The 455,602-nt window shown below is 45.7% G+C and overlaps 19 protein-coding genes and 2 long non-coding RNA genes across 38 annotated transcripts; 13 read left to right on the top strand and 8 right to left on the bottom strand.

Moving 5' to 3' along the window:
* Positions 1–1,559: 1,559 nt before the first annotated feature.
* Positions 1,560–33,510, bottom strand: SH2B3 (SH2B adaptor protein 3). Of its 3 annotated transcripts, none has more exons than XM_058158149.1 (8): positions 33,297–33,510; positions 24,909–25,685; positions 6,891–6,992; positions 5,964–6,052; positions 5,105–5,199; positions 3,887–4,101; positions 2,956–3,127; positions 1,560–2,571 (listed from the first exon to the last, which is right to left on the bottom strand). In XM_058158149.1, exons 2-8 carry the CDS (start codon positions 25,653–25,655, stop codon positions 2,264–2,266), a joined length of 1,728 nt encoding a protein of 575 aa, XP_058014132.1. In that variant the 5' UTR covers positions 25,656–25,685; positions 33,297–33,510; the 3' UTR covers positions 1,560–2,263. The 3 variants fall into 3 exon arrangements, with proteins under 3 accessions (XP_058014132.1, XP_058014133.1, XP_058014134.1); XM_058158150.1 differs by lacking the exon at positions 33,297–33,510 and adding an exon at positions 30,249–30,377; XM_058158151.1 differs by lacking the exon at positions 33,297–33,510 and adding an exon at positions 27,672–27,777.
* A 2,983-nt stretch (positions 33,511–36,493) lies between these two features.
* Positions 36,494–42,047, top strand: PHETA1 (PH domain containing endocytic trafficking adaptor 1). The gene is made up of 2 exons (XM_058158696.1): positions 36,494–36,650; positions 39,313–42,047. The coding sequence occupies exon 2, from the start codon at positions 39,324–39,326 to the stop codon at positions 40,149–40,151; it is 828 nt and encodes a 275-aa protein (XP_058014679.1). The 5' UTR covers positions 36,494–36,650; positions 39,313–39,323; the 3' UTR covers positions 40,152–42,047.
* A 1,388-nt stretch (positions 42,048–43,435) lies between these two features.
* On the bottom strand, positions 43,436–138,492 carry CUX2 (cut like homeobox 2). The gene is made up of 23 exons (XM_058158695.1): positions 138,312–138,492; positions 78,248–78,358; positions 77,656–77,703; positions 68,456–68,534; positions 63,540–63,656; positions 62,376–62,496; positions 61,621–61,697; positions 60,748–60,814; positions 59,987–60,035; positions 59,748–59,852; positions 58,433–58,624; positions 57,916–57,974; positions 56,574–56,622; positions 55,308–55,407; positions 53,770–53,921; positions 53,282–53,687; positions 51,497–51,598; positions 49,853–50,646; positions 48,639–48,798; positions 47,502–47,771; positions 46,378–46,566; positions 45,581–45,854; positions 43,436–44,217 (listed from the first exon to the last, which is right to left on the bottom strand). Exons 1-23 carry the CDS (start codon positions 138,372–138,374, stop codon positions 43,452–43,454), a joined length of 4,350 nt encoding a protein of 1,449 aa, XP_058014678.1. The 5' UTR covers positions 138,375–138,492; the 3' UTR covers positions 43,436–43,451.
* An 18,709-nt stretch (positions 138,493–157,201) lies between these two features.
* MYL2 (myosin light chain 2) lies at positions 157,202–161,112 on the top strand. Its single transcript, XM_058158166.1, has 7 exons — positions 157,202–157,348; positions 157,901–157,990; positions 158,723–158,798; positions 159,542–159,646; positions 160,248–160,323; positions 160,641–160,689; positions 160,852–161,112. Exons 1-7 carry the CDS (start codon positions 157,346–157,348, stop codon positions 160,948–160,950), a joined length of 498 nt encoding a protein of 165 aa, XP_058014149.1. The 5' UTR covers positions 157,202–157,345; the 3' UTR covers positions 160,951–161,112.
* A 154-nt stretch (positions 161,113–161,266) lies between these two features.
* CCDC63 (coiled-coil domain containing 63) lies at positions 161,267–183,448 on the bottom strand. Its single transcript, XM_058158158.1, has 12 exons — positions 183,315–183,448; positions 173,242–173,319; positions 171,933–172,099; positions 170,682–170,871; positions 169,666–169,785; positions 168,859–169,040; positions 168,118–168,299; positions 167,236–167,453; positions 166,176–166,250; positions 165,765–165,957; positions 164,376–164,573; positions 161,267–164,024 (listed from the first exon to the last, which is right to left on the bottom strand). The coding sequence occupies exons 2-12, from the start codon at positions 173,251–173,253 to the stop codon at positions 163,897–163,899; spliced, it is 1,665 nt and encodes a 554-aa protein (XP_058014141.1). The 5' UTR covers positions 173,254–173,319; positions 183,315–183,448; the 3' UTR covers positions 161,267–163,896.
* A 1,968-nt stretch (positions 183,449–185,416) lies between these two features.
* LOC131185563 (uncharacterized) lies at positions 185,417–187,977 on the top strand. Its single transcript, XR_009152184.1, has 3 exons — positions 185,417–185,506; positions 186,520–186,559; positions 187,728–187,977. It is a non-coding gene; the product is annotated as an uncharacterized LOC131185563 (long non-coding RNA).
* A 2,233-nt stretch (positions 187,978–190,210) lies between these two features.
* On the top strand, positions 190,211–203,543 carry PPP1CC (protein phosphatase 1 catalytic subunit gamma). 2 transcript variants are annotated; one of them, XM_058158161.1, is made up of 8 exons: positions 190,211–190,542; positions 198,281–198,412; positions 199,018–199,248; positions 199,873–199,977; positions 200,993–201,220; positions 201,690–201,820; positions 202,293–202,353; positions 203,151–203,543. In XM_058158161.1, exons 1-8 carry the CDS (start codon positions 190,488–190,490, stop codon positions 203,162–203,164), a joined length of 957 nt encoding a protein of 318 aa, XP_058014144.1. In that variant the 5' UTR covers positions 190,211–190,487; the 3' UTR covers positions 203,165–203,543. The 2 variants fall into 2 exon arrangements, with proteins under 2 accessions (XP_058014144.1, XP_058014143.1); XM_058158160.1 differs by having other exon boundaries at positions 190,212–190,542; positions 202,293–203,543.
* Positions 203,544–205,016: 1,473 nt separating this feature from the next.
* On the top strand, positions 205,017–213,543 carry HVCN1 (hydrogen voltage gated channel 1). 4 transcript variants are annotated; one of them, XM_058158162.1, is made up of 6 exons: positions 205,017–205,105; positions 209,677–209,917; positions 210,957–211,061; positions 211,906–212,137; positions 212,890–213,002; positions 213,405–213,543. In XM_058158162.1, the coding sequence occupies exons 2-6, from the start codon at positions 209,714–209,716 to the stop codon at positions 213,468–213,470; spliced, it is 720 nt and encodes a 239-aa protein (XP_058014145.1). In that variant the 5' UTR covers positions 205,017–205,105; positions 209,677–209,713; the 3' UTR covers positions 213,471–213,543. The 4 variants fall into 4 exon arrangements, with proteins under 4 accessions (XP_058014145.1, XP_058014146.1, XP_058014148.1 ...); XM_058158163.1 differs by lacking the exon at positions 205,017–205,105 and adding an exon at positions 206,857–207,000; XM_058158165.1 differs by lacking the exon at positions 205,017–205,105 and adding an exon at positions 208,248–208,467 and having other exon boundaries at positions 209,630–209,917.
* TCTN1 (tectonic family member 1) lies at positions 213,212–224,601 on the bottom strand. The gene is made up of 14 exons (XM_058158157.1): positions 224,211–224,601; positions 222,611–222,731; positions 221,092–221,222; positions 220,389–220,558; positions 220,082–220,166; positions 219,208–219,317; positions 218,955–218,975; positions 218,194–218,319; positions 217,237–217,362; positions 216,926–217,008; positions 215,998–216,138; positions 215,476–215,629; positions 214,923–215,048; positions 213,212–214,557 (listed from the first exon to the last, which is right to left on the bottom strand). Exons 1-14 carry the CDS (start codon positions 224,503–224,505, stop codon positions 214,414–214,416), a joined length of 1,833 nt encoding a protein of 610 aa, XP_058014140.1. The 5' UTR covers positions 224,506–224,601; the 3' UTR covers positions 213,212–214,413.
* Positions 224,602–233,639: 9,038 nt separating this feature from the next.
* Positions 233,640–253,906, top strand: PPTC7 (protein phosphatase targeting COQ7). The gene is made up of 6 exons (XM_058158207.1): positions 233,640–233,853; positions 242,747–242,926; positions 245,105–245,303; positions 248,135–248,258; positions 248,813–248,942; positions 250,127–253,906. Exons 1-6 carry the CDS (start codon positions 233,652–233,654, stop codon positions 250,183–250,185), a joined length of 894 nt encoding a protein of 297 aa, XP_058014190.1. The 5' UTR covers positions 233,640–233,651; the 3' UTR covers positions 250,186–253,906.
* A 52-nt stretch (positions 253,907–253,958) lies between these two features.
* Positions 253,959–263,284, bottom strand: RAD9B (RAD9 checkpoint clamp component B). Of its 2 annotated transcripts, XM_058158211.1 has the most exons (10): positions 263,219–263,284; positions 262,336–262,413; positions 261,707–261,821; positions 260,605–260,704; positions 260,307–260,413; positions 259,605–259,711; positions 258,395–258,459; positions 257,170–257,292; positions 255,576–255,693; positions 253,959–255,226 (listed from the first exon to the last, which is right to left on the bottom strand). In XM_058158211.1, the coding sequence occupies exons 5-10, from the start codon at positions 260,398–260,400 to the stop codon at positions 255,098–255,100; spliced, it is 636 nt and encodes a 211-aa protein (XP_058014194.1). In that variant the 5' UTR covers positions 260,401–260,413; positions 260,605–260,704; positions 261,707–261,821; positions 262,336–262,413; positions 263,219–263,284; the 3' UTR covers positions 253,959–255,097. The 2 variants fall into 2 exon arrangements, with proteins under 2 accessions (XP_058014194.1, XP_058014193.1); XM_058158210.1 differs by lacking the exons at positions 260,605–260,704; positions 263,219–263,284 and having other exon boundaries at positions 253,978–255,226; positions 262,336–262,347.
* A 1,490-nt stretch (positions 263,285–264,774) lies between these two features.
* On the top strand, positions 264,775–271,333 carry VPS29 (VPS29 retromer complex component). Of its 2 annotated transcripts, none has more exons than XM_058158209.1 (4): positions 264,775–264,911; positions 269,074–269,265; positions 270,564–270,799; positions 270,928–271,333. In XM_058158209.1, the coding sequence occupies exons 1-4, from the start codon at positions 264,909–264,911 to the stop codon at positions 271,043–271,045; spliced, it is 549 nt and encodes a 182-aa protein (XP_058014192.1). In that variant the 5' UTR covers positions 264,775–264,908; the 3' UTR covers positions 271,046–271,333. The 2 variants fall into 2 exon arrangements, with proteins under 2 accessions (XP_058014192.1, XP_058014191.1); XM_058158208.1 differs by lacking the exon at positions 264,775–264,911 and adding an exon at positions 266,065–268,118.
* A 536-nt stretch (positions 271,334–271,869) lies between these two features.
* Positions 271,870–318,831, bottom strand: KNTC1 (kinetochore associated 1). The gene is made up of 64 exons (XM_058158206.1): positions 318,638–318,831; positions 317,185–317,372; positions 316,643–316,763; positions 314,341–314,456; positions 313,253–313,325; positions 312,885–312,962; positions 312,332–312,366; positions 311,662–311,772; positions 311,145–311,238; positions 309,799–309,851; positions 309,467–309,579; positions 308,582–308,639; positions 308,340–308,438; positions 307,758–307,801; positions 307,596–307,661; positions 306,172–306,247; positions 305,761–305,880; positions 305,146–305,235; positions 304,969–305,037; positions 304,684–304,745; positions 304,481–304,592; positions 303,673–303,816; positions 303,169–303,225; positions 301,688–301,789; positions 301,413–301,529; positions 300,187–300,330; positions 299,996–300,094; positions 299,802–299,905; positions 298,672–298,777; positions 298,418–298,552; positions 297,366–297,488; positions 296,671–296,737; positions 296,473–296,540; positions 295,956–296,242; positions 294,736–294,908; positions 293,502–293,599; positions 292,452–292,593; positions 291,866–291,925; positions 291,402–291,565; positions 290,400–290,504; positions 290,172–290,300; positions 289,943–290,059; positions 288,223–288,332; positions 287,303–287,495; positions 286,090–286,179; positions 285,297–285,468; positions 285,095–285,153; positions 284,336–284,552; positions 283,145–283,218; positions 282,034–282,244; positions 280,773–280,882; positions 279,619–279,668; positions 279,220–279,298; positions 278,352–278,470; positions 277,830–277,965; positions 277,607–277,702; positions 276,211–276,267; positions 275,996–276,050; positions 275,780–275,843; positions 274,372–274,501; positions 274,112–274,201; positions 273,200–273,342; positions 272,775–272,865; positions 271,870–272,203 (listed from the first exon to the last, which is right to left on the bottom strand). Exons 2-64 carry the CDS (start codon positions 317,314–317,316, stop codon positions 272,168–272,170), a joined length of 6,645 nt encoding a protein of 2,214 aa, XP_058014189.1. The 5' UTR covers positions 317,317–317,372; positions 318,638–318,831; the 3' UTR covers positions 271,870–272,167.
* A 496-nt stretch (positions 318,832–319,327) lies between these two features.
* On the top strand, positions 319,328–330,073 carry RSRC2 (arginine and serine rich coiled-coil 2). Of its 5 annotated transcripts, none has more exons than XM_058158240.1 (10): positions 319,328–319,485; positions 321,924–322,080; positions 322,434–322,477; positions 325,118–325,308; positions 326,356–326,499; positions 326,634–326,756; positions 327,091–327,170; positions 327,382–327,614; positions 328,159–328,248; positions 328,714–330,073. In XM_058158240.1, exons 1-10 carry the CDS (start codon positions 319,480–319,482, stop codon positions 328,894–328,896), a joined length of 1,251 nt encoding a protein of 416 aa, XP_058014223.1. In that variant the 5' UTR covers positions 319,328–319,479; the 3' UTR covers positions 328,897–330,073. The 5 variants fall into 5 exon arrangements, with proteins under 5 accessions (XP_058014223.1, XP_058014222.1, XP_058014227.1 ...); XM_058158239.1 differs by having other exon boundaries at positions 326,335–326,499; XM_058158244.1 differs by lacking the exon at positions 319,328–319,485 and adding an exon at positions 323,193–323,270 and having other exon boundaries at positions 321,983–322,080; positions 325,096–325,308.
* A 328-nt stretch (positions 330,074–330,401) lies between these two features.
* ZCCHC8 (zinc finger CCHC-type containing 8) lies at positions 330,402–339,289 on the top strand. 4 transcript variants are annotated; one of them, XM_058158236.1, is made up of 14 exons: positions 330,402–330,752; positions 332,036–332,076; positions 332,355–332,429; positions 332,927–333,032; positions 333,240–333,317; positions 333,631–333,734; positions 334,434–334,499; positions 335,257–335,317; positions 335,424–335,566; positions 335,795–335,937; positions 336,343–336,464; positions 337,259–337,342; positions 337,481–337,595; positions 337,800–339,289. In XM_058158236.1, the coding sequence occupies exons 1-14, from the start codon at positions 330,591–330,593 to the stop codon at positions 338,606–338,608; spliced, it is 2,109 nt and encodes a 702-aa protein (XP_058014219.1). In that variant the 5' UTR covers positions 330,402–330,590; the 3' UTR covers positions 338,609–339,289. The 4 variants fall into 4 exon arrangements, with proteins under 4 accessions (XP_058014219.1, XP_058014218.1, XP_058014220.1 ...); XM_058158235.1 differs by having other exon boundaries at positions 330,408–330,752; positions 335,254–335,317; XM_058158237.1 differs by having other exon boundaries at positions 330,415–330,752; positions 335,254–335,317; positions 337,968–339,289.
* A 2,492-nt stretch (positions 339,290–341,781) lies between these two features.
* Positions 341,782–407,550, top strand: CLIP1 (CAP-Gly domain containing linker protein 1). 2 transcript variants are annotated; one of them, XM_058158025.1, is made up of 26 exons: positions 341,782–341,932; positions 354,248–354,378; positions 355,399–355,548; positions 356,598–357,163; positions 362,341–362,465; positions 362,910–363,126; positions 367,524–367,721; positions 368,434–368,537; positions 369,475–369,535; positions 375,467–376,411; positions 377,425–377,541; positions 378,860–378,917; positions 379,291–379,374; positions 380,111–380,267; positions 381,463–381,628; positions 382,743–382,958; positions 386,035–388,320; positions 389,642–389,779; positions 390,812–390,918; positions 393,310–393,424; positions 394,787–394,839; positions 401,513–401,630; positions 402,552–402,693; positions 403,411–403,460; positions 404,829–404,953; positions 405,502–407,550. In XM_058158025.1, exons 3-26 carry the CDS (start codon positions 355,455–355,457, stop codon positions 405,722–405,724), a joined length of 6,465 nt encoding a protein of 2,154 aa, XP_058014008.1. In that variant the 5' UTR covers positions 341,782–341,932; positions 354,248–354,378; positions 355,399–355,454; the 3' UTR covers positions 405,725–407,550. The 2 variants fall into 2 exon arrangements, with proteins under 2 accessions (XP_058014008.1, XP_058014007.1); XM_058158024.1 differs by lacking the exons at positions 341,782–341,932; positions 354,248–354,378; positions 355,399–355,548; ... (1 more) ...; positions 362,341–362,465; positions 362,910–363,126 and adding an exon at positions 371,246–371,281 and having other exon boundaries at positions 367,586–367,721.
* On the bottom strand, positions 350,016–354,241 carry LOC131185521 (uncharacterized). 2 transcript variants are annotated; one of them, XR_009152177.1, is made up of 3 exons: positions 353,065–354,241; positions 351,389–351,540; positions 350,016–350,315 (listed from the first exon to the last, which is right to left on the bottom strand). It is a non-coding gene; the product is annotated as an uncharacterized LOC131185521 (long non-coding RNA). The 2 variants fall into 2 exon arrangements; XR_009152176.1 differs by having other exon boundaries at positions 350,016–350,270.
* Positions 407,551–410,241: 2,691 nt separating the features above from the next.
* On the top strand, positions 410,242–427,271 carry VPS33A (VPS33A core subunit of CORVET and HOPS complexes). The gene is made up of 15 exons (XM_058158543.1): positions 410,242–410,371; positions 412,342–412,407; positions 412,677–412,804; positions 413,148–413,337; positions 413,427–413,543; positions 413,966–414,140; positions 415,125–415,318; positions 417,101–417,227; positions 417,439–417,506; positions 418,274–418,411; positions 419,084–419,221; positions 419,324–419,492; positions 420,504–422,396; positions 423,332–423,550; positions 425,400–427,271. Exons 1-13 carry the CDS (start codon positions 410,270–410,272, stop codon positions 420,695–420,697), a joined length of 1,806 nt encoding a protein of 601 aa, XP_058014526.1. The 5' UTR covers positions 410,242–410,269; the 3' UTR covers positions 420,698–422,396; positions 423,332–423,550; positions 425,400–427,271.
* LOC131185732 (uncharacterized) lies at positions 425,414–427,271 on the top strand. The gene has a single exon (XM_058158544.1). The coding sequence runs from the start codon at positions 425,414–425,416 to the stop codon at positions 425,585–425,587; it is 174 nt and encodes a 57-aa protein (XP_058014527.1). The 3' UTR covers positions 425,588–427,271.
* A 452-nt stretch (positions 427,272–427,723) lies between these two features.
* On the top strand, positions 427,724–432,081 carry DIABLO (diablo IAP-binding mitochondrial protein). Its single transcript, XM_058158155.1, has 6 exons — positions 427,724–427,864; positions 429,603–429,723; positions 430,046–430,177; positions 430,356–430,466; positions 430,673–430,769; positions 431,364–432,081. Exons 1-6 carry the CDS (start codon positions 427,815–427,817, stop codon positions 431,576–431,578), a joined length of 726 nt encoding a protein of 241 aa, XP_058014138.1. The 5' UTR covers positions 427,724–427,814; the 3' UTR covers positions 431,579–432,081.
* Positions 432,082–432,258: 177 nt separating this feature from the next.
* LRRC43 (leucine rich repeat containing 43) lies at positions 432,259–444,493 on the bottom strand. Its single transcript, XM_058158793.1, has 12 exons — positions 444,407–444,493; positions 443,212–443,493; positions 442,801–442,911; positions 440,268–440,407; positions 437,969–438,207; positions 436,943–437,118; positions 436,242–436,365; positions 435,494–435,633; positions 434,586–434,723; positions 434,194–434,385; positions 433,519–433,621; positions 432,259–432,842 (listed from the first exon to the last, which is right to left on the bottom strand). The coding sequence occupies exons 1-12, from the start codon at positions 444,491–444,493 to the stop codon at positions 432,700–432,702; spliced, it is 1,875 nt and encodes a 624-aa protein (XP_058014776.1). The 3' UTR covers positions 432,259–432,699.
* Between the last annotated feature and the right edge of the window lie 11,109 nt (positions 444,494–455,602).

Below are 455,602 nucleotides of genomic sequence, written 5' to 3'. Positions count from 1 at the left end.
CAGCCCCACCCGGCCCCGAGTGCAGAGGTCATTCTCTTAAACCAGAGGTCTCCAAACGTGGCCCGTTGTGGACGTCAACTCCCAGAGTGCCACAGCAATGCTGGCTGATGAATTCTGGGAGTTGGAAGTCCACAAGTCTTAATTGGAGACTCTGGGTTCCATTCTCCCCCAGGCACCCCTCCCACCTCCACCCGGTGTTCGTGGGTTTAGAAAGCGAGGTTTTGTTCCCATAGTCCAGAAAGCTTTGTATTATCCTAAAGACAAAAGAAACTCTGAAAGATGATCTCTTTGTTAGCAAAGAAAGGGACGGAAGTTGAAATCTTGTAAAGCGGTACAAAGTAGTTGGAGCCCAGGTGGTCGAGGCTCAGATCTCGTGGTTTGGTTTGCCTCCATTGGGTGTTTTAGAGCAGGGGTCCCCAACCTTGGCAACTTTAAGCCTGGAGGACTTCAACTCCCAGATTGCAGAGGAAGGGATCATAAGAGAGTAAGCAAAGTTGGCTGGGGTATTCTGGGAGTTGAAGTCCTCCAGGCTTAAAGTTGCCAAGGTTGGAGACCCCTGTTTTAGAGAGATGCAACAATGCACCAAATGGGGAAAATCAAATATTATTGCTCTGTTTCTCAAGCCGTTTTTAAGATAGGTGGATGTCCAACTCCCAGAATTGAAGTCCATTCTCCTTTATATATATATATAAAGATATATATATATATATATCTTGCCCTGCCTACCTGGTGCCCTCGTGCTCCAAGGGAGCTTCTCCATTAGCTGTTCGGTGGAATCACAGAGTAAGGGAGGGGCTTGAAACGTCCATCACCCTTGGCCGTTCCTGGGAGTTTCCAGCCCAACTTCCTTCAAGGTTGAGCCACCGATTAGATAAAAGGCACTTCCAGCGAAAGGCACGTGTGAATTGGCTAAAAAAAAATAATAATAACAAAACCACCACCGTAGAGCTCAGGTGTCTTGTTGGCCTTCATTTTGAACTGGTCTCGGAAGTCCCACTCCTTGCAGAAAAAAAAAAGGCCCATTTCAACTTCCTCTGTTTGGTTAAGGGATGGCAACCCTGAAGGAGCTTATCACTTCCCCTTTCGCCTTCCAGCTTCCTGCTGACAGCTAGATTAAGATGATTTGCGGTGGCTGTTTTTTGCAGCCTACGTATGGGAACGGGCAAGTTCCCCCTTCTGTAAGAGGGTGCAGGACCCACCTCGCCTCCTTTGGCCAGGCCTCCAGAGCCCACCAGGGCAGGGGGCTGCCTTCGGCAACACCAGAAGGGAGAAGAAGACTTGAAATCCGTAACGCAACGAAATAAAAAGTCCTTAAAACATCGGCTTTCGAGACTTGGCACATCCCTGTAGCTGTTTGTGCATTTCCTCACCCCCCACCTACCCTCCCAAAATAGGTTTTCGACTTCTGACATAGGCCGACACAAGGCCGAGGAAAAAGCTAGCTCTTGGCAAAAGAGAGGGGCTAGCAATGCTGTGCTTCCGTGGAAAGAGCCCCGGATTGGGCGACTCCCCAGTTTCTGAAATGCTGGTTTTAAGGCAGCCTTGCTGGTTTGTTTTAAAGTTATTTTAAAGGGGGTGGAAGCGATTTTTCTCAGGGTTTTTAAAGGGAAGGAGCAGCTTCTGAAATGCCTTCGCAGCCAGACTGGGACATCTTGACCCAGAAGGAAGGAAGGGAGGGAAAGAAGGAAGGAAGGGAAAGGGAGGGAAGAGAAGGAGAGAGGAAGGAGAAATTAAAGAAACGGAAGGCAGGAGGGAAGGAAGGAGAAATGAAAAGAATGGGAGGGAGAGGGGAGGGCAGGAAAAGGAGGGAGGGAGGGAGGGAGGGGAGGGAAAGAAGGGAGGAAGGGAAAGGGAGGGAAGAGAAGGAGACAGGAAGGAAAGAAGGAGAAACGAAGGGAAGAGAAGGAGGGAGTGGGGTTGGTTTTGATCTGAACGGAAGTGCTGGCTTTGCAAACGAGAGGAATTTGCCTTTAACTGGCCTTGTTCGGGTATCTGGAGCTGTAGGACACCCCAACTGGCCACTCCAAACATCGCAGGTACCACCAAAAAAAAAAAAAAAAGGCTAAACGGAAAAAGGAAGACGTGCAAACCGATGAGAGACCGGGGGGGGGGGCGGGGGGGGGCACACAGGCCGAAGGGATCCTGATGGAAAAGTCGTATCCGGAAGAGAGCATACAAAAGGCAGCTGGAAAGAGTTTTCCGGCAGGGCCATTCAGTGTCCTGGGCAAAGGCCATTGGGGAGGGGGGATCTCCCCCAGCTGTGTCAGAGGGAGGTGTATTGGTTGCTGACCGCCCGGAGGTGCGCCCTGCTTTGCACGTCCATCTCGTAGTCACTGTCCCACTGGCGGGCCGCAGGCGAAGGGCCCGGGGCGGCCGTGCTGGGGCTGTGCTGGAGGCTGCTGGCCAGTTCTTCGGGAGGGGGCACCAGGTGGAAGATCTGCTCCACGGAGTGGCGGCGAAGGTTGTCGGCCAGGCGGATCCGGGAGCAGCCGGCCGGACTCAGCTGGACGAAGCTGACCTCGGGCGTGCAGTGGTGGACGGACGGAGGGAAGGTGGCCGGGTGGCCGGAAGCTGCAGGTTCAAAGGAAAGAAGGGGGGGGATGAGGAAGGCTGTTTTCACCCTCCCCAGGCTCCTAGGGGTCTTCCAATCTTGGCAACTTTAAGCCTGGAGGACTTCAACTCCCAGATTGCAGAGGAAGGGATCATAAGAGAGTAAGCAAAGCTGGCTGGGGAATTCTGGGAGTTGAAGTCCTCCAGGCTTAAAGTTGCCAAGGTTGGAAGACCCCTGTCCTAGAAACCATCTGGAGCTTGGGGAGGGCAAAAAATGGGCCTACCGGGCCCACCATGCCATTGGGTGTCCAAAGCTGGTGGGGGGGAGCACGGGGTGGGGGTGGGGGAGACCATTTCAATCAACCAACCAACCAACCAACCAAGGGTCCCGGCAGGAGAGCTGACCTTGCAGGGGCGGGATGACCACCACATGCCGGGAGAGCTGGACGTTGCAGGCCGTGCCGCACTCCAGGGGGATGGGGCAGTGTTGGAAGTGGTGCAGCATGTCGAGGATGGAGGAGAAGTGCAGGTGCTGAACTCGGCACTGGCCCCGCTCCGTCAGGGAAAGCCGCAGGTGCTGCCGAAGAACCCACAAGAGACGTTACGCGCTTTGCCCCCACCTCCCCAGAGCCTCCTCTCCACCCCACCCACCCAGTACAGCCAGGGCAAGGAACGAGTCCTTCACGCTCTCTAGGAACCCCACTTTCTACTTCCCTGGCTTCTAGACCTCCATGAGGACTAGAAGCTTTATCTCAACAGCCCTGCATCGGGAGTCCCTTTTTGGCACAAAGTCTGTACAGGAAGTCCTCGACTTACGACCACGATGGAGCCCAGTGGAACCTCTTATGTCTAAGCGAACCATCTGGTTAAGGGAGTTTTGTCCTGCTTGATCAGTTCTCTTGCCACGGTCGTTACGTGAATCACTGCCATTGTTAGGTTAGTGACCTGGGCGTTAAGTGAATCTGGCTTTCTCACTGACAGAAGATTGCAAAAGGGGACCGCGTGACCCCCAGGATGCTGAGACCGTCGTAAATATGAAACGGTTGCCAAGCGTCTGAATTCAGACCACGTGACCAGATCACGTGATGTGAAAAACCGGTCGTAAGTCCCTTCTTTCCCCAACACCGTTGTAACTCAACGGTCACTAAGCGAACGGTTGTAAGTGGAGGACTGCGTGCACTTCCAAAGGAAGAACAGTTCGGCCTGTCTCCTAACCAGAATCGGCTGGGAGACGTAACGCCAACCAGGGTTGTGTGAACCCGGGTAAGGCCGCCGATCTGTGCCTGATCTAAGCTCCCTCTTGTGGCGGGGAAAGGAACCGCGGCCAGCTCCTCACCTTGGCTTTGCCTTGGAAGTTGAAGGTCAGCACGTATTCCCCCCGGCGGGTCTCGCTCTGCCTGATGAGGAAGACCCCGTGGCCTTCCAGGCCTTGCAGCTGGACCAGCTGGGCGGCCTTGACCCGCGAGATGGGGCCGTGGAACCAGGGGAAGGCGGACAAGTAGTGGTCGATCCTCTGGGCCGGCTGCTCGGCGGGCCTGGAGAGCAAGGCCCCTGGGGAGAAAGTAGGGTTTTAGTAGGGGCATTATAGGTGGATTAACACAAGGAGAGTTTTTCCCCCCGAATGCCCTCACTGTGTTTAACAACATATTCCCACAACACTGTCAAATAATTTACCAAGACTCAGGGGTGAAATCCAGCAGGTTCTGGAGAACCCGTAGCAGAAATTTTGAGCAGTTCGGAGAACCGGCAAATGCCACCTCTGGCTGATCCCAGAGTGGGAGGGAATGGGGATTTTGCAATATCCTTCCCCTGGAGTGGGATGGGAATGGGGATTTTGCAATATCCTTCCCCTGGAGTGGGATGGGAATGGGGATTTTACAGTATCCTTCCCTTGCCACGCCCACCAAGCCACACCAAGCCACGCCCACCGGTAGTAAAAAAAAAATGGATTACTATTTTTCTTCTCTTCCTTACTAGTATCTATCTCTTCCCGCTTATTACTATAACCATGTGGCTTGTATCTTTCAATTTATATTGTTTTTACTTGTTCTCTAGTACGATTTGATAGCTTATTAGTAACTATCACGAAGTGTTGTATCTTTTTATTCTGGATGAATGTATTTTATCCTCCTTATGTACACTTCTGGCCAATAAAGAATTTTATTCTAATTCTATTCTAAACCTGTGCTTTCTCAACCTTGGGAACTAGAAGCTGTGTGGATGGACTTCAACTCCCAGAATTCCCTAGCCAGCCTGGGGAATTCTGGGAGCTGAAGTCCACACAGCTTCTAATTCCCAAAGTTGAGAAACATGGAGATTTTGCATTTCAGGCAATAAGCAAAGCCTCGCTGGGGATCAAGAGAGATCCCACCAGCTGCTGGGGCAAAAGCCCCTGCCCCACCAATGTGTCTCTCCCAGCCAAGTCTCTCTCCTAAGCCCCTCCCCATCTCCCCGCCCCCAACCCCAGGGTCATCAGGGCTAACAAGCCCTTTGCATTCTCCTCCCCCACCCACCCACCCATCCATCCATGCCATGCCCCATAGCCACCAGGCACCTTGGTGCAGGGAGTCGGTGCTGCTGTTGACAGGACTGGGGATGCCGGCCTCCGAATGAGGGTCTGGGCTCCCCTCGAGGTTGCCTCCTTCCGACCTGGAAAAATGAAGAGGGAGGGGGACGTGATGAAACAGGCAGGTTGGGAGCAAGGAGGAGGACGGGTGGAGGGCGAGGTTTCGTAGCAGCCGAGAACCTTAGATTTTTCCCCTGGGCGAAAAGCAGGTTTAACGGTGCTCCCATCCGCCTTTGCTGGGGTCTGGATAGAGGCCTCACAGGGCTATCAATACAAGCAGAAATGGTGCAGGTCTCCTGGCGGATAGCCAAAGCCAGGTGAGCAAAGTCCTTGAAGCCAGGTGAAGCCTGGAATGCCCTTTGACCTTGGCTGTTTTCTTGCAGGCATTTCAGTGCCAGACTAAGGAACATCATCAATCCTAAGAGAAAGGGATTGGAGGAGGAGGAGGATGGGGGTCCGTGGTGCTTCTGAGCTTGGCAGTCTTCTTGCAGACATTTCACAACCCAGCTGGGTAACGCTATCAGCGCTGACCAAAACTCAAGAGAGCACCAAGGACCCCCGTAAGTTCCACCCTGAGCTACAGCCATTTCCTTCTGTCCGTCCTTCAGCCAGGGTTTCTTAACGTCAGCCACATTGAGACGTCGGGATTTCAACTCCCAGAATTCCCCAGCCACAAAACCAAGTCCCAGCGCCCCGAACGCCTCACGCCTTTACAGCCAGTTGTGGCCTTGAACGAAAAAAAATAAAAATGGAGGTGGTTTATTCCGAGAGCAGTCCTCAAAAGCCCCACCTCTTTGGAAGACCGCATCCACCTTTGGCTCCTGTCCCCCCCACCAAAACGACTCACCTGGGCAGGTACTGCTGAATCTCCGTTATCCAAGTGGCCAGTTGCTGCTCGTCTCTAGCCTGGAATATTATTTCGGTGGACGCGTTTACCTGCGGGGCAGGGATTTGGGGAGAAGCGAGGCATTAATCCCACCGCAGATAAATCCCAAACCTCTCCAGATAAAATGGGGTGTGTGTGTGAGATGACTTCTCCGGGGGGGGGGGTGTCTCCTCTAATCCCAGAAGCACATTTTAGCTCTCTTAAGTGAAAACCTGCTGTTTTCAGCCAGGCAGGTGAGGGCCGGCGGGGTGGTGTTCGCAGGCAGCCCTCCCCAGCCCACCTCATGAGGTCTGCTATTTCTGGGGTTCACGGCTCCCCACTTGCATTGCCGCAGCCCCCTCTGCTTTCTGGAGAGAAATCCTGTCCCTGAGCACAGGCATCTAAGAAGGTCCCAGAGCGCCAGGTGGGGAGAAGGCAGGGGGTGAAATGCTCCCGGTTCAGACCGGATCACCCAATCCGGTAGCGATGGCAGCAGGTGGTTTGGAGAATCGGTAGCAAAAATCCATGCACCCCCTCCCCCCGTGCCAGCTGAGCCGCGCGATCATCAGAGGGTTTTTTTTTTTTTTTAAATCTTTTAAAAGCATTTTTTCTTCAGCTGAAAAAATGCTTTTAAAAGTAAAAAAAAAAAAGCCTCTGACGATCAGGCAACTCAACTTGGATCGTCAGAGCCTTTTAAAAGCATTTTTTCTACCACCTCTTCGGCTGAAGAGGTGGTAGAAAAAATGCTTTTAAAAGTTTTTTTTTAAAAGTTGGCCACGCCCACCCAGTCACATTACCCCCCACCACCAAGCCACGCCCACAGAACCGGTAGTAACAAATTTTACATTTCACCCCTGGGAGAAGGCCAGGCCTCCCTGCTCGCAGCCATGGGGGAAGGAAGCGTCTCACCTTGACCACAAAGGTATGCAGGTGGTCGGGCATCTCTAGCCGAGTGCAGGCCCGGGTCTCTTGGATGGCCACGCAAGGGGAACGCAGTTTGGGCCTCGAGCTCTGCCGAAAGAGAAGGAGAAGCCAGAGTGAGAGAGAGGCCATCGGAAGGCCCACGGGCGGACTGGGGGTGTGTGGGGGTGTGTGTGTTTTTGCAGCGGAGAGTCCTGGCCCGCTGTTCTTGACTCCCAGAGGATCCGGAGCAAGTGTGGCGAGGGGTGGCGGTGTCCGTGCAAGAGACGCAAGTGGTACCCCCAATCTCTCTCTCTCTCTCTCTTACACACACACACACACACACAGAGCATCCTGGCACAGCCTTATCTGGGCAGGGAGCAGCTTTCCTCAAAGTTCAACTTCATGTCAAAGCGGCAGGAAACTCTTTGGATTCCAACGTCTGTGAAATCCCTCGGGGAGGGAGGGCCAAATCCCTGCTTCCCTCCCCACCCCCAGAAGAGGTGGGGGGGGGAGACCCGTGTCTTGCCCCCCAAAAGTAGAGCGAGGGGAGAGCGAGGGCCATCGGGAAGCCCAGGTTAAAACCAGGGCTGGGAAAATCGCTCGAGCAATGACAACGTCCGGCATCGAATTCCTTCCTAAGCTTTTCTGTCAACACAAAGTTCTCGGGAAGAAACACACCGCAGGTGGTTAAAAGCCGTTTTTTAAGCTCTTTTTTTTCTCTCTCCACGCTCTGAGGGCAGGTCTGCTTTTGTAGTTTGTTCACCTGTTGTTGCCTCTGCTTAAGACAAGCCTCAGAACTGGCCCAGGCAGGCAGGGCTGAACTGGTAAAACTGGGCAGGCTGGGAATCATGAGCCTGACCATATCCGGGAGATTCCCGGGACATCCAGCCAAGAGGGCATCTAAGGCCAAATCCCAAATTCCAGTCCTATAAACAGCCCCTCGGCCTGCCTCGGTTTCCCCTTTGGGAATTCAGCCCCTGCATTGCCTTTTCTGCACTCTCACTGGAAAACCCGCCAAGGTGGGGGGGGGGCAGAGGGGAGGGTCCACCTTGCAGGAAAGCAAAACTGCTAAAATAAATCTATTTATAATGTGCAGGATCCAATCGGTTCAATTTTCAGCTTTTGGGACACTCAGCTGTACCGGGGCTGGAGGGAGGGAGGGAGGGCTGCAGCCAAGTTCCTTCAATCCCTAAGGGGGGGAGGGGGGAAAGAGAGGGAGGGAGGGCTCCTCAAATATCCGATTCCACCCCCATCTATTTGGGTCTCAGCCACTTCGGCTCCCTGTCCGGGTCAGGCAACCTCCGTCCGTCCGTTCCGGGTTTCGCCTCCTCCTGGGGTTTGCAGGGGGGGGGCATGAGTCACAGCCGGTTTGCAGTTTGGAGCCAACTGCGAGGACAGCTGGGGGGAAATGGACTGGTGGGGGGAGGAGAGGGTCCAGATTGCTCATGCATTGGGGGAGGACCGGGGGTGGGGGGAGAAACAGCTTCAGTGTGGAAGGCAAAGAAAAGCTTCTTCCGTTTTGCAAGTTATATCTTATCCACTCTGATTTTGTTTCTCTTTGTTGGCTTCCAACAGGCTTGGCAAATTTTCTTGCTGGAAAATCTGCTCTGAAAAATGTCTTTTATCGTGAAGGGAAAAACGATGTGAAATCCAAACAGGGTGAGGCCATATTTAAGGCTCCTGTATGCAGCTTAGCTGGGAAGCCCAGCAGACAAGCAGGCCCCGGAAATCATGTCTTCCAAAGGTTCCTGCAAACATCTTCCCCCCACCCCACCCCAAGTTCACGAGGGCCCAACTGGCTACAGGTACGGCCAAAAACCTTTTTGATTTGGTTTTAGTCCCTGCAAGTAGAAAGCTAATGCCTCAGGGAAGAAAGAGCTAACTCTCTTGGTGCTCTTCTCCTTATGCGCTTTTTCCTATTTGCAAGTAAAGAGCTGGGTTCATTCAGAGGTATATTGTGCCTCCTCCTCAACCTTAAACACTTGTGTGTACTACCCAAATTTACATTTCAGTTCAAAAATAGAGAAAAGTAGAGAAGGAAGGAAGGAAGGAAGGAGAGAAAGAGACAGACAGAGAGAGAGAAGAAAGAGAAAGAGAGCGAGAGAAAAAGAAAGAAAGAAAGAAAGAAGGAAAGAAAGAAAGAAAGAAAGAAAGAAAGAAAGAAAGAAAGAAAGAAGGAAGGAAGGAGGGAGAGAAAGAGAGAGAAAAGAAAAAGAAAGAGAGAAAGAAAGAAGGAAGGAAGGAAGGAAGGAAGGAAGGAAGGAAGGAAGGAAGGGAGAGAAAGAGAGAGAGAGAAAGAAGATAGATCAAAAAAGAGAGAGAGGAAGGAAGGAAAGAAGGAAGGAGGGAGAAAAGAGTTAGAGAAAGAAAAAGGAAGAAGGAAGGAAGGAAGGAAGGCAGGCAGGCAGGCAGGAAGGAAGAAGGGAGAGAAAGAGAGAGAGAGAAAGAAGAAAGAAAGAAAGAAGGAAGGAAGGAAGGAGGAAGGGAGAGAGAGAGAAAGAAAGAAGAAAGAGAAAGAAGGAAGGGAGGGAGGGAGAGGGAGAGAAAGCATTAGAGAAAGAAAGAAAGAAAGAAAGAAAGAAAGAAAGAAAGAAAGAAAGAAAGAAGAAAGGCAGGAAGGAAGGAGACAGAAGGAGGGAGAGAAAGGAAAAGAAAGAAAAAGAAGAAAAAAAACCCCATTTTCCCTGGGCCCCATAAGAGCTCTGGGCTTTTGCAGTTGTCCCTCCAATCGGAATCCTGAACCACAAAGCCACCGAAAACTCGGCGTTTGGTTGCGAGAGATAAAGAGGTCGGCCTGCGGCCTGAGCAGATGCCCTGCAAAAGGGAACAGAGCGTCCTTTGGGTGCACAAACCTCCCAAAACATCCCGATCGATCGCGGCAAACAAAACAACCCCAACGGCCGGGGAGGGAAGAGGCGGCTCCTCCGCGAAAGGGAAGAAGAAGCAAAGCCCAGGGAAGCGCACAAAAGGAAATCGGGCATCGCTTATTTATCTTTCCAGCCGGGGCTTTCGAAGAACGGGCGGGCAGAGGGCAAAGGATCAAAGTTACTCCAACGACTGGTCTTCAGAAAGTTAGATCACACCAGGGGTGAAATCCAGCAGGTTCTGACAGGTTCTGACGAACCGGTGGCGGATATTTTGAGCCATTCGGAGAACCGGTAGTGGAAATTTTAAGTAGTTCGGAGAACCGGCAAATAATAATAATAATAATAATAATAATAATAATAATAATAATAATAATAATAATAATAATAATAATAATAATAATAATAATAATAATAATAATATTTTAATTTTTATACCGCCCTTCTCCCGAAGGACTCAGGGCGGTGAACAGCCAGATAAAACAATACAATATATTACAATAAAAACTATTTAAAAAACTTATTCAATATAGCCTAAATTTAGATTTGAAATATATAATATAAAATAAACCCCATTTAAAATCGAATTAAAAACCCCACCTGGCTGGTCCCAGAGTGGGGTGGGAATGGGGATTTTGCAATATCCTTCCCCTGGAGTGGGGAGGGAATGGAGATTTTGCAGTATCCTTCCCCTGCCACACCCACAGAACTGGTAGTAAAAAAAATTGGATTGCACCCATGGATCATACCCCCCACCCAACTCATTCCTAGTCCGAGTGTTGCAATGCCTCCCCAGCCAAAGCTGATCAACGAAACCCCAATGGGTGGGACTCCCTCGCCCCTCATCCCCTTCTGCCCCTGCTCCAGCCCCCCACCCCCGGGCGAGAAGCCTTGCAGCCCAAGGAGGAGCCAAGAGCCTGGGCTCCCCAATGGAAGGCGGATCCTCAGGCCACACACACCCCTTGCACCCAGACCACGTCCAACGTCCGAGCGACCCAGCATCGCGGCACAGGAAACAGGATGTCCGAGTAGCCAAAAATGCACTCAAGTTTACTCTTGGGGAGCCAAAGGGAAAAGTCCGGGAGGAACGGTTTTCCACGCCTGCTCAGCGAAATGTGTCAGCAGCCACAGCTGATTGTATTTGTCGTCCCCCCCCCAAGAGTTTATCGGCATTTTTTTGGACAACGGAATTAAACCAGGGTCTAACAAACAAACCTCCTTTAAACCACAGCCATCGCTCTGCATGGGATCGTTTCCCCTTCAGTGCCTTTTAATCATACAGGTAATCCTCGACTTACAATGGTTCACTTAGTGACCGTCTGAAGGTACAGCGGCACTGGACAAAGCGATCTGTGGCCATTTTTCACCCTTACGACCGTCACAACAACACCCCCCCCATGGTCACGTGATTTGCATTCGGCTGCTTGGCAACTGACTCACATTTATGACGGTCGCAGTGTCCTGAGGGGAGGGGGGCTGAGAGCCACGTGATCGCCTTTGTCAACCTTCTGACAAGCAAAGTCCGGGGGGGGGAAGGTAGATTCACTTAATAACCATGTGGCTAAATTTAACGACTGCAGTGACTCACTCAACAACCGTGGAAAGAAAAGCCGTAAAACAGGGACGACACTCAGGCTATAAACATCAATTTTTGGCTTCGGTTGTGGTTGTACGTCGAAGACTGGCTGTATTTATTCACCAGAAAAGTGGCATGGCAGCTGTAACAGGCAACAAGCCACGGACGGACAACTCAAAAGCTGACCCGTATTTTGCCTTTAAAAAAAATATATATATATAAGGGAGAGGCGAGGAGTGGACATACCAGATCATTGAAAGCGATGCTTCGAAACCAAGGCGGGTATCAGGACTACAACATCCATCATTCCAGCTCTCCAGAGCAGGGGTCTCCAACCTTGGCAACTTTAAGGCTGGCGGATTTTCAACTCCCAGAATTTCCCAGCCAGCTTTGGTTACTCTCTTATGATCCCTTCCTCTGCAATCTCTCCACTTTGGCGGGTAAGAGAAAAAGAAACAAGCACATCCGGCTGAGGAATTCTGGGAGTTGAAGTCCGCCAGCCTTAAAGTTGCCAAGGTTGGAGACCCCTGCCTTGGAGAGCCAGGTGTTTTCACAGCTGCAACAGTGATGAAGATTATGGTGCAGGATCCAATCTGGGTTGGTTGGTCACGAGCTTCTGGACTTGTGCTGGATCCCATCCTCCGAGAATTTCTCTCTCTCTCTCCAAAATGGAGAAGTCTAAACATTTGGATGAATAAACCTCCAGTCCCGGTGACTGATTGGATCCTGCAACGTGACCCTGGGACGCGTACCGTATATATCTGCCTCCGTTCATGGAGGTTACGGACGTTCTTTGAAGGAGCTTTAGCCAGAAACTGAGGCAATTAGTTGAGCCGACGGTTGAGGAGGAACCGCCATGCCCGACCAGTGAGAGAAACGATGCTCTGCTGGGCCAGAAGCCAAATTCGATTTCCGGGACCTCCAAGCAGGGTTGAGAAAGATTCGTCTGGAATCCTGGAATCCAAAACACTTCTGGGAAAACCGCTCAGGAGGCCTCCCTGGTCAAATATTTCAGTTCAGAAGTCAGACTTCCCATCCCAGGGTTAACCATGACAGCGGGAGGACCAGGGGACAAAGAGACGCCAAGAAGGGGCTTCTATCAGCTTCACTGATGCTTTTCGTTCAAGAAAGCTGGTTTCCAGCTAACCCTAGTCTGAACAGGGAACAACAACACCCAGCATTGGAAGGGACCCTAAAGAGCAGCAGCTGATCAGAGTTAGAGCTGGCCTTTTCTCAGGTAGCAACACCCCACAAGCATCGAATAGAATAGAATAGAATAGAATAGAATAGAATAGAATAGAATAGAATAGAATAGAATAGAATAGAATAGAATAGAATAGAATAACAGAGTTGGAAGGGACCTTGGAGGTCTTCTAATCCAACCCCCTGCTTAGGCAGAAAACTCTACACCATTTCAGACAAACGGCTGTCAGTCTCTTCTTAAAAGTCTCCAGAACCCACAACTTCTGGAGGCAAACTGTTCCACTGATTAATTGTTCTGACTGTCAGGAAATTAATTCCTCCTCAGTTCTAAGTTGCTTCTCTGCTTGATGAGTTTCCACCCGTTGCTTCTTGTCCTGCCTTCAGGGGCTTTGGAGAATAGCTTGACCCCCTCTTCTTTCCAGGGTGGTGGTTGGCCTATGTCCTATTGGCCTACGTCCAACCCACCACCCAGGACAGGCTCCGACGCCCAACGTAAGCAGAGGAAGGCACCCACAGCCATGCCTTCCGCCTCCTTCCAAAGTCCTGCAGCCCAGATGCTGACACGGGGGCGAGGAAGAGACGGGAGACAGCTCCCTGCGCTCTGTTTGTTCCCAAGAGCTGTGAAATTTGCCAAATCCGTACCACTGACGGAGCTACTGAGGGTTGCGTGCCCAGACTTGCCCCGAGCGTGCCCAAGAAGCAGACAAGTTGGAAGTTCTTGGCGCTGCACCGTGCGTCACCTCAGAAACCACTTTTTGGCCACGTGTGTTCTTGGGAGGGGAGTAATTCGAAGAAACAGCAATTCAGAGAAAGAAGAACCTCGAGGCCCTTAGAACTGGAAACGGAGAGCGAGAGAGAGAGAGAGAAAGAGAGAGAGAGAGGCTCACAAAACGAGCAAGAACACACAATGTTTGCAAAGAACGAAAGACGCCTCCCACCGATGATAAAGTTGTGGCACGCTGTGGCACGCCAGGACAGGCTTTCTCCGGGAATCTGAAGGAACGCCGTGAGTTTGAAAGGCTCTTGGGTGGCCCAGGGGCCGTTCGCAAGCGGTGGGTAACTCACACACAAGGGTTCCTTCAAGATACCCGCGGCAGAGCCACAGTTCCTCCCTTAGAAGTAGTATGCCAAGTTTCTAGTCCTCTCTGCTTGGTCCTGGAACCTCTGAAGCCAAGGCCAAGGTGGTAGCAGCTGAGCCAATACTATTTATTTGACCCACAGGTCGATCCAAAACATGGGAATTTTATTTGCACAACAGAGCAAGCTTGCTTGGTGTTAACTTCGGTTGGAAGATATATTTTTTTTTAAAAAAAATACTTATCCAGCCCATTCAGAGCTCCAGGCATTGATGGGTTCCAGAATCAAAAATCATATGATATGATATGGATGTACAGGATCCACCCCTGATTAAAGCCACAGAAGAAGATCCCAAAAGGAATCTGGTGACTTTCTGCAATTCCTTCCACGCGCCTTGAATAACAGAATCTTCAAGTCGGAAGGGACCTTTGGAGGTCTTCCAGTCCAACCCCGTTTAAGCTGGACTAGCAATACCATTTCAGACAAAGGGTTGTCCAATCTCATGAAAACCTCCCGTGTTGGAGGCCCCACAACTTCTGAGAAAGAGAAGAGAGGCTGAAGGACTCGGCACCATTCACAACAATCCCAGAAATGCGATTGCAAGGTCAGATCAAGGACGCAGCCTTCCTTCAGTGCAAAAATTCCCCCAGGGGCCGCAGCCAGCTAGACAAAAGTGCCTATTCAAGTCTTTTAGAACGGATAACCTCCTTGCATTTTAAAGATCAAAATAATTATTTTTTTTAAAAAAATCACACAAGTGTTTCTGCAATTTCACCCAAGAAAAATCCTTAACATCTGCATGTTTTGCCAGTTGCGCACCGAATGGAGTCAAAAAAACCCCAGAATAACATTTTGGTTTGTACTGTTTTAAACGTCTGTATCCAATGCGAGGGTCTCCCAACTTGGCAGCTTTGTGGACTTCAACTCCCAGAGTTCCCCAGCCAGCAACGCTGGGAGTTGAGGTCCGCAAGGCTTAAAGCTGCCAAGCTGGGAGACCTCTGATCTAATAGATCGAATTACCAAATGGGCTGCTGGAATTTGCATGATGCCCAGCTAGGATGGAGGGCAGGGAGAGGTGGGGGTTCCACGTGTCTGCCCCCCCCCCTCACCAAAGTCTTCCTCGCTTCAGTCTCCTGCACCCCTAACAGGTGGATTTCACCTACGGGTGCTTTCAAAAGGTTGTTAGCATTTTTTATATTTTCCCTGTTTGCAACCCTTTTAAGAACGAGTAATTAGCAAGACAGAAATGAGTAACTCAATAAGAGCTCTTGAATGTTTAAAAACGAACCAGAAAGTTGAAAAGAAACTTCCCCCTCAAACAGCCAACATCCCACACAGCCTTCCTTCCTTCCTTCCTTCCTTCCTTCCTTCCTTCCTTCCTTCCTTCCTTCCTTCCTTCCTTCCTTCCTTCCTTCCTTCCTCTTCTCCTCCACTAACTTATCCAAACAATAAAACTAATTCTTTTTTTGTTGTTGTTGAAAAAAGAGCATTTTGGGGCCTTTAAATATTCCATGCTGAAGGAGATTCCAAATTTTCGACAATGCCAGGAAATTTCTTTTCGCAAGGTTGAAAAAAAATGCAGAAAGAAAAATAATTTTTCCCACCCTGGTGTCCCTGATTGGCTAGACTACGTCCCAGAGGGGTGGCCCTTGTAGCCTCCAGATGTGCTGGACTACAACGCCCATCCTTCCCAGCCTGCAGAAAAGAGAGCAGCAATGGCAGGCCTCCCAAAGACAGAAACCAGGTGGAGAAATCTGAAGGCACAAGGAGAGGAGGCCAGTGAGTTTCTCAGACTGGATAGGGAGGAGTTGATATTGTGTGTTCTTCTTGAAATCGGAAAAAGGAAAGACGAACAAAAACCGCACACTTTCATTCTGCTCAAGGGCAAAACATCACTTTTTTTTTTAAGCCAGTGTGTTATGCTGCTGCTGAATTGTCTGTCAAAACAAAACCATTTTCAGGGAGAATATTTCATTGTGAAAAAGGAAAGACGAAAGGAAGGAAGAAAGGAAAGGAGAAAGGAAAGAAGAAAGGAAAGGAAAGGAAAGGAAGAAAAGAGAAAGGAAAGGAAAGAATAGAATAGAATAGAATAGAATTTTATTGGCCAAGTGTGATTGGACACACAAGGAATTTGTCTTTGGTGCAGATGCTCTCAGTGTACATAAAAGAAAAGATACCTTCATCAAGGTACAACATTTACAACACAGTTGATGGTCAATATATCAATATAAATCATAAGGATTCCCAGCAACAAGTTATAGTCATACAGTCAGAAGTGGAAGGAGATGGGTGATGGGAACTACGAGACGATTAATAGTAGTGCAGATTTAGTAAATAGTTTGACAGTGTTGAAGGAATTATTTGTTTAGCAGAGTGATGGCCTTCGGGAAAAAACTGTTCTTGTGTCTAGTTGTGCTGGTGTGCAGTGCTCTATAGCGTCGTTTTGAGGGTAGGAGTTGAAACAGTTTATGTCCAGGATGTGAGGGGTCTGTACATATTTTCAAAGGAAAGGAAAGGAAAGGAAAAAAAGAGGGAGGAAAGGAAAGGGAAGGAAAGGAAGAAAAGAGGGAGGAAAGGAAAGGGAAGGAAAGGAAGAAAAGAGGGAGGAAAGGAAAGGGAAGGGAAGGAAGTTTTTTAGATTGATTGCTTTATCATATGGCACATTTGCATCACCTCTCGATAAAAACGCAAGAGATAAAATAAACAGATAAGAATAGTTTTATAGATAATAACAGCAATAAAAAAAAATCCAGCAATTGGGGCCCCTGGCAAGCCAGAGGCCGTTGGTGAACTTCGCTCTAAGGGCCAAAGGCCTCCGGGAGGATTAAAAGTCCGCTTTCCATCAGATTAAAGCGGATTTGAAAACGAAAGCTGGGTGGGGGATGGGGAGGCTGCACATTTTCGCCTCTTTTTTTTTGCCAAGGGGGTGTCCCGAGCCAGGCGCCCCCCCCCACCCAGCCTGCCCTCCCCAACTTCCGCCGATGCTTCTTCCCACCAAACACATGACTGCCTTCAGCCCCAGAACACAGGAAACAGATGGGGCTCGTGTGCACATCCCAGCCGAAGGAAGACAGATATCCAGCCATGCAGGAAATCAGAACAACAACAGCAGCAACAACAACAACAAGAGAGAGAGAGCCAGATCTGGAGAAAATGCGTCCTCCCCCCTCCCTGATCACCCTCCCCCAAACTGATCCCCAGGCAGTTGTGCAAGAGGAGACACCAGATGGATGAAGCAGAATGCTGAGACAGCAAAAAAAGATTCCTCTGTGTGTGTGTGTGTGTGCGCGCACGCGCGCGTAGGGAGGCAAGAGAGGTGTGTGGTTTTGGGGGTGGGGGGGCGCAGAAATCAGCCACTTGGGAGCGAACATCCATATATGTGGCAAGGGAAGGCGCAGGTTCCGTGTCTTTGCAAGGAGGGAGGGTGTCTCCAAGAATCAAACCCTGGATTATGGGCCATGGAGTCCCTAACAGGAAGAGGTAGCTTATGCAAAAGGCTTTTGAAGGATGGGGGCTCTTTCTGGGGAGCTTCCTGATTAGGTGGGGGGAGCAGACCCTAAAACTTGTCTGAAAACTTGCAGAGTTCTGGGGGGTGATCTGGGAGCAGCAACCGCCATTAAAGAGGCAATGGCAGGAAGGAAGGAAGGAAGGAAGGAAGGAAGGAAGGAAGGAAGGAAGGAAGGAAGGAAGGAAGGAAGGAAGGAAGGAAGGAAGGAAGGAAGGAAGGAAGGAAGGAAGGAAGGAAGGAAGGAAGGAAGGAAGGAAGGAAGGAAGGAAGAAGGAGGGAGGGAGGGAAGGAAGGAAGGAAGGAAGGAAGGAGGAGGGAGGGAGGAGAGAGAGGGACAGATTGATGAAGGAAGGAAGGAAGCAAGGAAAAGGGAGGAGGAGAGAGGGAGGAGGGAGGAAAGGAAGGAAGGAGGGGGGGAGGGAGGGAGAGATTGATGAAAGAAGGAAGGAAGGCAGGAGGGAGGGAGGGAGGAGAGAGAGAGAAAGAGGGACAGATTGATAAAAGAAGGAAGGAAGGAAGGAAGGAAGGAAGGAAGGAAGGAGGGAGGGAGGGGAAGAGAGAGAGATTGATTGATTTGGGGAGGAAGTACCCCAAAGCAACTTCACCTCCAGCCAGGTTAAACTTGTAAACCTGGAGAGCAACTACAAAAGCAGCGGAGATTTCGGGAGGGCTGGGAGGAATATCCACTATCTTGAGTTCCTTCCTGCTGACAAAAAGCCAAAATCTCGCCAGGCCTCCCGAAGGCCACAAGAAGCCTTCTCGAAAAAACGTTCCTGGAAGGGCTGAGTTGCTGCACACAAGATCATTTCGAAAACACGCAAATGTTGAGCTCTGTTTCCGATACCTACAGGAAGTGTTTCCTTCATCATACGTGTGTGTGTGTGTGTGTGTGTGTGTGTGTGTGTGTGTGTGTGTGGAGGGTGGGGGCTAGTTCAGACTCTGCAGATTAGGATGTCTCAGGCTCCAAAAATTCATTGGTCAAATTAAGGATATTTTCAAGGTTTTATGGGGAGGGAGTAGAATAGCTTTACTCTGATAATCCATTGAGAAAAAAGGGAACGGAGACAACACCCCAAATGTCTGTGGCTGGGGGGGTCTCCAAACTTGGCAAATTCAAGACTGCTGGACTTCAACTCCCAGAATTCCCTAGCTAGCAACGCAGGGAATTCTGGGAATTAAGTCCACGTGTCTTAAAGTTTCCAGATTTGGAGATCCCTAGACTAAGCTTAGACCAGGGAAGATACAAAAGACTTGCAAACTTTGCATATGGGGTGAGAAGCCAGAGGAAAACAAGGAAAACGAAGGTATTCCCACATTTGGTGCTTCGTGAAACGGCACAATGACTTTGAAATCGTTTTGAATCCCTTTGCATTCAATGAAGGCACAACAGAGTAGGGAGAGGCAGGGTTACACCTCTACCAGCCGCCACTCTGGACGACAAGACAGGCAGCATATAAATTTAATAAATAAGTAAAAATGCAGTCAGAAAAAAGGACATTTAGCAAATTGCACAGTGAGAGAGAGAGGGGGAGATGAGAGAGAGAGAGAGAGAAAGAAAGAAAGAAGGAAAGAGAGAGAGAAAGAAAGAAAGAGAGGGAGGGAGAGGGAGGGAGAGAGAAAGAAAAGAAAAAAGAAAGATAATAAAGAGAAAAAGAGAAAAAGAGAAAGAAAGAGAGAAAAAGAAAAAGAGGGAGGGAGGGAGAAAAAAAGAAAAAGAAAGAGAAAAAGAGAAAGAAAGACAGAGAGAAAGAAAGAGAAAGAGAGAAAGAAAGAGAGGGAGAGAGAGGGAGGGAGAAAGAAAAAGAGAGAGAGAGAGAGAGAAAGTGAGAGAAAAAGAAAGAAAGAAAGAAAGAAAGAAAGAAAGAAAGAAAGAAAGAAAGAAAGAAGAGGGCACCCCTTTGCCTAGTTTCCCAGTTCCCCCCAGTGTCCGGCCACCAATGCCCCTTGCACTGGACTGGTGATACCTGCCCCGCCTGGCCAGCTGCCCCTATTAAGCCGCCAACGTTACAAAACTCTGAATTTTCCTCCCCTCTTTTGCAAGCAGGCTAAAACCATCCCTTATGCAAACTTTCCATAACTTCATGGTGTTACAACAACAAATTGTAATATCCACTTTGCGCCTCAGGAGACGGGAGTTTTTTCCCCCCAATAACCCACGCATGCAAACAAGACTGGGAAAGAATTTTTTTTTGGGGGGGGGGAGCCTGGAAAACTGGCCCCCATCCCACTCCCCCACCCACAAAAGGCAGGAGTTAACAACTGTCTCTCTCTCTATTTTTTTTTTTCCTTTTTCTTCCAGCGCCCCTCGGAAAACAACCAACCGACCAAGAAAACATTCAGTTCACACACACACACACCCTCGGGGTAACCGAGTTTCCAAAATAAGCAGCTCGGGAGGGGTTGGGTGGGGTGGGATGTGGGGTTCAGGCCGTGTGGTTAGAGAGCTGGGCCCAACCTTCCCCGCCAGCCACCCTCTCCCTGCCCCAAACGTCCTCAACCGGAAATGACCAAGGATGGAAAAAAGTTGTGGTTTAATAAATGACAAAAACTTTTGACACATCGCGCGCCTTGCATGGGCTGCTTGCAAAACTCCGCAGGGAAAAGGCAGCCAGATGACATAATGCCCCGAAGCCCCAGCCCGGCCTCTGCTTTCCTGGCAGCCTTCGAGGGAAAAAGGAGGGACCTCACGGCTGCGGCCCCGAGAGAGGAGGACAGCGGCAGGTGAAGGGAGCTCCAGACCAGCATCACACCTTGCATTAAAGCTAGGCTGGTTCTCCAGGTTTTGCCGTAAAGCAACGTGTTGCCAGCAACGTGTTGCTAGCTGGGGAATTCTGGGAGTTGAAGTCCACACAAGTGTGTCTGGCTGGGGAATTCTGGGAGTTGAAGTCCATACAAGTTTTTTTGTTTTTTTTTTGCATTTATATCCCGCCCTTCTCCGAAGACTCAGGGCGGCTTACATTGTGTTAAGCAATAGTCCTCATCCATTTGTATACTATATACAAAGTCAACTTATTGCCCCCCAACAATCTGGGTCCTCATTTTACCTACCTTATAAAGGATGGAAGGCTGAGTCAACCTTGGGCCTGGTGGGACTTGAACCTGCAATATTGCAAGCAGTTGCTGTTAATAATAGGCTGCATTAGCCTGTTGCACCACCAGAGGCCCCAGACCAGCATCACACCTTGCATTAAAGCTAGGCTGGTTCTCCAGGTTTTGCCGTAAAGCAACGTGTTGCCAGCAACGTGTTGCTAGCTGGGGAATTCTGGGAGTTGAAGTCCATACAAGTGTTGCTGGCTGGGGGAATTCTGGGAGTTGAAGTCCATACAAGTGTTGCTGGCTGGGGGAATTCTGGGAGTTGAAGTCCATACAAGTGTTGCTGGCTGGGGAATTCTGGGAGTTGAAGTCCATACAAGTGTTGCTGGCTGGGGAATTCTGGGAGTTGAAGTCCACCAGTCTTAAAGTCGCCGAGGGTGGAGATCCTTGCTTTACGTCAAAGCCTGGAATTCTGGGAGTTGAAGTCCACACAAGTGTTGCTGGCTGGGGAATTCTGGGAGTTGAAGTCCACACAAGTGTTGCTGGCTGGGGAATTCTGGAACTTGAAGTCCACCGGTCTTAAAGTCTTCAAAGTTACTGTAAAGGTGTGTTGCAAACTTTTCTGCAGAAGCTCCACAACGTTTGGAGAAACAGCAGACTCCAGATCTCCTGACCCACCGCAGAGTGACGACACATGTCACAGAGGGCTGAATTTGAACCCAGGATGCGCCTTTCCACCAACGTCTTGAGCATTCAAGAATCAAGGTGGATTTAAAATGCAAAGTCTCGTTCTTCGGAGCCAAGCAAGGCTCCTGCCCAACCCCCATTTTAAGCCACCAAACAACTGTGGTTTGCAAGCCATGACCACGGCCCGACAATGCTGCTAGGGCCACTAGGAATAGTAGCCACGAAGATGTCAAGCAAAGGGATTGGGGGGGGCTTTGAAATCCACAGTCTAAAGCAGGGGTCTACAACCTTGGTCCCTTAGGTCTCAATCCCCCAATGCCAAGAATCTACCATGCAAGGAAGGTTCCTCCAGGATCTCAGATGGACCTTGAGGGCCTCCAGGATGCTAGGAAACGGTGTGGAGAAGGAGGACGCCTGGGTTTTGAAGACGGCAATCCATTTGCTATGGAAAAGGGAAGGAATTCTAAGTCTCAGATGGAGGGGGGTCACCAAGAGTTGGGGAGGGGGTGAATAGGAAGAATGAATCCTCTCTGACCACCACCCCCCCAGGGTGAAGAAGTCGCTTCCCAGCAGACTTCAAGACAAGGCGTTCTCCTCCTCCTCCTCAACCTGCCTCTGACCAGAACATCTGGATGACATAAACAACTGCAAATATTTCCATAGGAAACGCAGATGTTCCTGGGAATTTCAGCTTGGCTGTAAATATTACATTGGAAGCTAGCAAAAATGGACAAGCCAGACCTTGAATAGGCTAGAGGGGGGGAGGATGTGGGGGGGACACAAAAGCTTTCCTGGCCTGGCTCTTTTTTTGCTTCTCCATCAGCTGCATTTGGGGCTGGGGAGGGACGGGCTGGGGGCTCCAGAGATGCTGAAGGCAAGCAAAACAGTCCATGCAAAGCTCCGAGGCCTGTCTTGCTCCAGACCTTCAAATTTTTTATCTCCGATCCTGGAGAACCTCAAGGCCACCAATGGAAGAAAACAAAAAAAAAAAAGGCAAAAAATAAAATTAGAAACAGGCTTTGCAAACTTTGCTAGACTTAAATTGTGCAACCAAGTAATATTTGAAGACTCCGAAGGCCGAAGAAAATGCCTTCAATGAATTCTCGGAGACGATGCTTGTCATAAGACCTTCCTCTTTTGCTCGTCTCTCAAAGAAAAAAAATGCTAACTCAGATTCGGTTGCCCGGGGGGGGGGGGCGGATGGGGGGGGGGTTTGTGAAATTTCCGGCCTCTGCTATAAAACGTGACCAACCCACATCGCTGCACTTTTATCTATGCACATAAATCGGCTCAGGCTTTGTGTGTTTTCGTGCAGATGTTTCATGACCCAACTAGGTAACACCATCAGTATAGCCTAGTAAAAGCGCTCTCTCACAATAGAATAGAATGACAGAGGTGGAAGGGACCTTGGAGGTCTTCTAGTCCAACCCCCTGCTTAGGCAGGAAACCCTATACCACTTCAGACAATGAGCCAGGGGGGCTCTTTCCGAGGAAAGGCGACGTCCGAATTCCCCAGCTAAAATATTCAATATGATGACCGTTTTTAAAAAATTATCATTATCTTAGGAATATGGGGGGGAAAAAGAATAACAATCTGGAAAGCATCCTTTGCGATAATCCAACTGTAATAAAGGCGGGATATAAATAAAATAAAAGGGATGCGGTGGTTCAGTGTCTAAGACTCTGAGCTTGTCGATCAAAAGTTCGGCAGTTCAGAGGTTTGAATCCCTAGTGCTGCCTAACGGGGTGAGCTCCCGTTGCTTGTCCCAGCTTCTGCCAACCTAGCAGTTCGAAAGCAGGTAAAAAAAGGCAAGTAGAAAAACAGGGACCACCTTTGGTGGGAAGGGAACAGCTTTCCCTGCGCCTTTGGCGTTGAGTCATGCCGGTCACATGACCATGGAGACGTCTTCGGACAGCGCTGGCTCTTTGGCTTTGAAACGGAGATGAGCCCCGCCTCCTAGAGTTGGGAACGACTAGCACTTACGTGCAAGGGGAAACTTTACCTTACTTTTTTATAAATAAAATAAATAAATACAAGAGTAAAGTAATAAAGTAATCTAATCAATAAGCCATCAAACTTGCGCTTTGAGGAATTGTGGATAGGCTCAACTAGTTTTCTCCACCTGTTGGCTTTCAAATTAATCAGACTGTTCGGTTCCTCCCCCCCCTTCCCTCCCCCTTGGGAGCAGCTGCCTGACCATGGCATGGAGTCCCGGGTCTGCCCACCCGAGTGATGCCATGCATTCTGGGCACAAAGACAAAGATCTTGACTGAGCAGGCAAGCCAAGCAGGGCCAAACTGCCCATCACCTCCTCTTCCTTAAGAGCCAGGCGAAAAGAGGGAACAGACACACACCCACCCCAAGGGAAAGGCCACCCCGTTTTTGGAAAAGAGGAAACCCAGAGCACCACTTTTAGCATTCGGGAAGAGGGGGGGCAGCCGGGCAAAGAGGCGGTGGGCACCCCCCCACACACAAACCAGGAGTGCCGTTTTCTGCCAAGCCTCCGCCAACTTCAGCTGAATCCCCCATTCAGCGCCTGCCTGGAGGGATGAATGGATTTCTGTTCCCATCGCGGAGCTTTGCAAGAGGTGGGAGACGAGGCCGCCTTCCAAATAAAAAAAAATAAATAAATCCATTTTCACCATCCATTTTCTCTCTTAACTGGTTTTGACCTTCCTGAGCTGGTCAAAAGAAGAAGGCAAGAGGGGGACAAATTTCATAGTTTTGTTATTTGCTTGGGAAAATCCAGATATTTTTGGGGGGGCTTTTCGGCTTATTTCCGACAGGCCGGTCTTGATGAAGGGCAGGGAAGGACAGTTGATGGGGGCGGGGGAGAGCAGGGAAGGACATTCTGCAGCCACACCGAGTCTTGGCAGCTAAAGTAGGGATGGGAACCTGCAGGAACGCTTTGAAGATCCTGCCCACCGTGAGTGGCACCAACCAAACGACAACAACCAAGGCAACTGTTGAGGGCATCGGGCTTCCGACTGATCTGGGTATCCACCCAAGCAAAAACAGCTAAAGAAAACGATTTTTTGGGGGGGGGGCAGGACGACAATAAATTTAATAAATAAAATAAAAAATAAAATATACACATCCAGCCATGATATTCAACTAAGGAAATAATCCTCAAAACAAAGAAGACGAAAGGAAAACCGAGTTGAAAGAACAAGTTCAGAAGCCTTTAAAGGATCTCGGATGAGTTAAGGCAAGCCTTTTAAAGCAACTGGGTCCATTGGTTCCATGTAGATGTCCTGAATGGTTGCGGCCATCCGGAAGATCCAACTCCCCCATCTCCCCCAAAAAACGCCAATTAAATCTCCAAAGAGCAAAGACAACACTGAACAAACACTAACAAGGGAGAAATAGTCCGTTATCATTTTAGAGATCCCCAATCCCACCATTAGATCTAAGCACAATGACTCCAATCATCCCAGCGTTTATTCCTGAGATCAATTACCCAAAGGATCACTATTTCACATGGACGAGGTCTCATTTGGCCGAAAGCCCATAACTTCAGAGGTGGGTTTCAAATTTTTTTACTACCGGTTCTGTGGGTGTGGCTTGGGGAAGGATACTGCAAAATCTCCATTCCCTCCCCACTCCTGGGGGAAGGATATTGCAAAATCTCCATTCTCTCCCCACTCCTGGGGGAAGGATATTGCAAAATCTCCATTCCCTCCCCACTCCAGGGAGTGGTTACTGCAAAATCCCCATTTCCTCCCAATCAGCTGGGACTTGGGAGGCAGAGAATAAATGGGGATGGGGCCAGTCAGAATTTTTACTACTGGTTCTTCGAACTATTCAAAATTTCCACCACCGGTTCTCCAGAACCTGCTGAAACCCACCTCTGCATAACTACTAATATGACTTCGCTCAATTTCTTCAAACTGCTTGTAATATCATTTAAGGATAGTTCCTGGCCTAATTTTGGGGGGTCAGCCAAGATCCCAGAAATTTAATGACCTGCAGAATGAAGAGGTTATTTATTGGGTGTGTCTGCATGACAGATGTTTAGAAAAGAGAGAGATCATTGAGGGGGGGGGTGGAATTTGCAAGACTAGAGACCGCTTACCTTGGGAGGATCAAACAGAGCCAAGGCGTAATTCTGGCAGTCCGGAGACCCTTCCTTGTATAAAACTAGCCGGCATTTCTGCCAGCGGGTCCCACTGTCCTCCGTCACCATCATGTATTTCAGATTCCCTTCTTTCTGGACTTGCAAGGAGCACTCCCTGGAGATGGTCCACGGGAAGATCTTTCGGGCCAGGCTAGATCTCCAAACCAAGTCCGCCATCTCCCCTTCGCCAGGGCCCGGCTCCGAGGATCTCCGGCGGAACAAGCTACGCCAACTCCTCCGTAGCCGGTCCAGAGAAAAACGCCTCCTGACAGCCAACGGAGAGGCGGGTGCCGCCAGTTCTTCAGAACTCCAGGACTTGGGAAGTCCACCCGAGCGGACCTCAGAGGCCCGGTTGATCTGGTCCGACAAGTCCACCTCGACTTTGGTTCCAACCGTGACCGAGGAGCCCGCAGCATGTTTCTGGCCCGTCTCCCGGTAGTCCCGCACTCTGCTGAATGGCAGGATATGGAACTGCTCCGTACCATGCGTATCCTTTACCTCGTGGCGGAAATATTGCTGGAAGAGGTCAGCAAACTGAAGGGAGAAGTTCTCAGCGGCCAAAACTTCGTGCTGGGGGTTCTCGCTGACAAACTGGAGGTACTCCCTGGCCAGCTCTCTGGCGGTAGCGATGGCGTGCTGCTTGCAGAACTCGTTCCACCCGCCGGGGTGTCCCGAGTCGCCTGATGGGACAGCGTGTCCATTCATGGCCAAGTCTGGAGATCTCTTGGTGGGGTTCTAGGAAGGAAACGAGAACCAGACAACAGGGGAGAGAAAAGGTGTGAGGATCTGGTGAGTTGTAAGACCGATTCAGGGCAAAGAGCAGAGAAGGTCAGTCCAGGAAGCTGGGGGTCATGTTGGAAAAAGGATAACCCATCAAGGACCACAGCGACAAAGATGCCATCTTACTGTGTGCCACAGGGACCTTTGATAGTGACGTATAACTGGTAGACGTATAACCAACTCAATAAACAACAAACTGATCAAGGAAGTGCCAAGAACACTCCCACCAAATTGACGGAGCGAACCACTTGTATATAAACAGAGAGCAAACCCCACCCTCTTTCAGCACTGATGGTGTTACCTAGTCGGGTCATGAAACGTCTGCAAGAAAACCAAGCTCAGAGAGCGCCAAGTATCCCACACTTGTCCTCCCCCTCCTCCTCCTCCTCCAAACCCTTCTGCCATCTAGCACTGATAATGTTACTTAGTAGGGTTATGAAACGCCTGCAAGCTCAGACATGGACCCTGTAGTTCCACCTCGAGCTACAAAGATTCTACTAGTCTAACTGCAGACAGTTCTTGGGATGTGCACCAGGGTCCTACTCTCCTCAGCCCAACTTCATCAAAGCGCACAAGCCGACTCAAGGCCCTTTAGCAAGGTCTCTCAGGACCATCTCCAAAAGCCGTCTCTACCCATTGGGCTAAGGCACAAGGAGGGACCGGGCCCTTCAGTGAGCCAGCCAGCCCGTCTCGCCTACAAGACCCTTCTTAAACCGGTTATGAACTCCTGGAGCAGAACTGAAGTGGGGACAACCCTCTTCAAACATGACCTGACATGTCCTGGAGAGACTGAGCAAGAAGGGAGACGCCCATCAACATTCCTAGACAGCCTCCATGTCACTGAGAGGTGGAAGGACCAGCAGAAAGGAAGCTGCCAAACCGGTTTTTGCTAAGAAGTGGCTTTCTTTTTTTGCCAATGTGATCTATACCAGGGGTCTCCAACCTTGGGAACTTTAAGACTTGTGGACTTCAACTCCCAGAATTCCTCAGCCTTCGGAAGTTGACGTCCACAAGTCTTAAAAGTTCCCAAGGTTGGAGACCCCTGATCTACACCAACATTACACTCTTTGGATGGATTAATTAAACCTGGGTTTCTTCTCAACCTTGGCCGCTTGAGGATTGGTGGACTTCAACTCTGGGAGTCTACATGGCTGGGGAATTCTGGAGGCTGAAGTCCACCCATCTTCACGTGGCTTCAAGTTCTCCCATCTTGGAGTGGCGTGGCTGGCTGGGGAATTCTGGGAGTTGGAAGTCCATCTTCAAGCGGCCAAGGTTGAGAAACGCCAGTTAAACGGAGAGACCTGTGTTCTCATCTCTCCTTGCCATGACACACTGGGCGGCCCTCTTTAGCCGATCCTCTCCGGCTTTCCTAAACAATAACAGAGTTGGAAGGGACCTTGGAGGTCTTCTAGTCGAACCCCCTGCTCAAACACAAAATGGAATCCTCCCCTCTTTGCACATGCCAGATTTAAACATGAAAGTCCCCTGATCCTTTCTCCGAGACTCATCCTGCATGTGTGAACGGCGCCCATCTGGAAAAAGATAAGATTCTCCACACACACTTGGCAGAATATTCCACCGCTAGCTTTATCTTCTCTCCGAGAATCGTCACGCTTGCAAAAGAAACCGTCCCCCCCCCCGAGCACCGAGGGGGTCTCGCCGGGTGTGCAAAACACCCAGGCTGAACCTCACCCGGCCTTGACTCTGCCCAAGTGTGCAATTGACAAGTCCACTTCACTCCAAAACTTTGCAAAGTTCCCAGCGCCAGAAGCGGCCCTTTCTCTCTCTCTCTCTCTCTCCTGCACAACCGCTTGTTTTATCGTCAGGCACGGGCTCTGAAACAGGAAGCCCCGGTCGCTGTGCGGCCCCACATTGGCATCCTTGTGCAAGCAGGCCCGAGGCCTTCCCTGCCGCAGCAGCGTGGGCCGGCCAGGGAGTCACCTTGAGGAAGTCTTCCCGAGGGGCAGAAGTTATTTTTTCCACCCAAAAGCAAAACAAAACACAGTGACCAACATGGCAGCTGTCCCAACGCAGTTGCAGCGCGCAGGGTGCCTGTTTATTCCCCTGGAGACTGGGCTACACAACTGAAAGGCAGGCAGCTTTCGAGCGTGTACGTACACCAACAAGCCCACACCCACAAAGACAGCGCTTTCAACTTTCTGTTAAGCAAGCCGGGCACTTTTTGACATGCCCGAGTTAAGATTAAAATCAATAGATTACTTCCCTCTCTTTCTCTGCGCTGTATTTACACAGTCTGTGTGTGTGTGTGTGTGTGCACACCTCCATGCTCGCTCATACCTGTGCAAAGGCCCCCACCACCACCAATGAAAGGCGTCTCGATGACCTACTTTACACAAAACCCTAACCTGAGCTTCGCAAACCACAAGGCTTCTTACAACCAAGCCCTAAGCTGACCCAGCGCAATAAGGTGTGAAGCTGTGCCACCAATATTTGCCCCGATACAAATCTTTCAAGAAATTGGACACGCTGATAGGAACGCCACTGCGCCAGCTCAGAGAGAGAACCGCTCCAGGAATGACGTCCGGCCTTTCGCTTCTTGCTCCCCCTTCTTAAAAGGGGAGCTCATCAGGCCCCCCTGAGCCCTGCTGTAACCACTACACCTTGGCCGGCCAGTTTTCCATTCGGGAGGGAATCCGGGTTTTGCCTTTTGGAGACAGGTGAAAACAGGCAGTTCCTGATTCCGGGGCGCAGACAAAGGACGAAGGAAGGAACAGAATACCAAGAGCTGGGCATTTCATTGTGATGCCCCTTTCCTCCTGGTGGATACAGGGGTGGGGTGGGGGGCCCTCCCAATGCCCAAGACTACAGGGCCCCTGCAGCCCTGCCTGGGGGGCGAATGGGCAGGGATGAGTAGACTCATGTCCCCAACGCAGTTGCAGCGCGCAGAGTGCCTGGAGACTGGGCTACACAACTGAAAGGCAGGCAGCTTTCGAGCGTGTACGTACACCAACAAGCCCACACCCACAAAGACAGCGCTTTCAACTTTCTGTTAAGCAAGCCGGGCACTTTTTGACATGCCCGAGTTAAGATTAAAATCAATAGATGACTTCCCTCTCTTTCTCTGCGCTGTGTTTACACAGTCTGTGTGTGTGTGTGTGTGTGTGCACACCTCCATGCTTGCTCATACCTGTGCAAAAGCCCCCACCACCACCAATGAAAGGCGTCTCGATGACCTACTTTACACGAAACCCTAACCTGAGCTTCGCAAACCACAAGGCTTCTTACAACCAAGCCCTAAGCTGACCCAGCGCAATAAGGTGTGAAGCTGTGCCACCAATATTTGCCCCGATACAAATCTTTCAAGAAATTGGACACGCTGATAGGAACGCCACTGCGCCAGCTCAGAGAGAGAACCGCTCCAGGAATGACGTCCGGCCTTTCGCTTCTTGCTCCCCCTTCTTAAAAGGGGAGCTCATCAGGCCCCCCTGAGCCTTGCTGTAACCACTACACCTTGCCCGGCCAGTTTTCCATTACGGAGGGAATCCGGGTTTTGCCTTTTGGAGACAGGTGAAAACAGGCAGTTCCTGATTCCGGGGCGCAGACAAAGGACGAAGGAAGGAACAGAATACCAAGAGCTGGGCATTTCATTGTGATGCCCCTTTCCTCCTGGTGGATACAGGGGTGGGGTGAGGGGCCCTCCCAATGCCCAAGACTACAGGGCCCCTGCAGCCCTGCCTGGGGGGCGAATGGGCAGGGATGAGTAGACTTGTGTCCCCAACGCTCTGGAAGGGACCAACTGCCTGGTTCCCACCGGACTTTGGCTCTTGCGCACGGAACCTCTGGCCCAGTCATGTGGCCGCAACGGGGAGATGTTGGTGGGCATCTCGTGGCTTCTAAGAGGAAAGGGCAGCAGACAAACTAGGGGAGCTGTCAGCTCAGCCGAAGGGGTGAAGAGAGTGTCCAGCCCACAGGCGGTGGGTTCCTGGACGGGCTTAAAAAGCGGAGGTCGAGAGGATCCCACCTCCTAAGAAAAAGGGTTGCTTTTAAGCAGAAGCCGAGGAGAAAGCAGAATGACAGAGTGGGAAGGGACCCTGGAGGTCTTCTAGCCCAACCCCCGGCCCTATCCTGTTTTGGACAAATGGTTGTCCAATCAAAAACCTCCATGACTTCTGGAGGGAAGCTGTTCCACTGATTAATTGTTCTCACTGTCGGGGAAATTTCTCCTTAGTTCCAGGTTGCTTCTCTCCTCAATTGTCCCTAAGCCTAACCCTCCGAAACTGAGCTCAGCCGGTGGAGTGGACAACCTAAGGCAAGTATCCAACAGGCTTAACAAGCAAGAGGAGCCAACTGGAGCCTCAACACAACGGAGCGTTTATGCACTTGGGGGAGGGGGGGTTGGAGACCAAGACACCGAAGAGCCCTCCCCTTGCAAAAGCCAGCCTCTCCCAATTGGGGGGACGGGACGGGGAGACACTTCACTGGCCAGGCATGGCCACCATCCTTGCAGAAAAGGAAAAAGAAAAAAAAACACCACCACACAAGCTTTCCAAAACCAACCGGAGAGACGCCACAAGGAGCCGAAACTTCATGCCGCAGCGTTAACGCGCTTCGTGCAGCAGGTGCCCGAGTCTCTTGCCCCCACGGGGCCCCCAGCTCTGGGTCTATCTGTGTGACCAGCCTGCCAATGACTCAGCACCATGCTTCCTCCCAGACGCAACGACGTTCCGCGGGCCAGTGGTCCCTGGGAAACCGAGGCCGATGGGAGGTGGGGGGGGGATGCCTTCTAGAATGATCCAGCTGGGGCTTTCTCGGGTTCCCCGCGGCCCCCACCCTGACCGTCCCTGCCTCCCAGAGTGGCCACCTTGGCCTGGGCTTTTCCAAAAGCCCCCAAAACTGCAGAGAAGATCCAACAAAGGAGGATCAAAGGCCTGGAGGCTAAAACATACGAAGAACGACGGCTGCAGGATTTGGGGTTGCAGTCTTCCAGTATTTGAGGGGCTGCCACAAAGAAGTGGGGGGGGCCTTCAACTTATTTTCCCAAAACACCAGATGGCGAGACAAGAAACCATGGATGGAAACTAACCAAGGAGAGAAGCAACCGGGAATTAAGGAGGAATTTCATAACAGTGAGAACAATTAACCAGTGGAACAGCTTGCTACCAGATGTCGTGGGTGCACCATCGCCGGAGGCTTTTAAAGAAGAGACTGGGCACTCTTTGAAATGAGATAAAAGTCTCCTGCTCGAGCAGGGGGTTAGACTAGAAGACCTCCAAGGTCCCTTCCAGCTCTTTTCGGATTGAAAACAGGTACACGCATCTAGCTGGGCCCCACTGGCCCCAGATTCTTGCAAAAGACTCTCTGGCATTCCCATGCAATGAGCACACGCACACACACAGAAAGGCAGAGGAATGGAAAGCAGAGTCGTGTCTATGACGCAGCCCGAAGTTACATAAGTCGGCTCCCACGTCACACAGCCGAGGATCTCTGTGGAGTCCGGCGGGCGGCCTATTCCTTCTGGGAATATGACGCCGTGGGAAAGGCCCTTTGGCGGCTGCGGCTCGGAGCCTCCAGCCCGGTCGGGTGCAGGAAAGGACTCATCGGACGCACGTCTGCAGCAAAAATAGAAGGCTGCCCCCCTCCCCTCTTTTTTTTTTTTTTTTTGCGCTTTGAAAGGCACAATGGCTTCCCCCCCCCAGTCCCGCCCCCCCTTAACTTGCACTGTGGAAGGAAGGTCCCTCCCAAACTTCCCCTTGTTATGAAAGGCGCCAGGGGGGCCCGGTGGGAAGGGGTGTTGCCCTATCAGCAGGCATGGCCCCGGGTGGGAGGAAGAAGAGGGTGGAAAGAGCAAAGGACTATTCACACACACACACTCGTTCAATTCACCCTGGGCACCCTCAGATGCCTAGAAAGGCACAGAAATAAGCTTTTCGGGGGAAGAGATCTGAACTCAGCCCATGGGTCTCTTACTTGAGCAGGGAGGGTTGGACTAGAAGACCTCCAGGGTCCCTCCCAACTCTGATATTTCTCTGTCCTATGCTTGCCTTTCTTCAACGGAGTCACCCCTCCCTGTCCTTCCGGGGTGGGGATGGGGTGTGGGGGGGTGTAAATTAGGAAAAAGCAAAGCAGAAAGAGAAGCCAGGCGGGGGCTGCAGTGCCAAATCGAAGGCAAATTAAGAGAGGTCAAGGAAGGCAGCAACCAATGCGTTGTGTCTTGTCTCGAACCCGGGTCTGTCTCAGAAGAGAATTCTGCTGGAGCAGAGAGGTCTAAGTGCCACCCACCCACCCTCCAAAGAGTCTCCTGGGACGATCCCGCACAGCAACCCACCGCCGTCGCGTGCGAAGAAAGCTCAGACCTGTGCCCTGGTCATGCCAACGTGACCCACCGAGCGCGATTTTTTTCTGATAAGCAATTTCTGAGAACCGGCAGCATTTATTTTTATTTTTGCAGCACAGCAATCTGGTCAGGAGAAGCCAGGATGGTGTGTCTCTTTTCAGATCTCAGTTTAATCCAAGGGTGTCCAACTCTGCCCGCTTTTAAGACCGGTGGACTTCAACTCCCAGAATTCCCCAGCCCAGTGTTGCTTTCCTTGGCCTGGAAGGGGCTTCTGCTCAGCTTCTTGCTGGCTGGGGAATTCTGGGAATTCTGGAAGTCCACAAATCTTCAAGCGGCCACAGTTGGAAACACACACACACCCCCACACACACAAACACTTTTACTCCAAGGTTTGCAAAAAATAACAGAAAGGGATATGCAAGCAAGGAGAGTGCCCCATGGGCTTTGTGGTTACTCCCAACATCTTAGAAACTCCTTCGAGTTCAAAAAAGCATTTCAGCCCCTTTGGCAGCCTGTGAGTTTTGGGCTGCCCCATCCTGATCAAGCGACCCCCCCCACCACCCCAAAAAAATATTTCCTTTTCTAAGCCCAAGCAAGTTTTTCTTTTCTTTCTCTTTTATCCCCGTCCCTTTCTTCTACTCTGGGGGGGGGGCCTCAAAAGCTTTAAAACACAAAAGGACCCCCAACAATTCCAACTATCTGAAGGAATAAAAAGACGAAAAAAACTCAAGCAATTTTGCATTCCCTCCCTCCGACACCCCCCCCCCCGAAGTTGGGAGCATCCAGCTGTTGGGAGCAAGGTTGCCCCCCCCCCCCGTTGCAAGTCTTCCTCGCTTTGCTGGCGGGGAGGAGGAGGTTCTCTGTCCCCCTCCCCGTTTCCCGGACGCCCCTTCTCCCTTCCTCCGTCCAGTCCCCAAAGGGGCGCCGAGAGGGAGGTCGCCCCGCTGTCCCCAGGCTCTCCCGCGGAGCTTCCAGCCTGGCCGTCCGGTCCGGACGGGGGAGGGGGTCGTTCCCGGGGCTCCCCTCGCAGGGGCCTCCGGGGTCTTGCCTGGCCAGGACGAAGGACCCGAACCCACCGCACGGACGGAGGGACGGCCCCCCTCCCCAAAAGATGCGCCTGCGGTCCTTTTCCCTCCCCCCAAAGAATGCAGCCGTCCAGGCGACCCTCTCCCCCCCACACACACACTTTCCCAGGGCAAGAGCGGGCACTCTGCACATGCTCCGCGGCCCTCTGGCCCTCCTGCCCGCGAAAGCGAAAGCAGCCGACCCACCTGCGCGAGAAGCGGCGGCGCCCGTCGGCTGCCCGGCCCATGCTGCTCCCGCTGCCCCCCGGCCCCAGCGCCGCGCCGTCGGAGGAGCCAGAGCCGGACCAGGAGGAGGAGGAGGAGGAGGCAGGAGGGCGGGCGGGGCTCCTTCCACGCCGACCCGGCCCCGACGCCTCCCTGGCGGGCGAGAGGCGGAGGCGGAGGCGGAGGAGGCGCCGGCTGGAAGGAGCCGACGGGCAGAAAGAAGCCGCCGGGGCCGGGGCTGCAGCGCGGCGCCCGCGGGCGCTTTCGCTTCCTCCAGATGTGCGGCCCGCCGAGGGGAGGGGGGGAAAGAGAAAGGGAGGGGGAGGAGGGAAAAAACAGCTGCTCTCCACTCACCCCAAGGGGTGAAATCCCACCTTGTGTGTTTTGCTATCGGTTCTGTGGGTGTGGCTTGGTGGGCGTGCAGGGGAAGGATACTGTAAAATCCCCATTCCCTCCCCACTCCTGGGGGAAGGATATTGCAAAATCCCCATTCCTGGGGGAAGGATATTGCAAAATCCCCATTCCCTCCCCATTCCTGGGGGAAGGATACTGCAAAATCCCCATTCTCACCCCACTCTGGGGCCAGCCAGAGGTGGTATTTGCCGGTTCTCCGAACTGCTCAAGAATTTCCGCTACCGGTTCTCCAGAACCTGCTAGATTTCACCCCTGCTGTCCTGGGAAAGACTGGGAAAGACTGGGCTGCAGAGCCACAGCGGATGTGAGAGCCCTCGGATAGGATGTGGGGAGAGGGGCCCTGGCCATCGAAACTACACGGCTATGGATGAAACATGTAACAGTGATACCCATTGTCATCGGGGCACTTGGTACCAAGAGTTTGATAAGACACATCAAGGAATTGCAGCTTCCTGCAATAACAACAGCGGAACTGCAACAAACTCCACTACTTGGAACATCGTACATCTTAAGAAGGTACTTGGTTGATACCTAGGACTCTGGCAGCAACCTGTATCAACCATTAGGACCAGTCAGTGGTATTTGTGACGCATTTTTGAATGTTCAGTTGACTAAGTTTCATGTTTAATGAATAAAGATTATTATTGTTGTTGTTGTTGTTGTTGTTGTTGTTGTTGTTGTTGTTGTTATTATTATTATTATTATTATTATTATTATTATTATTATTATTATTATTATTATTATTATTATTATTATGGGTTGCAAGGGCCCGGTCTTCCAAAGTTGTTTGCCCTTATTTTATTTTAATGGCACCAGGTTGAAAATGAAGAGCTCTGTTTAACCCAGGAATCCAGCCTACCCAAGCTGGGTAGTGTTAAACAAAGGCGCCTGTATCTTCGGGAGGCAGGATGGGAAGTCACATTTTTGGTGTCGTCCTGTTAACTCGGTTGGTCTGATTGCCGGGCAGGTTAAACAGATTCTTGAATGACTCAATTATTCACGAAATTCAAAGAAGAAACTCTCAAAAACTCTGGCCAAACTTAAATGTATTTGACAATTGCAGTTGGATTTAACAAAAAACAACAACAACCCAACAGCAACCAGATCCTGGTTCCATATGCTGGATGAGACTAAATGGGACTTGGTTAAAACACACAACAGACACCCCCCCCCCCAAAAAAAATCAACTGCAGTGAAATTGCTATCTGTCTGGCTTTGTTTTCTCTAGACTTCGAGGGTAGAGTGTCATTAAGCCAACCTATCTCAACTTAGACCAGTTTTAAGCATGGGAGGCTTACAATGCTTGGCAAGGCACCCTTTACCGTTTGATAAGCCTGCTTTGAAGGATTTTGCTACTCCCTTAGAAAAATATATATTGCAAAACAGCTCTTAAATACCCTTTAGTGCCCTTGCCAATGAATATATGTGGCTCCAGCGCCATCTAGTGGCCGGATCGATAACTAGCTTGAGCCCATTAAAGGGATATTCTATATAGCAGGGGTCTCCAACCTTGGCAACTTTAGGAGTTGTGGACTTCAACTCCCAGAATTCCTCAGCCAGCAAAGCTTGAATTGAAGAAGCTCCTTGGATGAGAAGCAAAACATTTTCAAGGGAATGTCTACGGGGGATTCTCAGTCATCTAGGACACGGTTGTCTCGAAGGTGTGTTTTTTGTTTTCAAGAGGCAACTGGACTTCCTTGGGGTTTTTTTTTTCTTTTTCTTTGAAGGCCTTTCACTTCTCCTCCCAGAAGCTTCTTCAGCTCTGAGTTAGTTGTGCCTCCTGGGTAAATTCTGTGACCTCTTCCATGGTATTTTATATTTTATTTATTTTTTATTTGTCAATCGTCTATAAGATTGACAAATAATAAATTTATAATAAATAATAATATTATATAATATATATATATATATATATATATATATATATATATATATATATATATATATATAAAATATATAATAAATAATAAATATAATAAATAAATAATAAATAAAAAAATAAGATCTCCGTCACCTTCGACAAGACCTAAGTTTAACTCACAGAATCATCTATTGGAATGTCCTTCCTGTTAAAGACTACTTCAGCTTTAATTGCAATAATACAAGAGCAACCAATAGATTTAAACTTAATGTCAACCGCTTTAATCTAGATTGCAGAAAATATGACTTCTGTAACAGAATCATCAGTGTTTGGAACACTTTACCTGACTCTGTGGTCTCTTCTCATAATCCTAAAAGCTTTAACCAAAAACTTTCTACTATTGACCTCACCCCATTCCTAAGAGGACCATAAGGGGCGTGCATAAGCACACAAACGTGCCTACCGTTCCTGTCCTATTGTTTTTCTTTTCTTCTTCCTATATATATATATATGCTTATACCTCCTAATATTTACTCATATATATGTTTATATACTATATAATCTTTCTATATGATGCTTACGTATATTGTTGTGACAAAATAAATAAATAAATAAAATAAATAAGATCACTGTATTGATAATTCAGTATTGAGCCGAAGAAGCTTCTGGGATGAGAAGCGAAAGGTCTTCAAAGAAAGCAAGAAAGAAACCAGAAAGTCCAGTTTGGTTCCGCAGGTGCGATTTCCGCGGAGGTCATTTGAAAGGCGGTGGGGAAGAGGAAACCAGCCAGCGGCTTCTCCAAGCGGCCAGCCCGGGGAGGGGAGGGCAGGGCAGGGCAGGGCAGGGCAGGGGAGGGGGCTCTCCAGGGCTGGCTGGAAGGAACCGGAAGGCCGGGGGCGGCCAGAGCCGAAGCCAGCCCAGGCAGCCTCCCCCTTCTCAGCGCTGGAAGAGGCGGAGGCGGCGGCGGCCGGTCATGGCAGCGCTCGGCTCTCCGGCGGACAAAGGGAGCCGGCGGGCCGGGAGCTGAAGCAGCCGGAGGAGCCTCCAGCTGAGGCGGGCAGGTGAGTTGCCGGGGCTCCCCATTCCGCCGCTTCTTCCCTTTCCAGCCTCCCGCGCCTGGCGAAGCCGCTGCCCAGCGGAGCCCCGGTTGCAAGCGAGAAGCCCCCCCCATCCCCAACCCCAAGGCGCTCCTTGCAAAAGAAGGAGGGTGGGAGGGAGGGATAAGGGACACCATCAGCCCCCCCCTGAATCTTCCCCAAACCCAGAGAGCGTTGGTGGGAGGGGGAGAAGCTGGGGGAGCCCCTCCTGGAAGATCCAGGCGTGGAGGTGGGAAGGATTTCTGCAGAAAAGCCCCCCCCCCGACTTTTCTCTCTTGGGGACCCTTTCAGGGTGGGGGGGGCTCCCAAAGTGCAGCAGCTCCTCCGCTTCAAGCCATGCCGGGCATAGAAGGGAAGGGGCGGAAGAGACTGGTTGGGAAGGGGGCTCATCTTTCGGCCGCCCCACCACCCCAACCCCCAGCCCAGGGACCCTCAAGCAGGGCTGAAATCCAAATGATTTTACTACCGGTTCTGTGGGCGTGGTGTGACTTGGTGGGCGTGGTTTGGTGGGCATGGCAGGGGAAGGATACTGCAAAATCCCCATTCCCTCCCCACTCTGGGGAAAGATACTGCAAAATCCCCCTTCCCTCCCCACTGGGGCCAGCCAGTGGTGGTATTTGCCAGTTCTCCGAACTGCTCAAAATTTCCTCTACCGGTTCTCCAGAACCTGCTGGATTTCATCCCTGACCTCAAGATTGGGGGCAGCGGCGGGGGCTGGTTTCCCCACCCCAAGGTCTCCTTCCTGGCTCCTCCCTTGGAGACAACCGCTTGGCCTCCCCCTTGATCCTCTTGGCAGTTGATTTTGCCCAGTGGCTCTTGGGGAGAGCGCCTGGGGTCAAGTGGCGCCAGTTGATATACAAAGGCCACGTGGAAGTAGAATTAAGGGGGTTCCCACGCCCCTCCCCCCCTCTGCTCCTCTGAGCTGGCTTTGATTTTCTTCATCCCGTTTCCAGCCGCTGGACCAAAATCAGAACAGAGCCGATTGGGTAGAGAACTTGGGGTGCTGTGAGATGGGAAGAGAGAACTCCGACAAACACACACACACACCCGTCAAGAGAGTCCTATTGTTTTCACAGCGGGCACATCAAACGGGGTTCTTTCCCTGGGAGTAAATTAGGTGAGGTAGGTGGCAACCAGGCAGGGAGGACCCCCAACTCAGATTTTGGAGACCACTCCCACGTCTCTCCTTGCAAAGTTCCTCTTTTGCAGCTGCTGCCTTTCCTGATTCTTTCCAGCTGAGTTTAAGAATGAATTCCTCCACCCCACCCCCCATCTCTCCTAAGAAGCCCAGTGCCAGCCCTCCCCCCCCTCCTAAAACACGGGGGGACATGGGCTCTGCCAACCAACTCTAAATTATCCTACTCTGTTGCACCCCTTCTTCTGGATTGGCTCCACCACCAGCTGATGTGACCCAACCATAAGTGCTCTGGCCACAATATTCTTCTGCCTGGGCTTTTCCAAATGTGCTTTTGAGCAGTGCTGGGAACCAAATGATGCCTGTGTGCCCAGACGTCGCCCAGCAAACTCCCCCCAAATGCGGGTGGCCACCGAAAGGCAAATCTCCTCGCCAGATTTTGAGGGGTGCCACTATAGCTTGTGGGCGGGACGCATGTTCTTGGCTCTTGGGCCTTCAGAGGCAGATACGGCATTGGCAGCGTGTGTTTTCTGTCCTGCGGGCGATTCAGTGCCAGGCCAGGCTGCCACGTGCTGGTCTGCGACTGTCAACAAGGTTGTTCCTTCCAAACAGTGAAGTTGGCAGCTGTTAACTTTGGAAGAGGATAAACGAGGGTGGCCAGAAGGAGAATTACTCAGTTCCGGACGACCAGGAGTGGTCGGAGCTGATGAGCAATACGGGACATGTTGATTTCCGTCTGTCTTCTTCGTTCTTTTAAAAGGGTCGGAAGAGAGGGAACTGGCTGACCAGGGCTCTGCTTGGCTTGCTTGTGAGATTAGATGGGAGCTGCGTTTTCCCCTCTTGGTTCACTGCCCTTAAACGGCCCTGGGGGCCCTGAATTTCTTTATTTGCCTTTATTAATTTTAAGGAACTCAAGGCAGCGAACATACCGTCTATAATTTTCCTGCTTCTTCCTGTTATCCCCATAGCCCTATGAGATGGGTTGGGCTGGGAGAGAGGGACGGACCCAAAGTCACCCAGCTGGCTTTCATGCCTAAAGTAGGAACTAGAACTCACCGTCTCCCAGTGACAGGCTCAAAAGTCACCCAGCCGGTTTTCATGGCTAAGACAGGACGAGAACTCACCATCTCCCGGTTTCTAAGCCAGCACTTTAAGCGCTTGTGCCAAAGAGGACTGTGCTGGGGCTGTGTGGTGAACTTCCTTGAATTTGGGTACTGGGAGTTTTTATTTGAGGACAAACTGCCTAGGGAGAATCTGGGAGTGGAGGGGAAAAAACAGGGCCAGCTTTAAGATAGCTGGACTTCAACTCCCAGAATTCAGCTGAGCTGGCTGGGGAATTCTGGGAATTGAAGTCCAGACCCCTTAAACTGACCAAGGTGGAGAAACACTGCTATAGATGCAGTCGTTTTGAGGCTGTAAGACCCCAAGTGGACTTTGGTGTCGATGATGGCCTCAGGGACCCACCCCCCATTTCCTGCTTCTCCTTCCCAGGGACGCCCACCATGAAGCTCAACGAAAAGAGCCTCTCCTTCTACGCCACCTGCGCCTCTCCGGCCGACCACGCCGGCTTCCTGCACAAGAAGGGCGAGCGGAACACGGCCTACCACCGGCGCTGGTTCGTGCTGAGGGGGAACATGCTCTTCTACTTTGAGGAGCGGGAGAGCAGGGAGCCCGTGGGCGTCATCATTCTGGAGGGCTGCACGGTGGAGCTGTGCCAGGCCAGCGAGGAGTTCGCCTTCGCCATCCGATTCGACGGCCCCAAGTCCCGCACCTACGTGCTGGCGGCCGAGAGCCAGGCCGCCCTGGAGCGCTGGGTCAAGGCGCTCTCCAGAGCCAGCTTCGACTACCTGCGCCTGGTGGTGAGAGAGTTGGAGAAGCAGCTGGAGGAGATGCAGGCGGCCATCCCGGGTGCCCAGCTGGGGCTGAGACGGCGGCTCTTGTATCGGAAAAACAAAACGGCTCCCAATTTGGAACTGGCTGCCCTGCCGCAGGAGAAACCGTCCCTGCCCGTTTGCATCCCCGGGAAAGAGAACGGCTGTGCCTTATGGAATAACTCCGAAGCCTTGGCCAGCTTGTCTCCTGCCTGCAGAGAGATAAACTCTTACAGCGGGGCCAAAAGCTACGATGGGGGGCTCAAGCCGCCGCCGTTGCCCCCTCGGAGACGGTCCCTGCCGAGCAGCTCCGGTGGGACCGGCGGCCCGAGCTTAGACGGCCCCCTGTCTCCAAGCGCAGTGTGTTTTTCCCAGCTGCACGGCTGGTACGGCCAGGAGATTGTTGAGCTGCAGAAGGCCTGGCTGGAGGGTCAGAGGTATAAGGACAGCAGCCTTTGAACCTCCTGGGGGCGGACAGGCGCTTCCTGGAAAAACTGAACTGGCTGAAGCTCAGCCACGCTTGGAAACCCACCAACGCCCATCTTGCAGATGAGACTCCGGGAAACTTTGTCTTCGGTCTGCTGATTGCACCCTTCCATGATTCATGGAAAAGCCATGGCCAGTGCCAGCTCACATCCTCCTCTCCCTCCCCCTCCCCCTCCAAAAATCCCCTTTCCTCAAACAGGCCAAACTTTCTAGTTCCTGGAGGCCTCCACCGTTAAGGGATCTTTGATGAGATGTTGTTGGAAATTGGAAAAGGTTTTCCTCTGGAAACAACTCACAGCCCCAGCAGGCAAATGAACGGAAGCGAGGCAGGAGCGTCTTTCGACCCCCGGATGCCATGGAGGGTTGTTTCAACGAAGCCTTTGGTGCAGGGAGGGTGGGCTTCATTTGCAGAAGCACCGGAGGACCATGGGAATGGTTGGGCTTGGCTCGGTTACTTCTCCAGGAGTAACCTGTGATCCAATTTGCACCCAATTCAGTTAAAGGAGATTCTGGAAATTCTCCAGAAAAGAAATTGTAGCTGTGTCGTTCATGATTCTTGTCAGTTAGAATGGGGACAAGATCAGGGGAGGTCTTAGAACTCCTGTTTAGTCATGAAGGCCATTGAATGGCCACCATCTTGGAAGCTAAACTATCTGACTGGGACGCTGGGAATCAGGCGAGGAGGTCCATGTATACGACAGGTGGGGTGTATTCTTACAATCCAGAAAAGAAGGAACTGAAATGGGGTCCCTTTAAGCCCCCTCCTTCCCAAAGCGGCAACGCCATCTCTTTGCCTAACCCTTGTAAGCATTTTCTTACCTGGGACAGGAATCTCTTCGGCCACCACCATTTATATAACGGAAATTGGGAAATTGGCTCTTTATTCGTTTCTGCAGGACAGGAGTGGATAAAAGCAGCTGTTCACGAGGCGGCCCAAACCTTGAACGCAATAAACGGAGACATCAGGCCGAGGTGTTATACAACTTCTGTATTTTCCTTTTTTTAACGGCTCTTTACACAATGTAATTGGCCTTTTTCAGTATTTAACAAACTCCGGTCAATCTTGTAGAAATGGTTTCAAAGTACAGTACAGGCGCCTAGAAAAAGGGAGCTGACGCATCTCGCCAGCTTCGAATACAACCGGTCTCTCTCGAGGGTGGAGAACCAACACTTAAGTGCTTAGTTAAAATAATAATAATAATAATAATAATAATAATATATCCTGTTCCATTAAAACTAATCTGGAGCCTTTGGTGAAGAAGAATTCATGGACCCCACTCCACATTTTATTTGGATAGACAGAAGCTGAATTTTTTCAGGGGGTTTCTAGGTAAGTGATATTTCCATGTGCTTCAGGCGGACAAATAGATCAGAATTTCTGGATGAAATAAGGAGCATTGAATACATAAAAAAATACTTTCAGTTCTGATAAAACAAAACGCATGTAATGGGAAGGCCATTACATATATATTGGTGTGTGGGAGATAACTGGCTTCTCTTTCCCTGCTTGTAAATTAGATTCAAAAAGCTTTTATCACATCTGGGGGAATAAATTAACGGCTGGATGAAAAGCTTGAGATCACTCAACTCCGTTAGGGTCTCTTCAAATGATGAAAACATCTGGTGAGAAACTGCCATCTAAGGAAGAAACCTGCCAGTTCGGAGACAGTCCCCTCAGCTCTTCATCTAGTTTTGAGATGAAAGTCAAATTGATGGGAATTACTTAGATAATCCAGGACCAGCCTCTATCCTTCAGCTCCTTCCTTCCTTCCTTCCTTCCTTCCTTCCTTCCTTCCTTCCTTCCTTCCTTCCTTCCTTCCTTCCTTCCTTCCTTCCTTCCTTCCTACCTACCTACCTACCTACCTACCTACCTACCTTCCGTCTGGCAAGGAAGATGGATCCAGAGAAACCCTTTGGAGAAGAGGAGGAGGAGGTGGGCCTGGCTTCAGATGAAAACCTTCACCTTTTCTCCCAAGCTTTGAATAACATGGGTGGGTGGGTAATTCATAGGACACGGTTATGATTAAATTTATTTGCTGCTACTCCAAGGGGCAAACATTTTCTATTCTGTTTTAGTGCTACGCGTCAAAACGTGTCAAAATATCTCCAAAACCTGAAATGTTGAGCTAAGCAGGGACTATTTTCATGCTTTAAAAGAAAAACAAAAGTGTCGTAATTTTCTTTAAAGTCTTCAAAGGCAGAAACCAGACTCGTAACAGATGGTTTGATTTAGCAAGTGCACCTTTTTGGAAACAAAAGATGTTTTTTTAAGTGGGAAAGGAAAAAAAAAACCTCTTTCTGAATGCCCACTTTGTAAAGGTGAGAAATTCTCTGGAATCGGTGTACATCTTGTTCAACAAGGCCCTGGAAAATATATTTCCATACAACAGCATGCAACACCTCTCTCTTGTTGTTGTTGTTGTTTTGTTGTTGTTGTTGTTGTGTTGCCCCAAAAAGAAAGAAAGAAAATAAAAAATAAAAAGGAAGGAAACATACCACTCAAACTAAATAGCAGACTCAAGAGGGCACCAACGGGTAGGTTCCAAATTTAGAGTCTTCATGGACTACAAGAGCAAAGTTTCTTGACAGGTGTAGCGGAAGAAGGTCTTACAGACAAAACGCAGGGTCTGCCAATCAAGTTTAGTAAAGTTTTGGTCAGTCTCATAGCGCTTCTTTTTGGCTTGGATCAATGAGCCAAGGTTCCTATTTTTTAAATTTTAATCGTGTTTTTTTTTTCTTTAATCTCATCCAGTGGCAAACTACAAGATTTTTCAGTGGGCATTTAATGATACAACTGATACAGTTTATCTTTTAATATCAAAGCAGCTTGAGCTGTTAATAAATTCCAAAGTTTCCTTTTATTAAAATATCTAAAAGAGGTCTATAAATATTATTTTAATATTTTTTTTCCTTCTAAAAGTGTTCTTAGTTTGTTCCTGTGTGTCTCTTTTCACATTTAAAACCCCCAAAAGTCGGTTTTAGGTTACCTTCAGGAGCTAAGAAAGAGCAGCGATCTCTCGCCTTCGACAAAATGCAGCTGATTTTTTTTTGTCTCTTCCTTAGACTTGATGAAATTAATAAAATATGTGTGTATGTATGTTCATATATATATATGTATATATATATATATTTATATTTATATTTATAGATTTTTTTTTCTATACACTCTGCTAGGACTCCCTGCTTTGTCCACATGTTCCGTGGAGTTTAGAACCCGGACAAGATTATTTAGGTATTCGGTTCTGATTATTTTCTTTTTTCCGTTTAGCCCTTTCAAAATTCCCACTCCAGAGTCTCCTCGCGGTTGGCAGCTCTTTCCAGCCGATGAATGATGCTGTTAAGGTTAGCCATTTTCTCATTCCGCCGCTGGATGTTCGTAGTCAGTTTTGCGCTGGTCCCTGTATCTGCAGCCGGGCTGGCGCTCTGCCCTTTGGTGGCCGCGGCGTTCACCGGCAAGGGGGAGATGGGAGCTGAGGAGGATGGGACGGGAGAGACGGACATCAGGAGTCCCGGCGAGGAAGCGGCGGACGGAGAGGTTAGAGAAACTTCTAGGCTGCAACGGGAGGACTCGGAGGCGGATTTAAAGCTAACAGGGTCCAAGGGAGACCGCTCGTGGCAGTCGGTCTCCACGGGGTTATGGAAACTGGAGTAGTTGTGGCCCCCGGGCAGGTGTGTCTTGCTACGTAGGGTGCTGGCCCAGGTGAGGCTGGGAGGTTCATGTGGGCTCACACAACCAGGCTCTTCCCTGGGGCTGGATGCGGATATGGGCTCTACCTCGGCTTCCGCACTACAGGAGTCTCTACTGCTACCCCCATCGTCTTTGTCGCCAGCCTCCAGCTGCTCCTCCTTGACTTCCACCAGCGCTTTGCATTCTCCTTGGCACTCAACACTTCGGAAGGTGGGCTTCTGGTCCTCCCCTTCTGAATCGGGGCTCTGGGGCTGGGCCACCTTGAGCAAAGGCCCAGCAGGGGTCGCGCTCTGCTCTGCGTCTGTGTCGTCTTGGCTTCCTTCCACCAGCATCTCTCGGCGCATCCGAGACCTGTCGAAGAAAAAGGCCATGGGGTTGTCGCATCCACAGGAGAAACATCCCCCCCCCCCAAAAAAAAATCAGCAAGAAAGACAAAACACCAGGCTAATGTAGCCCAGGAGGTTGAGAGCTTCTTGAGTTGCCTCAACCCCTGGACTGGGTTTGCACAACACAACTAACCCCCTCCAGTTAAAGACCAGTGGGCCGCTTTCTCGCAACGTGGCAAGCTTGGTGGGTTCCTGGTGGCTTAGCGTGTTTTGCTGGGTTGTCCCCGATTCTGCATTTGCACAAGGGCTGAAATGTAAAAATCATTACTACTGGTTCTGTGGGTGTGGCTTGGTGGTGGTGGTGGTAATGTGACTGGGTGGGTGTGGCCAACTTTTTTTTTTACTTTTAAAAGCATTTTTTCTACAACCTTTTTGGCTGAAGAGGTTGTAAAAAACTGCTTTTAAAAGGCTCTGAGCCAGGCGATCATCAGAAGCTTTTTTTTTTACTTTTAAAAGCATTTTTTCAGCCGAAGAAAAAATACTTTTAAAAGTAAAAAAAACAACAACAACCTCTGATGATCGTGCAGCTCAGCTGGGTGTGGAGAGGGTAGGCAGGGATTTTTGCTACCGGTTTTCTGAACCACCCGCTGCCATCGCAACCGGATCGAGTGATCCGGTCCGAACTGGGAGCATTTCACCCGATTGCACCCCGAAGATGGTTTAATTTAGTAGGCATAAATAGGTTATTGCAAACAAAGCCATTATATTTTTGTGGGGCTGCTTTTCAGAGGGCAAAGAATTGACACAGGGAGAGTTATAACAGCTCCTCCCTCGCAGTTCCCAGAGTATAGTTCTGCAAATACCGTATATACTCGAGTATAAGCCGAGTTTTTCAGCACATTTTTTGTGCTGAAAAACGTCCCCTCGGCTTATACTCGGGTCTATACGGCTTATACTCGAGTTTTTTTTTTAAACCCCCTCGGCTTATCCTCGAGTATATACGGCTTATACTCGAGTTTTTTTTTTTCTTTTTTTCACATTTTACCGGACTGAAGCCCTGCCGGTGCAGTGAGAGGGCGGGGCGGGGGAGCCGCCAGCCTTCTCAGCTGAGGGAGGGAGGGTTTCCCCAACCGGTAGGTGCCTCATTTCCCACCCTCGGCTTATACTCGAGTCCCCAGTTTACCCCAGTTTTTGGGGTAAAATTGGGGACCTCGGCTTATACTCGGATCGGCTTATATTCGAGTATATACGGTAGTTGCTTTAGTCTGGCAAGATTCTGTCTAAAGGTGAAGAAGAATGAAGGAAACTACTCTGAAGTAACTCCACGTGTCCATTCTTGGGGGTCTGACACAAGAGGTGGCGCAAGGCGGGGTTGACTTGCTTTTTACCTGTAATTGTGGAACCAGTTAATGACCGTGTTGGTCTTGAGGTTGAGCTGGAAGGAGAGCAACTCTATCGTCTGCTGAGAGGGGTATGGTTCCAGCTGGTAGGCCCTCTTCAAGGTCTCCTTCTCCTCTGGAGCCAAGACCACCCTTGGCTTCTTGATTTGCAGAAGGCTGAGGTCTTGCAGCTGAAGGCTGGGACTGGGGCACTCAGAACGAGGGTTGGGGGACTCGCTGTCTGAGCCAGCACTGATGAGCCCGTAACGACGTTTCAGATACGCTGCAGGCGGGAGAAAATCGGAAGGAGCCAATGTTTTTTTTGGGAGGGAGCCACATCTTCACTTTTATAAAAAAAAAATTATTTTTTTTATAGCCTTACTCCCGAGTCACCCTTTTTTTCCTTAACTTTTCTTGCCTTTCTTGCACAAGCGCACACTGAGAACAGGCTCATACTGTTCTTCTGCCTCGCTGATGTCAGATTCCGGAGGCAGCACATAACTACCAGATGGCCCTGGTCCCCTCTCTGCCTCTGACGCAGAGCCCTCATCTGAGCCTTCTCCAGACTCCAGGACTGGCCCATGTTCCTCCCCAACCTCTTCACTGTCCGAATCTGCTGCCAGCTCTGCTGGCTGCTGGTGGGCCACTACAGATACCATCTTAGAGAGATGTACGGTGGGTCGCCAACTGAGGTATAGTATCTCTGGAGGAGATGTGAGGCTTACCCCACTACAGGCTGCTGCCCCCAACCCATCGTCTCCCTTTGCAACGGCAAGCCAGGAAGGTGAGGAACGAAGGCGCCTCACCTTTCTTCTCCAGCTTTTTCATGTCCCGGAGTTTGTCAACGTTGTGGGGGTCGTTCAGCCAGAGCTGCATGCGGACGAAGGGCTCCCTTCCCTTAAGGCTCAGTTTATGCCAAGGCTTGGGCCTCGAAAGGAGATCGGAGACCGATCCCTGCGTCAGGCCCAGGATGCTCTCTCCGAAAAGGCGCTGACCTAAACAGGGAGACAAATTGGAAATTGAAATGGCAGTTTGGGTGCCAAGATAAAAGTCATCATTTTAAACAGGAAAGGGCCTCTAAAAGTCGGGGGTGCGTTTTGTTTCTTTTAACTTTACACACAGCTGTTGCCTTGAGAGGTTCTGTCGTCTAGGGAGCAGCAGGAAATGTTTTCTCCCTCTTCCAAAGGATCGGGGAGAAGCAGACCCACGTTTGTCCCGGAGGAGTTAAAATTTTACTCGGGGCTAATTCCAGCTGATAAGGAGAAGAATTCTGCAATCGACCTCCACCCACAATGGTGAGAGCTCAATGTAAGCCTCCAATTATTACCTGTGTTCTCTGGAATGATAGAGGCTTCTCAGTCCCTGACCTAATTCCCATCGTAATCCCTCTGGGAACATACTACAGAAATACAAATACGATTAAGCTGTATCCCTGGAACGGAGAAACCCCTCAAGAGCTTTTAGTACATCCTTGATGCGGGACCCCAACGTCTGTTCTAATTAGACGGCCTCCTTCTGCCCGGCGCTTTTTAATTTAGTTATCTCCACCCTACTAAATTGGCAGAAAAGAAGCAAAATATGCAGCGCTCAGATTAAAGCAAATGGCTATGAAGTCCTCAGTCCCTGAAATTTCTGACCAGGTTTTCCATCATAGAACCTCACCCAAGGCTCCTGGGAATAGGACCACCCATGGCTTCCTACCTGTGGTGGAATTCAATTTTTTTTACTACTGGTTCTGTGGGCGTGGCAGGGGAAGGATACTGCAAAACCCCCATTCCCTCCCCACTCCAGGGGAAGGATACTGCAAAATCTCCATTCCCACCCCACTCCTGGGGCCAGCCAGAGGTGGTATTTGCCGATTCTCCGAACCACTCAAAATTTCCGCAACTGGTTCTCTAGAACCTGCTGGATTTCACCCGTGGCTTCGTACCAAGGTTGTTGTCGGTTAAAACCTCCTTGACCTTCTTAGTGATGCTATAGGTGTCCAGCTCAGGGGACATGGCCACGATCTCCTGAATGCCCAGGGAGTTGTGGTGGTTGGGGCACATTTTGCCACTCAGCAAGGAGCTGGCTTTGCTTTCCGGCTGCTGGTTTTCTTTGCTGCTTTCCAGGGCAAGACTCAGGGGCTCCGGAGGGCTTTTCTCTTGCTCAGAAGGACTGGCTGGAGGGGAAGGAGATGACTGAGACTCTCCGGGGCTGGCTGTGAATGGAAAAAGAAAGAAGGGAGGATCTGATGAGATCAAATATGGACGGTTATTTTCCAATAGGTTGCAGACCACAAGGAGAATTGGTTCCAGCACTGGAGAAGACCTCTGTTGTGACCCAGGCCCAAGTAGGTAGTAGGAAACTCAGTCAGTGTAAAAACAAACTTTATTCGAACAGCTGAGAATTAACTCATTCTCAGCGTAGTCCAACTAAATTAAAGCAAATTCCTCCCAACACAATTCCTCAGTCCTATCTTATCACCAACCTTGGTCCAATTAGGCAAACTGCCAAAGGCCTTTCTTGGCAAAAGTTCATAAGTCACCAATATAAAATAAATGAAAGAAGACGAAGCTATCAACGTTGTTTTCCGGCAAAGAGCCCAAACACTGTTGCTGGTCTTTTAAGCCTTATGGGAGGGGCCAATCATCTCTTGGCCCTACTCCTGAGTCATCCTCTTTGCTTTAGCTGCTCTTGCCTTCTGGCAGCTCTTCTCATGCGTGCACTAGGAACAGGCTCCTCCTGTTCCTCTGCCTCACTACTATCAGCCTCTGGAGGCTCCGGAGTCTGCACATCACTCCCCGATGGCCCTGGCCCCACCTCTGCCTCCGACACAGAGCCCTCATCCAGGCCTTCCCCAGCCTCCAGGACTGGCCCATGTTCTTCCTCAGCCTCATCACTGTCCGACTCCGTTGCCAGCTCCGCAAGCTGCTGGCAGACCACAATAACCTCCACTGTCCTGAACTGATTTAACTAGCTAAAATGCGCCACAGGAGAACAATAAATAGGGTGGCCAAAGATTACAGGGGTAGCTTTGGCTGCCCAGAATAAATATGAAGTGAGGGCAAAGGACGGAGGTCTTTACCTTGAGGCAGGCTGGCCTGCTGGCTGATGTTTTGGCCCAGCTGGTCGGAGAGCCAAAGCTGCATCCGGATGAACGGTTCCCGTCCCTTCTGGGTGAGCTTGCTCCATGGTTTGGGCCTGGACAACATGTCGCTCACGCTGCCTTGCGACAACCCCAGGACCTGAAGGAGAAGAGAGGTTGTTTGCGATTCAGGCTTGTTAGCAGTCCCAACCTGATAAAACCAAGAGGAGGCCAGGCAGAGAGAACACAAAACGTAACCTAACATTCAAGGGAAAAAATGCAAGAGATGGCGGGGTGGGGGGTGGGGGGTGGTATGGAGAAAAACCTGAGCTCCGACCAGCTGCTGAAACAATGAAAGGATCTTAGGAGCTTCCTGAAGGCCAGAAGATAAGGGCCCACTTGAGCCACGTGCAGAGCTCAGCATTCAAAGTCTTTGGGGCAAAAATCTCATTCAGGGACAAAGATAAGCTCAGCCAGGGCAATAGCGGGATTCTAATCAGGCAGCTGTCCCAGGCTTGCTGGGAGTCAGGGTCAGTCTAGGAAAAATACCGCAGGAATCAGTGCTCTCATGCTCGTTCCCAAGCAAGGATAATTTTCATTTTATTTCCAGTTTCTCTGCTGTTTGCCCTCTTCCTTGTCTCACTCACACATTTTGCCCACCTTGTGCTCCCTCAACACTCCCTCACACTCCCTCGGTCTCTCTACATTGGGGTGCTTCCGGACAACACAACTCCTAGGGATAATTGTGCAGCTCCTGTCTTTGAGGTTGGAAATGGGATCAGATTGGATCTAGTCACTTGGAAGGGAATTCCAAAGGGGATGGATGGAAGACAAATCTGTCAAAAGCCATTCGTCTTGAAGGCTCAGATGTTACCACCGTGGGGGGACAGCTTGCTTCCAGAAATGTCGGCTACAGGAGAAACATCAGCGTGTCTCTGTCTTCTACTTGAAAACTCTGGGAAACAAGTTAGTAGACCAAGAGGAGGTCTTGCTTGCTCCAGCACAACCGATCTTTAAAACAAACAAACAAGTAACACCCTACCAATATTTTTTTCTTCCTTAGTAACTTCCCCCCTGCTAAGAAAGAGGGTCAGGTGAAAGTTGGTGCCTTCTAGCCCATCTCTGCACGATAACAACCTTGTCTGGAAGCACCCTGTGGACCTCCCTTCTCAAGCCAGCCAACCTGGCTTCCTCGCGACTGACGATTGAGCTACCTTCTCCCCAAAGATGCGTTGGCAGATCCCGTTCTTGGCCAACTTCTCCTTGACTTGCCGTGTGAGTTCCAGGGTGTCCACTTCCTTGTACATGTACATCTCGTACTGTTCTGGGGTCAAGGGGGGGACGGTGGGCTTGAGAGTCCTTGGCACGTAGGATGGGTAGTAAGACAAGCGCCCGGTTCCTTGGGCTTCCGAACCCACCACTTCTGACTTGACTTCTAGCGCCCGGTGGGGTTCATCTTCCGAGGTGGCCAAGTCTTCCTCATTTGGTCCAGAGTCCCCAGGTTCACCTCGTGGCCACCCTCGCCCATTGGCCATGCTGGAGTAGCTGGACGAGGAAGAGAGGGAGGGTGACACCGAGGTGAAAGGCCGGTTGAGGAGGTTCCTGTCGGACGCCCAGTGCTGGTCAAAGTAGGAGCCGGAATCCCCAATCTCGGACTTGACCTTGCGGATGATGTTCTGCACAAAGGCTGCCGGGGAGAGCACCGTCAGGGGGGCCGGGGTCACACTGCAGCTGCTGCCGCTGGCGTTGTGGCCCGGCCCACCCCCTTCTTCCTGCTTGATGTAGGCACGGACAATGTTCTGGCTGAAGGAGGACAGAGGAGAGGGTTCCGCAGGGGGCGTGGAGATGGGTTGGCTGTGGCTGCCGGATTCTATCTCAAGGAAGGCCTGTTGCTGAGCTTGCATCTCGCGACGGGCCTGTTCCAGGATATTCTTGATGGCATCTTCTGAGCTGCTGGTGCTGATGCCGTTGGTGGCTGCCTGGGGCGTGGAGGTGCTCTTCGCCTCCCCTATGGAGCAGAGCAAAAGAGAAGAAGAACGTGGGATGGAGTTCCACCAAGTCATCGTGAACCCACATCAAGAGGAGCTACTTTGTGTCTGCCCGCAGAGCAACATGGTGTTCTAGGATGGGCCATGGGACACTTAGAGTCAAACAGGGTCCTTCCCCCCACACCAGACAATTCTGGTCCTTTGAACCGACTACTCTACTGTGTCTCTTGCAACTCAATTCCATGAACAATCTTTTCAGAACTTCAAAACAGCGGGCAGAATCCAGAGCTTCTGAAGCAGGCCAGACCACTGACTTCAATCGGCTAGTAATGCAATTGACCTTTTCACATCATTTCAGTCAATTGAAATCATTTGCGAATTGAGGCTGATGACGTAGGGGGCGTCAATTACGCAAATGAAGTACTAAAAAGCTGTCAGTTACGTCAATTTGAATTTAAGAGAATTCTCCCCCGCCCCTCCCCCAATGGCCTTTTATTTGAGCTTTTTATAGCCCGCCTCTGCTTGGACACAGAATTATTTCCTTGGCTTCAGGAAGCCCAGGACAGGTTGCAGAATTCCTACCTAAAAGAACCGGCAGAGGGCAGCAGACGACACCTTAATTTCAAGGAAACTGAGTTAGTTATTGCAATGTTTGGAATATTTAAAGATTGCCCCTTATTTCACCGAGAAGGAGAGAAGAAATAAGAGTTTATTTGAGGAAGAATTTAAAAATGCACCCAATTAGGGCTGCAATACAATGGCCAAAGTTAAGAAGAACTTAAGGCAACCCGTTTTCCTATCCGAGTGACGGCTTCTTAATTTTAAATTCCAGAGGGCAAAAGGCCTCTACCACCCACATGGGCCCCTTACCTCCTTTCTGGGACTCAATCTCTTTCTTGGCCTGCTCTAAGATGCTCTTGATGGCGTCGTCTGAACCAGTTTCTGGAGTTCTAATCCTTGGCGTAATGCTTCCTGATCAAAGACACAGAATAGAAGAAGGCTGTCATTTGATGTAGAGCAGCTCTATTCACCTGAAGTCAAGGAATTACGTACAGACACCTGGGATCCTCTTTTTCTCAGAAGCTCCTGTCTGAAGAAATGTCTCTTGTCATTAGGGAGGGGAAATCTGGGTCTTAAAGAATGGGAGATGGCAGGGAAGGAAAAACCTAATAATCCTGCAGCGGTTCTTATCCTTGATTAAGAATCTGCCACAAAGGCTGAAGCCCAGGTCCTACTTGTGTCCATCTACTTCTGTAGAACCTCTAGTGCAGCGGTTCTCAACCTGTGGGTCGGGACCCCATTGGGGGTCGAATGATGATTAGCCAGGGGTCGCCTAAGACCATCGGAAATATGGGAAGCATACTTGCGAGTCGAAGAATCGCGCTCCAATGGTTGACTCCACAAGTCAGCTGCAGGCTCTTCAGATCGCTAGCCGAATTCGGCTTCAGGCATGATGAATTAAAAAAGAGAGAAATCTTTGCTCTGATGTCTCCCTCTCAAGCCAGCTGCAATCACTCCCAATCGCTAGCCTAATCTGGCTTCAGGCGCGATAAACTTAATAGGGGAGGAGTCTCCACTTTAATGCCTCTGTCCTCAAGGCAATCGCAAGCAGTTCAGATCGCTAGCCAATATGGCTTCAGGTGCGATAAATTCAAAACGAAATTAATTTTATGGTTGGGGGTCACCACATTGTGGGGAATTGTATTAAAGGGGTCGCTGCACTATAAAGGTTGAGAACCACTGCTCTAGTGGCTCTCCAGGGCTTCAGATAGGATGCAGTCACAACAGTGGTCCACATACCATGGGTGAAACATGGAGGGTATCTAGGAAATAAACCCCTCGAAGCTTCAAACTCTCCCATAAATGATAAATATTATAACGGAAACATAGACCTTTCTTCTTGGAGAAAACAACTTTTGGGTTCTACCGTGGTGAGGCTCAAGTTTTCTGACAGACAGATTGGTGGTTCTAAGGTTGTCTCGCTGAGACAGAAGATGTTCCCAGCCCTCTCTGAAATGCCAGGGCTGATCACGGGAACTTCTGCAGGCCAAGTTGGACCTGTTGAGTTGCAACTTTCCCCCAAAGGGAAAGAGAAGTCATTCTGGTTCTGAATTATGTGAACGATGTCCTGTCGGCAGTGCCAATGGGTTAACTCCAACTCCCAAATCAAACTTCTCAAAGGACGTGTTTGGTTGGCCCAACAGATTTGCTGTGTGCGTTTCGTGGGGCTTTCAAAATTGAGCTGTATCCTACTTCAAGTCAATTAGTGGTAGCAGTATTATCTTAATTAAAACTCACTTAATTTGCAGAGGAGCCGGCTGTATCACATCTTTGAGCCTGGCCCCGTTTTAATCATATTATTGTTCTTGAGCCTGCAGAACACACATTGCCTTGAAGAGATCCAGGCCGGGCCACAGAAACATTCTCAAGGGGGAGAGAAAAGAAGGAAAGAAGGGAGACCAAAACTATGGGTGACATATCTCAACTGGCTGGTGGTTTTTGCTTAAGAAATCAGAGAAGGTGGGAAGGCAGGGAGAACTTTGAGTTCAAAGCAGGAGGAGGAGGAGGAGGCATTGCGTTGAAGTGGTTCCTGGCCCCCTGAAGCAACACCCACCACCCCTCACCCCACCTGGGTTCCCCGCCTGGACCACTCACCTCTCTGGCGCACCTGAATCGTTCTCAGCGCTAGGACGTTCTGCTCGTCAGAGAGGAACTGCTTCATCTTGATGAAAGGCTCTTTCCCTTTGACGGTCAACTTGCGCCAAGGCTTGGGCCGGGCCAGGATCTCGCTGACCGAGCCCTGCGAGAGGCCCAGGACGTAATGTCCGAAGACGCGTTGGCCAATGTTGTGCTTCAGCAGCTGCTCCTTCACCTGGAAAGCGATCTCCGCCGTGTCCAGTTGCTCCTCGTCGGCTGAGCTGGGATTGCTGCCTTCTGACTGGTCACTTGGGGGGCTCCCGTCGCTGGGGTTCGTGGGCAGCACCAGCCCTTTGGCGGCATAGAAGGCGGAGGGGAAGCTGCCCGTGCTGCTGTTCTCGCTCTTGTAGCCTGGGGGGCCCATCTGTGTGGGGAGAGGGGAGTCTCAAGCTCGGGGTTCGCCAGCACCCTGGCCCTGAAGACGCAAATGCAGAGGTCCCCAGTACCTCCAGGGCTACCGTGGGGGCCAGCAGGGGCTGGAGGAGCGGAGGGGAGGTGGAGTCTTCCCTAGGTGGGTGCAGGAGCTGCTGGGGAGACGGGTAAGGTTGCTCGGGGCCCATGGAGTCCTTCACCGACTCGTCTTCCGAGGCGTCCTCCTCTAGAGACCAAAGAGAGAGGAACACACACACACACCAACTATAGCTTCCCTGGACCACGCCAGCTGGGGATGATGGGATCTGGAGGTCTGGTGGACAGTTAGGAACATTGCACAGCCCAGGAACTCCAGAGGACGGAAGTGGTCCCCTCTCAGATGCTTACCCAGGAGTTTTCTAAGGAAGACCCCATTGTTGATTTACCGTGTTTTTCGGTCTATAAGACACACTTCCCCCCACAAAAAAGTGGATGGAAATGTCTGTGCGTCTTATAGAGCGAATGTTGCCGAAGCTCCGCCCACCTGCTTCCCCCCACCCTTCAGCCTCTGCACCTCCCAGCAATTCGCCTCCTTGCAGCAAACAGCCTGGTCAGCTTCAGCACGGCCTGATTTAGCATGAGCAGCTGATTGGTGGTTGGATCGGCCTCCCAGAATACCACCAATCAACTGTTCCAGGCTGCAGGGACTTCCACCGCCCATCGCCGTTGTTGTCACCCATTGCTGCTGCCGCCTATTGCTCCCTCTACGTGCCCCGTTTTTGGCCTCCACACGTCCTGTTTTCAGCCCGTTCCAGACGGCGGGGCTTGTTGCCGCTGCCACCAATCGCCATCACCACCATTCAGTGCCGATAGGCAGCGATCGCCACTGCCTGGAACGGGCTGAAAATGGGATGTGTGGAGATCCAAAATGGGGTGCACGGAGGCAGCGATAGGCAGCAGCGGTGATAGTTGATGACAACGGCAATGGGCGGCGATCCCCTCAGCTTGGAACAGCTGATCGGCAGTATTCTGGGAGGCCGATCCAACCGCCAATCAGCTGCTCATGCTAAATCAGGCTGTGCTGAAGCTAACAGGCTGTTTGCTGCAAGGAGGCAAATTGCTGGGAGGCGCAGAGGCAGATTTTTCTTTTCTTGTTTTCCTCCCCAAAAGCTCGGTGCATCTAGCGTCTTATAGTGTGAAAAATATGGTATTTAAGGCATTTTTACAGCTCCTTTAGCCAATTGGAAGAGGAATAAGTGGATGGAAGAGGAATAAGTGGATAGCTGGCTGGCTGGGGAATTCTGGGAGTTGAAGTCCACACATCTTCAGGATGCCAACATGGAGAAACACTGCTCTAAAATTACTGAAAAGGTCCCCGCCCCTGCCTTAAAGCCTTCCTCCCGCTGCCTCCAAAATTCTACTTTATTAAGCCATCCGTACAAAGGATTGCATGTGCAAATCTCTGCGTGGCTAGTTGGGGAATTCTGGGAGTTGAAGTCCACCCGCCTGAGAGCTGCTGAGGTTGAAGAAATGCTGTTCTAGTCCATCCCTTTAACAAAAAAATAATAATCATCCCAACAAGGGCCTTTGTATTGACACATATTTCTTCCCCTCAATCCGTTCGCCACCCTACCAGGACTGGTGGCGAGGTTTGGTTTTTCCAAGAGATACTTCCGAGATGCGTAGAAGGAGTCTTTTTCCAGAAACAGGGCATCGGAGGGCTTTGAGATACTCTAAATAAACGACAAAGCAAGACGAACAAGGATTAGAACTTGCTGCTGCAGTCTCTTCTTTCCCTTTGTTTTTCTTTTAAGCGGCACCCTGACTTTCTGCCCTCGGCACCCATCAACCCAAAATACCCTCATCCATAGCACAAAGACCACCAACAAAAATAACTCCATTAAAACGGCAACTTGTTCCAGTCAACCCTAAAAATGTGGCAATTAGTTCAGCCATCTGATCGGGCACCACTTTCCTGTTTCTGCTGTGAATTTCCTGTTCTTCGCCGCTTGGAGGACCATCTGGCGGAGTAGCAGGGGGCCAACGCAAGATATAAACAAAGGCTCAAAACTACCAATCCAAGAATTGGAAGTCTGGTGGATCCAAAGAATTTAAATTTTTAAAAAAAATGATCCATGGAGCGAGAGAGATCTTTCTCAGCAAGGATCATTAAAACTTCAGGGATTATTTATTCTGTACCCACTGAAAATACTTCTGAAATGGGCAGAAGTAGGCAGACAAAACTCTTCCCAAGTCTTAATGACAGGGTGTTCCTGAGAAGAACACCCTAGAAGTCTTAGTGATCTTCCTTCCTTCCTTCCTTCCTTCCTTCCTTCCTTCCTTCCTTCCTTCCTTCCTTCCTTCCTTCTTTCTTCCTTCCCTTTCCTTCCTTCCTTCCTTCCTTTCTTTTTTGTGCACCACGCTCAGAAATATTCAGTAGTCAGAGAAGATATTTCAATTGATGGGACGTTTTTCAAGGTGCTGATTTCCCATGCTAGATCACCCTTCTGGTCTCGGCCCTCTTGACCTCTGACGGCCCGCAAACTTTTCAAAAACAGAGCGCCTAGTGCGCTGATCGAGGCTGAAACTAAGGTGCGTATCAGGGGTGAAATCCAGCAGGTTCTGACAGGTTCTGGAGAACCGGTAGCGGAAATTTTGCATAGTTTGGAGAACCGGCAAATACCACCTCTGGCTGGCCCCAGAGTGGGGTGGGAATGGAGATTTTGCAATATCCTTCTCCTTGGAGTGGGGAGGGAATGGGGATTTTGCAGTATCCTTCCCCTGCCACTCTCACCAAGCCACGCCCACCAAGCCACACCACACCCACAGAACCAGTAGTAAAAAAAATTGGATTTCCCCATTGGTGCATATGCCCCTGTCAGGAAGGCTTCCAACTTGCCTGGGATAGGCTGCAATCGGAGGAGGCCAGCTTCATTGCTTTCAAAATGCTGCAAAAGAAAAAGGGGGTAAATTAGGACCTAAACAGAGCTACATTTGAAGACAGAAAGCAGGAGGGACCTTCACTTGTGGCCTGGCCTGCCACACATCCTCTTCATCCACCCAAATCTCACATGTAAAGCTTGGGTCACTTCTGCAGGCAGTCACAACCGCTGAGAGAGGAGCACGGCTCTCTGTTCCTCTACCCCAGGGGTCCCTAGCCTTTCCAGCTTGGCAACCTGGCCCGGCATGGTGTGTGTGGGGGGGGGGTGAGTGACAGGCGCGTGCACCCCGCTCCATTTTGTGCGCCCTCCACTTGTGCGAACGAAGCTTTGCACGCGATTTGAGGGGTGCTTGGGCGGAGGGCACTTGTGCAACAAAGCTCCATTCATGCAAATGGAACTTCGCGCATGAGTGGAGCTTTGCACACGGGCGCTTGCCCACCGCTCACACGTGGTTAGAGACATGGAGGGGAAAAAGAGAAGGGAGGGAAAAAATATGAAGTCAAAGGACCACATTAGGGCTAAGAGTGAGAAGAGAAAAACGGGGGAAGGGGGGAGAAGAAGAGAGGATGAAAATACAGGACAAGCAAAGACAGTAAAGGATTTTAAGAGAAAAAAGGAGGGGAAAAAGGAGAAAGAGAAAAAAGAGGAAAATTTAAAAAATAGTTGGAAATATATTAATTGGTTTAAATATCAATAATGGAAGTTGAAAGCACAAAAAATAGTTGATAATATAAGTGGCATAGAAAAATATAAATAGAAAAAGTTTTTAAAAGTAACTTGAATTTACTAAAAGATACTAGAAATAATATTACAACGATAAAATGAGTTTTTCTTTTTCTTTTGCTTATCTTTTTTTCTTTTTTGATTATGGTTAATACTATATGAATTGTTATTAAGTTGCAAATATATGATTGATTCTGATGTTTGATACATACAAGATTATAAATGTTAACTGGGAAATAAAGGGTTTAATCTAAAGAGAGCAAGAAGAGGGGGGCGGAAGAGAAATGTTGATTAATGAGTAGAATTCAGGGTGAAGAGTAAGATTAGAAATACAATATAAATAAAAGAAGGAAATAAAAAATGAGAGATATTAATGTAAGCGTATAAGATGTGTTGGGAGAAAACTAAAAGTGGTATGAATATGAAATCTGGCCAATATTCTGTTCAGAAAAAATGAATTGTATGTTGCTGTGTGTGGGTTAAAAAATAAAAAACTTTCTATATAAAAAAACATGGTTACCGAAGACCTCCTACAGAGGCGGATTGTTGATATAACCCAAAGATGGGGGAACCTACCTCAGTTCTGTTTTGACCTCTTCATAATCTGATTGAGCCCGAAGCTTTTCTTCCAGCTTCTAAAGAACACACAAGTGCAAATGGAGAGAGAGAGAGACACACACAGAGAGAGAAATATTTAAAAATCCTAATTCAAAGGCAGAAGTTGGTGGCCTGAAACAAATCTTAAGACGAAAAGGAAAGGCGCAGCTTTCTTCCATATTGTGCTTGGCACATCGTTAGCCCAGCTCAAAAATTGTTAAAATGTTGTGCGTGTTATAGACAATGACACTTATTCACAACACAACAATAAAAGATGCATTCATCTTTAACTAAGTGATTGGATAAAGTACGTAATTGGTGATTTGGCCAAGATTAAATGGAAAGCCTTCCATCCCATTTAAATCCTTGGAAAATTTATCCGACTCTCTTCTCTTTTAAACTTAGGGAGGGTGAAGAGCAAGGATTCAATTTAATTCACACACACACACATACACACACACGATTCTTGGGGAAATGCTACAGAAACGATACCCACTTCAATGGCTTCGCTTTTGGCTGCCAACTGCCGTTCCAGGTCTGCAATCTGATTGGCTGAAGAATCCTCCATTTCTTGCATGGAGTTTTGCAAATGTTGGATTTCCTTGAGAAGCCGAAGAATTTCCCGATCCTTGGCGGCCAGGGCGGCCTCTAGACGTGGACCCGGGCACAAAGAATAATTCACTTTGTCCTGCAGAAAAGAAGGTATCTACTAATGCTGAGGATTTCTCTATGTTCTGACCTAGGCTTCCTAAGCACACAATTAGTCCCAAAAACCCTCTTTTCATTTTCAACGGCTGTGAATTCTGTTCATTCACAACCCGTAATGAGATACAAAGAGTTTGTAAAGAGTCCGACAGAAACCTGCCACAGACCTTCAGGATAAGGCTGATAAGCACCCACCTTTATCTCCCTTGACGGGACCTCATTGGAGATTAGCTTTGCAAGGCCACATGGAGCACAGAGTCAAAACGGAGCTTCAGAATTTAAACTGACCAGCACGAACAAAGTTGCTTCCTGCAAAGGCTCATGTGCCTTTGCTCCTCCTTTATGTCTTATGGGAGGGGCCAATCATCTCCAAGCCTTACTCCCGAGCCGTCCTTTTTGTCTTGCCTTCTTGCCTTCTGGGAACACTCCCCCTGTTCCTCTGCCTCACTGATGTCAGACTCTGGAGGCTCCGGAGTCAGCACATAACTCCCAGATGGCCCTGGCCCCCTCTCTGCCTCTGATGCAGAGCCCTCATCCGAGCCTTCCCCAGATTCAAGGACTGGCCCATGGTCCTCCCCAGCCTCCTCACTGTCCGACTCTGCTGCCAGCTCCGCAGGCTGCCGGTGGACCACAACGTTCTAGCTAGCAATAACAAGGACTACATTCTGGGTTTTTTCCCCCTTAGGTCAATTCTAGACAGGCCATTTCACACATCCTTATGAAAGACACATGTCTGCACACCATAACAAATCTGTTTGAGGTCTTCACTTCTTGCAAAGCCCTCACTAGAGCCATCCCTATCTTCACGGAAGGTCCTGCTCTCTCAACCAACAGGAGACGTCATATTGACTGCTCCTCTTCTAAAGCTGAAGGTAGACACAACACCCAAGGAGCAAATGGGCTGGAGGCCCTAGCTTAAGACTTGGAAGCCAATACCAAAACTAAATTGTTCCTCCACATTAGATTAGCCTGCTCTGCATCAAGCTGATTGCAACCAGAATTCATAGAACGAGGAGTCTGGAAATGGAAGATTTTGTGCTTCTGGAAATTCCCATGGGAGCCCACTTTCCTCATTTGACTAATGAGGGTCCCCTTCTGGTCCTCACCCCACTTGGTCCTTGGGGAGAACAGCAAGCCAAGCGAAGGGAGCTGTTTACGGCGGCAAGCTGTTCCCGCAGGCTCTCCACCTCCCTCTGGGCAGCCTCAGCTCTCTAGAAAAAGAGAAGAATCAGAACCGTCAGAACTTTCGATGGAAACATCATGCCAACCATCCATTTCCTGAGCTCTTCAAGTCCTTTTCATTGATAAGTCAAAGCCTTCAGCCCATGACTGGCTGGTCACTCACCTGGTTGGCTTTTTCGAGATTTGTCATAATCATGGCCACTTCATCTGTCCTAGGGCAAGAAGAGAAGAGTTAGGGTTGACTTCCAAAGCATCTACAAAGGCAACTAGGAGTAGATGACACCATTTTTTCCTCGGGGACAAAGAAGTAGGAACCAAGCAAAAGAAATCATGGAAAAAGCAAACATCCAGAGATTTTGACCTGCCCTAGTTGAAATCTCCAATGAATCTGGCTACATGGTGACTTAAGTGTTAAGATAGTGGGGTTGGGGGTGATGAACCTGTCCCATCACCTTGAAAAGGGATGGAAAGTAGCAGCAAAATCCCTGTCCTTTCCACTTCTCCATATATGAGCCCCTGTCGTGATCAAAGGCAACGTTATTTCACACCAGGAGGTGCCAGAAGGGTACGCATGACCGCATCAAAGCTCATCTGTTTCGGTATGATACGATTAAGTGTTCTCAGCACCGTCACATATGAGAGAAGAGAAGGTTGGGGATTGTAGTTACGGCAGAACATTAGTAAGGATGCTGGGAGTATTTGGAAGCAGGAAGGAAAGAAACCAAGCACCCATACGACGATATGGACATTTCTACTCAGCTTCTACAATTTCTTAAGCCTCTCTACTTATGAAGCCCTTTTTCAAATCCAAATTTCATCCAAATTTTCTCTTTAGACACCAAGCAAACCCTCACAACCTGACTGGGAGACATAAGCGAGAAGGACAAGCACCTCTGACTGGATAGAACAAATCAACCAACTTACTTGGAAGCTGCCTCTTCGTCATATTTACATCGCAGGTCGACCAGCTCCGTCTGGGTAGCCTTTAGTGCTGGCCAGCCAACGGGGAGAACATAGAAACAGAGAGTAAGAAAGGTACTTCCAGTGGGATTGTGCTTAAAGAATGCTACTCGGGGCTAGTAAATATTCAGTCATAAACTGGATAATAGGATAATTAGGGGGGAAGTGGAGATATTTGGGGACCTGTTGGCTCCACCAATTATCTCCACGACTTTCTCAACCCACTCAGAGGCTTAAAATTGAGCAAAAGTTCTGCCAATGAGCTACGGATCCTGGCATTTGCCATGTACCATCGCGGTTTGCATTGCTCCCTTTTAGGATGGTGGATTGAGAGAGATTCAAGCTAGTTGAGTTCAGTCAAGACTGACGTTTCTGGATGAACTCAAAGGATATATTTCATTCATCAGGCAGCAGGGTTACATTTTCAAAATTTATGTTGAATACGAGCACTCTCTTTCTCACTTCCATGCAGGCTGACTCAACCTGTCCGAGCCAAACGCTAATTTCAGGTAAGGACTGGATGTCATTAAAAAGGGAAGGATTTGAGAGACTGAAGGAAAGACAGAGGTTGGCCATCACTCCAACGTCTGAGAGAAAGCAGCAGACATCAGAGAAGCAAAGAAAATTGGACTCAGCTCTTCACGTGAAGAGATGATCTTTCAACAGATACAAAAAAGAAGCTTTTTTTAAAACAGCTGATTGGAGCAGCAGACAGAAGGTGCCACGCTGAGCTTCACAAATACATGAATCCCACCAAGAATTAACATGGCCCAGGAGGAGGCTATGGGAAAGGCTCCTACCATCTTCAAGCGTATCTCCATCAATCATTAAAAGTACCTGAATGCAGGACTTTGATTTTCTCTTCTGCTTCCCCCAGCCGGCTGGCCAAAGTGAACTGGGCTTCTTGAAGGCCCCTAAGACAAGAGATGTATCTCCTTGAGTTGATGTGGCACCCACATCAAAGCCCAAAAGAAAGCAACCTTCTCCAGCAGGAGGTCCATCCCCTTGGGAGTCAACCTCCCTTCATTCTTCCCAATGGGTTTGAATAATTTGGCTGAGGAAGTTGTCACTGGCTTTGGAGAACATCTAGAGAACTTCTTCAGTTTGAAAGAATTAAATGGAGAGGCTGTCTAGAGATACGTCTGTCTAGAGATATACTTGACTTCTTGAAAAAGATAAGTTGGGTTTTGTTCACAAAGAAAAATCTGTGAAAAGTGCCGAAAAATGTTAACAGATTTCGATTCGCGGGTTTAATTATTTATTAGTGTATGGTTGGGTCTCAATCACAGCAATAGAGTCTCATGAATTTGTAGAGGAATGGTTTTCCAAGATGTTTGGAGCTCACTGAGGAAAAATGGGTGCTTCTTACATAAAATTCCTTCTAAAAAATCCTCAGGCAGCATAAATGTTGTTGCAAGGTAAACCATGGCGCTGAGGCAACCTTTCTAGATCTTGGGAAAAGCAGAAGGTGCAGCCTGAAATTTCAGGTAAGGCTGGACTTAACCACCTCCTTATTTTGTTTGTTTTCCTTTGAGGAGAACAATTCTCCCATCTACCTTCCCATCCTCGCCTCCCGGCTCATACTCACGTACTTTTGCTTCTCAACCTCATTTCTCTGCAACAACGAGTCGGTCAGCAGGGCTTTGCTGTTAAGCCCAGCAAGCTTGGCCTCTGAAACCGCCAGCCCACCAGGGAGGGGTCCTTCTTTTGGCTCTGTGGGGGAGGGGAAATGTACATCAGCCACAGGATCGGTCTAAGCCGGATAAGTCTTGGCTAGTTATCCTTGCTGTCTGCCTTCTTTAGATCAGAGGTCCCCAACCTTTCGGACCTCAGGGATCACTAAATTCATGATTTTAAATTCCGCGGACCACTAATATGATCTAACTAATGACTGGGTGGGCGGGCGTGGCAATGTGGTCATGTGACTGGGTGGGCGTGGCCAACATGATGTGTCTCACGTCGAGGGGCACCTTGCCAGCCTCTACTCGCCTGGGCTCCTTAGGGCCCCAACAGGAAGCAGTTGTTGGAGCTAAGTGTCCACCAGGAGAAAGAGTTGGCAAAACAGCTGGCTCAGTTCAAATTGGATTTGGCCGAGAAGGAGGCTCAGCAGAAGAACCTAACTGAGGACTAGGAGCATAGGCTTTCCAAGCAGAGGGAAGACCTGGGGGAGTGCAAGGCCAGGTACAGGCACCTGGAGGCTCAGTTGGCTGAGATGGTCAGCCAGTTCCAGGCCATGATGCAATCCCATTGGAACGAGCCCTCCTGCTCTTCGCCACCAGCAGCTCTTCCCTCCAGCCTTTGCCCAAAGCCTCACACCTGGAGGCTGAAGCAGACCCCCAAGTCAGAATTTCTGCCTCCCTCCGACCCACACAAAAAGACCCCAAAGGGGGAGACTCTCTGCAGCAACACAAACATTCATTGCATGTATCCTGCCCAGGGACCGTAGTTTGAGGACCCTTAATTTAGTGCAATATAAAAAATGCAAATAATTTTTCTGCGACCCACCAAAATTTTCTCGCAGACAACCAGTGGCCCACGGACCACCAGTTGATGACCGCTGCTTTAGATAATTTCAGCTGCGGTCAACCAGCCATGGACCTCAAAAGGTTGCAAAAACTCCTCCTTTCAAGCAGGGCCTTGAAGCTCTAACAGACCCTGACTGAACTCTGAACCTTCCCCTGTGCTGAGGCAACAGGGAAGTTACTACTAGTTTACTTTAGGCTCTGCCAGTGGAAGAACCAGGATCACTCGGGTACCTTTGGGGAACAGCAGCTCCTTCTTCCAGGGCCGGTTCAACTCCTTCAATGGGGGCTTCTCGGGGCCAAGGCAGTGGAGCGTCTGGTGCCGCACTTCAAGGCTGGGCACAGGATCAGCTGGAGGGGAGAGAAGAAAGGCGGAGGTGACCTTGGAGGTCCATCACACGCAGAAGGCACCTCTCCAAAGAAAAGGAGGACAGTGTTGATGCTGTCTTCCTTCAGAGGAGGAAGCCATTAGCTCAGCCCAGACATCCCTAAGAGGAGGAAGCAAAAATGTAAAATCACTAACATTATGGACAGAGACAGAGACAGAGACAGAGACAGAGACAGAGAGAGAATGGGTGATTAGATATAATAGATGATAAATAGAGAGAGAGAGAGAGAGAGATGGTAAGATGATGATGAGAGAGAGAGAAGATGGTAAGATACTATAGATGAGAGATGAGAGAGAAAGAGAGAATGAATGATTAGATACAATAGATAAATATACAAATAAAAAAGAGAGAGAGGGTAGATGATGAGGAGGACGAGAGAGAAGATGATAAGATACTATAGATGATTGATAGATGAGAGAAAGAGAGAGAATGGGTGATTAGATACAACAGATAGATGATAGATAAATAGACAGACAGATAAGAAAGAGAGAAGAATTGAGAAATAGAAATGAATGATTTTAATGTTATATATTTAAGTGAATTGTAGTAATGTATTTGACTGTAGTATTTGGATAAGTGGTTAAAGGAAGAAATGGAAAAGAGGGAAGGAATTGGCTTATACATGTAAAATTGTATGAATATGAATTTTTGTGATTGGAACAATGGAATTTAGGGGAAATGTTTGAAACTATATTATGTGATGAAAAGGGAGTAATGGGGAAAAATATTTGAATAGGAGGATTGATTTCAAATTACAGGGTTAACTTGGAAGCAATGAGAGGAGGGGGGAAACAAAGAAGAGAAAAAATTGTTTAAGATTGGAGATTAGGGCGAATGGAAAGATTAGTTATATAACAGAAACAAGGAAAAGAAAATTAAAATTAGAGAGAAAGCATATTATGGCAAAAAGCGAAATAAGCTGTACAACTTTATGACTCGGCCAATACTCTGTTCAAAAAAAATGTATTGTTTGTTTGTGTATGTTTCTTAAAAAATAAAAAATAAATTTATTAAAAAAGAGAGAGAGAGAGGTAGATGATGATGATGATGAGAGGGAGAAGATGATAAGATACTATAGATGAGAGATGAGAGAGAGAGAGAGAGAGAGAGAGACAGACAGACAGAGACAGAGACCCTCTGAAATGATTTGAAGCCCCCTCCCCAGAATGGGTATGTCCATTAGTCTGTTTCCCTGATCCTATTAAGGAGGTCACTATTTTCTCAAACATTTTGCCACCCCTAAAATAGAAACCCACCACCGGGATGTTCTCCACATTGAACCAGAATATATATGCTGTGTTTGCCTCTTGCAATTCGTAGGGCTTGGGCGGGGTGGGGTGGGGTTTAAGCGTTGGTGAGCCAGGTTAGAAGCCCAACCTTGAGGGATGGATGGGCTTCTCCTCCCCTTCCCACAACCTTGATCTGAAAAGAAATGGGGGGGGGGGAGGACGGGAAGAAGCGAGAAACCAGCCCCATTTTTCCACATTTATTAAAAATGATCCAGGCTTGTAAATTAATTTGTTTGTGTCGTACAATGGCAGTGCAGATGGACTCATTAGCATGCACACCACAAATAATTAAGGATGCATTTTTTTTTTAAAGCCGGCCTTCCTAATGGGGTTTGCTGGGTTAATGATATCAGTGCATAATTACCTTGGCCTGGGAGGCATTAGGGAGCCCCTCCACCCCACCAACCAGGCAGGGCTGGCTAATAATGGTGGGTTGCCCCGAGAAAGGTAGGGGCCTCTTGGGAGCACACCTGTTTTTACCTGCTCTCTGCCCATCTCTGCCTAAGCAAACAGGCGTTATGGGCAAAACGTGCCGTGGGATGGAAACAGAGGCAAAGCAGACGCTCCCGAAAACGGTGGGACCGCAAATGCAAAGGGCACCTTGTGTGTGTGTATATATATATATACATATACATACATACATACATACTTGTGTGTGTGTGTGTGTGTGTGTGTGTGTGTGTGTGTAGGTCTTTGGTTATTCGGGTTTTTTCCCGTGTAAAATTGGAAGTGTCTTGGCGACGTTTCGACAAAGTCTCATTCGTCATCTTCAGGCTGGTGTTTACAGCTTCGTGCTCCTAGAAGCACGAAGCTATAAACACCAGCCTGAAGATGACGAATGAGACTTCGTCGAAACGTCACCAGGACACTTCCAACTTTACGCGGGAGAAAACCCGAATAACCAAAGACACACACACACACACACACACACACACACACACACACACACACACACATATTAATTAAAAAGAAGATGTCATCTTCCTCACAGCGACAGATTTAATCATACGCGCCGCAGATTTAGCAGAGTAATCAATCAAATCTGTTTTAAATCAATGCAGAGTTCTTAATGAGAGGAGAGCTTTGACCAAATGGGGTGGGGGAGGAGGGGGGAAAAACCCAACCAGATCTGCAAATATACAGCAAAAGCATTTTGGCCTCGGATTTCTGGATGAGCAGCAGCCACCACAGACCTCTGAGGCACAAAGATGCCGGATGGTCTTCCATTCCAGGTGTTAGCCAGAGGTGTCCAACCTTGGCCCCTTTAAGACTGGTGGACTTCAGCTCCCAGAGTTCCCCGGCTGGAGAATTCTGGGAGTTGAAGTCCACCAGTCTTAAAGGGCCCACGTTTGGACACCAAACAGTCCCTGGCGCTCATCAATGTTTCAGCCTTTGTCTGATGCTCAGGAGTACCTGTTCAAATGGTGACCCGCCAAGAGAAAGTTCGTGGGGGCAGATACCTTCCTTGCCAGGGTCAAAGAGATACTAAGAATTGGAGGCCATAAAAGGGCAGTTGTGTCTCTTGTCAAGGACCCACGTGTTGACATATGTCAGCTGCAGTGGTGGGTCATCAGTGGGAGACATGGAACATAGCTGGTCTTGGAGCAGTAGGAAATAAAGGCCGGCTAACAGCTTTACAGCTGTTAATAACATCTAAGATAACGATATGGGCCATTAAGCCACACGCTTGAAGGTGCTGGCTGATGAGCAGGAATTCCAGCCGTCAGGTCTAACGGGAGACAGAAGGAGCCGCTTTGGCTTGAGGAAAGAGCAAAGGGGCTTGGAGGTTCAACCTGGGGGTCACAAGCAGCTATAGCAGGGCCAAAGATGAGGACATGAAGATGAGTCTTCCCAGATGTGCCCAACGGTGCCCAACTGATAGCTGGCTTCTCCCAGTGACCAACTGGGTGTCCTTGGAAACCCTAGAACATCCAGTTCCAGAATTGCAGCAGACTCAAATTCATGCTCAATCCAGAAAATCTACCTGGCGGCTTTGGGCCAGTTCCTATTTTCTGAGGGTTTATTAGGAGGACCGCAAAATCTTGGAAGGAGGAGAAACGAATATAGTTCTTTTTATTTAATAATAATAATAACAACAGAGTTGGAAGGGACCTTGGAGGCCTTCTAGTCCAGAACTCTTGAACTTAGCCACAACAGGCTCCCAATTCAGCCTTCCAGCTGACTGAGTTTCCTACTACCTACTTGGGCCTGGGTCACAACATCCACCTGCAACCAGGACACAAACAGACCAAGAATCCAGGGATCCCGACTGTCCACCCAGGCTCTCCTTGCCTGGCCCAGGAGATGCCATCCTGAAGCCATTCACACTGGGGGAAGTTGCTAATGTGGGGAGAAGCAAAAGTCCATCTTTAGAAGGTCCCGGCTGTCTTCACTGTGTTGATGGAAAGCGCCTGCTTGTTTAGATCCAAAGTTTCATCTTCAGTCTGCAATTCTGGGGACTCTTAGAAAGCAGGATTGGTGCGACACATCTTGTGGCCAACCCCCAACCCAGCTTCTTCCTTAAACATTTCACTTAGCAGCTAAACAGAGCTGTTTGATCAAGTCAAAACACATAAGCAACCGAAGGGGTTTAAACTCCCAAATTTCTACTTTGAAATCCCCGAGAAAGCTCCATTTCACCTCCTGGGTAATGTATTTAGGTTTCCCACAGCCCGGTCTTTACTTAGTAAACTATTTTTTTCTCTCTCCCCCTGTTCTGTTCCCAACGAGAGGGAGCAACGCATGCAAAAGACAATGAAGAAATCAGTTGTCACTGCCACGGGTGTTAAAATGAGGCTTAAATCAATCCATTCTCAACAATGACTTTAATTATGCTTTTAACGTGATTTTACTGCTTCCTCTCCGCCCTCCCTCCCTCGCCTAGCCCCTCCTAGCCCGATTCCCCACGCCACATCTGGGTGAACAATATCAGAAAAATTTACAATATCCCCCCCCCCTTTCCTGTAATTACAGACGGCGCAATCCCAGGCTTAGTATATCAAAACACTTTTTCTCGGGCGAGGTTTGCGCAGACGGAAGCCATTCAAACTTCGAAAGGAAGAGAGGAAGAGGAAAGGCAGGAGGAGGAGAAGGAAGAACGAAGGAAGGAAGGGAAGAAGGGCATGTGTGCCAATCACTCCAATAAGCCCAACTGGAATTAAAATATGTGTCAGATATTGGGACGTGCAGGTGTTTTTGCTGATTAAACACAGGACCTCAGTAGGACAATGGCTGCAGCTATGTGGTGGTCTTTAGATCCTGGAAAGTCACTGTTTTGTTCCTAAGAGGGTCTGTGTAACAAGGCTGTTTCCAGGCCCCGAGGCCCAGGCCCCGAGATGGAGCTCCAGATCAGGGGTCCCAAATGCTCAGGGTCATGTCCCTAAAGTTCCTGACTAGATCAAGAGGGCTTCCGAGGAGCGCAATGCCCACCCACCCCTTCCGAGCCTGCCTGAAGGAGACCCAGCGGCCGTACCTGGGGCTTTGAGTAATTGCTTGTAAACAGTCAGGAACGCTGCCTCGGCTTCCTTGGTCCGTTTGCTGAGAGCAACCACCTGAGGGAGAAACATAAAAAAACCAACAGCCCGGTTAAGAAACCAGGGAGAGAAAGGGCACCGCCAGAATGAAAGCTGCAGCCGCTTCGGGGGAATCGGGAAGGAAAAATTCCATAAAATTAGGAAATACCCAGCTATATTTGCCACTGCAAATATTACTCTAGAAATCCAACCTCAACCTCAGCGAAGCTCTTGTAGATGGAACCCCACTCGGTAAACTTGATCGACTTCTAGTGAAGGAACCTCTGGTGGAATGTAAGGCTGGGAAGGAAGGAAGGAAGGAAGGAAGGAAGGAAGGAAGGAAGGAAGGAAGGAAGGAAGGAAGGAAGGAAGGAAGGAAAAGGGAGGGAGGAAGGGAAGGAAGGAAAGAAAAGGGAGGGAGGGAGGGATGGAGGGAGGGAAGGAAGGAAGGCAAGAAGGAAGGAAAAGGAAGGGAAGGAAAGAAGGAAGCAAGGAAGCAAGGAAGAGGGAGGGAGGGAAGGAAAGAAAGAAGGAAGGAAAGAAAAGGGAGGGAGGGAGGGAGGGAAGGAAGGAAGGAAGGAAGGAAGGGAGGGAGGGAGGGTTCTCCCACCCCCATCCCCTTAAACTTAAAAGGACAAAAACAGAGACTGCAAATCTTTCACCCAAGACTGAATTTAACTGGCGTGTCATTCAGAAGGGAAGCATTTACAATTCTCCAGTCAGCAGAGCTGCTTTCTGCCTTGGGGGCTTCTCTCCCCTTCCCCGTGGAGATCGCCTTACCTTGAGCGTTCAAGCATGTTTCTTGCCTTCTTGACACTTTCAGATGGAGCTGAAAGGTTACCAACCAATCCGTGGTCAGTTTCCATAATTGGCCTAAACGCAGAAGCTTTTCTCCTGGTTCAGTCACAGTTATAAAATAGAGGAATGCAATACATCCTCCAATGCAGGGGTCTCCAACCTTGGTCCCTTTAAGACTTGTGGACTTCAACTCCCAGAGTTCCTCAGCCAGCTTTGCTGGCTGAGGGACTCTGGGAGTTGAAGTCCACAAGTCTTAAAGGGACCAAGGTTGGAGACCCCTGCTCCAATGCATCCTTTTTTTTTTTTTTTTGGAACCCCAGAAATTGTGGCCCCCCAAATGGTGAGGGCAAATTTGGAGGAATGATAAGTTGATAGTTGGAGAAATGGGGGAAATGATTGGCTCAGAGGAGGGAAAAAAATCCACCCAGTTTGGTGATGCCAGGAGGTCCTGGACTCGCCTGTTGTGGCTCTTGGACTCTCACTTTGGAAGGTGCCCCTCAACAGCCTTGCCGCGGGATGCTTGCGTGGTAGGCCCACCTGTTTCTAGCCCTTGGCAGAGAAGCTCTGAGAAGTTGGTCAAGCTGAGAAGATCAGCAAGGGGGATGAATGTAGTAGCCCACTCCCCAAATATTCTGTCCTTGCTCCCCGGAATCTGAACCCCCTCCCTCTCTCCCTCCCTCCTCTGACTTGTAAACCTCGACATATCATTAACTTTTTCCTTCTCTGCGTGTTTCTCTCTTTCTGCCTTCCTTCCACGCACCCGACTCAAGGTGAGAGAAAACACAACAGCGCACTCCGCAACGACACAAGATTGATGAATTACATTTCTGCTCCGGGTCTTTTCCATGGCTGGTGATTTTCCAGCAAAGCAATTATCACCATAGAATACATAATGGCCTAATTAATTACTACTGTCAGGCCGGCCTCTATGCTATGATTATACCTTATCAAGGCATCCCTCTCTCTCTCTCTCTCTCTCTCTCTCTCTCTCTCTCTCGTTTTTTTTAAAGCAACGCTGAGAAGCAAAAAATATTATTGCGAGAGATTTTTTTTTTTTAAAGTTCTCTTCTGTCTCTTTCTCTGCCTCTCCTTCCTCCTGCCTTCAATCTTTCTGCTGATATTTTGTCTGGGTTTATACTCAACCAGTTCAAAAATGCCTCTATGTGTAATTATTCCCATTCAAGCTTTAAACTCAAAGAAGATCTTAATGAAAAATGGAGCAACGGCTGACTTAAAGGAGAAGAAGAGAGGAGAGGAAAAAAGAGTTTTAATAATTTACACAGCCAAGAAGATGTTGCTCCTGAAGGAAAGGAAGTTGCTGCTGGCCATCCATTTTTGTCACGATACTTCCTGACAGGCACAATAATGCAGTTTTTGTTCACCCAAGGATGTTCCTCTCCTTAGAACTTTTTCAACAAAGCCCATCTCTCTCGTGCCACAGGGCAGCTGCTTCCCGCCTCTTCCACCCCTTGGTGGGACTATCAGCCGGGTTCAAAGAGGACCAGCAAGATCTCCCGGGCCTCTGACAGTGGCCTCAACCATAGAAGGCATGCTGTCTGCTCCAAGCTCTCCTCCAAAGGCTCTCGGCCCCTCAAAATCATTTCCAGCCCCCCTCAAACAAGTCTTTCTATCAAACTTGACTCTTGGGAGCTGCTGGGGAGGATGGGTTTCAAACTCTAATACTGCCCAAAGACGAAGTATTTTCTCGCCCGAAGAGGACTCAAAGGTGATGTCCAGGACTTGGTACGGCCACAGCCCTTGGTTCTATCCAGGGAAGAAAACAATGGGGACAAATGGGGTGCCCCTGAGCTCACCTTTCCATAAAGCCGGACAGGTAGATAAGGGTTGGGTTTTGTTTTTTTAAAGAATGATGTAAAATGCACAGGAACGAAAGAGCGATGTCTTCAAAACTACAGCCGTTGGTCTAAATTGTGTTGACTTCCTCACACTTCCTTTTTGTTTACAAAAAAAAAAAAAAAAAGGCCAACTAGCTCTCGAAGATGGTCAGATGTTCTGAAATTAGGGGACCCCATTCCTCTGGAACCGTGGCCAGTCTCCCGATTTTTTATTTTTACATGGTTCCTGTGGGTCCTTTTCCTTTTTTTCTTTTCTTTTCAAGTTAGCACTTTTGCATTGTTTAACTAATGGCTTTTTAGCATATGGCTGGGTGTTGTTTTACGTTCGTAATTACTGCATTATGTAAATTATGCTTTTAATGGTTGTTTTTAATTAAGCTGTTTGTTTTGCATTCTTTTGACCATTAGCCATTCCCTGGTAGAAGAGCAGGGGATAAATCCAGGGAATAAATATGCAAGAAAGCAGTTTTGGAGTCCCGATTTGGGAGAGAGAGCAGATTCTTGAAAGTCAGGGAGCTGAGGATGAAGTGGCCCAGAATCTGGATATTTGAAATAGTCTCAGGATGGCATCGTGAGAAAGTTGCCTTCCTTAATTTAGTATCTTAAAAAGCTTATTTGTAGCCTATGACTATCATTAAGTGTTGTAAGTGTTGTACCTTGATGAAGGTATCTTTTCTTTTATGTAGATTGAGAGCATAGGCACCAAGACAAATTCCTTGTGTGTCCAATCACACTTGGCCAATAAAAAATTCTGTTCTGTTCTGTTCTGTTCTGTTCTGTTCCTCCTCCTCCTCCTCCTCCTCCTTCACCGCCTCCTCCTCCTCCTCCTCATATTCCTAATATGATTTGATTGCTTATTTGTAGCCTATGACTATCATTAAGTGCTATACCTTAGAATTCTTGATGAATGTATCTTTTCTTTTATGTACACTGAGAGTGTATGCACCAAAGACAAATTCCTTGTGTGTCCAATCATACTTGGCCAATAAAAATTCTATTCTATTCTATTCTAAACTATTTTTTCCCCCAGCAACTGAGAAGTGGGAGAAATTAGCTGACCCAGCCATGATTCTTGCTCCGCCATCAAGTCAATGTTTCACCTACATTTTCATGTAAGAAAACTTTTAATTTAGATATTTAGATATTTTCATCCCTCCAAGAAAAGGAGGAGGAGGAAGAAGAAAGAGAGAGAGGAAAAAAGAGTTTTAATAATTTACACAGCCAAGAAGATGTTGCTCCTGAAGGAAAGGAAGTTGCTGCTGGCCATCCATTTTTGTCACGATACTTCCTGACAGGCACAATAATGCAGTTTTTGTTCACCCAAGGATGTTCCTCTCCTTAGAACTTTTTCAACAAAGCCCATCTCTCTCGTGCCACAGGGCAGCTGCTTCCCGCCTCTTCCACCCCTTGGTGGGACTATCAGCCGGGTTCAAAGAGGACCAGCAAGATCTCCCGGGCCTCTGACAGTGGCCTCAACCATAGAAGGCATGCTGTCTGCTCCAAGCTCTCCTCCAAAGGCTCTTGGCCCCTCAAAATCATTTCCAGCCCCCCTCAAACAAGTCTTTCTATCAAACTTGACTCTTGGGAGCTGCTGGGAGGATGGGTTTCAAACTCTAATACTGCCCAAAGACAGTATTTTCTCGCCCGAAGAGGACTCAAAGGTGATGTCCAGGACTTGGTACGGCCACAGCCCTTGGTTCTATCCAGGGAAGAAAACAATGGGGACAAATGGGGTGCCCCTGAGCTCACCTTTCCATAAAGCCGGACAGGTAGATAAGGGTTGGGTTTTGTTTTTTTAAAGAATGATGTAAAATGCACAGGAACGAAAGAGCGATGTCTTCAAAACTACAGCCGTTGGTCTAAATTGTGTTGACTTCCTCACACTTCCTTTTTGTTTACAAAAAAAAAAAAAAAAAGGCCAACTAGCTCTCGAAGATGGTCAGATGTTCTGAAATTAGGGGACCCCATTCCTCTGGAACCGTGGCCAGTCTCCCGATTTTTTATTTTTACATGGTTCCTGTGGGTCCTTTTCCTTTTTTTCTTTTCTTTTCAAGTTAGCACTTTTGCATTGTTTAACTAATGGCTTTTTAGCATATGGCTGGGTGTTGTTTTACGTTCGTAATTACTGCATTATGTAAATTATGCTTTTAATGGTTGTTTTTAATTAAGCTGTTTGTTTTGCATTCTTTTGACCATTAGCCATTCCCTGGTAGAAGAGCAGGGGATAAATCCAGGGAATAAATATGCAAGAAAGCAGTTTTGGAGTCCCGATTTGGGAGAGAGAGCAGATTCTTGAAAGTCAGGGAGCTGAGGATGAAGTGGCCCAGAATCTGGATATTTGAAATAGTCTCAGGATGGCATCGTGAGAAAGTTGCCTTCCTTAATTTAGTATCTTAAAAAGCTTATTTGTAGCCTATGACTATCATTAAGTGTTGTAAGTGTTGTACCTTGATGAAGGTATCTTTTCTTTTATGTAGATTGAGAGCATAGGCACCAAGACAAATTCCTTGTGTGTCCAATCACACTTGGCCAATAAAAAATTCTGTTCTGTTCTGTTCTGTTCTGTTCTGTTCCTCCTCCTCCTCCTCCTCCTCCTTCACCGCCTCCTCCTCCTCCTCCTCATATTCCTAATATGATTTGATTGCTTATTTGTAGCCTATGACTATCATTAAGTGCTATACCTTAGAATTCTTGATGAATGTATCTTTTCTTTTATGTACACTGAGAGTGTATGCACCAAAGACAAATTCCTTGTGTGTCCAATCATACTTGGCCAATAAAAATTCTATTCTATTCTATTCTAAACTATTTTTTCCCCCAGCAACTGAGAAGTGGGAGAAATTAGCTGACCCAGCCATGATTCTTGCTCCGCCATCAAGTCAATGTTTCACCTACATTTTCATGTAAGAAAACTTTTAATTTAGATATTTAGATATTTTCATCCCTCCAAGAAAAGGAGGAGGAGGAAGAAGAAAGAGAGAGAGAGAGAGAAGGAGGGGGAGAGAGAGAGAGAGAGAGAGAGAAAAGGAAGTTTCAAATAATGACTGTAATAAATGAAGGTAATTAATTGTAGTTTGTTCCTTAACTGTCTAGTCAGCTTAATTTTACCTTTTCATCTAATAATGAGAAAATAATTTTTGTGCTCTGAGGGTTAATGATATGTAACTGCAAGAGCTGCTAATTGCATGTTGCAAACTATTCATCAGAATCCCCATCTGTGCTACTTGATTATGTTTGCTAAATTATTGCTTTGAATTATCTTTCATAAAGCAACTTTTGTAATTAGCAGGGCCCTGGCTCTGCTCTTTTTGCTGTCTGAAAGGAAGGGCGGGGGGGGGGGAAAGCAAACCAAGAAAAAGAACTTTGGCCATTTCAATCTGTCGTTGTTCCACTTCCATCACCAGCAGCCTTTTGTCTTCCCTGAGTTGGAAAAATTAAACTTGGGGGTCTTATTTATCGAAATCAGGTTATGAGAGAAAGTCTCATAACCTGCCTCCTCCTGGGCAGAGGCTCTGCTATTCATTCCTTCATCTCGCCCACCGGCACAAAATTTGCAGAAACCCCAAGGTCTGTTAGCAATCCACAGAGCCATCAGGGTGGGGTTGGGGGCAGTGGGGGGATTCAGCCGGTCTGCACCTATTCGGGAGAACCGGTTGTTAACTTTCTAAGCAGTTCGGAGAACCAGTTGTCGGAAGAAATCTTATTTTGTTTTTTTTCCACTTTACAGGGCTAATCCTGTAAGGAAGGCAGGAAGGAAACATTCTGGTGGTGTTTCTAGCCCAATCTTTATTTCCCTGCTGACAGAAACTGCCTCTCTGGTTAACCCTTAGTACATTGTAACAGCTAAGACGAAGCGCCCATCGATGCGAGTGACATTGAGTTGGCCACACCCACATGGTCACATGACCATTGAGCCACGCCTACCCAGCTGGTCATTAGGCCAGAGAATCGATTGTTAAATTATTTGAAGCCCACCACTGGTTGGAGATATTGCCCCTATTCTCAAGGCCAGGGGGCTGCAATGAAGGGGACAGCCACAGATAGATCCGATTTCTCCCGCAGATGTCCTTGGGTTGCAAAAGGGCTGGGGGAACCCCGTTTTTCTCCTACCTTCTGTTGGGTCACTATTTGGATTCCATCTCCACATTCTAAGCAATCGTATTCATTGCCTTCATTCTATCTGGAGACCTCAAAGTGGGGGTCCCCTGGGATATAGACAAACAACGCCATCACTCTGCTAAACAAATAATTCCCTCAACACTGTCAAACTAGTTACTAAATCTGCACTACTATTAATCTTCTCATCGTTCCCATCACCCATCGCCTTCCACTTATGACTGGATGACTGTAATCTTGTTGCTGGTATCCTTAAGATTTATATTGACTGCTTCCCTGTGACTATCATTAAGTGTTGTACCTTATGATTCTTGATGAATGTATCTTTTCTTTTATGTACACTGAGAGCGTATGCACCAAGACAAATTCCTTGTGTGTCCAGTCACACTTGGCCAATAAAAATTCTATTCTATTCTATTCTATTCTATTCTATTCTATTCTATTCTATTCTATTCTATTCTACTCTACTCTACTCTACTCTACTCTATTCTATTCTATTCTATTCTATTCTATTCTATTCTATTCTATTCTATTCTATTCTATTCTAAGGATGATCTTGGCCCCAAGAGCCCAACAAACTCTTAACTGAAGGAGCCAATTCCAGAGGTTAACCTCATAGATTGAACCACTTTCTAGCACTGAAAATATTACTTAGTTGGGTAATAGCAATACCAATAGCGATTAAACTTCTATACTGTTTCACAGTGCTTTCCAGCCCTCTCTAACAGTTTACAGAGTCAGCGTTTGGCCCCCCAACAATCTGGGTCCCCATTTTACTGACCTCAGAAGGATGGAAGGCTGAATCAACCTTGAGCCTCTACAAGGAAATAACAGCTCCAGGAAAGGCTCAGCCACCGATCAGGGTGAACAGGTCAGGGCAGCACCACAAAACCATAGACTACTTCTCTTTGTCCAAGAAAACCATTCTTGGCTCTTCTTGGCTACCTAAATCCATTTTCTCTTCTTCTCCCAGAAGATCTACAGACTAAGACGAACGTCAAATGTAGTTCATAAAAATGAAACCGATGCATCCATCGTTTCAGCTGAACCATCTCTGATTTGCATTATTTCCATAGAGAAAGACTGTTTTTCACTGGCAGGGCAGCTTCAAACGTTCAGCCACAATCTCCTCATCTTAAGACATTCCGGGTGTAATTTCACAATGCAGATTCTGCTGATTATATATAAAGTGGCCTTAAGGCTTAAATAGATGAAATACGGGGGAGGGGAACCCCCACATATCTGCATCCTGTATATTTAATCTGCTTGAAATCCATATTACAGTCCTTCAGAAATTGGATGCTTGAAATAATGAAAAAAAATACAGTGGAAGTTGTAAGATCTCAATACAAACGTCCTTCAACTTGCTGAGGGACACATTATTGCTCCCTTCTTTCCATTCTCTCCATATCTTGGTGAGGAAGGTCAGGGCCGAAAGGAAGGGAGGTCCACAGCTCCAAATAATAATAATAATAATAATAATAATAACAACAGAGTTGGAAGGGACCTTGGAGGCCTTCTAGTCCAACCCCCTGCCCAGGAGGGAAACCCTACACCATCTCAGACAGATGGTTATCCAACATTTTCTTAAAAATTTCCAGTGTTGGAGCATTCACAACTTCTGGAGGCAAGTTGTTCCACTTATTTATTGTTCTAACTGTCAGGAAATTTCTCCTTAGTTCTAAGTTGCTTCTTTCCTTGATCAGTTTCCACCCATTGCTTCTTGTTCTACCCTCAGGTGCTTTGGAGAACAGCCCAACTCCCACTTCTCTGTGGCAGCCCCTGAGATATTGGAACACTGCTATCATGTCTCCCCTAGTCCTTCTTTTCATTAAACTAGACATACCCAGTTCCTGCAATCGTTCTTCATATGTTTTAGCCTCCAGTCCCCTAATCATCTTTGTTGCTCTTCTCTGCACTCTTTCTAGAGTCTCAACATCTTTTTTACATTGTGGCGACCAAAACTGGATGCAATATTCCAAGTGTGGCCTTACCAAGGCATTATAAAGTGGCACTAACACTTCACGTGATCTTGATTCTATCCCTCTGTTTATGCAGCCCAGAACTGTGTTGGCTTTTTTAGCAGCAGCTGCACACTGCTGGCTCATATCTAAATGGTTGTCCACTAGGACTCCAAGATCCCTCTCACAGGTACTACTATTGAGCAAGGTACCATATCTGCAAATACCACACCTTTTTTTCCCCCCCAGGTCTATAACCGATGCAAGCTTTGCGTTTTTGAACAAGAGCAGCCATTTTTTTTTGGTTACATTTGCACCCTCTCTCAAATTGGAATCCCCAATTTGGTTCACAAATTGTTCTACCCATGGTAAAAAACAAAAACAAATAAACAAACAAAAAAAGGTACCTTGTTACTGGTCTCTTCTTACCTCTGCCTGAAAACTTTTTAAGACAGGAGCCACCATATCTCGAACCTCCTGAAGGAAAGTGGGGGGGGAGGGGAGAGAAGGGATGAGAATCCTCCCGTTTAGACCTCTAAGGCATAGGAGGTTCAAGGGAAGGGCCTTCAACATTTGGATCTTAACTCAGATCCCCAACTTAAACGTTAAGTGTATAGTATTTGTGGCCATATTTAAGCATTAATTAGGGGGAGGAGGAGGAAAGAGGAAAGGAAGAGGAGGAGGAGGAAGAAGAGGAAGAAGAAGAAGAGGAGGAGGAGGAAGAGGAAGAAGAAGAAGAGGAGGAGGAAGGAGGAGGAGGAGGAGGAGGAGGAAGAGGAGGAAGAAGAAGAAGAGGAGGAGGAGGAGGAAGAAGGAGGAGGAGGAAGAGGAAGAAGAGGAAGAGGAAGAGGAAGAGGAAGAAGAAGGAGGAAGAGGAAGAAGAAGAGGAAGAGGAGGAGGAGGAGGAGGAAGAAGAGGAGGTGGAAGAGGAGGTGGAAGAAGAAGTAGAAGAGGAGGGGCAGGAGGAGGAGGAGGATTATTGACTTAAAAATTTAAGTTTTGAGGATGCAAGACATCCTACCTCAGGTACATTTCTTTTAAATTCCTGACTGACTTCAATTAAATGCTTGTGCGAATGTTCGCTTTCCTCCTGACGGGCAGCCAGTTCAGAAGCCACAGAGTTCAGTTCCTTCTGGAATGAAAGAAACAAACAAACAAACAAAAAAGGAAACATTAGGAGAAATGCAAGAACGTGAAATGCAAATATTTTCCTCAGCTCTTTTGCAAGGCTATCTTGAGCATCATAAAGGCACCAAGTAGCAAACAGCCATCTAGTCCTGTGGCCACCAATAACCTGCTGTGAGTTTTGAAAACTCTACAATTTGTTTTGGACCTTAAATCCACTCAGTTGCCACACCTGGACTTTCAAGTCAAGAGTAGAGAAGGTATGGAATAGGACAGGGGTCTGCAAACTTGGCTCTTTTAAGACTTGTGGACTTCAACTCTGTGAGTCTTAAAAGAGCCAAGTTTGCAGACCCCTGGAGTAGGACAAAGCCAATTCTACACGAAAGGGACCATATATGTAGTGATGCCTGTCACTCCGTCTAACAACCCCAACATCTCAAAAAGAGGCCAAATAGTGCATTCACAAAGGAAGAAGAAACCCAGATCAGATTGGTTTGCATGTAAACAAATAAATACAGATGGAGGGGTGGTCAAATTAATGAAGCACTCGAGGGATCGATGTTTTTAAGAAGCAGATTTTATTTATTTTTTATTTTATTTATTTTTCGCATTTTTATACCGCCCTATCTCCCAAGGGACTCAGATTTCTTTGGGGTTTTGTTGTTTGTTTTTTCCCCCTTAGCAACTGCAAGGAAAACATAGCAAGCGCGTCAAAATAATAAGAGCACCATATTGCGGTCCATCGCTACCATCCGCTAAACGCATCGACCATGGAAGGAAGCCGTCCAGATTGTGATTAATTTAGGTGCGTGGCTTTTGCGTGTGTGTGTGTGTGTGTGTGTTTGTTAACAATCTTTAAAAATAATCTGGATGGCTTTTGAATTGCATGGGATTTGGAGTAGGGCTTTGGGAGGACCTTTTTCTGCCGGCTCGGGAGTTCTGGGAGTTGAAGTCCACCCATCTTAAAGTGCCCACGGTGGAGAAACTCTGCTCGGAAGCAATTAGATCATCAACTGTTTCCCAGTTCCTTCCTGCCCTGATCTTCCTGGGTCCATGGACGAAAAGCCAGATGGTTGTTTTCCAAAAACAAAAAAACAACAAAAAAACAACAACGACAGAGCCCGGCCTCTCCCCCAAGGCAGAAATGCAGAAAAGAGGTTGCCATCTTTCTGATGCAAGGAAGACAGGAGCGCAAGACAGATAGCAGCATGACAGCCCCTCGGTAGACGGGGCCATTTCCAGGAGCCATCAATCATTTTCCTACAGAATATGTAAATTCCAGATGCTAAAGATGTATGGGGCGCGTTACCGGTGTGGTGTGTGTGTGTGTCGATGGCGTGCCCAAGCCGCCCAATGAAGCGCCTTCCGGTCTCAGGTGAGCCGGAGGGATGTCAAGGTTTCTGCCTTTTATTGCATCGTATCAATATTTCACCATTGGATATAAAGGAAAGGGGAACAGATTAAAAAACATGACCCATGGGGAAGGAGGGGAAGAGAGGGGGGGGAGGGAGGGAGGGGGGGAGGGAGAGAAGAGAGAGAGAGAGAGAGGAGAGAGGGATGGCAGCAGTGCCTTCCTGTCCGAGAATGCTACACAGCATCTCTGCACGAGTCCCTGGCCTCCTTCCCAAAAGGCATAGAGTCACACGGGCGGGCAACGATGAGGCAGATATAAAAAGAAGAAGGTGAACCTGACAGCAGTGGCGGAGGGAAGGAAGGAAGGAAGGAAGGAAGGAGATGGAAGAAGGGAAGGAGAAGGGAAAGGAAGGAAAGAAGGAGAGAAGGGAAAGGAATGAAAGGAGAAGGGAAGGAGAAGGGAAAGGAAGGAAAGAAGGGAAGGGGAAGGAGAAGGAAAGGAATGAAAGAAGAAGGGAAGGAGAGAAGGAAAAGGAATGAAAGGAGAAGGGAAGGAGAAGAGAAAGGAATGAAAGAAGAAGAAAAGGACAAGGGAAAGGAAGAAAGGAAGAAAGGAAGAAGAGAAGGAGTGGTGCAGAAAAAAAACAGATGGAGGAGAAAGACAACCATTTTGTGAAACAACCTACAGCAGTCTGTCAAAACTCTGCCTCCCCCAATCGCCAGACAAATCACACACACACACACACACACACACACACACACACACACACACACACACACACACACACACACGGACAGACAACAGGTGATGGAGTGGACAAACAGGGCCTCCAATGGCCCAACTACTAACTAAGCTGACTGGCCGGTGGGTTTTAATCAGAAAGCCAAAAGAACAACTAAACGGGGGATGAACCGTTAACCTGGACGAATCAACTGAAGTCATTGGCACTCTGGAGTCGCCAGCAGATTCCCTCTCCTGGTACAAAAATCCTCGCCCACCCCAACTACCCCCCCCCCCCGGCCTGTGCCTCCCACCTCTCCAGACCCACCCACCCCTCTTCCACGAGAACAAACATCTCGCACGCCTCTGAAAACCGCTGTCCTTCCGTCTTGAGATGCCAGTACAATAATTTCGATCAAGTATCCGAAGCCAGAGATTCCATTTTAGATTAGGGGAGATGACAGCTGAAAAGGGGGGAGGGGGAGGGGGGGGAGTGAAACCATCTCGAAAGCGCTTTGTGGCGCCAGGGACGGACTCCTCCAGGAGGGGGCAAAGGAGACTTGGGGGGGGGGGGCTGAATACATTCAAGGTTTATTTAGCCCAAGAAGAACGAATGGAACTGCTGCCAGATAAAGAGGGAAGATAAAATACAATTCCTGCATCTGATGGCAATGGCCCTGTTCATTCATCCTCCAGCCCAACCCAAAATTTCAAGCTTGCAGACTGGCTGGAAGTCTCAACCTCGAAGCAAAGCCAACAAGTAGCCTTAAGGCTTAAGTCAAGGAGCCGTTTCTTCCCACCAGTATGAAGGTGGAAGGAGGAAGAACTCCAGGGCTGTAGCCACCTAGATTGGTTGGTGACCTGGAGCAGGAGTCTCCAACCTTGGCAACTTTAAGCCTGGTGGACTTCAACTCCCAGAATTCCCCAGCCAGCAAAGCTTGAATTAAGTCACAAATAAATCCAAAAGCAAAGCTCTTGAGCCTCTGGTGGCTCAAACTGCTAAGACAGTCTGTTATTAACAGCAGCTGCTTGCAATTACTGCAGGTTCAAGTCCCACCAGGCCCAAGGTTGACTCAGCCTTCCATCCTTTATAAGGTAGGTAAAATGAGGACCCAGATTGTTGGGGGGGGGGCAATAAGTTGACTTTGTATATAATATACAAATGGATGAAGACTATTGCTTAACACAGTGTAAGCCGCCCTGAGTCTTTGGAGAAGGGCGGGATATAAATGCAAATAAATAAAATAAAATAAAATAATAAATAAATAACTTTGGGGAAGGGGCCGTTTGGAAGAAGGTGATTTTGGTGGGGAAGGAGACCCATGGGGCTCACCCAGTGGTGGCTTGTCCCCGGTTCGGACCGGTTCACAAGAACCGGTAGTAAAACCAGCGGGAGGCTCCGCCCACAGACCCGGATGTCAAGATAGGCGATCTGCATATGTGCAGAAGCTTGGCGCACGCGCCAGCCAAGTGAGTAAAGTAGTAGAAAGTAGTAGATGGCTCACCCCATCTTTACCGGATCCACTTTTTTTGCAAAGGGGCTGGACTACAACTCCCATCACTTCCACCCACTCCTCCACCAGAATTTCCTGTTCCTTTGGTCCAACCCTTCCTCATCCTCTGCTCAGACCCACTCCCCAAACAGGTGTCTCCTTTCTGTCCCAAACAGTCCCTTGGAGAGGGCCAGCGGCAACCGGTTCCCCACACCGGGGAGGGCTCCAATCACAGATGCACAAGGAGGAGGAGAAGAAAACACCAAATTCCAGCCATCAAAAGATATGCAAATTGGCTAATCAAGCAGTCTATTATGGCAGATCCCGGCAGCAGCAACAATCCTACGAGATAAGTGATCAACCACTAATATCCAATTGTGCGCCGGCGTTCCTACCCCATAGACGTGTGTGTGTGTGTGTGCGTGTGTTAAAAAAAGCATTTCTAATTACAGCAAAATTGTCTTCCCCCCCGATAACATTTCATCAAACTCAAGATGGGGAAAAAAATAAATCTGTCAGCAATAAGGATGGCGGATATATTTTTCCGTTTGAGGAGGGAGGGGGAAGAACCATTCCTGGGGAAGGGGCACCAATGGAAGACGGGATGAGAGAAAGGGCTTTGTACATTTCAGGGATTTGCAATAAAAGCTGGGTTTCTAGTCCTCATGGTTGAGCCCCGAAAAGGAAGATTAGCAAAGTAAGCAAGCTGAACAAATTCCGGACTAAGTCTCCCCTTCGCGTTAGGAGAGAAAACCTTGAATGGAATGGAATAGAATCTGGAAGGGACCTCGGAGGTCTTCTAGTCCAACCCACAGCTTAAGCAGGAGACCATATATACAATTTGAGACAAGTGGCTGCCCGATGAAGCACCCACAACTTTCTGGTGGTGAGCTGTTCCACTGGTTAATTGCCCTCGCTTATTAAGGAAGTTTCTCCTTAATTCCAGGTCGCTTCTCTCCTTGATAGGTTTCCATCCATGGTTTCTTATTCTGCCCTAAAACAGGCTTGAATTCAGAATTATAACTATAATTCCGCTCTGCTCTGCAGTACCTCAGATACCAGGAAATTGGACATAATCGGAAATCCCTCGCAAAACTTTTCCACTTCTATCTATCTTCTCCATAAAAAGCCCAATCAGAGACTGGCAGCTTTCCCAAAGCTTAATCTGAGTGGCAGGATCCTCTCCCAAAAATAACATATGCTGCCATTCTTTCCCCCTCCTCAAACCCTCCCCCCCCCCCGCACTGCCTCCATTTGAATGTGTGTCTCAGGCACTGGCTATAACTTTGTCAGTTACAATTTAACTGCCAATTTAGGCAGGAAAGCTCATAATTAAGAGTAAAGGAATGAGAGCGCTTCGGTTATTGATAGACGGGGAAATCCTGAGCTTCCCTGGAGCCTAAACGACGTTGTTCCTAACCCCTTCTTGCTTTGGCATCGGAGACGGAGGCAGATTTGGCAGGTAGGAGGAAAAATGCCGGAGGGTGACAGGAAGAGACTGGACGGAGGGATATTCTCCTCTTCCTCCTCGGAAGCCATTGGAGAAGGAGCTATCTCTCCACAGGGCAAAATGTGGGAAGGGGAAATTGCTGACGGTGCCCGCTGGATTCTGGGAATGCCAAGGCTGGTCAGACCGGGAGGAGCCGTGCCCGCTGGCGGGTCTCAAGGTAAGCGCTGACATCGGTTTCCTGCCTCTGGTGGGGAGAGGCAGTGTGGGGGCTTTTAAACGGCAGGAGGAAGACGCCACGAGGGCCCCCCCCCCCCCGGCCATTATACACTTTTATTGATGCTGTTTCTGAAGAAAGCTAATCGATATATTAGATTTCCCCCAGAAAGAAAAACAGCAGTCGCTGGAGAGTTTTCCAACCGGAGTTTGCAATGGCACAGGCTGGCTTTCCTGGCTGCCTGCGGGCGCCAACAGCTTGCCAAAGAAGAAGAAGAAGCAGAGGAGGAGGAGGAGGAGGTGGTCATCTTTAATCAGTGTAAAAGGCTTTGGGTCAATTCCACTAGGCCAGATCACCTGGGCAGGTTCCTTGGATTTTCAAAGAAGAAGGGAATGAAGTCACCACCGAGATTGGAGAGGCCTCTGAAGCGGCAGAAGACAAAGGGCCTCTTAGAACTGCAATGGGGAAAGACTGTCGCCTACCACAAAGGTGGAGAAAGGTGATTTTTTTTAAGAGCGCTATTTCTCTACCTAGGCAACTTGAAGACGGGTGGACTCCAACCCCCAGAATTCTGGGAGTTGAAGTCCACCCACCTTCAAGTTGCCCCGGCTGAGAACAATGATTTAAAGCCTTGGTTAGACCAACCCACTGAACTCCAGAAACCATAAGAGTCTGTTCTTTAGGGAAGCCAAGAGCCTGGGAATTCCGGGAGTTGAAGTCCACCTGTCTTCAAGTGGCCCAGTTGAGAAGCACTGCCTTAGAGAAACAACCGATCTCATCCCAAGACTTCAAAATAGCTTTCCAAGATCTTTTTGGGGAGTTTCACTGTTGATCCCAATGTTGGGGAATTCTGGGAGCAGGCATTGGAGAAAGCATTGGAGAATGTCAACTGGGGAATTCTGGGAGTTGAAGTTTCACCCATCTGAAAAGTTCCCAAAGTTGACACAACTCCTGTTCTGGAGACTGGGGACGAAGGATGCCTGCTTACCCAAAATTTATCTTAAACCCACATCAAACCTAACCCAATCATCCGTAACGCGATTACACAACCAGGCAGTGAGCAGGGACTTATGTGGAGAAGGCAACATTTATCCAAGACTGTAGGTGGTTTAGGGGAACCCGAGAAACAAAAGGGAAGAATTGGGGAGGGGGGGAATCACACAGGCACAGAACCTGAGATCATTTTATCTTTTGGGGGGGGGGGGATGGGAAGGACTGGGGATGGTGGGGGGTGGGTCTGCATTGCATCTAATTGCAATCAAGAGCAGACATCTAACGCAAGTGACGGGCTCAGCAAAAAAGAAAAATTTGCTGCTGAGAGGGGCAAAATCTTTGTCTAAAAATAATCAGCCATTCCACACGCCACCGGTTGTTGTTGTTGTTGGGTTTGATCCCCCTCCCTCCGTCTCTCCCTTTTTGCTAGAATGGTAATCGATGCTGGAGGCTTTGAATTCCATCAATTTATAGATCTGCCCCAACTCTGCGCCTGCCTGCCTGCCTGGCGATTGTCTGCCGGCAGCGAGCGGGGAGGCAGGAAAGCCGCAGCTGCACACACAACACACACAAACACACACAAACACACACACACACACACACACACACACACACACAGAGAGAGAGAGAGTGGGGTTCAGAGAAGCTCGGGGACCTTCTGCGAATTCCTCGATCCCTTCTCAAATATCGTCCATCAGCCTAAGGCCCAAACCTGCCCATCAACCTTTGGCGTACAGGTACATAGAAAATATACACGCCAGGCTATGCAAAATGTACCAAATGCATCCAGGCAGCATTCTCCTGGCATGTTTGCATGCATGAGAGAATGGACACAGAGCATCTCGACTGATGCACACAAACCGGCAGAAAGGTAGGTGTATCTCTAAGCTGTGAGAAAGGGGATGTGTGTGTGGTGGGGGGGCAGAAAATGGATGGAGGGAAGGAAAAAACGGTCCCTGGAGATTTTCTCAGCAGTTAAAGATTAGCCCGAGCTTTCTGAGATGCCAAATTTTTTGAGGGTTATCGATCAATAAATCAAATCAGCGTCCAATCAATCGCCCAATCAGGAGCGTCTCGCCGATGCATTACTGCTGGCGCCTTCGAACCCGGCCCGGCCTTCGGTGGCTTTCATCAAAACAGAGCTGGTCTGGCACGGGGCCAGCTCCCACCCTCTGCCTCCACAGACTCGGTGGCGCAGCAGCCTGGCGCAAGAACAATAAATTTCTCATCTAACAGCCGATCAAGAAACAAGGTGAACATCTGTTTTGCTGCAATGGAGACGCGTGCCGCACTTCTGGGGGAGCTGCAGACCGGCTTCAGAGGGGCCCCCACACACACAAGACTTCTTCTGACTGCTAGGGGCGTGCACGGCTCTCCACACAAGTGGGGGGCATTTGCACATCTGTGGGCGTGTGTGCATTTGCACTGCCATAGGGGGAGAGAATACCCTCCTATTAATTGAGGAAGGGAACAGTTGCCCCTTGCCCAAGCCAGCTCTCTCGGCCTGCATCTTCTCACCCCACTGCAGAAGGAAAAGGGGGGAGGGGGGGCTAAAGGCCGCTTGTCCAGTCAATAATAAAAGCTGCCCAGGGATGGAGGCGGTTTTATGATGCCCATTAAACAGCCCTGTAACTCCATTAAAAGCTGTTATGCCAAGTATTTCTCCTCACCCATAAACAGGGTGGGTGGGTGAGGTGGGGGGTGGGGTGGGGGACTGGATCACCCAGGAGGCTACCGAGCCCATAGCAAGGACGGCCAAACTGCAGGAAGGAGGACACTTCAATCCCACAGCCCCCTCCCCAAAGTGTCCCTAGGAGCTCCCGCAAACCAGAAACGTGAGAACGGGGAAAGTGGGTAACGGTTGTATCTCAGGAGGTGAGGACCAAGGATAGCTTGCCCCTGCCTCTGGAGGTTCTGTTGGGCTGCTGAGGGTAAGAACCGGATCAACTGGCTTCTCTCTTGCTTTATTTTGGGGTCACCGAGTTCCTGGGGCAAAAAAGAAGCCAGATTCTGATTTTGAGGAGCCGGAAAAACCTCACGATGATAGATCAGCTTCACTTGCCTCTTAATAGGGGGGTGAACTGCTTTGGGGGGGGGAAGGAGGGTCAATCTGGGAGCTGTAAAAGAGGTGCAATGCCCCCCCCCTTAAAAAGAGAAGGGACTGGCCGATCCCTTGACGTGGCAGCCACGCCTTGTCCCTTCCCACCTTTCTCCCTTCTTTAAACCCGCCACCCGCCCCCAGCCCTCAGTTCTTCTGATTCACAGGTGCATTTTGACACACATTGCTTCCCTTGGGGGAGGGGGACAACCTGGGGGGGTGGGAGACGGGAGAGGCATTCATCATCTCTTTATGGTGAGGCTGCTCTGAGTCCAGGGACTCTCTGCTTTCAACCCCGCCATCTGCCAAGCATCAGATCAAAATCTGAGTTGGATTCCATTAAACGCAAGCCTCTCTTTCTTCCTTCCTTTCTTGCCTCTCCCTCTCCAGCCCCCCCACCCCATTAAAAAAGAAAGAAAAAGAAATACTCGTTTTATCTTGAATCTGCCCTGAATAGGAGTCTCTCTCTCTCCATGCTTGTTGTTTTCACCAACCAAGAGAAGCAGCATGGAAAACAAATAAGAAAAGGCGGTGAACAAAGGAGCCAGCCTTGAACTGGAGACGCTGAGGGTCACTACCCGGCCCCACGAGAGTCACCGTCCGAATGAAGCTCCAATCTCCACTCCCTAACCGGCCTCTTCCTCCCACCCCCCAGCTTGGACAACCTGTCTGGAAGGGTGCAGCTGGGGAGATGCCAACGCTGGTGAGAACCATCGGTGGTCTTCCTGACCTGGAATCGTACAAGTATTGCTCTGTGCGCAAACTGCACTTTAGGAGTCTGGGGGATCTGAATTGGACCCCCGAGGCGCCTTCAGCGGATGGGATGGTTCTGAAGCTTTGTGCATGGAGATGTGGTCCATCTATACGCAGGGTCTTCTCAAGAGGATGGGTCCACCATGCACAAGTTGGATATTGTTGTGGTCCGCCAGCAGCCTGTGGAGCTGGCAGTGGAGTCCGACAGCAATGAGACTGAGGAAGAACATGGTCCAGACCTGGAGGCTGGGGAAGGCCCGGTTGGAGGCAGAGGTGGGGCCAGGACCATCGGGGAGTGAGGTGCGGACTCCGGAGCCTCCAGAGGCTGACAGTAGGGAGGCAGAGGAACAGGAGGAGCCTGTTCCTAATGCACACATGAAAAGAGCTGCCAGAAGGCAAGATCAGCTCAAGCGAAGAGGACGACTCGGGAGTAGGGCCAAGAAATGATTGGCCCCTCCCATAAGGCTTAAAAGACCAGCAACGGCGTCTGGGGTCTTTGTCAGAAAGCAACGTTGATGGACTTGCTCCTTGTCTTGCTGCATTTATTTCTTGTCGGCGTCTTCTGCTTTTGAACTTTTGCCGAGAAAAACCTTTGGCAGTTGGCCTAATTAGACCAAGGTTGGTGATAAGACTGAAGAATTGTGTTATGAAGAATTTGCTTTGATTTAGTTTGGACAGAGGCTGAGAAGGAGTTAATTCTCAGCTGTTCTAATAAAGTCTGTTTGTTTTTGAACTTATTGCATCTACTACTGCTTAGTTGGGCCTGGGTCACAACAGATACCCTCACACAATGAACGTGGCATTACGTGTCCCATCGTGGCCTCTGTTGACTTTCCCTGGCTCACAGGAAGACCCGCTGCTCGTTGGTTCAAGCATCTCCCCTGCGTGCTATAAGAAGAGGCCAGCCTTGGTCCTGGTCACTTCCGGCGAACAAGCCTTGTGAGGCAGAAACTAAAAGACCAGCTTCTCTTCCCCACAAACCAGCTTTCTAACCATGGCTGTGCATGACGGGGGCTGCATCTCAATGGGTTTTGAAGGTGCCACGTTGGTGACTGCTGGCCTCAAAGCCTGATTTAGAGGCTGGGCCAGAGGTGGGTTTCAGCAGGTTCTGACCAGTTCTGGAGAACCGGTAGCAGAAATTTTGAGTAGTTCGCAGAACCAATAGTAAAAATTCTGACTGGCCCCGTCCCCATCTATTCTCTGCCTCCTGAGTCCCAGCTGATCGGGAGGAAATGGGGATTTTGTAGTATCCTTTCCCTGGAGTGCGGAGGGAATGGAGATTTTACACTATCCTTCCCCTGCCACGCCCACCAAGCCACGGCCACAGAACCGGTAGTAAAAAAATTTGAAATCCACCACTGAGCTGGGTCCCAATATCTTGTTTAATCATGGTATGTATCATAACATACTAAACTAATCCATACTTTACAGTCACAATCGATAGGTTAAAGTACGGGGGAGTACGTTTTTTAACATTTTGGGCATTTAAATTAGTTTTTTAAGGGATGTTTTTAATTATTGTGTGTATTTATATTTTATCTGCCTGTTCACCGCCCTGAGTCCTTCGGGAGAAGGGCGGTATACAAATTAAAATATTATTATTATTATTATTATTATTAAAGTGCCGCGGACAGAAGAAGAGATGGGAGAACCGTACGTCTGCAACAGTACAGGTCTCCTGCTTGAGCAGGGGGTTGGACTAGAAGACCTCCGAGGTCCCTCCCGACTCTTTCTTTCATTATGCTGCATTTCAGCCTAAGGATGAGCCCTCGGGCATGTGTGTTTCCCACCCCAGTTCAATTGTTTGGGGAAGGAAGAGCAAACACCCCACGCTTGCATTGATTAGGGCAGTCCATTGTTCGCCCACAGTGCATAAGTAAATACCTTTTAAATCCAAGGAGAAAGATATCAAAATAAGACCGAATGCTGTCCAATCCCCTACGAGGGGGGAAGGGGCTTAAATAAATGTAAAAAGAGGCAATTGGATTGCTTTTGCTAAAGGATGGGGAGGAAAGAGACCGACCAACCGACCCGGCAGGCAGCCCTGGGAGAAGGAAAACTGGAATGATCCAATTCCCTCTGTGGTACAGTAAATAATTCTTTATTACACTTTGATGTATCTTTCCCCTAATGACTTTTAAGGGCAACACAATAAAATTGAAAAAAACAAAAAGAAAAGAAAAGGTGGTGTGGGGGGGGGAGAAGGGCTGCAAGGAACGAATGCTTAATATTCAATAAATGTGTCAATTTCGCATAGAGAGGCAAATGGGCCTCTATTGAGGAATTGGTAAATTTCCTTGGAGGAAAGTAAGTGCGTTTTAGCCTTCAAGGGGTCCCCAGCGAAATGGAAATGGAATGTGATTTGTGATAAAACTCAGCTGCTCCATAAAAGACATTAAATAAATGTTGCTCTTTCACTTGCGAGATACGGAATTGATTGCATTATAGACCTGCTCCAAGAGGCTTCTCCCCTCCCCTCCCCTCCCCTCCCCACAAGGGATCCGGCTGGTCGGGCCACATTTTAGAAGCTGGGAGAACAGAGGCGATTTAGATGACATCTTAACTCACCGGCTAATGGCGGCCACCAATTTGGAGGTGCAGAAGGAACGTTTTTTTTCCTGCCTCTGACTTTATTATTTCCTTTGAGGCAAGAAAGCCGGGACCCTGAGCCCAGAGGGGATCAGATCTGCAAGCCAGGGCCAAAAAATTGCAGGACATGAGGGGCCCCTTGATGCTCTCTCAGTTTGCTTGCTTTCTGGCTGATCTTTCACAACTCAAAATAGGTATCACTTCATTCGGGTCTGCCAGAACACAAGCAAGCAACTTTTCACTGGGGGTGGGGTGGGGTGGGGGTTCAAAGCCCGGCATTTTTCCCTGGTTCCAAGTAAAAAAAAAAAAAAAGAAAAATCACGTAGAGGAAAGAGAAATGCCAGGAAGGGATGACCTTGCCGTGGTCACCGCCAGGCCTACAAACTCCCTGGGGTATTTCCATCCAGGTCCATAAACCCCAACTTGGGTGACATCTTGAAATGCAGCTTTCCTGCCTTATGGGGGTGGGGGAAAACAGCTATTTTTCCCAATTCCGGGAAAGCTTACAAAAGCTTTGGGCCGGCAGATGAGACGCTAAGCAGATTGTATCCAATTCAATTTCCCTTAATCTCCTTCTGATCAGACTCAACCGATGGGCTGTCCCAGTCCTTGGGCACAATTTGACTTTGAGTGACGGACCTAGGCCACCTTCCAAGAATTGCAGGGAAACAGGGCGGAAACCTCGCCGTCGAGGCTATATCTATGTTCAGATTGACTTCATTCAATAGGGTTAATCGGATTATTCCGCAGCCTTGGATTTCAGCATTGTCTCCTTTATGTTACAATAAAATCTTAGCCGCCATTCAGAGGCTTCGAATTATGTCCCTCTTAAAACCAAGGGAGGGGCGTGCAATCGGTTAGACACCAGTGGATAACTTTATTGGGTCACTTAGTCCAGGGGTCTCCAACCTTGGCAACTTGAAGAGGGTCCTCATTTTACCTACCTTATAAAGGGTGGAAGGCTGAGTCAACCTTGGGCCGGGCTCGAACCTGCAGTAATTGCAGGCTCTGTTTTCTAATAACAGGCTTCTCTACTGCCTGAGCTATCCCGGCCCCTTGGTTAACCCTTAGTACATTGTAACAGCTGAGGCGAAGCACCCATCAATGTGAGTGAGGTTGAGTTGGCCACGCCCACACATGACCACCGAGCCACGCCCATCCAGCTGGCCATTAGGGCAGAGAACTGGTTTTTAAATTATTTGAATCCCACCACTGGTTTTCAAGGAAAAAAATCAAGAAAGTCCACCTTTGGGACAACCATGACTTAAATGATTGAAAATCTCCAGGGACCCTTGGCTGAAGTTATTCTTGGCAAAACACAGAGAACCAGCCAGGTCTCTCTAGGAGATGCATCATATCGCATTAGCAATTTGGACTGTTATTAGCCCTTTCCCCATCCAATCGGATTAATATTTTTCACTGATACAATAAAGGCAGTCCTCCCGGATTAGCAACTTTCCAATCACATTAGTGCCGAGAAATACAAATATGATACAGGAGCGATACGACAGGCCGGGATGGAAGGCCTCTTAACGCAAGATGACAGCTAAGGGAGAGTTGGAAGTTGCCGCGGTCCCAGGTGGGTGAAGGATGTGTCTTACTATAAATGCCAATGCGGCATCACCACGAAATGGCAAATGCCCTTCTAGTTGGAGCTTCAGGTGGGAAAATGAGCCCCCTAACCTTACTCACAAAGGGGGAGGCTAAGCCCCAGCTTTTCCGTTGCACCATTAGAAGAACTCAACCAGGATGCGCTTCTAGGTGAGATAATTAACAGTGATGTTTCATTTGTTTATTTTATTGAAAAAGCTACTGGCTTACTTTCTCTGGTCTGGGACATAATATTTGCATGGATCTCTAATGATTGCAGCTTATTCAATAAACCTCAGTTAAACCAACCACAGTTTAGCGCAAGGTATGAACTCAGTCTGCTTGTGCCCACTCGCTTAAAGGAAATTTAAAACAATCAATAAAAAGCCTATAGTATTTAAGCTGTATTCTAGTTAATAAAATACTTCTAAATTCCAATGTGTCACAAGACGAAGGAGTGAGAAACCAAGCCTAAGCATGAAAATAATCTGGGAATATAATCTCTTTTTGCACACCGACGCTATTTTTTGGTGAAGCGCCAACCTTCCCGTGCAAGGAGCAATATCAGGAAGGTTGGAGCTTGGAGAGAGGGAATCGCCAACCAGCTCAATTCTTGAACAGCCTGGACCAGGGGTTTCCAACCTTCGCAACTTTAAGACTTGTGGACTTCAACTCCCAGAATTCCTCAGCCAGCTTCTGGGAGTTGAAGTCCATAAATCTTAAAGTTGCAAGGTTGGAGACCCCTGGCCTGGACGACCTAGAATGCTTAGCAGCCTTACATTTATGCCAGGAAATTCGGTTTTTCTGCTAGCCACCAAGAAGGGGAAAAAAAAGGTTGTTCTGCTAAATTTTGCATGGAATTGGTGTCCTGCGTTCCCTAACATAATATAAAAACATAAACAAATCAGTCACATCAAGACTGCATAAAGGGGGACGCAGCTTCTCCTGAAATGGCAGGAATTGTATTGGTGTAAATAAGGATAAATTCCCAAGCTTTCCTCAAACGGCAGAGCCATAGCCTGTTCTCAGCTGCGTACGGTCGCTCAAGACAGCAAGACAAGAAGATGATCAAGGAAAGGAGCAATCTACCAGTAGAACTGAAGAGAGATTTCCTGACAGTGAGAACAATTAATCAATGGAACGGCTTGTCTCCAGAAATTGTGGATGTTCCAACACTGGAGGTTTTTAAGCAGAGACTAGACAGCCACCTGTCTGAAATGGTCTAGGGTATCTTGCTTGAGTGGGGGATTGGACTAGAAGACCTCAAAGGTCCCTTCCAACTCTGTTATTTTGCTATTCTATTATTCTTTATTGGAGTTGTTGAATCCCAGGGACTAGTAAAACCTCGTCTAAATACTGACTTCACATATCGTTTAAGATATACTGTGGTTTGTTGGCTTGGATTAGGATGAGTCACAAGACCTCTTATGGTTTGCAAAGCTGACTTATAACTTGGAGCTTTCCACGCTGCGGTTGAATTAGCACGGTTTATGGTTAACCACAGCTGGGTAGATTCACACAACCATGGTGGAAAGACGTAAGCCACGATGTACAGACGAACACCCCACAAAGCCAAAATAAATCCACACAAAGCTGGCGTGAAGCTCAGCTTGAGGACACCTTAGCGAGAGGTGTCATTTTGTTATTGGTGCGAGAAGGGTATCTTGGCTGCCCGCAAATCGGGCCCAACAGTCAAAACCAGAATAAAATGTTGGCTAGGGAAGTGAGGGACAGCACTGGCTGAGAAGATGATGATCAATGGACTGGCAGCTGTCACCGCGTTTGCGAAGCAACCAACTATTTTGGAAGCCCACATCAACACTGGAGAATGTTTGGCAAAGCCCCCGCTTGCAAATTGTGTTAGGCGGGATTTATAGGCGAGGGCAGCGGAGATTGTACTAGGCGTCCTTTCGGGGCCGTCTGATGACTTAATTGCTCCACTGCTGTGCAAATTTCAGGCACGTGCGGTCTCTTAATGATGTTAGGGTTTTGTTTTTTTAAAAAATAAAATTTCTAGGAGGTGGGAGGTGGCCTCTCTGTCCCACCTCCCCACCCCGATGCCCAGCCAAGCACCCAGAGGGCTGGAGCCTCCCGACAGAGGCTGAATGGAGGCCAAATGTCCATCTTGCCTGAGGATCAAGGCTGGAGAGAATCTCTTTGAGATGCCCAAGAAATGGAATTTGCCATGAGCAAAGTGGCAGAGATGCAGAAAGGGGAGGGAGAATACTTCCTAAGGTCTTCCAAGGGTAGTCAAGAGAGAACATTATCTTATGCAAGCTCTGTATTTATAAGTCAGTTCCACAATGTAAAACTTAAACCATTTCCCACGGCCCTTCCGAGTTAATGGACTCGTTGCTTTTCGATTGAAGCCTAGCTTTGAAATTGATATAGACTTGGCACTGAAATTACTGTACTTCCGAAGATCTAAAGGTAGTTTAGAGAGAAAATCGTCTTATGTAATAACACAGAAAAGTCTGTATTTATAGGTCAGTTCCAAAGTTTAAAATCTAAACCAGGATCTCTCAACCGTGACCGCTTGAAGATGGGTGGACTTCAACTCCCAGCGTTCCCCAGCTGACATTCTCCAATGCAAAGCTGGCTGGGGAATGCTGGGAGTTGAAGTCCACCCATCTTCAAGCGGTCAGGGTTGAGAAACGCTGACAAACCATTTCCCACGCTCCTTCTGAGTTAATGAACTCTTTGCTATTAAATTCCTACACCTTTGAAATTGATAGGAAGCTACCCTATTAGGCACTGAAACCGCTCTGGCTTTAGCTCTTCTAGCTGGTGTAATTTATGCTTCCACTCCATGCTGGTCAATTTCTGTGACATCTGCTCTTGAGCCGAGAGATCTTTTCATCTGCAACCAAACCAGCTTCCAGGTCCAGAATCCTAGGAAATTAGGAATCTGATCCACCACCACCCGTATATCACTTTGAGATATATACCATATTAGCCAAAAGAACTGAATTATATTGCATTCATGATGCAATTAAACACTTCACTAGGAATCAATGTAAAACCGATGAGGCCTGAAAGTACTGCATATGGCTTAGAACATTATAAAACATTACCTTCACTCAAATCCTTTTCAGTAGCAATTTAAATCTTCTTACAGTTCCTGCTGCCAATGGTAAACCGTCTCCTGATTCATAACAGCACAAGGGGAACGGAGGAATTTAAAAAAGAGAAGCGGGGAGGGGTGGGCAGAGATTTATTCAACTACTAAATTACCCATGAAACCGGAATAGCTGACAGTAGTAATCTGAATTATTATTAGGCCTGGCAAATCATCTGCATTAGCCAATTTAAAACTACAGCTCACGGGGTAGAAGCCGTTTAATGCAGTCAGTGTTAAAAGGACAATCGTTGGTCTCCATTTTATTGCTGAAAAGGTTTAAAAGGTCAAGAGATAAAAATTACAGGCAGGGGCAAGCACAGAGTCCGGATTTAGAATTTCTTGGCAGCAGTCACTTTCTCTTCCCAGCTCCTGGGGTTATGAGGCTACGAAAGCTTAAAAGATTTGTTTCCAGAAGAAGGGTAGTCGCTGATATTTTTAAAAAAATCCCATGCCAAAGAGACTCCTCAATTTCTGCTCTTTTTCATGTTTGCTCAACAACGTCAGGACACAGCCTGAGACTTGGGGCATGGGTGGCATGATTGGGTCGGTTTAGTCTTCTGAGCTTTTGATTGCATGTTGGAGCCCATCTTCACCAGAACATGTGATACACCTGGGGCTACCAAACCTCCATGCTTGGAGAAGGGTTCTGGGACTAATCTGTAGCACAGGATTTGGGGGGTTTGCCCATGGATTCCAGACAGAGGTCTATTCAGATGTAGGAAAGTTAGGGACTTGAATGGGAAGAGAAAAAATAGGTCCTCCAGATCATAGCTGGCTGGAGAATTCTGGGAGTTGAGGTCCACGAGTCTTAAAGCTGCCAGGTTTGAAGACCTCTGTCTTAGTGTCTCTTCATGGGCTACAAATTCAGTCAAGCCAAAGCCCTCCTTTGCAGTCATTCTCCATCATCCAAGTCTGCTGCCACAGGTATTTTATTTGTTGGCGTTGGTAACCCACAGATATTCCTTTAGAAGCCAAGGAGACCATCTGAGAACAATGGGCAGCTATGCGAAGAACAATTCTCCTGCCATAAATTATGGCGAGGAAAGCAGCAGGGAGCCTCATCACATTAATATAATGAACAATAAACCGACAGTCAATCAAGGCATCATAAATCCACAGGTTTTATGAAGCTGTCTGGGGTGGCGGGTGTCTCCTCCCCCCCTCCTCCCCCCCCACACATCGGAGGCACATCACCGCTCCATTTATTCACGTCTAAATGCAGCCATCCAGGGTATATTTCTGCTCAGGAGATAGAAAGACCGACAAAATTAAAGCCAAGGATCTGCTTTAAATCTCACCAGCCAGGATGACCGTAAAAAGACCCCTTCTCAGCCCCAAAGTGGGTGATGGATTCCCTGGTCCCAGGATTGGCAAAGAGAGAGATGCACGTTTTGTCCAGAATGAAAGGGAAGGGGTGACATTCGATTAAGGAGGATTTGCAAAGTGGCTCCATTCCAGGTTGCATTCCAGAGTGACCGTAGTCCAGGCATCCAGGGAAGTGTCCTTTTATAAGGGCAGGGCGCAACGTTGAGGAGAATCCCAAAGTTCCCCAAGAAAAGATCCCCTGGTAGGTTGGGGGATCTACCTGGCTCCAGGAGGTGGGAGATGCCTTATTAAAAACCCCTGGGTGAAGGTGGGCTCCTGCTTGCAAATCGGCTCAAAGAATAGAATAGGATCGGATTAGGGTAGGATAGAATAGAATAGAATAGAGTAGAGTAGAGTAGAGTAGAGTAGAGTAGAGTAGAGTAGAGTAGAGTAGAGTAGAGTAGAGTAGAGTAGAGTAGAGTAGAGTAGAGTAGAGTAGAGTAGAGTAGAGTAGAATAGAATAGAATAGAATAGAATAGAATAGAATAGAATTTTTTATTGGCCAAGTGTGATTGGACACACAAGGAATTTGTCTTTGGTGCCTAAGCTCTCAGCATACATAAAAGAAAAGATACATTAGTCAAGAATCCTAAGTTACAATACTTAATGATAGTCATAGGGAACAAATAAGCTATTAGGAAACAATATCAATATAAATTGTAAGGATACAAGCAAGAAAGTTACCGTCATAAGTGGGAGGAGATGGGTGATGGGAATGATGAGGAGATTAATAGTAGTGCAGATTTAGTGAATAGTTTGACAGTGTTGAGGGAATTATTTGTTTAGTAGAGTGATGGCATTCGGGAAAAAACTGTTCTTGTGTCTAGTTGTGCTGGTGTGCAGTGCTCTATAGCGTCGTTTTGAGGGTAGGAGTTGAAACAGTTTATGTCCAGGATGTGAGGGATCTGTAAATATTTTCCCAGCCCTCTTTTTGACTCGTGCAGTATACAGATCCTCAATGGAAGGCAGGTTGGTGGCCATGGTTTTTTCTGCAGTTCTAATGATCCTCTGAAGTCTGTGTCTGTCTTGTTGGGTTGCAGAACCAGAGGATAAGAAGATATATATATATATAAGAAGAGAATTAAAGTGCAGTTTGGAGATGCAGAAGGGACTTTGCCAAGGTGCAGGAGAAACAGGGACAGAACCAATTAATGGACTCCAAAAAAGATCTCGAATTGGAAAGGGCCCTGCAGCTCCACAAACTTTATAAGGTTGACTAAACCAACAACGAGAGAGCTGGGGCAGCACCTACACCTTGCAGGAAGGCCCCCCCCACTCCTTCTCCAACCACTGGCCCTGACTGGTGGGCGATGGCCCAGGACCCTCGGCCTGGCCAGGGTCTCCAACCGATGACGAATGGAGCCGGAGAGCAGGGCGGAGAGCGGCCAGGCCTTGTCTCTTTAACTGAGCCCAGCCGTGCATCATCCTCTCGCCTCTCGTTCTCGGTTTTATTAGCAAAGCAGCTGAATGTTTATACTGGTGGGTATTACATTTGCCACAACAATTACAGTATGACAAATGGCGCATCAGCGTAATCCATCAAGGGAGCCCAGACAGGAATCCTTTCGGCAGGCCGGCCATTAATTCTAAGGCTCCGTTCTCAGGGGCCCCATGTTTCAGTAACCATGACAACGCCAAAGACGCCGAGAGGAAATGGCATCTCCCGCCATGAAAGATGGGCACCTCGTTGGCGCGCTGGAACTTAACCTTTCAACACCTGCCTGTCGGTCTCCTCGGCAGGGAGGAGGAAGGCGCCGTCCGAGGCTCCCGGGGCTGGGAACGGACGAAGGGGCTCCGCTCACCTGGGGGGGTTCACTGGGAGCCCCCCACTTTGAAGGGCAGGGAAGCAGAGCCTGGAGGTGTGGGGGGGGCATCACCCTCTTCCCCCCACCCACAGGGGCCATTTCTAGCCCCCCGCTAGGCATCACGGTTCAAGCACAGGTCGTCCTCGACTTAACGGAGCTCAACGTTTCTGTTGTTAGGATTTGTTCAGTGAGTTTTGGCCCATTTTACGAACTTTCTTGCCGCCACTGTTAAGCGAGCCACTGCAGCTGTTGTGTTTTTCTAGCACATTTGTCGGGTGAATCCGGCTTCCCCGTTGTTTTTGCTCATCGTAAGATAGCCAAAGGGTCGCCAAAGTGAGCCCGGGACACTGTGCAACCATCGTAAATGTGAGTCGGTTGCCCAGCATCCAAATTTTGATCAGCTGACCACGGGGATGCTGCAAGGGTCATAAGTATGAAAAATGCTCATCGGTCGCTGTTTCTGTGCTGCTGTAATTTCAGACTAAACAGGTGTAAGTCAAGGTCTACCTGTATGCATTCTAATGTAAGCCAAGCATGGTCACCTACACACAGCAGCCCTCCTGCTGCAGGTACATAGAAAGAGGCGAGTCCTGGCCAAGGTGCGTGCCGGTCCCTATGCAACCCAGACTTCAATTCTGGCCCTGGGCATCAGATCCCAGAGCCTTCCATTCCTGCCAAAGTCATCCAGCTAATACCGAAGTCAGTCTTGAATGGAGATTTACTCTCCCAGGTGAGAAATGGGACCAGCGCTCATCCTGGCTTCTGAACAAGGCCAGGAAACCAGCAGGCAGAGTCAGAGCTACCTCACCTGTTTTATTAAGCCATTACGAGAATCATTTTATTCCCATTTATAATGTTCAATACATGCTCCGAAGCCTTTTCTAATGCAGTAATTAGATGGAACACTAGATAGATGGATTAAATTGGAAGCGGGTTTTATGCAACTGCGCTGTAACTTTATAGCTTGATTTAAAACTCAGAAAAGGAGCTTTAGCAAAAGGAGGAGGGAGGGAGGGAAAGAAGGAAGGAAGGAAAGATGAGAGAGGGAGGGAAAGAGGAAGGAAGGAAGGAGGGAGGGAAGGAAGGAAGGAGGGAAAAGAAGATGAGAGAGGGAGGGAGGGAAGGAAGGAGGGAGGGAGGGAAAAGAAGACGAAGGAGGGAGGGAGGGAAGGAAGGAGGGAGGGAGAGAAAAGAAGATGAGAGAGGGAGGGAGGGAGGAAGGAAGGAGGGAGGGAGGGAAAAGAAAAAGAGGGAGGAAAAAGCGAGGGAGGGAAGGAGGGAGTGAAAAGAAGATGAGAGAGGGAGGGAGGAAGGGAGGGAGGGAAGGAAAGACGGAAGGAGGGAAAAGAAGAGGGGGGAGGGAGGGAGGGAGGGAGGGAGGAAGGAAGGAAGGCAGGAAGGAAGGAAGGAAGGAAGGTTCCTTTGCCTAGAAGAAGATCTCCCTTGCTTCACTTTTTAGAATAGGTGAAAATTACCTGCCCACCAGGAGACCCACCAGCTTCCTGAATGAGTCACTGCACCCAAATCTACCCCCTGCAGGGATACAACAGAGAGAAGAGAACTCTGCTGCTTGGCTGCACCCCCTCCAAGGGAGTCTCTAATTCAATCACATTCAATGGGGCAGAACAAAATGGGGGAGGGGAGGGGGAGGGGGAGGGAGGATAGAAGGCAAAGAAGGGAGCAACCGTCCTGGATAACGGAGCCTTTTTATAGTCTTTCCTTGGGAGTTACAGATTTTGCTTAAATTTCCACTGTTGGCCTCATGTAGAGCTAGTCCTCGACTTACGACCACAAGGGAGCCCCATTTCCCACCGCTAAGCAAGACAGTTCGGCGAGTTTTGCCCCGTCTTACGACTTTTCTTGCCAAGGGAATCACTGCAGTTGTCAAATTAATAACCTGGTCATTAAGCGAATCCGGCTTCCCCCCGCACCTTTGACTTGGCTTGTCAGAAGGTTGCAAAAGAGGATCACGTGACCCCGGGACCGTCATAAATGTGACTCGGTCGCCAAGCATCTGAATTTTGACCCACAGGAATGCTGCGATGGTCGAAAGCGTGAAAAACGGCCGTAAGCCGCTTTTTTTCAGTGCCGCTGTAACTTCTATCGGTCACTAAGTGAACTGTTGTAAGTTGAGGATTACCTGTACCCTAAACTCAGTGGGGAGGGGGGAAGCTCCTTCCTTACAAGACTCAAAGGGGGCTTTGAGGAAGGCTTGGAGTTCAGGAGGAACCGGCCTGCGAGTTGAAATCCATCCATCTTCAAGCTGCTAAGCTGGAGAAATGTTGCCCCAAAGAACAGATTTAAAAGGCAGATTCAGTTGGAAAGTTGAGGGAGGGGGAACCCCCCCAAAAAAGCCAATTGTATGCTTCAATTGGGTCTGTGTCTTGATGAGCTCTTCCCCCCAACCCCCAATTAATTCAGGATTCAGCAACCTTTCCAAGAATGCAAAAGGTACCTTGGTCAAGGTTGAAAAAGGAGAAGATGGGTGAGGAGGGGCAAAGCCAGATTCCTACACAGAATTAAAGAGCTGTCAGTGGATGGATTTTTATGGTAAATTCTTGCCCACGGGTGTTTTTATAAAAGTAACCTCCCTAATTAGCCCCAGAGAGATGGATTCCTCCCCCCCCCTCCTCCCTTCCTGTCTGTCCACAGTACTTAAATCATAGCAAAGCAGTTCCAAGCATTAATTGGTGGGATATTACACACATTATGGGCAATGGCTATGTCGAATTACGCTATGAAAGATTAAGTTTTGTAGGGAAATGATTTTAAGCCGTTAAACTAAAAAAAACTAACTGGGATAAAATTAGGACTGTTTAGCCAAAACAGCCTTTAAAAAAAAAAAAAAAAAACATTTCCAGAGGCTGAAAGAGGAAAAGATGTATGGCATTTAAAAATATATATATAACTGTATAATTTGTCTCTGGGTGTGATTTGTATAAAAAGACTAGCCTCTTCCATCAGCTTTTTTTTTAATGGCCCGATTGGAAAAAAAGCTACAATTAAAAAGCTTATTTCTCAAAAAGTTGGTTCTCTTAGATCAGGGCTCTCCAAACTGGGCAACCCTAAAGCTTGTGGACTTCAACTCGCAGGATTCCCCAGCCAGACCAAACTTCCCACCATGGATGGACTGAAAACATCAACGTGGAAGGTTCTTCAAAAAGCACAGATGTCCTGGGTCAGGCCCAGCTCCATCCCCTCTCCATCCAACCCTTACAAAGGCACCAAAGAAAGAGAAGGTGGAAGATTAGAAGATCAAAGTCTCTTTAAGGACCTTGGAGAGTTCATGGAGAAAGCGGAGGTTGCACTAGCTTGAGGAAAGACAACTTAGCTTCTGCCTTAAAAGATTTCTGGATCCAAAATATCCAAGGATGCTGACTGGAACTCAGGACCAAAGCATCTCCTCGCTACCTAGCCTACTCTAGTAGCACACTGAGTGTAACCCAGATGCCTCCACAGTGGTGAATAGTAAAGTGGCCTCCCGCTTAGAAAATGCCCGAGATTTTCAGAAAATAGCATCAGCAACCTGGTAGCTGCTTTCACTGGACAAAGCATGGGGCGGTGGGGAGGGAAAGAGAAGGTGAGGCCATGTAGATGAGATCTTGCGCAAGGCTGGGCTCTGTTGCAGAGCCAGACCTAGTCAAGGTCAGCCTTGACTAGGTCAAGAAAAATAATGCCACCTAGTTTGAGTCGTGAAAAGTCTACAAGAAAACTACTAAGCTAAGAGAGCATCAAGGACCCCACAGCCCGCCTCCTCCTCCTCCTCCTCCTCCTCCTCCTCCTATCCCAGCATTAACCCCTCCCTTGTAGCACTGATCATCCTCCCTAGCTTGGGTAGTGAAACATCTGCAAAAAACCCCCAAGTTCAGAGACCCCCTCATTTCAACCTTGAGCTACAAATATTCTCCTTTATTAATAATAATCTTCTCCAATCTAGGACAAAAGGCAGTAATACGTGGAGTTTTGCGCTAACGCTCCCTTCCCGGTTCCCCAAGCAATGTTAGGGAAGGGGGGGCTGTGACTCCCCGCCTTCTTCTCCAATGGCCATGCATCCCAGCCATTAATTCATCCTCATCTTAAAGCAAGGCTCAGCATCCTGGCCTTAACCCCCCCCCCCCTCTCTTGATCCCCTGCTGTCTGCAGATTGATAAAAGACTTTCATAAACAGCCCAGGCACCAGCATACCGTCTATCGATCATTCACGCAAGCAAATTTCAGGACGTGGGCACCCGGTGACCAGGCTTCTCCCAACCAGCAGCAGGAGGCCAAGAGCAGAGCAGGGCTGCCGAAGACATCTCTCAAAAACAGCCTCATTAGAAGCCCAGAGCAGGCTTAATTATTCACACGTATATAGCGGTCTCTCGCAGGTGATCAATTCAGAGGGGAAAAAAAAAAAAGATTTGGAAAATCAAGCTTCCTCCACTGGCTGCTGAAAGAGGCTGCCAAAAAAAAAAAAAATCCCACCACCTAGGCCAGGCATGAATAACAGAATAACGGCGTTGGAAAGGACCTTGGAGGTCTTCTAGTCCAGCCCCCTGCTCAAGCAAGGGACCCATGATGGCGAACCTATGGGACGCGTGCCACAGGTGGCAGGCGGAGCCCCCTCTACAGGCACACCAGCCATCGTCCCAGCCCAGCTCCACTGCGTATGCGTGTGCCGGCCAGCTGGTTTTCGGGTCTCTCCATGGAGTGCATGGAGGGGGAAACGTGTGCGCATGTGCTGGGGGGCAGGGGCGGGGTGCACATGTGTGTGGGAGGTGCAGGTTGGTGCAGGAGGCTTCCCAGGCCCAAAATGGGGCGTGGGGGGTTGCATTTTGGGGGTTCGGTCAGGCGTGTGTGCATTGGCACATGCACACATGCGCTTTGGGCACTCAACACCAAAAAAGTTCACCATCACTGCCCTAGATCATTTCAGACAAAGGCTTATCCACTCTCTTCTTAAAAATCTCCAGTCATGGAGCATCCACAACCTCTGGAGGCAAGCTGTCCCTCTGGTTAATTGTTCTCAAGTTTTAGGAAATGATTTTAAGCCGTTAAACTAAAAAAAACTAACTGGGATAAAATTAGGACTGTTTAGCCAAAACAGCCTTTTTTTAAAAAAAAAAAACATTTCCAGAGGCTGAAAGAGGAAAAGATGTATGGCGTTTAAAATATATATATAATTGTATAATTTGTCTCTGGGTGTGATTTGTATAAAAAGACTAGCCTCTTCCATCAGCTTTTTTTTTAATGGCCCGATTGGAAAAAAAGCTACCATTAAAAAGCTTATTTCTCAAAAAGTGGGTTCTCTTAGATCAGGGCTCTCCAAACTGGGCAACCCTAAAGCTTGTGGACTTCAACTCGCAGGATTCCCCAGCCAGACCAAACTTCCCACCATGGATGGACTGAAAACATCAACGTGGAAGGTTCTTCAAAAAGCACAGATGTCCTGGGTCAGGCCCAGCTCCATCCCCTCTCCATCCAACCCTTACAAAGGCACCAAAGAAAGAGAAGGTGGAAGATTAGAAGATCAAAGTCTCTTTAAGGACCTTGGAGAGTTCATGGAGAAAGCGGAGGTTGCACTAGCTTGAGGAAAGACAACTTAGCTTCCGCCTTAAAAGATTTCTGGATCCAAAATCTCCAAGGATGCTGACTGGAACTCAGGACCAAAGCATCTCCTCGCTACCTAGCCTACTCTAGTAGCACACTGAGTGTAACCCAGATGCCTCCACAGTGGTGAATAGTAAGGTGGCCTCCCGCTTAGAAAACGCCCGAGATTTTCAGAAAATAGCACCAGCAACCTGGTAGCTGCTTTCAATGGACAAAGCCTGGGGCGGTGGGGAGGGAAAGAGAAGGTGAGGCCATGTAGATGAGATTTTGCGCAAGGCTGGGCTCTGTTGCAGAGCCAGACCTAGTCAAGGTCAGCCTTGACTAGGTCAAGAAAAATAATGCCACCTAGTTTGAGTCGTGAAAAGTCTACAAGAAAACTACTAAGCTGAGAGAGCATCAAGGACCCCACAGCCCGCCTCCTCCTCCTCCTCCTCCTCCTATCCCAGCATTAACCCCTCCCTTGTAGCACTGATCATCCTCCCTAGCTTGGGTAGTGAAACATCTGCAAAAAAACCCCCAAGTTCAGAGACCCCCTCATTTCAACCTTGAGCTACAAATATTCTCCTTTATTAATAATAATCTTCTCCAATCTAGGACAAAAGGCAGTAATACGTGGAGTTTTGCGCTAACGCTCCCTTCCCGGTTCCCCAAGCGATGTTAGGGAGGGGGGGGGCTGTGGCTCCCCGCCTTCTTCTCCAACGGCCATGCATCCCAGCCATTAATTCATCCTCATCTTAAAGCAAGGCTCAGCATCCTGGCCTTAACCCCCCCCCCTCTCTTGATCCCCTGCTGTCTGCAGATTGATAAAAGACTTTCATAAACAGCCCAGGCACCAGCATACCGTCTATCGATCATTCACGCAAGCAAATTTCAGGACGTGGGCACCCGGTGACCAGGCTTCTCCCAACCAGCAGCAGGAGGCCAAGAGCAGAGCAGGGCTGCCGAAGACATCTCTCAGAAACAGCCTCATTAGAAGCCCAGAGCAGGCTTAATTATTCACACGTATATAGCGGTCTCTCGCAGGTGATCAATTCAGAGGGAAAAAAAAAAAAGATTTGGAAAATCAAGCTTCCTCCACTGGCTGCTGAAAGAGGCTGCCAAAAAAAAAAAAAAAAATCCCACCACCTAGGCCAGGCGTGAATAACAGAATAACGGCGTTGGAAAGGACCTTGGAGGTCTTCTAGTCCAGCCCCCTGCTCAAGCAAGGGACCCATGATGGCGAACCTATGGGACGTGTGCCACAGGTGGCAGGCGGAGCCCCCTCTACAGGCACACCAGCCGTCGTCCCAGCCCAGCTCCACTGCGTATGCGTGTGCCGGCCAGCTGGTTTTCGGGTCTCTCCATGGAGTGCATGGAGGGGGAAACGTGTGCGCATGTGCTGGGGGGCAGGGGCGGGGTGCACATGTGTGTGGGAGGTGCAGGTTGGTGCAGGAGGCTTCCCAGGCCCAAAATGGGGTGTGGGGGGTTTGCATTTTGGGGGTTCGGTCAGGCGTGTGTGCATTGGCACATGCACACGTGCGCTTTGGGCACTCAACACCAAAAAAGTTCACCATCACTGCCCTAGATCATTTCAGACAAAGGCTTATCCACCCTCTTCTTAAAAATCTCCAGTCATGGAGCATCCACAACCTCTGGAGGCAAGTTGTCCCTCTGGTTAATTGTTCTCAAGTTTTAGGAAATTCTAGGTCGGTTCTCTCCTTAATCAGTTTCCATCCGTTGCTTCTTGTCCTGCCTTCAGGGGCTTTGGGGAATAGGTCCAAGAAGACTCACAGCAGCAGGGCAAGAGTCCCTGAGCTTGTGCAGAGGGCTTTATTCCTGCCCTGCCGCCAGTGAAGAATAGCAATCAACTTTTTCAGGGTTAACGGAATGAGATGGGCTCGCCCAACAGGCCTACAAATGACATCGTAACTTAGCAGAACTGGAAAGAGGGCAGGGAGACCCAGATTCTTCCCTACAACTGAGGGGGGGGGCGTCATTATTTAGGTTGGACCATACATTTGGACGTACGCATCGCAACCCTTGACCCTCGTTTCCATCCCCTGTTCCGAGCACGGCCCATAAACCAACCAACCAACCAGCTTTTGAGGGTCAGAAGAAACCAGGGTCGTGGAATTTAAGAACTTAAGAAAGCCTAAGTCCTTGCAGGCAGCTATCGGGTGGGCGTGGGGGGTCTTTTGAAACCGGCAGAGCCAGCAAAGGCAGAGGGGTTCAAGGCTTGCAACCCCCTCCTTCACCCTGCCATGATGCTAGCTGTGAACGTTGCACGGCTAGAGCTAACTTTGGTGTGTGTGTGGATGTGTGTGTGTGTGTGGTTTTTTTGTTTGCAAATCCTCTTTTATCTCCAGATATTATTTATTGGTCTGCTCCATCGCCACCCCCCTCCCCTTCTCCCCCGGCCTGGCTCTCCACTCCCCCCCCATGTGTTCCTTTTCCAGAAGGGCGCAGACGCGGGGGCTAGCCTCCCAGACGCCAATGGAATCATCCTCTTTCAACAGCATTAATTATCTCCAGCTTTCCATAACAAGCCCGGCTGGGGGTGGGCAAGGAGACTGGGGGGGGGGAGCACTCTGACCCCTCTAGCATGTCAGCGGTGCAGGGAGTTTGAAAAGCAAAATGCCTTTTATTCTTTGCAGCCATGGAGCAGTTTTGCCTTTGATCTACCTCTTAATTCACCCCCCCTTTTTTTTATTGGGGGCAAACCATGTCACTGCTTTTATTATTCATGCTTTTTTTTTTCTTCATTCCTGCCAGCCTGGAAGGGGAGAAAGTGACAAAGGTTTGGGAGCAGAGGGAAAGGGATGTGTGTGTGTGTGTGTGTGTGTGTGTTCATATATTCATACACACACACACATATACACATACACAAACACAGACAGACAGGCAGACAGAGATATAGATATATAGATAAAAGTTTCCCCTCGCACATATGTGCTAGTTCCGGACTCTAGGAGACGGGGCTCATCTCTGTTTCAAAGCTGAAGAGCCAGCGCTGTCCGAAGACGTCTCCATGGTCATGTGGCCGGCATGACTCAACGCCAAAGGCGCACGGAACGCTGTTCCCTTCTCACCAAAGGTGGTTTCTATTTTTCTACTTGCATTTTTTTACCTGCTTTCGAACTGCTAGGTTGGCAGAAGCTGGGACGAGTAACAGGAGCTCATCCTGTTACGCGGCACTAGGGATTAGAACTGCTGAACTGCCGACCTTTCGATCGACAAGCTCAGCATCTTAGCCATTTAGCCACTGCATCCCACATACATACATACATACATACATACATACATACATACATACATATATATATATAAGTTTTCTGAGGTTTTTGCAGGTGTTTGTATGTAGGTCTTTGGCTATTCGGGTTTTCTCCCACGTAAAATTAGAAGTGTCTTGGTAATGTTTTGATGAAGTCTCATTCGTCATCTTCAGGCTTCACCTTCGTGCACAAAGCTGAAGCCTGAAGATGACAAATGAGACTTTGTCGAAATGTCGCCAAGACACTTCAATTTTACGCTGAGAAAACCCAATAACCAAAGACCTACATATATATATACATATATATATACATACATATACATACATACATACATACATATATATATATATTTTCTGAGGTTTTCGCGGGTGTTTGTATGTAGGTCTTTGGTTATTCGGGTTTTCTCCCACGTAAAATTGGAAGTGTCTTGGCGACGTTTCGACGAAGTCTCATCCGTCATCTTCAGGCTTCAGCTTCGTGCTTCTGGGAGCAATGGGTGATTGCAGCTATTTCTTCCTTTTTAACTGCTAGTGGGGATTTGAACTGATTGGGTGGGAGCTTGGCTGTGATCTGATTGGATGGGGGGTTTTTTGTGCTCTGATCGGCTGGGGGTGTATCCTGTTTGGGTGGGGGCTTGGTTGTGCTCAGATTAGTCTGAGTTGCAGGGGGATTTGAACTGGTGAGCTGCATTGCTGTTGTTTGGCTTCGTGTTTGTGCTACATCTTCATAGTGGGTGTCAGTCTGCTGCATGTATGGATTGGAGGGGTTTGAAATGGCTAATGTTGCAGCTGCAGTCTGGCTTCTGGTCCTTGGTCGTGCTTCATGATCAGTGTGGGTTTGGGTCTGCTTTAGAAGCTGAAGCCTGAAGATGACAAATGAGACTTTGTCGAAATGTCGCCAAGACACTTCCAATTTTACGCGGGAGAAAACCCGAATAACCAAAGACCTACATACATACATACATACATACATATATATATATATATATATATATATATATATATATATATATGTATCCCCCTCTGCGCTTGTCGCCCACCCCCAGTTTTTAGCTTCCAGGTTGGTGCAGGAGGCTTTCCAGACCCAAAATGGGGGGTACTGCGATTTTGCCCCCCACACCCTGTTTTGGGCCTGGAAAGCCGCCTGCACCAACCTGCACCTCCCCACACATATGCATCCCGCTCCCACCCCCCGGCACATGCACACACGCGTGGCAGAGACGTGAAGACCAGCTGGCCAGCAGGAGGTGCACCCGCAAGCGCAGTGGAGCTGGGCTGGGTCGACGGCTGGCGTGCCTGTAGAGAGGGCGGTGCGTCCCATAGGTTCGCCATCACGGGTCTCGGGTGTCATGATAGCAGTCTTCCAGTATTGGAGGGTCTGCCCAAAGAAGAAGGGGTCCACCTATTCTCCAAAGCACCAGGGGGAAGGACAAGAAACAACGGATGGAAACTAATCAAGGAGAGAAGCAACCTGGAATTAAGGAGAAATGTCCCGACGGTGAGAAAAATAACCAGTGGAACTTCAGGAGTTTTGGGTGCTTCGTCACTGGAGGTTTTTCAGAAAAGACTAGACAGCCGCTTGTCTCAAACTGTACAAGGTCTCCTGCTTGAGCAGGAGGCTGGACTAGAAGACCTCCGAGGTCCCTTCCAGCTCTATTCTGATTGATTGAATAGCTCTGTGGATGACTCTAATTCCTCCAGGGTCACCCCTTCCTTCCCATTTAACATTTCGAACTTTTGAGACTCCTTCTTCCTCCGTCTCCAAACTCTGCCTTGCTCCTTGTTTTGTTTTCTCTTCTCCTTAAAGGAATCTCTTAATGAGAGATGGAAAGAGCTGCCTGCATCGTTGCCCTACACGTAAGCAATGGTAAACCACTTCTTGTCTGCTAAAGGAGAACAACACCAACGTTGAAAAGATTTCTTTAATTTTCAAATTAAAGTTCAGGATTAAAGGCAACCGGGGCCTCCACTCCTATGGTGAAAAGCCTTTTTTTTAAAAAAGTCCCAAGAGGTTAGCCTGTAATCTTCTTTCAGGCGGCTAAAATTAGAATTTAAATATGCCCACACGGCCACACACTTCAGGGCTAAAGTCTGACCTCAAAGTTTACATGAAACTGGGATATATATATATTTTTTCTGCTTTTACCCCATCACAACAGCATCTGGTAAACTCCCGATTTGGTTGAATTTATTGTCAACATGGGCTCGGATATCTGCAGCCAACACCCGTCAGTTCCTTGACGAAAAGATTTTGGCTGGTATGACTTCTCGGTGTATCCTTTTTCATAACCAATCATCTACGCAGCCAGAGGATTGTCACTTCTTCTATGGAGCATTGGCTGATGATTTACCGCCTAATTAGGAATTCTTTCAATACCGCGATTTAAAGAATAACAACATCAGAGTCAAGTGAAACCAAAATCGCTAGAATGGCTGGCCTCCTGAAGCAGTGAGTGCTCCATCATTGGAGGTTTTTAAGAAGCCACCTGTTTTGAAATAACGTCAGGTCTCCTTGCCTGAGCGAAGGACTGGACTAGGAGACCTCCAAAATCTCTTCCAACCCTATTAGTTTAACGTCCATTTTTGGAAGATGTAGCTGCAACCGATCGGGGACCGCATAGCTCGATTCAAACCACAAGCAATACTTTCTATTCTCACTTCAGACGGGCAACTTCTTCAGCCTCTTCTCTCAGGGTTGACGAGACCTCCAATTTTAGAGACAGGGAGCTTTTTGGCTCACCCAAATAGTTGGTGAAGGGGGGGGGGAAAGGCTGCTAATTCAGAGGTGAATAGGGAGGAGCAGATTCAGAGCAGGGGGTGGATGACCACTTGACCCCTAATTGCCTGGGAAAAAAATCACCCGGGAAATTACACCTCCGGTTACTATTTGTAATAGTAGTAACGAAATAGCTGTTAATTAGGTAGCAAACAGACAACTAAAAAGGCAAGGGAATAGGAAGAGGTTGGGGAAATATTTGATTTTGCTACTACTAGTTCTGTGCCTAAATAAGACCCCACTTGAAAATATTCTGCGTTTCACATCAGGAAGGATTTGGTGCCAGGATTGGGGAAGGTGCTTTGAACTCACACTAGCCTAGATGCCACCAAGGGGTACTATTAGGGGCTGTTTTGTTGGAGGTTCCCCATAATCTGAGGTGTCATGCACACCCTGTTGTGTCTGCGCCCCCCCACCCGAGCCGGGCCCCCTGCCAGAAAGTGACTCGGAAAGTGAGGGGGAAGGGCCATCAGGACTTACCTCTGGAGCACCGGCTTCCCTGGCTCAGCTCCAGGAGCCAGAGGCAGGCCAGGTGGAAGAGATAACGAGGCCTCTGTCCCCTGACTCTTCCCCCCCCAGGCCACGCCTCCAGACCCGGCTGACAGCAATCAGGCCTGGCTGGACCCTAGGTTTCATAGGCAGGAGAGCGGGAACAACAGAAGCAGGGGTGGGGCAGGCCTAGGAAGTGCTGAGTCACAGAGCCACACCCCACAGAGTATAAAAGCAGCCCTGGCTGCTCTTCTGCTCCGTGACGAGCAAAAATTGAGCTGAACTATTTGACTCAGGGAGAAGTGAGTTGAACTCTTTGACTCTTGGAGAATTGAGCTAACATTCGGCCTGGACTGCTGACTTCCTGGTTGCCTGGCAACCCCAAGATAAAAGGGAGACTTTGGCAGGCAGCTGCAGATTCCTTGCCAGGACTGATAGCAGCCGTGAACTCAATTACTGGCTCGTTTAGCCAGCTCGCGTGGCTGAGGCCGGGAGGGGACAGAACACACCCTCTCTTTTCAGCTCAAATTCAGTGGGCCCATGTTGATAAAAAGTCCATATTTTAACCAGTGCAACGGAATAGTGCCCGTTTTGATTTAATTAAACTATTGTGCCATGTGTTGTTTTCATGATCTTTTCACAATCGTGAGCTTAACTGTCTCTGCCTGCATCCCACCACCCCAAGGCCAGAAACCCCCCGATATAAAAAATGTCACCTTCCCCTCCAATACATGTTTAAAAGACTACATTCGCAGCTGTTTCAGATGATGAATGCTCGCAGATTTACAACTATTGTTCATGTACTATATTAGATATAAATCAATACCGTAAAGAACAATTTGCTAAAAATACCCACACCCAGTTTACTTTCAGATTATATTAATAACTGTTTGAACCTTATAGCCTTGTAACCAAAGTCCTCTGGTCAGAATAAACCCAACCAACACCGGACTCAAATTAATTAAATACGAAATAGAGGCAGCCTGCCCAGACCCGTGGGCCTCACTCCCAAGTATGCCAGTTTGCCCAGCAAACCCTGATACACAAAACTGTGCTGCTGCTTTTCACACACTACACAGCAGCAAACCCAGGTTTATAACTAGGTTCGCAAACAAACGCATTTGCTCCATCCTTTATATGTGGACTCCAAAAAAAATGGCTCACCAGAGATCTTCCACCAATAGTCACAAATCATTGCAACATTAAGGGGAAGCATTTGCAAACTGGAACACAACACTCACCCTGTAGGGAAGGAAAGACCCACAATGTCAAGTACATCAGTGGGTTCAAAGGTGGATCATATCAGGCAATCCCCCCCTCCAAATGCAAGGATTACATCAACTTAAATCTCAAATCTGGCCTACCCTGTCAGCTTTTTAGGGGTATTTCTCTGCAACTGTCATCCTCTCCCCCAGATAACAGACCTGGGGGGGGGACCTTGGTTTGGGGATAGCAGTTTCCGAAAGAATCCCCTGCTGTAAGAACGTAACCCCTTAAACTTAAAAAAATAGCACTCCGAAACGTGGCCATTAAAGCAGGAGCCATTGATTTCTGCACAGCACCAGTTGGAATCATTAATTCTAGAAACTCCTGCAAACAGATTCCTGCACAGCTTTCTAATTGCAGCATGGAACAAAAGCTAGAGATCCGGCGTTTGGAAATTCCCCCTCACAGCCAAGCAATAAGTGACATTGCGTGCAATCGGTTTATGGGCAAGAACTTTAAACTCCACCATTTTTTTTTTATCCTGGGTTCTGCCCCCCAAAATCTCCCTTTTGTAGCTATGCCACTTGCTGAGAGGAGACCAACCGAGTCCCATTAGCTACCACTGCCTCACCTTATCTTGTTTCTCAAAGTGGTTCGTCTACATGTTAACGATGGTCTGTGTCCACTTAATTAGTGGGCTAATACATTAAACACGCTTGGGGGGGTGTGTGTGTCTCATTTAAGGGCCGCGGTGTGGCTCAGGCTGTAAGAAGCCTGTTATTAAAACACAACTGCCTGCAATTACTGCAAGTTCTAGTCCCACCAGGTCCAAGGTTGACTCAGCCTTCCATCCTTTATAAGGTAGGTAAAATGAGGACACAGATTGTTGGGGGGGCAATAAGTTGACTTTGTAAATATACAAATAGAATGAGACTATTGCCTTACACGCTGTAAGCCGCCCTGAGTCTTCAGAGAAGGGCGGGATATAAATGTAAATTAAAAAAAAAAAAAAAGGGCAAAGGGCGGTTTCTACAGCCTTCCCAAATGCAGTGAGCAAAAACCATTTTCTGCACCAAAGACCAGGGCAGCTTCAATATTGTCCTGACGGAATTCTGATCAGTTTAGCAAGCACCAAACCTCCTTTCCCCGCTGCAACCCGCTTCGATAGATTGTGATGTGAGCAACAATCGCAGACCGGGGCAGGGTGTGGGAAGAAAATCATTTTGCTTTTCAGCAAAGACTAATAAACAGTGACAACACCAAGTCTGTTCTCATTAAGGATGTTGAAAGGCGTCATTGCCACATGCAATGCGAAATGGTTCAGAGAGGGGGCTCCGAGTCCAGATATTAAACCTCGGCTTTGATACCGAACAGAAGAGAATATGTGCAGATCAGGATTGAACAGTGCGGTCCTGAGCTTGGCTCTTTGATTGCAGATATTTCATTGCCCAACATCAGGTAACATCATCAGAACAGAACACATCCCCTCAAAGGGTTAACATTTAGATAAGCAGGGATTAACCCCAGACAAACAATGCTCCAATCAAGGAAACACCAACGGCAAAACCATCACCAATAGGGCCAAATGGGGAGAGAACCTCACTCTCACCAGCACCACTGATGTTACCTAGTTGGGTAATGAAACATCTACAAGAAAACAGCCGGGGAGGAAGATAATACTCTCCAGTCTGTGGAAGATGGACCAGCTGATTCTAGAAGGATAATCTGATTGGCTTCGTCCACCAGTTTCTGCCAGTGCAGGACACCAGTGGAAAGCTACATACCTGCTAAATAGAGCCACGTTAGAGGGCAGGCAAAATCCTGCCACTAGCAATGAGCACATAAGCACCCTCTGGCAAGCATGCCACCTCCTTCAAGGGATTTGAAAAGCAGATTGTTATCCCTTGTACTTTACAATGAGAGAGGGAGAGAGGAAGAGAGAGAGAGGGAGAAAGGGAGGGCTTCATTCTTGCTTCAGCCAAGAGGAAAACTCCCCAAAGCCATGTCCTTCAGAGACCAATGCCAATACAGGACCCAATCTGCCTCCACTTGCCCGCGTGGCAGCAAGAACGAGGCCTTCGCATCTGGCAGCAAAGAGATTAAAGCTGGTATCAGATTCTCTCCTGCTTGCCAGGGCTCTCTAGATGAAGATATATTAGGTTTGGTTTCATGTCCTTTAAACCTATAATGTGTCAAATAAAGTTGGTAGGCTTATGGTGGCAGATCTGTTTCACCGGGGCCCATTCGTTAATCCCCCCCATTCGTTTCCATCCAGCAAACCTCCACCCTTCTCTCTCCGCAAAGTGGCAGCTGTGATCTCCTCCAAACATCACATGGGCATGATTAAAGTATCTCTCGCCCCCTTCCCAGTTTGGTGAAGTCAGCTAGAATGGGGGGGGGGAAGAGGAGTGTATCTTGTGAGATGGTACAGATCAATAACGTATTGAGGTTCTGTTTAGGAGCCAGAAAGATTTTGGTGCTATGGCTTTGCAGACCCATCTCTGCATCTCAGCCTTGGGGGGAAGGGAGGGTCTTGGCATCATTGGTACCCACTAGTGGTGAAATTCAATTTTTCTTTACTACGGGTTCTCTCGGCGAGGCTTGGTGAGCACAGCAGGGGAAGGATATTGCAAAATCCCCATTCCCTCCCACTCTGGGATCAGCCAGAGGTGGCATTTGCCGGTTCTCCAAACTACTCAAAATTTCCGCTACCGGTTCTCCAGAACCTGTCAGAACCTGCTGGATTTCACCCCTGGGTCCCTACCTACCAGCCCCTTCCTCCATCAGATGGCAGCTGGCTGTACATTGCTGGCATTCCTCTTGACAACAGTCTCCACATCATGAGTTCAAACTTTTAATTACGTTTCATTATTATACTTGATGGCTGTCAATCAGCCCTTGACGATTAGGGATTGGGGGGGAGGGGATAAGCTGTCAAGCAGGTTTAAAGGAGGTCTTCAAGATGGGGGAGAAAGACAATAAGGATGCCTCCAGAATTTTGTAAGCCCTTCTTGTCATTTTTCACAGCTTCCTCAAAATACTTTTTATTTAACAAGTAGTTTGGGCTTGTATTCAGAAACATGCTTCTTTCTGAGAGTCTCCAGGTACCAATCTGCAGGGAGGTCCTTCCAGATTGCACTTTGACATTTTCTTCATCCTTGGCACAAATTCTCAGGGAATTTCCACTAGGATAACCAGGTTGGCTGTTTTACACCAAAGGAGGTGCCAAACCAACAGGAGAGATTCTGCCACCCTGATATCACCCCAGCTCTTCTTCCTGGGCAGGTTTTCTCTTTTCCTGAAAAGGGCTCCTTCATTCCCCTTGGCTAGCTGTCTTGGGAGGCCTTCACCTTCCTCCTGGGACCTTCAAAATAAAGCTAAATCTCTAAGCAGCAGATTTAGCTTCCCTTGGGCTCCCCTTCCCCTTGGAGAGGCAACAGCAGCCCAACCAATCGCTGCGATGACCAAATCTCTCAATTCCCACTGCAGTAGACCAAACAATCCCTGGTGGCTTAAACACACACACACACACACAGAGAGAGAGAGAGAGAGAAAGGAAAACAAATTCTCTCTGAAATGTACAACCAACTCTGGGGCAGACAGTTTTCCAGCAGTGAGGAATTGAGTTCCTTCTCCTATCAGCAGCCAAGAAAATCCAAAAAGAACAATCAATAATGATTGTGCTTCTTTCAGTATAAATATTAATCCCATAACACTAGTAAGTACTAGCGGGAGGAGTGTGGGGGAAGAAGGAGGAAGAAGAGGAGGAGGAGGAGAAGGGAAAGGAGGAGAAGGGAAAGGAGGAGGAAGAAGAGGAAGGAGGAGGAGGAGGGAAAGGAGGAGGAAGAGGAAAGAGGAGAAGGGAAAAGAGGAAGAAGGAGGAGGAGGAGAAGGGAAAAGAGAAAGAATAGGAAGGAGGAGAAGGGAAAGAAGGAAGTAGAGGGAGGAAGAGGAGGAGGAGGAGGAGGGAAAGGAGGAGGAAGAGGAAAGAGGAGAAGGGAAAAGAGGAAGGAGGAGGAGGAGGAGAAGGGAAAAGAGGAAGAATAGGAAGGAGGAGAAGGGAAAGAAGGAAGTAGAGGGAGGAAGAGGAGGAGGAGGAAAAATGTGCACAGGGAGTGTGATCACTTTATCTCTCTCTGTGCCTTCAAAATCCACTTTCTTGTTAACCGGTCAGTTCTTCTTTGCGTAAAGGCCTTTAACATAGGGGAGTTTCCCTTACACTGTATTCAAGAAGTGTACTGTAAATCATGATTGCTTATCAACCATGGTTTCCTAAAAGGCCATCATCATTACCACAAGATCCCCTGTGAACCAATCGCATCCCTCCCTCCGCAGCTCTGGAGCAGTAAAAGTGCCAGAGATGATATAACACGCATATTTAACCTTCCAGAGTCACGAATGTTTTTAATCATGAGCTGGTATTTCTTGCATTCCTGCCGACAGAAGAGTGTATAATAAGCCATTATGGGGCTTCTTTATTGGACCCTTGGAATTGGGCAGGAGAGTTTTGAAACAGGCATGGCACAATTGGATCCAGACGGCTGTTAATTCAGGGGAGGAGAGACATGGTAACTGGTGCGGAGGGCGACCTACAGCTGAACCACAGGTGCACTGAACATCCAGAAGCGAGACCTGAACCCAGATCAAGGCAACGTGGCCTCCTCATTAATGTGGCCAAGGGTCATTTCTCCAGAAACTCCCAAAGAGAAGTTGTTGGGTTTTTTTCTGAGGTGGAGCAAAACTTGAGGTTGGACCAAGACGAAGAATGAGATAGAGAGGAGAGACAGAGGGGTGAAATCCAGCAGGTTCCGGAGAACCGGTAGTGGAAATTTTGAGTGGTTTGGAGAACCGGCAAATGCCACCTCTGGCTGGCCCCAAAGTGGGGAGGGAATGGGGATTTTGCAATATCCTTCCCCTGGAGTAGGGTGGGAATGGGGATTTTGCAGTATCCTTCCCCTGCCACGCCCACCAAGCCACACCCACCAAGCCACGCCCACAGAACCGGTAGTAAAAAAAATGAATTTCACCACTGTAGGAGACAGACTCTTGCATCTCCTTTCGTTTTGAAGGGGATTTAAGAGCTACATCTGAAGTCATTTGCTTTCCTCTCTTCTGTTCAGGAGTATCTTTTGGCGGTCATTTTTGGAGGGACTCTGGGGCCCCTGGCCTTAACGAGGGCCCTGCTAAGGAGCCTCCCTTGATGGGATGAAACACAAGGCTGCCCCGTTTTCATCTAGCACAATTGAAGAACAGCCTTGCTGGCTGGGGTATTCTGGGAGTTGAAGTCCTCCAGGCTTAAAGTTGCCAAGGTTGGAGACCCCTGTTCTAGACAATCTGGTCCTGAGCAGCCTCTGCCACCAACCGTTTTGCCCCAAGCGGCCCAATTCAAACTTCTCCTCACCCATAAATACGCAGAGTTCATCCATTAATCAGCATTTCCCTACCGGCAAGTCAATCAGGGCGGATAACCGGCCTCCAACATTTAGCCGGCGCTCTTATCTCTTAAGCAGGACCCATGGATTTTTCCAACCAATGGATCAAAACATATGATTGGGGAGCCAAGCAGGAGCAGGGATGGGGGGGGCGAGAGGGGAGTTGTTTGTTTGTTTTGTTTTTAAAGACGCCGCATCGATTTTATTGGGGAGGGGGCGCAGGATTCCGCCCTGGCCACGTGCGTTTCGCTCCCGGGTGATGAAGAAACAACAAATAATCCTGTTTAAATCATCGGCCATCTTCCCCACGCCCTCCACGGTTTCTCCCCCACCCCCCACCCTCCGCATCCCAGGCCTTCGGTACAATGCGACGCTCTTATTGAGTGGGTCAGATGTTCTCCTGATTAAAAATTGATCCATTTCAAAATCTAATCAAGAGAATAGGATTCTTTCATATGTTATCAAGGGGGCTGCTGACAACCATGGAAAGCAAAAAATAAATAAATAAATAAATAAAAACCCGCACAAGATCCACACGCACCACACAAAAAAAGGGAGGGGGGAGGGGAAGCACCCAGTTATTAACTCCTGGACTTCAGTCACCCGGTTCAACCGGAGATTGACAACCCTAACCCTAACCCTTTGCAGGCTAAAGCCAAAATCTCAGAAGCCCTCGGAGAATCTGGCACGTGACATATCAGAAATACGAATATGTTAGTTTAGCTCAACTTAGATAGAGCAATTTTTTTCCAACCCTAGCAACTTTAAGATGTGTGGACTTCAACTCCCAGAATTCCCCAGCCAGCCATCTTAAAGTTGGCCAAGGCTGGAAAACCCAAGCCTAAAGTCTCCCCAAACCCTCCAGCTCACCTCCTACTCTTGTTCTCGGCCACAGAGCTAGTAACAAAAGGTCATGGAGAGCGTTGAAACTTCCCCGCTTGTGCCACTCTGTGTAAAGGCAAAAGCTCCTTAGCTCCTGGGGCTTTTGTTGACCCCTGTCTTCCCCCTAGAAGTCCTTGCAACTTCTTAGATTGGCCTACGAGCCCTCGGGCTTCCTGGGGTCTCCATTCAGAGGTTAGAGGGATCTGCTTAGCCTTTTCGGGGATCAGCCAAGGGCTGCCTGCACATCCAGATCAGAGGGAATCGGGAGATCTCCAACCAGAAGCAAATAGAAAATACGAATTAGGTTGGGAAACAGAATCTGAACTGGTTTGGAAGAGCACAGAATGATAATTTTTTCAATCCCTTCTAAGCAAGCATCCATCCTTGGTTCTCTTCTCTCTATCCACTCCACTCCCTCCCTCCGACTCACTCCTAATTTGATTCATTTCAACAACCTCTTTGAGAAAAGAAAGGCTAGCTTCTTACGGTTGCTAAAACACCAGGAGTCAGAAAGTCTGGCTGATTTAATGCAGAACGCCCAGAAATCTATCAATACCCATCCAATATTCCTTCATTTAGAATCTGGCAGGTCCTTCTCCTGTCCGCTGCCCACCCCTCCCCTCCTGCCTTCCCATACCAGCCACCCGACACTGGCAAACACCCAGGGATACAGGCTGGGCTCCATATGTATATTCCTCTTTGGGGAGGCAGCCCAGCAATTCAAATCCAGGGAAACTCATTCAGGGTGGAGAAGAAAGGAATCCATCTCATGGACCAGTTCTGCTACAACCAGAAGTCTCTGCTTCAAAGATTGGGGGTCCGAGTTCATCTGGAGACCTGAAGTGGTGACAGCACATCTCCTGGGACCGCCAACTTCACTCCCTTTGGTGAGAACCAACCCAAATCTTTGGGCCTAAGTGCTGCCTTGGAATTGCACAACCCCAGAGCAGGGGTGAAATCTACTCACCTTCCCTACCGGTTTGGAAGTCACATGTGATTTTAGACCCTCTGCGCATGCACAAAGCCTTCTGCACATGCACAGAGGGTCAAAAACAGGTTACTTCCTGGTTAAAACCAGGAAAAATGACCTCCAGACAGATGGGCGGAGCTTTGCGCTGCAGCTGCTACTGGTTCTCCGAACCACCCGCCCCAGCCGCTGCTAGTGGTTCCCCCGAACCGGTGCGAACCGGTAGCATTTCACCCCTGTCCCAAAGGCTTTCTTTTGCCCTGTCCACTAAGAATTATGCATAGAAAGGGAAGAAGGCTGGAAAGATGGGTTCTAAGTTCCCGTCTTTGACCCCGAAGTAACGCCGAGCAGATCTGCTCTCTTTCAGACAGCTCTGAGGCGCAAACTGGAAAGCCTGGCTTGCTAATAACCCCCACCATGGGTGGCCTCCTGGGCCGCAAAGAGCAGGGAACAAGCAAATAAAGGAGATTCCTTTGTATTAAAACAAACCCTGGTTTGGCTGGTTAGGTCTCAATGAGGCCTTTGCGAACCCTCCTGCTTATGATGCAAGTCAGGTGCGAAAGCCCCTTCCCCCCCCCGCCTCCCCCCAAATCTCTTTCCTGCTTGCATAGAGAGTGCTATCATTAGCCATTTTCTTTTGAAGTGCAACATTTGTAGCCTACCGAGCAGCTCAAGAGGAGCAAGGAGACCTTCCCACCTACTACAAAGCAAGAGAAAAACAGTTCATTACCCGGGAAGCAGTCAGAGACAATTTTTATCAACTCAGGCGCATTGCATTCCAGCACCCCGACTCCTCCTGTGGCTTCCTGGCAGGCCCCTTTCCCCCTCCAGAAGAGCGAAATAAAATTTTAAAAGGGGCAGGGAAGCAGAGTTCCCCTCCTTCAAAGCATGGGGACCCCCCACCCCCCACGACAGGGCCGAAAGCAAAGTTTTGGAGAGCCTTTGCATTGTTAATCTAGGGCAGGGCTTCTCAATCTTGGTTATTTTAAGATGAGTTTGACTTCAACTCCAGAATTATACTAGCTAAGAAGGAATAAGATGTAGATTAAGGCCGCTTTCGTGCCTGTGTAGACAAAGACCCACGTGGGCACTTCTAGGGGACGACCCAGTTGATATACAAGTATTGTTGTTGTTACTTCCAATCTATGGGCTTCGGACCAATTGCCTGAAGCCCCTGGATTGCTAACAAGCAGTCTAGCATTCAGCTTTACAAAGAGCTATCCATGGTCCTGACCAATCCTCAACGGTGTCTCTAAAAATAAATTGTTCCAATACGCCACTGTCTATAGAACAAAAGAGCTGAATATAATTTCAGGCCCACATGCAATACTCCTTTAAAAAAAACCTGGTTATGCTAGCCGTAATCACAACATGTAAGAAGGGCTGCGAGTTCCATCAGGAAGTCGTTTAACATGATAGTTAATTGTTCTTTTCCAGTCGGTTGTGGTCACGTTTTCAAAACCCCTCACTGATGTCAGCTTAATACAAACCCACAATCCCAGTCTGTATTCTTTCTGGCCCATCCCCATAACCCGGTCTGTTTGACGGAGTCTTTTGAACAGACTTTCTCTTTATTCCTCCAACAGCCAACAAATTCTTGCAGCTTTTGGGGAAATAAAAGAAACTAATTAATGAATTGCAATTAATTCAAGAAGGAACTTTTGACACCACGAAAAAAGGTGTCTGGGATGAATCCTCTCCAAAATAACAATAAATGCGTACATAAATATAACTTTGTACCCTGTAACTCAGTGTTTTTTTCAACCCTAGGCTGTCGAGACATATGGACAAATCTTGCAGCTCTTCTTTATTGTAACACCTGTTATATGCACTGCAAGAGCATTTGGGAAGATGCCCTTCAAAACAAGCCTACACTTAATACAACCAGGTTTCGTATAAGAAACCAAGCAGGGACTTAACCAAGCTTCACTGCCTTCACTGCCCAACTTGGCCATTCTGCACGGACCGGACGGACATCGTGACGAGACTGCCCAGCCTGCTAGTTTGACAATTTAATCTTTTCTCTGGTAAATGTCAACGACCCGTTTTTCCCTGTCACTGTCTAATGAAAATATCACACCAATTTGGATGCAGAAGAACAGGGTGGGGTTTTGCTCCTGGATAAAAGTCAGATGTGCTTACATGATTGTGTGAGATGATCGAGGGAAAACAATATTACTTCACAGCTGGGAAACACAAGCAGGCACCTGTAGAGAGATGCCTACAAAACTTTATTTGGCGTTACTGCATTGAAGGTTCACAGGTTCTGATAATGTCTATCTGTTGTGGTCCGCCAGCAACCTGCGGAGCTGGCAGCGGAGTCGGACAGTGAGGAGGTTGGGGAGGACAACGGGCCAGTCCTGGGGTCAGGGGAAGGCCCGGACGAGGGCTCTGCATCGAAGGCAGAGATGGGGCAGGGCCATTGGGAGCAATGTGCAGACTCCGGAGCCTCCAGAGGCGGATAGCAGAGAGGCAGAGGAACAGGGGGAGCCTGTTCCTAGGGCACACATGAGAAGACCTGCCAGAAGACGAGAGCAGCTAAAGCAAAAAGGATGACTCAGGAGTAAGGCCAGGAGATGATTGGCTCCTCCCATAAGGCTTAAAAGAGCAGCTTTGGGCTCTTTGTAGGAAAGGAACGTTGCTACATTTGTTTCTAGTTGGCATCTCTTGTTTCTGTGGGGCTCTGCCAAGAAAAGGCTTTGGCAGGGTGCCAAAGAAGACAAAGGCTTGTGATAAGGCCGAAGGACTTTTTCCTAAGGACTTTGTTTTAGACTTGATTTGGACTAAGCTGAGAATGAAGTAATTCTCAGCTGTTCTAATAAAGTATGTTTGTTTAGGACTGACTGTGTCTGGTAATAACTACTTGGATCTGGGTAACAACACTATCTATGCATCCATGCACCAAGATAGCTGGAATATTCAGGCTGAGCAAGGTGATTTAATACTTTATAAACCGAACCCAAGGAACTCTTGGGATGATTGTGTTGTGCATTATGTATTATGGGGCTGCCAGAGGGCACTCAGTCACCAAATGTACCGTGCCCACCTCTAACCCAACCCTTTCAGGTTTATTTCTGAGAATTTTAACTACAACTCAGCATACAATTCAAAAATCGAGACGGAAGCTTATTAAGAAGGTATCAGCCTGTTTGGGGATCTCTTATATACCCCAGGGCAGGGGTCTCCAACCTTGGTCCCTTTAAGACTTGTGGACTTCAACTCCCAGAGTCCCTCAGCAAGCTGGCTGAGGAACTCTGGGAGTTGAAGTCCACAAGTCATAAAGGGACCAAGGTTGGAGACCCCTGCCCCAGGGAATTCAGGAATGCTGCTCAGGGCTCTTCTTCAGCTGATCTCAAGATGAAAAGTGAGCGGAGTGCCAATTCTTGGCCTGGCACCAGGAAACCTAACCTCAGATGTACCATCGTTTGTCAACCCCACCCCACCCCGGATGACTCTGGGACAACTTACTTCACAGGTGTGTTGTGGAGCAAAGACAGAGTAAGCATCTTTTATACCAGGGATATCCCACCTGGGAATTTTAAGACTTGTGGACTTCAGCTCCCAGAAGCCCCCAGCCAGAACTCTGGGAGTTGAAGTCCACAGGCCTTAAAGTGGCCAAGGTTGGAGACCCCCTGGCCCAGAGTGCTGGTTTTGAGATTGGGCAGCCATGAAGAATTTGAAAGAAAAATTACATAAAATGATATTTGAAAAACGACACTCTCGATGATCGGAAATGAAACTCCGCTGCCTAACTGACACCCTGGAGGAGCAGGAAGCTGTTCCTGCAATAGCAGCCTTCTCCCAACTCTGTACTGGGGACTACAACTCCCATAATTCCTAGCCATGTTGGCAATGGAATTCTGGGAGCTGGTTGCCTAACATGTTGAGAGGCTGGGGACAGAGTTCCCAGAGGCTGTTAAAATGATGAATTCCAGTCTTGCCTGATCCCCAGATTTCCTTCTTTCCTTCTCCCTCAGCGACCCTCCCCAGAGGTCTCTGAACGATCCTTGAAGAAAAGGCAAGTTATCCACAATCACACACAGAGAGAGACCCACAATTTAGAAAAAGAAAAAAAATCACATACCATTAAAAGCCTCTCCCCGCAGGCTTTGCTAATCAAACAGCCAAATCTTTCATAAGCAACCAATCCCGGGTGAGCAATTAAATATTTATCCTTTTAAAACACTCGCTGTAGCATCGGGATTGCTTCTGCTGCCACCCCCACCCCCTCATCCTTCTCCTCCAATTCCCCCTCCAACCCTCAAAAAACTTTGCAAAATTCATTTGATAAATTAATTGGGGGAGGGAAGAGAAGACGGGGAGGATTTTATTTTTTAAAACCCAACTTTGTTCTTTCTTTTTTTTTAATTACAGAATCCACAATGCCTGAATAATGTTTAATAAGAACTATGCAAAATTCCTAACAGCATTACAACGCCACACAAAAGAATTAACCTGCTTACTGTGAAAAGCTGCATATTTAATTAAGAACAGAGAGTTCAAAACTACCCAGAGACTTCCAAAGTACTTTTGCCGGAGGGGGCAAATTACATGCTTCCAGGCTGCTAACAGCATTCTGGCACACGGGCACCGTCCCCGATAGACCCTATTAAGTGACAACGGACGGAAGTCATCAGCTGCCTTTCAACAGGCAAACAGGAAAGGAAGCTCACACGTGGGGCAGCTGGGAAGAAGGAGAGGGAAGGGGGGGGAAAAACAGCCCCCTTGTTGATAGAAGCAATAATTAAAGAATAATGTTAATTAACTGCTTTTTATAGGAATAAAAAGTAAGGCAGCAGGGGAGACCGCACCAGCCGCTGTGTGCTGCCAAGGAAAATTGCAAGCTGCCCTCCCCTTCCCTACCCTGCCTTTGTGAAAACAGCCCCTCCGAATTGACACAGTGCAGGTTTTGCTAATCAGGTATCTACTGCGGAAGGGTTACAATGGAAGAAATTTAATTATTGGGAGGGGAGGCTTGAGGGGAGGAAGAAGAGGAGGAAGAGGAAGAGCATGGACTCTGTGAAGAAGTGTAGAGGCTTGGAAGCCCCCTTGCAGCCTGCGGAGCAGAGGTGGGTTTCAGCAGGTTCTGGACCAGTTCTGGAGAACCAGTAGTGATGGCCTCTGTAGCAATGGCCTCCTGCACAGAAAGAGAGGACTATGCCCCTGGGGTGCAGCTTGCCTAACTGGGGGCTGGAAGTAGGTGTTGCTCAGCTGGTAGCGGAGTTCGACAGTAAGGAGGCCTGGGAGGACAATGGGCCAGTCCTGGAGTCAGGGGAAGGCCCGGGCAAGGGTTCTGTGTTGGAGGCAGAGATGGGGCAAGGGCCATCTGGGAGCGATGTGCGGACTCCGGAGCCTGCAGAGGCAGACAGCAGAGAGGCAGAGGAACAGGAGGAGCCTATTCCTACTGCATGCATGCAAAGAGCTGCCAGAAGGCAAGAGCAGCTGAAGCAAAAAGGATGACCCAGGAGTAAGGCCAGGAGATGATTGGCTCCTCCCGTAAGGCTTAAAAGAGCAGCAAAGGCTCTTGGGCTCTTTGTAGGAAAGCAACGTTGCTACATTTGTTTCTCTTGTTTCTGAACTTTGTGGGGCTTTGCCAAGAAAAGCCTTTGGCAGGGTGCCAAAAAAGACAAAGGTTTGTGATAAGGCCGAAGGACTTTTTCTGAAGGACTTGTTTTGGAATTAATTTGGACTAAGCTGGGAATGAAGTAATTCCCAGCTCTTCTAATAAAATACGTTTGTTTAGCACTGATTGTGTCTTTTATGCCGATGTGAGCCTAGGTCACAACAGTAGGAAGCTTCAAGTCACTACATTTGCTCTCAACGCAGGGAAGCAACATGGGGAAGCAACGCAGGGAAGCAACTTTGCTGCTCTTTTAAGCCTTATGGGAGGAGCCAATCATCTCCTGGCCTTACTCCTGGGTCATCCTTTTTGCTTCAGCTGCTCTTGCCTTCTGGCAGCTCTTTGCATGCATGCGAAGGAGACAAAAGAAGGTTCAGGAAGAAGAAAAAGTCAAAGACCAACATGTACCTTTTCCCAAGTAATAAGCTCGCCTATCGCCATGTTGGCTGGGGAATCCTGGGAATTGAAGTCCACCCACCTTCAAGTGGCCAAGCCTGAGAAAGACTGCATTAGAGAATCATATTTACACAGGCCACCACTTGGTTATTTTCTCTCTCTCTTTTTTTTTTAAGGAATCGTTGTCACAGAAATGCTGGCAAGCACACACACACCCCGTGTCTAGCAATTAATATTAAAGCAGCCCCTGCATTTGCTGTGAGTCAGTTAAACTGCAGCGAAATCGATACGCCAGAGTTCTCTTGGTGCTTTGGGGAAATCATTAAATGTTACACCAAACGAGTAAAAACACACAGACAACAAAACCCAATAATTATCCAGCGAAGCAGTATTAAAAACGGCACTGCTTTGTCAACTAAGAAACAAAGAAATGATTATTTAGCCGGGCTCTTTGGCGCATCAGAGCTACACATGCAAACACGTAATGCGGTATAAAACATCTTCTAGCTGAGATATTTGGGGGGGGGGAATCCTTCCTACTGTAGCAATTTCACCGATACGATTTAAGCAAACTTTAGGTTGCAGGATCATCTTTGTGAGAGTTTTCTCACAGCCTGCTCTTTATCAGCCTTGAGGGCTAGCAACCTGATTGTTTCAAAGGGAACAAAAATGAGCAGGTTTTGATTGGCGTCGTACAAAAGATGAGCGTTCTCTAGCCTGCGATTCATTTTGCAACAAGCAACGATCAGAGGAGCACAACATGGGCAAAACGAACATCGTGTTGGTTTTGCAACCAACAAGAAAGGGGGAAACAGTTTTTTAAAAAAACAAAATAAGGATGAAAGTAACCCCTTCAGGAGAACTTCCTGGGAGATGAAAAGCTAAATGTTATGGGAAAGCAATTGTTCTGACTAAAAGTTTCACCCTTCTCAGCACAAATTAAGCCCTCCAAAAGCTGCTGAGTTTATTTACATATCCCAAAGACCTCAAATCATCCGGTCTGTTTTAAAAATAATTTACTATGATTAGCAAGCCTTCCCCCTAAGAGGAGGCTCTGGAGCTCTCCACCCCTCCCACCCCTCACCCACCCCTTTCTCTGCCAATGTTATGATTATAGATGAAAAACAGAGATCAGTCATGCAGTTTAATCAGTTAATACTTATTTTCAGCTCAGAGCCTCCACCCACCCAAGGGATTCCTGGCAGCTAACAATATATTTAGTAAGAACAGCAAAAAAACGAAAGGGGGAAGAAAAAAATAATAATAGAAAAGCTGAAATTTATATAAATTCCCTGACACCGTGCAAATTATCATTTCTGAACAAGCGTGTTATTTTGGTATTCAAGTATAATTATTTCAGTACAATACTCCCACAGTGGTCCGGATAGGAGACAGAGATTCAGCTGGGTGAGAAAGTGATAAACGGGGGACTCTCTAGATTTGCATAAAGGCCCATTTTTAAGGAAGGAAAGCAAGACATGTCCCCCAAACACCCCTTTGTGGAGCCATGGGGGGGCGGGGGTCAGGTAGGAGTGTGGGTAAGGACAGGAAGCCCCCAGAATTACGCAGCCTCAAGGATTGGTCTTTGTGGATCGAATTTGCTTTAAAGGTGCTTTTTTTAACCAATTTAGAACTAAGGAGAAATTTCCAGACAGTTAGAACATTTAATCAGTGGAACGACTTGCCTCCAGAAGGTGGGAATGCTCCAACACTGGAAGCTTTTGAACAGCCGTTTGTCTGAAATGGTGTAGGGTTTCCTGCCTGAAGAGGGGGTTGGACTAGAAGACCTCCAAGGTCCCTTCCAACTCTGTTGTTTCCTTAAAATATACCAATAAGTGTAAAATCTTTCTTGCCAAAGCACATTTCCTGTTTCGTACAGTGTTCTGAAGGAGAAGAACTTCAGGCAAATGAAATGGAGCAATGGCACTGAATTTGAATGGAAATGAGATTTCTTCACAGTCCTTAACGGACTTTCTTTTTTAAAAAAATAATGCTTAAGAAACCTATTATCCTTTCCCTTGGGAGGGGGATTGTGATTAAAATCATCGTCATTGTCATCCTCGCTAAAAAAAACAATAAACCATCTTCCTAAGGATGCCATCAACTTCTCAACAAGGGTATCACCATCCTCCTATTTATGATTCGGCCCTTGTGCAGAAATAGAGGATAAGTCTGGAGTTGAAAGAAGGGAGAGATTTTCTGCGAAGAAAAGCAAGAAAGGACCCAGAAGGCCAAGGACCCCTCAGCCAACGTATGGGAAGAGACCAGGATTGAGGTCCTCCTGCATCAAGGTCTTCAGTTGAGTAAACACAACTTAATGATCTCTTAGCTTGGAAAACGTCATGTGCTTTGAAACCAGATTTGCCCAAACACAATTAATGTTTACCTCAGCACCATGGATCATCCCACAGCGAGGTTGCAAATATGTTCCCCTGTAAAAAATTGGTTTCAATTACCTTGTATTCCCATTTTTTGGCCTCCTGATTCCAATTTTGAGCCTGGAGATGTGAGAATTCTCAGCGCTCTAACTGTCAAACCAGGATCTCTGCTGAGTGGAAATGTTTTACTGAGTAAAACAAGTCACTGGAAGGGACCAACTTGAGCCAAATCGCTCTCAACCCAGAGCTGGGTCCCACTGACAAAGGGGTGAGGCAAAATCTCCATCTGGGGTAGGGATTTTTTTTTTTTATTAAAAAGTTTTACCACAATTTTAACAAATATTTACCCTCCTTCGCCCTCCCCTCCCTTCCCCCACTTCGCCCAACCCCCCCCCTCCCCGACTTCCCAGAGCAAATACAGGGTATAACCTTTAACAATCATAAGCTAAAATACGCTAATTATTCATGAACTCCCATCCCTCTCCTAGAATCATAACTCCCTTATTTCATATAAAAGAAAAAAGAAAAATACTGTATACAAATACAATTGTTACTTTCTGCTCATTCATAAGCTATTTGATACTTTTTAGTCTGATATTTGTTTTGAATATATTCAATCCATCTTTTCCATTCCGCTGTATATCTTTCTTGTGAATAGTCTTTCAAGTATGCTGAAATTTTTGCCATCTCTGCTAAGTTCGTTACTTTTACTGTCTGGGGTAGGGAATTTTAAGGACTCTAGACTTCAACTCCCAGAATTCCCCAGCCAGCCCAGTTCTAAATGCTAAAACTTGATGGACTGGATTTCACCCTCCACAATTTCAAATAACTCCTTTCCCTCAAAACTTGACAGCTCAGCATCGGAACAAATTAAGTGACTTGATTTCCTTTCACTGTAAGAAGAAGAAGAAGAAGAGACTATCCAGGAAGAATGCTTCCGAAAAACCCACAAGCGGGGCTGGAAGGCAAAGCCAAACTTCCCTTGCTGCCGTTCTCAATTACTAGTTTTAATTAAAAGGAAAGAGTCAAATAGATGCCCAATTATATTATTCGTAAAATATGATAGCTGCCAGTTCAATTCGAGTGTAACCATTTGGTCTACTCTAGGATCTAACACAAGGCAGGAAGAAAAAAGCTCTCAGAAATTAGGAAGTTTCTCCTTAATTCCAGGTTGCCTCTCTGGAAACTAATCAAGGAGAGAAGCAACCTGGAATTAAGGAGAAATCGCCTAGGAGTGAGAACAATTAACCAGTGGAAGAATGTCTTCCTTCCAGAAGTTGTGGGTGGGTTATCACAAGAGGTTTTTAAGAAGGGACTGGATAGCCACTTGTCTGAAATTGTATAAGGTCTCCTGCTTGAGCAGCAGGTTGGACTAGAAGACCTCCAAGGTCCCTTCCAGCTGCATTCTGATCAAAATTGGAGAATCTCCCCGTCTGACTAAGGAGACTAGAATTTCTGCTTTTTTGGAGAGGCCACGTCTAACTGAGGGGCCCAGTTTCTCCCAACCTCCTTTGATTCCCTTCAGCTCGACAAATTCACTCCCTTTCCACTCCCCAATCCCACCTCTGTGGTGTGCACACAATTAATTAATAGCTTTATTAATTAGGAGAATCATCCCTCTCCAGGCTGCGATTGGGGTCATCTGTTTCCAAAGAAAGAACATCCTGCGCTAAAGATAAAACTCAGCATCTTTCCTAGCAATCTTGTCTGACAGAATCTCAATTACGCAGACCGCAAAGAGGAAGAAGGAGCACCGAGAGAAAGAGACAAGGAGGGGGGGGGAGGCGGGAAAGGCCTTGGGAAAACCTTCCTCGGCTCAAGGCGTTTGGGGGAGAAGGGAAGGGGGCGATCCTCTCCCACCATCCCTCTCCCGCAACCTATCTCCTGCAGTGATAATTTGCTCTTATCAATCCAGGGATGTTGCCGGCCAAGTCAGCACATTCAAGGGACGTTGCGAGCCATCCTGGCTGAAGGACATCCGAATAAGAGAAGCTCCTACCCCCAGGTAGCATCTCCGTCAAGTTCCTTGTGTGTCCAATCATACTTGGCCAATAAAAAATTCTATTCTATTCTATTCTGCTCCCCACTTGGGGCTTATGGAGCTCTTCAAACAGTTTCTTTGTCTTTTTCTGGAAGGTTTTTCATCCATCCCATCCATCCAATTTCCCCATCTAGCCGACAGCTCTTCTAAGAACCAAGCATGTCTGACCTTGCTTAGCTTCAGGATCAACCAAGTTCAACCAAGCCCTGACACAACCAAAGGGGATCCCACTCCCAACAAGATCAACCAGGCATCACAAATGAGGAACAGGCTGTTCCTAAAGATCTCAATGAGATTGTAACCTCCTTGCTCCCATTTCTTACGTTTGGGCGCAAAGAGAGAGAAAAGTATTTCTGATGCTTTCCTACAATTGCCTTTGGTTGGAAAAAGAGACTTCTAGAACTTTTGGGCAGGGATAGCTAGCAATGAGATTCACAAGAGCCTTTTTTTCCCCCCGGTTAGCCCTGCTCTCAAGATAAGCTTAGAAGGTAAAACACATTTATTCCCAAGTGACAGTGGAACACCAAAGTAGTGAATTGCCCGAGGACCTGTAGAACAGGATATAAATCCAAGTCCTTCGCTCTTTGGAAGGGGTTTTTTCAAAAAAAAAATCAAATCTGTAATAGATTAACTCAGGCATAAGGAACACCAAATCTCACTCCCTCCGCTCTTCATTTTAAGTTAAGTTATGTTCCCCACCAGTTTCTCCAAGCTAATGGAATACGATCATTTAATCACTACTACGATTGAGAATCAAGAATGTTGACACTTGGTTAAACGTTAGCACATTACAATAAGTCAACCTGTCATGACATGTAATAGATGCCTCACCTAGCGGATACGTATGTAAAATTCATGCACTCTGGAATATCACACAGGGATCATATTTTAATCAGCACCCCCCCCCACTCCCAAGATGCGAAAAAGATGAGATCAAACGCTTTCCAAAGGCCTTCAGAATCTGGGGTTTGGTTCCAGCTACATATTCCAAAATCCAAAGGGTAAAAACAACAAAGTAAAAGTTTGGGGAGAGAGAGAGGCTCCAGTGACGTCACCCTCCTGCTGGGTGCTCAAACAGAGCACTCCGTGTTAGAAGATTGTAAAAGTCAGTGAAACAGAAAATAAATCACTGTTCACTGAGCTTAGCATAATCTCTGGGTGAAAGAGATTATCAGAATTGTGGAAGAGTGGCAGGTCTGACAGGGGGTTTGCTCTTAAGAGCGAATTTTCCTGGATTTATGACCCCACCGAATTCCACTCCTTCCAACTTCAGCACGCCCCTGTTTTTATCAGGGAAAAGGAGAGGAATGTTGCTTCTGCTCTAGAGAACTTATTAAATTGATTGATATTCCAAGCAGACGGGAATTTCACAAGCGTTCGAACTTTGATGTAGAATCAGCACGGCAAGTACCGACTCCCTTTTTGAAATTTGAAACCTTTCTTTGTCTTTGATTAATTGACTTTTAAAATGGCGTCTAAAAGTGAAAGTAAAATTTTTAGTACGATGAAGCAGCGTTACTTGTGGATTGTTACAAACGGAGTTTTTATACTGAAAGGAGGGAAGGAGAGTTATTAAGTTTGAATTCCTGATTCTTTTGAAGACAGAATGGCAGCTAAACCTTTAAAGCCTTCTGGAAGAAGGGATCTGAACCAAGTCTTGAGGAAATATTGAAAGAACAATTAAAACTTTCTGAAGATAGGCAAAAGAGATGATGGAGAATTTTAATGCAAAAATAAGAGAAGATATTCTTATGGCAGTTCAAGGACTGAGTAAAAATTGAAGGATTGGAAGTGGAAATGCAACAGATCTCTCAGTCAAATAAGTATTTAGAAGATGAAATGAAAGGTGTTCAGAAAAAAGTGGATCAAAATGAAGATCAGGTTGTGATATTACAATATAAACTTATGGAAGGAGCTCTTAGAATTCGTGGTATGCGAGAAGAGCGTGGAAGACTTAAGAAAAATTATATCAGAAGCATTGGCTGAATTTATTGAAGCGGACCCCAAGAGGTAGCTTACCAAATTGATAAAATATATAGAGTTAATTCTTGGATTGCAAGACAGAGAAAGCTTCCTCGGGACATTGTGGTTTATTTTGTGAAAAGGACTATGAGAAATCAAATTCTGCAAGTTTCATATCAGACAACTTTAAAAATTGGAGAACAGGAGTTGAAGGTGTTGAAAGAGATTCCTTCAAAGATGTTAAGAGACAGGAAGAATTTGCTTTTTACACAAGAACTTAAAAAACATCAGATTCAATTCAGATGGGAGGTGCCAGTTGGACTGACACTATTCTATCAAGGAAGGAGATATAGAATTGACACGGTTTTAAAGGCAAAGGATTTTCTTTCTACAGTTTTGAAAGTCGAAATAGAAGTGATAGAAAAACTTCAAGAGACTCAAGAAGGCGTGGTGACCCAAGAGCCTTTATTGCTGCCAGTATTAGAGGAACCACAAGAGCAAAGGGTGACAAGAGGGGCCCTTAAGCGTAAAGAAGAGCAACAGTCTCAAAGTAAAAGTCAGGATCCCATTATGGAAGCTGTGGGAGGAGCTAGACGGAAGATACCGGAGGAGGAGCTTCCGTTGTCTGCTTCAAAGCTTCAGGAGGCCAGTAATGGCAAATAGAATCTTGTCATGGAATGTTAATGGCTTGAATTCAGCTCAGAAAAGAAGGAAAATATTTCACTACTTGAAACAATTTAAAAATGATGTGATTTGTTTGCAAGAGACACATATAAAATTATCAGACCAAAAATATTTAATTAATTCAAAATTGGGTAACCATTTTGTTGCATCAGCTTTGGAAAAGAAGCATGGAATTGTTGTATATATCAGGAAGGATATACCAGCTAAGCTAATTGAGGCAGATATTCAAGGAAGATTTATTGCTATTGAACTGGTGATAGATGCAAAAGACTTTGTTGATAGGTATTTATGCACCTAATCAGCAACAAGAAAAGTTTTACAAAATGTTACATGAGAGGTTGACCCTCTGGGATTATAGTTCGTTTATTTTATTAGGAGACTGGAATGGAGTAATTGATACAAGAAGGGATAAGAGAACTTCCTCCAAGAAGATACCTATACATGCAAAATTACCAAAATCTTTTTTTGAAATGATGGAAGACTTTGAGTTTAGAGATATATGGAGGTTACGGAATCCAGATGAGAGAGATTTTACTTTTTTCTGATAGGCATCAATCTTTTTCACGCATTGATTTTATTTTAATTTCTAATGACTTGCTTTCTAGGGTGAAGAAAACGAAGATATTTTCGAGGTGTTTAACTGACCATAGCCCAGTATGGATGGAATTATTACAAGGGAAAAAAGGTGGTAGAACATGGAGGTTGAATGAAAATCTGTTTAGATATGAGGATAATGTAACTTATTGTAAGAAACAGTTAAAAGAATTTTTTGATTTTAATATGTACAAAGGGACACCTATAGGAACTGTGTGGGAAGCGAGCAAAGCGTTTATTAGAGGATATTGATTTATTTGGACAACAGGCAAAGGAATAATAAACAAAGCAGCGTAGATATTTGGAAGAAGAAATTCAAAGGAAGCAACAGTTATTAATTCAAAACCCACAAGATCATAAACTTAAAGAGGCTATAAAAATATTACAGAGTCAATTTAATATGTTAATGGCAGACCAGGTGGCAACGAATATACAATATACTAAACATAATACTTTTGTAATGCAAATAAACCTGGGAGATGGTTGGCATATAATTTAAGGAAGAAACAGAAAGCACGTGTCATACAAAAATAGAATATAAAGGTAAAGAGACATATCAACAGGATAAAATTAAAAGGCATTCTCAGAATTTTATACTGCACTATATGCAAAAGACAAAATATTGGATAGGGATATTTATGATTATTTGAAAGATTATAAGGTGAATATTCTAACATTAGAACAGAGGAGGAGCTGAACCGGCCGATAGCTACTGGAGAAATAGTGGAGGCAATTAAACAATTAAAATGGGAAAACCCTGGTACAGATGGTCTTACAGCAACTTATTATAAAAACACAGGATGAAATATTAGGCCCACTTAAAGAATTATTTAATCAGATACAATTAGGGTGGAATACCCCGTCATGGAAAACATCTTTTATTTCACTGATACCAAAGAGGAGCAAGACTGCTCTAAACCTGGTAACTATAGGCCGATTTCACTTTTAAATAATGATTATAAGATTTTTGTAAAAATAATAGCAAATAGATTAATGTTAGTTTTACAACAAAGAATTCATACTGATCAATCTGGTTTTATAAAAGGGAGGCAGATGAGGAATAATGTTAGACAGATTATTAATATATTGGAATATTTGGAAAAGAAGAATACTTCAGCGGCACTTATTTTTTTGGATGCAGAGAAAGCCTTTGATCGATTGCATTGGGATTTTTTATTTAAATTAATAGAGAAAATGCAATTTGGAGACTGTTTTATTAGAATAATTAAAGCGATTTATGGAGAGCAAACAGCACAGATTATAGTAAATGGTAGTTTGACAGAAGTTATTAAGATTGCGAAAGGAACAAGACAGGGATGTCCCTTATCACCATTATTGTTTGTTTTGACTCTGGAACCATTATTAGATAAAATACGAGAATTAATGAAAATAGAGGAATTAAGATTAGACAATATGAGTACAAAGTTAGAGCTTTTGCAGATGATGTAGTGGTTACGTTAATGAATCCTATAAATTCAAGTAGATTTTTGTTGGAAGTAATTGATAAATATGGAAAGGTATCAGGATTTAAAATAAATCAGAAAAAAACAAAAATGATAATTAAAAATATGTCTATACAACAGAAACAAAAACTAGAGGAAATGACAGGATTTGAGGTAGTAAAAAGGTTAAATATTTAGGGTCTATATTAGCTCATCGAACAAGAAACTTTATAAGAATAATTATGACTTGCTATGGCAAAAAGTTCAGAATGATATGAATGGCTGGAAGAAATTGCAGTTATCCCTATTGGGAAGGATTGCGGCTATTAAAATGAATGTGTTACCTAGATTTTTGTTTCTGTTCCAGATGATACCTATAATTAAAAAGGATAAAAATTTGGAAGATTGGCAGAGTGGGATTAATAAATTTATATGGCAGGGTAAAAGGCGAGGTTAAAATGAAAATAATACAGGATTCACGGGAAAGAGGTGGTTTAAGAATGCCTAACTTTAAACTATATTATGAAGCAGTAACCCTTTCAGTAATAAGTGACTGGTTTAACTTAACAGAGGAAAGAATTTTGAATATAGAAGGTTATGACTTGTTATATGGATGGCATGCGTACTTATTTTATGGAAAAAAAGTGGATAGGGCTTTTAAGAATCATGTGTTGAGAAGTGCTCTTTATGGTCTGGAATAAATATTCCTATAAATTAGATTATAAGATTCCTATATGGCGAGCCCTAGACATGCAATAGAGAATATAAATATAGAACAGAAACAGGAAATGATTACATATAAAGAACTTTTGTATGCTGAAGGAGGTAGATTGCAATTAAAATCATTACAGGTATTAAAATGAAGAAGGAGGAATTATACTTGGTTTCAATATGGGCAAATAAGTGCTAGATGGAAAGAAGATCAAAAATTGGTATAATGCAAAGGAGGAAAATTTAATAAAGCAAATTAGAAATCAGACCCAGGAGCATATAAAGAGATTGTATAATGTGTTGCTTGAAATAGATTCGGAAAAGGATTTGGTAAAGGATTGTATGATAAAATGGGCACAGAATATTCAGGAACCAATAATGTTGGAAACATGGGAGAAAATTTGGGTTAGAAATGTTAAGTTTACACAAGCACAGAATTTAAGGAAAATTTTTATAAGATGTTTTATAGATGGCATTTAGATCCCAAAAAATTATCATGTATGTATCCTAATATCCAAGCGAAATGTTGGAGGTGTGATTGTGATGATGCTACATATTTTCATATTTGGTGGACTTGCAAGAAAATTAAGGTCTTTTGGATAAGAATTTGGTGGATTATTCAAAATGTACTGAAGAAGAAGATAAAGTTCCTGCCACAATTTTTCCTTTTGGGAATTATAATGGATTGTACAGGGATTGAGACTAAACTGATTTTGAACTTAATAACAGCAGCAAGACTGTTGATTGGACAATACTGGAAGAAAGAAGAGATACCTACAATAGAAGAATGGATATTGAAAGTTATTAACTTGGCTGAGATGGCTAAAATCTCAGCGTTTTAAAAGACAATACGCAGGAAAGATATTTAATTGAATGGAAAAATGGATTGATTATCTACAAAACAGATATCAGATTAAGAAATATCAGATTGCCTTTGAATAATTAGAAAGTTATTTTATGTAATGGGAGGGGTTGGGAGACGAAAAGCTTTGGATGTGGTTATTTGGATTGGACTTTACCTTGTGATTGACCCGGAAGCCGGGGTGGGGAGGAGGGGTGTTTTGTTTTTTTTTTTTGGGAGGGAGGGGGAAAAAAGGGGGAAAATGTTTTTGTTTTTTTTAAAACTCTTTCAATAAAAAAAAAAAAAAAAGTTTGGGGAGAGAGAGAGTGGGGGGGGGAAGAATGGAAAAGGCATGTATCTCATAATTAAGGCTAAAGGGGGGAACCTGAATTAAGCAGAACCTCTCTGCAGAGAACGCCTCTCTCTCGAAACTCCTGAAAAAGGGGGACTGCTCCAGTGTGATAAGCAACTGTCTGCCGGGCATAAGCTCAGGAATATCCAGTTGGAAAGGGTCAGAGGTCAAGCACAGGAAAAAGGCCCAAGACCAGGGATATTAGTTGCAGGTGAAACAATATTTAATTCTCAGGTTATCTATTCCTTCCTTGAGGTAGGAGAGAAGGAAAGAGGAATAAGAGAAAGGAGGAGTAAATAGGCCAGAAGCTAATCATATTGAACCATGGTCCTGCACACAACCTGCCTCCCCACCCACCCACCCAATTGCTTCAAGAGATTATCAGAAGGGAACGTGACTGTAACAGGAAAGGGATCCTGGTCAGTGCTGGGCTACTATGATGGAAAGGGTTGTTGAACATACCTGCAGGGCACCTGGGGAAGAACTGCTCATGGCAGGACTGGGAGGCATCTTAAATTCAAAGCTCCCTGCTCCCTAAAAGCTAGTCGAAGCAGCTGGGATGGAAAATATGGTCCCCAACTGCCCCTCGCTCATATTTCACTGGGCTGTCGTAGACACCCCTAGCAGAAAACGGGGTTTTTTGCAACCAGATGCCACAAATATGTGTAATTTTATAAATGGATATGTATTGAAAACTGTTTTTCCCAAAATCATCTGCTTTCTACTGGAACTATGCATCACAATATAGTCAGGTTTTCTTTTGCTTTGTTTTTTTTTAAAAACAATCTTGTGCCCTTCCTTTGTTGGCAAAAACAAAATAAACTACCCGCAAACATTCAAAATGTTGGAGACACATTGCCAACCTTTAAAAAGACATAATTAAAAAAGCTAAGAGGAAGGGGAGGGAAAAATGCAAAGACATAAATCTAGTTATCAGGAAACAGAAGAGGAAAGGCTCCATTAGTAATGTTACTCTGTTTAGATTGTTTTCTTAAATGAAATATGCCCAGTGTCATCCCAGACAGGAATGTTATCTGTGCTCATTTCCGAGAACATGCGCTGTACAAACGCAGCATGATCAAAGCGATCAGATTATCAGCTTGTTATTACACGGGCCCGCAATTTATCAAGATTGTCCACCCTGGGCCAAAATCCTGCTTAACACTTAACTCTAAAAAGAAAAGAAAAACTTTGTTAAAGAATAGTGTTTCTATTTTAGATCTTCCTAGCAGAAGAACACGGCAAGGTAGAGTTTAAGACAACAGCACTGGGACACGAAATAGAAAAGGACAGACGAATTAGCAGTTAGTGATCCACATGTGGAAATGACATGCGCGCACACACAAACAACATCAGCTTAGCTGGTCGCAAAATTGTGTCAGTCTTCTCATTAAGGAGTTTTCCTAAATTCGGAAGGTTTTCTGTATCTCACACAGGAGTTGTTAGTACAGATCGTTTTGCTCCATCACATAACTGAGGGAGCCTCTTAGAAGGATGCAGAAATGTTGCAAATAATCTAAGTTTAGTTTTAAAGAAGCTTGCCTGGATTGGTGGGAAAACGCCTGGGACAAAATCAAGGAGGCTGAGAGTTTTCACCAACTCCCCCCCACACACACACACCCCACGCAAGCCTCCAAGCAAAAGCTGAATATCTGCACCCAACCTCGGCCAGGCTTGTCAAACCTTGGGGCTTTCTGCCAGCCCAGCCACCACAAGGTCCTGCCAGTTTCAAAGTCTTGAGGGATCTTAAGGTTTCTTGTCTTCGGTGCAGGAGGTGTGTCAGGATGGGCAGGTGAGGGGGGGGGGAAATAGTCTTAAGCAGATGAAACAGCTACTTTGGGGGAAGAGTCTAAAGAGGGAACTTGCTGGCTTTTCCCAACTGCGTGGAGTTGGGGAGTGGGAAGGAGAAGGAGCAGAGGGACCCTGGCTTTGCACCTAGGCAAGGGGGCTTCTTCGGAGAAGCCAGGAGAAGAGCCGAGGGGAGGGGTGGAGATGGATGGTCTCGGGGTGCTTCGCTTCACCCTCCCACCCAGTAGCCAAACCCGCGAAACACAGGAGGAGCGCCGATCGTTCCTCGGGCCCATAAGCGGTCCCTGGACGCGAGGCCTCCCCGCAGTCACTTCTGAAAGCGACTTCAGACCCTTCCGGGACGCCCCACTTCTCCGTCCCTCCGTCCGTCCGTCCGTCCGTCCCCCGCCCCAAGCCTGAGAAGCCGCGAACCTCAGAGAGACGCGAAAGTTGCAGCCGCCGCTTGGATCCCCCCACCAGGCGCCGGGAACGCTCCGGAGAAGGGCTGCCGGCTCCGGGAGGGGAGCGAGGAACAGGCGGATGCCGAGGAGGAGGAGGCGGCTCGCGCGACCCTTCCCGGCCGCTTCCCACCCGGTTGCTGCGAAGGGGAAGCCCGGCGGCCCGAGAGGCTGCTGCGAACTCCGCGCCCGTCACCTGCGCTGCCCGGAGAAGTTGCGAGCCGGCGGAGAGGGAGCCGGCGCGACGCGGGCTGGAGGGCGCGATCGGCGCGGGGAGTAGAGTCCACGGCGGGACCGGCGGCGCTTCCATCCACTCTTCTCCCTCTGCGCCTCCCTCGCCCGCTGCCATCAATGGGCGAAGGCGAACAAAGAGCGGCGGCGGCGGCGGCGGGCATCAATTCCCGAGACCTCCCGGGGGGGGCAAAGGAGGGGAGCAGCGGTGCCTCCCCCTCCCGCGCCTGCCCTCCTCCAGCAACCCCCCCCAATCCCGGGCCCCGCGCCGCCCGCTTCCCCCACCCCGCCAAGCCCAGGGACGCGCCGCCGGGCCGGCCACTCACCTGGAGCCGCCCGAGCTCCGGCTGCTTCCAGGACTGGACCAGGGATCCCGCATCGGCGGCCATTTTGCGGGAGGCGCGGGAGAGGCAACCCCGGACCCCGGCCGCCCTGCTGCGCCTTGCCGTGAGTGCGCCCGGGCGGCGGCGGGGCGCGGGAGCCGGCGGGGAGCGCCGCCCGCCTCCAGCCCTGCCCGCCCGCTCGCTGCCTGGCTGGCTGGCTGGCTGGAGCTCCTGCTGCCTCCTCCAGGACGCTCGCCGAAGCGCCGGCTGCCCTGCAACAATCGCGCCCCCGCCCGGCCCGCCTCGCTCCTCCTCCCCGCCCGCCCGCCCGCCCGCCCGCCCGCGAACAAGGGAGGAGAGCGCCGCCCGAGGGCCACGAGGATCGGCCGTGTCCGTCCCCCCCCACCGAGTCCCCCCGGGGAGCCAGGCAGGAAGGGGGGCGGCTCACCCTGCCAGCCCCTCTGGGGACCAGGAATTGCCGGGCAGGGGAAGTTGGAAGGAGGAGGAGGAGGAGGAGGAGGAAGGGGCGCCCGCTTGCTAACCTGCCTGCCTGCTGTTCAGCCACCCGGGCGAGACCCGACCTCTAAGCGGGCTCTGTAAAGAAATCATCGCAGCCGTTGACCGGGGGGGGCCCCTGGGATTTAGGGGGGGAGGATGGGCTGAACTCCAGGCCCCCTCTGGGTTCTTCAGCCCCCGAGGTGGGCCGAGTTTTGCAAAGAAGCGCCCAGTCGCACAGCGAGAGCCCCCTCCCCTCCCCTCCCCTCCCGGGGGGCTGCCCTGCCGGCTCAGCCCAGGGGACTTTCCCCCCCCCCCGCCCCAACCCGAAAGCCAGAAGCCGAGCTGGCTGGCTGGCTGGCTGGGGAATTCTGGGAGTTGAAGTCCACCCCTCTTAAAGCGGCCGAGGTTGAGGAGCGCCCCACTGAACCCTCAATGCGGTTGACTTGAGTAGATCTTGGGGGGAAAAGAGGCAGAAGCTGCCATTGGCTTCCCAAACTCAACCTACTTTAATCGATTCAGGGCTGAGGGGGGGGGGAGCAAAAACCCAGAGTTCAGCAAACTGGCCTGGGACCAGGAGCTCCCCAAACTGCTCCCTACAGAAGAAGGTGGCTGGTCCTCTCCTAAGCTCCATCCTCCCGGATGTTTAGGATGGGGCCTGGATGGCTTTCCTCCTCCTCCTCCTCCTCCTCCTTCTCTTCTTCTTAGTCTTCTTCCTCTTCTTCTTCTTCCTCCTCCTCCTCTTCCTCCTTCTTCTTCCTCCTCCTCCTCTTCTTCTTCTTCTTCTTCCTCCTCCACTTCCTCCTCTTCCTCCTCTTCTTCCTCCTCCTTCTTCTCCTCTTCTTCTTAGTCTTCTTCCTCCTCCACTTCCTCTTCTTCTTCTTCATCCTCCTCTTCCTCCTCCTCTTCTTCCTCCTCCTCTTCTTCTTCCTCCTCCTCTTCTTCTTCTTCCTCCTCCTCCTTCTCCTCTTCTTCTTAGTCTTCTTCCTCCTCCACTTCCTCTTCTTCTTCTTCCTCTTCTTCCTCTTCTTCTTCCTCCTCCTTCTTCTTCCTCCTCCTCTTCCTCCTCTTCTTCTTCCTCCTCCTCCTCCTCCTCTCCTGAAAGACAGCCACCCTGGACTCAGATCAAATGATTCCCCCCAGGCTTCGAGAGACACATTATCTCAAGGAGCTTTAAAATTCCTCCCTCCGAGGATTATTAAATGATTTAAGTCTGTTTTGCTTTTTCGCATACTCATGAATAATTGATGCCGTTGCTTGTTAACGTCTAAACCTATTAGGGCAGGTGATTTACTTTAGGCTCAGCTCACCTCCGCCAGGAGGTTCTCGCCTCTTCCCCACTCCCCCTCGCCCCACATTCAGAACTGGCGCTGATATTTTAACAGATTGCCTGGGGTGGGCAGGGAGAGAGGCTGGCGCCTTGGCAGAAAGCGCTCTCTGGTGGCAGCCGAGAGAGCAAGGCCAGGGGAATCAGCAAGCCAGGCGGACAGAAGGAAGATGAAGGGGGGGGGAGAGACAAAGGAGGTGGAGTCCTCGGGGCCTGCCTTGGGATGGGATGGGGGCTGCATGGGTGTGCCTGGCATAGGAAGGGCAAATTTGAGTGGTGGGCTCAGTGTGCCTTTGCTTAGCCTAGAAGGGCCAAAAGAAACCAGCCAACTGTGGGGCCTTCGCTGCTCTCTGAGCTTGGTTGCTAATCTTGCGGATGTTTCTACTAGGTACTAATATAATCAGCAATTGTATTAATGATATTACCTAGTCTAGTAATGAAATGGCTTAGGACCGGGCTATCTACGGGACCGTCTACTGCCGGCCTCTATCTCCCATCGTCCGGTGCGTTCCCACAGAGAGGGACTCCTCAGGGTGCCGTCAGCCAAACAGTGTCGACTGGCGGCCCCCAGGGGGAGGGCCTTCTCTGTGGGGGCTCCGACCCTGTGGAAAGAGCTTCCCCTCGGACTTCGACAACTACCTGACCTTAGGACCTTTCACCGTGAACTTAAAACTCATTTATTTCGTATGGCTGGACTAGCTTGAATTTTACCTTTAAATTTTAATTGAATTTGATGGGTTTTTAAAGTTTTGTAATTTTATGGGGGTGTATGTTATTTTAATATTTGGGCAAATTTAAATCAGTTTTTTAAGGGAGGTTTTAACTACTGTGTATATCTGTATTTTATCTGCCTGTTCACCGCCCCGAGTCCTTCGGGAGAAGGGCGGTATACAAATTAAAATATTCATTCATTCATTCATTCAAATATTCATTCATTCAAATGTCCACAAAAAAAAACAGCCCAGCTCAGAAAACACCAAACATTCCTCCTCCTCCTCCTCCTCCTCCTCCTTCCCTCCCTCCTAGTAATGATGATGTTATCTAGTTGGGCAATGAAACACCTGCAAGAAAACAACCAGAGCACCCAGGACTCCACAATTATGAGACTCTTTCTTGGTTCAGTGTCACTCAGTGTAAATAGCCAAGCAGTATCCTGTGTAAATATGACTCTCATGAGGTGCACTTCTGAGGCTTGGCCACATGAAGATGGGTGGATTTCAACTCCCACAATTCCCCAGCCAGCCACACCTCTTTAGAATAAAATAGAATAGAATAACAGAGTTGGAAGGGACCTTGGAGGCCTTCTAGTCTAACCCCCTGCTTAAGCAGGAAACCCTCCACCACTTCAAACAAATGGTTATCCAACCTCTTCTTAAAAAACTTCCAGTGTTGTGGAGCATTCACAACTTCTGGAGGCAAATTGTTCCACTGATTAATTGTTCTCACTGTCAGGAAATTTCTCCTTAGTTCTAAGTTGCTTCTCTCCTTGATTAGTTTCCACTCATTGCTTCTTGTCCTGCCTTCAGGTGCTTCGGAGAATAGCTTGACTCCCTCTTCTTTGGGGCAGCCCCTGAGATATTGGATCACTGCTATCATGTCTCCCCTAGTCCTTCTTTTCATCAGACTAGACACACCCAGTTCCTGCAACCGTTCTTCCTATGTTTTAGCCTCCAGCCCCCTAATCCTCTTGGTTGCTCTTCTCTGCACTCTTTCTAGAGTCTCAGCATCTTTTTTACACCGTGGCGACCAAAACTGAATGCAGTCTTCAAACTGCTAAGATCAAGAAACACTGCTTTATGGGATTGCGCCTTTCTTATACCTAGAGATTTATCACCCCTCATTCATCCCTGATTTCCAAGAATGCATTGGTAGGTTGGGGGGAGGGGGCTAATTTCTTTGCAGGTCAGAAAAGCTTCTCCCCTCTCAGTCTTGCAGGAAAAGGTATCTGTTGTTGCATGAAAATGGAATCTGAAAAGTAAGTCTGCCTTCACCCCTCCAGTGCAGTGCCATGCACCCCCAGATTCAGGGGTGAAATCCAAAATTTTTCTCTATTGGTTCTGTGGACGTGGCTTGGTGGGCGTGGCAGGGGAAGGATACTGCAAAATCTCCATTCCCTCCCCACTCCAGAGGAAGGATACTGCAAAATCTCCATTCCTTCCCCACTCCAGGGGAAGGATACTGCAAAATCTCCATTCCCACCCCACTCCAGGGGAAGGATACTGCAAAATCTCCATTCCCTCCCCACTCCAGGGGAAGGAGCTCTCTGTTCTGTACTTTGGATTTGATTGGCAGGAAGTTTACAACTCTACCGAAGATGCCCGTTTCCTGGGGCTTGCTATTTTCAGGAGAGCAACTCAGACTTGTGGAAGATTGCTAAGAAGCAAGCACACAGCCAGCTCTGCGTGTCTGCTCCTTCCGCCCCCCCAAAATACCTGAGGTATGTCTATAATATGAATATTTATACCGCCACAACTCCACCACCAACTCGTCCCTTTGGCGTTCTCTCTCCGATGTAAGACATGCCTTGCATAACCAACTTCTCAGAGTAAGCCAAAGGCTCTGACTGAACCTCCCACCCCAGAGTTGCCTGCGCCCCACACCACCTGTTTCGGCCTCCGCCCGAAGCCTTTTGGTTATTTATTCTGTTAAATTTATATACTGCTCATCTCGCTATCCAGCAACTCTGGGAGGCTTACACTGCGATACAATCAAAAGGGCCAAGTTAAAAGTTTAACTGAAAGTTAAAACATTAAAATAGGTGACAGAGTAGATAAAAAGGATGCGGTGCATGGATGGGGTGCAAGTAGGGTCTGTTCTTAATCTCTAATAGCTGTCTCCATCAGTCATACCAGCTCTGGCTTTCCTTACCTGGAAATTCAGCTGTCGCCTTTTTACATTTTAATATATGTTTTCTTTAAAATGGAAAAAAAAATCATTATCAGTAAACAAACCTACCAGCTAATGTACATAAGCAGCAAATTAAGTAGCTCCATGAATTTGTCATATCTGTCTCACAAAGCACAAACCCCTTCTGCTTGGCCTGGTATCGATTTCTGCAAATATATATTATTTTACACTGTAAGTATCAGGAGCCTGTTGTCATTAATATGACAGTTAAATTTAAAATGCATTAGTTTAATAAAAATGCATAAAGTAGAATAGGACTGCATTAGTTGCCTGGCAAAATTCAATTTCATAAATATTAGCTCATGTTAAGATGCATTGATTTCCTGGGAAATTGGATTGGTCAAGGGGAATTTATATTTCGTTGGAATGGGAATGTATCCATTTGTGTGTGAGCGTGTGCACGCACACACACCCATGCTCCTAGGTTCACCCAAACGTTTGCAAAGGTGCTAGGTATAAAGCTCCCACACAGCACTATCTTCTATAGTCAAAGAAGGCAGAATTAAGCAAGATAAAGCTATTTTGATTCAAATGAAAATTTTGCAAACCCCTCGCTTTTAAATCCATATACACTGATCAAGAGGGGACTTTCTCCTAATCCACTTACGAACCGACTAGTGTTCAGATAACGGAGCCCTATGCCCATTTTGAAGGGGACAGGGTTCTCCTAACCAACTCTAAGAAATCAATAGCCCTAAACTGCTCACTGCATTTGCCTTTGGTGAGATGCACAAGTAACCATTTCTGATTGCAGAGAGACCTGATGTTATCTTTGTGAATTATGTGACCAACAGGGATCTAGTACTGTATGTAATTCCTGCCAGGAAAAAAAACCCTATGTGTGTGTGTTTAAACTGTATTTAGCAGCAACAACAGCAATTGTTGTGACTCAGGCCCAAGTAGGTGGTAGGAAACTCAGTCAGTGTAAAACAAACAAACTATTAGAATAGCTGAGAATTAACTCATTCTCAGCGTAATTCAACAATTAAAGCAAATTCCTCCCAACACAAATTCCTCAGTCATATCACCAACCTTGGTCCATTTAGGCAAACTGCCAAAGGCCTTTCTGGGCAAACGTTCAAGAGACACCGATAAGAAACAAATGCAACAAGACGAAACTATCAACGTTGTTTTCCGGCAAAGAGCCCAAATGCTGTTGCTGGTCTTTTAAGCCTTATGGGAGGGGCCAATCATCTCTTGACCCTACTCCCGAGTCGTCCTCTTTGCTTGAGCTGCTCTTGCCTTCTGGCCGCTCTTCTCATGCGTGTATTAGGAACAGGCTCCTCCTGTTCCTCTGCCTCACTACGGTCAGCCCTGGCCCTACCTCTGCCTCTGACGCAGAGCTCTCATCTGGGCCTTCCCTAGCCTCCAGGACTGGCCCATGTTCTTCCTCAGCCTCTTTGCTGTCTGAGTCTATTACCAGCTCCACAGGCTGCTGACGGACCACAACCGCAATAAAGTTAATGTTTGGAGAAGCAACCCAACCAAACTGGAGATTGCCTTCTCCTCTGTATTTCTTCCTTCCTTCAGGACCCCTTGAACTCTGGATGGCTGAAGATCCAGATGGAATCAGAGGCTTCCCTCACCCCACACAGATGTAGGCACAGAAAGGAAAAGAGATTCCCAGTTTAGATCCATTCTTTCCACCATTGCGATTTAAATGTTAAGCTACTTGAGGCAGGGGTCTCTCTCCCTCCCTCTTTTCCCCAAATGCACATGGGTGAAGTTAATCTGTTAATTAACATCATCCCGATTTGATTTATTCCACTTACACAGGTGAATGCTGGACGAGACAAAGCAACCAGAGGAAAGACAAAAGCAGCTATCCTGTCCCTTGGATAAATTCATCCCCCACCGCAGGAGGAGAAAACTCCCCCCCCCCCGAAATTTAAAAGCTGAGCAGGACATCCTCCCCCCCATCCCCACCCCGCCCCGGCAAAGGCAACCCAGCAGAAGAGGCAGGCCATGGAACAACAGGAACACGCAACTCCCAGCAAGAGAATCAAATACCTCCCTGCTTTATCTGCAGAGAATGCTGTGTTTTACATGAAAAAAGGCTTTCTAATTAACAGGCCAGCCCTCTTTCCTGCGATAAAAGGGAGCAGAAGAAAAGGGTTGATTAACCTACTTTTCCCACTCCCACCCCCATTCCCTCCCTCCATTTTGGTGTGCTCTGCCTCCTTCCCTCTTTCTTTCTTTCTTTCTTTCTTTCTTTCTTTCTTTCTTTCTTTCTTTCTTTCTGGCAGGCCCCGATAACATTCTTCTCTTTTGCAAGAAAAGCGTGATTTATCCCCTCTCTGCCACAGGAGAGGGAATTCTGTTATGGAGTCAGCCGGCAGAAAACTAGCAAGGTTAATTAGTTTGCTTGATTTCGTGTTAATTTACCCACATGAAAGAGCTGATGGCAAGCACAAAGCGGGGGAGGGGGGGCAGGTTTCCCCGTTGCATGACAGAAAGCCCTAGAAGGAGGACCAGGGAAACAACAGCTGGTCTAGGGAGGCCGATGGAGAACTCTTGCAGGACTCCAGTGTCAGACAAACACGGCTTGTATCTCACTAAACACACACACACACACACACACACACACACACACACACACACACACACAAAGAGTGCCCGAGTCAGGGTATAAGGTCTATGAAAGTGTTGCAACTGAGAGAGAGTCACCTGCTTTGAGCAAGCTTGGCTCCTCAGCTTTGGAGAAAGTGTTGGAAGAAATATCCATCTGGGTTCAGTTCCAAGTGGGGACAAAGACACTGGAAACATGGAGGCTGCTTGGAAAGATGGTTTAATGGTGGTCAGGATCACATGGCTTGAGTTCCTGAACAGAAAAAGGCCCGAGATCCTGTGTGCTCCCTGGCTTTATGCTTTTTCTGAGCTTTGACCTTTCTGGGGCACAGGAAGAGTATCCTGATTGGTTGTCAGACTCCCAGGGGGTGGGAGTCTTAGCTAGCCTTGCTGGCTGTCTCTCAAGCTTGCTTGAGCCTTGCCATGTGGTGAGTTTCAGTTGTATTGTGTTGCAAATCATGGGGGGATTGAGTGAGCTTGGTTGAAGCCTTAATTGCCCATTGACAAAGGTGGGGAGAATGAGTGAGCTTAGCTGAGGCTTTTAATGGCCCATTGACAAAGGTGGGGGGGAGTCAGGAAGTTGCAGGGAGCTCCTTTGTCTTTAAAATATGTTTCTCCATTTCTCATCCAGGAAGGTATAATATTCTGCTTTTTAAAATATTTCCTAGAATATTTCATTCTTCTAGGAGGGGGGTGGGTGCTAAATTCCTACAATCCCTACTTTTTTTTTTTTTTCAAAACGTGAGTTTTGAAACATGCTCTTGGCAAAAATTAAAATTGATCAAATCAGTGGGTGCTTTTAATTTTCCTGATGCAAAGGAAGCCATTGATAGAGACAACAGAAAAAAAGATTCCTTCAGTGGCTCCCAAAAGCTTTCAACCATGAAGGTCTAGCAGCCAGGGGAAAAGTTCTGGTAAGAATTTTACAGTATCCAATTTTCTATGCCAATTAATTTCAGCTGTTAGATATCACTTTCTGTGAGCTTCCAGTCAGGTTTCAAGCAAGCACACATCCCAAAATTTTCACAGCCATGGTTTTCCTTTAAATTACAGGCTGCTCATTTCCAAGGGTTGGTTACTAAACCTGCCCTAGCTCTTACTTTAGTCTATCCAAGATTTTTTCAGTCCAAATTGAGGTTAATCAGTGTGCAATCCAGGCTTTTTCCTTTCTTCTTTTTAAAAAAAAAAAAATTTACACACAATGAGCCCTGGGACTTCTACTCATGAGACCACCAGTGCAACATATCTTGCTTTACTGGGCAACTGGGCAGCATCATTTGTGAGTCATAGTCAGGGCTTGGGTTTTGGATATCACTTTTTCTGCTATCTCTTCAAGAGAGGAATTGCCTGAGGGGAATGCCCCTCCCCCATGGAATTAGCAGGGAGATCTGACTCCTTGGGCTTTTAGTGCCACAGAGCAAAAATCAACCTAAAAGTCTTGTGTGGAGGTAAGTGAAGGGAATAGACTAATTCTGAATGGTGTGTCTCTCTGTGTGTGCCTGTGTATGCAGCTACTTTTACAATACAGGCAATACAAACATTTTGGACATATTTCCCTCCCACCAGACAAAAATCTAACGTGTTCAGAACTTGCTGTGGTAGCCACTCAAATACAATCCTTACATGAGTACTTTAGACTGATTACAATGTAAATGAGACAAGACAGAAAACCTTACAATGAATTTCCACCTTCCCCATAGTCTTTCCAGTTGTCTTCTGGGAATTGAAAAGAGTCTTTTAGTCTTTACTTATACATCTCAGGGTCCTTTCTTTCATATCTTTTGGGTGGCATGCTTGTTGGTCAGTCAGGTTTGGAAAGGTCTGCTCCAATCTGGTTGCTGTGATGACTTTCAGTGGGGGCTGGATTCAAACTCAATTCCTGGCTCCAACAAATGGAAGGTCTCCTCTGGGGCAGCATCTGGAACCATGTGCTCTGCTTCCACAGTTGCAGAGTCATCTTTTCAGGGCTGAAAGACATTAGAACAGGATCTCCTCCCACTTTTGTGGGTAATCTTCTCAGGAAAGGCATTGTAACAGGATTAAAGGGGGGAAGATATCTTGCAGGCAGAGTTTGAAAAGAAACAACACATCAATATTGCAGTTACTAAAAGATAATGCAGTTTCAACAAAATGCAGTTTCAACAACTGATGAGAAAGAAAAACTGGATTCACATGCTTCAGGAACAGGTAAAATCATTTAAACACACAGTAAATGCAAGACTGAATTTTTTTCTCTTGTAAGTGAACTTAAAACGTTTCCTCATAAACTTATCTTGTAAGTGAACTTAAAATGTTTCCTTATAAACTTGAGTTGTTACTTTAAGATAAAGAGGAGGAGAAAAAGCAGAAATGAAAGTTCTGTACCCTATTCGGTGGCCACACGAAAATAGGGCAAAGGCTTTCTTTCTTTTTCTCTCTCTCTTTCCTATTTTATTGCTTCAACCTTTTGTTTTGTTTTTCCTAACAATTTAAAATTCTTGTCTCTAGAGATCAGATACATTTTACAGTTACAATTACTCAAGGGCCCACAAAGACAGACATACACACATAAAAACAAGGAGGACAGAGAGGAAAACAAAACTCTGAGATTTACACACACACTGATCATTCCGCCATAAATCTCAGTTAAATTAGGAAGGCACAAATCTTAACAGACAGACCACGTGGTTCCATAGAAGACAGAGAAAGAGACAGACAAACAAACAAACAAAACAAACAAAACCCAAACATTCCTATTTATATATTTCCTTTTTCTTTTAAGTACCTTTATTTAGCCAAATTTGTTTCCTATTCTCATCTTTATTACACAATTTCCTCAATTTCTTTTTCCGCATACCAGGTAAAACTGGCAGCCTCCGGGCACCCAGGCCCCAGCAGGTTTTCCAGGGATTTCCCTCCACCCTCGAGCTACTGCTTCCCATGTTTCCCTCTCCGATGTGAGGTTTTATTTTCACTTTGGCCTAGCCGGTGGATCCTCCTACAATTTTCAGAAAAAAGTTCTGGGAAGGACTTGACTCCTTCTGTCAAGTATGGGCACCTTCCTGTTAAGGAGCTTCCAGTTTGGATCAAAAAGGTGATCCCAGAGGACCTACTGCCCTGCCAGTAGGTACGAGCACCTCTTCAACACTGCTTCCTGCTTCCTTTTAGCATACCAGGCAGTACTGGCAGCCTCCGGGCATCCAGGGCCCCAAGCAGATCTCCTGCTTCCTTTTTTCTCCTTTTTCTTTTTACTCTTAATTGCTTCATTCACACTTACTTTCCTCTCGCTCGGCTTCCGTTCCTAATAAACACAAAGTTCCACGTTTGGCTTCCCCCCCTTGCTTTCTCTATCCTACCGGTCACGGCTCGGTGGAGCTAGCAGTAGGCAGAGGTGCGGCTAGAGGTTGCTCAAAGAGGTGGAATCAGACTGTTTCCTTAGGTGGAATCCCACTATCACACACTTCTTCCTTCCCTAACAGAAGGTCCTGTGCTCTGGCAAAACCCCCATGCTCTCCAGACTTTTGGTCTTTCTGCGGTTAGGAAATGCACAGAGGATGCAAGATCCAGCTGTGATTGGGAGAAGGGCTCTCTCATTCACACACATGCAGGCATACACATATTTCCCATGCTTTTCCATGCTTAAAATTAAAATTTAGAGGTACTCACCTTCTTTCCAAGCAGTCTTTGAGCTCAACACTCAAAACCCCTTTAAAACCTAGTTCCAAATGGCCAAGGTCCAGGAAAACTTACCCACAGACTCAATGGGTCTGTTGCTAGCAAGGAGGCTTACCTGGGCCAGGTCCATTGGTTAGGTTAACAGAGTCCCATCTGGGTGCCAATTGTTGGAAGAAATATCCATCTGGGTTCAGTTCCAAGTGGGGACAAAGACACTGGAAACATGGAGGCTGCTTGGAAAGATGGTTTAATGGTGGGCAGGATCACATGGCTTGAGTTCCTGAACAGAAAAGGCCGAGATCCTGTGTGCTCCTGGCTTTATGCTTTTCTGAGCTTTGACCTTTCTGGGGCACAGGAAGAGTATCCTGATTGGTTGTCAGACTCCCAGGGGTGGGGTCTTAGCTAGCCTTGCTGGCTGTCTCTCAAGCTTGCTTGAGCCTTGCCATGTGGTGAGTTTCAGTTGTATTGTGTTGCAAATCATGGGGGGATTGAGTGAGCTTGGTTGAAGCCTTAATTGCCCATTGACAAAGGTGGGGAGAATGAGTGAGCTTAGCTGAGGCTTTTAATGGCCCATTGACAAAGGTGGGGGGGAGTCAGGAAGTTGCAGGGAGCTCCTTTGTCTTTAAAATATGTTTCTCCATTTCTCATCCAGGAAGGTATAATATTCTGCTTTTTAAAATATTTCCTAGAATATTTCATTCTTCTAGGAGGGGGGTGGGTGCTAAATTCCTACAAAAGAAAATTAACCGCAGGGTTACTGAGAGCCAAGCAGAACACACGCACCCCACCTGCCGCAAAGCCCAAAGCAACAACAAAAAAAAAAGGCTGTAGAATTGGATGTGACTCGTTTAAAGCGGCATTGCTTAGCGATGGAAGTTTTCGTCCCAATTGTAGTCATAAGTCAAGGACAGTCTGGATTCCTGAGTATCTTATTTTGTTTTTCAAGAGGAATTCCTTTTGTTTAGATCATTGGATCGACTCACAACCAACCAACTGGAGTTAGGATCCTTGGATTTCTCATCAGCAAGGAGTGAACCTGGTTCAGCGGCCATTTCAACCTTTGTCGTTGTTTGTGGTTCCTTTAAATGTACAAGTATAGAAAGTTTGCTGCACTTTGTGGCTATTTTCAAGCTAACAGGTGAGTCCAGCTGAGTTTAGAATGGAAGGGGATTTGCAACTCAGCAGAGGCAAAAGTCCAGTGAAGCAAGAAGTTGAAGTTAAAAAAAAATTATGCACATCTTTGTGAATGAATTCTTCTTTCCTTCAACAAGTGTCCCTATTTTCGGCTGCTCGTGGTAACATATCTGGTTCTGTTGTGCTGCCTTTCTAGACATTTAAATACTGTGCAGGTTCAAAAGCGAAGGACAAAGGGCCCCAGCTGGGCTTTTTTTTTTCCCTTTATGACAATTCACATTAAGCCATTGCATGTTACTTCCTGACATTTATAGATTTTTCCTAATGCTGGAAATTAAGGTAATTGCATCCAGGGCCAATTAATCTTGCAGAACTCTGGAGGAGGGGAGAAAGAGAAGTAGCCCCCAAAGCTTGATTGAAAGTGAAGGCTTTGGGGTTGTCTCGATCCACGCACTGGGCTAATTTCCCCCTCACTCGGATAATCAAAGAAGGGGCCGGGGAGCCATGCCACCAGATCGCCTGGCTCCAAGGAAAACGATGTTTTAACTCTTACTATTTATCCTGCACTTCCTTTCCGGTGTGCCCTGCATCTCTATTATCGGTTTCTAAAGACCCAGAAGAAGATCACCGACAAAGGTTTTAACTTCCACCAGTCTGTAGAAGTGAACATTTCACTTCATTTCACACAAAGTAAACCTGAGGCTTGTTATCGTTTTTTCACAGACAGCATTGGCAGGCAAATGACAGATCTCGTTTCTGGCTCCCTTAAAGTTCCAGTCTACCGGTGAAAAGTCAAAAGCTAAGCCCAAACCCAGAGAAGAATTCGATGGCAGTGTTTCTCAACCTTGGCCATTTGAAGATGCCTGGATTTCAACTGCCAGAATTCCCCCGCCTGCCGTGGGAGTTGAAATCCAGGCATCTTTACATGGCCAAAGTTGCTCTAGATCAGAGGTCCCCAACCTTTCGGACCTTAGGGACCACTAAATTCATAATTTTAAATCCCACGGACCACTAATATGATCTGCCTAATGACCGGGTGGGTGGGTGTGGCAAGGTGGGCATGTGACTGGGTGGGCATGGCCAACTCGATGTCACTCACGTCGAGGGGTGCCTTGCCAGCCTCTACTCGCTACTCCTCGCCTACCCACCTGGGCTCCTTAGGGCTCCAACAGGAGCTAAGAGCTAAGCCGCCACCATGAGAAAGAATGAAAGAACTGAAAGAAAGAACTGAGCCAGCTGAAATTGGATCTGACCAAGAAGGAGGCTCAGCAGAAGCACCTCACTGAGGACTAGGAGCATAGGCTTTCCAAGCAGAGGGAAGACCTGTGGGAGTGCAAGACCAGGGACCAGCGCCTGGAGGCTCAGGAGGCTGATATGGTCAGCCAGTTCCAGGCCATGAGGCAGTCCCACTGGAACAAGGCCCTCCGGCTCTTCGCCACCAACAGCTCTTCCCTCCAGCCTTTGCCCAAAGCCCCACACCTGGAGGCTGAAGCAGACCCCAAGTCAGAATTTCTGCCCTCCTTTGACCCACACAAAAAGACCCAGAAGCGGGAGACTCTTTGCAGCAACACAAGCGTTCATTGCTTGTATCTGTCCTAGGGGCCATAGTTTGAGGACCCCTGATTTAGTGCAATATAAAAAAATGCAAATAATTTTTCTGCGGACCACAAAAATATACTTGCAGATCACCAGTTGGTGGCCGCTGCTCTAGATGGAATCCTAGCCTAGCAGCACCAAGGACAGCTCTCCTTGCTAATACACTCTTTGTTTTCAGAGCAAACTGATCCCGATCATAATTTCTCCAAGCATGGCTGGCTGAGGAATTCTGGGAGCTGAAGTCCACAGGTCTTAAAGTTGCCAAGTTTGGAGACCCTGGGTCTAGGCTGCAACCACTATTGTGGGATTGATTTCGTACAATTTTGTGAGACTTGGAAGAATTTGACTTACCAGAATTGGTTTCTCAGTTTATGTGGGAAACTTCAAAGTAGAAATATCAATTCATAGCGTGGGCTAAAAATTGATATAAAGCTATATATTTCCCCATGGTTGGAAAAGACTCATCAAATTAAGAAATATCTCTCTCTAATGAAAATACTCATTGCTGAAGAAAACTCCATCCAAGGTAACGGTTACAAATCATCAAACTCTGGTACATCGAAGATTCTTAGGAGTCACCTAAAGCAGAGGTCTGCAAACTTGGCTCTTTTAAGACTTGTGGACTTCAACTCCCAGAGTTCCCCAGCTAGCAAAGCAAAGCTGTCTGAGGAACTCTGGGAGTTGAAGTCCACAAGTCTTAAAAGAGCCAAGTTTGCAGACCCCTGACCTGAAGAATCATGAGCAGACACAACATTTTCATAAATGGGTGACACCATCAAGATGTGTATGGGTCTTAATTAAAATAGCTGCTTTTTTTGATAAGATAAATCATATATAGATCATTTTAAAAATATGAAAACATTATTTTAAAAGCCACTGCGGTTAAATACACTCCCAGGTATGGGCCAATGCAGAGGTGGGTTTCAGCAGGTTCTGACCAGTTCTGGAGAACCGGTAGTGGAAATTTTGAGTAATTTGGAGAACCGATAGTAAAAATTCTGACTGGCCTCGCCCCCATCTATTCTCTGCCTCCCAAGTCCCATCTGATCGGGTGGAAATGGGGATTTTGCAGTAACCTCCCCCTGCCCCGCCATGCCCATCAAGCCACACCCACCAAGCCATGCCATGCCCACCAAGCCACACCCACAGAACCGATAGTAAAAAAATTTGAAACCCACCATTGAGGGAAGAAAGAATTACCTGGTTTTTTAAAAAAAATAATGAATTTTAGTGTTGTTATCAGGTTTCGTCAGAAGAGGGCAGGCAAAACTCAGATTCCTTTTTCCTTTCTTAACTCACCACACTGGAAATCAGGAGTCTCCAACCTTGGCAACTTTAAGACTTGTGGACTTCAACTTGTGGACTTCAACTCCCAGAGTTCCTCAGACAGGAATTCTGGGGGTTGAAGTCCACAAGTCTTAAAGTTGCCAAGTTTGGAGACCCCCTGCCTGCTGTAAATAGAAAACAAAGCAGACTTGCAAAATTGTCCTATTAGGAAGCCTCTTGTCCATGGATGCGTTTTCTATCTCCCTTTAATTCACAAGATGTCCTGAATGGTAGCAGATTTCTGCAGCCCAGCCCACAATAAAATGGGTTCGTTGTAAACTTGCCCATGCTGTTTAATCTGTCATTGTTTCTGCTTTAATATCTTTTGCTGAAGCATCTCGGGGATTTAGAGGCAGTTGCCGGATACAGACACGATAATAAAATAATAGTACTTTGTAATGGAATTCACGTGGCCGCCTCAGAATTCCCTAGCTCATAAATCGTGAACTCCAGTCTAGCGTTATCCTGTTGCACGTTTCAAAAGAAAGGTAGTAGAGGTTGGTGGTGGGAACAGGAACCAAAGCAGGACAGTTAAGGTTACTGAGGGCATAATCTCATCATTGCTAATTTTTTCCCACCAGGATCCTTGGATGGGGTCACCTGCAGACAGACAAGTGTGGCATCATTACGTCTGAGCATCGTCTGAGACTGAGGGAGGTTCCATCCTCTATTTTCTGTTATCTTTTATATCTTGCACCAGGGCCTCTGGTGGCTCAACAGACTAAGTCTGTCTGTTATTAACACAGCTGCTTGCAATTACTGCAGGTTCAAGTCCCACCAGGCCCAAGGTTGACTCAGCCTTCCATCCTTTATAAGGTAGGTAAAATGAGGACCCAGATTGTTGGGGGCAATTAAGTTGACTTTGTATATAATATACAAATGGATGAAGACTATTGCTTAACATAGTGTAAGCCGCCCTGAGTCTTCGGAGACGGGCGGGATATAAATTCAAATAAAAAAATAAAAATAAAATTAAATCAAAAAAAGGATGGGGTGATTTGTGGACAGGTCACTGGTTCACTGGTTCACCCCACTGAAAAGCCAGTGCTACAGTCTATGCACAAGCTGCATGGCTTTGGCCTGAATAAGCTATCTGGAAATTTATTCTTGTCCCTCCTTTGTCTTGCATGCTCAGCCTCCCTTTCTATTTAAATCCTTTTTAAAATGCCTTGGCTTTTCCCCTACCATCGAGCCTCTCTGCTCCTGAATAGCTGGGATGTTCTCCCTCCGACTATTTTTCCTTTCTTGGGGAGGTGACCCAGTGCCCATGTCGTCTTCCTCTCATTTCCTTTCCTTCTGTTTCTGCTGGCTGGCAGGAAGGCAAAGCACGTCACTTGGTGTGTGGGAATCCGCTTTTTAATTATTATTATTATTTTCGATCCTTTCCAAATTGTTCTTCCTGTTCTAGTTTAAGCTTAAATAAAGCTTCAGCTGAAGAGAGCTGAGATAGCATTTTAGGCTTCTAAAGCTCTTGTGAATTAGCACCTGGCTTTAGAAGAATCCGGACAAAAAAGAATAGGGATCCATGTTGAGATATTAAAGACTGCCTTAAAAACGTTAGATTAAGTTTTCTTTCTACCTTTAACCTTCCTTTTCATCCTCAGTAGGTCAGATCACAGTGTGAGTGACACTGTTTTTTCTATAAAACAATTGTAACTAGTTTTCAATAAAATCCCTCAATATTCTGAGGCTTCAGGCCAGGCATAGCACTGGATGTCCCTACAATGCAGAAGCTTTAAAAACGTTATCCTAAGAAGTGTTGTTGTTTTTTAAATTTCCCTTCTCTTTTACTTACTAATTAACTAAGCAAGCAAAATGGGGGGGGGGCAAATTGGGAGGGTTTTTAAAAACTATTTTTACATGCTAGTAGGTTCACTGATTTCAAAGTCTAGGTATACACGCACCTCGTGTAAATGATTATCATTTACATGAATTCGTGCAAAGCAGCCTGCAAATCCCAATTTTTCAAAAGTTCTGGGAATTCTGAAGCTGGCAGGGCCGAGACTCCCGTGGGAAAAGCTACTTTAGAGGATAACAATGTAAAGGACTCAAGAGGCCTATATATAGACTGTAGGCTTTGGATGGCTGAATAAGAGAATCTGTCTTTGCCTGATTCATAGGGAGATTTAAAGAGAGAGGGAGAGAGACAGAGAGAGAGAGACAGAGACAGAGACAGAAGAGAGAAAAAGAAGGAGACAGAGAAAGAGAAAAGAGAGAGAGAGGTGAGAGAGAGAGAAGAGAGAGGAAAGAGAGAGGAAAGAGAGAGAGTGAGTCAGAGAAAGGGGAAAGGACCTCATTCCAACAGCAGCAGCTGTTGAGCCTTGCATCAATTTCCATCGTGTTTGGTTAAGACAGCTGCAGGCAACTGTGAAATATAGGGAGAGTATTGTTTGGACTGTGTCACCTTGCCTGCCTGCCCGCCCGCCCATCCCTTTGTCTAAGTGTATTCCAGTCCTGGGGAGGGGAGGGGAGGGGAGGGAAAATGCTCAGGAGCAGAGAGCACCAGCTAAAAATATAAGTGCAAAGGATAGAAGATGCCTCGCCTGCTGGTCAGCCATAACTGAATCTAGAGAGGCCACTTTGGCCTTGGGACACTCACCGTGACCTTTTCCCCATGGGCTGAGATTAGTTTTTAGAAGTTTAGAGCTTCGCAATAAGAGAAAAGTTTAAGCTCTCTTCTCTGCTTGGCAAAACGTCCCTGCGAGGTAGGTAAAAATCCCCTTCCGGTTTGCAATCTTGCTGCCTTGCAGGATTTCATTCTTGATGGGTGTTTTTACTTTCTGGCCTAGAACCCTAGGGTCTCCTCGGGGTCTCCCATCCATCCACGTACTCTCCGGGATTGACTTGGCTTCTCCAAGATTACTTAACTCCCCATCCACTGCTGACGCTGAATTCATTGTTTGTGTCGATTCACACAAGCCCAGAATGGGCATCCTGGACCTAATTCTAATTTCCAGTATAGCCTTTATTGTCATTTTACATCATGTATAACTGTGAAGATTCACCCCTTACCCCCATCTGCAGTGCTCCGGTTCTAGGCTCCATGTCTTGTTCCCGTTATTGTTTGAAGGGATGATCAAAATGGACATCGGTTTATATACGTGTGTGTGTGTGTGTGTGTGTATGTGTGTGTGTGTGTGTGTTACTACCAGTTCTTGGGCATGGCTTGGTGGGAAGGTAATGTGACTGGGTGGGCATGGCCAACTTTTTTTTTTAAACTTTTAAAAGCATTTTTTCTACAACCTCTTCGGCCGAAGAGGTTGTAAAAAAATACTTTTAAAAGCTTCTGACGATCAGGCAGCTCAGCTGGGATCGTCAGAGGAGCCTTTTAAAAGCATTTTTTCTGCAACCTCTTCGGCCGAAGAGGTTTTAAAAGCCTCCGACGATCCCAGCTGAGCCACGCGATCATCAGAGGCTTTTTTTTTAATTTTTAAAAGCATTTTTTCAGCCGAAGAAAAAATGCTTTTAAAAGTAAAAAAAAAGAACCCTCTGATGATCGCGCGGCTCAGCTGGGCATGGGGGGGGGGCAGGGATTTTTGCTACTGGTTCTCTGAACCACCCGCTGCCATCACTACCGGATCGAGCGATTCGGTCCAAACCAGGAGCATTTCACCCCTGATACAGAGGTAGAGAATGCGTTGTTTATTTCCTTGTGGGCTCTCCAATGCATACATTGAAGACCAACTGACATCCACAGGTGTCCGGCTATTATCTGGCCGCTGGGAGGAGGCTGCGTCGACATCTTAACTGGAAAGGCCATCGAGGCGGCTGGCGTGTCCCTAACCTTGGGGGGGCCTCTGTTGTTCGGGCATGTCACCACATGACAATGCAGGCTGATATTTAAGAAGGCAGGAGAGAGAATGGAGGGAGGAGAGGATTAACTCACCTATTACAGCCAAAAGAGGAGTTGGGTTTATTTATAATCTGGGTTGGGCCTTATTTATTGTCTCCTCGGGTAGAGCAAAGGGGCCACCCGCCGAAGGAACCGTCTCCGAACAGCACTCTGAGCTGCAGAGTTTGGTCTTAGAAAATGGTGAGTAAGAGGAGGGTGGGTGGGAGAGAGGGAGGGGCCGTGGGAAGGAAAGAAGCAGGAATCCAAGCATTCCAGATATAAAAAATAGAAGGTGCCTTTCGGTGAGTGAGGATGTTCCAAAGAACAAGAGTTCTAGTATCAGGAAGAATGAGCTTACATAGGGGTTTTAATCTCCAACTTACTCTTCTGCTTTAAGCAACAAAATTTTTAGACCTCAACACGTTAAAATCCATCTATCGGTACGTCTCTTTCTTTTGGGCATCTCTACCTGCACCCTCAAATGATTAAATTGTAAACTTCTCAAGTCAAGGAAAACCCCTTTGTGGACGTTTCATGGGGCATTTTCCACGGATGGATGGCACTGAATCAATAGCCGCTAAGTACAACTGATCGTGGTCCTATAACTCTCTTGACCCATAAAAGTAAAAACGGTATTGTTTTCAGCTTATGGCTCTGGAAAGGAGGTCTGGGGCCATTCTTTGGCCCAGCAGAAGGGACATTTAGAAGTTAGGGAGATGCCGCTGAAGGATGTTGTGTTTAATCTCCCCAAAGGCACCCAAGAAAGCTAAGAAGAGGGCAGAAGGCGCCAATTCCAACGTCTTCTCCATGTTTGAACAAGCACAGATCCAGGAGTTTAAGGAGGTATGTCAACAGAGGCGGTAAAATGTTTTACAAACAGTTTGTATTACAAATCCAAAGGAGCAGAATACCCTGACCCAATAACATGGAAAACGTAGATAAAAATGCTAACGGCATAATTAAGAGTCCGTATTTGAATTTCAGCCGCGCTGCACGATCTAAGGCCTAAGGAACCGGCCTCTCAGCCCATCGGGGTTTTTTTAAAAGCGTGGAAGTGTGTGCTTAAGTCCTGGATGAGTCTACATTCTTGTAGATCAAAGGCTGTAATAACCAATTTAAAAAGACTTTATTGGAGCTTAATCTGAAGCCAGGTTTTAGTCCTGGAACCTAGCTGAAATGCCCTAGCTGAATATTGCAGCATAAAGTCTGCCAGGTTCCTCGTGCAGTTGTAATTCCAGCCATGGAAAGTTCATTTATTTATTTAATTTAATTTTGCCTCCTGGGTCGATGGTATAAGATTGGATTGATTTTTATCTTTTCCTAAACCTCACACATTCCCCAACCGTCTGGCGGATCCCAGAAAGACCCTGAGTTCAATGATGTATCCTGCATAATGACAGGATTAGGGCTGGGGAAAGATTTCTAAAGAGGTCTTTGAAAGGCTGGGCACACGCTCCTGTGTGAAGACAGCTGGGAGCGGCTTCAAAAGCGACGGTTGGACAATCTGACAGCGAGACAAGGTACTTCGTACACGTCACTCAGGCATACCAGACATTGCCGTTTCTCCGCTTTCAGGCTTTCACCATCATGGATCAGAACCGGGATGGTTTCATTGACAAAGCAGATCTGCGAGATACATTTGCAGCACTAGGTAAGCCAAGAAATGCCTTTACGTTACGAAAGCCTCCCATTAGTAATTTACACAGGATTCCATTGAGGGGAAAAAATGTTTCCGTTATCGTTCCGTTTCCCCCTGCCCAAAATGTTAATATCAAGTCAAAATTAAACTAAGATGTAGACCGTGAGAAATAAGAGATGGAGAAACTCTGGCTTGAAATAGAATGGATAGTTCCAGGTTTTGACAGCGTTCTAGGTCAAGGTGATTTCTATCTTTCCAAGCCAAATGCAGCTAGTATGGACGATTGGTTATCTACGAGTTTCTCAACGTTTGCAATTTTGGTAGTAAATGTAAGAAAATTCTCCCTTCTTCCGCATTAGGCAGGGATGGGAGCGATGCTGCTTGTTTGTCAGAAAAAGCAGGCAGAAAACACCATCGGATGAGCTAATTCTACTTTAGTGTAAGGCTACATTAACAGCATTTTGCAAGTCTGAAAGTCCACAACTACATTCCAACACTTTTAATGGCTTGATTCATTAGGGCAGGTCATTCCTAAGTTTGTTCCTCCAACCACTACGCCACTGGGGGCTCCTCCTTCTCTTCTCTGACCTTCCCCTCCTCCCCCAAGGTCACCCGCACTTTGCATTGCCTCAAAATAGCTGCCCTTAGCACAATCACAATAGGTCTTTCGATATTTTTTTAAGGGATTCCTTAAGAGAGATTCCTTCCGCTCCCTGCTGACCGGGTTGCGTTTGGTTTGGCTTGGCTTCCTTTAGGGCGTCTGAATGTGAAAAATGAAGAGCTTGAAGCCATGATCAAAGAAGCTCCTGGACCAATTAACTTCACCGTGTTCTTGACAATGTTTGGAGAAAAGCTTAAAGGTAAGATTGGAGGCTATGACACAATATATATATTATCATATATATTTGTTTTCTGAGGTTTTCACGGGTGTTTTATGTAGGTCTTTGGTTGTTCGGGTTTTCTCCCGTGTAAAATATATATATATTTGCTTGTTTTTCATCCGGGATTGTTATATATGGGATTGTTTTTATCATTCTTATATATATATATATATATATATATATATATATATATATATATATATATATATATATATATATATATATATATATATATATATATATATATATATATATATATATATATATATATATATATATATATATGAATGATAAAAACAATCCCATATATAACAATCCCGGATGAAAAACAAGCAAATGTACATTTAAGGGGATGTGCTGGATTCCCAATTTCCGCCCCCCTCCCACTCCCCGGAGAGCTTCCTTGTGTGACTCAAGGAGGGTTTTATTCTAGTTCACCTGCCCATTTACTTTCTGTGTAGCCTCAGCCTTCCCACCAACCCTGAAGGGCCTGAAGGGCAAGAAGGGCCACTTTTATAAATTGTTCGGCTTTCTTAGATTTCCTCTCCCATTCCCCTTTTATTTCCTTTTAATTTTCCAGGAGCAGATCCAGAGGAAACCATTCTAAATGCATTTAAAGTCTTTGATCCAGAAAGCAAAGGCTTAAAGGCAAGCTAGTAAGTATCTTCGGAGCTTTTCCGCTTAAAAAATGGTCAGAAGATCCCCAGAACCCTTTCTGCTTCTCTTCGGCCCCTTCTTAATAATCATTTGTTTAGCATCGCCTCTCTTTGGACAATCTGCCATGATGCAAATATACAATCAGCCTCCCACCCACTTATCCTAAAAGCAATTAAGAACTTTTTGGTCCATTCCCATGCGCTCCAGCCTGGATTTCAAGAATGAGAAAGCTGTCACTTCTATTCTTCGCGTCGAGCGATGGGTGGAATTGAGAGCCATCAATTCCTTTGCATCTAATCCGGTTTTTATTTTTCAGCATTAAAGAGATGCTCATGACGCAAGGAGAACGGTTTTCAAAGGAAGAGGTAAGAGAAATTTCTGAATCACTCGGGCGGCCTTTCTTGGGAATGCAAATTTGAGACTAGGGCCCTTTGGACTGTCTTCAAAATGAAGGTTTGCAATTTTAGCAAGAGCCGCTGAGGTATTAGAACTCAAGAGGAAACGTTCTGGCTTCTTTGCTCTTCCAGGTAGACCAAATGTTTGCAGCCTTCCCTCCAGATGTGACCGGCAATCTTGACTATAAGAATTTGGTGCACATCATCACACACGGAGAAGAAAAAGATTAAGAACTAGTGGGAAGCCACTCGTGCGATGACAGAAGTTGATACCTTCTCTGGCCAGCTAAGCTGGGCTGTTGTGTCTTTCCTGTGTGTTGTCATCCTCTTGGCAATCCCAGCCCTGTGTTGTCCTATCTGTACAAAGAATGCAGCCGTGTCTGGAGAAACCTATTTCTAAAATTGCCTTTGTATTGAATTATTCAGAATATCTGAGCAGCCCTTGATGAATGATTATGGGTGAGGGAATGGAATAAGCTGTGCTCACAGCAAGCCACGTGTTTCTCTGCTGATGCCAGACCAGGGTGCGTTTCCCACTTAACACACAATGCTAAGAGGCTGTCCAACAACAGTATGTGGAGCTGAGCAGGAGGAGGCTCCACCAACAGGACCACACATTGGCCACTGCTGCTCTAGCCATTTCTGGAGAGCAGGGATGGGGAACTAGGACAACTTTACAACCCGTGGACTTCAACTCCCAGAATTCCTGAACCGGTCGTGCGCAGGTTAGGTGAGAGAAAAGCAAGATTCCAACTTAGAAATTGAATAAAAGACATCACACAGACACACATTGCACAACCCAATGACCCCCACACACACATCTTGAAAGAGAAAAGCATGAAAACTGGAAAAAGGGATCTCGTCTGATGTTCAACTGGAGGAAGGCATGGGTACGAAAAAAGTTGGCCTACAGGTGTTATCTAGGTTTGCTCACAAGCTTTAGGTCCCGGTCATGTATGATGACCCTCTTTTGATCATCCATGAACAACACACCAAAGCAGAAAAATACGCCAGGTGTGTACCTTCTAAAAGCAGCTAAGTAATCCTATTGATGGAATACGGCAGCCATTTTCACCAGGGTATGGAAATTTGCTAGGAACCCAACCCATCTATGGAGGCTTCCTACCTATTAGAGCAATAGCACTTAGACTTATATACCACTTCACGGTGCTTGACAGCCCCCTCTAAGCAGCTTACAGAGTCAGCCTCTTGCCCCCAACAATCTGGCTTCTCATTTGACCGACCTCGGAAGGATGGAAGGCTGAATCAACTTTGAACTGGTCAGGATCAAACTCCTGGGAGTGGGAATATAGAGTTAGCCTGAAATATTGCATTCTAACCATCGTGCCATCACAAATCTATTGATCTTACTCACCCTACTATCTCTCTTAATTTCCCTCGATTGAGTAGCATTTCTAGTCCCTTCTGTCCCCAGAGTAACCCCTTGAAAAGGTCAATAGGCACATCTTATCTCCTGATGATCATGGAAATGTGAACCCAGGATCCCTCTCCCTCCCACTCCCCTAACACGTCAGCTACTACATTAATGTGAATCTCTTACCCAATGGAAGCATACGACTGGAACCACACGATTGTCCTTCTGGATGCATGTAAAGTTGTCCATCGTCTGCTCTTTCCAAGTAGCTAGTCATGAAGTCAGCTGTAACAGGCAGGCTAACCTAACATAGGTTGAGAGACCCATTCAGAGCCAGTGGTTGCAGAGTTTGTGTTGAGCGTCCAGGATTGCAAAGCCAGATTTCCAATGACTACTACTTGGTGGTCTATCTTTGTGAGCCGGCCAACCTGAAATGCTCCAGCTATATTGGGATTACAACCCCAGGCTTTTCAAAAACCACACACATATGCAATCTTTATGGTACAGCATTTGCTCTCTGTTAACATGCTGTGAGATAACACAGCTCATTCACGGTGGGCTATAAATAGTAAAACTGTCTGGTACCTAGAAAAGCACTCACGATAAATCCAAGTCATGATCCTACTTCAGTAAGTCCACACCCCACTTCTCATCCACTCTGCCTCTTAGCACTGAAAGGGCTAAGGACCAAAGGGCATTTTTCCACTTTACATCTTAAAATGTCTTATTGAGGTGGGTCTTCTGTTTTTTTAAGATATAAGAAATAAGAAAATTAGAAAGGCTTAAGAACTGATACGTAACTGGTTTATAATGAAGCCATATCCGTAGAACATCAGCCCTAGGAAGAACATTAAGGCAAAGCTTGGTTGACACTAAGCCATAGTGGCTTATTTAGGAGACTCTGCACCCGTGCTGACAAGGATCAACATGAGGGACCAACATTAATTCAAGAATGAACTGGAGGTCATGGATTCCATTACAGGCGCTTCACCTCTTTTCTCTCCATCTGATCTTTGCAGGGTCCTTCTGTATGCGCAGCCCAGAGGCCTCCTTGGGGCCTTGCTATTTTTATTGGAAAAAAATGAGGTGGCAGAAACAGATCCCTTAATCTTCTTTGGCTAATAGAACCTGCCAAATCAGGGAAATGGCTCGACTCTGCAACAGCCGCACAGTAAAAATGTAACAACAACAGAATCAATAACTGTGTCAGGTGTTTTAAGGGCAAGGAGGAGAGTCACCTTTACAGGGTGCTAGAGGGGGGAAAATAGCCCCTGCTGAGGCTGTAGGAGTCGTTTTAAGTGTTCTGCAGCATCTTTGTCAGAACAGAAGATGTCTTAGTACATCTAAGGAATTTGTTCTCCTGGGGAAAAAAAGGGAGAAAATGGTTTAACTTCTGCAATAGCAAAACAAAAACCTGATGCAACCTAAATGCAGCCCTCATCAAAGTGGGGTTTTCTGTTTGTGTTGGACTGTCACTTCTGCCTTTTCAAACTTTGATGGCTGGAGGATGATGTCCAGTTAGATATTTGAGGGCATATAAAAAAAAAGAGAGAGAAATTCAGGGAAACCAGAAAGACGACTGGAAGCAAGACAGCAAGCTGTAGACATTCAAGAGACAAATGCTTTCTTTGTTCATACTTTTTTTTTTATCCTATGCAAAGAAAATCCATCGTGGTATCCCGTTTTGTACTGTGTATATATATATATGTATATTTAAAAGTAGATACATGAAACTAAGTATATGAAAGAAGCTGATGAAAAAAGACGGTTTCTTGTCCTGCCGCCCGTTTCTATCTTAGCTTCTATATTGGTGACAATTTCTTTTTATCTTTGCCGCCGCTGTCCAGTCTTTCTGGGGCGGAATTCAACCTGGCTGTTTCCTGATTCTCCAAGACCAAGGCCCGCAGGTTTTTATGGTCTAGCGGTTCTGCTGTTGGGAAAGGAACGAGAAGTTCAATGGGGTTAGTTTGGAGAAGAAGCATTTTCTTTCTTTTTAAAATCAGTTTCAGTGAACCACCATATTTACACAGCATGAACACAACACCTGTAGGCTTTTTTTACCGATTAACTTGGTTTTTCTTATTTTTCTTGAAACTGTCTTTGGGAAAACTCAGGGAAACCAAGAAAAAGCTTGGATGAAAACTTAACTTTCTGAAACATTGGTCAAAGGGAATTCTCTCTGCCTTTCTAAAAACTTCTGAGCCGGTCTTGAATAGCCAGACCCTCATTCCTGCTGGTTCCAAATTTTGCACAGCCATCTCTTCTTCCTGCAATTACTTACTAGGCTCGCCCACGTCTGCAAAGGGATCCACGCTGAGGGAAGGCGGAGCCACTTTAACGGTGTCCATTTTCTTCAGAAGAGCACTCCCGCCCAAAAAGGGATTCAGCAATGGGACGGTGTCCAGCTCCCCTTCGACTTCCTTGTAGCGCAAGAAGGATTCGATCAGCAAAAGGTCGTTGCTTTTCTTTTCGACAATGCCTGCAGAGGGAGAAGCAAAGGCACCCCGGGGGTGAGTGGGGGGGGGGTCCTTCACATCTCACGCAATGCACAAAGAAATCTGGCAGGCAAGGGGGCTTCCTGGTCCTGATTAGGTAGGTGCGACTGTTAGCTCTGGAGGGCTTTTTCTTAGATCAGGTTTTCCCAATAAGCTCCATTTGATACCGATAAAGTTGGATTAAAAGGGGAATTTCTCATTAAAAGCTTACATACAAAGACTATATAAGCTATAAGACAGTGTTTCCCAACCCTGGGAACTTTAAGAAGTGGACTTCAACTCCCAGAATGTGGTCGTCCACCAGCAGCCTGCGGAGCTGGCAGCGGAGTTGGACAGTGAGGAGGCTGGGGAGGACAATGGGCCAGTCCTGGAGTCAGGGGATGGTCCGGATGAGGGCTCTGCATCTGAGGCAGAGATGGGGCCAGGGCCATCTGGGAGCAATGAGCGGACTCCGGAGCCTCCAGAGGCGGACAGCAGAGAGGCAGAGGAACAGGAGGAGCCTGTTCCTAGTGCACGCATGCGAAGAGCTGCCAGAAGGCAACAGCAGCTGAAGCAAAAGGGACGACTCGGGAGTAAGGCCAGAAGATGATTGGCCCCTCCCATAAGGCTTAAAAGAGCAGCAACGAGCCATTGAGTTCTTTGTAGAAAAGCAACGTTGATTCCATTGCTTCTTGTCAGTGTCTCTTGAACTTTGTGGGTTTTGCCAAGAAAAGCCTTTGGCAGGTTGCCAAAGACAACAAAGGTTGGTGATAAGGCCGAAGGACTGTTTAGGAAGAATTTGTTTTGGACTAAACTGAGAATGAATTAATTCTCAGCTGTTTTAATAAAATAAGTTTGTTCAGGCCTGAATTGGTTTGGTAATCACTACTTGGGCCTCAGTCACAGCACTGAATTCCCCAGCCAGCATAGGAGTTGAGAACCACACATCTTATAGTTCTCAGGGCTGGGAAACACTCTAACAAGAGGAGAGAAATCCCAGATGGAAGGACTAAGACAAATGAGGGAATGTTGGAAGGCTTTACCTGACCGAAGACAGCCTCTTATGGAAGGTCTCCATTGGTCAGTTTGTGTTATTTCCTCTCCTAGCTTGTCTCACCTACACACAGGAAGCCTCTAAGAAGACTCTCTAGGAGAAAGGCGATCAGCTCAGCGTGGCGCATGGTCCTTTCACTCACTGAAATACTGCATCAGATTCTGATCCGTGATCTCTCCAGTCTCTCCCAGATGCCGCGTGATCGTGATGGCGTCGCAGCCGATCTGCTTGAACAGGAAAGCCACTGCGGATTTCAGCTGGTCCAAGATTTTGCTGCTCTCTTTCAGGTTGTAAGCATAGAGATTGGCGTTTTCGGTGGTCTTCTGCAGCTTTTCCTGTGGGCAGAAAAAGAGGCTGGTGGGGCTAGAGAGACGGTGAAAGTAAAAGTATTACCAAGCCCCCCGCCCATCGCCCTCCCCAAAGCTAAGCTGATTCCCACCCTGGAAAATAATTTTCTTTTATAAATAAGAGGTAGGGGACACTGCCCTGGGCTCCCCCACTCCCCCCCCCACAACACACAAACACACACACACACATCAGTTCCACTACATACCTCCATGTCTTTCAGACTGCCATGAATTATATCTTCAGCTGCCTTCTGCTGGGATTTCAGATTGCTGATTTCGTTCTGCAAAGTTCAGAAATTCAGAAACGCATCATTTTGGCCTTCAGGCCACTTACGACTTTGCTGGGTGTATTTCCAAAAAGGGCCAGGTTCAGAGGGCGCCTATTCATTTATTTAACTTGGAAGGCTGCTTGACTCTCAAAATGACATTGGCCACTTTTACATAATGAGAGAGGGTTTTTTAAAAAAAAAAGTGAAAGGAGAACAGGGTAAGTGTGCTCAGATAAAATCACCCCAAGAAAGAGAGAGAGAGAGAGAGAGAGAGAGAGGGAGGGAGGGAGGGAGGGAGGAAGGAAGGAAGGAAGGAAGGAAGGAAGGAAGGAAGGAAGGAAGGAAGGAAAAAGAGGAAAGAGGAAAGAGGAAAGGAAAGGAAAGGAAAAGGAAAAGGAAAGGAAAAGGAAAGGAAAAGGAAAGAAAAGGAAAGGAAAGGGGAAAAAAAAAAACACCTCCTCAACAAACTTCCTAACCCTCCAACACTTGTAATCAGAGAGTGGAATTCTGATTTGTAGAAAAACTTTCCGAGCTATTTTCAGAGAATTAACCTGGGTGGATTTTGCTGGGCAGGAGTCATCCAGGTTTGCCTGTGAAAAAGGCTTCGCTTTTTGAAAGTGGCCCTTCATACTTATCGGAAGAAGAATCGCTGAGGTGCAGAAGGGCTGGACAGCAAAAGCTCAAAAGTCTGACTGTGGAGATTCTCAGCCACCCGGGTCATGGTTGTCCCAAAGGTGCTTTTCTGAAGAGGCAACTGGAATTTCTGGTTTTTTCTTTTGAAGATGTTTCGCTTCCCATCCAATTCGGAGCTGAAGAAGCTTCTTGGATGGGAAGCGAAATGTCTTCAAAGAAAAAAAAAACCCAGAGAGTCCAGCTGCCTCTTGAAAAAAGCACCTTTGGGACTCAAGACCCCGAGTGCCAAGGAAGCTGCCCAGAGGCGCTTCTGAAGAGAGAGGTGGGGGGAGGAGGAGGAGGGGGAGGGGGAGGGGGAGCCCACCTGGACTTCTTCAATCCTCTTCTGCAGCCTTTCCATGTCATTGTTCAGTTCTGTGACGTAGCTGAAGTAGGCAAAGTTCTTCCCTTCCTTCTCCAGGTAGTCATCCACCAGCTGCCCGATGTCCCCGTTTTCCGTCAGCTTCAGCAGCCGCATGTAGGCCACCTCGTAGCTCTCGAAGCTCTCCCCTTTGGACTTGGCCCGCTTCCTGGCCTTGAGCGCTGAGAGAAAGTAGGGCTGCCTCTTTAGGATACGGAGCAAGTCGGGTTGATTCTCCTACCCAAAAAAACCGACCACCCAGCCAAAAGAGCACCCACTGGGGTCGTTATGGTTACTGGACATACACACCCGCGTCCAATTAAATAGGGAGCTTGTGCTGTGTCTGCCATACGGATTAATAGAACCCTCTGCATAGGTGTGGATAGCATGATTGCTCAAAAGTTCATCACTCGCAACACCAGGCAGCACACGCTAACGTGTGTGTGTGTGTGTGTGTGTGTGTGTGTGTGTGTGTGTGTGCGCGCGCCATTGAGCCATTGTTGATTACTGGCTACCGGCTGGAAAAAATCACTGACTTTTCAGAAGTGATTTGCTCCTGATTTCTTCTTTCGAGGCCTGAGAGAGAGAAAGGGACTAGCTCAAAGTCACCCAGCTGGCTTAGTGCCTGGTAGGACTAGAACTCCTGGCCTCCTGGTTTCTAGCCTGGTGCCTTAACTACACCACCAGATAGGCTCTCGGGAATGGAGACGAGTGCATTGCTGTGTTTTTCAATCCTAGTTTCGGAAGATACAACATATCTGGGGGACATCAGATGAGGGGCCTTTTCTCCTTTGCCTCAAATAGCATTTCCCTTACATTGGCATGAACCGAGTGACAAAATGGTACCTTCTTCCTTTTTGGCCTGTTCCTCAATTTCAGAGCGGTCCACCAGTTTGATGAGCATGAATGCCTTCAGCTTGGTCTCGTGGTTATAGATTCGCTCCAGCTCCCGAAACTCTATGTTGAACTGGGCAATATCCTTGGACCGCCGTTCATTTATGGCAGAGATCCTTGCCAGGGCTTCAACCCTAATAAGAAACAGAAAAGCAGAGAGGATAGATGGGTGGATGGATGGATGGATGGATGGATGGATGGATGGATGGACGGACGGACGGACGGACAGACAGGCAGATAGACAAGACACCAATTAAGGAACCAACTAAGTTCTCAACAGATGGCAGAGTTCTAGAGAAGGGCATTTTATTGCTTTGGGTTGCAGTTGATAAATGTCCATTTTAAAAGCTGCTCTACACAATTAGCACTCTGCAAGTTTTGAAAAATTAAGGATGCAAGGAAACCTGTTTGCTTATTCCTTGAAATAGAATCAGTTTTGTATCAGCAGAGAGCATTTGGGTTGGGGCAAAAAAGACATTGGAATAAGAGATTGCCCTGCCTGCCTTCTGTCATCCAACAATCAGTGTTTTCCATTTTGTTGCAGAGAAGCATGCATCCCATCTTTTTATTTTTATTTTTAAAAACACCTTTGTTTACAGAGAGATCCTCCATCAGAATATCAAATTCGCTCAACAGTCAAAGTTGCAGTCCTGAAACTGAGCAGAGGGTTGCACCCTTGGTCCTCCTCCTCACCTCTGCTCGTAGGCTTGTGTTGACTGCTCAATGGATGCATTCATGGTCCTCTTTTGCTGCTCAAACTTCTTGTGAAGTCGTGAGTAGATGCCTTCAAAGATCGCCTTCTGGCACTGCAGGGTTTCTATTTCTTCACGGAGCATGGCATTTCTGGTCAAGATAGTGTCAAAATGTACCGTAGCCTGGAGGTCAAAGGTTAAAATAAATCTTTTTATTTGTAAACCGCCCCGAGTCCTTTGGGAGAAGGGCGGTATAAAAATCTAATAAATCTGAATCAAATCTAAATCTAAAATTAGGAAAGGATCCTGGACGTTCTAAGGCAAGAGTTAACGATGTTTCTCAAAGTCATGGAGAAGAGCAGCTAATAATGAGGAAAGTTAAAAGAAGGTGGAATTTGCAGAAGGCATCCTCCCCTTCTCTCTGCAACCCTCCACGTCTTTATTCCTTACGGAGACCCCCAAATTCATGAAGTAGAAGTTATTTACAAAGGGGAGGCTTCAACATCTGAATGATGCTGAAGGTAGACAAAATTAGACCACAGTTCCCTGTGGTTAGCAGAGTCCAGATTCCAGTCCTAAGTGTATTTTTGCACTCAAAAGGGAAAGTTCAAAAGAAGCCATGTTATTTTATGTTCACCATCATCTGTTATACCTGATGGTTCTAAATTTGGGGATTTTCTGCCCCCTCAAGTTTATTTTTAAGGGCTGCCATTGTGGTTCTTATTCCAACTGTTCCCCTCAAGGTGGAGACAGAGGCTAATTTCTCCAGCAAGAGGAAGGTTAGCAAGTCTTGCAAATCTCTACTTACATGATTGAGCCGGTTGTCCAGTTTGTGGATCTGCTTCTGAAGCCACTTCCCATCACGCTCCTGCCTCAGCTTCATCATCAGAACTTTTTGGGTTTTAATCTTTTTTTCCACCTCTTCTATCTAAAAGCAGAGGGAGAAACATCTCAAAACTCCTCTGGTCATCCAAAGAAGGCGGTTGGAGGAAAACAACAAATCACTACAGGGCATTTGCTCATATCATCTCTAAATATCTGATGCTCGGTTTTGTACAGGTAGTCCTCGACTTACAGCCGTTCGTTTAGTGACTGTTTGAAGTTACAAGGGCACTGAAAAAAATGGCATGTGACCTTTTTTCACATGAATGTCTGTAGCCGGATCCCCAGGGTCGCATGATCAAACTTCAAATGCTTGGCAACTGACTCATATTTATGATGGTCACGTGATCAGCTGTTGTGACCCCCAGACAAGCAAAGTCAGTGGGAAAGCCAGAATCACTTCACAACAAGGTTATTAATTTAACAACTCCGGTGATTCACTTAACAACTTTGGCAAGAAAGGTGGCAAAACGGTACAACACTCACGTAACAAATGTCTCACTTAGCAACAGAAATGGGGGGGTCAATTGTGGTCGTAAGTCGAGGATACCCTGTACAAGAAGCTGTTCCTGCTCCAAGCAACAAAAACAGAGCAAAGGAAATTGAGACTGAGAGAGCATCAAGGGATGACAACAGAACAGAATTTCCCGCAAATGCTTTTTTCTTTTCTTTTCTTTTTGCCTAAGACTCTACAGCTGGCAATCCTGGAGTTTATGGCCTCATGGCTTTTGAACTGGAGACCGTGTTTGCACAAGGATTAGGGCATGCGAAATTGGTTTTGATTCGCAGGCAAAGTGTACCGAGGAGTCAAAAGCAGAAGGCACACGTCTGGGGAGAGAGGAGGAGAGCTGCGAATCTCACGCTGGCTCGGCTCGCTCGCTCGCAGGCTGTCTATCGTGCTTCACAACCCCCGCTTTGTAAGTGGCACATTCTCCCAAGCACCTTGTCATCAAGTTCTGCAATCAAATTTTTGGTGGCTCTGATGAGAGCATCGTACTCGTCTTTGGTCTGCAGAAGGAACCTGAGCTCCATGAAGTTCCGGTCATCGATGAAAAGGTGGCGGGGTGATTTGGTGAGAGTCAGCAGCAAATTAATCGCATCGTGTTCTTGTGTCAAGGCATGGATGTGCTTTCTGTAAAGGAAAAAGAAGGCCTGTATCCAAAGGTGCTCAGGCATGCCAACCGAGGCTGGTAAAGTGTGAAACCCCCAAATCGCTGATTATGAGCTGGAGGGGCTTGAATTGGGTATGTCTGGTTTAATGAAAAGGAGGACTAGGGGTGACTGACAGGATAGCAGGGTTTCAATATCTAAGGGACTGTCACTAAGAAGAGGGGGCCAAGCTATTCTCCAAAGCACCTGAGGGCAGGACACGAAACAATGGGTGGAAATTAATCAAGGAGAGAAGCAACCTGGAACTAAGGAGGAATTTCCTGACAATGAGGACAACTAACCAATTAGCTTGCCTCCAAAAGTTGTAGGTGCTCCACCACTGGAGGTTTTAAAAAAAGAAATTGGACATCCATTAGTCTGAAATGGTATAAGATTTCCTGCTTGAGCAAGGGGCCTCCAAGGTCTCTTCCAACTCTATTATTCTGTGTCAACGTTCCAGAAAAAAACCCCTCGCCAAGTAAAACTCCGAAGCGAGCATCTTTCAAAGTCCTTTTACTAGGATAGGTAAACTGGCACATCTGGGAAAACCCAAATCTGAGAGATCCGGGTTTTCCCTCAGTAAATCAAAACCCTCAAAACCATCCCTTCACTCTTCTGCCAATCACATGCTCCAATCACTATCTGCCCCATCTCGAGACCTCACTCCAGATGCAGGATCAGCCTGACCTTGACCGACAGGAAGAATGCTATTATGGCACCCCTATACTAAATCCCACCCTCCTACTTTCCCACACACGAGAAAGTGGCAGCATGGAAGCTTTCGGCCTAGTATGGCTTCCAAAGCTGACATTCTGTTTATGACCTAAAGCACAAGTCACGATTAGCACAAGGAATCAACCGACCAATGTACAAAGATGACTTAGACAGATTTAAACTGGAGCAGGTATGTTTGCATTCACTTGTCTCAGCCAGCAGAAGATGTTATTGGCTGGCATATATCAATGTGGGCCATGCGCATACATGCCCACCCACGCGGGCACACACACACTATGGCAGCTCCTGGTTCATCTCGTTCAGACTTACTCCTGATGGAACAATTGTTGCTGTGTTTTTAAACCAAGGGACTTGCGGCTCTCCACCATCATCCGAAACTGTTGCTGCAGTTTTCTTAGTTCGACTTCTGCCATCATCTCCTTTTCCTTCTCGGTGTAGTCAGAGCTTTCACTCCTGGAATGAGATACTCTCCGGCGCTGCAGGTGAGATATTTTTAAAAGAAAAAGGTGTTTGTCTTTTAACTGGGCTTACGTTTCCTTTGGGATTACAATTTCCCTTTTCCCCAGGGAAGCTGTTTCCCTTTATTCAGAGTGAAATAAAGCAAAGTTATTCCATCAGAACCAACTATTAATTTCCCCAAAACCTACACAAAAGAGGGGAGTATTGTTCCATTGTCATGACTAACCTAGCAGAAGAATAATTACGCTACCATAACTTGCAGGGCAGGGGGAGAGCAGTTGGGGTGCAATACTTGACCAAATGGGATACGTCAGCTCATTGGCCAAATCAAATGTAAAACAGGAGACATGATTCAGATTGTGCAAAGGCCGGCCCTTTTCTGCAATTCAAACGAGTTCTGCTAATCACAAATACAGCAATGGAACACGGTAAGCAAGGTTGCCTCCTTTACCTAAAGGCCTGCTCAGACTGTCTGGCTTTTGGCAATATGCTCTTGATTGGGGCAGACAGACAGACAGACAGACAGACAGACAGAGTGTTTCTCAAACTTTAAGATGGGTTTACTTCAGCTCACAGAACTTGCTGGGGAATCCTGGGAGTTGAAGTTCACCCATCTTAAAGTTTACAAGGTTGAGAAACACTGAGATAGAATATGATATGGGTATGATATAGGATGGATGGATGGATGGATGGATGGATGGATGGATGGAGAGAGAAAGAGACAGGGAGGGAGGGAGGGAGGGAGGGAGGGAGGGAGAGAGAGAGGGAAACAGAAGGTATTCCTAAACTAAATTGAATCCAGTCTAGGTCCAGTCCAGGGGAAAGCGCTCTCTAAAATGAAACCAGCAGCCAATAGCATTTCAAGACTGCACAATAAGGCAGCTTTCTCCCACATGGTGCCCTTCACATGCGTGGGATGATAACTCCATCAGGCCTTTTCTTGCACTGCCTGGAACGATAGGAGTTAAATGCACCTCTTGAAGGCAGCAGGTTGCCAAAGGCTGCAAGGAGATGGGCCCTTGGGCTCAGCCATCTAAAATGAGAACCGGGAAGTGGGTGGTGGCAGCAGGCAGTCAGGCTCCTGTGCCATGGCTAAGCGATGGCAGACGAGGTGCAGATTCTACCATTACCCAGGCTTAACGATAAGAACCGTGTTTACCAGCGACTTCATGTTTGCCTGGATTGAGGCTTGGTGCTTCTGTTAAGGAAACCAGGTTAATCCTTCCCAAAACGAAACCTGAAAAAAAGTTAACAAAGAGGTTTTCCTCGGAAAAGTTCTTATCATCCATTTGCAAGCAAGACGTCTCCCTAGAGTTCTGTTCCACATCTCTTCTCCTCTCTTTTGGTACGGGACAACATGCCCAGATGGTTTCCTCAGCATATTAAAAGAACATTGACATGATGTCATCCGAGCCATGTTCACTTTAAAATTAGAGGGCGGAACAGATGGCGACGCTCCGTCCAAACCCATTCAGGACTGGGGTTTCCATAGAGATTACAAGAGAGCACACTGAAGCGCTGTGCACCCTCTGCTCTCATTTCTCTGGAAACCCACACACCAAATGGACGGGATGGAACATTCGGAAAGGTCTGGGAATGATGAAGTTCAGCCAGGATGACGGGATGGCAAAGAAAGATCCAGGCCCAGAGAGAGAAGTTGGCAGCTCATTTGAGAGTCTGCGTCTCCCCCTCTGATCTGGAACGGTCCGGACACTTCCCTGAAGGCCTTGGCTTAAACTCTTCAGGCTCCAGACGCTTCTGCTTTTAATTTAAAAATCAAGTATTTTCTGAAACAGGACTTTAAAAGAAAATCAGTAGATTGAAAGAGATGGGACAAATTTGTGCAATCAGAAAGAGATGGCAGACTTTAGCAAGAGCCACAGCTGAATGGCAAGTGCTCAGTCTAGACCCAGAAGTTCACACCTCTTGTTAGTCCTTAATTGGACTGAAACAGATGGTTCAAGAGATCTGAAGCCTAAATGGATCCTTTCCATTATTTATTTGCCTTATTTTATTTATTCATCAAATTTCTATATTGCCCATCTCACCTAAGTGACTCGGGACAGCTAACATATAAAAACCCTGGAAAGTGACATAGTTTAAAACAGTATTAAAAACAAGAGGTCAAAAGTTTGCAGAGGTTTGGAAAGTGCCCTCAAGCCACAAACCATGCTGAGGGTTGCATGCCACTCTTAGACTTAGACAGACACACACACACACACACACACACACACACACACACACCCCGCATGCCAGTTGGCAGAGTTAGAGCTTGACGCTTTTCCAGAAAATGGGGAGAGTGGCCCTCTGAGGCCAGGATGTTCCATGGAGCAGGGGGACATTATGCCTGGCCTCTCTGTAAGGAAGGGCTCCCCAAACTTGGCTGCTTTAAGACTTGTGGACTTCAACTCCCAGAATTCTCCAGCATAGCTGGCTGGAGAATTCTGGGAGTTGAAGTCCACGAGTCCTAAAGCTGCCAAGTTTGAAGACCTCTGCTGTAAGGTGTAGCAAAGTGGCATTGCGAGTGCAGACGTTCCTACCCCCGGATACCTTTCTGTTCTCCTCCAACTTTCAGAATTGAATGCAAACTGCTTGGGGCGGAGAACCTGCCTTAAACCGCTTCGGGGAAGAAGAAAAAAAACCCTGGGTACTGAAGTCCATTAAAGAGCATCAAAGCAGACAGGGAAGCGATGTGAAATAAGACAGGAATCGTGACCGAGCCGGAGCTAAGGAATACGCGTGCGCCAAGTAACCTTCCTAAAATCACCCACAGTGTTTTTCCACTCCCGGGCGCTATCCCGGCGTCTTGGCGACCCCAGATTTCTCCTTTTTCCTTCAGAAAGTGGGATCCCAAGCAGGGGAACCCCAGCTAAGCCGCTGATTCTCTCCGGAGCCTCTGGCTTGGCTGAGTGGAACGCGCGGACCGCGGCTAATTCCACGCACAATGCAGGGGCTCTTTGTGAGCCGGCCGCGTCCCATTGGCTGCGCCGGGGGCGTTCCAGGGAGACCGGCTGCCTGCCTTCTTTTTTTCCCCCCTGGACAGGAGCTTAAACCGGGCTTGGCTCCCGCGCTGATTTGCTCCTCTCCTTCCCGCAGGAATTCCCGGCAGCGATAGCTCCACGAACAAGGGCGATTTTAGAAATGAAGGATTTGGGGAAAGCCTTCAATAAAGACGACATTAACGGGGGAAGGGGGGTGTCGGCGTGAAAGACCCTAAGCCCAGCGATTCATGGAAACCTTGAGTTAGGAGATCATGTTACTCCACCTTCGGCGAGCTTGAAGATGGGTGGACTTCAAATCCCAGCTATGCTGGCCGGGGAATTCTGGGAGTTGAAATCCATCCATCTTCAATCTTCTAGCCAAGAATGTGAAGCGCTAATACTCACGCAACACACCTTGCTTTTGTTTTGTTTTTCTGTAGTGGTATTTGAGATGGACCACAAACTAGGGGTGTAGTGAATTCTCATGGTGCCAGGACAGCAACTGTAAGGTATTTGCATTAAACATAGTTTCTGAGAAAACAAACCCTTTATTTCTTGGTTGGTCCATTCGGATTATATTTTGCAGGTGTGTGGGAATAATTTCTCCTAGCTGCCTGCTCCCAGAAGCAGAAGTTAATTTGCTTCTGTTTGCTAAAACAAAAAACAAAAAGAAACCGCCCATCTGAGGCATTCTTCATTGTGTCCAGATTCTATGGGCCCTATTCTCCATTGTTTATCAGCTGCCAAACGAGCAGTCAATGAAACAGCTGGGAAAGGAATTGATGCAGTCCAGCCTCTTTGTCTGGGTCACAGGCAGCACTACAGAAATATTTGCTTTGACCCACAGAACGACTTCCCTTTTTCTCAAGGCCGGCAGGACTGTTGCTTGAAAATGGGTGCAGCTCCCGTTTCAGTGGCTTTCGGGTTGCCACTCAACAATGTAAGGAATGAGCTGGGTGCCCCGTGACTTGCCTCCAGGAGTTGTGGAGGCTCCAACGCTGGAGGTTTTTAAGAAGAGACTGGACAGCCCTGAATGGCATAAGGCCTCCTGCTTAAGCAAGGGGTTGGACTAGAAGACCTCCACGTTCTTCTTCCAACTCTGTTAGGCTGTTAACACACCATACTGTGTGGTAATGTACAAGATGGGCAGTCAGGGTTTTTCTCTTTTAGATAGAGACCCTTTTCAAGCAAGGATCAGCACCCTGGGCAGCTCCCGCTGGTCTCTGCTACCTGAACTCTCCAGAAATATTACTTATATTATAGCAATAGTCACATACTTTAGCAAACTACGGTTTATAGCGCCAATGGTTGTCTGTACGTGCACATTGGTTTGCATTCATGCACTGCATCAATGCAGTTTCCCAAAAGAGAAACCACTTGATTCACATAACTATGTGCCCACAATGGATGACTTAGGGTAATGTGAACCAGCGTGTTAGAGTTTTTCAATAAACCACAGGTAAGAAAGCCAAGGATTTTGCATAATGCATTAAGCTAGCATTTGGGCATTACTTAAGATCAGGTGTTCTTGGGAAGACCGTGGATTTTCTATTTTGGTAAGCAATCTCATTTCCCTGGCTGTTGAGCTCAGCAGACCTCTTCTGCATAAACATGTTTTGGATTGGACTATTAAAAGCTCCATAGTACCTCTTAAATTACAGCCTGCCACTTACCACAGATTGTGGAATCCTGCCAGGAAAATCAGGTTGAGGCAGGGAGTTCTCAATTCAGGAGGCTGCAGTACCACCAACGGTTGCCTAGCAACCTGGATGCAAATTCCCATCCTGTCAGAAAGCATTTGTCTTTCCAGCAACGACTTGGACATGGGAGTTCAAAGGGGAGGATTGGGGGGTGGGGGGGTGGGGGGAGCTAATGAGGTGGCTTTAAAAAGGCAGCTCCTACGCGATCTTCGGGGAGTCTCTTGGAGGCAGGGAATTCATAGCGTTAAAAAAAGAAATGCTTTGTTGTTGTTGTTTTTAAAAATGAACTAAAAATGGCACAGCACAAAGATGCTCTATCACAGCAGTTGCAGGTGTAGTAGTTGGATATTTGCCTTCTAATGTAGAATGTCAACGTCCTATGTCCTCAGGTGAGCTGCGGTTGGGCCCCGAGAGCTACAGCCGGCAGCCTGGATGAATGCACGGTGAACTTGGGGCAGGCAAGGCAGCCTGCCAAATTAGTAGATAATTAAATCGTGGGATACGGTATTTTGAGATGGAGGGCAATTCACGGTGTGATGACTTGAAAAGGACACGATAAAGGTTGCCGATTGTGCGCCTTTGAACACCAAGGCCCAAGCAAGAGGGAAGCATGCTCCCTTCTGGGTTGCCACCTTGCACAAATGTCTGCAAAAGGTGGTTAGCTATTAAATCCCAGCCTGTTATATAAACCCAACAGTTGTGGTTTGTTAACCATAGTTTGCAATTGAACACAATGTATACATACATTGTGTTCAATCGCACACAATGTACATATACATACATTGTGTTCGATCGTTCTGTCTTACTTAACCAAGATGGATAAAATAGTAAACTCGCTTAGCAAAATGTGTGAATCTAGCAGGACATTGTGGGGGGAAATGAGCCCAGTCAAACGGATAGCTAGTCTGATCCAAGGTTTTCAATTGGTTCTAAAGACTGAAACAGATTTTGGGAGGATGATATCACCGTGTTTAGTCTCCTTCCTAGTTTGGGACTAAAAATGCAGCTCCTACAAGGTCGCTCTGGGAAAAACATGAGATGGTTGACAATGACTGACACCTTACCATTTGAACAGACAGCAGCCCCCTTGTGAGAATGTGTCCGGGGCAGTTTCATATTTATCCTTGGCCTATTTCCTTCCATTCAGGGTTTTTAGAACAGATGATCTACTCCGATAATGCCTTTCTGGTCTTTGTGTTTCCAACCCCCTGACTGGTTCTTGCTGTTCCATTAATTGAGATTAATGTCTCAATCGGTTTCATAAAAGTGCAAATGTTGCTGGGAGATGAATCTCATGTCCATTGTGGCTCCAGATGTATTTATTTCGTCCTGCAATTAGCTGATTTGTCAAAGCAGCTGCCAAAATGAAAGCTCATCAAGAATTGTACTGCTATTGTCAAGACTTGCTTTTGGGAGAGGGGTGAAGTTTTTTAAAAAAATATTTCATATTTTTGTTGGTTAGTTTAACTATTTCAGCCTGCCCAACTAGGACTGAATGAATATTAATTTTTAAAACTACTTGTTGCTTCTTTCCTGAAAAGTTTAGCTTGACAGTTGAGAGGTTAAATATCTTTCCTTAAACTGGGGTTTCCAGATAGAGTTGACCTACATCTCTTATTATTTTTCCTAGGTAGGAGAGCTGCCAATTGCCATTCCACACATCTTTGAGGAATAAAATAGGAGCAGGCTGGCATATATTCTTATTGTGCACTTGGGTCTTTGAGGTATCTTTCATATCAGAAAGCTGCACTGCAAAAAAAAGAAAATTGGGTTTTTTTTAAAATTTAAGTCTCCCAACAGTATTTTGACTGACTATTTAAAATAAGTTTATGTCACATCTTTCTTTCCTGTAAGTGGGCAGTGCTGGTATCCCCTTGGGTCTTTGACAATGCCAGATGCAATTCACGGACACCCTTCATATTTGAAAAGGGGAAAATTGGGACTGTCGCAGACCTTCTTCTCCTTCAGAAGCCCACACTGGGTGGAGAGGAAAGTTGTCAAGCAGATTTGGGAACAGAACTATTATTTTCTGGTTTTAGCACAACTCAAAAGTGTTATATTTAGCTTCCAATGATTTATGTAACATCTCTGACACATACTTTCAAAATGTACAAGCTGTACAAGCCATACTTCATCTCAAGATTTCGTTTGATCGGTTTTATGGCAAGAGAATTCTCTCACAGTCTGGGCTCTTCTAACAAGTCTTCCTAATCTGTCTGGGTTTCCAAAGATCTTCACTATATAATTGAGCCTCGTTTTTTTAATGCAAGTTGCAGTACCTGAACAATTAAAGTGTCAATGATATCGTGGAATCCCGGCAAACTTTCTAAAGGCTGCAAGAAAGAAGGAATGGTCACTGAATGTGGAAAATCCAGTAATTCTGAGGGATGTGAAACATCGGTTTAGCAGAAGGAAACCCCTTCTGCTAAAATGAGAGCAAAAGAAACAAAAAGAAGATCCTTTGATTCTGGGAAACTTCAGATAAAAAGCCAGTGTGACAAAAGGCCTTTGAAAAGGTGCTGGGAGGAAAGAAATAAGGTGTGCTCATCGCTGGATAATGAAAACACTGTGTAGATATAGGAGAAAATGTAGTTGGGAAAAAATGCAACGTGTGTTTGTACTCTGGTCTTTCTCATTCCCTTGTTTCTGGATATCAAAAAATCCAGGTTGGCTGTGCCTCGAGATAATCAGTCTCATCCTGTTAGTAAGCATTTCAAGAAAGCTCTTGGACAAGATTTCGAGAGCTGTTTTGATTCCAGCAGGACGGATATCAAAATATTCCCCAACCCCAGTTACTCATCCCAACTCATTATGCTTGGCCACACAGAGTTTAATCTTCATTAGATGAGTGCCTTCCCAAGACTTGGCTTGGCAGAAGATCTTGTGCTTTTCCCAATCAACAGGGTGACTAAATCATTAGCCATAAGAGGTAGCTCTCTTGAACTGATAGCTCTGGGTGCCTGGTTCTACTTAAATTGCAAAGGAAGGCATGCTTTGCCTCTGGGAAAAGCAACTACGTGTTTTCTCTTCTTCATCAGTTCAGAGAATCTGTTCGTGCATATGCAACGACCCCAGCTGACTGCCCAGGTGCTCTGGGTCCATACCCAGCTATCAAGATCAGATCCAGAGGGAGGCTGATCTTAGGTCTTGTAGGAAGTCGTGGTTGACTGAGGACTTGAAGCCCTGTGTCCCTTCTGTTGCTGGGCGGGCAGCATCCTCACAATCGTACTCGATAAATTGCAGATCAAAGGACAGTTTCAGTGAGTAGACAAAGATAAGGAAAACTGTTTGGAGGAGGAGAGCTCAGCTGTGGGCAAAACTATGTCCCTGTCCCTTTGGAAGAAAAGTGTTTTCTGAGAGTTTTTTTCTTATCTTTTCTAAATCTACCACTAAGATACCTCTTCTAAAAAGCAGGAAAATGGAAAAGGGGAGTTGATCTAGGCAGGTAAAAAACTCCTGTTAAATTCTCTTTTGCCAGATCAGACATGCCACTTCTGCCCTCCTAAAATTTATTTTCCTTCTACAAATCCTCTATCACGGCAATGAAAATGATTATTGCTGGCGCACCCATTTAGATAAGAGTTGCCTTCCAAGAGTACAACCGCATAAGGGACCGGGTTGTCCTGCCCACATATTTTCTGTAGTCAGAATCAGTTGGGTGTTTCCAGTTTTTCAGTCTATTTCAGCTGCAATGAACATATACTTAGAGATGTTTGAAATAGGACAGCCTTAATGAACTGAGTGGGTTGCCGTGTTCTCAGTTAGCCTTAAGTTCTTATTACTTGGTTCCAAATTATTGTGACTGGTATTGCTGTATTTGGACGACTGACAGAATCACACGCTCCAGGAAAGGAAAATGGGAAACAGCCAGTTCCCTTGTTTTCTTTCTGATGGAACAGGGGAGAAAATGACACCATCAAGATCCTGTGTTTTCCTGGACAGACCTATAGGATGGGGTGGGCGGATGGTGGGTGAGTGGGTGAGTGTGGGTGTCACCCTTTTCCTTTCTGTTTCTTTTCCACATTCCAGTGTCACTAGGGGGGGCTACAAAGAGACAAATTTAGGAGGGCTGTTTAGGATTTCTCCTTAGATTAAAAGCTCACAATACACAAATGCTGGAATTTAGCTGTCAAAAACCAGATAACGGATTGGTGAAAACAGCCCAAGGGCGGGGTTCTGTGGGAGAATGAGACAATTCAGCAAGCATTCCATGTAGGGAGAACCGTATGTTGCAAGACACGCAGGAGGTTCGCAAACCTGTATTTGCCTCGTTATGAAAGGCCAGTAGGCAATTAATATTCAGAGGAAGATTAATAAGCAGGCAGAGAGCATTTTATCCTACCTTGATTTCCTTCCACCAATAGTCATTCTTAGGGGCCCATTTTAATCTGCTTACTTTTATCCTACCTGGGTGACAGAACTGGACGCACGGTCTGGGGAAGGGAGGGGGGCACAGACAGAGAGTTGCCTGGGAGAATAAGGAGGCAGAGGAAGATTAAGAGGTAATGTTCTGGAGTAGATACTGGAGGAGGGCAAAACGACCGTTAGGCATTTGCAGAATGCCCAGGAAAAAGAGACCCTGCTGGTCTACATCTGGCTGGCTGATGTTCTGCAATAGAACATTTTGAGGCTGTTCTCTCTTGTTTGTGAACCGGAGGATCAGAAGCAACCAGCAGCTCAGCTTCCACTGTGATTAGCTTGATGCATTTATTAATACCAACTATTTGTCACCATGAATTTTGCATTGAAAGGACAGGAGTGGGGAGCTGATTTCCTGCCAAGGACTACATTCCTCTAGGAGCGATCTGTTGGAGCCTGCACATCAGAAGGAGGAAGACAGTGAGATGCCCAGAGTCATGTATATGAGATGGGTGGCTAAATGAATAAATAAATAAATAGGGAACAGCACCCAAATGGTGTACTTTTCTTTTAGGATCTTTTCTGGCACCCCATTTCTTTCCGGCCCATCATTTCCTTTCCTCCTTCATATTATTTCTCCATCTGTTTTAGGCTTTAGCTGTTCTCACCCCTGCATGAGTTTAGACTGAACCCACAGGTGACTCACCCCTATAGTGAAACAACAGGAACTTTGTAGCCGCTGTTAGACTTGCTGAAGTCAGCTAAACTGATAAGAAGAATACATACATATATTTATTGGTTATAGTTCTTTTGATGAATGCAAATGGCTTTGGTACTGTCTTAGAAAATACATTTTAATTGCCGCTACATGGGAAGCTTGAAACTATAATCCCTTATCCGAGTCAGCACAATGTCAGAGGAAGCTCAGCCAGGCTGCCTAGGGAAGTATATGTACCACTGAAGAAGAGGCAGTGACAGAGCTAACGTGGGATGAGTATAAAAAACACACCCTGGGCCAGGCTGTCATATTGACTGGAATAAAGGAAGGAAGGCAGATATCTTGCATTTTCTGTGGAGTTGGTGATACAGCAGAAAGGCAGCACCAGATTTTCCAATGCAGTTATGAACGAGGCTTAGGATGAAAAAGCAAAGAAGATGAATAGCTGACCATATCAAGTATCCCAGACTAGGGCTGGAGATATGCAAATGCAGACTGGAAGTTTCTGTTCTCTAAATGGAGCAAAAGCCTTAATCCTGAATTGGAGAATGAATTCCAGTAAAAAATAATAATAATAGAAATCATTGCTTTATTTGCTAAACAGGGAACATGAAAGACATGGCATTATGTTGTGGTTCGAGCATAAGACCTCTGAGCATGCTGGGAAATCAGGCCTCTGGTTTGTACGGGGGTCTTTTTTCCCTACAGGAAAGAGAAAGAGGAGCTCCACACTTGGAGAAGAATAGCCAGAAAAGGGAGGGATAAGGGAATGTGGTAAGAATATCCTATGCACACATTTGTCTCTCTGCATGCGTATTCAGGAGGGAGATACTGCATACATATAGGTGTATGATGACTGTGTATGAATATTGACTTATTAAATGGACTTGTATAGAAGAATTTTCAGGAATACTTTGTTTCACCAGAATTCTTCTTTTAAAAAAATGGTATCTACTTTTTTCCCTTTTGGACAAAAATATCCAATAACATTTAATCTTTGTCATCCTTGATGCTTATCACTGGGTAAACTTAAGCGTCCATCTTTTATCTGCAGGGAAACTTGGCCAAAGACTGCTAAATTAAACTGATCAGTCAATGCCACTTAAGTGAGATCCTATCTGGGAAAGAAAGACCAAAATCCATTTACACACACACACAAAGGTTTAGGAGAGCAACATCTCACAAAGTTTTCTCCGTTCCTTATCATAAATATAATTGTAATTCTGGAGACTATTTCAAACATTACTCAGTAGGACACTGGTCCAGCCATGGGCTCCTTCACACCTGTGCTCTTCCAGGCTTTGTATTTGTAAAGAAAATCCTCACTTCTTTTTGGTGTCTTTTAAGGAGTCATATTATTATCAAGCACTGCGCAATTGCATCCCAAAAACAAGAATGCGTTTATCATGATCCGAATATTAAGATTTATATGACCAAAGTGGGGAAAAAACAATTTATTTGTTTTATAACTTACATTTTGTTTGCTGTTTCAGTCTCCGGCTCCTTCTAAATCAAGCTTTTCCAATCTGATGTTCCTCAAATAAATTGGGACCTCAATTCCCAGAATTCCCATTCGGCGGAAACCAGGTTACAAGTAAATCATATGCTGCTTGAAAATTCATTGGGGGCATCAGGTTTGGCTGCAGCTGCAAAAGGGAGACAAAGTGGGTTTAAATGGCCATGTTTCTCCTCTTCTCTCGCTGGTTCTAGTTCCACGTAAGTCAACACCTATATGATCTGCTGGTAGAACTATACTCATTCTTGACAATAGTTAAAAACTACATCAGTTAAAATGGTTGAAATCTATTGGGAAATTGACATTTTGAACAGCCTAGAATCTTATTGCAATTCTGAATCAATCAACTAAATGCTGACTCAAACAGAAGACGAACCTGTATTATCATTGATTTCCCCAGACGACGTTAATAATAATAATAATAAAAAAAACGGACAGGAGCTGGCAGAAATTTAAGACAAGCAACATGACTTCTAGAATTTTAAAATCAAGGCTGTTGCTGAAATGAAATCTTTCCCTCAATTATATGACCTCCTGAAGTTATTGTACCTCAACAGTTATTTTTCTTATGATTGATTTATGACAATTTTGGGTGGGAAAGGGGGAGAGCAGTTGTGTTGTTTCTAAACAGTTGAATAGTAAGTTACAAATTATGGTATTGTGACTTTCACTTTTAAAATACTGCTGGGGAAAATGCGTTAACTTGCGGGGGGTGTGAACCAATCTGGAAAACATCTCAAAAGCATTTTAAAGCTGAGAAAAATATATGAAATGTTATTACACTTGAATGCAATCTAGAGGTATACAAACTAGGGAATAGACAAAACACAAAAGAGGCTCTTTTGAAGAGAGGTTGGACTGGGTGCGACTGCTTTCTTGTTCTAAAAAAAGCGCAGTACATGAAATGTACAGAGTCACTGTCTGAACTTTGCACACATTTACAGTATAATGTTGCACTAAAAAGTACATTAGCAATTGGAAGTACAATTGCAGAAGTATCCAAAAATTACAAAGTGTGTGTCTCATGGTCACATTGTAAAACTGTGGATATTGCATGACCGTTTGTCATGTGCTGTTTCATGATCCTGCTGAGCGAGAGTTGGATTTGGGGGACTTTGTGGTGCTTCATACATGGAAGGAGTTCAAATTTGCAAGAAAAGTTGATATACTGTCAGAAAGGTGAGCAACAGACGGAACAGAATACTAGATCAACTCCCATGTTGATCACATGTATATTATATCACATGTAGTAGATCAATTCCCATAGTTCCTACCCAGCAACCACATAGGAATCAGTGCGGAGGCTTTCTCATGTGATAATCTTCCAGACATTGGGAACAATTGACAGAGAGATGCATGGAACAGCATATTAAAAAGTCTATGAATGGGTCCAAGGCTGTCTCTCAGCTGAGGTTCAGTTCAGGTAATACTTCTAAAATCTGCTCATTCATGCTCACACAGTATTTTACATAACAGTTACATCATACCTGAAGACCTGCCAGCCAGTTTATCCTAATAGAACAGTTAAGAGGAAAATGTGAAGATGAAAACAAATATAGACAGCCACTGCCAGAATAAATAACCATTATCTTCACATGTGTCATCACCAGCAGACTTAATTCATGAAAACGTAAGAACGTGGAAAGAGCACAGCTACATCCGTGTATCCCAGAATTCAATTGTCCCAGATGTCTTGGGAAAATCCACAATAAAAACCCAACTACAATAATCCTTAGATTGGGTTCTTACACGCTGTGCTAAGAAGGGAGCCAGTTATCAGGTAGGCCCCAGAGGTGGGGGCGGCTTACACTATGTTAAGCAAAAGAGTTATGACTAGCTCGCTCCTGGTTGTCCAGAGATTAAGTTAGTAAGAATTGTTTGAGACAAAGATAGTAAAATCGACAATGAGGCTTTAAATCTCAGCTAGCCTTCTCACTCATAATAATACATTGCATTGCCATGACAGTTCTAATTTATTTTATTTTTTAAAAGGGGGGAAATGAAAAAATCGGTCAACATAGCAATTAAAAGATGGTCTTATTCAGAATTCTATTCAGGTTTGTTCTCTTCCACTTCCGTTATCCTCTTCCAACCCCGGTCTGTGACCACAAAGCAGGCTACAGCCTTACTGAGAGGAAGAGGGAAAAAAGGTAAGGAAAGAGAAAATTTTCACCACTGAGTCTCTCCACTTGAAAAAAAAGTGTAGTTTCCTCCTCTTGCGTCACTTCCTGCCTCCTCAATTGTGCAGGAAAGTGTTGCCACACTAAAAGCTCTTAACAGTGCTCCTGTCACTCTTTTGCTATTTTAAAAATGTCAGATGGAAAGTTCTTCCTGACTTTACAAAACCTATTGCGCAGTTTTATTTTTCTGATCATTCATGTTGTCTCTTGATGCTCAGTACATTTTATTTTATTTTATTTTATTTGTCACAACATTATATATAAGCATAAGCATGAAATAACTATATGATATATAAGCATATATATAACCATAAGTATGTAATAACTATATGAAATTGTATACAATCAAAGGGAACATTAGGACCGGAACAGTAGGCACATTGGTGCTCTTATGCACGCCCCTTACATCTAGAGAATTTCAACGTTTGGAATATCTTCCCAAGACAAGCTTTGTTAGGATAATTTTATATATTCTCCTGTTTGACATACCTTTGTTCAGTAAAGCCATATTTTGAATTTATTTCATAAAAAACAGACAGTGGCCATTACGTAAATATGATGTCCACACAATGATTTTAATGTGTCACAAATTTAACAGATTAACAGAGTTGGAAGGGACCTTGTAGGTCATCTAGTTCAGGGGTCTCCAACTTTAGTCACTTTAAGGCTTATGGACTTCAACTCCCAGAGTTCCTCAGCCAGCTTTGCTGGAACTCTGGGAGTTGAAATCCACAAGCCTTAAAGTGACTAAGGTTGGAGACCCATGATCTAGTCCACCCACACCATGACCCCGCCCAAGCAGGAGACCCTACACACCATTTCTGACAAAGGGCAGTCCAATCTTTTCTTGAAAGTCTCGTGATGAAGCTCCCACAACTTCCGAAGGCAACTTCTGTTCCACTGTCAGAAAGTTCCTCCTCATTTCTAGGCTGAATCTCTCCTAAAAAATTAAATTACAGCTTAATTATTTTTTTTACTTTAAGAGGCAGACATGTGCCAGGATCTTCAGTAATCAGCAACCCGGTAAGACCACAAAAAGCATCCACAAAGAAAAGAAAAATACAAAAGGAAAATTAAACAGACAAGCCTTTCCAAATTGGGGATTTGGAGAAGGAGGCAGCAGTGAAAGAAATGCAAAGCTAGAGAGCAGAAGTAATAAGGTCACCCTGCATTATTTAGCCAAATTGTCATTCAAGGCTTGAGAAATGTCAAGAGAGAGGAAGAAAAGTTTGTGGGTGCTTAGTTTTGTCAAGCAATGCAAACATAAGAGATTAAGAGGGGATTTCCTTGGAATGTGTGCTCATTAGATCCCTTTGGTGTCCCAAAGAGTTATTTGGGGGCAAATGGGGGGGGGATTTCATACATTTAGGATTCACTTCTGTACACCAAGTTCTCACTAAACACATTAAGAATAGAAAGATGACACTAAACTGCGGAACTACAAAAAGGGCTTGTGGTATTTTGTTTGGGTTTCTTTTATTGGCACAATTATAGCTTTGCAAAGGAAGCTAAATTTTCTTCGCTAAGAATAACTCGTTCCATAAGGCAGTTTTGTTAAAACTTAGTTGTTAAAACTTGCCTAGTCCTAAGGAATGTTGTTGCTTTTAACCATTTAGTCATGTCCGACTCTTGGTGACTTTATAGGCAAGCGTTCTCCGTGCTATAAAGTCCCTAAAGGAATACTACTGCCTAATAAATAGGATGGTGGGATAATTCAGGTAGAATAGTATGCCAGAAACACAGCTGAATTACAGAATTGAAAAAAAAAAGGATATGAACATTTTAATATATTTAAATTTTTAAATAAGGAATTTTTCTATTGGTGGCAGGGAAGATCCTATTGGCAATAAGTACAATGAAGTAAAAAAAAAATTAAGGGAACCTGGCAGGATAGAAGGAATAATTACGGGTACAATGACCTAGGCAGCAAAGTGATATATTTTCTAGTGAAGTTGATTTTATCTATTGAAGAAGCAATAGATCCAGAGAAGGAATTATATGTGTCCCAGAACAAGGAAAAGAAGCTTTGGAACTCAGAATTAATTCAAATTTAACTAACGAGATGAGATGGAGACGGAAGGAGAGGAAGAGAGAGAGAGAGAGAAATTCCGATGACTTCTTATATTTCTTCTGCAGTTTGATTTAAGTCCTATTGCCCAGACTTAATCCACTTTTTTTTTTGTTATTTTAGGTAGAACCATATTCTGCGCATGGTGTACGATTTAACCCAGATGACCTCTATTTTCTTGGTACTGACTCTTTCTTCCTGACTTATTTCAAGACAAGATGACACTGCAGCTTTTCTCAAGCTCCCTGCCTCGGCTCAAAGACTTACCAGTTCCACCACTGATAATGACATAGTTACAGTTAATGTTATTACATAATCGCCTCTGTGTTCCCTACGCGTGTTCCAAAAATAAGTCCTCAGAGGAGAAATATTTACTTAATATTTAAACACTAGAGCTGACATCCTTTGAGAGAGAAAAAACTGCCCTAACCATTCAGGTAGTCCTAAATGCAGTAATTAAACCACATTTGGCCAAACGTTAAAAACCAAAACAATTAAAACATTGGACATTCTTTCTCCTTGCCAATGAAATTAAATGTATTATTCCCACTTGGTTGATTCTAATTGCTCTGAAGTTTTCCCCTGACAATTTCTGCCACATCCCAGCATAAGGCTATGAAAGCTATTCAGCAGTGGGTCAATTGGAAAGGACAAAATTTGGCCTTGACATCTGCCATAATAATAGTACATACTTATAACACTGTCACTCATGGACTGCCAATCCTCCATCCATGCATCAGAAATAGCATTGGAAAGCCTCCCGGATGTTCGAAGCACCAAAATAAAATAGATTTATGGGGGGAAAAGGTATGGAAGGAAGGGAAAGCCCCAAAATAATTCAGGAAAGATTAGGGATGTGCAGTGGCAGCAGAATATGTGGGTGGGTGCGAAGGGAATACATAATGTGCTATACAGCATTAGTGCTGACTTAGGGTTTCGGGATTGAGGTTGGCTCTGCTTCCTATCGCTGATCTCCCATTTGCTCTTAAAAATTTAATCTTCTGGGCCCAAACGATGCTGGTTTTAGCTGCTTTTAGCCTAGAAATGAGGCACATTTTTGGAAAAAAGAGCAAGATTCGTGCTGCAGCTTTCTGGATTCAGAAAGCCTCGATTCATGTTGAGCTTCACGTAGGATGATGCAAAGGCAAATATTCCTGCTTTAGTGCTAAATACTGCAAAAAGGGTCAATTGCAATTGCATTTTTTAAAAAAACAAATCCCTTTTACCTTTTGCTAAGTGACCCATCCCTTCTTCGAAATGTTTCTGCACAGAAGTGCTGGGGTGGTGGTGTTTGCCATTCCCTCAAAGGAGACAGAACTCTGTGCATTCTCAAGCGTGTTCTTTCCTTTCACTCAGCCTGTGAGCAAAATTGTCATGGATTTTTTTGGGGGGCTTTTTTTGGAGCGGGGAGGTCACATTTGGGGAAATGGGTTGCAATCCCAGGGGAAAGGAAGGAGGAAAGAGGTTTTCCTTGTCAAATGGAAAAACCACTTTTTTTCCTGGAACCTAATACTGATAAATCTTGTCCATCCATCGACTGACTTAAACAGTTCCCTTTTCCTTTCGACATCCTCCTGGCTCCCATCTTGCACAGGGTGAAAAACCACAAATTCTGCAACACGTTTGCATGTGAGAAGGTTTGCAGTTGCGGCTACAGCTTTTTGCATGGGTTTTAATCTTTTATTTTATTTTAATACTTTAGGACCCCAAGACTTCCTGAACCTCCTTTTTTATTTTTTTTGGCTTTTTTTCCCACTGTGGGGGAGCTTTGGCAGGTGTGGCTACGAGTTCGAATCCTGGGGACTTTTGCACCAACTCACAATTGATTTAATTCAGTCTCTCAGTTCAGCACCTGGACAGCTTCTCTATTTTATTTTTTTTAAAGGCTTTTAGAGTCGGTGCACTCTGCCCTTCACCCTCAACCCCTTCATAGGTGATGGGAGGCTGAAAGTAAAACGAGAACTCTGCACGTGCCCAAGGGAACTCTTTCCTTGAACCCCCACCTGATCGATTATTAAAGCAGGACAGTCTTTTTTTTTTTGCCCCCTCAGAGGGTCCTGCCTTAAGCAGAACGCCGTTCCTTCTCTCTCCCGTCCCTCTTTCCCCTTCTCTCTGCCTCAGATTTCCATTATTTTCCCCTTTTCTTTGGCTTCTCCCCTCAGACAGAAACAAGAGAGAGAGAGAGAAAGATGGGGTGGGGGTGGGGACGGGGACTCTTTTTCCGCTCTCCCCCTCCCGCTCCCTTTCTTTCTATCTCTTCCCCCCTTCCCCAGGCGGAAGGATCGCGGGCGCGCGACTGAGTGAGGTAGCCCGAGCGGGAGGGGGAGGGAGAGCGCGCGCGAGAGAGCGCGAGCGAAAGAAAGAGAGAGAGAGAGAGAGAGAGCGGCCGGGGGTGGGAGGGGGAGAAAGCCAACGAGCGAGCGGCAGAAAAGAAGACGTGTGCGTGTGCGCGCGCGCGCGCGCACACGTGCCGCAGCTCCTTCGCCTCAAAGCTTCCCGCTCTTGACCCAGAAAGAAGTCCCGGCGGCCGCTTCCTCCGGTATCCCTGCGCCTTCCAACCCCCCCCCCCCTCCCACCCCGAAGGAGGCGACTGGGGCGAGGGGAGGACCGAGGCGGCCATTTTGTTCGCCGCCGTCGCCGGGGATGCTGCTGGGCTGCTGAGGCGGGCGCGATCGGCGCGGAGGGGCGAGAGAGAGCGAGCGAGCGAGGGGAGAGAAGAGGGATCCGAGGGAGGCCGGGCGAGAGGGTCGCGGTGGTGGGCGGAGGCGAGGGAGGCAAGCGCCGGCTCGGGAGCCGGGGGCGGCCGCGGCGAAGGAGGAGGAGGAGGAGGAAGTCGACCCGGCGGGCTCCGGCTTGGCTCCTTCCCCAGCCCGCGGAGAGGCGATGGCGGATATTGACAAGCTCAACATCGACAGCATCATCCAACGGCTGCTGGAGGGTGAGGAGGGGCGGCTCTGGGGAAGGGGAGGGAAGGGAGGGGGTCCGCAGCGCAGGAAGGCGCCCGGAGGGAGTGGGAGGATCTGCGCCCCCATTTGGAGATCGGGGGAGGGGGTGGCGACCCCCTCCCCGAAAGGACACTCCAGTTGGGGTCGCTTCCCCTTCAGGAGGGGTAAGACACCCCCCCCCAAACGACGCTCTTCTTTTTATGGGGGGGCCCTCCCCCATCGGCCCCCTCCTCGTTGAAGGCCGCCCCCACCTTCTTCTCTCTGCCCCCCCTCCCCTTATCCGAAAATCGGGGTTCCCCTCTCACGAATTTTGGGGTGTGGGGGGGGGGGTTGAGGAATCAGAAGCGCTTTGGACAAAGGAAGGCTGGGAAATGGGGAGGGGGCGGGCAGAGGGCGCGAAGATGACCCCCCCCACACACACCCACCTTAAAGAGGGGCTTTTTGGGGGGGGCTTGAAAGCTGTTGGGGTGAAGAGAAGAAGGGGTGCTCAGTGGAGGGAAGGGGATACCTGTGGGTGGGTTGGATGGAGCCTTGTTTACCTGCTGGGGGGCGGGGGCTGTCTCTGTTTAATGTGTTTTATTCTCTTCAAAACCCCCCCCAATATTTCTATTATTAGGGATGCATTTTAAGGCTGTCCGATAAAGAGGATGGGAGAGGCTTTGCTGAATGATGATGCGTGAGGGGCAGGCAGTTAAAAGAGGTCTGAATCATTGGGCCAAATATGGTAGAAGGGGGAGAAATTTATGGTTGTGTGTGTGTGGCTCACACACACACACACACACACACACACACACACAAACACACTGAGACGTATAAATAAACACGAGTGCTGTATGTAATTAATGAAAAACGCAAAGTCAGGATGATGTAGGTCTGCTGCGCGTTACCCATTAGGAAAAAAAGGGGTCAAGGTGCGAATATTTTTTTATTTTTTTTTGCCTTCGCCTCTTGATTTTCCTTAGAAAAACAAGATGTGTTTTGGAATGTTCTTTGCAGGGAAACGGTTTGTGTATTCCTGATTCCTGGTTTGTGTATTCCTTTCTCTGGAGCGTCTCAATCACCCAGGTCATGGTTGTCCCAAAGGTACCTTTTCCAAAAGGCAATTGGACTTCCTTGGTGTTTTTCTCCACCCCCCCTTTAAAAAATGTTTCGCTTCTCCTCCAAGAAGCTTCTTCAGATCTGAATCGAAAAAGCACCCTTGGAATCCAAGAGCCTGCTAGTTGGGTTGCAGTTTGGGATCGGGTTGGGTTGCTGGGTTTTGCAACACAAGTGGGAAGTTGCTAAACATAATTTTATTCTGGTTCTGGCTGCATCTATTTGATTCGAAGCCAGTGAAATGGTGGCCCAATACTAACTTAACGTGTGAAAACGTCGGCTCAGGAGATAACTTTGAGCAGTCTCCCTCAGCTGAGGAACCTTACTAAGTTGTTATTATAAGAGAAGAAGTGATAGGGGGGAATGCTGTATATGTCTGTTTGGGCTTCTAGGGTGAGATATCCCGAAGTAACATAAATAAGAAGGATGAGGTGAAAGTAGGCCCCTCTGCAGTGAAGGAAAAACAGAAGAGTAGGAACGGAGGATTTCTGAAGGGGTGTGGAATAAAATGCCCGTCTTTCCCCAGGGTCCAAAAGCTGAAATTGCATGTGGTTTTGATCTCCTTATCCTGCAGTCCTTCTGCCTGGGCTTCATTGCGTTCCTTTGGCAAAGTTGTGAGAGGAAGGGAGGAAACCCTCCTGGTGGAGTTGCATCCAAGATTCAGAGCCCCAGAGCCAGCCTCATCTTTCAGATTGCCCAAAGTTTTTGTACATGGTACATTTTATACTTGGACGGTGGAGCTCTTACATGCCTCCCTAGTCTGCTCTTTCTTAGAATAGGAGCATAAGCAGTTTGTAGTGTCTGGTAGGTCTCTCTTTGTTTTGCCCTCTTTAACATAGGTGGAGTCTCGCTCGGAGGCAAGAAAGAGATTGTTGGTTAGGCCAGTCTTCCTGACACTGTGTGATTGCTAGTCCAGGGAATTATGAGGGCGTAAAAATGTTGCTCGCCTGCCTGTGCCCGTCTATTATGGCCATTAACTTTAAAAATAGGCCTGCTTCTTTGAGCTGGACTGAACATTTTGCTTGCAAACAAAATTACAGACTTAATCCAAGCATTATGACATCAGTGTGACATTTTGATTACTCTAAACTCCGGTGCTGGGTTCCAGGTGGCTCCTCTCATCTGAACAATTTGGCGGAGTGATCCAAGTGCTTTTCTGGGGCACTTCCAAGCTACAACGTTCTGTACGTTTGGGGTATTTGTCTCCAGTTTTCATTGCAGGAGGCTAGCCTTAGATTAAACTTGAGTTGGGTGACTAGACCTGATGATCAACATTCTTTCCAGCAACAAGCAAAAATTATAAGGCAGCTACTGGGTTGAGCCAACCTTATCTGAGTCCATTCCGGACTAATAACTGAATTTGGGGATTTAAATTCCATCAAATGAAAACGACTGTCTAAAATAATATGAACTGGGCCACCTATGTATCCTTTCTATGATGTGCCTTTCACTAATCCTTCTCCTTTAGGTTTGCTGAAAGACCATTGAAAAAGTTAGCAATGTAAAAAATGACTGGATTTGTAAATTCAAGATGTTTGATATTAGCCTAGATAGAACTTTTTTTAAAAAAATCAAACCCTTCCAGTATTATTAGAGCTGTTCTTGCAGGCTTAGGAAAAATGGTTGCTTAATCATCTCCCTCCATTTGTTTAACAAATTTAAATTTCAGATGACAACAGCATGAGTTCAGTATAGATTAATTTTTGGTGCCCTTTAATGCAACGTGAGTTTTAAATTGGCTGTGTACACATAACTTGGAGGGATAAACAGGGCATATTTATACCTCTATTATCTTCTATTAATAGAAATCTTATTGCTACTTAATGCTGCATCTCTACTAATATAATTTAAATTATGCAGCAGTGAGGGAATTTTTAAAAAAAATTATTTTCCCTTGGAGCTGATTAGCTATAAAAGTATCTCATATTCTTTTTTTCTTCTGCATCGGTCATCTCAACCCCAACACTTCGGGCTCTAAAATGCATCTCGGAGCATCTTAGAGAAGGATGCTTCCTGTGTTTACCTTGTTCTTTGAAGAGTTGCAATAAGATCATGGGGTTTAGTAGTTGCTACAAAAAGAGCTCAAAGCTTTAGCTCTCCTGCTTCCTTTCAGATCCAAGAAGAGGAACGTGAAAGTGCTGGCTTTTGTTCTACAAAGTGCAGCTTCATATCATTTCTGAACTTTGGAAGGGTGGTATCACCATAAAATATAATTAGAACTAAAAGCTCTCTGGTCTGTCTGCATGCATGCTTGAGTTCTCCATATTTGGTTAATGCAGAGAACTCAAACTTTCAACCCCACGAATACAATTTTAAAAAAGAGGTAGTTTTGCACTCAGAGCAGCCAGTTTGATTTTCATTCTATAGCTGGAAAAGCTACAAGTTCTCAGACAAACATTAGTGACCCTGTTCCAATCTAGCTCTTCTGGCTTTAGGCAGAGCCTACAGACTATTATAGATCTGTCTGATTAGATGGATACCTGGAGAGAAACAGTCTGTCCAGCCACCTATTTTGTATGACCAGAAAATCTAGTTATTTACTTGCTTATCAAGGCTGGTAAATGTCGAATAGCCTTCTATCTCAGAGCCACATATTTTAATCCTGTCTGGGCCTTTAACAACCAGATGCAAGTGGAAAATTATGGGCTTCTTGTTAGAAGAACAGGCTTTCGCGCTTTCTCACTATTATCTTTCTAAAACTCTTATTTAACCACAGATGACTAATAAAAGTACACATTGCAAACTATTTTATCTGGTCTTCTTTGCAAAAATGGACTTGGCTTTCCTTTTTCTTCTTTAGTTAACTCTGGCTAAATGTTATTGCGTGCAAGTCCCACAAGCCTGAACTCCTGCTTGAGCAGGGGGTTGGACTAGAAGACCTCCAAGGTCCCTTCCAACTCTTGTCATTGTGTTATTTTCATGCCTCCTCTGCGGTGAAGGACTTTATGCTTCCCCCACCCCCAATATTAGGATTTTTCGGGCCATAATATGGCTCTGGCCCGAAAAATCCTAATAGGGAAAAAAAGCCTAAAGTTGATGGCCACAGCACTTGGTGAACGATGGAAGCAAGTTGAAGCCTGCAGAACTAATTAATTTTGATTGTGCAGTTTGTAATTAGCGCTGTTCACTAGTAGTCCAGCTACATGCATGTCGTTGATAAATATTTGCCTCTGGAACAAATTACTAATAAGCCATATATAGGCTGCATCCTAGGCTATGTCTTGCGCCAGAGGCTTTGAGCAACAGAGCAGGTTTGGCTGGCTTCTGCCTGCTGTCTCTCTCTCCTTCTCTCTCTCTTTGCAGGGTAAACAAGTGAAGTTGTCATTAATGAACAGCTGTGATGTGAAAAGATGAATACAAATAGTCCTCGACTTAGGACCACAATTGAGCCCCAAAATTTCCATTCCTAAGTAAAAGATTTGTTGAGTTTGCGACCTTTCTTGCCATAGCTACTATCATAAATGTGAGCCAGTTGTATTTGGATTTTGGTCATGTGACCAAAGGTCTTGAGTGTGAAAAACGGTCCCAAGTCACTTCTTTCAGTGCCGTTGTAACTATGAATGGTCACTAAATGAACTGTTGTAAGTCAAGGACTACCTGTGTAGGTTTCACCTTTTTTTTTTTTAAGAAAGACAACAACGATCAGATTTAAGCATGTGGATATGTTTTTCTCTGGGCATGCAGTAATGAAACTTTTGACTTGCTTTGAAGCCAGTGTGAGGGCACAGTACCATCATCTTGTGAAAAAGGTTGTAAGATTTATGCCTGCCGACGGATACCAAGAGCTGGCTCTGCAACTGCAGCCTTCACGTCCCAGTTTCACTCTCTCAGCCAGCCAGCCAGCCAACTGGCTGTGTCCCTGCCCAACAAGCCATTCCATGGCCTCCCCCCGCCCTCCTCTTGCTCTTTTCCAATTCCACATTCTGTGGCACTGCTTAAGTTCAGTCCTGGGTGGGCTGCTCTGGGAATTATTTTAAAAATATTGTTTGTGCTTCTGCAAATTTAATAGTTTCCTAAACAAACTACCCATTCATTTCTCCCTGGCTCTGTATGGTATCATTTGTGTACTTACTCACCACACCACATTATGCTGGGGAGAATTATAACTTAGACAGAGATTTTCCCTCCCATCTGATAAATAAGTGGTCATCTATTGTTTTCCATAGGCCTTTGTTTTTCTCTGCTGTCTAAATGAATATTAAGTCAAGAGTGGTGTCTATGATTAACTTCTGTGTTGTCCCTCTCTTCGTCAAGGAAGCTGTGCCCTCCACTAAGTTCAGAATATTTTGGTTACAAGTGGGAAGAGCGGATTTCTATAGGATTTGCCTGGCAAAACAGATGTGCAATATTTTTACTCACATGAATGGGCACTAATTCAGGGCACATGCTGTTAAAACATTTAGAACAGACAAAGCTCAAGAGATTATTATTATAGGTTTGAAAGCCACAATAAGTGAGGCTCACTTTCCAGCTTATGGGCTTGTCTGTCTATATCTTATCTATCTATCTCACCTTTCAGCTCTCTTTAAGTATCAAATGTTAGCTTGTGCTGTACTGGCTTAAAAGGGGGAAAAAACGGACAGAGAGAAGTAGGTAAGTTAATTCAGGGTACCACTTCCTGTACAGTATTATATAAAGGTTACATAACAGCCACTAAAGGAAACAACACTCAGAAAGGAGGAATAAAGTGATGCAGGATTCCATCTGAACCAGTCTCATTTTTCTCTCTGTCTGTCCCTTTGATGATGTAGCCAGGTTGCCCAGCCCAGGAACTGTTTTATTTTTAGAGTTAGGGGCTGAAGAGATTTTGCTAAGGACTGTCTCCGTGACAATCCTAGGAGGCCTGTTTTGCACCTCCAATAGTAAAGCACTTCATTTCTGACAATTGTGAAGGGGGTTCGTTAAGAGCGAGTCTTTCTACTCTGCTTATTAGTGGCTAAGATGATTTGACTGAAATCTTGCCTACTGCATTAGAGGAGTTGGACAAATTCAGACGCTTTGGGTTTCTTCAGTGAAAACCAGCTCCTCCGGTAGAGTCAAAGCAACAGACATATATATTCTATATATTCTATAGTCTGGCATATTCTGTTCTATATATTCTATAGTCTGACATATTAGACATATTTGCAGGGATCTTGAAATGATAGCAGCTGATAAGAATTTGCAGTAATACATAAATTATGCTGTAGACAGTTGTGAGGACAATTGTCATTTGGTCACGTTATAAATTGAACTGTAGATCCCCGATTCATCATATGCTCCTTTCAGTCATCAATTGCTAACCACCCCCTAAAGTTTGGTCTTTGGACTTCAAGTTAATTTTAAGACTACTACTTCAATATTTCCTGCCTGGAAAGCTTATTCTGCATTAACACACTTTACTTAATTCTAACACTTAAGATGAAGAAATACCAATTGCCCTGTTGATTTTTTTAATGCAGTTATCTTGGATTGGTTTCTACGGCTGTTTTGCTGTTAGATGCCTGGCAGTTCTGTGAAATACATTTCAGGGTACCTGGTTATATCTTGGGAGCTGAATTTGAAAAAAAAATTATCCACGAATCACTTCTGCCACAGAGCAGCCATGCTGCAATGCAGAAGGAAATGTTTCAGTGAGTTTATGCTAGGTTATGAGTGATAGGAATTTTCATTGCTCCTCCAGTATCTTAACTGCTAACATGACTGACAGAATAAGCTAATTTATAGGGCAAGTATTGGTCAGGTCACAATCTTTATTTCCTGGGAACTCTGCTGGGAGTTTCAACCTGATCCTGATATGGACTCAAAGCAAAGCTTGTTAAACATAATCTTTGAGCTCTTCAGAACTGTCAGTACAACTACTTTAAACTGTTGTGGTTGTGGTTTTTTTTTTTTTTTGCTTGTTTTATGATATAAGACACAGATGAGAGAGAGAATATAAAATCTTGTAATCAAACTCTTGGAGAAGATAATCACAGAAACTCATTTGTTCCCTTTCTGCAAGCATGAAATAGGCATAAATTATGCAAATGAGGCAATTGGTCAGCAGGATTTCTTGATCCTTTGTTCTGCTGATTATGCAAATCTAAAGCTGCTACAATTCCCTTCAATATTTTTGAGAATATTTACATGCGTTTAGAGAATGTGGTTTGACATCTTGAAACAGGGTGCGCTATGATGGTGATTAGTGTACTTACTCTTACACATTGTGAACGGCTTTGGCTTCGAATATCGCTATGCCTGGATAAAGCACTTTTAAACTATACCCACCTATTGCAATAAACTTTACTAATTTTAATAATGCATTAGCAGCTGTGTGTTATAGCCACAATTATTCCACATGCCTCTTTTGAATTTAATAAAGTATGCATTCTTTTCAGAAGGTGCAACTGGACTAAAGTGTAAGGTACACCTTACCTGTGGTACTGATTGCAAAAAATACACACCAACACCACAAAATAGGTTGGCCTGAGCTAGTAGCCAAAAAACAGCTATGCCTATCCCAAATGTTCTGTCGGTGTGAAATGGATTGACGCATTTCATTGAAGAAAGATGTGGGCGGGTGTGTCAAAATCTTCCCTCCTAATAAAAATAATTGATTGGACTTCTACGTATGTACGATGTGCTACAAATAATCCCTTTTTTTTTTCTACACAGTGAGAGGATCCAAACCTGGTAAAAATGTCCAGCTTCAAGAGAATGAAATAAGAGGATTGTGCTTGAAATCTCGGGAGATCTTCCTCAGTCAACCAATTCTGTTAGAACTTGAAGCACCACTTAAAATATGTGGTAAGCACCTTGGCTTTTTTTAAACAGTCTAATAAAGATTCACAGAATTTGTTATGTAATAACTTCAGGCGATTTTAGAAAATGGCAGTAGTAACCTCTTTCAGCCACGTTGCTTGAGGATGAAACTCTGTCTTTGAATAGAGTGCTGAAAAGAACTATTGGATGTAACTAAAAGGAAACAGATTTCAGGAAGATACTGTACTTATTCAGGTTTTCATACACTGTTGAGGTCTCATAGCTGTTCTGTATATTGAAATAGTATATAATCCCTCTAACTTCGCCCATCCTTGCCATGTCCATCTGAGAGGAGGAAGTAGTTATTTCCTTTTTCAGAAATACTGGCATATACTTCTTAGATATAAAACTAGAGGTGAAATTCACACTTTGATCTAATTTACCTTTAAAACCACAGTCATAAATAATGTTCTAAGGTTTGGCATCACAGGGAAATTTGTTGAAAACCTGACTGAGGTCTCTGGTTAACTTTCCTTAATGCTCTTAGGTAACACTCCCTTTAATCTGCATATTTAAAATATAATGCTGTGTTGGACTCTGCTTTAGTGAGCCAAACTGCACTGAAAACGGCTTTCCTCTGCTTGCTTAAGGTGATATCCACGGACAATACTATGACTTACTGCGGCTATTTGAATATGGTGGTTTTCCACCGGAGAGCAACTATCTCTTTCTTGGGGACTACGTTGACCGAGGGAAGCAGTCCTTAGAGACAATTTGCCTCTTGCTGGCCTACAAGATAAAATATCCAGAGAACTTTTTCCTCCTTAGAGGCAACCATGAATGTGCTAGCATTAATAGAATTTATGGCTTTTATGATGAATGTAAGTATGCGTGGTGGTGGTGGGGTGTTTTAAGGACGAATGTGCCCTCATTTTTAACTATGAAATGATCTCTATCCTTCGAGGGAATTGTGCATTAATAGGGTTGCAGAGTTGAGAGGCTACTGGAATAAGGTGAGATGGGACGTCTTTGATCTTTTGTATCACCTTGTAGGCCTCCTGTCACAAAGGCAGAAAATAAATCAATCATGTTCGTTAAGCGAATCCATCTTCCCTGTTGACGATGCTTGTCTGGGAAGCTGTCTGGGAAGGTCGTAAACGCTGGTCACGTGACCCAGTGGGACATTGCAGCCGTTGTAAATATACAACTGGTTGCCAAGCATTCTGTGGCGGTGGGGATGCTGCAGCGGTCATAAGTGCAAGGTCTGGTCATAAGTCAGTTTTTTCAACGCCATTGTAACTTTGAATGGTCACTGAACAAATGGTTGCAAGTCAAGGACTCTATAGAGATCAAGCCAGTCTTAACCGAAGGCAGGCCAGATCAGGCCTAGGAGTAACAGCGTGAGATAGAAAGGAGGGGTGTTTTTTTTTCCTGTTCCCCCTAAACTGCCCTTCTCTGTCACACTTGACTTTGACATGACTTGATTGGCTGGTCCTCTTCCCCAGGTAAAAGAAGATACAACATCAAGCTGTGGAAAACCTTTACAGATTGCTTCAACTGCTTACCAATTGCAGCCATTGTGGATGAGAAAATATTTTGCTGCCACGGAGGTCAGTAATTTTGGATGCTGTCTTAGTAAGTGATCAGAGTTGAATTTCAAGGCATTTTCAGAAACATTTGAACTCGACACTTCATTCCTTAAATATAGCTAACTTATATGACAAGGTTTGAGGGCTACCAATTTATAATCAGCAAATATATATTTTATATATGTGTGTGTGCGTTTGAGAGAGAGATAGATGAGATAATTGCAGGTTACACACTCAGTTCCTGCTGCCTATATAGTATATAAATACTTGTGCTCAAATATTCTCGCCTCTTGTGAGCCCTTTAAATGTTTGGTCTTGCCGTTCCTGCCTTATAATCTAAACATCTGCAGGATGTTTTCAGGCAGAAACCTCAAGCTTGCAGTGTTGGAGGATGTGAGTGGGAGGCTACAGCCGAACAGATGTGTGTGAGAGTAAAAAACACTTGGGCTCAGCAAGGGCAAGGCACTCTTTCATTCGAGACAACGGCACTGGGCCAACGGGAAGCCTATTTTGTGAGCAGTTGATTTGGCGATTCTCTTGGGGACGGCTTGCTCTGGAAGGGGCTGTGACTGTGTACCCTGTTTCCCCCAAAATAAGACATCCCCTGATAATAAACCCAATTGGGCTTTTGCGTGCATGGCAATAAGGCCAAGCGCTTATTTCAGGGTTCAAAAAAAAATTTAAGACAGCGTCTTATTTTCGGGGAAACACGGTAGATCCATGTGAAGTTATGCTGGGGTCTTCCTAGGATTGGATCCAGGTTTAGTTACTCACGACTTAAGTTTCCAAATTGCTCATGTAAAATCTGGGTACATTATCCAAGAAATGGGAGCCCTTTAAGGAATTATTTTTAATTTCTCATGTTCTGTATTACCCTGGTCCTGTATTGGGTCCCTTGGTTGAGCATCACCTCTTAGATGATGCCAGGGCAACAGATCTCGTCCTCCATGTACTTCCGGCTGTGTTGTGTTGTCTTTGCGTTGTGTGCCTCCCGAGCGAGCCGAATTCAAAGCAGCCGCCTCTTAATCCCGCCCAGGCTTATCACCAGATCTCCAGTCGATGGAACAAATCCGACGGATCATGCGGCCCACAGACGTCCCAGACCAAGGCCTCCTTTGTGACCTGCTGTGGTCTGACCCCGACAAGGATGTGCTTGGATGGGGCGAAAACGACCGAGGAGTGTCCTTCACATTTGGGGCCGAAGTGGTGGCAAAGTTCCTTCATAAACACGATTTGGACCTTATATGCAGAGCTCATCAGGTAGGTGGAGTGTCTAGAAAACATTCCCCTCTGCCTCTGGCGTCCGAGTAGCTGCTTGGTTTTAGGAATTCTCTGCCTTCTCTCTCCTGGCTTGGGCTGAGAGAGAACTTCTCAAGATTTGAGAAAGAAATAAGACTCCTGAGCAGGAAAGCACAACCACAGCAAATTGCGTAAATGGAGAAGCCGCTGGCTTTTTCTAACCCTGCCTAAAACACCCCATATTTATGTGGAACACAGTAGCTGGGGCCATTTTGGCACTTGTTGGCGGCTAGTGTTATCCCTGCATTGTGATATAACAGCTGCGGTGCCTGGCGCTGCGGCAATTTCAGTCAGAACCTGTGTGTACCCAGTTCTTGCCTTTTTGCAGCCAGGGGAACCTTTTGCAGGCATTTTCCATTAAAAGGATTTCTGCTTTCCTGCCTTATTCGTCACCCCACCAGTACCAACGGAACCCTCTTTGCCTTTACAGGTAGTTGAAGATGGATACGAGTTCTTTGCAAAAAGGCAGCTGGTAACTCTGTTCTCTGCCCCCAATTACTGTGGGGAGTTTGACAATGCAGGTGCGATGATGAGTGTGGATGAGACTCTAATGTGCTCCTTTCAGGTAAAGTATCTTCGAAAGCTGTGGGTGCTTTGCTTCCCCTCGTTTTAATTTTTTAGCTTTTGTTGAGTGATGGTTTCCTTCCGAGCATTAGCCATTTGAAGGTGTGTTCTGTCTCCTTTATGCTGAGCCATACTAGATCCAGGACAGCTTTTTTAGATTCACCTGGAGCTGTCTCCCCCCCCCCCCCATGGGTGGTGGCTCAGGAACTCTGGGACTTGAAGTCTACAGGTCGTAAAGGAGCCATAGTTCCCCAATCGTGGCTTATGGAGTTGGAAGGAAATGCATTGATCTTTTAAGAGAGAGAGAGAGAGCGAGAGGAAGATGTGATCCTAGTCCACTCTGGGTCTTGGATGGAGTAATTTAGCCCTACCTTTCCAGCTTTGAGCAGACTAGTGTAACTCTACCTGTGTGGTTTCCTTGTAGTAGCTGCCTGCAGAACCTGAATCACTAAATCAGCCAATTGTCATTCCAGATCTTGAAGCCTGCGGAGAAAAAGAAGCCCAACGCAAGCCGGCCAGTAACGCCACCCAGGGGTATGATCACAAAACAAGCAAAGAAATAAGCGCTCTTGGGCCTGCCTGGTTGGGACTTGTACTATATAGTATATAATCTTCATTTTTTAAAAAAACAAAAACCAGAAACCCGGTAACGTGTGTATCAGTCAGCTTGCTAAGACTAGACTTAATGTGTTGTGGTTTTTCTTTCCGATTCATTTTGACGGATGGCATTTGCTGGATGTAGCAGCAAATGGGACTTTCTCCCTTCTGAAGAAGAGTTTTTTTAAAAAAACAAAAAATCGGTCTTTGGAAAGAGAGGGGAAAAAAAACACAACACTTTTTTTTTTTTTTTTGTTCTCGATGTTCCGCTGTACACTTCACAGCACCTCTCCTGCCATTCTGGGTAATTGTACAATTGACTCCTTGAACCGGTAGAGACCAGGTGATATGCAATGCCTGTTTTTATTTTAGGAGCCAACGAGGCACCAGTGTGCCGCGAGACTAGGAAACTTGTATGACCGTCCAGTCGCATACCGTTGATACGATTCACTTGTAAAACGCTTTTGTTTTTAAAGGGTTTGCATTTTCCTTGTCATGTACATGAGTCCCGTTGTCGTCTTTTTCAACCAACCCTCAAAACTTTTGCCAGCTTCACTAGTGTGATGCCTGTTTTAATTGCAGCACCCTAACCCTCCCGTATACTTTGAAATCACAATTTAAAGCCATGATTTTAAGATGTGTGTCTCTGTAAAATTAAGTTGTGCGAGGAAAGACCGGTCAGCAAGGCCCGTAGAGGTGCTCTGGTGTCTTAAGCTGGATTTTTTCCTCTGCAGGAAGGACGACTTGAACTAGCAGAGTAAAGCTGTGAGCAGCTGAAGTTCAGGATTAAAGACTTTTGATACTTCCCTTATATTCAGTGTCGAAGCGGGCTACTGTGCTCTTTTAGCCAGTTCAGAAAGTTGTAACATGTGAAGAGACTTGCCTGAGAATTAGAATTAACTATAGGTTTTGTTTTATTTGCATCTTGAAGACTCGCTCTCTACAAAGCTTAGAAAACAACCAACTACAGCAGTGAACCAGTGTTCACCTGTTTCTATGACTCACAGTTTCTTGTGGTTTTTATTTGTTTTGTTTTTAAAGAAAAACCTGTAATCTTTTTAAACAGATGACAGTGTACAATACAAATGTGGTAAAATGCCTATTAAATGAGTAACTTGTTAAATTTTCATGATGTTGGGTTTTTTTTCAGCATCGCATTCATGAAAAGTCACTTGAAACTCCCTCGCCATATAATAATAATAAAAATAACAACATGTACCATGTCCAAGAATTTTATAAGATACACCAACAAATTGCAGCTTCCTGCAATAACACCAGCAGAACTGCAAAAAACTCCGCTACTTGGAACATCGTACATCTTAAGAAGGTACTTGGTTGATACCTAGGACTCTGGCAGCAACCCGTATCAACCATTAGCACCAGTCAGTAGTATTTGTGATGCCGTTTTGAATGTTCAGTTGACTGAGTTTCAAGTTTAATGAATAAAAGAGATAATAATAATAATCCTATCTAGAGGTGAGAACTTTGTAAAGGGAGCCTCCAGAAGGGCCCCGGGCATTTTCCTCGTAGGATGAGTAAATTTGGGGCTCTGGGATTTAGGGTGTTTGATGGGAGGCAGGGCCACCCCAGCCTCTGATCAAGAGGTGAATCATCACAGTGGAGAAAGCCGTCCACTTTTGGAAGCAGCTTCCGCTGCAGGTCCAGTCAAGGTGTAAGTATTGGGTGGGCAGAAGACTGCTCTGGTGTCCCATGAAGGAGGCCGCCTTTTTACCCAAACTGGAGCAAGCCAGTAGAGACCATGGAGCACTGCCCCTCCCACCCCTTAATATGGGCCACAGGCAGAAGCAGCAAGGGCCGGTCAAACTGGTGGCCTTACAAAAGGTGCCACCAGGAGGGGCTAAGGTGCTATGCATTTACTAACATTTTACTTCTCGGCTCCCAAATGAAAGGAAGGGAGATGGGCGGCTGACGTTTTGTCTGCAACCACAGATCAAAGCATCGCAGCTAGTGGTCCTTAACTAGAGCAGCCCACCCGGGTTAGAACTGGGGGGGGGAAGAGGAGTGGGCTTTAGGGCAAAAGGGGTGGGGAAAACCCGGGAAGTTCAAGCCACCCACTCCACCTCCTCCCCAGGCCCCCTCCCGCTCTGGAGGTGCCAGCCGAAAGGCGCCGCGCCAAGGGACCCGCAGCCCTTAAACCACAGCGGGCTTGCCTGGCATGGGTTGGGGGCCAGGCTGGCTAGCCTCACGTGCCAATGGGGCTGAAGCCGACCTTTTGCCCGGGATGTTCTCCCGCCTGGCTGCGCCCTCGGCCGGGCTGAAAGGCGGGCAGCGGAGCCTGGAAATCGGGAGGCGATCCGAGCCGGTTCCGCTCGCGTTGGCCAGGCGGCGGCTGCTGCTGCTTCCCCGCGCATCGCCCCCTCCAGCCGTTTCGGCAGCCCCGGGTGGGAACCCGGCAGAACCCCTGCCGCAAAGCCCCGCCGGCTGCGCGGAAGAGCCCGGACGGCGCTGCCTGCCTGTTGCCCGTAGGGAGAGGCGCCCTCCGGCCAGCGGGAAAGAGGACCGGCCGGGCTGCCCGCCTCCTTCTCCCTCCTCCAGCATCCAGACGCGCTTTCTGCGCCAATGGGGCGGGGAAGGCGGGGGCAGAGGCGAGGATGGGGAGGCGGGGGCGGCCCCACCAGCCAACCCGCCCGCCAGCCCAGGCTCTCCAAGCGGCTCGGGGCCCCGCACGGTACGGCAAGGGGGACCGGGGAGGGAGGGCAGGAGAGAGGGAGGGAGCCCAGCCGGGGATCCCGAGAGGCGGAGACCCCTGCCCGATACGTGGCCGGCGCAAGCAAAAGGGGTCGGGGCAGCCCGGAAAGCTCCCCCTTCGCCCTCCGAGCTGTCCCGGGATGATGCAGGGAGCCGGGCCTCCCCTTCCCATCCTCGCAGGAGGACCCCCCTCCCCAGATGGAGTCGTGGAGCGAAGGGTCTCCGCAACCCCCTGACCTTGGCTCGGGCGCCCGGGATCGGATCGGCTCGGCCGGACGGGACAAGAGGCGTCTCTGCACGTCTGGACGCGGCCGATGCGGGCTTAGAGGTGGGGCCGAGGGGAAGAGGGAGCCGCTTGCAGGATTACCAGCGGCGTTTGGATGCATCCGAAGAGGCTAATCAGGCTGATCCCCATCAGGGCTCTCCAAACATGGCAACGGTAAGATCTAGTGGGTTTCAACTCCCAGAATCCCCCAGCCGGCCCTCTGGTCTACATCATAAGGCTTGGAGCGTCTGAATTCAGCCAGTGTCGTTTTTACACATGGGGGGGGGGTTTCTAACCTAGCCCAATCTAGCCAGACTGGGAGAATTCTGGGAGCTGAAGTCCACCAATCTTAAAAGTTGCCAAGTTGGCTTGAACGTGTGAATCCAGCCAGAGTGGTTTGTACACATGGTAACCCTAGTTTAGCCCAGCTGGCTGGGGAATTCTGGGACTTGAAGTCCACCAGTTGCCAAGTTTGGAGACCCCCTCTAATAGATCTAGTGTTACCCCAGTGACTTTGTTGCAGACCCCGTTGTTCTCAAGAAATATAAATGCTGGGGATAAAGGGCATGAAATGAAACTAACCCTCCCCAGAGAGGAAAAAATGCCGCAAAAATTTGTTTTTCAAATGAGAAAAAGAGGAACTTTGATTTTCTCAGTATTAATAAAGAATGAAAGAGCTTGGCTTTTTTAACTGTGGAAGGAAGGGCCTTTCACTTCAAAGAGAATATAGGAGAAAGCTGGGTGATTATTTAAAGATGTTCATATATACATGACTTCTAACAGGATGTTAGCCGAACTATGAAACAGGGTTGACAGGGGTTTGTTTAAGACCTGGGAAGAGTTGCCCAAAAGTGGAATCTTTTGTCATGCGCAGCTTGTGATAAAGTCAGTTATACTGAGCCAAAACCAAAAAAAAATAAAAAAATGGCTGAAGCATAAAAAAAGGAGACGTTTTAATTGAAGATGGGGAAATGGGACAAGCAAGCAAGAAGCCCAACCTCCAAGTCACAGGGCATAAAAGTGAGGAAGGTTGGGGGTGTCTTCTAGATCCTAGAAAAATTGTGAAAGTTTTATCTTGAAGGAGGAGCGAAGGAGGGATTGCAAGAAAAGTAAAAAAAAAAAAAATCCCTTGAGTTGGTTTCGGCAGAAGACGGTGACTATTTAACTAAGGCAGATTTTTCTGCAAGCTTCGGTGAGTTTCCTAGGCGCCTTAGAGTAGACAAGTCACTGTCAGCAAAATGGAGAGGTGGACTCACAAGATGGGGGAGATGCCTCCTGGCCTTCGGCTCAAAGTCCAAAATTTGGGGAAGTGGCCAGGTTGGGAAGGCAGCAGAGGAGAGAGACTGGGAGGGACCATAGGTCCTACGGTTAGCAATTTGCTTGGGTTTGACAGAGAAGTGTGGTTTATTCAACCAATCATGGTTAAATGTAGAAGCAGCCTCCCCGTTTTCTGCCTCTCTTCCCAGGTGAATGAAAGATGACTAAGTGATAGTTTATGGGAAGCTAGGATTTCTCCACTGGTTTGGTTTGCCAGATGACCCAACAGTCTTCAGATGACCCAGATGACCCAATCCAGATGACCCAATCCAGGTTTCCCAGACACGTGACAGGTGAAACGGTCATTGTTTCATGCCTGGAAAAGTTCCTTCTTTCAGAGTTTGGATGGGGTTAATCTTGCAGCTTTCCAAGAAAAACAAACAAACCAGAATAGGAGCCTTTTAAAGGCCAGGAGACCTTGAGGTTCTCCTGCCTCAGCTATCTCCCCTCTTTTTCTGTGGGGTTTAGAACACTAATTGGAGACTCTTGGGGTAGACAACCCGGCAACCCAGAATATAAATTATCCTGAGTTAAGCACCAGCTGTCAACCCAGCCATGATTAATGGCTTAGGATGGTTCTTGAACTCAACCACTTTGGGTTTAGTCAAGAAACAGGTATTACTTTCAGTCTTGGGGCCGTCTATTTTAAGAGCTGGCTGCTATAAATAGGTAAAATCCTGATGGTTTTCTCTTTTACACAACCGTTACTATAAATCGTTCGACAGGATTGCGGATTGTGTAAGCTTGCCCTGAGCTGATGTTCCCACCCATCAGGTTTAAACTTTAGCCCAACACGTTCAAGTTCGAGACGAAGGGAGGAGCAGGGGCCACTATAGGATTATGAAGAAAGAGCAAAGTATGTGCCTGTTTGTTTGAGGAGAAACATTGACGCATTTCTTCATGCTTAAAAATAGGCCGCTATCGTTTTGCAATAACCTTGAGCGTTTCAAGAGAATCCCTTGCCGATTTGGTAAACTGTGGCTTCTTCCTCCCCACCCGCCCCACCAGCCCTTGAAAGAGTGAGGCTGTTTGTTGCTACACAATATTGATGATAACCCCTTCTGGGCAGCAAATAGATAAGGAGGTTGTAATTCCTGATCCTGAGTAGATTAGGAACGGGGATCTTATGCATAGTCATGCAGACCTGTTCTTCTAATTACCTGGAAGTTGTTTATGAACAGGACCATAAACCGGCATTGATTGGTATTTATTTGGTACCATAAACAGAGCAGACGTCTGCGCCAACTCATTCTCTCAACCAGAGCCAGCTCCGGTGGCACTAAAGCCAATTGTTTGCACTTTGGGCTAGTTTTAGCAAGCCTTTGCCCCTCCTGGCGGGTCTTCCTTCTGCAGGAGCTTCCCATGGGGTGTGTGTGTGTGTGTGTGTGTGACTTCACGAGTCACGTAAATGCCATCTCAGCTAAGGACAAGGAGAACCCTCCTAGCCATGGTTTGTACCCACAACAAACACAATGGCTTTTCTCTTAAGGGCAGCGGTTGGCTAACTCTGGGTGGGCTTTCCCCTCCTTCGCCCCTCCCGCAGTTTTATCGGCAGAAAAGATTGCGACAGAAATGTCTTATGCAAAATAAAGCAAACAGGAAACGTGGGGTTTTTTTTTTGGTTCTCCTTTGCCTCTCCTACAAGCCAGCAAAGGTCTTTTCTCTAGCGCAGCAGACGGGGCTCTCTCCAAGGCGGGCTTTGAAGGGTCCTCTGGTTTTGGCTTGGCAGAAGAGAGGCGGAGAAACAGACCTTGGACACGGTAAGAGGGAGACAATTTTGAGGGTGATCCGAGGATCAAGGCTGGCTTCCTGCGTGGTGGTTATGCGTCGTAATTCTCTTCTTCTTAAAGGTAGCATTTTCACCCTGCTTCCTCTAAAACAGAGGTCTTCAAACTTGGCCGCTTTAAGACTCGTGCTGGCTGGAGAATTCTGGGACTTGAAATCCACGAGTGTTAAAGCAGCCAAAGTTTGAGGACCTCTGCTCTAAAAGGATCCCTTATTTGATTTCCCCTCGCAGTGTCCCGTAGGAGAGGTGGGTTTCTTTCTTTTCTTTTCTTTTCTTTTCTTTAAAAAGAGGCACATAACTCTTGGGATTTTGTCCAGGCTGTGGGAGCCAACTCTTGAGAACAAACAGATGCTACAATGAGTGCTCCTAGTTAGTAGGCAGGGCGATTCCATGGGTAGAGTAGTTAATTAGGGAAGTAGCAGATTTCCTGATGATGATGATTTTTTAAAATTGTATCTGGCTGTTGGTGTCTCTGGGTGGGTTTGTTTGAGTAGTGCCTAGCCCAGGAGTCTGCAACCTTAAACACTCAAAAGAGCCATTTGGACCCATTTCCCACAGAAAAGAAAACACCGGGAGCCACAAAACCCTTCCCGTGCCTGACTATTTCTTGAGCGGCCACAAAACTAGCAGATGTAGTTGAATTCAACCTTCTGTTTTCTTCTGAAACTTTTCTTTTCTTGGATTTATCCATGGTTGGCCTACCGGGGATTGAAAAGCTCAATAATCGCGTGACGGCAGGTGTCGCACATTGGCGGTTGTGACGTATATTTTGAGTGACAGGGAGCCGCAGTAGAGGGGTAAAAGAGTCACATGCGGCTCCGGAGCCACATGTGGCTCCAGAGCTGCAGGTTGCTGACTAGACTGGTTGTCATCTGCTGGGGAGGTGCCTTACATTGAGTAGGGATCTGGACTCAAGTCACCTAAATCGGGGATCTCCACAATCAGCAACTTTAAGACTTGTGGACTCTTCCACTTCCAGAACTGATTCCCCATGCTGGCTGGGGAATTCTGGGAGTTGAAGTCCACAAGTCTTAAAAGTTGGCAAGTTCGGAGACCCCTGAAAAAAACGATCACTTTAGCTGCATGGTTCCATTTTCCCCTCTCTCTTTTTTACCTGCCCATGAATGCATCCTTAGGAAAGTGATTGACCGAGCCTTTGACTAACCAGGATCTGCTTCTGCAGCTGTTCTCCGGGGGTGATGTCCTATTGAGTGACCACCATGTCGATGTATCTGAAGCACTTCACGGTGGTGGGAGATGACACCACCCAGTGGAACAACGACTACAAGAAATGGGAGGAGGAAGAGACAGAAGAGGAAGGAGAAGGGAAGGCACCAGAGGTTGCGGTTAAAGTCGAATCAGTGCCCAGGCGTCCAACTTTCAGGGATGTTATGAAAAAGCTGTTCCAATCCCACAAGTTCCAGGTATGGATGGAGGTTATCTTCAGATGTCTGCCACCGTGGGCTCTCTTCGCTGAGTTTGGTGTCACACAAGCACAAGACGATACGGATAATCTTTGGGGCCACCCTGTCACTTGGTTGACATGCTGGGTTGTTCCATTTGGTCTTAAATCATGGACTGTCGGTCCATCTTCACTTGTTTGGATTTGAATTGTAAGTCACGGACAGCAATATCTCAAATCCCATGTATAGTTTATGCCACCTCTTTGACCAAAACCAAAGAAACGACTTTCTGCTATAACTAGCAGTGTGAACCTAGCCAGTCCTGGTTTATTTAGTAAACTGTGTTAAGTAAATCATGGCATTCCATGGTTTGTGTGCACATTTTTGAGCAAGTTTATCACTGTGGGGTCCTTGCTGCTCTCTGAGCTTGGTGGTTTTCTTGTAGACGTTTCATTACCAAACTAGGTAACATCATCAGTGCTAGCAGGGAGTGGGGGTTTGGTCTCATTTTATATCCTAGTGATTTGTCCTACTACTTTAGGTGGGAGTGGATTTGGTGGTTCCTTGATTGGGTTCTTGTTTATTGTTAAGCTTGTCCTATTCTATTCTGTTCTGTTCTGTTCTGTTCTGTTCTGTTCTGTTCTGTTCTATTCTATTCTATTCTATGAGTTGGGTTACCATTCCTGGTTTTCCAGTCAGGTGGCCAATGCTTTAACCAGTGTTTCTCAACCTGGGCCATGTTTAAGATGCGTGGACTTCACGCTGGCTGGAGGAATTCTGGGAGTTGAAGTCCACACATCTTAAAAGTGGCCCAGGTTGAGGAACACTGCTTTTAACGATTGCTGTTAACCTTTTTCAATGATTGTTTTGGGGAAAGAATGAAGAAATGCTAACCTGGGATGGTCCCAATTGTTCTCCCCTTCCCCTGCCCTTCTGCGTTGGGCTTCAGTTTATATTTGCTGCTAACGTATACGGGAACCGACCTTCAACGTCTAGTGATGGACTTCCAAGAACATTTTATTTATTTATTTACCTGGATGCTTTCCGTTTTTCTTCCCAGATCGTGGTGGTTTGCCTGGTGATCTTGGACGCTGTGTTGGTGCTGGGAGAGCTGCTTCTAGATCTGAAGATCATTCACCCTGACAAAGATGAGATCGCACCACGGGTGAGAAAAATGGGTGAAGAGGGGAATCTCTAGGCAGGAAAGTGCCTGGCGATCATATCCGGGCTCTCTGTTTTTGAAAAAGCAAAAAGAGAGCAGATTTTTGAAACCTTTGTGCAAAGATAAGCTTGGATGAGTCTGCCGGAACCTAAGACGCCAGATATTTGAAGGTTTTTTTTATGGATTGGGATAAGAGTGCATTACGTACAATTTTCTTGTCCTGTAGGATCGTGAAACAAACAGGAGGGCAAAGTAAGGCGAAACTGTAGAACGGTAGACGAAGATAGTGCGAAAACGGAAAGAAGGCTGGAATGTTATACAGGGAGTCTCGACTTATAACCATTTGTTTTGTGGCCATTCGAAGTCACCAGGGAACTGAAAAATGGGACCGTTTTTCACATTTACAACTTTTTGTTGCAGCATCCCCCGGGGTCATGTGATCCAAATTTGGGGGCTTGGCAACTGGCATGTACTTAGGACAGTTGCAGGCTCCCAGGGTCACGTGAACACCATCCGTGACCTTCATAGCGGGCTTCCGACGAGCCAAGTTGATGAGGGAAGCCAGATTCACCTAACAACTACGGTGGTTCCCTTTAACTGTGTCAAAAAAAAAAAAGAGGTCCTAACTCACTTCACCGTCTTGCTTAGCAACATCAATTTTGGGCTCCATTTTAGTCGAATAAGTTGAGGACTTCCCTGTATGCATTGCATCTTCCTCCACAGGACTAATAATACTAATTTTAAAAAAGGGTGAAGAGCAACGGTGCCTTGCGCCATCTCCAAACTCCCCCCGTTGTCTCCTGGGCGGCTTTGTCACCTACCTGTTGGCCCCTTCTGTCCCCCGCAGGTCCTTCACTACCTGAGCCTTTCCATCCTCTCTCTCTTCCTGGTGGAAGTCAGCTTCAAGCTGTTCGCCTACCGCCTGGAGTTCTTCCACCACAAGTTCGAAGTCTTGGACGCCCTGGTGGTCATCGTCTCCTTCATCCTGGACATTGTGGTCCTCTTCCAGGAGCATCAGTTTGAAGCGCTCGGCCTGCTGATTCTTCTCAGGCTGTGGCGGGTGGCCAGGATCATCAATGGTACGTCTTGAAAGCAGGACGGGTTTGAAGGGCGGCGTTGGGGATTAAAGAACCGTGTCCGGTTTAATCCAAGAATGATTGAAACTCTGGAGTGGGAGTTTCCTCCTCCTTTAGAATTCTTGGGGTTGGCTAAACTCTTGGCTCCCTGACCTAAAGACCGAGACTTTCGGCTGGTTCTTGGACAACCTGATCCTGAGTGTTTCCAGCCATTTTTTTTTCTTTGTGTCTGCTACCTTCTTCCCTCCTGTCTATCATCTATCAAGGCTGTCTTTATATAATGCCTCCTGCTTTGCCAAAGCCCGTTGGTTGAACGGGTGGGCTAACAAGTAACAATGAGTTGGAAGGGACCTTGGAGGTCTTCTAGTCCAATCCCTGGTCAAGCAGCAAACCCTAGACCATGTCAAATGGCTGTCCAATCTTTTCTTTAAAAATTTCCAGTGTTAAAACGCCTACGACTTAGCCGTTCCACTGATTAATTGCTCTGACTGTCAGGAAATTTGTGCTTGGTTCTAGGTTGGTTCCCTCCTTGATTAGCTTCCATCTTTTTGAGAACCGATAAAAGAACTAGAAAGTTTTGAATTAGCCTCTAGGTTTGTCCTTGTTTTTACAACCCTAGCCCTCCGTTCCCTTTTCTGTCATGGCTTCCTAAGCAGGATGTTTGCTGTAAATATGTTGCAGTGCTAATTTTTAAGTGGCCCTCAGGCCTGGCCGATCGTTTTGTAAACTGTTCTGCCCTTCAATTCCCTCTGCAGGAATAATTTTATCCGTGAAGACCCGCACAGAGCAGCAGATCTCCAAGTTGAAGCAAGCCAATTTGCAGCTGAGTACCAAAGTCCAGCAGCTGGAAAGTAGCTGTGCGGAGAAGGTAAGTTTTTTAATTCCTTCAAGAGGATTGCCCTGCACCCAGCGGAAAAAATACGATTTCTGTGCTGCTTGCCACTAAATTTATTCCAACGTAATGGTGCAGCTTTGGCTTGGCTCTTACAAGAGCCCAGAACCCTTGGGTTTTTTTTTTTCATGAAATATAAAATGTAGCCAGGAGCAAATGAAAGGAAAAGAATCAATAGTGATAGCTGAGAATTCAGACGTGATCATTTTTATTCAATAATTAAGAAGTAATTGGTCATAGGCTCCCCTCAGAGCTTTTAAATTCCATTTTTTCTTGTCTGTTTCGCCCCCCACCCAAAATGGAAAAGGGCTGTTGATAAAAAGATGCCTCAAGGCCTGAGGGACACAGGAAATCACCTCATTTCTTTCTCTTCAACAGGAAATAGAAATTGAAAGGCTGAACAACCTCATGAAGCAACATGGGCTCCTCAACCAGTCCAAATAAGACGCCTGACCTGGACCTACGGTGGCCAAATCTCTTCCTTGGATCCTGTTCTGGCCCTGAGAAGTTAGCTTACGTTTACAGGGTGACCTTGTAAATAGATCCTTTGGCACATTTATTAGCGCGGGCTGCTTTCCTCCAGAGCTGATGCCCTTCAGATAGAGTGGACGCTGCCTTCCGCCATCCTCCCAATCCTGCTCGCAGGGCGGGGGGGGGGGAGGTGTTGGTTGGAGGGCACTCAGCTGAGACTCGGCTGGCCTAGATCTCTTTTGGAGACCGGGAGTGGTAGAACAGCTTCAGCACTCTCAAATCAGCTATGCCATTCTTTCTTGTACAGCTGTACAGTTTCACAAAACTTAGCAGAAATAATAATGTAATAAATTCCAATCCATATTCGGAAGCGGCCTCCGGTAGTTCACAAAAGCTGCCCTTGTAAAGAGTCGGAAGAAGTTTCTTAAGGTACAAGGGCAGAATCCGTCTCCAACGTTCCTGTTTCAGAATTTTTAATTCTTTATTTTTCTGATGCCCTTTGAGCATTCTGACATCTGGCCTCCATTAATGATTGCTTCTTAAGTTCCCGAAGACCCCGTTCGACTTGACTCGGGATGTATAGCAAGCCAAGTTCTCCAATCTGGAGCCTGCCAAATGCGTGGACTCCACTTCCCGGCTTTCCCATCTGCGTGTTTCTCTTGCGCAGTAGCACCTGGCAGAATCCGGGCCTCGGTCCGTATTCGCTTATGAACTAGCAGCAACAGCAGGAAGATCTTCAGCCAAACTCTGCCGAGGTCCACCCTCATCCCAGCTGGGGGTCTTCCCAAAGTCGATGGTGGCAGAAGCAATCTTGGCCTCTGCTCACTTTGATGCAGCAACTGTTTTCAACTTCAGCGAGGAATGATTCCCCCCTTTAAAAAAAAAACCACGGCATCTTTGGATTCTGCAGGTGGTTTTAAACAAAAGGGAAGAAAAAATCAAAGGGCAGGCGGGCTTCAATGGTGGGCCAAGCTTTGTATCCTGGCTGTGCAGGGGCAGAGATGTCATCAAAGGAGACGGAGCTGAATATCTGGATGATGCTTTCGCTTCCTGAATCGACCTGAGAGAGAGAGAGAGACCCAATCAGACCACCATTTGCCCCCCCAAATGGGATCTAGACCAGCGTTTCTCAACCTCTGCAACTTTAAGGTGTGTGGACTTCAACGCCCAGAATTCCCCAGCCAGCCGTGCTGCCAGGGACCAAAGTTACCCTTTCAGAAGGGAAGGCCAGTTTTATTAGGCAGAGGTCTTAGCACCCACCCACCCACCCACCCACCGTCCCTTCCTTGCGATCATGGAACGAGTGCGCTGAAGTTAAAAATAAGCTCCCGGTGTTCTTCCATTTCCTCCCCTCCCCCCTCCGCCCTGAGTCTTCGGAGAAGGGCGGGGTATAAATGTAAACAAAAAAAAAAGATCACCACCCACCTTGGGTAAGGCAGCCGTTGTTAGGATCACCGTGAGGCTCTCGATTTTAGCCTGGGGGTTCACCAAGGAGCCGTATTTAGTCCACTTCACTTCCACTTGAAAGGACACGGGGATTTCACAGGTGGCCTGAAAGAGAAACGGGAGTCTGTCGGTCCCAAGTCCTGCTTTGCATGAGGGGAGGGGAGGGGCCTCCCCCCCCCCCATCCACTCCGGCTAAGCATGCAGGATGTCACCTACTGCACTTTGTCCCGTAAACAGGGCTTGGAGCAGTTTTGAGTCAGCGGTGAAAGCCCATAAATTGTTACGGTAAGAATGAAAGCGGCACCCAAACTGCTTGGGGACATCGGTAAATTCTCCAGCCTCTTTTTGTGCTGCGTTTTGGGTTTTTTGGTGTTTTTTTTTTAAAAAAACTTTGCATACATGGGATATATGCTGTTACGTAGCCTATTTGCATTCCCTCCCCCCAAATAGTCTGGGAGTAGTTTTTCCCCCCCCCAAGATGGTTCTTGGGGGTGAAGAAAACATCCACCCAGATGTTAGTCTGACTTCTTACCAGTTTGGTGAAATTGTAAGAGATTTGGACCCAGTCCGGTCCGTTCTGAGGCAAGGAATCTCCAAACGAGGCCACGTAGTCTGGGAAATTTTGGCCCTTCAACACCCTTAGGATCTCCGGAGCCAGAAGCACACATTCGGCACTGTCGGTAATCCTTCAAGAAAGAAAACTCTCATCAGCGACCCTGTGGCGGATGAATGGGTAAACTGAGGGAATTTTGCCTGTGGAAGAGCTAAGTGTGAAACTAGGCTTGTGTTCTTTTGAAAGTTGGGATGAGGTTACCAATCACTCAGAAATAAGCAAGGGAAAGATGAAGATGTGGTGACTTCCAGAATGAGGGCAAAGAAGCCCCTGTCCTCATCCTTCCACAAAAGCCCCCAAGCAATTCCTCAGGGACCAGAAAGACCGGCTACCACACCTGGCAGGGTGGTTGTTGCAATGAACGCGCCTATCCACCTCCCCAGCATCCAGGTAAGGAGGGGAGACAACACGTTGGAACAGCAAGCCAGCTTTATTCCTTACCGCACTTTGCATCCGGACACCATATTGTACCCAAACAGTACTGGGGTTCGGCTCCCTTCCGCCCGGAAACAATCCTGGGCTGTGGTGCTTTTCATCATGGTCAGCTGGCTTTCATCGTTCAGACTCTGAATGACTCCAGAGGTGAATAAAGAGAGTGAAGGAAAAACACAGAAGTTTTGGTGCAGAAGCAGCAGCTGGGCTTAATCGTGGATGACTGAATTAGCCCCAGTTAGTTGGATTTGCAGAATACATACATCATACCATATTTTTCAGAGTATAAGAGGCACTTTAGTTTTTTGGGGAGGAAAATAAGAAAAAAGCTGATTGGCAGGCAGATCGGCCTCCCAGAATACCCCCAATCAGCTGTTCCCAGAGGTGAATGTTAGCAACAGGTTCCTTGGTTGTGAGCTCTGTGCCTTGCTTTTTTTTCTGCCTCTGAAATTCTGTTTCAGAAAAAACCTTTTTCTGCCTCTGAAAGCCTCCAAAACAGAACTTTAGAAAAAAAGCCTCTGAAGCTCTGTTTGGGAGTTTCTTTTCTGAAGCTCCATTTCTGATGCTTTTTTCAGCTTCTGAAACCTCCGTTTGAGAAGCTGGGTGGGGCTACATTTGGAGTATAAGACGCACCCAGATGTTCACCCTGTTTTCTGGGGGGAAAAGGTGCGTCTTATACTCTGAAAAATACGGCAAGTTGTGCTTCGCAAACATGGTACAAGAAGTGGCAGCACTGGTTCAAAATCCTGCCTGAGCCCAGCTCCACAATACCAGCTACAGGTAGTCCTTGATTTACAAAGACTTATTTAGTGACTGTTCCAAGTTACAACGGTCCTGAAGAAAAGGGACGGATGATTGTTTTTCCACGCTTTCGACTCTTGCAAGCACCCGTTTTCCAGAGTGAGTTTTGCTTAAATAATGGAGGAAAAAAGGATATCCAGCTGATCTAAATCCGGCTCTTATCGGTAACCCCACAAGATAACCAGGGCTTCCGCTGAAAGGGACAGGCCGAGTATCTTGCTGTTAAAAAAAAGTAAAAAAAAAAAAATGTAAATGTTGCAAATGGCTGATTTTTCATTCTTTGCTTTGAATACCGGGCCACAAATCTCTTAGCATTGTAGGGGCTGCTTTATTAAGAAGCTATCATTATTGTTTCAGCGACCCGCAATGGAGAAATAGTGATTCAGACAAATCGGAGCTGAAATTTAAATATATGTCTTTCAAAAATTCACACAATTTAGGAGTTACCTGTATGAAACGGATGGCGAAAATCTGCTGCAGAAAAACGACGCTGGTATGAACTGTCCCCAGAACCAGCGAGACGGTGGCCTCCACGATTTCACCTGCCTCGGTAAAGGTGATGAGATACCTGGCCTGAAAGGCAAAGGTGATTTACTTTGTGCGACTCAGGTGCTGCCCGACTCCCAAGTTTCCTTTAGGTCAGGGGTTTCCAACTTTGGCAACTTTAAGCCTGGCAGACTTCAACTCCCAGAAAGTTCTGGGAGTTGAAGTCCTCCAGGCTTAAAGTTGCCAAGGTTGGAGACCCCTGTTCTAGGTGGCTCACAACATCTGGCTTTTATAGGGCTTTCATATTCCTATCATTGGACTAAAGACCTGAAAAATGTCTCCACCACCTGGCAAGATGCTCTGGCCACCCCAGCCCGGGAGAAAAGCTGAGTCGTCAGAGCTTCCCGGGATGGAAGCCGGCCAGCTCTCAGAAAGGGCCACGTTCCAGAAGACAGGTGCCATAATCAAGCCGAACAAAACTGCCCTTTCTTTCCCTCGTGTTTCAGTGGTTTTAATTTGGCAATGCAGCAGAGGCCTCCATAAACCTGGGTAGTCTTTCTGCTAGGCTCAGCCAACTCGGGATAATTCATAAACGGTCCATGGTTAACATAAAGGAGGCGTGTGCAACCCACCCACCCCCTTGGGCCGTGTGCAGCCCTGGACAGCATGCGGCCCCACAAGATCGTAAACTTCTGACATTATGTGATTTATATAGATTAATTTTATGTTCTATGCTGCCCAAGGCAATTCCTCTTCACTCGGGGCAGACCAGGCAAGCCAAAAGGTTTGACATAGATCTTGGTTTAGCCCAGGGTTTTAAATGAGGTAGTGAAGACACGGTGTGAAACATTCCACGTTTTCTCCGGGATTAAGTGCAAAAGTTTGCGGTCCCTGCACGAAATGGTGAGAGTTGCCTACCTCAAGAACGACGTTGCTGCACGACTGATCGTTTAACGCAGGGAGCAACACAACGTCTGCATTAGCCAGGCGAGTGCGCAGCCCATCCGGCGCCTGAATGGTGATGGACTGGATGGTGACGTTAACCTGGAAAGATTTATAAGCAGCAACCACTTGATACAAGTTTACTTTGTACACGGGCAAAATTCAGACATTACGGCTGGTGGTTTGTTCAAACTATGATTAAAGAATGGATTAGCGTAATATACGAGTGACATGAAAGAGCAGGGAAAGTTATCTGGGAAAAACAAATATTCTCCCTTATCCTCAATGTTCAAGGAAAAATTGGCATAGTCCTTTAAAAAAAAACCTCTCTTGGGAAAAGTTTTCTGGAATCGGTGAAATGTTTCAAGGTAAAATTTTACTCCTTATGCATGATAAGAAAAATCTTAATAAGATCATACATGGAGGCGATTAGTTTCCATTTTTCCCAAAGGAAGCAGAGATGGCAGAGAAACACCTGCTGCCTCTTTCTCCTTGGCCCTGTCCAGATGCATCTTTTGGGCGGCACCTGCCTGCTTCCAAGGAGAGCAACTGTGCTTTGCAGCCGTTTTAGAATTCACCCACCAAAATAAGAAATGTCACTCGGAAGATCCACCTAGCGATAACCGCCCCGTTATTCCTTAATTATAGGGGGAGAGTTGCCATTAAGTATCATTAAGTACAACCTGCCTACAGATGCATTATAAATGGCTCAAAGTGGGAATTAAAATTAAACTTACTGTTTGGCTGGAATTGGGCACCTAATGGGAATTAAAAAAAAAAAAAGAGAGAGAGAAGAAGTCACGTTTCAGGTGAAGCGTTGCCACATATGGTACAAATGACAAACTGGTCCTAACCTCTGGGCATCTGTCCCAGAAAACTCTTCTCTCTCTGAATGGAAAATAAACCAGCAGTTCTGACTTCACCCCCCCACCCATGCCCTCTCCATTTGTGTTTTGTGTGTCCTGAAGGCTCCCAAAAATTAGCGCTTACCACCAAAATGCTAAAATTGGTGTAAAATGGCATGCCGAGTTCCGGAAGGGTGGTGCATCCATCCATCTTCATCGCCGTGTTGCATTTTTCAGCCTGGGTCATTAAGAAGCCTGGAGAAAACAGCAAAGAACAGGATTCAGAGGGAAATCTTCAGCTTGGTGAAGATTAGATCCGTTTTAGGGATTAAGTCAAAAGCCCCAGAAGGCACGGCTTAGGGTGGGCTCCATCGCAGCAAGCTGCCTTTTGAACTTTCTCTTCATTTCTGTAATTAACACCTTACTTACTTAAAAAATATTCTAAGTAAATATCTAAACATTTTGGGCTCCAGATGCACCAAAGGAAGTTCAGATTAATTCAGATTAGAAACTTGTGAAGTCTCATTTAAGATTGTCTCGTCCAAACTGCCCTGCAGCCCCATCTAGCTGAGGATGATGGTTGTGGTAAGAAGGATACTCTAACTGGGTGGCAACTGCCGTCCAGGGCTTTAGCTAGAGATACAATACAGGCATCGTTTTATCAATAATCCTACAGGATTTTCTATTCTGCCTAGAGCTCAGAAATCTTAAGCCCCTATCTCATGTTTCTTTTTCATCCATATCCACTAAATTTGGGCCCTCGTTTCAAAGCTTCTACGGCACTGGGCCTGGAACTCTTAGAAACACAGATCCTTCAAAATAAATAAATAAATTGTGATGCCAAACAAAAACCCTTTAGCAGAGCATCTTGTTGGGTTTCTTTCAGGAAGGTAAGATGGCGCCTACGGGAGACCCCCATGGTCTAGAAAAGCAGAGCAAAACGGGACGTTTTATACAGAGCGCCTGTCCCCAAACAACAATCCAGAAGTAGCTCCAGAAGGAAGAAGCTGCTCTCTGACCTGCAGGGTTGTCATGAGCACAGCGAGAAAAAAGTGGAGCAGGCAGCCTCAGAAAGCCGTCGGTTGTTTGAATGAGGTCCTTAAACTGTCAAAGGACAAGAAAAGAAGCTTCGTTTTCCACCAGTAAGAAGACTCACGGTCACCGGTCATCCCTGGGAAGCTCTTGCTCCGCCTTCCCCAATCCTGAGTATCAGGCTTGGGGAAACTGCTTAGAGTTAGACAAACATGGGAGGCCACCCCATTTGTCCCCTGAACAAAATCTAAAGTGGCTTCAAGATATCGGGGTGTGCAAAGAGGGGCTCTTTACTTTGTATCTGCTGGTGTCGTTTGCACCAGCCTCACGCGGGGTCTCCGACTGCGCTTCCAGCACCAGATCCTTTCCAGTAGCAAAGCTGCCCCTGTCAAATTCTTGAAGGAGCCTATCGAAATTCTGCAGAGTGGGTATTTCTGGAGCTTGGAAGGAGAGGCCGGCTTTATCTGCAAAAAGAAAAGAAAAAAGTTTGAGAAGTTTAGTACATCACATTGCATCGGGGCATTTCAGAGCGAGAACCCTGCATGTCCCATACGAGCATTGTGATGGTATGGAAAAAAACCTTGCTACTTGTTGTTCAACATCTTAATTGCTACCCATTGCTACCTTTCTCTCTTCAAAAGTGAAAGGAAATACACTGGAACAATAAAGCTTCACCTTTTGGCTTAGCTCTTCAGGATAGGGGCAAACTATACAGGATTTGTACTGATGTTGCAAGTCTTGGACACGATCAAGAAAAAAAAGGCCATTTTACTTGAATTAAACATTTCATATGCTCTCCAAACTTAGCTGGCTGAGGAATTCTGGGAAATGAAGTCCACAAATTGTAAAGTTGCCAAATTTGGAGAGCCTGATCTAGACAGCCAACCCACCTCAAGTGACTGCGTTTTTTCAAACTCCCTCAAGTACTATCCTATCCCATCAGTTTGCTTATCCTCAGAGTGACATATTCACCGAGGCTCTGGTTTGTTCTACTTACAGTTGGAGGTCTGAAGGCAGAACACAGAAGGGTTGACTTTTTCGACTAGCTGGAATATCCTTTCTGGTGGCTGAACCGATCGATCTATGGAGTAGAGGGCTTCTGGTTGTCTGCAGAAGTGCCCGTCACCGCTAGAGAAAAGAGAAGCTCGTCAACGTTTTAAGCTTTTTTACATACAGGAATGCCATTTTTCCTCCATGGAGGAAAAAAATGGTCGTCGAAACAAGGCACATAAATGGTTTTAAAAACCCTCTGAAATCAAACCACCATGTGCAAATGGTCAGTAGCGCAAGTGGATTTGAAAAAAAAATTAGACAATGTAAAAGCAAGGGGTCAAATGTTAAGCCATGCCTTCCAGAAACCCAATGCATGCAACCAACCTGTGCCTCTGTACTTTATTTCATAGGTGAAAATAAATCTAGTAGTCAGCTTTAACTGTGGCTTATCTAACAGGTCTCAAAATACTGAGTGTAGGTGGCAATTGGCACAGGGGCCAAATAAAAGCCGGGATTAATCCCTGGAGTGGCACAATTCTTGTTCCAAAGAGCCGTGGACAATTTTCTGTAAGGAGACACGCTGAGGTGTTGTGAGGGAAAAGAAAGCAGTTGGATAAATGAAGCCAGTGGTTTTGAATAGACCTGTGAAGAAGAGATGGGTCTGTGGAAAAAGGCTACAAAATCTGTGTTGGGAGGCTGCAACAGGAAACTGGCTGGCATAGTGATATTTAAATAGGACATCGCTAATCCACAGAGGTTTAATTTGGTTGTCAAATTCACAATGCGTAAGAACACCAGAGGAGAAAGAAGCTGTGGAAAGAAGAATGGGTAGGCTGCCAAAAAGGAAATGACATACAGAACAAGTAACAATAAAAGCAGGATGCAGACTGCAATGGGTTATTAATAGTGCACCCTGTGTTCAAAAATGCACTCCTAAAAATAGCTAGGTAGCCACTGAGGTATTTGTTCCAATATGGAGAAGTAGATAAATAATTTTGTTTTTGAATCCAGAGACATTAAAGTGGGGACACAAATGCAAGCAATTCTGTTATGTAAAGTGCTAGTGAGCAAATGCGAAACATTTTATCTCGTGCTTTGCATTTTTGACTCTATTTAATTTGCGTAGTTTTCAAATGATCGAATTCCGCTATAAAAAAAACCCCTCTCTGCAAGGAAGTTTCACAGGTTAAGAAAAGCTTTCTTCCCAGCATGCTAGTTTTACACTTCACAGGCACTGCGACTCGGTAAAGCTTTTAATGAAACACCTCTGCCCTCTGTATTTTGCACCGGGACTATTTTATGAGGAGACTGTGCCACTTCAAAAGCTGCTTATTTGAACCACATCCTATTTTCATTCTATTAATATACATATATTTTTTTGCTTTAATCTCGAGAGACACTGCCCCAGGTACCGCGTGCTCAATTTGCTATTCTGATGTGGCAAGTTCAAACAGAGTGCACTAGAGATCTCTGTGGAAACATCTAAATGCACATTGGCGTCAGTCTACAACAGGCGTACGTACGTGACAACGGGAACCGAACAGGCGGTAAAGATGCTGAAATCCGCAGCCGTGCAAACAGGATCACAACAACAGTTTACGTCACATTGATTCTCCAGCAGGTCACAGACGCAGAGCTCAGTCACTGGAAGACAGATTTGACAAAAACGGTAGTGAACAGTTAAGTAATAATATAACCTTGAATGCAACCCCTTTGAGCACCGTCAGCATTGACAAATCTCATCAATCTATTGCAAAAGGCAAATTGATTTGGTGGAATAGCTGACAACCTGCGATGGTATCTTAGACACCATTAAAAAAAAACCACATCTGCATAGGTGAATAAAATGTCAAATTCAGACTGAACATTTATTTTTATTTATTTTTATTTGTCACAATAATATATATAAGCATCACACAAAAAGATTATATAGTATATAAACATATATATGAGGAAATATAAGGAGGTATAGGCATATATATATATGTAGGTCTTTGGTTATTCGGGTTTCCTCCCGCGTAAAATTGGAAGTGTCTTGGCGACGTTTCGACGAAGTCTCATTCGTCATCTTCAGGCTTCAGCTTCTTCTTGCTCCCAGAAGCACGAAGCTGAAGCCTGAAGATGACGAATGAGACTTCGTCGAAACGTCGCCAAGACACTTCCAATTTTACGCAGGAGAAAACCCGAATACCCAAAGACCTACATACAAACACCCGCGAAAACCTCAGAAAATATATATATATACATAAATAAATATATATACATATACATATACATATACATATATATATATATATATATATATGAAGAAAAAAAACCAATAGGACAGGAACGGTAGGCACGTTTGTGCTCTTATGCATGCCCCGTATGGTCCTCTTAGGAACATCTGGCTGACTGTGCAATGGACCATGGTTTTTATTAAATATGCATGCCCTCCCCCGTTGCCAGAAACAGTAAAAAAATTATTTTGCATGAACTATTTTCAACTCAGAGCAATTGAACCAAAAAAAAATTCACCTCCAGGGCTCTTTTCTTATAAGCCATGTATATACCTGGGATTTACCAAGGAGAAAAATGATGAAAATAGGGCCATAGATGCTCTGGAACAGGGGTCTCCGACCTTGGCAACTTTAAGCCTGGCGGACTTCAACTCCCAGAATGCCCCAGCCAGCAAAGCTGGCTGGGGCATTCTGGGAGTTGAAGTCCTCCAGGCTTAAAGTTGCCAAGGTCGGAGACCCCTGCTCTGGAAGAGCTCCAGATGTCAATGACTTACAACAAAGTTTGTTTTTTTTCTTTTTAAGAAAAATATTATTGTATCGTTTTATTTTTTATTCCTTTGCATTTTATATCATTTTTCCGTTTTATTGTTCTAAGCCGCCTAGCGTAGCCCACATGGCAAGATAGGCGGCAAAATAAATTTAACGAATAAATAAACTCCCATATCCCTATAGCCTAGGATGCTGGGAACTGTTAGTCCCCCGCCTGCCACAGCTGTGAAGGGGCAGCCAGACCACCCCGCTCTTCCCGCCAGCCTTTTTTTTCGCCTTTCTGCTGGAAGCGCCCGATCCGAGAGACTGACTGCTCCTGTCCATGGAGGCTCCATCAGCCCCACAGGAGACCCACCCTCGGTCACGGGCGCCGGCCACGGGCCGACATGAGGCGGCGTTTGGGGAGACGTGAGACGCGGGCTGGATGCCTCGACGGGGCCCGCCGTCGACATCGCCTGGCTGAGGGGCGAAAGAGGAGTGGGCTCCGATGTCGACCCCGCCGCTGTGGCTCCGCCCGGACTGGTGGCCGGCTTCGAAAAGGCTTCGCTCGTCGGCCCCGCCGTGGACGGGCAAACCCCTGGTAGCAGCAAGAGAAAGAAAACGGCCCGCCTCGGGAGAAGCGGCGACGCCGGCCCGCCCGGTCGCCTCATCCCGCCTGCTAGGCCGCAGCGGCCTAGGCCTCAGTTGGATGCCCGGGGCTAGTAACCATGGAGACGCGCAAGGTACGCTGGGAGCCTTCGGAGCTCTAGGAGGCGATGGGCGGATCAACTGCGCCTCGAAGCATGTCGGGAACGCGTTGCCAGGGAACGGCTTAATGTTGTAGCCCCTCCCTCCAGTAGCATTTTTTTTCCTTGTTAGGAATTCTGGGACTTGTAGTTTCACCAGGTTTTGCTCTGCTTCCCACAGGAACCCAGTAATTCTGGTTTATGCTGTTCAAGTGATAATACCAGCTTTACTGGGGTATCAGTTTTGGCAACTAGGCTTCCTCTTATTTAGTCTAAACCAGGGGTCTCCAACCTTGGCAACTTTAAGCCTGGCAGACTTCAACTCCCAGAATTTGCTGGCTGGGGAATTCTGGGAGTTGAAGTCCACCAGGCTTAAAGTTGCCAAGGTTGGAGACCCCTGCTCTGGTGGACCTGATGAGGCTGTGGACTTCAATTCCCAGAATTCCCCAGCCAGCATGAAGCTTAAAGTTATGATACAGTTGTAGCTCAAGGTTGAAATGAGTCCATGGCTCCCACAGTTCTTCTCCTCCTCCCTGCAAACCCCATTCTTTTAGCATTGATGATGTTACCCAGTCTGGTAATGGAAGGTCTGCAAGAAAACAACTTAGAGCACTCAGGAACCCTTAAAAGTTGTGTCTTGCTTTTGGAAAGCTTAATTATCATTTGAGTGGCTGGATTTCAAAGGTGCCACCTGCCCTCTCCAAATAACTCCCATCCAAATGAGGTTCAGAAAAACATAGCTATCCTCCCACGTCTTGGGATACAGTAGTGTTGAGTTGTCATTGGCCATAGATTGTTTTGGCTGGATGTCTGACTTTCTTTTTTTTTTAAAACAACATATCTTTTTTTTTTATTCAAAAAGTTTTACAAAATTTTTTCCCCCCTTTCCCCCCCTCCTCTCCCCTCCCTTCACAACCCCCCTCCCCCCCCCCGACTTCCCGGAACGGGCACAAGGTATAGTTAAAAATAAAACAAACATATGCTAAAAAATTTTCATCCCAACTTAATTATACCCCTACAATCATCAATTCCTAACTTCCCCCAAAAACAATCAAGAATAATACATCATAATCATTCAAAAACAGTCTGATAACTCTTAGTCTGATATCTACGTTGAATATAGTCAATCTATTTTTTCCATTCCTTTAAGTATCTTTCTTGCGTATTGTCTTTCAAAAAGGCTGATATCTTCGCCATCTCAGCCAAATTGGCATGGATGTCTGACTTTCTTGATCGTTCTTGCTTTTAAAACTGAAAGCCATCCAGAATCTTGTGCAGCCAGGGGCTTCTGCATTGTAAAATTAAATTAAAGGTTCACTTGGTTATTAAATGAAAAATCCTCTTTTTGTCTATCAACGTCCCGAGAGGGGGCGTTTAATATGCCTCTGTAGCTTCACCATTTCAACTGCAGAGGGAGTCCGGTACCAGAAGTTATTCTGACAGTCCTAAGAAATCTAGAAAAATACCAGCTGCATAGGAACAAAAAAACGAAGAAACTTTTTTAAAAAAAAGTTTCCGCTTGTGTGCAAATTTCAAATTTTCCACCGCTGTCAAGTTTGCCACCAGTGTGAGCTGATGACTCATTTCTTACCCAAGCAAGAATAGATGTATAATGAATCTCAGACTTCTCATTTGAAAAACATTTTTTTGACCTCGCATCTATCTTTGGCATTAAGGAACGGCTTTTGCACATTTTACAGCACACTTAACTGCTTGTGTTTGGTCAAGTTTGAGACACCCACCAACCTCCCCCTGCGCTGCTTGTCCTGTCATGAGCCTAATGACTAATAAGCTCAGTATGTGGGTTATGTAAATCTGCCTCAGTCTTTCCAAAATCTCTCAGAAATGAATGTGAAGCAACTCATATGCACCTCATATTATTAGGAATAACAGATTCCCCGCGGAGCAGACTGTTCTTAACCAAGAATCTGCCATTCTTAGTTCAGCCAAATATCTTCACCACTAGTATTTCCCTCCTCCCAGGTTTTCAGAGGTTGTTGTTGGGTGACAAAATCACCAACTCTTTGATTTGAAATTAAAATGTAGATAAAGGACTGCTGATGGCTGTTGGCAATCATAGCCATATATAAAAACCCTTTGGGAAGTACACATCTTAAAGCTAAGATGGGAAGTACACATCTTTTTTTTAAAAAAAATAATAATATTTATTAAATTTCCCAAAATTAAAATACACAATACAAAAAAAAACACAATACACAAAAGCAAAAAATATAAACAAAGACAGACGCATCGAAATTACAAAACTAGTAACAGCTTTTTCTACATCGGTATCTCTATCCTATTTAACCTCTATATACAGATTCTACTTCTAAGTATCTCTATCTTAAACTTACATCCTCGTTTAAATTATCTTAACCTCTATTCAGAATTCGATCTCTAAGTCTCCCTTAAGTTTTATGTTTGCTCTCCAGCCAGGAATACCATCTATTCCATATTAGATAGTACTTGGTATCTTCCCTCTCCTTCATTTCCATCTGTCCCTTTCTGCACATTCATATATGGGAAGTACACATCTTAAAGGTACACTTTTTCTAGAGTGTAGCCGAAAAAGAGGGCTGCTGTGCTTGTGTAACACTTGTGGGTTTATCAGGAATGTGCACTGGGGAATAATGGAATTGTAGCCCCAAAACAATCTGGAGAGATTTGATTTATGCAATTACAACTTTAATTCGTGTCATTCCAAATTGCCTGGATTCTTGGGAGGTGGGTGACTTATAAGCTGATGTATTCAAATAAATAGACTGTCTATTGCTAAATGCAATGTTATGCCTGAAGAGTATACAATACAGGTAGTCCTCAATTTACAAGTTCAAACTATTGAAAGGCACTGAAACAAGTGACCTGTGACCGTTTTTCATACTTATGACCATTGCAGCATCCACATGGTCGCACGATCAAAGTTCGGAAGCTTGGCCACTGACTCATATTTATGACGGTTGCAGTCTCCCGGGATCATGTGATCCCCTTTTGCGACCTTCCGACGAGCAAAAACAAGGGGGAGGCCAGATTCACTCAACAACCGTGCTAGAAACGTAACAACTGCAGTGGTTCACTTAACAGCGGTGGCAAGAAAAACGATAAAACGGGTGAAAACCCGCTGAACAAATGTTTCGCTCAGCCACATAAATTTTTGGGCTCAACTGTGGCTGTAATTCGAGGACATGTATACAAAGAGTAATTTACTCCCTTGTCGAACAAATTGGCCTGAAATGTTCTCAGATCCTCCCAAATTGTCCCCCCACCCCAAAAGGAGCAAAGTGCATGTCTTTGGCGACGCTGCAAGAAGACAATCCTCCCCTGTTCAAAGTCCGCATTGCGGGTTGGAAAACAACATTTTGCTTTGCAAGGAATATCGTGTGTTGGAGCCGCACCGGGCTTTTAAAAAAAACAACAACACACAATTTGATCGTAAAAAGGCTCGCAGCCCATAGTACAGTTTGGTCCACAAGAAATTTGAAGCTGGCTGGGGTTGCCTATGATTCAGGGTTTAAGCAAGAGGAAAAGGTGGTTGAAGCCCGTACAACAAAGGTTTCCCAACTTCGACAATTGTAAGACGTGTGGACTTCAATTCAATGGGTGCTGGGGAATTCTGGGAGTTGAAGTCCACACGTCTTAAAGAGTTGCCAAGGCTGGTCAATCCTGCTCTCTAAGCCAGGGGTCTCCAACCTTGGCAACTTTAAGACTTGTGGACTTCAACTCCCAGAGGGCAGGAGTCTCTAGGGCAGGGGTTTCGCACCTTGGCTGCAAAACTGGCTGGCTGCGGAATTCTGGGAGTGGAAGTCTGCAGATCTTAAAGTTGCCAAGGTTGGGAGAACCCTGCTGTAAGCTACAGTTAAAAAGCAGGTGAAGAAACAACCATTTATTTCGGATGAAGATAATAAGATTGGTAATAGTAAACGCCTAGATTCTTTGTACTTAGAAAAAGCTGAAGTGAAAATTGTGCCTTTTTTCTTTTGGAATGGTTTGCAAACCAAGAACCAGAGGGCGTTTTTTAACCAGCCATCCTTCCATTGTAGGAGAAAAGAATCCAGAAACCATTTGATGCAAGCATGGCAATTAAGAGGAGCAGCTATTCAGGCTGGAGAAGAATGTTGAGATGGAGCCGATTAAAAGACTCTGTGGGGGTTAGGAAAGGGCGAGGCGGGATTCCAGTCTTGCTTCCGGGTCCAGATTGAAAATGGCACGCCAAGGACAAAGAAGGCCACACCTGAATGGAAACAGAACAAGTGTGGTGAAATCTTTTCTTGGCTAAGATATGATCCACTTCCAGATGCTACTTTTCAAAACTGGGAGGAGGAGGCGGAAGAGAGGAGGAGGTTGGCACTTAAGCTCTCCGATTGCAAAATTGTTCTCCTGAATTGTCCATCCTGCCAAAAGAGATCTGGGCATCCCTCGGCCTCCATTAAGCATCTTCACTTTTTTGAGAAATCTGCACAGGTGTTCCTCGGCTTACGACCGCAACGGAGCCCAAAATTTCTGTTGCTAAACGAAACCTTTTGTTAAGAGAGCCTCGCCCAGTTTTACAACCTTTCTTGCTACAGTTGTTAAGTTAGGAACGCATGGTCATTAAGTGAATCTAGCTGCCCCCTTGACTTGGCTGGTCAGTCAAGTTGTCCTGCGACCATCATAAATATGAGTCAGTTGCTGAGCGCCTGCATTTTGATCACATGATCATGGGGATGCTACGAAAGTCGTAAGTGTGAAAAGTGGTTGTCAGTCACTTTTTTCAGTGCTGTTGTAACTCTGAACAGTCACTAAACGAATTGTTGTAACTGGAGGACTGCCTGTATTTCAACTGTGTGGTTGCAAAACTGCTCCCCTGCCAAAAGAGATCTGGGCACCCCTCAGCCTCCATTCAGCATCTGTGTTGTGGTCTGCCAGCAGCCTGCGGAGCTGGCAACGGAGTCAGACAGTGATGAGGCTGAGGAAGAACATGGGCCAGTCCTGGAGGCTGGGGAAGGCCCGGATGAGGGCTCTGCGTCGGAGGCAGAGGTGGGGCCAGGGCCATTGGGGAGGGAGGTGCAGACTCCGGAGTCTCCAGAGACTGATAGTAGTGAGGCAGAGGAACAGGAGGAGCCTGTTCCTAATGCACGCATGAGAAGAGCTGCCAGAAGACAAGAGCAGCTCAAGCAAAGAGGACGACTCAGGAGTAGGGCCAAGAGATAATTGGCCCCTCCCATAAGGCTTAAAAGACCAGCAACGTTTGGGCTCTTTGCCGGAAAACAATGTTGATAGCTTTGTCTTCTTGCATTTATTTTGCATCGGTGACTTCTGAACTTTTGCCAAGAAAGGCCTTTGGCAGTTTGCCTAATTGGACCAAGGTTTGCGATAGGACTGAGGAATTGGGTTGGGAGGAATTTGCTTTAATTTAGTTGAATTACGCTGAGAATGAGTTAATTCTCAGCTGTTCTAATAAAGTTTGTTTGTTTTTATACTGACTGAGTTTCCTAGTACCTACTGGAGCCTGGGTCACAACAATCTGACTCCTCTTATCTTTTTGAAAAATGTATACCGTTTTGGTAGCTTTCCTGAGCCAATGAAACCATTATCCCGTCTTCCTAAATTTGCAAAATTTGCCCAATCTTCGGATGCCACTGAGAATTCCTCCTCCTCCTACTAAATCTAGGCAAACCCTGTGTCGTTTTTCCATTTACTCATCCTGTTTGTTCCGTCTGTCCAGATCTTCTTGTACTTGGTCCCAGACAGATCCCGCCATGCTTATGTTTATGTCTGTGAAGGGAATTTAGCAATGCCCGATGAAAAATTTAGCATGGTGGCACATCTGCCCTTTGTCAAAGTTCCCCTCTATCTCATTCTCCCCACCCTCCAAAAACGATCATGGAAAGAGACGCACACATTGCAATAAACCAGAGTTTCTTGAACAAGACAACTTAACCACTGGGATTTCTCCATTCTGCCAAGCCACAACCAAGGAACCAGTTTGTCCATTTAGTTCTCTAGCATCTTGGTTATCTTTAGTTCTCTAGCATCTTGGTTATTATCGTCCGGTCTCCAACCTTCGCTTTGTGGCAAAGGTTGTCGAGAGTGTGGTTGCACGACAGTTGCCCCAGTACCTGGATGAAAATGTCTATCTTGATCCATTCCAGTCCGGTTTCCGGCCTGGTCACAGCACGGAAACAGCCTTGGTCGCATTGGTTGATGATCTCTTGAGGGCTCGGGACAGAGGTTATTCCTCTGTCTTGGTCCTATTAGATCTCTCAGCGGCTTTTGATACCATCGATCATGGTATCCTGCTGCGCCGGCTCGGGGGACTTGGAGTGAGGGGCACTGTTCATCGGTGGTTCTCCTCCTACCTCTCCGACCGGTCGCAGACGGTGTTGGCGGGGACAGAGATCGACCCCAAGGCGCCTCTTATGTGGGGTGCCTCAGGGTCGGTTCTCTCGCCTCTTCTGTTCAACATCTATATGAAGCCGCTGGGTGAGATCATCCGTGGTTTTGGGGTGAGTTGTCATCTATACGCTGATGATACCCAGCTCTATATTTCCACCCCTAACCACCCCAACGAGGCTGTTGAAATGATGTCCCAGTGCCTGGAGGCCGGACGGGTTTGGATGGGGAGGAACAGACTCAGACTTAATCCCACCAAGACCGAGTGGCTGTGGATGCCGGCGGCCCGGTACAGTCAACTAATTCCATCACTGACCATTGGGGGCGAACTATTGGCCCCCACGGAAAGGGCTCGTAATCTGGGCGTCCTCCTGGATGCACGGCTGTCTTTTGAAGATCATATGATAGCCGTCACCAGGGGAGCTTTTCATCAGGTTCGCCTGGTACGGCAGTTACGCCTTTCTGGATCGGGCTGCCTTATGCACGGTTGCTCATGCCCTGGTTACATCCCGCCTGGACTACTGTAATGCTCTCTACATGGGGCTCCCCTTGAAGGGTACCCGGAGACTCCAACTGGTCCAGAATGCGGCTGCGCGGGTGATAGAGGGAGCACCTTTTGGCTCCCATGTAACACCCCTCCTGCGTAATCTGCACTGGCTCCCAGTGGTCTTCCGGGTTCACTTCAAGGTACTTGTTATCACCTTTAAAACGCTCCATGGCCTAGGACCGGGATATTTACGGGACCGCCTACTGCCACCATTAGCCTCTCACCGACCAGTGCGCTCTCACAGAGGGCCTCCGGATACCGTCAGCTAAACAATGTCGGCTGGCGACCTCTAGGGGAGGGCCTTCTGTGAGGGCCCCTACCCTCTGGAACGAGCTTCCTCTGGGGCTTCGTCAACTCCCCGATCTCAAGTCCTTCCGCCGTGAGCTGAAGACGCTGCTGTTTCGAAGAGCAGGACTAGCTTGAACGTAGTTTTAAACTTGGGATTTTAAAAAAAAGGGTTTAAATGAGGTTTTAAATTTGTATTTAAAAGTTAGAGCATCAATTGAATTTAACTGTCTATTCTTTTAGCTTTTTATGTATTATATGTTTTTCTGTTGTTTTTGACTGTGAACCGCCCTGAGTCCTTCGGGAGATGGGCGGTATACAAATATAATAAATAATAATAATAATAATAATAATAATAATAATAATCTTGGTTGCAGGACGCTGATGCAATTACACTTCTGGAATTCTTCCCGTTTGCTTCTCGCCGGCAAAAGCCATATAAGAAATCTCGTAGGAGCCCTTTGTTGATTTTTTTTCAAACATCTTTAAAATGTGGACCACCTTTTGTGCAGGATGTCTAAATCTCAGCAACATATACACACACACACACTGTGTTTTCCCCCAAAATAAGATCCTGCCTTATATTTTTTTGAACCCTGAAATAAGCGGTTGGCCTTATTTTCGGGGAGGTCTTATTATTTTGGGGTACTTGGAGGAAACCAGAGGAAATGGCAGGAAATGCACATGCATTTAAATATTTTTGGGGAGGGCTTATTTTAGTGCATGCACTCAAAAGTCCGACTGGGCTTATTATCAGGGGATGTCTTATTTTAGGGGAAACAGGGTATTACTTCAACTCCCAGAATTCCTAGCTTGCATTGCTGGCTAGGGAATTCTGGGAGTTGAAGTCCATATATATGTCTTGAAAGTTGCAGAAACTGGTCTTGCAGCTGCAGGAGACTCGGGATAACTGGGATTATTGATGGTAGAGAGGGTGGGTTTCCTTCCCTTGACCCCAAATCTCGCAGCCAGACCAATTCCCCGCCTATTTGCACAGGCAATTACGGAGAAGACGTCCTAATACTCCTTTGGAAAGAGCCCCCTCTCGACCACCGCCTCACTTTCACTTTGCCCCGCCCCTCCCCTCCACGCCGCCTCGTGCTTCGCAGGGAAGAAGGTGACCCCGCTCCCGGGCAGGCGCACGTGCTCCAAGTTAGGAAGAAACACCACTTCCCGGCAGCACTCGCGCCGCCCGAAGACCGGGGAAGCCGGCCACTCCGCGGCCCCGCGGCACGCCGGGGCCGGTAGTCCGAGAGGCGATTGGTAGACCCGGAGAGTGACGTCCCAGGCGGGCGAATCGCCACCGGGGGGGCAGGGGCGGGGTAGGTAAATCCCGAGGGCCGCGTCGCCAATGAGAGCCGCGCGGGGCGGCGTCCTCGGGAGCCCGGATGCTGAGGAGCGCAGACGGGCTCCGGGCCGGCGCGGAGGCGGAGCTGACCTCGCTCGTCTCTCCTTTTCCCCGGAGGAGCCGGTGGCGGCGGCGGCGGCGGCGAGGCGGGCGATGGCGGCCCCGAGCGCCTGAGGAAAGGCGGCCCCGGCGAGAGAGCGAGCGCTAGAGGCCTCCCCCCCCGCCCCCCGCCCGGCTTTCTCCCCTCAGAAAGCGGCGCCTTCCCCGGAGGGGTCTCGCGGGCCCCTCCCCCACTCTGGCGGGGGGGCAGGGGCGCCCCCCGGGGCTCGGCCGCGGAGGAGGGGGCTGCCCGCCGGAGGATCAGGGGCCGCCCCGCGGGAGAGCCATGGGGGCCTCGGCCCGGCGGCCCTGAGCCCTCGCGGACCCCCTCCCTCCTTCCTTCCCCTCCTTCCTTCCCCCGCCTTTCGCAGACTCCCCCTCCTCCTCCCTCCCTCCCTCCCTCCTCCCTCCCCCCCTTCCAGCATGTTCTCGGTGCTGTCCTACGGGCGGCTGGTGGCCCGCGCCGTCCTGGGGGGCCTCTCGCAGACCGACTCCCGCGACTACAGCCTGGTGACGGCCAGCTGCGGCTTCGGCAAGGACTTCCGCAAGGGCATCCTGAAGAAGGGCATGTGCTACGGCGACGACGCCTGCTTCGTGGCCCGGCACCGCACGGCCGATGTGCTGGGTGAGCCCCGGGGGAGGGAGGAGGGGCTGGAAGGAGCTGCACACCCCGCTCTGCCTGCTTCCCTTTCACTCTTTTCCTTCCCTCTGCTTTCCTTTATCCCATTACTCCTTCCCTCCATCCCCCCCCCATCCCTCCCTGTCCTTTCTTCCTTCCTTTCCTTCCCTCCTTTCATCCCATCACCATTCCTCCCTCCCTTTCTCTTTTTCCTTCCTCCCTCCCTCCCCTCTGCCTTCCTTTATCTCATTCCTCCTTCCCTCGCATCTCTCCCTCTTCTTCCCCTTCCCTCCATCCCTCCCTCCCCCCCTGTGCTTCCTTCCTCCTCCTCCCCTCCATTTCCCTCTTTCCTCCTTTCTCTTTTCCTTCCTCTCCTTCTTTTCCTCTTTCCCTCCTTTCATCCTATTCCTCCCTTTCTCTTTTTCCTTCCTTCCTCTACTTCCCTCTGCCTTCCTTTATCCCCTTCCTTCTTCCCTCCCTCTCTTTTCCTTCCTTCCTCCCTTCCTCCTTTCATCCCATTCCTCCCTCCCTCCCTTTCTCTTTTCCTTCCTCCTTCCTCCCTCTGCCTTCCTTTATCCCATTCCTCCTTCCTCCCATCTCTCCCTCTTCTTCCCTTCCTCCATCCTCCATCCTCCCTGTGCTTCCTTCCTCCTCCTCCCTCCATTTCCCTCTTTCCTCCTTTCTCTTTTCCTTCCTCCTCCCTCCTTTCATCCTATTCCTCCTCCCTCCTTTCATCCTATTCCTCCCTTTCTCTTTTTCCTTCCTTGCTCTACTTCCCTCTGCCTTCCTTTATCCCCTTCCTTCTTCCCTCCCTCTCTTTTCCTTCCTTCCTCCCTTCCCTCCTTTCATCCCATTCCTCCCTCCCTCCCTTTCTCTTTTTCCTTCCTCCTTCCCTCCCCTCTGCCTTCCTTTATCCCATTCCTCCTTCCCTCCCATCTCTCCCTCTTCTTCCCCTTCCCTCCATCCCTCCCTGTGCTTCCTTCCTCCCTCCCTCCCTTCATTTCCCCTCTTCCTCCCTCCCTCCTCTCCCCTTCTTTCCCTCTTTCCCTCATTTCATCCTATTCCTCCCTCCCTCCCTTTCTCTTTTTCCTTCCTTCCTCTACTTCCCTCTGCCTTCCTTTATCCCCTTCCTTCTTCCCTCCCTCTCTTTTCCTTCCTTCCCTCTTTCCCTCCTTTCATCCCATTCGTCCCTCCCTCCCTTTCTCTTTTTCCTTCCTTCCTCTCCTTCTCTCTGCCTTCCTTTATCCCATTCCTCCTTCCCTCCATCCCTCCCTGTACTTGTATGCTTCCTTCCTTCTCTCCATCCCTCTTCTCTTCTCCTTCTTCCCATTCCCCCTCCTCCTCCTCCTCTCCTTCGTCCCTGCTTTCCCAGACTCCCAGCTTGGGAAAGAGCAGCCCCAGGTAGCAATTGCTGGGCTGCCTGGATTGCGTATCTAGAGGCGCTGGGAAGAGCCGGCTAATTGCCGATCAAGCCTGATGCTGCTACTCACCTCCGAAGCTCATCCGGATGCCCAGCCCAGCTGCAGCACCCTAAACCCCCGGCTGGCAGCCTCCGAGCTAAGCCCCGGCTTTCTTTGCTCCTTGGCAGGGCGCTGAAGAGGTCACCGGCAGGGCCAAAATGGCAGCGGGTTTTATTCTTTGAAAGGCGCCGTTTCTAAGTGGTGCTTTGCCTATCTGGATTACAGTGTGTGTGTGTGTGTGTGTGTGTGTGTGTGTAGGGGGTGGGGTGGGGGTGCTCTCCCTTAACCTTGAACCCAAAGCTGAGCCTTTGGAGGTCAGGCTTCCCCGCCTTGTGACCTTGCCGGGGGGGCAAAGGTGAAGTGACACCCGCATGACATTGAATGCGGGTGCCAGAGGTCAGACGTGGCTTGCCACACCTGCCACGCAGGGTTTTGGGGCTCCCTCTGCTCAGCAGCAGCAGCAGGAGGAGGAGGAGAAAACTGCAGCTCCCCTGCGAGGGGAGGGGGCTTTCCAGCCCCCTTTCGGGCATTTTTGAAACCACAGAATTCCAGGTCACGGTGTCAGCCACTGGGGCTTCAGGATGTGTGTTTAACAGCGGTCGTTTCTCTTCTGTGTCCGAAATGTATTTTACGAACATTGCCGGGGTGGCCTTACGCAAGGAGTAAACCCTAAAGAAATGCAGCCATTGAGCTGAGCTGGTCTTTCAAGCCCGGCCACATCGAAGGCAACGCCGCTGCTGAAATGCCCATAGGAGCATCAGAAGAGGGCAGAGGCCCTACAAGGCAGGCTGCCTTTTCATTTTTCTTGTCCAGTCGTCTTTGGCTTTGGGCTAGGAGGCCCAGCGAGGCGGAGATCCCGAGGTGCCCTAGAACCTGTGGCCTAGAATCTTTTTCTTCATTCCGCTGAAACTGAGTAGGATGCGGTGCAGCCCTTTCTCTCTGCAGAGGCGCATGGGCTGAGTGGGAAGGCGGGGAGCGAACTCGGCTGTGATTCATCCTGCTTCTGCACTGCGTTTGAGGGCTGCACCTCTGGGGCTCCCTCCTTCCCTCCCTGCCAGCCAGCCCACCTCCCCTAATGAATGGCGCTGCAGGGCCTGAGGCTGCTCACAGCATCGCAGGCACCAGGTTCACCAGCACCGTAGGGAGGGAATTCGGCTTTGAACCCTCCCTGTGCAGGATTCTTGGCAGTGCAGATGCTTTGGGGAGAGGAGGGATCTTGCAATCCAGCTGCATCAGAACAAGCGCAGCTACTCCTCGACCTGCGGCCACAACAGGGCCCAAAATTTCCGTCGCTGAGTGAGACATTTGCAAAGTGGGTTTAACAACCTTTCTTGCCACGCTTGCTCAGTGAATAAGCGAGTAACCAGGCTGTTAAGCGAATCACGCTTCCCCGCTGAGTGGGCTTGTCAGAAGGCTGCAAAAGGGGATCACGTGACCCTGGGATACGGCAACCGTCGTAAGCACGAGCCGGTTGCGTCTGCATTTTGGTCACCTGACCATGGGGGAATGCCGCAATGGTTGCAAGTATGAAAAACGGCTCCCAAGTCACTTTTTTTCCGTGCTGTTGTAACTTTGGTCACTTAACGAACTGTTGTAAGTTCGAGGACTACCTGTAGATGAGTTTTAAAGCTTTTTGGGGGGAGTGCCCTCTAGCAACTTGGTGGATTTTTTTGGTCAATGTGAATGTGTTTCATACCTGCTTTTTAGCCAAGACTTGAGTCTAGTACAGCCGGCCCCTGCAATCCACAGGTGACTGGTGTGATATTGGTGCCTTGGGGAAACACCCACCCACCCCCATCTACCCACCCCTCAAATGATCTCCTTTTTTAGCCAGGAGGCGCTGCAGATGGAACTGGGTAGATTGAGGTAAAGATGGAAATTCCTTGATGCTCAAAGCCTACAATAAGGAGGATTCAGGTTGCTGTTGTCACTTCTCCGTTAAATCTCTTTGTGTTTTTAATGGGCTGTGTGTGTATGTGTGTGTGTGTGTAGGGAGGGTGTGTGCCTCATGGCATCCTTCTCCCCCTTTCCCCTTCTGCTTTTCCCTCCGGGCGTCCTCGCTTGACCTCTACCCTTCCCTCCTTGCCATCCGCAGCTCCGTGTTTTCCTATTTGAGATGTCTTTAATTTATGCTTCTCAAATGCAACCGATGACACATCGCTTATTTTGGCAGCCTGGACGTTTTTTGATCCTTTCGGGAGTCTCTTTAGCCAAAAAGGAAGAGAAAAAAAACCAACAAGAAACCAGGCCTTATTATGCCTCTTTCTAGGCCCAAGTTTCTCTCTCTTTCTCTCTTCCCTCCCCTTCTCACCCCTCGGTGGTATAGGAGTGAAGCAAAAAATTCCTTCGGCTTTCTGTTTGGAAGGCCTCCGTTCACTGGGGAAGAGTGTGGAAAAGTCAGAGGAGATATTCCTGGAGGGGGGAACCTGAACAAGACACCTGGAGCCGGCCCAACTTCCAAGCCATGACCTCGTTCGACCGACCGTCAGTTTAAAAAAAAAAAAAAAAAGCACACACAACTTTTGCCTGTTGCGTAATCGGTGTGATCCGAAAAATACACCCGTCAACGAGTTTTGCTCTGTGCCTGAGACTGAACTGTGAACCAGGAAGTCTTCCCCACCAGGGCCCAAAACTTTTTACTTTGCAAAGTGCCCAAGGTCCTCCAGACGAGGAAGCCCAAAAATTCTCATCCGGGATTTCGGAAGGAGTAACAGGCTGGCTTTAGATAAGATCCGGCAGGATCTTTTTTGAGTTTCGGTCCTTGCTTGCAATGGAGAAGCATCTGTAATGGACTGGTAGATTAAGTCATCCCTTATATTAAGGCAAGCATCATATAGCAGGGGTCTCCAACCTTGGCAACTTTAAGCCTGGAGGACTTCAACTAGCTGGCTGGGGAATTCTGGGAGTTGAAGTCCTCTAGGCTTAAAGTTGCCAAGGTTGGAGACCCCTGTCATATAGGTAGGTACCTGGGGAAATCTGAGTTTTATGCCCTGTGTTATACATGTAATATTTATATATTGCTGACTCCAGAAGGACTTCCTTCGGTTTACAATCTCCCAGGCAAAATCAGTATATAAAAACATCTGCCTCCCTCCATCTCTGCAATCCAGCAACAATTTAGGTGTGAAAACAACTATCCTGAAGGTCACAAGAGGTGCACCATCTCAAATTGAGGGAGAAGTTATTCCAGGGGGGATAGATTGAAGGCCCAAAAGAATCCCCCTCCCCACATTTCATAAATGAGGGAAGACCCCCCCCCCACATCTCACCTTAAGACAAGCGAATTGGGCAGGAAGGTTGCACCTGACGGAGGTGATACTCGGTATACCGTACTCGGTCGCCAAATAATTAAAGGCTTTGCAGATTAAAGCCAACACACCTTTGCATGCATAACATCTTTGCCCATATTTGCAAATATGTGGATTTAGGAATCGCATTTCTCAACTTTTGATTGTCAAAGGCGATCCGTTTTCTAGGGGGCGGGGGGGGGGAAATGCCTATTCGCCCTTAGAACAGTTTTTTTCTACATTTTTTTTTTTTAAATCTCATTTGTGTCATCACCAGGAACAACACATTTTTAAAATTCTGCAAGGTGAGCCTTCCATTGGGGACAGAATTTCCCCGAAGGTTAAGGGTGAAGTTATGATGACAAACGTGAACCAGATCTGGCTGGTTTTCTCCCAAATCTGCTGAGTTACATTCTAGGAGATCTGTTTTAAAAAGAGAACCACATGCCAGACCAGTTAGTAATCTCAATTGGATTGGAAAGACGACACATTTTTGAAAAGACGGAGGAAGCGCGAGAACAGAGGAGGAAGTTGTAAGCCTCTTCAGAGATTCTAGTTGCCCAAGAGGCGTCTGTCATGTTAAATAATCAGAAATATTTAATTGAAGGACATTTCCTTCAGCGAGGGAGATGTCCTGTGTTCATCTAAGGCAGGATTTCTCAATTTGGGCACCTTTAAGATGGGTGGACTTCTTCAGCCAGCATAACACAGCATTCCTAACACATATCATAACACGGCTGGCTGGAGAATTCTGGGAATGGAAGTCCACCCGTCTTTGAGAAAAACGGATCTAAGGAGACCTTGCCTTCTGAAACCTTCAGGTAGACAAAATTTAAGCATAAGAGAGGGAGAGGCGGTTAGAGTGTGTGTGTGTGCGCGCCTTTGAATTGTGTTTTCCTCCCAAGCCAGCTGATTAGAAGCTGAAGTCAGTCCCTGGCATTTGAATTCTGGGAGTGCCGGCCTCCGATAAGGAATGCCAGAAGGTGCCTTTGCCAGTTGAACCAAAACAATGGCCAGGACAACCACTTTCGGCACACGCAGATTTAGAAGTCAAGAGCGCCATTGTCTTAACACCCCTTTAAGGAGGCGTCTCTCCCTTAGCAGCCTTCATTTCCTTGATTTAATGCCGGTCCCATTAGTCTGCCTCGGCCCTAAATTGTGTGTGTGTGTGTCTCTCTCTCTCTCTCTGTCTCTCCCCACAATCTCATTGCCGGTTTCCTCAGAGCGACCTTGCTTAATGAAAGAACGAAAGAAAGAAAGAAAGAAAGAAAGGGGAAGGCCCTCGTGATGCAATTGACTTTGCAAATCAGGAAGTCTCACTTGAAGGACAGCCGGGCCCGGCGACAGATGAAGGGATTATTCCCTGTAGGCTGGGAGGCAAATCGCCCAGGAAGGCCTCTGAACTTTGCCACCCTTGTCAATTACTCAGCCTCAAGGCTGACCTTGGCATCGGTCTTTGCGCGGCCTCGGCCTGAAACCTGCTTCTCCGAGGGAGAAATCGCAGGCCGTTTACCTGACGGAGGCATTGATTGCCGGCTGATGCCCAACCGGGGAGTAGTGAATCTTAATAACCCTTTGCCATTTGTAGGCATCGTGGCTGCGTGCCATGAAAAGGTTTCTGCCGTTCTTTTTCTTCTTAAGTCATCCATGACTTTTTGCAAATGGGAATAAAAAGCTCGAACCAGTTTGAGGGGGCGGGGGCCCCCTGGGAGCTTTCTGCCGACTCCCCAACGCCTCCCTCCCTCTTGGCCTTGGGTTGCTCTGCTTGGCTCTCGTCCTCTGCAGCTGGCCACGTCATTACAACCCACATACATAACGTGCCACAGGCGGTAGTTCTGGGGACCGCGCTGGCCGCCTTCTCGGCAGATGGCAAAAACGCGGAAACGGACCGAAGGCATCCGCTCTCTTCTTGAGAAATCGGCGACTTCCCCCACTCCGTTTTATGTGTGAATTCATAACTCTTGAGAGGCTTCAGGTCAGCCAAGAGGCAGAGCGCAGATTCTCGCTGGGTTGTCGTTTGAAGAGTCAGCTTGGCTTTTGAGTGCCATGTTCTGCATATACATATTTAGGAAGGAAGGAAGGAAGGCAGGAGAGAGATGGAAGGCAGGGGAGATGAGAAGGAAAGAAAGAAGGAGTGGAGAAGGAAGGACGGCAGGAGAGATGAGAAGGAAAAAATGTGGAGAAGGAAGGCAGGAGAGGTGAGAAGGAAAGAAGGAAGCAGTAGGGAAGGAAGGAAGGAAGGAGAGATGAGAAGGAAAGGCAGGGGAGATGAGAGGGAAAGAAGGAAGGAATGGAGAAGGCAGGAGAGATGGGAAGGAAGGAAGAGATGAGAGAAGGCAGGCAGGCAGCCAGGCACTGGAATTGTGTCTTGTTCTGCCGGTATAGAGAAGGGGATCCTTCGTTGCTTTTCTTTTTCTAAAAAGAAAAAATTTTTAGAAAAGAAATGAACTTACCACAGCCACAAGTGGGACTATTTCGGGGGTCGGTTTGATTGGCGCTGGTCTCCTGCAACATGTTGGCAGCGCCCCTGGGCCATGCCACTGTCCGCTTTAATGGCTGTGTCATCCGGGAGCATAAAGAAAGGGCAGTTTGCAGATTAGCAGCCTTCATTTTATGCAATAAATCAGTTTTAACTTTTTTTTGGCTGGAGATTAAGTGGCTTTTTGTTCCAAAGGGGAGATGCCCTAAGCAGATTTCCTGATTAGTGACTCATGCCTCCTCCTGAGAGATGCTGTATGATGATCTTCATATCTGCGGTAAAAAGTTGAATTTTTGATTCCCGTGTTAAATCAGTCAGCTGGCTTTTTCCCAAAAAAAAAAAAAAATGCTGCATTCTGCCTTCCCTTATCTGTCTGGTGGTTATTTCTTATAAGTATTGTCATTTTCTGGAACACAAAATTGCTGCTGCTGCTCCTGCTGTTTTTCCTTATGTCAGTTTGGTGCTGAAACCGTGCACAGTTTATCCCTGCAATTATTTCAGAATTAACCTTCAAGACAAGGACGTCCGCTGCTCCGAACGTGTCTGTCCCTTTATTCTGCATTTCCTAAACGTAGAAATGAGAACATCTCTGTAGAAAAACTCCAGAAAAGGAGTTCAGAGGGGGCTGTCCTTGGTCCTGTCGAGAGCTGCTGCGCTAGTTTCCCCACTTCTTGCAATCCTGACATCACTGCCTCGGTTCCTCCTTTGGCCTTTTGCAATTAAAACAAAAACAAAAAACCACCAGTGTGCTTTATTGCGGTGTTGGCTGGAGAATTCTGGGAGTTGAAGTCCACCCACCTTAAAAAGTCGTGCGGCTGAGAAACACGGCTCTGTTGCATTCATAGAACTGTAAGGTCGGAAGGACCTTGGAGGTCTTCTAGTCCAGGGGTCTCCAACTTTGGCAACTTTAAGACTTGTGGACTTCAACTCCCAGAGTTCCTCAGCCAGCAGAGATGGTCCACAAGTCTTAAAGTTGCCAAGGTTGGAGACCCCTGTTCTAGTCCAACCCCGACCCAAGGCAGGAGTCTTTATACCATCTCGGACAAATGGTTGTCCAATCTTTTTTTTTTTTTTTTTGAAAGCCTCCAGAGATGGAGCACCTACAATTCCAGGAGACAAACTGTGCCACTGCTTAATAGTTCTTCTCGTCAGGAAAATTCCAGGTTGGATTTCCCTCTGCGGAGCTCCCACCCATTGCTTCTTGTCCTGCCCTCAGGTGCTACAAAGAATAAATTGACCTCCTTTTCTTGCGACAGTTATTGGAAGATGACTATTGTCTCACACCTCCCCTAAGTCTCCTCTTCATTCAGCTAAAAGGACCCTTGGTATCTTTTGCTGGTCCTTCTTGTGTGGCAGAGGTTCTCCAAACTCGGCCACTTTTAAGACTTTAACTCCCAGTATCCCTCCCGCCAGCCTTGAATTCTGGGAGTTGAAGTCCACAAGTCTTAAAAGTAGCCGAGTTTGGAGACCCCACTGTATGCCAACAATTCAGAAAGCAACTAGAAAGTCTCTTTTAGAAATGGTTTGTTTGTTTGCTTGTTTGTTTTATTCAGTGTGTGGCATCTACAGAGGTCATGCATTCAGTGATGTGCAAATTTAGTTTCAATCAGAAATGATGATAAACCAGTAAGGGCTGACTTTTCTTTCTCTCTCTCTCTCTCTCTCTTCGGAAGGGGTGGCAGACGGTGTCGGAGGCTGGCGAGACTACGGCGTCGACCCGTCTCAGTTCTCAGGGACCCTGATGCGCACTTGTGAACGTCTGGTCAAGGAAGGACGGTTTGTGCCCAGCCACCCGGTGGGGATCCTCACCACCAGCTACTGTGAGCTGCTGCAGCACAAAGCCCCCCTGCTCGGTAAGTCACGTCCCATGGCCCAATCCGGTCACAGCCCCAACCCCACCTGGCTCCAGTCCACGCCTGACCAGCACCTGGGGAGACCGTCTTTGCTTCCCAAGAGAAAGAATTTTATTTTGGCCCCGGCTGTCTCTCTCTCTTCCCACCCCCCACCTCCCATTCCCACAGCCCCAATCAGCGCAACTGTGGCAGCCCCCGAAGATGCTCCAAAAATGGCTTCAGGGTTAACCCCTTGTGCATCTGCTACCTCTTTTATCTTGAGCACCCAGGACCAGCCTGGCCGGAGGGAATCGGATGACCTTTTGCCCAGTGATGGCTCCGCTTGCTGCTCCTCACCTGATTCGAGGCTTCTCTGCCAAGAAATCTCCCCCCCTCCCCTCCGGCTCTCTTAATGTGGGTTATTTTTAAGTGCCCTCAGCTGATCCCAGGAGGAGGCGTTGCCCTTGCTGTGACACGTCCCCCTGGCAGAATGGTCTCCTTGGGCCCATTCAAACGCTCCTCCTCCAATGCCCTCCTGCCGGTCTGGGGACTCGGGTCCTCCTTTAAATGGCACCCTGCCAAGGAAGGCCCTCTCAAGGAGAACGCCCGCTCTGATCTGCCCCTCCACGAGGACCACCGAGGCCGTCCTTGGAGGGATGTACATTTAGAATAGGATGACCGAGTCGGAAGGGACCTTGGAGGTCTTCTAGTCCAGCCCCCTGCTTAGGCAGGAAACCCTATTCCGTTTCAGATTAACTCTTGTCCTCTTAAAAACTTCCAGTGTTGGAGCCTTCACAACTTCTGGTGGCAAGCTGTTCCACTGATTAATCGTTCTCACTGTCAGGAAATTCCTCCCGAGTTCCAGATTCCTTCTTGATTAGTTTCCACCCGTTGCTTCTTGTCCCGCCCTCAGGGGCTTTGGAGCAGGGGTCTCCAACCTTGGCAACTTGAAGATTTGCGGACGTCAACTCTCAGCTTTGCTGGCTGAGGAACTCTGGGAGTTGACGTCCCCAAGTCTTCAAGTTGCCACGGTTGGAGACTCCCGCTTTGGAGAATAGGTTGTCCCCCTCCTCTTCTTTAGGCTATTTCACTTCTTCATCCCTTGGGATTTCGTCTCTTTTCTCCAAACGGCTAGGGAATTTCCCCTTATCCGAGGCCCTGCTCCCCAACCGGTTGGTTCCTGCATTGATGGCGCTGCTCCCGTTGTCCAAAGGTTTATCTAGCTTTGTGTGGGTTGAAGGCAGGGAAGGAGACCCCCTTTCCCCCTGGTTGAAATGGGGACGGAGGTTTTCCCCTCTTTGCAAATCCTCAACAAAAGGAAGCCAGGTCTGCAAAGCATACAGCTGGCTGTCTGTCAGTTTGGTGGGGAAGAATTCTTCCCCTGCTTTCAAGGGGCTTGAAATACCGGCTTTAACCAGAGCGGTTTTGACTTGTCTGGAAAGAGAAAACAATGTGCCTTCCCTCGAAATGGCAGGGGGCAGCGGATTTAGAAATCAGCTGGAAGCCACCGGCCAAAATTCTCAACTTAGGACATTGGTTTTTTTATACCTGATTTTTGCGCCTGGCTCCAGGTTTGGTTCCAAGGGGAGTTTGTAACTGGGGGTGTTTCAGAAGCTGGACTGCAAGTCTGGCTTTTTTAGGTAGTCCTCGACTTATGACCGCAACGGAGCTGCCCCCCCCCACAATTTCTGCTGCTAAGTGAGACCTTTGTTAAGTGAGCCTTGCCCCATTATACGAACTTTCTGGCCATGGTTGTTAAACGAATCCGACTTTGCTTGTCAGAAGGTCGCAAAAGGATCAGATGGTCTCCCCCACCCCCCACCCCCGGATGCTGTGACCGTCATAAACATGAGTCAGTTGACAAGCGTCCAAATTTCTTTTTTTCTTCTAGTTTTAAAAAGGTTTTAGTAAATGTAAAAAATTCAATGTCCACCTAAACGGTGTGTTGTCTTGAGTACAGTGACTTTTGAGAAATAGTAATCACAATAAAGTCAATAATAACTCAAGCGTCCAAATTTTGATTACGGGACCACAAGGCTGCTGCAATGGCCGTAAGAGTGAAAACCGGCCCTAACTCGCGTTTTTCATGCCGTCGTAACTTCAAACGGCCACTAAACGAGAGGACTGAGAGCCAAGGACTGCCTGTATCAGCCAGCCAGGTAAAAGCAGGCAGACTGAATGTTTGAATCTCCTTCCTAGGGAGCAGCACGGCTTGCATTGTTGTCTTGGATCGGACCACTCGGCGCCTGCACACCGCGAACCTGGGCGATTCGGGCTTTTTGGTGGTCCGGGGGGGCCGGGTGGTGCACCGCTCTGACGAACAGCAGCACTATTTCAATACTCCGTTCCAGCTCTCGATCGCGCCGCCCGAAGCCGAGGGAGTGGTCTTCAGCGACAGGTAAGGCTTTTCCCGTGTGGCTTTGCGAGAAGGGAAGGCAGGCTGCCTGCCCCTCAGGTGGGTCTGCAGGGAAACTTCAGGAGGAGCTGCCTTTCCAGGTCAGTTTCTACCTGGCGGAAGACCGGATTGGAGTTGACACTCCCGAGTGGTTTAGCTGCTGATTTTTCTTTCCATTGTTATTTTATTTTTTATTTTTTTGGCCTTCCAGTGATGGCAAATGTTGTTTGGTTATTTGTGACATGGGGAAGGACTCTTTAAATCAATGTTTGTCAGTCCTGGGAGTTTTCAGATGGGTGGACTTTAACTCCCAGAATTCCCCAGCCAGCCAGTTGGGGAATTCTGGGAGTTGAAGTCCATACATCTTAAGGTTGCCTTATTAGCTGGGGAATTCTGGGAGTTGAAGTCCACCCATTTGATTCCTCCCAAGGCTGACCAACACTGAATTAAGTAAATTAAATTCTTTTGCTAGCGTTTGGGAGAGCTCTGTTCTCATGCAGCCTTCCTCACCTCCCGTTCTGCAGCTGGTTACCAGTTCGCAGAGCTAATTTCTGGCAGCTTTTTTTACAAGCTCACGCCCAGGCTGATACTTTCCCTCGTTTGACCACAACGGCCCAGGCATCTGATTCAGTCTTTCCTATTCTCCCCACCCCCCGGGTGACTTGTTTGCAAAGCAAAACCACCCGTTATGTGTTGTGAGGGGAAATATTGACACGACGGTAGGGAGTGTGTTTGGTTTTAAAACCTCGGGCTGGTACATGCCGTATTGTACGGAGAGGACATAACTCAATCACAGGGATGGGAGGTGAAGGAATGTGAGAGAAAAACATTCACAAATGTTGAGGCTGCCGATGGAAAGGGGGGGTGCCCGAATAGGTTAGCCTAATAGAGTTGGAAGGGACCTTGGAGGTCTTCTAGTCCACTCAAGCAGGAGACCCTAGACTTTTCTGGAGAAAAGGTTCTCCAATCCCTTCTTAAGTGTTGGAGCACCCACAGTTTTGGAGGCAAGCTGTTGCATCCTTCCCTCCATCTGTCTGTCTGTCTATCATCTATCTTTATTAATCATCTATCTATCTAATCTATCATCTATATCGTCTATATCTATCTTATCTATGTTTATATCTATCATCTATCTATCTCTATTGTCTATCTTTATCGTCTATATCAGGGGTGTCCAAACTTGGCCCTTTGGAGAGTGGTGGACTTCAACTCCCAGAATTCTCCAACTAGCAACTTGCTTAAATTTATAGCTCATGCTGGCTGGGGAATTCTGGGAGTTGAAGTCCACCACTCTCCAAAGGGCCAAGTTTGGACACCCCTGGTCTATATCATCTATCTATATCTATCTATATCTATCGTCTATATCATCTATAGTCTATATCATCTATTATCTATATATCTTTATCTCATCTATCTATCTAATCTATCGTCTATCTTTATCATCTGTCTGTCTGTCTATCTCAGAATCATAAAATCCTAGGGATGGAAGGAACCTTGGAGGTCTTCTAATCCCTGCCCCCCCTAGCAGGTGACCCTATACAATTCCAGACAAGTGGCTGTCCAGTCTCTTTTTTAAAAAAACCTCCAGCGATGGAGCACCCACAACTTCCGGTGGCAAGTTGTTCCACTGGTTAATTGTTGTCACAGCCGGGAAATTTGTCCTTCGTTCTAGGCTGGATCTCTCCTTGATGAGTTTCCATCCGTTGCTTCTTCCCCTGTCTTCTGGTTCTTTGGAGAATAGCTTGACTCCCTCTTCTTTGGGGCAGCCCCTGAGATATTGGAAGGCTGCTACCATGTCAGTGCAGCTTGGCTTTGCCTGTGAAGGCTGCAGGGGCTCCGACGCGGCCTGGTTCAGTCAGGGGCCTCCTCCTCCTCCTCCTCCTCCTCGTCTTCTTCCTCTCGGATTTTGGGAAAGGTTCTGCGGCTGCTTAACATAATTCCTGCAGTGAGACAGCAGAATCTCCTGACAGCCAGAAAAAAAGGGAGGCACATGACTGCCGCTTCTATTTCAGCCCCCTTGAAAGTTTCCAGCCGTGCTAGATGCCCCATCCACTCCCACTTGGCAGAACCCCAAGCTCTGACAGGAAAAGCACATTTTGTCCGACCGGAGCCCCGGCTGCAAAGGCCACAGGCATCCCTCCAAAGAACTGGAGCGAGAGGGGGAAAAAATGGCAGTGCTGTGTTGATCGAGGGAGGGCCTTTTGCGTTCCTTTTGGGGACCCTCGTAGGGGTCTTTGGAAAGTGTCGGGGCAGGCGCCCTCCTTGGCCCTGGGTGCCTAAAACCTCCCCCAGCGGCTCAGTCAAAGCGGCTCAGTCCTAAGGCAATTTAAAAAGGCCATGGGCTCCGTGTTGATTAGACTGGAGAAGTCTATAGAGCAGAGGTCTTCAAACTTGGCGGCTTTAAGACTTGTGGACTTCAGCTCCCAGAATTCTCCAGCCAGCTATGCTGGCTGGAGAATTCTGGGAGCTGAAGTCCACAAGTCTTAAAGCCGCCAAGTTTGAAGACCTCTGCTATAGAGATTCTCACTCATCCAGGTCATGGTTATCCCAAAGGTGCTTTTTCAAATGTCCAGCGGTCTGCAAGGACAATAAACCGTTCCCTACCATCCAGTCAGAGCTGGAGAAGCTTCTTGCACGAGAAGCGAAACGTCTTCGAAGAAAACAAAACAAGGAAGTCCGGTTGCCTCCTGAAAAAAAGCCCCTTTTGGGATTAGACTGCGCTAGCTGCATGTTCTCGCTGGCGTAGGGTGAACAGCCCCTTCTTGTGCAGGTTAAGCATGAAACCCCCCCAAGCCTTTCAACTCTTTCTCTCTACTCCCTCGGTGTTTTCTCAGCCCGGATGCTGCTGACAGTAGCACCTTCGATGTTCAGTTGGGAGACATCATCCTGACGGCCACAGATGGGCTCTTCGACAACATGCCCGACTACATGATCCTCCAGGAGCTGAAGAAACTAAAGGTAAGAGGAGACGAGCTTGCAGTGGGTCCCGCCACGGAGAAATTAAAAGCGCACAAGATCCCCTGACAGATAGCATTTCTCCAACAATTCCCGCATTGCCTTGGCGTTAAATGGCAGTGCAACTTTGGGGCAAATCTTGGTGGGTTTGGCAAAATGTTCCTGTCGTCTGCTTCGTGAGCCTGTGACCTTCTGAACCTTTTCTTGGGGTTCAAAGGTACAGCCGGGAGCCGAGTAAAAGTTTAAAAGTTGAGGGCAGGTTTATCTTTTAATCCGCTCTTGTGCATCCCCTATAATTCCTAAAGCAGACGGGCTGCTTTCGGAGAGCTTAAAATCTGCTTTTCAGAATCGGATCCGCTCAAATTTGCAACTGTAGAAAGAACGGGATTTGTCCTTGGTTTATTTAGCCTTTTGAGCCCAAGGTGGGCCCCGCCTTGCGAGAAAATCCAATTCCTTTGTGCTAGCGGCCCTGTTATACCACGTGCTTTTGGGGCAGGTGACACAGACAAGCCCTTTGAACGTTCACACGGTTTCTCTTCACCTCCTCTTCCACCCAGAACTCAAATTACGAAAGCATCCAGCAGACGGCCAGCAGTATTGCCGAGCAAGCGCACGAGCTGGCCTACGATCCAAATTACATGTCTCCCTTTGCACAGTTCGCATGTGACAATGGACTGAATGTAAGAGGTAAGAGCGGCTAAGCGGCCGGAAGCCAACCCTCCCGCACGGCTGGGTTTCTTCCAAGGTTCTCCAGTAGCCACATTGGCTAGAATTAAGTTTGCAGAACTGCATGGAACGAGAGAAGTTTTTAACCCATGTGCTAATTTTGATCGGGCAGGCATCAATGCATGCGGGCATATTTTTATACCTGCCACCGTATCATATGATTCAATTTTGGTTTGTTTGTGTCGAGATTTGTCCCAATTTCCTGGCAGGTTTGAATTGCTGGAGCTGGAGACTGTTCCCAAAGAATTTAGGGGAGGCTGTTGATACATTTTGATCCCTTTTGGGGTGTCAGCGTTCCAGGAAAAAAACCCCAACTCCAAGTAAACTCCAAGCTCTGGACATGGGGTTAAATTTCCTTTTCTCGGTTGTGTGCTTAGGGGCAGGACTCTTTAATTTTGCTCCTGCAGTTTTATAGCACCAGGTCTTCAGCTGCAAACTTATAGAATTGGCTGTTTCCAGCCTCTGGAGGGCCTGGTGGGGGGGCGGGGAGAGCCGTTTTCGCCCTCCCCAGGCTCCAAGAAAGCTTCTGGAGGGGGAAAAACGGGCCTACCGGGGCTGCCGTGCCATTGCATGCCGAAAGCAGGGGGAGTACAGGGGGGTTGCCTGCACAGCGGCGGGGGGGGCCGGGCGCATTAAATTATGGGTGTGGGCACGCGTGCATGCGACCCCCGCTTTTGGCACGCGATGGCAAACAGGTTAGCCATCACTGTCCTATGCCATTCCAGACAAATGGCTGTCCAGTCTCTTCTTAAAAGCCTCCAGTGTTGGAGCATCCACAACTTCTGGAGGCAAGCTGTTCCACAGATTAATTGTTCTGACTATCAGGAAATTTCTCCTCAGTTCTAAGTTGCTTCTCTCCTTGATGAGTTTCCACCTATTGCTTCTTGTCCTGCCCTCAGGTGCTTTGGAGAATAGCTTGACTCCCCCTTCTTTGGGGCAGCCCCTGAGATATTGGAAGACTGCTGTCATGTCTCCCCTAGTCCTTCTTTTCATTAAACTAGACACACCCAGTTCCTGCAACCGTTCTTCATATGTTTTAGTCTCCAGTCCCCAAATCATCTTTGTTGCTCTTTTTTGCACTCTTTCCAGAATCTCCATATCTTTTTATAATGCTTTACAAAACTTCTCCCCGTCTTGCTTTTTAGGTGGGAAACCCGATGACATCACTGTTCTTCTCTCTATAGTAGCTGAATACACAGACTGACCAGCTGTGACACTCAGCTTTTAAAGACTGGTATGCCTCCAGCTGTTCTCAGCTTCACACGTACTATTTTCCTGCGGGCAGGAAGTCTCCTTTCTCTCTCTCTCTCTCTCTCTCTCTCTCTCTCTGCATCTGACCTCGGTGGCTAAACCCACCTTACGTCCATTGCCTGTTTTAAGATGCAGTCAAGACCCCTGGCCCAAAACCTCAGCTGGAGGACACCTGGGGACACCTCCAAGCAAGAAATGAAGAATTTTCAATACTTGAAGCCTTGTCTTTCAAAATTGACTCAAGAGTTTTATCGCGTAGAAAGCTGGGTGGGGAAAGGGGGCTGAAGAGGGAATAAAACTTTACTTACGGCTCTGAAGAAAAAAGCAAGCCAACAAGAACATCACATCGACTGTGCGTGCTTTAAAACTAATTCTGGGGAAGGGGTCTTTTTTTGTTTGTTCCAAATCGGCGAACAGGACCTCCGTGAGGTCCCGAGAAGGTATTGCTGGAAAAAGCCCGTTTCTCAAATCGGTGGAAGGACAGTACATCCTGTCCCTGGCTTAACATGTTGGAAAACTTGTGTTTGTAGCTGAATTCTCCATAGGCTTTCCAAGTGCAGTGAGTCTTTTGCTCTCTCTATATATATACATTTTGACCTGGGCGACTTGAAGATGAGCTGGCTGGGGAATTCCGGGAGTGGAAGTCCGCCCAATCTTCAAGTCACCCAGGTAGGTTGCAAAATATTGGATCAGTCTGGCATTTAGCCTGGAGCTTTCTTACTCAATTTGGAACGCACAAGTCGTCTTGAATTGTGGTGCGCATGTGCAAGAGGGAGTTTGTGAAGGTGCTAAAACTGTTATACCAGTGGAACGTTGGCCCATGGCAACACGGGGCCCTTTTCGTAGCTGAATTTTTCTGCCACATCATCGCCTAACACTCTCTTTGGTTGCAGAGAAAGTGTCAAGATGTCGAGGGAGGTTTGAGCACCGGCTTCGGGTGCTGAGTTGCGTACAGGTTTCTCCGAAAAAGTACATGTTTACAGGGCTCTAATTGCTAATTGGCAATATTGTAAATTTTATTTTATTTTTTGCATCGACACACAGTCCAACTGCTCAGTAGCTATAAGTTCCCCTACCCCATTTTTCTAAACTTGTGTAAGAAAAAACAAACAAACCCACAGCTGTTTTTATTTATACATAACGCCTAGAGGTATGTATAAAAATCTCGGTTAGTTTTTCACAAATTTTTTGTTGTTGGGTGTTTTTTGCCTGTAGGAGAAACAAAAGTCCTTTCCATGTTTTATACAGCAAGTTGGGTCACGTTGATGTTTAAGTTGATAATCTTGGCAAGTAAAAGCAACCGTCCTTTTTTTAAAAAAAGAAAGAAAAGAAAAAAACTCACAAAAAAGGGGTGTATTTTTTTACTGCCAGGTTTATTCTGTTAAAACTGTACGTTTGAGGTTACCTCAGCCTGTTTTAAAAATTATTTTTTTGGTGGTTGTACTGTACATTTGCATAATTGTGTCCGGCTTTTATTTATAATTTAACATGTACCGTGTACATGTGGTTCGTTTCAGTGCATCCTGCTTCTAACAGGCATTTCATTTGCGACGATAAGCGGCAAAAACATAATAATATTTCATTTTTTAGAAGCTGTTCCAACCAACTTTTCCAGTTTTCTTTTAAAATCACCTTTTTTTTTTCTTTTGTCCAGATTGCCTTAACAACGTAGCTTGACGATCAGTTTTGGGGGTACGGATACAGGGTGGCATACAATGAATGGATGAAAATAGCATAATATATAAAAAAAAACACCACGGCCCATTATAATGTTGTACAAACCATTTCAGTCTCCCCCCTCCCCCTCATCCTGACGCTGAACCAGCTGGGCCTAAGTACCTTCTGCTAGAAATTGTATATTAATAGGTCTTTATGCAACGCCTTCCCCGCTTCGTTGGAGGGGTAGGTGAGCTCTTCACTGGGAATTTGCGTGTCGCTGGTGCCATCTCTTATTTTGAGCAAGCCCTGAAGAGCTACCGACTCTTCCCCACTGTTTTTCCCATTGTCCTGGGTCTCTAGGGATCATCCAGCAGGGTTTATATTCTTGCTGCCGTACTCTTTAGCCTTTCTGCAGTGGTTGGCTGACTATGGAGGGGGAAGGTGCTTTAAAACACTGTTTCTCAACCTTGGCGGCTTTTAAGATGGGTGGACTTCAACTCCCAGAATTCCCCTGCCAGCTGTGGGGAATTCTGGGAGTTGGAAGTCCACCCATCTTAAAGCCACCAGCTGAGAAACGCTGCTTTAGAAACAGCAAATGGGATTCTTAAGCCTTGGTTTCGTTTCATTTAAAGCAATTTCTACTCTTAGCAGTATCTGTAAAGCCATTTGTTCCTTAGGACCAGTTTTTTTTTTTTTTTAAAGACATGGTCAAATTGAATTTTTAAAACCTGCATCGTCCCCCTTCCCTTTGGGACACCAAAGACCCCCCCATGGAGTTTATAGCTTTCCGGCCATCTGTTTTTTAAAAGCAATACTGTATTTTAAACAAATTCTATTGCATGCTTCAGATCTGCCCCCCCCCCGCCCCCGCATCCCCTATTTTAAGATGAGCCTTCAATCCTAATAGACCCCGATTTCTTCCCTAGGAACTTTAAAGCTGTCTGCGCACAAGAATTTTATTTTTTTACAAAAAGGAGGGGGGGAAAAAAACAGGAAAGGAAAAGGCAAAGTCTCCTGGCCTTGCTAACGTGATCTTCTTGCGAGCCGTGATGCTTCTACTCTGGGCGCAATATAGGGTTAGGAATTGGCACGTTCCATTTTCCTTCCTTCCTCTTAAATGTGGGGATACCCCAATGGCCAGACCCCCCAACCTGCTTTTTTGGGGATAGGGGCCCATGTGTGAGAAACCCCCACCCCCAATTCATAGCAGCTCCCGGGTCATTGCATTTTCAGATGCAAAGAGATGGGGGGGGGCTCTGCTGCTCTGAATGAGGAGGGGGCTTGCATCTTGGGCTCCATTTTCTTTGCTCAGGGTAGGGGTGGCAGCATCGCCCGTGGAATCCAGAGCTGCCTGGCAGAGAAGCAAAACTCTGATTTTTTGAAGGTGGGGTGGGCGAAGGTTTTCCCAGCCCTCCCCTTCTCTGTAGCACCTCTGCCTTCTTAAGTCTGCTGCATGGCAGGGGGTCCCCCAAAAGCTGGGGGTGGGATGCTGAACATCCTTTACCTTGAGGGGGGGGCTTGGCACCCTCCTGGTTTCCTCCCCCCCTCCCCTGCAGAAAGCTCTCTTCCGCTTTCTTAGGAGCCCCATTCGATCTCTCTTGCTGTAGCAAAGATCAAATAGGGGGGGAAAAAGCGACTTCAGATCTGGGACTTGAAGGGGAAAGGGATTTTAAGAAACCGTCCACGGTGGAAGCAGAGATAAGAAATCCATGGGAACGGCTTTTCCCCCCCCCCGCGGGAGACCAGACTCGATCCAGACCTGGGTTTTTGTGTTTTTAATTTCGTTTTTTTTTTAAATTTCCTTCTCCTGACGAGGATAGCTGATCTAATGAGGATGCTGTTTTTTTCTTGTTAAATGAGACTATCGTGACCTGTAACTTACCTTTAAAAAAAAAAAAAGGAAATTTAAATTATGTGAATTGAATGTCTGGAGTATAATTTGTGCGAGAATAGTATCTGTAAATACATTTAAATGAACTGTAAAGATATTTAATAAATATAGTATTTATACAATATACGGGGGCTTCCTTGAATTGTGACTGTCAAGAAAAGGTTGTTGCAATTTTGTCCCGTTTCCACCCCACCTCTTATTTTCATCAGTGTTTCCAAACCTTGGCAGCTTGAAGTTGTGTGGACTTCGACTCCCAGAATTCCCCAGCCAGCATGGGGAATTCTGGGAATCGAAGTCCACACATCTCCAAGTTGCCAGGCTTGGCAAATACAGATTTAAATCTTCAGGCCTCAAAATGGCCCCTTTAAAAGCCAAGAAAGAGCTATCCCAAGTAGATACAGAATGTCTGCCTTTTAATTTCTTTCACTAAGAAAATCCCTAAAAACACATTTCATTGCTCTAACGGGCAACATAAAAGGAATATATTGATCTTTCGTACAATATCTGCTTGTTGTAATGTTTAGCCAGTAGTTCCTGGCAGGTCACGTCCTTAACAACAGCGAGGCACTAAAATTAAAATCTTTTAAAAAAAAATATCTGTGTACAATGAGGAATTCAGTGGAAGGAGCAAAGGAACACGTGTCCTTCTCAAAAAAAGCATTGTATGGATGTTTGGGGGGAGTTCTGCTGCTAGAGAAATGGTTCTCCATTTTCAGTTCCTGGTTTCACTTTGCTTTCAAAAGCATCCTCCCTTCTCATTCTTCTTCCCTGAAGCAGATCTTAAAAGAAGGAGCCCAGGCAGCAGCAATAGTGGGTGATTAATTGCCTTTTGTTAGGTTGCTGTGGGTAACTGCCAGAGAGAAAGGCAGTCTAAAACTGTCGAATGCGAATGGCTGAACACGCTTGTAAAACATTTGCATCTGGCTGCTGAGGTACGCGGGATGACATCCTTAAATGCTTTCAAGTTGATTGAAATCTAGAAACTCTGGTTTTTGAAAAACCTCCAAAACGGATCTCAACAAGTATTTCCCACACTGAAAAGGAAGTTTGCTGAATATTATACACACCTAGGCCCAAAGGGGTTTGTCTGTTTTTTAATCCCAAATCATCAACTTAAAGGATTCTGAACAAAAGTTATGGCGATATCCATAGGTTGAAGCTAAAACAACATTTGGCAGAAAACGGTTGGAAAAATAGGAAGCGGCAGCCATCCACTCGGGTAATCCGAACACCTAAAATAAGCGAAAATGGCATTTTCCCTGCGGGCCACCAGACTGAGCTGCTTGCCTGCTGCACCAACGGGCATGTCCTGCGGTTAAAACGTCGGAGAGAGCTGCCCGTGGGCCCAATCCTCTTCTGTGTCGCTCACCGTTGCCAAATTGTGAAGCAAATTGGCATCACTTTGCTCATTAGGGGAAACTGCTCCGAAGAACAAGGAATGGAACTGAAAAAGAAAAGGAAAAAAAAGGAACCATCACTGGGATCTTGAGCCAAACCTAGAAATTGCATGTAGCGGTAACAAAAGTGGGATAAAAAAGAATGGATCACGTTAAATCTTGGGATGGTTTTTAATTACCGGAAGGCCAGGCCAAACTCGGTTCTTTGCTATTCTCTTTTACAACCGTTTCCGGCCAATGCATTAAGGATAAGAGAGCCACCGGATCGAATTCACTGAAGGCAATTTGATTCTTCTCCCTTCTTCCACTGGCAGCTTCTACGTTGCCTGTGAAAGCTAAGAGGCACGCAGCATAAAATGTGAAATTTCGGGGGCCTGCTTTCTTTCTTTTTTTTACCTTATTATAGTTGGGATCAGGTGGATCCTCTCTTGTGGAAAAGCCCTCCGAGGAAGCTATGGATGTGTTTCTCCTGCAACTGATGATGTGCTGATCACTCCTCTCTATGGCAGGGCCCCTAAAACACCATAAAGATGGATTTGTGTTATGGTTTCCCCTTCCAGTGGCTGTTTTTAGAAGTGTCACTCTGGAGTTTTGTCCTGGAGAGCTTCTAAGGGCTCCTTGGGGGGCCTGTTCCAAGATTTATCTTCTTTCTGCCAAGTGGAGGCTCTATAGATGCATGGCACGGACCGTATTTGGGCAAGAGGTTGGCATGATCTGACAGTTTAAGTTTTAAGGAAGGAAGAGATTTGTAAAGACAAGTCTTGTTCGGCTTCGGGCGACAGAGAATTGGATTACAACTTCTCAGTTCCTTTGCTAAGCAAATTGCTGAGAAACAGCTGGCCGTTTCCTTATTTCTAATCTCCACTTACTCATTTAGGGTCGTGCCTGACCTTCAGTCACATCGAGCCCATTGTTGTGACCCAGGCCCCAGTAGGTAGTAGGAAACTCGAGTCAGTGTAAAAACAAACAAACTTTATTCCAACAGCTGAGAATTTCTTCATTCTCAGCGTAGTTCAACTAAATTAAAGCAAATTCCTCCCAACACAAATTCCTCAGTCCTATCATCAACCTTGGTCCAAATAGGCAAACTGCCAGAGACCTTTCTTGGCAAAAGTTCAGAAGACACCAATACAAAACAAATGCAACAAGACAAAGCTATTGATGTTGTTTTCCGGCAAAGAGCCCAAATGCTGTTGCTGGTCTTTTAAGCCTTATGGGAGGGGCCAATCATCTCTTGGCCCTACTCCTGAGTCTTCCTCTTTGCCTGAGCTGCTTTTGCCTTCTGGCAGCTCTTCTCATGCGTGCACTAGGAACAGGCTCCTCCTGTTCCTCTGCCTCACTACTGTCAGGCTCTGGAGTCCGCACATCACTGCCCAATGGCCCTGGCCCCACCTCTGCCAGAGGTGCAGAGCCCTCAGCCGGGCCCTCCCCAGCCTCCAGGACTGGTCCATGTTCTTCCTCAGCCTCATCATTGTCCGACTCCGTTGCCAGCTCCACAGGCTGCTGGTGGACCACAACACCCATGTTGAACATGGTGAGGAGCAGCTTAAATTATTACAATTGTTTGATGAACGTATCTTTTCTTTTATCTACGCTGAGAGCATATGCACCAAGACAAATTCCTTGTGTGCCCAATCACACTTGGCCAATAAATTGTTCTGTTCTGCTCTGCTCTATCTGTGTTTGACTGGACAAAATATGCCATCTGCCCCAAAGGTCACTGTGAGGGTCTTTTTCTCGTTTGGCTTCTTGCTCTGGCATGTAAACAGACCTGCCAAAGGGCCTGACTTGGCTGTCTGCAGAACACCCGCCTGCTTGGGATATTCTTCGGATGAGAACAAAAATATCTTTCTAGGAAGTTTGCTCCCGAGAACGTGACTTTTTCCCCTCCTCTCTCCATACTGAGTGAGAGAGAGAGAAAAAGAAAGAGAGACCCCTTATCTAAAATGGGAGTGTTTTACAAGAAATCTTGGCCTGAAAATAAGATTACCTGTTTTGGCTTTGCTCAAAGCATGTTGGTTTACTGGCAGTTGTGCAGCTTTTGGTATCGGATAAAGTGGCCAAAACAAACAGGGCTTCCATGACCGGATCCTCAATGCTGAAAGCGACTGGTCTTGAAAATGCAAAAAAAATAAGGTTATGTTAAGAGAAAGGGCTTGGATCGGCATTCACGCAGGGGCTGGTTCACCTCACAGACAGATGCACAAATGGAATCGTTCCTTAAATTGCATCCATGTTTCAACTCCCCCCAATCCCTGACTCAAGCATAGCTTGCCAATCCATTTTAGCACGCTACAACAAGGTTCCTTACTAGCATTCAGTTTTTCATTCACCAATTACAGGCCTCGAGATGCCAAAATAATGAAAGAAAGCTGCAATTTCTCCCCGACCCCCAATAAAGGAGAATATTTGTAGCTTCCTCTACCCCATGCCTCTCTCTCCCCTCCCTATTGCAACCTCTTCCCTCCTCCCTCTCTTTCCTGCTCCCCTATTTGCAAATGCAAAATAGGGGACCAGCCCCAGGCAGCTGCATGATCCAGGAAGATTCATGTTTTGACTGCCAAAATAGGCTTTATAATCCTATGGGGGGGGGACTATAATGGCTGGAGCCTTACCTGTCTGTTTAAAGGTTCACAGAGGGAGGGGGCAGCTTTAAAAGAGGTACTTTTGTTTTTCCAAAAGCCAGGAATTCCATTCTGATCCAGATCAATCACATGCTGGCTTATCTCCTTAACAATGGAATCCTTAAGTTGGCTGCTTTGCCACAAAAGCAGAACTTCTGTTTGCAATAGAAAACTTTCCCTTTGTTTAAACTTGTCCCCAAAACCTGTTGCATCTGGTTTCCTACCTCTGAACCTCAAAATATCTAAGAATGTCTGTCTTTCTATTGTAAAGAAAGAAATATTGTAAATGCACCAAGACAAATTCCTTGTGTGTCCAATCACACTTGGCCAATAAAATTCTATTCTATTCTATTCTATTCTAAAGGTCGGTCTTTCTTGGAAAACAGACAGCCTATGATCATGGCAATAGACAGGGTAGTTCTCAGCACCCGTGTTCCTTTCTTCCAGAAAAATTTCCACACCTTAATTGGGAGCTGTCATGCTATTAGCTTGAGGTAGTTTTAAATTTCTTTTCCGCTAAGCTTTTTGGAGTTTTAAAACAAGGCCATAAAATGTGGCACTGCTTTCTTAAAAGGGTAAAGGTCTACCTACTTTCCAGATACATCAAAATGGATGGAGACTGGGACGCTGACAGCTTCTGCAAACACCAGAAGACCCTAAACGTTAAGTGAAAGAGGGGAGTTAGCAGTGGTGGGATTCAGCTGGTTCGCACCTATTCGGGAGAACCGGTTGTTAACTTTCTAAGCAGTTCGGAGAACCGGTTGTCGGAAGAAATCTTCTTTTGTTCCCCCCCCCCCACTTTCCAGGGCTAATCCTGTAAGGAAGGCAGGAAGGAAACATTCTGGTGGTGTTTCTAGCCTAATCTTTATTTCCCTGTTTACAGAAACTGCCTCTCTGGTTAACCCTTAGTACATTGTATCAGCTGAAGTGAAGCGCCCATCGATGCGAGTGACGTTGAGTTGGCCACACCCACATGGTCACATGACCACCAAGCCACGCCTACGCAGCTGGTCATCAGGGCAGAGAACCGGTTGTTAAATTAGTTGAATCCCACCACTGGGAGTTAGTTCAGCTCTCTTATGAATTCCAACGCTTGCCACTGCAGCATTTATTACTAGATTTAAGTGCTACCTGGAGACATTTCAGCATTAAAAGAATATCCGAGTAGCATTTGCTCCGTTATCCCTTCTTTCCTAATGCTGCTGTCCAAATGAGACACTCTAGCACATTGATGGCAATGGTGGCACATGTAGCCATATCATTGGGCACGCGAGCTCAGCTCCAGCTGATTTTCGGGCCTTCTGGGCCCAGCAGACGTAGGGAAACAGGTTGTTTCCTGCCTCCGGGTGGTGGTGGTGAAGGTCCATTTTTCTCTCACCTGGCTCCAGAGTCTCTCTAGGAGCCTGGGGAGGGTGAAAACGGCCTTCCCCACCCACTCTCCGGAGGTCCTCCAGAGGCCCATTTCTGGCATCCGGAGGACCTCTGGGGAGGGGAAGGCCGTTTTCGCCCTCCCCAGACTTCTAGAGAGGCTCTGGAGGCTGGGGACAGCAAAAAATGGGCCTTCTGGTCCCACCGGAAGTTGGCACATGGGCCGTTTTCGGCCTGTGGAGGATCTCCGAGGGGTGGGGAAGGCCATTTTCAGGCTTTGGAGCCAGGTGAGAGAAAAACAGGCCTACCAGGCCATTGTGTGCCGGTTGCGGGAGGATTCGCGTGCACATGGGGGGGCGGGGCGCCATCACTGCTCTAGCAGATATGTATGAAGTACACGCTACAATCAAAACAGTAGAATTAACCATATTACCCGCAGTTCTTTAAGGCAAAACGTGACTTCCGAATCTACTCCGACTTGAAAATATTCAAATTCATCGGGACTGAGATGAATTTCCGTACGCATTGCCTTGGCCAATTCTGTCGAAATAAGAATGCTGCGAGATTAAAAAATGACTTTTAAAAAACCACAGGTTTGTTGAGAATTCTTAGAATGGTTAATAAAAATTTGATTAGCGTATATCACAGGGCGGCTGAGCCATTTCCATTTCAAATATGGTAACCGTATTTGGTAGCCTTCAGCTACTACAAGCTACGAAATAATATATCTGAAGTCAATGCAAAACCATTCCAAATATCAGAAAGAAAATACAGACCGCCACAATTAAACTACAGATCGGATTAATATGCTGAATTAGGTGCAGAAATGGATGTGCATTGGACAGCTTATTAACTCTTTATCAATTTGTAACAAATCTGAGCACCATTATCAGGGAAATTTTGAATGTTTCTTTCATTGTGGCTACTGTTTATAAAAGAGTGAATAGTAACAGAGTATATTTCGCTATTGGTTTTTTTAAAAGGTTTTTTCAGTTCTCTGCTTTTTGAATATTCAGTAGAAGTTATTTGATTGTATAATATGCCACAGCCTTATCTTACAGTAACTTCTTGCGCTCAGGGATATTACAAATTCAAAGTTGTATCTTGAATCCCACCATGGAAGCACGATCCTCACCCATCTCATCCTCTGTGTAAGTCTTGAAGGAAACTTTCACTGGTGTTACACCTAAAGTTATTTCTTCTTGGTACGTCGGAAAGTGGATCAGCATGTCAGACAGCTGCCTGAAATATACAAAAGCCTGGATAATTAATTCAGGCTACAAATTGGGCAGCTCCTATTAAATTCTTTTTTCCTCTCTCTGAATTAATAAGGCCGGGATCCCATCGGTGACAAACAACCGTTCACATTTCATTCGATACACACTATCAAGCACCACAAAACAAGCAAACGGCTAATGTGCCTATTATGTTACCTGGAGTGGACTTTCAATACATTGGTACACAAATGTTTTGCAAACACAGCTTGAAGAGGTTCACACTCCTGGAAAGCTAAGCTATGAGTTTTCACGACACCTGAAGGAAAAGGAAATGGTTTGAAATCCAAAGTCTCCCTGCAGGCTACCTCAAACCAATGTGCAATGAATTGATTACAGTATTTTTATTTCAGCCTGATTAAATATACTAATACTATCACTGATGGTGTTACCTAGTTTGGGTCATGAAATGTCTGCAAGAAAACAGCCAAGCTCAGAGAGCACCAAGGAGCCCACAGTTCAGCCCTGAGCTACAAATATTCTCCTCTATCCGAAGTGTGCTAGATGTGTTATCTGCCATTTAAGCTGAGGGGGGAAAAAACATCTGCGCTCAGAAGGTCAAACAAAAATAATTATCCGAAACCAAGATTTGAGAATGGCTTTCAGAATTCCTCTGCATGAGCCCATCTCCTCCAAAGCAAGAAGTGATGGATGCAGCAGCTGTCCCAGGAACTCACTTAAAAGAACCTTAATAAAATGGTGATTTTTTTTTTAATGTACCACCTCTTCATATAGCAAAATCAATCATCTGCTTTTCATAACATCTGTCTACCCAGCTCCATTGTAGACCTGTGCTGATAAAAAGAAGCCATTTGTTGCTCTCTGGTGGACAATATACAACACTGTTTTATTTTTTCTAAAGGGCTAGGATTTCTGCCCCCCCCCCAGCAATGCAGACTTAATTAAAAATGTAGTGCCACCTGATCCATCTGAAGCATATTTAATAATTGTAACTGACGCAAACGCCGTTTATTGATTTAATCCCAGGGAGTTAAGCTGTAAGTGAGCCATCTTTGTAAGCAACCCCGTTTTTATCTCGAAAGCTTTTCAGAGGATTCAAATCCAGCAGCAATTTCATTTCACATGCTCCCTTTGGGCACTCAAATGTTTGGGGACAGCGGAGGGACTTCTTTGGAAAATTCCACAGTCAAAATATCTCCAACCCAAAACCAAGGTGAAAAGGAGTTCTTTAAATCCTGACCAATAACATTTTTAATGTTGCCGTTCAGGTCATGTAAGACTGACAAGATCACACACTTACCATGTTTGCAGAACAGCTTAAAAACAACATGGCAATCGTTCACATCTGTGTAAATGTTGCATTTTTCCACATTTCTTTCCAGTGTGTGCAAGCATCGAAATAAGGGCAGAATAGCCTGAAATAAAAAAAAATAAAACTGTATTAATGCAGGGATTTCATGAGGAAAAATAAAGACTGCAGAATCCTCTCGCAGTCAAAAAGTATGCAGCACAATTGTATGAATTTATTTATTTATTTATTTATTTATTTATCTATTTATTTATTTATTTATTTATTAAATTTTTATACCGCCCTTCTCCCGAAGGACTCAGGGCGGTTTACAGCCAAATAAAACAGTAAAAGTGCACAATAAAAATCAGCTTAGGTCTTATTTTCTTAGGCATCGTAATTGGTATAGTTTCAGAATTTCATTTTTTTTAACTGATGACTAATGTAAGAAAGTGATATCCTGTTTTTCTCAAGTTTTACCAGCTGCAATAAATCCCCCCCCCCGCCCCCGCCCAAAGAAAAGTACACACTGACCAAAGGTATACATTAAATCATATATAGCTTCTCTACGTATTTCACTAAATAGAAACTGTATTTTTGTAGCAATGAAAAAGCTTTGGGTTCAATTGGTTGAAACTTACTTTGATTATTAATTTACATGCAAATTGAACAGTGTCCCCATTCAGGCTCCGTTCAGTGGCATTTCCATAGGAATAATTCTGGAAGAATGTGGATGAAAAGAAGACACAGGCATAGGCCGATCTAGAACTATTTACTGTCCTCAGGAAGAGCTGTGGACAGGATGAAATGATATATCTGTATTAACTGTATCTCTCCTAAGTTACATATAAGCAAAAAAAAAAAGCACAATATGGTAACATTGGAAGGTGCTTGTTTGCTTCAACCTAACTCTTAATTCCTTAACTCTTAACTCCTGATTGCTTAATTGTATCCTATGACTATCATTAAGTGTTGTACCTTAGAATTCTTGATGAACGTATCTTTTATGTACACTGAAAGCATATGCACCAAGACACATTACTTGTGTGTCCAATCACACTTGGCCAATAAAAAAATTAAATTAAATTAAATTAAATTAAATTCTATTCTATTCTATTTCTATTTCTATTCTATTCACAACCGCAAAATCAGCTGTTAACTTTGTTATACTGTGCTAGGATTTTCCAGATGGCGAGAGGAAAAACAGTAGATTTTGCAATACGTTACTTAATGGTGGAAATCCTAGCACGTTTTGCAACAAATATCCAGCGTGTGTTTGTCTTATCGCACATCGAATTCTAGGCAGCATTTAAGTACAAGTGAGGGAAAAAAACCTGCAGTGTGCGGTTGGTACAAAGGCTCTCATCCAAATGAGGCCCTTTTGAGCAAAACAGGGTTTTTCCTTAATTAACAACGGATGCTTGGTCAGCCCCACCCTGGCGTGGCAATCGACAGTGCATTTCTCTGGAACCCATCATGACTCAGTTCCGAAGTTGTTTTCTTCTGGATCCAGGATCTACTCACTCCTTTTTCCTTAGGGTCAATCCAAAATTCATCGCTGATTCTCGCAATGGCGTGCAGAGCCCTTCCAAAAACTGCGGGGAAGATTGGGGAAGGGGCGTTAATGTTGCACCACACAAACCATTTCGGAAAGGGACAAGAGAGCGAATATTAGCATAAAGACATTTGGGACGGCAGCCCAATTGGGCAAAGAATTTATTTTATTTATTTATTTTTGTCGCAACAATATATGTAGGTATCATACAAAAAGATGATATAGTATATAAACACATATATGAGTAAATATAAGGAGGTATAAGCATATATATATATATATAGGAAGAAAAGAAAAACAATAGGACAGGAACGGTAGGCACGTTTGTGCGCTTATGCACGCCCCTTATAGAACTTCAATATATTCGGTTTTAAGTGCTTGCATGACAAGGAAGCTGAGGGGGAATGCCCGATTTCAATTTATCTCTGAACTCCGCAGAAAATTTTCCTCATTTTAATTTTATCCCCTTAGAACCGATATAATCTAAATTCATTCCATAATCATGTTGTAAGGAAATAGATATACTGAAATACTAGAATTTGTTTCCTGCAACATATATGTGTATGATATATATGATGTCTTTTGCATTTGGCATTTATGAGCTTAAACATATTATTTATTGGACCTTCCAATGAAATAAAACGTGTCTTTTTCACACACACACACACCCTGATTTTATGAGCGTTGCTATCCTTTGGGTTGCACTTTATTCTGATTCTTAACACTTACCAATAAATTTAATTGTTGCTAATTTAAATGCTTGGATATTTTATGATTTTATGGAATTGTAAACTGCACCATACAGTTGCTTTGGGCAAGGAAATGGGCATTTTCAATTTGATAAAATAAAATAAAAATCACACAAACATATATCATACATGCATATACATGTACACGCACATACATGTATTCATGGCTGAGAATTTGGATTTGGGGGGAAACTGGCAAGATAAAACTGAGTTTTTTTCCACTCTTAAAGCACTGAGGTGCTATACCTCTGACACGGGCGCCCCCAATGACACACTTCATCATGAAAAGAACGGCGAGTTCCCACCTCCCTCCCCGCTTTAAAAAACACGCGTGTCAGGAGAACGTCTGAAAAGTCCCCGCCTCAAGGAAAAAAAGCGGGAAATATCGCCAGGAGGAAATATCGCGAGAACTCAGGCAGGCTGGTGAGTCCTTAGAGGGTGGGAACGATGAGGAAAGGGCCTTTCTTCGGTGGAACTAGCACTTCCGGCTCTTTATTATTCACACTTTATTATTCACACTTTTGTGATATGCCGCCATATGCGGGACAGTTGATAACACACACACACACCCCGCCCCCAAACCGCCTAAGCACTCTTTTTCAGCCCCGACTACAGTTCCCATCATCCCCCACTTGGCTAGGCGGTGTACAATGAGGGCGTCCTGAACACTGTCACACTAAGCCCTTATTTCTTCCACCCTTGCTGGGCTTCCACCCTCCACTCAGCGACCCAACGGCGCCGCTCATGTAGGGTTGCAATCGAGGAACTCTACCAGCCCCAACTCCTCAGCCTCCGAGTCTGGCCGGCAGGTTGCTTCTGCTTTTGCCTCCTCTCGGCTTCCCTAGTCAGCACTTCCGGCCTTGTGGGTTAGGCTTACCGGAAGCGGCGGAAAGCGGAGGGAGCGGCCAAGATGGTGAGTCGTTCTTGGGGGGGGGCGATGAGGAGGGATCCCCCCAAAGGGCCGAGGGTTGGCCTGGAAGCCCAGCCTGGATCTATCCTGGCCGCGCTGACAGCCCGGGGACCCTCCAGCTGCGTGGGACAACAACTCCCATCATCCCCACCCAGCTGGGAGGGAGGCATTGGGGCTCTTGTTGTTCGGGGGGTGGGTGGGGGGTGGTTTCAATCTGGCTCCAGCCCCGAATTCAGCACCCCAAATTCAGACAGGCCGCAAATCGGTTGCATTGACTGAGCCCCTCCTCCTCCCCCTCCCTCCTCCCCGTCCCCCACCCCCAGGAAGAAAATATTCAGTTTGGGGTCATTTTCCATAAATATTCTGCTTCTTACTTCAAATTTTACACTATATCTATCTATATATCTATATATATTATACTATATATGTATATATATGTATGTATGTAGGTCTTTGGTTATTCGGGTTTTCTCCCGCGTAAAATTGGAAGTGTCTTGGCGACGTTGGGACAAAGTCTCATTCGTCATCTTCAGGCTTCACCTTCGTGCTTCTGGGAGCAATGTGTGATTGCAGCTGTAATCACACATTGCTCCTGAAGCACGAAGCTGAAGCCTGAAGATGACGAATGAGACTTCATCAAACGTCGCCAAGACACTCAATTTTACGCTGAGAAACCCAATAACCAAAGACCTATATACAAACACCGTGAAAACCTCAGAAAAAAAATATATATACATACATATACATATATACATATACATATACATATACATACATATATATATATATATGTGTGTATGTATATGTATATATGTATATGTATATGTTTTCTGAGGTTTTCACGGGTGTTTGTATGTAGGTCTTTGGTTGTATATATGTATATGTATGTGTATATATATATATATATATATATATATATATATATATATATATATATATATCTATCTATCTCCTTTAAAGGATTATATATATCCTTTATATCAGGGTTCTCCAATCTTGGTCCCTTTAAGACTTGTGGACTTCAAGGGACTCTGGGAGTTGAAGTCCACAAGTCTTAAAGGGACCAAGGTTGGAGACTCCTGCTTTATAGATTGGTTTCCCTTGGGGGAAATGGGAGTTTTAGGCCTGGGGTGTATTTGAGCTTCTTCAAGAAAAAACTAATTAAACCAATTATAGGGAAGAGCTTGGACCTTTGGCTTCCAAATCAGTTAGACCTTAATTGTAAATTCTGAAGCTTTGGGGTTCCATGCAGCCGATTGTGTTTAGATTTGGCAGCAGGCTTCATTCTTAGACATTTACCATTCTTTGACGTTTCAAAGTAACGGATGTGGGATCGCTCTATTATTTTGTTGTCAAGTTAATATCTCGGTGAATTTTGTGGTAAGATTGAGCTCCAGGGCTTTCTCTGCGTCTTCTGACTCTCCTGCTTCACCTTCCTGGTAGTTGTGGTCATCTGCCTGCACAACAGACAGTCCTCGACTTACAGCCACAATGGAGCCCTGTTGCTATGTGGCCCATTGTTAAAGTGAATTTTGCCCCGTTTTACAACCTTCCTTGCCACCGTTGTTAAGTGAATCACTGCAGCCGTTTACATTAGTAACATGGTCATTAAGTGAATCTGCCTTCCCCATGGACTTTGCTTGTCAGAAGGTCACAAAAGAGGATCAGGTGACCCCGGGACACTCCAGCCGTCGTAAATATGAGTCAGTTGCCAAAAATCTCAATTTTGATCATGCGACCCCGGGAAATGCTGCAACGGTTGTAAATGTGAAATACAGTCATAAGTCCCTTTTTCGGTGCTGTTGTAATTTTGAACGGTTACTAAATAAACGGTGGTAAGTCGAGGACTACCTGTAACGCTTATCTATCATGATGGTGCTTGGCTAACCCTGGGAAGTTTTACGATCAACCTGTGAAATGAGCCACCAGGTGTATAACATCCTAATAGGAAATTGTCGGTAACGTTGAGAAGAAGCGAGAACAAGTGCAGGTATTTATTTGTACAGTGCACTTTAGTTGCAAAAGGGCAGTTGAGTCATAAATTAGAATAGAATAGAATAGAATTTTTTATTGGCCAAGTGTGATTGGACACACAAGGAATTTGTCTTTGGTGCATATGCTCTCAGTATACATAAAAGAAAAGATACGTTCGTTAGGAATCATAAGGTACAACACTTAATGATAGTCATAGGTTACAAATAAGCAATCAGGAAACAACATCAATATCAGTATAAATTGTAAGGATACAAGCAACAAAGTTACAGTCATACAGTCATTACAATATTTGGTATATGGTAAGAATTGATTAGCTTCAGGAAGGTCAGTTTGGGTGTATGTTGGCAGACATCCTTCTGGGAATATCGTAAAAGGGTGGAGCTGTCATTTGGGGTGTCAGGCATTTGGGAATTTTCATAGGCAAACAAGATGGTTTTTAGACTGCATGGCTGCAAAGGAGCTTGAGAAGATTGGTCTTTGCAAAACCTTCAGATCCCAGTAGATCTCAGTTCCCTGTGGGAGAATCCTCAGACTTGAGGATGGAATTTCAGCAGCCGGCTTCTCCTCCATCTTTCTGAACAGAAATCAGAGAGCAGCTTCAAAAGCAATAAATTAGGAAGAAGTTCCTACGGTTCTTAAAATCCCAAACGGGATGAAATGACAAACGAAAATCCAAGTTTTAGGAAACGGGATTGGAGCTGATGTCCTGATGTATTCAGTGTTTAATATCCCAGGCCTTGTTTTTCATCTGACAGCTATACGGAAAGCATTCGTAAAGCATTTTTCATTATATTTAGGATATTTTGGGTCATTTCCAACCCATGCTTGCCTACCCAAAGAACACTGAAGTGTGCAAACCCTACTCTTTTTACCAAATGTTTTACCATAGATTGTAAAATATACGGGCAATATTTTTGTGGCTTATTCTGTAAACAGGTTTAAATAGGAAACTGCTGGGAGAGTTGATTGGATAACCCTGATACTTGCATAAATCAGATTTGTTTTTAACCTTTCCTTTGCTAACATTCAGATTTCATTGGTGATTTTGCCTATTAATTTGGCTTTGAGATGTTTCCTTTTCTGTTGCTTTCTTTTAATTTAACACTATTCATGTCTCACCCCTATTTTTTTCCATCCCCATCTCCACCCATGCTGCCCCACATCCTTTGCATTTGTCTGCAATCAACCTCTTCATCCAATAAGGCTGGGCACAGAGTAAGTTGCTGACGTTGGTGGTGGTGGTAGGTGATAACTCTTTTTAGCGGCTTTCAAGGTGGCAGCATTTAAAGGCTATTGGAAGTCAAAGCCTTCCCTTCTTTCAGTCACCCTGCTTATAACTCATTCTTTTCCAGTCTGGTGTCATCCAGCCTTTCTAACTCATCTGGAGGGGCACCATGTTGGCTGGGGAATTCTGGGAGTTGAAGTCCATAGAGCTTAAAGTGGCCATGGTTGAGATACATCGCCCTACATCCTCAAGGTGCAATCTCTTCACCCTTAAATAAAATCAACCATAGAACCATGCGATTGGCAGGTGCCACCTTGCAAAGTCAGAAAGTTGGCGATCGCCAACCGGTCCAGTAGTGGCACAGCCACCCAGCAAGATACAAGTATAATATACATATATAGGGAAGAAACACCCAGGCTTCCCTTTAGAATCCTGCCATTCTTCACCCGAGGACTTAGGGCCAGCCTAGAGCTAATTTCCAAGCCTGCAGGAGCTGCGTTCCTTAGTGGCCTTTGGTGCAGAAGGCATCTAAAACAAAATGGGATTTTTTTCCCCGCCGGAAAAAGTAGCTGTGTATAATCCCTGCAACTGTCCACTTGCAATTGTCTCAAATTTGACAGCCTGTTCATTTGAACAGTTTGTACATGGGGGAAAAAATCTGGAGCAAGTTATATTTTTAATATTAAAAAAACCCACACCATTTTGGATTAAGTCGTTATTTTTAACTTTCCTCCATGTGTCGTCATCCTCATGATTTTATCGGCAGTGGATCCAATGTTGTTGTTTTTTAAAAAAAACATTAATACGCAATTGCAACGGGATTTGCAAAGTTTCAAGCAGTTAGCCGGTTGGCTTTGATTTGAGGGGCATTTCTTTCTCTCCAGTGCTGGAAAGCGGGTTGATGTGTTGCTAGAACCTTAACCGCCTCTTCTCTCTTGTCCTAAGTTGGTGTTAGTATTGGGCGACCTTCACATTCCTCATCGCTGTAACAGCCTGCCAGCTAAATTCAAAAAATTGCTGGTTCCGGGCAAAATCCAGCACATTCTTTGCACCGGGAACCTCTGCACGAAGGAGAGCTATGACTACCTCAAGACCTTGGCTGGCGACGTCCACGTCGTGAGGGGAGATTTTGATGAGGTATAACGACACTGAAAACTGGGATTTCTGTCTGGGTAATTTATCAACCTGTTCTGTATCCCTGAGGGCTGAACTAATTCTTTTAAAATACATTTATTGATCCTGCAAGCCTCTCTTTATGGAGATTTGTGTTATTCTCTTGTCACTTATTGTCTTATTAAGCTTCGCAACCTTGGTGACTTGAAAATGGGTGGACTTCAACTCCCAGAATCCACCAGCCAGCAACACTGGCTGGGGAATTCTGGGAGTTGAAGTCCACCCACTTTCAAGTCACCAAGGTTGAGAAATATTGCATTGCACGGACCAAACCAGCTAATCAATTCCACATAAAAACTAATTTTATTGTGATTGAGCATAATAGAATTGTGCCCATCTGGCCCTCTATTTTCTTTTTTGCCATTTCGCCTTCTCTTTAGTACTTCGGTGAATGAGGGATGTATCTGCCTAAGCCACCTCCAAATATTAGCTTGCTTCCCAAAACTTAAGAAACGTTTCGGCCCCTTTGGTCCAGCTAATGGTTTCTGAATATTTCTCTCATGTTCACCTTCCTCATGTACATAAACAGAGGGATAGAATCAAGATCACGTGAAGTGTTAATACCACTTTATAAGGCCTTGGTAAGGCCACACTTGGAATATTGCATTCAGTTTTGGTCGCCACGATGTAAAAAAGATGTGGAGACTGTAGAAAGAGTGCGGAGAAGAGCAACCAAGAGGATTAGGGTACTGGAGGCTAAAACAAATGAAGAATGGTTGCAGAAACTGGGAATGTCTAGTTTAATGAAAAGAAGGACTAGGGGAGACATGATAGCTGTGTTCCAATATCTCAGGGGCTGCCCCAAAGAAGAGGGAGCCGAGCTGTTCTCCAAAGCACCAGAGGGTAGAACAAGAAGCAATGGGTGGAAACTGATCAAGGAAAGAAGCAACTTAGGAGGAATTTCCTAACAGTTAGAACAATTAACCAGGGGAACAACTTGCCTCCAGAAGTTGTGAATGCTCCAACACTGGAAGTTTTTAAGAAGAGATCGGACACCATTTGTCTGAAGTGGTGTAGGGTTTCCTGCCTAAGCAAGGGGTTGGACTAGAAGACCTCCAAGGTCCCTTCCAACTCGGTTATTCTGTGTCTTGATTCACCCACTTTTGCGACTTCATTACAAGGGACAGTGCCTGACGATTCGTCTCCACCCACCCACGCCCCCAAAAAAGGACATTTTCCTCTGGAAGGGTTGAAAGAGGATAAAACGCCAAGTGTTTTTTTTTCCTGCTGGTCTCGTTTTCATGCTCTGCCTTCAACCCTAGAACCTGAACTATCCCGAGCAGAAAGTGGTCACCGTGGGGCAGTTTAAGATCGGGCTAATCCACGGCCATCAAGTCATTCCCTGGGGGGACGTGGCCAGCCTCGCGCTCCACCAGAGGCAGTTCGACGTCGACATCTTGATTTCGGGCCACACGCAGAAATTCGAGGCGTTTGAACACGAGAACAAGTTCTACATTAACCCGGGATCAGCCACGGGGGCCTACAGCGCTTTGGAAAAGTAAGTTACACTTTTATTATGCGTAGACTCCCGCCCTCCCCTCCCCTCCCCACCTCAGACTCCTGACCCCGTCAGCAAAATAATGGTGGTGTTTTTTTTCCCTCCCACCCCTTCAATTCCTTTCCCAGCAACATCATCCCTTCCTTTGTGCTGATGGACATCCAGGCCTCCACGGTGGTCACCTACGTCTACCAGCTGATTGGGGACGACGTGAAAGTCGAAAGAATTGAGTACAAGAAATGCTAAAAGCAAGCGGGCCTCCCCCTAACTCATTCCAGACTCTTTTGCAATACGCGCCCAGTGTCTGCAGCCTTGTGAGTTGTCAAGGTGGCTTCTTTTATCCTGTCGTAGGTGACTAAGTTTACTTCCCCAGACTTCTGACAAAATCTGCCATGGTTTTTAGCTTGTCCCCCTCCCCCCCCCGCTCCGTTTGGCCCCCAAATGGCTCCTGCTTGTAAATACTATTCAACATGCGCAGCAGAATTCTACCTGTTCATGCGAACTGTCTTATAATAAATATTATTATTCAACTTGGATTTGATACAAGATTATTAACGTTAAGGTTATTTATGGCAATGTTTCAGATACGCTGGCCTTCAGTTTGCTCCACCTTCAAGCCACTTGGCCCCAGAGAGCCTTAATTTAAGGTGTGTAAGACAGATTTAGAGGGATGCGGTGGCTCAGGGGCTAGGATGTTGAGCTTGTCGATCAAAAGGTCGGCAGCTCAGCGGTTCAAATCCCTAGTGCTGCCGTGTAGCGGGGTGAGCTCCCATGACTTGTCCCAGCTTCTGCCAACCTAGCAGTTTCGAAAGCACGTAAAAATGCAAGTAGAAAAAATAGGGACCACCTTTGGTGGGAAGGTAACAGCGTTCCGTGCGCCTTTGGCATTGAGTCATGCCGGCCACATGACCACGGAGACGTCTTCGGACAGCGTTGGCTCTTCGGCTTTGAAATGGAGATGAGCAACGCCCCCTAGAGTCGGGAACCACTAGCACATATGTGTGAGGGGAACCTTTACCTTTAAGACAGATTTGTGCCTTAAATGTCAATGAAAGGGCAGGAGAGCCACGTCTTCACAGATTTACATTTATTGATTGATTTACATTTATTTATTAAATCATGGAGATACTTGGCATCTCCCCTTATATGGAAACTTTCAGTAATTATTATATTATGGGACTATCAGAGCGAGTTTGCCAGATATATATTTTGTATAAACACCCGCGGAATGTGGAAATTGTGTTTCCAGTGATAAAATTAGCATATATACACAGAGATCACCTTAGTCTCAAGTAGAAATAAGGCTAAAATGTTAAGTTTTGTATGTCCAGATGAGGTTATCAAGAAATACCAGCTTCTTTGGGGAATTTACAGCAGAGTTTCTGCCAGCTCACTGAAGTACATCTGGAAGGAGATTAAAAAATGACCAAGGTAAGATCCTAGGATTAGATAAAGATACATTTCTCTTAAAACTACATTATATACATGATATAGGTAGTCCTCGACTTATGACCACAACTGAGCCCAAAACCTCTGTTGTTAAGTGAGTTTTGCCCCAGTTTACGACATTTCTTGCCTACAGTTATTAAGTGAATCACTGCAGGTGTTCTTCTTGCATTTGTTTCGTATCGGCGTCTTCTGAACTTTTACCAAGAAAGGCCTTTGGCAGTTTGCCTAATTGGACCAAGGTTGGTGATAGGACTGAGGAATTGGTGTTGGGAGGAGTTTGCTTTAATTTAGTTGAACTAGCGCCGAGAATGAAGTAATTCTCAGTTGTTCGAATACAGTTGTTTTTTTTTTTCACTGACTGAGTTTCCTACTACCTACTCGGGCCTGGGTCACAACAATGACTTGGCCTAAGAAACTGCAGCCAGTGGAAGGTGCTTTGGGCAGAAAAACAGAATAGCAAATAGAAAAACAGAATATTTCCCCCGAATAAGCCTTTCAGACTGATTTAAAAAATAAAACTGAGTACCTTCACCACTTCAGAAGCCGTCCGTTTCGAAGGAGGAGACGTTTCGGGCTTCCGGAGATATTCTGTTATTAGAGACGCTGCATCTTCTGTCCTGCACAGCCACAAAGCGAGGGATTAGGGCGAGAGACCTCTTCATTGTGTATATTGCAAGACACATATTGCATAGAAGAGTCCTCTTAATTTCCTTAAAAGTATCGGAAAGCTGAGCTTCCCAGAAAAATTTCCCCGGGCAATGGTGAATTAGCTCTGCACGTATTAGATGGTGGAGGGGAGAGGGAATAGAGAGTGCTGTGTGTCCGCTTCCCTGAAATCCCAATGGAAAGGCGTGATATAAATTGAATATAAAAAGCGCTGGGGCTTCCAAAGTGTGCTTTCTCCTTCCAAACAGAGCCATCAATCCAGACCCTCCCCCGCTTTTTGCCTACCTGTTGTTGGCTACAAGTTTTTCCACCAAGCCTTTCACTTGGCCAGGATGCCTGTGTTGTAACTTTAACAACGGGAAATATTTGACATCTGCCAAGTCCTTTTCGGCTTGGTGAAGGATGTGGTCCAGGACGCAACTCCTCACCTACAAAGCAGGGAGAAAGTTATCCTATTTATCGGAGTATAAGACGCACCTTAGTTTTTGGGGAGGAAAATAAGAAAAAAGCTGATTGGCAGGTGGATCGGCCTCCCGGAATACCCCCAATCAGCTGTTCCCAGAGGTGAATTTTAGCAACAGGTTCCTTGGTTGTGAGCTCTGTGCCTTGCTTTTTTCCCCTCTGCCTCTGAAATTCCCTTTCAGAAAAAACTTTTTTCTGCCTCTGAAAGTCTCGGAAACAGAGCTTCAGAAAAAAAGCCTCTGCAGCTCTGTTTGGGGGCTTTTTTTCCTGAAGCTCTATTTGGGGGCTTTTTTTTCCTGAAGCTCTATTTGGAGGCTTTTTTTTGAAGCTCTGTTTGGGGGCTTTTTTTCTGAAGCTCTGTTTGGGGGCTTTTTTTTCTGAAGCTCTATTTGGAGGCTTTTTTTCCTGAAGCTCTGTTTGGGGGCTTTTTTTCTGAAGCTCTATTTGGAGGCTTTTTTTCTGAAGTTCTGTTTGGGGCTTTTTTTTCCTAAGCTCCGTTTCGGGCTTTTTTTCTGAAGCTCCATTTCTGATGCTTTTTTCAGCCTCTGAAACCTCCATTTGAGAAGCTGGGCGGGGCTACATTCAGAGTATAAGACGCACCCAGATTTTCACCCTCTTTTTTTGGGAGGGAAAAAGGTGCGTCTTATACTCGGAAAAATACGGTACTCTGGAAGATGAGCAGGTCAACCCTGCCAGGTTGGCTTTTATCCCCCCCCCACTCCCCTCTTTGCCTACCTGTGAAGCCACACCGGCCGCCTCGCCCAGGCTCAGGTGTTCTTCCGTCTGCTGCAGCACCCGCTCGAGATCGGCCGAGGACAGAAAGGCCTATCCGGAGGGCAAAAACCGGGTCACTTCTCCTCAAATAAGCATGTGAAATCACATCGCACGGCTGAAATGCTTCGGATCTCGTCACGGGAAGAATGTCACGTCTGGGACTTGAGATCAGCGCACACGGGGAGAGTCCCCGGGCAGGGAGGGCGGGTGCCTTCGCTCACCTGAATCTGCTGGGCTTTTTTCTCCTGTTGAGGAATCAGCACCAGGCATCCTAAAGCCAAACCCATCAGGTCTAACTGGGCGTATCGCTTTGCGATCCCACTTAAATCCAGATCCGCCATGACGGGACACCTTGTTGGAGGCGGAAAAGGTTTATGTTAGCCATAAAAAAAAAATCAAACTCGCCAAAGAACCAGATTTATAAGTCTTAAAATTTTATTCTTTCCATTCTTGCTTTCTGCTATTTTGTCTTACAACATGTTTCCCAGGCAAAACCCCAGCATGTACTGCAAAGGGGTGGAGAAGAGATATGTGTATGTATGTATGTGTGGGTGTACTTACGTTTTTTCCAAAAACACTACACTACTAACCAGAGCATATAAAACATTTGCTAGGCCAATTTTAGAATACAGCTTGCCTGCCTGGAACCCTCACCACATTTCTGACATCAATACAATTGAATGTGTCCAGAAATATTTTATAAGAAGAGTTCTCCATTCCTCTGAAAACAACAAAATATCTTATGCCACCAGACTTGAAATCCTAGGCTTAGAAAACTTAGAACTCCGCCGCCTTCGACAAGACCTAAGTTTAACTCATAGAATCATCTATTGTAATGTCCTCCCTGTTAAAGACTACTTCAGCTTTAATTGCAATAATACAAGAGCAACCAATAGATTTAAACTTAATGTTAACCACTTTAATCTAGATTGCAGAAAATATGACTTCTGTAACAGAATCATCAGTGCTTGGAACACTTTACCTGACTCTGTGGTCTCTTCCCGTAATCCCAAAAGCTTTAACCAAAAACTTTCTACTATTGATCTCACCCCATTCCTAAGAGGACCATAAGGGGCGTGCATAAGAGCTGTCCTATTGTTTTTTTTTCTTTTTTCTTCTTCTTCCTATATATATTCTTATACCTCCTAATATTTCCTCATATATATGTTTATATACTATATAATCTTTTTGTGTGATGCTTATATATATTGTTGTGACAAAATAAATAAAAATAAATAAATAAAAATAAATAAAGTATGTATATACACCCTAAAGATACGAGTTCCAGGTGTAGCTATAGAAGGCGAATATCTCTTCAACTGTAGCTTTTACACTCTTGATGATGTTAGCAGTAACAATTTTTGGTAGATAAAGAGTTGGCTAATCTAGAAGGAGCTTCTCTATTTATTATTGATAAGACAAAACTGATTTGCCCTCCTATGTTACATATACTTGTTCTTTATACAGTTAAAAAAACCCACATGATCGCAATGAAACAATCCATCCCATCATCTCATCTAGCCTAAGGAGCCTCTCTTCCCACTTCCAATTATATACAAATATTTTTATATTTTGGTGTCCCGGTCTCACACACAACACTCGCTCTCTCCTGAATGTTCCTCTGCTTACATCAGCAACATCTTGAAACTCCGGCAAAAGGCTTCGAGTTGATCGGGACTGGGGGGACCAAAAGCTTTAAAAAAAGACGAGAGAGAGAGAAAAAGATTTCGGCCGGTGAGAATTCACTCCCCTCTTGAGACATTGCTGAATTTGTGCCATCGCTTCTAACGCCTGGTTTTCCATACGATGCCATGAAGGTAAACTAAAAAAACCCGAAACACTCACCAGAAAGAACTGGGGCTAGAATGACATTCTGCCAGGCTCGGCTGTAATTTGGGATCTGCAGAAAGTTAAAAAGCATCTTAAAATCCCAGAGAGAACAAAACTGAACCAGTCAGTCAATTACAAACAATTGACAAATTCTGTTGGTGAATTTATGACTATTTCACTAAAATAAGAGATTAGAAAGACTTTACTTGGCATGGTAGAAATTTACGCACCGTCCATAAGGAATAAATGCCAGAGATCTTCACTAAAACTTCCCTCAAATAGTGAACCTGAAATGCAAGAGAGTAAAATACGTGAATAGCATCTTATTGAACACAATGACAAAAAACTTGAGTTTTTTCCCCATTTACATTACAATAATGGCAATAGTGGCGAGGATTCATTAAGCAAGTCAAAAATGAACCGAGGTTTAATTGCCAGAATCAAACCTCGGTTCATCAGACAGGCAAATCTCCCTAACTTGCAGTAAAAGTCTTATACTCCCTAATCAGTAAAAGAACTTGGTGCCGATAAGTTTGCAGTTTAAAAATAACACAGTGCAAAAAAAAAAGAAGAAGAAGAAAATAGGATTAAGACAGAAAAGGAGAATGTTCTTAATGTTAGAAGGACTTCAAAATAATTTAACAATAACCAGCTAATAGTTCTAAGGGAGAAAATGGCGATTTCTCTTAATCATTCTTGGCTAAACAGATGACGACTCTCTAAATCAGGGGTCCTCAATCTTTTGGACCTCGGGGACCACCAAGTTCATAATTTTAAATCCCGCAGACCACTAATACGAATCCAGAGCACCGCTTGCTGAAGCGCCTGGACTCCCAGTGACAGGATGGGGTCCTTTAAGCACTCTCCCTCCTCTCTCTTTCTCTCTCTCTCTCCCCCCTCTCCCACTCTTTCTCTCTCTCCCCCTCTCTTTTTCTCTCTCCCACTCATTCTCTCCCATTCTTTCTCTCTCATCTCTTTCTCTCTCTCCCTCTCTCTCTCTTTCTCTCTCTCCCACTCTTTCTCTCTCTCTCCTCTCTCTCTCCCCTTTTCTCTCCCACACTTTCTCTCTCTCTCTCTTTCTCTCTCTCCCCTCTTTCTCTCTCCCACTCATTCTCTATCTCCCATTCTTTCTCTCTCCACTCTTTCTCTCTCTCATCTCTCTCTCCTCTTTTCTCTCTCTCCCCTCACTCTTTCTCACTCATTCTCTTTCTCTCCCCCCCCCACTCACTCTCTCTCATACTGATTCTCTTTCATTCTGTCTCTAATTCTCTCTCTCATTCTCTCTCTCTCTCTCTCTCTCATTCTCATTCTCTTTCATTCTGTCTCTTTTTCTCTATTTCATTTTGCGTGGCATCAGCATTCCGCCGGTATATTTGCGCCAGCCGGTGGAGCAAAGCAACCCTCGTCTCCTGCCCGCTTGGGACTTGGGAGCCGTAAACGGCGTCTGGTCAGGGGAGCAGCCGGATTTTGCTCTCCATTGCGGACACTAGACCGGCCCCCTGCAAGCTTTTGTCTCTCGAGGAGCCCGGCCGAAGTTTCCCGTGCCGCTTCAGCGAGCGGTCCTTGCATAATTCGTCCTGGGATGTTGGGGGGGGGGGCAGAATGGAGAAAAAGAAAGGGGCTTACCATTTTGAACATCATTAGCTTCTCTAGCAAACCGTTCCAGAGCACAGGATTGTGCACTCTGTACTCCAAGGAAAGCTCAGCCACCAGTTTGACTGCCTGAAAGTGGACGTATTTGTGGGAAAGCGTAGGATTGAATACCTCTCCTGCCTCCGTCTTCCCCCCAGCCTCAGCCTTTTTAACCCCTCTGGACTTCCAACTCCCAGCCTTCCCCAACCGGCCTCACCTTGGGCTCATGGCTGTGGTTCTTCCACAGCCCTTTAATCATGCCCTCCTTCGGTGCCCTGTGGAAGGATTCATAGGTATAAGGAATATTCAGAGCTTCCAGCTGTGACAGGTAAATGAAACATTTCATGAAGTTCCTGTTAGGAAGCAGAAAAACAGAAAGTCGTAGGTGTGGTAGGAGGCGAATTGGGAGACTTTTAATGTAAAATGGATCACTCGTGATTTCTCTTTTTTTCTTTTTAAAGGCATCAGAAAAAGACTCTACCAAATGCTCTCTTTTTTAAAAAAAATCAAGTTTTATTGATTTTTTCTTTCTTTCACACACATGCACGTATTTTATGATGTTAATATTACTGGTATAATTACTGGTATTGACCAGTATCGTATCATATACAATTTATTCTATCCAATTTCATTTTACATAGTAACTGTTTTTGTCAAAATATTCTTTTTTCCATATCGATTTTTATCCGCCCTGATATGCCACTAAGCTCACCCCAAATGGGAGATGCCCCTTCCTCACCTGACTTTATTCATGGGTTTTTTGAAGAGCGATTCAATGGCAGCAGGATCCGCCAGGAAGAGGAGACACCGCAGAGCTCGGGTCCGGTGGGCGAAAGTCAGCTGGTTGACCCCGATGGGCTAAAATTACAAGAGACGATGTGTCTTTTGCAGTTTCATGAAGGCTAACTTAGGACTTGCCGTATTTTTCGGAGTATAGGGGTGAAAAAGAGGGTGAAAATCTGGGTGCGTCTTATATTCCGAATGTAGCTTCAGAAAAGAAGCCCCCAAACAGAGCTTCAGAAAAAAAAAAGCCCCAAACGGAGCTTCAGAAAAGCCCCCAAGCTTCAGAGGCTTTTTTTCTGAAGTTCTGTTTTGGAGGCTTTCAGAGACAGAAAAAAAAAAGCCAAAAAAAAAAAAAAAAGCAAGGCACAGAGCTCACAACCAAGGAACCTGTTGCTAAAATTCACCTCTGGGAACAGCTGATTGGGGGTATTCCGGGAGGCCGATCCACCTGCCAATCAGCTTTTTTCTGATTTTCTTCCCCAAAAACTAAGGTGTGTCTTATACTCCGGTGCATCTTATACTCCGAAAAATACAGTAACGCTTCTCGAATTGTAGTTTGTTTTTACATGTTATTCCTAAGGAGGCCTCCGTCATACTCCACGGATTTACTATGAGAATTTCCTTGCAAACTTTCCTTGCGTGCTCATGGAGAAAATACTGCTTCTAAAGATGAATGATTGTTTTCTCAACTTTGGCCATTTTGAGAGGGGTGGACTCCAATCCCCAGAATTCTTGGGAATTGAATTCCACCCCTCTTCAAATGGCTGAGGTTGAGAAATAACGGAATTATCGTGTAGGAATTAATTATAAATATGGGCACTTACAGAGGTTGCAGAAACGGCGCATTCGTAAAGAATCCTTAACTGATTATCCGCTGGGTAAAGTTGAAGAAGGTATACGATTCTGCAGAAACAAAAATCGAACCTTTTCTATTCTCAGCCATCTTGACGATCATTTTTGCAACCGTCATCAATACAAATTTTGATCATGGGGGGGTGTCTAACAGTCATACGTGTTAAAAGGTAAATTTTTCTCCCACCCACCCCCACCCCGGGTTCCGTTGTAACTTCAAATGGCCACAAAACAAACTGTTGTAAGTCAAGGACTCTACCCAGCTGCATTCTAAAAGATTGGGAATTTGCAGGCTCCATGCTACCAGTTACACTGTTGAAGGGAAACACACACACTGACACACAACCTTGTGCTAGCCAGCCATAGCTTACCGCTTCAAGTCTTCATCTTCTTGAACATTTTTCGAACCCTCAGAGTCCTCCTTTTAAAGTAAAGCAGAAAAAAAAACACCCTTTCTGATTTTGGGAAGCTGAATTCTGATAACGAAGTCGATTTCTTGGAAGGCTGCCTGTAACTGTCGGAAGGTAGAGAGCCAGAAAGAGGAACAAGCTAGAGGCTAAAACATACGAAGAACGGTTGCAGGAACTGTGTGTGTGTAGTCTGATGAAAAGAAGGACTAGGGGAGACATGATAGAAGTCTTCCAATATCTCAGGGGTTGCCACAAAGAAGAGGGAATCAAACTATTCTCCAAAGCACCTGAGGGCAGAATAAGAAGCAATGGGTGGAAACTAATCAGGGAGAGAAGCAACCTAGAACTAAGGAGAAGTTTCCTGACAGTTAGAACAATAGTTGTGAATGCTCCAACACTGGAGGCTTTTAAGAAGATGTTTGTCTGAAGTGGTGTAGGGTTTCCTGCCTAAGCAGGGGGTTGGACTAGAAGACCTCCAAGGTCCCTTCCAACTCTATTATTCTATTCTATTCTATTCTATTCTATTCTATTCTATTCTATTCTATTCTATTCTATTCTATTCTATTCTATTCTATTCCATTCCATTCCATTCCATTCCTCCTATTCTATTCTGTTCTGTTCTGTTTTGTTCTGTTCTGTTCTATTCTATTCTTATACCTATTCCTATTCTGCTTTCTCTATGCCGGGTCAAAATTCTCTCCCTGAGCATTTGTACGTAGGTTTTCTAATTTAATTTAGCTTTGCTGCCTGTTACGATGCCTTTTCCAGGATTCATCCATCCGCTTTTCTTGTTTCACTGGAGTTCGGAAATTAACGTTTTTGAGCAACTATCGCTATTGGGTAGATGAAAAGCATTGTGATATCGTTACCAGACAAGTGGTTCAGACGTTTCCTGCCTGGGTGTGAGCTACAGAATGAAATCGGATGCCTTTTAATGAAACATGTTAGTCTGAAAAGGTGCTCGCAGGCTCCAGAAATCTGCCAGGATGGGACGATGGACGTGTTTAGCAAAGGGAAGACGTTCTCAGCAGCTTCTAACCCTGAAGGCCAGAAGGAAGTGTCCGTGGTACCACCTCAGAACACCTGGCTAGCCAGAGAGAAGGGGCTGAACTTACATCTGTTGGGAGGTCGTTCGGACACAGCCATCTCTCCAGCAAAGTGTCCCAGATTTTCTTCAGATCCAGGTTGTTAATTTGTGCTATTTCTCTAGCGGCAGCATGGATATCTACCCAGAGAGAAGAGGACAAGTTTGTGAAGGACAACATCTTCCTTTGTGTCAGACTTGTCTCGGCTTGAACCCCCAAGTAAGAAGGATCCTTAACTCTATTTGGGTGAGAAAGATAAAGTTCACTAGAAGTCGAGTGACTTACTGTAAATTTTTTTTAAAAATTTATATCCCGCCCTTCTCCGAAGACTCAGGGCGGCTTACAGTGTGTAAGGCAATAGTCTCATCCTATTTGTATATTTATATACAAAGTCAACTTATTGCCCCCCCAACAATCTGGGTCCTCATTTTACCTACCTTATAAAGGATGGAAGGCTGAGTCAGCCTTGGGCCTGGTGGGACTAGAACCTGCAGTAATTGCAGGCTGCTGTGTTTTAATAACAGGCTTCTTACAGCCTGAGCCACACCGCGGCCCAAATTCACTTGACTTCTAGTAAAATATACCTTTCTCACCCAAATGGAGTTAAGGATCCTTCTTACTTAGAGGCTGAAGTTGAGGCAGGTCTGACTCTTCGCTCACTTCTACCCTATGACGCTCGAAGGTCGTTCTTGCCAAGAGGCCGAGCGTGAGCTCTGTTGTGGAGCAGAGCTGGCAGCAGAGTCGGACAGTGAGGAGGTTGGGGAGGAACTTGGGCCAGTCCTGGAGGCTGGGGAAAGCTAAGACGAGGGTTCTGCGTCGGAGGCAGAGAGGGAGCTAGACAGCAGCGAGGCAGAGGAACAGCTGGAGCCTGTTCCCAGTGTGAGCGTGCGCAGAGCCACTGGAAGACACGAACAACTCAGAAAGCAGGATCGACTTGGGAGTAAAACCTTGGAGATAATTGGCCCCTCCAAGAGGAGCGAATGGGACGTGAGCTTTTGCAGGAAGCAATTAGTTCATTTGGTCGATTCAAGATTGGAAAGTCCTGTTCGTGACTCTAACAGAATCTGTGCCAAGTTTGCCCTTGCCCTGCGTTTGGAAATTGGCTCTCTGGCAGCGTTCCAAGGGAGATAGGGTGGGTGTTGATAAACATACCTCTGAAAGACTGTTTGACAAAGCCTTGTTGACTGTGAATGACAGCATAATTCGCAGTCGTTTAAACCGAAGAGGTTTGGCCAGGATTAAAGACTTGGCTTCACGCTTTCTAAGGTAGCTTAGGTCAGGACAAGCTCACCCGGATAGTCTCTCCCGGTTGGGTTTTGGATTCTCTCCACGATGCTGCTGTGCTGATAGAGCTGAATGGTCAGATTGGCGGGTTTCCCGAGGAGCTTCTGGTGCTCCTCTGAGTTCAGTTTCTGGGCTGCCAAAACGGCTTCCGTGGCCGCCTTCTTGTGCTGCACCTGCAGCTTCTTCAGATGTACCTGGACCTTCTCGCGAGACTCGTCCTTCAAAAAAGAAGGCAGAGCATTCACTTGCCGCCCGTCTGCAGCTGGGACCGCCACCTCCCGCTGCCATGGTTCACCTTGGCCCCTGCTTTTCGTAGCCACTCAAGTGGAAGAGGTGAAACAGCCCACCTGTTCAGGAGGCACCAGCTTCATGCTCCGAATTGCCTTCCTCGTTAATCATGAAACACGGGAAGAGCCTAAAACCATAGGCCCATCTTTGATCAACCCTTTTCCCCTGTTATGGGTCTGAAATCCAGCAGGTTCTGGAGAACCGGTAGCGGAAATTTTGAGTAGTTTGGAGAACCAGCAAATGGGGATTTTGCAGTATCCTTTCCCCAGAGTGGGGTGGGAATGGGGATTCTGCAATATCCTTCCCACAGGAGTGGGGAGGGAATGGGGATTTTGCAGTATCCTTCCCCTGCCACGCCCACAGAACCTGCAGGTGTCTCTTAAGCCCCCAATGGAATCTAATGATTGTGGTGCAATTTTTGTGATCGAATAGGAACTAGCAAAGTGCCTAAAAAACAAACTCCTGAATCACCTTGCTGCAAAAGAAGATGGCAGCAAATGAATGACGGCTCAACAGCTTCGGTGGAGACTAGCTCTGTAACGCCCCAAGCGTCCAATGAGGGAGGGAGGGAGGGAGGGAGGGGTGTGTTGGTGAGCATGTGTGCGCGACGGAGGAAGTGCAAAGGAGCAGCTACGTGTACGAAGCAACCCAGAGGAGAGGAAGCTAAATTCACCGCAACTCCCAGGGAAGGAACCACGAGCTGGCTAGAATTCCCAGTGCCCTGTTCCCATGTTGCGTTTTGACCCCAACTGAACAGACTAGGACCCTGATAGTTCATATTATGCAATTCTCAGCTGTTCTCTAAAAACATGGAAAGCTTCCTCCGTTACCGTTACTGTTGAGTTCTTCAGCCATTTTTCTGCTAAGCTGAGGCATAGTTTCAAAGTCTGGACCTTGATGGGCCCTGGAGGTAAAGCGGAGAAAGAAAAAAACCCACATCTATAAAGTCCACAGTCTCCTTTCTGGGTTTCAACTGGACAGAGCAGGGGAGAGGTAGAACAAGGGAGAGGCGGTTCAGCTGAAGATCAAGGCCCACCCCTTCTTCATTCTAGGTAGTGCAGGGAGGAACGGAGAAAAGAGCAATGCAGGTTGCGTGGCTTACGAGGGAGGAAAGGGACCCGAACCTCTTTACAAGGCACAGCTGCTGATGGGGTTTAAAAGGAGAGGCAAATGGGAGGGGCGGTTGCCGGGGTCAAACACTGAGTTTATCTGGTGTTTCTTTGAATCCTGGCATCCTCCCAACTTCGTTTGATTTACTGCCGTGCTACTTTACTTCAGGAATTCCTTATTTTGCTTGCCCTGCTGGATTAATTACCTTGCCTTGCCTTTGGATTGTTTGTTAGAAGTTCTCTGCTTACAACGTTTGGGACTGAAGTATTGATTATTATAGGTTGGTGGAAGAGCTCTCTCTCCAGGCCGGAGAGCTGAAAGGGACATTGGGGGGCACAGTTGGTTATAATAAAGGGACTCCTATTGATTCTCTGGCTGTGTTGCCTTTGTGTCACGCCCCGGGTCATCACAGACGCAAGAGATCTGCTATGGGCAATAAATTGGCTTCCTAAGGATCTATAGTTGAGAGGGTGGATCCCACGGGAAGCCAAAAAGTGATTTTGGTTTGGCTCGGTCTGCTGAGGAACTCTTGCCAATGGTAGGTTATTTAGTAAAAAGGAAAGGTAAGGTAAGGTTTCCCTCTCCACTCGTGTCCAGTTTTAGAGGATGGTGCTTATCTGCATTTCCTGGCTGAAGGAGCTAGTGTTGTCTGAAGACGCTTCCGTGGTCATGTGGCCGGCATGAATATATGCCGAGGCGCACGGAACACTGTGAGTTTCCCTCCAAAGTGGAGGGATTTATCTACTTGCTTCCACATGCTTTCGAATTACTAGATGGGCAGGAGCTGGAGCAAGGAATGGGAGCTCACCACATCAAGCGGTGCTTGGGTCTCGAACTGCCGACCTTCCGGTCGACAAGCCCAGCACCTTAACTGCTAACCGCTCTTAAACCAGCATCCCTCTTGAACCAACCTGTCGGAAGCTCTTGAGCTATCTGGTGGGCTAGCGCTGTGGCCCATTCCGGCTTAGTGATCGACAGTAAGTAAGACTGGATAGCCTGCATGGTCTCCTCCGTTCTCTTGTCCACTTTCCACAACTGTCCACTGGTGGTTGCTGCTAACAGCTTCGGCTTCAGCTGTTCTTGGAAAATGTGGTTCACGGCAGAGGCGTAGAGGTTATTTAAGGAAACCTGGGCGAAAGTAAACAGAGCGGTGAAACTCTAAGCAGGACTTATCCCAAGCTTCATATGCAACCAACTTTTTCAGCAAACTTTATTTTATGTCTTTCTGGGATGGACTTAAGCCCCAGTCTCAGCTGGAAAGTTTGAGCCAAAGCTACTACCCTGTTTCCCCGAAAATAAGACGTCCCCTGCTGATAATAAGCCCAATCGGGCTTTTGAGTGCATGCATTAAGATAAGCCTCCCCCCCAAAATAAGCCCTCCCCAGAAATATTTAAACACAGAGCTGGAAATCAGATAAGACAGCAAGAAGACTCCCATCTTGTTCCACACGCCCCAAAATAATAAGATCTCCCCGAAAATAAGGCCAAGCGCTTATTTCGGGGTTCCAAAAAAAAAAAAAAAAAGACAGGGTCTTATTTTCAAGGATACACGGTCAGTTTCTTCAATCCAATCCTTCAATCCAAAGCATCTCGCTCTACCCTTTCATGGAATCCTTTGCGTTTCCTCCTTCAGGGACTTAAAAAGAGGAACAAAAAGTAGCCCTTGTTACCTTCATGACTTTGCATATCAAAAGCAACTTCGGGAAGGATTCCTGATTGATTTCTGCAGCTGTAGGGAAAAAATAAATAACTCAGCAGTCGTTTGGGGAAGAAGCGAGCTTTCCAAATGCAGCTCTTAAATCCGAAGGTGTTTTTTTAAAAAAATCTCTTTATGAATAATATATATATATATATATTTTACAAAATGCTCACAAATGATCTTCCAGAAGCACTGCGAAGTTTTAAAGAAAATCAGATGGAAAGGCAGCCGGGTTTGAGCAGCCGGGGACAGGCGAAGCCCTTGATCGAGAAGGAACTGCTGTTCCAGATCACCAGGAGGGGAGAGTCTCTTGTAGGATATCAAGTGTTTTAGGAGCATGTTGGCCTGGGAGCAACAGATAAAACAAGGTTAAGTTTCTTCTCTGCTTTTTTAAAAAGAAGCTATAGATACACGCAACACAAGCCAGTGAATAACATTGCACTCTGTATTTACACGTTGTAGTCGTCGAATGGAACACGCAGGGCAGCATTTTTGGGGCAAAACATGGCTTTCAGAATCAGAAAAGAAGGAAGGAAGGAAGGAAGGGAAAGGGGGAAGGAAGAAAGGAAGGAAGGAGAAAGGGAAAGAAAGGAATGAAGGAAGGAGAAAGAAATGAAGGAAGGAGAAAGGAAGGAAGGCGAGAGAAAGGAAAGAAGGAGAGAGAGACAGAAGGGAAAGGAAGGAAGGAAGGAGAAAGGAAGGTTCTTGAAAGCCGATTGTGCTCCTTATAGAGCAGCAGATTAAGGGAGCGTCTGATTCAGCCTTCAGGTTATTTCATGGTGGAATTTAAGCCTAACGGTTCGGCCCCTTTTGCTCAGGGAATGGCTCCTCCACGTTTGCCCCAAAATGCCATCTTCCTGACTCCACAGCTGTGTTTCTCCAGCTGGGGAACTTGAAGACACGTGGACTTCAGCTCCCAGAATTCCCCAGCCAGCCCTGGGGCTAACAAACCGACCCCTTTCTTACCCAGTTCAGTGGGAAGCCTGTGGCTTGACCTCCAGCTCTTTCCATCACCGTCAAAAGGCCTTGGATGGTCTCATAGTTGTACGGATCCACCTGTTTCCCCCGTCAAAAGCGAAGTTGGACGATCAATCATTTTGTGATTAGAGAGCCTCTTTCAAGCAGCTCACCCCTTAACTGCGGGTGAGGGGCTCCTCTGCCCCACCCACTGGGGAAATCGAAATTTCTTTCCTATCGGTTCTGGGGGCGTGGCTTGGGGGTGTGTGTGTGTGTGTCATGTGACTGGGTGGGCGTGGCTATATGACTGGGGGATCAAAAGACAGAAACTCACTAACAATGTCCTGCTGGAGCAGGGTTGGACTAGATGACCTCCAGGGTCCCTTCCAGCCCTGGATTATCCTCTGAAGCTGCGTCTAGTGCCAGGTTTGTAGTCCTTCCTTCCTCTCCTTTTTCCTCCCTCCCTCCCTCCCTCCCTCTTTCTTTTCTTTCTTTCTTTCTTTCTTTCTTTCTCTTTCTTTCTTTCTTTCTCCTTCCTCCCTCCCTCCCTCCCTTCCTCTCTCTCTCTCTCTCTTTCTTTCTTTTTCCTTCCTTCCTTTCTTTCTCCTTCCTCCCTCCCTCCCTCTTTCTTTCTTTCTTTCTTTCTTTCTTTCTTCTTTTCTCCTTCCTCCCTCCCTCCCTCCTCCTTTCTTTCTTTTTCTTTCTCTCTCTCTCCAACGAACCCTCCACCCACCCCCTATTTTTTGCCTAGCAGGCTTCAGCTTTTTTACCTTTAAAAAAAATGCTTTTAAAAGTTTTTTTTAAAAAAAAGCTTCTGGCACCTCAGCCGGGATCGTCAGAGCCTTCTTTTAACCCTTTAAAAGCATTTTTTTAAACAACCTCGTTAAAAAAATGCTTTTAAAAGTAAAATAATTAAAAAAAAACACCTCTGGCTCAGATGGGCATTGCCGGAGGAGGGGGGGGGCGGAGCCAGGGATTTTTGCTACTGGTTCTCCGAACCACCCGCCGCCATTGCTACCGGATCGGGCAATCCGGTCTGAACCGGGAACCCTGGTCCCACCTCCATCATCACCTCCATCCTCAAATATATCCCGCCTTTCTCCTCCTTGGCCTTTATCACCTTTTGTATTAACTGGCTTCGAATAACTATGATTGGGAATTTTTAAACCCCGGCTTAAATCAAACCAGCATCGTTCTTCCCTGCCAAACAACATAACGTTACTTTGTGGAGCATGGTGCTGAGGCTGGTCACCAAGCCTGTGGTGCTGCTAAGCAGCGGGATGGTCTCGACCGCTCTGGCCACCGCCAGGACGTGGGGCTCCTTCCCAGGCCCCGGCTCCAATTCTCGGCTGGCATCTTGGAGGTGGGTTTCAATGTAGACCTGCAGGGCGGCGTCCGTATCTAAGTGGAAGGTTCTGAAAAGCAGAATAGATCAAAAGGGAGAAAGGACTTGGAATAGAGAGAAGGGGAGGGGAGGGAAGGAAAGGAAGGGAGGGTGGGTGGGAGGAAGGAAAGGAAGGAGGGAAAGAGAAAAAGAAAGGAGGGAAGGTGGAGGAAGGAAGGAGGAAAGGGAAAGGAGGGAAAAGGAAGAGATGGAGGGAGGAAGGAGATGGGAATAAGGGAGGAAGGAAGGAGGGAGGAGGGAAGGAAGGAGGGTGAGAGGAAAGAAAGGAAGGAGGAAAGGGAAAAAGAAAGGAGGGAGGGTGGGAGGGAGGAAGGAAGGAGGAAAGGGAAAGGAGGGAAAAGGAAGGGAGGAAGGAGATGGGAATAAGGGAGGGAGGGAGGGTGGGAGGAAAGAAAGGAAAAAAGAAAGGAGGAGGATGTAAGGAGATGGGAATCAGGAAGGGAAGGAAGAAAGGAAGGAGATGGGAATCAAGGAGGGAGGAAAGGATGAAGGAAGGAGGGATAGAGATGGGAATCAGGGAGGGAGGAAGGAAGGGAAAGCCAAACTTCCCCAATCAAATCAAATATTTGGTGAAATGTGGGAATTTCTGTATAAGAAAGGTCAGGAAACGTGCCGCATGTAATTCAAGATTTTTCTTGATTTGTCCGAATCTGGTTTAAATTTCTGCTCTTCAACGCAGAGAAATGAAAGGGGGGCATTTTGCTTGCCCACCCCCCCGTGGACTTCAGCTTCCTTACCCGCAGAACTTCAGGATGAGGCTGGTATCTGCATTTGGGTGTTGAACCAGGGTCCTTAGAAGTTCCTTCTTCCTTACCGACGGCATCCGGAATATATTCTGGAAAGAGACCTTGCCCACAAAACACCCGCATCAGCATTCAGTTTAGCACGCCAATGCTTGTTTCCTAACCTATCATTTCAGGCCTCCAATTCTTGACTTGCAGGGATGACCTGACATCCCCTCTGGCCTCCCCTATTTCTTTGGGGCAACCAAAAACAGAGACGAACGCAGCAGCCCCCCCGACCGTCTGTTTGGTTTTTAGCGCCAGACAAAGGCGCACATAAAGCAGTTTCTGCAAAACCTTATGGGGGGGGGAGCAAGGGGGAGAGACATAAATGGCTAGAATTACACCGTAAGCTTTCATTCCAAACCTGAATATATTTAGAATAGAATAGAATGGAATGGAATGGAATGGAATGGAATAGACTAAATATAGAATATAGGAGTAGAATAGAATAGAATAGAATAGAATAGAATATTCTAAAAAACCAACCATTAAAACCTAGCAAATTTCAAAAGGCTGATAATTAAAAGTTTAAATTTAAAATTATAAAAAATTTAAAAAATCCTATTCTATAGGAATAGAATAGAATAGAATAGAATAGAATAGAATATAGGAGTAGAATAGAATAGAATACAGGAATAGAATAGAATAGAATAGAGTAATAGACTATAGGAATAGAATAGAATAGAATAGAATAGAATAGAATAGAATAGAATAGAATAGAATAGAATAGAACAGAACAGAACAGAACAGAATTTTTTATTGGCCAAGTGCATAAGAGCACAAACATGCCTACCGTTCCTGTCCTATTGTTTCTTTCCCTATATATATATGCTTATACTTCCTTTTCTCCTCATATATATGTTTATATATTATATAATCTTTTTGTGTGATGCTTGTGTATATTGTTATGACAAAATTAAATAAATAAAAATAAATAAATAAAAGTGTGATTGGACACACAAGGAATTTGTCTGGGTGCCTATGCTCTCAGTGTCCATAAAAGAAAAGATACCTTCATCAAAAATTCTAAGGTAAATCAAAGAAAGAGAGGACTCAGAATATTTTAAGATATGGTATCAATTTTACCATTGGTTAGAAAAAAGATGTAGATAAGCAAACTAATAGTTATGAAAGAAAATGGTATAATTAGAATATTGTACCGGTGGAAAAAATTGTAACAGATTAAATGAAAATGAAGATAGAATTAGCAACAAAAAAGATGAAGCCAAAGAGAAAACATCGAGATGTCACATGGAAGGAATGACTGATGTATTAAATCAGGGCTCTCCAACCTTGGCAACTTTAAGCCTGGTGGACTTTAACTCTCAGAATCCCCCAGCCAGCAAAGCTGGCTGGGGAATTCTGGGAGTTGAAGTCCACCAGGCTTAAAGTTGCAAGGTTGGAGACCCCTGTATTAAATAATTGTTTGTGTATTTAAAAAACATTCCAAAAAAAAAAGAAAGAAAGAAAAAAAAAGAAAAGAATCATAAGGTACAACACTTAATGATAGTCACAGGGTACAATAAGCAATCAGGAACCAATCAATATCGATATCAATCGTAAGGATACAAGCAACAAAGTCACAGTCATAAGTGGAAGGAGATGGGTGATGGGAATGTTGAGATGATTAATAGTAGTGCAGATTTAGTAATATTTTGGCAAAGGGACTCACCCCGAGCTTTCCGAGCGCGATGCCCCATTCGGCATCCGTGATCAACTCCTCAAAAGCTGCTTTCTCCTGGGGCTCTTCATAGTAAAGAGCTAGTTGGGTTCCCACAAGAGCCATAGCCTGGGGATTGGGGGGGGGGTTTGAGATATGTCACGGGTGGGCTGAGGAGAAGCCCCACCAGCTCTGAAATCTTGCCTTGTGCATCTTTCTCTGGACCAGCTTCATGACTTACCAGGATCTTCTTGTAGTTCGGTGATGTCTGGTTGACGATGTCCCAGAGTTTTCCAAATACCACGGCTCTGGGCAAGAGGGTGCAGTAGCCGAAGGCCAGCTGATGATCCACGTGGTGGCTGTTGAACACCTGTGGGGAAAAAAAGAGAGCCCCCCCCCCGATTAATTGAAACGATCCCCCCGAAATTCGCTCGCTCGCTCCCCCGACGGGCACCTGGTACAGACTCACCTTGTGCAACAAAGCCGTTCCGATGGCTTGGATGAGCGAGGTCGAATTCTGCATCACTGTCAAGAAGAACGCGCGCACTGCCTCTAGCATGTCCTGGTCGTGCAGCTGACGGACACAAAACGAGGAAGGCAGAACCATAACAGATGGTTTTTCTAAAAAAAACCCCGTCTTATATCCCGCTTTTTTATTTTGACAAGTTGTGCAAGGCGGCAGACAGATCCAACACACCTCCTGCCTCCTATTTCGCCTGCAACAACAACCCTGTGAGGTGGGTTGGGCTGAGAGGGAGGGACTGGCTCAAAGTCACTCAGCTGGCTTTCATAGGTAAAAAGGCGGGACTAGAACTCCCAGACTCCTGGGGATTGGCCCAAAGTCACCCAGTCGGCTTTCATGCCTAAGGAGGGACTAGAACTCCCAGATGCCTGGGGATTGGCCCAAAGTCATCCAGCCAACTTTCATGCCTAAGGAGGGACTAGAACTCCCAGATGCCTGGGGATTGACCCAAAGTCATCCAGCCAACTTTCATGCCTAAGGAGGGACTAGAACTCCCAGATGCCTGGGGATTGACCCAAAGTCATCCAGCCAACTTTCATGCCTAAGGAGGGACTAGAACTCCCAGATGCCTGGGGATTGGCCCAAAGTCATCCAGCCAACTTTCATGCCTAAGGAGGGACTAGAACTCCCAGATGCCTGGGGATTGGCCCAAAGTCACCCAGTCGGCTTTCATGCCTAAGGAGGGACTAGAACTCCCAGATGCCTGGGGATTGGCCCAAAGTCACCCAGTCGGCTTTCATGCCTAAGGAGGGACTAGAACTCCCAGATGCCTGGGGATTGACCCAAAGTCATCCAGCCAACTTTCATGCCTAAGGAGGGACTAGAACTCCCAGATGCCTGGGGACTTGTCCCAAAGTCACCCAGTCGGCTTTCATGCTTAAAGAGGAACTAGAACTCACCATCTCCTGCTTTCTCGACTCAACCACACCACCAGACCGTCTTTCTTACCTTTTTACTCAGAGTGACATTCATGTTGTTGGAGATCATGTGCTGAAAGAGGGATCCGAAAGAGTAGGAGATCAGCTGTAAAGCCAGCTCGTACTGGCTGCCTTCTTGGAGGCTGCTGAGCAGAGCGAAGATTGTGTTCTTGCACAAACGGCAACTCTTTCTTCCTACAGCAAAAAATAAATAAAATAAAAATAAAATAAAAATAACGGGCTGGCTGGAGAATTCTGGGGGTTGAAGTCCATCTATCTTAAAAGTTGCAGAGATACACTGCAGCCTCGGCTGCCATTGAGGGTTTTCTTTCCAGCCGCAGCTGCAGAAACATTCAAGTGTTCAAAAGGAAAAGCAAAGAAAAGGAAAGAAATGCCATCCTCCCGCTGACGCCTCGCCCATTGGATCTTAGGCATCTTGAACTCGAACCCCACGAACTCTACAAGAGAGCTCACTCTACGTAATTCCCGGAGTACCTTGTTCCAACGGACAATACGCCAGGCTGGCAGATCTCAGAGGAGGGGAAGCCTTCCATTCTGCAAGAGAAGAGAATTTCTAACTGGTCACCCAAGGCCAGGGACATGGTGGCTCAGTGGCTAAGACGCTGAGCTCGTCGATCGAAAAGTCAGCGGTTCGAATCCCTAGGGCTGCCGCGTAACGGGGTGAGCTCCCGTGACTTGTCCCAGATTCTGCCAACCTAGCAGTTCGAAAGCAGGTTAAAAAAAAAAAAATGCCAGTAGAAAAATAAGGACCACCTTTGGCGGGAAGGTCACCACGTTCTGTGCGCCTTTGGCGTTGAGTCATGCTGGCCACATGACCACGGAGACGTCTTCGGACAGCGCTGGCTCCTTGGCTTTGAAACGCCCCCTAGAGTCGGGAACGACTAACATGCATGTGCGAAGGGAACCTTTTCCCTTCAGGCCTATGTGCTGGAGATCTTTCAGAGCACCGAGGAGCATCGTCTAGCAATTCCAGAACGAGGCCAAAAAGCTTTCTTTCTGTGTGGAATTTTAACCCAGGGCAAGCGAAACGCGAAGGAGAGACGGAGGAGGTGGAACCTACCTGCTAGAGGCACAAGGAAGGAAACCGTTTTGTACGCAAAAGGTAGCACGGCCGGGGTGTCGAGAACGGCCCCGTCTTCAGTAAAGAAACTCTCAAACGTCCAGTCTCCGTAAGGGTCTTTCTCGGTATCAAGAGAACTCGCCTAAAGAGAGAAGAAACGTCACTTGGGCATCAAGAGGTCACTAAGCAAAGAGAGAGCACTTCCCTCGTTTTATTAGTCAAACTATTTACTAAGTCTGCACTACTATTAATCTTCTCATCGTTCCCATCACCCATCTCCTTCCACTTATGACTGTAACTGTGTTGCTTGTATCCTTACGATTTATATTGATATTGTTTCCTGATTGCTTATTTAGTAATCTATGACTATCATTAAGCGTTGTACCGTATGATTCTTGATGAAGGTATCTTTTCTTTTATGTACACTGAGAGCAGCTGCACCAGAGACAAATTCCTTGTGTGTCCAATCACACTTGGCCAATAAAAAATTCTATTCTATTCTATTCTATTCTATTCTATTCTATTCTATTCTATTCTATTCTATTCTATTCTATTCTATTCTATTCTATCTTCCAATATTTATTCTATTCTATTCTATTCTTTTTTATTTTTTTTAAATGTAAATTTTATTGAATTTTAGCAATTGAACAATTTTCATTCAACTCTTGTGCATGAATGTGACCATTTACATATCATTCCACTGGTGTTCTCCTATACTTTGTATAATCTAACTAAGTTATATTACTAATTCTAATTAGAATTTCTAATTCTTACTAATTCTACTATCTGTTATTTCCCCTTTTTTCCTATTTTCGACCCAATTATACCATTTCTCCCATTTTACATAAAAATCCGAATCTAATAATTGGAAAAATATTGGATTGTGCCGAGATGGACAAAAGGACACAAACTGAAAGGATGGATGGATTCGGATTTCTATTCTTTTTTTTTTTATTATGAAAGACAAAAGTTGAAAGTCCTTTTAAGGCACAACTACCAGGGACAACCTCTTAGTAATTACAGTGAAACCGAAGAAGTGCTACTTTTTACCTGTGGTATAAACCCAAAATCTTCCATTTGGCATTTGGCATAAATTTCACGGGCAAATGAGGTGTATTTGCAAAACTCCAAGATATCTAGGAAGAGATCTGGCAAAGAGGAGAAGAACGAGCATAATTTTAAAAAGGACAACATCTTGTGTCGTCACCCGACGGGTTAAATTTCATCCTGATTGCAAATATAAGTTTAGGAGACGCTGTCGAGCCGGCCCATCGTACGCGATCACATCCCTCGGATTCCAGCCTCCTGCAAGTTTTTTATTTCTGCACTCCGAAAATATGCAACAACTGGCCAGTATAATAGGTGCTAGATTAAAATGTTTTCAGAAAAAAGAAAGAAAACAGATCCAGAAAACCGGCATGCAGATTTAGGTGGCGAAGAAATAAGGGGCTTCCGCACCCAGAAATAGACCAAGAATTGTTGCTACTGAATTGTTTTTAATCAGTGGTGAAATGTAAAATTTGTTACTACCAGTTCTGGCTTGGTGCTGGTGGGTAATGTGACTGGGTGGGCGTGGCCAATTTTTTTTTTACTTTTAAAAGTATTTTTTCTGCCGAAGAGATTGTAAAAAAATGCTTTTAAAAGGCTCCTCTGAGGATCCTAGCTGAGTTGCCTGATCGTCAGAGGCTTTTCTTTTCTTTTAAAAGCATTTTTTTTGCCTGGGATCCTCAGAGGAGCCTTTTAAAAGCATTTTTTTTTACAGCTTCTTTGGCTGAAGTGGTTGTTAAAAAATGCTTTTAAAAGTCAAAAAAATAAAAAAAATAAAAGCTCTGATGATCGTGTGGGTCAGCTGGACATGGGGGGGGGGGTCAGGGATTTTTGCTATCGGTTCTCCAAACCACCCGCCACCATCGCTACCGGATCGGGCGATCCAGTCCGAACTGGGAGCATTTCACCCATTTTTAATCCTGTCTAATGAGGAACCTTCTCCAAGATAACAAATGGAATTTAGAAAAGGCTTGTAGAAAAGTTGTATTCAACACACTTCCCTAAAATAGCTCTCTTTTTAAGACATTTTATTGTGCCATTGTTATTTTATTTTAACGTGAATTATCCCGACATTGGTCTTTCAGTTAAGATTAAGGAGAAAAAGCCATCCACCTCGCAGTGGGCCAATTTTTAAAAAAATCATTACATTTGAGAATAGTGATATAATTATTTAGAGTTTTTTAAAACAAAAAACAAAAACAGAAGTTAATAAGCAAAACCATTTCTAATTACTTACCTGGACTGCAGAGCGTAGCTGCTTGACAAGCCATGCAGTAGATCGTCTCTGGAAGATCTTGTCCTTCCGGAAACACCATAGGAATTTTGGACCCCAACATATCAGAAAGCTTTTGAGACACCAGGAACAACAGCCGTCCTGCCTCTTCGTTATGGTGGAATTCATAAAAGTAACTTTTAAAAAAAGGAAGGAATTGAACACCAGAAGACAAGAGAAGAATGAATGGATGGAAACTAATCAAGCAGAGAAGCAACCAAAGAGCTAGAACTAAACAGAAATTTCCTAAAAAGTGAGAACAATTAACCCGTGGAACGGCTTATTTCCAGAAACTGTGGCTACTCCATCACTAGAGGTCTTCTAGAAAAAATTGGACCTCCATTTGCCTTATAGGGTCTCCTGCTTGAGTAGGGGGTTGGACTAGAAGACCTCCAAGGTCTAAACCAGGGGTGAAATGCTCCCGGTTCGGACCGGATTGTCCAATCCGGTAGCGATGGTGGCAGGTGATTCGGAGAACCGGTAGCAAAAATCCCCCTCTTCATTTCTTTGGCCGAAAAAATGCTTTTAAAAGTAAAAAAAAAAGCCTCTGATGATCGCACAGCTCAGCTGGGATCATCAGAGCCTTTTAAAAGCATTTTTTCTATAACTTCTTTAGCCAAAGAGGTTGTAGAAAAAAATGCTTTGAAAAGGCTCTGGCGATCCCAGCTGAGTTGCCTGATTGCCAGAGCCTTTTAAAAGCATTTTTTTCTTACTTCAGCCGAAGAGGTTGTTAAAAAAAAAAGCTTTTAAAAGGCTCCTCTGACAATGCCAGCTGAGTTGCCTGATCATCAGAGGCTTTTTTTTCCTTTTTAAGGCAAAAAAAAAAAAAAAAAAGCTTTTAAAAGAAAAGAAAAGCCTCTGACAATCAGGCCAACTCAGCTGGGAACGTCACAGCCTTTTAAAAGCATTTTTTTCCTACAACCTCTTCGGCTGAAGAGGTTGTAGAAAAAATGCTTTTAAAAGTTTTTTAAAAAAAAAAGTTGGCCACGCCCACCCAGTCACATTACCCCCCGCAAGCCACGCCCACAGAACCGGCAGTAACCAATTTTACATTTCACCATTGGCACGCACTGTGTATGTGGAAGCAGCGAACCGGTGGCACACCTCAGAAAACTTCCCCACTAATTCAATGCATCGATAATGATCAAGCCACTGACCGCAACCCGAATTTGATTTTTGCTCACCTGCATACCTGCAGCGCCTCTTCAACCTCCCCATCGTCTAACGCTCGGAGAGCCAACTGCGCCCCCATTTCAGCTTCTGACTTTTGCAGGAGGAACCCCAGTTGGTACAATCTCATCTGAGTCAACTCCTTCTTCAAGCTGGGATCTCCCGGCTTGGCCTCCCGCTCTCCCTGCCGGTTTCTGCGTCTCCTTGCTTCTTCGTAGGCTCGGATGTGGTCTTCAAGGAGCTGGGCCGTCCGTGAGGGATCGCAGAAATCTTTGAGCGAAATGCAGATCTCGAAACTCTCCTGAAGAGAAAGAAAGAAAAAGGCCGAAGCGTGAAAGTCAGTTCGGGTCAACCTTCACAACCACCAGTGAAACCAGTGTAATATATTGTATTGTTTTTACTTGGCTGTTCACCGCCCTGAGTCCTTCGGGAGAAGGGCGGTATAAAAATTAAAATATTATTATTATTATTATATTATTATTAAACGAAAGCTAACTTTGCAAGGCGTTCTCAATGCCACCTTAGTCTCACCTGCAGAGTGACCAGAATTCTAAAGATTTCCAACTCTTTCTCGCGCTCTTCTTTCTGCGAATGATTTTCTGTCCGACAAAAAGGAAGGAAGGGGGGAAAAAAAAGAAGAAAGGGGCAGGAAGAATAAGAAAGATTATTGAATTGTTCCCAATTTTAAAAAGAACAAACAAGAAAAACACGAACTGTGCAACATTTTACCTTTCTGAAGATTAAGCAGGAATTTGAGAATTTCCACCAAAGCCTTTTTCACCTGTAGGTGCATTTTCTGTTAGTGAAGTAAAATAAGGAAAGAAAGACATAAGAATCCAGATTCTCTGCACAGGAAGAAGACCTAACAACAAAATTTTGTCGTCAGTAAAATAAGCCGGAGTCAAACCAAAGGTGCTTTTTCAAAGGGCAACTGGACTTTGTTTTTTTCTTGAAGGCGTTTCGCTTCTCATCCGAGAATCCTCTTTAGTTTTGACTTCAGAAATCAGGATTAAAGTCGGAACTGAAGGTGCTTCTCGGATGAGAAGCAAAACGTCTTCAAGGAAAAACGAGGTCCAGCTGCCTTTCGAAAAAACACCTTTGGGGGAAACCACGACCTGGGTGACCGAGACCCTCCATAGACAAAGCTGAGTCGACTTTCATCTTTTCACCACCCTTTATCTAATCACGAAGATCGTTGGATCGCTCTTTTGAATAGCAGTTTAACGTTTTCACACCCAAGTCGTGCTTCGATACAAGACCTCACACCTTATTTGCAAGCAGAATCTGGTTTTATTTTGTCACTGTGCAGGCTCTGGCCAATGATGAACCCTTGATATAGAAACGGGGCCCTTGATATTAACAAAGCTCCCCAGCCCAATTGGTCACAGCTGTAAGAGTAATTGTGGTATTAATGTAAGATGGACCTTTTCTTCAACGGTGTCCACTTCTTCCTCCAATACAATCTTCCCCCAAATCAGGATTCTCTCTGCAATTTCCACAGCTTCAGACGGAGGTAGAGACTTCAGTAGATCCAGGACTTCTTCTCCCTGTGAGCACATCCGAGGATTATGTCTAACCCAGGAGTGAAATCTAAAAATTTTCCCTACCAGTTCTGTGGGCCTGGCTTAATTGGTGGGCGTAGCTTGGTGGTTGGATGGCTTGGTGGACGTGGTCAATAACAATAAATAATAAAAATAATAAACAAAGTATAAAAAAACAATAAGAGGTACCAAAAACCAACTTTCACACTTTACACACACACAACACAACACAACTGACTCACACATAATGTAAAAGCAGCTGCACTTCACACTTCACACAGCCACAAAAAGCTCAAAAACCAACTTTCACCCTTTACACGCACACAACTCACACACACACACACACACACACACAATATGCCACATACAGCTTTCTGAGATTTTGTGTGTTTGTGTAGTTAGAGTGAAACACTACAGAAACACACCAAATCTCAGAAAGCTGCACAAATATTTTATTTTATTATTTTATTTTATTGTGGACTTCAAATCCCAGAGTTCCTCAGCCAGCAAAGCCAGCCAGTTGATCACCGAGGAAATAGATTAGCTGAGCGATTGATTCTGTCTGGCTGAAAGTGAAACTGCTTTTGGGCTGGAAAGAGAGCCATGTGTTCATCAGTAATCAGGTAAGTGCCTTAGAATCTCTACTCTTACTTGTAGAAAACATGTTTTCTACAAGTAAGAGTACAAGTAAGGTTCTGCTGTTTTTTACTTTTAAAGGCCTGTTTCGGCTGAAGCAAAACCGGCTTTTAAAAGTTAAAAAAAACAAACCTCTGCAGATGGTGCAGCTCAGCAGAGGCCGGGGGGGGGGGGATCTGATCCGGGAGCATTTCATCCCTGGTCTAACCCCAATCATACAGATGTTTGAGGAATATTAAACACGGATGTTAAAGGCTTCTTCTCTTGAGTGAAGCCATCTATGGGGACCGGATCTGCACCTTTTGTTTGTCGATGAGGTCCGTGATCTTCCAAACATAGACTTCGGCAGTGGGCAACATGTATGCCTTTATGATTTTCAGGGCGTCTCCCAACGCAGAAGGCTTGTCCTGTTTAAGGATGAACCTGGCCACCATCTGGAGGGGTGGGAGGGAAAACCAAGCATCAGGTCAACAGAGAAGGTTTTTCGGTTTGTTTGGGTCAAAATTATGGGATGTTTCTGAGCGCTTATCAAGAGCGGGCTGGAGTTCCTTACCAAAATCATCTGCTTATCGTTTAAAAGATTGGTGTCTCGTATGCCGTAGCTCCGCAGAAGCTTCTTCATCTCCATCAACTGGTAACCTTCCTCAAGCAGCTTCACCCTGCCAGGAAAGGCAGTTCCTTTTTACAGCCCGCCAACATGGTCCACTGGAGAATGTGATTTATGACATGCCCAGGGAGGAGGGGTAGGGGGGAGACAGGGTCACGGGGCCCCGTAAATTATGTGGGGTCAGAGCTGACTCCACTTGAGTAATTGCCGGAATGTTGCTCCTAATAAATGACTGGATTTCTTTCGAAACTTGGCTCAAGGCTCATGAATTAATTAGGGCATCTTTTGGAAACTTCACAAAGAGTCAGCCTCTGTGCCAATACGGGTGGTCTCCGACTTACGATCACAACTGAGCCCGAAAATTTCTGTTGTTAAGACATCTGTTAAGTGAGTCTCCTAGAAGGGGGTCTGTCTTTGGCAGAGAAGAATCGTTTTTCTCATTCATGGATGCGTCATTAAGAGGTTTAAAATAGGGGTCTCCAACCTTGGCAACTTGAAGACTTGTGGACTTCAACTCCCAGCTTTGCTGGCTGAGGAACTCTGGGAGTTGACGTCCGCAAGTCTTCAAGTTGTCAAGGTTGGAGACCTCTGCTTTAAAGCACCTGTGTCATTCTTTTAAAAGGTTTTTATTTTATTTTATAGACAAACAAACAGACAATACATAACCAATCCTTCAGCGTATCATCTGACTGCATCTTTTGTGTCTTCTTCTTACTCCTCCAATATTTATCATTTCTTAATATTATCATTTCATTTATTGTAACCTTTCTCCCACATTTCTTGTTTTACTATTAATACATTTATCTGTCTTCTTTCTCCTCTTCCTTCTTCACTTATTTCATTATAACACTGTCCTATCTATATATCTCTTCTCTAACCAATGGTGAAATTGCCCCATATCTTAAAAGTATTCCGATTCCTCTCTTTCTTTAATTGTCAAGGTCAATCTATTCATTTCTGCATCATCAGCACCCATGTCATTCTGTGGCTCGGAAGGACCGTTCCCTTCCCGCAGAGAAAACCTCTCAAGGCGGCAGACTCAACCTTTAAAGAGGAGTTTTGTCCATCCCTCTTACCTGGCGTGCTCCATGCCCAGATACCGCTGCACTAGGTCTTCCACACCCCGGCTCCAAGGGACCACGGCGCTATGCATTATGGCCAGCACCCCTTCGAAGATCAACTGGAAAGAACAACCCGATCAGTACCCAACTCAGAACATTTCCCATCCTGCAATTCGGGGCGTCGAGAGTCATTTTCTGGTCTAACGCACCTCTAAGTTGGACATGCAGCCCAAGACGGCTATGGCTTTCGCTTCCCACGTGGTGTCGAAAATGGAGGATGATTGTGTGGAGTGGCACAACAGCAGGTCCTGGGGGCAGTGAAAGATTCAGAAACAGGCAGGGCAGTTTTGGAAAAACCCCAACCCAACAAAGTCGAACGAGATCAGGAAGTTGTCTCTACCTTTATGTACTGCAGGAGAATTTCATCTTTTTCTAGACGATGGTGACACATGTATGGTTCGATATACTTCTCTAAAGCCGCAGGGAGGAGTTCGGCTGCCAGGATTTTGTCGAGCATACGGAACACAATTGTGTTTGCGGTTTCCTAGAGGGTAGGGGAGAAAACCAAGAGCAATAATTGTTCAGAGGAGAAGCGGATCCATACGATATGGGCAGCTGGGCACAAGTCTTCTTCACAATGATTTAGTCTCTATTTTTTAATATCCGGCTCTGTCAGAATATTCGTGACTGGGAAGACGTGGTCGCAAGGTCAGCCAATGAATAGGCATAGCAACTAAGTCAGCCAATGAGGACTGTTTGGAAACTGGAACTGGAAGGAGCCTGGGCGTGGCTCTTGTATTAAGCTCTGAGCTCTGAAGCTGCAAACAAGTCTGCTCTAGTCTGTCTGCTGAATTGAAACTGAAACTAGTCTGTCTCCTGTAACTCTGCTTGTGTTTTTTGCTTGTAACTACTTACCACACTGGAAAATCTGCCATTGGTATTGTATATTTTATTCCTGCGTTATATTGTATATAAAGAAGTTAATGATTCCCGCTGAATCAGTTATATGTGTGTGCTTTCTGGATGTGATTTCTGCAACAAACTCTTGACATGCTTGTCAAGGTTCTAGAAAAACCTCTTCTGCATAAAAAAAACTCAGAAGCCATTGTTTTCCAGAGTTCTTTACTAGCATGAGGAAACTGGCACACGATGAGTGAAATTCCAAAACTGAATTTCCGGATTCTTTTTTCCAGTTATACAAACCCCAAGAGTCCCACCCCCCTGACCCCTTTGATGGTCACATGGTCCCACGTTCTCCCAGTTCATTCGAATATCTTCTTGCCACTCTTCCTGCAGATGTGAACACCATCCGACCTTGACCACTTGAAGAATGTTACCATACCCCTCAGCCCCCCTTCCTCCCCTCAGGGGAAAAATGTGGCAGCGTCTGGAACCCTAAAGTCTAATATGGTTTCCAGGCCTGACAACGCTCTCATTTCAAGGATTTGGGGATGGCGTAAATATTTATTGTGTCATATCCTGAGAGAGACAACCGTGGGGGTTTCCGTTGCTTTATTAACCAGCAGAGGTTAAAATTCGCCCCAACTTCAAAAAAACTTTTGACAGGCACCCCCAGACTCTCTCCTTACAAACGTCAGCTTCACATGGGTTTATTTTTCCTCCTACCTTTTCAAAGTCGCAGAGAGCCAGCCTACAGTTATATTTCCTGTACAGATCTACCAAATTCTGTAAGGCGCCGACCAGATGCATCAGGCGGTGGATCTCCTTATCTTCACTGTCCTTCTGAAAAACCAAACGCAACCAAAGTCTCATTTTCTACAGGCAAAAATTTCCTTTTCTTCTTTGCTGGCCATCTCAGGATTCTCAAGCGTTGCAACTTTAAGCTGTGGGGGCTCCGACTCCCAGAATCTCCCCAGCCAGCCTTAGCCAAAAACACTTACCAAAAAATCCCAGTGGGAGAAAGACACCAGTCCAATATCACCCACGTCTTTGCTGGTAAAAAACACCTGTGCCAGCTCAAGGCCATTTTCTGGCCAGTTGGCCTGTTTTGAAAAAAAACAAACCAACACGATTAATCAGACAACTTTGGGATGAAGAATAACAATTGAAGAAAAAAGAAAAAACAATGGCTACCAACCTGCCTTCCATGGAGGACCTGTATACTGCACTAGTAAAAAAGAGGGCTATGAAAATACTTACAGATCCCTCACATCCTGGACATAAACTGTTTCAACTCCTACCCTCAAAACGACGCTATAGAGCACTGCACATCAGAACAACTAGACACAAAGACAGTTTTTTCCCAAACGCTATCACTCTGCTAAACAAATCATTCCATCAACACTGTCAAACGATTTACTAAGTCTGCATTACTATTACTATTAATCTTCTCATCCTTCCTATCACCCATCTCCTCCCACCTATGACTGTATGACTGTAACTTCGTTGTTTGTATCCTTACGATTTATATTGATATTGATACCTGATTGCTTATTTGTCCCATATGACTATCATTAAGTGTTGTACCTTATGATTCTAGATGAAGGTATCTTTTCTTTTAGGTACACTGAGAGTGTATGCACCAAAGACAAATTCCTTGTGTGTTCAATCACACTTGGCCAATAAAAAATTCTATTCTGTTCAGTTCAGTTCTATTGTATTGTATTCTGTATTCCAATATTTATTCTATTCTATTCTATTCTATTCTATTCTATTCTATTCTATTCTATTCTATTCTATTCTAGTCTAGTCTAGTCTAGTCTAGTCTAGTCTATTCTATATTCCAATATTTATTCTATTCTATTCTATTCTATTCTATTCTATTCTATTCTATTCTATTCTATATTCCAATATTTATTCTATTCTATTCTATATTCCAATATTTATTTTATTCTATTCTATTCTATTCTATTCTATTCTATTCTATTCTATTCTATTCTATTCTATTCTATTCTATTCTATTCTATTCTATTCTATTCAAGTCTAGTCAAGTCTAGTCTAGTCTAGTCTATATTCCAATATTTATTCTATTCTATTCTATTCTATTCTATTCTAGTCTAGTCTAGTCTAGTCTAGTCTATATTCCAATATTTATTCTATTCTATTCTATTCTATTCTATTCTATTCTATTCTATTCTATTCTATTCTAGTCAAGTCTAGTCTAGTCTATATTCCAATATTTATTCTATTCTATTCTATTCTATTCTAGTCAAGTCTAGTCAAGTCTAGTCTATATTCCAATATTTATTCTATTCTATTCTATTCTATTCTATTCTATTCTATTCTATTCTATTCTATTCTATTCAAGTCTAGTCAAGTCTAGTCTAGTCTAGTCTATATTCCAATATTTATTCTATTCTATTCTATTCTATTCTATTCTAACGCTGTCTCTAAAGACTTGGAGCAATTAAAATGCACTTACTTTGTCAATCAGTTCAAGGCTCCGAGCATGTTCTTCCAACCACTTTGCTACTCTTTTCTGGAGAGAGAGAGAGAGAGAGGAAAAAAAAGTTACCAAGCTGGGTTACTTATTAATCTTATCTCCAGAGCCTGGATGGGACCAGTTGGTCCACAAGTTAGCCCAAAATTTCTGTTGCTAAGCAGGACAGTGGTTAAGTCCGTTTTGTTCTGTTTGACCACCTCGTTAAGTGAATCACTGCAATTGTTAGTAACACAATGTGTTAAGTCAAGGGTCTGGAAACTTGGCTCTTTTAAGAACTTGTGGACTTCAACTCCCAGAGTTCCTCAGCCAGCAAAGCTTGAAGTCCACAAGTCTTAAAAGAGCCAAGTTTGCAGACCCCTGCACTAAACCAATGGCTCTAAATTGAGGCCCTTCTTTGAGGTGTTCTCTCCTCCTCCCTTTTTTCAAAAGAAGCTGCCCACTCTTCCCTCGGTCTTTCCTCAACGGGGGTTTCCTGGACTTTACCTGTCCGTGAGGTAGAACCCGCCTTACGAAAGGAAGGACCACCTCCTTCAGCCACAGAGCCAGCTGTTGGAGAGGAAGCGCCCCAGAGATCGACTCAAGCAAGTCATCTAGCATTTCCTGGCTGAAGCTTCTTTCCAACTCTGCCTGCAGGAGAAAGAGAGATGTTCTCACAACCTGTTGTGGTCTGCCAGCAGCCTGCGGAGCTGGCAATGGAGTCGGACAGTGATGAGGCTGAGGAAGAACGTGGGCCAGTCATGGAGGCTGGGGAAGGCCCAGATGAGGGCTCTGCGTCAGAGGCAGAGGTAGGGCCAGGGCCATCGGGGAGTCAGGTGAGGACTACGGAGCCTCCAGAGGCTGACAGTAGTGAGGCAGAGGAACAGGAGGAGCCTGTTCCTAATGCACGCATGAGAAGAGCTGCCAGAAGGCAAGAGCAGCTCAAGCAAAGAGGACGACTCATTACTTTGTCTTGCCTTGTTGGATTTTTTTGTTAGAAGTTTTCTGCTTACAAGGTTTGGGACTGAAGTATTGCCAACCAAAGACTATTACAGGTTGGTGGAAGAGTTCTCTCTCCAGGCCGGAGAGTTGAAAGGGACAGTTGGTGATAATAAAGGGACTCCTATCGGTTCTCTGGCTGTGTTGCCTTTGCGTCACGCCCCGGGTCATCACAGAGCCCTTTCGGACCAAGGAAAGGTTCAGAAACCCCCTCCTATAAAATTTAAGAGAGTCGCCAGCCTCCAGTATGGAAGACGTTCTAGGAGCCTTAATAGTCAACTCTACGACAGAACAAACACACCTGGAAGCCACTTACCTGATGCCTTAACCAGAGATACTGGGCGGAAGAGAGACTTCCTCTTTTGAGTTGTGAAAGGACGTAGCTGATGACGTTCTTATGGTTGAGAAATTCTAACCACGTCGTTCCACTGGGGAGGACAAAATGCACCATCAACATTCTCTTGGGCCGAGATGTGCAAACCCACCATGTAAACAAGGAGGCCAGGCACACAACCCCACCTGTATTTCTCTGGCCCAAAAGCCCCATAAAAGGTAGTCAATTTCTCTTGCGTTCGCAGCACCTGCAAAAAAGAAAAGAAAAGCAGAAGCAGAAAATCCTTCAACGCATGTCCCTGCACATCTGCACAGGTGGATATTCATACGTGCACCTTTTTGTTTGGGCCTGTGTGCGCGCAGTTTGGGCACTCCGTGTCTAAAAGATTCGCCATACTTGCTATATTGGACCTCCAAAATTAGCAGAAGAAGGAAACTACAGATTTATGAGGTTGTCAGGTTCTCTTTTACCTCTGGAAGGAGTGAGGCAGGATCCACGTTCGCGAAACGGGTGACAGGCCCATCTTCTTTCTTTAGGATCTGAAAAGGGATCGTGAAAATACTTTTCCTTTGGTGCCCCGAATCTCAAAAAAAAAAAAACCTGAAAAATCCCCAGTTTTATAACCATAACCATAACCATAAACCTACCGTCATCCGAGCGTAATTCAGCATTTCCTGAGCTGTTTCGTAGGTCGGCCAAGGAGTATTGATGCAATACTCTACCACAAATGAGTTATCCTATGGAGAAGGGAATTTTTTTAAAAGGCAGTACCGTACGACAGTCTCCCCCCTTTTGAATCAGGGGTGAAATGCTCCTGGTTCGGACCGGATCGTCCGATCCGGTAGCAATGGTGGCGGGTGGTTTGGAGAACCGGTAGCAAAAATCCCTGGCTCCTCTCCATGCCCAGCTGAGCCATGTGATCATCAGAGTTGGTTTTTTTTTTAACTTTTAAAAGCATTTTTTCTTTGGCCGAAAAAATGCTTTTAAAAGTACGAAAAAAAAAGAGCTTCTGATGATAGCACGGCACGGCTCAGCTGGGATTGTCAGAGCCTTTTAAAAGCATTTTTTTACAACCTCTTCGGCCAAAGAGGTGGTAGAAAAAATGCTTTTAAAAGCAAAAAAAAAAAAAGTTGGCCACGCCCACCCAGTCACATTACCCACCCACCCACCAAGCCACCACACACAGAACCGGTAGTAACAAATTTTACATTTCACCACTGTTTTGAAAATTTGTATTTCCTATACACAAAGGAATCAGTTACCTTTATTTTATTCAAGGTTTCCTTTGCTTGAAATACAAGCTTTAGCCAGGCCGACTGGTCCTCAGCACCAGCAGAAGCCAAACTTTCCAAAATGGTATTCGCCTTCACTTTGTAGACAAGCTGTATTTGTTAAAAGAATTGCGCAGGGTATTAAAAAGTACTTTAGTTGCCCCTTCAAACTATTCCTTTCCTGGTGTTTAGCAAGGACCTCCGTGCTAGCTTAATATCCCCCAAATGGGAGGCTGGTTAGCTTTTTACATCACCTGTTCAGGTGTCCCTCACCTGCCGTGACATCACCGTTGAGGCCAATGATGTCGGCTGCACGATTTGCACAATGATGTCACAACATGTATGACATCACTTCCCTCCCGCTCAGCAGGAAGTGAAGGAGGATTATTAGCAGTCTATTACCTCAATTTCCAATCCGAATTGAAGAGCGAAACTCTCAGCCTCGGCAAACTTATGCTTGTGGAGTAAACGGCTTAGTCTAAGGAGAAAAACAACTTTTACCAGCCTTGTGACATCAACAAGAAAAGGTAACAGTAACAGAGTTGGAAGGGACCTTGGAGGTCATCTAATCCAACCCCCTGTTCACGCAGGAGACCTGTACTACGGATTCAGCTCAGAGCCTCCAGAGGCTGACAGTAGTGAGGCAGAGGAACAGGAGGAGCCTGTTCCTAGTGCACGCATGAGAAGAGCTGCCAGAAGGCAAGAGCAGCTACAGCAAAGAGGACGACTCAGGAGTAGGGCCAAGAGATGATTGGCCCCTCCCATAAGGCTTAAAAGACCAGCAACATTGTTTGGGCTCTTTGCTGGAAAACAACGTTGATAGACTTGTTTCTTATCTTGCTGCATTTATTTCTTGTCGGCGTCTTCTGCTTTTGAACTTTTGCCAAGAAAAGCCTTTGGCAGTTGGCCTAATTAGACCAAGACTGGTGATAAGACTGAAGAATTGTGTTATGAAGAATTTGCTTTGATTTAATTTGGACAACGCTGAGAAGGAGTTAATTCTCAGCTGTTCTAATAAAGTCTGTTTGTTTTTGAACTGATTGCATCTACTACTACAGTACTTACTTGGGCCTGGGTCACAACACTCAGCCTTGGCAAATTCCAGGTGGATGGATTTCAAATCCCAGAATTCTAGTCCGCAGAACCATTGATGAGAATTCTGGGAATTGAAGTCCAGCCGCCAAAAAAAAATTGCCAATATGTCCTTTTAGCACGTCTCTGCCGTTATTTTGCTTTGCACAGACAACACTTAACTCTCTGGGATAAAATTCTGGTTTTCCCCTACAATCTTTGAGCAGGGAATGTTGAGTCTCAAACCTAAAGGACTCCGTCAACTTCCGGACCTCCGAACCTTTCGTCGCAAGCTTAAAACTCACCTATTCATCTGCGCTGGACTGGGTTAGTTTTTAAACTTATGGGTTTTTAATGGGTTTTTATTCTAAATTTTAACCGTGGCCAATTTAATAAGTTTTTTAATTATATTTTAATCGTATTTATATTGTATTATTTTGTATTTTTTATCAGGCTGTGAACCGCCCTGAGTCCTTCGGGAGAAGGGCGGTATAAAAATTTAAATAATAAATAAATAATAAATAAATAAAGGCTTAGAGATGACTTTCGTGTATGTTCCAGAATAGCTACTTGCTATTCTGCCAAATAAAATGTCCCAGGACCTTTCATCCTATTGACTTCAAAAGGCAGAATGCAGCCGGAGTAGGAGGATCTCTCCAAGTGAAGCCAACGGGAGTAAAAAAAGGTGCTTAATTATGTCCCCAAGACACTCATCTGATGTTTGGGTGGGGCCAACAGCCAAAGTACACCCTCACCTGTTCTCAGGTAAGGCTTCCGTCAAGCTTCTCATTAGCAGAAATGAGACCGGATCCGCCGAAGATCTAGAAACAAACACTCGATTGAAAACGACAAGTGCTGGAACGACAAGGGGGAAGCCAACCTCCACCCACCTTTATACAATTCAAGAGCAAACTTACTTTTGGTGGTTTTCATGCATTCCCTCCATAAAGTAAATTGTATCCTGTGAGATAAAGAAGGCTTAGGTAGCACTTAGTGCAGGGGTTTCCAACCGTGGCAACTTTAAGACTTGTGGACTTCAACTCCCAGAGTGCCTCAGCCATCAAAGCTGGGAGTTGAAGTCCACAAGTCTTAAAGTTATAAATAAAAATTTGATTAAATAAATAAATAAAGTTGCCAAGGTTGGAGACCTCTGATTTAGTGATTCCTGCTGAGTCCCTTTAATTCAATAATCACCAGTTAAGGGATCGTACCCAATTTCACTGTTTGACTTGGGGGGCGGGGGTCACCATCTTTCAATTGTGGTTCCCCCCCCCCCCAAATCACCAACACACAAACCGTAGAGCAGCAATGAGAGGAGGATTCAGAAGCCCACAAGCTGGGATTCTTTCCAGATAGACCCGCTTCGAAAGCAAGGCAATTTGGCTTGGTTCAAAAGAGTTGCGTTGCCTTTCAAATCCAATCCTCGTTTCTGCCCCCACAAGAACCGGTTTCCTGCTCATGTTTTCTCACTCGGCAAGAAAACCCAGCGAGGTTCCTACCGTATTGATGACTCTCTGCACCAGCGTGGAAACCGGGGTGACTTCCAGGGCGTAGAGCTGGTGCATGGCCGGCAGTGAAAAAACCACAATGCTCTTCATCTAACAAGACAGGAAGATCCAAAGCGGGGGAAAAAATTCAGTCTTGTTATTAGTCGGAGATCCAGTTTTATAGTCAACTAGGTTCTATTGAAGACATCTTTAATAATAATAATAATATATATATATATATTAGAGGTAAATACCTGTTCAACATGGCTAGGTGTTGTCAGAGCAACCAGCTTAAGGTTGGCAGTCCCCAGTCTGGAGAGAGAAGAAAGAAAGAAAGAAGGAAAGAAAGAAAGGAGGGAGGGAGGGAGGAGAGATTGATGAAAGAGAAGGAAGGAGAGAGAAAGATAGATGGGGAGGGAGGAAGAAGAGAGAGGGAGACATTGATGAAGAAAGAGAAGGAAGGAAGGAAGGAAGGGGGAAGGAGGGAGGAAGGAGAGATTGATGAAGAAAGAGAAGGAAAGAAGGGAGAGGGAGGGAAGACGGGAGGAAGGAAGGAGAGACAGGGAGAGATTGATGAAAGAGAAGGAAGGAAGGAGGAAGGGAGGGAGGGAGGAAGGAAGGAGAGAGAAGAAAGAAATAAAAGACGGGGAGGGAGGAAGAAGAGAGAGGGAGAGATTGATGAAGAAAGAGAAGGAAGGAAGGAAGGAAGGAAGGAAGGAAGGGGGAGGGAGGGAGGAAGGAGAGAGAGGGAGAGATTTATGAAGGAAGGAAGGAAGGAAGGAAGGAGAGAGAGTTTGATGAAGGAAGGAAGGAAGAGGAAGGGAGGGAGGAAGGAGAGATTGAGGAATGAATGAATGAAGGAAGGAAGGAAGGAAGGAAGGGCATTCAATGACCATCAAATATTTCAAGTACTTCCGTTTTATAACTATTTCCTTCTTAACTGAGAAGTGACCACTGTAATGAGCTAAGCCACCATCCGGGGAAAACTGACATTTTTCAGCCTTTGAAGGGACATGGGGTGCTTTTTAATTTTTAATTCCCCGCTGAAATTCACGCCCTCCACGAAAAAGGAGGCCTGAAGCTCGACCGTTTTGTCTCCATCCCCTTTCCAGGAGGTGTCCCTTAAGGGGAGACCTTACCCTCCTCCTGCCGAAAAATCCGATTCGGAGGTCAAGAGAAATTCTTCCATGTGAACGGAGGGCCAGTCCCAAGTCAGAGTCAGCGAGTGGAGGTCCCACAAGGACAGCACACCCTGCAGACAAGAAGAAAAAGGCCCATTTTCACATTTCACGTGACAGGCTAAAGAGTTCTTGTCACAAGCGGAGGGGTTTGGATTACGGGTGGCTCTTAACATACGGCCAAAATGGAACCTGGGAAATACCTTTTTTTTTAAAAAAAATCAATGGTTATTCAACCTGGCTTACAGAAGATGCGGGAAAGCTATTTCTAAAATCATGGCTAACATACGTGCCTCATTGTCTAAGACGAACAGCAAGTTCTCCACAACTTGAAGCTTCTTTGCAGCTGGAGAAGAGAGAAGTTGATAAATGATTAGAATTAGGGTAAGATTAGATACACAACGTAACTAAAAGAAGGAAAATAAAAATGAGAGAAAATATATTAACGTAAGCATATGAAACCGCGTTGGAAGAGAACTAAAAGTTGTATGAATTTGAAACCTGGCCAATATTCTGTTCCAAAAAAAATAAAAAAATGCATTGTATGTTGAAACAGGATTCACTTAACAACCTAACTTGACAACTGCAGGGATTCACTCAACAAACTGTGGCAAGGAAAGTCGTGAAACGGGGGCAAAACTCGTGTAACAAATTCATGTAACTTAGCAACGGAAATTTTGGGCTCAGTTGTGATCCTAAGTTCAGGACTACGTGTGTTAATTAACACAAATAAGGCACGTTTGATCATGTTTGTCCTTTTAAATAAGCCCCAAAGTAGTGGTGAAATTCAAACCGGTTCTGTGGGCGTGGCAGGGGAAGAATACTGCAAAATCCCCATTCCCACCCCACTCCAGGAGAAAGATACTGCAAAATCCCCATTCTGAGAACAGCCAGAGGTGGTATTTGCTAGTCCTCCGAATTACTCAAAATTTCCGCTACCGGTTCTCTAGAACCTACTAATTTCACTCCTGCCCCAAAGACTTAACAACAACAACAACAAAGTTGGAAGGGACCTTGGAGGTCTTCTAGTCCAACCCCCTGCCCAGGCAGGAAACCCTACACCACTTCAGACAAATGGTTATCCAACATCTTAAAAACTTTCAGTGTTGGAGCATTTGCAACTTCTGCAGGCAAGTTGTTCCATTTATTAATTGTTCTAATTGTCAGGATATTTTTCCTTAGTTCTGAGTTGCTTCTCTCCTTGATGAGTTTCCACCTATTGCTTCTTGTCCTGCCTTCAGGTGCTTTGGAGAATAGCTGGACTCCCTCTTCTTTGGGGCAACCCCTGAGATATTGGAACACTGCTATCATGTCTCCCCTAGTCCTTCTTTTCATTAAACTAGACACACCCAGTTCCTGCAACCGTTCTTCATATGTTCTAGCCTCCAGTCCCCTAATCCTCTTGGTTGCTCTTCTCTGCACTCTTTCTAGAGTCTCCCCATCTTTTTGACATCGTGGCGACCAAAACTGGATGCCGTATTCCAAGTGTGGCCTTTCCAAGGCATCCTAAAGTGGTATTAACCCTTCACATGATCTTGATTCTATCCCTCTGTTGATGCAGCCCAGAACTGTGTTGGCTTCAGAAAACCTAAACAGCCACGTAAAAATCCGTAAGGCTGCGAACGCCAGAATCCCCTACCTTGAATTAGGCTTGAATCAGCAACATTTTGGATGGAAACCATCTTTTTATTAGGATTCACTTCCCACACCGACATCGTGCAGCTACCGACCCCCTTCAAGAAAGCCAATGTTGATATTAAAAAACCTGTTGCTTCAAGTTTGCAAATCAAGCCAACTCCTGTTTTGTCTCAGGTAAGCATCTGTAACAGGGGTCTCCAAACTTGGTAACTTTTAAGTCTTGTGGACTTCAACTCCCAGAGTTCCTTTGCTGGCTGAGGAACTCTGGGAATTGAAATCCACAAGTCTTAAAAGTTGCCAAGGTTGGAGACCCCTGATCTAAAAGGCTACCTCCTCAGACCAAGGAACCTCAAGAACAGGTAGGTCCTCACAAATCAAAAGTTCTGCCAACTTTTCCTACCCTGAACTCAGGGCGATGTGCAGAAATGATCATATGATAATTACTACGCTTTTTGGGGGGGGGGAAAAGCTAGCTGAAATTGTACCTTAACCCAACATTCAAATCATGCTTGCGTTACCCCTATGATCAGCGCAAGGGTGTTCGCGATGTCCTTCGTCGCAGAAGAAAAGCAGACGGCAGTGTGATAATCTTCTATCGAAACAAAGCACGTTTCGACCTGGCTTTGTAACTGTTAAGACAAGACAGCCGTTCAGGTAGTCTAGGCGCAGTAACCCAGACTTTTTAAGTAAAATCTGGGACCCGTTAAAACAATCCCAGCACAAAAACTGCCTGGTTCCTCAAATTATCTATTAGACTTAAATGCGTATCGCTTATTTTTGAATAATGCTTTAGGCATGTTCTGCTGGGCCTAAGCAAAGCATGTTTGAGCTTCAGTAGGTGCCGTGTGGGGGGGAAAAAAGGCTTTTAAATTGGCGTTGGACATCTGCCGTTTTTATGCATTCCTCTCTTGGCAGCACCTGGCAAATTTTGCCGACACGAATTATTTTTGTATTGTTGCCCCCAGAAGAGCCAGAAATATTGTTGCCCCCAGAAGAGCCAGACCTTATCTTGAAGGAGGTATTATATTTTAAAATGATACAACTGGCTTTGTGTCTCGTGAATAGAATCATTAATCAGAGAGGCAGAAAAGGGAGGTCTAAATTTGGAAAATGCAGGCACACCCGGCTCTCAGGGTTTTTTTTAAAGCAACATTTGCAATACTAATAATGATCAAGAGCCTCAAATACCTTCTTGGCAGCGTTGATGTCCATTTCGGTAATGGCTGCATACAAGGAAAAACACTCATATTTTTATCAGAAATACTTTAGAAAAGCTTTTTATAATGTGCTTTCATCATGCATTTGTTCAACATCTCATTTTTCAGAAATACTTATCCCCGTTACAGCAGTGACATGTTGCTGGGGAGCGTTTCAGATGGGCAAAGAACAAACAAAACCGGAAAATACACACTAAACATAAAAACTGATAGCTGAGACAATGTAGAAGGACCTGTGGAAAGTCCCCAACAGCTACCATTTTCCAAGAAAACTCAATTTGGCTCAAATCTGGAAATCACCATTGTGAATTGATAACCCATGGCTATCGAGCTTCACAAAACACCCAGGAAAAACACACAAGGGCTGAATCACACAACAGCTGTGACACAGCGGCTAAGGATACATGAATGCAATTGCCACCAGCTCTATCTGCAAAATTCAGATATTGGTATACTTAGAACAGAAAGTACGAAAAGGAAAGTTTCGCCTCTTAACGGTTGAAATCTACGAAGTCCTGGCTTACCTTTCTGAATATTGGCAAGGGGAAGATGCATAATACAGAAAAAGCCTTTGCTGGTCAGAATAAATGCATGATAGATACCTATAAATTAAGCAGAGAAAATATCAAGCATTTGCGTATTTTTGAATCAAGGAATACTTAATTTCTTCACTACGAACAAGGAACCAAAACAACTCCACTTCCTCTGAACGCTGAACAAAGGCCAAAGGAATTACATTGGGTATATAAACAGAAGCTCAATTTTAAAAATTTGCAGCAAAAACAAAAAAAACAGCAAGGCAGCAAAATGTTCATTGTTTTCTTTATGGGCCAAATTCTGAGTTGTGGCCACCATGACTTACAAAATATACTTTCCAAGCTACCAATCTTACCTTCGACGGAACTGTCCATTTCTAGAATGAGATCCAAGAAGGCTTTTTCGTCGAAAGAACTTTGAACTAACGCCTAGATGTGGTTTCACAAAAAAGAAAAAGCATAGTTGTAATAACAGCTGGGTGTTTGGAATTGCCGTAGTTTTTGGAGTATAAGACGCACCTTTTCCCACACCCAAAAAAAGAGGGTGAAAATCTGGGTGCGTCTTATACTCCGAATGTAGCACCGCCCAGCTTCTCAAAGGGAGGTTTCAGAGACTGAAAAAAGCATCAGAAACGAAGCTTCAGAAAAAAAATCTCCAAACAGAGCTTCAGAAAAGCCCCCAAACAGTTTCAGAGGCTTTTTTTCTGAAGTTCTGTTTTGGAGGCTTTCTGAGGCAGAAAAAAGTTTTTTCTGAAACCGAGTTTCAGAGGCAGAAAAAAAAAAGCCAAAAAAAAAAAAAAAAAAGCAAGGCACAGAGCTCACAACCAAGGAACCTGTTGCTAACATTCACCTCTGGGAACAGCTGATTGGGGGTATTCCGGGAGGCCGAACCACCTGCCAATCAGCTTTTTTCTGATTTTCCTCCCCAAAAACTGAGGTGTGTCTTATACTCCAAAAAATACGGTAAGAGTTAAATAACGATTTTATGTTATTTTCGTATACTGATGGAGACTGAACCTTCCCAGGGTATCTCGTTCGGCTTGTATATAAAAGTGAGAAAAGTTTCAGAGAGGGTTAGGGTTAGAGGGTACAAATATGAGACTTTGTGTTTTCTATCCCGTCAGCACAGGGGTAGGAAGGAAGTAGAACCCTTGAATTCCATTTTCAAATTAAGCTTTATGGCTGTGGTTAAAGTTAACTGTATTTCGGAGAAAGAAGTTTGCTGCAAAATTAGGAACAGACTTTTTCTTATGGCTAATTTTTGTGAGAAACAAAACTTTCAGCTTCTTTACAGACATGCTAAAACAGAAACGGGGCTCAGGGATGGGGGAGCCCAGAACCTCCTTCCACTGTGCTAAAAGTGTAGCTTAGCATTCTGTACCTTCCTTTCTCAAATAAAAGAAGCCACATGTTTACAAGAACGGGCAAGAAATAAGCAACCTGCCTTAGTCAGCAAGGTCTGTTTTGAAGATACTTGAATCAGGTGCAGGTTCCCGTTTCTTTCGCCCACGACAAGGAATTGGCCTTCTTGACACAAGCCAACAATGTCCACTTCTGTTTCTGAAAGATTCGAAAAGCCAGCCACGCGTTATTGTGGGAGATGATGAGAACCCCCAAAAGAAAACACTACAGTTAAGTATAGTAAATTTAAAAACAACCACAAGATGACTAAAAGATACCCTGGGAAGCAAAAGCCATAAACATGCCGTTTCCATATTATTCAACTTAGGGCATTTTTCAGCAGTAATTCTCCATCCATCCATCTATCTATCATCAATGTATCTATCATCTATCTATCTATCTATCCTATCTATCCTATCTATCTATCTATCTATCTATCTATCTATCTATCTATCTATCTATCTATCTATCTATCTATCTATCTATCTATTCTATCTATCTATCTATCTATCTATCTATCTATCTATCTATCTATCTATCTATCTATTCTATCTATCATCTATCTATCTATCTATCTATCTATCTATCTATCTATCTATCTATCTATCATCAATGTATCTATCATCTATCTCTATCTATCCTATCTATTCTATCTATCTATCTATTCTATCTATCTATTCTATCTATCTATCTATCATCAATGTATCTATCATTATCTATCTATCATCAATCATCTATCTATCTATCTATCTATCTATCTATCTATCTATCTATCTATCTATCTATCTATCTATCTATCTATCTATCTATCTATCCTATCTATTCTATCTATCTATCTATTCTATCTATCATCTATCTATCTATCTATCTATCTATCATCTATCTATCATCAATCTATCTATCATCCGTCTATCTATCTATCTATCTATCTATCATCTATCTATCATCCGTCTGTCTGTCTGTCTGTCTATCTATCTATCTATCTATCTATCTATCTATCTATCTATCTATCTATCATCTGTCTGTCTATTTATCTATCTATCCATCATCCGTCTATCTATCTATCTATCTATCTATCTATCTATCTATCTATCTATCTATCTATCTATCTATCATCTGTCTATCTATCTATCTATCTATCTATCTATCTATCTATCTATCTATCTATCTATCATATCTATCTATCTATCATATCTATTTGAGCTCAGTAAGCTCAAACTGCCCAAGGAGCTGCTGATCCAATTCTACAGAGGAATTATTGAGTCTGTCATTTGCACCTCTATAACTGTCTGGTTCGGTTCTGCAACCCAACAAGAAAAACACAGACTTCAGAGGATAATTAGAACTGCAGAAAAAATAATTGCTACCAACTTGCCTTCCATTGAGGACCTGTATACTGCACGAATCAAGAAGAGGGCCGTGAAAATATTTGCAGATCCCTCGCATCCTGGACATAAACTGTTTCAACTCCTACCCTCAAAACGACGCTTATAGAGCACTGCTCACCAGAACAACTAGACACAAGAACAGTTTTTTCCCGAAGGCCATCACTCTGCTAAACAAATAATTCCCTCAACACTGTCAGACTATTTACTGAATCTGCAGTAATTAATTTAATTTAATTAATTTAATTAATCGTTTCATAGTTCCCATCACCAATCTCTTTCCACTTATGACTGTATGACTATAACTGGTTGCTGGCAATCCTTATGATTTATATTGATATATTATCATCAATTGTGTTGTAAATGTTGTACCTTGATGAACGTATCTTTTCTTTTATGTACACTGAGAGCATATGCACCAAGACAAATTCCTTGTGTGTCCAATCACACTTGGCCAATAAAATTCTATTCTATTCTATTCTATTCTATCTATATCTATCTATCTATCTATCTATCTATCTATCTATCTATCTATCTATCTATCTATCTATCTATCTATCATATCTATCTATCTATCTATCTATCTATCTATCTATCTATCTATCATCTGTCTGTCTATTTATCTATCTATCTATCTATCTATCTATCTATCTATCTATCTATCTATCTATCTATCATCTGTCTGTCTATCTATCTATCTGTCTGTCTATCTATCTATCTATCTATCTATCTATCTATCTATCATCTGTCTATCTATCTGACTGTCTATCTATCTATCTATCGTATGGCATGTTCATATCATCTCAATAAAAAGAAACACAGGAGCAAAATGCAAATGGAATATAAAATCTGAAATTTTAAACAGGAAAATTACGGACATGTATCTAAGCTTGCAAATATCATTTTTTACTTCATCTGCCGCAGAGCTCCACAGTTCCTTGGCCCCAGCCGGAAACTCACCAAAATGAAGAAACATTTGAAGAGACTGACAAATATTGTCAAGTACCGCCACCATCCTGTCAGCCACCAGCACGCAGCCATCACTCAGATTGTAGGCATTTAATTCCGGGTTAGATAAAACCTGAGTAATTTCAGAAAAAAAATGTAATAAGTCCATGCAGACGGATTGGATAAAAAAAAGCACACAAGGAACCGATGAGATCTGCATTCTTGGCATATCCGTGTCAACAGATTAAAACAAAAGAATTAGTGCAGCTATCAACAACTAATGCACATTGCAGCTATACATCAGTGGCAGTCCTCAGGTTACAACCACAATGGAGTCTGGAACTTCAAATCTGAGTAGTAAATCCCCTTCCTCAGGTTGGTCGTAACTTTGAATAGCCACTAAGTGGCCGGTCATAAGCGGAGGACAACCTGTACTATTATATGATAGTGTTGTAGAGCTGTGCATTTCCTTTTTATAGTTGCTAGATCTTTGGACTGAAATTAAAAAAGAGACCTCACAGCAGCTTGTGATGGGGTCTTTAAGGCTGTGCTACCTTTTGGGATGAGGTTATTTTCACCAGTGTGTTCATCTGATAGAGCGCACTTCCACATTCTTGCCTGGAACATATGTTCAGATGCCCGCTGCCCGTATCGTCACTCGTCAGGAGCTCAATGTCGTCCCACATCTTCGGAGGATGATGTTCTGTCCGGCGAAAGTCAGAAGAGTATCAAGAGAACTCGCCTAAACAGGGAAGAAACATCACTTGGGCATCAAGAGGTCCCTAAGCAAAGAGAGAGCACTTTCCTCGTTTTATTAGTCAAACTACGTACTAAGTCTGCACTACTATTAATCTTCTCATCATTCCCATCACCAATCTACTCCCACTTATGACTGGATGACTGTAACCTTGTTGCTTGTATCCTTATGATTTATATTGATATTGTTTCCTGATTGCTTATTTGTTCCCTATGACTATCATTAAGTGTTGTGTCTTATGATTCTTGATGAAGGTATCTTTTCTTTTATGTACACTGAGAGAGTCTGCACCAAAGACAAATTCCTTGTGTGTCCAATCACACTTGGCCAATAAAGAATTCTGTTCTGTTCTGTTCTTCTGTTCTATTCTATTCTATATCCCTATTCTATTCTATAAATCTTAATCCTTACGATTTATACTGATATATTTGACCATCATTTGTGTTGTAAATGTTGTACCTTGATGAAAGTATCTTTTCTTTTATGTACACTGAGAGCATCTGCACCAAGACAAATTCCTTGTGTGTCCAATCACACTTGGCCAATAAAGAATTCTGTTCTGTTCTGTTCTGTTATTCTATTCTATTGTATTCTATTCTATTCTATATCCCTATTCTATTCTATAAATCTTAATCCTTACGATTTATACTGATATATTTGACCATCATTTGTGTTGTAAATGTTGTACCTTGATGAACGTATCTTTTCTTTTATGTACACTGAGAGCATCTGCACCAAGACAAATTCCTTGTGTGTCCAATCACACTTGGCCAATAAAGAATTCTATTCTATTCCATTCCATTCCATTCCATTATTTCTATTCTGTTCTATTCTATTCCTATTCCGTTAATTCTATTCTATTCTATTCTATTCTATTCTATTCTATTCTATTCTATTCTAAAAATAATATTTTTTCCCCTTCAACCCGCATATAAGCCACCCGCACAAACGCTGAACGGCCACAGGCGATAATGTCATTTTTTTCTGGATCTCTCGATTTAATTCATGGATGTTTGCAAAGCCCGTTTTAAAGATTTGGTGTTTTTTTTTTCATAGTGACTTTTATTTTAAATCGAAGCAAAAGATAAAGTTACCAAAGCAAAACGGACATGAATGCACATCCCAGAATATGGGGCACAGTATGTTTTTTGTTTTTGTTTTTTGCAAGGAAGCAGCCAGGCGGATCTCCAGCCGGTCTCTCTTTTTTTTTTCCCCCGTGTTGGGCGAAACTTCACCGGGTAAACTCCTACCTGTCGCCCAGCTCTTACAGGCGTCCGCCGAGACTAGCACCCCGGCGGGTCACATCTACCCAATGACGCCGCTTCCCGGCTTGGAAAGGAGGCGAGGAAGCCGCGCGGCGACCGAACCCCCGATGGATCAAACGGGATCTTTCGAATTTGGCGGGAGTTCTCCCTGCGGTCCGCAGGAGGGGCTTAGACGGCTACGGCGCCCCGCAAGGGCCAAACTTCCTCAGGAGAACGGCGGGCCCAAGCCGGGGAGATAGGAAAAGTTCAAGAGGTGTCCTCTCCGTCGTGGTGTGTTTTTTTTGTTGTTTGTTTTTTGGCTTGTGCGAGGGGCGCTGGGGCGCTCTGTCCAGGCTCTCTCGCGGCCATTCGGGCCCCAATTCATCAAAGGACGAAACTGAGGAGGAATTGAGAAAAATCGCTCCCACCTATCAAGAGACGGTACCTTCTCTTTATTAAAGAAAAATGGGAAGAGAGCGACCGGATCATATTTAGACCGTTTTAATGTTACGGCTCCTTATTCGGAGGCCGCCCCGTGTTCTTTTCTGGGGCAGGAGAGCCTTAAAAAAAAAAAAAGAGCCAAAGCAGGGGAACCACAGCCGCCCTCCTCTACAAGGTTATATATCTATGCTCCCAAGTCCGCGCAGGCGCATTGCCGCTCTTCTGCACTCCCGCCGCTCTCCTGGTTACATCCGGGCATATCCCAAGCAGGGGGCGGGGCCGAGCTGAGAGGGCTGCTCGCCCAGTCGGTTGCGGAGGCGCTGCGCGTCGTTCGCTGAGGGATCGAAGCCGCGGAGGAGCCCCGAGGTCCCTCTCGGGGCCCGCTTCCCCCCTCCGTGCACCCCGGCATGGCGGTGAGGCTCCCACGACGGCTTCCCGGGCTGGCGGAGGGCGAGGCCCAGGCGGCGGGCGGAGCCGCCTCGGGTGGAAGGCGCCAGACAAGATGGCGCCCGGCCGCCATGATGGGCCTCCGTGAGGGGGGAGGGGGAGGAGGGAGGAGGTACCCCCCGCCCCCCCCAGCGCGGCTTCTCGAAGCTTCTCCGGCGGCCTCTGGGGGTCCGGGCCTCGAACCGAATCCCCGCTCTTGGCGCCCTCATTGGGGAGAATCCCCACGTTGGGCTGACACGCCTCATACACGTGTGGATGGTGTGGGGGGGGGAGAGGCCTTTTTCTGGGGTTAAAGCGGGTTTAGAGATGTGTGGATGGGTAGATAAAAAAGAAATAGAGATATAAAAGAGATAGTTCGATATAAAGGTATATTAAAAAGAAAGAGACAGATAACAGATTAGATAGATAGATATAGATATAAATATATAATGAGAGAGGTAGAGATAGGTAGGTAGGTAGAATGAGAGAAATGGAGAGATGAGATAGATAGGATGAGAGAGAAATGGAAAGATGAGAGATAGATAAATAGGATGAGAGAGAAATGGAGAGATGAAAGAGAAATGGAGAGATGAGATAGATAGATAGATAGATAGATAGATAGATAGATAGATAGATAGATAGATAGATAGATAGATAGATAGATAGATAGGATGAAAGAGGACCCAGATTGTTGGGGGGGGCAATAAGTTGACTTTGTAAAAAATATACAAATAGAATGAGACTATTGCCTTATACACTGTAAGCCGCCCTGAGTCTTCGGAGAAGGGCGGGGTATAAATGTAAACAAAAAAAAAAAGAGAAATGGACATGATTAGATAGATAGATAGGATGAGAGAAATGGAGAGATGAGATAGAAAAATAGATAGGATGAGAGAGAAATAGAGAGATGATTAGATAGATAGATAGGATGAGAGAGAAATGGAGATGAGATAGATAGAAAAATAGATGGAATGAGAGAAATGGAGGGATGATATAGATGCGATAGATATGGATGATTGATTGTTAGATATAGATTAGATAGATATGGATGATAGATATAATGAGATATAGATTAGATAATAGGGATGGATGGATGATTGATAGATATAGAGGTATATAAAAAATAGAGACATAAAAGATATACAGATAAATATAAAAAAGAAATAGAGAGAAATAGATAAAAGGTAGATGTGTATATAGATTACATATACACAAAAATAGATGTGTATATATGTGTGCGTGTAGATGTAGATAGACATCTTAAGCATGTATTTACATTTATGTATGGATCTGAAGCCTTTTTAAAGCAAATTTTATTATAGAATGTAAAGGATCAGTGTGGCAAAGAACAGGGTGTGTTTACGGACGCAAAGGCTTGAGGGGGGTGGCTAGAGTTTATTATGGAACTCGCATAATAAACGGGGAGAGGAAACCAGGCCCATTTGTGGCTCTTTTATAAATATAACACTAAGAAAAGAAGCTGGCATGCTAGGCGCATGTAAATCTTTCACATATGGCTGTGTATAGTAGGTCAGTTCGGCTTCTGCCCTCTGTAGCTGCTCCTGACGGAAGAGAAGGATGCTGAGTGTAAGGCTGTATTAATTGTTTTAAGGTATCTTTTAGTGACCTTGGGGGTTCTGTCATCTCAGGGGAAATGAAAAGGAGGGGGGAACCCCTACCCCTCTTTCCTTTATTTGTATTTCTTCAAGTTGTGTTTGCCCTTTGACTGTTTTGAGTGTAACTTGTGAAAGTTAACTCTTCCTTACAGGGTAACCAAACTGGGACGAATAAAACACCAATTTGCAGTTGAATTAATGGCATAAGTTCCAACAGCTTTCTGGGTGGTGGGGTCTATTCACTTCAGAGGGGCTTGTATTCTGAGTAAATATTTTAACCTGGACATCAGAGACTTTGGAATAAACACATGATATCGGTAGCATAAAACTAAATGTTTAGGAGCTTACGGTTCCTTAGCATTTATTTAGAAACGAGGCTTTTTATATTTTTATCGATCAGTTGATAATGCTATTGTAATGGCACATAATGCTAGTCTTAATTGCCAATGTTAAATGTTGTTTGTGACCTGGTTTTAAAGCCCTTGGGGTTGTACAGCTCCAGTTAAGTGCTATACTCTCAGCTGGGGTTTAATTTGTTTGGAATATTCCTAAAATATAAACAGGTTTTCTGCTCCAAGTAAAGCACTGCAGTCATAAAATTGCAGTCATAAAAAGTCATAAAAATTTAGTTTCTAGAGAAAGCTATTAAAATAGCTGTGTACTTTAGTGTGAAGGAAGTCAGACATATCGTTTAGCGTAGTTGATGTAATATATGCTGTAGAACTTGAGGCAGTGTCCCATGGCTATCGGAAGACGTAGTAGACAGTCACTGTATTGCAAATATTAAAAGTTATTTCATTTTAAATTAGGCTAGTGATTCTGAGCGAGAGGCAAATCCTCCAGAGAAATCCTCTCCTGAGAGAGAGAAGAAAAAGGAACGATCAGAGGCATCCAGTTCACCTAGAACTTCAAAACACCATTATTCAAGGTCACGTTCCCGATCAAGAGAAAGAAAACGAAAATCCGGTATGAAAGTCTCTACCTGTTCGTTAAATTTTGCTAGTGGGCACACCCTTGTAGCTTAATGGTTGCTGTAATTAAGATAGTAATTTGTTACAATCTGTGTCACTTTAAAATAAACGTTTCAATTCAAAATGTAAGTCATAAGTGATAGCGTTCTATATTCAAGATAGAATGGTGAATTGACTAAATAGACCTTAGAAGTATGTTGAGCCTTGTATGAGGGAAGAGGGTTGTGAATATTACCAGTCCCAACTATTTTAAATCTGTAAAATAGCTTAATTGGGATTGGAACTTATGTAGATGGAGATGATTTTTTAAAGCTATATTGGATGACTAATAGGTGCTTTCTTCTTTAGATAATGACGGGAAAAAATACAGAAGCCGGAGCAGAAGCAAAGAGGTAATTAATACTTTGTAGTGCTTGGGTATTTGTGCAGGACATATTTACAAGTATGTCATAGCATGTATAAATCTTAAAATATAATTGTCTAAATGGTAAGTACCAACAAAAAAAAAAGTAAATTCAGAAAGTGCTTGGAGTGAGAAGCATGAATGAAGCCATCTTTATAACAAAAAGGTAATAGTTGACCAAAAAAAAAAAAAATTCATATGGAGATTTATTGTGGAAAATACCATGATAAAAATTTTAATATAATTGATACTCACAGAGCTTCCATTCACCAGAGTTCAGCTAAGCATTTACAAAAAAATTTGGCCCATCTCATTCCACCTCGGAAGTTTTTGTCACTATTTGGGTGAGGACATAATTGGAATTCTTCTAGGTGGGGTTTGTCCATACAACAGGAGTCACAGAGATGGAAATAAATGGTTTTGAAGGCAAAGCGAGGGGATCGAGGTTAGGAAGCCGTTGTAGGAACATTGCTAGGGGAATGGCCAGCTTCTGGTGCAGAGGTGGTTTGAGTACAGGAGCATCAGCAGTAACTAGAAAATTCTGCTAGAGAGAGCTTTAGAGGAAATTTCTTTAGGTGGTATCACAGACTCCCCCCCCCCCTTTGCAATGGAAGCTCTGTTTAAAGAAAAGTAGGAGAGTATTTGTGAAATTGACTATTTTGTTTAGATCACATGATAACATTTCTATAATAAATCATACTCAGCGTGCTAATGCGCGAAGAGACTGAACTGAAGACGCTCCAGACTCAGATAGCAAAATTATAAGCCTACTTCATGATAAGGTAACTATTAGTCATTCAAACTCATATTTCCCTTGCAAAGAAATTTTAAATCAGTTTTATTGGATATAATGGTGTTTTTAAAGTACATGCTATATGTTTAGAAGACTATTCCGTTATGTTTTCAAAACGTATTTCTCTCATAATGTAGAAATCGTTCAAACTAATTTTAAGAACTGTACTGTTTTTGATCTTAAATTCCAGGGGAATAGCTGCTGTTACAATTTGATTGTTGATGTTTGACCCAATAATTGTCCTAATTTGTAAAGGACTAATTAAGTAAAGGGTTATTCCTAGTTCTAGTAATTTTACATGTTCCAAAAAGGAGGAGGATAGAATAATATGGACATCACACAGGATTGGAAAAACATCCATCACAGTCCATAAATATACCTCTACCTTGGCAATTTATTTATTTATTTATTTAAATTTGTATACCGCCCTTCTCCCAAAGGACTCAGGGCGGTTCACAGCCAGGTAAAAATACATAACAAACTATAAATACAATTAAAATACTATTAAAAGACTTATTAAATTGGCCGGAATTAAAATTTAGAAATAAAACCCATTAAAAACCCATAAACTTAAAAAACTAACCCAGTTCAGCGCAGATAAATAAGTGAGTTTTAAGCTCACGGCGAAAGGTTGGGTTTGTTCCATCTTTATGAGCTTTTCCAATTTTCAATATGCAACAAGAAATACACTTTACACTCCTCCTTTAATCCTCAGTGGGTGTCCAAATAGTTTCATATTAAAAATGTAGCCATAAAAATTAAAATACCAATAATTGTGGCTTAACTTTTTTTTGGAATTTATATCCCGCCCTTCTCCGAAGACTCAGGACGGCTTACACTGTGTTAAGCAATAGTCTTCATCCATTTGTATATTATATACAAAGTCAACTTTATTGCCCCCAACAATCTGGGTCCTCATTTTACCTACTTTATAAAGGATGGAAGGCTGAGTCAACCTTGGGCCTGGTGGGACTTGAACCTGCAGTAATTGCAAGCAGCTATGTTAGACAGACTTAGAGGCCCTTTTACACATTTAGAATAATGGTGTAATGAATGAATGAATAAGTAAATGGTTGAATTATATGTATGTAATATAGGCTTTGAGTGAGGTTATTAAGACCTGGAAGACATAAAGAATTACATGAAAATGTTAAGGATTACCTGTACAATTGCTTATAAGTATCACTTCCAGTACAATTTATAGAGAAAAATATATCTGAGTAGTAAAAGTACAGAAAAGGGAAGTTGCAGAGAATCTTTACCCAAATTTTAGAGAACTAAACACTGAATGGTAAAGTGTCTTTACAAAAGAGCCCAGATCATTGCAAATTCAAAGCATGATCCGGCTTGAACGCTGGTTACCTGACAGACAAGGTTTTAGGCTGGTGATCCACTGTTTCACCAAACCTCAGTTTGGCCATTGTAGGAGGATGGCCTGTAAATCTCCTGCCATGTTGCTGGATGAGCTTTTTAAAGATTTCTCTGGGGTGCCGAGAGAGCAGCGTGTTTTCTTTTGTGGGTGAGGCCATCAAGTCCTCAGAACAGCTGTTCCGTCTCTTGATGTAAACCTGGCTTTTGTGGCAGGAGATGTTTTAACCTTGTGGAGCAAGATTTAAGTCCAGAAGGGGTGGGGGTGGGGGTGGGGAGTGGTAGGGTCACCTCTGCAACGTTGCATAGATGGTGGTGGTGTTAAAAGATATCTCAGTTGACTGGGGCCACGCTCCTAAGGTTACTAATGTTGCATCATCAACGACGTATCATTCTTGATCTTCTAATGCCCATACTAACTCTCTGTTGCACTATTTTCCTGAAAGAACCAACTTCTTCTTAAAACAGGCACGAAGACATGGGTCCAAAGAGAGGTCCTCCAAGAAGCACAGACCTGAAGAGCATAACGACAAAGACCACCCTTCAGATAAAGGGAGGGAGAGCCTGAACTCTTCGGAGAACGGCGAGGATCGGCACAAGCGCAAGGAGAGGAAGGCCTCCAGGGGGCGCAGCCATTCCAGGTCTCGTTCGCGGGAAAGGTAGACGCATAGTTTCCTTCCATGTTACTCGTTTGGAGAGGATTCGGGAGATGGTTGAGCCCACTCACAAAAGAAGGGGAACCTTGAGTTTGCCTACTTCGTGGACGTTTTTGTCTTCTAAACTAACGTGCAGTGGTGGTAGAACATTAGGTGTCTTTGTAACTGGATTTTGTGGTCACCACAGGTAGTCCTCGACTTAGCAATTCACATAGTGATTACAAGCGCATTGAAAAACGTGACTTAAAACCGTTGTTCACACTTATCCCCATGGTCATGTGGTTTACGTTTGGGTGATTGACAGTTGACTCACATTTATAATGGTTGCAGTGCCCCGGGGGTGGTCATGTGATCCCCTTTTCCGACCTTCTGACAAGCAAAGTCAACGGGGAAGCCAGATTCACAACCGTGTGGCTAATTTAACAACTGCAAGGATTCACTTATCAAATGTGGCAAAAAATGGGGCGAAACTCACCTAACCGATTTCTCACTTAGCAGCATAAATGTTGGGTGGGCTCGATTGTGGTCGTTAAGTCAAGGACTGCCTATATTTGTTTCTTCAGCCTAGATCCAAGCTCTTATACTTAACTAAATCGGGGATCTCTTGGATTGCTTCTCTTACAATAGTTACGGCTTAACTTCTGCCACTGATTTTTCTGTAGGACGGCAATGCTGACGAGTTTCTGCACTCATTCCAGGGGAATATCTGCTAAATAATAATAAGCCTAAAACTTCCTCAATTATCTTTTCTTGAAATATATATACTTTAAAGCAGGGGTCTCCAACCTTGGTCCCTTTAAGACTTGTGGACTTGAACTCCCAGAGTTCTTCAGCCAGCTTTGCTGGCTGAGGGACTCGGAATTGAAGTCCACAAGTCTTAAAGGGACCAAGGTTGGAGACCCCTGCTTTAAACAGAACATAATGCAGATAATGCTTTTATTTGCGGGTAATTGAACGGAATAGTTAAGCTTGGAAACCCCTTCTTTGTGGGTAATTGAACGGAATAGTTAAGCTTGGAAACCTTAACAGGGATTTGGCGTGTGATTCCAGGCGGCACCGTAGTCGAAGCCGCGACAAAAAAAAATCCCGCTCCCGAAGTCGAGAGAAAAAGCGGCGCGTGAGATCCAGATCTCGATCCAAATCCAGACACAGGCATAGGAGTCCCAGTAGAAGCAGAACCAGGAGTCGGAGCAGGTGCGTTGACGCTTTTTAAACGATAAAATGTAGAGGGAGTGATGTCGAATGAGAGAACCTGCTGTTCAGGCTTGTTTGCGGCCTGAGAAGTAATTGTGAAGAGAGGAAAAATGAAACTCTGTGGTTCTGAACAGGGAAAGAAAGAAGAGACCCGAAAAACCACGAAGGTTCAGCAGAAGTCACAGCCGAACTCCGAGCCCCCCGCCTTTCAGGGGGCGAAACACAGCGATGGATGCCCAGGAAGCCTTGGCCAGGAGGTACGAGACTCTCTTGGATTGTAGTTTTCGTAAGATGGTTTTCATCACACACACACACACACACACACACACACACACACACACACAGAGAGAGACAATAATCGCTGTGCAACTGGAAGCAGGAAAATATTTCAGCCCCTTTGTCTTTCTCTTCAATTTATCTGTCGAAATCGAACTAAGAAGCAGCAAGAGAAAAGGGATTAGGCAGTCTTTAACTTGTGTGCAGCTTTTTCAGTTCCTCCTTTGCTGTTTTGTTTCTGAATGAACAGTACAGTACTGAGGTGGGGAAATGAGAAAGAAACCTTTTCACGTCTTTCTGCATTGTTATTCCTAGGTTGGAAAGAGCAAAAAAATTGCAAGAACAGAGAGAGAAAGAACTGGTTGAGAAGCAGAAACAACAGGAAATAGTTGCCGGTAATTGAACTTCCCTTTCCCTTCCCTACAGTAACACTGCACCACTTTATTTCATTTTGATCTGTCTCTAGAGAATTTCTACTCTTTTACCATTTTTTAAAAATATACCAGTTATGTATTTGGACAAAAGACATTGTATCAGTTTTTTATGGCTTGTAAACTTGGCGTATCAGACCGTGCCTTTAGAAGGATACCGTTTTGTTGGTTTCAGCGGCAGCTGCCACCGGTGGGTCAGTCATCAATGTCGCAGCTCTCCTGGCCTCTGGGACACAGGTCACTCCTCAAATAGCCATGGCAGCTCAGATGGCGGCCCTGCAAGCGAAGGCTCTGGCCGAGACAGGAATAGCTGTTCCCAGCTACTACAACCCAGCAGCAGTGAACCCCATGAAGTTCGCCGAGCAAGAAAAGAAGAGGAAAATGCTGTGGCAGGGCAAAAAAGAAGGGGTAAATCTCCTGGTGGCTTTTATCTTTCCTTGGTTACCCCTGGGGAAGTCTGCAAAGCAATGTTTTCAGAGGCAGATCAGAGTTACCGCCTGATGGTGCAGCTGATGACACTTCAGAGTTTTTGGGATTTTTACGATGGAAATAGCTTCGAAGGGCTCATTCGCAGGGCCAGTAATGGCCAAGCCAATACAGTAACTAGATGCTAAATAAGCCCTTGTACTGGAAGTTTGGGGTGGGGGAGAGAACCATGAGAGGGGGTGAATGAGTTAGAGCAGGGGTCTGCAAACTTGGCTCTTTTAAGACTTGTGGACTTCAACTCCCAGCAAAGCTAGTTGAGGAACTCTGGGTGTTGAAGTCCACAAGTCTTAAAAGAGCCAAGTTTGCAGACCCCCCCTGGGTTAGAGAAAAATAGTGGAAAAAAGAAAGCTACCTTTTTTCCATGAGAAATCTTTTTCCAGTTGCTATATGTTGATTTTTCTTTTCTAGGATGAATATACTTCTATATGGAACCTATAAAGACTCCCTACTTTATGTTTTTTTATAGGATAAATCACAATCTGCGGAAATCTGGGAGAAACTGAATTTCGGAAATAAGGACCAAAATGTCAAGTTTAGGAAGTTGATGGGTATTAAGGTAGGTGTTTCTAAAATTAACTTTGTCTTTACGCCAGAAAGGTCAGCATGAAGAGACCTGTGTGGTCTGGGAAGGCCTACAGGCTATGAAACAAAATTTCAGAGCGGTATGGAGAGAAGTCAGATTCTTGAGGTAGCTGGAGATAAGCTCAAACAATGGGAACGTACAGATTTGGATTAAAATGATATTCTGGGGATCTGGTTTCATTGTGTACACACTGCAAGAACCCAACCATTTTTTCAGAGCAAATCTGGAAAACCTCAGGTGGGGAAAAACTGCTTGTGCTCCACTGCTTGGTAACTGGTGAAAACTATGGGAACATCAGTAGAGACTTTTTAACAGCAAAGCTTCCTTTGTAGTTGAATCTTTGTTGTGTACTATTGTTAAGCTGGATGCCGTGTATCGGAGCAGAAGAGTTGAGTTTGTTGAGCCTTTCGGTTGACGCTTTTCTTCTGTTTCTCCTAGAGCGAGGAGGAAGCCAGCGGCAGCGGTTCGGTGGACGAGGAGAGTTATAAGACTTTGAAACAGCAAGAAGAAGTCTTCCGCAATCTGGACGCACAGTACGAAATGGCCAGGTCACAGACGCACACCCAGAGAGGAATGGGGTTGGGCTTTACGTCTTCGATGCGAGGAATGGACGCCGTTTGAGGCTTTGGACACCTTCGGACAGCTTAAGAGACGCCGACCAAGATTCTGTGGTTGAGATGTTGGCTTCCCCGTTCACCGAAAGCTGGCATCCTAGCTTGCATGGGTGTTAACATTGACTTTAATTTATTGACATTACAATTTTTTTGTAAATACCAGATCAGTGATAACTGGTGTTCCATGTTGTAATCAGGTCATTATACTCACTTCCATTATACGCGCCAGAGCTCCAGAAGGACGCTTCTAACTTCTGTGGTTCTCAGACAGAACAGCCGAGGGTGAACTCGCCACACGGATATTTTGTGTCCACCACCGTCTCTCTTGTGTACTTTTTGTACTTTAAACTTGTACAGTTATTTTAAACTCTTGGAACATAAAAACACATTGTGTTGGTGTTAAAAACTAGCAGATTGGGCCCGTGGGTACATAAATGCAGTGCAACAACCTGGTTAATAAAACATGTTGCTTTTTTTTCTCAAGTATTGTATTTTAAGTTTAGTGGATAGTGGCCATTTCATGATTAATTTCACGGAGTATAGTTTTGAGATAAATGCTCATCCCAATACAGGAAAGCAGAGGATAGAAGTTAAGAAGTTAAATAGAGGATAAAGAATACTGCAGGTTTATTTGTTAGCTATATCAAAATACTACATCCTAATTACGCTCCTTGTTCTTATCCAACAATTCTTTCCTCCCTGAGTTAAGTAGTTTTGTTCTGTGAAAGCTCTAATTGAATACTGTAGAGACAACCCCCTTAAAGATTATTGGGTTTTTTTATAGCATTGCCGGATTAGGAAGTATTTAACAGAATGTAAAAAGTGAAATGTATAAATTCCCGTGCTAATTATAAATGTTAAAATGAGAGATGGCAGCAGATATAGAGAAAAGGATCCCATATATGTGAGAAAAGTCTGTTACAAATAACCAAAATTTGATACTGGTATCACCGATGCCCCAGGCTGTAGTTCTCAGCCCCCACTTTTAATCTGTTATTAAACAGATTAAGATTGAGAGTAATCCCTCATACGAAACCTCAATCTCTTTCCACACCCAACAGAGGCAGGTTGAGGATAGGGATGGCGGGCGGATTAAAATTCCCAACGTATTTGAGGATTGCAAGTGTTCAGAGTCACAGTTTTATTTGGGATTTGTGGCCGACAACAAACCAGGAAGTGCTGTGATGGATGGTATCCGCAGAGGCAGTTTTATATCAAAGCGTAGCAGGTACTGATAATCCATTAAAGCGTTAGAAATATATAACATGCATGGTCTGTTCTTAAATACATTTTCGGACATTTTTTTGCACACCTTTCCTGGTACCTCTACCTCTTAATTGTGGACACCCTGTCCCATCATCCACGAACAACCAAGCAGCCACAGCCCTTTTCCTAACCTGGCAGCAAAAAGGGTCCCAGCATGCACCGCGCCCCGCGTCCAACTACAGCTCCCGGCATCCTCGAGCCCCACCCCGGGAGCCAATGGGCAGCCGGCGTAACCGTCGCCCCGTTGCATGCCGGGCGCCGTAGTCTTGCAGCGCTGAGAGGCGGAAAAAGGCCTCGGCCGAAGCCCGAGACTGGGTTGAGCGGCGGAGGCCGGTCCCGAGCGCCTTCTCCGGGCCTCCCCGCGGCGGCGGAAGCGGCGGCGGCCTTCACCTCCTCCTCGCCCGCCTCGCCTCGCCTCGCCTCCCGCGGGCCAAGATGGCGGCCGAGCTGGACTTCGGCGACCGCGAGCTCTTCCAGCAGCTGGAGGCCGACGAGGAGGCGCCCGCCCTGGGGCCCGGCCCGGCGGAAGAAGCGGCGGAGCTCCGCGAGCGGCTGAGGGACTCCGAGGAGACCGTTAGGCAGCTGCGGGCGGAGAATATCCTGCCGCTGGGCGAGGGCAGCGCCGCCCCGGCTGGAAAGGCCGCCTCCGCCCCGGCTGGGAGCGCCTGACTGGCCGGGCGGGGAGCGGCCTTCCTGGGGGAGAGGGAGGCACCGCTGAGGGAGGGAGGGAGGGGGTCCCAGGCCGCCTTCGCATCTTCCCCCCCACCCCCAAATCCGGATTAAGTGCAGGCAGTCCTCGATTTAGGACCACGAATCAGTCGCTAAGCGAGACATTTGCTGTTGTGTGAGTTTTGGCCCGTTTCAAGAGCTTTTTTTTTTTTTTTGGCCACGGTTGTTAAGCGGATCACTGCAGCCCCTTCAATTAGCCACAGGTCTGGTCAAAAGGGGCGCCAAAGGGGATCATGTGACCAACCACCACCACCACCCCGGACTTATGACCCGTCATAAGTACAAGCCAGTTGCCAAGCATCCTAATTTTGATCAGGGTGGCCACGAGGGTGCTTGCAACGGTCTCGTGTCGTTGAAAAATGGTCGTCAGCAGTGGTGGGATTCAAGTAATTTAACAACTGGTTCTCTGCTCTAATGATTTCTTCCAACAACCAGTTCACCAAACTGCTCAGAAAGTTAACAACCGGTTCTCCCAAAGTGGTGCGAACCGGCTGAATCCCACCACTGGTCGTCAGTCAGTTTTTTGGGGGCTTTTGTAACTTCGAACGGTCACTAAGCGAACGGTTGTAAGTCGAGGATTGCCTGTAGATGGGAAAGCCGTTTGGGGGACTTTGGGCTGCCCCCCCACCTCACAGGGTTGTTCTGAGGACAGGGGAGAAGTAGGCAGGTGGATTTGTTTATCAAATTTATAGACATCCTATCTCACTCCCAGAGCATCCCTAGGTGGGGTACAATTAATATAACCATGTATGCATTTCATAGCTCGGTAAAAGGCATATAAAAATATCGTAGGAGGCCCTTGAAATAAGGATGGAAAAATTTAAAGCTAGATAGAGGGCGGGAAGAGCCTTCAATGGGCTAATTTATAAAGTAATAATAATGGGATGATAACAACAACAACAATAATAGTTAATAAACTAATCCTAAATTTGTGTGGCAAGCTCCAGGCAAATAGCCAGAACCAGGTTTTCAAATTCTTTTCAGAGGCCAAGAATGTGGGGAATTAGGTATTTTTTCTACCTTGAGTCATATGTAAAAAAAAAAGGGGGGGGGATAAAATAATAATGGAGGACTGGGAGAGGAGGCTGCAAGGATTCTCCTAGCTTCACTCCCTGTTATTGTGCCTTGCAATTCCTTAATCATTTTCACATCAGGAACTAAGAAGAAAACTGAACATCCTGACTCGACCAAGGTAGGTTTCACCCTCTCAATTATTTGCAGTGTTTTGGGCGAGCAGAGGGTCTTCAGGTAGATTAGTAATCGGTCAAGGCTGTGAAACACATGAGAGACGGAGGTAGGAAACCAGATCTGATCTCTCTCTTTCTCCAAGCTCTCAAAACTATCTTCGTAGTGGAAAAATAACAGAAGGTAAAATAGAAAATGAAAGACTTGAGGAATTGAAACTGAAGTTATTCTGTAAGGGTCAGGGACTGACTTTCATATTGTAAACTTTATGCTTTCTTGTTTTAGTGGACTAATAGTAGATGACTGTAAACTTGATGGACCTTTGTTGCAGATCTTGTTCATGAATAATACTGTTTCAAAGTGAGTACCTTCCTTGTATTGGCTGAGTATGCATCTTAGACTAGAAGACTTGTGGATCTAGATTTACAAGTGTGCTGGATTCCTGCTAAAGGAGATTTTCCATTAGTAGCTACCCATGTTTGGTAGATTCGTGTTTTTCATTGTTTATGAAAAAAATGGAAGGGACTTGGTAGTAAGTCTTTGCAGTAAAGGAGAGAAGACATTTTTTTAAAAAAAATAGCTTACATTTATCCAAGATTTTAAATGTTTGAGATTTGTTTCTACATGTAGTATGGAAACAAATCTGAATTTGTTCAATGTTAGCAGGAAGTCTACCAATTTTTTTTTAATAACCGGTATAGCTTTCTCTTTGGGAATTCAATCCACCCTTTCTTTTGACGAGAGACGTTTGCACGGCAAAAACATCAGCGTTCATTATGTATAAATGCAATATCAGAAATCCTTAGTCTAAACAGAACAATTGATCCGTTCTATATTTTGATAATCTGTTATATTAGGCAATATCATCAAGAAGTAGAAGAGTTTGTATCCAGTTTAGTTCAGAAATATGAGGAGCGACGGAGGAATGAATTGGACAAGGCCTGCTTCAATGTTAAACCGCAGGTATCTCTTGAGGGGCTTATTCTTTTATAAAGTTCTTTTCGTCACATGATGAAGGATCACTTGCATTGCTGTCTTGGAGCTCACTTATTTCTGTTCATGGGGGGGCGGCTCCGTCACAAACCCCTCACTGTGCTGATCCTGCTGAACTTGATTGAAGAATTGAAGAACGTTGATTTAACTTTGTAAACTTGATTTTCATTTTGTTAGCCTTCTAGCTTTGTCCTGGAAGAGGATCCTAAAGTAACAAGCTCAAATGTGTCCAAAAAAGTCAAAGAGGCTTTTGGCGTAAGTTCCTTTTTGTTTCTGTGTTATGAGTGTTTTGAGTTTTTCTAGTTTATGCCATTAGGAAATGATTGGTAACTGATAAAAATGACCCATGTAAATTTCATTTGTTGTTGTTGTTCTTAGTCCTGTAACTTTGTTTTTCTATTAATTGGTTGAACGTATAAATACTACTTGGGAATCTCCATATTCTCAAGCCATTTATTTAATGTACTTAATTATGTCAGAACTTAATATTTGTGAAATATTTAAGTACATTTTCAGTATGATGTTTTAGTCTGATTAAAATACTGACACTTTTTGACTCTTTCTCCAGGTTGTAGGAAGTGTTCTCTATTTTACCAATTTTTGCCTTGATAAACTGGGGCAGCCTATATTAAATGAAAATCCTCAGCTCACAGATGGATGGGAAATACCCAAGTATCCTATTTAGTTAACTGTTGTTCCCTTTTCCTGTCAAGCCTTGCTACTTAACGCAATAAGTCTAAAACAGATTGGGTTCCATTTATATATATCTTCAGCATCTTAGTGCCCTAAGTCCCTCATCATTTGTTTGAATGAAACGTTTCCACAGGGGGGAATTTCCTGCTCTGATTTAAAATGCTGTTGGACCTTAACATTGCATTTCTGGAAAGGCAGGGGACCGGCTTTAACAGAACAACAGAGTTGGAAGGGACCTTGGAGGTCTTCTAGTCCAACCCCCTGCTCAGGCAGGAAACCCTACACCACTTCAGACAAATGGTTGTCCAATCTCTTCTTAAGAACTTCCAGTGTTGGAGGACTCACAACTTCTGGAGCAAATTGTTCCACTGGTAAAATTATTCTCACGATCAGGAAATTTCTCCTTAGTTCTAGGTTGCTTCTCTCCTTGATTAATTTCCATCCATTGATGATCCGTTGATCAGACAAAATTTGCCGAGAAAAAGAAACATCCAGTCTTGAGAACTGATAAGCTTACAGTCAGAGTTTTATCATAATGTAGCTGATAATAATTCTGATCGTGCCCTGTTCTGAAAAGCAATTTGTGCCTTTTGGGGGGTAGTTAATATTATCTAGGCATACAAACCCTACAATTGCATTTTGCTTGATACGATGGCAATTCCTTATTGAATTCTTAAGATACCAGCAAGTTTTCACGCAGATTCTTTCTCTAGATGGACAAGAGATACAAGTAAAGTCTAAAAGGTTTGTATTTCTTTAAATCTACAAATGTTTCTGGTTTTATTTTAAAAAGTATGTCTTGTGATAGGTTATTAATAGATAGGGTTAGGGAGGGAAGTAAAAAAAAAAGCCCAGTTTACTTCGTAATGTACATTTTTCAGTTGGACTTTAAATGGCATAATGGAAGATGAGCATATAAAAAAGAAAACATAGATAACATTTATGTCCTCAAAGCTCCACAGAGGTATAAAACACGAGTTTTGATGGCCACCTGTCTCTTTCAAGAGAATCAGAATCTTAAAAACTCCTTTCATAGGTGGCCTATAGAATTTATTTTTTCCAGTTATAGGTTCTGTCTTCCAGCTCAAAACTTCAATAAAATGCTTGTTTTTCTTTGGTTAGCTGTTGAAAAAGCATGGCTGTGAATATTCCTTGGCAACAATGCAAAAGTTGTGGTGCAACACTTAAGAGCCACACTGTTACTTGCTGCCTGCCTCACAGTCGGCTTACAATTTGTCCTGGCATCCAGTGCGTGACTATCACTTATTCATTTGACATCAAATTTTGTTTGGGCGTTCATATCTCCAGTACCATTTCATTGCCATTTCCACCTTTAAAGTTGTAATTGGCCATTATTGATTTGCTCCTTTTGTGCTGCTACATCTAACGCGGCACCAAGAAGATTAGAGCAAGTTGTGTTGGGTTTTTTTTAAATAGTCACTGAGAGAGTGTCAACAGCTTTAAATGTGTGCCTGTGTGTGTGTGTTTTTTAATAAAGCAGGCCCAAATCTCACTGTTTCAACTGTGGCTCTGAAGATCACCAGATTAAAGATTGCCCGCAGGTAAAGACATATTTCGGTCTGTGCTTTCCACAGCCTTACCGGCGGCTGCTATTGCACTTGGTAGCACCCTGACGGTCTCTGTTTTTCCCTCCTATCTTAATTTTAGCCACGAAATGCTGCCCGCATAAGCGAAAAAAGAAAAGAGTTTATGGACGCCTGCGGAGAAACCGGCAGCCCGAATTTCCAGCAGAGATACCACGCGGATGAAGTGGAAGAGCGGTTTGGACGCTTCAAACCAGGAATAATCAGGTACAGGTGGTCCTCGATGTAACGGCCACAATTGAGCCCACAAATTCACTAAAAAGGGGCGCAAAGAAGGAATATCCAGATCCAGCGATTTCTTTACCTAACTCTTAACATGCGCAACGTTTTCTCAATCAGCAGTCTGAAACCAAATTGCCAAACCGTGGCTCGATTTTGTTGTGTTTTTAACCGGACCTCCCTTCCCCATGCCCCCTCCCCCCCCCCCCCCCGCAGCGAGGAACTCCAGGACGCCCTCGGTGTCACCGAGAAGACGCTCCCTCCCTTCATCTATCGCATGCGGCAACTGGGTTATCCGCCAGGCTGGCTTAAAGAAGCAGAAATGGAGAAATCTGGCTTAACGCTCTACGACGGGAAAGGTAAAAGGGGTGAAGACTCCCGTTTGCTTGTACAAGCCGGCATTCTGGGAGTTGGCCCAACATCTTCAAGGTGCCGAGGTTGAAAAACGTTGACACGTCGTTCACATCAAGAGTTGGAAGGGACCTTGGAGGTCTTCCAGGCAGAACAGTCTACTGCAGTAGACCGTGGCTTAGCGTGACGTGTTGATTGGACTGCCTGAGCTTTCTTTCAGCCCAGTTTCAACCCGTGGCTAATTAGCTGGCCAGGGCGTAGGTGAGGAGCTTGTTCCTCAGAGCTCTTGTAAGGCCTTGTTCGATTTGTTAAAGGTGTTCCCCGCATTCTAGCCTTCGGAGTCAAAACGGCCCGAAGCGAGAGAACGTATTTTGCCAGTCGTGTCTTTCAGGACTGATGTTGCTTTCTTACAGCGTCGCCCAACAGTGAAGCCGAGGAAGAATCCCACCCACAGAACCCGTGTGTCTCTTACGATTTCTCCAAGTTGATCAACTACCCAGGTTTTAACATGTCTACTCCAAGTGGGGTCACAGACGTAAGTGCCCGTTCCCTTGCTGTTGTCCACCTTCCACCTATAGGGTGTCATGACGGCTCACATTTACCGCCCTTCGCAATGGACCACTGTCACAAAATCACCATTTATAACATTTTTGGCTGGAAAACTTTCAAATTTGTTGCTTTTGTTTTCCAGCTAAAAAAAAAAAAACTTTGCAGACAATGGAATCACGTAACAACTGTGGCAAGAAAGGCTGTAAAATTGGTTGTGTGGTGTCCTGGAATAGAATAGAATTCTTTATTGGCCAAGTGTGATTGGACACACCAGGAATTTGTCTTGGTGCATATGCTCTCAGTGTACATAAAACGGAATTGAATTAGAATGGAATGGAATAGAATAGAATAGAATAGAATATTTTATTGGCCAAGGGTGATTGGACACACAAGGAATTTGTCTCGGTGCATATGCTCTCAGTGTACATAAAAGAAAAGATACCTTCATCAAGGTACAACACAACACTTAATGATAGTCATAGGCTACAAATAAGGAATCAGGAAGCAATCAATCAAAGGCCTGCTTTACAACCCGCACGGTCATAAGACGAGGAGTATCTTTAGTTCCCATATTGTCTTAAATGCCTTTGGGAAGGACTGCCTGAAAGTCAATCTGCGTGTTTATCACTACCTTTGATTAGAGTTCTTTCTTTCTTGCCTCGGTTACTTTTTATTAAAAGATAACACAGCAAAGCTCTGTTGCGTGTATATAAAGCTTGGACATTTATTCTTTGATTTCCTAATCGTTTCTTTTTTCCTTTTTTTTGTGGGGGAACACAGGAATGGAGGATTTTCGGCTCAGTACCTCTTCAGCCATCCCAGCAGAAAGACATTTTTTCTCATTATCTTTCCACCTATCATTTGGTGAATATTTTTAAGCACACTGGTCTATTTTTCCAGAACAAAACCATTTTTTGTGGGGGCGAGGGGAAAGAGGGGGTTCCCCTCTGGGGTTCTTACTTTCTCTCCTTTGTTTCTGACCCCCCCCCCATCCCCCCTCAGGCCAATCTCAAATCCAGGCCCAAAAGGCCTCCCTCTCATCAGAGCTCCCATCATTCGAAACGGCAGAAAGGAACCGGCGCCGAAGTCTCGCCAGCCGACATGGAGATCGACTCCGGTATTAACTTTCCTCTTAAACAACCCGCCACCATTTTTTAAAAAAAAAAATAATCTCATCCCCTTTTGGCTTTTTCCCTTCAATTCCATGAGCTCCCAGTAGAAACCCACCATCTTAGCTTCTTTTGTTTGAAGCACCCCCCATCTTATCTTTGACTCGAGGCAGGCGAGTGATTAAAGACGTTTGCTCTTTTCCTCCTTGCAGATCTAGAAATGCCCCATAGCTCTCCCGCTTACGATGGCTTCCACTTCCAACCTCCGTTGCCTCCGGGGTCTCCGCTGACGGCCACTCCCCCCCCTCTGCCGCAGGGCACCCCTCCAGGTACTCCCCCCAGCCTGACTCCTCCTCTTCAACCGCTGTCTTGTGTGCCAGCAGCCCTGCCTCGCGACACACCGCCTTGGACGCCGTCTGCCCCGCGGCCGGAGGATTCCGCCATGGATGAAGACACCTTGACCCTGGAAGAGCTGGAGGAGCAGCAGCGTCTGATTTGGGCGGCCCTCGAGCAGGCGGAGAGCGCCAACAGCGACTCGGACCTCCCCGCCGGGATTCCCATGGCCGGCAACTCCGGAATGTCGTCCCCCTGCAGGACGGAGCCCTCCGTTCCCCTGGAGGAAGCGGCCCCCCAACAGCTGGAGGTCTCCGAAACCGAGGACAAGCCTGAACAGGTACCCCAGACTACCGAAGAACCTGGTCCTCCACAGGCCATTGAACTGGTGGATTTAACCACCGAGGTGGAAGACATTCCCACGGACTGTGAAGGCCAAGGCCAAACCTGCTCCTCGGATCCCGCCGGCCACCTGAATCATAGCGACGCCCCCGCGATTCCCGACGCCAGCAAGCCGCCTTCCTCCAAACCCCCCGGCCTCGTTCCCGACATGAGTAAGTTTGCCGCTGGGATCACCCCTTTCGAATACGACAACATGTCGGAATCCACCGGGACTTACCTCCGAATAAGGAGCGTGCTGAAAAAATACCCGAGAAGCCAGCTGAAGAATAAGAAGCTTTCTCTTTAACAGCCCAACTCAGGCCAGGGACAAAAAAAAGCAAGCAAAAACAAAAACACAAAATCAGGATTTGGGTGCTTTCTCCTTAAAGCACAAATCAAGAGCGGGAGACGGAAATCGGGCGTTGCGTTCTTCCTGAAAGCACGTTAATTTTGTTTTTGTTTTTTAAAAAGTCTGCTTCCATTTTGACCTCGAACCAGGACCGATACTTCCACAAATACACAAAAGTTTTCTGAATCGTCTCCAATCCTGCATTAAAGATACCCCTGGGTTGTTGTTGTTTTTTTCCTTTCCAACTTGGGGTCAGAATACATCATTGCCTCTCTCTACCAACCGAGGTTTTTGTCTCTGCCGGACTTGTGTTTTCCACAGGGAGCTGATAGGTCTTGAAATACATTTACTGTCCGCAGCTTTTGAAAGGACCTCGTGGTGTTTTTTTTTTGTTGTTTTTTTAAATGCTTCCCCTCAAATTGTTGTGGCGATCCGACAGGAATAATCAGGGATGAATCAACCATTCTCTTTACATCCTTTTTAAAAAGTTTTTTTTAAGTGATTTAGGGGATTTACATTTTTTTTTTTAAAAAAAAATGACACCGCCTTTTCGTTTCGGTAACATCGTCATCTTTGAACTTGCTGTACATATATTTGTGCTTGTGTACAGGGGTTTAATAAAACGATTTTTTTTCATAATTTTGTGTATGTATGTAAGCCTTGAAACGGCCTTTAGAAAGCCAATTCCTGGAAAATCAAACTTCCAGCTTCATTGAGGATAAATATTGTGTTCTTTGTGCTTTTTCTTCCCCACCTCCGTGCCTTTTTTAAGGAAGTTACTGCAAAGGAAATTTTGCAATCAAAAATATTGACGGAAAGCCATAAATAAACTCCCTGATTTAATCCTGCACGCATGGAAGAATTAGCTGTTTATTCAGAGTAGCTGTTTCATCAGAGTTTTCTTGCAAGATATTTAGATGGCCTTCTCTCCACTCTTCCCATATGTGTTTAGGTCCAGAAATGTATAATTATAATTATTCTTTCCCCACCCCCTTCTAACCTTAGCTGACCCTGCTCCTGATACCCAAGGGCCCCGTAGGATACCTATTGAATTATCTCCTGTCCTTGAAGACCTGATAATCCAAAACAGGCCCTGTGGTTTAAAAAACAAAAACTTCACAACCTCACTTTCCAGCAGCAATGAATGTCTTATTGTACAAAGCTGTGCCAAATATTTTATTGTGGATTCAAACGTGTGCTTTTAATTAAAACTTGTTCAAGGCTGGTAGGGTGGAGTTAACGCCAAGCCTGACGTGGCTGCTGGCTTTAATGACCAAAGTTTTTAATTGAGTGGATCGGTTTGAGCTTCGTTCAAACTCGCTCAGCCTCCAACTGGCTTGCCTGGACAAGAGAGAGCCCTGGTTGTTCACACCTCTCTGTGTGGGTTTTTTTTTTTTCTACCTTTATTAAGCGCACTGTCTCCTTTTCACCAAATTTGTACAATCCGAGCCTCCAAAGCAAATGGCCACCAACTTAGTCCAGGGCTCTCCAAACTTGGCAACTTTTAAGGCTTGTGGACTTCAACTCCCAGAATTCCCCAGCCAGCATTGGCTCCTGCCCAAATTGGAAGTTGGGGGGGGGGAACCTGGGAAAACCAGGCCCCTCCAGAGGGAAAAAGACTTAACGGGAGAGGAGGAGGAAAGGAAGCAGAAGAGGAAGAAAGAAAAGAAGAAGGAAAGGGAAAGAAAACAGTTGGAAGGGACCTTGTAGGTCATCTAGTCTAATCCCCCAGCCCAAGCAGGAAACCCTACACCATTTCTGACAGATGGCAGTCCTGTCTCTTCTTGACAGCTTCCAGGGATGGCCCTCCCACAGCTTCTGTTGGAAGGAAGGAAGGAAAAGGAAAGAAAGAAAAAGAGGGAAGGAAGGAAAAGAAAAAGGAAAGAAAAAAAAGAGGGAAGGAAGTGTTTGGAAGAAATATCCATCTGGGTTCAGTTCCAAGTGGGGACAAAGACACTGGAAACATGGAGGCTGCTTGGAAAGATGGTTTAATGGTGGCCAGGATCACATGGCTTGAGATCCTGAACAGAAAAGGGGATGAGATCCTGTGTGCTCCCTAGCTTTATGCTTTCTCTGAGCTTTGAACTTTCTGGGGCACAGGAAGAGTATCCTGATTGGTTGTCAGACTCCCAGGGGGTGGGGGGTCTTAGTTAGCCTTGCTGGCTGATGTCATCTTCCCAGGTATCATGTGGTGAGTTTCAGTTGCTAGATGGGTCCTATTGTGTTGCAGATGATGGTCCCATTGACAAAGGGGGGGGGATGAGTTTCTACCTCTGACCCATTGACAAAGTTGGGGGGAAATGAGTGAGCTTGGCCGAGACTTTAATGGCCCATTGACAAAGGTGGGGGGAGTCAGGAAGCTGCTTTGTCTTTAAAAGATGTTTCTCCATTTCTCATCCAGGGAAATATATTCTGCCTTTTAAAATATTTTCTAAAATATTTCATTCTTCTAGGAAGGTGGTGGGTGCTAACTTCCTTCAGAAGGAAAAGAAAAAGGAAAGAAAGAAAAAGGGAAGGAAAGAAAAAGGAAAGGAAGGAAAGAAAAAAGAAGAGAGGGGAGGAAAGGAAAAGAAAAAAGAAAGGGAAGGAAAAGGGAAGGAATGAAAAAAAGAAACGAAAAAGGGAAGGAAAGAAAAAAAGGGAAGGAAAAGGAAAAAGGAAGGAAAAGAAAAGGAAGGAACGAAGAGAAAACAGGAAGGAAAGAAGGAAAAAAAGGAAAGAAAGCAAAGGAAGAAAAAGAGGGAAGGAAGGAAAAGAAAAAGGAAAGAAAAAAGGGAAGGAAGAGAAAAAGGAAAGAGAAAAGGGAGGAAAGAAGGAAAAGAAAAAAAGAAGGAAGAAGGAAAAGGAAGGAAGAGAAAAGGAAAGAAAGAAAAGGGAGGAAAGAAGGAAAGAAGAGGAAGGAAGGAAGGAAGGAAAAGGAAAAAGGAAGGAAGGAAAAGAAGAAGGAAGGGACGAAGAGAAAAAGGGAAGGAAAAAAGGAAAGAGAAAGCGGAGGAAGGAAAAGAAAGGGTGGGGGAAGAAAGAGGGAAGAGGAGGAAGGAGGGAAGGAGGCGAGAGAGGGAGGAACCGGAGGAGAGCAGCCTCCTTCCCTCCGCCCGCCCTTCCGCAGTCTCCGCCCGGCGGCCGCCCCTGACCACCCCCGCCGCCGGGAGGGAGCCGCCAGCAGCGCCGCCGCCTCGCCTCGCCTCGCCTGCCCGGAGGAGGAGGAGGCGGCAGCAGGACAGGCGGGCGGGCGAGGGAGGGAGCCGGAGCCCAGCCTCGCAGGAGCCGCCGCCGCGGAGGGTGAGGGGCTTTGGGGGGGGCGGGTCGAGTCGGGGGTCTTGGCCGCGGGCGGGGCGGGGCGGGGGCGCCTTTGTCGGGTCCTGGGGCGGGGGTCGAGCGGGGCCTTTCGGGGGGCGGGCGGCGCCCCTTCCTCAATTCCTGGGCCCTGCAGCCCCCTCCCCACTTTGGGGGCTTCCTTCCCCCCCCTTTGTTTCTGGGGGTGAGGTGGGTGGGCTGGGTTTGGGGCTGTGGGAGACATCTGGATCCCGGCCTCCCCGCCTCCTTTGAAAAGGGGCTGGAGAGGGGGGTCTTTCTGTTTGGGGTACAGGACCCCTTTCCCCCCCTCCCTTGGAGAGGAGCTGCTGAGCCCCCAGAATATGGGGGGAGGGCAGCCAGGACCATGGGGGGAGACCAGGCCTGCATTGGATAGAAGGGGGGGGGAAGGGTTCGCTGGCAATTGTTCCTTTATGGTTAATTTGGGGAGGGGGGAGAAGATGTTTCCCCGAAGGGAATTGGGGTGAAAAAGCTTCAAGGCAGAGAATGCATGAGTCTTTTTTCCTAATTTGCTACGGCTGCCCCCCTTCCCCCCCCAGCCCAGATGGGGGGGGGTGTGCGTGAGAAACACAAGGAAGGGTTTTGTTTTGGGGTGTCTGGGAGACTGTGGAGAAGATTTGCCCCCTCCCCTCTTCTCTGGGGTGACTTGCGCACCTGGCGTGTGCAAAGAGGGTGAGGGGAGCTTCGGGATGGGAGGATTTTGGCTTTGTCTCTTTTGGGGGGGGGCTGAGTGCTGCTCCCCCCCAAAAAGGGGCGCCCTGTTGTGAATCTTTTCAATGGGGAAATAGCATTAAAATGGGGGTGTCTGGTGGTCCCCTTTGCGATCAACCTGTTGTCTGGAAAGAGGTGACTCGATTAATCCAGGTTTTTCTCAACTTTGACAAGTTGAAGACAGGTGGACTTCAACTCCCAGAATCCCCACGGCTGACTGGGAATTCTGGGAGTTGCAGTCCACTCCTCTGGGAAGCAAGGCCTGTTGGGACCCCCCAGGGCTAAATTAGGGGCACCCAGAAAGCAAATGGAGAAGGGGGGGGCATTGTGCGTGGAGAAGCCAGAGGGGTGCAAAATAGGGAGGCGCAGACAGAGACCAAGGGTGTCCTTGCTCCTCTCAAGGGGTCCCACTGGGGTGCAGGGCCAAAGAATGTGGGGTCCTCACATTCTTTGATTTACCCCCTTGATTTGTGAGAAGATTGTGCTAGGTCATCTGATCTGCTGCCACATAGAATGACGTCTGCGTTGCAAGGAAAAGAAAATAAAATAAAAGGGAAGGGAAGGGTAGAAAGGAAAAATAAGGGGGAGGGAGGGAACGAAAGAAGGAGGAGGAGGGAGGAAGGAAGGAATAAGAGGGAAGAAAGGAAGAAAAAATATGAGGGAAGGAGAGGAAGGAAGGAAAAAATAAGGGAGTGAAGGAAAGAGGAGGAAGGAAGAAATAAGGGAAGAAAGGAAGAAAATATGAGGGAAGGAAGGAAGGAAGGAAGAAAAAATGAGGGAAGGAAAGAAGAGAAGAAGGGAAGAAAGGAACAAAAAATGAGGGAAGGAAGAGAAGAAAGGAAGAAAAAATAATGGAGTGAAGGAAGAGGAGGAAGGAAGGAAGAAAAAACGAGGGAAGAGAAGAAAGGAAGGAAGAAGGGAAGAAAAATGAGGGAAGGAAGGAAGAGAAGAAAGGAAGAAAAAAGGGAGGGAAGGAAGGAAGGAGAAACACCAGAGAAGAGCCCCCCACTGCTGTGCCAGCAGCCCCCAGGTCCTCTCTCATCCCCACCTTGGCCTGGCCAGCTCCTGGGGGTCAGCTGGAGCGCCATCTGAAGGGTGGGGGGGAGATGCTGCAATCAACTGGTGTGTGAGTTCTCGCATGACATCAGTGGGGCGGGTGTGTGTGTATGTGTGTGTGTGTGTGTAAGCCTCATTGGCCGAAGGCGGCAGGCGAGAGCCTGACTTCCTTCCTGCCACGGGGGTTTAAAAGGTTTATTTGGGACGTCCTTGTCCAGACCGGCCAGAATTTTGAGCAGGAGGAACCCAGGTAGAGGTTACCGAATTTCATGCCTTGATTTGCCGGTTGCTTAAATGCGAAAACTGCGTTTTTGTGTTGTGTTTCGGGGACTTTTTCTTGTGTGGCTTCACTTTCTTCTGTCACTCTGGGAGACAAGACAGACATACGGTTTCCACTGATATTTTGCAACGCCGGATGAAATTGTGTCCAGGAGAAGTTGGTTTATTGCCGTTGTTTTGTTTTCTGCAGCTCCTTTGGACTTCCTGCGTTAGTAAAAATTAGGAAAGGATAGCTTTCTTTTTTTTCGTTTTCAACAAAGTAGATTGTGTGTCTTCTAAAGCATAACATGCATTTTGTGCGGGAGGTAAATAGGACCAAAAGCTATAGGATAAAGCCTCGTAAATAATATTTAGGCACTTGAGATAAGAATCCAAAAACAGTGAAATTTTACTGAGTATAAGCAGAGAAATTGATTTTGCAGTAAATAAAAACAGGCAAAGCAATTTCTTTGTTGTATTATATCATCTTTTAACCTCATAGGTCTAGAGAGACATTTATAACGCTAAGTGTGCATGTATATTTTGTGTGGGATGCTATAAAGGGAACACATTTGTTTCCTGTTACACTTTCCAATGGAGTTACCCATTATCAGTGTTGTGCCAGAACTCAAAAAAGTGTTTGGGGTTTAGCTGGCCTTTGTAATTTTGGGAGTGGGGGCGTGATATCTTTAGTTCTGCAAAAGAGAGAAGGCATGAGAAATGTAATTTTCCTAAGGGAAGTTAAAGAAACAGTCTAAATAAAATTAAGTGTTTGGAAAGCTGCAATTAACCTTGTAACTGAACTGTTTCAAGGTTTTGCATTTAGCCTCAACCATTTTGGATGACAAAGAATTGCCAGAAATATTCTCATTTCCCCCCCCCCCCCTAGTCTACTTAGGAAACACTTTTACTCTTGCGGTATTCCTATCTTAGTGGGATGAGTGCCTTCATAAAACCGGAGAGTTTCCTAAATAAGTGGAGTTGCTAGATTGGATTCTGTGGGGTGAAGCTGTTGTGACCCAGGCCCAAGTAGGTAGTAGGAAACTCAGTCAGTGAAAAAACAAACTTTATTCGATCAGCTGAGAATTACTTCATTCTCAGCGTAGTCCAACTAAATTAAAGCAAATTCCTCCCAACACCAATTCCTCAGTCCTATCGCAAACCTTGGTCCAATTAGGCAAACTGCCAAAGGCCTTTCTTGGCAAAAGTTCAGAAGACACCGATACAAAAATAAATGCAAGAAGACGAAGCTATCAACGTTGTTTTCCGGCAAAGAGCCCAAACGCTGTTGCTGGTCTTTTAAGCCTTATGGGAGGGGCCAATCATCTCTTGGCCCTACTCCTGAGTTGTCCTCTTTGAGCTGCTCTTGACTTCTGGCAGCTCTTCTCAGGCTCCTCCTGTTCCTCTGCCTCACTACTGTCAGCCTCTGGAGGCTCCGGAGTCCCCACCTCACTCCCCGATGGCCCTGGCCCCACCTCAGCCTCCTCGCTGTCCGACAGCTCTGCAGGCTGCTGGCGGACCACAACAGAAGCCAGTTTTGAGCTCCCGATGCAGAGGCAGCTACACGCCCGTCTTCATTAGCGTCGATGAAATCAAAATACAGGTTTTGTAACTCACGACGTTGCCATTATGAAACGCAACTGGAGGTGGTGGCAGCGAAGGTATTTCTGCCCCGTGATTCATGCTTTTATTGCGTTGCCTTTTTTTGCAGCAAAACATTATCAGCACAGGTAGAGTTGCCGTGATTCCCTAATGCAGGTAGTCCTTGACTTACGACCGCGAGGAAAGCTCCCCCAGAATTTCCATTGCTATCGAAGGCAGCTGTTAAGTGAGTTTTGCCTGATTTTGCCAGGGTGCTTAAGCAAAACACTGCGGTTGCTAACTGAATCATAAATATATGCTGGTTGCCAAATGCCTGGATTTTGACCATCAGAATGCTGCGACGGTTATAAGTCTGAGGACTGGTCATGTGACTTTTTTCAGTGCTGTTGTAAGTTCAAACAGTTGTTCAACAAATAGTTGTAGGTCAGAGATGGTTAGATCTGTCTAAAGATAGGCGGACTTGCAATGAGTGCGTCGTTTCATTGCAATCTCTTGCTTTGGGATGCTAGCCAAGATGTTCTTATCAGGCAGGTAACTCCTCGACTTACGACCGCAAATCGAGCCCAACACTTCCGTTGCTAAGTGAGGCATTTGTTAAGTGAGCCTCGTCCCCATTTTACGACCTTTGAAAAACGGGTGAAAAACGGTCGCCTTGTTCAGTGCCGTTTAACTTTGCCTGGTCACTAAACGTACTGTTGTAAGGCAAGGACTACCCGTAAAGGTGGCAGGTGAACTTAAATTAGGTGTACCTGGAATGTCTCCTTAGGAAGCTGTAGGACTCCCACGCTCTTTGCAAAAATCCCAGCAGGCATCAGATACCTGGAGGGAGGCCGATCGGCTGCCCTTGTTTTGCATTCAGGAGGGAGTTTTAGAGAAGATTCTTAACTCCTTAGAAGTTAGCTTACCCGGAAAGGGGCTTTAAAAAAAAACCCCACATCTCCCACTTCCTTCCATGCAAGATTCAGAGGTATTTGTTTACAGGCTTTTTGGGTGTTTTTTTTTTTTAAAGGGTTTCAGGCAGAGTTTTGCAGAAAAAAGGCTTGACACCCAGACTTAAGGTATGGTCAGGAGAAGCAATCTAAGGTCTATCCACTATTGCAGTTGAAGTCCACAAGTCTTAAAGTTGCCAAGATTGGAGACATCTAAATTCCTTTCCTATCGGTTCTGTGGGCGTGGCTTGGTGGGTGTGGATGTGTCATGTGACGTGGCTATGTGGCTGGGGGATCAAAAGACAGAAACTCACTAATAGTGTCCTGCCGGAGCAGGGTTGGACTAGATGACCTCCAGGGTCCCTTCCAGCCCTGGATTATCCTCTGAAGCTGCGTCTAGTGCCAGGTTTGTAGTCCTTCCTTCCTCTCCTTTTTCCTCCCTCCCTCCCTCTTTCTTTTTCTTTCTTTCTTTCTTTCTCCTTCCTTCCCTCCTTCCTTCAATCTTTCTTTCTTTCTTTCTCCTTCCTTCCTTCCCTTCCTCCCTCCCTCCCTCCCTCCTTCTTTCTTTCTTTCTTTCTTTCTTTCTTTCTTTCTTTCATTCTCTTTCCTTCCTTCCCTTCCTCCCTCCCTCCTTCTTTCTTTCTTTCTTTCTTTCTTTCTTTCATTCTCTTTCCTTCCTTCCCTTCCTCCCTCCCTCCCTCCTTCAATCTTTCTTTCTTTCTTTCTTTCTTTCTTTCTTTCTTTCTTTCTTTCTTTCTTTCTTTCTTTCTTTCTTTCTCCTTCGTTCCTTCCCTTCCTTCCTCCCTCCCTCCTTCAATCTATCTTTCTTTCTCCTTCCTTCCTTCCTTCCCTCCCTCCCTCCCTCCTTCTCTCTCTCTCTCTCTCTCTCTCTCTCTCTCTCTCTCACGAACCCCCTAACCCCCCCATTTTTTGCCTAGCAGGCTTCAGCTTTTTTACCTTTTAAAAAATGCTTTTAAAAGTAAAAAAGGCTCTGATGATCGCGTGGCTCAGCTGGGCATGGGGAGGGTGGGCAGGGATTTTTGCTACTGGTTCTCCAAACCACCCGCCGCCATCGCTACCGGATCAATTGATCCGGTCCGAACCAGGAGCATTTCACCCCTGCCCTGCACTATTCTCTCTCCTGTCCTGTTTCTTCCTTGCTTGGGCCTGGCAGAAGACAATCTCATCCCCACCCAACCCCGCCTGTTGGTCAAGCTTCCCGCCAGCTTTCCTTTCTCAAATCCTGCTTGAAATGCAGCTGGAAAAATGATAGAATTCACAGAGGCTTTGGAGACGGATTCTCCTAAGCTCCTACTCCAAAGTTTATCTCCTCCTTCCCATCAATTGTAGTTCTGGAAATTGGCAGAGGAAAGGCATGCAGTTCTGCCTTGGGTGAGACACCTTTGGCGTTCCTGACCTTTGGAATTACGATCGGTTTAACTGGTTCTTTTTGTTTTTTAAAGGGTTGGGCCCTGGATGGGAGCTTTATTGGTATTCCGACGCAATGCCTGTTCATAAGGAAGCTGGCGACGATCTGGGTTTGCTGCAGCCTATTTTTTTTTTTACCAGTTGGAAAACAGAGAGGAACGAGTTGCGAAGTTCCATTCTTGGCTCGCCTCTGAAATAGCAAACCTTTTGGGAACCTGACTTATTCTCCTTAGCCATTTCAGAGCAGAACAGACGGACTCCTAGAAGGCAGGTAGATGAATTTCTGGCTCAGGACATTTTCTTTTTTCCTTCCTTCACTTTTGTCAAGTCTAGTGAAAAGGCGGCGCAGGCTTCCAATATCTCAAAGGGCTGCCCCAAAGAAGAGGGGGATCAAACTATTGTGTTTCCCTGAAAATAAGACCCTGTCTTATAATACCACTTTATAATGCCTTGGTAAGGCCACACTTGGAATATTGCATCCAGTTTTGGTCGCCACAATGTAAAAAAGATGTGGAGACTCTAGAAAGAGTGCAGAGAAGAGCAACAAAGATGATTAGGGGACTGGAGGCTAAAACATATGAAAAACGGTTGCAGGAAGTGGGTGTGTCTAGTCTGATGAAAACAAGGAATAGGGGTGACATGATAGCAGTGTTCCAATATCTCAGGGGCTACCACAAAGAAGAGGGAGTCAAGCTATTCTCCAAAGCACCTGAGGGCAGGAAAGAAGCAATGGGTGGAAACTAATCAAGGAGAGAAGCAACTTAGAACTAAGGAGAAATTTCCTGACAGTTAGAAACAGTTAATAAGTGGAACAACTTGCCTGCAGAAGTTGTGAATGCTCCAACACTGGAAGTTTTTAAGAAGAGGTTGGATAACCATTTGTGGGGTTTCCTGCCTGGGCAGGGGGTTGGATTAGAAGACCTCCAAGGTCCCTTCCAACTCTGTTGTTGTTGTTATTTGAACCCTAAAATAAGCTCTTGGCCTTATTTCCATGTGCTCAAAAGCCCAATTGGGCTTATTAGAATAGAATAGAATAGAATAGAATAGAATAGAATAGAATAGAATAGAATTTTTATTGGCCAAGTGTGATTGGACACACAAGGAATTTGTCTTGGTGCATATGCTCTCAGTGTACATAATAAAAAAAAAAGATACGTTCATCAAGTTACAACATTTACAACACAATTGATGGTCAATATATCAATATAAATCATAAGGATTGCCAGCAACAAGTTATAGTCATACAGTCATAAATGGAAAGAGATTGGTGATGGGAACTATGAGAAGATTAATAGTAGTGCAGATTCAGTAAATAGTTTGACAGTGTTGATGGAATTATTTGTTTAGCAGAGTGATGGCCTTCGGGAAAAAACTGTTCTTGTGTCTAGTTGTTCTGGTGTGCAGTGCTCTATAGCGTCGTTTTGAGGGTAGGAGTTGAAACAGTTTATGTCCAGGATGCGAGGGATCTGCAAATATTTTCACGGCCCTCTTCTTGATTCGTGCAGTATACAGGTCCTCAATGGAAGGCAGGTTGGTAGCAATTATTTTTTTCTGCAGTTCTAATTATCCTCTGAAGTCTGTTTTTCTTGTTGGGTTGCAGAACCGAACCAGACAGTTATAGAGGTGCAAATGACAGACTCAATAATTCCTCTGTAGAACTGAATCAGCAGCTCCTTGGGCAGTTTGAGCTTACTGAGTTGGCTCAGAAAGAACATTCTTTGCTGTCCTTTTTTAATGATGTTTTTGATGTTAGCTGTCCATTTGAGATCTTGCGATATGATAGAACCTAGAAATTTGAAGGTTTCTACTGTTGATACTGTGTTGTCTAGTATTGTGAGAGGTGGAAGTATGGAAGGGTTTCTCCTAAAGTCTACCACCATTTCTACGGTTTTGAGTGTGTTCAGTTCCAGATTGTTTTGGTTGCACCACAAGGCTAGTCGTTCGACCTCTCATCTATATGCGGATTCGTCATTGTCTCGAATGAGACCAATCACTGTTGTGTCATCTGCGAACTTCAGTAGCTTAACAGATGGATCATTGGATGGATCATTATTATCAGGGTATGTCTTATTTTGGGGGAAACGGTATTTTCCAAAGCACTTGAAGGCGGATGAAAGATTGCAAATCACGGCAGTTCTCCACTTACGAAAGTTCACTTAGTGAACGGTTCAAAGTTACAACTGCCCTGGGAGAAAAAAATGACTTATGGCCATTTTTCACATGAACGTGACAGCTTCCCCACAGTCAAAATTCAGACGCTTTCCAATCGACTCGTCTTTATGACGGTCACAGCGTCCCGGGGTCATGCGATCCCTTTTTGCCTGAAAGTCAACGGAGAAAGCCAGATCCAATGGACAATCGTGTTACTAATTTAACAACAGTGGCAAAAAAGAAAGTCATAAAACAGGGCAAAATTCACTTAACAAATGTCTCACTTAGCAGCAGAAATTTTGGGCTTGGTTGTGGTCGTTAAGACGAGGAACATCTGAGCTGCTTTGCAGGTATAACAAAATATTAAGCTAAAGTATTTGAGGATGTGAGAAAACCATGCCATCACTAATAAACATTAAATAGATCTAGACAAATTGATTCAAAGCGTTAGCACCTCACACCTTAGTTCCCTAGACTTCAATCTGTTATTCTGTTTTCTCTGTTAATTAAAAGTGGGATATTCTCCCCCCAATTTATCACTCTTTTGAAATAGCGTCTGCATTCACACACAAGATTAGCACATTGTTTTATTATTACACGAGAAGCCATTCTCGAGCCCTGATTTATTTGTCTGGTGTCTCTGGACCAGCTTTGAAAACCTGTTTACCGAAATATTCCAGCGGATTGTCTCCGATGGTCCCGTCAAACTCTTGCTTGTCTATTTTTAAAAAACTCTTGCAGGAGAACAAGAGTTATGTAAAAACAAGCTGTATTTTTCTATTAATAGCAAGCTGGGTGAGATATAGCCTCAGAGAAGTCAAGTCAGTCCAGATGCTTGGGGTGAGTTTTTTGTTGCTGTTATTTTTATGCTCGGAGGTGCATATAGAAATTTGCTTTTTTTTTTTTTTTTTTGCCCCCACCCTGTTCAAAAGGAAGAAAACGTCTAGCTAAAAACTTAAACTTTGCCGGAAAAAGGATTCTTGCCATTAACCTGTTGCTGTAGCAACAGTTGGAATCCATTTCGGGGCTGACTTGCTAATGCCAAAAATTAAAATGGTTATTTAAGGCAGGGGTCTCGAAACTTGGGCCCTTTAAGACTTGTGGACTTCAACTCCCAGAATTCCCCAGCCAGTTGTGCTGGCTGGGGAATTCTGGGAGTTGAAATCCACAAGTCTTAAAGGGCCCAAGTTTCGAGACCCCCCTGATTATATAAATGGGGTGAGATGAAATAACTTCTTAATCAATCTCAATTAATTAACCAATTGTTTAGCAAACAAAATGGACCCACCTCTTCAGATCCAGTTCCTCGTCCTATTCCCATCCTCAGGTATATCTTGCCTTCCTTCAGATATATACTTCTGTTGTGTAAGGAATGGGCTTCCAAAGAAAATTCCTAATTATGGATGATGGTCTTGACATGTGAGGTGCAAACAGCCAGAGCTACCAATGAATAACGAAAGTTAGTAACTTTATTACCTGTCACCTAAATTACAAGAATCTGCTTGTCTTCCCCCCTTGGAACAACCAGAGAAGGCTTCATGATCTTGCGCGAGATCCATGTCATTTGTGGCTACGCCAGCAATGCTAAGCTAAGCCCTTGCTTGACTCCTCCTTCCAGCCTAGCAAGCAGTTTCCCAGCACAACACTTCGGAGGGTCTCCAGTTAAGGTTAGGGTTAATGCCTCCTCTCTTTCCTTGCCTTACACCTCAATCCCCGAGACCGCCCCTTTTCTTCTTTGCTTCAAGACACATCTCCAGGCTCGACTCTTGGATGAAGTTGGCGCTGTCTACTAAACCTGAGCTTAGAATACGTAGTTTAATTGAAACATTCTCCTCCTTACTCTTGCTTCCTCCTCTCACTTTGCCATTCCTGGCAATAATAGAGGAACTAAGTTGTTTCTATTCTCCCTTTGACAGTAGGGAGGACAAGCATCCATCAGGAACCTTCCAATTCTTCCGAGGGATGCGGCTAACAAAGCCAGCAGTGTTGGGTGGCAGTGCCCATCTTCCTGTGGTGGCATTCCAAGGGATGTGGTGGGCGTTCCTGAATGCTTGGGGGATGATGTCAGAGCCAGTGACGTCATAATACAAAAAGGGGGGAGAGAATCAGGCTGAACTCTGCATTGCGGTGTTATTAATTAAAGAGCGCCAGCTAAGGGAATTCTAGGTTGCGCCCATCAAAGCCCCTTTGAACCGTTCAACACTCCAATTTCCTAGAGGTCTTCTTAGACGTTAAGGCTGCCCTACACATCAACGCTGGAAGAACTTCTTCATGGTTGAGGCAGGTAATGTTCAGAGCTATCCGATCTTCACTTAGCCTTTTGAGAGGAGATTCTGGGACATCTGCAAGTCCTTGACTTACGACGGTTTAGTAGTGACTGTTCGACATTGCAACAGCGCTGGAAAAAAAAGACCCGACGTAGGACCAGTTTTCACACTTTTCACAACTGTTGTCGCCTCCCCGTGGTGACGCGTTCGAACTTCAGGCATTTGGCTACTGACTCGTCTTTATGACAGTCAGCCGCACGATCCCCTTTTGTGACCTTCCGACCGGCAAAATCAACGGGGAAACCCGGGTTCATGACTTAATTTTTAACAGCTGCAGTGATTCGCTTAACAACTGTGTCAAGAAAGGTCGTAAAATGGAGCGCGCTCAAAGGACGTTTCACTTAGTGACAGAAATTTGGGGCTCAATTGTATTGGTTAATACATAATAATAATAATAATAATAATAACAGAGTTGGAAGGGACCTTGGAGGCCTTCTAGTCCAACCTCCTGCCCAGGCAGGAAACCCTATACCATCGCAGACAGATGGTTATCCAACATCTTCTTAAAAATGGGTTCCACAAAACGTAATCTTGGGCTCAGAATCTGGAGGCGGTCGCTTTTCAGTTGGGTGAAGAAGTCAGAGGTCAACCTCACACCCACACCCACACTCCCCCCAAAAAAAGATGCTGAACTCACCTTGTAATGAGTCCATGGTTGCACAGTTCTTCGTTCTTGCCTTGCTCCTGAATGTTGGATAGTTGGCCTGTTTCATGGACCAGGCCCACAAGCTTCTGGGTAACCTGGCCAGATGTTTGGAGGCCTGGTTCCAAAATTGTTCCCAGGACACTCTCCCAAATTTCGGACAAGGCAGGGATGTTTGCATATAGGAAGAAGGAAAGAAGGATATACCTGGGCTGAAATAAATGAGGATCATCTCTCCCTAACAGATGTGGAGGACATTACAGAAATGGGAAACTGCAAGGACCATCGTTTAAGACAGCCGAGGGCCTTGAGTGGTGGGACATAAATCAGATTAAATACGGGAAGCCACAGAGCTAAAGGATCAACAGAGAAAGGGATTGTGAGATTGGGTTGAGCTGATAGTGATTTGTGGACCTGAGCAAATAACCAAGTTTGGTCTGACTGGAGAGACAGAATAAGTACCCAGCCTTCTCCAACCTGAGCTCTGTAGAAGTTGACCTTGAACGTTGGACTTGCAAGCCAACGAGGACATGACGGGGAACAGATGTCAACCACAGCAAGGGTGTAGCTAGGGTCCACATCACACAAGAAGAGGAGAAGGCCCCTGGAACTTCTCTGTCATGAAGGTTCTTCGTGAACCTTCCAGTAATGGACGACTTCTGGCATTGTCCTAACACAGAGGTCTCCAAACCTGGCAACTTTTAAGACTTGTGGACTTCAACTCCCAGAATTGAGGGATTCTGGGAGTTGAAGTCCTCCAGGCTTAAAGTTGCCAAGGTTGGAGACCCCTACACTAACCTACTATAAGTCAAGGTTGAAGAGCAGGGCTGACCCAGCGAAAGGTTTTCTTCCCATCTGCTCAAACCTCCTTTTCTTCCTTTTTGGAACGAGCCCCTCCTGTAAGTAAGCGATTTTCACTGCTCTTTTTCCAGTACGTCACCCGCCCATGTTCTCTCCTTTCCCAGGCCCTGCCTGTTTTTTCCAAATACCTCTTTGGCTCCGGTGCAAATAATCCAGTTACTTGAAGCTCCTTGATCAGTTGTTATTGTTGCTGGTGTTGTGGACTGGGTTGAAAATAATCCCTCCCTTTCTCGCGGCGGCGCCTGCACTGGAGGGGCCTCCGATCAATCCAAATTATTCTGTGTTTTTTTTTTTTTTCCCCTCTCTCTCTTCCTAGCAACCAAAGAAGAGGAAGAAAACCTCAATTTATCTCCAAGGATCCGGACTGGGGCACCGCACGGGGACTCTACAATATGCTAAGCCACCTCGTGATCTTCAGCAAGGAATTCTAGCCCAGCCCGCACCGAGGTGGGTGCGAAGTTGTGAGTTGCCAAGGGATCGCGATGCTCTCTGCTCGGCCATCCTGAGGGTTGTTGGGGTTGGTTTTTTTTGTACATGCACAGTCTTACGCCGGGTGGCTAAATTTGGATTTTGCTGGTGCTGGGGGGGGTGGAGAAGGGAAGGTGGTTATTGGCTTCCTTGTTCTCTTGCTTGCCTGCTTTCTTAAGGACTTAAAAACTTTTTTTTTTTGAACCAACGTATTTTAAAATGTAACTAAATATATATAATCTCGAATTTCTTATCTCTTGCAAAATCGACCCCTTATCTCCCTCAAGTATGTTTTCACCGTGTGTTCTTTTCATACGTCTTATGCTGCTGCTCTCTGTCTATTTCATGCCCTTAAATAAATCACAGGGAGGTCCCAGCACCATGGAACGCTCTGTCCCCTGAAGCTTGGCAGACCCTCACTCTTTTTAGCCTTCCGTTGAGGCTTTAGAAGCCTGGCTTCTCTCCCCAAGGCATAGAGAGAAAATTAGACGCACCTTTGAACTGTTTTTGGAGTCGGTTTTATTTCTTTAATGTGTTTATTAGTTGAGTTTTATAGTTTTAAGTGATTTTATATGGGGAAGGAGTGGGAGGTGTGTTTGGGTTTTTGATGGGGAAGTGCCCAGAGGTGGTATAAAGATGGGCAGCTACTTCAATGTTTTAAATCGATAAAAATAAACATTGGCACACTTAATATCTTTACCAAGAAGTAAATAGCTCCTGGGGTGAGTGAGGTTGCTTACCCAAAGCAGCCTTTTAAACAGCAGACTCTTAAAAAAAAACAAAAAAACCCCTCCTATTCTCTTTAATTAAAACGAAAAGATAGAAAAAGAAGTGACTAGTGTAGATTTTTTAAAAACAGGAATGGATTTCTAGCAGGTGCCATTAGCTGTAAAAATGATCCCCCCCCCCGGTTTGCTTAGGAGGCAGGGATGGTGAGCGGGCGGTTCGGAGCAACGGAGGTTAACAGGTTAACGTCCTCTTGGTGCCTTTGATTGACAGCTTGAGCGATCCATATGTTTGGGAAAAGATAGTGATTGCTTTCAGACCGGCCGACCATGAGTATGTTGAAACCGAGCGGGCTGAAAGCCCCCAGCAAGATCAGCAAACCGGGAAGCGTGCTGGCCAAAACAGCCCCACCTGCGGCTGCAGGTAAGGCCGTAAAACAATCACCTTAGGGATGATAGAAGCTGGGGACAGACCTCATCTCGGGTTTCTGTTGCAGGCTTCATGGTTTAAATAGCTCTGGAAAAATTGCGGGGAGGGGGGTGGCGGGTGAGAATCGCAGCAGATAAAACTGGAGAGAGCAAAAAGAAGGAAGTTAGTTAATGTATGCGGCTGTTAGTCCTCGATTTACGGCTTTAACTGAGCCCCGAATTTTGGCTGCTGAATGAGACATCTGTTCAGGGAATTTCGCCCCATTTTACGACCTAGCTTGCCGTGGTTCTTAAGCAAATCGTTGTAGCTGTTACGTTAGTAACCAGGTTTAGCGAATCTGGCTTCTCTTCTGATTTTACTTGTCAGAAGGTCTCAAATATAACGTAACTTCGAGACGCTGCAGCCGTCATAAACCTGAGTTGGTTGCCAGGCGTCTGAATTTGATCGCGGGGATGCTGCAACGGTCGTAAGTGTGAAAAATGGGCCCAAATCACTTTTTTTCAACGCCTGCACTCCACTCTCTTCCTCCCCTTTGCCTCTCGGTTGATCAAAAGAGGGGCACCCCCGGTAGCCAGTGACCCCCTGTGAATGGTACCCCGAAGTTGCTCTGGCCATCTAGCCTGGTTTCTGCTCTCTGCAGATTCAAGGAAAGGGTGGAGGGAGGCTTAGCTGAGGATGGGATACCAAGAGGCGATGCACACCTTGCGTCCAGAAGGCCTTGGGAGGCCTCGGCCATGCCAAGCTTTTGAACAGCTGCCTTGGCTTCCTAACTTTGTGGAGGACATCCCAAGAGGGTTTCCTTCAGAAGTCTTCAAGAAAAGTGTCGTACAGGGAGTCCTCGAGTTACAACGGTAACCATGAGCCAGCCCATCACGGTCGTAAAGCGGGTCAATCACATGACCGACTTGATTTTATAACCCGCTTTGCAGCAATCATTAAGGGAAGCCGTGGGCCAGTACGGTCATAAGTGGGGGACAGCTCTCGTTAATGTGGGCTACCTATCCATGACGCTCTCTTCCTTCTCCCTCCTTTTTCCGTTTCAGCCTCTCCGGAAAAGACTCCGGCCACGGAGAAGCCTCCCCCCACAGACGGTCCGGATGAGTTTGTGGACGACTTTCGAATCGGGGAGCGTATTTGGGTCAATGGGAATAAACCCGGCTTCATCCAATTCTTGGGAGAAACCCAGTTTGCTCCCGGTCAGTGGGCAGGGATCGTGTTGGACGAAGCCATTGGCAAGAACGATGGTTCCGTGGCCGGAGTGAGGTATTTCCAGTGTGAGCCCTTGAGGGGCATCTTCACCAGACCTTCTAAACTCGCCCGGAAGGCCGTTTCCAAGGATGAAGCCAATGGGACCCAGGCGTCTCACGCCTCTCGGGCCTCGTCGCCCACGTCCACCTCAGCGGCCAGCCTCGTGTCTTCTCCTTCAGCAGCAGCCCATCTGCCGCCCACCGGCATACCTCAGAAGATGTCTCCTCTGGCCACCAAGGAAATGGCCGTTTCTCATGCGAGCAACCTCTGTAAAACCCCCAGCGAATCTATTTCGAACCTTTCGGAAACCGGGTCCTTGAAGAAAGGTGAACGAGAGCTCAAAATGGGAGACCGAGTGTTGGTAAGTTGTCGAGTGGCTGTTTTGGAGTTGTGTGTTGATTTGTTGACGTTGTGGCTTAATGCAACGAGCTTCAACCCCAACAAGATCCTCAAATTCCTGTGATATCTCCAGCTTCTCACACTGAGCTCTCCATGAGATCTCCACACTGTCTACCTTGGGATCTTGCTTAGGAAGAGATCATTGGAGATCCTATTGGGTCAACGGAGGTCCCAGAGAATCCTTGTAGATGCTGCGCGGTTGTGGTCTCTTCATCCATGAGAGATCGTTACCGTTGTGAATATGATTAGTTGTTGGGTTAGTATTTTGGAAACTAGAGAATATTTTGTATGGAAAAGTAGCTTCTGAATCCTCCCTTTGGACAATTCAGGAACAAGAGCATCAGTATTTATGGAGGTCTTTCAAATCTCTGTGTGGGAAAGAAGAAGAGACGTAGTTATCTCTAGCTGGATAAGTTGTCTTCTCAGCTCAGTGAAGGCCAGGCAGGAGAGATGGTTGAAAATGTTCTGGATTTTGTGGTTTTAAAGACTGTAGAGAAGGAAGGCTGAAAGGTGGTGCATCTAGAACAGTATTTGTCAACCTTAGCATATTTTAAGACTTGCGGATTTCAACTCCCAGAATTCCCCAGCCAGCAACGCTGGCTGGGGAATTCTGGGAGTTGAAGTCCACACATCTTAGAATGATGGGAATTGAAGTCCACGCATCTTCCCCAATGCTAGCTGGGGAATTCTGGGAGTTGAAGTCCACACATCTTAGAATGATGGGAATTGAAGTCTGTGTATCTTCCCCAATGCTAGCTGGAGAATTCTGGGAGTTGGAGTCCACACATCTTAGAATGATGGGAATTGAAGTCCACGCATCTTCCCCAATGCTAGCTGGGGAATTCTGGGAGTTGAAGTCCACACATCTTAGAATGATGGGAATTGAAGTCCGTGTATCTTCCCCAATGCTAGCTGGGGAATTCTGGGAGTTGAAGTCCACACATCTTAGAATGATGGGAATTGAAGTCCACGCATCTTCCCCAATGCTAACTGGAGAATTCTGGGAGTTGGAGTCCACACATCTTAGAATGATGGGAATTGAAGTCCGTGTATCTTCCCCAATGCTAGCTGGAGAATTCTGGGAGTTGGAGTCCACACATCTTAGAATGATGGGAATTGAAGTCCACGCATCTTCCCCAATGCTAGCTGGGGAATTCTGGGAGTTGAAGTCCACACATCTTAGAATGATGGGAATTGAAGTCCACGCATCTTCCCCAATGCTAGCTGGGGAATTCTGGGAGTTGAAGTCCACACATCTTAGAATGATGGGAATTGAAGTCCACGCATCTTCCCCAATGCTAACTGGAGAATTCTGGGAGTTGGAGTCCACACATCTTAGAATGATGGGAATTGAAGTCCGTGTATCTTCCCCAATGCTAGCTGGGGAATTCTGGGAGTTGAAGTCCACACATCTTAGAATGATGGGAATTGAAGTCCACGCATCTTCCCCAATGCTAACTGGAGAATTCTGGGAGTTGGAGTCCACACATCTTAGAATGATGGGAATTGAAGTCCGTGTATCTTCCCCAATGCTAGCTGGAGAATTCTGGGAGTTGGAGTCCACACATCTTAGAATGATGGGAATTGAAGTCCACGATCTTCCCCAATGCTAACTGGAGAATTCTGGGAGTTGAGTCCACACATCTTAGAATGATGGGAATTGAAGTCCGTGTATCTTCCCCAATGCTAGCTGGAGAATTCTGGGAGTTGAAGTCACACATCTTAGAATGATGGGAATTGAAGTCCACGCATCTTCCCCAATGCTAGCTGGAGAATTCTGGGAGTTGGAGTCCACACATCTTAGAATGATGGGAATTGAAGTCCGTGTATCTTCCCCAATGCTAGCTGGAGAATTCTGGGAGTTGGAGTCCACACATCTTAGAATGATGGGAATTGAAGTCCACGCATCTTCCCCAATGCTAGCTGGGGAATTCTGGGAGTTGAAGTCCACACATCTTAGAATGATGGGAATTGAAGTCCACGCATCTTCCCCAATGCTAGCTGGGGAATTCTGGGAGTTGAAGTCCACACATCTTAGAATGATGGGAATTGAAGTCCACGCATCTTCCCCAATGCTAACTGGAGAATTCTGGGAGTTGGAGTCCACACATCTTAGAATGATGGGAATTGAAGTCCGTGTATCTTCCCCAATGCTAGCTGGAGAATTCTGGGAGTTGGAGTCCACACATCTTAGAATGATGGGAATTGAAGTCCACGCATCTTCCCCAATGCTAGCTGGGGAATTCTGGGAGTTGGAGTCCACACATCTTAGAATGATGGGAATTGAAGTCCGTGTATCTTCCCCAATGCTAGCTGGAGAATTCTGGGAGTTGGAGTCCACACATCTTAGAATGATGGGAATTGAAGTCCACGCATCTTCCCCAATGCTAGCTGGGGAATTCTGGGAGTTGAAGTCCACACATCTTAAAAGATGCTAAATTGAAGAATACTATTCTAGATGCCTTTGAACCATCTAATCTGATCAGGAAGTGGATTTTTTTTTTAAAGTGCAATGTAAACAAAATAAGTAAAAAAAAAATCTTTATTTCTCTCAGCTCCACTTTAAGGAAAGCACATTCTGTTTTTCTTTTAATTTATCAGCGCACCTTGATTCGTCCTTTTAGCCGTAATCACATTGCAAATCTTTTTTTACGTATTTATTTTCTTTCTTCTACTTACCATCCCATTCCCAATCCGGGTGGGAAAAACAGATAAAATGCCTGGTGATCTCAGTCAGCTGTCCTGGCTTGTTAAGGTTTTGCGTCACCCCTCCTGAGTTGAATGGTGTTGTCATGCTATGCTAAAAAAAGACTTGGCAAAACCTCGGGCTGCTCTTTCATTATTATTTATTTTTTAGTACTTTTCCCCCGGATGTGAGTGAAAGTCTCCAGGGCAGCTGTTTTCAACCATTGGTCAGGATGTTCTCATCTTGGGAGGGTGACGCGGTGTAAATTTACTAAACTGGGTGGTTTTTTTCCCCAAAAAGAAAGGAAATCATTCACCCTGTACCTGCGTGTTTTAAGATGGAAATGGAAGGAAGTGTGAATTTTGCTTGGCAGAGTTTATTTTCTGAGTCTTCCTATATAGGTAGCCCTCGCCTTAATGACGACAATTGAGGCCCAAAAATTTGTATTGCTAAGCAAGACGGTTGCTAAGTGAGTTTGGCTCCATTTTACGTCCTTTCTTGCTGCAGCGGTTAAATTTGTAACAGGGTTGTTAAGTGAATCTGGCTTCCCCATGGACTCTTATTTGTCAGATGACCCCGTCATAAATATGAGTCACTTGCCAAGTGTCGGGATTTTGATCACGCGACCCTGGGGACGCTGCAGCGGTCATCGGGTGTGAAAAACCGACGTCGTAAAGTCACTTTTGTTCAGTGCCGTTTTAACTTTGAACAGTCACTAAACGAACTGGGGCAAAACTGACTTAACAAATGTCTCGTTTAACGACAGAAACGAGCTCAGTTGCAGTACTGAGATGATGAGGACTTACCTTTGCATGACGCAGAAGCCCATCATTTTGGAATATAATTATTTTGGGGTGGAGTATTACGACGCCTTCGCCTCCACTTAACCCTGTTTCTGCAGTCGATGAAAGGAGCGTTTTTAATCCACCCATTCAGAATTTTGTTTTTAAAAAAGCAGATTAAGTTTCTCTAAAGACAACCACCTTGAGGAACGACTTCGTTGGTTGGCGCAGCTTAGCTGCCTCCAGGTAGGGTGAAAAATGCTGGGTCTGCAAATCTCGTGCCCCAACAGGTTGTTTGCCTTTTGGGCACAGTGGGTTAAAAAAAAAAAAAAGAGCAGCCAAGGTGAGATCGTTCATTTAGCAAGGTTAATGACGATAAAATTGCCCTGCACGCAAGATATTGGAAAGATATTGGAAAGGGCCGTGGTAGCTCAGGCTGTAAGAAGCCTGTTATTAGAACACAGCAGCCTGCAATTACTGCAGGTTCGAGCCCGGCCCAAGGTTGACTCAGCCTTCCATCCTTTATAAGGTAGCTAAAATGAGGACCCAGATTGTTGTGGGGGCAATAAGTTGACTTTGTAAATATACAAATAGAATGAGACTATTGCCTTACACACTGTAAGCTGCCCTGAGTCTTCGGAGAAGGGCGGGATATAAATGTAAATTAAAAAAAAATAATTGTCAAAACATTAAAGGATTGGTTTTTCTCTTTGCTGAACCAGGAAAAATGATTTTGAAGTTAACTGCATAGCGTAGCGTTTCTCCAGCTTGCCAGCTTGAAGATGGGTGGACTTCAACTCCCAGAATTCCCCAGCCAGCCAGTATGGCTGGCTGGGGAATTCTGTGAGTTGAAGTCCACTCATCTTCAAGTTGCCAAACTGGAGAAACAGGGATATAAGGGTTATGTGAATCCATCCAGTGGTGGTTTCTACCGGTTCACCCGGGTTCAGGCGAACCAGTAGTGGCAGCAGCAGGAGGCTCCGCCCACCCACCTGGACGTCCTCACGGACGCTCTGCGCATGCGCAGAAGGTTATGCGCAGAAGCGCCGCCACCATTCCGAACCGGTAGCGGAGGTAAGCAGAACCCACTACTGGAATCCATCTGTGCTTGTGGCTTTATGCTGGAGGCAAAGGAAGCTCCAAACTACCAAATAAACTAAAATAATAAAATAAGCTTCACGCTTTCGGTTTATGTCATCATTTCCTCACTTGGTCTCCTATCAAGGTTAAACCATCTGAATTGTTTTTTGGCAAACGTAGCCGGTCGTGTCACTGGCCAAAGAAAACAAATTTCCAAAATAACTTCATTCACACGGAAGAGGAAGTCGTGAAGAGCCAGTTATTATTTTAGGTTTGGTCTTCATTCGAATTGGCTAAAGTCTGCAGTCTTTATTTTTGGCGAGGTTTCGGCCTGGTGAGCAGAAAAACGTAACAGTAGGAGCGCCAATTGTGGTTCTAATTTAGCTGGAGATTTTTTTTAAAAAAAAAGATGGTGCAAAATTCTTTTCCACTTTCTTTCTTTTCAAATTTCTTTCTTTTTAATTTTCTTTTCAAATTTGTTTTAACTTTCTTTTCATCTTTCTTTCTCTTTCTTTCTTTTTCTTTCTCTTCCTTTCTCTCTCTTTTTCTTTTTCTTTCTCTCTCTCTCTCTCTTTCTTTCTTTCTTGCTAGGTTGGGGGAACGAAAGCCGGTGTGGTGCGTTTTTTGGGGGAGACGGATTTCGCCAAGGGGGAGTGGTGTGGCGTTGAATTGGATGAACCTCTGGGCAAAAACGATGGCGCCGTTGCTGGAACAAGGTAAGATCCCGTCCGGCTGAGAACCAGGATAGCCTGGCAGATCGTGAAAAAATGGCGACCGTGAGAAAATCCCTCTGGAGTTTTGGTTATGCCGTGTTTCCCCAAAAATAAGACCCCGTCTTATATTTTTTTTGAACCCTGAAATAAGCGCTTGGCCTTATTGCCATGCGCTCAGAAGCCCGATTGGGCTTATTATCAGGGGAGATCTTATTTTGGGGGAAACAGGGTAGCACAAGGAAAGGGAGCCCACAAGTTTCAGGACCCTTGTTAGATTCCTGTTGCAAAAACAGGCCTAATTGTCCATACAAGTTGCATCCTTACCTTTCTCTAGTGGAGGAAAGTTTTTTTAAAAAAAATATTTATCTCATAAGACTCGAGAAATACGCAATATTTTTCCTCTGTGGGCTGTTTTCACGGTTGGGTCTCACCTTCCCTCCGCCTCAGGTACTTCCAATGCCAATCCAAATACGGCCTCTTTGCTCCTGTGCATAAAGTGACCAAGATCGGCTTCCCGTCCACCACTCCGGCCAAAGCCAAGCCCGCTGTCCGGAAAGTCCTCCCCACGCCCACCAGTCTGAAACGCAGCCCCAGCGCCTCGTCCCTCAGTTCTCTCAGCTCAGTGGCCTCTTCTGTAAGCAGCAAGCCGAGCCGTGCGGGACTAGTAAGTTTCTTTTCGTATTGCGTGCTTGACAACCCTAGAGCACACCCCATTTTTGTGTGTGTGTGTGTGGGTCTTTCTCACACAGATGCATTTGCACTGCTCATTTTGGCCGTTTAGCACTGCCCGTTTGCCTTTTTCTAAGGGTGCCCGATCTCTGAAAGCATGCATGAAAAAAAACTTGGCTAGCTCTGTGGAATAGAAGCGTTTGTGTTTAAGCCGTTATCCTAACCTTTAATCCAAACTAACCGCAGTTTTAAAAAATATTTATCTCATAAGACTCGAGAAATAGGCAATATTTTTCCTCTGTGGGCTGTTTTCACGGTTGGGTCTCACCTTCCTTCCGCCTCAGGTACTTCCAATGCCAATCCAAATACGGCCTCTTTGCTCCTGTGCATAAAGTGACCAAGATCGGCTTCCCGTCCACCACTCCGGCCAAAGCCAAGCCCGCCGTCCGGAAAGTCCTCCCCACGCCCACCAGTCTGAAACGCAGCCCCAGCGCCTCGTCCCTCAGTTCTCTCAGCTCAGTGGCCTCTTCTGTAAGCAGCAAGCCGAGCCGTGCGGGACTAGTAAGTTTCTTTTCGTATTGCGTGCTTGACAACCCTAGAGCACACCCCATTTTTGTGTGTGTGTGTGTGTGGGTCTTTCTCACACAGACGCATTTGCACTGCTCATTTTGGCCGTTTAGCACTGCCCGTTTGCCTTTTTCTAAGGGTGCCCGACCTCTCAAAGCATGCATGAAAAAAAACTTGGCTAGCTCTGTGGAATAGAAGCGTTTGTGTTTAAGCCGTTATCCTAACCTTTAATCCAAACTAACCGCAGTTTTTAAAAAAAAAAAAAAAAGAGAGAGAGAGGTTACGTTTTGGTTTGTTAAAAGTGAAGGGGATCTGGCTTACAATCTGCCAAACGCATAGAGTAATGTTTCTGCAAACGCATAAGAGACATAGGTATACCTGCAATAATACGTCTGCAGTAAATATGTATATGCAGATATGTGCATGACTGCAGTGGTATTCTCTCGGAGAGCATCGTACATTAAAAAGAGGGTGGAAGATCCAGAAGCCCTGAATTAAAATGGCATCCCTCTAAAACCACTGATATTTTATATATATATATATATATATATATATTTGTTTTCTGAGGTTTTCGCGGGTGTTTGTATGTAGGTCTTTGGTTATTCGGGTTTTCTCCCGCGTAAAATTGGAAGTGTCTTGGTGACATTTCGACGAAGTCTCATTCGTCATCTTCAGGCTTCAGCTTCGTGCTTCTGGGAGCAATGTGTGATTGCAGCTGTTTCTTCCTTTTTAGAGGGGGTTTGAACTGATTGGGTGGGAGCTTGGCTGTGCTCTGATTGGATGGGGTTTTTTGTGCTCTGATTGGCTGATGAAGCCCCCACCCAAACAGGACACACCCCCAGCCAATCAGAGCACAAAAAAACCTCCATCCAATCAGAGCACAGCACACTTCCAATTTTACATTTTAATTTTATTCGGGAGAAAACCCGAATAACCAAAGACCTACATACAAACACCCACGAAAACCTCAGAAAACAAATATATATATATATATATATATATATATATATATATATATATATATACGCAGGGAGACTGAATCAAGCTGCAGGGGGTTGCACTTTTCAAACTATACTGTGGGTTTACATTTCTCTGTCAATTAAAGACACAAATATACTGTGTACATGCTTAAATGTGCATATATGATTGAGAGACGGAAGTGAGCGTGGCTGGGTGGTTTTAATTTTTATTATTAAAAAATTAATATTAATTTTTAAAAAATTATATTACATGCTGATTTTGAGCATTACTGGGGTTTGCTTCAAAAACATGGTTAAATTCACCTGACCCGATGTACAGGTATTCCTTGACTTACGACCGCACCTGAACCCAGATTTTCTGTTGCTAAGTGAATTTTGCTCCATTTTACGAACTGTCAGAATTGTTAAGTGAATCACCGCAGTCGTTAAGTTAGCAACCGCGTTGTTAAGCGAATCCTGCTTTCCCCATTGACTCCGCTTATCAGAAGGGCGCAAAAGTGGAACACTGACCCCTGGGACTGTCGTAAATACGAGTCGGGTCCCAAGTGTCCAAGTTTTGATCACGCAACCGCGGGTGGGTGCTGCCAGGGACATAAGCCATAAGTCACTTATTCCAAATGCCGTTGTAACTTTGAACGGTCGCTAAACGAACGGTTGTAATTTGAGGACTACCTGTATTATCTAAATGGTAGGAATGTCTTACGCCAAAAAAAAACCCCCGCCTCTCTTTCTTTACTCTTCAGTTGTGAACCATAAACGTATCTGACAATCTCCTGGTCGCCTTGCAAATTGTATATTTTATTACCTTAACTTCATACTCACACCGTAGATTAATGCTTAACCTGAAACATCAACGGCTGAATCGTGAATCACCTGCAGGAAAATTTGGCAGCTCTTCCCCGTCAAGTGAGGGCTTAAAATTTGCAAACTACACACACCGGTAGCGTCTTCCGCCAAATTTGGCAAGGGCCCTTGGTTTTTGCTGCATGTGATTCCAGGTTGTGGCTCAGATAAGGGAACGGATTCCTAGGTTTAACTGAAGGACGGTTTTTATGTTTAGCGAGCGCCCTGGCCAGAGAACGCTTAGCAGCTTAACCAGCTAATCTGCTCTAGGCTCCCTCTGCTTAGGTTGAGGCCATCTACCCTTTGTTTCTCTTTGAACTCTTCTGTTTCCTATTCTCCCGAATGCTGCATTAAGAGTCTTGCTATGCAGGTACGTTCACTTCCTTTCTTGACTATTAGGAGGGTGGAAGTACACGGAACACGGAAGCAAAGTTAGGTTTTTCCTAAAACGGGGGTGCTCGTTCGGGTAGCTCAAGGTTGCAGGGCTTTTAAGACGCACGGACTTCAACTCCCAGGATGTCTGAGGTGAGGCAACCCAGGAGCAAATACAGTAAACAGAGGTTTGTATTTAAATAGTGGTTTTATCTACAAAGAATATATACATACACATACTTTAGTCAGACCTCAAACAAACAGCAATCAGCAATTACAGCACACAGGGAGAGAGAGAGATACACCCCCAACAGGGCCTCTTATTATTATAGGCTCTTAAAGTGATACCAGCCCAAAAACCTTGCTGACTCATTCTGAGCATTACATCATCGTAGCAGCTGGTCAGCTCTTAAATCATTACCCCGACACAGGATTCCCCAGCCATGGGGAATTCTGGGAGTGGAAGTCCATGCCTCCTAAAAGTAGCCCAGGTTGAGAAACACACAGCTGATGGTGTGCAGAGCTGAAGAAGCTTCTTGGATGAGAAGTGAAACGTCTTCAAGGGAAGACAAGAAAGTCCAGTTGCCCCTTGAAAAAGCACCTTGGGGACAGCTGACGGTCCATCTTCTTTAGCCACTACTAACCTCAACATGGAATAAACCTCATAATTCTTCACTTTGGATAGTAATATGGGGGTCATTCCACCACTTATGCCCCAAAGTTCACACCGTGGACCCTGAATTGGGATTTTCAGCCTTTTTTATATGTATTGGTTCTCTTTAGGGAGTGAGGCTAAAACAGTGATGGCTAACCTTTTTGGTGCCAAGTACTCAAAGCACCCCCTGCCCCCCAAAGCATATGCCGCACCCCGTTTTGGCTTGCAGGTTGTTGCAAACTTGGCACAGAGTCACAAACAGAAGTTTCAAATCTTAAATCGGCCGGATGAACTAATTGCTTCCTGCAAAAGCTCACGTCCCATTCGTTTCTCTTTTACGTCGTATGGGAGGGGCCAATCATCTCCAAGCCTTGCTCCCAAGTCGACCCTGTTTCTCTAATTGTTCCTGTCTCCTGGCAGCTCTGCGCATGCGCACACTGGGAACAGGCTCCTGCTGTTCTTCTTCCTTGCTGATGTCAGACTCCGGAGGCAGCAAAGAACTACCAGATGGCCTTCGCCCCCTCTCTGCCTCATCCGAGCCTCCCCCAGACTCCAGGACTGGCCCACGTTCCTCCCCAACCTCCTCACTGTCGGAATCTGCTGCCAGCTGTACTGGTTGCTGGCGGGCCACAACGGTTTCCTTGAAGACGCTTCATGACCCAGCTAGGTAACATCATCAGTGCTAAGACAGTAGCACTGAAGATGTGACCTAGCTGGGTGATGAAACATCTACAAGAGAATCGCCAAGCTCAGAGAGCACCAAGGACCCTTCATTTCAACCCTAAGATACAAATATTCTTCTTTATTTCCATGATGAATATTTGGTCCTCCCCGTGCAGATCCACCGGGCGACCACTGCAAAGCTCCACCGATTCCATCCAAACTCAAGACTCCGGTATGCAACACCGGTATGTGTTTTTGGACCTTCCCGGCACTAGCTGGGCTGTTCAAAATCCCTCTCTCTCGTTCTTGTAGTTGACAGAGACGTCCTCTCGGTACGCTCGGAAGATCTCGGGCACCACCGCCCTGCAAGAGGCGCTGAAGGAGAAGCAGCAGCACATTGAACAGCTCCTGGCCGAGCGGGATTTGGAGAGGGCGGAAGTGGCCAAGGCCACCAGCCACGTTGGAGAGATAGAGCAGCAGCTTGCCTTGGCGCGGGATGGGCACGATCAGGTGAGCCGAGGGGGTTTAGCCTGTTCGGAGGTTAGTCCACTCTGGCAAGTGCAAACCTGCAACTTTATTGCCTTCTCCCCATGCTACAAGAATCTTCCCCCGGGAACAACCAGATAAGCAATAGTGGAAGTTAAGGAGGGTCAGACTTATGCCCCTTGCGGCTGCGTAAGGACTCAAGGCTAGTTCGCCGCTTGACTCCTCCTTCCTGCCTAGCTGGGAATTTCCGAACATCAGCTCTCTCTTCCGTGCAAAAGGTCCCTCCCTTTTCACAGCCCTGTAAATCTTTTATGTGGGGCAGAGTCGGGGTGATTGGATGGAGCCGAGCATTTATTGGCCTGGCGCCACCTTTCTGCACAAAACCTTTTCTGTGCAAAAGATGTAAGGGAGTAAAAAGATTCCATATTACCAAGACTGTTTTCACCCGAGAGGTTTCATCATTTTAGCAAAAGTTGGCTTATTTCGGAAATCCGTTCGCTAAATTAATTGCTCGTTCTTTCTCTCCACCCCATGAGGGATAAAAAGTTGCCAGAGTTTAGCTAAATTTTGGACGCAAAAGGACGTAGCATTTGGGGGAACGAAGGCTAGGCCTTGGGAGAACCAAATAGCTGGATTTGGATTAGGAAGCAGCGCATCTTCTATGTAGCTCGTTCGCCGTAGCTTCATTTAAGTTAAAAGCGGCATTTTTTTTCTCACCTGCGTGTCTGTTACTCAGCGAATACTGGAAATGGAGGCGAAAATGGACCAGCTGCGAGCCTTGGTTGAAGCCGCTGATAGAGAAAAAGTAGAATTGCTGAACCAGCTGGAGGAGGAGAAAAGGTAAAAACAAAGATGCAAACAAGCAGGAAAAATTGGGGAAATTATGTACAGGTAGAGCTCTCCAGCCAACGTAGCTCTTCTTTGCTGGAATTATAATCCGGGAATGGTCAGGGAGGGGATTCTGGGAAGAATCAGCAGTGAACAGCGCTCCATGCATTCAATCCTCTGTCTATAAGACTGGGGGGGGATCAAAAGAGATCATGCAACTGGTTTTTTGTTTTTTTTTAATGATCTAGATCAGGGGTCTCCAACCTTGGTCCCTTTAAGACTTGTGGACTTGAACTCCCAGAGTCCCTCAGCCAGGAGGGTGAGTTGAAGTCCACAAGTCTTAAAGGGACCAAGGTTGGAGACCCCTGGCCTAGATCAGGGGTTTGCAACCTTAAACACTCAAAAGAGCCATTTGGTCCCATTTCCCACAGAAAAGAAAACACCGGGAGTCACAAAACCCTTCCCGCCCCTGACTATTTCTTGAGCGGCCACAAAAACTAGCATATGTAGTTGAATTAAACCTTCTGTTTTCTTCTGAAACTTTTCTTTTCTTGGATTTATCCATGGTTGGCCTATCGGGGATTGAAAAGCTCAATAATCGCGTGCCGGCAGGTGTCGCACATTGGCGGTTGTGACGCATATTTTGAGTCACAGGGAGCCGCAGCTGAGGGGTGAAAGAGCCAAATGCGGCTCCAGAGCCACATGCAGCTCCAAAGCCACAGGTTGCTGACCCCTGTTCTAGATGGATCTTTTAACACCATCCAGGTAGAATTACAACCGTTTTCTACAAAAAGGGCAGAGAAACAGTCTCTCTAACCCATAGGCATCTGGTTTGAATCTTCTAAAATCTCGAATCTCTTCTAAAATCAGAATTATTCCGCTATGATTCTTAATTCTCCCCAGAATATGAGAAATAAGCTTCCTTGTTTTGTTTTAAATTGGTTCACAGGAAGGTTGAGGATCTCCAGTTCCGGGTCGAAGAAGAATCTATCACTAAAGGCGATTTGGAGGTAAACATCTCTCCAATTCTCTTAAACCAGCTACACGGAAAAGGAAGCGCTTATACCGTAGCCACCTACCAAGAGAGTAAAGAAAAACAGTGGCTTCTAATCACGTCTGAAAGGACCCCTGATGTGGCTTAAACTTTGCTAGCTGCGTGCGTTCTCACATTTGACTAGATTTTTCTTTCTAATTCTTTTTGTCTCTGCCGTGAGTAAGTAACATTTTTCATTCTTGCGTTTCGCTTCCGTTGTCGCTCGATAAACCTTTCTGGATGCCTTCCCAAATCCCTAATAAAAACCGTTCGTTAAAAACGCCCCACTGGAAGTTGGCGATAGAAAGCTTTAAAACTCGCAGTGGGTCGCTTCCCCTTTGCCGAAGCGAAGGCCTGAAGACCAATACTAAGATGGAGGCTGAGAAAACCCCAGCACAATCCAGCAAGAGCTAAGATTGATGCTGACGTATCGTTTTGTCCTTCTTTGGGAAGACTTTCAAAGAACGCCAGGGTTTAAAAGCAGTCAGATGGCGACCCGAACGTCTGAACTGTGTTCCCGGCTTTCTTCCACAAAATTGCAGGCCTACGCAACACTTTGCAAGTTGGTCTTCAGCAGTGAAACCCACACGCTCTTTCTGGTTTTGCACGCTAAATCCACACAGTCGGACGCCAAATTCACATCCTCTGTAGCACGCGTTGTGGCATGTTGCTGCTTGATTTTCAGAAAATGAAACTCTTTGTAAGATGTTCAGTAAATGCTTTCCTCCTGATCTCGTGTATCATGCAAAAAGATGGAAACTGACATGCTTGAGCTGCAGATAATACCCAGATTGAAAGCAGGAGGGTTGAAGTTAATATTTCATATTAATATCATCTTTAGTTCTACTTTTTTATGTTCTCCATTTTATCTGGACTTTTCAAGGAATGCTCATTTTCAGCCTGTGGTTCTTTTGTCTATTTGTGTTTGTGTGTGTGTGTGTGTGTATGCCTGTGATCAGTAAACTGAAAAACTGTATATTGTTATTACTGTTGTTATTAGTTTGAGATACGGTACATACAGGTAGCCCTTGTTTAGCGACTGTTTGCAGTTAGGACTGCAACTTTGCAACCAATCCTCGCAGGTCTTGTGAAGCGAAGGAATGCTGAAGTCCGATCACAAGCCCAGTCGTGGTTTCATTTAGTGACGTCTTGCCCGTCGCTGAAGGTGGGCAACCTGTGTGTGCTCAGGTCTTCTGTATCCCTAAGACGGCTGGTTCATGAACGTCAGAATTGCTAAATCTTTCTCTTTAACCACAAAGAGCTCACCAGGTCATCCTTGTAGAACCCGTGCCCACTACACCGTTGAGAAGTTTCAAAAAAGTAGGTCCATGAGAAGATCCGAGGCCTACTTACTGGTCCTAAAGTTGCACATTCTGGTCATTTCATACTATGACTCTGGCTAGAAATCACACTTCTTGCCCTGCCCTTTCCACTCACTTACAAGTGCGCAGGCAAGGACACAAACATTTATGGCAGGCGCTACATCACTGTCCTTTTGTGGAACTCGTGTGAGCACTGCAACCTACCAAGCCGTACCAATAATTTACGTTTGATTGAGGAGCTGCTAGCGGTGTAAATGTCCCGCCCCCCTTGCCTCAACTCGCTTCCTTTTTTTTAAAACTTGTATTTTGAACCTTCGCGTTGAATGTTCCGCTGAACTTATTTTCGTCTTAATTTTTGCCGATAGCCAAAGAGAGACATTTCTGGAGACCCTGAAAAAAATGTAAGAGGACCTCTGACTTGTGTGGAGACATGCCTGCCTTTCCTTTCTCCCGGTCTTTAACCCCCGAGTCTTTCCCCATAAAGCCTTTGTGGATGATGCTTTTTTAACCACTAACTAACGCAGATCGTCCTCGGGACATTCGCTGTGCCTGCATGGAATCGAAGCTACCCTCGCAGGTTTTAAAAACATTAGGAGCTTGGCCGGAAGCAGAAGGCTGGAGGAAGAGAAGCAGGATTCCTAAAAGCTGAGCTTTTGTACTGACCTTCAAACTTAGCACGGCGTCCTCCTCCATGCTTAAACCTTGCAAGCGTCTCGTAAGGAATTTTTGCTTGCAGAGATTTGCTTCAAAAGCTTGAATTGGCTGATTCGCCAAGGATCCGGGCCAAGTTGGGCGATTTCCTAGCGTGGGTCCCATTCCGTAAATTAATAAGAGAAAGTGAGAAATCAGGATGGCAGAAAAGTTATTTTTCTTCATTCCCAGCCCACCCCGGTCCTCCATAGCTTTGTTCTCCCAAGAGTTTTGTGAAAGATCTCCCCTTTTACAGAATGTTTTATATTATATGTCCCCTGCATTGTACGTTGCATGTGTGTGTAGTGTGACTCCTAGGGAAAACGGGAGGACATTTCAGACCTCCTGTCCCTTTTCCTACGCACAAAAAAGTTGGCCTCGTCTCCAAGATCTCTAGAGGGCCCTTTCTGCTTTTTCTCCCCCTGTGCAGAATAAAATCCTGAAGCTGGCACTTTTGTCTTGCCGCCTGGCCTTGTGCGTTCTGATTGCACAGTCAAATATTGTGATTATATATATATATATATATATTTGGGTGCTCTTCTTAAATCAAGCTAGTGGCGTAGCTGAATGAAATCTGCATGTGACGTACTCTCTCTTTTTTTCTTTTTCTTTTTGTGAATGCTTTTCTTTCTGCACCCAAATTTTTTTCTAAGCAGGGTATATGTACTCTTGTCTTTTTTTATTTTTTTTTTGGTGTCCCCTCCCAAATGAAATCCTTTGCGTTTGAATATTGATTTCATTCAGCGTTTGCAAAGAAGATTACAGTCCACTTCTCCGAAACACACACACCCCCTTCCCATTTTAATCCAGGTGCCAACTCTTGGGAGAAAACAAAGGTCTTGTGACATCTTAAAAAAAACAAAACCCTGCTAGGTTTGAAGAAGACTCAAGGCCACGAACACCTGTTCAGTTCTTCATTGATTGGAGCAGGGTCTCGTCAAGTAATATCTCCAGTTCTCCTGGATTACCACTTCTGTAATTCCTAATCCACAGGCCGTGCGGACTGGAGACCACCAAGTTACCTATCTTCTTTAGGGTTTGTTAAGCAAAAATAGGATAGCGGCCACTTAATAGGTTGGTCTCCCCTACTTCAATCCATCTAGTGAGCTTCTGGAGTAGAAGGATGAAGAGCCAATTAAATTTGGGGTGTTGCCTATGTCTACCCAACCTGTTCCAACAACCAGATGTTCTAGTGAAACACCTCATGCTCAACGGTGGATCCGATTGGAGAAGGATGTATTTCAAAGGTCCTCGTAATGACCTGCAATGTAGAAGAGGGAGAGGTTCCTCTTTGACTTTGAGGACCCTGAAGAGTTTGGACTTAACCTAAAGGATACCCTTGATTTACGTGATGGAGTCAGCGAAATAGCCTTGCACCTCTTCTGAAGTCCTTGATGGACCCAAGGAAGGCCTCCGCTTCATCCACGTCAATGATATTTGTGGTTAGAGCTCTCGGATTGCCTGATGCCCTTTTGCAGGTCCGGATCATGTTTCAGCTGTTGACACTGAGGAAGCCTTGCCCCAATTTGTTGGCCTTCCTTTCAGTCATCCCTCCTGTGGAATCTGAAAACACGGTCAAGGAACTTCTAAGGAAAGCTTTTGAGGGGAATCGTAACTCAGTTTAGTCGAGCCGTTTCCATCCAAAGAGGTTTAGTGAAGAAAGTTGGGCTGAGAGGGAACCTGCCCCTACTTCATGTTGGGGTCATCCAGTCTTAACTCCTGGTTCAACACTCGTAAGAACCATGTCATCCCCAATATCTGGCTTGCCAGCTTCTCCTTGAAGACCTTCAGCAAGAAGGTTTGATAACCTTCTTCACCATGAGCTCTGACCCTGATGGGGTCTTTACCCAGAAGAAACCCCTCTTTGCCTTCCTCTAAAAGTGCCTTCCCCTCCTCCAACATAATCACTGAGCCTCTCCCTGCCCCCCTCTCCCCCCCCAGGAAAACAAGTCCTCTTCTAGAACAGGGGTCTCCAACCTTGGTAACTTTAAGACTTGTGGACTTCAACTCCCAGAATTCCTCAGCCAGCAAAGAGGAATTCTGGGAGCTGAAGTCCACAAGTCTTAAAGTTGCCAAGGTTGGAGACCCCTGTATCTACGAGAGAATCCACCACAAGCATAAATCGTGACTGACAAGAGCATTAACTTTTCCTAATTTGTGCTGATAAATGTCACGCCGGTCAGTAACTTTGGCTGCATGGTTTTGTCGCTTTCTGTTTTTTGTGTGTTGTGCTCCTCCGTACATCCACCCTTTGACTCTCGGTGCGTCAGCCCTGAGTCCGTCTTTCGCCTGGTTCATCTTTTTCTTTTCTTTTTTTTTCATTTTTGTCACCCTCTCCCTCTTTCTTCCACCCAACCGCCCACCCTCCCATCTTCTGCTGCTCCTCACTGGTAGAAGACCCGCCGGTGGCACCTCCTGCATGTCGCTCCTCTTTCTTCTCATGCTGGCATGTGATGGTGGCACTGTTGTGTTCTCTTCCTTTCCCTTTTTACTAACAGACGCAGACCAAACTGGAACATGCCCGCCTTAAGGAACTTGAGCAGAGTCTTCTCTTTGAAAAGACCAAAGCTGGCAAACTCCAGAGGGAGTTAGAAGACACTAGGGTAATGGACTTCGCTACGTTTCCATCGAGGTGGCCATGGGGTGTGTGTGCGCGTATCTGTGTGGAAGAGATCTGAGAGTTTTCCTTGGGGAAGGTTTATGACGTTGGAGCTAAGCGGCTGGTTGTGTTTTGGAAGCCCTACCACTTGAGGGGCCCATCAGAGGCCACCAAGGACCCTGCCATTCCAACCCTGAGCTACCAATAATTCTCTTCCGTTGCTACAACTTGATTTTGCCTTTCCATGTCTCGAAACATTCCGTCTTGCTAAACTTAAAAAATCCCTCTTTGTGGACTAGCTTTCAGGCTGTTGTGAAGTCCCAGTTAAAATGATTTTGCAGAAGGGAGCGAGGTGTAATAAATGTAAAACAAGCCTATGAGACGCCAGAACCTCAAGAGTAAGGTAACCAAGCTTCAGGAGCTGAGGAACGTTCAGTTGTCCTTCATCTATAGCAGGGGTCTCCAACCTTGGTCCCTTTAAGACTTGTGGACTTCAACTCCCAGAGTTCCTCAGCCAGCTTTGAGTTGAAGTCCACAAGTCTTAAAGGGACCAAGGTTGGAGACCCCTGATCTATACGGTGAAGACCGTCTTAGCTTCCCAATTGAACTTGAAGGTCTGGATGTCTTCCAAAAGGGACTGGGCAACCATTTGTCTGAAATGATGGAAGGTCTCCTGCTCAAGCAGGGGGTTGCACCAGAAGACCTCCAAGGTCAATTCCCACCAAAAGACCTCCAGGGTCCCTTTCTATTATTCTATGTTCTAAGTCGTGTGAAGAAAGCTTTGGTGGGGAATTGTTCATGGAAGCTGGTTTGGAGATGGGTCGAAATTTCACGACTCTCAATTTTCTGCAGCGGTGAAACCAACATATCGTTAAGCGTTTCACTTTTTAAGGAACCCTTAAAGGCGTTCTACAGACTTGTAATCACGTGCAAGCTGCAGCTGTAAGCTTTTGGGCTTAACAGCCCCCTTATTGCTAATTTCTGATGATCGACCTTTCTCTTGGAATGAAGATTTACTCCTGAGTGTGCAAGAAGATGTTCGTTTTAAATAAAAAGCAAATAACATTTTGCTTGAGTTGTGCAAGGTGTTATTTTATAATGGTACGTGGGATGCCACGAACAGCATCCTAAAAATAGGGAAACGTAGATCATCAGTATGCCCTCCCCCTTTGAAGTCTCTTTCAAAGAACTGAAGATGTCGTGTTAGTACCGAAGTATTTAGAAGACCTCAGTGCTCCTTTTAATGCACTCTTTTATAACAGTCTCTCCTCTTTTTTTTAATGCTGTTTTTTCATAGGTCGCCACTGTGTCTGAGAAATCTCGAATCATGGAACTGGAACGAGATCTAGTATTGCGGGAAAAGGAAGTCGCTGAGCTCCGGTCAAGATTGGAGTCCAGTAAAGTAACCAGCAACGTAGACACGTCTCTCTCACTGCTGCAGGAAATCAGCACTCTGCAAGAGCAGATCGCGTCAGTGAACAAGGAACATCAGGAGGAGTTGAAGTCCTTGCGGGACAAACTTGGGGTCAGCGAAGAATCCTTCCAGAAGGAAATCAAGACCTTGCTGTCCTCCAATGAAAAGATGGTGAAAGAGAACAACTCCTTGAAAGCCAAGCTGGACACGGCCCACAAAGAGAATTTAGAGGCGGTTGAATTGTGGAAATCAAAGTTGGAATCTGCCGTTGCTTCTCATCGGCAAGTGATGGAAGATCTGAAGGCCTCTTTCAGCAAAGGAGCCGGGATTCAGGCAGCGGAGTTTGCAGAGCTGAAGGTGGAGGTGGAGAAGATGAGAGAACATCATCAGAACGAAGCGTCTAACTTGAAGATGAAGCAAGAGAGCGAGAGGTTGGGTCTCGTGAAGGAGATCGAAGCCCTGAAGAGCAAGCTGCTGGAGGTCACCGAGGAGAAGGAGAGAAGTTTGGAAGTGTTGAAGACCCAGCTGGAAAGCGCAGAAGATCAGCACCTGGTGGAAATGGAGGACACCCTTAACAAGTTGCACGAATCCGAAACAAAGGTAAAGGACTTGGAAGGCATCCAGGAGAAGTGTGTGGAGCAAAGCAAGGCCATTGATAGCTTTAAAGCAAAGATCAAAGCTGCTGAAGCAAAGCTCGTCAACCTGGAGGGCCTTCAGCTGGCCCTTTCTGAAGGTAAACTGGAGTTGGAGAAACTCGGGGAGGAGCACGAAGCCGCCAAAAAAAAAATACAGAGTTTAGAAAATGACAGAAATAATGAAAGTAGCCAGGTTTGTACCAGCATCCCATTTTGTGTGTCGTTTTGCTTTAATGTTTTGTCTTTTGTTTTTCCTTTCATTCCATTGATTTGCGTTGAGTTGAGGAATTCTATTTGTTTACACATTTGAAAACTTATTTCAAGCTTTCTGAATGAATTAACAGATCCCCAAAATAGGTTTTTTTTTTAATCTACGGGAGGACAGCAGTAAATATTTGAAGCAGTATAATCCTTCCATGATGGAATTTGCTGCAAGATGTGGGGTTGTCCCTCCATCTGGTGGGGTTTTAACTGGAATTTAGATCAATTCGTAGAATATAAAATGAGACACTCTCTGCTCGGCTTCCAAATAACCTTTAATTATCCATGGGCAGATGGAAGATTTTGGTTGAAATGGGTCTTCAGTTTTCACTTCTATGGAAGACTGTTTAGGGTGCCATCTTGACTGCGGGATAATATTGAACAGGGGGTCTCCCAACTTGGCAACGTTAAGACTTGTGGACTTCCAACTCCCAGAATTCCCCAGTCAGAGTAGACTTGAAGTCCAGAAGTCTTAAAGTTGCCAAGTTTGGGAGATCCTTGATATTGAGCATAGTCCCAAATCTGAAATTCCAACTAGAAAGGTGGGTCTGGATTTTCCCTCTGTCAGCTTCAAGCTTTCATATTTGCCGTCTTCACTTTGAGGAGAAGACAATCAGATGCCTCTCTTTCAATTCAAGAAGCCTCCTCCTTCCTTCAAAAGCAAGTTATGGGTTTCGGAACTTAGAAACGGAGCCTAGAATTCAAAAAAATAATAATCCAGATTTTCTATAATGGTTGCTCTCTTCCTAAAGTTCTCGAGATGCCATCAGGGTCATTCCGAAAGCCATCCGAGTGCATTAACCCCTTCCCTTCATTTTCTGTTCATTGATGTCTTTGTTTTGGCTCGCGTTTTCACTCGTCCTTCTCTTAGATGCCTTGGTTTGCTTTTCTGTTTCGTTTGGATAACTTTTCATTTTTACATCCACCCCTGGTCCACCTGGCTAGGCTGCTAGTCTAGTCAAAGAACTGCAAGCGAGGGAGAAAAAGCTGCTTGATCTTGAGCATCACTTGGGCACAGTCAACCAACTTAAAGATTCTTTGGAAAAAGAGCTGGAGGACCTGGTGAGTAACCGACGGGCGATTGGGGCCGATCCACTCCGGAGCTTTGCTTCAGGGCTTTGAGGGGGAATTTGGCAGCTTCTCGGCTATCCTGTTTCAGAGGCGTTTAGTTATTTTAAGGTAAGATGGTTGAAACAGGAAAAAAAAATTCCACTTTTGCAGTAGTGTTGTTGTGTCTGCGCCCCCCGAGCCGGGCCTCCTGCCAGAAAGTGACTTGGAAAGTGAGGGGGAAGGGCCGTCAGGCTTACCTCGGGAGCACCGGCTTCCCTGGCTCAGCTCCAGGAGCCAGAGGCAGGCCAGGTGGAAGAGATAACGAGGGCTCCATCCCCTGACTCTTTCCTCCCCCAGGCCACACCTTCAGATCCAGCTGATGGCAATCAGGCCTGGCTGGACCCTAGGTTTCGTAGGCAGGAGAGGAGGGAACAACAGAAGCAGGGGTGGGGCAGGCCTAGGAAGTGCTGAGTCATGGAGCCACACCCCACAGGATATAAAGGCAGCAAGAGCTGCTGTGTCTCTTCGTAGCAGGCAGATCAACTGATTAACTGCTAACTGAGAGCTGAAGTACTGTTTGACTCCTCTACAGCAGGATCTCATATTTCCATTCAACAACCCCCTCATAGATATCAGAAAGCCAGTATATTGGCTTAATATGTGATAAGGAAGATCACAACATCCTGGATGATACAAGCAGTCCTTGGTTTACGACCGGTCTCTTAGCAACCATTCAAAGTTACGACAGAGGTCACTAAAGTTACTTGTGACCCGGTTTCAGAATTCTGATGGCTGCACACATCCCACAAATACACCTATAGTCAAATGACCCAATTTTTGGGCAGTGGGCTATCAGCTCATCCTTACGGCCAGTTGCAATGTTCCATGGTCCATTTGACCATGATTTATGACAGTTTCTAGCCAAAAAAAAAAATTAAAAATACCCAGAGGAATTGATAAATACGGTGTTTGCTTAAAAACAGCTGCAGAAAAATGTAAAATCAGTTTCAGTCATGTGGGTCACGACTTAAGACAGATTTTCTGGGTTCAGTTGCTGTCGTAAGTTGAGGATAACCTATACAAACAAAAAAATTTTTCCCCAGTCACTTACAGGTCTGGGAGATTTGCAGTTGTCAAATAATGTTCTTAGGCTTGCTTTAATCCTTAAAGACTAGCCAAATTTTGCAAAGAATTGAAATTGCATTTTTTTGATCCTGGCTTAAAGTTGCTTTGGGCCGTTTGCATCTCAAAATATATCATTGCAACTCACTATTCAGTGCAGTTATGTGGGTCTGTTCAGTCAAATGTACTTCTCACTCTTGTTTTCTAGAAAGAAAAATTCACTAAGGGTGCTGACGAGGCCAAAATTGTACAAAAATCTATGCAAGGTAGGTATCTCATGAATGCAACCTTTAGTTTAGTTTAGATTAGATTAGATTACTTTATTGTCATTGCACCTCGTACAATGAAATTAAATGCCATCTTCAGTGTACATTATAACTATAACACAAAACACCCATTCTTCACAATCTGTTGAATTGAAAACTCCTGATATTGCATTAATAATGCACTATACATTATTGAATTGTACACACTATTTACAGTATATATTGCACTTAATTTTTTAAGATGGGGCAAGAGGAAAAACGGATGAGATCTTTTCTTTTATTTAATAATAAACAGCTTGGTCAATTTGAGAAAAAAATCTCTTTAAGTAGCTGAACCGAATTCTGACCAGCTTTGCATTTTCTTCTTTTTTAGAAACTCTTGAAAAACTAAACCAAAAAGAGCTGCAGTTTACACAGCTGTCAGGCGAACTCGATCAGCTGAGATCCCATTTAACAGGTAAGAAAAAGCGGCAGTATTTTTTTTTGCCCCTACAGTCGATAATTAATTCAGTTAATTAATTCAGCTAATAGTTAATTCAAAATTAACGCATGTTGGCACCTACTTGCATCCATTCCTATCATTGCCAAACCATTCCAACTTCAAACCCAAGTTTCGTGTGTTTTCCAGTTTCAAACAAAAACTCCAGATGTAGTTTCCCAGTTAAAAATAGTCGGTGACTTACGACCACAATTCAACCCAAAATTTCTGTTGCTAAGCAAGACAGTTGTTAAATGAGTTTTGCTCCGTTTTACGACCTTTCTTGCCAGAGCTGTTAAGTGAATCACTGCCATTGTTAAGTTAGGAACACGGTTGTTAAGTGACTTGGCTTGTCAGAAGGTCGCAAAAGGGAATCACGTGACCCCGGGACACTGCAACCGTCATAAATATGAGCCGGTTACCAAGTGTGCCAATTTTGATCACCCAGCCGTGGGGAGGCTGCAACGGTCGTAAGTGTGAATACAGGTCATAAATCGCTTTCTTCAGTTCCGTTGTAAATTGGAACAATCACTAAACAAACTGTTGTAAGTCAAGGACAACTTATAGAGACCAAACTAGATAAATTCTTTATTTAAAACAGCCCCTTTTGCCATCTCTGTCAATTCCCTCCATTTTACCCTCAATTCCTGTGGCAAGGAGGGTATCTTTGTAAAAAAATACAAAAAAAATCTGCCTTTCTTGTCTCCGTGTTTAGCCATGGAGAAATCGCTGAAAGAACGAGAAATCCGAGAGCAGCAGCTCGTGGAGGCCAAAGTCAAGCTTGAAAATGAGGTGGCGGAAATCATGAAATCTTCGGGCGACAGCTCTTCCCAGCTGACCAAAATGAACGACGCCTTACGACTCAAAGAGAAGTAAATCCATTCCCCTCTAAAGAAACTCTTCCAGGCTTCCTGCCCTCTGGCTCCCTAGGATAAATGACAAGGGGAGATCTTCCGTATTTTTTTAAAAAAATTTAAATTTAAATTTTAAAAAATTAAAATTTTAATTTTTTTTAAATTAAAAAATTTTTAAATTTAAAAAAAAAATAAAATTTAAATTTTTAAAAAAAAAAATTTAAATTTTTGTTATTTGTCAATTTTGCTTCTTTTATGGTCTCCAGCTCTTGAATAATAATACCCTGAGCTTCAGTTCCTCAACCTTGGCTGCTCTAAGATGTGGACTTCAACTCCTAGAATTCCTCACGCCAGCAATTCTGGAAGTTGAAGTCCGCACATTTTAGAATTATGGGAGTTGAATTCCACACATCTTCCCCCATGCTGGCTGGAGAATTCTGGGAATTGAAGTCCATACATCTTAGAATTATGGGAGTTGAAGTCCATACATCTTGGAATTATGGGAATTGATGTCCACACATTTTAGAATTATGGGAGTTGAATTCCACAGATCTTCCCTCATGCCAGCTGGAAAATTTTGGGAATTGAAGTCCATACATTTTAGCATTCTGGGAGTTGAAGTCCAGACATCTTGGAATTATGGGAATTGAAGTCCAGACATCTTAGAATTATGGGAGTTGAAGTCCATATGTCTTGGAATTATGGGAATTGAAGTCCACACATTTTAGAATTATGGGAGTTGAAGTCCACACATCATCTCCCAGACTGGCGTGAGAATTCTGGGAATTGAAATCTATACATCTTGGAATTATGGAAGTTGAAATCCACACATTTTAGAATTATGGGAGTTGAATTCCACAGATCTTCCCTCATGCCGGTTGTAGAATTCTGGCAATTGAAGTCCATACATTTTAGCATTCTGGGAGTTGAAGTCCAGACATCTTGGAATTATGGGAATTGAAGTTCAGACATCTTAGAATTATGGGAGTTGAAATCCAGACATCTTGGAATTATAGGAGTTGAAGTCCACACCTTGGGAAGTTGACCTCTGTACATCTTCCCCACATTGGTCTAGATGAAAGAGTGAAGCCAAAATCTCGCCCATAAAATGCAGACCTTGGAAGAGATTTCACCATCATCTAAGCTCGCATATCTTCCAGCCCACCCACTGGGATTGTCACCCTGACCCTCGTTGTCCTGTTGTCCATTTTAGGCAGGTGGAGGAGCTTCAGGTCCAGCTCTCCAAGGCCAACACAGGAACAGCTCAATTGCAGGAGACTTTGGAGCAGGCGGCCCGTCAGGCAGAAAAGAAGCAGGAAGAGATGCTTGCGCGACATCAGGAGGAACAGCAGAAAATGAAGAACAAATTAGGCAGCCTGGTGAGAGCCGAGGGGACGGGAGGCAGGTGGGCTCTTGGGGTGGAGGGGGGAGATTTCACCAAAGAATCAAAATTCAGGTAATCCAGAAATCCTTTCTTGCTTACAGATGCAAAGCTGGGTAGAAGTAACCCTCGACTTACCACTGGTTGTAAGCCATGATGGCTGTAAAGCAAGCCATTATGTGACCAACCTGATTTTACGACCTAAATGAATGTCCCAAAAGGTGTTTTTTTTCCCCCCCAAAAAAAGGCAACAGGGCTTTCTTGATTTTTTGTTTTCTTTGAAAACACTTTTGCTTCTCATCCAAGAAGCTTCCTGGATGAGAAGCGAAACATTTTCAAGGAGAAACAACCAAGAAAGTCCAGTTTGTGTGTGGGGGGGAGGGAAGCACCTTTGGGACAACCGTGACCTGGAGGATTGAGAATTTCAACTGAAGTGGATCCGAAATGCTCTATGGCACGGGTATCAAACGTGATTTCATTGAGGGCCGCATCAGGGTTGTGTTTGACTTTGGGGGAGGGGCAGGGGGCGTGGCCAGCTCGACGTCACTCATGTCAGGGGCACCTGTGGTGGCCCGAGTGCTCTGCCAGCGAAAACGGGCTCCCGAGCTCCGTTTTCGGCTGCGACAGCCTCCTGCAACCCTCTGCCAGTGACCTGCATCCCCCCCCTCCCGAGCTCCGTTTTCGGCTGCGACAGCCTCCTGCAACCCTCTGACAGTGACCTGCATCCCCCCCTCCCGAGCTCCGTTTTCGGCTGCGACAGCCTCCTGCAACCCTTTGCCAGTGAAAGCAGTGAAAATGAGTGCTCTGTCAGCGAAAATGGGCTCCCAAGCTCTGTTTTCGGCTACAGTGGCCTCCTGCAACCCTTTTCCACCGAAAACGGAGCTCGGGAGGGCTGCACGCAGCCCTTCCGAGCTCCGTTTTTGCTGGCAGATGCACTGCAGGCCAGCCCTTCGCTGTTTCCAGGGCAGCTCTGCAGGCCAGATCTAAGCACCCCGAAGGCCAAATCCGGCCCCCGGGCCTTGCGTTTGACACCCTGCTCTATGGCTTATCAAACAGGGAGGGGAAAACTCCTGCCTCCAACCCAATGTTCCTCTGGCTGTTTTTTTCTGCAGGAGAAGAAAATAGCAGCTCTTCAAGAGGAGCATAAACACCTCCAAGCCGCCAGTGAGAAAGTGCAATCGGAAATGGGTGCCCGGCACGAAGAAGCCCTCAAGGAACTCCAGCGGGAGCTTCAGAAGAAGGATCAGCTGCTCGCAAAGACCCAGAAGGCCCACAGCGAGTTAGAGAAACAGGCCAAGGAATTGAAGAAGGAAGCCGAACATGCAAAGGTGCGCATCTGTCTTTGGCGTTCGCAGGGCGGTTTGTCCTGACGAGGAAAGGCCCATGTTGGGAGGTCCTGGATGCTCTCCTAGTTTTTCATGCAGACGGTTCATGACCATTGCACTGATGGCGTTACCTAGTTGGGTCATGAAACGCCTGCAGGAACACCACCAGGCTGAGAGAGCACCAAGGAGCCCGCAGTCCTCCTTCTCCGCCCCTTCTCCACTCCGCAAACCTGTTTCCCTTCTAGCACTGATGATGTTACCTAGTTGGGTCATGAAACGTCTGCAAGAAAGCCACCAAGCTCAGAGAGAGAATAACGGAGCTGGAAGGAACTTTGGAGGTCTTCTAGTCCAACCCCCTGCAGAAGCAGGAAATCGTATAACGTTCGGGCAAATGGTTGTCCGATCTCTTTTCAAAAGCCTCCAGCGATGGAGCGGGGAATCTAGTGTCGTGGTCCTCAGAACACACCCAAAAGACCTGCTTGTCTTCTAGACCAAGGTTATCCAACCCTTGGCCACTTTAAGATGTGTGGATTTCAACTCCCAGAATCCCCCAGCCAGCATCGTTGGCTGGGGAATTCTGGGAGTTAAAGTCCACGGGTCTTAAAGTCTAGGCCGCTCTAGGCCTCCCAAGTCCTTCCAGCTTTTGCTATTCTTCCATTTGCTAACATTTTATAGGCTTTCTTGGGATGCTTAAAAAAACTCCTTATTCTGCTCAAAAAGATAACCTATGCCAGAAACAAGATTAGCTTAACGTTTTTCCTCACTGCTTAACTTCCTACAGCAATTGGTCATGTTCCTTACCGGCTTAGAATAGTTTCAGTTTTAATTGTCTTTTATTTTTGCCTCTCCTTGAAAACGACTCCTGCCATATTCATCTCCTATTATTATTGTCGCTGTGCTTTAAGCTTTTGTGTTTGGCAATTCCTATGCTTGAATATGAGGTGTATATATTGACACACAGATTAGTTGATTAGATTCTGATCATTTACCGTATTTTTTGGATTATAAGATGCACCTTTTCCCCCCCCCCAAAAAAAAGAAGGTGAAAATCTGGGTGCGTCTTATACTCCGAATGTAGCCCCGCCCAGCTTCTCAAACGGAGGTTTCAGAAGCTGAAAAAAGCATCAGAAATGGAGCTTCAGAAAAAAAGCCCCCAAACAGAGCTTCAGAAAAAAAGCCCCCAAATAGAGCATCAGAAAAAAAGCCCCCAAATAGAGCGTCAGAAAAAAAGCCCCCAAATAGAGCGTCAGAAAAAAAGCCCCCAAACAGAGCTTCAGAAAAAAAGCCCCCAAACAGAGCTTCAGAAAAAAAGCCCCCAAATAGAGCGTCAGAAAAAGAGCCCCCAAACAGAGCGTCAGAAAAAAAGCCCCCAAACAGAGCTTCAGAAAAAAAGCCCCCAAACAGAGCTTCAGAAAAAGAGCCCCCAAACAGAGCGTCAGAAAAAAAGCCCCCAAATAGAGCATCAGAAAAAAAGCCTCCAAACAGAGCTTCAGGAAAAAAGCCCCCAAATAGAGCGTCAGAAAAAAAGCCCCCAAATAGAGCGTCAGAAAAAGAGCCCCCAAACAGAGCGTCAAAAAAAAAGCCCCCAAATAGAGCATCAGAAAAGAAGCCCCCAAACAGAGCTTCAGAGGCTTTTTTTCTGAAGCTGTTTCGGAGGCTTTCAGAGGCAGAAAAAAAGTTTTTTCTGAAACAGAGTTTCAAAAGTTTCAGAGGCAGAAAAAGAAGCAAAAAAAAAAAAAGCCAGGCACAGAGCTCACAACCAAGGAACCTGTTGCTAAAATTCACCTCTGGGAACAGCTGATTGGGGGGGTATTCCGGGAGGCCGATACACCTGCCAATCAGCTTTTTATTTTCCTCCCCAAAAACTAAGGTGTGCCTTATACTCCGAAAAATATGGTATATTTGTTGGCAAAGTGAAGCAAAAGCTAAAAAAAAAAAAAATTACAAATTTTCACATTGCAAAGGATGGACTTTAGTCTTCCCTGGCTAAGAGAAAACTTGACCCTGGAGACTTTTGCTCTGAACTTCTCAAGTATGGGAGAAGCCCTGAGCCCACCATAACCGTTACGTCAGGCGAGATCTCACCGCTTTGCTTTTTATGAGTTGGCGAGCGGATGACGGGATAATTCAAGCGTTGAATCCCACTTCTTCATACTTAATAATTTGATCGTTGCCCGTATAAGAAGGTGAGAGACAGGTAACTTGGGTCCATATACCAAACAAATGACCCATTGGGATCCCCCATATCAAAACAACTTACTTTATGCGCAGCCGGAATCTGAAAATAATATTTAACACAGCACAGTGTGGCTTAAGCAAAATGGTTCGGTTGGAACTGATTGCAGGGGGTGACACCAAAATAATAATTTTATCATATTTTATCTCTATTTTAAATTATGGCATTTTATTCCAGTTTCATTTTAAATTGTATTTTATTCCAATTTTTATTTTAAATTGTGTTTTATCCAACTCCATTTTAAATTGCTTTTATCAAATTTTAATCATAATTTGTTTCTGGACGTGTCAGGCCTGGAAGCCATATTACCTTGGTGCCTTTAGGATCCAGGCCTGCCAGGATCTCTGCACTTTGATATCACCCAACGGCTAATCAATCAATCAATCAATCAAATAAAATAAAATAATGGCCCCAAAGATGCTTTTCAAGAAGCAACTAGACTTTCTGGTTTTTTTTTGAAGAGGTTTCACTTCTCATCCAAGAAGGTTCTTCAGCTCTGAAGAACAGTTGAAGAAGCTTCTTGGATGAGAAGCGAAACCTCTTCAAAGAAAAACCAGAAAGTCCAGTTGCCTCTTGAAAAAGCACCTTTGGGACAACCATGACCTGGATGACTGAGAATCTCCATAGACACCTGATGTAATGCCTTACTATTACACGCAAGCGTTCCTTGCAATACGTCCAGTGACTTGGATAGTCTTTAAGCAGGGCTTTCTGTGTGTCAATATATAAACCCGCTTAGTCTTATTTTGGAATAGTCGTGCTATTTATTAATCCACACTCGTCTGCTTGACTTCATTCTTCTTGTGTTTTGTCTCCCTTTCTCCCTGTCCTTTGTTCATGTAGTCCTTAACCTCTATGCTAGCAACAGCCAGAAAAGAGATTGAATTTATGTCAGACGAGATGAGGGCCTTGATAGCCGAGAAGGAAGTCTTGGCGCAGGAAGGGAATGCTTTAAAGTTAGAAAAAGGTTCCTTGTTGTCCAAGTTGGTAGACTTGGAGTCCAAGATTGGGCTGTTAAAACAAGATCAGGAGAAACTGTGGACAGTGAACGAGGAGCTTAATCTGGAGAACAAAAGAACAGTCAAGGAGAAACAAGACGCGGAGAACAAAACCCAGCAAGAGAAGGAGAAGAACGATGAGTTGATCTCCGAAAAGGGAAGGTTGCTCCTGGAGATCGAGACCGCCCAAGAAGACCTTCTCAAGATCACTAGAGAGAACGACGCTCTACGTACATCGAAGGCGTCTCTCCTCGGTCAAGTGGAGGAGCTCCAAGGCCGCAGCGAGGCCTTGGCCCAGGAATGTCGGAAGCACATCAGCCAACGGGAAGAACTGGAGGATTGTCAGAGGAAGCTCTCGGAGGAAAACGCCGCCCTTCTCAAAGATAAGGACGATGTCATCCAGAAGCTGAAGAGCTCTTACGAAGACATGGCCCGGGACCAAAAAGAGCTCCTTCAAGAAGTGACCACCTTGGCTGCTGAGAGGGACTCGCTCTTGAGCAAACATCTGGATCTGGAAAACAAGCACGTTGCTTTGAAGAGGGAACGGGATGTTCTCCTGCAGACCAGCCAGGATCTGCAGTCTGACAAGGAGACCCTCTTGAAAACTCAGGAGGAACAACGCCAGAGCTTCGAGCAGGCGCTGGTGGAGAAACAGGAGCTTCAGTTGAAAAGTGATGGCCTTCAGTCCAGATGGGAACTATCCGATAAAGAGCTTAAAAGGGTCACCAAAGACAAGAACCAACTGGAGGCCTCTCACGCTAGTCTTTCAAAACTTCTGGAAGAGATTAAGGCCAGCAGGGAATCGACCGACACCGAACTGATTCAGCTCCTGCAAGAGAAGGAAACCTTGATTTGCTCCGAGAGAAGACTTGTAGCCGAGCGGGAGGAACTTTGGAACGAAAACAAGAACCTGTCGGAAAAGCTGGCCCAAACCTCTGAAGAAGCCGCCCTCACTGAGAAAACCTTGAATGAGAAGCTGAGCCAGTTGAGCGCGGAGAAGGAGGTGGCCTCTCAGAAGTCTCTGAAGTTCAAGAAGCAGAACGAGAGCCTGGTCAAGGAGAAGGCCTCCTTGGAAGCCAAATGCGCCGAGCTCCTGGCGGAGAAGCAGTCTGCCACCAAAGCCGTGTGCGAATTGAAGAAGAAGCACGAGTTGGACATTTCTGCCAAAAGGATGCTGGTCCAAGACAAGGCCAAACTGCAGGGCAGTGCTGAAACCTTGAAGCGAGAGCTTGACCAGAAGATACAGGAGAACCAGGATCTCGTCCGATACAAAGCTGAGCTCTCCAAAATCTTAAAAGAGACCCAAAGCGCCAAAACCGTATTGGAGAACGAATACTCCGCCTTGCTTCACGCCAAGCAGCTCCTGGCGGCTTCCTTTAAAAGCAGTTCGTCGGAGAAAGAGGTACTGAACAAAGAGAAGGTCCAGCTGCAAGAAGAATGCCAGAAGTTGAGCAAGGAGCTCAAAACCATCTACAATAACCTGACGATAGAGCGGGAAGGCCGCACGTTGGAGAAAGAGTCTTTTGTGGTCGAGAACACCCAACTCCATAATGCCATGAGTCGCTTAGAGGCAGAGAAGGAACAGCTGAGCCTGGAAAATAAGGAGCTGTTGATCGAACGGGACCAGCTGAAACAGGAGAAGTTGAAGAGCGCGTCCAGGTTGGAAGAAATTATGAAGGAGAAAGAGGTCCTCAGTGCCGAGACGGACCAGCTGGCCTCCAACATTGAGAAGCTGAAGAAGGAATTTGCGGCTCTGACCAAGTCAAAAGCAGAGCTGCAGGAACTTCACAGCAGTGTCTCCAATATCCTAGAGGACCTCCGTTCCAGCCACCAAACCAGCGAACTGGAGAGGGCCAAGCTGCTTCAAGAGAACGAGATGTTGCTCCTGGAGCAGAAACATCTCATCACCATCAAGGAAGAGATCTTGAAGGAGAAGGAGACGTTCTCCAAGGACTACTACAAGCTGCACGACGAGGTCACGCTTCTAGCCCAGGCCAACAGTGAGATGTCTAGCAACCTTTTGGCGGCTCAGAACAAAACCCAAGCCCTTCAGAAGGAAAGAGACGAACTGGTCGTCAAACTGGAAGACATTGAAGGTCTGCAGGCTCAGGCGGTAATGCAAAGATTTGAGGTATCGCAATTGCTAAATCAGTCCGATTATGGTTACTAACACCAAGCACTAATGGTTCCTGTGTCTGCACTTAACTTTGCACGATCGCGCACCCTTGGAACACCCTTCTTAATTCTCTTACAGATAGCAAATTTAAGTTGATTTGTGGGGTGAGGGACACCTGTCATCAACAGCTGGAATGATGTGAGGGAGAGTTTTTAGGGTCTCACCACAGCTGAATATTCCAGTCAGCTCTTCAGTTGTGAATAAAAAGGCACCATAGATGTGGATTGAATGCAAGTCCCAGTGGAATTGGAAAGGGTCTTATTTTAAATTGGTATCTCGGGAACCGATGGTTACGCCTCCCTCTCTCGCCCATGCCCAGCTGGATCCAAACTTCCAGCAGACCGATTCTAAGCGGAATAGTTTGCAAAACGGAAGTTGTTACCTTTTTATTCACAATCCTCGTTTGCGTTCACCACCAACAGAGGACAAATCAGGAGGCTAAATCGTTCCTTCTCTCCGTTTCGTTAAAACCTCGAGGTTTATTCCAACCACTGTTCTGACCTTAAACTAGCCTGCTCTTAAAGCTTAGAAACGTTTATTGAAATATTTCAATTATCTCTTCTTGCCCCCACTCCCCCCCCCAAAAAAAAAGTTAGAGGCACAGTTGTTGCTTCTCTGATTTTCAATATTCTTTTTTTAAAAAAGAGCAGAAATCTGTTGTTGGTGAAGCTCTTCTCCTGAATGAATGAGAGTAATTAAAAAACAATAATAATTCACGAACATAATTGAATTGGGAGCCACGGATAATGCTAGCATGGGATTGTCATTTAATTTCTGCATGGAACAGTAGATTTAATTGTGCTTCTGGCACGAAGCAGAAGGATTGGTTTCACACTCGAGCAGCAGCTGGATTTTAGCCTCGATTTGCTGCTTACTCAAGAGAAATACTATTGACCAGAGTAGCGTTTCCCAACCTTGGGGGACTTTTAAGAAGTGTGGACTTCAACTCCCAGAATTCTCCAGCCAGCTATGAATTCTGGGACTTGAAGTCCACACTTCTTAAAAGTTCCCAAAGTTGAAAAAAAACCGCTGTTATTGGTAGGCAATCAAAGGCGGGCAACCTGGACGCCTGCAGAGAGCTCGGATTACAGCTCCCATCATCCTGAGCCACCATCACAGTGGCTCATCATGTGGAAGAGAGAGCTCTGTGGGCCACCAGGTTGTTCTCCGATGGTAAACCTGCCACCATCTTCAACATCTTTTGCCCAGGACTTGACCTGTTGTTGTTGTTTTTAAAAAAAGAAAGATTTTAAAAGATTTGTTTTAAATCTTTTAGACTGCAAAAACGGCAGAAGATGCTCTGCAGATAGTGGAGCAAGTGACCAAAGAGAAAGACGCCCTCCATAAAGAGAAGACGGAAATCGTGGCCTCCTTCGAAGAGTCTAAGCAGCTCAATCAAAAGCTGAAAAAAGAGGTAAATAAAAAAATTAAACCGCCTTCCTTTGGCTAGGGAGGAATCGTTGTCGTGATTCCAAATTGAACACACACACACACACCCCAACGCATGCAGGATTTACGCTTTGGATGCAGGAGGTCCCTCGTTCAATCCCCAGAATTTCCAACCAAGAGGAAAAACTCCGATAACAAATGATGGGAAGGACTTTTTGTCAACTTTTTATGACCCTTCTTGCCACGGTTATTAAGTGAATCTGGCTTCCCCCCCCACCTTGACTTAGCTTGTCAGAAGGACGCAAAAGGGAGCACCAGACCTTGGGACACAGCAACGGTCATAAGTATGAACCAAGCATCTGAATTTTGATCACGTAACCATGAAAGTTAATCACGTAACTTTGAATGGTCAGTAAATGAACTGACCATCTTTAATCCACTGAGGCCGAGGCTCAATGGGCAGAGATCTGGTGCCCAAGCAATGGCTGCCATTAACAAAGAGATCCCCGCAGATTTTAACCAAGGGATCTCCTGTTTCTCCCTATATTCCGTTGAGAAATTGAGGGTCCCAGCGAAGGAAGAGTCGGTGCACTGATGAAATCCACTCCGTGGCTTCCAGACAGAGGGCTAAATCCACCCACTGGTTCTAATTCTTCCAGAGTAGCCAGAGATTATCTGTTATGACATAAAATATATCCCCCCCCCTACCCCCACCCAATTGTTTATGGACAGAGAAGATTTCAGAGGCTGATGAGAAGACCTCAGGGGACAAAATGAAAACCTGGGGACGCCAAACCTTGCAGGTGATTTGAACTGTGCAGAACCAGCAGGCTCCCCCCCCCTCCCCGAAAGACATAATATTTTCAGAATTAGTTCCTTCCCCGTTAAATAAGCTGTCCTAGATCCTGCCACAGCCCACACCTGACACAGCTGCTTCAGCAGAAATGGGGAAAAAAGGGGTCAAGAAAAGACTGGGTCACCCTTCTTTCCTCCTGGGACCTCTTGAGTTAATTTTTATTTTCTCCTCTCCCCCCACCTCCCCGCCACACTTCTCAAGCTGGACGCACTTAAAGAAAGCCACCGGAAGAACCGAGAGGAGCTCACCAAATCTCAGGAACGTCTGAACGACGAGAGCCGAAACCTGGAAGAACTTCGAAAAGAATTGTGAGTTTTTTGTTCTACTTGTGGGAGACTTTCGTTCGGGGAGGGTGGTGGTGGTGGGGGGGGGGCAATGTTTATCCGTGGAATGGGAAGGAGAGGAAATGCAGAGAAAAAAGCCAGCATGCCTAAAGGGGTGCGTAGAACAAAAATAGCCAGAATTTGCAGCTGCTTCTGGGTGTAAGAACAGAGAACAAAAACGGGGTTGCATTTTTAAAATAGACAAAGCTGCACAGAGGTTGCTATTTTGGTCCCAGTTTTTCCCCTCAGTATTCCTTTGTATTCCCTTGTGTATTTTCTCCAACATTAACAAAATGTTGAGGAAATGCCATACATTCTTTTTATTATTATTATTATTATTATTAATGGCAGTTTTTGTGCAAGAAGTGCACCGGAACAGGACTTTCCAAATTACGTATAATAAACCGTCTTCATCGTGCGTTTTTTGTTATTTTACGGGTCCAATCAAAAACGCTCCTTGCAATCATAAGAGAAATGGGTTCTTTGATGCTTATTCTCAGGGGATGATTATGGGTGTTTTATCTCTTGATTCGTGGAACTGGAAAACCCATGCTTTTGCAATTGTATATGAAACTTAAAATCTTGCACAGCGCAATACAAGTAATCCTTGACTTACGGCCACAGTTGAAACCAAAACTTCGGACAGTTTCAAGCGTCGCACCCAATTTTGACAACTTTTTGGCCATGATAGTGGAGTGAAATCACTCCAGCTGTTAAGCAAGTCGCAAAGTTCTTAAGTCAGCCCGGCTTCTCCCGTTGACTTTCCTTATTGGGAGCCAGCTGGGAAGGTTGCAAATGACCCCAGTCGCCAAGTGCTGAAATTTTGATCGCATGGCCATGGACCACTGCAATGGTCCTAAGCATGAGAATTGGTCAGAAGTAACTTTTTCTGTTACGGGACTTTTTCAGCACTGGGACTCAGTGGCTAAGACGCTGAGCTTGCCAATCGAAAGGTCGGCAGTTCAGCGGTTTGAATCCCTAGCGCCGCGTAACAGGGTGAGCTCCCGTGACTTGTCCCAGCTTCTGCCAACCTAGCAGTTCGAAAGCAGGTAAAAAAATGCAAGTAGAAAAAATAGGGACCCCCTTTGGTGGGAAAGGAACAGCGTTCCGTGCGCCTTTGGCGTTGACCCGTGCCGGCCACATGACCACGGAAACGTCTTCGGACAGCGCTGGCTCTTCAGCTTTGAAACAGAGATGAGCACCGCCCCCTAGAGTCGGGAACGACGAGCACCTACGTGCGAGGGAAACCTTTACCTTTAACTTTTCCAGTGGTAACTTTGAACGGTCACTAAACGAATAAATCGAGGACTAGAATTGCAGCCTTTTTCTTAATGAATAATGACTCAGAGGCTCCCTTTATGTTTTACACTATAAAAAATACGATTTTAGCGTCTCGGGGGGGGTGTGTGTGTGTGGGCAGCCTGTACAAAAAAAAAAAAAAAACACCATTATTTTTTTCCCCTACAAACGTAACGCCTTGGTGCTTGAAAATCTCTTCAAATCTCTTCTAAAAATAGATAGCTTGGAGATGCCTGCAGGCAGCTCGCGCACAGCAGCCCGGAAAGCAGATGGTAATCCCCGTTGCCTTGTTTTATTAGGTTTTTAGCCTAGGCTTTTCAAACCAAACTGTTCCCGCACGCTCGCTCCAGCCAATCTGGGTAGCAAGGAATCTAATTTTGCAGCGGATTAATTCGCTTGCGAGGAATGTAGGGCGCCGAGATGTCACTCGGCAGGACCCGGGGAGACGTTGGGCTCTAAAAATACCCAGCCGTTTCCAGGCTGGAAATGCTCAGAGACCCAGGTCCTATTCACACCACCGTCGTACAAGTCAAGGGTTCGAGAGGCGTGAGTTTGTCTCCCACGAGAGGAAGGCTCTCTTCAAAGCGTGAAGGCTGCCGGTCTCAGCCGGGGCTCCGCGGTTGCGTCCGCCAGTCTGTGTGACTCGGATGTTAGTGAATGGAGCTTTTATGAAACCAGAATTGGTGGCTGCCAGCCAAGAGACCGGGCACCGCCAGTTTGTCTTCAAATCCAGCGTCGCGGGGAGCGTCCGAACCATCCGATAACGGGAGACTTGGCAAGAGCCTTTAGGATTTACTCAGATGGCTGTTTGGTGGGTCTGTTTCCAAAGGGGAGAAGCGGGCAACGACGAAAAGGAGCGTGCCCTTTCCTTTGGTGGATGATACCAGACGCAGGAGAACGGAGGCTGGGCGGGCGGGCTGTTTTTTTTAATCGGTGGTCTCGTCAAAACCGTGACAAATTATGACGTGGTTTGCAAGCCGGTCTGTCTTTCCTTCCCCACCAGCCCGGTCTCGCCCCCTTCCCTTCCATCCTCCTCGTTCCTATAGTAACCCTGCTGCCTTCTCCATCTCTTCCCAGGGAAATGCTCAAAGTGGCCGAAGAGGAGAAATCCCAACAGCTCGCCGTCTTCCAAGAGGAGAATCTCAAACTTGCGAAAGAGTTGGGGAAAGAAGATCTCGCCAGTCACCGGAAGGTAAGAGAGATGTTTTCGGCCTCGGATTTGGGTGAGAAGGACAGGGATGGGTGGGGAGAAGTTTAGAAGGGTCCTGAGATGCTGGACAGGTGGATGTGGGAGAGATGAGGAGGAGGAGGAGGAGGGCAGGGCTCCAAAGGGGCTTTGGAGAAGGTAACCTTCGGTGGTGCCAGTTCCAGGGGAGAAGTTGAATTGTTAGGAGTTGAGAGAAGGCAAGGAGGACTCTCACGCTCGTCTTAGGGAGGCGTAAAGTTTTTAGCTGGGGGGCCACTGCGTTCACCAGTGAGGGAAAATTAATTTTGGCTGTGCAAAGCAAGCCCTTGGTTTTAAGAGGCTCAGATACCACGTCGACCCAAAACTGGGGGGAGTTGCAGGACTCCGCTGCCTGCAACTCCTAAATACCTGAAGACATTAGCATCCAGAACTTCCAGGTTTTGAGTGGAATGGTTTTTCTGGAGGAACTTTGCAAACCAGATGCATTTTCAAGGGTACACTCAGAGTCCCTCTGAATTTGCCCCCCCCCGAAGGAAATTGCATTTTAGGAGAAGGTTTATGTTGAAGAAGTGGGAGGGAAAATCCCTACAGCTGTGCTGTGAGTCGCGTTTTAGGGGACATGAATGAGCGTTTTATTAACCTCGGCCCCTTGAAGATGTGTGGACTTCCCCAGCCAGCAGTTTAACTGGAACTTACCGTGTGGTTCTGATTCTTTGTGCTTGAAAAGAGAATTATTTTCAATTCTGGCATATCCTTGGTCTAACACGACACAGGTTTCAGATCTCTAAATTATTCATTATCTTTTAATTTGGTCTTTTTACACGAGCAGTAGGTGCCTGATGGGGCTTATGGTTGGAAGGTGCTCCCTGCGAGGAGAGGGTGGGAGAAACAAGATCTTATATATAAAATAAGAAATAAGAAAAGGGTCCTCTAAAGCTAGTTTTTAATAAGAAAAACGGTATATGAGGATGAAGGCAGTATCCTGTTCCTTTTTTGTGTATATGTGTGTGTGTTGTGTGGTTATTGCGGTGATTGAGTTTATTTAATCAGGGCTTCCATGTTTTGTGACATGCTTTTAACTCTATTTTTGGATATGTTTAACCTGCTGGAATTTTCTGAAGTGGGTGGCATTGTAAATACGAAATTAATAATGAATGGAATTCTAAGAAGGGAGAGCTGGTTGCATAACTAGGTTGCAAAAAGACTTAGAAGTGGCTAAATAAAATCCTCCCCCTATCCCACCTCCTAAAGATGTGGAATAGATTCAAGACTCATAATAATTTTTTTTAAAAAAAAAAGATATATGATGTAAAAGGGCAGAGTAAAAAAATCCTCTTTTTTTCTCCCTTTCTCGCTTGGTTTTTCCAGCTGGAAGAAGAGAGATCAGTGCTCAATAACCAGCTGTTGGAGATGAAAAAAAGGTGAGTTGATTTGCACACTTAGAAAGAAAGAAGAAAGAAAGAAAACATTGATCTCAAATAGAATTCTTTGATCCCCCCCGCTACTCTTCTGCGCTTAAAATTAATCTTAGCATTGCACCTGGCCTGTTCAAAACGTCTCCAGCAGGTGGAACGTTACGTTAAAAAAATACATCAAAGCGTCCTTCCCATCTCTAAAATGTGGGTGGAAAAACACCGATTTCTGGAAACTTTTCTACAATTTAGCTCATCCTCAGAACTTGGTTGATTTCTTTGAGTTCTCTGCCTTTCAACTCTCCCACTTAATTCAGAGCCATTTTTAGCCTGGGGGTGGGGAATTTCCACGGAGATGTCTTAAATCCCCAAAAGCCCTCCCCTCGTCCAACTTCTAAATTCTTCATGGAGAGTTTTTTTGCCCCCCCCCCCACCCACCCACCCAAAAAAAATCATTGCTTAGAAGCCTGAAAAGGAAGCTCGGCCTTGCCTTACCCCTTAAGGACATTTTTAATTCAGGAAAGACCCAGATTCCCAATTATTCAGGGTTCCTTATTGGCTGCAAAAACCAGAAGGCTGTGAGTTCTAATTCTTCCTTAGACATGGTGCCCACTGGGTGGCCTTGGGCCTCTTAGTCATCTTAGGGAATAGTCACCTCAACTCAAAGTCAATTTTTTAATTCAGGAAAAACCCAGATTCCCAATTATTCAGGGTTTTTTTATTGGCTGCAAAAACCAGAAGACTGTGAGTTCTAGTTCTTCCTTAGACATGGTGCCCACTGGGTGGCCTTGGGCCTCTTAGTCAGCTTAGGGAATAGTCACCTCAACTCAAAAAATCAATTGAAACATACATTTGAGATACCGTATGCAGTTAGTTCTCGACTTACAACAGTTTTGTTTCGAGACCGTTTGAAGTTACAGAGAAAAAGTCCCTTTTTCTTTAAAAAAAAAAAAAAAAGTTTTCCTGGAGGGTCTCCTGCTCATGCAGAGAGTCGGACTAGATGACCTCCAAGATCCCTCCAACTTTGTTTTTCTACGATTCTAAGCACTTGGCCTGGCCTCGGCAGGCTACAGGCAACCTTTGCAAATAGAGAGAGGGGTGTCACGCTGCCCCCATCCTCCCACTCTCCCTCCCTTCCATAAGGACCCTCTCCCCCACCCTCCTTCTTTCCGACCCTGGGTTGATCCTTTGGAAGGTGGAGGTAAGAAGCTGACGGGGAATTCGATATTATTTCGGCTCGTTGTGGGTTTGCTGACTATCTGACTTGGCTCTGCGCTGTTTTCTGAATCTCTTCTTCCCTTCTACCTTTCTGCTTCCTTGCTATATCTGTGTGTCTTTAATGGTAAGACTAAAGAAAGTCTATCCACGTTACAATAAATAACTTTTAATTTTATTTTTTTCCTCCAATGAAATCGTTGTACATATTTTTTTGGCTGCCTTATGTTACCTCCGTGTCTTGCTTTTTTTTTTGTTTTTTTGTTTCTGGTTTTGAATTTTTTATTTGTTTATTTGAGTTTTGGTTTTGTAAAATACTCGGCAGTGTTAAATCTTTATATATATATATATATCTATATCTCTATATTTTAATAACAACAAGCAGAATCGACTTGGGTGCAAATTTAGTTCTTCCTTTACTGTATCTCTCGCATTTCTCTGCCATGTTTCTAACATGTGGTTCTTGTTATCTTGCATTTTTAAAGCTTGCCCAGTATTACTTTAAGGTACTTGCTCCGTTATTGCAATTTCTTTTTATTTCCTTTTTTTGTGGCAAGGGAAAAATCTGGGTGGAATTTCTAGCAGGAGATGTTTGGAATTAACTGTTCACGATCGTGCCCAGAGTCAGTTACCAAACTAATAATCTTTCAGAAATGAAACAGATACCAAGTCCTTTTGATGAGATGAAATTTACTCCTTGTAGGAGACCTACTCAAGAGACCTACTCCTGGTGGGCTGAGCCATGCGCGGCCTTTAGTTCATACAAATCTTGACATAACTCTCTAAAATTAATACGGGTCTTTCTTTCCTGAAACAATCCAAAGCTATTTTTAAGTGGCTCTACTCATCCATGAAATTATGCTTCTTGAGTGTTTGAGAGCTCGGTGGTCCTCAACTTAATGACTGTTTTTTTAGAGTCTGTTTTTTTTAGCACAGAAAAAAAGTGACTTACAACCTGTTCTTGCACATACAACCTCGGAGGCCCTTGCTGCTCTTGAGCTGGGCGGTTTCCTGGCAGATGTTTCATGACCCAAGCTAGGTAACATCATCAGTTGCAACAAAAACGGTTGTAAAACAGGGCCTGACTCACTTAATAACAGCATTGCTTAGCGACGGAACCTCCAGTCCCAACAGCGGTTGTAAGTTGAGGACTAGCTGTAACTGCTCTTTTTTCTTTTTAATAAGAAAACTTGTTTTGGCTTCATTGCATGAGTGAGCTTGCAAACAGCTGGGATCTGCATTTGTGTAGGACTGTAAAGAGAGCGTAAATCAGGAAACGTCTTCCAATTTTATAAAAAGCCAAAAGAGATAGAGAGAGAGAGAAAGAGAAGGAAGGAAGGAAGGAAGGAAGGAAGGAAGGAAGGAAGGAAGGAAGGAAGGAAGGAAGGAAGGAAGGATTTATTTGCTGAATTTGAGAGCCGGCTGGGATCACCTCCGCCAGGTATCAAGTCGGGGTTTGGGGTTGCCCGTTTGATTTGAGATGTGGTGGAGGGCTTCCTTGCTAAGAGTAAATTGAGGGGAGGAAAACAGGAGCGATCCATTGGGCTTGATGTTGGTGCTTCTTTAGATGGTAGGTCATCCAATTTATTGTCTGGATAAGGCAACCGTTGGCTGGTTTGCTTTGTTTTACTTTGAGACTCTCTGGAGAGTCTTAATCTTCCAGGTCGTGGTTTCTCCCCAAAGGTCCCTTTTTCCAAAAGGCAAATTGACTTTCTTGGGTTTCCCCTTTGAAAACGTTTCGCTTCCCATCCAAGAAGCTTCTTCAGAACTTAGGTGAGAAGCAGAACATGGTCAAAGAAGGAGGAAAAAACCCCAAGGAAGTCTTGTGGCCTTTTGGAAAAAGTACATTTTTGGCCTTTTTCGGCAATTCCTGTGTGTTTGATCACAAGCCCTCTCCAGCCACGGCTTCCCCATGCTTAAGAATTAACCGAAGTACAAAATGTTTTCCACCGGCTGCAAAAATTAATAATAATAATAATAATAATAATATTTTAATTTGTATACCGCCCTTCTCCTGAAGGACTCAGGAAATTGTCCTATTATTAGTTCCTTCCTTACCGTTCTCAATCAGATTCCTAGCCCTGAAGATTGGAAGGACACTTAACGGTGTCTTTTGACCTTCCCCAACGAGCCGACACCCAACGGAGGCCAGAGTGGCTCCAAGATGTCCTCTTTGTAAGAACCTTCTCATCTCTTCCATCAATGAGTTGACCTGCATGCAAACAAACCAACTCTCCCGGCTCCTGAATGCCCACCGGTTCAATTCTAGCAAGGCCTCTTGGGCTTTGGCCGATGAGACCCACCTTCACGTTGAACTCCTCACGCAAGTAGACCCAGCCAGGTCTACTTGAGCGGCCCAGTTGATCCAATCCTTGACCTCCAAAAGTCCCCTTTGTGCTTTGCAGCCAGGCTGACTCCTTCACTGCTTATTTTTTTTTTCCCCTGGGAGAAAAACCGCAGCGTTTCTGATCTGTAGGGGAACAGTAGCCTTCTATCTCGGCGTTACAAGCGGCATCTCGGCCATCTGTGACGCGGTGTGCCTCGGTGTCATCCCCCCACCCCACCCCGATTTTCCCTTGCCGCTTCTGTGACCCAGAATGAACATCTGCATCACTTCTGAAAAGGCCTTCTGTGATGTGTCTGCCATCGTTGCTTGTTGGCTAGTTTTCTTGGTTGGGGGGGACACAGCAGCCATCCTGCCCATCACCCCTGCTGGTTATTGGGGTTCTTTCTCACTCTTAACAGTCTTCTTTAAGGGGCCTGTTGGATTCTGCCTTTAATCCTTAAATTTGCATTTTGTTTGGTGTGCATGATCTCTCTCTCTCTCTCTCCTTCATTTTTACCCTTTTATTAGATTTTGGTTTGCAAAACGAACAGCTGTTCCTTTCTGCTCAGGAGCGATCCCTCTCTCGGGGATCGTAAAGCCATTCCAGTGATACCTTCTGAGAAGGTTTGGTGTGTGTTGTGACCCAGGCCCAAGTAGGTAGTAGGAAACTCAGTCAGTGTAAAAACAAACAAACTTTATTCGAACAGTTGAGAATGACTTCATTCTCAGCATCGTTTAACTAAATTAAAGCAAATTCCTCCTAACACAAATTCCTCAGTCCTATCACAAACCTCGGTCCAATTAGGCAAACTGCCAAAGGCCTTTCTTGGCAAACGTTCAAAAGTCACCAGTGCAAAATAAATGCAAGAAGATGAAGCTATCAACGTTGTTTTCCAGCAAAGAGCCCAAACGCCATCCTGGTCTGTTTTAAGCCTTATGGGAGGGGCCAATCATCTCATGGCCTTACTCCCAAGTTGTCCTCTTTGCTTGAGCTGCTTTTGCCTTCTGGCAGCTCTTCTCATGCGTGCATTAGGAACAGGCTCCTCCTGTTCCTCTGCCTCACTACTGTCAGCCTCTGGAGGCTCTGGAGTCCCTACCTCACTCCCCGATGGCCCTGGCCCCACCTCTGCCTCTGACGCAGAGGCTCATCCGGACCTGCCCCAGCCTTCAGGACTGGTCCATGTTCTTCCTCAGCCTCATCGCTGTCTGACTCCGTTGCCCGCTCCGCAGGCTGTTGGCGAACCACAACATGGTGGAAATGGATCGGACAGTGTTTCTGAATCCCAAACCATTTGAAGATGGGTGGGCTTCACCTCTCAGAATCCCCAATGCTGGCTGGGGAATTCTGGGACTTGAAGTCCTCCCATCTTCCAAGACGCTGAGGTGGAGAAACACTCCAATGGGAATGAACGCCATACTTTCCTATTGTTGTTTGGTGAAAATTCTCAAATAATTTTCGCCTGTCAGTTCCTCAGGCTTTGCCTAATGAAGTTCAACCCCACGTTGAAATTATAATAACATTAATAATGGCCACAGGAGCCTCTTAAATGCTGCACCGGCTCCAGAGGTAGAAAAATATGATGATGGTGATGCCCTCAAAGAGGCTCTGGTTTTCATTTTCCTCCTCACATCTTCCGCATTTATTGGCTGAGAAGAATGAGGTTTCTTCAAGAGGAGGTGTCATGTCCCACTCCTCCTCTGACAGCCGGGTCTGGGAAGTCTGTATCAAGCGTGGCCACGAAGCCTCTGCAACTTTGCCAAATTCCTGTCAGAGTTCTCAGGGCAGGCAGGAATTCAAGGTGTGACTTCAGCAACCAGACTTTGCCTGACTCAGGGAATGCCAAAAAGCAGATCCTTTATATAGGCCATGGGGTGTGGCTCCATGACTCAGCACTTATCCAGGCCTGCCCCTCCCTCCCTTTTGCTGATGTCGCCTCTCCATTCTCCGGAAGCGGGGATCCGTCCACTGTGACTTTCCGTCCTCCTGATCTGCTGCCGGCAATTCTAGCATGTGGCTGGCTTCGTGCTCACACGCTGTAGGGAGGTTTGTTTGCTCAGTCTGTCCGGGTATGGTGCCAGGGCTGGGGGCTGGAGGCATGCCAGGCCATTCTTCTTCACTATCAGTCTGGCTCAGATAGCAGGAGATGGGAGGGGCCCGGCTGAGGAGAGGAGGGTGGGCGAGGCACAACAAGGAGGTGACTTCTGAGGTAACCAAGCTCTTGTGGAGTCCTTGGTGCTCTTTAAGCTTGGTGGGGTTTTTTTTGCAGGCGTTTCATGACCCAGCTAGGTAACATCGTCAGGATCATCGAGGTGACAACATCAGCACTGACGATGTTACCTAGACAGGTTGTGAAATGTCTGCAAGAAAACCACCAAGCTCAGAGAGCACTAAGGACCTCATCGTCCTCTTCCCCCACCTCCTCCTCCTCCCCTTCCTCCAGTCTGCAAACCCTTCTCCCTTACAGCACTGATGATATTACCTAGTCGGGTCACGAGATGTTTGCAAGAAAACAACAAAACTCAGGGGAGCCCAGGAACTCCACAAATTCCATTTTCTTCTATTGGAGTTACTTTCTCTCTTTCAAATCTAATTTTAAATTTTAGCTGAGGCGCCAGAATGGCCCTCAAAACGGAAGCTTTAAATTAACAGATTTAAGGAGAACCAGCCGATAATTCCAGCACAATCCCTGCTTTGCATGACAACTCTGTGTGTGTGTTTGTTGTCTGTGTGTGTGTTTGAGCTTTGCATGCATTTTTGTGGTCTGTTCAGTACCGTTCTGAGAAATAACCAATGTAAGGTCTCGCCATCTGCAACCTTCTTTCCCTCCCTTTTCAATTCTTTATCTCCCAATCCTATTAACATCTTTCTTTAAAAAAAAAAATGTAAAAAATAAAACCCCTGAAATGGATTCTGGCATGAATCTCCCTAGGTAAAACCTTTTCACTTTGTTTCCAAAGTTCCCCCATCATTAACGCCAGCTGTAAAACCTTCACTCCGTTAAATCAAAGGACAATTAAAATTCCAGAAAACCCCGTTGCTGTTCATCCTTTTTTTTTTTTTTTTTTGGAGGGGGGGGGCGTGATTTTTAAACAGGTTTAATGGGACGACTCTTCTGAATATTGTTTGACCCTCTCTTTTAGAGAAGCCAAGTTAATAAAAGAGAACGATGAAGAGAGAGCTTCATTGCAGAAATCCATCAGTGTTACTAGTGCCTTGATTACAGAGCGAGACGAAGAGTTGGAAAAACTCAGAAATGAGGTACAAACGTAGAAGTGTGTGACCTGTAGCATCCTCTCGTATCTGGGTGGCCCACAAAACACGACACTCCCTCCCTCCCTCCCTCCCTCTTTCCTTTCTTCCTCCCTCCCCCCCCTTCCTTCCTCCTTCCTCTCTCCCTCCTTCTCTTCTCCCACCTTCCTTCCTTCGTCTCTCCCTCCCTCCCTTCTTCCTCCTTCCTTCCTCTCTCCTTTCCTCCCTCCCTCCTTCCTTCCTCCCTCCCTCCCTTTCCTTCCTTCCTTCTTTCCTTCCTTTCTTCCTTTCTCCCTCCTCCCTCCTTCCTTCCTTCGTCTCCCTCCCTCCCTTCTTCCTCCTTTTCTCCCTCCTTCCTCCCTCCCTCCCTCCTTTCTCCTTCCTTCCTTCGTCTCTCCCTCCCTCCTTTCTTCCTCCTTCCTTCCTCTCTCCTTTCTTCCCTCCCTCCCTCCTTCCTCCTTGCCTCCCTCCCTCCCTTTCCTTCCTTCCTCCCCCCTTTCTTCCTCCCTTCCCTCCTTCCTCCCTCCTTCTCGCCCTCTCTCTTCTCCCCCCTTCCTTCCTCTCTCCCTCCTTCCTCTCTCCTTTCTTCTCCCTCCTTCCTCCCTCTCTCCTTCCTTCCTCTATCCCTCCTTCCCTCCCTCCCTCCTCCCCTTCCTCTCTCCCTCCCTCTCTCTTTCTCCCTTCCTTCTTCACTCCCTCCCTCCTTCTCTTCCCTCGCTCCTTCCTTCCTTCCCTCTTTCCCTCCCTTCCTTCCTCTTTCCTTCCCTTCCTCCTTCTCTCCTTCCTTAGGGTTCACTTAGCAATAAAAACTTTGGGCTCCATTGTGGTTGTTTCTAAGTCAAAGACTATCTGCATGCCCTTCATTTCTTTCCTTCCGTGACATTATTTAATTCACGTTGTGTCCCCTTTTTTCTTTTTGGACTTTTGCAGGTCTCGGTGCTCCGTGGAGAGAATGCCACGGCGAGGAATTTGCACTCGGTCGTTCAGTCCCTGGAATCCGATAAGGTTAAACTTGAGATCAAAGTAAAGAATCTGGAGCAGAAGCTCAAAGAGAGCCAAAAAAGCTCTTCAGGTAAAGCCAGCTCTGGAATGTAGGTTACCTGGCCCCTCAGGTTGCCCAATTTAATGGAGATTTTCCCAAGTGGAGACAGCTGACATCTCCAGGTGTGAACTTCCAATCCCAGAATTCAAATAAGGTGACATTTGGGGAAAGGGCAACCGATCACTGTTTCTCCACTTTGACCATTTTAAAGAGGGGTGGACTTCAGCTCCCAGAATTCAAGGCGCTGGGTCCTCTCCTCTTAAAAGAAGTGGTGAAGGTTGGGAAACATTGGCTTAAAGCGTTGGTTCAACCAACCCACTGAGCTCCAGCAACCATAGAGTCTGTTCTCTAGAGAGGCCAGACCCTGGGGAACTCTGGGAGTTTAGCTCAGAGGTCTCCAACCTTGGCAACTCTAAGACTTGTGGACTTCAACTCCCAACTCTGGGAGTTGTGGACTTCAACTCCCAACTCTGGGAGTTGAAGTCCGCAAGTCTTAAAGTTGCCAAGGTTGGAGACCCCTGCTTTAGCTGACCAAGGTTGAAATCACATGCCTTGCCTCCAGCAATCTGATTTTATCCAAACGTGGAGAAGTACATCCAGATGTGGCCTCCTGAGACCAAGTCAACTGGACGCTCCCAAAGAGTCCACCATCCCATCTGTCTCTGATGAAGATCCTGTAAAATCAGGGAGTCTTTATTTCATGTCTTTCTAATGTGTTTTTTTTTTTAATCTTCCATCTTGTCTAAGATGTTTCATCTAGTGGCGACCTCCAAAAGGAAGAAGCCCAAGAGAGCCAGGTATGCATCCGTCCTCTTAGTCGTTTCATTCCATCATTTTTAAAAAAAAAAAAAAAAACTTGTCCAAAGACGGCATTCTCCCTTCCCCAAATTCTTGAAGTTGAGTTTTATCATATTCTTAACATACTAATATTTGGTTTCTTTGTGTTTCTCCCCCTCCCTCTCCCTTCTTTCCTTCTTCCCTCCCCCTTCGCTTCTCCTTTTCGTTCCTTGCTTTGATCTGCGGCTGGGGATAATCTTCTGCCATCAGCAAATGGTTGGTTTCAGCTTTCTCTGCTTTTTTGTTGTTTTTTTTAAAAAAATTAAGTTTTCTCGGTGATGATAACCTTGGGGTCCTTTTGCAAGGGAGCCGATCTTCTCCTCCCGTCAGCCTCTGTTCTTTTCGGTGACAAAATGGAGGAAGGAGGAGAGGGGAGACTATAAACGGGTGGCTGAACTATCTCCTGAGAATTGGGGGTCTGCTGGGAGTTTCCCTTGGGCTGTTTCCAGAGGTGGTTTCAGCCGGTTTGGACCGAGTTCAGGCAAACCGGAAATTGTGGGCGGGGCATGCGGCAAAACTGTGATCGTCTGAGCCTTTTTTTTTTTTTACTTTTTAAAGCATTTTTTTTATTACCTGTTCGCCCAAACCGGTAGTTAAAAAATGCTTTAAAAAGGTTTAAAAAAGGTTCCCAAGATCAGAGCTGTGCCGCGCGATCTTGGGATCCTTTTAAAAAACTTTTTAAAAGCATTTTTTACTACCAGTTCGGGCGAATAGGTAGTAAAAAAAATGCTTTTAAAAAGTTTTTTTAAAAAACCGTTCCGACAATTGTGCAGCACAGTGCAAATTGTGCATGCATGGCCAGCAAACTGTTCAGATTTTACCACTGAGGTCAGCCGTAACTTCCAACAGTTTTTGTTAAGCAGCCATAAATTGAGGACTACCTCTAATGCACTAAGGAGGTTTAGTTTCAAGTGAAGAAGAATTGAGAGCAGATACACCGAGGTTATAGCCATGTTGTTCATGAAGCTTGAGACCTCCTGCTTAGAAGAGACTACTGTGTTTCTCCGAAAATAAGACCCTGTTTTATATATTTTTTGAACCCTGAAATAAGCGCTTGGCCTTATTGCCGTGCCCTCAAAAGCCCGATTGGGCTTATTATCAGGGGATGTCTTATTTGGGGGGAAACGGGGTACTGCCTAGATCAGGGGTCTCCAACCTTGGTCCCTTTAAGACTTTGTGGACTTCAACTCCCAGAGTCCCTCAGCCAGCAAAGTCCACAAGTCTTAAAGGGACCAAGGTTGGAGACCCATGGTCTAGATGTTTGGTAGATCCATTTTGCCTCGTATGGTGAGATTCATTTCTCGTTCTTTTTCTCCTCAACCCTTCAGATTGACTTCCTCAATTCGGTCATTGTGGATCTTCAAGATAAAAACGCCGAACTGAAATCGAAACTGAACAAGATGTCCGAGGCGGCTCTCAATGGAGACGAGGAAGAAGTTATTAATTATGACAGGTTGGTAGTCGAAAAAATTGGGGATTTGGGAGGCTGTTTTACTTGGAATGGCTTATGGTAGACACAGCTGGATGACATAGAGCAGTGTTCCTCAACCTTGGCTACTTTAAGAGGTCTGGACCCAATCCCAGAATTCCTCAACCAGCAAAGCTGGGAGTTGAAGTCCAGACCCCTAAAATTCTGGGAGTTGAAGCCCGGGCCTCTTAAAGTAGCCAAGGTTGAGAACCATTGGCTTAAAGCATTGGCTAAACCAACCCGTTGAGTTCCAGCAACCATAGAGTCTGCTCTCTAGAGAGGCCGGACCCTGGGGAATTCTGGGAATTGAAGTCCAGACCTCTTAAATTCTGTGAGTTGAAGTCCAGACCTCTTTAAACGGCCAAGGTTGAGGAACATTAGCATGGAAAACTGAAAAACCAAAATCCCAACTTCTTGCTTGCTCCTGTTCCTCAACCACGTTCCTCAGAGGAAACCCCACCAACCACCGTGAAGTCTCCCAGAACGACCCATGGGAGGCCGTCCGCTTTCCTAAACTGTTTCTGTCTCGACAGCGAGGAAGACAACCAAGTCAAGAGGAAACCTCGCCTCTTCTGCGACATTTGCGATTGTTTCGACCTCCACGACACCGAAGATTGTCCTACGCAAGCCCAGGCGCCTGAGGAACCTCCCCACTCCACGTACCACGGCAGTCGGAAAGAGGAGCGGCCGTACTGCACCATTTGTGAGATGTTTGGCCACTGGACCGCCAACTGCAACGACGATGAGACCTTCTGACAACAGGACAGGAGCGGAGAAGATGAACGTTGTTTCGGTTCGCTAGTTGGACCTTGTCCTCCTCCACCACCAATCTCCAAGGGTGGGGCCAGAAGGAGAGAAGAGAAAGGGGACCGGCACTCTTTCCTCCCAGAATTCCTTGCAGCAGCCACCCAGATTTATAAAAAAAAAAAAAAGACGTTGTGGATCTGGTCTTCCATAAGCAAGATAGTTTATTCTGCCCTTCTTACGATGAAATTAAAATAAATAATTTAACTGGGGCTGCCAATTTTCATTTAGAAATTTCATTTCCTGGGATTTTTGCATCCAGAAACTTCCCTCCGGTCGCGTGGCTTAGTTTGGGGAGAGGGGTGGGAGGGAGGTGGGGGAAGAAAGGAGAGGAGATGGGGTGCAAACCAAGAAGTATAGTTCTATTTTAGCTCACTTAAAGCTCTTTGAAATTATGCTGTTAATTTTCCTATTTGCACTACTACGCTCCTCCAAGCTGCGGTTGTACGTTGTTGTTGTTTTTTAGCGTTTGTAACGTTCTGACACTGGAATGGGTTGAAGAGGCGAGTTCTTCTTTTCTTTTCTTTTCTTTTTCCCAACGTTGTTTGTTTTTGTTTTGCTTCGGCTTTGTGACCACTCGATCAACCGACACGCGTGAGCAAACTTTCGTGCGTGTGCTACTGGTGCAAGACCTAGAAGTAGTGCCTTTCTTGTCCGCGAGATTTCTTTTAACGGTGTGAGATTTTGTCGAGGCAAAAAAAAATAAAAAATACCACAAAGCAGGTCAGCCACTGTGGGGAAATATTTTGCTTTTCCCCCTAACGAAACCTCTCCAGCTCTGCGTTTGGGAAATGTCTCCCTGTTTTTTCAGCTTCTGTAGAGTTGTACATAAGTACATATATAAATATATTTAAGAAAAACAAAGATTTATATTTTGGAAAACAATCTGATTGTCTTTTAAGTGTTTCTGTTCTTCTGAAAAAGAGGGCTTTTGTGTACCGTAACTTGACTTCAATGACTTTAAATCGCCTCAAAAAACTTGGGAGATTTTTTTTTTTTTCTGACTGGGGTGGGTTGTGGGGCGGGGCAGGTTTGCATGTACCAAAAAAAGGGACAAAAAAAAAAAACCCTTCCGGCTACAGTTTGTATCCTGTAACAGATTTTTTTTTTAATCAAAAGTCCGTCCTGAAATCAAGACGGTTTTTTAAAAAACGAATTTAAGATGTCATTTATTTATTTTCCCCTGGGTTGGGATTTTGTCCCAGATGAATGTAAAATAGAAAACTCAATGTTGAAATAAGGTGGAGTTTCTAAGAAGCGGATACCTTACAAGAATATTTTAAGAAGTAGAAAATGGAGCACATTTCTGAGTGAAACTGTTTTCATGCTTAATTTAATGCCCGGGGCGTTCCTGTGGAGTTAATTCCATCGCTCCGAGTAAATGCTTAGCGTGCGCTAAACAAAGATGATGCCAAGCTGGTTTTGCTCTCTTCTTTTGAATGTCACAAAAAGAAAGGTAAAGAAAACACTATTAGCCTTCCTTGCATAATGGAAGATTTGAACTCTTCTATAACTATGTTTGGGTTTATCTGTGTTTCTTTTTAAACGCACACACAGACTTCTAGAGAGGCACATACCTGTGCTAGTTGTTAATGATTCCCAGATTACAATCAATATTTGGCCTATGAGGTTTTGGGTTTTTTTAAAAAAAATCAATGTAACTGTTTGAACTTTGGAGTAAAGAATGTATTATAGGGATAGTCATTAAAAAAAGGCAGGGACATCAGTATTAAACTAAACCAACTGTACTGTATCTTTAATAAAGGGATTATTCTCTACTCATTAGCTGTGCCTCCTCCTTTTCAAAACTGTTTGTGAGTGTTTGATGCTGGGCAACAGATGCTGAGTGTTTGATCCTGGGCAGCAGATGCTGTTCAAACAACAATGTTGGCTTATGTTGGCCGACCTGATGATGATTTGCCGGAATGAGTTATTTAAAGGCACATCAACTTTGAAAGTGTTAAGCTGTTAAATTTGCTGATTTATTTAGCATTCATGCAATCGCTGATGTACAACACTGATAAAACACATTATACATAGAAACACCAATATAACTTTGAAACATCAGCAGGTAGGCGATGATTAGGTAGGTAGGTAGAAAGGTAGGTAGGCAGACAGAGATATAGATATAAAGGATGGATAGATGGATGATAAGCAGAGATAGATAGATAGATAGATAGATAGATAGATAGATAGATAGATAGATAGATAGATAGATAGATAGATAGATAGATAGATAGGCAGACAGATATAAAGGATAGATAGATATATGAGAGAGATGACAGATATAATGATAGGTAAAATATAGATACAATGAGAGAGATATGATATATGATTAGATAGATAGAGATATAATGAGAGAGGGAGGTGGAGGGAGGTGACAGAAATAGATATAATGATAGATTAGATAGATAAAATAGAGATAATGAGTGAGAGAGGCTAGAGATAGATATAACGATAGATTAGATATAGATATAATGAAAGAGATGGCGAGGGAGATGATAAGAGATAGATAGTAGATAGAATAGATGATGGATCGGTACATGATAGGCAGATAGCGATAGATATAAAGGATGGATGATAGATATAAAAGATGAGGTAGATGGTATTATGATAGGTAGGTACAGAAGCATGGATACCTTAGAGCAGGGGTCTCCAGCCTTGGCAACTTTTAAGACTTGTGGACTTCAACTCCCAGAATTCTCTAGCCAGCATAGACCTGGCTGGAGAATTCTGAGAGTCGAAGTCCACAAGTCTTAAAGCTCCCAAGTTTGAAGACCTCTGCCTTAGAGACAGAGAAAAAGAAAGAAAGAACACGGGCAATACAATATACAAGAAAAAAATATTATTTTATTTATTTATTTTGTCAAACACAACTATATATATAAGTATAAACATGAAATGACCACACAAATTGAATACAACCAAAGGGAACATTGGGACAGGAACGGTAGGCACGCTGGTGCTCTTTTTTTATTTTATTTTTTATTTTTTTTATTTTTTATTTGTCACAACAGTATACACAAACAATTGTCATAGATAAAGCAACATGTATTGAAGAAAATATATGTAAAAATATGCATCAATAATATTAATTTGATATAATGAAGGGAACATTAGGACAGGAACGGTAGGCACTTTTGTGCTCTTATGCACGCCCCTTACAGACCTCTTAGGAATGGGGTGAGGTCAATAGTAGACAGTTTTTGGTTGAAGATTTTGGGGTTTTGAGTAGAGACTATGGAGTCAGGTAATGAGTTGCAAGCGTTAACAACTCTGTTACAGAAGTCATATTTTTCTGCAATCAAGTTTGAAGCGGTTGACATTTAGCTTGAATCTATTTTATTTATTATTTATTTTATTTATTTTATTATTTGCATTTATATCCCGCCCTTCTCCGAAGACTCAGGGCGGCTTACACTATGTCAAGCAATAGTCTTCATCCATTTATATATTATATACAAAGTCAACTTATTGCCCTCCCAACAATTTTGGTGACCATCTTTAAAGCGCTCCATGGCATAGGGCCGGGCTACCTACGGGACCGCCTACTGCTACCAGATACCTCTCACCGACCCGTGCGCTCTCACAGAGAGGGACTCCTCAGGGTGCCGTCAGCGAGACAGTGTCGTCTGGCAACACCCAGGGGAAGGGCCTTCTCTGTGGGGGCTCCCGCCCTCTGGAACGAACTCCCCCCAGGACTTCGTCAACTTCCGGACCTCCGAACCTTCCGTCGCGAGCTTAAAACACATTTATTCATCTGCGCAGGACTGGACTAGATTTTAAATTTATAGGGGTTTTAATTGGTTTTAATATTTATACTATTTTTAATAATTTGGCTTTTAGAATAACTTTTTTAATGGTTATCTTAATTTGTACATATATGTTTTTATTTGCCTGTGAACTGCCCTGAGTCCTTCGGGAGATAGGGCGGTATACAAATATGAATAAATAAAATAAATAAATAAATAAATCTGGGTCCTCATTTTACCTACCTTATAAAGGATGGAAGGCCGAGTCAACCTTGAAGCAACCTTTTGCTCTTGTAATATTGTAATTGTATAATATTATAATATATATTAATATTGTAATTGCTCTTGTAATATTGCGATTTAAATTAAAATTATTTATTAAAATAAAAGACGATGGCAAAAATCACCCATCAGGTGGGACCCCAGAATTGCAATAGGATAGAGAAGGTCATTCAATATTTTAAGGAAGTTGCGAAAGATCCGGGGGAGGGGGGGGGGGACGGACACGGGATGCACGCCCCCTCCTCCCCCCAAAAGAAACCCCCCCCTCTGAGCAGCCGCCTCCTCCCCCGCCGAGAGCCTCACCTGCGCGCCCAGGTAAGAAGAGCCAGAAAAACCTTGAATCGCGGGGAGGGGGGAAGAGGGGGGCGTGGCTAGGCCGAGGGGGGCGTGGCTAGGCCGAGGGCCACGCCTCCGCGCCGCCTCACGTGACCGGCGTGGGCGTGGCCGGCTCAGCTCAGCGGCCATGGCGGCTCACCTCAGCTCGGGCCGCGTCCCGTTGACGGCGCTGCGGGAAGCCGGGCGGAGGGAGCTGCGCGCCTTCCTCGACAAATGCGCCGGATCCAAGGTCAGCGCCGGCCCGGCCCGGCCCGTGCCCCACCGGGTGGAGAGACCCATCCTCCACCGCCGGCCGGGGATGATGGGTCCCCGAGTACCCGCCCCTCCCTCCCTCACCCCGGACCCTCCTCGCCCAGTTTTTTTTTTTTTTTTTAATTCTTATCCTCCCCCTAATAATGTGTTACTGGGGCCCATCCTCCACCGCCGGCCGGGGAGGATGGGTCCCCGAGTCCCCGTCCCCCAGCCGCCCCGCCCCTCCCTAACTTGGACCCTCCCTCTTATTTTTAATTATTCTCCTTCTCTCCCCACCCCCCACCCCCCTTCTATGTGATCTTGGCCTGTATTTCTTATGCATTAATAATATTTATTCTGCATTTTTAATTGCAATGATGGTCCTGCGCTGATGTGGATTATGCAAAAGTTGCATCTTTATTGTGCATTGATATTCTCGGGCATTGTTTGAATCGCCCTTCGTGGGTTAAATTCGTCAACACAGGGATAATAATAATAATAATAATAATAATAATAATAATAATAATAATAATAATAATAATAATAATAATAATAATAATAATATTTTAATTTATAGACCGCCCTTCTCCCGAAGGACTCAGGGCGGTGAACAGCCAGTTAAAATACAGGAAAACAGACAATATTAAAAACAACCCTTGAAAAACTATGTTATTTGTGCGGTATATGGATTGCCCCGTTTGGTATAGTTTTCCGTTATTCTTCCATCAATATTATTGTACGGGTGCTCCGCTCTGGTCTTGTGTGCTGATGCTTTAAATTAGGTTGGCCTAAGAGTAATTTTTAATTGAGTGGTTTTATTTCTTGTTATTTTAATATTCGGCCTTGTGGTTTCAGGTTTTTAAATTTCAAATATTGTGTTTTAATTTTTGTATACACCTTTTTAACTTGGCTGTAAACCGCCCTGAGTCTTCGGAGAAGGGCGGTATAGAAATGTAAATAATAAATAATAAATAAATAAATGATGCTCATTGGTATTATTCTAGATTGATACTGCACATTGCTATTTTATCATTTATGTCTTATATTATTCTAGATTGATACCGCCAGTGGTGAGATTCAAATAATTTAACAACCAGTTCTCTGCCCTAATGATTTCTTCCAACAACCAGTTCGTCAAACTGCTCAGAAAGTTAACAACCGGTTCTCCCGAAGTGGTGCGAACTGGCTGAATCCCACCACTGAATACCGCACATTGCTATTTTAAATTATCATGTGTTATTCATTGATATTCTAGATTGGTACTGCACATTGAATAGAATAGAATTTTTATTGGCCAAGTGTGATTGGGCACACAAGGAATTTGTCTTGGTGCAAATAAAAGACATAAAAGATACGTTCATCAAGGTACAACACTTACAACACTTAATGATAGTCATAGGGTACAAATTTAACACTTAATGATACACTTAACTATTTTAGATTGATATTTTAAATTATCATTTATTTCTTGATATCATTCTAGATTGATAATGCACATTGCTATTTTAAATTATTTGTTATTCATTGATATTATTCATTGATATTCTGGATTGATACTGCACATTGATATTTTAGATTATTATTTATTTCTTGATATTATTCTGGATTGATACTGCACATTGCTATTTTAAATTATCATTTGTTATTCATTGATATTATTCTGTTGCTTTCCATGTACACTGAGAGCTTCTACACCAGAGACAATTGTGTGTCTAATCACACTTGGCCAAATAAAGTATTCTATGTTATTGTGTGTTTGTATGTTTATGGATTGATATTTTTATTTATTAATCATCAATTTTCAGTATTTATTATATGTTGATATTCTTGTTAGTCATGGATATTTTGGATGCATTGATGCTACATTGGTATTTATTATACATGGATGTATTTATATGCCCTTCAAAGTGTTTCTCAGCTTCTTGAAGAAATGTTGTGACATACGTAAATCTGTTTCTTCTTCTTTAGGCCATTGTGTGGGATGAGTATCTTACTGGGCCCTTTGGATTAATTGCGCAATATTCTCTTCTGAAGGTACGATGTCGGCAAGAGTTATAAAACATGCTAGAAAAGTGATAATGCACTAAGTCTTTCATTTAAAAAATATGCATGTGCTCTCCCTGTGGAATTTAAAAAAAAACAAACAAACCCAAATTTAGCACATCTGGAACAAGACAGAGAACAGCAATCCTTTATTTCAAAAAAGACTTACTATTACCTCAGCAAGCTGAGCGCCAAACCACGCTTTTTCTCAAATATTCAAATGGAATGTTTTCATAGTTGTTTTGTTTGTTTCCTTCCAGGAACATGAGGTGGAGAAAATGTTCACCCTCAAAGGTGGTCACCTTCCACCGGCTGATGTCAAGAACATTATTTTCTTTGTCCGGCCCAGGTTAGAGCTCATGGACATAATTGCAGACAATGTGCTCAGGTAAGGTCACCTGGAGACTTTGATCTCCAGGTTCTCTGTGGGCTTTTTCACCAGGACAAACTCTACTGTTTATGTGGGCAGAGGAACATATAGTATAGAATCCTTTACTGGCCAAGTGTGATGCTAGGAGCAATGCTCCTAGAAGCACGAAGCTGTAAACACCAGCCTGAAGATGACGAATGAGACTTCGTTGAAACGTCGCCAAGACACTTCCAATTTTACGCGGGAGAAAACCCGAATAACCAAAGACCTAAAATGTTCATTTCAACTGGTCCAGAGACCTATTAAAATTTATCTTAGGGAAAGGCTCAATCAGTTAAAAATGTTCCTTCTCTTTTTCCAGCGAAGATAAAATTCGCTGTCCGCAGCGGGATTTCCACATCTTGTTCGTGCCGCGTCGCAGCTTGTTGTGCGAGCAGCGCCTCAAAGAACTGGGCGTGCTGCACTGTTTCGTTCACCGAGAGGAATACAGCCTGGACCTCATTCCCTTTGACGGTGACCTCTTGTCCATGGAGTCAGAAAACGCCTTTAAGGTCAGACCCCGCACACAGCTAAAAGTCCTTTCTGATTGCAGGAAATGCTGGCTTCCTGGAAAATTGAGAGTGCCTTTTCTTTCTCCTAGGAGTGTTACCTAGAAAATGACCAGACCAGCCTCTACCATGCGGCAAAAGGACTCATGACACTCCAGGCTCTCTATGGAACCATCCCGTTCATCTTTGGAAAAGGAGAGTGCGCACGGGTAAAAAAAATAAGCTGAAACGTCAGTCCTTAATTTATAGCTCAGCTTGGCTTCCCGCCAGCCTCTTTTGCAATAAGGAACCCAGGGGTGAAATGCTCCCGGTTCAGACCGGATCGGCCGATCTGGTAGCAATGGCGGCGGGTGGTTTGGAGAACCGGTAGCAAAAATCCCTGCCCCCCACACCTCACCCCACCCATGCCCAGCGGAGCCTAATTTGTGCACAGAGCAAAAGTAATGTCTGAAATAGACAGTGGAAACCAGGGTGGGTTGGAAGGGGCTTCTGCTTGGCTCGGGCGTCTAGGAATTGAGAGCTGAACCAGCAGAGCAGGGCGTGAGAAACGTAGCTTTAAAGGCGCCTGGTCTTTGTGAGGTTTAATCGTTGTGGCCTGGTCCGTAAATCTCGGGGATTCTTTGGATTGCAGCATGTGGCAAACATGATGATCCGTATGAAGAGGGAGTTTTCGGGGATCCAGAACCCCATTCTGCCCGTCTTCGATACCCTCCTGCTGCTGGATCGCAACGTGGATTTGATCTCGCCTCTGGCTACCCAGCTGACCTATGAGGGCCTGATTGATGAAATATATGGAATTCAGAACAGTAAGTTAAGACCGGGACGGAAAAGGAAGAAAGTTTTGTCAGTTCCTCTCAGCTCGGCCAGCCTCGCAGGGTTGTTAGAAGGAAAATTGGAGGAAGCGGGCTCCATAGACCACTCTGAGCTCCTGAGAGTCATATACAGGTAGCCTTCGACTTGCAACAGTTCCTTTAGTGACCATTCAAAGCTACAACGGCCCTAAAAACATGGACTTGCAACTATTTTTCACACGTACCACCTTTCCAGCATCCCCATGGTCATGTGATCAAAATTCAGCCGCTTGGCAACTGGCTTGTATTTATGACTGTTGCTGTGTCCCAAGGTCACATGGGTAGCTCAGGCTGTAAAGAAGCCTGTTATTATTATATTATTATTATTATTTTATTATTTATTGAATTTTTATACCGCCCTTCTCCCGAAGGACTCAGGAGATAAAATACAAAATATGTACAATTAAAACAAATTAAAACATATCAAAATTACGAAAACGGCTAGAACACAGCAGCCTGCAGTTACTGCAGGTTCAAGCCCGGCCCAAGGTTGACTCAGCCTTCCATCCTTTATAAGGTAGGTAAAATGAGGACCCAGATTGTTGGGGGGGCAATAAGTTGACTTTGTAAATATACAAATAGAATGAGACTATTGCCTTACACACTGTAAGCCGCCCTGAGTCTTCGGAGAAGGGCGGGATATAAATGTAAATTTAAAAAAAAAAAATCCCCTTTGGCAGCTTTCTTAAGAGGAGAGCAGATTCACTGAACAACTAGATTACTAATTTAGCAACCGCAGTGATTCATTTAACAGCAGATGCAGGAAAGGTCGTTAAAAAAGGGGGCAAAATTCACTTAACAAATGTCTCACTTTAGCAAGAGAAATCTTGGGTTCAATTATGGCCATAAGTTGAGGACTATCTGTATACCTTCAATATGTCTCTCCCGGGCCTTTTTTTAAAACATCCGTCTCATTTCTTTTTCCGCGATGTTTGGCAGCTTACGTAAAACTTCCCCCCGAAAAATTTGCCCCCAAGAAGCAGGGGGAGGCCGCGAAGGAGCTCCCCACCGAGGCCAAGAAGCTGCAGCTGAACTCCGCGGAGGAGCTGTACGCGGAGATCCGCGACAAGAACTTCAACGCCGTGGGCAGCGTCTTGAGCAAGAAGGCCAAAATCATCTCAGCTGCTTTTGAGGTAGTAATAATAAAGTGGGGGGCCCCCAAACTTGGCAGCTTTAAGACTTGTGGACTTCTGTGAACATTGTGGCCCTGAGTTGAGGATTCCCTGTGCGTAATTTTTGTGTAGCTTGCAGTGAAAAAGTTTTTTGAACCAGGAGTATCTGAGCTGAGCTGTAATTGACAGGGATATTCGTATCTTTAGGAGGGAGGGAGGAAGGAAGGAAGGAAAGGTAAGGAAAGGAAGGAGGGAAGGGGAGGGAAGGGAAGGGAAGGGAAGGGAAGGGAAGGGAAGGGAAGGGAAGGGAAGGGAAGGAAGGAAGGAAGGAAAAAAGGGGACGACATCATATCGTCAGATCTAATAGATGATAATGAAACAGCAGCTTACAAGGAGCAGACAGGCCCGTTAATGGCCTTCATTATGGTCTATCTGCCTGGGCTTGTCATTCGTAGCATTGACACTTCTCTCCATTTTTGCACTTGTCAGTAAGCGTGTGGGATTTGCACAGTTTTTTTTTCTCTCTCTCTCTCTTACTCCCCCCTGAAAAAGCTGGATATAAATTACGAACTTCAGCAGGTTAATTAACAGATCATTACACTTTGCGGTTATCCGGTCCTTAAAAGTTCTATACGCTCTGCTTTTCATTGCTATGGAGATAATTCCAGTAATCCTGCTTCGGGGGGGGGAAAAAAGCCACCTGAGATTTGCCAGATGATCATTTCTCAGAAGGGGGTTTAGCCAGCTGCAGGTTTGGTTTGGTTTTCCACCGAGACTCTCAGTCCAAAACACAAGATTTTAAGGAAAGAAAAAGCATGGTAAAAATACGGAACTTAAGAAAAACCTGAGCAGATTATCATAAAAACCCAAAAATTTTTTAGAAATTGGAGATTTCCCAAGATCTGTTTGAGTTTTGCTGACATGCTGGGAAGAATAGAATAGAATTAGAATAGAACGGAACGGAACGGAACGGAACAGAACAGAACAGAACAGAATAGAATATAGGAATAGAGTAGAGTAGAGTAGAATAGAATAGAATAGAATAGAATAGAATAGAATAGAATAGAATAGAATAGAATATTTTATTGGCCAAGTGTGATTGGACACACGAGGAATTTGTCTTGGTGCATATGCTCTCAGTGTACATAAAAGAAAAGATACCTTCATCAAGAATCATATGGTACAACACTTAATATTAGTCATAGGGTAGAAATAAGCAATCAGGAAACAATATCAATATAAATCGTAAGGATACAAGCAACAAAGTTACAGTCATAAGTCGAAAGAGATTGGTGATGAAAACGCTGAGAAGATTAATAGTAGTGTAGATTTAGTAAATAATTTGACAGTGTTGAGGGAATTATTTGTTTAGCAGAGTGATGGTGTTCGGGGGGGAAAAACTGTCCTTGTGTTTAGTTGTTCTGGTGTGCAATGCTCTATAGCGTTGTTTTGAGGGTAGGAGTTGAAACAGTTTGTGTCCAGGATGTGAGTATAAGTGTCATTGAATTAGGTGAGCCAATTGACACTTTGAGGGATTCTAGTCCCACCTTAGACTTGAGAAACAGCTGAGTGACTTTGGGGCAGTCACCAGGAGACGGTGAATTATAGTCCCACCTTAGGCATGAAAGCCAGCCAGTCTCTTTCTCTCCCACCCAACCCACCTCACAGGGTTGTTGTTATGGGGGAAAATAGGAGGAGGAAGGTGTGTTGGATATGTTCGCAGCTTTGAGTTATTTGCAAAAACAACAAAGGCGGAATGTAAATAAAACGAATGGCTCGGGACCCCCTGATTTATGTTCTTAGGAAAGACACCATGCCAAAACCGTGGGGGAGATCAAGCAGTTCGTCTCACAGCTGCCGCACATGCAGGCCGCCAGAAGCTCTTTGGCGAACCACACCTCCATCGCGGAGCTCGTGAAAGACATCACCAGTAAGTAACTCTGAAGAGTATCTTTTTTGGGGGGACGGGCATAAGGGAGGGAGGGTTTCCCCTCTTGAATGAGGGTCAGACCGAACCAATTTTAATCTCCTCCCTCGGTATTGGCCATTGGCGAGATCTCAGTGGTATCCCTGCTATCAAAATATCTCGGGATCCCATTAACGTCATTTCTTCACAACTGGTTTCATTTTTGTATTGTAAGCTTCTGAAGACTTCTTCGATAATTTAACAGTGGAGCAAGAATTTATGTCCGGCATCGATACCGATAAGGTAGGCCAATGTTTTCTCAAAACAAGCTGATGTGTTTTGCGTAAACTAATTTCCTGTGGAATTGAGGGGATGTATATCTGGTGAGGAGCATTCACCCCAAAAAACTGGCAACCATAATTTTGGGGTTTAAGCATCTTTGAAAGCTAGTACAAGGTACCTACTTCCAAGTATGGTGGCTTTGCCCAGAAGTCAAAAAAATTCTGGATCAGTAAATATTTTCACAGCCCTCTTTTTGACTCATGCAGTATATGGAAGGCAGGTTGGTAGCCATTGTTTTTTCTGCAGTTTTAATTATCTTCTGAAGTCTGTGTCTTTCTTGTTGGGTTGCAGAACCAAACCAGACAGTTATAGAGGTGCAGATGACAGACTCAATAATTCCTCTGTAGAACTGGATCAGCAGCTCCTTGGGCAGTTTGAGCTTTCTGAGTTGGCGCAGAAAGAACATTCTTTGTTGTATTTTAGGATTTTAAATGTGAATAAAGGTTAAAAAAAAAAAGGAAAGCTAGATTGCTGTGGGCCAAACTAGTCCTTTCACCAGTGTTTCTCTACCTCAACCATTTATAAGATGGGTGCTAGAATTCTCCAGGCACCATGGGTGAACGAAAACCTGCAGATGAAAAGGTAGCCTTGTGTATGATCTATCAGATTGGTGCGAACCTCTTCCATATTTTCTTCAGCACAGAGTCAATTCTGCAAAGAAAGTAGCTTCTTTGCAAGCTCGTGATTTTTATCGAAAATGTAATTGGATTTTTTTTTTTCCTCTGCAGGTCAACAGCTATATAGAAGATTGTATTGCCCGAAAGTATCCTTTGATTAAGATACTGAGGCTCGTTTGCCTCCAGTCGGTGTGCAACAGCGGCTTAAAGCAGAAGGTGCTGGATCATTACAAGAGAGAAATTCTCCAGGTTAGTCTTTCGCGAAGGCTGATATCGATACCGCTCGGGAAAGACCTTAAACAATTTGGAGCGTTTTGTAGAACGAAAACTGGTCATGGATAAGGAAAGGGAAAAAAAATCAACGAAAACATCAAGCTATTTTATCCTCCATAACCAGTGGTAAAATGTACACTTTGTTACTACCGGTTCTGTGGACGTGGCTTGGGGGGTAATGTGACTGGGTGGGCGTGGTCAACTTTTTTTAAAAAAAAACTTTTAAAAGCATTTTTTCTACAACCTCTTCGGCTGAAGAGGTTGTCAAAAAATGCTTTTAAAAGGCTCTGACAATCCCAGCTAAATTGCCTGATCGTCAAAGAGTTTCTATTTTCTTTTAAAAGCCTTTTTTTTTTGCCTTTAAAAGAAAAAAAAAGCCACTGACGATCAGGCAACTCAGCTGGGATCGTCAGAGGAGCCTTTTAAAAGCATTTTTTCTACATTTTTTTTCTTTTTGGCTAAAGAGATTGTAGAAAAAATGCTTTTAAAAGGCTCTGATGATCCCAGCTGAGCCACACGATCATCAGAGGCTTTTTTTGTTTTACTTTTAAAAGCATTTTAAAAGGTCTCAGAGGGTAAGCTCGCCGTTTCATAAATAATGTAGAAAATGAATATACTGACGCTAAAAGGCCATTGTGCTTGTTACAGACTTATGGCTACGAACACATCCTGACCTTGAATAGCCTAGAAAAAGCTGGACTTTTGAAGCCCCAGCTGGGCAGTCGAAACAACTACCCAACCATCCGGAAAACTTTGCGTTTGTGGATGGACGACGTCAACGAGCAGGCAAGCTCGCCTCTGCCTCTTGCAGCTTTTAAGACATGATTTTTCAAAGCGGTCCCAAGTTAACCTGCTGTTTACTCTTCAATTCCACCCCTTTTTTTGCAGAACCCGAACGATATCTCTTACGTCTACAGCGGTTATGCACCTCTAAGCGTTCGCCTGGCGCAGTTGCTTGCCCGGCCAGGTTGGCGAAGCATTGAAGAAGTCTTAAAAATACTTCCTGGTCCACATTTTGAAGAGAGGCAGCAGCTGCCAACTGGGCTTCAGAAAAAACGTACGTTTCTTTCGACACCCTGTTTAATTGGAAAAGGTTTTTTTAAGTGCTCCAGGACTGTGGATAAGGGCTGGTGGCCTCTTGTAGACTTCGGGGTTCCAGCAGCCACATAAATGGGGTGATTGGTCACTGTGGGAGGTACCCAGTTGTTGCCACAATATTACAATAACCCAAAGAACCTTGATTACGTTTGATCAGTCACGTTTAAATTCTGGAGTGGTGCAGTGGCCTAGAGGTGGAGCTCTCGCTTCACAATCAGGAGGCTGTGAGTTCGATCCTAGGTAGAGGCAGATATTCCTCTCTCTCTGGGCACAGTGAGAATATATCTGCTGAACAAAACTAAGTACTGGCGACAGGAAGGGCATTTGGCCAGTAAACACTCTGCTAGCTCCATTCAGTTGCCCAGACTCCACCCGGCAAGGGATTCTGGGGTCATCAAACGATGATGATGTTTAAATTCTGCATTGCACTTCCTACTTCCTCCTGTGTGGCAAATGTTTCATAACAGTATTGCAGGGAGTCCTTGACTAACATCCATTTGTTTAGCGACCGCTCAAAGTTACCAAAAAAAGTGAGCTACGACGTCCTCGCACTTACGACCGTCGTTCCCGTGGCCGTGTGATCAAATTCGGTCGCTTGCGTTGTCTGACTTGACGAGTCAACGGAGGAAGCCGGATTCACTGAACAAACCGCGTTGTTTCGCGTAGCAACTGTGGCAAATAAAGGTGTAAAATCAGCCCCTTGGCTCACTTTAACAGCCACCTTGCTTAGCGACCGAAAGCGCTAGTCCCAATTCTGTTCGTAAGTCGAGGGCTCCCTGTTTACCTACATTTGCTCACACGCCCAATAATAGCCTCCATAGTAAGGCTTTCTCATTGCCCTTTGAACTGCGTCGCAAGACGACGGTTAAGCGGGTGTAAACAGGAGGCAAAGCACAGCATAGAATTTTGAAGGCGGTTTTCAATCCCCCTCCCTGTCCGTCTGTTCCCCCCCCCCCCACTATCATTCCAGGCCAGCATGGAGAAAACCGCGTCACTCTCGTCTTCTACCTGGGAGGCGTGACCTATGCCGAAATCGCAGCCCTCCGGTTCCTCTCTCAGATGGAGGACGGGGGCACCGAATACGTCATCGCCACCACCAAGCTGATCAACGGAACCAGCTGGATCAAGTCGCTGATGGAGAAGCTGGAGCCCCCGCCCTTTTAAGGAGCAGCAGGGACAGACCGAGCAGGACTCGATCGAGGTGGGGCCACGAGATTCGGGAGAAACTGGATGCCTTCGGAAGAGATAAAAGGGGACGGTGGATTCGCAGGTTGCAAAGGAAAATGGTTTCTAAAGCTGCGGATCCAGAAGGAAAGCTCAGCCCGGCAATCTCGCTCCCTTGTGTCATTCCCAGAGCTTTTATTTATGGTTTCTAAACCCTTCTTCCTTAGTAAATTCTCTCAGGACATTTCAGGACATTTTTTTCCTAATATTTCCTCCTTCTTCCCATTCTGTAGTTAGCTTGGTTTACTTACTTCACTGATATTCTTCATTTTTCTCCCCAGGCAATTAATCATGTCGGTGGATTGTAATCTAGCCGTTTTCCGTGTCGGGCTGCCATTCTATAGCTCGAAAGTCTGCAAATGTGTAACAGATCCGCCCCTTAGGTTATACAGCTTTACCCCAATCCTCCCATTTTCATGGAATTCGCCTCCTTGATTTGTTTCTCGCAGGTTTCCACAGCAATCGCGGAAATACGGTTTTGCTGCCAATTTTGAAAAACCCTGCTCTCTTCCCCCCCCCCTCCCATGAAATACCTCCTGAAATGCTTACAATATTGAACCAAACTCATTTGCACAGAACATTATTGCGAATAGTGGGAGAAGAGGCTACTGTTTAATCAAAACCTCATTCGGTTGCAAACAAACAAGCATGTTTAAAAAAAGTGCTGGAATAATACTTTTGAAATCCGAGAAGATAAAATGTTATAAAGATGCAAATGCGGGCATTTTCCAGCCTGTATGTGTGTGTGATTGCTTTTTTGAATGTGTGCCATTTCGACAACCATAGTGCCAGCAGAATCGCTCGATATCATTGTGAAAACAACACAATTCTCTCCCGTTAAACATCATTGTTGCGATAGCTGCGTTACTCCCCATTCTCCAGAGTGCCACAGCCCCATAATGCAAAACCTTAGAATCAGGAAAATCCACTGTTTCTGGACAGTGTTGACCGTGTCTCAGAGGAGATAATTATATCCTAATAGCTTCCTGGCTAGTTTGATTTTAGTCTATTTTGATGAAGGCCTGGCTGAACACAAGGCTAATAATTTGATAATAAGAGCTCCTGATTAAATTTCAAGTCCATTTGTCGAGCCCTGATGTCTAAGCCAAAGAAAGGGTGGGGGAGGGAGATAATTGAGACCTTTCAGGGTGTAATAGCCAGGAAGAACCAGTTAAACAGAAGGGGGTGGGGGGGTGGGAATAAAACTTTAAAGTGACATGTTTTTCAGGTTAGAGACAAAGACGGGCGTGTAAATGCAAGATTTCTGCTGCAAAAAAATATAAAAAACCGGTTATAAGCAGAAGCGAAGTTTTCTCTAAAATGCTAAACTGCCTGTGTGCCTTATGCCATTTTCTTCCCTTCCAATCCTCGCCCCCATGTTATTTTCAGCACCTCTGAACGTTTAATAAATTTATGTAGGATGTTCAAGTAGCCAAGAGAGAAAATGGTCCCTTCCCAAGTCAGAGACAGCTGCAAAATGTCACCAAAGCACGTGGCTACGGTTTCCATTGACAGGAACAGCAGGGTTGATTTTCGGCCTGTTGCCAGTGATTGTTGCTACATGCACACACCCACACACACGCAAATATACACAGACACATAAACAACTGGCGGAGCAAAACGGACCCAAGCACCAAATGTAAGTGAGATTTAAAGCAGATGTTGACTTTGAAAACGTGCTGTTTTTAGCTCTATCCATGTATGTTTAACTCGCATCATAATTTGCTTTGTGTTGAACAACCATTATCTTTTAACAAGCATCGTGTACGTGTTTTGGTACGATTGCAGCTCAGTTTGTAAACCTCCCTCCCTTTCATAGTAAAAGTTATCATTGCAACAGCGAGGAGAAAATTACTCTCGCATTCTCAACAACTTAGATTTATACTCTACCCAGTGGCTAGATAATAATAGCATAATAATAATAATAATAATAATAATATAATAAACTATCCTGTACTATTTTGGAAAAGTAGAAAAAGTGGTATCTTAAAAGTGTAACACATTTATTAAACTGCACATTTTTGCACACAAGTGTATTTCATCGGGGAAAGTACTGGAGTATCTTTTTTTTTAAAAAGCCACTTTCCTCATTACTTCTATTTTCATTTTTAAAAAGCCTCGGGATATATATATATATATATATATATATATAGAATAGAATTTTTTTTTTTTTTTATTGGCCAAGTGTGATTGGACACACAAGGTGCATATGCTCTCAGTGTACATCAGTGGTTCCCAACCTTTTCTTGTTTGAGGCACAACCTTTTCTTGTTTGAGGCACCCTTGGAAAGCCTTTCAAAAGTTCCCGGCACCCTTATAAGGAAATAGATATTTAAAATCTCCGTAGCTCAAAAGTTCCCGGCACCCTCAAAAGATCTCACGGCACCCCTTAGTGCCGCGGCACACTGGTTGGGAACCACTGGTGTACATAAAAGAAAAGATACGTTCATCAAGGTACAACATTTACAACACAATTGATGATCAATATATCAATGTAAATCATAAGGATTGCCAGCAACAAGTTATAGTCATACAGTCATATATATATATATATATATATCTTTTTCCGTGCAGCGAAGAACAAAGAAGGTCTCTGTATCCCGTTGCAGAATTGCTCTCCGACCACACCTATTAGTACTTTGCCCGTCTGGCGTATATATATAGAGAGAGAGCATCCTTGCGCTGCCTCTTCAGATGACAAGAAGATCCAGGCACTTCCAGAAGCCGCTCGCTGAAGACAATCCCCAGAAAGATCCACGAAAAGGATCCTCAAACCTCCATCCTCCAAAAAAGGTGAGCAATTTATCCGCCTCTAAATATAATCGGCTTTTTATTTCATAGAAGAGGTGTGGCGTTTTAATTATAAGAACTGTAATCTTAACACAAGATAGCGTTCACATCTGAAGACGCACTGCTACTGAAAAATCAGACGTTTGGGGATTTTAAAGAAATTCTCTGAAAGTACTTTTTCTTTTCTTTTTTTTAAAGAAAATGCATTGCAGGTCCTTGGTTTGCTGGCTATCTTAATTTGTACCTTGTTGGGAACGGAAAAAAAAAATAATCTCAATTAGCAGTGTGCGGATTTCGGCTTGGTTTTTTTTTCCACCTTTGGGACTAAGCTGAGATTAATTACTAGCTGTCCTGTCAGGAGGTTTTTCCTTGTAAAAGGAAAAATCCGGTATAATTAACATGCTCAAGAGCGAAATATCTTAAAACATCGTAAAGATAACGGCAACATCTTTTAAGCCATTTATTAGATTCCCCGACCGCATATTTCTAAAAATTGGGGGATTGAAAAGGAACTTTTTATAAAGTTTAGGCACTCTCACATTATTACAGCGTTGCAGTCATTTCAATGGGGAGATTGATTTTTAAAGCTGCCCCCCCCCCACTTTATTTTGGGTGGATGGAAGGATCCAAGCCAAACTATTTGTAGATCATCGCTAAACCAGAAACATTATTTTCCCGGCAGCCCGTCCATTAGATGCAATTATAACATTAAATATTAAAGTAGGCTCCCTCTGGAAGAATTGACTGCTTTGATGACTGGATTTGGTTGGTACTAATGGATATATTAGCTATATATCTTGAGGTTCTGTGGCTGCACAGCCTAGAAATGCTATCAGGCTGGCCGCTTGCATCAGCTTTCCTAAAAATTATGGTCAAAGCTTGCAAAATTGTCTTCCAGGGACCTCACTCCCAAACAGACCCATATTTTAATTCTAAGCCAATTTACTATTGCCTTACACCAGGGGTGGGCAATTAATTTTTATCAGGGGCCGCATGAGAAGCCTGAATTGTGTCAGAGGGCCACCAACTTTCTTTCATTGTAAAATACTTAAATTAAATATTTTGAATAGCTGGTACTGATAATCAGAAGAATAAAGCACTCTGTAAATATGTATATTAGGTTATGTGAAACTGTGGTCTATTGGTTAAATAAGAAAAACAATTATTGAACCAGTGCAATTTATTTTTCAAAATAAAAGTTAAAAAAAAGTTTAATTTATGGTGTTTATGGCGGGCCGGACAGGGACGTACAAAGGGCCGGATGTGGCCCGCGGGCCTTAATTTGCCCAGGTCTGCCTTACACAATGTAAGCCGCCCTGAGTCTTTGGAGAAGGGCGGGATATAAATGTAAATAAATAATAAATAAATAATACTCACCAGGCGGAACACGAATGCCCAATAAAGCTGCTTTCTCAAAACAGAGAGCCCTCGACTTGCAACAGTTCATTTAGCCACCGTTCAAAGTTACGACAACACTGAAAAAAGTGTTTCACACTTACGACCCTTGCAGCCATCCCCATGGTCACGTGATCCCCCCTTTTGCGACCTGGCAAGCAAACGCAAAGCCGGGTTCGCTTAACAACCGTGTCAGTAACTTAAGAACTGTAGTGATTCGCTTCACAAATGTGGCAAGAAAGTTTGTAAAATGGGGCAAAACTCACAAGTCTCGCTTAGCGACAGAAATGTTGGGCTCAATTGTGGTCGTGCGTCGAGGATCCTAGACAACCACCCCGTAGTTCTTGTCTACGAACCCTCTGCTTTAAGTCACCTGTTGTAGATCACGAACCAGCTTCTATTCGGTGGCCTCTTTCATTCTGTCGTTCTCTTCTCCCGCCTTCCCTCCCTCTTCCAGATCCAGCTGTTCCCATGCAGTTTTCCCCACCACCACCTTTGAAATCCAGGATGGGGCAGGAATCCTTTACCCTCCATTTCCTGAAGGTGCTGAAGGAACTCCTGGCGTTTGTGCTCTTCAGTTACACCGTCTTGTTTGGGGCGCTGTTGTTGGCCGGATGGACGACTTACTTCCTTGTGCTAAAGTGACACCATGTTGGGAGTTCTGTCCGGTGCTCTGGAGACCTCAGCCGGACAAAATAACCCTTTCATTTTGTTTTGTGATAATCCTGAGGTTTCATTTTTAAAATCTATTTCTTGAGTATCAGAATCTCGGAGAGTTATTAAGGCACGTCCTCTCCCCGATCCATTTTTTTTTCTTTTGTAATGTCGCGGGAATATCCGTATTTGAAGCCCAGCAAGTGGCAACATGCCTTTTATTTCCTGATATTGTTAAACGCTTCGGTGTCGATTTTTTGCCTGGATTTGATTGAACTCTGAAATGAACTCACTTTTGAATTTTTTTTTCTTTTTTTAATGAGGTTTTTATATTTCCGGTTTCAGACAGCTTCCTCTTCCAAAAAAACGGCTCAATAAAATCATTTGCAGGTGTAGGATTGCCTGTGTTAAATGCTTACAAAATTAAGTGTAACAACTCACATTGCTACATCTTATAATGTCTAAGCTTTTGAAAAAAAGGGGGGGGGAATTGAACATGTATACATAGTCGTACATATTCTGAGTGATTGATAAATGTTTACTTGGTAAAAGTTAAGTTAACTGTCTGGTTCGGTTCTGCAACCCAACAAGAAAGACACAGACTTCAGAGGATAATTAGAACTGCAGAAAAAACAATTGCTACCAACCTGCCTTCCATTGAGGACCTGTGTACTGCACGAATCAAGAAGAGGGCCGTGAAAATATTTACAGATCCCTCACATTCTGGACATAAACTGTTTCAACTCCTACCCTCAAAACGACGCTATAGAGCACTGCACACCAGAACAACTAGACACAAGAACAGTTTTTTCCTGACGGCCATCACTCTGCTAAACAAATAATTCCCTCAACACTGTCAAACCTAAATCTACACTACTATTAATCTCCTCATCGTTTTCATCACCAATCTCTTTCCACTTATGACTGCATGACTGTAACTTTGTTGCTGGCAATCCTTATGATTTATATTGATATATTGACCATCATTTGTGTTGTAAATGTTGTACCTTGATGAACATATCTTTTCTTTTATGCACACTGAGAGCATATGCACCAAGACAAATTCCTTGTGTGTTCAATCACACTTGGCCAATAAAAAATTCTATTCTATTCTAATCTAACAACAAAGCTGCTTTGTATTGTTTTACATTTCTTATTAATAAAATTTAACATACGCTTTAACTCCAATTCTTTGCGTAGCAAAAGTATGCTGTACAAGTACAGATATTTTGTCTGAAGCTCCTGAGTGGTTGAGTTTCTCTGCAAGGGAAATGAATTGCCCAATAATTGAGTTATTGGTGGGTTTCTAGCTCAGGCTGATTTACCACCCAGCTTGCTGACTTGAATAACGTTAATGCCTGTTTTGGCTTGTGCAAAGCTGCCTGTTTGAACCGTGTATGCATAAAATCAGAGGATTCAGAAGAGTTTAATTCTGACCTCAATATCAAGTTAATAATAATTTAAAGTGAGTTTTTATCAGCTGCAAACATAAGACACTAAGGTAGATCTTGCAAGCCAATTAAAAATGTAATGAGTGAAATGCTCAGGATGCCTTATATTGGAATGTACAAATAATGCTATTGTTTAATTAATATGTTTAAGCTTATAAATGCCAAACACTATAATAAAAATAATTATAGAAATAAAAATAATTATTAAAAATAATTTTAAAACATTCTGAAAATTCACTTTTTTTATGATGTTCACTACTTAACTCCTTTGAAAAGTTGAAAGTTTTTATTTTGGCTCAAGAGGGGCAAATGAGTAACATTAAAACTGCTGCACTAAACTTATCCAGTGACGAGTGAAGGGGCGCATGCGCTCTCCAGTAAATCACATGTCCTTAGGGCGTATGCGCGAATTCCTTTTAAAAAAAAAAAAAAAAGCTTTTTCCGTTTCCGGCAAAGCGTAACAACCGACTGGTCTGACGATCTAGACCTCGCTGGCTCTATGATGCAAGACCTTTGCTTTCCATTGGAAGTTGAAGGAAACTCGTTCCATCCTAGAGCGGAACAGAAAGGAAACCATGACGTCACAAGAAAGGGGGCGCGGTCGGAAAGAGGCCAGGAAAGGACGCTCGGAATGACGTAATTGCAGGCACGTAGAGCAGGAGGGCTAAACCGTCTCTCCGACAATCGGGTAACTGGGCGTTGTGAGCAGACGTCATTTCCTGCGCGCCTTGTTGCCATTGAGAGACAGAGAGAGGGGAGGGACCAAGATGGCGTCGGTGGGGAGCCGTTGGCTGTGGCGCTGCTGCGCCTTTTTCGGGTAATTCATGGCGGCTTCTGTTTCTTCCCTCCGCTTCCCCGAGCTCCGAGGCCGAGGGGCTCCCGGGAGGCCGAGGCTCGTCTTCCCTGGGAGCTCCGGGCCCTTTTCAGCCTCCCTGGGCTCTCCCTTGGGCGCTGCTTACACCGGTGGACGAGCGGCCTCTCCGGGTTGGGGGTCCCGAGGCGCCTTGGACCCCGATTCCCATCATCCGCAGCCATATCTTGCCTGGGTTTTCTATTAGGGCCGCTGGGCGAGGCCTCCTTGCTTGGTGTCCTCCCACTCCCGATTGGGGGTGGGGATGCCAAGATCTCGCCTCTTCCTGAACGAAAAGTGGATCTGGGAGGGGGGAGTAGATCTCGGGGGGGGAGTGGATCTCGGGGGGGAGAATTAGGGTGGGAAACTGCCGCCCCCCCCCGGTTACCCCACCCTGTGGGGCTGGAGGAAAAAACCAGAGGCAGAAACCTGCATAAGAAGTTCCTGATCGTGAAAATGGCCTTTTAAAGTTCTTAATAGATTTCCCCCCCCCCCCCGATATTCTGTTAAAAAAGGCCTTAGCATGTACTTTCCCTTAGTTACAGAAGCCATTCAGAAGCAAAACATAGTGACATAGTGTAAGCCGACCTGAGTCTTCGGAGAAGGGCGGGATATAAATCCAAAAAAAAAACAAAAAATGGTTCTTTAAAAGAATTCATTGTTCTCAATAGCAGGGGTCTCCAACCTTGGTCCCTTTAAGACTTGAGGACTTCAGCTTTGCTGGCTGAGGGACTCTGGGAGTTGAAGTCCACAAAGTCTTAAAGGGACCAAGGTTGGAGACTCCTGCTCTATAGTCGCAGTAGTACTGAAATAAAAATGTTATTGATGAGGGAGGGGGAAAAAGTTCACTGTGGCTTCAGATGCGAGGAGGAAGGTCCTGCTGGCCTCTGTTGCTAAAGACAGCCAGTTTTCCTCTTTTTTTAAAAAAAGAAAATTTTGCTTTTTTAAAAAAAACAAAACACTGTGTTCCGCAGAGGAGAGGTGCCCCGCTTTCCCAATTGTGCCCCTTGAAATGAGTTTATAAACCAGAACTATTTCTCCTGGGTATTCTGGAAGGGAAAATGAAAAAAAATAGACAATATATCATATTGCACATACTGACGGCAAATAGAATTGTGATAGCACAGAATTGGAAACATCCGAATATCCCACTGGACCAAGTTATAATAAAAAAAAAAAATGAATGTGCAGAAATGGACTGATTATCGATGGAAATGAAGGAGAGTACTATCGAATATGGAATAGATGGTATTCCTGGCTGGAGAGCAAGCATAAAACTTAAGGGAGACTTTTTGCTATGAGATCGAAATCTGAATAGAGGTTAAGATAATTTAAACAAGGATGTAAGTTTAAGACAGAGATACTTAGAAGTAGAATCTGTATATAGAGGTTAAATAGGATAGAGATACCGATGTAGAAAAAGCTGTTATGAGTATTGTCATTTTTATGCGTTTGTCTGTGTTTTATATTTTTTGCTTTTGTGTATTTTATTTTATTTTTTTGTATTTTGTATTTTAACTTTTGGAAATTTAATAAATATTATTTTTATAAAAAAAAAAAATGAGTTTATAAGCCCCGCTTTTCTTACACGTTGCTGCAGGAGGCCTTCAATGTGCTGGATTCGGGCTGTTGGCTTGTTCTTTTCTTTCTTTTTTTTCCTTTGCTTGCTGCTCTTTTAACCTTGACTGCGTGTCGTTTTCTCTAGACGGAGCTTTCCGCTCCTCTCCGGTGTGAGGACGCAATGCATGCCTGGATTGAGGGCGCCGTGGAAGAAAATGGCCACTCTGGGCTTTGGAATGACCTTGGCCGCTATTCCTATTGCACAGGTAGTTTACCTGAAATTATGCAGTTAAAATGTATATTAATCCGTCACTTAATCTTACCTAAGAGGATAAAAAGCAGTAAGAACCACCAGATTTATTGCAGTTTCTTTTGCTAACAGTTGCTGTCTATTTTTTTCCAGCAAAACCTTTCGATTTCCTGTGTTTTTATGTTTACAGTTGACTTGTAGGGACACCAGTTTCCAGTTATATAACAGTTCCTATGTATGTGTGTGTTTTTCTTTTTAATGACAACACATATTTCCTCTTCTGCCAGTTTTGAAAAGTCATTGTACTTTTGAAACAGCACGTAATGTTTGTCTTTCAGAAACACGATCCGGGTTCTCTAAGCAATGAAGCCTTGATCCGGAGAGCAGTCTCTTTAGTAACGGACAGCACCGGGACGCTCCTTTCTCAAACCACTTACGCATTAATTGATGCTCTAACAGAATATACAACGGTAAGACCCTGTCTTCAGGGTGCCACGCCTGGCGGTGTGCAAGTACAACTGTGTGTTCAGCCACTCTAGGAAAGAACACTTGGTTCCAAAAAGTGGCCTACGATGACCAAATATAAAGTAAAAAGTAAATGTTAAACTCTAGACAAGTAAAACCGTAACAGACTGGGTTTATTTACAGGCAGTTTACACACTGGTGTCCCTCTACCAAAAATACACGCATCTACTGGGGAAAATGAATTCCAAAGAAGAGGATGCGGTTTGGCAAGTAATCATCGGGGCCCGAGTGGAGGTGAGCAACCTGATCTGGTGCTTTTTGTCCTTCAGGGACTCAGGAGGGCTCCGGCATCTGAACATTGCTGTGTATGAACCCAAGAGGGTCAAATCCTTGGTAATATCTAGTGGGTGCCCATAATTAAGGAACCTCAGATGAAAATGGTCTGGAAGCTGTGCAAGGGGTGCGCCAGATTTAATTGTTTTAATCCTGGCTTTGTTCAGATGACGTCGAAGCAGCAGGAATATCTCAACTTAGAATCCAGGTGGATGACCGCCCTGCGGCTTTCAGAGATGGCCGCAGAAGCAGCATATCAGTCAGGTGAGAGATGTGCAGGCCTCTTCATCTCACCCCCTCCTTCAGACTGTTGACAGAATCGAATACCTTTTTCATTTTTCCGCCTATTGCAAAAATGTTTTAGCAAGAAGTGTTTTAGTTCACTGAACAGACTCCGAAAGGGTGGAACTGCACTGACGTTACTTAAATCCCTTCAGACATTCAGAAAACGCCTTTCGCCAACTCTTAAAAGCATATTAGGAACCCCAGTTAACCTGGTGGTCTTGAGGACGAACTCGTGCGTGATATAAAGGGCGTGTGGCCATGTGTTCATTTTAAAAGGTGCAACCAACAAACCCCTACTGGAGAAACGAGGGCTACAAGACCAATCTAGCTTTACCACCAAGAGTAAACCCTACATACTGTGGGTTAAATCCAGAGGTAGAGCTGTGAGTCCACTTAAATCGGTGGGAGTCGTTAATCCTAATCCCGTTAGCTTTTAGTAAATCTACCATGGCTGGATTCCAGTCCTCTTTCGTGTGAGCTGGGTTTACCGCGTAATCTGAGTGGCCTTGAAAATGCACAAACGCTGCTTCTGCAAAAAAAGCAAAAACCATTGAGCCAACCTTCTCTTTTCAGGGGCTGACCAAGCCTCGGTGTTAACCCACAACCACATCCAGCTAGTGAAAACCCAAGTCCAAGAAGCACGGCAGCTGTCCCAGAAGGCCGAAACCAAGCTGGCTGAGGCTCAAACGGAGGAGCTCCTGAAGCTAAAGGAAGAGGAACCGGTGCTAGCGTCCTCTCGGCAGGCTGTCAGCGAAGAAACAGAGGAAGCTTATCTTCGTGAAGATTGAGGGATTGCTGGCGTGGACACGATCCTGCTTGGCGGGAAGGAACGCCACAAAGAAAGGGGAATAGATGCCCCGCTCTGGCTCCCCCAGCCCAGTTGGCCCTTGGCTTCGAGCTGCGGGTGTTCAGTTGCCTGTCTTGTTGAAATTCACAGCTATGCAAATGCGAAGTGATCTACCAAGGGGTGATATTTTTTTTTCCTGGTGCTTTTGAGGGCTGATTTGAGATGATCCATCCGCCGCCAGGATCTGTAGGGAAAATCCGCGCATAATCACTTACGGGCTGTGTCTTGCTTTGCCTTTTTTTTTTTCCTAAAGAAAAAAGTGAAAAGCTGATGTTGTGAAGGACAAATGCTCTACCTGAAATTTCAAAAATTAGTTGTGGGAAATTTTAACAGTTCGGAGCGTAAATGTCATTTGTGTGTGTGTGTTGTTGTTGTTTTTCTAGTGGTGTACTCGGGATCATTCTCCCCGAACCAATTTTTAAAATAAAAATCCAAGGAATAGAATTCGACTCCTTTGTGGTAACGGTGAAGCAAAAAGTGCTGTGGAAAACACGGCCGTCGTTATGATTGAGGACCAGGCTTAGCTTGTCGCCAAAGGGACAAACTCACCTCTAAAGCAGCCATATTCAGAATTAACACTGGGAGCTGTGTGAAATAGACAATATTTGGCAATAGAACGCATCTCTTTAATTATTTTATTGACTTTTCTGATGATGCCACTTTAGCTGAGTTAAGTTTGTGTTTCGCTATAACCGGGTGCATTACATCTGCTTGTAGTTTGAGCGCCTGCATACGTTCCTCATTTAATTTATGCAGCGTCCCTATGCAGTCGCCCATAAATTTGGGTGTTGATGTGAGCAACAGAAAACGTCTTGTTCACTTCTAGGTTTGCCCTTATGCAGTGTTTCCCAACCTTGCCAGCTGTGAAATGGGTGGGTTTCAATTCCCAGAATTCTCCAGCCAGCAGACACTCTGGTCTAAAAGGAGGAGCAAAAGAAGTCTGGCCATGTTCTATCGATTACATCCATTGCAGTAAAGCGACGAAGAGCCATATCACACTCAAGATAGGACCAGCATCCAAATCTGCGCCCAGAGCCGCCTAGTCTTTTGCTCTTTTCAAACCTATTCTGAGGCTTCCAGCCTTTTTAAGATGGAGGAGGCTGAGTCCCACTTGATGTGTTGCATTTGAAACTCCACAGTCAAAGGCAGGGGCTGGCTGTGTTGAAGATCGGGTCCCTCTGCAGAATCCTTCTTCCGCCCCTTCCCTGCCAAAAAAAAAACAAACCAGAAATCAATCCCTCCATCAGCAGTTGTGCAGGTTCATCGCTTCCTCTCTGAACCTGATGGTCTCGTGTGAACTTTCTTGTGTACGAAACCAGGTGGACACGTTCAAGGCACCCTCCAAGCGGCGCTCGGGCAGGCTGAGGTTCTCTCAAAAGTGAAAAGCCAAAGCCAACGACCCCGACTGGAGAACGCCAGTGTTTCTCAACCTCAGCTGTTTTGAAGATGAGTGGACTTCCAACTCTCAGAATTCCTCAGCTGGCCAGCGTGCTGGGAATTGAGAGTCCAACCGCCTTCAGGCAGCCAAGGTTCAGAAACGTTTGGTCAGCAGAATCCTAGAACCTGGAGCTAGGTATAGTCGGCCACTCAGGCAACATTGCTTTAGGGCATTGTGGTTTGCCAATCATTTCTTTTTAAAAAAAGTTTCTAGACCATATGCTTGCCAGGGAGATCTCGTACACCACTAACGGCTCAAGATGGAAGGACAGGTGTTTAAAAAATACAAAAACGAAGCTAACCACTTTTTAGTACGCTTAACGTTTCAGTATTGGGTGAGAGTCTAGGTTTGCAGTCCAAAGAACTCGGGAGAGCTGTGTCATTCAGATTGCTAAAATACGCTCACGGCTGCAAATACTCCAAAGGCTGAGTTTTCCAGCTTACCTTTGACGGGGGATGGGGTTGGCGGTGGGGGGGTTCTTTTGGACTTCTCGCTGTCAGTCCCAGATTTAGCTTTGGGGTCTTTTTTCGCACCCTTCTTATTCTCCTGCAAAAGTAGAAGACAGATTTCTGCAATTCACTCAGTGGTGGGTTTCAATTTTTTTTTACTACCGGTTCTGTGGGTGGGGCTTAGTGGGCGTGGCATGGCTTGGTGGGTGTGGCAGGGGAAGGTTACTGCAAAATTCCCATTTCCTCCTGATCAGCTGGGATTTGGGAAGCAGAGAATAGTTGAGGGCAGGGCCAGTCAGAATTTTTACTACCTGTTCTCCAAAATACTCAAAATTTCTGCTACCGGTTCTGCAGAACCTGCTGAAACCCACCTCTGATTTCACTGAACGGCAGGAACGTTCCTTGTTTTATGTTATTTTTAATATTGTTTTCATCTTTCATTATCGGTTTTTTTTTCTTTCATGTTTTTTATTTAACAGTTTTTATTTGATATTGCTTTTTGGTTTATTTAATATTGGGGTGTGTGGGGTTTTTTTTCATTTTTATTTAACGTCGCTCAACACCGCTTGCTGAGATGAGCAACTAAACCAACCGATGAAATAAATATATTCCCGCACACAGGATCTCACACAGGATTTTTGAAAAGGCAAATTCACCCTCAGAAGGTACCTTGTCTCTGGGTGATGGCGGGGTGACGTTCCGCTCGGTTATCTGTACCCCAAAATCGCAGAGGGTCTCCACTAACGAGGCCCCTGCTAGCAGCTTTTCCAAACTGATGTGAAAGGAGCCCAGGATCTTCACAATGGGGGGGTCGCTTCGCAGCTCTGGGGACGGAGATTTCTTTTTCTTTTTCTTCCCATCCTAGTTGGACACAGATGGGGATTTGACTCCAGGGTTCTGGCCACCATCTTGGGCTTTTCTTTCTTTTCTTTTCTTTTCTTTTTGGCCTCCCGCAAACCCACCATGGATGCGACTGCATGGATCTGTCTTGTTTCTCTCGCTCCCTCCTCCAATCTTGGAAGTGAGCCGAAGCGCAATTGTTCTGCTTCTCACAGCCTTACCTTTCCAGTGTCTTTCTCCTTCCCTTTCTCCTTCTCTTTCTCCTTCCCTTTCTCTGCCTTTCCTTTCTCTCCTTTTTTCCCCTTTCCTTTCTTGCTTGGCTTTTCTTCAGGAGTGTGAATCACAGGCCAGGAGACCACCTGGAAAATGAGTGGAAGGACGTTTGAGCTGAAGAGGACAGGAAAAGAAGGAAGGGAGGAAAGGAAAAGGAAAGGAAAGGAACTAGAGGAAGGTGGGGGTGGAAAGGAAGGAAGACAGACTTGCAATTGAAGACAAAAATGTCTTTATCGCAGACAAGGACAAAAACTTGGTCTAAGTTGCCATGGGGTTTGTTTCTTAGTCCCCAGCAAAAACGAAAACTTTTGTCTGGGTTATGGTCTATGCCAGTGGTGGCTAACTTTTTCCGGACTAAGTGCCCAAAAAGGGAGCCTGAACCCCCAAAATGCAATGCGTGCGCAGCCCTCTGCATGCGCTGCGGCCCTGGGCATGCACATGTGCCCCCCCACAAGCATGTGCTCCCCGCACATAGTCCACGCATACGCAGCAGAGACCCAAAGACCAGCTGGCTGGCTAGAGGCATGCGCGCATGAGCAGCAGAGTTGAACTGGGACGATGGCTCGTGCCATAGATTCGCCATCACGGGTCTACGCTGTTATCTCCTCCGAAAAATATTAGTTAAATAAGAAAGGATCCAATGGGAGTACTAAAAACTGAAAAAATAAAATAAAACCGCAAACACGCTCCAGCAGCCCTCCTGGTCCAAGATGGGGAACCCAAGTTTAAAGAAGGTTGAGCTCTGCTGAACTAGTTGATGGCACAACACACTTCAAGAAACACACGCTCGCACTCGCACCAGTCCAAGGAGGAGGGTTTTTTTTTCGAAACCAAAGCGTAACAAAGAGGACTAGACCTTTTCCTCAATAACCGAGACGGTGGTTCCGGCCAGAAGATAAGCCTTGAGAGCCACCAGATCCCTAGTGAGATGCTCTTTTCGGTAATCGCAGTCGATGGTCTCTGTCCAGCTCTTCTTGGCGGTAGAATGCGTATTTACTAAGCGGGCGAGAAAGGAAGAAAACTGCCATTTAACCAACAACAGTTAGCAACTTTTCATTCCGTCTGTCATCGTTCCCACTTGGTGGCACAGACATTTTGGTAAAAGAGAGGTGAAGCCACAAGCCAGGGAGTCATCCCCCTCCTCCCTCATTGTCCAAATTCTTCAGTTACCCAAAAGTCGTCAACGCATAGACACAAAACCAGATGTTTTTCTCTACAAAGGTCAGGAACTGACTTACCTATTACAGGTGTAAAAACACAGAAAGAAAACTCTGGGGAAATGCAAGCTTGTGCTGCGTTCCTGCAGCAGTTTTCAGTTTGTTTGCTGTTTTTTTTTTTTTAAACTAGTTTTTCCCACAACCGGTTGAACTGGTTGGCGCTAGCTAACCTGCCTTCGTTCTCGCGGCCTGGCTTGCTGGCTAAAACCTTGCTCTTTTTGTGATGGGTCAATGTATCTCATATCTCCAGTAACCTGGTTAAGCCTCGGGGCCTGCAGCCATAGTGAGAGTTCTCCAAAGCTGGGCACCTTGCACCCCAAAGAGTCCAAGGAGCAGATCCCCTCTTTCCTACCTGCTGTGTTTAATCGCACCAAGAAGGGTACGCACCCCCTGGCTCGGGCTGCAGGTCTGACTTGGGCGAAAGCTGAGAAGACCCGGGCTCAATTGTCTCTCCAGCCACCGTCACTAAGGGCGAGCTCACTGCATCTCCTCGAACCAATGTGCCCCTGTGCTGGAGCAGAAAAACACCTATGGTACAGGGGTGAAATGCTCCCGGTTTGAACCGGATTGCCCGATCCGGTAGCAATGGCGGCAGGTGGTTCAGAGAACCGGTAGCAAAAATCTCTGCCCCCACCTGCCCATGCCCAACTGAGCCGTGCGATCATCAGAGGTTTTTTTTTTTTAAACTTTTAAAAGCATTTTTTCGGCCGAAGAAATGCTTTTAAAAGTAAAAAAAAAAAGCTTCTGATGATCGCGCGGCTCAGCTGGGATTGTCAGAACCTTTTAAAAGCATTTTTTCTACAACTTCTTCAGCCGAAGAGGTTGTCAAAAAAAATGCTTTTAAAAGGCTCCTCTGGCAATCCCAGCGGAGTTGCCTGATCATCAGAGGCTTTTAAAAGCATTTTTTTACAACCTCTTCAGCCGAAGAGGTTGTAGAAAAAAATGCTTTTAAAAGTAAAAAAAAAAAAAAGTTGGCCACACCCACCCAGTCACATTACACCCCACTCCACCAAGCCACGCCCACAGAACCGGCAGTAACCTGATATCGTTTAGAAACAAATGACTAAAAAGTTCCGGAGATTTCTTACCTTGCTGGCTGCCTTCTCTTTTTTTTCTCCCTTGGCAAATTCATACGTCACGTAATAGCTGTAGGTTACGATCGGGGAGTCAGGACTGTTTCCCACATCCTCTGGGTTAAATGGGTTGGGGACCCCTCGCATTTTGCCAAGGGTGACAATCAGTTGGACATCCGACAGTAAGGCCTCTGGGGAGGGAGAATCTGTATTTCTCTGAGCTCCAGACAGGAGTGAATAATGTGAATTTGTTTAGCAAACTGTGGAGCGATATTGGGGTTGACACGATAGCAAGTCTGCCAATATTTGAGGGGCTGCTCCAAAGAAGTGGCTCAGGGGCTAAGACAGCTGAGCTTGTCGATCGAAAGGTCGGCAGTTCGACGGTTCGAATCCCTAGTGCTGCCGTGTAACGGGGTGAGCTCCCGTTACTTGTCCCACGTTCTGCCAACCTAGCAGTTTCGAAAGCACCTAAAAATGCAAGTAGGAAAAATAGGGACCACCTTTGGTGGGAAGGGAACAGCGTTCTGTGCGCCTTTGGCGTTGAGTCATGCCGGCCACATGACCACGGAGACGTCTTCGGACAGCGCTGGCTCTTCGGCTTTGAAACGGAGATGAGCATCGCCCCCTAAAGTTGGCAACAACTAGCACGTATGTGCGAGGGGAACCTTTACCTTTACCTTACCCAAAGAAGAGGGGGTCCACCAGTGGTGAAATCCAATTTTTTTTTACTGTGGGCGTGGTTTGGTGGGCATGAAACGCTCTTACCTTCCCTATTTTTCTACTTGCATTTTTTACGTGCTTTCGAACTGCTAGGTTGGCAGAAGCTGAGACAAGTCATGGGAGCTCACCCCCATTACGCGGCACTAGGGATTCGAACCACTGAACTACCGATCTTTCGATGGACAAGCTCAGCGTCTTAGCCGCTGAGCCCTTATCCTGAGGGCAGATTTCACCAAAAAGGCCAGGAAGAAGTCAGGTTGTTTCTGGCCAACAACGATGCTCCCGCCAAAATGCTCCTGTCAGGACCGGAGGAAGACTCACCTGGGAAGGTGGACAGGTTGAGGAAATTGTGCCTCTCTTCCGGGGTGATGATGACGTCATCGAAGACGGAGATGTGGGGCAGGCTGTCGATGGTAAAACCTCGGTAACCCGGCAGGAGGGCAAAGGGGTTTCCCTGCAGGATGAGGATCCGGAGTTTTTTCAAATTGGAAAGCGTGGAAAGGAGGCTCAGTAGGTCGGTGAAGTTGTTGTAGCTCAAGTCCAGTGAGACAAGGTTGGGCCTAAGGAGGAGGACAACACGTAGCTACAACACAGGGCCTTCTCTGTGGGGGCTCCCACCCTATGGAACGAACTTCCTGACCTTCGGACCGTTCGCCGCGAACTTAAGACATACCTATTCTTCCGTGCAGGGCTGGCATAGACTATTTAGATGTTTTATGGGTTTTTAATTTTTAATTGATTTTTTTAGGGTTTTTAAATGTATTTTAAAATTTGGGCCAAATTTGAATAAGTTTTTAGCTACTGTTTTTATTTGTATTGTATGTATTTGATTGTTGTTTTACTTGGCTGTTAACCGCCCTGAGTCCTTCAGGAGAAGGGCGGTATACAAATTAAAATATTATTATTATTATTATTATTATTATTATTATTATTATTATTATTATTATTATTATTATTATTATTATTATTATTATTATTATTATAAAAGAGAATATGTGCACCACAGGGTTGAAAGGAGGGCTCTGCTTGGTGCTCTCTGACCTTGGCGGTTTTCTTGCAGGCGTTTCATTAACTAACTAGGTAATAGCATCATTGCAGCACTGATGACGTTACCTAGATGGGTAATGAGACGTCTGCAAGAAAACCGCCAGGCTCGGAGAGCACCGAGGATACCGTGGAGCCAGCCGTGTGCAGCAGCTGCCAAAAAAGCCAACACAGATTTAAGCTGCATCCACAGAGGGATGGAATCAAGATCACGTGAAGGGTTAATACCACTTTATGATGCCTTGGTCACTACGATGTTAAAAAGATGTTGAGACTCTGGAAAGAGTGCAGAGAAGAGCAACCAAGAGGATTCAGGAGACTGGAGGCTAAAACATACAAAGAACGGTTGCTGGAATTGGGGGTGACTAGTTTGATGTAAAGTAGGACCAGGGGAGACATGATAGCAGTGATCCAATATCTCAGGGGCTGCCCCAAAGAAGAGGGAGTCAAGCTCTTCTCCGAAGCACCTGAAGGCAGGACAAGAAGCAATGGGTGGAAACCCATCCAGGAGAGAAGCAACTTAGAACTAAGGACAGTTAGAACAATTAATCAGTGGAACAACTTGCCTGCAGAAGTTGTGAAGGCTCCAACACTGGAAGTTTGTAAGAAGAGATTGGATAACCATTTTTTTCTGAACTGGTGTAGGGTTTCCTGCCTGGGCAGGGGGTTGGACTAGAAGACCTCCAAGGTGCCCTCCAATTCTGTTATTCTACTCTATTCTATTTCCTCAAAGCTCCCTATCCCTGAGAGAAAGTTTGGGCTAGGCTCAAAAAAACCCTCTCCTTTGTTCTCGTCTCAAACCCTTTGAATGTTTATCGCTTGGAGAAAACTTAAGAGACCATTTTTTTCCCCCACCCTCAATTTTTTTTTTATTTTGTCACAACAGTATACACAAGCACCAACATAAATCAACAAAATATCATATAAGCATATATATGAGCAAAAGTATGTAATAATTGTATTAATTTGATATAATGAAAGGAAACATTAGGACAGGAACGGTAGGACTTTTGTGCTCTTCTTCACGGCCCTTACGGACCTCTTAGGAATGGGGTGAGGTCAATAGTAGACAGTTTTTGGTTGAAGTTTTTGGGACTTTGAGAAGAGACCACAGAGTCAGGTAGTGTATTCCAAGCGTTAACAACTCTGTTACTGAAGTCGTATTTTCTGCAATCAAGATTGAAGCGGTTAACATTAAGTTTGAATCTATTGTTTGCTCTTGTATTGTTGCGATTGAAGCTGAAGTAGTCTTCAACAGGAAGGACATCGCAATAGATGATTCTGTGTGTTAAACACAGGTCTTGTCTGTGTTTAACTTTCTGTTTAAATTTCTGGAGCAAGGCAGGACATCTTCACCTCCAGATGCCTGAAGGGAAGTTTCAAGCTGGAGGGGAGACACGGGTTGTGGTCTGAAGGGTCCTTTTGCGCCCTCCATCCCGTGTGAAGCCCCCCCCCTCCTTTGCTCTCTTTTCCCCAGGGCGACTAGGAGGACCGGATCTGGGGGAAACAGCCCCCCTTTTAAAAAGGGGGGGAATCTCTTTAGCCTTCCCTGCAACCGATTCCCTTCCGTGCTTACCAGAAAACAGCTGCCAAATATTGTTCTTCCGAGGAACCAAGCTGGCAGTTGTGGCTGAGACCCAAATGCTGAAGTCTGGCTGGAGGGGACGTGCACAGGTCCTTTAAACTCTGCACTTGATTGCCACAAAGCTCCAGGACCTTAGGGAAGGATGGATGGAGGGATGGATGGATGGATGGATGGAAGAGGGAGGAAGGCGAGAAAAATAAATGGAGATACAAATAGCGAAAGCAATCAGACTTATATACGGCTTCGCGGTGCTTTCCAGCTCTCTCTAAGCGCTTTACAGAGTTGGCCTCTTGCCCCCCCCAAAATCTGGATCCTCCTTTTAGCGACCTCGGAAGGACGGAAGGCTGAGTCAGAGAATTGAACTGCTGGCAGTCGGCAGAGTTAGCCTGCTTTCTAACCACTGCGCAGCATGGAAGGAAAGGAAAGGAAAGGAAAGGAAGGGAAGGGAAGGGAAGGGAAGGGAAGGGAAGGGAAGGGAAGGAAGGAAGGAAGGAAGGAAGGAAGGAAGGAAGGAAGGAAGGAAGGAGAAAAGGAAGAGCAATAGCAATAGCACTTAGATTTGTATACCGCTTCACAATGCTTCATAGCCCTCTAAGCGGTTTAAAGAGTCAGCAACTTGCCCCCAACAGTCTGGCTCCTCATTTTACTGACCTAAAAAGGAGGGAAGGCTGAGTCAACCTTGAGCCGTCAGAATCGAACTACTGGCAGCCGGCAGTCAGCAGAATTAGCCTGCAATGCTGCGTTCTAACTACTGTGCCCCCACAGCAATAATTCATTTAACGGCCATTCAAAGTTACAACAGCACTGAAGAAAGCGACTTTTAAGGCTGGTTTTCAACTTCGCGGCATCTTATGACGGTTGCAGAGTCCCGGAGTCATGTGGTCACCATATTGTCAACCTTCCCAGCTGGCTTCAATGAGGGAAGCCGAATTCGCTTAATGACTGCACAATTTTGCTTAACAACGGCCGTGACTTGCTCAACAACTATGGCAACAACAACAACAACAACAAAGGATTGTGTAAAATGACTCACGTAACAACCCTGCCTTACTCAGCAAGAGAAACTTACTAAGGGTGCCAACCACAGCGTCGCTTTGCTTAATGACTGTTGCAAAAAAAAACAACCCAAAATCTACCCGTTTCTATGACTGTCAGACCTATGACCATGACGGGCAGGCTCCATTGCAGCCAAAATGTTGTGTTTTCAACCGCAAGATAAGGCCGGCGGGCAATAAAACCCATTTTATCTCCTTTCTCCGACCGACAGGAAAGCCAACTCACCACATGCCCAAATACGGCGAGGCGGCGGAAGGATGCCAACAAGAGTGAGACACCCAAAGGTTGTTTCACTCCTCTGGACTCCGTGAATGTTTTCTTATCACTTTCCACGCATGGGACAAAAAGCAGTTTATCCTTCGGCGATCTTGCGAGGGTTTTTACCTGTTTCCCCCGACGAGACTCTCGTCAGCTATCCAGGAATGAATCAGGCCCAGTTCTGTTTAATCTTAAAAACCTTTCCGCTCACCCACCCACAAAAGTTGGATTTTTTTTTGGAAAAAAAATTATCATATTTATTGGCGTGTATCTCACCTTTACTACACTCTTTTGGGTAAGGTCATGGGGGTTTGTATCATTTCCCCCCCACCCCCTTGTGTAACGAAAGCCCCGCATTGGGGAGCGCAAACAAGGAGTAAGGTTTTATTCCTGATTTTATTTACTTATTATTAAACTTATGTGCCTGACCATCTCACGCTGCAAAGCGAATCCGAGTGGCTTAAATCTGCTTGTGATCGAAAGTTCTGATATAGATCTCATCTGTTTCCAACCCGCCCCCCAAAAAATTCTGATGCTCTGATCCAAATACAGATAGACCTCGACGTACGACCAAAACGGAGGCCTGAAATTTCCTCCATTTAAGTGAGTTGTGCCCCATTCGACGTAACTTTTTTTGCCGTAGTTAGACAAATCGCTGAAGTTGTTAAGTGAATCATGAGGTCCTTAAGTGAATCTGGCTTCCCACCCATACACACCCAAACACACCATTGAATTTTGCTTGTCAGGGAAGGTTACCAAAGGGGACTCAAGGACCCTAAAACAGTCGTAAGTACATGCCAGTTGCCAAACAGCTGAATTTTGATCACGTGACGATGTGGGGATCCTGTAATAGAATAGAATAGAATAGAATAGAATAGAATAGAATAGAATAGAATAGAATAGAATAGAATAGACATAATCGACATAAGGGTGAAAACTGATCATGAGTCCTTTTTTTTTTCAATGCCGTTGTAACTTCGAATGAACTGTTATAAGTGGAGGATTATCTAAATTAAAAGGTTTGCTGGCTGAGGAACTCTGGAAATTGAAGTCCACCAGTCTTAAATTTGCTAAAGTTGGAGACTCTGGAGGTCATTGTGTCAATATAAATGCCTATAGGGTGGCGTTGGGCTTTCCCCACTAGGAATCACAGCCCATGTGCCCCGATTTATAAAAACAAAAACGGAATTCTTTCCCCCCTTCCATTTACCTTCAGGCCCGGAGGGAGGTTAGCAGCAGGGATGGTGCTGATACGATTGGCCGTCAAGATCAATTCTTCCAAATTGGGGAATTTTAACAGACCCACATCGATTTCAGTCACCTGAAAAGGGAGTCAAGAGAATGTGTCTCGGGGCACCCAGAGGTCTTTCGGATGACCCATATCCGCGCCAACAACCCTCCAGGCCAGCGTTCCGATTTCAACCTGTGTGAGATTGATGGTCCGGGGTTGACGAGGTCGAATCTAACCCAAATCTAACCAGCATTTCTCTCATTTGGCAAAGGAGAAGAACTGCCCCAGTTCGATGGGGGCTGCTGGCACATTAGACCCATTTTGAAGAAGGGGAACATGAATCCCAAAGATTCGGAGGGGGGGGGATGTCAGCAGAGCCCTCCCACTCACCCCTTTGTTCACGATCCGGAGAGACCTGAAGTAGCAGCAGATGAAACCGGTCCGGACGATTTGGGGGTGCTGCACGGCCAACTCCCTCAGCTGCTGCTCGGCAGGGCTGCAGTCGGAGGCCAAGGCCCAGGGAGAATCTGGGCAGCGCAGGAACGTCGTCAGGGCTTCCACTGTCTCTTCGTTGGGCGACAGGAGGACATCGCGCCGGAGGAAAGTGACCGGTCGGGGAGCAGGCAGGCCGTGGAGTCGGGGAAGCAGGCGAGGAGGGAAGCGGGATTTGTTCTGAGAAGGGGGGACACAGAAGGGGGGAAGCTGTTGAAGGGCAGAGCGTGAAGGATGCCCAGAATGGCTGCAGATGGTGGGTTAAGAGGGTCTGCCGTCGGCCTGGTTAACCATGGTTTGAGCAATAAGCCATGATGAGCCAAAGTTTGTCAGGGCTGAACCTCAAAGGGCTTGGCTATGGATGATGGGCAGTGAGACCGCCAGTGCCCCTCAGAATAAAAGGTAAAGGTTCCCTTCGCACATACGTGCTAGTCGTTCCCGACTCTAGAGGGCAGTGTTCATCTCCATTTCAAAACCGAAGACCCAGTGCTGTCCGAAGATGTCTCCGTGGTCATGTGGCCGGCATGACTCAACGCCAAAGGCGCACGGAACGCTGTTCCCTTCCCACCAAAGGTGGTCCCTATTTTTTCTACTTGCATTTTTTACGTGCTTTCTAACTGCTAGGTTGGCAGAAGCTGGGACAAGTCACGGGAGCTCGCCCCGTTACACGGCAGCACTAGGGATTCGAACCGCTGAACTGCCGACCTTTCGATCGACAAGCTCTGCGTCTTAGCCACCGAGCCACCGCGTCCCCTCAGAATAGAATTCTTTATTGGCCAAAGTGGCAATCGGAGACCCAAGGAATTTGTCTTCGCGGCAGACGCGCTCCGGGTACGTCCAAGCAACAAGCGATAAATCATGATCGAAACCCTAAAATGCGATCTTTATAAATCATAAGGTAGCAGTGATAGTCATAAGATACTAAGCAAAAGGAGTCAACATCAGTCATAAGATATAAACAGCAAAAGTATAGCCCTAAGAAGCTAAAGAAATAGCTAACAGGGAAGCGGAGAAGGACAATCGATAACAGGGCCCCCAGACCCAACCCTGGCTTTCTTCCTGGGGGGGGGAACCCTCCAGGCTGCCTCCTTACCCAGCTCCCCACCCCGCAAGGAAACTGGTTCAGGCACAACGTGCGCAAGTGATCCCAAAAAGCAGCGGAGGCGCTCAGCCCCTCCATGGCATGGCAGCTGTTGCAGGACCGGGAAAGCGTCTTCGGTTGCTAGGATACAGAATCTGGTTGCTAGGGGCGCCCGGGCGATGCTAAGGGAGGGAGAATGCTGCCTGCTCTTAAAGGGGGTGGGGTCAGGGGAGGGGGCTTCTCCATATCCAAGCAGCTCCCCTCTGTGTTAGCCTGCAGTTTGTGTTAATCTGGGTTTTAAACACCTACAATCTGTGCCAGCAGATTTCAGAGACTACAGCATCCATCCCAGCGCTGGGCTGGCAGGAAAGCTGGCTAGAGAGATGAACGCCAGCAGTCGGAGTTCTCCTCGCTGTCCTTTCAACCGATAGATTTTGTTTTTTCATCTTAATAAAATTATTCTGCGGTGTTCTTTCCGTTGCAAACCCTTCTGGAAATGACTTGACCGGTGGACCTGTCTGACGTCACACAATGTCCTTCTCAAGAATCCGTTCTCCCTCTCTAGGGGTGAGGTGGGGCCCAAAAAAAAAAAAAAAGTACTTGGAAAAATAAAAGTTTGGAGTTGGAGTTTGGAGGCAGAGGAATTCACTTTAGAATAGAATAGAATAGAATAGAATTTTTTATTGGCCAAGTGTGATTGGACACACAAGGAATTTGTCTTGGTGGATATGCTCTCAGTGTACATAAAAGAAAAAATACGTTCATCAAGGTACAACATTTACAACACAATTGATGATCAATATATCAATATAAATCATAAGGATTGCCAGCAACAAGTTATAGTCATACAGTCATAAGTGGAAAGAGATTGGCGATGGGAACTATGAAACGATTAATAGTAGTGCAGATTCAGTAAATAGTCTGACAGTGTTGAGGGAATTATTTGTTTAGCAGAGTGATGGCCTTCGGGAAAAAACTGTTCTTGTGTCTAGTTGTTCTGGTGTGCAGTGCTCTATAGCGTCGTTTTGAGGGTAGGAGTTGAAACAGTTTATGTCCAGGATGCGAGGGATCTGCAAATATTTTCACGGCCCTCTTCTTGATTCATGCAGTATACAGGTCCTCAATGGAAGGCAGGTTGGTAGCAATTATTTTTTCTTTTTTTTTTTCAATAATAATAAACTTAAATCTAAGCTTATCTTAATTCCTCTGCCTCCAAACGCCAGAATTTTTTTTTTTAATTTCATTTGTCACAACAGTATACAAACATTGACATAAAACAACAACACATCATATAAAAAATATATATAAGCAAAAGAATGCAATAACTATGTTAATTTGATATAATGAAAAAGAACAATAGGACAGGAACGGTAGGCACTTTTGTGCTCTTATGCACGCCCCTTATAATTTTATATAATTTTAGTCCTTTTTAAAAAATCTTGTCGAACATACAGCTGGAAGCAGCAAAGAGGAACAGGATGCAATGAAGAGACATCAACTCAAACCATGATTGGAGAGCCAAGCACAATATAGGTAGCCCTTAACTTACAATCAAAATTGAACCCAGAATTTCTGTTGATAAGTGAGAAATGTTGGGTATTAAGGTTTTCTTCAGATCTGCTGTTTTCAGCGGGAAGAAACATTCATTCTAATTGGCTGTCCATCTGACAGCTGATTATAAAAGGAGTGTCTACGAGCAGTGCTAGGACGAGTCCGGGTAACAGGACTCAAAGTGAAAAAAGAAAGAAAGAAAAATGCAGAATTGCGGTACAGCAGGTAGAGTTCCTGGGTGATCTTATCGATGCTCGTGGACTGCACCCAACCGAGGTCAAGGTCCAAGCCATTCCAGGAAGCGTCAACCCCAAAGGAACAAGACAGAACTCCAGGTGTTTGTAGGACTCTCAAACTTTTACGGCATGTTTTTACTACACGAGGAAGGCTTCAGTAGCTGAGCCCCTTCATTGGCTCCTGGAGAAGAAGACACTATGGTCCTGGGGCCGAAAGGAAGCCGCCGCATTTAGGGCTGTCAAAAAATCTTCTGAGCTGGAATAGCATCTTCATACAGTATAGTGAGAGCCTCCCCTTGGTCCTTGCCTGGGACGCTTCCCCATTTGGCGTAGGAGCAGTCCTAAGCCACAACGTTCCCTACGGAAACGAAGTGCCAATCGCCTTCTTTTCTAGAACTCTACCCTCAGCGGAACGCAATTATAGCCAAATCGACAAGGAAGCATTGGCTGCGGTCGCCGGGGTTAAACAGCTCCATGAGTACCTTGTAAGGCCACCATTTCGAACTTGTGACAGGCCATAAGCCACTCCTGGGTCTGCTCGCCGGGGACCGTGAAACGCCGCAAGTATTGTCCCCTCGTATGTTATGCTGGACCGTTTTTATTAGCGGCATACAACTATAAGCTGACACAGCGACCAGGTTAAGCCATGCCGACACCCTCAGCCAATGACTGCCGCCACACACAGTAGAAGACCCAGCCCTCCTCTTAAAAACTTCCCATCCCCAGTAACAGCAGCAGAAGTTGGCAAGAACTCCAAAAAGGACAAGGTAATCACCCAAGTGCCTGACTGGGTGTGGAGGGGTTGGGCAAAGGGGCCAGTTTGCGCGGAATTCCTGCCATTCCAAGCCCGGTGACCCGAGTTATCAGCTCAACGGATAATTGTTAATAATTAGGTGATTCCTAATAATCGCATAAATACTCTCCGTGTATTTCCGTTGTGCATGCAGAAAGAGCTGTGGTGGCACAGCGGTTAGAATGCTGTTTACTTTGGGGGAATAGAGTTTTCGTCCCTCGGAAACTAAAGCAGCCAGTCCTGGGAGCTTTGGACGGAGGCCACCCAAGCATTGTGAAAATGAAGGCGCTAGTCCATAGCTATGTCTGGTGGCCTAATATGGATAAAGCCATTGCTGAATGGGTCACCTCTTGCAAACTGTGCCAAGAGTCGAGGCCAGCAACCCCCTCTGCCCCCGCCCGCGAATGGGAGACTCCAAAAGCGCCATGGTCAAGAGTTCACATTGACTTGGCCGGACCATTCCAGGGGCAAACATTCTTGATGGTAGTTGATGCGTTCTCCAACTGGCTAGAGATAGTACTTATGGCGTCTACCACCTCCGATGCTGTAATCAAAGCACTTTGGTTACAGGAAACTATTTGCCACCCACGGATTGCCGGACCTACTGGTGTCAGACAATGGACCACAGTTCATGTCGACACAATTGGAACTGTTCCTGGCAGGTCATGGTATCCCTCATGCCTTGGTCGCCTCGTTTCACCCTGCGAGTAAAAGGCAGGCGGAAAGAATGGTGCGATCAGAGACATTAGTGCGAATGGGCCCAGGGGACTGGCTGACAAAAATAGGTAAGTACTTGCTAGTCCAACATGACACAACCAGCACTATGACCAACCGGAGCCTGGCAGAACTCTTAATGGTTCGCCACTCAAGGACTAACCTAGACCGGTTACACCCAAGCTATATCCCAGAAGCTCCCTTAGACTCAACCAGTAAGAATCGGTCATTCATAAAAGGGGACCTAGAATATGCACACAGTTATGCTGGAAACCCATTCTGGATGCTTGCCTGAATATTAGAAATAACTGGACCACATTCCTACAGGGTGGAACTGGAGGATGGCAGGGTGTGGCGCTGCCACATCGACCAATTGCGAGGGCGTTTGAACACCTGCGAGGCAGAAATACCTTCTGAGACGGTCCCGCTCACACTAGGAACGCCTACAGCTGAGTCTCCGACACCGCCTGCAGCAGTTCCAGGAGCCGCAGCAAACCGGCCGCCTAGTCCGACCGCCAAAACTGAACTACGAGGGAACGCCCAGTATACTTGCAAGATTACGCATGCTCCGTCCAGGTGGGAAGGAGTGTTGAGTATTAAGGCGTCACTCAGGTCCGCTGTATTCAGCGGGAAGAAACATTCGTTCTGATTGGCTGTCTGTCTGACAGTTGACCATAAAAGGTGAGCTGTCAGACGGAGCTATCACTGTTAGCTGAGCCGTTAGAAATAAAAGTTAGCTTAACGTTAACCTGTTTTGCTCCAGTTCTTCCACCCTCAGGACTTAAAAAGAAATGTGTTGAGTCCTGCCCAATTTTATGACATTTCTTTCTCACTAAATGAACTGCCATGAAACAAGGACTACCTGTATCCCCAATTGATACTATATTCAACCTTCAGTTTAGCAAAGTTTCCATGGAACGGCCAAAACCCTTCCAAAAGGTAAACCTACCCAACACCCCATCGTCATAAGATGGACCTTAGGGTCTAATGGAGACCTTTCCCCTTTATTTATCCAATCAATCAGCTCACAAAAATGCTCTTCTCTAGTTTGGGGTCAGCAGAATCCAAGGTTGAGGGTCTCTGCTGGGAAGGGTAAACCCAACCAAGATGGCGGACAGAACCATCCAAGAACCGTCAAAGTTCCTGTTGACGGATGTCCGCCACAATTGGACCCATCTCGGGATATCGGACCAGTGGAAACAGCAAATCTTTCAGAGTGACACATCACTGCAACTGCCCCAAGACACCACTATCGAGGATTATCTTAGGAAATTGATCGCAATCACTCGCGGGCGCTTTGTCAGGGGAGGAAACAGATAGTCATCTTCCTTGGGAGGGAGCTTAAATACGGTGCGACCGACAGCCAAAGCAGAGAAGCAAACTCAGAACAGCCGAGCCAAAACTGAGGGAGACTTCTGACTCTCTGCGCTTCGTTCACCATGCTTAAAGGTAAGCGCACTTCAAGATTTTGCGTCCAATGGATGGCTTCATTCCATCTGTATGCACTCTATTTTTTCAACTAAAAATATTTCTGGTTCCAAACTCTTCCAAAATCAGGGCAGAACCTGAGAGGACACGACGGAAGATGCTGAGATGTATAACCTTGGCAACGTGTAAGATCTGCGGACTTGGCTGGCTGGGGAATTTTGGGAGTTGAAGTCCCCAAGTCTTGAAGTTGCCAAAATTGGACATCCCTGTGCTAGGGGGATAACATGGATAATTAGAAAACCCTTAATCAATCAAATTATGAATATTCGTAGGTCTCCGGGACCAAGAAGATCCTTCCTTTGAGTGTCTTGATTTGAGAAAATTTTAAAAAAGAAAAGAGCTGCAATGAACATTATGGTGGATTGGGAAGGGGCGTGTGATAAACAGGAGGGGACGATCCATTCGATCTCTAATCCCGATCATCAGCAGTAAGGAAGGGACCTAGTTCTAGCTGGATATGATCCCCACATCCTAGGGATCAAGCCCTGCAGTGATTGAGAAGGAGGGGAAGGGATCTGTTTTCAGAGGAAACTTTTCTGACAGAAATCAAAGCCTTGTTTCCCAGGATTCATAATTCATTGATTTGCTTCTCATGACAGAAATGACCCTGTTGATGATGGTCCTGTGGGGCAGCCAGGAAATGCCAACCCCACCATCCCAAGAGGAAAATCTCCGGGGGTTGAGTGAACTATACTGCAAAGCAGTAGAGTTACTTCGAGAATATAAATCCGTAAGTATGCTGGACCGATGCCCCCTGCCCTGCTTGAGTATCAGAAGGGAGCCCCTAAACCCTAGACAGACTTGGAGCTTCCATTCCTCCTTCCTGCTCAGCTGGTCGAACCGAGATGCCTGTCTTCCCATCCGTCTCTTCCTCGTGCAAGACCTCAGCTCCTTATTCCTTAAGAGTAGCTTTCAGAGGTTACCGACCTCCCTTCTTCCTTCCACTTTGGTTCAGGGGACAGACAGGAAGCCCAGGGGAACATCTGGAGAGACAATTCTCCAGAGGTCACCTTCATCAGAAGGACCATAAAATGTAGGCTGCTGTTGGGTAGGAAGCCAACTTCAACTGACCCAAACCTTTGGTTCCATTTTTGTAGGTCGATGACAAAGTTTTGCCTTCTGAAACAAGATCAACCTTGGCATCTGAGTTTTCTCAACCGGGCTGCAATTTCACCAAAGCAGCAGAAGAATGCCAAATTCTGCGGGCGTTCAACGCGCTGTTTCTCTGGTTGAAGAGCACTTATCCCCAAGAGGGACTGCTAAAATCCGTGATGGATTCTTTCACATTGCTCATTCAGCTGCAGGAGAGCCACGTCAGCGACACCTGCATGGAAGGAACCTCAGACAAAGTGCCACAGATCACCTGCCCCAAGTACAGCAGTAACAAGGCCAAATTGGAGAACAAGTTTCACTATATCTTTGAGCTATACAGAAATCACACACAGAACCTTTGGCGTTCAAAATTAACAGAGAGACAGAGAAACGCCACTGTGTGTGGAACTAAGGATTAATTAAGAAATTGCAACTGAATTTTACTAAATGAATTAATATATAGAATAGAATAGAATAGAATAGAATTTTTATTGGCCAAGTGTGATTGGACACACAAGGAATTTGTCTTGTGTATATGTATGTATGTATGTATGTATGTGTATATATATATGGGTCTTTGGTTGTTCAGGTTTTCCCCCGTGTAAAATTGGAAGTGTCTTGGCGACGTTTCGACGAAGTCTCATTCGTCATCTTCAGGCTTCAGCTTTGTGCTTCTGGGAACAATGTGTGATCGCAGCTGTTTCTTCCTTTTAACTGCTAGTGGGGGTTTGAACTGATTGGGTGGGAGCTTGGCTGTGCTCTGATTGGATGGGTTTTTTTTTCAAACCCCCACTAGCAGTTAAAAGGAAGAAACAGCTGCGATCACACATTGCTCCCAGAAGCACGAAGCTGAAGCCTGAAGATGACGAATGAGACTTCGTCGAAACGTTGCCAAGACACTTCCTATTTTACACGAGAGAAAACCCGAACAACCAAAAACCTACATACAAACACCCGTGAAAACCTCAGAAAACAAATATATATATATATATATATATATTGTATGTATGTATGTATGTATGTATGTATGTATGTATGTATGTATGTGTCTTCATAATGAAATTCATTTACTGAGTATTTCTTAGAGAAACAGTTCCATTGGTTTGACAGAGAAACCAATTATTTTATTAAATTTAAATCTATTTAAAATATTTGAATTATCAACCGAATGAATGTATTTAAGAGATGTTCTTGGGTGAGAGTGTTTTAATTGAAGGAATGCTGTTAGGGTGCTACTAAAGATTAAGTTTACTATTTTAAATTAATATATGTTAATTCTAGATGAGTCATGTCTTTAATGGAAAAGCAGTATCTATGTGTAATAAACAAATAAAAAAAATCTGCAATAAAGAAAATGGTTTGGAAAGTATATTTGAGTTATTTTATTTCTGTCTTCCAGGATATTACTTATTCCTATCTATTAGGAGGCCAAAGAATTTCAAATTTGATTCTGGGTTTAAATTCCATCTTCTTGCAAATCATTCCAGAAGCTTAGAGTTCAGTAACTTCCTCATTCATTTATTTATTTAGCATACATCTAAGATATGTGACCCTTACAATATAGATTAAACACTAAATCAAGATCAAACCATAACAAAAACCACCATAATATGGAGCCATCAAATGAGATTACAGAATAACAGAGTTGGAAGGGACCTTGGAGATCATCTAGTCCAATCCCCTGCAAAAGCAGTAGACCCTATGTCATTTTAGAGAAATGGCTGTCTAATTTCTTCCTAAAAACCTTCAATGTCTGGAGCATTCACAACTTCTGATGGAAAGTCATTCCATTGATTAATTGTTCAGTCAGGAAATTTCTCCTTAGTTCTAGGTAGCTCTTCTCCTTGATAAGTTTCCATCCGTCGTTTCTTGTCCTGCCTTCAGCTGTTTTGGAAAATAAGTTGACTCCCTCTTCTGGTCCCTATCTAACAAAATGAAATTCAGTGTAGAGAAAAGTAAAGTCTTACACTTAGGCAAGGAAAAACAAAAGTACACATATACTTTAGACTGGGTGAAACCAGGCTTAATAGCAGTAACTGTGAGAGGGATCTTGGGGTCTTAGTGGACAACCAATTAAATAGGAGCCAGCTGTGTGTGGCAGCAGCCCAAAAAGCCAATGCAATCCTAAATTGCATTAACAGAGGGATACTGTCAAGATCAAGTGAGGTAGTAATACCACTCTATAAAGCCTTAGTAAGGCCACACCTAGAATCCTGCATCCAGTTTTGGTCACCACACTATAAAAAGATCTAGATGTTTCCAGATGTCTAGAAAGAGTGCAGAGAAGAACAACCAAGTTGATTAGGGGACTGGAGGCTAAAACGTACGACGAACGGTTGCAAGAATCGGGCATGGCTAGTCTAGTGAAGAGGAGGACCAGGGGAGACAGGATAGCAGTCTTCCAATATTTGAGGGTCTGCCACAGAGAGGACGGGGTCAAGCTATTCTCCAAAGCACCTCAAGGCCAGACAAAGTATAATGGATGGATACTGATCAAGGAGAGATTCAACCTAGAAATAAGGAGAAATTTTCTGACAGTGAGAACAATCAAACATGGAATAGAAGTTGCCTTCAGAAGTTGTAGGAACTTTATCGCTGGAAGCTTTCAAGAAGAGACTGGACTGCCCTCTGTCAGAAATGGTGTCGGGTCTCCTTCTTGTGTGTGGGGGTTGGACTAGATGACCTACAAGGTCCCTTCCAACTCTGTTAATCTGTTAATCTTCGTGGCAGCCCCTGAGATATTGGAACACTGCTATCATGTCTCCCCTGGTCCTTCTCTTCATTAAACGAGACATACCCAGTTCCAGCAACCGTTCTTTGTATGCCTTAGCCTCCAGTCCCCTAATCATCTTTGTTGCTCTTCTCTGCACTCTTTCTAGAGTCTCAACATCTTTTTTACATCATGGCGACCAAAACTGGATGCCGTATTCCAGGTGTGGCCTTGCCAAGGATGGACTTCGTAATTAGTTATCTAAGCAAGCTAACCAACCAACCAAACAAACAACCACTTCTGGTGTGGTTGCGGTGAAACCATCTCAGGTGCCCTAAAATTTCCTGAGGAGACACACTTTGTGCGTTATGGATTGCCTCAAAGCACTACAATCGCATTGTGGGGGGTCTCTTGGCCATTCCCCAATTCCCCTACGATAGTTTGAGGAAAGAAAATAAGGGCAGGCCTTGACTTAAAACCACAACCCCACCCCAAATTTCTGTTGCTAAACAAGGCCGCTGTTAAGGGGGTTGCGTCCCATTTTGCGATCCTTTTTTGGCAAGTCGCTGCAGTTGTTACGTGAATCGCGCAGGCATGAAGCTAATTGCCTTTCCTCACTGACTTTGCTGGTCAGAAGCTGCCTGTGAAGATGGCAAAAGGGGTTCACGTGAGCCCCCCCCATGAATGCTGCCACTGTCATGTCAGTTGACGAACGCCCAAATTTTGGTCACGTGACCACGGGAAAATCAGCTGAATGAATCAAATGAAAATCAATTATAAGTCCCCTTTTTCAGTGCCGTTCTAACTTCAAATGGTCATGAAAATTTATGGTTGTAAGTCGATGATGGGAGTATTTGAAATGCCACCTCATTCTCAAACGATCTAAGCCCCAGAACTCATTGTAACAGCATTGCCAAAAAGGCATGAAGAGTTGTTAACCTAATTTCGCGAAGCTTTTTCTCCGGTAACACTGTATGGCTAACTAGGCATATACAACCTTTGCCAGACCAATTCTTGAATACAGCTCGTCTGCCTGGAACCTGCACTGTATATCGGACATTAATACAATCGAATGAGTCCAGAGGTATTTCACGAGAAGAGTCCTCAACTCCTCTGCTCACAACAGGGCCTCTGGTGGCTCAGCAGACTAAGTCTGTCTGTTATTAACACAGCTGCTTGCAATTACTACAAGTTCAAGTCCCACCGGGCCCAAGGTTGACTCAGCTTTCCATCCTTTATAAGGTAGGTAAAATGAGGACCCAGATTGTTGGGGGCAATAAAAGTTGACTTTGTATATAATATACAAATGGATGAAGACTATTGCTTAACACAATGTAAGCTGCCCTGAGTCTTCGGAGAAGGGCGGGATATAAATTCAAATAAAAAAAAAATAGAATCCCTTATGCTACCAGGCTTGAAATTTGGGGCTTGGACAACCTTGAACTACGGTTGTTAGGTCAGGCCTACGGTCTGACCTAAGCCCAGTACACAAAATTATGTACTTCAGCTACTTCTTCAGCTTCAACCACAATAATACACAGGCAAACAAGAGATACAAACTCAAGGCAAACCGCTCCAAACTCCATTGCAGAAAATACGACTTTAGCAACAGAGTGGTCAATGCCTAGAATGCTCTACACGACTTCCTCAAACCCTCACAGCTTCAACCTTAAACTCTCTACCATGGACTCACCCCATTCCTAAGAGGACCGTAAAGGGGGCGCGCATAACCGCACCAGCCCCTGTCCTACTGTCCCCATTTCTTTGTATTCATTTCCTTCGTTCATGTCCATGTTTATAGTTATACCTGTTATCTCGTGCATGTTTGACAAACTAAATAAAATAAAATAAAAATTCACCTTCGGATGATACTCTGGCTCTCTAAAATTCGGACTTTTGCCCTTGGATTTTCCTACTGCCATCCCCGGCAGAAATGCATAATTGAATTTCCCCCTCCTTCCCCTCTTTGTGGTAATGCTGGTTTCATGGAGCAAATTAACAGTTATCATCCATCTGCTATCTCTTTCTCTCTTCCTATTTCTGCAGATAAATAATTCCCCTCACCCGGCCCCTGGTACCTCCTCCCCCCACCCCATCACACATAACGTTTCCCACCCTTCAGAAATGGAGAAAGTGAAAGGGATTGAAAGAAATTGTTTCCATGAGATATCATGACTAGGGCTTTTAACGATAATAACCCTTATCAGAAGCCTTTCCTTCATCCATAGGCTTTTTTCCCATGCTGTGTTCAGGTGGCAGGACGACCAAAGATATGAACAGTCACTCTGGGGTGTGGGCGAACTCCCCAAGAGTTCATTGGTGTTCGCAGAAGAAGAAAGAAGAAAAAGGGAGGGAGGGAGGGAAGAAGGGAAGAAGGAAGGAAGGAAGGAAAGGGAGGGACAGAGGGAGAGAGAGGGAGGGAGGGAGGGAAAGAGTGAAGGAAGAAAGGAAGGAAGGAGAGAAAGAAAGAGAAAGAAAGAAAGGGAAGTAGAAGGAAGGGAGGGAGGAAGGAAGGAGGGAGGGAGGAAGGAAGGAAGGAAAGAAGAAAGAAAGAAAGAAAGAAAGAAAGAAAGAAAGAAAGAGAGAGAGAGGGAGAGGAAAGGAGGAAGGGAAGGAAGAAAAGG

This window comes from Ahaetulla prasina, chromosome 15 (genome assembly GCF_028640845.1).
Source record: "Ahaetulla prasina isolate Xishuangbanna chromosome 15, ASM2864084v1, whole genome shotgun sequence".
NCBI classification, from domain to species: domain Eukaryota; kingdom Metazoa; phylum Chordata; class Lepidosauria; order Squamata; family Colubridae; genus Ahaetulla; species Ahaetulla prasina.
Note: the sequence above shows the minus strand (reverse complement) of the source record. Positions and strands in the feature narration are given on the sequence as shown.

Excerpts from the sequence above, each read along its gene's own strand:
- SH2B3 (XM_058158149.1), bottom strand. The coding sequence starts at position 25,655 with ATGAATGGACACGCTGTCCCATCAGGCGACTCGGGACACCCCGGCGGG. Across the intron at positions 6,993-24,908 it reads CTCTGTTTGATCCTCCCAAG|AGCTCGAGGCCCAAACTGCG; the intron begins GTAAGCGGTCTC and ends CTCTTTCGGCAG. Across the intron at positions 6,053-6,890 it reads TGCATACCTTTGTGGTCAAG|GTAAACGCGTCCACCGAAAT; the intron begins GTGAGACGCTTC and ends CCTGCCCCGCAG.
- PHETA1 (XM_058158696.1), top strand. The coding sequence starts at position 39,324 with ATGAAGCTCAACGAAAAGAGCCTCTCCTTCTACGCCACCTGCGCCTCT.
- CUX2 (XM_058158695.1), bottom strand. The coding sequence starts at position 138,374 with ATGGCCGCCGATGCGGGATCCCTGGTCCAGTCCTGGAAGCAGCCGGAG. Across the intron at positions 57,975-58,432 it reads CCAAAAGCGAAGCCATTGAA|AAGCTGGAAGAAAAGCTTCG; the intron begins GTGGGTATCGTT and ends TGTGTTCTTTAG. Across the intron at positions 44,218-45,580 it reads AACTGGTTCCACAATTACAG|GTCTCGGATGCGCCGAGAGA; the intron begins GTAAAAAGCAAG and ends TTTCTTCGACAG.
- MYL2 (XM_058158166.1), top strand. Across the intron at positions 159,647-160,247 it reads GTTTGGAGAAAAGCTTAAAG|GAGCAGATCCAGAGGAAACC; the intron begins GTAAGATTGGAG and ends TTAATTTTCCAG. Across the intron at positions 160,690-160,851 it reads AACGGTTTTCAAAGGAAGAG|GTAGACCAAATGTTTGCAGC; the intron begins GTAAGAGAAATT and ends TTGCTCTTCCAG.
- CCDC63 (XM_058158158.1), bottom strand. Across the intron at positions 169,041-169,665 it reads TGGACAACCGGCTCAATCAT|GCTACGGTACATTTTGACAC; the intron begins GTAAGTAGAGAT and ends TTTGACCTCCAG. Across the intron at positions 165,958-166,175 it reads GCAGTCTGAAAGACATGGAG|GAAAAGCTGCAGAAGACCAC; the intron begins GTATGTAGTGGA and ends TTCTGCCCACAG.
- PPP1CC (XM_058158160.1), top strand. The coding sequence starts at position 190,488 with ATGGCGGATATTGACAAGCTCAACATCGACAGCATCATCCAACGGCTG. Across the intron at positions 199,249-199,872 it reads TTATGGCTTTTATGATGAAT|GTAAAAGAAGATACAACATC; the intron begins GTAAGTATGCGT and ends CCTCTTCCCCAG. Across the intron at positions 199,978-200,992 it reads AATATTTTGCTGCCACGGAG|GCTTATCACCAGATCTCCAG; the intron begins GTCAGTAATTTT and ends AATCCCGCCCAG.
- HVCN1 (XM_058158162.1), top strand. The coding sequence starts at position 209,714 with ATGTCGATGTATCTGAAGCACTTCACGGTGGTGGGAGATGACACCACC. Across the intron at positions 211,062-211,905 it reads AAGATGAGATCGCACCACGG|GTCCTTCACTACCTGAGCCT; the intron begins GTGAGAAAAATG and ends TGTCCCCCGCAG. Across the intron at positions 212,138-212,889 it reads GGTGGCCAGGATCATCAATG|GAATAATTTTATCCGTGAAG; the intron begins GTACGTCTTGAA and ends TTCCCTCTGCAG.
- TCTN1 (XM_058158157.1), bottom strand. The coding sequence starts at position 224,505 with ATGAGGCGACCGGGCGGGCCGGCGTCGCCGCTTCTCCCGAGGCGGGCC. Across the intron at positions 221,223-222,610 it reads TGTTCGGTTCCCGTTGTCAC|CGGTGACGGGCACTTCTGCA; the intron begins GTACGTACGCCT and ends TCTTTTCTCTAG. Across the intron at positions 220,559-221,091 it reads CTGCCTTCAGACCTCCAACT|ATAAAGCCGGCCTCTCCTTC; the intron begins GTAAGTAGAACA and ends TTCTTTTTGCAG.
- PPTC7 (XM_058158207.1), top strand. The coding sequence starts at position 233,652 with ATGTTCTCGGTGCTGTCCTACGGGCGGCTGGTGGCCCGCGCCGTCCTG. Across the intron at positions 233,854-242,746 it reads CCGCACGGCCGATGTGCTGG|GGGTGGCAGACGGTGTCGGA; the intron begins GTGAGCCCCGGG and ends TCTCTTCGGAAG. Across the intron at positions 248,259-248,812 it reads AGGAGCTGAAGAAACTAAAG|AACTCAAATTACGAAAGCAT; the intron begins GTAAGAGGAGAC and ends TCTTCCACCCAG.
- RAD9B (XM_058158211.1), bottom strand. The coding sequence starts at position 260,400 with ATGCTGATCCACTTTCCGACGTACCAAGAAGAAATAACTTTAGGTGTA. Across the intron at positions 258,460-259,604 it reads TTTGCCTTAAAGAACTGCGG|GGTCTTCTGGTGTTTGCAGA; the intron begins GTAATATGGTTA and ends CTTAACGTTTAG. Across the intron at positions 255,694-257,169 it reads TTTGAGCAAAGCCAAAACAG|GGGCCCTGCCATAGAGAGGA; the intron begins GTAATCTTATTT and ends ATGGTGTTTTAG.
- VPS29 (XM_058158208.1), top strand. The coding sequence starts at position 267,972 with ATGTTTCCTTTTCTGTTGCTTTCTTTTAATTTAACACTATTCATGTCT. Across the intron at positions 268,119-269,073 it reads CCAATAAGGCTGGGCACAGA|TTGGTGTTAGTATTGGGCGA; the intron begins GTAAGTTGCTGA and ends TCTTGTCCTAAG. Across the intron at positions 269,266-270,563 it reads TGAGGGGAGATTTTGATGAG|AACCTGAACTATCCCGAGCA; the intron begins GTATAACGACAC and ends CTTCAACCCTAG.
- KNTC1 (XM_058158206.1), bottom strand. The coding sequence starts at position 317,316 with ATGTGGGACGACATTGAGCTCCTGACGAGTGACGATACGGGCAGCGGG. Across the intron at positions 307,662-307,757 it reads ATGCATGAAAACCACCAAAA|ATCTTCGGCGGATCCGGTCT; the intron begins GTAAGTTTGCTC and ends GTTTGTTTCTAG. Across the intron at positions 296,243-296,472 it reads GAATTCTGGTCACTCTGCAG|GAGAGTTTCGAGATCTGCAT; the intron begins GTGAGACTAAGG and ends CTTTCTCTTCAG.
- RSRC2 (XM_058158239.1), top strand. Across the intron at positions 325,309-326,334 it reads AGGTCTCGTTCGCGGGAAAG|GGATTTGGCGTGTGATTCCA; the intron begins GTAGACGCATAG and ends AAACCTTAACAG. Across the intron at positions 327,615-328,158 it reads GGCAGGGCAAAAAAGAAGGG|GATAAATCACAATCTGCGGA; the intron begins GTAAATCTCCTG and ends GTTTTTTTATAG.
- ZCCHC8 (XM_058158235.1), top strand. The coding sequence starts at position 330,591 with ATGGCGGCCGAGCTGGACTTCGGCGACCGCGAGCTCTTCCAGCAGCTG. Across the intron at positions 337,343-337,480 it reads ATCTTTCCACCTATCATTTG|GCCAATCTCAAATCCAGGCC; the intron begins GTGAATATTTTT and ends ATCCCCCCTCAG. Across the intron at positions 337,596-337,799 it reads CGACATGGAGATCGACTCCG|ATCTAGAAATGCCCCATAGC; the intron begins GTATTAACTTTC and ends TCCTCCTTGCAG.
- CLIP1 (XM_058158025.1), top strand. The coding sequence starts at position 355,455 with ATGAGTATGTTGAAACCGAGCGGGCTGAAAGCCCCCAGCAAGATCAGC. Across the intron at positions 357,164-362,340 it reads AAATGGGAGACCGAGTGTTG|GTTGGGGGAACGAAAGCCGG; the intron begins GTAAGTTGTCGA and ends CTTTCTTGCTAG. Across the intron at positions 402,694-403,410 it reads GAGCCAAAAAAGCTCTTCAG|ATGTTTCATCTAGTGGCGAC; the intron begins GTAAAGCCAGCT and ends ATCTTGTCTAAG.
- VPS33A (XM_058158543.1), top strand. The coding sequence starts at position 410,270 with ATGGCGGCTCACCTCAGCTCGGGCCGCGTCCCGTTGACGGCGCTGCGG. Across the intron at positions 410,372-412,341 it reads ACAAATGCGCCGGATCCAAG|GCCATTGTGTGGGATGAGTA; the intron begins GTCAGCGCCGGC and ends CTTCTTCTTTAG. Across the intron at positions 415,319-417,100 it reads TCATCTCAGCTGCTTTTGAG|GAAAGACACCATGCCAAAAC; the intron begins GTAGTAATAATA and ends TTATGTTCTTAG.
- LOC131185732 (XM_058158544.1), top strand. The coding sequence starts at position 425,414 with ATGCAGTTTTCCCCACCACCACCTTTGAAATCCAGGATGGGGCAGGAA.
- DIABLO (XM_058158155.1), top strand. The coding sequence starts at position 427,815 with ATGGCGTCGGTGGGGAGCCGTTGGCTGTGGCGCTGCTGCGCCTTTTTC. Across the intron at positions 427,865-429,602 it reads CGCTGCTGCGCCTTTTTCGG|ACGGAGCTTTCCGCTCCTCT; the intron begins GTAATTCATGGC and ends CGTTTTCTCTAG. Across the intron at positions 430,467-430,672 it reads TCATCGGGGCCCGAGTGGAG|ATGACGTCGAAGCAGCAGGA; the intron begins GTGAGCAACCTG and ends GGCTTTGTTCAG.
- LRRC43 (XM_058158793.1), bottom strand. The coding sequence starts at position 444,493 with ATGGAGGGGCTGAGCGCCTCCGCTGCTTTTTGGGATCACTTGCGCACG. Across the intron at positions 438,208-440,267 it reads TATTTGGCAGCTGTTTTCTG|GCCCAACCTTGTCTCACTGG; the intron begins GTAAGCACGGAA and ends CCTCCTCCTTAG. Across the intron at positions 435,634-436,241 it reads CCTGCAGCCCGAGCCAGGGG|TAAATACGCATTCTACCGCC; the intron begins GTGCGTACCCTT and ends TCGCCCGCTTAG.